Source organism: Chiloscyllium plagiosum, unplaced genomic scaffold (assembly GCF_037043375.1).
Source record: "Chiloscyllium plagiosum isolate Xiang-an unplaced genomic scaffold, Cpla_swu_hap1 HiC_scaffold_4, whole genome shotgun sequence".
Taxonomy (NCBI): Eukaryota; Metazoa; Chordata; class Chondrichthyes; order Orectolobiformes; family Hemiscylliidae; genus Chiloscyllium; species Chiloscyllium plagiosum.
Window position 1 is genome coordinate 78,324,371 of NW_028270142.1, and position 576,716 is coordinate 78,901,086.

Consider the following 576,716-nt stretch of genomic DNA (forward strand, 5'->3'; position numbering starts at 1 on the left):
TAAGACATAGGAGTGGAAGTAAGGCCATTCGGCCCATCGAGTCCACTTCGCCATTCAATCATGATAGATGCGCATTCCAGCTCCACCTACCAGCGTTCTCCCCGTAGCCCTTAATTCCTCGAGACAACAAGAATCTATCGATCTCGGCCTTGAAGACATTTAGCGTCCCGGCTTCCACTGCACTCCGTGGCAATGAATTCCACAGGCCCACCACTCTCTGGCTGAAGAAATGTCTCCGCATTTCTGTTCTGAAATGACCCCCTCTAATTCTAAGGCTGTGTCCACGGGTCCTAGTCTCCTCGTTTAACTGAAACAATTTCCTAGCATCCACCTTTTCCAAGCCATGTATTATTTTGTACGTCTCTATTAAGTCTCCCCTTAATCTTCTAAACTCCAACGAATACAATCCCAGACGAAGAAGAATTAGATACGAAGAAGAAGAAGACGATGACGAAGACGACGATGACGACGAAGACGAAGACGACGATGAAGACGAAGACGAAGAAGACGAAGAAGAAGACGAAGAAGAAGACGAAGAAGACGAAGACGAAGAGGAGGACGAAGAGGAGGACGAGGACGAAGACAAAGAAGAAGACGACGAAGACGACGAAGACGACGAAAAAGACGACAAAAAAGATGACGAAAAAGACGACGAAGAAGACGACGAAGAAGACGACGACGAAGACGACGAAGACGAGGAAGACGAAGAAGAAGAAGAAGAAGAAGACGAAGACATAGAAGATGAAGAAGACGAAGAAGACGAAGACGACGACCAAGACGAAGAAGACGACGACGACGAAGAAGAGAAAGAAGAAGATCATAAGACCATAAGACCATAAGACATAGGAGTGGAAGTAAGGCCATTCGGCCCATCGAGTCCACTCCGCCATTCAATCATGATAGATGCGCATTCCAGCTCCACCTACCAGCGTTCTCCCCGTAGCCCTTAATTCCTCGAGACAACAAGAATCTATCGATCTCGGCCTTGAAGACATTTAGCGTCCCGGCTTCCACTGCACTCCGTGGCAATGAATTCCACAGGCCCACCACTCTCTGGCTGAAGAAATGTCTCCGCATTTCTGTTCTGAAATGACCCCCTCTAATTCTAAGGCTGTGTCCACGGGTCCTAGTCTCCTCGTTTAACTGAAACAATTTCCTAGCATCCACCTTTTCCAAGCCATGTATTATTTTGTACGTCTCTATTAAGTCTCCCCTTAATCTTCTAAACTCCAACGAATACAATCCCAGACGAAGAAGAATTAGATACGAAGAAGAAGAAGACAACGACGAAGACGACGATGACGACGAAGACGAAGACGACGATGAAGACGAAGACGAAGAAGACGAAGAAGAAGACGAAGAAGAAGACGAAGAAGACGAAGACGAAGAGGAGGACGAAGAGGAGGACGAGGACGAAGACAAAGAAGAAGACGACGAAGACGACGAAGACGACGAAAAAGACGACAAAAAAGATGACAAAAAAGACGACGAAAAAGACGACGAAGAAGACGACGACGAAGACGACGAAGACGACGAAGACGAAGAAAAAGACGACGAAGAAGAAGACGACGACGAATAAGAAGACGAAGAAGAAGACGAAGACGACGACGAAGACGACGACGAAGACAACGACGACGACGAAGACGACGAAGACGACGAAGACGACGAAGAACACGTTGAAGACAAAGAAGACGAAGAAGACAACGAAGAAGAAGACGAAGAAGAAGACGACGACGACGACGATGACGACGAAGATGAACAAGAAGACGAAGACGATGATGGAGAAGATGAAGACGAAGATGACGAATACGAAGACGACGAAGATGAAGAGACGAAGAAGACGAGGAGACGAAGAAGACGAGGAGATGAAGAAGACGAGGAAGACAAAGAAGAAGAAGAAGAAGACGAAGACGAAGACATAGAAGATGAAGAAGACGAAGAAGACGAAGACTAAGAAGACGACGACCAAGACGACGACCAAGACGACGATGAAGTAGAAGATGACGAAGATGACGAAGACGATGACCAAGACGACGAAGAAGAAGACGACGAAGACGACGAAGACGACGAAGAAGAAGACGAGGACGAAGAAGAAGACGACGAAGACGACGAAGACGACGAAGAAGACGAAGAAGACGAAGAAAAAGACGACGTAGAAGACGACGAAGAAGAAGACGACGAAGAACACGACGAAGAAGACGACGAAGACGACGACCAAGACAACGAAGAAGACGACGAAGACGATGAAGAAGAAGACGAGGACGAAGAGGAGGACGAAGAAGAAGACGAAGACGACGAAGAAGACGACGAAGAAGACGAAGACGAAGAAGACGAAGAAGACGAAGAAAAAGACGAAGAAGACGACGACGAAGAAGACGACGAAGACGACGACCAAGACGATGACCAAGACGACGAAGAAGAAGACGACGAAGACGACGAAGACGATGAAGAAGAAGACGAAGAAAAAGACCAAGAAAAAGAACAAGAAAAAGACGAAGAAAAAGACGAGGAAGAAGACGAGGAAGAAGACGAGGAAGAAGACGAGGAAGACGACGACGACGACGACGACGACAAGACGAAGCAGACAAGACGAAGCAGACAAGACGAAGAAGACAAGATGAAGAAGACAAAGAAGACAAAGACAAAGAAGACGAAGAAGACGAAGACGACGAAGACAAAGACAACGACGAAGACGAAGACAAAGAAGATAAAGAAGACAAAGAAGACAAAGAAGACAACGAAGACGACGAAGAAGACGAAGAAGACGAAGACGAAGAAGACGAAGAAGACGAAGAAAAAGACGACGAAGAAGACGACGAAGAAGAAGACGACGAAGAAGACGACGAAGAAGACGACCAAGACGACGACCAAGATGACGACGAAGACGACGAAGACGATGAAGAAGAAGACGACGACGAAGACGACGAAGACGACGAAGAAGACGACGAAGAAGATGAAGACGAAGAAGACGAAGAAGACGAAGAAAAAGACAAAGAAGACGACGAAGAAGACGACGAAGACGACGACCAAGACGACGACCAAGACGACGAAGAAGAAGACGACGAAGACGACGAAGACGATGAAGAAGAAGACGAGGACGAAGAGGAGGACGAAGAAGAAGATGACGAAGACGACGAAGACAAAGAAGAAGACAACGAAGAAGACAAAGAAGAAGATGAAGACGATGAAGACGAAGAAGACGAAGAAAAAGACGACGAAGAAGACGACGAAGAAGAAGACGACGAAGACGACGACCAAGACGACGACCAAGACGAAGACGAAGAAGACGAAGAAAAAGACGACGAAGAAGACGACGAAGAAGAAGACGACGAAGAAGACGACGAAGAAGACGACCAAGACGACGACCAAGACGACGACGAAGACGACGAAGACGATGAAGAAGACGACGACGAAGACGACGAAGAAGACGACGAAGAAGACGAAGACGAAGAAGACGAAGAAGACGAAGAAAAAGACAAAGAAGACGACGAAGAAGAAGACGACGAAGAAGACGACGAAGACGACGACCAAGACGACGACCAAGACGACGAAGAAGAAGACGACGAAGACGACGAAGACGATGAAGAAGAAGACGAGGACGAAGAGGAGGACGAAGAAGAAGACGACGAAGACGACGAAGACAAAGAAGAAGACAAAGAAGAAGACAAAGAAGAAGATGAAGACGATGAAGACGAAGAAGACGAAGAAAAAGACGACGAAGAAGAAGACGACCAAGACGACGACCAAGACGACGACCAAGACGACGACGAAGAAGACGATGACGAAGACGACGACGAAGACGACGATGAAGTAGAAGACGACGAAGACGACGAAGACGACGACCAAGACGACGATGAAGTAGAAGACGACAAAGACGACGAAGACGACGAGGACGAGGACGAAGACGAAGACGACGACGAAGAAGAAGAGGAAGTCGAAGACGAAGACGACGAAGACGATGAAGACAATGAAGACAACGAAGAAGAAGACGAAGAAAAAGACGAAGAAAAAGACGAGGAAGAAGACGAGGAAGAAGACGAGGAAGACGACGACGACGACGACGACGACGACGACGACGACAAGACGAAGCAGACAAGACGAAGCAGACAAGACGAAGAAGTCAAGACGAAGAAGACAAAGAAGACAAAGACAAAGAAGACGAAGAAGACGAAGACGACGAAGACAAAGAAGATAAAGAAGACAAAGAAGAAAAAGAAGACAACGAAGACAACGAAGACAACGAAGAAGACGAAGAAGACGAAGAAAAAGACGACGAAGAAGAAGACGACGAAGAAGACGACGAAGACGACGACCAAGACGACAAAGAAGAAGACGACGAAGACGACGAAGACGACGAAGAAGAAGACGAGGACGAAGAGGAGGACGAAGAAGAAGACGACGAAGACGACGAAGACGACGAAGAAGACGACGAAGAAGACGAAGACGAAGAAAACGAAGAAAAAGATGAAGAAGACGACGAAGAAGACGACGAAGACGACGACCAAGACGACGACCAAGACGACGACGAAGAAGAAGACGACGAAGACGACGAAGACGATGAAGAAGAAGACGAGGACGAAGAGGAGGACGAAGAAGAAGACGACGAAGACGACGAAGACAAAGAAGAAGACAACGAAGAAGACAAAGAAGAAGATGAAGACGATGAAGACGAAGAAGACGAAGAAAAAGACGACGAAGAAGACGACGAAGAAGAAGACGACGAAGACGACGACCAAGACGACGACCAAGACGAAGACGAAGAAGACGAAGAAAAAGACGACGAAGAAGAAGACGACGAAGAAGACGACGAAGAAGACGACGACCAAGACGACGACCAAGACGACGACGAAGACGACGAAGACGATGAAGAAGAAGACGACGACGAAGACGACGAAGACGACGAAGAAGACGACGAAGAAGACGAAGACGAAGAAGACGAAGAAGACGAAGAAAAAGACAAAGAAGACGACGAAGAAGAAGACGACGAAGAAGACGACGAAGACGACGACCAAGACGACGACCAAGACGACGAAGAAGAAGACGACGAAGACGACGAAGACGATGAAGAAGAAGACGAGGACGAAGAGGAGGACGAAGAAGAAGACGACGAAGACGACGAAGACAAAGAAGAAGACAAAGAAGAAGACAAAGAAGAAGATGAAGACGATGAAGACGAAGAAGACGAAGAAAAAGACGACGAAGAAGAAGACGACCAAGACGACGACCAAGACGACGACCAAGACGACGACGAAGAAGACGATGACGAAGACGACGACGAAGACGACGATGAAGTAGAAGACGACGAAGACGACGAAGACGACGACCAAGACGACGATGAAGTAGAAGACGACAAAGACGACGAAGACGACGAGGACGAGGACGAAGACGAAGACGACGACGAAGAAGAAGAGGAAGTCGAAGACGAAGACGACGAAGACGATGAAGACAATGAAGACAACGAAGAAGAAGACGAAGAAAAAGACGAAGAAAAAGACGAGGAAGAAGACGAGGAAGAAGACGAGGAAGACGACGACGACGACGACGACGACAAGACGAAGCAGACAAGACGAAGCAGACAAGACGAAGAAGTCAAGACGAAGAAGACAAAGAAGACAAAGACAAAGAAGACGAAGAAGACGAAGACGACGAAGACAAAGAAGATAAAGAAGACAAAGAAGACAAAGAAGACAACGAAGACAACGAAGACAACGAAGAAGACGAAGAAGACGAAGAAAAAGACGACGAAGAAGACGACGAAGAAGAAGACGACGAAGAAGACGACGAAGACGATGACCAAGACGACAAAGAAGAAGACGACGAAGACGACGAAGACGACGAAGAAGAAGACGAGGACGAAGAGGAGGACGAAGAAGAAGACGACGAAGACGACGAAGACGACGAAGAAGACGACGAAGAAGACGAAGACGAAGAAAACGAAGAAAAAGATGAAGAAGACGACGAAGAAGACGACGAAGACGACGACCAAGACGACGACCAAGACGACGACGAAGAAGAAGACGACGAAGACGACGAAGACGATGAAGAAGAAGACGAGGACGAAGAGGAGGACGAAGAAGAAGACGACGAAGACGACGAAGACGACGAAGACAAAGAAGAAGACAAAGAAGAAGACGAAGACGAAGAAAAAGACGAAGAAAAAGACGACGAAGAAGAAGACGACGAAGAAGATGACGAAGACGACGACCAAGACAACGACGAAGAAGACGACGACGAAGACGACCAAGACGACGACCAAGACGACAATGAAGTAGAAGACGACGAAGACGACGAAGACGACGACCAAGACGACGATGAAGTAGAAGATGACGAAGACGACGAAGACGACGAAGACGAGGACGAGGACGTGGACGAGGACGAGGACGAAGACGTACACGAAGAAGAAGAGGAAGTCGAAGACGAAGACGACGAAGACGACGAAGACAACGAAGAAGAAGACGAAGAAGACGAAGAAAAAGACAAAGAAAAAGACGAAGCAAAAGACGAAGAAAAAGACGAGGAAGACGAGGAAGATGATGACGACGACGACGATGACGACAAGATGAAGCAGACAAGACGAAGCAGACAAGACGAAGAAGACAAGACGAAGAAGACAAAGAAGACAAAGACAAAGAAGACGAAGACGACGAAGACAAAGACAACGACGAAGACGACGAAGACGAAGACGACGAAGACGACGAAGAACACGTTGAAGACGAAGAAGACGAAGACGACGAAGAAGACAACGAAGAAGACAACGAAGAAGACAACAAAGAAGAAGACGACGACGAAGATGACGACGACGACGAAGACGACGACGACGACGAAGATGAACAAGAACACGAAGACGAAGAAGGAGAAGACGAAGACGAAGACGAAGAAGATGAAGAAGAAGATGACGAATACGAAGACGACGAATACGAAGACGACGAAGACGACGAAGACGAGGAGACGAAGAAGACGAAGAAAAAGACGAAGAAAAAGACGAGGAAGAAGATGAGGAAGAAGACGAGGAAGAAGACGAGGAAGAAGACGAGGAAGACGACGAAGACGACGAAGACGACGACGACGACGACGACGACGACGCAGACAAGACGAAGCAGACAAGACGAAGCAGACAAGACGAAGAAGACAAGACGAAGCAGACAAGACGAAGAAGTCAAGACGAAGAAGACAAAGAAGACAAAGACAAAGAAGACGAAGAAGACGAAGACGACGAAGACAAAGAAGATAAAGAAGACAAAGAAGACAAAGAAGACAACGAAGACAACGAAGACAACGAAGAAGACGAAGAAGACGAAGAAAAAGACGACGAAGAAGACGACGAAGAAGAAGACGACGAAGAAGACGACGAAGACGATGACCAAGACGACAAAGAAGAAGACGACGAAGACGACGAAGACGACGAAGAAGAAGACGAGGACGAAGAGGAGGACGAAGAAGAAGACGACGAAGACGACGAAGACGACGACGAAGAAGACGAAGACGAAGAAAACGAAGAAAAAGATGAAGAAGACGACGAAGAAGACGACGAAGACGACGACCAAGACGACGACCAAGACGACGACGAAGAAGAAGACGACGAAGACGACTAAGACGATGAAGAAGAAGACGAGGACGAAGAGGAGGACGAAGAAGAAGACGACGAAGACGACGAAGACGACGAAGACAAAGAAGAAGACAAAGAAGAAGACGAAGACGAAGAAAAAGACGAAGAAAAAGACGACGAAGAAGAAGACGACGAAGAAGATGACGAAGACGACGACCAAGACAACGACGAAGAAGACGACGACGAAGACGACCAAGACGACGACCAAGACGACAATGAAGTAGAAGACGACGAAGACGACGAAGACGACGACCAAGACGACGATGAAGTAGAAGATGACGAAGACGACGAAGACGACGAAGACGAGGACGAGGACGTGGACGAGGACGAGGACGAAGACGTACACGAAGAAGAAGAGGAAGTCGAAGACGAAGACGACGAAGACGACGAAGACAACGAAGAAGAAGACGAAGAAGACGAAGAAAAAGACAAAGAAAAAGACAAAGAAAAAGACGAGGAAGACGAGGAAGATGATGACGACGACGACGATGACGACAAGATGAAGCAGACAAGACGAAGCAGACAAGACGAAGAAGACAAGACGAAGAAGACAAAGAAGACAAAGACAAAGAAGACGAAGACGACGAAGACAAAGACAACGACGAAGACGACGAAGACGACGACGAAGACGACGAAGAACACGTTGAAGACGAAGAAGACGAAGACGACGAAGAAGACAACGAAGAAGACAACGAAGAAGACAACAAAGAAGAAGACGACGACGAAGATGACGACGACGACGAAGACGACGACGACGACGAAGATGAACAAGAACACGAAGACGAAGAAGGAGAAGACGAAGACGAAGACGAAGAAGATGAAGAAGAAGATGACGAATACGAAGACGACGAATACGAAGACGACGAAGACGACGAAGACGAGGAGACGAAGAAGACGAAGAAAAAGACGAAGAAAAAGACGAGGAAGAAGATGAGGAAGAAGACGAGGAAGAAGACGAGGAAGAAGACGAGGAAGACGACGAAGACGACGAAGACGACGACGACGACGACGACGACGACGCAGACAAGACGAAGCAGACAAGACGAAGCAGACAAGACGAAGAAGACAAAGAAGACAAAGAAGACAAAGACAAAGAAGACGAAGAAGACGAAGACGACAAAGACAACGACGAAGACGACGAAGACGACGAAGACGACGACGAAGACGACGAAGACGACGAAGACGACGAAAACGAAGACGATGAAGAACACATTGAAGACGAAGAAGACGATGAAGACGACGAAGAAGACGACGAAGAAGACAACGAAGAAGAAGACGAAGAAGAAGACGACGATGAAGATGACGACGACGACGACAACGACGACGAAGACGACGACGAAGATGAACAAGAAGACGAAGACGAAGAAGGAGAAGACGAAGACGAAGACGAAGAAGATGAAGAAGAAGATGACGAATACGAAGACGACGAATACGAAGACGACGAAGACGACGATGACGAAGAGACGAAGAGGACAAGGAGACGAAGAAGACGAGGAAGACGAAGAAGAAGAAGAAGAAGACGAAGACGAAGACATAGAAGATGAAAAAGACGAAGAAGACGACGACGAAGACGACGAAGACGACGACCAAGACGACGATGAAGTAGAAGACGATGAAGATGACGAAGACGATGACCAAGACGACAAAGAAGAAGACGACGAAGACGACGAAGACGACGAAGAAGACGAGGACGAAGAAGAAGATGACGAAGACGACGAAGACGACGAAGACGAAGACAAAGAAGACAAAGAAGATGAAGAAAAAGTCGAAGAAGAAGAAGAAGACGACGAAGAAGAAGAAGACGACGAAGATGATGAAGACGACGACCAAGATGACGAAGAAGAAGACGAAGACGACGAAGAAGAAGACGAGGACGAAGACGAGGACGAAGAAGAGGACGAAGACGAGGAAGAAGAACACGAAGAAGAAGAGGAAGTCGAAGACGAAGACAACGAAGACAACGAAGACGAAGAAGAAGACAAAGAAGAAGACGACGAAGAAGACGACGAAGAAGACGACGAACAAGACGAAGAAGAAGACGAAGAAGACGATGACGACGACGAAGACGACGACGAAGACGACGACGACGACGACGACGACGACGCAGACAAGACGAAGAAGACAAGACGAAGAAGACAAGACGAAGAAGACAAAGACGACGAAGACGACGAAGACGACGAAGACAAAGACAAAGAAGACGAAGACGAAGAAGACGACGAAGACGACGAAGAAGACGACGAAGACGACGAAGACGACGACGACGAAGAACACGTTGAAGACGAAGAAGACGATGAAGACGAAGAAGAAGACAACGAAGAAGACGAAGAAGACGAAGACGACGACCAAGACGAAGAAGACGAAGACAACGACGAAGACGACGAAGACGACGACGACGAAGAACACGTTGAAGACGAAGAAGACGATGAAGACGACGAAGAAGACAACGAAGAAGAAGACGAAGAAGAAGACGAAGAAGAAGACGACGACGAAGACGACGACGACGATGAAGACGACGACGAAGATGAACAAGAAGACGAAGACGAAGAAGGAGAAGACGAAGACGAAGACGAAGAAGACGACGAAGACCAGGAGACGAAGATGACGAGGAGACGAAGAAGACGAGGAGACGAAGAAGACGTGGAGACGAAGAAGAAGAAGAAGAAGAAGACGAAGAAGACATAGAAGATGAAGAAGACGAAGAAGACGAAGACTAAGAAGACGACGACGAAGACGACGACCAAGACGACGATGAAGTAGAAGACGACGAAGATGATGAAGACGACGACCAAGACGACGAAGAAGAATACGACGAAGACGACGAAGACGACGAAGAAGAAGACGAGGACGAAGAGGAGGACGAAGAAGAAGACGACGAAGACGACGAAGACGAAGATGAAGAAGACGAAGAAGACGAAGAAAAAGACGACGAAGAAGACGACGAAGAAGAAGACGACGAAGAAGACGACGAAGACGACGACCAAGACGAAGAAGAAGACGACGAAGAAGACGACGAAGACGACGATGAATTAGAAGACGACGAAGACGACGACCAAGACGACGATGAACTAGAAGACGACGAAGACGACGACCAAGACGACGAAGACGACGAAGACGATGAAGACGACAAAGACGACGAAGACGACGACGAGGACGAAGAGGACGAAGAGGAGGACGAGGACGAAGACGAGGACGAAGACGAAGATGAAGACGAGGACGAGGACGAAGACGAAGACGAAGACGACGAAGAAGACGACAAAGACGACAAAGACGACAAAGACGACGACGAAGACGACGAAGAACACGAAGAAGAAGATGAAGTCAAAGACGAAGACAACGAAGACAACGAAGAAGAAGACGAAGAAGACGAAGAAGACGAAGAAAAAGACGAGGAAGAAGACGAGGAAGAAGACGAGGAAGAAGACGACGAAGACGACGAAGACGACGAAGACGAAGACGAAGATGACGACGACGACGACGACGCAGACAAGACGAAGCAGACAAGACGAAGAAGACAAGACGAAGAAGTCAAAGAAAACAAAGAAGACAAAGACAAAGAAGACGAAGACGACGAAGACGACGAAGACAAAGACAACGAAGAAGACGACGAAGACGACGAAGAAGACGACGAAGACAACGACGAAGACAACGAAGACAACGAAGACGACGAAGACGACGAAAACGAAGACGACGAAGAACACGTTGAAGACGAAGAAGACGATGAAGACGACGAAGAAGACAACGAAGAAGAAGACGAAGAAGACGAAGACGACGACCAAGACGAAGAAGACGACGACGACGAAGAAGAGAAAGAAGAAGATCATAAGACCATAAGACCATAAGACATAGGAGTGGAAGTAAGGCCATTCGGCCCATCAAGTCCACTCCGCCATTCAATCATGATAGATGCGCATTCCAGCTCCACCTACCAGCGTTCTCCCCGTAGCCCTTAATTCCTCGAGACAACAAGAATCTATCGATCTCGGCCTTGAAGACATTTAGCGTCCCGGCTTCCACTGCACTCCGTGGCAATGAATTCCACAGGCCCACCACTCTCTGGCTGAAGAAATGTCTCCGCATTTCTGTTCTGAAATGACCCCCTCTAATTCTAAGGCTGTGTCCACGGGTCCTAGTCTCCTCGTTTAACTGAAACAATTTCCTAGCATCCACCTTTTCCAAGCCATGTATTATTTTGTACGTCTCTATTAAGTCTCCCCTTAATCTTCTAAACTCCAACGAATACAATCCCAGACGAAGAAGAATTAGATACGAAGAAGAAGAAGACGACGAAGAAGAAGATGACGACGAAGAAGAAGACGAAGAAGAAGACGACGACGACGACGAAGACGACGACGACGACGAAGACGACGGAGACGACGAAGACGACGAAGAACACGTTGAAGACAAAGAAGACGAAGAAGACAATGAAGAAGAAGACGAAGAAGAAGACGACGACGACGACGATGACGACGAAGATGAACAAGAAGGCGAAGACGATGATGGAGAAGATGAAGACGAAGACGACGAATACGAAGACGATGAAGACGACGAAGACGAAGAGACGAGGAAGACGAGGAGACGAAGAAGACGAGGAGATGAAGAAGACGAGGAAGACAAAGAAGAAGAAGAAGAAGAAGAAGACGAAGACAAAGACATAGAAGATGAAGAAGACGAAGAAGACGAAGACTAAGAAGACGACGACGAAGACGACGACCAAGACGATGATGAAGTAGAAGATGACGAAGATGACGAAGACGATGACCAAGACGACGAAGAAGAAGACGACATAGACGACGAAGACGACGAAGAAGAAGACGAGGACGAAGAAGAAGACGACGAAGACGACGAAGAAGACGAAGAAGACGAAGAAAAAGACGACGAAGAAGACGACGAAGAAGAAGACGACGAAGAACACGACGAAGAAGACGATGAAGACGACGACCAAGACGACGAAGAAGAAGACGACGAAGACGATGAAGAAGAAGACGAGGACGAAGAGGAGGACGAAGAAGAAGACGAAGACGACGAAGAAGACGACAAAGAAGACGAAGACGAAGAAGACGAAGAAGACGAAGAAAAAGACGAAGAAGACGACGAAGAAGAAGACGACGAAGACGACGACCAAGACGATGACCAAGACGACGAAGAAGAAGACGACGAAGATGACGAAGACGATGAAGAAGAAGACGAAGAAAAAGACCAAGAAAAAGAACAAGAAAAAGACGAAGAAAAAGACGAGGAAGAAGACGAGGAAGAAGACGAGGAAGAAGACGAGGAAGAAGACGAGGAAGACGACGACGACGACGACGACGACAAGACGAAGCAGACAAGACGAAGCAGACAAGACGAAGAAGACAAGATGAAGAAGACAAAGAAGACAAAGACAAAGAAGACGAAGAAGACGAAGACGACGAAGACAAAGACAACGACGAAGACGAAGACAAAGAAGATAAAGAAGACAAAGAAGACAAAGAAGACAAAGAAGACAACGAAGACGACGAAGAAGACGAAGACGAAGAAGACGAAGAAGATGACGAAAAAGACGACGAAGAAGACGACGAAGAAGAAGACGACAAAGAAGACGACGAAGAAGACGACGAAGACGACGACCAAGACGACGACGAAGACGATGAAGAAGAAGACGACGACGAAGACGACGAAGACGACGAAGAAGACGACGAAGAAGACGAAGACGAAGAAGACGAAGAAGACGAAGAAAAAGACAAAGAAGACGACGAAGAAGAAGACGACGAAGAAGACGACGAAGACGACGACCAAGACGACGACCAAGACGACGAAGACGATGAAGAAGAAGACGAGGACGAAGAGGAGGACGAAGAAGAAGACGACGAAGACGACGAAGACGACGAAGACAAAGAAGAAGACAAAGAAGAAGACAAAGAAGAAGACGAAGACGAAGAAGACGAAGAAGACGAAGAAAAAGACGACGAAGAAGATGACGACGAAGAAGACGACGACCAAGACGACGACCAAGACGACGACCAAGACGACGACCAAGACGACGACCAAGAAGACAACGACCAAGACGACGATGAAGTAGAAGACGACGAAGACGACGAAGACGACGACCAAGACGAGGATGAAGTAGAAGACGACAAAGACGACGAAGACGACGAGGACGAGGACGAAGACGAAGACGACGACGAAGAAGAAGAGGAAGTCGAAGACGAAGACGATGAAGACGATGAAGACAATGAAGACAACGAAGAAGAAGACGAAGAAAAAGACGAAGAAAAAGACGAGGAAGAAGACGAGGAAGAAGACGAGGAAGAAGACGAGGAAGACGACGACGACGACGACGACGACAAGACGAAGCAGACAAGACAAAGCAGACATGACGAAGAAGACAAGACGAAGCAGACAAAGAAGACAAAGACAAAGAAGACAAAGACAAAGAAGACGAACAAGACGAAGACGACGAAGACAAAGAAGATAAAGAAGACAAAGAAGACAAAGAAGACAACGAAAACAACGAAGACAACGAAGAAGACGAAGAAGACGAAGAAAAAGACGACGAAGAAGACGACGAAGAAGACGACGAAGACGACGACCAAGACGACAAAGAAGAAGACGACGAAGACGACGAAGAAGAAGACGAGGACGAAGAGGAGGACGAAGAAGAAGACGACGAAGACGACGAAGACGACGAAGAAGACGACGAAGAAGACGAAGACGAAGAAGCCGAAGAAGACGAAGAAAAAGATGAAGAAGACGACGAAGACGACGACGAAGACGACGACCAAGACGACGACCAAGACGACGACGAAGAAGAAGACGACGCAGACGACGAAGACGATGAAGAAGAAGACGAGGACGAAGAGGAGGACGAAGAAGAAGACGACGAAGACGACGAAGACGACGAAGACAAAGAAGAAGACAAAGAAGAAGACTAAGACGAAGAAGACGAAGAAGACGAAGAAAAAGACGACGAAGAAGACGATGAAGAAGACGACGACGAAGACGACGACCAAGACGACGACCAAGACGACGACCAAGACGACGACGAAGAAGACGACGAAGAAGACGACCAAGACGATGACCAAGACGACAATGAAGTAGAAGACGACAAAGACGACGAAGACGACGACCAAGACGACGATGAAGTAGAAGACGACGAAGACGACGAAGACGACGAAGACGAGGACGAGGACGAGGACGAGGACGAGGACGAAGACGTACACGAAGAAGAAGAGGAAGTCGAAGACGAAGACGACGAAGATGACGAAGACAACGAAGAAGAAGACGAAGAAGACGAAGAAGACGAAGAAAAAGACAAAGAAAAAGACGAAGAAAAAGACGAAGAAAAAGACGAGGAAGACGAGGAAGATGATGACGACGACGACGATGACGACAAGACGAAGCAGACAAGACGAAGCAGACAAGACGAAGAAGACAAGACGAAGAAGACAAAGAAGACAAAGACAAAGAAGACGAAGACGACGAAGACAAAGACAACGACGAAGACGACGAAGACGACGACGAAGACGACGAAGACGACGAAGACGACGAAGAACACGTTGAAGACGAAGAAGACGAAGACGACGAAGAAGACAACGAAGAAGACAACGAAGAAGAAGACGACGACGAAGATGACGACGACGACAAAGACGACGACGCGACGAAGATGAACAAGAAGACGAAGACGAAGAAGACGAAGACGAAGACGAAGAAGATGAAGAAGAAGATGACGAATACGAAGACGACGAATACGAAGACGACGAAGACGACGAAGACGAGGAGACGAAGAAGACGAGGAGACGAAGAAGACGAGGAAGACGAAGAAGACGAAGAAGACGAAGAAGACGAAGAAGAAGAAGACGAAGACGAAGACGAAGACATAGAAGATGAAGAAGACGAAGACTAAGAAGATGACGACGAAGACGACGAAGAAGACGACCAAGACTACGATGAAGTAGAAGACGACGAAGATGACGAAGACGATGACCAAGACGACGAAGAAGAAGACGACGAAGAAGAAGACAAGGACGAAGAAGAAGACGACAAAGACGACGAAGACGACGAAGACGACGAAAAAGATGACGAAGAAGACGACGAAGAAGAAGACGACGAAGAAGACGACGAAGACGACGACCAAGACGACGAAGAAGAAGACGACGAAGACGACGAAGACGACGAAGAAGAAGAGGAGGATGAAGAAGACGACGACGAAGACGACGAAGACGACGAAGACGACGAAGACAAAGAAGAAGACAAAGACGAAGAAGACGAAGAAGACGAAGAAAAAGACGACGAAGAAGACGACGAAGAAGACGACGACAAAGAAGACGACGAAGAAGACGACGACCAAGACGTCGACCAAGACAACGAAGAAGAAGACGACGAAGAAGACGACGAAGACGACGACGATGAAGTAGAAGAAGACGACGACGACGACGAGGACGAGGACGAGGACGACGAGGACGAGGACAAAGACGAAGACTACGAAGAACACGAAGAAGAAGAGGTAGTCGAAGACGAAGACAACGAAGGAGAAGACGAAGAAAAAGACGAAGAAGAAGACGAAGAAGAAGACGAGGAAGACGACGAGGAAGACGACGACGAAGACGACGACGAAGACGACGATGAAGTAGAAGAAGACGACGAGGATGACGACGAGGACGAGGACGAAGACGAGGACGAAGACGACGACGAAGACGACGACGAAGACGACGACGACGACGACGACGACGCAGACAAGACGAAGTAGACAAGACGAAGCAGGCAAGACGAAGCAGACAAGACGAAGAAGAAGACGACGAAGACAAAGACAAAAAAGACGAAGACGACAAAGACAAAGACAAAGACAAAGACGACGAAGAAGATAAAGAAGATGATGACGAATACGAAGACGACGAAGACGAGGAGACGAATAAGACGAAGACGAGGAGACGAAGAAGACGAGGAGATGAAGAAGAAGACGAGGAGACGAAGAAGACGAGGAGACGAGGAAGACGACGAAGACGACGAAGACGACGAAGACGTAGAAGACGTAGAAGACGTAGAAGACGTAGAAGACGAAGACTAAGAAGAAGACGACGAAGACGACGAAGAAGACGAAGATGAAGACAACGAAGACGACGACAAAGACGACGATGAAGTAGAAGACGACGAAGACGACGAAGACGACGACCAAGACGACAATGAAGTAGAAGACGACGAAGATGACGAAGACGACGACCAAGACGACGAAGAAGAAGACGACGAAGATGACGAAGACGACGAAGAAGAAGACGAGGACATAGAGGAGGACGAGGACGAGGACGAGGACAAGGACGAGGACGAAGACGAGGACGAAGATGAGGACGAAGACGAAGAAGAAGAAGACGAAGAAGAAGACGAAGAAGAAGACGAAGACGACGAAGACGACGAAGACGACGAAGACGACGAAGACGAAGAAAAAGACGAAGAAGAAGACGAAGAAGAAGACGACGAAGAAGAAGAAGAAGACGACGACGACGACGAAGACGACGACGACGACGACGACGACGACGAAGACGACGAAGACGACGAAGACGACGAAGAAGAAGAAGAAGACGACGACGAAGAAGACGACAAAGAAGACGACGACGACGAATACGAAGAATAAGACGATGAAGATGACGAAGACGACGAAGATGACGAAGACGACGAAGACGACGAAGACGACGACGACGACAAGGAGACAGGCGTCCCGGTGTCGGGAGAGGACCTGGGCCCAGAGCCTCTGCCACCTGACGACCCGAACTTGGGGTGTTCCGGGAAGGGGTGCGCCGCGGAAGGTACTGCCGGTGACCCTGGGGGTTGGGTCGCCGGGGGTTTGAGGCCGGTTAGCAGTGCCGGACCAGCCCCCATCCTCTCTGTGGGGGAGGGGTCGGTGACCAAGGGTGACCTCCCGGAGGAGGGGTCGGGATCGGTGGCGGATACCGGGGACAACGCAGACTCTGTCTGCAGTGACATTTTTGAGTCCCAGGTGCCCCCCACCAATCTCCCCCTCATCTCCCTCGAGGAACTCTGGGAATTTGTCGAGGAAACTCGGAGTTGCCGGGATAGAGCCCAACTGGCGCTCGACCACTGGAGCTCCTTTGAAAGCGTTTACTGGTCGGCCCACGCTGCTCGCCAGGTGCCTGGGCTCGACGTAAATGAGCGAAAGCGAGTCAGGAACTTCCTGGGGGCACTCCTGGTGAGGGCGAGGGACTTCAGTGCCCCTCCCCCGTCCTCCCTGTAAATATGTATATAGGTTTGTTATCTGTACTGGTGGTGGTTGCACAAAGCTTCCGATATGGAGACAACTATAGCCAGCCTCAACATCAACGGCAGCAGGGAGTCGCAGCGCAGATTCCAGACCCTCTCGGTCCTCCGGGACGGGAGGTATGCGGTGTGCTTCCTGCAAGAAACCCACACTACCCCGGGAGACGAAGCCACTTGGCTCCTGGAGTGGCGAGGCGGGGGTCTACATGAGTCACCTCACCCGTAGATCTGGCGGGGTGGCTATCTTGTTGGCCCCGCATTTTCAGCCGGAGATCTTGGGGGTCAGGGAGCCTGTACCAGGCCGTTTGCTTCACCTGACGGTTCGGCTGGGGGGCGCGGTGCTTCACTTGGTGAACGTCTACGCTCCCCTGGCCGGGCCGAGGCAAGCGAGCTTCTTCGAAGAAGTGTCCGCTCATCTCGCTTCCATCGAGGAGAACCAGTGCATCGTCCTCGGGGGAGATTTTAACTGTGTCCTCGAGGGCAGGGACCACAGCGGTGCCCACACTGGCTGGGCGTCGGGGAGGAGGTTGGGGGACTTGGTCAAGTCCTTCGACCTGGTGGACGTCTGGCGGAATCTCCATCCCGATTCCATTGCCTTCACCTTCATGAGGCCTGGGGTCGGAGCGTCCAGAATCGACCGCCTTACATTTCACGGGCGTACGCCTCCTGTTTTCCGAAGGCCTCCACGCGGCAGGTGTCGTGCACGGACCATCACCTGGTATGGGCGGAACTCCTTCCGTTCGGCGCCAGGCTCGGCTCCGCGTACTGGCACTTTAACAACCTGCTGCTGGAGGACGAGCGGTTCCGGGACTCGTTTCGTCGTTTCTGGGCCGGCTGGACAAGGAAGTGGGGAAGCTTCCCCTCCCTGAGGCTATGGTGGGACGTGGGCAAGGCTTACGTCCGCGTCTTCTGTCAGGAGTACGCGAGGGGGTCGACGAAGAGGCAGAAATCCAGGATCGGGGAGTTGGAGAGGGAGTTGCTTGACTTGGAGTCACGCCCCGGTCAGCCCGACACGGACCCGGCCCTGCGCAGGGCGTACGAAGAGAAGAAGGCCGCGCTCCGGGACCTGCAGCTCGTCGGGGCTCGGGGCGCGTACGTGAAGTCGCAGATCCAGCTCCTCCAGGACCTGGACCGCGGCTCCCCCTTCTTCTAATCGCTGGAAAAAAGGCGTGGCACCCGTCAGCAGCTCCTTGTGCTGCTGGCCGACACCCTCGACCGGCTCTCGAGGGGCAAGTCCCTGGGGCTGGACGGGCTGACTGTGGAGTTCTTCAGGGCGTTCTGGGACGTCCTGGGGAGCGACTACGCAGGACATAGCGAGCAGGGCAGCGGTAGACATCCGGTACGTGACCACCGCCATCCGACGCCTTAAAACGGCGGTGCTCGGACCCAACGTAGTGCACCAGTTGGAGGATGCTCAGATGTGCGGTGGGAACCCGTCCGCACTCACCCCAGCCCGGACGGAATTTCACATTGGCCCCAAGGTCCCGTACTTCCCGCGGGAGCCTGTGCCCCACAACCTGAGCTGCCTCTGGAGTTTTAATTTTGTCCCTTTTAAGTACATAAAAAGGCAGGTCCTGTATAGACTGCTGCTGCACACGGTCCACCTCTTCTCCCTCATCCACCGTCCGGACACACTTTGGCGTGCCCATTTGCCACTGGGCAGTGGCGATCCCCAGTAGAGGGCTCTCAATGTGGGATTCCACCCCATTTCTCTCCCAGCACACAGCAGTCCCCTGCAACCGCAGGTTGCGGTGGTTCACGGACTCCCAGCCCAACTGCTTGTTCTGTGGCGCTGTGGAGTCTGTTGACCATGTATATATTGGGTGTGGGTGTTTGCATTCCCTTTTTGATTTTCTCAAAAACCTCCTCCTCTGCTTTTGGTTGCACTTCAGTCCCATGCTCCTGATCTTCGGGCACCCGGTACGGAGGAGGGAGGGCAGGTCTGAAGACCTCCTCGTGGGTCTGCTCCTGGGCCTGGCCAAACTGGCCATCGACTGGTCAAGGCAGCGGGCCGTCGAGGGGGTCGTTAGGGCCAACTGCCTGCCCCTCTTCCGCGGTTACGTTAGAGCTCGGGTGTCCTTGGAGAAGGAGCACACGGTGTCCACCAACACCCTGGAGTTGTTCAGGGAGAGGTGGGCGCCGCAGGGAGTGGAATGCATCATTTCTCCCTCCAATTCTATTTTGATTTAATCCCTGCCCTCCCCTTCACTGTTTGATTGATGTGAAGGGCACTGCTTGTTACTGGCCACTCAGGTGTTTCCTTTCTTCCTGGTGGTGGAAACTGAATAAAGATTCATGCACCTTGTGTCTTTCACTGTGTCTCACACCTGCACACACACATACTGCTCTCTATGGCCTGGTAGTGCTGCTGTCTGGGCCTGCAATTTATGGACTGGTGTTATTGATGTCTGGGCCTGCTCTCTGTGGACTGGTGGTGCTTCTACTAGGACCTGCTCTCTATGGACTGGTGCTACAATTTTCTAGGCCTGCTCTCTTTGGACCAGTGCTACTGCTGTCTGGTCCTCCTCTCTATGGACTGGTGCTACTGCTGTCTCTGCCTGCTCTCTATGGACTGGCGTTACAGCTGTCTGGACCTGCTCTCTATGGTCTAGTATTGCTGCTGTCTGGGCCTGCAATCTATGGACTGGTGTTATTGCTGTCTGGGCCTGCTCTCGATGGACTGTGCTACTGCTTTCTGTGCCTTATCTCCATGGACTGGTGTTACTGCCTTCTGGATCTGCGCTCTATGGACTGGTGGTGCTGCGGTCTGGGCCTGGTCTCTATGGACTGGTGCTACTGCTGTCTGGACCAGCTCTCTCTGGACTGGTGTTGCTGCTACCTGTGCCTGCTCACTATGGACTGGTGCTACTGCTTTCTGGGCCTGCTCACCTATGGTCTGGTATTGCTGCTGTCTGAACCTGCAATCTATGGACTGGTGTTATTGCTGTCTGTGCCTGCTCTTGATGGACTGCTGCTACTGCTATGTGGTACTGGTCTATATCGGCTGGTGCTACTGTTGTCTGGGCCTGCTGTCTGTGGACTGGTGCTACTGCTGTCTGGGCCTGGTCTCTGTGGACTGGTGTTATAGCTGCCTGGTACTGCTCTCTATGGCCTAGTGTTACTGCTGTCTGGGCCTGCTCTCTATGGACTTGTGTTGCTGCGGACTGGTACTGCCCTCGATGGCCTGGTGTTGCCCTCGATGGCCTGGTGTTGCTGCTGTCTGATATTGCTCTCAATGGACTGGTGCAGCTGCTGTCAGAGCCTGCTCTCTATGGACTGGTGGTACTTCTGTCAGGGCCTGGTGCTACTGCTGTCTGGTCCTTCTCTCTATGGACTGGTATTGCTGCTACCTGTGCCTGCTCTCTATGGACTGGTGTTACTACTGTCTGGTATTGCTCTCTATGGATTGGTGTTACTGCTTTCTGGACCTGCTCTCTATGGACTGGTGTTGCTGCATCCTGAGCCTGCTCACTATGGACTGGTGTTACTGCTGTCTGGACCTGCTCTCTATGGTCCGGTGTTGCTGCTACCTGAGCCGGCTCATTATGTACTGGTGCTACTGCTTTCTGGGCCTGCTCTCTGGACTGGTATTGTTGCTGTCTGGGCCTGCAATCTATGGACTGATGGTACTGCTTTCTGTGCCTTTTCTCCATGGACTGGTGTTACTGCCTTCTGGACCTGCTCTCTATGGACTGGTGGTGCTGCTACTAGGACCCGCTCTCTATGGACTGGTGCCATTACTTTCTGGGCCTGCTCTCTATGGACTGGTGCTACAAGCTGTCTGGGCTTTCTCTGTGGACTGGTATTGCTGGAACCTGGGCCTGCTCTCTATGTACTGGTGGTGTTTCTCTATGGACTGTTGGTGCCGCTACCATGAACTGCTCTCTATGGACTGGTGCGACTGACTGTGTGGAGTGTGCACGTTCTCCCCGTGTCTGCGTGGGTTTCCTCCGGGTGCTCCGGTTTCCTCCCAAAGTCCAAAGATGTGCAGGGTCAGGTGAATTGGCCATACTAAATTGCCCGTAGTGTTAGGTAAGGGGTAAATGTAGGGGTATGGGTGGGTTTCGCTTCGGCGGGTCGGTGTGGACTTGTTGGGCCGAAGGGCCTGTTTCCACACTGTAATCTAATCTAATCTAATCTAATCTAATAGTTCCAGAGATGCAGTGGAAAGGATAGCAAAGATGATTCTCGATAGGAGTGAGAGACACAGGGTAGTTGTCATGGGGGACTTCAACTTTCCAAATATTGACTGGGAACACAATAATACGAGTACTATGGATGGGTCAGTTTTTGTCCAGTGTGTGCAGGAGGGCTTCCTAACACAATATGTAGACAGGCCAACAAGGGGCGAAGCCACATTAGATTTAGTACTGGGTAATGAGCCCGGCCAGGTGTTAGACTTGGACGTAGGTGAGCACTTTGGTGGTAGTGATCACAATTCTGTTATGTTTACTTTCGTGATAGAAAGGGATAGGTACATACCACTGGGCAAGAGTTAGTGCTGGGGGAAAGGCAATTATGATGCGATTAGGCAAGATTTAGGAAGCATAGGATGGGGAAGGAAACTGCAGGTGGTGGGCACATTAGAAATGTGGAGCTTATTCAAGGAAAAGCTTCTGAGTGTCCAAGATAAGTATGTACCTGTCAGGCAGGGAGGAAGCTGTAGAGCACAGGAGCCGTGGTTTACGAAGGAAGTGGAATCTTTGCTCAAGAGGAAAGAGAAGGCTTACGTTAGGATGAGATGTGAAGGCTCAGTTAGGGTGCTTGAGGGTTACAAGGTAGCCAGGAAAGACCTAAAGATAGAGCTCCGAAAAGCCAGGAGAAGACATGAGAAGTTGTTGGCGGATAGGATCAGGGTAAACCCTAAGGCTTTCTATAGGTATTTAAGGAATAAAAGAATGATGAGAGTAAGATTAGGGCCAATCAAGGATAGTAGTGGGAAGTTGTGTGTGGAGTCAGAGGAGATAGGGGAAGCACTAAATTAATATTTTTCGACCGTATTCACTTTAGAAAACGACAATGTTGTCAAGGAGAATACTGAGATACAGGCTACTAGACAACGTGTGATTGAGGTTCACAAGGAAGAGGTATTAGAAATCCTGCAGAGTGTGAAAATAGATAAGTCCCCTGGGTTGGATGGGATTTATCCAAGGATTCTCTGGGAAGCCAGGGAGGAGATTGCCGAGCCTTTGGCATTGATCTTTAAATCGTCATTATCTACAGGAATAGTGCCAGAAGACTGGAGGATAGCAAATGTGGTTCCCCTGTTCAAGAAGGGGAGTAGAGACAACCCTGGTAATTATAGACCAGTGAGCCTTACTTCTTACTTGGTAAAGTGTGGGAAAAGATTATAAGGGATAGGATTTATAATCGTCTAGAAAAGAATAATTTGATTAGGGATAGTCAGCATGGTTTTGTGAAGAGTAGATCATGCCTCACTAACATTATTCAGTTCTTTGAGAAGGTGACCAAACAGGTAGATGAGAGTAAACTGGTTGATGTGGTGTGTATGGATTTCAGCAAGGCGTTTGATAAGTTTCCCCACAGTAGGCTATTGTACAAAATGCGGAGGAATGGGATTGTGGGAGATATAGTAGTTTGGATCAGTAATTGGCTTGCTGAAAGAAGACAGAGGGTGGTGGTTGATGGGAAATGTTCATCCTGGAGTCCAGTTATTAGTGGTGTACTGCAAGGGTCGGTGTTGGGTCCTCTGCTGTTCATCATTTTTATAAACGACCTGGATTAGGGCATAGAAGGGTGGGTTCGTAAATTTGCAGATGACACTAAGGTCGGTGGAGTTGTGGATAGTGACGAAGGATGTTGTAGGGTACAGAGAGACATAGATAAGCTGCAGAGCTGGGCTGAGAGGTGGCAAATGGAGTTTAATGTGGACAAGTGTGAGGTGATTCACTTTGGTCGTAGTAACTGGAATGCAAAGTATTGGGTTAATGGTAAGACTCTTGGTAGTGTAGATAAGCTGAGAGATCTCGGTGTCCAGATACAGAGATCCTTGAAAGTTGCCATCCAGGTTGACAGGGTTGTTAAGAAGGCATACAGTATTTTAGCTTTTATTAATAGAGGGATCGAGTTCCGGAACCATGAGGTTATGCTGCAGCTGTACAAAACTCTGGCACAACCACACTTGGAGTATTGTGCACAGTTCTGGTCACCGCATTATAAGAAGGATGTGGAAGCTTTGGAAAGGGTGCAGAGGAGATTTACTAGGATGTTGCCTGGTATGGAGGGAAGGTCTTATGAGGAAAGGCCGAGGGATTTGAGGCTGTTTTCATTAGCGAGAAGAAAGTTGAGAGGTGACTTAATAGAGACAAATAAGATAATCAGAGGGTTAGATAGGATGGACAGAGACAGCCTTTTTCCAAGTATGGTGAGGCGAGCACGAGGGGGCATAGCTTTAAATTAAGGGGTGACAGATATAGGACAGATGTCAGAGGTAGTTTCTTTACTCAGAGTAGTAAGGGTATGGAATTCTTTGCCTGCAACGGTAGTAGATTCGCCAACTTTAAGTACATTTAAGTCATCATTGGACAAATATATGGACGTACATGAATAGTGTAGGTTAGATGGGCTTCAGCTTGGTATGACAGGTCGGCATAACATAGAGGGCCGAAGGGCCTGTACTGCGCTGTAATGTTCTATGTTCTCTATGTACTGGTGCTATTGTTTTCTGCGCCTGCTCTTTATGGAGTGGTGTTGCTGCTGTCAAGACCTGCTCTCTATCGACTGGTATTGCTGCTACCAGGACCTGCTCTCTATGGACTGGTGCTACTACTTTCTGGGCCTGGTCTGTATGGACTGGTGTTACTGCTGTCTCGTACTGCTCACTATGGCCTGGTGCTACTGCTGTCTGGTAATGTTCTCTATGGACTGGTGGTGCTGCTGTCTGGGCCTGCTCTCTATGGACTGGTATTGCTGCTGTCTGGGCCTGCTCTCGATGGACTGATGCTACTTATTTCTCTGCCTTATCTCCATGGACTGATGTTACTGCTTTTTGGACCTGCTCTATATGGACTGGTATTGCTGCTACCTGGGTCTGCTCTCTATAGACTGGTGCTACTGCTGTCTGGGGTTGCTCTCTATGGACTGGTGCAACTGCTGTCTGGGCCTGCTCTCTTTGGACTGGTGTTGCTGCTGCCTGGGCCTGGTTTCTATGGACTGGTGCAACTGTTGTCTGGACCAGCTTTCTGTAGACTCGTGTTGCTGCTACGTGAGCCTGTTCACTGTGGACTGGTGCTACTGCTGTCTGGGCCTGCTCGCTAAAGACTGGTGTTGCTGCTGTCTGGTCTTGCTGTCTGTTGCTGCTTGGGTTCCTCGAGGACTTTAAAAGACTTCACAGACTCTTGTTGGTCCAGCATAGGACTCCTTTATATTTTCTAGAAGCATTGGCTTTTTGTTTTATCCCTCCATTTCCTGTCCCCACATTATGGCAAGTCCTACAATTGCAAAGCTGATCTGGATGTTTGGGTGGGTGCTACTTTGGCCTCCGGTGTGGCCCCTTTTCCATTCAGGCTCCTGACAAACAGTTTTGGGGTTAAAATGTAACCCGACCCTGACATGATCATTGCAGCCTGAATGTAAGCGATGACTCGTGTGGTTGGTCCACTATCCATTGTCACCGCCATCATGGAAAGTGGTATTTTTCCTCCTGTCAATGCACCTAGCTGTAGAGAGGGGTCTCACTGTGGGTGGGACCTATTTACATATCAACCATCTGGAGGTGAGTTTCTCTTCCCACATTCAGTTGCTGGAGGTGGTGCAGTCAAGCCTTTGCTGCTCAGGCTTAAAGACGCAAGCTTGATTCATGGGTCCTTCCAGTGCAAGGTTTTTATTTGATTGGCTCAGAAAGAGGGCACCTTCACTGGCTTACCATGTTTTCTGGATTGCGGATGGCATGCGATCTCACTGCTGCACCCACTCGCTCTCCCCTTAAAGTAACACCCAAGTGTGGCCTGTGCTGGAGGTTATTGTTATCACCGCCTCTGGTGGAAAGGGGGATGGGCATCTGGCCAGCAGGAAGGTATGGACAAAGACGCTGTCACCTTGTGTGTGTCCTTTATGCCCTTAATATGATTGCCCTATCCTGGGAGTCAGAACCTTGGCCTGTCCGACTCAAGTGTAAAAATACCTCTATGCCCTTGCCTGTCTTGACCTGGCGCTGGAACTCTGGCCTCAATAATCCGATCCTGACCTCTGCACTGCATTGTTTCAACTTCTGGAATTCTGGGCCTGATCCTTGCCCTGTATTGCCTGACCCCCACCCCATATTGCCTGACCTTGGGGACTCTGTGCCCAACCTTCACCCTGTGTTGCCTGACCACGAGGGATCCAGACTGACCCCTGCCTTCCTGTAATCAAGTGCAGGAATGCCAATCAGGAAAGTAGGCCCCAGCCCTGCCTATCCTGATCTGAACGTGAAAGTTCCGGCACAGGGCCAGAAGTGATGAAGGCAGCCTTCCCTGACCTCACTACACCCCAGTCTTCTCCCAACCAATTGTATTTGTTGACTGGCTGGTGAGAGGGCTCACAGCTGCCAAGAAGACCAGGGGTTGGGGGAGAAAGGAGGCTGCCATGACGATTTGGAAGAAGCATCGCTCCCTGCAGGAGGAGGTTCCTCCTCAGATGTACTTCCTGACCCTCCTGTGCCATGTTCTGGATCAGTGGTGCTGGAAGAGCACAGCAATTCAGGCAGCATCCAACGAGCAGCGAAATCGACGTTTCGGGCAAAAGCCCTTCATCAGGAATAAAGGCAGAGAGCCTGAAGCGTGCCTTCGGTTTGCTGCCGGCCCTCTGGCTGCCACAACTTCACCGATCTCAGGGGACTAGCCAGGACCCTGCATTGGCCACGGCATAGACACTGCAAACCTTATTGGATCATTGGGTAGTGGAAAAGAGGAAGATGTTCTCCTCACTGCCCCCATCACGTCCCAACCCCACCTAGACAATTTTGCTGGCTACCTTCAACCTGGGGGAGGTCCTTTTCCTTGAGGGGCCAGGTGATGCAGTGTCGAAAGTGGAGCGAGTCTCTGCGACCCAAAGGCCCAGATCTAGAACTGAAGGAATCCAGTGAGGAAGTCCTGCTGATGACTCCGGGAGTAGTGTCACTGGGAGATTAGAGCTGGCTGGCTGTGCCGCACCAAACCCCATTTTCACAATGCTGTCGGGGCCAGTGGCTGAGGATGACCACCTGGAGGAGGAGGAGGACTCAATGGTGGATGCTGAGGATAATATGGAGTCAGTCTCCAGCGAGGTTTTAGATTCCCTGGTGCCCCCCACTGAACTCCCCCCTCATCCCAATTGAACAACTTCAGGATTTTCTGGCATCAAGCCTTGGTCATTGCAATGGAGTCCAGCTGGCTCTGAAATGAAAGGTACTTAACAGGTTTTCTGGTCCATCTGGACAGGTCATAGCTGGCAATACGAGGCATTCCTTGATGGCCTCGTGAGAAAGGCGAGAGACCTGTTTGCCCTTCCTTCAACCTCCCAACGGGCACTTTTTTTTTGTGACAGTTGCACCGTGCTGCTGACATGAACACTACTACAACCAGCCTCAACAAGGAGTCACAATGCAGATTCCAGAACTTGTTGGTCTTTCAGAACGGGCAGTATGCTGTGTGCTTCTTGCTGGAAACCTACACCATTCTGGGGACGAAGCCATCTGGCTCCTGGAGTGGCAAGCAGGGGTCTACACATGTCACCTCGCACATAATTCCAGAGAGGTGGCAATCCTGTTGGCTCCACATTTTCAGCCAGAGATCTTCGGAGTCAAGAAGCCAGTGCCAGGCTGTTTGCTTCACCTGATGATCCAGCTGGGGGAGACTGTGAATGTATACACTCCTCTGGTAGGACCGAAGTAAGGGTGCTTCTTTGAAGAATTGTCTCTCTCCTCACCTCCATCATCAATGGCCAGTACATCATCCTTGTGGGGATTTTAATTGGACACATTTGGACCTCCCCGTGCCAGTGCCCATTCTGGTTTGGCACTGGGGAGGAGGTTGAAGGATTTGGCCAAGTCCTTTGACAAGATGGACATCAGGTAAAATCTCCACCCTGACTCCTTTGCCTTCATCTTTGTGAGGCCTGGTGTCAGAGTGTCGAGGAATGACCACCACAGGACCTTTCACAGGCATACGTCTCCTGTATATCAGTGGCCTCAATGTGGCAGGTGCCATGCATGGATCACCACCTGGTGTATGCGGAGCTCCTTCTGTTACACGCCTGGCTTATGTCCACATACTGGCACTTTAACAGCCTGCTGCAGGAGAATGAGTGGCTCCAGAACTCATTTCATCAGTTCTGGGCCGACTGGAGAAAGAAGTGGGGAGCTTCCCCTTCTTGAGGCTCACGTCTGTGTCTTCTGTCAGGAGTACATGAGGAGGTCGACAAAGAGATGGAAATCCAGGATCAAGGAGTTGGGAAGGAGGTACTCAATCTGGAGTTAAGTCTCGATCAGCCTGATATGGATCTGGCCCTGCCAGGGGCATGTGCAAAGAGAAGAAGGCCGTGCTCTGAGACTTGCAGCTTGGTGGGTCCTGAGACGCATACATGAGGTTGGGGGTCGGCTCCTTGAAATCTAAACAGTGGCTCCCCTTTCTACTCATTGGAAAAAAAAAGGCACAGGACCTGTCAGCAGCTCTTTGTACTGCTTACCAATGATAGGTCCTTCACCTTGGATCCAGAAAGCATCAGAGACCGAATCAACGCCTATTACATGGCTTTCCTTTCTCTGGATCCACATCAAGCAAGGATGCCTGCAGGTGTTTGTAGGCGGGTCTGCCAAAGGTCAGCATGAAGGATGCCTGGATGCTCGACACTCATGCCACTCTACAGACATTGACTTGTGCCCTCACCCGGTTCTTTGAGGGGCACTTCCCTGGAACTGGATGGACTGACTGTGAAGTTTCTCAGGGCACTCTGAGATGTCCTGAGGGGTGGCAATGCATGGGTTCTGGAGGAATGTTTCATGGCCGGAGAGCTGCCCCTTTCTTGGCACATGGTACAGTGCTGCTGCTAGAGAAGGGGGACCTTTGTCTACTCAAGAACTGGCATCCTCAGCATGGATTACAAATTTTTTGATGGGTTTTGTCTTTTCGCCTGGCATCTGATGCTGGACCACATGATCCACCCTCGCCAATCATATATATTGTCCCGGGCCAGAGGATCCACGACAACATCCATCTGGTCCAAGCCCTGATCTGCTTTTCTTAGAGGACTGGGCTGTTAAGGTCCTTCCTGTCCCTCGATCAGGGAAAAGCATTTGACAGGATCTGTCATGAGTATCTGCTTGGGTCTTTGCAAGCATTTGGGTTTGTGACACAGTTCAGTGCCTGATCTGACTTTAGTACACCGCTGTGGAGTGTCTGATTAAAGTTAATATGTTCCTCAAGGCACACTGTCTGCTTTGGAAAGGAATGCGTCACAGCTGTCCTTTGTTCGGTCAGCTGTATTCCCTGTGTGTGGAGCCTTTCCTGTGCCTCTCACAGAGGAGGCTGTTGGGGCTGGCTCTGCGCAGGGCAGACACAGGGATGATTCTTTCGATGTTCTCCTCATGTTCACTGACCCAGCCGATCTGGGGAGGATGTGCGAGTGCCAGACAGTATACTCAGCAGCGCCTTCTGCCAGGATCAACTGGGCCAATTGTTCCAGACTCCTGGTCAGCCTGTGGTGGGTAGATTCTTTACCGGCGAAGTTATAGGGGTTCAGCTGGAGCACCACCCCATCTCCTCTATCTGGGATAGCCCAGGTGAGGAGCACTTGCTGGCGCATTAGCAAGAGCTGGAGGCCAAAGTCTAGGCTCGCCTAGGCCGCTCGACAGGGCTGCTCTGAGTGCTATCTTACAGGAGCTGAGTGCTGGTCATAAACCAACTGGTGGCCTCTATGATGTGGTACCGGCTGGTCCCTTTGACCCCTCCTCCTGTTTGTTCGCGAACATCCAGAGAACATTGGTTCATTTCTTCTGGGACAAAAAAAGTACACTGGGTCATGACACAGCTTCTGAGTCTCCCCATTGAAGAGGGCAGTCAGTCACTGATGTGCATCTGCACCCAACTTTCCACCTTCAGACCCTGCAGCAGTACCGTTAAATCAAGCCTCCTCCTACATAGTGCGTCCTGGCCACACATTTTTTCTGCTGAGTACATAACCTCAATGCAGCTCTTATTTATTGACTGTGAAGGTTTGCAGGTCACCCTCAGGATGCTGCCTGTCTTTTACCAGGATCTGATCAATGTCTGGAATATGGTTGACTTCCACCAGGCCCACTCGCTGTCAGGAGTTTCGGCTGTTGTCAAATTGCCATTGCTCAGGAATCTGCACCTCCATTATTGCTGCTTCGAGTGGCTGGCAGAGGGTAGGGTCATAGCCACTGGGGTGAACAAAGTTGGGAACATTCTGAATGGCCGGGGTCTGGGCTGGTTGTTGCCACAGGAATTGGCAAGCAGGGCAGCGGTAGTCATTGGTTCATGACCACTGCCATTCAACACCTAAAAACGGCGGTGCTTGGATCCGATATTGTGCACCAGTTAGAGGATGCTCAGGTGTGTGGTGGAATCCTGTTTGCACAGACTCCTGCACGGATGGAATTTCACATTGGCTCCAGGATCCTGTACCTCCCTTGGGAGCCTATGCCCCACAGCCTGAGCTGCTTCTGGAAAGTATGTTGTATGTCCTTCAGGGAGACAAAATGGTGGGCTCTGTACAGACTGCTGCTGCACACCATCCACCTCTTCTCCTTCATCCAATGTATGAGTATGTTTATTTGCCACCTAATAGTGAGGATCCCCAGTGGAAGCCTCTCTACACACAAATCCTCCCTCTCTCCCTCAGGGACTTGTGGTGGTGGGTGTTGCATGCAGCAGTCCTGTACAACAGCAGATTGCAGTGGGACATGGACTCCCAGCCCAATTGCTTATCTTGTGGTGCTGTGGAGTCTGCGGACCATGTGTATGCTGGCTGTGGTGTTTGCACTCCCTCTTCAGTTACCTAAAGAACCTTTTACTATGTTTTTGGTTGCACTTCAACACCCCCCTCCCCGGTCTTTGTGCAACTGCTGCAGTGGGGTGCAGGCAGATCAAAGGACCTCTTTGTGGATCTGCTCTTGGGCCAGGCCACAATGGTTATAAACAGGTCCAGGCAGAGGCCTGTGGAGGGGGTTTTCGCTGATGACTGCCAGCTGTCTCCATCATGGTTACGTTTGAGCCTGGAAATCCTTGGAGAGGGAGCACGTGGTGTCCACCAATACTTTCAATGCCTTTAGGGAGACATGGGCATTATGTCTCTATTTTGACTTAGTCCCTACCCTATCCCTTCATTTTCTTCACATAAGCATTGCCCTCATCAGGCTTTGAATATTGATGTTTCACTTGCCACATGAGTGTTTTGTTGGTGGTGGAAAATATAAAGTTCTTGCACAATGGTGTCTTTTTTTTACTGAGTAACTACTCACACAGCCAGAGGTGATAAAAATAAGATAAACAGGAGACTCAGTGATTACTAGCTGGTTAGAGTCCATGTACTGTGCACATGTTAATAAAGGGGAACTTGGGCTCCATGGAGTTATTTCAATGCTAAAGGAACAGTGATATATTCCCAGGTCAGGATGTTTGGAAGAGAACTTGCAATGGTAGACTTCTCATGAAACTGCTGCTCTTGTCTTTCTAGATGGAAGTGATCATGTGTTTGGATGTTGCTGTCTGAGGAACCTTGATGAATTTCTGTAGTGCAAATTGTAGATGGAACACATTGCTACAATCGGTTTGTGGATGTGGTGCCAATGAAGCAGGCTGCTTGGTCCTAGATAGTTTTTAAGCTTCTTGAGTGTTACTGGAGCTGCATTTGTCCAAGCAAGAGGGGAATGTTCCATCACACTCCTCACTTGTAGTTTGAAGGTGGTAGACAGGCTTTGGGTGTCAGGAGGTGAGTTATTCACAGAAGGATTCCTGACTTCTGACCTGCTCTTGTAACCATAATATTTATATGGCTAGTCTAGTTTAGTTTCAGAGCAATTGTAATTCCTCAGCTGTCAGTAGTGTGGGATTCAGTAATGATAATGCCTTTGAGTGTCAAGGGGCTATGGTTAGATCCTCTCTTTTTGGAGATTGCCATAGCCTGGTACTTGTGTGGCATGAATGTTACATGTCATTCATCATATTGGAGGAGTGACTTTTTGATGACTGTGACACACCCTGAAAACAGACTTGTGTGTGCATTGGCAACTGAGCTATCTGTGTCCTTTATCCTGACTGCAATGTATTTGTTCCTACTGTCTCACCTGTGGCAACTCAACACCACCTTCTCAAAGTCAACAAGGAGGGACATCAAGTGATTGCTTTGCCAGGAATGCCCACCGCTGATGAAAGAGCAACCTTAAAGAATTACATGCAAATCCCATCTTTAATCTATTCTCCAAGAGATGTGCAATAAAATATAGTGCTAAAGGGTGAAACCAAGTGATGAACACATTTTTGGTGTTCCTCCACTGCCTGACCAACTTGTACCTCCTTGGTATCTGCAAAGATAAACATACAAAGGACAAATGCTATGGTGATGGTCTTCAAGCTCTGTGAATGTTACTGGAGCTGCATTAGTCTAGGAAAGTGGGGAATGTTCCAATACACTCCTGACTTGTGCCTTGTCAGTGGTAGACAGGCTTTGGGGAGTCTTTTGGAGGGAAAATAAATGGTGCATGCTTACATTATATTTAGCTTGTAAATCAATAGTGTTTATGGAATAAGTGGAAATGGGATATGAGGAGGATGATTACATCTAAGAGTGCTATCATCTTCCATGGTTTCAGTGCCACTGTAGACACAACCTGAATGAGGGCTATATTGTTAATTGCCACAATTGTCTCCTCACTGGGGCTTGCAAACTTGCCTCCTACATTCATTCCTTTGATGTCTGGTTGTATATCAGTTAAACTTGCCTGAGAGATATCAATGCTTGTAGTGCAATATACTTGTGTGACATTGCTGTTGTGGTTGGATGACTGGAAATGTAAACTAGGAGATGAGTATAAGGTTGATTGCTAAGTGTGTTGGGTTAGGTACAGAATCTGCATGGGAGATATGTCTTAATTGATGGAAATTATTGGTAGGATAGCAACAGGAGTAGGTTAATTGGGCATTGGTTGAGACTTGTGAGATAGTTTGTAAAGTATGATATTTCCAGATACACTCACTGATATACTCATATAGCATAATTGAACTGCTTGAGCATCACTTCTATGTTCTCTAAATCCCTGACACTGAACTCTTCAACTATTTTCTCCCACTGCCTTTGGACTGATTTTGAATGCAGGATATCTTTCCTCCTTTCCAACTGCTTATCATACCCAGTATAGCATTGAAGAACCTGCATACCTATGTTGTTCCATGTTTAGCCACTCCCTTGTCATTTCTAGTTCAGATTCAAAAGCATAGAACTTCCCGAATGTCACATTTCAACAGTCAAGTTAAACCTGGTGACATTTTACTGTCTTTTGGGCAATAAAGGATGGGCAATAGATGCTGGCCTCGTCAACAATGTCTACACCCCATGAACAAATTATAAAGGAATGACAGTTAAGTGCCAAGTTTGTTTAAATCTAAATCAGGAAGGTTGACTTTGATTGGTCAAACATTGCTCTGAGGAATGAACTAGAGAATGACTGGCACCTAGTTCGGCAGAAAGTGAGGACTGCAGGTGCTGGAGGTCAGAGTCGAGAGTGTGGTCTTGGAAAAGCACAGCAGCTCAGGCAGCATCTGAGGAGCAGGAGAATCGATGTTTCAGGGATAAGCCATTCATCAGGGATTTCTGCCTGACCTGCTGTGCTTTTCCAGCACCACACTCTTGACTCTGGCACCTAGCTTATTAAGTTGAAATAGGTGCAATGAGTATACATTTTCTTTCAGCATGCAAAGAACAGTGATATCTATTGATATATGTTCTTTCCTGGCTGACCAAGAGTGGCATATCTGGTCAGCATTACTACCTTATTGACAGTATTGTTTCCAGATGTTAGTGAAAACTTACTTTTACTGAGTAAACTGAAATAGTTTCATGCTAAATCTTTTTTGCAATCATTAACAATGAGATTGTTTTTTATCTATCAATAAGATTTGCACAGGGAAAATTTGGATAAGCACTGAAAACTGGCACTGAAATCATGATGTGAATAACCTTTACCTGTTCCTGTAATGCTCTTTACTGATCAAAGAATCTCGAAAATATGTATTTTTTCAATTCAATAGAGATTTAAGACTATTAAATGGAAATCAAGCATGGGCACCCACTGAGGAATGAGATGATCTTAAATGTCCTTATGCATGATGGCACAAGTGCACTGTAGAAAGGCTGCACACCTGACAAATATAGCCTTGATACACTCAAGTTAGTGTTCCAAGTCCACCAATCTACATAGTCCTAATACATGTGCCTAAATGGCCATATTAATGCCCTCACCAAAACAGTGTCAAGCACGACCTGTACTAGAAGTGTACATGGCCATTCTACGAGGAAAACAACACCTATAGCACTGAGAAATATGGCCTTAGATAAGGGTTTAGTGCTCAGAATGAGCTAATGAGGATACAAAGTAAAAATACATTGTCTTTTGCTAGATTACTACTACAGAAACCAAAATGGATTGATACCTGAGGTTTTTGGAACCGAAATACATTAATTAGGCAATAGCTGGCTATGGTAGCAATTCACAAAAAAACAGCTAAATGTAAACTGTATCATATATTACATAGCATTTATAAGGTGAATAATTTAGAAATATGCTTTAATCTTTGTTGATAACTAACTAACTACTAATCAGGCCTTTCTATCTCTCTTTTAGTTGTGCAGTTAGCGTTGTAATTGTGATTCCTCTATTTGTCAGTACATAAAAATGTCATGTGTATATTGTGGCATGAACAATTTTAAATTATTTTGACTTCAATCATAATATATTTCAATTTTGGCCTTTAATTGACAAATGCAATAATATGTCAGATGGAAACATGTCAGGTTACTTTCAGAAACCATATTTAAAAATGCAATTCACAAGTAGCTCATTGATTAAAGAATAAAAACAATTGATTTGAAAATAGGAAGGATACATCGTAATAACATTGTATTTAATAACTCCACATAACTTACTGAAACTGAAAGGAAGGATGGTGCAGGTTATATGTGTGTCTCTGACTTTTATCAAAAGCACATTTAGATGAGCATTTTCTCTTGTGGCAGAACAAGGTGACCAATACTAATTCTTCTTCCAAACGAGAGATGGGTTTAATTGTAAAATCTGTACATTATTTCTAAAGATTATCATATGTACAAAAAAACTACAACTATCATTTAAAATGATTGTGCTTTATTTTTTTAAGAATTGAAATGCCCACACTTTGTCCGTTTTCCATTTGCAAAATAAAACCAGTGATAAAATCTTTAAAATTAAATTTTATAAACATTCACAAATTGTAGCTAAAAAAATTGCATTTTAAGCAAACTTTGATATTAAAATAACAGCAGTCTTACAACTCAACATGTTTTATAGGCAGTATTTTTCCAAACCATTGGTTTAGATATTTGAAGTTGATCCATTTTGTTTCTATCAGCATTATGTTTACATGTATCAAGTATATATACTCCAAGACAAGTGGAAGTACAGCCTGAAATAATGCTGATTGTGATGATGGCATCATTATCACATTATGGAATGGTAGAAGAATTTTAAACTGCATTATAGCATATGTAGCTCAGGTGAAGATGTCAGTAGAGGAATATCAAGGCACTTCCGCTATCAAACTCTTGTCTTCGAGTACATCTTATTACTATATTATGTAAAAAATACAACTACAGGCTTTAAAATGACTAACATTTCATCAGTCATCCTTTGGAGAAATCTTGCTGTGTTGATCTGAAGCTGTGTTTTGGCCTGTGTTCAGAACTTTCTGCAGATAGACATTAAAATCCTTAGTAAAATATGCCTGAGTATTACTTTCTGGTGAAGATCATATAGCTCCAGTGTCCCTGTGAGCATTTATAGCCCACAGATACTTCCAATTTTTATTTTCAGAAACATAGCCAAAAGGTCTTAAGGTTCGGATGATGTATCAGTTAAAGACTGAAGCAATGTTTTGTAGACTGCAGAGTTCATGAATCTTGGATAAGAGTCTCTGTGCATTAATGTGTAAATCTGAAGCTGTGCATCATCAAATGTGTGAGGGGTAGGATCAAGCATGTTTCTGTTGATGACCTCACGCACTCTGGAATCAAGGCTAACCTATATTTGGAATAATACAAAATAAGAGTCAACTATTACAGAATATAAAGTGGTATTCATATCAACCTGTGAATTATCACATTTCCAGGACATACTTTTAGTACATTTCTGTAAAAACATTCTACTGAAACTTTTATAGTTGAGTGGCTGAACATATAGTAGACGTGGTGTAACTCTGCATTTGAATCAATTACGCAGTATAAACCATTGTTATCTCTGTTTAAAAGTGTGTTTCAGGCATATTCACATGATCAGTTTTGAATAGGTTACAGAAATCATACTGTTGCTTTTGGTTCCAACATTTCAATTAAAAAAAATCTTAGACTACTTCAGTATAACCTGGTAAAAAGGATGAAACAGATAGCTTAATTCGGTTTATTAGAGTAAAAATGTTTGTTCAATAAATTAAATGTTTTAACCCTTAGGTGCTTCCTTCAAAAAATAAAAAACTGGAATGCATGCTATGAACAATTGGCAATAAAGCTTGAAAAAGAAGAATGCTCCAATTAGTTACTAAACCAGAAAGAAGATACGATGGAAGACAGAGATGACTAAAGGGCTGGGTAAATGATTAACAGATTTCACTGAATTAAGATTGAAGTGGCTGAAAACTCTGGAACAGCAATTGTGGGGTGACAGGTCAAAAGTTGGGGTGGATGTGCAGCAAGCTCAGTCAGAATAGTGATGAGCTTCACAGTGGATAGAAGACTGGAGAAAATTGCAGAAAATGGATGAAGTAACATGTAGACATTTATAGACAGTGCACTGGGGATTTGGATCCAACATACATCACTCAGGAAAAAGAGCAGAAGACAACACAATAAGCCTTTTAACAGCAACCAAGCTCAAGAAAATGAAAATATCTGAATCAGATGAAGACCAATACTTTCCCTCTCTCCTTTTAAGATTATGTTTTGCAGCACTATCTGGAAAATAAATTAAATGCATTTACTCTAGGATTCCATTCTTTTCTATTCTGATAAAATTGTTCCTTATTGATGTTTCCAGACCTAAATGATTGAGACGTTTTCTGGCTATTACTGGAATGTTGCTGGGACTGGAGGATTTGAGGTATAGGGAGAGGCTGAATAGGTTGGGGCTTCATTCGCTGGAGCGTCAGAACCTTACAGAAGTTTATAAAATCATGACAGGCATGGATAGGGTGAAGAGCCAAGGTCTTTTTTTTCTAGGGTGAGGGTGTCCAAAACGAGAGGGCATAGATTTAAGGTGAGAGGGGCAATATTTAAAAAGAACCTGAGGTGCAACATTTTCACACAGAGGGTAGTGTGTGCATGGAACGAGCTGCTAGAGGAATTGGTGGAGGCAAGTACAATTACAACATTTGAAAGTAATCTGGATGGGTATGAATAAAAAGGGTTTAGAGAGATAGAGGCCAAATGCTGGCAAATGGGAGTAGGTCAGACTGGGATTTCTAGTCAGTGCGGACAAGTTGGACTGAGGGGGTCTGTTTCTGTGCTGTATGTCTCTATTTGTGCTGTTCTGTAATTTCATTCCAAATTCTTGAATTAACATATATAAGTTGAATTGAACTAAGTGATCAGCTCTTGCTGACCTTGTATAATTTTATTTTTTGTCCAATTAGATGGATTGTACAGTCATTGTACATATCATATATATTTTAATTGCACTGAATTTTGGGATAATGAAAATTACAATAAAACATTATTTTAATTAAATTCTTGATCTGGTAAAACTTTAATAGCACTTTTTTGGTTATTATTTTAAAAATAAACCAGTCATCCACTTAATGTATTAACACTTTTCTTTTTACCTTCAAATATTTTTCACTTTAGTGCAAAAAGATTGCATAGTCTTCAGGTATTAATATGAACATGACTGATCTTGTGATTGCATCCACACCTAGACAATAATGCTGTTTATGATATCGTAATAGTTTACTGGAACATGGCTTGTTTTGTTTCAACCTTGTGATTACTCTGGGAGGTGGTTTAGAATTAAACAAATAACTCAGTTATCTAGAACAAAATAATATGGCATAGCCTGAATTTTGCACTCAGCATTGAATAAATGCTTACAGCTGTGCAAAGACATTTTTGTGGGATTTTTGAGCTATAATTTAGTCATTAAAAGTCTGATGTGACAGCATTCCCTACAAGGGATCTCAGGCCATCATGAAAAAAGTAAGCAGCAACAAGGGTGAAAAATATTTTTATGCAGTCCTAATTCAAGTTGCATGATAACCCCTATATGAATTCTTTGTGAGGTAGATAATGTTGCGGGTAAATAATTGTGCAGCCCACAAAGGTTACTCATTGATATAATTGAAAAAATCCTCATGGGCCATATTGGTTGACAGCAGTGGGTACCCCTGAGAATTGGTGTATTGTGCATAGTGTTGCTTGGAGTGATGATAGAGGTGCAAGATTTTCCTCTAGCCTCTTAATCAGACTGAAGAATAATTGCTGAGGCATGCTGAATCTAAAGCAGGAAATGCCAGTTGGAATAATTAATTCTAGTGAAATAATGGTTGGAAATCAATGTAAAGAGATGAAAACAAAAGTGGGATTGAAAAAGAAGAGATAGAAGGAAAAGTAATTTTGATTTTAATATGTCCAACAATAATTAAAATCTGCAGGAATGCAAATCCACACATGTAAAAGTAAATTCTCAGCAGCAGAGGACCTGTTGGCAGTAATTAAGACATACTATGCTACTAACAATTCTGTTACAGTTGAATAGAAAATAGAAAATAGCCATTTCTGATGTAGATAGTAGGTAACGAATGACTACCCACTATCTACATCGCAAATTCATGCCTTTCCTATGTTTGAATGCCATAGCTCTTGGCAATGTACTTGTTTTGAGCATTCAAGACAAAAGCCAGGCATATACTGTCATTTTACTGAAACTGGAAGCATCCGGTCTGTGGTCATGGTCATATGACTACAGCAGACTAGGGGAATATTGGCACAGTCTGCATTTCTGTAAATAGGCCTGGTTTTTGTATAAAAAATAATCGCATGCATTCTCATACGCATTTTGTGTTTTCCAAGATACCAAATATACTCATAACTGTTCACATATGTTAGACTTGTGCCTTGCTGTTAGTCAGTTTTGCTCCTCCACTGATTAGGTCCTGGAGGAGTATCTTCGCTCATCCTGTCATTAGCTCAAAGGGCATTAGTCTAGTGGCTCTTAAAGGCATTGCTCTCTGGGCCATCAGGATGGCTGGTAGAGAAAGGGTCCTATCACTGCCTTGTTTAGAGAATTTTTCAGCATTTTATTCATTCACTCTACCATATGTGAACTGTGTGGGTGGTAGGGAGTATGATAATTTTGTGTTATACTCAAAAGTTTGCATGTTTCCTTCAGGCATTTATCTGTGAAGTGGATTACTTGGTCTGAGTCTAATAGGAAGGGAACGTCCCACTTGGGTATTATTTCAGTTGCCAATAATTTTGCCACCAAGGTTGCAATTATGGGGAATGTTTCTACCCATCTGGTAAACTGGTCGACCATGATCGGATAAAATTTCTTATTCTGGCTTTGTTGGAGTGGATCTATATAATCCATTTGGATGTGTTCCCAAAGTTCCCATGGACAGGGCTGATAGATCATTTTAATTTTAATTCCCTGTCCTGGTTCTGTCTGTGCTCTTGCAGTGCATCTCTGGCAAAGTTTTGCCATGTCGCTTCCCATTCCTTTCCGTCACCAGCAATTAGATATCAGCTGAATCATTTTATCCCTTCCTACAGGTGCTAACCCATAGTAAATGTTGTATTGGGTCTTTTGGCAGAATGTGGGGGCGACTACCTCACCTTCCTTTCTCCAATTATCATCTGCTCCTAATGCTACCCTGTCTTCAATCCATTCTGCTTTTCCCTCTGAGCTTGTTGCTGTTTGTAAACTTCAAATATTCCATTCATCATCTTTGGCTTCTTGCTCTCTCACAGCTGCTTTTGATATCACTTCCTGTTCTAACATTGCTTTTGCTGCAGTATCTGCACACTAGTCATTCCCTCTCTGCTCAGGCATCTGAATCTTTCTGTGTTCCTTTATTTTAATTACTGCTGCTTCTTTTGGCTTAATTGCAGCAGCCACTAGGTCCGATGCTGAATTACACTACCATTTGAGGTAACATAGCCTCATCTTGCCAATTGCATCATATAGTCATGGATTACACCAAAAGCATATCAATTGTCTGTATAGATGTTAGTCCTTTATCCTCAACCTAACTGTAGGGCTTTTAGTTTGGCTACTTGTGCAGAAGAACATCCTTCTATATTTTCTTCTGCCAAAAGCTCCCCTTTCAAATTAACCACGGCTAACCTTGTCCAGGCCTCACTATCATAATACTTTTGTGCTCCATCTACAAACATGGCTTTCACATCTGTCCGCTCTAATGGCTCTTCTTTAATTCGACCCGGTCTTTCCTCTTCTTGCTCCATGATATGGATATAATCATGTGTCTCTGTTTCCTGTTTCACATAGCTTGCTGGGTTCTCTCTGTTATCTTTAACCACTTCCATGTGCTTGTCTCCTGGCAACAGCGTAGCTTCCCATTTAGCTCACAAACTGTAACTCCTCTCAGTTTGCCAGCTTCCAGTAGCTGGACTATACTGTGTGGTGAGTGTAATATCACCTTCCCTAGTTGTGTCAAGGGGTAGGATGCCATTAGTGCCCAGGTGGCACACTGGATGACTCAAACACGAGTGTTATCCTATCATGACTAGATCCATTTTACCTGGTGTCCAGAGACACAGAATCTCTGTCTCTGTGTCTCTGTTACACCACTGCAGATTGATTGCCAGTGCTGTCACTGTAAAAGAGGTGAAAGGGATATTTCAGCTCAGGGATTTCTGGTGCTGGTGTGGAGGCTAGTGTCTATTTGATTTTTTTTGAAAGGCTGTTTCCTACTCAGGTTCCCATTCAATTTTCTCTGACTTAGCCCTAATTACCCATTCTGCTTGATGTGAATGTCATCTTTAACATAAATACTTTCTTAGAAATTTTAATCCATGTATGATATTATTTTACTGCTACTGGATGAAGTAATGCATGGATAGAGAACTGGATAATTAAAAAAAACACAAATTAAGGAAATACCTAAGTGGGCTATCAGCAGAAATTAACTAAGGGAATGTCAAGAACCTAGCAGCCATCGTCCCAGGGAACACACACCAACAGGGAGCCAATGGCTCGCAAAAAGGTGCAATAAAGACAGGCCTTGGATAGTTCACTGTAATTTTTGACAAAATTCCTGCAGTAATTAAATAGTCCTTAAACTTGTTTTACTGCTCTAACAGTAACTGTGTTTTTTCAATACTGCAGTTTTCCTTCCCAATGGAATGCTACAGATGCCTTGTTATACTATCCAGTGTCATTGGCAACTGGCTGGAGATTGATCTGTGTATATTTAAATCTTCATCCCTGCATGCCACCATTTCAGAACCAAAATTTCTCACATTTCTTTTTGACGAAATGCCTGTCTTTATTGCACATAAAACACACTCTACCTTTTTGCAAGCCATTGGCTCCCTGTTGGTGTATGTTCCCTGGGACGATGGCTGCTAGGTTCTTGACATTCCCTTAGTTAATTTCTGCTGGTAGCCCACTTAGGTATTTCCTTAATTTGTGTTTTTTTAAATTATCCAGTTCTCTATCCATGCATTACTTCATCCAGTAGCAGTAAAATAATATCATACATGGATTAAAATTTCTAAAAAAGTATCTATGTTAAAGATGACATTCACATCAAGCAGAATGGGTAATTAGTATTCTACTATAATAAAAGGAAAGGGGGGAGCATAAACTCTTGCAGGTAATTATGTCATCCGTCACTTCTCTACCTGCAAATTAAATAGAGTCACAGTATAGAGCACAGAAACAGACCGCTCAATCCAACTCGTCCAGATATCCTAACCTAATCTAGTCCCATTTGCCAGCACTTGGCCCATATCCCTGTAAATCATTCTAATTCATATACCCATTCAGATTCCTTTTAAATGTTGTAATTGTACCATCCTCCACCACTTCCTCTGGCAGCTTATTCCACATGCACACCAACCTTTGTGTGAAAACGTAGCCGCTTAGCTCCCTTTTACATCTTTTGGGAATTATTCATGGGATGTGGGCATTACTGACTGGTTTAGAATTTATTTCCCACCCCTAGTTGCCCTTAATAAAGAATTGGTAAACTACCTTCTTAAACCACTACAGTGCATTTGGTCTAGGTATCTGATACAGCAGTTCCAGGATTTTGAGTAACTAATGTTTGTGGATATGGCACCAATCAAGCTATATCTCGAATGATGTCAAGCTTCTTGAATGTTGTTGGTGATGCATTATCCAGGCAAGTGATGAGTTATCAATCACACTTTTGACTTGTGCCTTGTAGATGGTGGACAGATGTTGGGGAGTTAGGAAATGAGTTATTCACTGGCAGATTCCTAGCCTCTGACCTGCTCTTATAGCAGCAGTACTTTCATGGCTAGTCCAGTTCAGTTTCTAGAGGCTGAATCTTACATTTTTTGGCTGAGCCTGAGTTGCCTCGAGATGTCAACCATAAGGCCAAGTAGATTTCTCATTATATCTTACCAAACCTTCCTTGCTCTAGGCATACATCCATTATGTTGGTTTCTAGCCCCACCTTACCATGCCTTGTTCCTGGAACAACTCACCACTCACTGATTATCTTTGAATTCAATAACATTCATCATATCTATATTATCTCATTTTACACTCGGAGAGCCGTTGTCATTCTGAAGCGGCTCTGCCTGGTTCCTGACATTGGCCCTGGACATGGCAGACTGACAGAAAAGAGCAACCTGCCTTGTGGGCAGGGACCCGGAGGTTTTGCTGCACCAAAAGTAAAAACTTTGTCACCAACTTTCATCTCCTATACTAGCCGCCTCACTCTCATTCTAGGAGGAAAACAGCCCACAATAGGGAAGAAAGACTCACACGAAATGTGGGCTGCCCGACATTCTGCTCCTCAACACTTATGTGAAAGGCATTCTGATTTAACTGCTCTGAGTGGCTGACGGACTGTTTCCAGACCCTGCACTGGTGTTGGAGGCTGCCTTGTCCTACTGTGCTTGTATTGTTGTCAGACCTTTTGGCTTGACTGAGGCCTTTTGACACCATGACAAGCTTTTTGACTTTGTGTCTGTGCTAAACAACAAGGTAAAACATAAGTAATATGATCCTGGTACCTCTGGCTGAGAAAAATCACACAAAGGCAATGCAAGGATGCTATGAACATCCAGGTTCTCTCAGAGAAACTGAGCACAATGACAGCAAGTTAACAACCTGGAGATGCAGCCAAGTCCATGAGCTGGGTATGTGTCCTTGAACGCAAAGTGCCCTTGCTGCTGCATTACAATGATAGTTGCCAATGCCACGTCAAAGTGCAGAAGCATCCTGTAAGTGGACTGGAGTTGTGCCATTAGGGTTCTTAGAGACTGTAACATATTTGATGTCATGTCTGTGGACATTGGGTGTGTGGGGCTGGGCCCCATGGAGCATGCCCAGTGACCAACACAGAGGTCCTTTGGAGCAAATGGTGGCTGAATTCACAAGGTACTGCTCTTGTTTTTTAGTCAACTTATCTTGATGTCCAGCTTGTTTAGCAAGTTGGGCTATGAATGAGCATACATTAAGCTGTAATTTTCCTTAATTAGCAACTTGCTACTGCCTAATGGGAAACTCACATTGGCAAGAGCAATGAAGCAGTGAGATAGTCTTTATGTAGAAATAAGCCTCGTTAGACTTTAATGTGATACTGCCAAAATCTCACAATAACCCACATCAGTCAGATGCCTATAAAATTCCAGCTTTTGCCACTTCCAACTAGGCATTTATGAAAATTTTCATGAGCAAATAAAATGGCCAGGCACACCTTCTTGATTTGTGTGTAAGGCCATTATGCTTGTGTTAATGCACTGGTTGCAAATGCAACTGGTTGTCTTGGTTTATTAAAGTTGCACTGAGTCCTGTCTCATTGGCATCACACTACAGGATAACTTCACCATACAGATCAGAGTATTTCAGCACTGATACCTGCATCATTAGTTGCTTGATTTTAGTGAATGCTGCCTCTTATTCCATGTGTCAAAACAACTGCATGTCTGAGTTGTGGTAATGGTTCATGCTCTGATGACAATTTGGGAAGATGTTTGCTAAATAGTCCTAAATAGCATTAACGCTATTTAGTCGGATCTTGTTGATCAGCATAACCACCTCCTGTGCTGTAAATGTCTGAATCTTACTCTCTCTATGAGACACATCTGTGTCTATCAGACTCTTTATGTTGATCTGATGTTTAACGTCTGCTGTCATCATTTCAACAGTCACAAGGCATTTATCACGTTGGCCTGATTGAATCAACAGGTTGTATGATATAGAGTGTTTTGCTAGACTCTTTGTCTGTTATCTCTCTAGTGGACAACTATAACTCCTTCAAAAATAGAAATGGCTGGAAAAGCTCAGCAGGTCTGGCAGCATCTGTGAAGAGAAATCAGAATTAATATTTTGGGTCCGGTGACTTCAGAACCAGACCCCAAACATTAACTCTGATTTCTCTGCACAGAAGCTGCCAAACATACTGAGCTTTTCGAGCAACTTCTGTTTTTGTTTCTGATTTACAGCATCTGCAGTTCTTTCCATTTTTATTTAGATCTCGTTGTTGTGCTTCCTTCCAGTCATCCATTTGTGTGCAAGATAATTTCTCATTTGCAGTGAGGACACTGCTTTCTCCACACTGTACATGCCTTCTTTTCCTCTGTGTGATGCCCTCTGCAGTATTTTTATCCTCTCCTTTATCCAGAATTATTCTGCCCTTTACACCTGGAATATTTAACATCATATTTTAAGGTCTGTTCTATTCTGCCATGAATATGCCCTAGTTGTTGAATTACAAGTTCAGCATTTGTGCAAATGTCAATTGTTTTCCTGACAGCAAGTTCCTCATCCCTTAGCAGGTGTGCTCTCAATGTGGTATCTCTAATGTCTGATACAGTCCTATCATGTTCAAAGATTGTCTTTGTGCAAATTTACAAGATTCTGCAACTTCAGCCAATGAAGTCAGACACTGATCAATGGACTGTTATTAACCTTGGCTTCTACTATTAACATGTACTGTTCATAACTTTCATTCATTTTGGGTCCAAAGCGTGATTTCAAGGCTTTGAAAATGCCATAGATTCATAGATTTAGGCCCTTCGGCCATCCATGCTGACCAGCTTTCCTAAACTGAATCACTCCCATTTGCCTACGTTTGGCCCATCTCCCTCTAAAATGTTTTTATCCACGTATCTGTCAAAAGGTCTCTGATATGTTGTAATTGTACCCACCTCTTCCATTTCCTTTGGCAGGTCATTCCATATATGCATCACCCTTTGTGTGGAAAAGTTGCCCTTAGGTTCTCTTTTAAATATTTCCCCCTCTCACCTTAAACCTGTGCTCTCTAGCTTTGGACTTCACTATCCTCAGGAAAGGACCTTGGCTATTCACCTTATCTATGCCCTTTCATGATTTTTTAAACCTCTTTATGGACACCCCTCAGCCTGCTACGCTCCAAGGAAAAAAGTCTCAGCATATCCACTCTCTCTTTATAATTCAAACCGTATAGTCTTAGTAATATTTTGTAAATCTTACCTGCACCCTTTCCAGTTTAATAACATCCTTCCTATAGCAGGGTGACTGGAATTGTATACAGTACTTCAAATGCAGTACTCAATGCTTTAACTAACGAAGGCAAGTGTGCCTAATGCCTTCTTTACCATTCTGTCCATCTGTGACACCACTTTCAAGGAACTATGATTAGATTACATTACAGTGTGGAAACAGGCCCTTCGGCCCAAAAAGTCCACACCGACCCGCCGAAGCGCAACCCACCCATACCCCTACATTTACCCCTTACCTATCACTACGGGCAATTTAGTATGGCCAATTCACCTGACCTGCACATCTTTGGACTGTGGGAGGAAACCGGAGCACCCAGAGGAAACCCACGCAGACACGGGGAGAACGTGCAAACTCCACACAGTCAGTCGCCTGAGGCGGGAATTAAACCCGGGTCTCTGGTGCTGTGAGGCAACAGTGCTAACCACTGGGCCACCGTGCCCGAGGGATTTGCATCCCTCGGCTCTCTGTTTGACAGCACTCCCCAGAGCCCTAATATTAACTGTGCAAGTCCTGCCCTAGTTTGTCTTACTGAAATGCAACATCTGTAATTTCTCTGTTAGGTGCCTTGCAATTTCTTCCCTAACTTCCCACAATATTCTGGGATACACTTGATCAGGTTCCATGGATTTATGTACATTTATGCATTTTAAGACATCCAGCACCTTCTCTTATGTAATGTGAACTCTTTTCAACACATCACTATTCACTCCCCTGCATTCCCTAGCTTCTGTGTCCTTTTTTCTTTGTAAATACTGACACAAAGTATTTGTTTAGAATTTCACCCATCCCCTGTGGTTCCACACTCATTGATCTTTAAGTGGTCCTATTTTCCCCGTAGTTACTCTTTTGTTCTTAATAAACTTGTAGAATCTCTTTGGATTCTCCTTTACACTATCCGCCAACATGACCTCTTGGCCCCTTTTTGCCCTCTTGATTTCCCTCTTAAGTGCAGTCCTTCTGTACTCCTCAAGGGATTCACTTGATTCCAGCTCTCTACACCTGGCATATGCCTCCTTCTTTTTCTTGACCAGAGCCTCAATATCTCTATCATCCAGTGTTCCCTATTCCTGCTAGTCTTGCCCTTCACACTAAAAGGGACATGATGGCACTGAATACTCATTATCTCGCTTTTGAAAGCAGGAAAATGGCCAGTTCAGCTATGTATCACCTTTTAATTCTACCAGAGCTAAGAGAGGGAAAGTTGCAACCATCACTTTTTAACCAGTGTTTCAGCTGTGGCCTGTTTCTTTGTTTATTTTCCCATTTTTTTCAGTTGCTAACGGCAGCTTTCACAATCTTGAACATTGCTGTTTATCTCTGTCAGCAGAGTTATAGAGTCATAGAAAGTTGTGCTATTTTACAGCTCTCCAACAATCAATCTCAGGTCTACTCTGACATCATATTTTCAGTTCTCAAGACATCATTTTGACCTATATGTGATTTTACTGAAATTGGCTCCAAACCCTCATCCCCTAGTCAGTGCATAATGATAGGATTTATATGACAATGGCAAGCCAGAAAGGATTCTGGTACAGATTTCGCCTTTTTCCACCAATGCAGTGAAGCTTGGAACCTAAGAATGAGGAGCAGGAGTAGGCAATTCAGACCCTACTGTCCCACTCTGCCATTTAATACAACCTTGGCTGATTTCATCTCAATCCCAACTCTGCCTTCTTTCCCACTTCACATAACTCTTTGACCCATTACTAAATAAAACCTATTTGTCTCCTTAAATTTATTCAGTGTCCTGGTATCCACCACACTCTGGGATAGTGAATTCCATAGGTAACTTGTTGACGAGCAGGACTATCGAAGCAGTAACTTCTACATTTTTATTTTCAACTGTGCATACTGGGATGTCAAATGTTGCTGTCTGATTTATTCCTTGGTAATTCAGCCTTGACAGTCTCACTGTTATTTTCACAGCAAAATCTAAGCCGATATATTGTTTTGGTCTATTCCTATCATTTATTTGACATTTGTTTAACAGGTGCTTTCCAGTCACAGATGTAAAATAGCTTGAATGGTTTGCTATGCATAACGATATGAAAATAATTAAATTGGCACAGTCTAATCATAGAATTCCTACAGTGTGGAAACAGGCCCTTTGGATCCATACTGATCCTCTGGAGGACACCCCCTCTGCATTTCCCATAGCTAATCCAACTAGCCAGCACGCCCCTGAACACTATGGGCAATTTACAATGGCAAATCCACATAACCTGCACATCTCTAGACTGTGGGAGGAAACCTGACCACCCAGAGGAATCCCAGATAAACATGGGGAGAATGTCAAAACTCTACATAGACAGTTGTCTGAGACCAAAATTGAACCCAGGTTCCTGGTGCTGTGAGGCAGCATTACTAACCACAGAGCCACCCTGCAAGCCTTGTAACCCTGATGCCTAGCGGTCCTAACAATAGTTACTGAAGCATCCTGAAGCTAATTCAGGTAGATTAATAGCATCTGCATGATTGCTTCACACATTACTTGAGCTTGTTTGTTATAAAGACAAGGAGAAAGTGAGGACTGCAGTTGTTGGAGACCAGAGTTGAAAAATGTGATGCTGGAAAACACAGCAGGCTAGGCAGCAACCGAGGAGCAGGAGAATCGATGTTTCGGGCTCCTGAAGAAGGGCTTATGCCCGAAATATCGATTCTCCTGCTCCTCGGATGCTGCCTAGCCTGCTGTGTTTTTCCAGCATCACATTTTTCAACTCTATTTTAAAGACAAGTCAGCTATTGGAAGAAGATGGTAGAAATTGTAACAAAAGCAAGTTATTGTGGATGCTGGAAGCTGAAACCAAAAGAGAAAATGCTGGAAAATCTCAGCAGGTCTGGCAGCATCTGTAAGGAGAAAAAGGAGCTGACGTTTCGAGTCTAACTGACCCTTTGTCAAAGTTCAAATTGTAAGTTCTTTTTAACAACTTGATTTTCAAACTGAATACCTATTCTGAGATTGATTTGGAGTTGCCAATGTTTAAAACATTAGAAAAAACAGAGTAATGTCAGAATAAAGTTAAAAATCACACAACATCAGGTTATTGTCCAACAGGTTTATTTAGAAGCACTAACTTTCAGAGCACTGCTCCTTCATCAGGTGTTTGTGGGCCACAACCACCTGATGAAGGAGCAACGCTCCGAAAACAAGTGGGCGGCACGGTGGCACAGTGGTTAGCACTGCTGCCTCACAGCGCCAGAGACCCGGGTTCAATTCCCGCCTCAGGCGACTGACTGTGTGGAGTTTGCACATTCTCCCCGTGCCTGCGTGGGTTTCCTCCGGGTGCTCCGGTTTCCTCCCACAGTCCGAAAATGTGCAGGTCAGGTGAATTGGCCATGCTAAATTGCCCGTAGTGTTAGGTAAGGGGTAAATGTAGGGGTATGGGTGGGTTGCGCTTCGGCGGGTCGGTGTGGACTTGTTGGGCTGAAGAGCCTGTTTCCACACTGTAATGTAATCTCAAGTGCTTCCAAATAAATCTGGTTGGACTATAACCTGACATTGTGTGATTTTTAACTTTATTCTGACATTACTCTGTTTTTTTCTAATGTTTTAAACATTGTCTTTTTTATGGAAGGATTATTTATATATTATCAAGGAAAGAAAAATCAAAAGATGAGCAGCATATAAAAGGAACAGAACAAAGGGAGGGTTGAGGGAAAGGAAAACACCTACATTCATACCCACATAATGTACATATGTGTAGAAGGACCAGTGAAGTGCTTCAAAGGAAACATGAGATAATTAATTGACTTAAGTGATATTAATATATTTCAAGAAGCAGTTAATGAGTAAGATTAAAGGAATTTAATTGACAAGATAATGGATGAATTGCTGAGACAGTATTCATAGACAGAATCCCTACAGAGTAGAAACAGGCCATTTACCCCAACAAGTCCACACCGACCCTCTGAAGAGTATCCCACCCAGTCCCATTACCCTACTCTATATTTCCCCTAACTAATGCACCCAAGCTACTCATCCCTGAGCACAAAGCACAATTTACCATGGCCAATTCACCTAACCAACGCATCTTTTGGATTGTGGGAGGAAACTGGAGCACATGGAGGAAAGCCATGTAGATATGGGGAGAATGTGCAAATGCCACATACAGTTGCCTGAGGCTGGAATAGAACCTGAGTCCCTGGTGCTGTGAGACAGCGGTGTTAATCACTGAGCCACCGTGACACCCGTATGAGATACAAAGCAGATTTGAAATGGAAAGAAGCTAAGTTGCCAAAATGGAATAATATTTAGAAATCTTATTCAAAGAAAAAAGAATCGGTTGATGCCATGATGACAGATGGCTTCGCCAGCCTGTATTCCCATGAAATCTCCATCCTAATCACCAATCTACTATCCTCTAGGAACAACATCAACACCAGTGTGTTAAGCCTTCACATTTGAAATGATCAATGGTATTGTTAAGCTCAGAGTGCCAAACAGAATAACAAAATATTATCTCTTAGCCTTTTTGAGCTTCATTAGAAAAATGTGGAAGATTAAAGACAAGGAGATCTGAGTGAGATTGAGAGAGGGCATTCAAATGACAAATGACAGGAAGCTCAGATCTGAACTTGCAGAGTGGAAGCACTCAGTGAATCAGCCTCTGATTTGCAATTGATTTCCCCATGTCTGTAAAGAAAACAATTTCATAAAAAGCAGACACCGTATACTAAGTGAAAGGAATTGCGTGTAAAATGCCATCTCACTCGGAAGGAACTTTTGAAGCTTAGGACAATAATGAAGGAAGAGAAGGGAGAATAGTTGAAGGTAGAGTGAGCCAGGTTTCACACAGGTTTGGTCCTTTCATATAACAGAAAAGAGGGAGTGATGTGTTTGATGCTAATATCACATTGAGATGATGGGAATGGTAGGAGATAACCTGGCAATGTGAGGTGGAAAGTGAGAACCCAGAAAAGAGTTGAGTAGGAAAGAAAAGGAATGAGAGCAGACTCAAAAGAAATATGACAAATTAGATTGCGTGCCTTCTTTGTGACAGTAAAGATGAAACAGCAATTAATTAATAATTGCAATTGATTTTCCCAAATCTATAGAGAAGACCATTTCATGACCAGAAAACACTGTGATAACTCACTTGGAAGAAACTTTGGGGCCCAGGACAATGATGAGGGAAGAGAAGAATAAATAGCTTTGCAGCTCTTATACTTCAAAGAGTGTGGTGCTGGAAAAGCACAACCAATCCAGCAGCATCTGAGGAGCAGGAGAATCAACATTTCGGGCATAAGCCCTTCATCTGGAATGATGCTTGTGGCCAAAGGGGGCTGAGAGATAAATGGGAGTGGGGTGGGGTTGGAAGGAAGTTATCTGGGAATGTGGTAGGTAGATGAAGGTGGGAGTGAAGGTGATAGGTCGGAGTGGAGGGTGAACCAGATAGGTGGGAAGGAAGATGGACAGGTAGGGCAGTTCAAGAGGGCAGTGCTAAGTTAGAAGTTTGGATCTGGGATAAGGTGGAGAGAGGGGAGTTGAGAAAACTGGTGAAATCCACATTGATCTTGTGTGGTTGGAGGGTCCCAAGGCAGAAGATGAGGCATTGTTCCTTCAGGCATTGGGTGGTGTGGGTTGGCCGTGGAGGAGGCCCAGAACTTGCATGTCCTTGGCGGAGTAGAAGGGGGAGTTAAAGTGTTCGGCCATGGGGTGGTGGGTTGTTTAGTGTGCGTTCTCAGAGATGTTCTCTGAAATGTTTTGCAAGTTGGCATCCTGTCTCCCTAATATAGAGGAGATGTCAGGAGCAAATGACACTGTAGATGACACATGTGCAAGTCCAGGTAAATCTCTGTTGGATGTGGAAGGATCCTTTGGGGCCTTGGATGGAGGTGAAGGGTGAGGTGCGGCCGCAGGTTTTGCACTTCTTGTGGTGGCAGGGGAAGGTGCCGGGAGCAGAAGGTGGGTTAGTAGGGGGCGTGGACCTAACAAGGGAGTTGCAGAGGGAATGGTCTCTCCAGAATGCAGATAGGGGTAGGGAGGGAAACGTATCTCTGGTGGTGGGGTCTCTTTGCTGGTGGCAGAAATGGAAATGGAGGATGATGCGATGTATCCGGAGGTTAGTGAGTGGAAGGTGAGGACCGGGGGTTCTGTCCTTGTTGCGATTGGAGTGGTGGGGTTGAAGGATGGATGTGCAGAAAGTGGAGGAGATGAACTGGAGGGCATCATCGATCATGTGGGAGGGGAAATTGCAGTCTTTGAAGAAGGAGGCCATCTAGGATGTTCTACGGTGGAATTGGTCCTCCTGGGAACAGATGTGGCAGAAGCGGAGGAATTGGGAATAGGGGATAGCATTTTTACAGGAGCCAGAGTTAGAGGAGGTGAGTCCAGGTAGCTGTGGGAGTCCGTGGGTTTGTAGTGGATGTCCGTGTTGACTCGGTCGCCGGAAATGGAGATGGAGAGGTCAAGGACGGAGGTGTCTGAGATAGTCCAGGTGAACTTGAGGTCAGGGTGGAAGGTGTTACTGAATTTGATGAACTGTTCATCCTCCTTGTGGGCATCTGAGGTGGTGCCGATACAGTCATCGATGTAGTGGAGGAAAAGGTGGGGAATGGTGCCGCTGCTGAAGGTGGACTGTTCCACCTACCCAACGAAGAGACAAGCATAGCTGGGGCCATACGGGTACCCATGGCTAATCCTTTGGTCTGGAGGAAGTGGGAGGATTCAAAGGAGAAATTGTTGAGGTGAGGATCAGTTTACCTAAACAAATGTCAGTGTCAGTGGAAGAGTACTGGTTGGGTTGGCGTGAGACGAAGAAACAGAGGGCTTGGATGCCTTTGTCATGATGGATGGATGTGTACAGGGACTGGATGTCCATGGTGGAGATGAGGCATTGGGGGCCAGGGAAGCAAAAGTCATGGAAGAGGTGGAGGGCGTGGGTGGTGTCACGAATGTAGGTGCAGAGTTCCTGGACCAAGGGGTCAGGGCGGTCTCATGGTATGCAGAAATACGTTTGGTGGGGCAGGAGCAGGCCGAAATGATGGGTCAACCGGGGCAGTCAGGCTTGTGAATTTTGGGTAGGAGGTAGAACCGAGTGGTTTGTGCAGGAGGTAGAACTGGGTGGTTTGGGCAGGAGGTAGAACCGGGTGGTTTGGGCAGGAGGTAGAACTGGGTGGTTTGTGCAGGAGGTAGAACTGGGTGGTTTGTGCAGGAGGTAGAACTGGGTGGTTTGTGCAGGTGGTAGAACCGGGTGGTTTGTGCAGGAGGTAGAACTGGGTGGTTTGTGCAGGAGGTAGAACTGGGTGGTTTGTGCAGGAGGTAGAACCGGGTGGTTTGGGCAGGAGGTAGAACTGGGTGGTTTGTGCAGGAGGTAGAACTGGGTGGTTTGGGCAGGTGGTAGAACCGGGTGGTTTGTGCAGGAGGTAGAACTGGGTGGTTTGTGCAGGAGGTAGAACTGGGTGGTTTGGGCAGAAGGTGGAACCTCTTATATTTCATCAAGAAGAAGGCAGGAAAGGGACAATAGTTGAAGGAATAGTTAGAGTATAACAAAGAACAGCTTTTAAGTGGAGCAAAACATATTGAAAAGGAGATTAATTTTAAGGGAATAGTGGATATGAAAAAAATGAGAAAATGTACAACTAATATACTTACAACACCATTATAATATTACATTTCAGCATAGAATGGTCTAAATTTTAGAATTATTTATTTGCCAATACAATTCAGGAAATTCTGTATTAAATTTTGAAATTATTCCTATTTCTTCATGTGAATAATGTTGCTTGGTTATAGCACTTAGAAACGTAATCTACAATTTTCAGTTATATCACATGATCAATTACAAGTGGTATGTATTAGAAGAAACAATTTTTTATTTCACAGCTTAAAATATTTTGTATACCTTCCTATGCTGGATTTTAGAAACAGACTGTTTTTAAAGATATTTGATTTTAACATTTGTGTTAGTATACCAGCAATTCAACTTTAAGCCCCTCTCCATTTTGTCACTGTATTAAGTACACCAATGAATGCATAAATTATTTCTGTCACAATCTGAGAAACTGGTTACAAAAAGCATGTATAGCAGCAACCAAATAATTCTACTTAGATTAGAAAAAGAGAGAAGTAATTCAATTTTAATTTAAAAGCCAAATAACAAATGATAGAGCAGTCAAAATATTAGCCATTAACTCACTCACTAAAAATTCCAAGGAAAAGAATTTTGGTTCTTTACTGCTGTGACTGATGTTTTCACCAGTATTATTTTTACATATTTTTATTATTTTAAGAATGATCAAATAGCATTTGGATTTTTTTGTTTCTAAATTTGGGAATTTGTATTGTAGACACTTCAGTAAGATTTAGATTGGATTGGTTTCTGGAAAAATCTGCTTTAAATATGGTTAGGTGATTACTCTGTTGATCTAATGTAGAAAATTCCTTATCAGTAGAAAGGATTTTAAAGAATTAATTGGCCAGAGATTACAAAATACTCCTTCCTTCCTCCCTCATGCCCACATTTAATGTTAACTCCCTTTTTATCAGTGAACTGTATTATGGGTTCAAACCATGCTTGCAGACATAAGTGATCAATATTTTTCAGAATATATGTAACAGTTTAAATACTTCCCTTAAAAATCAGACATGTAAATGTTGTACCAGTCCTAAATCAGAAGTGAAAGGGATCAGCAGTATTCAAATTGCAAAACTAAATGTGGTGCTACAATAATTGACCCCGAATGTTTGATCATGAGGCTTGATCATATCAATCCGGCAAGCAAGGACTGAAACATGACCTTCAGGTTAGTTGATGCCAAACATTTCATTCAATTGGAAATGCACTGCCAAAGTCAAAAGTATAGGAAATAGGAGTAAACAATTTAGTCCGTAGAACCTGCATCCACCACTTAACCAGATCATTGCTCATATTTTGCCTTAATGCCATTTCTAAATATCTCTTGAAATCTTTAATTTTTAGAAATCTATCAATCTCAGACTTGGACATACTCTACTCACAGGCCTCTGGGGTAGAGAATTCCAAAGATTCACCACCTTCTTGAATGAAGAAATTCTTCCTCAACAGAGGCCTACCTCTGATCTGAGTCTATGCCCCATGGTTCTAGAATCCCCGCCTGAGGAAACATTCTTCTTCCGCCTACATCGATGATCTTCGTAAGAATTCTGTACAATTCAATTAGCTTAACTCTCATTCTTCTTAACCCTGGAGAAATGGGACTAGATTAATTCATGATATCTGGTCGGCTTGGACAAGTTGGACTGAAGGGTCTGTTTCCATGCTGTACATCTCAATGACTATAATACTTCTACATAGTCTCCTCAATCATACTCATTGGACAATTCCACTATCCCAGGGTCCAGTCTGATAAGTGGTTACACCCCTCAGTGGCAAGTATATACTTTCCTTTGGGAAGGAAATAAAAGCTGTACACAGTACTCCAGGTAAAGTCTCACCAAGGTTCTACACAAATGAAGAAAGACTTCTTTATCCCTTCACTCAAATACACTTGCAACAAAGACCAACATACCATTTGCTTTCTTAATTGGTTGCCTTCAGTAATGTATGAACAAGAGCACATACGTCCCTTTGAATCTCAACACATCATAATTTCTCACCATTTAAGAAATACTCTGCATTGCTGTTTTTCTGAACAATATGGATAATCTCATGTTTATCCACACTTTAATTCTGTTTGCCATGTTTTTGTCCCCTCACACAGCCTGTCTAAGTCCCCTGAAAACCTGATTGCAACCTCCTCACTTTATTCCCACATCCAAATTATTGATATAATTTCAGAATTGCTGAGGCCCACGCATTGATCTTTGCAGTACCCCACGAGTCACAGTCTGACAAACTGAGATGACCCATTTAAACCGGCTCTCTCTTTTCAGCCCATTAACCAATTCTCAACCCTTGTCACTACATTTCTGCTAATCCCAAAAGAACATAACTGGATAATTTTGCTCACTAATCTCCTGTGTGGGATATTATTGAAGGTCTTCTGAAAATCCAAATACATCACATCCATTTCTCCCCTTTTCTATTTTGCTCGACGTCATCATAAAATTCCAACATGATTTCTCTTTCATATATAATGTTGATTCTGCCAAGTCCTATGATTATTTTCTAAGTGTCTGGTTATCACATTCTTCATAATAGATTCTAGCATCTTCAGGCTAACAGGTCTATACTCTGTTCCTCATCCCTGCTTTTTTACACAGTGGGGCTACATTTGCTACTTTGCAACCTTTAGGAACCATTCTTGATGACCATCTACAATTTCAAAAGTCACCATCTTTAACGTTGTGGGCCTTAAAAAAATTCATCCCCTTTAATTTCTTCTTTTATACAAGTACTTATATCCTTCACTTCCTCATTTTCACTGCTTACCTTATTCTCTATTATTTCTGGGAGTTATTTTTGTAACAGACACAATGCATTTGTTTAGTTTCGATGTCATTTCCTTATTTCCCATTATAGATTTTCCCATAACTGCCTATACTGCGCCCACATTTGTCTTTTCTATTTATTTTCCCTTTATAGTGTACCCACAAACACATTTCCAGTTCATTTTTAAGGTATGAGATGGGAACTTTCAAAAGTTGATTTGAGTAGACTGTTTGCAGGTAAAGGGGTTGTCAAAGGATACAGGTTGTCAAAGGATACAGCGGGGTACAGATCAGTTACATATCTGGGCACAGATGTAGCAAGTGGAGTTTAATCCGGGTAAGTGTGAGGTGCTGCACTTTTGGAGACCAAATATTCAAGAAAATTATGCAGTTAATGGCAGGACCCTGAACAGCATTGATGTACAGAGGGATCTTGGGGTTCAGTCCATAACTCCTTGAAAATGGCCACGTAAGTAGATAAGGTGATAAAGAAGTTGTAGGGCATGCTTGCCTTTATTGGTTGGGGAATCGAGTACAAGAGTTAGGATGTCATGTTGCAGCTTTATAAGACTTTGGTGAGTCCACACTTACAGTATTGCTTTCAATTCTGGTTGCCATATTATGGAAAGATGTGGAGGCTTTGGACAGGGTGCAGAAGAGATTTACCAGGGTGTTGCTTGGATTAGAGGGTATGAGCTTTAGGGAGAAGCTAGAAAAACTTAGGTTGTTTTTTCTGGAGAAGTGGAGGTTGAGGGGAGACTTGATAGAAGTCTATAAAATTATGAGATGCATTGATAGGGTGGATAGTCAATCTTTTTCCCAGAGTTGAAATGGCTAAAACTAGAGGGGGCAAGTTTAAAGTAGATGTGATAGGCACTTTTTTTAATACAGAGAGTGGTAGGAGACCGGAATGCACTGCCAGGGATGGTGGTAGAGGCAGATACGATAGGGGCATTTAAGGGACTTTCAGATAAGCATATGGATATGCAAGGAATGGAGGGATATGGACCAAGTGCAGGCAGAAGGGATTAGTTTAACTTGGTGTCATGTTCAGCACAACATAGTGGGCTGAAGTGTCTCTTCCTGTGCTGTACGGTCTATGTTCTATAACTGACCAGTTGGATGTTCTCAGAAGTGTGATCACAAGAGTTCAGAGGCATTATATTCCTGTTAGAGTGAAGGGTAAGGCTGGTAAGACTAGGGAACAATGGATGAATAAAGATATTGCGGTTCTGGTCAAGAATAAGAAAGGGTCATTTATTACTTGTAGACTCTGGGAACAAATGAATCTCTTGATCAATATAAAGGATGTAGGAGCATTTTTAATGGAGAAATCAGGAGAGCAAAAAGATGATATGAGATAGCCTTGGCAGATATGATTAGGATAATCCAAAGAGACCCTACGAGTACATTAAAAGCAAAAGAGCCATTAGGGAGAGAATAGAACACCTTAAAAATCAATGAAATGATCTTTATATTGAATCTCAGGACATGGGACCAGTACTAAATGAATATTTCATGTCAGTTTTTACTGTGGAGTAAGAAAGGAAGGCAAAAGAACTCAGGGAAATAAAGACTGATGTTTTGAAAACAATTCACTTACAGAAGATGTATTGGAGGTGTTAGAAAGCAGAAAGTAGGATAATTCTCTGGGATTGATGAAGTGTATTTCAGGACATTGTGTGGTGAAGAAATTGTGGGGCCCATAGCGGAGACATTAGTTTCATCTATAGTGCTGGAGGACTGGAGTGTGGCTCATGTCATGCCTTTATTTAAGAAAGGCTGTAAGGAGAAGCCTGTGATCTACAGACCTGTGAGTCTGACATTGGTGGTTGTTAAGTGGTTGGAGAAGATTCTGAAAGATAGAATTTACATGCATTTGGAGAGGCAAGGACTAATTAAGGATAGTCAGCATGGCTTTGTGCAAGGGAAATCATGCTTCACAAACTTGATTGAGGTTTTTGAGGAGATAATCAAAAGGATTGATGGGGGAGAGTGGCAGACATTGCTTACATGGACTTTTGTGAAGCCTTTGACAAGGTTCTGCATGATAGACTGAATAGTAAAATTAGATCACATGCGATTTAGGGAGAGCTTGCTAATTGGATTAAAAATTGGCTTGATGGTAGGACACAGAGGGTGTAGTGGAGGGTCGTTTTTTAAAATGGAGGTCTGTGACCAACAGATTCCACAGGGATCAGAACTGGGTCCACTTTTGTTTGTCATTTATATGAATGATTTCGATGAGAATTTAGGAAACATGATTAGTAAGTTTGTGGATGTCATCAAAATTGGTGGTTTAGTGGACAGTGAAGAAGGCTATCCAAGATTACAAATAAATCTTGATCAATTAGGTTAATGGGATGAGGAGTAGCAGATGGAGTTTAATTTGAGTAAATGCAAAATATCGCATGTTGGTAAAACAACAAGAGGAGAATTTATACAAATAATGGTAGGACCTTCGGTAATGTTGTAGAACAGAAAGATGTAATGGTTCAGATCTATAATTCTTTGAAATTTGCATCACATGTAGACAGTGTGATTAAGAAGGCATTTAGCAAGCTTGCCTTCATTGCTCAGACGTTTGAGTATAGGGGTTTGGATGTCATGTGAGGTTGTACAGGATTTTGGTGAGGCCTCTTCTGGCCACCCTGCTATTGGAAGGATACAATTAAATTGGAGAGGGATCAGAAAAGATTGACCAGGATGTTGTCAGGAATAGAAGGTTTGACTTATAAAGTTAGGCTGGATTGGCTAGGACTTTTTCACTGGCATATAGGAGCTTGAGGGGTTTACAAAGTCTTGAGGGGCATAGATAAGTTGAATAGCAAATTTAGTTGAATTAAGTCTTTTCCTTGGGTGGGGGAGTTCAAAACAATGGGGCATATTTTTAAGGTGAGAGGAGAAAGCTTTGAAAAAGTATGAAGAGCAACATTTTTACGCAGAGAGTATTCCATATGAGGAATGAACTGCCAAAGGAAGTGATAGATGCAGGTACGAGTACAGCATTTAAAAGACATTTGGATAAATCATGAATAGGAAAGATTTAGAGGGATATGGGCCAAACATATGCAAGTGGGACTAATCTGGTTTGGGTCACCATGACCGAATTGGACCAAAAGGTCTATTTCCATGTGTACGACTATAACTGGCCCTCATACTGTGGTCCTGCATCATAAACCTGGAGGAAATGGCACAAGGAGTTACACTTGATTATTGCTTTGTGATCAGGAACATGGAGATGTTGTGGGCAGGGCAGTAGAGATGAGAGTCATGCTATTTCCTGCAGACCGCCAAAGGAGGCCATGCCACCAGGCATATGTAGTGTGGATACAGATGATGACTTGGGTCGGTGCTATGTCCTGAGTTAAATTAAATGCACAGCAGTGTAGAAAGAAGGTTAATGACCTTCTGTGTTCTGCAAGAATAAGTGCCATCATCATGTTTCTGCTATCTCCTTTTCACAGAAACACCACTCACATTAACACTGCCACTGTACAATGGTTGGTAGCCGACAAACAATTTCAACCCATATTTGCTGCTCCTTACAGTTTCTTAGCTCCACAGAAACTACTTCCACAAGTTGATTTTCTGGTTTAAGATCTTGTCTTAGTTTATTGATATCATTCTTTGCTACCAGCACTGTCCTGCCTTTTTCTCATTTTCTCCTATCCTACCTAAATTTCAAATACTCCTGAACATTAAAACTTCGTTACTCTACAATCACAGCTGCATAATGGCAATGAGGTCATACTTGTTTACTTCTATTTGTATCATGAATTAATCTACCTTGTTAAGAATGCTGCATGAGATAGATTGCTTTAATTCTGTCTTTATGAGTTTCATATCCTCTTGACAAGTCTACTGGCACACTGCTTTTAACTGTATCTAGTCTCTTTTCTACACTGTTCCTACTATATCTAAGTTCTTAACAACTTTCTTTCCTGTATCATGGTGCCATGCTTCAGTTGCTCATCTGTCTTGTAGTCCTTGCTTTCATCTATATAGGCTGCAAGAAACTAGAATCTAATTGCAAAACTCGAGGCTCCTCCGCTTCAGTGTTCTTGATCCCCATTCTTGCTTCACTTGCAGTCACACCTTCCCTACCCTGACCACTGACCAAATCAGATCACACTCTTAAGAGTTTTGTCTATCTCCTGGAACATGGTCTGGATAATGTTGTCCTTCCAAAATTGGTCATTGTGTCTGCACCTCAGTCCCCAGCTCATTTATTCTGAACTCAAGTTTCTGCAGATGTACAACATTACTAGAAAAGTTACAGCAGGTTCATAATTGGCAAATGCATATAAATGTTTAGCTACCATTATTCAGCAGACTGTGCAAATTCAAAGGGTATCATGGAAATCAAAATAATTAATTGGTTCGATAATTTTTGGGACTCAGGCTCAAACATGTAAATATATCAATGGATACATTTCCAATCACACCTGGCTGTGTTGTCCATCCTGTTTACTTTGATCTATCTCACCATCTTCAGGGTTGAATTTGCTCACTGGAAGAACAAACTCATCCAGAAACTAACAATGGACTCTATGCTCCTACAGATGGAGCCAAGAAATTAATAAAGTTGGACTGTGTGCCATGCAAATTCTATGTAAATTGTTGCTCAGTATGAATTTTACTCCATTGACTGCTGCTATTCACCAAAGATGCTTGAGGGCAAGTGTGCAAAGCACTGACAACAGCTTGCATTCTTATTATTTCAATAACCATTCCACTAAACTGATTGAAATTCTTCAGTTAAGATCAATAGAAAAACCTCACCAGAAAATCTAACAAGTTTTATGACTTTAGGCAAAATTTAATAACCACAAAATGAAGTCTTGCAATTCCTAAAATTACCCAAAATTTGAAAGATAAATGAAAAAAATACTGACCAGTTGAAAAAAATTACTTGATTTCCTGTGACATCACACAGTGATTTTCATAGAATGGGGTTGGTCTATGCTGGAGCCAAGGATCAGGTAGTGATGAATTATTGTTTATTGTCTATTGTAAATAGGGTTATCGCTTACTTGTAGTTATAGAGTCATAGAGTCATAGAGATGTACAGCATGGAAACAGACCCTTCAGTCTAACCTGTCCATGTTGACCAGATATCCCAACCCAATCTAGTCCCACCTGCCAGCACCCAGCCCATATCTCTCCAAACCCTTCCTATTCATATACCCATCCAAATGCCTCTTAAATGGTGCAATTGTACAAGCCTCCACCACATCCTCTGGCAGCTCATTCCATACACGTATCACTCTCTGTGTGAAAAAGTTGCCACGTAGGTCTCTTTTATGTCTTTCCCCTCGCACCTTAAACCTAAACCCTCTATTTCTGGACTCCCCGACCCCAGGGAAAAGACTTTGCCTATTTACCCTATCCATGCCCCTCATAATTTTGTAAACCCCTGTAAGGTCACCCCTCAGCCTTCGATGCTCCAGGGAAAACAGCCCCAGCCTATTCAGCCTCTCCCTATAGCTCAAATCCTCCAACCGTGGCAACATCCTTGTAAATCTTTTCTGAACCCTTTCAAGTTTCACAACATCTTTTCGGTAGGAAGGAGACCAGAATTGCATACAATATTCCAACAGTGGCCTAACTAATGTCCTGTACAGCTACAACATGACCTCTCAACTCCTGTACTCAATACTCTGACCAATAAAGGAAAGCATACCAAATGCCTTCTTCACTATCCTATCTATCTGCGACTCCACTTTCAAGGAGCTATGAACCTGCATTCCAAGGTCTCTTTGTTCAGCAACACTCCCTAGGATCTTACCATTAAGTGTACAAGTCCTGCTCTGATTTGCTTTCCCAAAATACAGCACCTCGCATTTATCTGAATTAAACTCCATCTACCACTTCTCAGCCCATTGGCCCCTCTGGTCCAGATCCTGTTGTAATCTGAGGTAACCCTCTTCGCTGTTGACTACACCTCCAATTTTGGTGTAACTGTATCTCTTATGCTCGCATCCAAATCATTTATGTAAATGACAAAGAGTAGAGGACCCAGCACTGATCCTTGTGGCACTCCACTGGTCACAGGCCTCCAGCCTAAAAAACAACTCTCCACCACTCTGTCTTCTACCTTTGAGCCAGTTCTGTATCCAAATGGCTCGCTCTCCCTGTATTCCGTGAGATCTAACCTTGCTAATCAGTCTCCAATGGGGAATCTTGTTGAACGCCTCACTGAAGTCCATATAGATCTCATCTACCAGTCTGCCCTCATCAATCCTCTTTGTTACTTCCTCAAAAAACTCAATCAAGTTTGTGAGACATGATTTCCCACGCACAAAGCCATGTTGACTGTCCCTAATCAGTATTGCCTTTCCAAACATCCTGTCCCTCAGGTTTCCCACCATCGACGTCAGGTTCACTGGTCTATAGTTCCCTGGCTTGTCCTTACCACCCTTCTTAAACAGTGGCACCACATTAGCCAAACTCCAGTCTTCCGGCACCTCACCTGTGACTATCAATGATACAAATATTTCAGCAAGAGGCCCAACAATCACTCCTCTAGCTGCCCACAGAGTTCTAGGGTACACCTGATCAAGTCCTGGGGATTTATCCATCTTTACCCCTTTCAAGACATCCATTTCTTCCGCCTCTGTAATATGGACATTTTTCAAGATGTCACCATCTATTTCTATACAGTCTATATCTTCCATATCCTTTTCCATAGTAAATACTGATGCAGAATACTCGTTTAGTATCTCCCCCATTTTCTGTGGCTCCACACAAAGGCCACCTTGCTGATCTTTGAGGGGCCCTATTCTCTCCCTAGTTACCCTTTTGTTCTTTATGTATTTGCAAAATCTGTTCGGATTCTCCTTAATTCTACTTGCCAATGCTATCTTATGTCCCCTTTTTGCCCTCCTGATTTCCCTCTTAAGTATACTCCTACTTCCTTTATACTCTTCTAAGGATTAACTTGATCTATCCTTTCTATACCTTACATATGCTTCCTTCTTTTACTTAATCAAACTCTCAATTTCTTTAGTCATCTGGCATTCCTTATACCTACCAGCCGTTCCTTTCACCCGAACAGGAATATACTTTCTCTGGATTCTCGTTATCTCATTTCTGAAGGCTTCCCATTTTCCAACAGTCCCTATACCTGCGAACATCTGCCTCCAATCAGCTTTCGAAAGTTCTTGTCTAATACTGTCAAAGTTGGCCTTTCTCCAATTTAGAACTTCAACTTTTAGATCTGGTCTATCCTTTTCCATCATTATTTTAAACCAAATAGAATTATGATCGCTGGCCCCAAAGTGCTCCCCCACTAACACCTCAGTCACCTGCCCTGCCTTATTTCCCAAAGTAAGTCAAGTTTTGCACCTTCTCTGGTAGGTACATCCACATACTGAATCAGAAAATTGTCTTATACACACTTAACAAAATTCCTCTCCATCTAAACCCTTAACACTATGGCAGTCCCAGTCTATGTTTGGAAAGTTAAAATCCTCTACTATAACCACCCTATTACTCTTACAGATAGCTGAGATTAGGGGGTCTATAACACAATCCCAATAAGGTTATCATCCCTTTCTTATTTCTCAGTTCCACCCAAATAACTTCCCTGGATGTATTTCCGGGAATATCCTCCCTCAGCACAGCTGTAATGCTATCCCTTATCAAAAATGCCACTCTCCCTCCTCTCTTTCCTCCCTTTCTATCCTTCCTGTAGCATTTGTATCCTGGAACATTAAGCTGCCAGTCCGGCCCATCCCTGAGCCATGTTTCTGTAATTGCTATGATACCCCAGTCCCATGTTCCTAACCGTGCCCTGAGTTCATCTGCCCTCCCTGGAAGGCCCCTTGCATTGAAATAAATGCAGTTTAATTTATTTGTCCTACCTTGTCCCCGCCTGCCCAGACTGTTTGACTCGCTTCTGTTCTCAACTGTACCAGTCTCAGATTGATCTCTTTGCTTACTATCCACCCCCCCGCCACCTTACTAGTTTAAATCCTCCCGAGCTGCTCTAGCAAATTTTCCTGCTAGTATATTGGTCCCCTTCCAATTTAGGTACAATCCGTCCTTCTTGTATGGGTCACTTCGACCCCAAAAGAGATTCCAATGATCCAAAAATGTGAATCCTTCTCTCATACACCATGCTCCTCAGCCATGCATTCATCTGCTCTATCCTCCTATTCCTGCCTTCACTAGCTCGTAGCACCGGGAGTAATCCAGATATTAGATTAGATTAGATTAGATTAGATTAGTGTGGAAACAGGCTGTTCGGCCCAACAAGTCCACACCAACCCGCTGAAGCGCAACATAGAACATAGAACATAGAACAATACAGCACAGAACAGGCCCTTCGGCCCACGATGTTGTGCCGAACTTCTAACCTAGATTAAGTACCCATCCATGTACCTATCCAAATGGCGCTTAAAGGTCGCCAATGATTCTCACTCTACCACTCCCAAGGGCAGCGCATTCCATGCCCCCACCACTCTCTGGGTAAAGAACCCACCCCTGACATCTCCCCTATACCTTCCACCCTTCACCTTAAATTTATGTCCCCTTGTAACACTCTGTTGTACCCGGGGAAAAAGTTTCTGACTGTCTACTCTATCTATTCCTCTGATCATCTTATAAACCTCTATCAAGTCACCCCTCATCCTTCGCCGTTCCAACGAGAAAAGGCCGAGAACTCTCAACCTATCCTCGTACGACTTCCTCTCCATTCCAGGCAACATCCTGGTAAATCTTCTCTGCACCCTCTCCAAAGCTTCCACATCTTTCCTAAAGTGAGGCGACCAGAACTGCACACAGTACTCCAACTGTGGCCTAACCAAAGTCCTGTACAGCTGCAACATCACTTCACGACTCTTGAATTCAATCCCTCTGCTAATGAACGATAATACTCCATAGGCCTTCTTACAAACTCTATCCACCTGAGTGGCAACCTTCAAAGATCTATGTACATAGACCCCAAGATCCCTCTGTTCCTCCACCTGACTAAGAACCCTACCATTAACCCTGTATTCCGCATTCTTATTTGTTCTTCCAAAATGGACAACCTCACACTTGGCAGGGTTGAACTCCATCTGCCACTCCTCAGCCCAGCTCTGCATCATATCTAAGTCCCTCTGCAGCCGACAACAGCCCTCCTCACTGTCCACAACTCCACCTATCTTCGTATCATCTGCAAATTTACTGACCCACCCTTCGACTCCCTCATCTAAGTCATTAATAAAAATTACAAACAGCAGAGGACCCAGAACTGATCCCCGCGGAACTCCACTTGTAACTGGGCTCCAGGCTGAATATTTACCATCTACCACCACTCTCTGCCTTCGACCGGTTAGCCAGTTCCTCCACTCCCGGCACCTTCCCCTGCAACCGCAGGAGGTGCAAGACTTGCGCCCACACCTCCCCTCTCACCTCCCTCCAAGGCCCCAAAGCCTTGAACCCCGCCCCTCCAACCGCCACCAGGACAGAACCCCACTGGTCCTCACCTACCACCCCACTAACCTCCATGTACAGCGCATCATCCGCGGTCATTTCCGCCACCTCCAAACGGACCCCACCACCAAGGATATATTTCCCTCCCCTCCCCTATCAGCATTCCGTAAAGACCACTCCCTCCGTGACTCCCTCGTCAGATCCACACCCCCCACCAACCCAACCTCCACTCCCGGCACCTTCCCCTGCAACCGCAGGAGGTGCAAGACTTGCGCCCACACCTCCCCTCTCACCTCCCTCCAAGGCCCCAAAGGAAACTTCCATATCCGCCACAGATTCACCTGTACCTCCACACATATCATCTATTGCATCCTCTGTACCCGATGTGGCCTCCTCTATATTGGGGAGACAGGCCGCCTACTTGCGGAGCGTTTCAGAGAACACCTCTGGGACACCCGGACCAACCAACCCAACCACACTGTAGCTCAACATTTCAATTCCCCCTCCCACTCCACCAAGGATATGCAGATCTTTGGACTCCTCCATCGTCAGACCACAGTGAAACGACGGTTGGAGGAAGAACGCCTCATCTTCCGGCTAGGAACCCTCCAACCACAAGGGATGAACTCGGATTTCACCAGTTTCCTCATTTCCCCTCCCCCCAGCCTGTCTCAGTCAAATCCATCAAATTCAGCACCGCCTCCCTAACCTGCAATCTTCTTCCCGACCTCTCCGCCCCCACCCCAATCTGTCCTATCACCCTCACCTTGACCTTTTTCCACCTATCACATTTCCGACGCCCCTCCCCCAAGTCCCTCCTCCCTATCTTTTATCTTAGCCTGCTGGACAAACTTTCCTCATTCCTGAAGAAGGGCTAATGCCCGAAACATCGATTCTCCTGTTCCCTAGATGTTGCCTGACCTGCTGCGCTTCTCCAGCAACACATTTCCATCTCTAGCCAGTTTTCTATCCAATTGGCCAAATTTCCCTCTATCCCATGCCTCCTGACTTTCCGCATAAGCCTACCATGGGGAACCTTATCAAATGCCTTACTAAAATCCATGTACACTACATCCACTGCTCTACCCTCATCCACATGCTTGGTCACCTCCTCGAAGAATTCAATAAGACTTGTGAGGCAAGACCTACCCTTCACAAATCCGTGCTGGCTGTCCCTAATCAAGCAGTGTCTTTCCAGGTACTCATAAATCCTATCCCTCAGTACCCTTTCCATTACTTTGCCTACCACAGAAGTAAGACTAACAGGCCTGTAATTCCCGGGGTTATCCCTATTCCCTTTTTTGAACAGGGGCACAACATTCGCTACTCTCCAGTCCCCTGGTACCACCCCCGTTGCCAGTGAAGACGAGAAGATCATTGCCAACGGTACTGTAATTTCCTCTCTTGCTTCCCACATAATCCTAGGATATATCCCGTCAGGCCCGGGGGACTTGTCTATCCTCAAGTTGTTCAAAATGTCCAACACATCTTCCTTCCTAACAGGTATCTCTTCTGGCTTACCAGTCCATTTCACACTCTCCTCTTCTACAATACGGTCCCTCTCGTTCGTAAATACCGAAGAGAAGTACTTGTTCAAGACCTCTCCTATCTCTTCCGACTCAATACGCAGTCTCCCACTACTGTCCTTGATCGGACCTACCCTCGTTCTCGTCATTCTCAGGTTTCTCACATACGCATAAAATGCCTTGGGGTTATCCTTGATCCTATCCGCCAACGATTTTTAATGCCATCTCTTAGCTCTCCTAATCCCTTTCTTCAGGTCCCTTCTGGCTATCCTGTATCCCTCCACTGCTCTGTCTGAATCCTGTTTCCTCAACCTTATGTAAGCCTCCTTCTTCCTCTTTACCAGACATTCAACCTCTCTCGTCAACCAAGGCTCCCTCACACGACCATTTCTTTCCTGCCTGATAGGTACATACATATCATGGACACGTCGTATCTGCTCTTTGAAAAAGTTCCACATTTCCACCACATCCTTCCCTGACAGCCTATGCTCCCAACGTATGCTCCTCAAATCCTGCCTTACAGCATCGTAATTTCCCTTCCCCCAATTATAAAATCTACCTTGTTGTGCGCACCTATCTCTCTCCATAACCAAGGTGAAAGTCACAGAATTGTGGTCACCATCACCAAAATGTTCACCCACTAACAAGCCCACCACTTGTCCCGGTTCATTACCGAGTACCAAATCTAATATGGCCTCCCCTCTGGTTGGACAATCTACATACTGCGTTAGAAAAGCTTCCTGGACACACTGCACAAACACCGCCCCATCCAATCTACTTGATCTAAAGAGCTTCCAATCAATATTTGGGAAGTTGAAGTCGCCCATGACTACGACCCTGTGGCTTCTGCACCTTTCCAAAACCCACCCATACACCAACATTTATCCCTTCACCTAAGGCTACGGGCAATTTAGCATGGCCAATTCACCTACCCTGCACATCTTTAGACTGTGGGAGGAAACCGGAGCACCCGGAGGAAACCCACGCAGACACGGGGAGAATGTGCAAACTCCACACAGTCAGTCACCTGAGGTGGGAATTGAACCCGGGTCTCTGGCGCTGTGAGGCAGCAGTGCTAACCACTGTGCCACCGTGCCGCCCCCATGTAAAAAATGTAATGTAATGTAAAAAAAATGTAATGTAATGTAATGTAAAAATTGTAAAATGTAATGTAAAAATGTAAATGTAGTGTAATATTACTACTCTAGAGGACTCCTTTTTAAATTTCTGCCTAACTCTCTGTAATCTCCCTTCAGAATCTCAACCTTTTCCCATCCTATGCCTTTGGTTCCAATGTGGACAGTGACCTCTTGCTGGCCCCTCTCCCTTTGAGAACATTCTGCACCCTCTCTGAGGCATCCTTGATCCTGGCACCAGGGAAGCAACACACCATTCTGTTTTTCGCTGCTGGCCACCGAAATGTCTGTCTGTACCTCGGACTACAGAATCCCCTGAAACAATTGATCTCTTGGAACCCGACGTACCCCTCGTTGCATTAGAGCCAGTCTCAATACCAGAAACTTGGCTGTTTGTGCTACGTTCCCCTGAGAATCCATCACCCCACTGCATTTTCCAAAATAGCATACCTGTTTGAAATGAATATATCCACAAACAAATCCTGCATTAGCTGCCTACCTCTCTTACCCCTCCTGGAGTTAACCCATCTGTGTGACTGTATCTGAGACTTTCCCCTCTTCTTATAACTGCCATCTATCACATACTGTTGCTGTTGCAAATTTCTCATTGCTTCTAACTGTCTCTCTAACCAAGCCCTTTGATCTGATAAGATTCGCAGCCTACAGCATTTATGACAGATATAATCCGCAGTAACCCTTAAACTCTCTTTAAACTCCCACATCTGGCAAGAAGTACATATCACTCTATTAAAAATCAGTTTTGCTCCTTCACAATCTACAGACCCAGAAAATAACACTGTCTTATTCCTCTACAAACACTGTCCCAGGTTAAATTAATAGTTATGGCTTATATTTTAAGTTTAATCAAGAGACATATGTCCAAAAAACATATCATCCAGAAAGAACCCACTCTACTCCCTACTGCAGATTCTCTATGGGCCACACTTAAAAACTACGACTAACTTAGCTAATTCTGTGCCGTGAACTTCGCCCAACAGTTCCTCCAAGATCAGTTGTGAATTTCACTGTTTGTTAATTTTCCCAGATGCACTCCGATGTCCAGTGACACATGAATTCAAACAGCAAAGGCAGTAACTGTGCAGGTTCTCTGTCTCTCTCTCTCCTGCACTGTCCTCACCATGTGCTTCCTTTGTCTCCCTTTTAAAACTGCTGTTGTTTTGACTTTTTATTTTCCAAAGTTCCACAACAATGCAGTAGCATAAAAAACAGTAATTGCTGCTCCTGGAATTCGAGGAAATCACCTCCAACACCTAAAATACCTCAAAAAAAGGAGCAGCTGTTACAGCCAGAAATTTAGTCGTGTCTGTTGGATTGTGTTTTCAATGTATGATCATCCACATTATTTTGCTCTACAGTTAAAAGGCAATTCTATTGATGACCTATATTGCTGCAATGCTCCAAACCTCATCTGTCCCTCGACTTATCCTACCCTTTCCAGCTGTAATGCACTTCTCATAGAATCTCTACAGTATAGAAAGAGGTCATTTGAACACCAAGTCTGCACTGACACTCCAAAAAGCTTCTCACCCAGACCCACCCCTCCACACATTTCTTACTTACCATGGCTAATCCACCTAACCTACATATCCCTGACAATTTAGCATGGTCAATCCATCTAACCTGCATATCCTTGAATTGGAAACCAAATCACCTGGTGGAAATCCATGCAGACACAGGAAGAATGTGCAAACTCCACATAAACAATCACCAAAAGCTGGAAGCGAACTTGTGTCCCTGGCTCTGTGAGACAACAGTGCTAACCACTGTGCCACTGTGCTACCTACTTTTCTCGAGGAAAAAGGAGTTTTATTGCATTATAAAGGCAACGAATGTTTTAATGATGGAACTAGACATTTTGAATAGGACTGGGTACTTTTATTGCTATATTTTGTTCAATAATCCCAAAATTTTTTATTGCACAATAAACTCACCTCTTTAGGTGAAAGGATGGATATATAATCCTCATATATTAATTTTGCTTTCTCCTCAACAAGATTTTTGTTGACTTCCTTCTTTAGGTCCTCACAGGCTAGCCAGAACAGCATATTCTCCTCACTGTATTCTGTTCGTAAAAATTCCCGGAATGCATTTCTTCCAGCAGGGCTCTTCATTAACTTGTCAAAAGACTGACCCCAGGACTGTACTTCTTCAAGTGTTGGCTTTGAGCTGCATCAGCAAAAATCACAAGTTAAGGGAGACATTGGTTACCTTAAGAACACTTCAAATGAGAATGAAAGTCAAAGAAAATGATTTCAATAAAAAGATTCACAAATTAGAATAACAGTTAAAAGCATAAACAATGTCAACAAAATTTAATTTTACTGAATTAACACAATGTCAAGTCAAGGACAATATAGATTTTAGTCTATAATTCCAACCTTTTCCAGCTCTGGAATTTCTTCTTTAAATTTCTGCGCATCTTTACTTTCATGCTTTACAATACATTTTCAACACCTGTCTTAATGTATTCTTATTTGGTTCAGTGTCCAATGTTATGTAATAATGCTCCTGTGAAAGGCCTGGTAATGTACATCAGAGTACACTAATCAGGCCTTGGACTGAGGATATATTAGAATAGATGGCGCAACTAGAAATATATAAACTGGACTTCATATCTATTATGAAGACATGGTTACAGGGTAACCCAGACTGGGAGCTCAATATCTAAGGAATTTGTTCTTTTGGACATTTGGCAAAAAGGAAAAGGAGGTGGGGTAGCTTTGTTAATAAAAGATTGTTCAGTGCGTTGGTTAGTGGTGATATGCATGCAATAAATTGTGATGTGGAATCTGTTTGGGTGCAAACAAGGAATGGAAAGGGAAAGACGTCATGGGTGGTAGTCATTTATAGCTCCCTGAAGAGTTGTCCCACAATGGGACAAAATATATATCGGGAAATAATGGATGTATCTAAGAAGGGCACAACAATTGACAACTCTACAGTTGCTTTTGACAGATATACTTGAAATGTTTAACACTTGATTTTGGCAAGTCTATTGTCAGTTGCATTAGTTGGAATATAGAATTTAAACAATAAAAGTGTCTTTCCTCATACTTTTAATCATGTGTGGATTGGTATTGGCAAAAATCAGCACTTCCCAAATTCTTTTCCATTTTTGAAAATTGCAGTGATCTGAGAAAAAGTAGAGGGAGGTGTGGAAACTTGTGAGAGGGAGGTGTGGAAACTCTCATTCGTTTGGCCGAACTGGTCCTCACCCTTAACAATTTCTCCTTTGAATCCTCCCACTTCCTCCAGACCAAAGAGGTGGCCATGGGCACACATATGGGCCCCAGCTATGCCTGTCTCTTTGTTGGCTACGTAGGGCGGTTGATCTTCCGTAATTACACCGGCCCCACTCCCCACCTCTTCCTCCGCTACATTGATGACAGCATTGGCGCCACCTCGTGCTCTCGTGAGGAGGTTGAGCAATTCATCAACTTCACCAACACATTCCACCCTGACCTTAAATTTACCTGGACCATCTCTGACACCTCCCTCCCCTTCCTGGACCTCTCCATCTCCATTAATGATGACCGACTTGACACTGACATTTTTTACAAACCCACCGACTCCCACAGCTATCTGGATTACACCTCTTCCCAGCCTACCTCTTGCAAAAATGCCATCCTGTATTCCCAATTCCTCTGCCGTATCTGCTCCCAGGAGGACCAGTTCCACCACAGAACACACCAGATGGCCTCCTTCTATAGAGACCGCAATTTCCCTTCCCAGGTGGTTAAAGATGCCCTCCAACGCATCTCGTCCAAATCCTGCACCTCCGCCCTCAGACCCCACCCCTCCAACCGTAACAAGGACAGAACGGCCCTGGTGCTCACCTTCCGCCCTACCAACCTTCGCATAAACCAAATCATCCGCCAACATTTCCGCCACCTCCAAACAGACCCCATCACCAGGAATATATTTCCCTCTAAACCCCTTTCCGCCTTCCGCAAAGACCGTTCCCTCCGTGACTACCTGGTCAGGTCCACACCCCCCTACAACCCACCCTCCCATCCTGGCACTTTCCCCTGCCACCGCAGGAACTGTAAAACCTGCGCCCACACCTCCTCCCTCACCTCTATCCAAGGCCCTAAAGGAGCCTTCCACATCCATCAAAGTTTTACTTGCACATCTACTAATATCATTTATTGTATCCGTTGCTCCCGATGTGGTCTCCTCTACATTGGGGAGACTGGGCGCCTCCTAGCAGAGTGCTTTAGGGAACATCTCTGGGACACCCGCACCAATCAACCACACCGCCCCGTGGCCCAACATTCCAACTCCCCCTCCCACTCTGCCGAGGACATGGAGGTCCTGGGCCTCCTTCACCACTGCTCCCTCACCACCAGACGCCTGGAGGAAGAACGCCTCATCTTCCGCCTCGGAACATTTCAACCCCAGGGCATCAATGTGGACTTCAACAGTTTTCTCATTTCCCCTTCCCCCACCTCACCCTAGTTCCAAACTTCCAGCTCAGCACTGTCCTCATGACTTGTCCGGACTTGTCCTACCTGCCTATCTCCTTTTCTACCTATCCACTCCACCCTCTCCTCCCTGACCCATCACCTTCATCCCCTCCCCCACTCACCCATTGTACTCTATGCTACTTTCTCCCCACCCCCACCCTCCTCTAGCTTATCTCTCCACGCTTCAGGCTCACTGCCTTTATTCCTGATGAAAGGCTTTTGTCCGAAACGTCGATTTCGAAGCTCCTTGGATGCTGCCTGAACTGCTGTGCACTTCCAGCACCACTAATCCAGAATCTGGTTTCCAGCATCTGCAGTCATTGTTTTTACCTACCTGATAAATTAAACAGCAGAACTAAAAACGTATTAATTTCTGGATTATTACTTGAGCCACAAGCAAATTGGCACAGGGTTAAGATTAAAGATTAAATAGGTAAATGCATGTGTCAATAATTGGTTTGGGAGGAATGGGTTTGAATACATGGGACATTAGCAAGGACAGGAGCTGTTCCAATGGCCTCCACCCTAATCATGGTGGGACAGAGACCTGATGAATTACGTAACTAGGGTCATTGGTAGGGCTTTAGATTAAACATTGGGGTAGTGGGTTCAATTGCATGGTAAATTACATAAAAAGTTAAAGTGGAGTAGGGCTCAGGAGAATTTATTAAAGCTTCCAGAACAAGTAACAGGACAGACAGTATGGAAAGAATCACGAATCTAGCTTCAGGCAGAGTAGATATGGGAACTATGAAAAATGGGGTCATCAACAGAGAACTGAGGGTGTTGTATTTAAATGTATACAGTACACAAAACAAGATAAATTAGCTTGTAGTGCAGATTGAAAATGGTGGGCATGATGTTGTAGGTGTCACAGAAATGTTAAGATTAAAGATTAAATAGGTTGGGAACTAAATATCTGAGAATACATGTCCTATCGAAAGGACAGACAGATGGGCAGAGTTGATGGGGTTACCTTGTTAGTAAAAATTGAAATTAAATGGGCAGCACGATGGCTCAGTGGTTAGCTCTGCTGCCTCACAGCGCCAGTGACCTGGGTTCAATTCCCGCCTCGGGCGGCTGTCTGAGCGGAGTTTGCACATTCTCCCTATGTGTCTGTGTGGGCTTTCTCCCACAGTCCAAAGATGTGCAGGTCAGGTGAATTGGCCATGCTAAATAGCCCATAGTGTTAGGTGCATTAGTGGGGAAATGGGGCTGGGTGGCTTACTCTTCGGAGGGTTGGTGTGGACTTGTTGGGCCGAAGGGCCTGTTTCCACATTGTAGGGAATCTAACTTAAAAAAAATCAACAGCCAGAATCAGAAGGTGTGGAATTTATGTGTGTAGTTGAGGAACTGCAAAGGAAAAAAGACCGTGTTGGGAGTTATGTACAGATCTCCTAACAGTAGTCAGAATGTGGGGAAGAAAATAAATCAGGAGATTGAAAAGGTATACAAGAAAGGTACTCATACAATAATCACGAGGAACTTCAATATGCAGGTGGATAGGGAAAATCAGATTGATAGTGAATCTTAAGAGAAGACATTTGTGGAATATCTATGAAATAGTTTTTATTGAAGCTGCTTGTGGTTTGGCCCATTAGGGAACAGGAAATTCTGGATTCGTTGATGTGTAATGAGACAGACTTGATTAGGGAGCTTAAGGTAAAGGAATCCCTGGGAACAGTAACCATAATATGATAGAATTCAGCTTGCAGTTTGTGAGGAAGAAGCTTGCATCAGATAGAATAGTATTACGATTGAGTAAAGGTATCTATAAAGACATGACGGAGGAGTTGGCCAGAGTTGATTGGAAGGGAAGCCCAGCAGGGAAGACAGTACAGCAGCAATGGCAGGAGTTTCTGAGGGGTAATTCAGGTGGCAGAGTAGAAATTCCTTCCAAGGAAGAGGAAACATACTAAGGGACATATGTGGCAACCGTGGCGGACAATGGAAGTCAGGGACAGCATAAAAGCAAAACAGAAAGCACACAGTGTGGTGAACATTAATGAGAAGCCAGAGAATTGGGAAGTTTTTAAAAATCAGCAGAGGATAACTAAAAAAAGCATTACAGGGTGGGGGGGGGCAGAGGTGGAGAAGATGAAACATGAGACTAGGCTAGTTGGGACTATAAAGAAGGATGCAGGAGTCTTTAGATATATAAATGTTAGGGAGACGCAAGAGTGGACATTGGTCAGCTCGAAAATGAGGCTGGAGAAGTAGTAATGGGGAACAAAGAAATGGCAGAGGAACTGAATAGATACTTTGTATCAGTTTTAAGAGTGGAATACGCCAGCAGCATACCAGAATTTCAAGAGAATCGGGGCAGAGGTGAGTGCAGTAGCCTTCACAAAGGAGAAAGTGCTGGAAAAGTTGAAAGGTCTGAAGGTGGATAAATCACCCAGACCTGATGAACTACATTGCAGTCTAAAGAAGATATCTGAGGAGTCTGTAGAGGCATAGTGGTGATCTTTCAGGAGTCACAGGATTGGGGAGGATTCCATGCCTGGAAAATGGCTAAATGTAACATTCCTGTTTAAGAAGGAAGGGAAGTAGAAGGTGGAAAATATAGGCTGGTTAGCCTGACATCAGTTGTTGGTTAGATTTTAGAATCTATTGTTAAGAATGAGATTGTGGATTACTTGCAAGTGTATGGTAAAATAGGGCTGAGTTAGCATAGTTTCATCATGGGAAGAATTCTTTGAGGAAGTAATGAGCAAATAAGACAAAGGAGTGCCATTGAATGTGATCTATTTAGATCTTCAGAAAGCCTTGATAGTGCAGCACAGGAGGCTGCTAAATAAGACAAAAAACTATGATGCTAGGGACAAGGTACTGGCATCGATAGAGGATTGGTTGACTGGCAGAAGACAGAGAGTGGGGATAAAGGGTCTTTTTCAGGATAGCAGCCAGTGACTAATGGAGTTCCGCAGGGGTTCGTGTTGGGACCTTAGCTATTCATGTTATACATTTTTGATCTGAAGGGAACTGAGGACCCTGTTGTTATGTTTGTAAATGACACAAAGATAGGTGGAGGGACAGGTAGTGTTAAGGAAGAAGAGAGGCTGCAGAAAGATAGTCTAGGGGAGTGGGCAAAGAAGCAATAGAATGTGGAAAGGTGTGAGATTATGCACTTTGTAGGAAGAGTAGAGGCATAGACTAAATGGAGAAAAGCTTTGGAAATTTGAAGCGAAAAGGAACTTAGAATAACGGAGTCACACAGAGTCCAACATGTCCATGCTGACCAAGTTGGAATCCTAGTACTGGATTCTTTTAGGTTAACACATAGGTTCCATTGGCAATTAGGAAGACCAATCAATAATAGCCTTCTTATCTAGATGATGAGAGTACAAAAGCAGAGATCTTCTGCTGAGGCTGTATAAGGTTCGGGTTGAACTTATAGTGTTGGGCTTATATCTTCAAACCAGGCCATTAATGGTTCATAATTAAGGGTTAATTAAGGGACAATGAAGAATTTAAATGGAAAAATGGCACTGGTGTAAAAAAAACAGTCTCTTTTGGCTGGGGGGTAACTGCATCACCTTGATTGTCAGGGCAAACCATATTTTTGAGCAGTTAACATGGAGTCACTTGGTGACTTAGAATCAATTTGTTTTCTATACAATGGAATATCTGGAAAAGTACTTAAAGTACTACAAAATGCCAATTCAGCATGAACCCTTAGATTCCCTTAGATTCAGAATAGTTCTAATATTAGGGACATTGCCCCATTCATTGGACATTTCACCATCATACTGGGGTTTGCAAGATTGCTGCCATAGAATCTGATATAGAGCTCCAAGTGCCAACATCACCGAAGTCCCTGACACATAGAAAGCAGTGTGAGACTCACTCATTCATATATATATTATGTATGTTATATAATTTAAGCGAATAGAACTGCTTCATATTGAAGTGCATGTATCTTCTTGTATTACATTTGATCAGACTTTAAAGAACCCGTTAGATATTTTCAGCCGAACAACACAATATCACATTGGACACAAAGATAAATAGAAAAATATGTTGTAAAGATAACATAACAAGACTGAAAATGTAAGTTGGTTCAATGGGTAGGCAAAAATCTGGATGTTAAAGTATAATGTGAGAATATGTAAAGTTGTTCATTTTGGTAGGAAAAACAAAAATGCAGGAAAGTATTTAAACAGTGAATGACTGCAGAATTTTAAGATCCAGAGGAATCTAGGTGTGCCAGTACATGGGTCACAAAGTGTTAGTATGCAAATATAACAAGTGATTAAGAAAACCAATGGAACATTATCCTTTATTATGAGAACAATTAAACATAAAGGTTATGCTTCAGTTTTTTTTGCATTTGTGGGACTACATCTCAAATATTGTATGCAGTTTTGGTCTCCTTATCTAATGAATGATGTAAATGCATTGAAGGCAGTTCAGAGGACATTTCCTATGTTGATCGATGAAATGATCAGATTGTCTTATAGAGGATAATTGGACAGAATGAGCTTGTTTTCACAAGAGTATAGCAGAGTGAGGGACGACTTATTTGAGGTTTATACGATCCTGAATGGTCTTGACAAGATGGATGTGGAAAGGATGTTTACTTTTTCGGTGGATTCAGAACTAGGGAACTCTGTTTCAAAATAAGGGGTTAACCTTTTAGGTCAGATGTGGAGGCATCTTTTTCTCATAGAGGATTGTGAGACTTTGGCACTCTGCTTCAGAAGGTAAGGGAGGCAGGGATATTGAACATTTTTAACGCAGAGTTAGATATACTCTTGTTAGGGAAGCAAATCAAATGTTATTGGGAGGTCGATAGGAAAGTTGAATTTGGTACATAAACAGATCAGCCATGGTCTGACTGAATGGCAGAGCAGGCTTGCAGAGGAAAATAACCATCTCCTAATTACAGAGCGTTCTGGTATAAGGTGAATTTCGTTTAAACAAATTGGCTATAATGTGATTGACGAATTGGGGATACTGTTTAGATAACGTGAACTCTCTACTGAACAGGTATAGTGATTTACTATCACAGGTTTCCATAGTGTGATTTTCTATAATGCAAGGTTGCAGAGGAACACAATTGTTGCATTATAGCAGAGCGATATGTAGTATACTTGGTAACACCTACAGCATAGGGGTCAATCCCCATTCAGTCTAGGATAGGGCTTGCCACTTTGCCCTAGTTATAGCAAATGATCATGGCATTTTTCTGTGGTTTGGCAAATAAGTGCCAAGGATCTGCCTTTGGGCAGAAAACTGAAGACGTCAAGTTACGATTGAGTTCTGAAGCAGGGTCACTGGACTGGAAATGTTAATTTTGCTTTCTCTCCATAGATGCTGCATGATGTGCTGAGTTTTTCCAGAAATTTACGATTTGTTTCTGATTTCCATCATCTGCAGTTCTTTAGTTATTTTTGTTTCTTTTTCAGTAATGATTCTGATAAGTCTATACTGCACTCATCCAAAATTAACACATCGTTCCTAATTTGCAGTTACAAAACTGAACATGATCGTCCATTGCTCTAACTAGAGTAATGTATAGCTACAAAGTTTAGGAGACACCACATCAACCAATTGAATCTTTAGCCTCAGTGCTTTGAGAACTAGAGGGGGCATTTTTGGTTTGAGTGTCTCTTGAAATTAAAATTAATGTATAATTCTTTAAGAGCTTACTTTTTCCAAATATTCAACAAGGAACATAGAACAACATCTCCTCCATAATTACTATTGGACCAAAGAGAATTAAGCTTCTGAATGTCAATGCAATCAAGGTCCAAGATAGGTTAACAGGATTTAAACAAATAAGTTTTGAATATTTATCCTTGACTACTGTGAGAGAAAAAAATGATGGTATTTGTCATTTGAGATTTTCATTTCTGTCCTTGTCAGTCTGCATTAAAGAGTATGATTGGAAAATACTATTTTTTGAGCAAAGAAACAGAAAATTGTAATGATTGCTTAAGTGAATGTCTTGTACCAGTGGAAACAGCATAAAGTAAAAATTATTTTCAAACAAGAGATTCAAAAATCAAATAATCTAGTAGGTTCATATCTCTGTAGCTGAAACACTATATTTGTTGTTCTAGATTAGATTAGATTAGATTAGATTACATTACAGTGTGGAAACAGGCCCTTCGGCCCAACAAGTCCACACCGACCCGCCGAAGCGCAACCCACCCATACCCCTACATTTGCCCCTTACCTAACACTACGGCCTAATTGGCCTAATTTAGCAAGGCCAATTCACCTGACCTGCACATCTTTGGATTGTAGGAGGAAACCGGAGCACCCGGAGGAAACCCACGCAGACACGGGGAGAACGTGCAAACTCCACACAGTCAGTCGCCTGAGGCGGGAATTGAACCCGGGTCTCTGGCGCTGCGAGGCAGCAGTGCTAACCACTGTGCCACCGTGCCGCCCACTAATAATCTGTTCTAATAATCTGATGTATTTATAGAAAGCATGATTTGTCTGGTTAGCACGCTATCCAATACTTTTCACTGTACCTTATATGTGACAATAAGAAACCAAATTAAGTTAAATTAAATCAAATCAGCATTCAGTAAAATAACAGGATGGATTACAAACGTAAATTTAAATATTTCCCGTGTGTGATAACCTGGTATATAGCAATCAAGATGAGTTCAAAAGGGTTAAATATGTAACCTCCTTGATTTTTTTTTCTTTTGATGGCTTGGCATTTTTTTAAAAAACTTGTTCATGGGCATTATTGGCTAACCAACTATCTATTGCCCATCCCTAGTTGTCCTTCAGAAAGTGGTGTCATTGTTTTCTTGAAGTGCTGCAGTCCAGGTGGTGTATTCATATTCATTGTATTGTTAAGAGTTCTAGAAGTTTAATACAGCAACATGCTCGAGAAATATAACACACCCTAGCCAGACATCCAAAAAGCCTTTGATCAAAGGTACTACACAAAATGCTTAAAGCAATGAGGTAAAATCTAGCCCCACGTCTGAAATTCGCTGACCTAACCAGTCCCCCTCCACTGACACACTCATTCGATTAGTGGAATTGGTCTCACCCTCAAAGACTCCTCCTTTGAATCCTCAACTCCCAACATAGTGAGATAACCATGACCAGCTGCATGAGCCCCAGCTATGCCTGCCTCTTCGTATGGTACATGAAACAGTCAATCTTCTGTAATTATACTGGCACCATCCTCCACCTTTTCCTCCGCTTCATCGATGACTGTATTGGTGCTGCCTCATGCTCCCATGAGGAGGTTGAACACTTCATCAACTTCACCAACACCGTCCACTCGGACCTCAAGTTCACATGGACCATCTCAAACATCTTCCTCCTCTTCCTGGACCTCTCCGTTTCCATCTCTGGCAACTGACTCAACACGGTCATCTATTTAAAACCTGCTGATGCCTACAGCTACCTTCAGTACACCTGCTCCCATCCCTCCTCCTGTAAAAACATGATCCCTTACTACCAATTCCTCTGCCTTCACCGTATCTGCTCGGAGGAGGAGCAATTCCACTCCAGGATATCCCAGATATCTTCCTATTTCAAGGACAACAATTTCCCTCTCATGTGATCAACAATGCCCTCCAGTGCATCTCCTCCATTTCCCCGCAGTTCTGCCCTTGAATCCCGCCCTTCCAAATGCAACAAGGATAGACCCCCCCAAGTCCTCACCCTTCACCCCACGAATCTCCAGATGCAGCACATTATCCTCTGCCTTATCCGCCACCTTCAGTCAGACTCCAACACAAAAGATATATTTCACTCTCCACCCCTATCTGCATTCTGCCGAGACCATTCCCTCTGCAATTCCTTTGTTAGATCCAGGTCCCCCCCATCAACTCACCCTCCACACCCGGCACCTTCTCTTCTCACCACATGTGGTGTAAAACCTGTGACCACGCCTCCCCTGTCATTTCCATCCAAGGCCCCAAAGGATATTTTCACATCCAGCAGAGATTTTCCTGCACATCCACCCATCGACTGTATCTGTTCATCTCGATGTGGTCAGGGAGACAGGATGCCAGCATGCTGAGAGTTTCAGGTAACATCTCTGGGACACATGCACCGAACAACTCCAACCCCCTGTGGCTGACCACTTCAACTCCCCCTCCCACTCCCCCAAGGACATACAAGTTCTGGGTCTCCTCCACCACCAAATCAAAGACATCCGCCAACTGGAGGAAGAATGCCTCATCTTCCGCCTCGGGACCCTTCAACCACATATCGACTTCACCAATTTCCAAATCTCTCCTCCCACTACCTCATTCCAGATCCAACCCTCCAACTTGGCACTGCTCTCTTGATCTGTCCATCTTCCTTCCAATCTATCTGCTCCACCCTCCCCCGACATAGCACAATTACCTCCCATCTGCATCCACCTATACCCATTCCACCTACCCCAATATATCTCTCATCGTCCTTCCCCATCCACATTCCTGCTGAAGGGTTTATGACCGAAACATTGACTCTCCTTCTCGTCGGATGCTGCTTGACCTGCTGGACTTTTCCAGTGCCACCTTCCTCGATTCTGAAGCATACAAAACTAATGGCATAGTATGTATTTGGAAAGTGATACTGGGTTTGGGAGATATGGTGAGTGTGATGTTATTTCACTCTCATTTATTTTAAGCTTGAGTTAGATGTGCAGGTTAGGTGGATTGGCCATGCTTAATTGCCCATAGTGTTAGGAGCATTAATCAGAGGGAAATGGGTCTGGGTGGGTTACTCTTAGGAGGGTCGGTGTGGATTGGTTGGGCTGAAGGGCCTGTTTCCACACTGTAGGGAATCTAATCTATTCTAATCTAACAAACTGGTTTCAGAAGCTCAATGCAAGCTGATAAAAATTGACAGACATCAGAGTAGAAATAAGATTGAATCTATGGAAGTAGAACAGGAAGTAAAATTTAGTTAAGATAAAATATAGAAGTGTTTGGAAATTTAACATGGACCAGTGTAAATGACTAGACATGGGAGGACAAATGGATGATATAAGCATTTCATGAACAATTTTGAGTAAATAACAGTGAAATTATTATAAATAACTAGGCTATCTGGTTCAGATGATTTAGGCAAATGTTTCAACTCCACATTAACCTATTTTAAGTGAAAAGACCTAATTTCACCTCACCCTAAAGATCCTCTAAACTCTCCCTGCATGTGAATATATCAAGACTGAGTTATACAGTCATAGAGAAATACAGGATGGAAACAGGCTCTTCCACCCAAACTGGTCCATGCTGCCCACTCAGCTGGTTCCAATTGCCCGCATTTGGTTCATATCTCTCTAAACCCTTTCCATCCATGTGCCTATCCAAATGTTTTTAAAATGCTGCTATTGTACCGGCCTGAACCACTTTCTCTGGCAGTCCATTCCGTATATGCACCATTCTCTGCATGAAGACGTTGCCCCTCAGGTCCTTCTTAAATCTTTCCCTTCTCACCTTAAACCTATGCCCTCTAGTTTTCAATTCACCATCCTTGGGAAAAAGAGATTACATGCATTCATCCTATATATGTCCCTCATGTTTTTATGCACTTCAATAAGGTCACATATCATTCTCCCACATTCCAAGGAATAAAGTCCTGTCCTGACCAACCTCTCCCTATAACTCAAGCCTATTAGTCCTGGTAACATCCTTGTAAATCATCTTTGCCCTCTTACCAGTTTAATTACGGTTTTCAATAACAGGGTGACCAAAGTTCTGAAGGACACACCTGTCACATTGGGCTTACAGCACATTGTGAGAATATCAACACAAGGGCAAAACATAGAATTTGTCCATTTAGTCCTTCTGTCAGATGCAATTGTCCCTGACACTATCAGAAGGAGTAACTATCACACGGTCCTTGTACAGATGATGTCTTGTCTTTACACTGAGGACACCTCAATCAACATTACCAACTCGTTCACGTTGATAGCTTTGGAGCAGGTCTACCAGTTCAAAACTGTACATCGATGAGACATTGTGAACCATCAACAACAAAAGAATTATATTCAACCAACATCTTAACCTCATGGCCTGGCATATCCCTACATCATTATCATCAAGGCAGGGGCTCAACCAAGGTTCAAAAAAGAGTTTACAAGAGAATGATACGGGCAACATGTGGCAAATCTAAAAATGCAGTGCCAATCAGTAAGGATTATGTATGCTATGCCTAGAAGCCACAGGATATAGACTGAACAATAATACTCTAGAACCAATGGATCAGATAAAAGTTCTGCAGTCCTGCCATGTCCAGTAATTAATGGTGGTGGAAAATTAAACAACCAACTGGAGGAAAATTCTCCATAAAATTTCCCATCCTAATGATGGCTGACTGCAGCAAACAAATAGAAAGTACAGATGAACTCAAAACCATTGTTAAATAGAAGGACCAGGTTGGTATTTCATGGGCTGTCTTGGCAGACCCAATATCACAGAAGTTAGTTTTCAGCAAATTATGTTCAGACCATGTGATATTAAGAAATAGCTAAGTCCATTGGCTATGGTAAAGATCGCAAGTCTCATCTATTCACATTGGCAGGGGCAATTACCATCGTCATTACATCATGTTTATTCTTGAACATGTCACTGTATAACATCAATGCTGCATGTGACAGCACCTCACATGATAAACATACTGCATGTGTTTCAAACAAATGGATCTGAAAGTCTAATGGAAGAAGTTTTTAGAGGGGGAAAGGGGAGTACAGTCAATCAAGAGACTCCTCCATTTCCAGTCTGGATGGTTGGCCAGGATCCAGCGGATATTTAACTCTACCAGAGTCTAGAGTTTTGTGTTTTTGCAATCCAAGGGGTTGATCATGGATAGTCCTCCAGACCAATTGTCACCAGTCAGGCATTTACAGGTACCTTAGTCAGGGTAATGTGAAGACTCACAGAGTTTTGTGCAAAATAGGTCCTTTTAACCTGGGTTCATTACATTGAGACATGAGGAAATGATTACAATGAAAGGATGCAATTCTAGATAGAAAGGTGAAATCTCACTGTAGGAGGGGTCTGGAAGCTATCGGGGTTATTGGGATGCATTCACACAGACGACATTCACTTTGGCCACCACATGGGTAGGGCGTAGTGCCGGCTAGGGCATAGGAACTTGCAAAACATGGGCTTTGGGGGTAAAGTAGAGGCATTAATAATTGTATAAAGGGGTTGTATAAAGGGATGGCACAGCAGTTCAGTGGTTAGCACTGCTGCCCCTCAGCACCAATTCTAGCCTCGGGCAACTGTCTGTATGGAGTTTGCACATTCTCCCACAATTCAAAGATGCGCAGGTTAGGTGGATTGGACACACTAAATTGCCCCTTACTGTCTGTGGATGTGTAGGTTGGGTGGATTAGCGATTGGAAATGCAGGGTGACAGGGATGGGGGTGGGGTGGGGGAGATGAATCTGGGTGGGATGCTCTTTGGATAGTCAGTGTGGACTTGTTGGGCCAAATGGCCTGTTTCCACATTGTAGGGATTCCATTATTCAAGAGAAAGGGGACAAGGCAGAAAGAACGTCACGGCCACAGGATCAAGAACACAAAAGGGAACATGATGGATTGGGGGGGTGGGGGGGCAGTGATCTTGTGTCTCAGAGGGAGCCTGCAATTCATTCACAAAAACATCTAGTTGAAACCTTACCATATATCAGAAGTCAAATATGCAATAACTACATAAAATGGCTGATACCAAAAGCAAAGTGGGTGAAGAGAGTTATTGATGCTTTCTTCAGGTGTGGAGTGGAATTTGAGGCCTTGCCTCAGTATTCAGTATTGCCAACTATCTGGCTTCACTTCATGAGCAGGTCTTTTATTATCCAATAATGCGTATTAAGAATAATGGCCTCAAGGAATCATGACCATCACAATGCCGCCTTACCATGTCATCAAAGCAAATGTAACCAGAGAAGCACACTTAAAATGTCACCTGAGCTTTGCATTTCAAAAATACATTCCATGGCTAAGACTGGAAGACAATACTTCATTTGTTGTAGAACAGTCCATCTTCCGTAGTTACACTGACACCACTCCCCACCTCTCCCTCCACTGCATTGATGGCTACATCGGCGCCACCTCTTGCTTCCGCGAGGAGGTTGAGCAGTTCATCAAGTTCACCCAACACATTCCACCCCTAACCTTAAATTCACCTGGACCATCTCTGGCACCTCCCTCCGCTTCCTGGACCTCTCCATCTCCATCAATGATGACCGACTCAATACTGACATTTTTTACAAACTCACCAACTACAACAGCTACCTGGATTACACCTCTTCTCACCCTACCTTCTGCAAAGATGCTATCCCATATTCCCAATTCCTCCGCCTCCACCTTATCTGCTCTCAGGAGGACAAGTTCCACCACAGAACACACCAGATGTCCTCCTTCTTTAAAGACTGTAATTTCCCCTCCCACATGATTGAAGGAGAGTGGACGCCTTCTCGCAGAGTGCTTTAGGGAACACCTCCAGGACTCCCGCACCAACCAACCTTACCGCCCAGTGGCCGAACATTTCAACTCCTCCTCCCACTCTGCCGAGGACATGCAGGCCCTGGGCTTCCTTCATTGCCACTCCCTCGCCGCCCGAGGAAGAACGCCTTATCTTCTGCCTTGGAACACTTCAATCCCAGGGCATCAATGTGGACTTCACCAGTTTCCTCATTTCCCATCCTCCCACCTTATCGCAGTTCCAACCTGCCAGCTCAGCACCATCCTTATGGCCTTTCCCACCTGCCAATCTTCCTTCCCAATTATCCGCTCCACCCTCCTCTCCGACCTATCAGCTTTTTCCCCACCTCTATCCACCTATTGCACTCCTAGCTACCTTCTCCCCAGCTCCACACAAGACCCATTTATCTCTCTACCCCGGAGGCTCCCAGCCATATTCCTGATGAAGGGCTCTTGCCCAAAATATCAATTTTCCTGCTCCTTGGATGCTGCCTGACCTGCTGTGCTTTTACAGCACCACTCTAATCTTGACTCTGATCTCACTTTCGCCTAATACTTCGTAGCCGTCAAATGTACACAGTGAGCTGTAAGCATGATAGAATGCAATCTGTGTTTCGCAGGCTACCTTTATTTTGAGCGATACATGTGAAAGTTTGGGTCATTGGAGTGATCATTTGGCTTACTGGCAGTGTTCAATTCCCTCAATATTGCAGGCATCTGAAATACCCTAACAAGACTATGCAGTGGTATTAAACACTAGAAAGGAAAAAAAGAATGACAGCAGATGAACTATCGAGCGTTGACTAAGGCTCTGGGAATGACAAAGATCTGTCCATCCTGCCAAGCCATCCTGACTAATATCTGTGGGTTAGTGCCATAATTGGGAGAACTGTCTCACAAACAAGTCAATCTACAGCCTGATGTAGTTATACCCATAGAAACATAGCTTACCCACAAGGTTCCATGCAACACCATCACTATCCCTGGGCATGTACTTGTTTTACCACAGGATAGACACAGCAAAGGTGGCAGCACAGTGATACATAGTTGGCGGAATGGTTCTCCTAGGAGTCCTTAAAGATTACTCTGGACATCACGTCTCCATTTAACCAAAAGAAACAGGAACAGGAGTAGGCCATTCAGTCCCTTGACTCTGCTCTGCAATTCAACAGGATCATGGCTGATTCGACACTCCTCATGTCCACTTTCTTGTCCTAACCCAATAATCCTTGATTCCCCAACTGATCAAAAATCATCTATCTCATTATATATATACAGGGACTCTGTCCCCACAACTATCTGTGTCAACAAATTCCAAAGTCTCTCAATTCTCTGAGAGAAGAAAGGCACCCCGATATTCTGAGACTATGGCCTCTAGTCATAAACTCACTCATGAAGAGAACCATCTTGTCAACATTTACCTTTCTAAATTCCTTAAGAATGCAGTATGTTTTAAGAGATCCTCTCTCATTCTTCTAAATTTCAATGAGCAGAGTCGCAACCTGCTTAATCTCTTCTTAAATAAGGGGATCATAACTGCTCACAGTCCTCCAGATATGATCTCACCAGCACCATGTACATTTGCAGTAAGACTTCCCTACTCTTAAATGCTAACTCTTTTGGAATAAGGACCAACATTCCATTAACCTTCCTGATTACATGTTGCACCTGTGTGCTATCTTTCTGTGCTTCATGTACAAGTACCCTCAAGTCCCTTTGTATTTTAGCTTTCTGCTGTTTTTTCTCCATTTAAATAATACTCTATCCATCCAGAAGAAACAATTTTCAGATTTTCTTATGCTATACTCAATTTGACAACTTTTTGCCCACTTATTTAATTTGTAAATATCTCTGTTTGTATTGCCGTGACTTGGGTGCTGGCGTTGGACTGGGGTGGACAAAGTTAAAAATCACACAATACCAGGTTATAGTCCAACAGGTTTATTTGGAAGGACTAGCTTTCGGAGTGCCGCTCCTTCATCAGGTACGATCCTTCTGGATACGAAGTCTTCACATTGAGAATACCTTACATTGGCATGTTGTATAGCACTATGAATGTGCTAAACAGGATATATTTCAAACAGATTTAGCAACTCAAGATTGGACATCCATAAGGTGCGGTGGGCCAAGAACAGCAGAGGAATTGTTACACGGCCTGGGATACTCCCCTTCTCTACCATTATCATTAAGCTAGGGGATGAACCCTAATTCAATGAAGAGTGCAGAAGGACATGCCAGAAGCAGAACCAGGCATACCTAGAAATAACATGTCAACCTGGTGAAGCTACCAAACAGGACTACTTGTGAGCAAAACAGTATAAGTAGCAAGTGTCAGACAGAACTAAATGATTCCACGACAAACAGATCAGATTTAAGTTTTGCATTCTTGCTATACCTAATCATGAATTGTGGTGGGCAATTAAACAATTCACTGCAGGAGGATGTTTCAGAAACATCCCTATCCTCAATAATGGGGAAACCCAACAGATCAGTATAAAAGGTAAGGATGAAGCATTCACATCAATCTATAGCCAAACGTACCAAGTGGATGATCCATCCCAGCCTCCTCCAGATGTCCACATCTTCACAGCTATCAGTCTTCAGTCAATTTGATTCACTTCACGTTATATCAAGATAGAGTTGGAGGCATAGATATTGCAAAGGTTATGGATCCTGACAACATTCCAGCAATGCTCCGGAAGACTTGTGCTCCAGAACCTCCATGCCCCTAGCCAAACTCTTCTAGTACAGTTACAACACTAGCATCTACTGACAATGTGAAAAATTGGGTATATCTTGTGCAGAAAAAGCAGTACAAATCCAACCCAGCCAATTACTGCCCCATCATTCTACTCTCGATCATCAGTAAGCTGATGTAAGGTGTCGTCAACAGTGCTATAAAGCAACACTTGCTCACTGGTGCCCAGTTTGGGTTCTGCCAGGGCCACTCAATTCCTGACTTCATTACAACCTTGGTCCAAAAATGGACAGAAGAGCTGAATTCCACAGGTGAGGTGAGAGCTACTGTCCTTGACATTAAGACTACATTTGATTGAATGTGATATCAAGGCAAAATGGTGGCAAAACTGGAGTCAGTGGGAATAGGGAAAAACTCTCCACTGGTTGGAATCATAATTTGCACAAAGGAAGTTGATGTGGTGGTTGGAGGTGAGTCATCTCAGGTCTAGGACATCTCTGCAGAAGGGTCTAAGGTCCAATCATCTTTCGCTGATTCATCAATGATCTTCACTCCAACATAAAGTCAGAAGTGGGGATGTTCACCAATGGCAGTACAATTTTCAGCACCAGTCAAGATTTCTTAGATACTGAAACAGCCCATATCTAAATGCAGCTAGACATGGACAATATTGAGACTTGGACTGACAAGTGGCAAGTAACAGTTGCATCACGTACGTACTAGGCAATGATCATCTCTAACAAGAGAGAGAATCCAACATTGCCCCATGATATTCATTGGTATTATCATCCCTGAATCCCAACAATCAAGAACATAGGTACTACCACTGATCAGAAACTGAACTGGAACAGTCATATAAACAGTGGCTACAAGAACAGGTCAGAGGCTACGAACTCGGCACTGAGTAACTCACATCTTGAATTTCCAAATTTATAAATAAAGTTCACCCACATTGCTTTAGCTTCAATACTGTCTAGATTAACATTTTGGCTATTATCCTGAACATCCCAGTTCAAGGATCCCTGACATCTAAGGGTATCTGCAGTGAAAGAGTTAGTTTCTTCTGAGAGATGAGCATTGCCTGTGATTACAACTTCTTTCATCTTTGGGATATCTAATGGGACTGCTTCTCACATTGGTGCAACTTAACAAGGTCCACCCGCAAAAATTACATCAGACCTTTTAAGAGACATTTTAAGAGTTTAAACAAAAATATATTTACAAAAATAGTTATTTTTAATATCAGCCGTGTCATGATGTGCCCTCAATAAGTTTTATTTTCTTCTTCTCTCTCCTACTACGTCAAAGTGCAATCCTGACTGCAGCTAGAGGGGAAGGAACCTGTTCTCCAATAGGCCTTTTCCATCTGAAAGATTTTGTCATCTCCTGGGAGATTTGGGCCTACAGGGCCAAGGCTTATGAAAGTGTCCTGCCCTGCTGCAGGCTCAGCCCCTTCAGTTACAGCTTTTGAAAGATTTATGGTTAGAGGGGCAGCGGAGAAACCAAGCACCTCTGCAGTGTCCGAGAAGAAGTCTGTGCAGGCGTTCTTTGTGTTGTTCCTCCTACCTGCTAGCATCACTCTGTGTCTGTTCAAGAAACAGCCACCTGCAGATAGGCCTATTTCCTTTGTTTCCCTCTTTTGCCTTGCCACTTATGGCGAGCATTTATGACTAAAGCAATGGAGCGTTCTCTGTGTGCATATCCAGTAGGTACTGGACCTGGGTCTCCATGGTGGTCGCCAACCTGTCCATGGAGTCAGTCAGATGCATGCATGCAACAGCCACATGGACTGCTCCATTCTTTAATCCAGTCGACACAGTACCTCCATCGAACCTGTTACTGTTCCTGAGTCTATGCACTTTTATAAGTCATTCATGATTGAGACTGTGGGATTGTCATTTACTTAGGGCTCAGCAGTTCTCTGAGTGCCAGAGACCTAGAGTGTTTCTTCATTGCCCAGCTGCAGAGGCATGTGAATGTGTGCTCCTGAGTCTAATCTAGCTACATAACTCACTAAGGTGAGAAAGCTTCTGAGTGGTGGAGGGTCCAGGTGAAAGCCTTGCTGGGATATCTTCTAAGTGTTCAGTGGCTTCCTCCTCAGAGGTAAAGGGAAAGCAGAGGTCCCTGGGTGCTGACCTGTTTCTGGCAGAGGTTTGCTGGATGCCACCATTGCCTGCATAAGAGAAGAGAGGGAATTATGTATTTAAAAGGAAGAAAAATCTTTTGCAGATTAAGTATGATATCACTTTGGTCTTTGGGGGAGCAACACAGAACAGAATAATGAATATTATGGGTCAGTTGGCCATTGAGGCCTCCCCATCCTCATGGGGCCATGGTCTTTTCTGTCTGATTGAGAATTTTCGCCTTGCAAAAAATTCTGGTGACCTGGCTGCTTGAGGCAGTCAGCATTAAGGACAGCTGGCTCTTCCACAGCTTCTGCAAAACAGGGAGAGTGCTTGCTTTCTGAGCCATGTTGTCAATGATAGTGTTTGTGTACCACAGTGTGAGGGCCAGTTCCTGACTGATACTGCCTGAAGAAATGTGGAGCTGGGCTTCAAACCTGGTGTCAATGCTAGAAAATTGAATCTCACTTCACAAATCAACATCAATGAAAATGGAAACTTTGGTCCTAAATTATGAATAATCTGCCTAATGATGTTCATTTTGGGTTCTGTCTTGGAAACGTATCACCTGAATTCATTACACTGTTGTCTAAACATGGATAAAAGAAATTATTTCTTGCCTAAGAAAGACTGTATTAAACATTAAGACAACATTTTATTATTTGGTATCAAGAAGAGTAATTTAAATTGGAATTGGAGTAAACGCTTTACTAACTGGCTCCATGCTTACCGCAAAAAATGATGTTTGTGGTTTTTGACTGGTAGTCATCTCAATGCAGGACATCTGTTTGGCAACGCCTAGGCTTGACCATCTTTAGTTGGCATTCAATGATATTTACTACATTATTAGTTCAGAAGTTAGGATTTTCACAGATATCTGCATGGCATTCACATTTATGGCAGATAATGCAGCAGTTTATCTCCAAATGCAGTAAAACCTGATCAATTTAGAATTCCATCGAGGCATTATTAACAGCACCACCCAATCCTGACATCTATCTCCAAGTAAGAAAAAGGAGGTGGGTGCATGGGGACAGCACAGTCACCATGTATCCCTGCATGCCTAGTTTCTCTGAGGACATATCCACATTGAGGCATCCTAATGTTCTGCCTCAGCAACATGCACCTGCAGTTGGGATTTGCTGCAGCTCCAGAGTAGCCAGCCCTGCAACTGAGCCACCCGCATCAAGAATCCTTTCACCCCCATCACTATTTTCTTAAAACAATGATAAGCTCAGAGATAACTAAGTAGGGTTTGCCTCTAAAAAACTAGCTCTTCTGGTCTGCGTTCAGACAGGTGCTGGCACAGGACACACATTTGGTCCTGATGTCAAGAAATGCGTGCTGTAACAATGGGCTGCCACAGGCAGGTTCTTGCTAATTTTGTTCATGCCTCATCATCCAGCACTTTCCTCATTAGTTGCTCATGAGAACCTCCAGTTTTCAACTTCATTAAGCTATAAGCAATATGACAAGAGAAAGGAATAAATAATGTGGTTTCCACTATCTTCCTCATGTCTTTGTAAAAGAAATACATGTAGTTGTTTGATAGTACAGCACTGGACTACTGCTGCACTGAACATTTCCCAGTGGAATGCCTCTATCGAACATTTGCCAATCTATCAGTTTTTTCCCACATGAAGAATAAATGTGGTTTTCACCTTGAATTTGTATTCTTGCAAATTGCCCTAATGAAGACATTAAACTTCAATAAAATGTGTCTTTTTTTCAGAAACACAAGACCTTTTTCAGGTTCCAGCTCTCTGCCATTCCCACTGAAAATTTGATAGTTCCATTGGCCATGACACAGAGTCCCGAACACAGAACTTTACCTGGGCCTGTGATGACTCACAAAAGGGCAAAGATGACAAACCACTGAGATCCCAAAATACCCTGCTACCAAATATGGTATTTATATTATTATATATGATAGTGTATTTCAATTAAAAATTAAACCTGTGACATCCTTGATTAAAATTTGTAAGAAAATAAATGTAGAACTTTCCGTTAGGATGACTTTCAACCAAATGAAAATTTTGGACAAATAAACATATGGGCAGAATAATGGCAGCAAGAACACTGAAATCAATTACAAACTTATTACTTCAAGGATACATACGCAGCAGATCCTTTCTGGATGAATGAATTAATGTTAAGTCAATTTGTCTTTCATTACTGTACCTAATTTTATCTATGTTATTTATGTTGACTTCAGAACAGGGGAAAATAAAAATGTTCATTGTTTGGGTTCTCTGTTGTAGAAATGGAAATACAGACACAGAAAGAAGAACTTTAAAAGGAATAGAAAGTTGCGAGGAATCAGGGTGTATTGAGGGAAGAGGGCATTGCTGGCTAGGCAGAATTTATTGCCTATCCTTAATTGCCCAGTGAACCAGGTGGAGTTTCCAACAATCAACAATGGCTTTGTGGTCACCATTAGACTCTTAATTCCAGAATTTTCTTCTTTATGAATTCAGATGCCACCATCTGCTATGGTGAGATTCAAACCCAGGTCCTCAGAACATTATCTAGGTCTCTGGATTAATTGCCCAGTGGTAATATCACTAGGCCATTGCCTTCCCTGTTTGGAATGCAGAATTCAGCAAACCTTTTATTAACCGGCACCTATGGAACTAGGAATGTGCTGGTTGATCAAATATTTTGGTAATCTAGAGATCCATATAATCAATGTAAAAACACACATTAAGTAATAGAAACATACTGCAGGGGGTATAAGAATCATTGGTATACTTTATTTACAGCATAAAATCGCTTAAATAATAATGCAACCCAACTTCGCTTAAATAAAGCTCACTTGCACCCTCAACTAACTACTGTACTTGGACTTTGCGATAATACAGTTAACGTCTGGTATTTGAAGTATATAATTTTTACTGGTTTATTGAGTATGCTGGTTCATTAGGTGCTGGTTAAAACAAACTTATATTAGTAAGGTAAAAGTATGGAGACATTAACTGGCTGAAAGTCATCAAATCCACTGAACCTGATGTCACATATCCAAGAGTTCTAAAAACTACAGAAATCATGAATGGATTGTTGGGGTCTTCTGAAGTACAATGAATTCTGAATGATCCCAAAGAAGTAGGTTCAGGAAAGGAAGGACTGAAAACGCAGTTGGCCTGACATCAAACATTAGGAAAATCCTGGAATCTAATATTAAGTAAGTGTTTGTACAATGAAGGGTTAATATACCTTTACTTATACAGTAACTACTGAGCATGTGTGAAAGGATCTATAGCATAGTCATATCAAATCATGTGGAATTGAAGCCTGAGTCTCTAACACTTCAGAAACAAGTATTCTCTCACCATGTCTTAAAAACAATTACGTTTAATAAAGCCTATGTTATGATCCTAACTGATGGCATTATTGGACAAGTCAGAACTCAGAGTGAAATCTGGCATGATAGACCATAGGTTTTACCTTCTTTTTGTTTACTGTGAAGGTCAGTCACTGAACGTATTTACAAAGGCTGTCGATGTAATTTTTACAAAAGAATATAAAAGTTTATCACAAAAATAAAATGCAAACAATGTTATATCTGACAAGAACTATTGGAATAATCTCACTACAAACATCACAGTGATTCATTCCTTTTATTCCAGTAATACCCTTACAGACACCAGATCTCAATAAAGAATTACTCCTATCTGCACACAAAAGCCTCCTGTTCAGCCACCACCGTTACTGGCTTTTTTTCAGAAAATTGTTGTACATTCACTGCAGACTTTTTCAGTTAATGTTTCTCACGAGTTCAATAAAACAGATGTAAGCTCACTTTTTGCTTAATATGGTTACGAAACTCATGGCTTCAACAGCCTTTTAAGACGTCTTCATTGCTGGCATTCCCTCAACCTTTTGCTTCAGAAACGTATTAGCTTTAATAGAGGATTAGTTAAAAGACAGAAAACAAAGACTATGAATAATTGGTTCAATTTCAATTTGACATATTGTTATTGGTTAGGTGCCACAAGAATTGGTGATGAGGCCTTAGGTACAGTGCCAACTTAAATGAAGGGACTGAGTCTAATGAACCCATGTTTGCTGATGGTATAAGATTAGGTTGGAAAGTAAGCTTTGAAGAAGCACATGTCTACAGAGGGTGAGAATGTGGCAAACGAAGTATAACTTGGGGAAATATTTGGTTATTCACTTCAGTATAAGGTAAGTGTTTTTAAAATAATGAGGAGCGTTTAACTGTTGATGTTCAGCGGGACTAGGTACAAGAAACAGGGTGATACAATAACTAAGACAAATGGTATGCTGTTCTTTATTGCAGGGGAGTTAAAAATGAGTAATGCTTGGTGCAATTGTTCAGAACTTTGATGAGACAATACCTGCAGTATGATGTACAGCATTGGTCTCCATACTGAAGGAAATATATAGTTGCCTACATAAAGATGTTTTGAAGGTTCACTAGATAAATTTGTGGAATGAGAGAGTTATCCAATTAGGAGAAAATAAGTTGCATGATCTGTCCTTTTTAAAGCTAAGAAGAATGGGAGTTGATTTCATCAAAATCTATGACATTCTGAGAAGATTGCTGCTGAGAGATTATGTTATTTAGCTGACAACTTTAGAATTGGGGGAAAAAACAGAAATTGCCTCAGAATATTCTGAGGAATGGTCCCATGACCCGAAATGTTAACTCTGATTTCTCTCCACTGATGCTGTCAGACCAGCTATGCTTTTCCAGCAATTTCTGTTTTCATTTCTGGATATAGCATCTACAGTTCTTTCAGTTTTATTTAGAGTGGGGGACACTGATTTAGTTTAAAGGGATGATTATTTTGGACTGGCGTGAGTAGAAAATTTTTCATTAAAAGAGTTATGATTGGTTGGTATACTTTATCTTAGAGTTGTGAATGCTCCGGAATTGAATGCTCAAGGCTAGGATAAGTAATTTTTAGACTCCAAGTGCGTGCAGCCATATTTGGAAGAGACAAGAATCTGAGTTGAAGTTGAGGAATAGCCATTGTGTTATTGAATGGCCAAGCAAGCATGAAGAGGCATACATTCTGATCAGTCTGGTTTTTCTCTTCTTGAATACTAACACATGAGTTATGTGTTAGTAGAAAAATATTTGGCCCCTTTGAACCTGCTTTGCCATTCAGCAAGATATGATCTTGCTGATCTGATTATGTCACAATGCTGCCTACCCCAATCACCTTTAACCCTCTTATTTACCAAAAATCTATCCACAATAATCTTCGAAAGATTCAAAGACTCTGCTTCCACTGCCTTTTAAGGAAGAGAGTTCCAAAGACTCATGACCCTCCGAGAATGAATTGTAATGTTTTCTGTTCTCATTGCAGGAGCATTTGGTAGACCTTTTTCTTGAAACTAATGGAGAGGAATATCTGGTGGTGTGTAATTGGAAGTTGATCTGCTACCACTTATTTTCTCTCAGCACCAAAAATAAACTGTACCTACTGTGTTCAGTTGAAGATTCAGTCTCAGGGATAAAACCATAGAGTTTCAGGATCAAAGTCACAATCATAAAATATTTGCTGTGTGGTGCAAAATACAGCTTTTTTCACCTCATAATGTTTCAATAATATACAGTACAGAACAACAAGACTGGTTTCAGTGCAAGAAGAAATTGGTTAAGAATAATGTACCTTTCTTCACAGTTTGGCAGGCTTTCTCCTCTAGCTTCCTGAGACATTCTTCTTGCTCGTTCATCATCTTCATTCCTAACAGTAAGACTGCAAGGTAGTAAATAGAATCATTTTATCTGGGTACAGGAGGCAGATGCCAGTGGTGTCACTCACAAAAGAAATTCAGGCTGATCTACACTAATCTTCTCAATTACTGAAAATGAAGATTGGATCAAATCTCCAAAGTTTTTTTCTTCAGACAAGAGCAGTAGTTTTCAAAATCAATATTATCTGGCCAAGGAAAATTATATTGCATGTTGTATTCACTCATTAAATCAGCAAACCAGTCAATTTGAAGCATTTTTGTTATTTTTAAAAAACAATATTTGATTTCTCATGGTTTTGCTCAAAAATAGATATAAATAGATTTCTATCTCTTTCTTCCTCTTTGAAGAATCATGCCTTTTGGTGCCTTCCACTCTGTAAAGTATTTGTGCTTCACTGGTTTTCTATTGTCGTAGCTGTCCTCCTGTTTCTGTTTCCCTTATATATCAGGTTATGTCTCCTTTGACGTTTCTTTCTTCTGCCAGTCTCTCACTCTACATAAATGTAATTCTTTCTGTCTACCTTTCATGTCTCTTTATCTATCTATTTCCAATTCTTTAACAACATTAAATCTTAGAAACTAACAATATAAAAATCTATTCAGTCCATTGATTGTATGCTTTCTCCCTGACAAAGCTCTTCACTCTATTCCATTGCTTTGGCCTTTCACGTTTAAAAAAAAAATCATTATCAATTTCTCTTATGACATAGATTTCATTTTCCACAACATTTTTGATGGGAAATTTCACATCCTAATACGTCTTGGTGGAAAGAAATTCCCATTGTGTTCTTTTGATGATGACCTTAAACATCACCTCTAGTTAGTGAATCACCAAGAGGTTGAAATACTTATCCATTATTTATTTGATCTGGGGTCTGCTTTCTCCAGGATTCTTAATCAGTCATCAGCCACCAAAAAGACATATTTAAAAAAAATTAAGAATTCTCATGGAACCAGAAAAATATTTCCAAACTCAACATAAAAATCTAACTGCAACCTCACCATTGATTAGTATAGGTAGTAACTATCTGGGGCACAATTAACATGCAGTAATAATAACATTGGAGTAATAAATATTTAATTTTTATTGGAGATGCGTGAGTTGGATAAAGAAGTGACTGGAATGATTGAATGATTTACCCCATGAGGATGCTTTTTGCTATTGTGAGGCTGCAGCTGGACACATTAGTGTCTTGGTTATTGCCTAATTCAACCAATATGCCCATAAATGTTTGTTTGGGGTGTTGTAATCATGATCAGAGATGAAAGGCTTGCATAAGCAAGCAGTTCAGACTGATTTCACCTTTGACAAATTTTAGTTCTTGTTTAGTTCATCTCACTGTTTAACCTGTAAAGCTGGTTACTTAATCAACTCAAATCTTCCAATTGGCTTTGAAATCACTGGATCCAATACTGACCAGTCAGAAAACTGCACACTCACCTGCTTACATCTATAAAGATCTGAATTCTAATGCCGCATTCTGAAGAACTCCCTTAGCACAAGACTCCTTACAAAGATCTATGATCAACGCAGAAGGCCCTTTTTTGGCACTGACTGCCATATAGAAAATTTAGTCTTTGAATAGGTAAATGGGAGAATTTGTTGAATAGATAAGCGGATGATGTGGATTGTAGCAAATGGGTGAGGTGGATAGGTAGTTGAAGATTTCTTGTTGGGAAGATTTGATTAGGGATTAGACAGATCATGTTAGTACGGGGGTACTTATGTTGCCAAGAAGGTAATTGGATTGGTGTAGTTGAGTTGGCAAGTTAGTTTTGTCATGTTGGGGGTGTGTGATTGGGGACAATTGACTTGACATTAGTGGGGGTGACAGGTCAGGTGGTCTGTTGAAGATAAAACTTCCTGGGCAATTCCCAGATAGAGCACATGTTAGGATTTCCACAGGATCCTGATGTATGTCACAATCCTATTTCTAGTCTGTAATGATGCAGAGGCCAGAAGATTTGACCCCTTGTGTGGGGTGAGATAGCATATTCATAGTGCTGCTCATGTACAGAAAGACACAACAGAATGTTTTACAAGCCAATGAACATAAAATAAAAAATGAACAAGAGGGAAAAACAAAGGGAAAAAAAGAATGCTCTAAGAAGTTTTGGAAAACAGGCAGAGGTGACAAGGCAGACTTGCTAAGGAAAGCACTCCAGAGGATGGAGGTTTAATAGCTGCAGCAACAGCAGCTGATAAATTGAGCAGGAACAATGAGGAAACCAATACTGCAAGAGGGTACAGGAGCAGGACCCTGTTCTGACAAAGCATCACTGGAATCAAAATGTCCACTTGTTTTTCTCTCCACAGATGCTGCCAGACCTACAGAGTTTCTCCAGCACTTTCTGTTTTTGTATCAGAGGAGTATACATGGGATTGAGGTAAGGCCCATGAAGGAGAGAGTAAGATTCTCAAAATCAAATCATTCCATATCTACTCCATCAAAACCAACATAGACACGTATTTTCCTTTTATGCATCCAACATCAGTTTTAAAATCTGAATGTTTAACAGAATAAAATGTGAAATGTAATTGATGGATGTCACATTTCAAAATTACAAGTAAATGCTGATGCAAAAATATTACTGAATTAAAGTCCTACTTTTGATTATTTTCTATTGATTAAACCCAAATCAGTGTGCAGTAATAAGAATGCTATTAATTGATATGAGTGATCAGACGGTTAAAAGTAAGGCCTCATTTCTGAAACCTAAAATCTATAAGAAACAATTTCTCAAGAATAGATGATTTTTTTTAGATTCTATTGGGCCAAAATTCAGGTATCCCTGCTTTGCAGGTAGATGTACAGTGGACGATAGTGTAACAATGGAGAAACTTTTTAACCTTATTCCAAATTATAGATACAATAATATATATGTGGCAAATATAATGAGTAAAAGCCATTGGAATGGGGACATGCATTTGAGCGTATCCCTTACTCATTAGCTGTTGGTGACTGTGGTTGTGCATTACTTTGCCCTTTAAGATAGGCGTGTGTTTTACTGAGTGTGGTGCAATGTATTTCCTCATATGGCTGTCATAGTTCAAATCTGAATGTGCATGCAGGCTGCAATCTATATGTGACATTTCCAGTGGTGAGGATGAGAATGTATGAATTGAAGTTGAGTCATGGTTGATATTGAATACAGATAGCTGAATGAAGTGGTGATAGTAGGTGTGAGGTTCATTTGTAAGGAGGTGGGATTTGAAGATGCAGTCATTAACCTTGATCACTTCTGTAAGATCATTAAATTTCTTGTGCCACTGTATCCTGGTCCTTGCTACTTGACTCCAGGTATTGGTTGCAACATTTTTCTGTTCTCACTGCCTTTTTAGTATTTGTCCTACTCCAGGATGACATTGCTTTTCCTATTCATTTCCAGGAACAAAGCCTCAAGTGTTGCATCAGAGAATCTTGGAGCCTGCTCTCTGCCATCTTATACCAGTTTCATTCTTTTTACTTATTCTCTTTAACAAACTGTTCCAACAACTGCTGCAGTCTTAATTGGCTTTAGTTAGCACAGAGTAGCTTTTAGGCAGACTAATGCGTTACAAACTTGAGATCCTGCTGAGACTTGCAGCCATCAAACAGTGCACATCGTACTGAGTTGAATGGTATTATAATTTAAATTAGCAAATATTATGACATTTGTGTGCTGGCGGCATCACATGATATAGGTTTGGGTCCATCAAGTATTGTAATCCATAGACTGCTTTTCTGGCCTTATCCAGTTTTCCCAAGTATGTTTATAAGCAATTCTCCCAATATTTAAATATACCTGAATTTGAATGTTCATCAATGGTTGTGTCTTGAAACAAACACAATAAACATGGAGAAACTCAACAGGTTTGGCAACATCTGTGGAAAGAGAAGCAGAGTTAATTTTTCGAGTACAATATGACTCTTGGTCAGTTCTGCAGCTGCCAGACCTGTTGAGGTTCTTTAGTTTTCTCTGTGTTAGTTTCAGATTCCAGCATCTGCAGTATTTTACTGATATTCAAGTGGTTGTGGCTTGATGGTTTTCAATTACTTTTTTTAAAAAGTACTTAGATCTTCAGTGCAGCAACTTTCCAAAAATAATTTATGACACAAGAAGTTACAATATTAAGTAAGATACCAATTGCATCAAAAATCTGCATATGGATTCGTTTGTGGGTCCTTTGGCTACACAAGTACTAATTTTGTAGTGATCTTCTTACTTTGCAATAAATTAGAGAAAGGTTCTGTATTCTGAGGATGAGGAAGATTTGGTTGGAGGAGCCGAAGGAAGTGAGCAACATGAAGTGGTCATGTGAAGATGGGTTCAGTGCTGGAAGTGATTTACTGATGAAGTGAGGTCTGCCAATGTGGGTGATATTTATGATGTCCACCCTATGTATATGATAGCTGTGAGAAGTGAAGTGATGAAGGATTACTGTGTGTCATGAATTGCTGGGTGGCCTGACATCAGGGATCCTTATTAATCAGAAATGTTATGCATGAATGGCTGCTTGGAGAAGCTCCTGATCTTGGAAAGGTAAGTAGTGGGTAACCAGCAGCCTGCCTTCACATCATGCAAATGCAGCAAGTTGCACGTGACTCATTTATTTTGTGGAACACAACATTTGTTCAAACCTATACTTTAGACAGCATGTTGCTTCTTGGCACCCCACTGACCTGTGAGCAGAAGTCATTATGGAAAGGGTGGTTCATGAATATATTGCTATGATAATGATCTATATACTTGGAGTGGTCTAATTCTGGGTTGCCTAACATAGTGATGGAGTGTCCCATGTGAGGATGAGGGAGTTGCATGTTTCGCTTGAATGCATACCAATGGCTGTGGTCACTATCCATTCACATGCACAGCCATTGCTTGCTAAGTCCAGATACACTACCTCATTCTCCTCATCAAAGCTGGTGACACATTCATTATTATTACCTCTCACCAGTTCAGCTCTTCTCTGCTGCACTAGATGCAATGCACAGGACACCACTACAGTGCAGGAGACTTCTGAGCAGCGATATTAGCGAGTTCCTCCAGAATGATCTATGCATTTGAACCATATTTTCAGAAATGCCAGTTTTCTGCTTGATTGTCACCCTTGTTGTCTCATACTGTTGTATGCTTCCTCTGTCTTGGCATTGAGGTTCCATGCTGGTGTAAGCAGCAGAGTCTTTAGTGGATAGCCCTTATTGCCCAGTATCCATCCGTGAAGATATTTAGGTGGAGTGAATAGTTTAGGTATCTGGGATTGAACAATTGATGACGGTTTCCTGGAAACCTTCTGCACACCAACAGGGTCCTTTTGTGGTAGAGTCATCAAGATGGACATCATGAAAACAGACTCTTCAGTGCAACTTGTCCTTGCCAACCAGATATCCTAAATTAATTCAGTCCCATTTGCCAGCATTTGGCCCATATCTCTTTAAACTCTTCCTATTCATATACCCATCCAGATGTCTTTTAACTGTGCCACTGTACGGGCGGCACGGTGGCACAGTGGTTAGCACTGCTGCCTCGCAGCGCCAGAGACCCGGGTTCAATTCCCGCCTCAGGCGACTGACTGTGTGGAGTTTGCACATTCTCCCCGTGTCTGCGTGGGTTTCCTCCGGGTGCTCCGGTTTCCTCCCACAGTCCAAAAGATGTGCAGGTCAGGTGAATTGGCCATGCTAAATTGTCCGTAGTGTTAGGTAAGGGGTAAATGTAGGGGTATGGGTGGTTTGCGCTTCGGCGGGTCGGTGTGGACTTGTTGGGCCGAAGGGCCTGTTTCCACACTGTAAAGTAATCTAATCTAATCAAAACTGTTGTAATTGTGCCAGCCTCAACCACCTCCTCTGACAGCTCATTCCATAACGCATCACCCTGTGTGAAAAAGTTCCCACTTATGTCCCTTTTAAATCTTCCCCTCTCACCCCTTAAACCAATGCCCTCTAGTTTTGGACTTCCCCACTCCAGGGAAAAGATCTTGGCTATTTACCCTATCCATGCCTCTCATGATATTATAAACTTAGTTAAGGTCACTCTTCAGTCTCTGAGGGTCCAGGGAAAATAGAACCAGCTTATTCAGCCTCTCCTTACAGCTCAAAACCTCCAACTCTGGCAACATTCTTGTAAATCTTTTCTGAACTCCTTCAAGTTTCACATATTTCCTACACTGGGGAGACTAGAATTGAATGCAGTATTTCAAAAGTGGCCTCCTAACCAATGCCCTGTAAAGATGCAACATGACCTTCCAATTCCTATACACAACAACCTCGATTATCCAACTGAGATGGGTGGGGAGTATTTTGTTCAGATAACTGATCTGACCGTAAACAAAGGAAGTCATGCCGAACATAATTATGTAAAAGACCATGTCTACAGAGTTTTTATTTCATTCAATCAATGTGTACAGACACTGGATGTTGCTTAAAAATTCATGTTATTTTACAACTAAAATCACTTTTTGTGTAAATAAAATTCATTGTAGTGAAGGTCGGTTACTAGTTTTTGAAAAAAAAATCTAGTCGCTGTTCCTTGTGGTGCTTGTGTTTCTTTGTTTTTGCCAGTGATAACATTTGACGCAGATGCATCAACTTCATGGCTTTGATTTGATCTTGTGCTTCATACCATTCCATGAAAAGTCGCAAACCATCGATAGCTCTGTTAATGGGAACTGGAGGAGGTCTCGATATCTGATTTTCCTTATCATCCATGGTGTCCATAAGTGCCGCTGTTCTTCTGTGACTATGTTCATAATCTGATCATCGCTGAGTGTCTCTGTTCCGATGTCGTTGTCACAGTTTACCCAAGCATTGATCTCAGCCTCTACAAAGTCTCCTAATCCCAGCTGTCTGCAGTTCTCGGTGATTTCAGGGGTTACATTTTGATCTGCACAGGTGTCCTCTTCACTGTTACAGCTACCAACATGCAAGCCATGTACCAACAAAATCTTGGAGTGAATGAAAACACCATTGATTTTGCCATACTTTTAAATCCTTCAGCATGTCAGTCATTTTTACATGTTAAAATTATTTTAACACTGTTTAAAGTGACCGACTGAGATCAAACTAGAGAACCATAAACAAAAGATGTGATCATCACAACAGTATTAGTAACATTTTTGATGTAACGTTTTCACATGTTTTTCAGTGCAGGTAATCCAAATTCACTTTTAATCATTGTAAACAAAAGACACGACCATCACATCTGTTCCGGTAACATATCTTTGATGTAACATTTTTACGGGATCTTGAGAACTTGTTCGGATAATCTGTAATTCAGATAATTGATGTTCGGATAACCAAGGATGTTTTGAGCCAAACACACTGACCAATAAAGACAAGGATACCAAATGCATTCTTCAAGGTACTATGGACCTGCTGTCCAAGGTTTCTTTGTTCAGCAACATTCCCCAGGAGATCATCAGTAAGCATACAAGTCCTGCCCTGTATTTGCAAACAATTTGAACATTGAGGGAATGGAACACTTTCGTGTTCACAAATGGTCCTGGCTATTCTCTCAGAACCTTGATGGCTAAACCTATTGGACTATAATATGGTGTTGTGTGATTTTTAACTTTGTCCATCCCAGTCCAACACCAGCACCTCCAAGACATGGCGACCATCGAGACAAACTGCAAGTGGTAGTCTTATCCAGAGTTCTTCCACTTCATTAATTAGCTTATGTGCACACTTTAAAATGTTAAAGAGAATTGGAATTGTGTTGTCAATTATGTTCTGCTTTCTCCTGTTAACTTGAATGGATTATTGATCAGGCGATGACTTCTTTTAATATCCTCCAGATTTGCCTATCACCACATTATATAATAGAAAATTACTTCATATTGATTTGTCAATATATGTTTAGGAAAATAAATCCAGTGAAGGAACACCACTTATATTGTAACCTGATAAATCCACATCTTACGTACATACAAACAGGAGGTGGTGAACAAAACGTATGTGAACATTCTTTTGTGTACCATGCAGTACTGAAATTCACAGGTACTATTTACAGGAGGGATTTGTTGAATATAATATTAACCTTCGATCCAACAAGGGGATTTGATTTCAATATATAGTGAATAGTTTGAAAAGAAAAAAAAACTGGAGAGGAAAGCATTTTTTCTCAATTTATTATATATCTACTTAACATTTAAAATGGTGATATTATAAAAGTAGAATCATAAATAGCATCTTGTCATTGGCATACTGTGTCATACATGAATTTCTCAGTATTTTTATCTTTCTTTATTTAGAGGTATTAAAGATCATTTCAACATAATAAACCATAAATATTAATAATTCCTGTAATCTGACACCTACATGGGACTGAAATAACAATCCTGTCAATTTATTTTGAAATAATTACAAAAGACTGAGGTTTTATAACAATTTTTTAGGTACAATTCTGTGCAGTTCCTTTACTGATGACTCCCTGCACACTCACTTTTCTTCCTTTTAAATCAAACCTAAAAACAATTTATTTCAGAGCAAAGAAGTATGTTATGAACATAGAACATTACAGCCCCTTCAGCCCTCAATGTTGCGCCAACCTGTGAAACCAATCTAAACCACATCTAACCTACACTATTCCATAATCATCCATATGTTTTTCCAATGGCCACTTAAATGCCCTTAATGTTGGCAAGTCCATTAGTCTTATATTTGGTTTGTTTGTATGAATTCTGCTTGAAATCAATTGTGAATAAAAATATAAATAATTGTAATTAAATAATAATTTAATACTTTAACAAGGACATGTTAAATGAAATGCCCACAAATATTATTGGGGAGGATTAGGCTACATGTAACTAATATATGTAACTATGAATTTCATTTCTATACCACACTTATCCTTTAAGAGTACGAATATTGTAAAAACTGTTAACCTCAAAATTTGCAAGACATGATTGGTGAAAATGCAGTGCACATACATAATGTTTAATTCTCCTTTGGTAAGCAAATAATATACATTTATTGATAGCATCATAGAAAATCAGTAAACAAAACAAATAAATATGTTTTCACTTACTATCTACAAGCTACATTAAAGTATAGTTTATTTACAATACTGAACTCTCTATAAATTTGCCCTCTGTATAACTTTGGACCATTCCACAAACACAAAAGACAACTCCACAATATATCAACAGCCAACTTGTACTTCCATTCTTTCCAGTATTTGCAAAACAGGAAACTGGAGTTTTCGTTTGGGTTAAGAAAGATCAGTAAAATTGAGCAAAATAATTTTGGGAGTTTTTCTGCCACTTCTGGGATTTTACACTAGAAATTTCAGGGGTACAATCAGTATTGCCCCATTCTGATACACATTGATCCAGGTGCTGGGGCCTTAAATAATGCATTGGAGGAAGGGGTGGCAGGGTTGGCATCGCCGTCAAAGACTGTGGAGAAAACTTTGAAGTAGCTGCAAAGTTCTTCAAAGCTTAGATTTATTTATACTTGTACTTTCTAACTATTTTATGAGGGGTAAAAATGATAGACTAGAGCAGTCAGAGGCAAATCCTAAGAAAGGAAAATGGAGCTTTGAGCAAGGGGCACAGTATCTAACATCCTATTTCCTATCAGTTAAGTTGGAGTCACAAGAAAGGTGACAGAAAACTGTGATTAGAAATCAAGAAGCTCCCCAGAAATTGATTAAGCATGAATTTAATCAGTAGCAGTTTAACACAGGAAGTCCCCAAACCTAAACACACTGCAACAAGACTACAGAACACTGATCCTCTATGCTTAAAACAGCAAAATAGCAGTGATGAGTAGAAACCAGAAGATGATTGTGGTGGTGTGTGACATGAGAAGATTGTCCAAGGTCATAAGAAAGACTAATTAGGCTGAATTAAGTGAACAACTAAGATATAATGGTGTATGTTTTAATTATACAGAAGCAACAGCATGGAAATGGTGCAACTAATTCATGTTAGTATTTATAATCCATATAACTTGTATTAGGCATAAAATGTAGAGTTCTGATTTTAATTTATGAGGTCAATAAATAGTTTTTCATTTTCTATTTGTATTATTGTGCCTGAGTGTATGGATTCCTCACCCAGCTAAGAGACTTTGTGAGCTAAAAAAAAGTTTGAATTTTTGACACATTTGAGTGTTTTTAAAAAACAAAAAAGCCATGAAGTTGTTATGTTCTAAACAAAATCTGGCATGTCTTGGGTTTTAAAAACACAAGCAAGTGGAAAGAAAGTTGACTGGAGGCTGTGGAATCTAATCTGTAATAGTTAGCCAAAGAGTTTAGTTTTTACTTTTAGAGAGAGAAATAGCTAAGTTGGGCCAAGTACCCCTGGAAAGAGAGAAGGTCAACTATGGAATAGACAGCAAATGAGTATCTAAGTGTGCCTGCTGGATTGTATCATATGGACTGTCAGTGACACATATACTTGAATGTAGAATTGCCAAGCATATATTATAGACCTGAGCAGCCAAGCCCAGAATGAAAAGGAACTGCCTTTCAGAGTATGAGTACGTTCAAAAGTCTATCAAATTGAAAGCCACATCAAATAAAGATTAAGCTGGGTTAAGTCTGCTGGAGTGAGTTTATGTTTATGCTTTTTAGAATTATTGAACATAATCTACCCAGGCCCTGAATGATGTGGGCTATAGCAAGAAATCTGGGAAAATCAAGGGAGATATCCAATAAGGTCCTTCTCGATGTCAAGACTGAAAAGTGCTTGACATTGAAATGAGAGTCCACTTTGTGAACAAGAGACAATTAACATAAATTATTGCTTAATAGAACCCTCCATTATTACTTAATCTATGCAGTCTCTCATTCCATCATTCACTGGAGAGAAACTAGATGCTAAAAATTTCCAACTTGAAACTCAGAGCGGCTACCTGGCAATTCTAGCTCACCATTTGTTCCTGTGGACCTCTGTCTCAACTCACAGAACAGCTCTGGACTGACATCACTTGACTAGGTGCAGAATGGCCTTTTAAAGCTGGTGCCAGGGATCTCAGAATATCGTGGTAGTGGCAACTGCTTTACCTATGATGATGGGCAAATGGGGCTAGCATCAGTTGACAGGGGCATTACAAAGGTATGGTACCTAATTAGTGAAATGGATTTGGGATGATGGCATGAGATAGCTCGCTAGGCCTCACAGAGAGAAAGTCTTCAAGTAACTCGATGAAAATGAGACTTTGCTAATTATCAAACTTATTCAGTGTACCTAATTAGTCGTTCTTTGCTTCTCTTTGTTTCATTCCAAGTCTACATTGTAAAGATTATTTCCATGTCTCCACTTAATCCTTGTTTGTTACCTTTGGTTCTTCTACCTAACCCCTCCTGTCATTTATCATGTTCAGGCATCAAACTTTTCATTTATCGCTGTTACTAATCAAAATCATTTAAAAAAAAATAATTACTATTACATATGTAGTTGTGGTACTACCCCTTTAAGAGAGCTGGTCAGGTGACTCACAAGGTGTGCAGCTGGGGTCTCAGTCTTGAGTTGTGGAGGTCTGAGCATCTAAAGTAAAGTGCTTCTGTTCAAAGTTTATCTGTGTTTCCCTTGCATATAATTCCTGGTTCCCAGAAAATTACAAACTTAACAGTTATGGTGCATCAAGTCAGGTCCAAAGAAATATCTGGCTTATCTAATATTTTCATAAGTTGAATCGTAACAATATGAAATAGACTCTTAATTCAATGTTCTTGCCTTGTTTCCATTTTTGTATTTTTTTAATTCACTTATCAGAAGTGAGCATCAATGACAAAGCCGACTCTTATCCCTAACTACCCTTCATCTGTTGTGGTGATCTATCATTTAAATCAGTCTAATCCATGTAATGTGAGTTTATTCAAAGCGCTATCAGAAACAGAATTTTGAACTAGTGAAATGAAGGAACAGCAAGTGAGAATGTGTGGCTTTGAGGATAACTTGCAGGTGGTAGTGGCCTCACCTATCTGCTGTTCTTGTCCTTCCAGTTGATAGATATCACAAGTTGGAAAAGTACCATCAAAGAAGTCTTGGGGAGTTGCTGCAGCACATCCTGTAGATGGTACACACTGCTGCCTCTGTGTATTGGTAATGAGTTGCCGATCAAGAGTGCTGTTTCATCTTGGATGGTGCTGGACTTTGTCTCTACTGCTAGAGCTGCACCTATGTAGGAAATTGGAGAGTTTTGCATCACACTTGTGCCTTGTAGATGGTGGACAGGCTTTGGGGAATCAGGAGTTGAGAAATTTCCTACAGAAGGCTCAACCTCTGACTTGCTCTTGTAGCCACAGTATTTCTATGGCAGGCACAGTTATGTTTAATACCATGCAGGAAACTGAGAACATATTAATCACATGTATCAGTAGTTTTTTTATACAATCAATTAATTAACTTACCTCTGGGATTCCTATCAACCCCCCAGCAATGGGCATGATGAAAACCTGAATAACATACTTCCAACTTCAGTATATGAAGGAACCATCCCACCATGTCATTTGAAGGCATTAGAATCAGGAAGAAATGAAAAAGTTCAAAAACGATTAATGACTGCACCTCACTGCATGGATATTTCTATGCATGTATTATTTGGTTCTGTTTTGTCCAGGAAGGCAACACTGTTTGTAGTGTTTAAGGCAGGAATAAATAGATTTTTTTGTTAAGCAAAAGAAATACAGTGCAATGCTTCTGAATGCAACACAGGAAGTGGTTTATCTACCTAATTGCAGGAAAGGTGAGTGCTATAGCACCATTTCTACATCCAGATTTGTATATCACTCTAATTCCTTCTTAAGTGTACTCGAGCACATCAATTTACATAACCTACTCACAAGTGTCTCTACCTGACTATGTAATTCCTCACACTCCCAGCTAGTGAAGGGCTTATGCCTGAAACGTTGACTCTCTTGTTCCTTGGATGCTGCCTGACCTGCTTTACTTTTCCAGTGCCACATTTGTCAACTCCCATCTGCATCTATCTGCCACTGACAGACCTTTATGCAAAGTCATGCTTCTCACTTACAGGCTCTATTCAATGTGTGAAAATATTTTCTTCCTCGGACTCATAAACGTTTCTTTCGCTCCTCACAACAGGGCAGAATAGAGAAAACCAGAGTGAAGCACAGAGCTGGAAGGGGCCTTTTGGTTCTGGGGGCTTTGTGCCAAAATTGGGATAGCTGTCCCATAGATGATTATGTAACAGCCTTACATATAATAGAATAGAATCCCTACAGTGTGGAAATGTCATTCTCATAGAATCATCTGCCCACGCAATGTTACCGACACCACTATTACCATCCAAGTGTATGTTCTGTGTCATTAGCAGAACAGGCTCAGCAGAGGTAGTGGCACAGTGGTTTGCAGTTGATAACAGGTTGCCTGGGAGTTCTTAAGATGAACTCCAGATCCTCTGGAATCTTATGGTATCAGGTTAAACATGGGCAAGGAAATCTCCAGTTGATTGCCTCCGAACAACCCACTCAGCTAATGAGCAGCTCTTGGTAGGTCAGGCACAGAATTTATTCTGTGTGGGGGATTTCAATATTCCTCTTCCTGTGAGGTTAGGCAGCACCACTACTGACTAGCTGGTCAAGTTCTAAGTGACAAAGCTACTAGTCTGATTCATGTCATAGAGATGGACAGCACAGAAATAGGCAGAAGTGGGTGCTGCAGATGCTGGAAATTAGATTCAAAATTAAAGTGGTGCTGGAAAAGCACAGGTCAGGCAACATTCAAGAAGCAGGAAAATTGACGTTTCGGGCAAAGGCCACAGAAATAGACCCTGCAGTCCAACTCATCCATGCAGACCAGATATTCTAACCTAATCTAGTCCCATTTGCCAGCTCTTGGCCCATGTCACTCCAAATCCTTCCTTTGAAATGCTGTCATTGTACCAGCCTCCAGCACTTCCTCTGGCAGTTCACTCCATACATGCACCACCTATGTGTGAAAACATTGCCCCTTAGGTCGCTTTTACAGAGGAATCTCGATTATCTGAATGAGATGGGCAGGCACTATTTCATTCGGATAATTGATTATTCGGTTATAATGTTTAATGCCTTTCAACTGGGACTTGAAGTTTTCTGTTAAGTCCGCTCCCCGTTCAAGAGACAACACAGCAGCACAACGTATGCAAGCTCCCGACTACCCCCAAACCCGTCCAACACCGCCCCTCCACCCCCATCTGCCCATCCACGCCCCGCCCACCCCAACCTGTCCACCCCCCAATCCTGTCCAACGCCCACCCTGTCCAATGCCCACCCCGTCCAACGCCCAACCTTCTCCAACATGCCCCTCCATCCACCCGCCAACCCCATCCAATGCCGCCCCCCAGCCGCCCCCCAATCCCGTCCAACATGGCCCCCAAACTAGTCCAATGCGCCCCTCCAACGCCATCCAACACCCCCCTCCGCCCGCCCCAACCCCATCCAACGCGCCCACCAACCCCACCCCACCCCCAAGCTCTTCCGCCCGAATTGCTATCTGACACTCCCCCCACCCCCCAACCCTGTCCGACGACCCCCCCGCCCCTTTTTGCTTCTTACTGCAACTTTTTGACAGGTTCCACCTTTGCCCTGCACAAGGCAATGCAGCTAAATGTGAAGTGATGCACTTTGGGAAGAATAACAGGAAGGCAGAGTACTAGGTCAATGGAAAGATTCTTGGTAGTGTGGATATGCAGAGGGATCTTGGAGTCCATGTGCATAGATCCCTGAAAGTTGTTACCCAGGTTGATAGTGCTGTTAAGAAGGCATATAGTGTGTTAGGTTTCATTTGTAGAGGAATTGAGTTCTGGAGCTGCAATATTATGCTGCAACTATATAAAACATTAGTGCAGCCACACTTGGAATATTGTGTGCAGTTCTGGTCACAATATTTTGGGAAGAATGTGGAAGCATTGGAAAAGGTGCAGAGGAGATTTACGAGGATGTTGCCTGACCTGGAGGGAAGGTCTTATGAGGAAAGGCTGAGAGACTTGGGTCTATTCTCATTGCAAAGAAGGCGGCTAAGAGGGGATTTGATAGAGACATACAAGATGATCAGAGGATGAAATAGAGTAGACAGTGAAAATCTATTTCCTAGGATGATGACGTCAGCTTGTATGAGGGGACATAACTACAAATTGAGGGGTGATAGATTTAAGACAAATGTCAGAGGCAGGTTCTTTACTCAGAGTGGTAAGGGGGTGGAATGCCCTACCTGCCAATGTAGTTAACTCAGCCACATTAGGGAAATTTAAACAATCCTTGAATGAACAAATGGATGATATGGGATAGTGTAGGGGGACGAGCTGAGAATAGTTCACGGGTTGGCGCAACATCAAGGGCCAAATGGCTTGTTCTGCGCTGTATTGTTCTATGTTGGAGAGATAATCTGGGGAAGGGGAGATTAGGGTACACGCCTATGCAGAACTCCAGGGCAAGGTGGGAGAAAGAGAGGGCAGGATGTCAGTCATTTGGAGACGGTGTCTGGGCTCCTATCAGTCCAGGACTGTTCTCGGCAGCATTTCTGTGAGCCGAGTTCAGTTTTAATCGCTGTAAACAAAAGACGCGATTAGTGTTGGGATCACGTCTTTGACGTAATGTTTCTATTGGGACTCGAGATCTCCTTCTGATAATCCAATATTCGGGTTTTGATATTCAGATAATCGAGCATCCTCTGTACATCTTTCCCCTCTCACCCTAAACCCATGCCCTCTAATTCTGGACACCCCCACCCCAGAGAAAAGATCTTATCTATTTATCCTATCCACGCCCCTCATGATCTTATAAACCTCTATAAGGTCACCGCTCCCAGCCTCTGACGTTCCAGGGAAGATAGCCCCAGCCTGTTCAGCCTGTCTCTAGCTCAAATCCTTCAACCCTGGCAACATCCATGAATATCTTTTCTGAACCCTTTCAAGTTTAACAACATCCTTCTGATAGGAGGGAAACCAGAATTGCATGTAATATTCCAAAAGTGGCCTAACTAATGTCCTGTACAGCTGCAACATGACCTCCCAACTCCAGTACTCAATGCTCTGACCAATAAAGGAAAGCATACCAAATGCTTTCTTCACTATCCTATCTACCTGTGACTCTACTTTCAAGGAACTATGAACCTGCACTCCAAGGTCCATTTGTTCAGCAACACTCTCCAGGACCTTCCAATTAAGTGTATAAGTGTTGCTCTGATTTGATTTCCCAAAATACAGTACCTCACATGTATCTAAATTAAACTCCATCGAACACTCCTCAGCCCATTGACCCATCTGATCAAGATCCCATTGTACTCTGAAGATGTAGTGGACAGCAAAGAAGATTACCTCAGATTATAATGGGATCTTGATCAGATGGGTCAATGGGCTGAGAGTGTCAGATGGAGTTTAATTTAGATAAATGTGAGGTGCTGTATTTTGGGAAATCAAATCAGAGCAACACTTATACACTTAATGGGAAGGTCCTGGAGAGTGTTGCTAAACAAATGGAGCTTGGAGTGCAGGTTCATAGCTCCAAAATTGGAGGTGTAGTGGACAGCAAAGAAGATTACCTTAATTTTGGTGTCAACTGCAAACCTATTAACTATACCTCCAAATCATTTATATAAATGATGAAAAGCAGTGGACCCAGCACCGAGGCCTCCAGTCTGAAAAGCCACCCTCCACAACCACCCTCTGTCTTTTCCCTTTGAGCCAGTTATGTCTGCAAATGGCTAATTCTCTCTGTATTCCATAAGATCTAACCTTGCTAACAAGTGTCCCATGAGGAAACTTGTCGAACACTTTACTGAAGTCCATATAGATCACATCTACCACTCTGCTCTCATCAATCCTCTTTGTGACTTCTTATCCCGAAGCAGTCCTTGCCTTTCCAAATACATGTAAATCCTGTCCCTCAGGATTACCTGCAAGAACTTGCCCACCAGTGATGTCAGGCTTACTGGTCTATAGTTCCCTGGCTTTTCCTTACCACCTTTTTTAAACAGCGGTACCAGGTTAGCCAACCTCCAGTCTTCCAGCACCTTACCTGTGACTATTGATGATGCAAATATCTCAGCAAGGGGCCCAGCAATCACTTCCCTAGCTTCCCACAGACTTTCAGGGTACAACTGATCAGGTCCCAGGGATTTATCCACTTTTATGTTTTTCAAGACATAGAACATAGAACATAGAAGAATACAGCGCAGTACAGGCCCTTTGGCCCTCGATGTTGCGCCGATCCAAGCCCACCTAACCTATACTAACCCACTATCCTCCATATACCTATCCAATGCCCGCTTAAATGCCCATAATGAGGGAGAGTCCACCACTGCTACTGGCAGGGCATTCCATGAACTTACGACTCGCTGAGTGAAGAACCTACCCCTAACTTCAGTCCTATATCTACCCCCCCTTAATTTAAAGCTATGCCCCCTTGTAATACCCGACTCCATACGCGGGAAAAGGTTCACACTGTCAACCCTATCTAACCCCCTAATCATCTTGTACACCTCAATCAAGTCACCCCTAAACCTTCTTTTCTCTAATGAAAACAGCCCCAAGTGTCTCAGTCTTTCCTCATACGATCTTCCTTCCATACCAGGCAACATCCTGGTAAACCTCCTCTGCACCCGTTCCAGTGCCTCCACATCCTTCCTATAGTATGGCGACCAAAACTGCACACAATATTCCAGATGCGGCCGCACCAGAGTCTTATACAACTGCATCATGACCTCAGGACTCCGGAACTCAATTCCTCTACCAATAAAAGCCAGTACGCCATATGCCTTCCTCACTGCACGATTTACCTGGGTGGCAACTTTCAGAGATCTGTGTACATGGACACCAAGATCCCTCTGCTCATCCACACTACCAAGTATCCAACCATTAGCCCAGCACCCCATCTTTTTGTTATTCTTCCCAAAGTGAATCACCTCACACTTAGCTACATTGAATTCCATTTGCCACCTTTCTGCCCAGCTCTGCAGCTTCTCTATATCCTGCTGTAACCTGCCACATCCTTCCTCACTGTCAACAACTCCACCGACTTTCGTATCATCCGCAAACTTGCTCACCCAACCTTCTAACCCCTCTTCCAGGTCACTTATAAAAATGACAAACAGCAATGGTCCCAAAACAGATCCTTGCGGAACACCGCTAGTGACGGCACTCCATGAAGAAACTTTGCCATCAACTACTACCCTCTGTCTTCTTCCATCCAGCCAATTCCTAATCCAAACCTCCAACTCACCCTCAATGCCATATCTCCGTATTTTCTGCAGTAGCATACCATGGGGAACCTTATCAAACGCCTTACTAAAATCCATATATACCACATCTACTGCTTTCCCCTCATCAACCTCCTTCGTCACCTTTTCAAAGAATTCAATAAGGTTTGTGAGGCACGACCTGCCCTTCACAAAACCATGCTGACTATCCTTGATCACATTATTCCTATCCAGATGTGCATAAATCCTATCCCTTACAATTCTCTCTAAGACTTTGCCCACAACAGAAGTGAGACTCACCGGCCTATAGTTACTAGGGTTATTCCTACTCCCCTTTTTGAACAAGGGAACCACATTTGCTATCCTCCAGTCTTCTGGCACTACTCCAGTAGACAAAGAGGACATAAAAATCAAGGCCAATGGCTCTGTAATCTCCTCCCTTGCTTCCCAGAGAATCCTAGGATAAATGCCATCAGGCCCAGGGGACTTATCTATTTTCACCTTTTCCAGGATTTCCAACACCTCTTCTCCACATACCTCAAAGCCATCCATTCTACTTATTTGTGACTCAGTATTCACATCGACGACAATGCCGTGTTCCTGAGTAAATACTGAAGAAAAGTATTCATTCAGTGTCTCCCCAATCTCTTCCGCCTCCACACGCAACTTCCCACTACTATCCTTGACTGGACCTATTCCTACCCTAGTCATTCTTTTATTCCTAACATACCTATAGAAAGCCTTAGGGTTTTCCCTAATCCTACCGACTAAGGACCTTTCATGTCCCCTCGTTGCTGCTCTTAGCTCTCTCTTCAGGTCCTTCCTGGCTACCCTATAACTCTCAATCGCCCCAATTGAACCTTCACGTCTCATCTTGAGATAGGCCGCCCTCTTCCATTTAACAAGGGATTCCAATTCCTTATTAAACCACGGCTCCCTCGCACGACCCTTTCCTCCCTGCCTGACAGGTACATAATTATCAAGGACACTCAATAGTTGCTCCTTGAACAAGCTCCACATATCATTTACACTCTTGCCTTGGAGTCTACTTTTCCAAGCCACACATCCTAAGTCATGCCTCACCGCATCATAATTTCCCTGACCCCAGCTATAACTCTTGCCCTGTAGTACACACTTATCCCTCTCCATCACGAGAGTAAAAATCACCGAATTATGGTCACTATCCCCAAAGTGCTCACCTACCTCTAATTCTAACACCTGGCCTGGTTCGTTACTCAGAACCAAATCCAGTATGGCCTCACCTCTTGTTGGCCTGTCTACATATTGTGTCAGGAAACTCTCCTGCACACATTGAACAAACACTGACCCATCTAACGAACTTGAGCTATAGCTTTCCCAATCAATATCAGGAAAGTTAAAGCCCCCATAACAACCACCCTATTACTGTCACTCATCTCCTGAATCACCTTCCCTATCCTTTCTTCAATGATTCTAGGACTATTAGGAGGCCTGTAAAAGACTCCTAACAGGGTGACCTCACCTTTCCTATTCCTAACCTCAGCCCAAACTACCTCAGATGGCAAGTCCTCATCCATCGTCCTTTCCACCACTGTAATACTATCTTTGACAAGCAATGCCACACCTCCCCCTCTTTTACCCCCACCTCTGACCCTACTAAAACATTTAAATCCTGGAACCTGCAACAGCCAATCCTGTCCCTGTTCTAGCCATGTCTCCGTAATAGCCACACACAGTGAGGGGAAAAGGCCATTCGGCCCATTGAGTCCACACCAACCCTCCAAAGAGCATCCCGCCCCATCCCTGCATTCCCCACGGCCAACCCACCTAACCTGCACATCCCTGAACACCAACATCTAGTACTCCTCCTCTGTAATATGGACGGTTTGTAAATTATGAGGGAACAAACAAGATGCAAAAATCTACTTGATCTCATTGTCACAAATTTTTCTGTTACAGAATATCCGTCCATGATAGTATTAATAGAAGTGACCATCGCATAGATTTTGCAGACACAAAATCCCATATTCATGTTGAAGATATTCTCCATTATGTTGTGTGGTACTATCACCATGCTAAATTGGAATCAAAACTGGGCAGGCATGCAGCACTGCAGGTTATCAGCGGCAGCAGAATTATATTCAATCCATAATCTGTAACCTCATTGTACATAGGGAGTAAGTAACATTCACACCAAACAAATGCCAAGCAATGACCATTTCTAATAAAAGACTCTACCATACCCTTCACATTCTGTTGCATTACCACTACTGGAGTCAGGAAAGGTCCCGGATGATTGGAAGATGGCTGTTGTAACCCCTTTGTTCAAGAAAGGATCAAGGCAAAAGATGGAAAATTATAGGCCAATCAGCTTAACCTCAGTTGTTGGTAAAATTCTAGAATCCATCATTAAGGATGAGGTTTCTAAATTCTTGGAAGAGCAGAGTCTGATTAGAACAAGTCAACATGGATTTAGTAAAGGGCGGTCATGCCTGACAAACCTGTTGGAATTTTTTGAAGAGGTAACAAGTAGGTTAGACCAGGGAAACCCAGTGGATGTGGTCTATCTAGACTTTCAAAAGGCCTTTGATAAGGTGCCACACGGGAGGCTGCTGAGCAAGGTGAGGGCCCATGGTGTTCGAGGTGAGCTGCTGGGATGGATTAAGGATTGGCTGTCTAACAGAAGGCAGAGAGTTGGGATAAAAGGTTCTTTTTCAGAATGGCAGCTGGTAACGAGCGGTGTCCCGCAGGGTTCGGTGCTGGGGCCACAGCTGTTCGCATTATATATTAATGATTTGGATGAGGGAACCGGGGGCATTCTAGCGAAGTTTGCCGATGATACGAAGTTAGGTGGACAGTCAGGTAGTACTGAGGAAGTGGGGAGGTTACAGAAGGATCTAGACAGGTTGGGAGAGTGGTCCAGGAAATGGCTGATGGAATTTAACGTGAGCAAGTGCGAGGTCTTGCACTTTGGCAAAAAGAATAAAAGCATAGACTACTTTCTAAGTGGTGAGAAAATTAATAAAGCCAAAGCACAAAGGGATCTGGGAGTGCTAGTCGAGGATTCTCTAAAGGTAAACATGCAGGTTGAGTCCGTGATTAAGAAAGCGAATGTAATGTTGTCTCTTATCTCAAGAGGGTTGGAATATAAAAGCAGAGATGTACTACTAAGACTTTATAAAGCTCTGGTTAGGCCCCATTTGGAGTACTGTGTCCAGTTTTGGTCCCCACACCTCAGGAAGGACATACTCGCACTGGAACATGTCCAGCGGAGATTCACACGGATGATCCCTGGAATGACAGGTCTAACATATGAGGAACGGCTGAGGATACTGGGATTGTATTCGTTGGAATTTAGAAGATTAAGGGGAGACTTAATAGAGACGTACAAAATAATACATGGCTTGGAAAAGGTGGATGCTAGGAAATTGTTTCCGTTAGACGAGGAGACTAGGACCCGTGGATACAGCCTTAGAATTAGAGGGGGTCATTTCAGAACAGAAATGCGGAGACATTTCTTCAGCCAGAGAGTGGTGGGCCTGTGGAATTCATTGCCACGGAGTGCAGTGGAAGCCGGGACGCTAAATGTCTTCAAGGCCGAGATTGATAGATTCTTGTTGTCTAGAGGAATTAAGGGCTACGTGGAGAACGCTGGTAAGTGGAGCTGAAATGCGCATCAGTCATGATTGAATGGCGGAGTGGACTCGATGGGCCGAATGGCCTTACTTCCACTCCTATGTCTTATGGTCTTACTTATTAGCATCCTGGAGATTATCACTGATTAGTAACTGAACAGGACCAGGCCTATTAATTATTGTGTTCACAAGATTAAGGCAGAAGTTAGGAATACTGCGGCAAGTATCTCAACTCACCAATGCTCGTCCACCATCTAAAAGGCACAAGTTAGGATTTTAATGGAAAATGTCCTACTTGCTTGGAATGACTGCAGCTCAACAACACTCAAGAAGCTTGATTGCCCATCCTGGACTGTGTAGCCTGCTTAATTGACAATCATCCATTATCTTCATAATTGATTCTCTTTACCACTCACTGACAGTGCTCACCATCTACAAGATGCACTGCAGTAATTTATCAAGACTGGTCAGATAATACCTTTCAAACCTGTGACCACTTCCACCTAGAAGTAGAATTATTGTAGATGCATGGGAACACCACTAACTGCAGGTTTCCCTCCAAGTCACACACAATCCTGACTGGAAAAGATACTTGCCATTCCTTATTCTTTTTAGGGGAAAATATTGGAACATTTCCTATTAGCACAATGGTGTATTCCTATACCTCAAGGACTGCAGCTGTTCAAGAAGGCAACTTGCCACTCCCTTCTCCGGGGTAGCCATGATGTGGAAATGCTGGTGTTGGACTGGGGTGGGCAACATTCAAAATCACACAACACCAGGTTATAGTGAAACAGGTTTATTTGGAAGTACAAGCTTTTGGGGCGCTGCTTTTTTGTGAGCTAGCTACCTGATGAAGGAGCAGTGCTCTGAAAGCTTCTATTTTCAAATAAACCTATAGGACTATAATCTGTTAGATTTTTAGATTTTTAACTTTCTCTGGGGTAATTAATGATGGGCAATAAAAACTGGCTGAGTTACGGATGCTCAAATCCCATGAAAGAAAAAAATCATCTTACAATTAGCTGCAGAAGAAAAGACATTGAGCATCAACAAAATCTTGACAGGATTGGAACCTGGTGATGGGATGCATTCCACGTATTTGATGACAGAACTAAATATCAGATTGCTCTATGGTACATAACATGAAACTCTCAGACATGTCAGCTTGATGTCAACAGCAAGTATAAGATAATATAGTGCTATGAGATGATTTGATTTGATTTATTGTAGTCACAAGGACTAGGTATAGTGAAAAGCTTTGTTTTGCAAGCTGTAAAGGCAAATCATAGTTATCAAGAACATACAGATCATACGGTAATTAGTCGGCATGAGGCATACAAGGTTACAGTGCACAGGAGTTATACAAAGCAAGATCAATATTAGCAAGATCAGTATTATTTGAAGTTAGAGAGATCCATTCAGCAGTCTAATAGTGGCAGGGGAAAAATTGCTCTTGAACCTATTGGTGCATGTGCTCAAGTTTCTGTATCTTCTGCCTGATGGAAGAGGTTGGAAGAGATCTTTACCAGAGTTGGAGGGTCTTTGATGATGTTGGCAGCCTTTCCACAGCAATGTGAAGTCCATGGATGGGAGGCTGGCTTCCATGATTGTCTAGCTTCCACGATGGTCTAGCTGTATACACAACTTTCTGTAGTTTCTTACAGTTCTGGGCAGAGCAGTAGCCATACCAAGCCATTGTGCACCCGTGTAGAATGCTTTTTATGGTGCATCTGTAAAAGTTGGTGAGGGTCCTTATGGTTATGCTGAATTTCCTAAGCTGCTTGAGGAAGAAGAGGCATTGTTGTACCTTCTTGACCATCGCGTCTACATGTGAGGTCCAGGATAAATCATTGGTTAACATCATTCCTAGGAACTTGACACTCTCGACCCTCTCCACCTCAGCTTCATTGATATAGATCATGGCAGCAAGTTAAAAAAGAACACAGAGGCTTCATTTTGAACTCAGTGGCAAGAGAGGAGACAGTAGGTTTAAAAAGAATATAGAGACAGGGTAGTGGCTTCATTTGGAATACAGTGCCAAAAGAAGAGGAAACGAGATTATGAAGAGCACAAAGAGGCTTCATTCTGACCATGGCACTGAGACAGGGCAGTGTGAAGAAGATGTATGAATAACATCGCTGGAAACCTGCAAGTTTTTTGGTTGGTGAGAAGCTGCTGTTTGAGAGAGAGTCTAAACAGCTTAAAACTACAAAAAGGTATAACTTACAAACAAGTTGCAGCTACTTGGACTTGGGGAAGGAACGCTAGCAAATGAGAGGTAAAATTAAATCAAGTCAAAGTAAAATAAGATAATAAAGTAAAACCCAAGAAAAATAAAGTGATTGTAAGTGAAATTAAGTGGCTAGTAATTTTTTAAATAGTCAACCATTCTGAAGGTAATCAATAATTTCCAGAATTACAGGTGGCAAATACTTCAGCCAATTGGAGAATACACGTTGCAGTATGTGTGAAGTCACAGACATACGGTGTGTCCCAGACAAGTCATCTGCAGGAAGTGTTAAAAGATGCACAAGCTTGAGATTTGGGTTTCAGAACTTGAGCAGACACTAGTGTCTGTTGTGCATCTGCAAGGCAGAGAACTATTTGGATAGCTTTTATAGCATGCACAGGGAGGTGGTCACATTTTAGATAAGAAGCATATAGACAGAATGGGAATGAGTGATTACCAGGCAATCTAAGAAAACCAGGTATGTAGTGTAGGAGTCCCCTGAGTAAATCATGGTTGCCAATTGGCATTCTATTTTAAATATTAGTAGTGTACCTAAGGCGAATACATAAGGACAAATGGATCCTCAGGGGACTGCAGCCAGAGACAAGTCCATGAGACGAATGGCATCTTAGCTGAGTATGGTGGGGGATAAAGAAGGATGAAAGGATACTAGTGATAGAGGATTCCATTGTTAAGGTATCAGACAGACATTTCTGCTGACTAAAACTCCACTACAGAATGAAGTGCTGCCTCCCTAGTGCCAGGGTCAATGATGTCATGGAGTGGCTGAATGACATCATCCTAGGGAATGGGATGTCAGTCAGAAGTCATAGTTCATGTTGGTACAAACAACGTAGGTAGGGAGGGATTAGGTCCTGAAAACAGAATTCAGGTGGATAGGAAGGAAATTAAAAAGCAAGATCTCAAGACCAGTAATCTCAGGATGAATTCACAGAATATTCGATCAATTGAACTTGTGACTCGAAAAATGGTGTAAGAGGGAAGACATCAGATTTTTGAGGCATTCGGATCAGTGCTGGGATAGATGGGAGCTGTAACTGGGTTACATCTTAACAAGATGGACTGAGATCCTTGCTGGGAGAATTTCAAGTGTTGATGGGAATTGGTTTAAACTAGTTTGTCAGGGAAATAGGAACCTGAGGGGTATCAGAAAGTATAAAATGTGCAAGGGAGACTAGAAAAAACAAAGCCACACATTGAGTATGCCTTGAATGTGACATGATGTCAAAAGGGCAGTCTACCAAAATGCATGTAAGGTAGATGATATAAAAGAAAAAATATTATTGACATTACAGAAACATGGATATTTGGTGACCAAGTCTGGGAGTTGAATATTCAAGGACATTCATTGCTTAGGAAGGACAGAGAAGAAGGTAAATTAGATGAATTGCACTAATATACAAAATGGCATCAACACATTTGTAACATAGGGTCTCAACTAGGAGGAATAATGAGTAAAATCTGTTTGGGTGGAGCTAAGAAACAGGAAGGGATAGTCAACATTGATTGTAGGTAGTGGTGATGCTTAGTATGGTATTAATCGGGAAATGAGAGAAGCATGAAATGTAGTATTCATGGGTGACTTCACTCTATATTGACAGATAAACGAATTGAGTGCTAAAGCTGTGGAAAACAGGTTTCTGTAGTGTCTTAGGTATGGTTTTCTAGAAGATGATTGTGTCAGCATGTTCAGGGGGGAGGGGAGATCCTCAGACACCCAACACATCAGAATGTTCTTCCTCGCACAAAAAGTGAGAATGTTAAAAAGCTTTTTCCCATGTACCCAGGTGAGGTAAATTTGGCATACCCAGGAGCAAAGTGACCGGGTCTACCTTGACTTCAGTCCCCAAGACCTTCTCTGTTACTCCTGCCACAGTGCTCCAATAGGCCTAGAGCCTGTGGCAGGACCACAAACAATGAGTGAGGGTACCTGTATTTATTTTACATTTGGGGCACATTGAAGATGCTTCCTGCTTAAATTTTGCAAGATGATCTGGAGCCAGATGATTCCTATGAAGAACCTTTAACTGCATCGCATGGGTCCTATTACATACCAAAATCCTCTTTGCATTCTCACAAATGTCCTCCCATGTTTCCGAAGTGATCTCAACTCCTAACTCTCTCTCCCAGACCTCATGTAGATGCTCAATGTCACTCTCGGAACCTCCCCCAACAAATGATAGAAAGTACTCAATGAAAGAGTGCTCTTAGCCTGAAGCACCCTCTTTTTCATATCAAATCTATAACACTTAATCAAAAGCATGGTTTCCTTTTGGATAAAATCTCTAATCTGAAAGAAACAGAAGAGATCCCTACTCGGCAATCCATATTTCTGAGTTATATGATCAAATGACATCAACATTTCACCTTCAAACAGACCACCTAAACAAGAGACTCCCCTATCCGTTCAAAGTTTAAACCCAGGATCTATTGTCCCTGGCCAGAATGCCAACTACGGGAGTAAGAAAAGATGCTTTAGACATATTACCCTCCATCTGCTTTACTGCCCTCCGTGCTTTGACAGTGTTATTAACTATTGGATTATGGCAATGTTCCACAACTGTCCTCATTTTGTCTAAAAACGTGTTGATAAGAGGACACTCATCTGGGAGGCCTCAATGTCCAACCATATCGCCGCCGAGTCCCCACAGGCCCAGTCACTTACAAAAGATAGGAGGGAGCTCTGTTGATGTCATCTAATGTCCGGGAGGTCCACTCCCCACAATCCCTGGGGCAATCGCAGTTTCACAAGCTTAATAAGGGGCCACTTACAATGCCAAATTAAAAAACTAAACCAGCCATTCAATTTCTGAAATGTTTGCCTAGGAAAGAGCAAAGGGAGCATCTGCAAAAGGTACAATAAGCAAGGAAGAACATTCATTTTAATAAGAGCAACTTGACCCAACCATGATATTGGAAGGACCCCCCATCTTTGAAGGTCTTGTTTTTTTTTGTAAATATATTTATTAGCAAATTTTTTTTAACTTTACAAACATATAAAATTATTGAAAAATGCAATCAATAACAAACATCAGTATAATAAAAAGAAAGCAAAACTCAAATTACAATACAACTTCTGTCGACTAACTACTAACCTACCCTATAATACAAAACAAACCCTAACACTGTGCAAAGCAACGCCAATAAAAAAGTAAATAACTAATAGATCAAAAAAAAGAAAGAAAAGCAAAAACAAATGCAGAACAGCTATGCTCGGTGCAAAGCTCCCAAACAGAGGAACGGGAGCATTGTATATATACCCGTATTAACTCAGGAGACTCCCTCCATGGTCCAGGGCTTGACAAACCTAACCATCCTGGTTAAACAAACGCCCTAGTTAAGATAACTGACAAATCTATATCCAAATAACTCAAGTAGGGCTGCATGTCTTATAAAAACGGTCTGTTGTGTGGTGCACCATGTTTGTAAAAAAAGTCCAAGGGAATGTGCTCCATAATTAATTTCTGCCATCCCAGCAAGCCCAGCAGGTTCTGAAACACCCAGTTCATCAGAATATTCTTCTGTGCACAATATGCAAGAATATTAAATAATTTCTTCCCATACCTGTCTAAAGATGGTAAATTTGGTAGACCTAAGAGGAGAGATATCGGATCTACTTTGACTTCAGTCCTCATTACCCTCCCTATCTCTCCCGCCACAGCGCTCCAATAAACATGGAGCCTGTGGCATGTCCAGAAGCAATGGGTAAGAGTACCTACACTTATTTTACGTTTGGGGCATGCTGAAGATGCCCCTTTTTAAAACTTTGCCTGACATTCTGGTGCCAGATGAACCCTGTGCATAACTTTTAACTGCGTAGCACATGTCCTATTACAGATTGAGATCTTTTGAGCATTCTCCCATATGTTCTCCTATGTTTCAGAAGAGATCTCCACTCCAAGCTCTTGCTCCCAGACCTCTCATAACCGGTTAATATCCTGCCAGGCCCTGCCACCCAGCAGGCAATAGAGGGCACTAACTGAAAGGGTGCTTGTAGAACGTAGCAACAACCTCTTCGTATAGGGCTTATAGGGCTTTGTGAGAAGCGTAGTCTTCTCCTGGATGAAATCCCTAACCTGACAAAATGGAAAAGATCTCTGCTGGACAACCCATACTTGCGGCTCAGTTGCTCAAAAGACATCATAACTTCCCGCTCAAAAAAGTCTCCCAAACTAGAAACTCCTCTCGCTGCCCATTGTTTGAACCCTGAGACCATCATCCCTGGTCGGAACCCTGGCATGCCAACTATAGGCGTAAGTGGCGAAGTCTTGGATAAGCAACCCTCACTCTGACACATCGCCCTCCATGCCTTGACTGTACTAATGACAATGGAGTTCCAGCAGTGGTCCAAAACTGTCCTCATCTTATCCATGAACAACAGGTTAATAAGAGGACACTTTGCCTGGGAGGCCTCAATATCCGGCCATATTGTTTTGGTTCATTACCTACCCAATCGCAGACAAAGGACAGCAGGGAACTCAATTGATACCTCCTAATGTCTGGGAAATCTACTCTTCCCCCTCCTTGAGGTAACTGCAATTTAGTAAGTTTGATGAGAGACCGCCCACAATGCCAGACAAAGGAACCAAACCATTCCATAAGCTTCCACAGTGTTGACCTGGGCGATATTATACGGAGCATACGCACGGGATAAAGCAAACAAGGAAGAACATTCATCATAATGAGAGATATTTGGCCCAGCTATGAAATTGGAAGAGCCTCCCATCTCTGGAGATTTCGCTTAATATTGTCGAGCAAGTGAGCAAAGTTAGTCCGAAATAACAGATCAAACTTGGGGGTAATAAAAATGCCTAGGTATTGGAACCCTGCCAGTGACCACTTAAAAGGGACTTTCAACTTCTAGTACATCCTTAAGGTTCCCCAAAGGCATAGACTCCAATTTTGCAAAGTTAATCTTATATCCTGAAATAGCCCCAAATGAATTGATACTTTATATCAAATGGGATACGGAGGTCATCAGGTTCGATAAAAACGGAAGGACATCATCCGCATACAGCGTAATCTTGTGTGCCCTCGAACTCACTTCCAGAGCGGTTATGTGGATGTTCTAATGTTGTGGGCGGCACGGTGGCACAGTGGTTAGCACTGCTGCCTCACAGCGCCAGAGACCCGGGTTCAATTCCCGCCTCAGGCGACTGACTGTGTGGAGTTTGCACGTTCTCCCCGTGTCTGCATGGGTTTCCTCCGGGTGCTCCGGTTTCCTCCCACAATCCAAAGATGTGCAGGTCAGGTGAATTGGCCATGTTAAATTGCCCGTAGAGTTAGGTAAGGGGTAAAATGTAGGGGTAGGGGTAGGGATATGGGTGGGTTACACTTCGGCAGGTCAGTGTGGACTTGTTGGGCCGAAGGGCCTGTTTCCACACTGTAATCTAATCTAATCTAATCTAACGAATGGCCTCTGCCAGCGGCTCTATCACCAACGTAAACAAAATTGGTGAGAGGGGGCAGCCTTGCCGACTACCCCTACTAATCCTAAAATTCCCAGACGTCACCCCATTGGTGATGACCGCGACCAGACATAAAAAAGATATGGCCATTCCACCCAGTCAAATGCCTTCTCTGCATCTAAGGAAATCACCAACCCCTGAATCGATCATTGCTGACATGCTTGGACCATATTCAGCAACTTTCTAATATTATTAGAGGACCTACGGCCCCTTATAAAGCCTGTCTGATCCTCTTTAATAATATGGGGCAACACCCTTTCCAATCTCAGTGCCAGGATCTTGGATAGAATCTTGAAATCCGAATTTAATGGAGAGATGGGCCTGTATGAGGCACAATCCACAGGAACCTTCTCTTTCTTAAGAATTAAGGAAATATTAGCTTCTCTCAAAGATGGTGCTTGGCATTCATGCATATAGGAGTGATTGTACATCTCCAACATCAACCCAGACAGAATCCCTATAAACTCCTTATAAAACTCAACCGGGAGACCATCAGGGCCAGGCACTTTCCCACTCTGAAGTTGCTTAGTTGCTTCTTGTATTTCCTGAACTGTCAAAGGGGCATTAAGGAGAGAAGCCTGTTCCAAGGTTACCCCTGGGAGGTCCAGGTTCTTAAAAAAAGGCCTCATTTTAGCTCTCCTGTCCTCACAACCTTCAGACCAATACAATTCAGATTAAAAGCTCCGAAAAGCCTAATTAATCTTTTTGGCATCGCATGTAAGGACCCTGGCGCTGTCTCTGATTGCAGTAATGGATTGGGGAGCACACATTTTCGTAGTCAGGTACACTATATACTTCTCTAACCTATCCCCATATTCGAATAGCCTTTGTCTAGCAAAAACTAGTTCTTTCTTTGTGTTTTGTATCAGTATTGAATTCAAGGCAGCTCGGAGGGCTGTGATCTGCTGTAGCTTAGTCACTGAAGGCCGCACAAAATGTGCCACCTTGGCGGCTTTCAGCCGCATCTCAAGTAGACGTTGCTGTTCCTCTTTCTGTTGTTTCCGGCTAGCTGAATAGGAAATAACTAATCCCCTAGCAAAGGCCTTAGCAGTCCCTCATAGCATAGATGAACTACTAGCCGTGCCTGAGTTGATAGTCAAGAATTCCTGAAACTCCTTCAAAACGTATTCCACAAATTTGGAATCCTTAAGGAGAAAAGGGTCCAAACGCCAATGCTGCAAGTCTAGACCTTCATTTTTCACCTTAACCTCCAAATATGCTGCTGCATGATCACAGATAGCTATATTCCCAATTTTACAACCCATAATCGAATCCAGAAGGGCTGAGGGAGCCAGAAAGAGGTCAATCCTCGTGTGACATTTATGTGGGCTTGAAAAAAGGTGAAGTCCCTGCCGGTATGGTGAAGATACTTCCAAACATCCACCAGCCCCAACAACCTGCTTAGCCTGCGAAGAATTAGTTGGGTGCCCACAAGGCACCCTGTCCACTGTTGGATCCAAAAAAATTAAAATCCCCCCCCCCATAATATTGTGCCGTGTTCCAAAAGCACTCAGTTTAGAGAAAGCACTAACTAAAAATTTGAGGCGATGCGCCGGAGGACAGTAGATATTTAAAATGCCATATTCCTCCCCATGTATCAGGGCTTTAAGTATCACAAACCATCCCTGCTCATCTTTCACCTGTTCTAGTAATGTGAATGGAAGATTTTTTTGGATAAATACCGCCACTCCCCTACTTTTAGTAGTAAAGGATGAAAAGAATACCCGGTTATAACCCCCCTGTTGTAATTCAGGTGTTCCCCATCATCAAGAAGGGTTTCCTGCAATAAAGCAATATCAATCCTTTCTCTCTTAAGGCTCAAAAGCACTTTTTTCCTTTTAACAGGTGAATGACTTCCCTTGATGTTCCAGGTGCACCATTGAATAAGACACTTCGCCATATCCACTTTCAGAGACCCTTGAACTCCTAGGAGGGAGAACGCTGCTTACAAAATGCCGAGCACAAGTAAATAAAGACTCAGAGTCGAAGAACTATATATATTTTACACAAAAGCTACTCTACCATAACTATAAACAACTATTACTACCAAAAAACTATAAAGAAAACCAACTATAAAACCTTGAATGAAAGACTCTTCCCCCTGCCCATAGGGGGCACTCACCCTACCCATCCCCTCCTTCATAGCTCCTTCAAACCCAGACTGTGCCACAGCCTTAGGCCAGAAAAAAAAGATGATCTTTAAGTCAACATAAAAAAGACAAAGTCAGAATGACCACTCCACCCATCCCTGGCTTCATGTCACCCCTACTTATGACTAAAAGAGAAACAGAACAAACAAAAACAGGGGAGACAACAAAGAACATCCACAAAATTCCCCATCAGAAAATCCAGTTATTTAAGAAAATAGGAACAACTTATTCCAAGTCTTTTCCCCACTTTCCAAAAAAGAAATTATTAGGGAGAAAGAAAGGAATAAAAAAATGAAGAGAAAACATGGTGAAAAAAGGAAAAGAGAACAAATGTTAACCGCATTCTTTAGGCCAGTCCATCTATTTTAAATTGTCTACAAAGTTTTTAGCTTTATCTGTTGAGTCAAATGTATAAACTGAGTACTCCTGGCTGAAACGGAGCTCTGCGGGAGTACTGGATGCCCAGGATCCTCAGCCTCTTTTTAACTTCATCGAAGGACTTCCTCTTTCGAATTAAAGCGGCTGAGAAATCCTGGAAAAACATGACTTTTGACCCTGTTGTATAGCAGTGCCTGTTGATCTTTTCCCAGGGATCTGGAAGCTTCTAATACTTTTTGCTTGTCCTTATATGAGTGGAAGTGCACTAGGACCGGGTGGGGATGCTGCACGAGCCCTGACCTGTGCACTGTAACCCAATAAGCCCTTTCAATCTGAAGCCTGCTGGACTCAATGTGAAGGCCCAAAAACTTCGGCAGCCAGCTTTCAAAGAAGCTGACTGGCTGCTCACTTTCCTCACCTTCAGGGAGCCCAACAATTCGGAGATTTATCCTCTGACCTTGATTTTCGAGGTCATCGATATGATCTTGCAAGGCCCACACTTCTTGCTCCAGCACCTGGATCACACTGGATGAGGACTCCATCACAGCTTCCAAGGCCTTAGTTCGACCCTCCACCTCCTCCAGCAGCTCCCCGAGGCCCTGGATCTCCTGCTTATGCTTCTGCATCATGGATGCATTAGGCTGGACCTGGGCACGAATTTCCCCACTCGCAGCCCCAACTTTCAAGGTAAGTCTCTCCACCACCGCAGCCAATTCCTGAGAGTCTGTCGGTCCCCGGGGGAGTTCAGGAGAGGCTGCTGCAGTGGAGTGTCCTCCCTGCTGCTGTTTGCTCAATCCTTTTCCATTCGGCATCCTTCCCAAATATTAACAAATATGTTTTCTGTAAGTTTTTAAACTAATAATTCCACCACATAAGTTGGCCAGGGATGCAGAAAACACCAGTTTCAAACACTGTTAGGCAGAGCTGTCCACAGCAGTTCTACAGAATCACCGCGAGTCCGAAGGTCTTGTTTAATCTTGTCAAACAAATGAACAAAATTAGCCTTGAATAACTGATCAAAGCTAGGGTAATAGAGAGGCCCAATTAAAGAAAACCTTCCTGTGCCCACTTAAAGGGGAACCCACCTTTCACAATACGTATACCCCTTAGACACCACCCCCCCCCCCCCATAGGCATAGGCTCCAACTTTGAAAAATTGATCTTGTAACCTGAGAAAGAACCAAATGAATTAATAGTGCATCACATAGAGTACCGAGACTGCTGAGTTCAAAAGAAAAATAAGAACATCATCTGCATATAGTGTAAACGTATGCACCTTCGACCCCACCTTTGGAGCAACTATATCAGGTTCTCCATGCAAGACCTCCGCCAACGGCTCAGTCACCAATGTGAAAAGCAAAGGTGAAAAGGGACAGCCTTGCCGACTGCCCCTACCAATATTAAAATTATCAGACCTCATATCTTTGGTGAGAACCGCTGCCAGAGGATCACTGTAAAGGACCCTTACCATCTAGTAAACACTTCACCCAGGCCAAACTGCTCCAGGTTATAAAAAGGCCTTAAAAAGATTATAAAAATGCCTTCTCTGCATTCAAAGGGACCACCAACACTTGAACCAATTGTTGTTGGCACACTTGAATCATGTTAAGTAACGTCCTAACATTATTAGAGGATCTGCAACCCTTTATAAAACCCGTCTGATTTTCTTTGACAATAGAGGGCAACACTCCTTCCAACCTCAATGCCAAAGTCTTAGATGAAATTTTAAAATCAGAATTTAAGAGTGAGCTAGGATTATAAGGAGCACAGTCCACCGGGGCCTTACCTTTCTTGAGGCTAAGAGTGGTATTAGCCTCTCTCCAGGATGGTGGGAGGCAATCATGACGATATGAATAGTTATACATGTCTAGCATTTCCAAAACTCACTGGGAAGACCATCAGGGCTGGGTGCCTCTCCACTTTGAAGTTGCCTCACCGCCTCATGTATCTCTTGTGCTGTTAATGGAGCATTAAGGAGAGACACCTGCTCAGCACACACACAGGAAGATTCAAGTTCTTGAAAAAAGACTCCATTTTATCCCATCTATCTTCACAACATTCAGAGTGATACAGTTCAGAATAGAACCTCCGAAATGCTGCATTGATCTTTTTAGCATTACAAGCAAGAGTCCCATTCCCTTCCCCAATAGAAGCAATAGATTGGGAGGCATTCTTCTTCCTAACCAGATATGCCAAATATTTACCCGGCCTATCACCATGCTCAAACAATCTTTGCTTTGCAAAGGAAAGTTCCTTCCTGCCTGTACGCGCAAGCATGGAGTTTAAGGTGGATTGAAGTGCTGTCATCCACTGCAGCTTAGTCACTGATGGCCTACTGTAATATGCCATCTCAGCTGCCTTCAATCGTGCCTCGAGCAGACGCTGCTGCTCTCCCTTCTGTCGCTTCTGACTGTCCGTATGAGACAATTATCCCTCTAGTATAGGCCTTAATAGTCTCCCAAAGAATGGATGGATTGCTAGCTGTATCCAAGTTAGTGGCCAAAAATGCTTCAAATTCCCTAGACAAGTACTTAACAAACTTGCTGTCCTTATTGCATTACCCTTAATCCCAATCACTAAATATACTGCTGTGTGATCAGAGATGGCAATAGTCCTAATTGAACAAGATACCACTGAATCTAGAAGAGCTGCAGGAGTTAAAAAAAAATCAATCCTCGTATGGCATTTATGAGGATTGGAAAAGAATGTCAAGATTTCAAACATCTTCAAACATTTACCAACCCTAGTTCCACACATAGATCATCCAAGTGTTTAGATTGTGGCAAAAGCTTTGGGCATTCTATCCAGCACAGGATCCATGAAGCAATTAAAGTCCCCCCTCGATAAGAATATGCCGCGATACAAAGGCCATCAGCTTAGATAGTGCATCAACCCCATTTAAGGGGTTGGGCCAGAGAATAATAGACATTCAAAATACCATATTCCTCATCATGTTTTAGGGCCTTATGGATAACAAACTGGCCATGTTCATCTTTAAAACAATCTATTAAATTAAATAGAAGAATCTTCTGGACGAATATGGCTAACCCCTGCTCTTTGTGTTAAAGGACTAGAGAAACACCTGATTAAACACACCCTGCTGTAACTTCAAGTGTTCCTTATCATTAAGGTGAGTCTCCTGCAACCGGGCAACATCCACTGTCTCCTTTTTGAGGCTCAACAAGACCTTTTTCCTTTTAACTGGTGAATGGATGCCTCTAATATTTCAGGTGCAACATTAAAGAACACTGCTAGCCATGATCTTTTACAACCACCTTTGACCTGCTACGAGGAAAAATGTGACTTACAGCACGTTGAGCAGATACAAAAGAAGACTTGTAGAGCCCATTTATGAAAAAGCAAAAAAACTAAACTAACTACAAAACACAAAAGTCACTTAATGGGGGACTCTAACCCCTGCCCATAGAGGGCACTTATATCTTCCACATACATATCCATTTCCCTGTCCAGATCGATGCCATAGCCTCGTGAGTAATATGAAGCGCTGCTGGGTGTCTCATCAAATATTGAATACCAAAGGTCCCTTAATTTTCTTTTGACCTCATGAAACGATTGCCTTTTACAGATCACCGCCACAGAAAAGTCCTGGAAAAACATTATCTTAGTTCCCTGATAAGTCAGGGCCTATGGATCTTTTCCCATCCTTCTGGAAGATGCCACGACTCTCTGCTTGTTCCTGTAGCTTTGAAATCGTACCAGGACTGTGTGGGGATGCCGATCCAGACCGAATCTGCACACCGCAACTCTGTGAGCTCTGTCAACCTTCACCCGGTCCGCCTCAGCATCCCAGCCAGGGAACTGTGGCAGCCAGTCTTCAAATAAGCTTGCTCGCTGCCCACCTTCCATTCCCTCTGGCAGTCCAATGACCCAGATATTTCTCCTACTACTTTGATTTTCCAAATCATCGATCTGCTCAGTCAAGGCCAAGGCCTGGACTTGTTTCAGTGGCCTGGATACGCCGCGCTGGGGACTTGACTTCGGTCTCCAACTCCGCGGTCCACTCCTTGACCTCTTCAACTCGTTTCCTGAGCCCTTCCAACTCCTTCTCATGCTTTTGTAGCATGATCAAAATCAGCTCCAGCTGAGTACGACTGTCTTCCATCAACTCCTTCATCATCCCTCGGATTGCCACGAGTGTCCCCGTGTGTTGGGGCTTGGCTGTATGCTTTCCTTTCATCATCCTCGCTCGCTCAAAAAGAAGTTACAGTAGTACTTTGACTATCTGAACATCAACCATCCAAATCCCGGACAATCCGAATAAGATCTCAAGGCCCTGCAAAAATGGCACCAGGCAACCCAGCTTTCAGTTATCAGTTAAACGGCATTATGGCATGCATAGCTGGATAACCGAGAGATGTTCGACAACCAGCAGCTCTTGGCTAACTGGCATTATGGCGTGCATTGCCAGATAATCGAGAAATGCTTGAACAACTGGCACTCAGACTACCACTTGTTTCCAGCCACCCGAACGGTCAATCATTCAAACAAAATACTCCCTGCCCAACTCATTCGGACAATCAAGACTCCACCGCAAATAGATTTAAACAGTTTCACAACTGTTTAACATCAATTCTCTCCAAAAAAAAAAGGTAAAATGGGGGTGTAAAAATATCACTCCAGCTGGCTGGGGTGCAGAGCTCAACAAGGCAGATCTGCTCAGATCGCCGCCATCTTGGATCCCCCCACAGGGTAATTTAGCATGGCCAATCCACCAAACTTGCAGATTGTTGAATTATGGGAGGAAACTGGCAGAAACGCACGCAGACACAGGGAGAACCTGCACGCAGACAGTCATTCATGCTTGGAATCAAAGCCAGGCCCTAGTGACGTGAGGCAGCAGTGCTAATGACTGTCCACCATGACACCTGTGGCATTTCAGTTTACATCCAGAACAAGCTTTCTTGGACTCATGTGGATGCACTGGTTACTAAGGACCAACAATGTCTATTCTTCCTCAGGCAGCTGAGGAAATTTGGCATGACGGCAAATATTCTTGCCAACGTTTATAGGTGTGCATTGAGAGCATTCTGTCTGGATGTAACACTACCTGGTATGACAACTGTACCATTCAAGATCGAAGATGGTTACAGAGAGTGGTGAACTCGGCAGGACAATCGCAAAGGCCAACCTCCCATTTATAGAATCCCATCTACCAGACCCGCTGTCAAGGAAAGGCCGCCAGCATTCTCAAAGATCCATCCCACCCTGACAATGCTTTTCTACAACCTCTACATTGGCGAGAAGGTACAGAAACCTGAACACATGCACCAGCCGGTTTCGTAACAGTTTCTACCCTGCTGTTGTTCGCATACTGAATGGACTCTCAAACTCTTAACACCCGCCTGTACCTGTGTTTTTGTTTTTGCCTCTGTTTACCTATTATTTATTTATCTATGCTACTTAACTATGTGATCTGCCTGTATTGCTCGCAAGACAAGGTTTTCACTGTGCCTAGATACATGTGACAATCAATTCAATTCAATTCATTATAATTGATAGTGATGGTTTAATCTGAGGCAAAGTTTTAAATGTGAATAAGGGAAATTATCGAAAGTATAAGACAAGTTGGCTGAGCTGGATTGAGAAAATACATTAAAAGACATGACTGTACATAGGTAATGGACAATCCTAAATAACTATTACATGGCTGAGAGCAACAATTCATTCCTTCAACATGGAAAATGTGAAAATATCTCAGGCAATCTTGGCTGACAAAGAAGGTAAGGATTATTTAATATTAAAAGATTTTTTAAAATGCGGTCAGAGAAAATAATAATCTCACAAAATTAGAGATTCAAGTGACTAGGGGAAAGAGGAGTTGAAAGAAATTGGTGTTATGGAGCTGAAAGCTGATTAGTTCCAGATACCTGACGATCTACATCCCAAAATACTGAAGGAGATGGCTATAGAGATAGTCAATGCATTGACAATCATCTTCCAAATTTTCACAGGATCTAGAATGATTCCTGTAGATTTGAAGCTTAAAAGTGTCACCCATTATTTAAAAGAGGAGCAATGCAAAAAGCAGGGAGTTATAGACCTATCAGCTTTTATATCAAATGCTACAATCTGACATAAAAGATGTGAAAGATAGACACTTGGATAAAAATAATCTAATTGGGTATAGTCAGATGGATTTGTAAAATGGAAAATTGTCTTTGACATACTTTTGGAGTTTTTGAGGATGCTGCCAACAGAATTCATAATGATTGCTGGATATTTGGATTTTTAGCAAGTTTTTGATATGATGGATACACAAGATTGATTAGCAATATTAAAACACCTTGAACCAGCATGGATTAAATATTTGCTAACAGTCAATGGGAATAACTGGATCATTCTCATTCTGGCAGGCTGTGACTATCGGGTATTGCAAGGATCAATACTTGGGCTCCAGCTGTTCACAATATATATCAATAATTTAGTGTGGGGACCAAATGTAATATGTCTAAATTTGCAGATGACACAAGCTAAGCAGTAGCATTTTTTGAGGAAGATGAAAAATATTTTCAGCAGAATTTGAACATGCTTAGCAATTGGGCAAGAACATTGAACAGTACAGTATAGGAACAAACCCATCTGTGCAGACCATGATGCCATTCTAAACTAAACCCATTTGTCTGCAAATGGAAATGGTCCTCAAAATGGTCTGCAAATGATCCCTCTCACCTTAAATCTCTGTCAGTTATTATTTGACATTTCTGTCCTGGGGAAAAAGGCTTGACTATCCACCCTATCCATGTCTTTATATGCTTCCATCATGTTATCCTTCAGCCTCCAATGCTCGAACAAAAAAAATCCAAATTTATCTACTTGTGTTGTCACTTTCAGGGAACTATGGACTTGCACCTCAAGATCCCTTTGTTTATCAATACTCCGAAGGGTCCTGCTATTTACTGTATAATTTCCTCTTGCATTTGAATTCCCAAAATGCATAATTTTACACTTGTCAGGATTAAAATCTATCTGCCATTTCTCCGCCCAACTTTCCAACAGATCTATATCCAGCTGTTTACCTTGACAACCTTCCTCACTATCCACAACTCCATCAATTTTATGTTGTCTGCAAATTTACTAATTGACATTTCCATCCAAATCATTTTTATAAATTACAAACAACAGAGATGCCACACAGATCCTTGCAGACCACCACTGGTCACAGACTTTCAGTCAGGCAAAAAAAAAATCCTCCCACCTGTCCCTGGTCCTCCAGGACCAAGCCAATTTTGTACCCAACTTACAAACTCACTGTGCATTTGATTTAATGTTCTGGACCTGCCTACCATGAGGGACCTTGTCAAATGCTTTAGTAAAGTCCATGTTGACAACAGCTAGATTAGATTAGATTACATTAGATTACATCTAATCTAATCTAGCTGTTGTCAACATGGACTTTACTAAAGCATTTGACAAGGTCCCTCATGGTAGGCAGGTCCAGAACATTAAATCAAATGCACAGTGAGTTTGTAAGTTGGGTACAAAATTGGCTTGGTCCTGGAGGACCAGGGACAGGTGGGGAGGATTTTTTTTTTGCCTGACTGAAAGTCAGGCAAAAAAAACAACTTACAAACTCACTGTGCATTTGATTTAATGTTCTGGACCTGCCTACCATGAGGGACCTTGTCAAATGCTTTAGTAAAGTCCATGTTGACAACATCTACTGCCCTACCCTCATCAATCATCTTTGTCACTTCATCAAATTTTTGAAATGAAACATGCCCCACACAAAGCCATGCCAAGTATCCCTAATAAGTCCATTCTTTTCCAGTGAGAGTAATCCTGTCCCTAAGAACCTTCTCTAATAATTTTCTGACCACTGATATAAGCCTCAATGGCCTATTTCCTGGATTATCTCTGTTGCCCTTCTTAAACAATGGAACTATATTGGCTATCCTCCAGTCTTCTGGAACCTTGCTTGTTGTTAAAGAGGATACAAAGATCTTTGTCAAGGCCCCAGCAATCTCATCCCTCCCATCTGCGTCTGGGGACTTAACTATCCCACTGTTTTGGAAAAACCTCTTCCTTCTTAAAACTGACATGCCATAGAATTTCAACATATCACTCCCTTATATTACCATTATCCATATCTTTCTCCTTGGTGAATACTGATGTGAACTACTCATTAAAGACTTCACCCATTATCTCTGGCTTCACATATAAATTCCCTCTTTTATCCTTCAGTGGACCTATCCTTTCCCCAGCTTCCCTCTTTTCACTTAATTTATATATAAATGCCTTGGGATTCTCCTTAGTCCTACTTGCAAGAATACTTCATGGTCCCTTTAACCCTCCTATACCTTGTTTAATTTCTTTTCTGCTTCCTTTACATTCCTCAAGGTCCTAGTCTGATTTCAGTTTCCTAAACCTTAAACATGCTTCCTTTTTCTTCTTGACTAAGCTTTCAGTATCTCGTTATCCAGGGTTCCCAAACCTTGCATCCTCACAGAAACATGCTTGTCCTGACCTCTGATAAATGTCAGATGTGGATATCCTTCAACCAGCTCCCTCAATCTAATTTGTCCAGTTCTTGCCTAATATCATTGTGATTAAACTTGCCTCAATTTAGCACTTTCAACTAAGGACCAGACTTACCCTTATCCATAACTATCTTAAAACATATGGAATTATGATCATTGTTCCAAAGCAACCCCCACTTAAACTTTGATACTTGACCTGGCTCATTCCTCAATACAAGTTCTAGTACAGCCCTCGCAAGGAATTAAGGGCTACGGGAAGACTGCGGGTAAGTGGAATTGAAACACCCATCAGCCATGATTAAATGGCAGAGTGGACTTGATGCTCTTCCCTGTTGGACTATCTACATATTGTTTCAAGAAATCCTCCCAGTTGCGCCTAATAAATTCTGTCTCACCTAAGCCTCTAAAACAATATTGGGAAAGTTAAAATTACCCATTGCAACATACCTGTTATTTTTACATCTTTCCATGACCTGCTTACATATCTGTTTCTCTATCTCTATCTATAGAGTATAACACCATATAGTGATTGCATCTTTCTTATTCCTGAATTCTACCTATATGGGCTTTCTGGATGAGCCTTTCAAAATGTGTTCTCTTCATGCACCTGTGATATTCTCCTTAATCAGTTATGCAACTCACCCATCCATTTCACATCACTCTATATCACACTTGAAACATGTAAACGCTTGAACATTGAGTTTCCAGTCCTGCCTTCTTCTCAACCAGGTTTCTGTAATAGTGATAACATCATAGTTCCGTGCATAGTTCCAGGCTCAAAATTCAGTTACCTTACCTGTTTTACTCCCTGCATTAAAATATATACACTTCAGACCACCAGTCCTGCTATGTTCATTAATCTGGTGCCAACTGTTCTTCCTATTAGACTTATCTGACAATGGCAAATGGAATTTAATGTGAAAAAATGTGAGGTTATCCACTTTGGTAGAAGAACAGATGTGTAGTTTTTTTTAAGTAGTGAGAGGTTGGAAATTGTAGAATTGCAAAGGGCCTTGTGTCAATAGGTCACTAAAGGTTAACATGTACGTGTAACAAACTATTGAAGGCTAATGGAATGTTAGCCTTTATTGAAAGCTGATTTGAGTACAGGAGTAGTCATAGAATCATACAGTACAGAAGAGGTACTTCAGTCCATGAATCTGTACCTCTCTTGAAGCGTTACTTCTTCCGACGTGCATCACCTCACATTCAACAGGATTAAATTCCATTTGCCAATGATCTGCTCATGATCTGCCCATGTGACTGAACCATTTATATTTTCCTGTAACCTAAGCTTATTCATCTGCAAGCTTATTTATCATTCCCCCACATTCCATCTATATTATTCATGAATATCACAAACAATAAGGGATTAGCATTGATTCTTACGGAATACCACTGTACACCAAGCTCCAGTCACACAAACAGCCTTCTACCATTACCCTTTGTCTCCTATCACTGAACTAACTTTGGATCCACCTTGCCAGTTACTCTGGATGCCATAGGTTTTATTTTCTTTATCAGTTTTCCATGTGGGACTACCACATCCCTACTACTGATGTGAGACTTAGTGGTCTAATGTCCCCTAGCCTATCTTTACCACCCTTTTTGTTCAATCAAATCACACTAGCTGTCTTCCAGTCCTCTGGCAACTCCCTTGAGGCCAGAGACAATGGTCCCTATTATTCTCACCCTCTCAAAAGCTTAGCCGAAATCCATATAAATTACATCTACTGCCCTACCCTCATCCACATACTTGGCCACCTCCTCAAAACTTCCACCAAATGTGTTAGGCATGGCCACCCTCTGCTGACTACCCCGATCAAATCATGGCCCCTTTTAATGGAGATTAATTTTTTTTTCATTATTTTCTTCAGCAATTTCCTTACCACTGATATGAGACTAATTGGTCTATTCTCCTCTGGCTTTTCGCTACCAATCCTTTTGTAAAGTGGAATCACATTCACATCTTCCAGTCTTCTAGCATCTCCCTCGAGACAAGAAACAATTTATAAAGTTTGGGTCAGGGCCCCTGTTATTTCCGCCCTCGTCTCCCATACCTCCCACAACAGTTTAGGATACAACTTATCTGCATCTGGGGATTTGTCTCCTTTGAAAACCACCTAAGCCTCCAATACCTTCGCATTTCTTATATCAATCTAAGAACTTCACAGTTTATCTTCTCAAATTTTGTACCTGCATCCTCTTTCTCCAAAGTAAAGGCAGGTTTGAAGTACTCATTTAACATTCTATCATTGTCATCTGACCTCCTTCACGGATTCTCCCTTGGGTCACGAATGGGCCCTATTTTTTCCATTGTTATTCTCTTCCCCTTGATATATTTGTGGAATATCTTGGGATTCTCCCTACTCTTGCCCGTCAGAAATTTCTCACCTCCCTTCCTTGCTCTTCAAATTGCTTCCTTGGGTTATCCCCAGCACTTTCTATACTCCTCTAAGGCCTCCGCTGTTTTGCTCCTTTTGCAACTGTTATATGTCTCTCTTTCCCTTGTTAATCTAGTTCTGAATATTTCTAGTCATCCATGAGTCTCTGGGCTTGTTGCTCCTACATTTCACCTCCCAGGACAACATGGCAGATCATAGTGTCATGGAGTCATAGTATCATGCAGCACTGAGGAGCCCCTTCTGCACATCGGGTCTGTGCTGACCTAACTACACTCCTCCCACTTTCCAATCTTCCCTCTTTTTTTTTAATAGGTTACGTTTCTCACCTCTACTGCCCTCGAAGACATTCCTTTCCAGATTCCCTTCATCCGGAGTGAAAAAATTCTTCAAATCCCCTCTTAACCTCCTGCTCTTCACCTTAACATTCTGCCCTCTTGTTATTGAGGTGTTCCTCAAGGTAGTGTCTTGACCAACTATCTTCAGTTGCTTCATCATAACCTTGCTTCAATCATAAGGTCAGAAGTGGGACATTCATTTGTAGGGTGATTGCAAACTGTTCAGCACATTTGCAGCTCCTCAGATTTTGAACAGTCTATGTCCTCATGCAACAAGACCTGGTAAACATTCAGATTTGGACTTAATAAGTGGCAAGTGACCTTTGTGCCATACAAATGGCAGTCAATAACCATCAAGAGAAAATCTTAACACCTTCTCTTGCTATTCAATGGCATTACTATTACAGAACTCCCCCCCACTATCAACAACATGGTACTGTTACTACAAGAGCTGGTCAGAAGCTGGGAATTCTGCGGCACATAACTTACCTCCTTACTCCCCAAAATTGTGCACCATTTATAAGACACATGTGAGTAATGTGATGGAATGTTCTTAACTCAGCTGGATGAGAGTAACTCCAAACGCATTCAAGTAGCTCAACACCAGCCAGGACAAAGCAGCCAACGTTAAATCCATCATCTGAAACATTTACTCCCTCTACCAGTGACACACAGTGAAGCAGTGTGCACCAACTACAAGATATACTACAACAACTAATTAAGCCTCCAAAAGGACATTGCAAAGCATCAACTTTGAGCACCAAACCTGTGGGTTCCATCCTACCTAATCATTATTGCAATTTTAACCAATATCACTGTACCTTCACTGGGGCTGGATCAAAATACTAGGGTTCCCTTCCCAACAGCACTGTGGGTGTACCGACACCATAAGGACTGTAGTGTCAAGAAGGTGCTTGCCACATCCCCTAATGGAAAATTAGGAATGGGCAACAAATGCTTTCCGAGTCACATCCCATGAAAGAATAAATAAACAAAGGTTTCAAAGCTGTATTTGAAAATACAGCTTTTCAAAATTCTCTAGATTCATGTGTTGTTCCATTCAGTTAAAATGCAAATGCCTCTCCATAATTAAGGCAGGAAATTGATTCAGAACTCACAGTCTTACATAAATTGTGGAAAATTATTGCAGCTTATTGTCAAAAACAGTTACTGAACAGTTGAATATATGTAAACATGTCATAATAAGTCAGTAAGGATCTGTGAAGAGTTTGCCATGTCTCACTAGTTCCATTGAATTTGTAAGCATATAGCTAGCTATGAATGTTGTCTAAGTGGACTCCCAGAAATTGCTAAAATTCCATACAAGTGATTAGAAAGGACTGTTCAGTACATTTGCAGCTCCTTAGATTTTGAACACTCTATGTCCTTATGCAACTAGACCTGGACAACATTCAGGTTTGGGCTTAATAGGAGGCTAGTATCCTCTGTGCCATACAAATGCCAGTCAATGACTATCAAGAGAAAATGTCACCACCTTCCCTTGACATTCAATGCCATTACTATCGCAGATATCCCCCATTATCAACAACATGGTACTGTGGCTACAAAGGCTGGTTAGAAGCTGGGAATTCTGTGGTACGTAACTCAACCCCTTACTCCCCAAAATTGTGCACCATCTTTAAGAGGGGAAAGTGAGGACTGCAGATGCTGGAGATTAGAGTCGAAAAGGATGGCGCTGGAAAAGCACAGCTGGTCAGGCAGCATCCGAGGAACATTCCTGATAAAGAGCTTATGCTCAAAATGTGTCTCTCTTGCTTCTCAGATGCTGCCTGACTGGTTGTGCTTTTCCAGCAGCGCACTTTTCAACCCACCATTTATAAGACACAAATGAGGAATGTTCTTAACTCAGATGGATGAGTGTAACTCCAAACGCATTCAAGAAGCTCAACACCATCCAGGACAAAGCAGCCAACTTTAAATGGTATCCCATCCATCACCTTAAACATTTAGAAAGGACACAGATTATATGTAACCTTGTGATATGGATCTGTAAATGATTGGCATGTAGGAGTCAGAGGGTAGAATTAAACATAACATTCTCCTCTTTGCACAATGTGACAGTTAATATTCCTCAGGATATTTGCTAAAGTCTTAACATTTCATCACATCATGCTGACTTAAATGAAGACATAGTTTTTTTTAATCTGACATGCTGAAGGCAGTAAAGAAAGAACACACTAGGCTGAAACTTTAGAAGGTTTCTAAGTGGGAATGGAGGTTTGCAGGGCCACAATATTCTGAAATAATCCAGTCTTCTGCCTTGGGCCAGGCTCTGGTCCATGTGGACGAAAACCTGTTTAATCTTCTCAAAAGTACATATCTCATTGCAGGCTGAATGAATTGCAGATATTATGGGGTATTTCTGACTCTCTGTTAGCCTCTGACACTGATAGGATGAACCTGAACTCATTCCCAGACATTAGTTTTGTTGAGGGGCCAGGGATCACAATTACTTCAAACTGAGCTGGTAAATGACAGTATCCATCTTTGAGAGAGAGGTTTATTCTCTTGTTTGGCAATTGAGACATTTTCACTATCTCTAGCCCATAGGAAATTAGGGAGGTGGGTGGTTTAATGATTAGGAATAATGTGTTATTAGTATATACGCATATTCCACACTGCTTTCCCAGCCTATACTTCATTGTTTGCTGTGTTAAACCATGCCGGGAACTAAAGATATTAGCAATCTGATTTGATCTTTTGGTGGATTAAGAAAAAAAATTAATACAAATTGTAGACGTTTTGTATAATTTGCAGTGGCAAACCGCTTGAATGAAATGAATAGGCAGCCCTAGGTTGCAAACAGGTTCCGTTCTCGAGTCCAGTTTGGAATTGGTTTGTTCACAAACTTGAATACTGTACAATGCAGGACAATATAAAACAGCCATTCTTAACTATAGGAATATTCATATTTCAGATCTTAAAAATTAAATCCCTGTATGGGATCGCATTTACACGTTAGTTGAAAGTTTGTAGATACGGGACTCCTTGTTAACATTATCTGCATTTTGCTTTTTGACTGGCTCTTGGGAGTTTGACAAATGAGTTCCCATTGGTCTGTGTTGTAATCTATCCTATTTCCTCACAGATTAGTAAAATGTGAAATGGTTTTTCATTTAAAAACTACGCACATTTTGTTTAAGCGCTAGTTTCTGGGAAAGTCTGATAGCTGATGCTTAGTCATGAGAGTATAGATTATTTGTGCTAACATTTACCTTCCAGTCATTCTCCAGAGTTCGGGGATAATAGATTGAAAGACGTACCATGAGCAGCTGCAGCAGCAGCACCAGCAAAAACAGCAGGCATTGGAGCCACGGTTCCCATCACCCTGCTGTGGTTGTGCAGAGCCCGGCATCTCCTGTTGCACCAATGTCTGTCGCTTACGCATCTCCATCCGCTCTGATCCCATGGGCTATGGAGAAAACAAGAAACTGCTTTAAAGAATGAAAGCAGTCCACATGAACACCACTAAGCCATGACTGTTTTTGAATTGGAGATGCCAGTGTTGGACTGGGGTCTACAAAGTTAAAAATCACACAACACCAGATTATAGTCCAACAGGTTTATGTAGAAGCACTAGCTTTCAGAGTGCTGCTCCTGATAACTTTACTATAATGGTTTTCTTTTGTAACGTCTAGTTCTTAATCACTAGCAAAAACACTATTTTAAATTTAAAGCAGTAATCGGTCTCGATTTAAATTGTTTTTGTAAACACATCTCTTTTTAAATGAGTTTGAAGTATTTGACACTTTTTATTATAACTTTCTTCCTTAGTATTGACAAACCTATTAAGGTGATCAAACATTTATATTATTTGCCTTCAGGAAGCAGCACAAGTGAACCTGAAAATGATATTGAGCAATTAACTGTTTGAAACCATAATCAAAATCCAAGGACAATGGTGATGGTTTCTCCTTTTGGACTGACAAACTAAAATCTCATAAACATGCATACGAACATTTAAATTAGAAGCTCAGCCTTTCAAACCTGCTCTGCCATTCAACACTGTTTGAGTTCTGAATTCAACATCCCATCTACACCCAACTACCTCTGCTTTAAAAATAAAGCCTCACCATCTTTTGAAGTAGAGAGTTTGAAAGTCGCACAACATTCTGAAAGAAAAAAATTCATCTCATCACTGTACTAAAAAGGGGACTCCTAATTTTAAAAGTGTCCCCTAGTTTGGATTCACTCACAAGAAGAAGCGTTTCCATTTCCACCTTGACAAGATCATTCAGTGTCTTATCCAATCATGTCTTGCTTTTCAAAACTCCAATGAAAACAAGCTCGGCCTGTCTTTTCATTCTTTATAAGTCAACCCGTTTATTTCAGGTATTAAGAACATAAGAACTAGGATCAGGAGTAGGCAATTCAGCTCCTCAAACTTGTTCTGCCACTTGATATGATCATAGCTGATTTCATTTTGGCCCCAACTCCACCTCCTGCCTGCTCTTCATAACTCTTCAAACCATTTCTGATTCAAAATGGTCCATCTTTTCCCTAAATTGACTTAATGTTCCAGCATTCACCATGCTCTGGGGTAGTGAATTCCACACGTTCACAGTCCTTTGAGAGAAGTAATTTCTCCTTATCTCTATTTTAAATCTGCTACCCCTTATCCTAAACCTCTCATTCTAGGTTGCCGCACATGAGGAAACATCCTTTCTCAGTCTACTGTATCAATCCCCTTTAACATATCATTTACCTCAATTTGACCTCCTGTCATTCTTCTAAATTATAACAAAATCTACCTAACCGCCTCTGAACCAATGCATTCTCATCCATCCATAAATAAGGAGACCAATACTGTGTATATGGTAATCAAGATGATGTCTCGCCAATTCCCTGTACAATTGAAACATAACATCCATGCATGGATTAAATCTGTCCTTCATTTTAATCCCTATAAGTGTGATGGTGGGGTAAATATAATGTCACTGAGCTAGACATCTAGAGATAATGATTAATATTCTGGGGCAATGGATTCAAATCTCTACAGAGCAACTGATTAAGTTCAATTAATAAAACTCAAGTTACACGCTAGTCGAATGGTGACCATGAAACTATCATCAAAAAAATTCTGATTGGTTCACTGTAGTCCTTTAGGAAAGGAAATGTGCTGTCCTTATCTGGCTTGCCTTGCAAGGCAACAGTTCAAGAGCACTATTTGTGGCCTTGCCAGGAATGTCCATATCCTGTGAATGAGGAGAAATTGTAATTGAAATGTTAGCCCTGTTATTTTCACTCCTTAGATACTACCTAATCTCTAATTATTTTCAGCATGTTTGTTTTCATTCAAAATATCTAGAATTAGAATCAGTAAATAGCCTAGCGATTACTGTAAACAGAATACATCTTACTGTTATTGTAATTTCAAGTGGCAAGAATTTTATAACTGGCACAACATAATTAAGAAACATGTTGCTTTTTTTTTGTAGACTATAAGAGGAGTGAGCAGAGGGTATTTACCAGAATGTTGCCTGGGTTGGAGAGTTCTATTTATGAACAGAGACAGAGCAGTGACGAAGAGTCCTCTTGACTCGAGACGTTAGCTTGCACTCTCTCCATGGATGCTGCCTGACCCGCTGTGAGCTCCAGCATTTATTGTTTTCTGACCATTACATTGATTATTACAAATTAATCCTAGTAAGATTGTGAAGAAAAACTGATCATAGGAAATCTTTAAAGTGTTACCTGTGGACAATAATTCCCAAACATATTCCAAAGGTTTCTCAGTTGCACAATGGTGCAGAGCTGCTAACCTCTCACGTTGAACTGTATGAATGTTGGAACATAGGCTCTTGTATGGAATGCTGCATTTGAGTGATTTAAGATTGCAAAATGGAAGTATTCCTGCTAAAATTATAATCATCTAATGTATGTGAATGTCATGGTATGTGCTGATTAAGATGTAATTTTTCAGAGGGCAGTTGTTGAAGGTCTCCATGTATCAAGGATTTATATTCTTGATAACTCGCAGGTTCCTATTTCATTCCCAGGGGCATATGTCTTACAAGGGTGATTCCTGACAAATAACAGCTACCCTTGCAATCATGATTGATGGCTCCATGATAAAATCCCCCTGAGGCAATGCACAGATATAAAGTGGCCCATTCTTGCAAAAGGATCATGTGGAGCAGATGATGGGGCCTCCTCAAGATGAGTTTCAGAATCTTGGACTGATCTAAAGGGGCTTTGCAGTACACCCCAGACAGAGGATGTCACAAGACTTAGCATGCTATACTCAGCATAACTGTTTGTATTGTCACTAAACAGCTGGGAGTGGTTGCTCTCCTCTCTTCTTCAGCTTCTGAATGGGAGTGAAGTGGGAAATGGCATTGGGACAGGGTGACACAAGGCACACAGACACACAAGATGGCCACTGAACCATAAGTTGGCCACTTGATACACAAGATAGCTGCCAGACCACAATATGGAAACAGACAGCAGAATAAACACAGATATTGCCTGGGCCACCAGAATGCCAGCACAATGCACTCACAATCTAGTTGATTAGCTTAAGACAAGTGGGGGACAGAACACACATGAGTAGCGTATACTGCCTGCCTAGGTCCGGCCAACACCTTTGATGGAATTGCTAACTACTTAATACGAACTCAAGAGAAAGTGCTAGTGGCCAGTGCTGCAGTAATCGTTCTTTTCAGGAAGAGCGATTAGCACCCATTACTACTGTAATGGACTTCTGCTCAGCCATTGAAATTGACAATGTCAGTGCTGAAACTGACAATGACCGCGCTCAAATTAACAAAGGCAGTGCTAGAACTGACAATGATTGCAAAAAGTAAACTATCAACGATTTTGCAATGGTTACAATAAACAAACCATGTTACAGAGACAATAACCTCATCACTGTCCTACTATATCACAATTTGTGTAAAAGTATCTTGACATGTGCTCCAGGTTGAGAGAAGACTCGCAGCTGACCACTGTGCTGTTGGTGTCTTTCTCTCCCCGGAGCTCCGGTATTTCCTTGTACAATAAACTCGGTCGTTGAATCCCGACTCGAACTCTGGTCATTTGTTCACAACAATTGGCACTGCGAGCAAGGTTCTTATTATTGGTGCCCTGGTCGAAGGCCACGATCGGATAACTGGGCTAAGAATCAATTTGTACCTGCAAACAGGAAGAGTCAGACCAGGCCACGGACAATTTAAAAGGTATACCGATTGTAATGTCTAATTTGTTATAGTACGGAGTTAAAAATTTAAGTGCATGTCTGTGGAGAATAAGTGTTAACTGTATTAACTGCTGTGAGAACCTGCTACTTGTGCTGAAACAGCCAGAGGACAAGGTAGTGCCTGTCTCAAAAACCCTGCCTTCAACTGATGGTTAAGAGGGGTAGCCCCACCACCCTCCACATGAAGGTTGGGATTTGAAGTGGAAATTGAGGCACCGAGGGCACTACAAGTTGCGAAGCACAAGTGGCAAAGTCAGGTAACACTGGACTCTGTAGGGGCAAACAACGCAGAGTCCAGTTAGAGTTTAAGTTAAAAGCTGGATGCTGTTTGTACTTGTAATTTCCAATGTGGTGAGGAAGAGGAGCTGATCACTCTGACCAAGAGCCAAACCTCAGTGGACTGCATATTACCAAGGTGGGGAGCATGAACACTGAGTAACCATGATTCTCTGTCAGTCAATAGTAGAACGACACAACTTGAATAGTGGTGGTGGTCGGGAGGGTAAAGGGTCCCACCAATAGAGAGCACACCCGGCTCGAGGTAGGTTTCTGGGGCTATCAGGAGGCATTGGGTGAGTAGAGGTGGCCAGGAGGGTAGAGAACTCCAACCAGTAGAGAGCACATCCTATTAAGCCAGCATTCCCAGCCAACCGGTAGGTACTGATTAGTATTGGTGGCCGAGAGGGTAGACAAGTCGCACTGGTAGAGAGTATACCTTGCTAGGAGGCTGCTACAGCCGTATGGATGGTGCTGGGACAGTATTATTGGCCAGGGTAGAGACGTCCCCACTGGTTAAGAACACTTTACTGTTGGTGGTATCCGGAGGTACACAATCTGCTAAATGGCAGATCAAAGTTTTAAGGGGGATACTGCACGTTCCCTTATTGAGAAATACACAGCAGACAGACAAAGATTGACACAGCAATTGAAGAAAAATGGCTGAGATCCATCGCAGACACTAGCACAACCAAGAGAGTGGATAGATAAACAGAAATGGAACAAAACTAAAAAATAGGGGTAATGTTAGTACATCAATTAGCAGGCCTAATTGAACAAGTGACTGCCTCCATTAGTAGGTAAAGAAAGGACCAGGAACAAGTTAAAGAGCTGGAGGATAGAATAAAAGAGTTGGAGCAGGAGTTAAGAAGGATGCACAAGAATTCAGACGTGGCTTCGCTTCCTCCTTACAATACCATCCAGCAGGGACCAACTGCTCCCTCTGTTGGACGAACCATGTCAGAGTACAACTTAGAGCGAGTTACTAGAGGAGAAACAGACTTAAAACCCAAAGCGAATTATAAACCCTTCACCCTAGGGGAGAGGCAGCAGATTATGGCCTCCCTGGGCAAATTACAGCTCCAGAGTGAAAACACCAGGTTCTGGGAAGAGCTGGATAGTGTATGGGTAGGGTACCAATTATACCTGAGGGACATACACCAGCTGGTCCGGGCAGCTTGTCCAGTGGACAAGTGGAGACAGGTAGCTGGTGGACCCAATGCCACAGTGGCCCGAAACTTTAGGGGAAGATGGTGGACACATGCCATTGCCTTTACAGCTGAGATAGATGCCCAGCAGAGCCCCTTTGCCAATTTTAAAGATGAAATCCAAAGGGTGGTTGGAACTACTCCCACAAACTTAAGAACATGACCACTAACCAACTTAAAGGGAAGGCGCCTCTGAGTATGGGGAATGATTATTTAGGGTATATCAGGAATGCTCAGGGCAAGCAAAACCAGATCAGGAGGACCGGGCATCCATCCAAAGATGGACTCTCTAAAGATGGGCTCTCTAGCCTCCACCAAGCCATCCTGAAAATGGGAGTAGTAACGTCCCAGGATTATGATGATCTAGTTGAATGGGCTAGCAGGGTGCAGGAGGCAGAAGCTCTTGCAATAAAGGCAAGACGTGACAAAGCATCCTACCGGAATGGAGACGAGAGTAGAATAAAACTATCCTGCCACAACTATGGCCAACAGGGACACTTTGCTAGGGAATGTACAGCCCCATGAGCAGGGGGAAAATGGGTTGAGAAACATATCAATCATGATTGAATGGTGGAAATTACTCGATGGGTTGAATGGCCTTATTCTGATCTTATGGTCTAAACACAGCAGTTTCCAACCCAAAGTTCTCACTCTTGAACTGAATATTAAATTCTATTATGTTATGATCTCTACTTCTGGGAGGATCTTTTAGTCTGAGTTCATTTATTAAATCTGTGCCAATTCGGTTGTTGTTTACGTAGTAATCCAGAGGTTATTACCTTTTTGGTGCTGTTTTTTAATTTAGCTCCAAGTATCTCATTTTCCCTTAGCAGAACCTTTTTCATTGTTCTACCTATTTTGTTGATACCTACATGGATCACAACAACTGGATTCTTACCTTCTCATTCCAGGCTCCTTTGCAGCCCAGATGAGGTATCCTAAACCAGGCACCATTCAGGGAACATAGCCTTCTGGACTCTTGATCCTGGCTACACAGAAAAGTGATTATTTCTGTGATTTTATTAGCCCTGATTACAACTACATTTCTCTTTTTTTACATTCTCCTGAATAGCTCCTTGTACCATGCTATGATCAGTTTCTTCATTATCCCTATAGATCCCCTCATCCAAACAGAGAGCAAGAATCTCAAATCTGTTAGGTAAATTCAAGGACTGAGACTGTGGCAGCACTAACTCCCAGATTCTTCTACTGTCCCTCTCATAGTCACACCCTCCTCAGCCTGGCCACTGACCAAATTTGCAGTAGTTATTCTGGTGTCTCGAGCTGGTATGGAAAGAGCCTGACTAGTAGTGGAGCCTGTCAGCCTTGAAGGTTTGGATGGATGGCCCTGGGGATGTTTGTGACTGGCGGTCCCAGATCTACTGAGAGGGTCATTCCCAGATCCAGGCATACTTTTCTTGGCTTGAACTTCAACACGGTGGGGGGAGCACCGGGAGGGTGTAACATGGGAAGGGTGGGGTGGGGAGCGGGCACCTATGAAGCATCCTGGGAGATAAGTGGTATGTGGTTTCTTCTCTGAATGGGTGCCTGTCAACACTGCCCTGTCTTATTGAGAGGAATGGAACTCGGAGTGAGGTCCCTTGACCTGTGGTCACCTTACTGTTGGTGTGAATACCAATGGCTAAACTAATGGAGAGTATGTCGGCGAGCAATTCTGGCAGCTTGAATCTGAAGGGCTCTGCTAGACTTGGCTTCCATGGCAGCCATGGATGAAGTTCAAACTGTTTATGGTGATAGCCAGGTGCATGCTGATAACAGCACCGGAACATTGGTGGACTGCTCCAATATCCAATTAAGTTTGCCAAATATCTCTGACAAAACTACTTACATCTCCTGTGTTTTGTGTGCATTTGCAGTTATTAATGGCTTACAAAATGGGCTGAACAAGTGCCTGGTCTCTGGAAATCCTCCGAGTGAGGGCATTTCTTCCTTTGCCAGCTTTGTAGATATACCAATGATGTGCTTTCTATATACTTTCACCAAGTTGAAAATAGTTGAGCTGGTGGACGGTGTAGGAGATAGCCATACTTGTTTCTCCCTCAAAGGTGCAGAAGGAGCTGATGTCCAGAAGGGCTAGTCTCTTGCAGGCACAGATTGGGTGTCTGCCTCTCATGCCTGCATAAAATGAGAAAGGGAATGAGACGCACAATGAGGGTAGAAGCTTTAACAGGTTGAGAATACGTTCACATTGGTGATATTGGGAGCCAGCACAATGAAGCTTCCTTGGTTGTGCAAGTTTCAATATCATCACACAAGCAGTTATGCTCTTTTGCTATGAGTGAAAGTGTTTTCTCCTCATTTGGGTGAGGAGACAAATAACTGCCATCCTATCTCCCTTATGGGTCTTTCAGACCTAATGACAGCTGTTTTCTCCTGCAGTGAGAAAATGGCAAGATTGAGCAAGATGGAGGTGGTTTGAGATGTTAATGATATCACAAGGAACTGAGTAGCAAGTACGAAAGTTGGGAAGGTTTTAGTATTATATGGGGATAGTTTGGGTAAAAATCATGAAGGGAAGATTGTGCACTAACTAATGAAAGTGTTAGACTGTGGAATCTTGGTGACAGGTGGATGCAGTGGTGGAGTTGGAATGAAAATGAGGTTACAGAGAGAAAACGTGTCTATTACCCTTGTTGAGTGCAGAAGGTCATTCACCTTCTTGTGACATTGCCTCCACAGTTACTGCACTGGCCCAGCATCGTTACATCAGACCAGGCAGGCAATGCCTGGTCCCATCGTCTTCTTAGTTCTGGGGAAAGTGGACATCTATTCTGTAAGTCCCTGCGCATGGAATGGAGTACTAACTTCTCTCAGCCATGTTCTTTGGAATTTGCAGTAGTGGACTGTTGAAGGCAAATCTCTGCACCGGTAGGATTTAAACATAGTGCTTACAGTATGAATGTTGAAACATCTGAGCATCTGCAAGCTCTTCTGCCTCTGATGAGCACAAGATTATGAGAGCAGCATTGTGGAGATGGGATGCATTCTAAATAAAGGCAGCAGTGGAGAATTGTTTGATAAAAATTGCCAGGCCTCACGGAGGGAAGCTCTGCATGAAACTCCCTGAAATTGACACCACCAAAATATAGGAAGATTCAGCCTTTTTAAAATAAATACTGCTGTGAGGAGGGGTGATTTCTTTATTTCTCCCCTATTTCTTTAAGGTCTTCTTGGTCAGATGCAATAAATATTTATATTTCTTATTTCGCATACAACCATCATTCTTCAATTAACTTTGGTTAACCAGTTGCAAAATAAAGAACATGGTTCTTGTGGTGCGATGGTTAATGTTCTGCTTTCTTTCAGAGGGCACATTATTCCAACTTCCTTTGATTGTGGATTCTGATTTCTTAAAGACCATAACAACATTGTAGAAGAATCATACAGTACAGAGGAGGCACAAAAATACACTACCACTTATACTTGTCCCACTTTCCCACACTAGCCTCTCAGAGAGCATTCCAGCCCCCATCACCCTCTAGATGAAAAAGGTTAATTATCCAAATCACCTCTAAACCCCCTGCTTTTTATATTGAAATTATGCCCTTATTGTTATTGACCCTTCAAACAAGGGGAATAACTGCTTTCTATTCACTCTGTCCATACCCCTTATAATCTCCTACATCTCTATCAGATCCTCCCTCAATCTCCTTTGCTACAAAGAAAACCATCTGAGCTTATCCAGCTTCTTTTCATGGTAAAAATGCTCCAGCCCAAGCAACAGGTGGAGAGGTGATGGTGTTGCTAGATTATTAAACCCTCATTCCTGAAGAAGGGCCTGTGCCCGAAATGTCGAATCTCCTGTTCCCTGGATGCTGCCTGACCTGCTGTGCTGTTCCAGCAATAAAGTTTCAACTATTAAACCAGTGAACCAAGTAATGTTTCAGGGGACCCAGGCTCAAATCCCACCATGGTAGATGTGGAATTTTAATTTAACAAATATCTGAAATTTGGACTCTACTGATGATCATGAAGCCATTGTTGATTGTCAAGAAAATCCCATCTGGTTCACTAATGTCCTTTAGTGAAAGAAAATGCCATCCTCACCTGGTCTGACCTACACATGACTCCACACCCACAGCAATATGGTTGACAATTAACTGCCCTCTGGGTGATAAGAATGGGTAATAAATGCTAGCCTGGACAGTGATGTTCACATTCTATGAATGAATACGAAAAATATCCTGGTGTGCCTTCTTTGTATCTCATCCATTGGTGATCATATTTTTTCTGTAGTGGAGTGACCAAGAACTGTACAATACTACAGCTGTGGCACTTGCAACTGTGGCTTAAACAAAATCCTCTACAACTCTAACATGACATTCCTGATCTTATATGTTATGCTTTACTAATAGAGGCAAGTGTCCCCTAAGCTTTCTTAACCACCCTGTTAATGCCTTCAGGGATCAATGGCAAGTAACCCAAGATCCCTCTGTATCTCAGCTTCCCAGTGTCCTGCGATTCATTGAGTACTCTTATCTTGCTTCTTCTTCCAAAGCGCATCATCTCACACTTATCAGGATTAAATTCCATCTGCTACTAATCTTCCCATCTGACCAATCCATTTATATCCTCCAGTAGACTAAAACTTACCTCCTCACTGTCAACCCACCTAACTATTCTTTGTGTCACCCACCAACTTACTTATCATTCATACCACATCTAATCTAATCATTTATAAATATCACAAACAATAAGGGATCCAGCACTGATCCATATGGCACACTGGGCCCAGTCACACAAATAGCCTTCCAACACCACCATATAAAGTAGAGCCAGAAGGACAGTTTAGTTCACACTAACTCAGACAGTAGGGATACTTCACAAAACAGACACAGTTACAAATATACATGAGAGATAGAATCAGAATGAGTAAACAGATTTATTTATTTGGGAACAACTTAAGTACAAAACAAGCCAAGTACAGCAGTTTAACAATATCCGTGCTTTTATGATCGAATCAAAAAGTTCAAATCTTTGAGTTTACGGTCTGGATTTTGTTTGTGGTCATGCTTGTTTGGCAAACTAGACAGCTTCCTCTCTTTGAAAATCTCTTCAATAGTGTTCTGAGGAAGATTTGCTGAAACATTTTACTTGCAGAGATCCTAAATACAGGTGGTTGGCTGCTTTTCACAGGGTTTCTCTGGTTGCTTTTTGGGCTGCCTTTTTTACAGCCTAAAGTTAGAGCTGTTAATATTGTCAGTAAATGTTAAATGGAATAGCACTGACTACTAATTCAAAGTGTATGGTTAAAAAGGCAGTTGGATTCAGGAACTTGGACTGGCTGACATTGACATCTGAGAATTTCTGGAAGGTTAATGCTAAGTCTAGCCACATGATTATAGCAACCACTTTTGCTGGGCTGTTTAAACAAGTCACTAATATACATGCGTGTATTAAAAGTTGTTCTTTCCTCTTTTCAGGACAATATACACCTGGGTAATAAACTGAAATAAATGGGTGAAGTATGTCATTATAGGAATGAAGATAAAGGCAACTGTATCTTAAAGATTTTAGTGTTGTCGAGTTATGAGCGTGAAGCTTGCATAAATCTCTCAGTAAGATTTCTCAGTCAACTGTGTTGTCTCCATGTTGTTTTTTCATCAGTACTATTTTCCAGATTGAGACAGAGGAAAGAGAAAGAGATCAGAGCTTTCAGTGTCTGCTGTTATCAGTCCGTATTTGCTGTTCAAAATAAGCTACTGAGTATGGTCTAATTCTGTTTGTATAATCCAAGTCTAACTCCACTGTCTTTTCAAACTAAACACTCTCAAAGTAATGTTTCATCTTGAATATGTGAAGTTATCATTCAAAAGATGCAAATTTCTCAACACCTCACTGAGTTTCAGTGCTTTGTAATTAAAATAGTAATTACAATTTTGCAATTTCTACTTGGTTACCTCAGTTCTGAAGAAGATTCTTGCCAGACTTGAAAAGTTAATCCTGTTTCTCTCGCCATAGATGCTGCCACACCTGCTGAATTTCTCCAGCATTAAAAATGGTTTCAGATTTCCAGAATTCACAATATTTTGCTTTAATTTGAGTTTCCCATATCATTAGTCGGGGGATCTGGATTATAATCTAGTGACACTATTACTATTCCCACCATCTTCCCCGGCTTCACTATATGAAACACTACCTGTCACGATCTCTGCCAAAATGTCACACTGCCTTGCTGTAGAATTGTTTTAATGTTCCTATTGAGGGTTCACTTTAATCTTAACTTCTGGTAACAAATACTGTTAACTTGGATAAGAAAGTGATGTTTACTTGGATGGGAAAAAGTTGAGTCTTGGAATGCTGAGATAGGAACACTGGGCTGGTGGTAGTCTGTTCAAATTAATACTTAATGTTTAGTTCAAATACTGCCACATTTCCCTGTTGCCATTTCACAACTGTGCCACCTTCACCTGCCTGGTGATTCACATTTTCCCTCTCTGTACATTTGGTTTATCATTATTTTCCCATTATCCCACATTAATTTTACTTCAAACATTTAATCATTACCTGGTTTCCTTTTGAACAATTTACAAAGTCATCTCTACTCTCACAGGAACACGTTTCATCTTCTATCCCTGTCCTCCACAAACTTTGCTTTGCTTACACTCCTTTCACTGTTCCCTGTTGTGTTTCCCAGTTCTGACAAAGGAAGTTAAATCTAAAATGTTTCCTATAGTTACACGTAGTTACTTACTATCTTCTGTTCTGTTTTGCATATTTCCAGCACTGGCTTTTCTTGCCTTATGTTTATGTTGCTGATGTAAAGGATGCACGGCAAAAATGGGTGAAAAACGAATATTGCTGTGATTGTAAAGAGACCACAGATGATTCACAAAGCTTTAGCACAGATTAAAACAAATTCACTATTCCTTTGAGTACTGTAATTGTGTCAAAAGAGAGGTTCTTTCATTTAAGATTAATTTGCTATAAGTTGAAAGATGGCTCCTTAACAAAGTATATTGTCAAACAATATCCATCATTTCAGCAGATACCACTTTTGTGTCATGACCCCTATCAATGACCAGTACCAAACAGGAAAGATGCTAGTAAGAACAATGGGTGGCCCATCTTTTCTTACAATATTAAGAGTATTATTTAAATGGGGAAAAACATGCAGAAAGCTGCAACACAAAAGGTACTTGTGGGTACTTTTACATATAACATACAAAGCTAGCACATAGGTGCAAGTGGTTATCAGGAAGGGTAATGGAATGTTAGCCCTAATTTCAATGGGATTGGGGTATAAGACAGAGAAATTGTAAATTGCTGGTCACACCATATTTTGCGTACTATGAGCAGTTTTGGTCCCCTTATTTAAGGGGACCAAAACTTTATTTCATTGGAGGTGGTTCAGAAAAGGTTCACTAGGATGATCTCCAGAATGGAGGGATTTTCTTATGAACAAAAGTTACACAGATTGTGACTCTACTCATTGAAATTTAGAAGAATGAAAGGTTATCTCATTGAAACATATAGGATTCTTAAGGGGCTTGACTGGACAAATGCTGGATGCTTCCTCTCATGGGAGAGTCCAGGACCAGACGGCCTGGTCTCAGAATAAAGGAGTATGAAATTAAGTCTGAGATGAGGAGGAATTTCTTTTCTCAGAAGATTGAGTGTCTTTGGAATTCCATGCCAAACAAACCTGTGAGGGCAGAGTATTAGTGTATATTTATGGCTGAGATAGACAGAATCTTGATCAGTATGGGAATCAAGAATTATATGGTAAGGGCAGAGAAATGTATATGAGGAATGTTGGATCAGCGATGATCCTATTCATCAGGCTTAATGGGAAAAACAGCATACTTCTGTTCTATTTCTAAATATCTTATGGTCTAATATCATACTTTTCCTACTTTAAATCCTGCACAAGCAGAGAGCAGCTGAAGATTGTCTCACTATTGGGGCAATCAGCACTAACTGATGGATGACAACACTTGGGAAAGAAAATATTTTTTCTACTAGCATTTCATGGTTTCTACTTACAGCAAAAAGCACACTTCAGTGTTGCGTTGTCTGCATTAGAGTGTAACTGGAGTTTGGTGAAACGGAGTCTCAAGGGATAAGTTTTCAGGAATAATTTATTTCATTAGTTATTTTCAATCTAAAAATAAGTCTGTTCTTGAATGTAGCAATTAACTAAAAGTTGCTCTTTTGATCGAGTGCAGTTTATTACAGCTTTATAACAGAAATTTACAGGTACTCAACTGAAGCTAGTTAATTAGATAATCAGTTTAATTCTTTTTCAGAAGCCTTTGAATTGGGGGCCATGAAAAGAGACCTTGTTCAGTGCTGTTTGTTGCATATGAGTGTAACTGGAGTTTGATGAAACAATGAATCTGATGGAACAGGGAGGAGGTGATCTGTCCCTCCTTTTCTTTCATGGTGAATACTTCTGTTCTTTAATATCAAAGCAAGGTTTTAAGGAATTTGGAGCATAAGGAGAAAGAGGAGCTGGTTTAAAATCTGATGCCTGAGTTCTACAGATATACCAGGAGCCCACAGAATGAGAGAAAAGCTATAAGTTCATTTGTTGTGAAGTTATTGTTAATATGAATATTTATTCCAAGTTGCTTTTAGATTATATGTAAATTGGAGAAATATTTTACAAATTTAAAAAACTAAAGACCACATGAAAATTTAAAAACACAAATTAAAAATGAATTATATAATTTAGAGATGAGGGGCCAGATGATGTGTTGTACCTGCATGACGTGACATCATTGTGACTAAATATGTAGCAACAGTTGGTTGCTTGAGGAACTCTGGCTCAGAATTGAACATTGTAACACATCAGGGAGGGGGAGAATTACCGAGTTGGTGTGTTTCAGGAGGTTGTTGCACTTTAGAGGTTAAGTACTTCAAATCTGGCCACTGTTCCAGGACAGGAAGATGTGACTACAACTGAGGGAGGTAGACCAATCCTGAATTTAGCTCTGGACCTTGTCCAAAGGGTATGAGGTACTTGCTCCCTGTGTGGATGTGGAAAATATTTCTAGGGAGGATGGGCAAACTGACCACTGCACGGTGGTAAAGGAGGCCTTTCAAGCAGGGGGCAGAAAAAGGAAAGTGATGGGCTGACGTTATGGACATCAATTACATTACTTTGTTTAATTTTTTTCTGTTAAAATTACTCTATCGTTGAGAAATTGGCAAGTATTTTATTTTTGCTACAAACCTGGTGGCTGGAATTGATTATTTAGAGCACCAGATTGATCATTAAAGTCTGGTTAGGAACCATTTTGAGGTTAGCTTTATCATAGAATCCATATGTGGAAGCAGGCTATTCAGCCCATCAAGTCAAAACTGACCATCCAAAGAGCATCTCAACTGTAACCCTGCAATTCACATGACCAATCCACCTAACCTGCACATCTTTGGACTGCGGGAAGAAATTGGAGCACCCCGAGGAACCCACTCAGACATGGGGAGAAAATGCAAACTCCCCACAGAGAGTCGCCCGAAGGCAGAATCAAACCCAGGTCTTTGGCGCTGTGAGGCAACAGTGCTAGCCACTGAGCCACCATACTACCCTGCTGAGAGGAAACTCATGTAAACAAATCATGAGGATGGGGACGTATTGGTGGTGAAAGGGATTTAATCAAAATGAAAGGCAGTGTTCTTTCTATGAAATACTGAACTCAATATTGAGTCCTGAATGCTGAAATGTACCTAAGCAAAAATTAAGGTGATGTTCCTTCAGCATGCTTTGCGTGCTGGCACACTGCAGCAGGTATAAGATGGAAATATTAGCATGAGAGCAAGGTGAATTATCGAGATGGCAAGCAATTTTTATGGAGAAAGTGAGGACTGAAGATGCTGGAGATCAGAGTTGAAAATGTGTTGCTGGAAAAGCGCAGCAGGTCAGGCAGCATCCAAGAAGCAGGAGAATCAACATTTCGGGCATGAGCCCTTCTTCAGGCTCATTCCTGAAGAAGGGCTCATGCCCGAAACGTCAATTCTCCTGCTCCTTGGATGCTGCCTGACCTGTTACGCTTTTCCAGCAACACATTTTCAGCAAGCAATTTTTATGGACAAAGTAAAGGTGTTCCACAAGGTGGTCACCCATTTTTCATTTGGTCTCACCAGTGTAGAGGAGGTCACACTGTGAACAGCAAATGCAATTGACTAGACTGAAAGAAGTACAAGGAAATCATTGTTTTATCTAGGCCTTAGAAAGTAATGAGGGCGAAAGTAAAAGGACAAGTGTTTTAGTGCTGATAAGGGAGGGGGTGGGATCTGTTTGGTGCATCACCACATCATCTGTTGAGGTGCTGAAATGGTGGAGGATAATGAATATGGAGACTGGGGGGGGTGGAAAATGAGGACAACCCAAAAGTTTGCTATTCACTCCTAATACTTCTTCTCCACCCCCAACCCTTCCCAATATCAATACAATGTTGTTTTCATGCTGACATTTCTGTCCTAGGTCTGCTGCAGTGCTGCAGCAAAGTCCAATACAAGCTGCTTTGGCACTTATTAGCCTTCAGCACTCATTTGAGTTCAATAAACCTACGAGCATGAACCAGAAGTAAAGCAACCCTCTGAAGAAGGATCATTGGACCTGCAAAGTTAACATTGCTTTCTCTCCACAGATGTTCCATAGACACTGAGCTTCTCCAGCAGTTCCTATTTCTGTTTAACGTTGTTCTTCATTTTATTTATACCCCTTTCATGATACCACACCCCTGCTACATCATTGTCTTGTATGCACTGGGTTTGCTCTCAGCAGAGCTAACCTACTTTCTTCTGTTTAAACCTATCATAAACATACTTTGCACCGAGACCTTGTTCTGGGTCTCACAATTTGTTCCACTTGTTCCTCCTCCCCCTTTGTTCACACTATAAAAAGCATTACTTTCCAGCCCACTTCATTTTCAAAGAACACAGTCACATAAGACTCAACATTAGCTTTGTTTCTCTTTCCACAGGTGCTGCCAGAACTGAGTTTTTCCAGTACTTTGAGTTTTAATGCAGTAAATATATTCAAATTTGTGTAGTTGAATTTAATATAATTGAACACAATATATCTACAATCAAAAGGCTAAATAGACTCTGAATTAATACTTCACTGAAAAACCATTTATAACACCATGTCTATGGGACACATTTAATGAACAGGTCAATATATTTTACTTTTTATAATCCATAACCTAGCTCACAGTAGTCATGCAGAAGTCAGAACAGTTAAAACCCAGAAAAATGTAAAATGTGAGAATTATGAAATGTGGGTAATACCAATTGCAAACACATTTAAATATGAGGGCCAAAATATTTCACTAAGTTATTAATGAGCTGGCCTGAAGCTTCTTTCTCTGCTAGAGAGAGAGAGAGAGAGAGAGAGAGAGAGAGAGAACCTTGCTGGGTTTGAATTCATGAGTTGCTGGACATCGGAGTGCATCTGGGAAAATTAACAAAGTGAATTTCACAACTAATCTTGGAGGAACCAGTTTGGGTGAGTTCACAACACAGAATCAGATAAGTTAATTGTTGTTTTAAGTCTGTCCAAGGGAAAGGCTGTATTAGTGAGTACAGTGGGTTCTTTCTTGATTATATGTTTTTGGAGATAAGTCTCTTGATTAAATTTAAAATATAAGCCATAGCTCTTAATTTGACCTGGTGCAATATTTTGTAGAAGAATAAGACGGTGTTATTTTCTGAGTCTGTAGATTGTGAAGGAGCAAAAATGGCCCTTGCAGTGATATGTACTTCTTGTCAGATGTGGGAGTTTAAAGAGAGTTTAAGGGTATTGCGGATTATATCTGCCATAAATTCTGTTGGATGCGAATCTTATCAGATTGAGTGAATCGGTTGGAGAGACAGATAGAAGCGATGAGGAATTTGCAACAGCAACAGTATGTGATAGATGGCAGTTATAGGAAGGGGGGGGAAGTTTCAGATACAGTCACATAGATGGGTTAACTCCAGGAAGGTTAAGAGAGGTTGGTACCTAGGGAAGGAGTCTTTTGTGGATAAACCCATTTCAAACAGGTATGCTGTTTTGGAAAATGCAGGGGGTGATGGATTCTCAGGGGAACGTAGCACGAACAACCAAGTTTCTGGTATTGAGACTGGCTCTAATGCAACGAGGGGTACGTCGGCTTCCAAGAGATCAATTGTGTTAGGGGATTCAGTAGTCCGAGGTACAGACAGACATTTCTTTGGCCAGCAGCAAAAAAGCAGAATGGTGTGTTGTTTCCCTGGTGCCAGGATCAAGGATGTCTCAGAGAGGGTGCAGAATGTTCTCACGGGGAAGAGGGGCCAGCAAGAAGTCATTGTCCACATTGGAACCAATGATATAGGAAAGGAAAAGGTTGAGATTCTGAAGGGAGATTACAGAGAGTTAGGCAGAAATTTAAAATTTAAAAAGGAGGTCTTCAAAGGATTACTCCCAGTGCTTGAAGCTAGTGAGGGCGGGAATTTGAGGATAGAGCAGATGAATGCATGGCTGAGGAGCTGGTGTATGGGAGAAGGATTCACATTTTTGGATCATTGGAATCTCTTTTGGGGGAGAAGTGACCTGTACAAGAAGGACGGATTGCACCTAAATTGGAAGGGAACTAATATACCGCCAGGGAAATTTGCTAGAACTAGTTGGGAGGATTTAAACTAGTAAGGTGGGGGGGTGGGATCCAGGGAGATAGTGAGGAAAGAAATCAATCGGAGGTGTAGTGTAGTGAACAGCGATGAGGGTTACCTCAGATTACAACAGGATCTGGACCAGATGGGCCAATGGGCTGAGAATTGGCAGATAGAGTTTAATTCAGATAAATGCGAAGTGCTACATTTTGGGAAAGCAAATCTTAGCAGGACTTATACACTTAATGGTAAGGTCCTAGGGAGTGTTGCTGAACAACAAGACCTTGGGGTGCAGGTTCAAAGCTCCTTGAAAGTGGAGTCGCAGATAGATAGTATAGTGAAGGAGGAGTTTGGTATGCTTTCCTTTATTGGTCAGAGTATTGAGTACAGGTGTTGGGAGGTCATGTTGCGGCTGTACAGGACATTGGTTAGGCCACTGTTGGAATATTGTGTGCAATTCTGGTGTCCTTCCTATCGGAAAGATGTTGTGAAACTTGAAAGGGTTCAGAAAAGATCTACAAGGATGTTGCCAGGGTTGGAGGATTTGAGCTACAGGGAGAGGCTGAACAGGCTGGGGCTGTTTTCCCTGGAGCGTTGGAGGCTGAGGGGTGACCTTATAGAGGTTTACAAAATTATGAGGGGCATGGATAGGATAAATATACAAAATCTTTTCCCTGGGGTGGGGGAGTCCAGAACTAGAGGGCATAGGTTTAGGGTGAGAGGGGAAAGATATAAAAGAGACCTCAGGGGCAACTTTTTCATGCAGAGGGTGGTACGTGTATGGAATGAGCTGCCAGAGGATGTGGTGGAGGCTGGTACAATTGCAACACTTAAGAGGCATTTGGATGGGTATATGAATAGGAAGGGTTTGGAGGATATGGGCCGGGTGCTGGCAAGCGGGACTAGATTGGGTTGGGATAACTGGTCGGCGTGGACGGGTTGGACCGAAGGGTCTGTTTCCATGCTGTACATCTCTATGACTCTATTTACGCACTAGTATTACAGCATGATTTCAAAGTGAAGTACTGAAAATCTGATTTTCTGATTACAGAAATGTATAACTTCCTGTCCTGTCCATATCAATTCCAGAGCCCCATACTCTGGGTGTTATGTTAAAATTGCTCTCTAATAACAGTACATTCCAGTGTCAAGATCTCACAGAAAGTCTGTTGATAATGCTACTGCAATGAATATTTGGCACTACTCCTTCACTGAGAGGAATATCTAACCCATGCTCTCTTCACACCTTCAGAACATACCAAAAGAATGTTACTGTGGATCAATTTTGAATGATAGTCACTGTGAAAGGACTTGGAGATTTTTTTTCTTGGCAATACACTATAGCTATTTTAATATCTATTAAAATCCATTCTGAGAAGTCACAATTATTTGTTAAAAGGATATTGTGCTCTTTTTCCACCTTTCTAGACATTCTGCTACCATTCCAACTTATCCATTACAAGTTAACCACAATGCTTTAAAGATATTTTCAAAAGAGTAAAACAAATATTTCCTGAGTTGTGGAACAGTTCAGATCCTACCTTGCGAACAGTTATTTCGATCTAATAGGGGTGTTTAGTCCCCTATGGTTTTATGAACATAATTAACCAAGTTTGTCCTACTATCAGCCATCAAACTTGACCAGTAAAACAAGTTTCAATGTATTGTGAATATTTTTCTCTCACTGAAAATCAGACTTTGGTGCTCTGCAGCTTTTGAGTTAGCTAAGACAATTTGTCCTGAGTCAAAATAATGCAAAGTGAGCTTGAAAGAAAAAGCATAATGTGAGAGGCTAGTTCTTATGTGAAAATTTATCAAATAAGGCTAAGCAGCATTTTAAAAATGAGAATTTCTCATATTTGATTCAGGAAACCAATGATAACAGATGGGGGAAGAAAGACAACGCTTAGTAAAATGAAAGTTCAAAATGGGTTTACATCAAACATGCCTCACAGCACAATAATATCCTGCAGTGTGTGTCTGCGAATTGGCAATGTTCTTGCAATATTAGAATACATACATTGAAGAGGAGATCTATGCAAATTGACAAGCAAGTCAAAATATTTATGTTTCTATTTCCATATTTAATCTATTATGAAAGACAAGGAAAACAAATCATCCTGTGGATATTTTGAAGACATCTACTCTTTAATGCACAGGACAAGTAAGGAGTTTTGATTACATCTGTATTTCAATTTGTATTTGTATTCCATGTACTTTAAACCTCTTGTATTTAACTTTTTCAATTTTTCAAACTTGTTTAATAATTTTCAAAATTCTATTTCCTAGCAAGGAATGATGATATGACAATTCCCCCTCATTTGCAGGTAAAATGTTTATTTTCTTTTTGGATTACAATAAAAAAGTGCAAATGTTCATCAATAACAAAATAAATTTACTTCTATATTATATTTTAAAACACATTCAGTTATTTTATTGTTCTGCATTCTTAGTGAAATAGCTGACCTAGAAACTCATAAATGCATATTACAGGATTGTGATAGCATTTTAAAAAATCCCATTATTAATGCATCAGTGAAAATGGGTAAAATTAAAGTTAAAATATCAAACACTCCAATGTAATAAATGCTCATCAATGAATATTCATTCTTACCACTTTTGGGAGAGATGGTGTGATGTCAGACTATAACAAATCCCACACAGCTTGTCTCAATAGCTGACCGTGACAGCTCCTGTCAATTGTAGAGGTAAATCTGGTTCATGCAAAATCAAGGGGGAAGGCAGTCTTATAATGCTTACTTGGTCTGACATACATGTGACTCCAGGTTGTCAACTCTTGACTGCTCTCTAAAATGGTAGAGCAAGCCATACAGTTGAAGGAGAATTAGGAATGGGCAAAAAATGCTGCCCAAGCCAGATATGCCCATATCCCCAAAAAAAACTTAATGCGAGTCACAGACATGCACAACACAGAAATCAACCCTTTGGTCCAACTCGGCCATGTTGACCAGATGTCCTATATGAGTCTAATCCAATTTGCTAGCATTTAGCCTATATTCCTCTAAACTCTTCCTATTCATATAACCATCCAGGTGTCATTTAAGTGTTGGAATTGTTCCAGCATCCATCACCTCCTCTAGCAGCTCATTCCATACACACATCATCCTCTGTGTGAAAAGATTGTCCGTTAGGTCCTTCTTAAATCATTTCCCTCTCACCTTAAACCTGTGTCGTCCAGTTTTGGACACTCTTACCCTGGGAAAAGACCTTGACTGTTCACCCTATCTATGCCCTTCATGACAAGGTCACCCTGTAGTCTCTGATGCTCCAAAGAAAATAGACCTAACCTATCCAGCTTCTCCCTTTAGCTCAAACCCTCCAACCCTAGCAACATCTTTGCAAATCATTTCTGAACCATTTCAAGTTTTGCAACATCTTTCCTATAGCAGGAAGATCAGAACTGAATGCAGTACTACAAACGTGGCCTAGCTAATGATCTGTACAGCCATAACATAACATCCCAACTCCTATACTCAATGCACTGACCAATAAAGGTAAGAGTAGCAAATGCCTTCTTCACTACTTTATCTACCTCCAACTCTTTGCTCAGCAACACTCTCCAGGACTTTATCATTAAGTGCTTAAATCCTGCCCTGGTTTGCTTTCCCAAAATGCAGCACCTCATATTTATCTAAATTAAACTCCATCTCCCATTCCTCAAACCACTTGTTCATCCGATCATAGTCCCAGTGCACTCAGAGGTAACATTTCTCATTGTCCACTTCACCAATTTTGGCGTCATCTGCAAACTTACTAACCATTCCTCCTATATTCACATCTAAATCATTTACATAAATGACAAAAAGCTTGGACAGAGCACCAATCCTTGTGGCATACTGCTGGTCACAGGTCTCCAGTCAGAAAAGCAACCCTCCACTGCCACCCTGTGTCTCCTCTCTTCAAGTCAGCTCTGTATCCAAATGGATAGCTCTCCCTGGATTCCATTGAATCTAACATTGCTAATTAGTCTACCATGCAAAATATTGTCAAACACTTTACTGAAGTCCATTTCAACAGTGTCCACCATTCTGCTTTCATCAAATTGCTTTGTTACTTCTTCAAAAAACTCAATCAAGGTCGTGAGACTCAATTTCCCTCACACAAAACCCTGTTGACTATCCCTAATCAGTCCTTACCTTCTCAAATATATATAAATCCTGTTCCTCAGAATTCCCTCCAACAACTTACCTTTCACTGACATCAGGATCACTGGTCTATAATTTATAGTTCCTGGCTTTTCCTTACCACATTTCTTAAATAATAGCACCACTTTAGTCAACCTCCAGTCTTCTGGCACCTCAACCATGGCTATCAATGATACAAATATCTCTAGCAAAGGGCCCAGCAACCTCTTCTCTAGCTCCCCAGAGTTCCACGATACACCTGATCAGGTTCTGAAGGACTTATCCAACTTTATGCATTTTAAGACATCCTCTGTAATTTGTACACTTCTAAAGATTTCACTATTTATTTCCCCAAGTTCTCCAACTTCTATATCCTTCTCCAAATAAACACTGATGCAAAATACTGATTTATTATCTCACCCATCTCCTGCAGTTTCACACACAGGTAGCTTTGCTGACCTTTCACGGACCCTATTCTCTCACTATTTACTCTTTTGTCCTTCATTTATTTGTAGAATCTCTTTGAAATCTCTCTGCCAAAGCAATGTCATGTCCCCCTTTTTGCTGTCCTGATTTCCCACTTAAGTATATACTTACTGCCCTTATACTCTTCAAGGGATTAACTTGATCGCTACTGTCTACATTTGACATATGCTTCCCTTTTTGTCTTGATCAGAGCCTCAGTTTCTCCAGTTATCCAACATTCCCCACACTTACCAGCTTTGCCCTTCATATTAATAGGAACACATTGTTCCTGGACTCTTGTTACCTCATTTTTGAAGGCTTTGCACCCTCCAGCCATCCCTTTACCTGCGCATATCTGCCCTCAATCAATTTTTGAAACTTCTTCCCTAATAACGTCAAAATTCACCTTCCTCCAATTTAGAACTTGAACTTTTGGATCAGATCTATACTTTTCCATAACTATTTTAAAACTAATAGAATTATGATCACTGGCTCCAGTGTGCTACCCCAATCGCACCTCAGCCATGCCTTATTTCTCAAGAGAAGGTCAAATTTTGCTCCTTCTCTCATCAGTACATCCACACACTGAATACATCCATTTTCTTGTAGACACTTAAATTCCACTCAATCCAAACCCTTAACACTACCGCAGTCCCAGTCTGGACAGTTAAAATCCCCTACCATTACAACTCTATTATTCTTACAAATAACTGAGATCGTCTTATAAATTTCTTCTCAATTTCTCAATGACTACTGAGGGATCTGTAGTACAACCCCAATAAGGTTATCATCCCTCTCTTATTTCTCAGTTCCACCCAAATAACTTGCCTGGATGTACTTTCTTCCTGGAATATCCTCCCGAAGCACAACTGTAATGTTATTACTAACCAAAAATGCTGCCTCTTCTCCTCACACAGCCCCCTTTCTATCCCTCCAATAGCGTCTAGACCCTAGAATATTAAGGTGCAAGTCCTGTCCATCCCTAAGCCACAATTCTGTAATAGCTATGACATGCCAGGTTCGCAACCATGCCCAGAGTTCATCTGCCTCAGCTGTCATGCCTCTCTTATTCAAATAAATTTAATTTATCAGTCCTGCACATTCTCTGCCTTGCTCCTGCCTACCTTGACTGTTTGACTTGCTCCTTTTCTCAACTGCACCAGCCTCAGTCATCTCCTTTCTCACTATCTCTCTGGGTTTGTCTCCCGACCTTCCCTTACTTGTTTAAATATTGAGTACCTCCAGTATATTAGTCCCCTTCCAATTCAGGTACAGCCTATCCTAGGGTAGAAGTAATCTCTAAGAAGAAGAGATTCCACTGATTCAAAAAAATGTGTATGCATTTCCACTGCCCCAGCTCTTTAGCACACATTCATCTGTTCTATCCTCCTATTACTACTCTCACTAGCATATGGCACCGGGAGTAATCCAAATTTTACTACCCAAGAGGATCTACTTTTGCTTTTGGATCTAAGTGAAAAGATTCATATATTTCATAGTTGGTTTATGTCTGCCATGACTGCAAAAAAATGACAGTTAATGAAGATGCATTCCTTCATTTATTTTGCCTAAAGAACTGGCATAAGAAATAGACCCAATCCACTCTCCAATGACCTCTCCTCATAAGGTATAATTACTATTCATAGTTCTAATCAGAAAATGAAAATAGCTCAAAAACTGTATCTAGTAGATAGCTCATTGGTGTTTTTGGATAAAATATTTCATGAAATCTTAACGACAGACAATGCCTCATACGCAGGATATCCAATGCCTTAGATATTTAAGTATTAAGGCAAATTTGGATAATATGATTCCCTTTGTCAGATGCCTTTGTTACATGTTAAGGCTTTAAGTGTATTTTGCCCTGTTTTTTGTTTTAGAGATGTATTAGGGCAGAAATGCTGAACTGTCAATTTAATTCCAAAAAAAAAATCACATTTAAGGGCTTGGATTTTATTTTAAGTTTAGAACAATAGAAGCAGCCTGAATGGGTGGGTTTGGTTTTAGTTTATCAGTAGCATTTGCTGGGGTCCTGAAACTGTGCTTGGAAGCTACAGTACACTTCCCCCTGCTACTCTGTGTTTTCCCGTGATGTTTCTTCCTCATGGACTGGAGAACTGCCTATGAGATAACCTATTTTACTGAATTTGCATTTGCCAAGGGTGTTTTTATGGGATGTTACTGCATTGGAACGGTTACTGTTTAGGCTTTAAACAATCAATTATTCTGTTAATTTTTCCCATCAAGTTAATTATTCCAATTTCTTCTTTCTTTTGTTGTATTTTAACTATAGTGTATGAATAAAGTGAGTTTTGCTTCCAATCTGGAAGTTTGACATATTGAATGCACTTGCCTTTAAGATAAGAAAATGTGGGTGTCTAAACTATCTTCTTAATATATTTTGAGGGAGTTTCATCTGGTCCATAACACATTACATTACAGAATCAGTAGAATTTCTCAATAAATTGTACTAATAAAATATTATTCAAAATAGACTTTTGAGAATCTGACTAAATATGCTTTGAAGGTTAGAAGGCTTAGTTTAGACAAACAGATAATAAAATAAATTTACCAAATACAATGGTGCCTACTGCTGCTGAAATGACAGAATTGCCATCTGTGGACTGCAATTGGAATGGCATAATGCAGAATGGTATTGTTAATAGATTCCTTGCATCATTTGGAAAGACATTTCTTAGAATCAATCTTGTTGAACATTTTGAGTGATTAGTCTCCTCATTTGAGGTCAAATGGATTAGACAGAGTAAATAATGGTGCAAACTCTAGATGATCTGTTGGAAAATATAGAATAATGGATGAACTAATTTCTTTTCTATACTCACATATATTTTTACAAACTTTATTTTGTTCTATAGCAAGAAGAATTTTAGTGATAGGGCGCATTAGATAATGGGCTTTGCATACACGATTCAATCAATTTATGGATTGCATACAGATCAATTTGTCCCTTTTGGAATTTCACTATTGACAAATCAACTGCAGAATACTGACTTTATCAGGGAGAATTTCTGAATGCCAGTTAAAGCTTGATATTTATATAGGTGATAATGGCGAGGCAAACGATGTTTACTCTTGCATCAACCTGACATCCATCCTGGCACCATTGCATCAATTCCTAAAAAAGGGTCAACCATGGAAACAGTCTCACAGCCAGACCCTACATTTCAAATGAAGTAAAGATACAACTAAAATCCTCTAATGTATTGGTACACTATGACCCCAAGAAAGAGATATTTACGTGCATTGGCTCATAGGTGGTCCACTGGAGAGGAATGCCTAATACCTTATGCATCAAGAACTTTGGCTAATGCAAAGCGCAAATACACCCTATCTTCACTTATCCCCACTTCACCACACTGTCCCTGCCACCCCCTATATCTGCAGCTCCCCCTACACCCACCACCAGTCCTGAAGATGGGTTACACCCGAAACATTGACTTCTCCACCTTCCGATGATGCCTGGCTTGCTGTGTTCTTCCAGTCTCCTGCCACTCCTCCAGAGTGTTAACAAGGACAGAAATTACCACCAACAGCTCCCTCACATCTGTGGGAATGGCTGGGTAAACTTTGTATTGGTTGCATGTTGTCTATGCAAGTTCTTTCTTTTAATCTTTTTAGTCACTGTAGTCAATGTAACTGAAGATGCATAGAGTCCATTCATTAAACACTGGAGCAACAACAGAAAAATTGTGCACATCTGTTGCAACAGATTGAGTCCGGGGGAACTGGTCACGGATAACGGGTCATTTCTTTTAGCCACAGAGTCACAGATGTACAGCATGGAAACAGACCCTTCGGTCCAACCTGTCCATGCCGATCAGATAACCCAACCTAATCTAGTCCTGCTTGCCAGCACCCGGCCCATATCCCTCCAAACCCTTCCTGTTCATATGCCTCTTAAATGTTGCAATTGTACCAGCCTCCACCACATCCTCTGGCAGCTCATTCCATACACGTACCACTCTCTGCGTGAAAAGATTGCCCCTTAGTTCTCTTTTATATCTTTCCCCTCTCACCCTAAACCTATGCCCTCTAGTTATGGACTCCCTGATCCCAGGGAAAAGACTTTGTCTATTTATCCTATCCATGCCCCTCATAATTTTGTAAACCTCTATAAGGTTCAAAGTTTGGTGAGGATGTCACCTAGGCAGGGGACGAAATGTCTGCAACACAAATTCCCAGCTCGGCGAACAGAACCACAACACCTCTATAAGGTCACCCCTCAGCCTCTGACTCTCCAAGGAAAACAGCCCCAGCGTGTTCAGCCTCTCCCTATAGCTCAAATCCTCCAACCCTGGCAACATCCTTGTAAATCTTTTCTGAACATTTTCACGTTTCACAACATCTTTCCGATAGGAAGGAGACCAAAATTGCACGCAATGTTCCAACAGTGGCCTAACCAATGTCCTGTACAGCCGCAACATGACCTCCCAACACCTGTACTCAATACTCTGACCAATAAAGGAAAGCATACCAAATGCCTTTTTCACTATCCTATCTACCTGCGACTCCACTTTCAAGGAGCTATGAACCTGCACTCCAAGGTCTCTTTGTTCAGCAACACTCCCTAGGACCTTACCATTAAGTGTATAATGGTAAGATTTGCTTTCCCAAAATGCAGTACCTCACATTTATCTGAATTAAACTCCATCTGCCACTTCTCAGCCCATTGGCCCATCTGGTCCAGATCCTGTTGTAATCTGAGGTAACCCTCTTCGCTGTCCACTACTCCTCCAATTTTGTTGTCATCTGCAAATGTACTAACTGTATCTCTTATGCTCGCATCCAAATCATTTATGTAAATGACAAAAAGTAGAGGTCCCAGCACCGATCCTTGTGGCACTCCACTGGTCACAGGCCTCCAGTCTGAAAAACAACCCTCCACCACCACCACCCTCTGTCTTCTACCTTTGAGCCAGTTCTGTATCCAAATGGCTAGTTTTCCCTGTATTCCATGAGATCTAACCTTGCTAATCAGTCTCCCATGGGAAACCTTGTCGAATACCTTACTGAACTCCATATAGAATATATCTACTGCTCTGCCCTCATCAATCCTCTTTGTTACTTCTTCAAAAAACTCAATCAAGTTTGTGAGACATGATTTCCCACGCACAAAGCCATGTTGACTATTCCTAATCAGTCCTTGCCTTTCCAAATACATGTACATCCTGTCCCTCAGGATTCCCTCCAACAACTTGCCCACCACTGAGGTCAGGCTCACCGGTCTATATTTCCCTGGCTGGTCTTTACCGCCCTTCTTAAACAGTGGCACCACGTTTGCCAACCTCCAGTCTTCCGGCACCTTCACCTGTGACAATCGATGATACAAATCTCAGCAAGAGGCCCAGCAATCACTTCTCTAGCTTCCCACAGAATCCTCAGGTACACCTAATCAGGTCCTGGGGATTTATTCACCTTTAACCGTTTCAAGACATCCAGCACTTCCTCCTCTGTAATCTGGACATTTTGCAAGATGTCACCATCTATTTCCCTACAGTCTATATCTCCCATTTAGTTACTTCTTAAAGTCAAATGGGATTTTACATATTAGGACAACTTTAGACCTACCATCGTCCAATAGCCTGGCAGAAACAGTGGTCTAAACTTTGAAGGCTGGACTGAAGAAACAGCCTATAGCCTCACTAGATACCAAGTTGCCATGGTTCTTGTTTAATTATAGGACCACCCCACAAGCAACTACAGGGAGAGCACCAGTAGAGCATGCCAAGTCTGAGCCTCCTAGACTGGGGATAAGGGATGGAGGGGGAATGTGAAACAGCATGAGGAGTTCCAATGCCGAACCTAAGACTCTGCCAAGCAATAGAGACAGTTTGATACAGGGACAAAGTTTGGTGCAAGAATTATGAAAATGACACTGCATGGGTAAAAGACACAATTGACATGAGGTCAGGACCAGTGACTTATAAAGACAGGGTAGGTGTGACTGTTCTGTGGACCATTTCAAAGCTGCAAATTCTCAGACTGTACGGCAGTAAAACTTGCCCTGCCTCTTGGAGTCTTCAGAAATCCTTCAGAGACCTGATGATCTACACTCTCCATTAAATTTTGTCATGTTTTCTGAATTAGAGATGGACATGATGGAAGTAGCTGCCTCAACGCTCTGCCTCTGTAAGAAGGGAGTGAAAGTTTACAGAGGCAGTCCAAATGTGAGAGTCAAGCTCCCATTCATTACACACCTAATGTGTCGCATTCGGAGTTGGAAGAACCTGACCCAAATGCCCCAGGAGTCTCTCAAAGGAATTGGAATGCTCTGTGTCTGTGGACTCAGAAGGGTAGGGATGTAGTGATTGTAAGCAGGTCAGCCTGTTAGATGTCATAAAGTAGGAGTTCCCTGATTGGGACTGATAATCTGCTTTAATTAGGGAGCCCTGGCTGACACAAAAGGCTCAATGTCAGGGATATTGGAACTCTGAATAGCTGACTCAGTGAGAGGCAGTTCTATTATTAAAGGCTACGCATTTGTGAATAAAGGGTGATTGATGATTCGACATTGGCCTCTGCAAAGTTATTTGAGGAAGTATATATTGTAGGTATATAGTCCCAGTGAACTGTTATGTTTGTTTTACCCTTCAAGTGTCCTAGGTACCAAAAATCTTCAGGGCAACATCAAGACTCTGGATGGCTGCTGGGGGTTAACTACTGACATAAAATCAGACAGACATAGGTGGAAAAATGACACAGAAGAGACGATCAGCCATGATCTGTATCAACTGGGCAAACTCAACAGGTTTAAGGGCCTACTCCACTCTTATGTTCCTCAGGGTTTAGTCTGAGGAGATGACTCCTGAAGCCTGTTTGATCTCTGGCTACAGATGAAGAAAGGCACTATACTAGAGCCATGTCCTAACATGAACAATCATTGAGCATCTTGAAGATGCAGTGCCATTGCCTTCACTGATCATTTGGCGGCCTTCAGTATAATCCCATCATGGTTTCTCTTTACGGTAATCTGCTTTGCCCTGAATAGAATGATTTTACAGAGGCTGCAAGGACTGGATCAAGAGGAGGGTCTTTTATGCCTCTCTTCCTCAGGGAATGTGGAGAAGGAATAAGAATAACTGAATTAGATTTACTGTCACATGTACTCATTAGTACAGTGAAAGATTTTCAAGTCAGCACTTATGACGTCATATTAGGTAAAAAAGCACCTAGGTACAGAATCTTAGGTTCAAAGCAGAAAAATAAAGAAACCATGCTAAAAAGTTAAACATTACAGTCCTTCTTAGTTAAAAAGTTGAAAAACAAAAGAAACACAATTAAAAGTTCAACATCGCGGTCCACAAGTGCCTAGCAATTGCAGGGCTCACACACTTCACAAGGGCTCGATCTCTCCTGTTCCAGGCTGAACTTACCCCTGCCGCCATACTAGACTGCCTGCTCTCGTTGGTTGCAGCCTGTTGCTACTCTGGCTACCAGCTGCCCTGGGTTGCCTCCTGCTGCTCTCTGTTGGCAGCTGCGGGCTGCCTACTCTCGTACTTGCTGCCCTGAACTGCCTGCTCTTGCTGCCTTGCAGCCCGTGCCTGCTCTGACCACTGCCTTGATCTGCCTGTTCCTGCTTGTCACTGGCCATCTTGGACTGCATGTTCCTACACTCTCCGCCTCCTGATGACTGCCATCATTGCCGGGACCTTTCTTGCTGCCACATTGGGCTAACCACCTCCCCGACCACTCCAGCTTGATTTCTCCACACTGTACAAACCCGCACCTCACATAAGATAAGCAGATTAAACTAGGAAAGAAAAAGTAGTGAAAGAACGTAAAACAAGTAAAAATGGATGGAGCAGATGAGCTCCGAGTAGAAGCCTGCATACCGCTGTTACTCCACCACCATTTTAAGAATTACCCGAGGCAATAGAGGAGGATGAAGCAAGTTCCAGAGGAGACATGTGGCTGGACATGTGCAGGTGGATCAACCAGTCTGTCCCAGGTCTGCAGGCCATCATAGCTGCAAAGGCCATGTTAATTCAGCAATGGTTCACTTGACCAACTCCCAGGCCAGTGTTAGATCATTCTGCAGCTCATTTTGCATTGGATAAAATTATTATCCAATGAACACATCTGAATTACCTTTTTTTTCCTAAAAGCATTGTGAATTGGACTTCCACTACCACTGTCCCATATTACAGACCATGGGACACCATCAATCCCAGGCTTCTTTCCCACCTTAGCATTCATTTCATTCTCAGCATCAAGCTTGAATGACATATAGGTCTGGCTGACATCATAGTCAGTTATTCTTTCTACCAGAGGAAATGAAATTAAGAGAGAGACAACTTTACTCCAGTGACCCATTTAGTGTGAGGTAAAGTGCAGTGCCTGCATCCATGCCCATTTCTACAGACTGTGCTCCCTACTGTGACTAATGATGTGGAGCAGTCTACTCCATTGTCTCTGCTCATAACTGAGATGCCTGTAGCTTTCATGTTCATTGTGGAAGTGCCAATGTTCACTAATCCTCTACGACAACTGAGGCTGTCATTGCCAGGGCAGCCTCTTGCTATTTATCTGGTTCCTAATCAGAAGGGCCAAAGAGTGCCTTTCAGGTTGTTGCAGTAAATGGGTCTCCAAGAGGTTATCCACTCAATCAATGGGAGAAGTTCATACCCTCATACTTGAGACATTATGAAACACACAAGCGAGGACTCCTCCATTGTCCATCCATGCTTTGAAATACCTCAAGAATCTCTAATGTTCAGCAATCGGCATTCCAAAATGACACTCCTTTTGGTAAATCTGAAACACAGCAGCTGCTCTGGCATCTACCTACGGCCCTCTGTGCCTCAGCATCCTCCAATCCATCTCAACTGGATGGTGACTGGCTTGGAGGGGAACACAATCGCCTCAAAGTTCCCCTCCATCCCACTCAACATCCTGACTTAGAAATATATCACTGTTCTTCACTGCTGCTGGCTCAAAATCCTGGAATTCCCTCCCTGGATGTCACCACAGGAAATGGCATCACCAACCCAAGGAAACTCAAACATATAAACAGAAAGCAGGCTAAACCACTAGTGCTTCATCTGGAGGCTTACTGAAGATATTACTTAGTATGGTGACAAACATCTGAAAACAACCCTTCCAGCTCAGCGAGCAAATCTATGCCCAGATTCCTAAAAGTTTGACCATTGCCTGTGTAATTTTCACCTGTACTTGGCCTTCCAAAATGCCTCAAATCATTTTTATCCAAATTAAACTCCATCTGACAATTTTATGCCAATGCCTCCAACTGATGTATATCCTGCTGTGTCTTCTGACAGTTTTCCTCACGATCTGCAACTCCACCACAGGAAATAACATCACCAAAACAAGGAAACTCAAACATACAAATAGAAAGCGGGTTCCACCACCAATGCTTCATCTGGAGGCTCACTGATGTTGTTACTTAGTATGGTGATGAAACATCTGAAAAACAAACCTTTCAGCTCAGCGAGCAAACCTACATCCACAACCTCAACCTGAGCTACAAATCTTCTCAAAACTTGCTAAATCTTTAGGAATATTGATATGCAAAGGGATAAGGGTATGCAGGACCACAGAGTGGGCGGCACGGTGGCTAGCACTGCTGCCTCACAGCGCCAGAGACCCGGGTTCAATTCCCGCCTCAGGCGACTGTGTGTGGAGTTTGCACGTTCTCCCAGTGTCTGCGTGGGTTTCATCCGGGTGCTCCGGTTTCCTCCCACAGTCCAAAGATGTGCAGGTCAAGTGAATTGGCCATACTAAATTGCCCGTAGTGATAGGTAAGGGGTAAATGTAGGGGTATGGGTGGGTTGCGCTTCGGCGGGTCGGTGTGGACTTGTTGGGCCGAAGGGCCTGTTTCCACACTGTAATGTAATCTAATCTAAATCTAAATCACTGAAGATGGCAGGTGGATAAGGTAATAATAAAAGGCCTATCACATGCTTGCTTTCATTGGAAGGGACATTGAGTATAATGTTAGGCAAATTATGCTGCAACTTTATAGAACTTTAGTCAGGCCACACCTGGAATATTGTGTAAAGTTCTGGTCCCCACACTACCAGAAAGATGTGGATGCTTTGGAAATGGTACAGAAAAGGTTTACCAGGATGTTGCTTGGTATGGGGGATTTTAGCTATGAAGAAAGTTTGGATAGACTGTTTGTTTTCACTGGAATATAGGAAATTGAAGGGTGACCTGAAAGTAGTTTATAAGATTGTGACTGATATTGGATAGAGTGCAAAGTAGGAGGCTTTTTCCCAGAGTGGAGGGGTCAATTACCAGTGGACACAGGTTCAAGCTGTAAGGGAGCAGGATGTTTAAAAGAGATGTTCCATGCATGATTTTTACACAAATGGTGGTGAGTGCATGAATGCACTGCTAGTGGAGGTGATGGAAGCAGACACAGTAGCAGCATTCAAGAAACACCTGGATGAATAGGAAGGGAATAGAGGGATACTAATCTTGTAAGTGAAGACAGTTTTAGTATGGAAGGGCAAAATGTGTTGTTGCAGGCTTGGTGGGCCGAAGGGTCTGTTCCTGAGCTGTATCGTTCTTTGCTGTTCAAATCTGACAGATGCATTTCCTGACTACATTTGGCAAGCAGTTCACTAGCTATGAAATGCAAGTCTTTTGTATTTTTAACCTCTAAGTTTGACTCTTCAAATGTCTGGTCTCCCACATACTACCTTCTGTAAATTTGAAAGTATCTACAACTCTTATCTAGATCCAAACCAGGATCAAGTGTTATGGACCAGGAGTGACCTTCTCAGAATATTTTAAGAAGGTAGCCTAGACCCTAACTTTTTCTTATTTTAAAGGCAGATGTGAAGTGGAAATTCTAGGTGTGATGCATCTGGTCAAACCACTCAGCTTTCAGCAAAACACAATTTATTTATCCAAGATGGAGGATGGGAAAATTTGTGGCTACAAGAGCTACCCCTTTTTTGAATTAATTTAAGTGTTGACGGTGATGTCCTCAAATTCCAGAAGCAGCATTGTTTTGGAACTTTGGAGAAAAAAGATCAAAACAAAGGCACTTTTAAAAGGAGAAAGACAGAAAAAAGACACATTGACCATGTGAAACAGAGAAAGAAACCTACATTGCTGACTGACACAGCAGTGAATCTGCACAGTTATTGCCTTTGCTGTTTATGTTCATGTATCTCGAGAGATCGAAGTGTGTCTAGGAAAAACTAACAAGCAACAAGATTCACAGCTGACTCTGGAGGACCCTGTGTGGGAGAGCTCACAGCAAAGGAACTGATAAGTGTATAGTTTTTAAGTGTAACATCAAGTCTACAGTAGGGCATAGAATGGGTTCTTTCTTGATTATGTGTTTCATTGACATCTGTCTCAAAGAAATTTTTAAAATATATAGCTTACAGCACTGCTTTTTTAGAGCAAAAAGACAGTGCTATTTTCTGGGTCTGTAGATTGTGAAGAAGCAAAATGGCCTTTAGTCATGTGATATGCTCTTCCTGTCAGATGTGGGAGTTTGGGGAGAGTTTCCATGTTACTGATGATTATGACTGCAGGAAGGATTTGCAATCAAAGACACTATCAGATCCATGGATTGGTTGGAACGGCAGTTAGAGGCAATAAGGGATTTACTAGTGCTAGGGGGTACGATGGATGGCAATTATAGGAAGTGAGAAAAATTACAGATATAGTCAGGGTTAACTCCAGGAAAGGTAGGAGGGGTAGGCAGTAGTGCAGGAGTCTTCTATGGCTGTCCCCATTTCAAATAAGTCTGCTGTTTTGGAAAATGTAGGATGTGATGGACCGTCAGTGGAATGTAGCAAGAACTGCTAAGTTTCTAGTATCGAGACTGGCTCTAATGTAATGAGGGATACATCAGGTTCCTAGTGATCAATTGTGATAGGAGACTCTGTAGTCAGAGGCACAGACAGATGTTTCTGAGGTCAGCAGCAAAAAATCAGAATGGTGAGTTGCCTCCCTGGTACCAGGATCAAGGATATCTCAGAGGGTGCAGAATGTTCTCAAAAGGGGAGAGGGACCAGCAGAAGGTCATTGTATATATTGGAACTAATGACATAGGAAGAGAAAAGGATGAGATTCTGAAGGGAGAATATAAAAGGTTAGGCAGAAAATTAAAAAGGAGGTCCTAGAGTGTAGTATTATCTGGATTATTCGTGGTTCTACAAGCTAGTGAAGGTAGGAATAGGAGGATAGAGCAGATGAATGAATGGCTGAGAAGCTGGTGCAGGGGAGAAGGGTTCACATTTTTGGATCATTGGAATCTCTTCTGGAGTAGAAGTGACCTGTACATAAAGATGATTGTACCTGAATTGGAATGGGTCTAACATACTGGCAGGGAAATTTGTTAGAACTGCTCTGGAGGTTTTAAACTAGTAAGGTGTTTGGGGGGAGGAGGAGGGGGAAGGTGTGGGGAATGTGGGACCAGGGAAATAGTGAGGAAAGAGATCAATCTGAGACTGGTACAGTTGGGAAATGCAGCAACTCAAACAGTCAGGACAGGCAGGAACAAAGCAGAGAATAAGGTAGGACTGATAAATTAAATTGTATTCACTTCAATGCAAGAGGCCTAACAGGGAAGGCTGATGATGAACTCCAGGTATGGTTAGGAACATCAGTCTGAAATATCATAGCAATTACAGAAATGTGGCTCAGGGATGGACAGGACTGGCAGCTTAACGTTCCAGGATACATATGCTTTAGGAAGGCTAGAAAAGGGAACAAGAGAAGAGAGGGAGTGGTGTTTTGGTAAGGGATAGCACTACAGCTGTACTCAGGGAGGATATTGCTGGGGATACATCCAGAGAAATTATTTGGGTAGAACTGAGAAATAGGAAAGGGATGATCACTTTATTGGGATTGTATTGTAGACCCCCAATATTCAGCAGGAAATTGAGAAATAAATTTGTAAAGGAGATTTCAGTTATCTGTTAGAATAATAGTATGGTTATGGTAGGGGATTTTAACTTTCCAAACAAAGACTGGGACTGCCATAGTGCTAACGGTTTACATGGTTAACAATGAATTTGTTAAGTTTGAACAAGAAAATTTTCTGATGTACCTACTGGAGAAGGTGCAAAACTTGACTTATTCTTGGGAAATAAGGCAGGGCAGGTGACTGAGGTGTCAGTCGGGGGAAACCCAAATATGTTTGAGCCAGCGAACATATTTCTATTAGTTTTAAAATAGTGATGGAAAAGGATAGATCGGATATAAAAGTTGAAGTTCTAAACTGGAAGGAGGCTAATTTTGATGGTACTAGGAAAGAGTTTTCAAAACTGATTGGGGCAGATGTTCGCAAGTAAAGAGATGCCTGGAAAATGGAAAGCTTTCGAAAATGAGATAATGTGAGTCCCGAGACACTATATTCCTGTTAGGTTAAAAGGAAAGACTGATTGTGCCTATAATGAAGACTGACTGATGATGGGCTTTTGCCCAAAACATCGATTCTCCTGCTCCTTAAATGCTGCCTGACGTACTATGCTTTTCCAGCACCACACTCTTGACACTGATCTCCAGCATCTGCAGTCCTCACTTTCTCCTCCCTGAAAGGAAAGATTGGTAGGTTTAGGGAAAGCTGGATGATGAAAGAAATTGAGGTATTACTTAAGAAAAAGAAAGAAGAGTACGCCGGGTATAGACAGGAGAAATCGAATGAATCCTTAGAAGCGTATAAAGGCAGTAGGAGTGTACTTAAGAAGGAAATCAGGAGGGCAAAAACAGGACATAAGATAGCTTTAACAAATAGAGTTAAGGAGAATCCAAAGGGAGTTTATAAATCCATTAAGGACAAAAGAGCAATTCGGAAGAGAATAGGGCCCCTGAAAGATCAGCAAGGCAGCCTTTGTGTGGAGCTGCAGGAGTTGGGGGAGATACTAAACGAGTATTTCGTATCAGTGTTAACTATGGAAAAGGACATGGAAAATATAGAATGTAGGGAAATAAATAGCGACATTTTGAAAAATGTCCATATTACAGAGGTAGTGGTGCTGGATGCCTTGAAAGGCATAAAAGTGGATAAATCCCCAGGACCTGATCAGGTGTACCCTAGAACTCTGTGGGAACCTAGGGAAGTGATTGCTGGGCCCCTTGCTGAGATATTTTGATTATCGATAGTCACAGGTGAGGTGCCAGAAGATTGGAGGCTGGCTAATGTGGTACCACTATTTAGGAAAGGTGGTAAGGAAAAGCCAAGGAACTACAGACAGGTGAGCCTGACATTGGTGGTGGACAAGTTGTTGGAGGGAATCCTGAGGGACAGGATTTACATGTATTTGGAAATGCAAGGACTAATTAGGGACAGTTAGCCTGGCTTTGTGCGTGGGAAATCATGTCTCAAACTTGATTGAGTTTTTTGTAGAAGTAACAAAGAGGATTGATGAGTGGTAGATATCATCTATATAGCTTTCAGTAAGGCGTTCAACAAGGTTGCTCATGGGAGACTGATTAGCAAGGTTAGATCTCATGGAATACAGAGAGAACTCACCATTTGGACACAGAACTGGGTCAAAGGTAGAAGACAGAGGTGATGATGGAGGGTTGATTTTCAGACAGGAGGCCTGTGACCAGTGGTGTGCCACAAGGATCAGTACTGGGTTCACTGTTTTTTATCATTCATATCAATGATTCAGATGTAATCATGGGAGGTATAGTCTGTAAATTTGCAGATGACCCCATAACTGGAAGTGTTGTTACCTCAGATTACAATGGGATATTGATCAGATGGGCCAATGGGTTGAGGAATGGCAGATGGAGTTTAATTTAGATAAATACGAGGTGCTGCATTTTGGAAAAGCAAATCAGAACAGGACTTATACACTTAATGGTTAGGTCCTCGGGAGTGTTTCTGAACAAAGAGACCTTGCAATGCAGGTTCATAGCTCCTTGAAATTAGTGTCACATGTTGATAGAATAGTGGAGGTGGCGTTTGGTATGCTTTCCTTTATTGGTCAGAGTATTGAGTATAGGAGTTGGGAGGTCATATTGTAGCTGTACAGGACATTAGTTAGGCCACTGTTGGAACATTGTGTGCAATTGTGGTCTCCTTCCTATTGGAAGGATGTTGTGAAACTTGAAAGGGTTGAGAAAAGATTTACAAATATGTTGCCAGGGTTGGAGTATTTGAGCTACAGGGAGAGGCTGAATAGGCTAGGGCTGTTTTCCATGAGTGTCAGAGGCTGAGGGGTGATCTTGTACAGGTGTATAAAATCACATGGGGCATGGATAGGATAAATAGACAAGGTCTTTTCCCTGGGGTGGGTGAGTCCAGATCTAGCAGGCATTACAGCATTTAAAAGGCATCTGGATGGGTATATGAACAGGGAGCGTTTAGAGGGATTATGGGCCAAGTTCTGGCACATGGGACTAGATTTGATCAGGATATCTGGTCAGAATGGACAAGTTGGACTGAAGGGTCTGTTTCCATGCTGTACATCTCTATGACTACAGTTGAAACACAAACAAAAGAAAACAGAATCTTGAATAATTTAACTATTGAAAAACTCAACTGACCCGACACAGCAACTTAACAAAAGGATCTGCTCCAATTCCCATCATAGCTCAAACATTCTCATGGGCAAAAGGTAAATTCAAACATAGATTCTTACAGGCAGGAGATATTTCAGAGAGAAAAGTCAGTTCTGGATCATCTGCTGAAGCATAGAACCTTTTTGCACTGCGGCAGCTTCTGCTACAGCTAAACCAGCAGCTTCTGAATGTTACAACTAAACCAAACTAGAAAAGTCCTGAACTGGGAGAACTGGCCACACCCCTGCCATTGTTAAACTAGGGACTTTCCCATCTCTCTTCAGAAATATCCAAGGATGAAATAACCTCGTTAAAGTAGCAACATCGTCACACCAAGTTTTGTTCATCCATCACTCCTCTTTGCTTACTGGTTTCCAGTTAAGCAGCTCAATTTTCAGATTCTTACCACTATTTTCAAATTCCTTGACAGCCTTACCCCTTCCTTCTGTAGTACCTTTCAGTTTATAATTCTGCTTATCTAATTCAGACTTCTTTGTTATCTACAAATTTAATTGCTTCAGAAAACTTGCGATTTCTTGCCAAACCTCTCCACTTCCCAAACTTACTTTCTTCCTTTAAAATTGTCCTTAAAAACCATCTCTCTAGAATGCATATTGTTTATATGGCCAATTATCTCCTCATGCAGTTCAATGTTCAATTTTGTTTGATATTGCTTCTTTGAAGAAACTTGCAATCTTTTTATTATATTATAGGACAAATCGTTGTTGAGAAGTAAACTACTCACTTGGCTTCCAGCAGTGAGCTGGAGCAATTTTCTGCTTGGCTAAGTGTTAAATTTCCAATATGCAAAAGTCCAACAGACCATGCTTCCCAATGGTATTAGCAAATGAACCCCATTAAATTACAATCAATCAGACAGACTTTTCTCACAAAGAACACATGTTTGTAATTCAAGAGAATGTACGCGAAATGCTTGCCATCTGATGACTATATAGCCAAATTATTATCTTGCGTTGTTGACAAATCTAGCTCTGCAATGAGAAATAAAATTTCATAGAATTTACTCTACAGAATATTGTATATTTATGCCTTGTGACAACTCCATTCATCAAACAGTTGAAAACCATAACTACCAATATGGATGATGACAGAATTAACAATGCCATTTTTCTTTTCTGTCAATAATTTTCAAATCATTAATGATAGATTCTCTTTCAATCATGAAGGGAATAGCTGACCTGAAACATTTTGCTGGTTATATTTTTAAAATAATTTGAGAACGTTATGAGTCTAATCTAACAAAGGAAATTCTCAAATTAGCAAAGAGGGCAGATTTAAGTTTTGTCTAAAAATCCTAAAATATGTCAATTTAAGTTAATATAGATAGGAATCAGTTTTTATGAAGTTATGGACAATGTGGTATTCAACATAATAATCAATACCCATATGAATCTTTTAATAATCTAATATTTTGACATTAAGTCGTCCAGCTCCTTCAGACATTGATAAAATTAATAAATGCATTTTAAGTCAACTTACACTCAATTTATCACACTTCTTACTAAATTATACATATTGTATGACTTCCTATCATTTCACCAGTGGTTGTGATCCAGTGTTTATTCAAAAATGTAACATACAAAGGATTCTGTGGAAGTGCAATCAATGTTTAAAAAGCCTCTTACCAAAATTGGTGATAAAAGAAAACACACACATGGAAGTACAATTCAACACTTTCACAAGTGTAAACGCCATAAAAGATTATTTTACGATTGAACTAAATTCAAATAGAAGTAAAAAACAAAATAATAATTAAGCCTTAATCCAGAATTTGCTGGAGAAGCTCAGTAGGTCTGGCAGCATCTGTAAATAGAAATCAAAGATAACTTTTCTGGTCCGGTGACCCTTCCTCAAAACCTGGACCCGAAAAGCTAACTCTGATTTTTCTTCACAGATGCTGCCTGACCTGCGGAGTTTCTCCAGCAACTTGTTTTTGTTTCTGATTTACAGCAGCTGTAGTTACTTCGGTTTTAATAATTAAGTCTTTCCTGCTTTCATTGGTGTTTTAAACATGGTAAGTGCTACAATTTAAGAAAGTTTATTTTCTTTACTAGAATGAGTATCTTTTGCACAATTTCACCTGATATTACTTCATCATATAAAATGTAGAATATTCAATCAATGACTGTACACGCAAAAGGAATTCAATGAACTTGAAAAAATACTGCAGGTGTGTTTGATGAGACTTTTTCAGATTTGTGTACACTAATAGCTTTCAAATTTATTTTTAAAATTCAAACTATCAACTGACATCATTTATATATTTTCCAGTTCTACAGAGATGTATCCTTCACTTTATCACACCATACATTGTGGGAAATATTTCAGCAGATCCAATCATTAATGCATCTGAGCCAGAAGTTGCACACTAACAGTCCTCCCAGATTCTTAATAAGGAAGTTCAATTATACCTCAGCCCTTAAGTGTTTGGATTGGACTTTGTATCTGTGACAAAAAATTTAACTTGTAAATATTTACATAAACATATTTAGGAGTTCAGTTTCCTTCAATGCAATTACTATCTCTTACAAAACTCACAATCATATTACATCATGAAGTCGATTAGAAGGAAAGACAACCAAAATAGTTGGAATTGCACAACTTACATATATGCAGTAAATAGCCTATTTAGCTCATGGTGTAAGAAGCGATATATTAGCATTTATTGGAGACTGTCTACTTAACATGTATAAGGTAGCTGTCACAAATGTGCAATTTTCTGGTTTACAATTGATATTGAATTGTGTCACAGAGATCAGTACAATAACTTCAACTTTTTAAACTTTATAAAAGTGATTTGGATGAAAGGATTGAGGTATCTTTGCTAAATTTGCTGATGACATAGAAATAAATAGAAAAGGAAGCTGTGAAGAGGATATAAGGAAGCTACAAAAAGGGATACAGACAGGTTAAGCGGATGGCCAAAAAATCTGTTAAATGGAGCATAATGTGGGAAAATGTGGGAGATTTTGTCAAGAAAAATAAAAAAGAAATATATTTTCTAAATGGTAAGAAATTTCAGAGTTTGGAGATGCAGAGGGATCTGGATATCCTAACCAATAAGATAAGAAGAATAATCACCACAGAAATAATTAGGAAGGCTAACAGGCTTCATCATATATTGAGGGGAATTGAATACAAAAGTATGGAGGTTATGCTCCAGTTATACAGGGTACTAGTAAGACCACACCTGGAGTAACGTATACTGTATTGGTCTCCGTATAAAAGAAATTATGTAAACTCACTGGGAGCAGTTCAGAAAAGCTTTACTCGATTAATAGCGAAAATGTAGGAACAAATTACTGCAGTTTATAGAATCTGTACTGAAAACAACAAATGCTGGAGATCACAGCTGGTCAGGCAGCATCTATGGAGAGAGGCTAATGTTTCAAGTCATAGAGTAATAGAGCATGGAAACAGGCTCTTTGGTCCACACTGGTCGATGCTGACAATGGTGCCCATTCAGCTAGTTCCAATTACCCCTATTTGATCCATATCCCTATCCAAAAGTTTTTTTTTTTAAATGTTGCGATTGTAACTGCCTCAACCACTTTCTCTGGCAGCCCATTCTATATACGCATCACTGTAAGTGTGTGCAAAAGTTGCCCCTCAGGTCCTTCTTAAATCTTTCCCCTCTCACCTTAAACCTATGCTCTCGAGTTTTAATTCCTCATCCCTGGGAAAAAGGCCATATGCATTCATCCTATCTATGTCTCTTATGATTTTATATACCTCAGTAAGTCACCCCTTATTCTCCTGCACTCCAAGGAATAAATTCCTATCCTGGCCAACCTCTCCTTACAACTCAGACCTACTAGTCTTGGCAACATCCTCGTAAATCTTCTTTGCACTCTTTTCAGTTTAACTATGTCTTTTCTGAAACAGGGTGACCAAAACTGTACACTATACTCCAAATGTGGCCTCATCAATGACTTATCCAACTGTAACATTAACATAATGCCACTGGCATTCAAACCTTACAGCTCAGCGAGAAAACCTAAAACCAGAACCTCAACCTGAGCTACAAATCTTCTCAAAACTCGATAACGCCATTTCCAATGAACTATGGAGTTGTACTCGTAGGTCCCTCTGCTCCACAACAATCCTCAGGACTTTAAAATTTACTGTACAAGTCCTATCTTGGTTTGACTTTCCAAAGCACAACACCTCACACTTATCTGTCTTGATTTGCTTTTGCATTTGCCAATCCTCAACACACTTCCCTGTCCGATCAAGATCCCACTGTAATTTTGTTTAAAGAATTTTCAAGGATCAGGCTCGCAGGAAAGTAGTCTGACACAGAACAGGAGAAAAGAACTAAGAGACGAGTTTGCTAGAATATGAGTATTTTATTCCCCGCAGCGTCGCCTCAACCAGGTCTCGTACTTACAACGGGTCTGGTTTATACTCACTCTACGTGTTACCGGAACTGGGAGCCGTCAGTTCTCGTAGAGCGGTTGCCAACAACCCACGCTCGGCGGTTAAACGTAACCCGGAGCAGACTCTACCGAACTGGGGACTTTCCCAGCTTATATACTCTTTCGAGATCTAAACATTCATGCGAACAACAGGGCAAGACTAAGCAACACCTTCCATTCCGGTAACATATTCATGCGAACAACAGGGCAAGACTAAGCAACACCTTCCATTCCGGTAACATATTCATGCGAACAACAGGGCAAGACTAAGCAACACCTTCCATTCCGGTAACATATTCATAATAAGATTCACACATGTATTAGGACATAATTTTAACCCTTTCACCACATTCCACTGATTGGCCCAATACATGTGTTACATCATGCCCATATATATTTTTTCCAACAAGCGTCTACGTACACGCCAAATATACAAGCAAGTCAGGATATTACAGCATGTTAAGATCACCAGGACTCCTACCAGGATCGATAAGGGTGGGAATAGGAACTTCCCCGCAGTGGAGGACATACCACTCAACATATCCCACCAATGATGAGCTGACTCTACTTCCACTACATGGGCAGCGTGTACTACCTCCTGTCCATGTATAAAGGTAGACACTGTAACCTTGGTGACATTGGTTTGATGCTTTCGTAATATCTGCTTAAGCTCCTCGGATCGGTCCAATGCTTGCTTAAACCGATCCAGGGAAATGTTCCAAGGATTCATCAGCACTTTCCACTGCACCTTGGTAAAGTGGTGAGCACTGCTATAATTGGTTAACAGATATGTCTATCAGTGGCAATGGCAGAATCAGACCTTTGAGAGGCATCCCGAGAATGGTACTGTGGGAAGCGTAGGATGTGGGTTATTGGTAGCCACACAGAGCGTGTGTGGCCCAATCTGCCACATCATGTCCCTTGGAGTTTCAACAGTCCATTCGCACAGGGCCGTTCCCTTAGTTAAGCAAGGGTCCCGATATCTGTCCATCAGTAGGCAAGTTTTTCCCTGATCAGTCTGTTCACAAGCGGACAGATCATAGGTAATATTGGTATCTGGGCTAAACCACTGCCCCCTTGTCTTCAGAAAATAATATCCAGAAGATGTAATCACTGGTAATACATAATATCGACAGACCGTAACAGTGTGGGTTACATTCATGGTAACAAAGTATCCTCTACACATAGTTGCGTTACACCATGTTCTTTCTGGATGGGTTATCATCCACAATTTCTCAGATACATTCCATACTCCCCTCCACGCTTGTACATTGGGGGATGTTACCACACGCAAAAATCGTTCTTTCTGTATTTGTGCGTGCAACATTTGAATATGACAGGCAGTCCAATTTAACTGAGCTGTAATGTTCTCAAACAGTTCCTGGGTGGCACCCCAGACATCTAGTTCCCATTGCAGGGATTGTATCAATATTTTAGCTGTTTCTCCTTGAGTCATCATTACGGATGGCATCCATCTTCCAATAGTGTGTAGTCCTTGTGAAGTAGCCTGTCCTGTGTTGGATAATTTAGTACGGGTTACCTCAGAGTCAATAGCATTTGAGATACCCATGACAGTTCCTGCACCTCCCAGTAGAGTGTCATACCATGCACGCCGCCTCCTCTTATGTTGGCATTCTGGGATAGCCGGCAGCCGCACCTGCCAGTGAACATCAGTGTGCAGTACTGCCTGGGCCATCTGCTGACAAGTTGACATAATGGGAGCCAACTGTGTGCGGTGCGCGTCAGAGACGTTAGGGCGCACCAAGATCAGCCATAACATTCGAGTCCGGTTTTGAATAACTGTTCCATTGCTGATCCAGATGTCCTCATCTCCAGTCGTGATGTTCCATCGTGTCCCGTTTGAGCTTTCACATTCACGAGTGGTTATATTCCAATGACACATATTCACCGTTGCATTCAACATCAATGTACAGTTAGGGGTTATCAAAGTTACATTTCTCCCCTTATAACATCGTACACAAGTATACATTTGACAATCACTCGTGAGATCTAAAATTGTACACCATTGATTTGCCGCGCACTTAAAATCATCTTGCTGTCGTTCCTCACTACTAATTTTCCAACCTACATTTTGTTTCGATAAGGGTACCAACGACTGAGCTGGCACACTCCTCCAGACTGATTCCCCAGGATACATAATGGTGACCAGACTGTCTTTTCCTTGGGCTATGATCTCTGCCGGTTTGGGGGGACCAGTTGTCTGGCGTACCCATACCTTGGCACCCTTAGTGTCAGTAGACCCAAATCCCCCCGTCCCACGCTCAGTAACCTTAACGGGAGCTCCCGTCTCTTCCACCGTTGTAAGGTTACATGGTTTAATAACTAATTGTGCTATTCTGTCTCCCTTCTGTATCACATAAGGTTCAGATGTGATGTTGACCAGGACTACTCCCAATTCTCCTTGGTAGTCCGCGTCAATTACTCCTGCCTTTACATCAATCCCCTTTAGTGACGATCCCGATCTCGGGAGGATATGCCCATAGGTTCCAGGGGGACAAATCAATCCTAATCCGGTCTTAATCACCGTAGGTTTTTGTTGGACCAAAGTCTGTGTAGTTAACGCTCGTAAGTCCAGTCCAGCCGAAGCCGGTGTGGCCCTTACGGGAATATTAGCTTCCTTAGCAAATTTCCACATTTTAATAGGCTGTGCCTTTGGGGTATCACACACCCGTATCATCCGATTCAAGGGCGTCACCCCGTTTCCCAATGGGCGGTTATTAATTTGCTTTACTACCCGAATCAATTGTTTCTTCCAACCTGTTAAATTATTACATCCTCCTGCCTTTCGCAGGGAGGATTTTAGAAGCCCGTTCATTCGTTCAATAAGTCCCGCAGCTTGCGGATGGTAGGGCACGTAATAAATCCACTCCACATGGTTATCATGACACCACTGCTTCACCATCCCTCCTGTGAAATGGGAGCCATTGTCACTCTGGACCTGTATGGGCAATCCATAAAATTGTTCGATCAAATCTAAACACCGTAAGGTAGCCTGTTGGTCGTTATGTCGACAGGGATGGGCTACCAAAACCCCAGACATAGTGTCCACAGCTGTACATATATGGTTACATCCTTGTGAGGAAGGTAACGGACCCACAAAGTCCATTTGCCAGCTCTGTCCCGGTCCCTCTCCTCGGTGTATATGTCCCATCATATGTTGGGGCACTCCCTGCCGTTGATGCTGACACTGCTCGCATTGATTTACTGCAGTCTTGACATCATCTACCATAAGATCTATTCCCCGATCTCGAGCCCACTGCAAGGTTCCTTGCACTCCCCAGTGTCCGGCCTTAAGTTGTGCCCATCTAGCCAAGTCCACTGAGGTGCCCCCTTGTACACTCATGGCTCGGACAATGCCGTCTACATATCGGTTATGTAAAGCTTCCGCATCATTTCGGGATGTATGAGCGTCTACATGGGTAATATATATATCTAGATGTCGAGCCTTCTCCCATATATCTTCCCATAATTGTTTACCCCATACCTCCCTATTCCGAATCATCCACTGATTGGCCTGCCAAGTTGGCATCCATTGGGTCATGCCATTAACCACTGACGAGGAGTCAGAAAACAAATAAACTCCCATGACCCCCGCTTGCATGACCACCATATGTACTGCTTTTAATTCTGCCCACTGACTACTTTTCCCCTCGCCTAGTTCTTCTAGGGTTATACCTTGTTTCGGATTAAAAGCGGCAGCTTTCCATCTACGTTGTCCTGCCTTCCATTGGGCTGACCCATCTACAAACCAAGCCGTGGTTTGTTCATCCAGGGTCAGTTCATCATACCGTTTGCCCATCTTGACGGGTGATTCTTTATACTCAATCACCTCAAACCGCTTTTCCCCTTCCTCAGGGGCCTCCGCCACTTGCTCATGCAGGACTGACACTCCCTTTTGTCCAATCCGCACTCTTTCTGACACGTACCATTTCCATTTGATAATGCTGCTCTCTTGGGCGGTTCCTATCCTGTGGGTAGTGGGGTCACTGAGTACCCACGGGAGGATAGGAATAGCTGTTCTCATGATCACTTCATGTCCAATAGTTAGAGCTTCAGTTTCCACCAAGCTCCAGTAACATGATAACAATTGTTTCTCAAAGGGGATGTATCGTTCCCCTGCCGGGGGCAATTTCCGGGACCAAAATCCCAGTGGTTTACGAGTTCTCCCTTGTTTTTGCCATAAACTCCAATTGGCATAATCCCCTTGGGCTGAGACCTGCAATTCCACAGGTCCTGACTGTATCTTTCCCAAAGATACAGCTTGCTGTATGGCTTGTTTGGCCATCTTAAACGCAGTTTGATGGGCCTCCGTCCATTCAAATGCTGCCTTTTTCCTCGTAACTTGATACAAAGGTTTCAAAATTTGTCCTAAATGGGGAATATGCTGTCTCCAGAATCCAAATAGACCAATAAATTGCTGCACATCCTTCTGAGTATGAGGGACGGCAAAGGCCTGAATCTTATTCTTAGCTTTCTCAGTGATTTCTCTTTCACCTTTGTTCCACACAATCCCTAAGAATTTTACTGTTTGGGAGGGACCTTGGATTTTGGCCGGGTTGATCTCCCATCCATATCCCCGCATATGCTGAACCAGTCGGTCCAGCAGTTCCTGAACCTGTTTTTGGCTTGTTCCTTGTATCATTATGTCATCAATATAGTGTGAAATCATCACCTCATCAGGCACTTTAAAGGCAGCCAAGTGTTCTGCAACTATCCGGTGACAAATGGTGGGACTATGCAGATAACCTTGAGGTAATCGTGTGAACGTAAATTGCCTACCCTCCCAGGTAAATGCGAATTGTTCCTGTCTATTTTCCGGAATGGGAATGGTGAAAAAAGCATTAGCCAAATCAATTACTCCGTACCACACCCCTGGGTGGTGTTGGATCCGTCCTATAATTGTGACGGCATCCGGAACTGCTGCAGTCAAGGCCGGAGTATGACGGTTCAGTTGCCGATAATCTACCGTCATCCGCCACGACCCATCAGCTTTATGTACCGGCCATAAGGGGTTATTCCATGCCGTGGTACATGTTTTAAGTACCCCGGCTTCCAAATAATCCTTAATGGTGGCAGATATTTCTTTATGTCCGCCGGGAATTCTGTACTGTCTAAGACTTATTATTCGATCAGCAATCGGGATGGGAAAGGGGTCCATTTTAACCTTTCCAACTAACACTGTCCTACAGTGCATTGTCAATTTCATTATTCCAAATTCAAACTTCCCTCGTTGGAGGTGCAGAGTTAAACCAGCCAGGATGTCCATGCCCAAAATCCATTCTCTGACTGGTGTAATAATGACTGAATAAGTCTTAATGGGCATTGCCCCTATCTTCAAGGGTAATTGTACTGTTTTTCCTTCAATCAGATTACCTCCCAGCCCGACTAATGTGACTGGGGTTCCTTTAAACTTATGGGGCGTCCCATGGATTAAGGTGGCCTCCGCCCCTGTGTCCACTAGAGCCATAACGGTTTGGACGGATTTGCGCCAATAAATAGTCAATGATACATGGGGTCGAATGTCATCTGCCGACCATTGACTTGTTTGTGGGCAAACCCTTGGGGCTTGGCCCGATTCCTATTGTTCTTCCCATTCGTCCTCCCCAGACAACACTGGGTAGAGACGTTTGCCTCGCCCTTCTTTGTTCTTACCTTTCTTACCAGGTTTCCGGCCACGCCTATCTACTTTATAACACTCTCGGAGGGGAGGTTGTACCTCCTCCTCCTCCTCGTCCTCCGAAGACTCCCACCGTTGGGAGGAGGAGGTTCTACCCCTTCGAGGCTCATTAACAGCCGGACCCCGTGTTTGACATCTTTGTATTAGTAGTTCTACTAGGTCTTCCATAGTGGATCGGGACCCCGTCTCTACCCGAGACACCTTGAGTCCCTTTCGTCTGCATAAGTCTTTTAATTCCGACGTAGGTCGACCGTCAATCTCTGATGCCGGGACCTGCGCCTGCATCAAGGCTTGCCACAAAGCACGCCGTGAGGGGCCTTGGTTACTTCCCTGGTTGGGGTTTATTCTTCCCCCCGCCCGAGCCTCAGGGCGGCGCCCTTCTGCACCTCCCTGAGGGGTTCGGGATGTAGGTCCCCAATCTCCTAGACACTCATCTCCCTCATCATACTACGAGCATCTCCTAGGGTCTCTCCCCGTCCACTCAGCATTATGGTTAACAACAATGGTTTATAGTGTGGAGGAGCAGTTTTCACCAGGTGATCCCTAGTCTGTCTGCTAACGTTTGTATTATCAACTTCATCCAGTACCCCCAACAACAAGGCATCTCGCACACACAAACGGGTTAGCCTTTGGATTCCTTCCTTAATAGTCGTCCAGGTCCCTTCCAGAGGGGGCCAGTCAGATGGGAAGGGGTACTGTTCAGCCACCGCACTGGCATACATCCTAAATAGGGTTCCCATACTACGATCTATTACCATGTCCTTGGCTTGCCTGCGGTACCCCAAATCTATAGCAGCATCCTTCGCCAATCCACCAAACTTGGGGGCATCCTGATAATCTACCTGCACTTGTTGTCCCCCTTCCTCGAGGAGCCGGATTAGCCATAACTCTAACGGCTCCCCAGGATTAAGCCGGGTTTTTTGGGTAATAAAGAGCACCTCATCAGTGGTGAAGTCTTCTGTCAGCTCAGAAAATTCCGCAGGAGGCTGAGCCCGCGGTAATTCATGCATAATTGCCTCCCCCTGTTCATTCCGTATGGGATTTCCGTCCTCATCTAACATTACCTCCCGTTGCACTGGGAGACGTCTCTGGACTTGTTTTCTCCTAACTACTGGTTTAGCCTGGAGTACGGGTGGGTCATCTTCATACTGATCATCTGAATCTCCCCAAATGTTTCCATCCCAATGATCGATATCCCACCGATCCCCGTTATTTAACTGGGCTACAAACGCCCGTACTTGTACTGGGTCCGGGGTTCGAGGGACCTTCTTTTTCTCTTTCCGTTTCTTAGCAGACAGATACATAATAGTTCGTCCTGCTAGTTCAGTTAATGCTGTCAATTCAGCCTTTAACTTCATAATTTCCTGCCTCAACATAGAGGCATCTCCCGAACTGAGTCCCTGCTCATGTTTCAGGAGGGCTAATTCTGCTTCAGCTTTTTGGCGCTTGTCTGACTGTTGACTACAAGCCGCCGCACATGCCCACATCCTCCGCTGTACCCCAGGCAAGGGGTTCTTCGGCAGGACTGAGATCTTCTCAAGGGTGGACAGCAGCGACACTGGGGTTCCTACGCCCTCGGCTTCCCAGTTTTCCGGTCGCCCCCCACCATTCCTCAAACAAACTGCCACGTCATGCCACGGTCCCTGCCATCCCGGGACGGTTGGGACCTCCACAGTTTGTTCTTCTGGTTTCTTAGTCCTTTTCCCAAACATTGTTCTGTATCAAAATCTCTCCCCAATTGCGATTGATCCTGCCAACTACGCCAAAAATGTTTAAAGAATTTTCAAGGATCAGGCTCGCAGGAAAGTAGTCTGACACAGAACAGGAGAAAAGAACTAAGAGACGAGTTTGCTAGAATATGAGTATTTTATTCCCCGCAGCATCGCCTCAACCAGGTCTCGTACTTACAACGGGTCTGGTTTATACTCACTCTACGTGTTACCGGAACTGGGAGCCGTCAGTTCTCGTAGAGCGGTTGCCAACAACCCACGCTCGGCGGTTAAACGTAACCCGGAGCAGACTCGACCGAACTGGGGACTTTCCCAGCTTATATACTCTTTCGAGATCTAAACATTCATGCGAACAACAGGGCAAGACTAAGCAACACCTTCCATTCCGGTAACATATTCATGCGAACAACAGGGCAAGACTAAGCAACACCTTCCATTCCGGTAACATATTCATGCGAACAACAGGGCAAGACTAAGCAACACCTTCCATTCCGGTAACATATTCATAATAAGATTCACACATGTATTGGGACATAATTTTAACCCTTTCACCACAAATTTTTGATAACCTTCCTTGCTATCAATGACACATCCTAATTTTGAATCATCCACAAACTTACTAATCATGCCTTGGACATTCACATCCAGATCATTTATATAAATTACAAAGAACAAAAGGTCCCAGCACCAACCCCTGTGGCACACCATTAGACACACGCCTCTAATCCAAGATACAACCTTCAACCATCAAGCCAATTTTGAATCCAATTAGCTAGCTCTCCCTGGATCCCATGCGACCTAACCTTCATGACAAGCCTGCCATGCAGGACCTTGTCAAAGGCCTAACTAAAGTCCGTATAGACATCTGCTGCCCCACTCTCATCTATTCACTTGGTTCCCTCTTCAAAAAACTCAAAGACTTGTCAGACGTGACTTGCTGCGCACAAATCCACATTGACTATCCTAATCAGACTGTAACTATCCAAATGTTGGTTGAACCTGTCCCTCAATATCCTCTCCAACAACTTGCCTACCATTGATGTCAGGCTCACTGGCCTGTAGTTACCTGGTTTTTCTTTGCTACCTTTCTTAAAGAATGGAACAACATTAGCCATTCTCCAGACATCCAGAACTTTACCAATGGCGAAAGATGAAGCAAACATCTCTGCAAGGGCCTCGGCAATTTCTTCCCAAAATGTCTTGAGGATGGACTTGATCAGGGGATTTAATCACCTTAATGCACTTTAAGGCTGCAAATATCTCCTTTCTGGTAATATGTATGCAGTCCAAAAGATCCTCACTTGTTTCCCTTATTTCCTTAGCATCGATGATTCTTCGCTCAGTAAACACTGAGGAAAAATATTCACGGGGGAGAAAACATCTCCCCCATCTCCTGTGGCTCGACATGTGGACAGCCACGCTGATCTTTAAGGGGACCTATTCACTTCCTAGCTGCTCTTTTACACTTAATATAGGTATAGGACCTCTGGGGATTATCTTTTATCTTAGCTGCCAGATCCATCTCATACCCTCTTTTGCTTTTCTGATTTCTCTCTTAAGTGTGCTTCTACACTTTTTATAGTTATCTAGGGGTTCACTTGAGCCTGAAAGCTTAAACCTAACGTATGCCTTCTTCTTTTTCCTGACCAGAGCCTCAATGTCCCTGGACTCTTGATACCACATTTTTAAAAGCCTCCCATTTGCCAGTCGTTTGTTTTCCTTCAAACAGACTCACCCAATTGACCTCTGCAAGATCCTGCTTAATGCCCTAAAATTGGCCCTGCTCCAGTTTAGCAGCTTAACCTGTGGACCTGTCCTATTTTTATTCATATCGATGTTAAAACTAAGAGAGTTGTGGTCACCAGACCCAAAGTGCTCTCCAGCTGACACTTCAGTCACTTGCCCAATCTTGTTTCTTAAGGGCAGGTCAGGGTTGCACCCTCCTGAGTAGGGCCCACTACATACTGATTCAGGAAATTTTCTTGGACACATTTGACAAATTCCACCCCGTCCAGGGGGGCAGTCAATACAGGGAAAATTAAATCTCTAACCAACATACTCTATTATTCCTAAAAATATTTGCAATCTCTCTACATATATGCTCCTCTAGTTTCCATTGCCTATTTGGGGGTCTGTGATACAGTCCCAACAAAGTGACCATCCCCTTCATGTTTCTAAGTACTAACCATATGGCCTCATTTGATGAGTCCTTAAAAATATCCCCTCCAAGCACTGTTGTTATGTCCTCCCTTATCAAAAGGGCAACTCCCCCTCCTCGCTTACTTGTACTTCCATCAAGCCCGTAGCTTCTGTATCCTGGAACATTGAGCTGCCAGTTCTGTCCTTCTCTCAGTCATGTTTCTGTTACAGCTAAAATATTCAGTCCCCAGAGCCAATTCATGTTCTGAGCTCATCTGCCTTACCAGTCAGGCCTCATGCATTGAAATAAATGCACTTTAAACCAGAAGTCTTTTCTCTCCTTTTGCTGTGCCCTGGGCTCTCCTGAAAAGTAAACTTGCTCTCGATGGCTAATGTATTTTCCCCTGACTTCTTGATGGCCCATCTGTTATTGATGGCCCATCTGATGGCCCACCCCGCCAAACTAGCTTAAATCCTCCCGGGTAACACTAGCAATTCTCCCCACAAGGATATGGTCCCTGTCCAGTTCAAGTACAACCTGTCCCTCTTGTACAGGTCTCCTCTACCCCAGAAGAAATTCTAATGATCCAAGAACTGAAAACCCTGTCCCCTATACCAGGTCCTCAGTCATGCATTCAGCTGGTCTATCTTTCTATTTCTACTCTCACTAGCACATGGCACTGGGAGCAATCTGGAGATCATTACCTTTGAGGTCCTACTTTTTAATTTCTTATCTAACTCCCTATACTCATTTTGCATGACCCATCCCTTTGTCTACCTATGTCATTTGTACCAATGTCCACAATGACCTTTGGCTGCTTACCCTCCCATTTCAGAATGTTCAGCAACCACTCAGACATAAGGTGGCAACATACCATCCTGGTGTCTCTTCTGCGGCCACAGAATCTCCTGTCTATCTCTCTCATAATTGGATCGCCCATCAGCATTGCTCTGTCTGACTGCATCCTTTCCCTCTGAGCCCAGAGCCGGTTACAGTGCCACAGACCTGACTGTTGCTGTTAGCGCTTGAAAGGTCATCCCCAACAGTATCCAAAGCAGTGTGCCTGTTATTGAAAAGAATGGCTACAGGGGAACCCTGTAATATCTGCCTTCCCTCTTACCTCTTCAGCTACCTGCAGCCTGCATCTTAGGAGCAACCACCTCACTATAGCTCTTATCAATATTTAAAAAAATCACACACCATCAGGTTATAGTCCAACAGGTTTACTTGGCGGCACTAGCTTTCGGAGCGCTGCTCTTTCATCAGGTGGTTGTGGTTCCAGTTCCAGCTCCCTAACACAATCTGTCAGGAACTGCAGCCAGGTGCACTTCTCAAAGATGTAGCCACCAGAGACACTGGAAGATCTCCCACATCCTGCAAGAACAACACAGTACGGCCCTAACTGCCATCCCTGCTGCCTTCAGTTAAGACAGAAAGAGAGTTAAAGAAACCTTACCTGTACCATGCTCAGCCTCCCTATGCCAAAACCTCTTGAGCAAAGACCTCAGCATTTCTACTCTAACACTGGCCCACTCTCAAAGCTGCTCCCTTGTACACCTTTACCTTGCAAGTTGTCATCTTCATAGAGCCTTTTTTTTGGTCAGAGGAGGAAGAAGAGTGAGAAACACCAATATAGTGTTTTGGGTTTAACCACACATTGACACCAGGATCTCTGAGCTGCTACACAGTCGTGATGACCATGATGATTCTCAGCTGCCCTCTGGTTCACTGTCTCACTGAGGGTATTCTGTCGAAGTCTCCTGTGCCAGTCATGGTGACTGTGGCAATGTCTCCTAAAATTCCACCATGATGACTCTCAGCTACACTCTGATTCACTGCCCTTCTTTGCTGTCTCATGGAGTGTGTCCTGCAGAGGTGTCCTGTACAGTCTAGATAACTCTTCATCAATAGCTAAAATACGCGTGTTGTCTCATGAGGAAAGGTTGGACAGGCTAGGCAAGACCTCTTGACAGGTCTTAACACATCTGATGTGGAAAAGAGGTTTACTTGTGGAAGGATTTAAATTAGGGATCTCTGTTTAAAAATAAGGGGTCACTCATTTAATATGAAGGGAATCTTTTTTTCACCGTGTCATGATTTTTTGTAACTGTCTCACTAAAAGGCTGTGGAAGCAGAATCTTCAAAAGTTTTAAGACAGAGGTAAATAGATTCCTGATTGTCAAAAAGATGGAAAATTATTGGTGGTAGGCAGACATGTACATTAATCAGAGCAGACATGACTTTATTGAAAGGCACAGCGGGCTCAAAGGACCTATCAGCATACAATTGCTACTGATTTTGTTATGATCACATGTCTTTGCTTGCAAAAATTTTCATATCTTTTCCTTGCAGTTGACTTGTATATTGTCTAGATTTTCACTATCTTTCAAATTCCAGAATGAACAGATTCTTGCTAACAAGCAGTCTTTTCTCCGCTACAATACCAGAAAGTTTTCTAGATACAACAACCAGAGCATTAAAGATTTATAGCTCACTGCTCATTAAGTGTCTGATGTATTTATGAATATTTGCTGAAGCAAGAATACAGAAATGTTTATCATTACTTCTCAAAGAATTTTATTTTTGAAATGATTCCCAAACCAATCTTCTTTTCCAATTAGTCTGACATTTGCAGCAGCAAAATTCCAATGTAAATCTTTTAGTAATGCAAGCATCTAACTCCAATTTAAGATTCATTTAACCGTTACAAAGGTTTCTATTGCTAAATCACTGGCACATTTAATTTTCCTTCTTTGGCTTCATTTAAAATAGTTTTGTAGAAGTGATACAGAGTGATAAACCCTGTGTATAAATACATATTTAACAATGTAGAAGCTAAGTTAATTATTTAGTAAGAGTCTTAACATGAGTATTCTTTACTTTTAATAAAAGGGAAGTACATAAGAAGTCTGAGGAAGCCATTTTGTTTTCAGATTAGTCCCTTCTTTGTATGACTAATTAGTTCAACTAACTACTACCTTCCATTTAAATCATGATTACATCAGTGTTAAAAAATGAGCCTTACAGAAGATGCAACAATAAGTATTACATACATATGAGCTCACTTTGGGAATTTTCATCATTTCTCGATTGGACCATCTGTCATTCCCATCTGAATTTGCCATTTAGAAACCAGAAATTCGATAGACGATAGACACTTTTGTTTTAAAGATTGAAATGAGAGTTGAATTTAAGATGTATGCATCCAACCATGATCGTTTCTGATTGTAAATTCTGTATAATACATTTCTTCATCTGTGACATGAGCAATCTATAAGATCCTAAAATGTAGTAACTATTCTGCTTTTCAGCTGCTTCATCATTTTTCAGACTTTAGAACTCTTCATCTTAATTACTCCAGTAATAACCTAAATTCTATTTGCCACTTCTGAATGATGTTGAAGGCCTCAATGTACTTGATTTTCATTCATTGTGATCCTGAAATTCTATTAATAGAACTTAAGTGTCCTCCCTTGCGGTGGATTTTGTTGTAGAGAACATTTAATTAGGTGGGAGCTTGGGGACTCTGCTAACTTCCTGCTTTCCCAATTAGATCCATGGCAGAAGGGCCATGTAGAACTTCTTATGGTTCCCAAAGGGAGCTATTGTTCTAATTTACTCACTGCTTGATCGAGGAGCTTGTCATTGGGAAGAGGGGGAGGAGTTACTGAGAACCACCTCCTTGCTGCTAACTCACCTCATCCTCTGTCCACCAGGAAACCTAGCCTGCTGATTTGTGGCCTGGGATCCAGTGACAACATTAGACCTCAGGCACTGTCTACCAAGCAAAACTGCCATTCTCTAGAGCCGTGTGCCTCTGGCTTGCAGTTCTTGGTCGGTGGAACTTCGCACCCCCCAGGCTTTTGAGGTCCATCACTGCCCAATTACATGATAGAGATAGTGTACAGATTCCTGTTGCCTTCATCAGATTCTAACTTCTCAAATCATTCCTTCATCTTATCATCCCTAAAGTGAATTTACAGTCAATTTTCATTGCTATCCCAGTAAGTTTCAATTAGTATCCATTGAACTATTTATGACTACTCCATTTCTTATGTTGCAAATTCCTGGTATACAATGACAATAACACTGTTTGTTAAAAAAAAGTGTCACTCAGTAAATTCCCTGCTATAGGTTCTTTCTTAAATTACCATTTCTGGTTGCCTCAAAATGCAAGGTTTACATGATTTACCAATAGGAACTTTCAATTTCATTCCCATCCACCAAGAACTGCGAGCCAAACCCAAACCCGCCAAGAACTGCGAGCCAACCCAAACAAGCAGACAAAACACATCCAAAAACTCTAGCCACTCTCCCCTACATCAAAGACATCTCTAAATGACTGCCAGACTACTCAGACCCTTTGGCATCATGGTCGCCCACAAACCCACAACATTAAACAGCAGCTAATGAACTTGAAAGACCCTATACAGACAACAAGCCAAACTAATGTCATTTACAAAATACTGTGCAAGGACCGTAATAAACACTACATTGGACAAACAGGCAGAAAACTAGCCATCAGGATACATGAACACCAACTAGCTGCAAAACGACATGACCCTCTCTCATTAATATCCTTACATACAGATAAGGAAGGACACCATTTTGACTGGGACAACACATCCATCCAAGGACAAGTGAAACATGAACATGCACGAGAATTCCTAGAGGCATGGCATTCCAACTGGAACTCTATCAATAAACACATCGAGTTAGATCCCATCTACCACCCCAAGAAAAAAAGAACAGGAATTGACATCACCAACCCAAACATATAAATAAAAAGCAGGAATCATGAACAGTGCTTCACCCGGAGGCCCACCAAAGATGTTACCTAGCAGGGTGACAAAACATCTGGAAATGAACCTTCCAGCTCAGCGAGCAAATCCAGAACCTTAACCTGAGCTACAAATCTTCTCAAAACTCGCTAATTCATCAACTTCCTCAGTAAATATCAATGCTTCAATAAACTTAAAGCTACAACAGCAGAGAAATCATTAATGTGCAAAATCCATGGTGTTTAAATTGATAGAAGACAACAGGCATATGTGAACGCAATTTTTTTTCAAAACAACTGACACATTTCTACAAACAAAAAAAAATTACACTTAACATAGATGCCACAGAATGTTGAAGTAACAACTAATGTTTCATAGAGATACACAATTGGAAGATTGTAACCAAGCTGTGAAAACCCTATTGCAGCATTTTGAATTAGATTAGATTCCCTACAGTGTGGAAACAGACCCTTCGGCCCAACAAGTCCACACCGACCCCCTGAAGAGTAGCCCACCCAGACCCATTTCCCACTGACTAATGTACCTAACATTATGGGCAATTTAGTACAGCCAATTCACCTGATCGGCACATCTTTGGAATGTGGGAGGAAACCGGAGCAAACCCACGCAGACACGGGGAGAATGTGCAAACTCCACACAGACAGACAGCCAGAGGCTGGAATCGAACCTGGGACCCTGGTGCTGTGAGGCAGCAGTGCTAACTGCTGAGCCACTGTGCCACCCTAACTGTCTATATCAAATTCATATTTAACAACTGACACTATTTATTACAGTAGGATCTATGACATTTTTCAAAGTGTAGCAGCTCTAGAATTTGCAAACCGAAACTGGAGATTCCATATTCATTTGTATGAAATTCAGGATTATAATGTTTTCTTGGAGCTCAGTTAACTGAGTATTCTTTTGCTGACAGGTTTGAAATTGATGTATAGTCTTTGCAGCTTCCTTCTCATCCTCTCTCTTGCAACCAACCCTCCCCTTATACCTGTCTTGCAGACCCCAGCTTTTCAATTGACACACAGGCAGTCCTCAAAAGTAAGTACTTAGTTCCCCTTCCTGATCTCAGTCTCTGGAAAATATTCCCCCAGAGACCACTGACTTCAGTAAACTTATGGATTGTTCAAACCTGATCATAAATCAATGGACTCGGCAGATCACTGATGATTGATTGCTGAGCATGGTGAAACAATGTTTGTGAGAAGAGTTGTAGCTCGGGTGTTCGTTGCTGTGGTTCTGTTCGCCGAGCTGGAAGTTTTTGTTGCAAACGTTTCGTCCCCTGTCTAGGTGACATCCTCAGTGCTTGGGAGCCTCCTGTGAAGCGCTTCTGTGGTGTTTCCTCCGGCCTGTCCCTGCCACTTCCGGTTGTCAGTTTCAGCTGTCCGCTGTAGTGGCCGGTATATTGGGTCCAGGTCGATGTGTTTGTTGATGGAGTTTGTGGATGAGTGACATGCTTCTAGGAATTACCTGGCTGTTCTTTGTTTGGCTTGCCCTATAATGGTAGTGTTGTCCCAGTCGAATTCATGTTGCTTGTCGTCTGCGTGTGTGGCTACTAGGGATAGCTGCCAATATACCAGCCACTACAGCGGACAGCTGAAACGGACAACCGGAAGCGGCAGGGACAGGCCACTAGAAATGCCGGAGGAAACACCACAGAAGCGCTTCACAGGAGGCTCCCAAGCACTGAGGATGTCACCTAGACAGGGGACGAAACGTTTGCAACAAAAACTTCCAGCTCGGCGAACAGAACCACAGCAATGGTGAAACAATGATTCATTTTGTTCCTGAATCAAGCAATTGACTGCAATACTGAGTCCATGGACAATTAAATGTGCAGTTGGGTGGCCAGGTGACTCAGTGGTTAGCATTTCTGCCTCAACACCATGGACCTGGTGCTGCCATGGACAACATGACTGTCTGCATGGAGCTTGCATGTTCTCCCCCTATTTGTGTTGGTTTTTGCTGGGCAGTCCCATTTCCTCCCATGGTCCAAAGATGCACAAGTTCAGTGGATTGGCCATGCTAAAGTTCCCTGTAGTCTCTAGGGATATGCAGGTCAGGTGGGTTAGCCGTGGTAAATGCAGTGTTGTGGGGAGAGGGTACGGTTTGGGTGGGATGCTCTTTGGAGGTAAGTGTCGAACTTGATGGGCTGAAAGCATCTTTCTGCATAGTAGGGATTCTATGTTAAGGCAGCAATTAATTATATCACTGGGTTGATTGTGTTAATGTGGTCTTGAGAAGTTCCTATCCATCCAAGCAATTGCTGGGATGGCAGAAAGCAACTTAAAATAGCAGCCATGTCCTAATGCAATTAAACCTTATATAAGCTGGACTCCCACAGGCAAAGGGAGAACTTGGAGATAAAATCAAAAGGATGAAAACATCAAGAAGACAAAAGGAAGTGATAGCAGACTGATCACCTACCATCACAGGCCTACTCCACTGTTAAAAGATTGACTAAGCAGGTGATGGTAATCATATTGGGGCTGTAACTTAAAAACTTGAAATATGTTTTAAGGAATGATAAATTATGTCTTGATCAAACCAATCTAATCTTTGTAGTAAACATATATTTGCACGCATCTCAGTAGTAATTCAAACTGAAAGAACAGCAGATTATGTAGCTGAAATCACCAGCAAATCTGACTAAATGACGAATGGGGAAGGTCAACACTATAAAGGGGCCTGAACTCTGGAGATCCAATCTTCGATCATGACTTGGCCAGTGTACATAAATGTGCCCTCTGGCTTTGGTCCTAAATTCATATCAGCACCTTATTCTTAAATTATGCCCATTTTTTTGAATAGCCTAACCAAGGGAAACATCTTACCTGCAGGTATCCTCTCTATCCCTTCAGGATTTTGTAGATTTCAATTACACTACTTCTCATTCGTCAAAACTGTAGAGCATAGAGGCCCAGTTTCTAAAAAGTCTTGTGAACTTTCTTTTTATACTCTTCTTTGGCAACTTTATCTTTTCTGACGTAAGTAGATCAAAAATGTGAATAGTACTCCAAGTGTGATTGAACCAAGCTTCTATACAATTGATCCAATAGGCATTTCACTACTCCTGCACTCTATTCATCTTCTTAATATCTTGCTGCCCCTGCCTGTTAATCATCATGACTTATTAACAAGGACACCTGGATCGCTTTGTACATCTACACTTTGCAAGCTTTCACAATTTAAGAAATACACAGCACATCTGTTTCCCCTTACTAACCTTACATTTTCAACATTGTATTCCATCTGTCATATTCTTGTCCATTTACTTAAGCTTGTTCAAATCCTCCTGAAGCTGCTTAACACACTTTCCCATTAAGTTTGTATCATCTGAAAATTTGGAAATATTATATTTGATCCCCACGTCTGTTTTCCTATCCAAAGACATTATTATACATCTTTAGATTAGGTGGAATTTGAATTTGGGTCTCCAGCTCAGAGGTAGAGACATTGCCACTGCACCAGAAGAGCCCCTTGTTGATCCTATGAGGAGAAGTGCTAGAGCTTGCAGCACCTCCAACCATGGTTCCCACCAGAGATCCCTAGAGTCCTGGTCCTTCAGACTCCCATTCAAAGTGCTAAGTGAAAGTAGAAAAATAAAATATCTGTTAGATATCTCATAGTTGAAAATAATTGAAATGTGTTAAGGGAAAGCGCCTGCATAGAGAAATCACTGATAGTGATGCCTCTATTTTATTTTCTTCATTTTGTTTGCTACAGGAGAGATTGTTAAGGACAAGGTGATCATCCTTCTATGGACACTGTGCAAAAGAAGATACCGAACAATCCCACACAATTAGGGAATGAAAAGATAGGGTTGAGGGTGAATTCAAACATGGAAAGCTGAGAAAATGAGATTTAAATCACCTACATAAGAACAACTGTATAGTCGCAAATCCAGTACAGCCAATCAGTAAAGGGAAAAACTGGTGTGTACATGGTGTTAAGGAAGCCCAGGTCATCATAACTGGGCCAAGAAAGTGGTTAAAAAAATATATGACCCCAGCTCAATGTGAGAGATGGTTCAGAACAACAGTAAGTTGAAGGTGAGTGGAATAAGCCACACTGAAAAACAAATGGTGGCAAACTGAAGTAATCACGTACAACCAAAAACTGAAAGAACCATGGATGTTGGAAATCAGAAACAAAAATCAGAAATCATGGGGATAACTCAGCAAGTCTGGCAGCAGCTGTAGGGGAGAGAAATCAGAGTTATTTTTCAGATCCAGTGACCCTTCTTCAGATGCAATCATATATCTTTGTATTAAGGTAGACAATTGGAGACAATAGCAACACCCCATAGTTCTGGTATAGACGGGACAACAAATATAAATATTGGCATCACACGCAGTGAAAAGATAATCATGAAGAATTAATGCTGAAACCTAAATCTGCTCCGCCAAAATCTATGCAAGTCCACAGGGACAAAAAGCTGGAATGCTCACTCTATTTGCCTCTATTAACTTAATATGTTGACATTGGTTCCGACTAAGATGATTCTGTTTCATGATGTTCATTATGATTACCTGTCATGAGAAATCTAATCAAAATTGTGTATGGTACTGGAACACAGGGAAAAAATAAGCATTTCATAGTAACACACTAGATGAGAAAAGGGACTGCTGAATAACATTGCCATAAATTTTAATACCAGGTGTGATGATGCGTCACTTGAAGAGGTTATTTTGTCCTTCTTTTGGAGGAGAGGTTGTAAGGCAGGGATAACAAGCTGACTAGTTAAGACCACTTGAGTAAGCAGCTTGGGAGGTCTTGCGTTTTTTTTTTAAAAACAGCTTGAATAGGTGTGGCCAGCTCTAAGAGATGAGGATTTACTGGGTTTTGGTTTGTCAGCAGCATCAGAACCACTCGCGTCTCAACAGAGTTGGAGATTCAGTAAATGTCTCCTGGCTGCTACTCTCTCTGAATTTTCACTTGATGTTTTTTACTCTTGGATTGGAGAACTCCATGTGAGAATCTGTGTCTGAATTTACCTTTTTGCCAAGGGGTGTGCTTGTGGGATATTGCTATGTTGGAACAGTTAATTAGTAATAGTTACTGCATCTATCATTCTGTTAAGTTTCCAATTAAGTTCTTATTGTAAACTCCTCTTTCTTTGGTTGCATTTTAACTACAGTGTTTAAATAAATGATATTTAACTTAACTTTGAGTAGTCTGACCAGTTGCATTGCATTTAGAATAGGCACTTCACATTTGCCTTTATAAATAAGAAAAGTTAGGGTCTAGGTGAGATATTAAAAGGATTAATTTGCTCTGCTGACCTGCAGGAAATTGGATGTCCGAGGCTAGGGTGGCATGTCTGTCTTACAGATAGAATGTAAGGAATGTACATTCCTATCACTTCCCATTCAGAGCCATTTGCATGGCCTTTTCCTAGTTATTCAAAGTAAAAGAATTGCATTATCATCCCCTATTCAGAAATCAATAAGAACATTGCAACTAAAATCCTGACTACTCCCTGTAGTTAAAAAAACGATTCACAACAGATTTGACCATGAAGGGATGTTTTACACTACATTGTTTCTGGAGATGATCAGGTCACTGCATTGTGTCTTGACTGGCATGTGACTGTGAGGGAGTGTTTCGGGATTGTCTTATGGGCATTACTGACTGTGATGTAAAGATCTTGTACAAAGGAAGAACTGTTTCCTTTGTTCAGGAAATCTTTGATACAGCTCTGCAAGCCCTGCGAAGTGTGTTAAAGGTTCCTCCAGAAAGCTTGTACTGTGCTTGCTTAATAAAATCTTGGTTGTTCACAGAAGTTGGCATCTGCAGTTGCATCAAGTGTGTAAGAATCTCAAGAAAAATAACCCAACATTTGCTGGCAGCGGCGGGATTCCAACATACTCGGAGCTTCTAGGTAAACTGAATAAGTGATTGTCTGAGTGCCAGTTGTGTGAGATGGATGGGCCCACAAGGTAAGATTTACCTTGATCTCTCTCCTTAACCTACCACTCAGTCGACCCACCATCCCCTTGGACTCTGTGGTGATTGAATCTCTGAGGTTACTTATGCACTTGCACGCCAACGATTTTGCTTTCAGAATCATAAGATACTGGAAAGGCAGGTTAAAATCACCCTGGAAGAGAGGTTAAAGTTCCCTGGAAAAAGGAGGTTAGAGTTCCCTAGTGGTGATGTTTGACACTCCGGAGCATAGTACATAAGATAAAAAATAACTGCTGTCTGTCTCAACCACCCTGCCTTAGACCGGTTGTTAAGAGGGGAAATCCCCCACGCGAAGGTCAGGACCCTGAAGTGGGTGTGGAGACTAAAGACACTGGACTAGTATAAGTTGGGAAGTTCAGACTTTAAAAATTAGGCAATCATTCCTATTACAGGTTTTAAATGCAACAATCTTTTTTTATTTGCATAAATCTAGTCAGAAATCTTGATGAGCTTTGTTATTTTAGCTTAAACAATAAACTATTGATATCTGATAGTAGATAGGAAATTCACATGGAAAAGGCGGATTATGACATAATGGGTCAATCAAGACCCAGATTTGTTACTCAAATATTACGTGATACCTCTTTGCTGGTTTAAGTTTTAGTTGTCTGTACTCATCATGTGTATGGTTAAAATTTGAAGATGCTCCTAACTCCAGTCAAATTTGCAAGGGTTGAAATTGTTGAAAAATGTAAGGGAAAGCCATGCTAAAGACTTCTAGAATTTTTTTAAAACCCAAGAAGAATGATGACATGATACAACAGCATTGTCTTCATTCAAAATAAGGAGTGAATTGGCAGAATATTTGTAATTACAGGGAACTGGTTTTACTTCGCAGGGAGTGTGGTGGTGATCCTTTTAAGTAACTGTTTTGCCTTATTTGAATTAGAAACTCAATTCAAATGTGTTTTGTGGGCTATGTCATAGGACAGATATTGTTTTTACATTATTATACAACATTATGTCCTTTTAAAAACCTTATGTATACCTAAAACAAATTGATTTAAAACAAACCTTGAGCCCTTGATTTGTTTGAAATTCTACAATGCCTGTTTCATAAAACAATTGTGTAGTGGTCATGCTTTAGCCAGGTGAGAGTATTATATTAAATATCTTTGCTGCTTTTTAATATGGGGTGTTCACAAAAAGAAGAGTGTATTTTAAAAGTTGATGTTTTGTTAAGATTTTAGAGAATATCAGAACTTGAGGCTGAGCTTTTTAAGTTCTGTCAATTATTGCTAAGACTTCATTAGCCCCCTTCATTTTGTAAATTCAAAGTAGTACGGTTACTGGTCTGTAACCACTAAATCTGACTGTTTTATTTGTAAAGTTAAATTTTAAATGTCAATTTGTCAGCAACCACACATTCTAATTAAAAACACTGATCATTAAACAAATATATTAGGACCATTTTTTGTCATTAATCTCAAGCCTTTGAACTACATCTGAAGTTAGATTTAATATGTATAAATGTGGCAGTGGGTTATTGTTTGCTTTAACGGAAAAATTATAGCGTTTTCAGGATGTAGGTTTGCTCACTGAGCTGAAAGGTTCATTTCCAGACGTTTTGTTACCTTACCTGGTAACATCTTCAGTGGACCTCATGTGAAGCAATGCTAAAAGTTCCTGCTTTCTATTTATATGTTTGGGTTTCTTTGGGTTGGTGATGTAATTTCCTGAGATGTTATTTCCTGTGATGAAGTCACTTCCTGTTCCTTTTCTCAGGGGATCGTAGATGGGGTCTAACTCGATGTGTTTGTTGATAGAGTTCTGGTTAGAATGCCATGCTTCTAGGAATTCTTGTGCATGTCTTTGTTTGGATTCTCCTAGGATGGATGTATTATCCCAGTCAAAGTGATGTCCTTCCTCATCTGTATGTGAGGAGACTAGTGAGAGAGGGTCATGTCATTTTGTGACTAATTGGTGTTCATGTATCCTGATGGCTGGCTTTTCTGCTTATTTGTCCAATGTAGTGTTTGTTACAGTCCTTGCATGGTATTTTGTAAAAGACATTAGTTTTGCTCATTGTCTGTATAGGGTCTTTCAAGTTCATTAGCTGCTGATTTAGTGTGTTGGTTGGTTTGTGGGCTACCATGATGCCAAGGGGTCCGAGTAGTCTGGCAATCATTTCCGAGATGTCTTTGATGTAGGGGAGAGTGGCTAGGGTTTCTGGACGTGTTTTGTCTGCTGGTTTGGGTTTGTTGCTGAGAAATGGGTGGACAGTGTTCATTGGGTACCCATTCTTTTTGAATACACGGTATAGGTGATTTTCCTCTGCTCTGTGTAGTTCCTCTGTGCTGCAGTGTGTGTTGGCTCACTGAAATAATGTTCTGATGCAGCTTTGTTTGTGGGCGTTGGGATGATTGCTTCTGTAGTTCAATATTTGGTCTGTATGTGTTGTTTTTCTGTAGACGCTGGTTTGAAGTTCCTCATTGGCTGTTCGCTCTCCTGTGACATCTAGGAATGGCAGTTCATTGTTGTTTTCCTCCTCTTTAGTGAATTTTATGCCAGTAAGGGTATTATTGATGGTCTTGAAGGTTTCCTCTAACTTGTTTCGTTTAGTGATGTATAGCAAGCAAACCTACATCCAAAACCTCAAACTGAGCTACAAATCTTCTCAAAACTCGCTAACAGTGTTTTCATTTGGAGAATATTTTGATATATTCTGCATTTATTTCCCATGAATATTTGAGATTTAAATCGGAACTGAAACTGCCTCTTCAATGGTTAAAGCACAGGAAACATTTTGTTGTTTTCTTGCTGTTCCAGATTTTTGAAATACTCTTCCTGACAACTTTCACATTAGCCAAGTACTAATTTGTCAAAGGAAAATACCTTTTGCATAACCTGAATGGGATCCTCTGAGGGTTTGATTTTAGACCACAGACTGTTGTTTATAAATGACTGAATTGTTTAGGCAGTCCAATTTAAAAGCCTATGGATTGTATATAACTTGATAATGTCATAAATAGTGAACAGAGTAATAGCCTTCAAGACAACTGTGAATGCTGAAATAGGCAATCACAAGTTAGTGTAGTTAAATCTTCATACTGATACCTACCTTAGCAAGGAGGGAATGAGAGGGGAAATGCAGAGATCCTTTCAGCAGCTCCGCCTTCACCGGAGTTTCTCTATTCACAAGAGAAACACCACCTCCGCACCACTGCCCACCCCTCCACAACCTGATCCAATAAATTCCATCAGCTCCCCAGTCATGAGCACGAAAAGTGAAGAAGCTAACAACGGTGAGGAGGTGGTCAGTGGCCTTCCTATGGAAATTAAACCATGTGAGCTTTACTTTCTCTTTCAATCATTTAAGAGATATGAAGGCTCACTGATTAAAGTAACATTAAAACAGCCAGTTGGCTTTGTTACATTTGACAGCAGAGCTGGAGCAGAAGCAGTAAAGAATGCTGCATTCACACTCAGATGTGCTGGTATCCTGCATCTGAAGCATCTCCACAAGGATGGAAGTCTCATCAGTTTTGTTAAGTATTTAACTGCCCTTATCCAAGAATTCAGATTTCTCCATGGAGTAGTGCACAAGGACAGACTTAATTTGGTTTTCAGCTTGAACTTGACTGAAGGAGATATTGGATAACTGGCTTGTTTCCAATCAACTTAGATGGGGTGGAGTGTTCACTAAGGATTGTGGATTTAAGAATTTTATTGGTGAACTTTTTTTTCCCCACATGATAGGATCTTATCTACTACGTAGGCTAGTGATTTTTGTTGTTATAGTCAGTGTGTTGGGTGACAATAACTTGCTTAAGTACTGGCTATAAGATTCTTATGAAAAAGCTGGTAGCACCTATTTCATTCCCAATCTCGGTAGTTATCATGGAATGATAAGGAGGGAATGAAATATTAAAGGGTTAGTTTGCTCTGCTGATCTGCAGGAAATTGGATGTCCCGAGACTAGGGTGGCATGTCTGTCTTACAGATAGAATGTAAGGAATGTACATTCCTATCACTTCCCATTCAGAGCCATTTGCATGGCCTTTTCCTAGTTATTCAGAGTAAAATGACATTATCATTCCCTATTCAGAAATCAATAAGAACATTGCAACTAAAATTCTGACTACTCCCTGCAATTAAAAAAATGATTCACAACAGATTTGACCATGAAGGGATGATTTACACTACATTGTTTCTGGAGATGATCAGGTCACTGCATTGTGTCTTGACTGGCTTGTGACTGTGAGGGACTGACTCAGGGTTGTCTTATGAGCATTACTGACCGTGATGTAAAGATTTTGTATAAAGAAAGAACTGTTTTCTTTGTTCAGGAAACCTTTGATACAGCTCCGCAAGCCCTGCGTAGTGTGTTCCTCCAGAAAGCTTGTACTGTACTTGCTTAATAAAACTTTGTTTGTTCACAGAAGTTGGTGTCTGCAGTTACATCAAGTGTGTAAACATCAAGAAAAAAGAACACAACATAAGCTACCTTCTTAAAATATTTTGAGGTGGTCTGTTCTGGTCCTTAACACAGTAGTAAATAATATTGCTAATCCAGCATTATTGTTTTAGATCATTAAGCTGCAACTAAGTATAAAGATGATTCGGTGCAAACAAAATCACACCCAGATGAGTTAAGAGAAGCTTGCGTGATGACCATCCATTGCAGAACATGTCTAATCCTGTTAACAAGATCCAAGATGCTAAAAACGCTCTACTGTAAGAGGCAGGAAATTATGTATTCATAATATACAGTTTCTGGCTCATTGGCCAGGCTAAGTGAAACTTAAAACAATTACAGGTTGGTCAGGTTCCTGACCAGATAAATTATCTAAACAATCAGCTAATGAGGATACAAATATCTTGATCAAGGCTCAACAATCCCCTCTCTTACCTCTACCAATAACTAGAGGTAGATGCCATTGGTACCTGGGGATATACCCACCTTAATCCTCCACAAGAGATCCAACAACCACATATTTCTTTATCTCAAAATGCCTGAGCATGTGTTAGCATGCTCCACACAAATCTCACTATCATCCATATCCTTTTCCTGGGTGAATACTGACAGAGTATTCATTAAAAATCCCACCCACATTCTCTGCCTCCAAGCATAAGTTCCTTCCTTTATTATTGAGTGGTCCTACCTTCTTCCTAGTTATCCTCTTGTTTTTAATGTATCTACAGAATGCCTTGGAACTCTGTAACCGTACTTGCCAATGTCATTTCATAGTTCCTTCTTGCTTTCCTAACTCCCTGCTTAAGTGCTTTCCTTATATTCCTTATGGGCCCTGTCAGACTGTAGCTTCCTAAACCTTACATATGCTTTGTTCCTTTTGACTAAATTCACAACCTCCCTCATTTTCCAAAAGGTTTCCTTACCTTGCCATCCTTGTCCTTCCTCCTTATTGGAACATGCTGACTTCAACGCTTCTCAACAGGTCCTTAAACAGTTTCCACATGTCAAATGTGGACTTGCCTAATAACAGCTCCTCCCAATTAACACTCCCTAGCTCCTGCCCAATGTTGACAATAATTTGCCTTGCCCCAATTTAGTACCTTCCTGCAAGGTCGTGACTTGTCCTTGTTCAAAGCTATCTTAAAGCTTAAGGAGTTGTAATCACAAATTCCAAAATGCTCTCCCACTGAAAAGTCAAATCATCTGGCCAGGCTCATTAGCCAATGAAAGGTGCAGTATGGCCCCTCTTCCAGTTCAACTATCCACATACTGTTTCAAGAAACCATCTTGGATGCACTTCACAAATTGAACCCCATCTAAATCTCTTGCTTCACTGAGCATGGCAGGTCTGTTTTTATTGCACATTTCCATAACTTGCCTACATATTTGTTCCTCAATGTCTCAATGGTTGTTCGGGGGCCTTTAGTATAATCCTACCAGGGTCATTGCACCCATCTTACTTTTAGCTCTACTCATATTGCCTCAGTGGATAAACCCTCCAGCATGTCCTCGGAGTGCAGATGAAACATTCTTCCTGATTAGTAATGCAACTCCTTCACCTCTTTTATCCTCTTTTCTATCTTGTATAAAACCTGGAATGTTGAGCAGCCTGGACTGTCCCTGTCTCAACCAAGTCTTTGTAATGGCCACAATATCATAGTCCCATGAACTGCTCCACGCTCTTAACTCATCTGCCTTACCCATTAAACTCCTTGCATTGAAATAAACACAATTCAACCCATTAGTACAATTATGTTCATTTACCTATCTTTGCCTGTCCTTTCTTTCTGATTTACTAGTCCTAACATGTATCTTCCTCTCAATTCCTCCACTTGCTGACCTGCTCTGTGGCAGGGGACTGGGAACCAATTAGCCTTATGGCATAAGTTACCCAGAATGATTAATCAACTTGCAAAGAAAGTAAAGAAAATGCAAAGAGAAAAAGCTAACGTGAAAAGTACTTTTCTTTTAATTCACTCGTGGGATGTAGACATCAGTGGCTAGGCCAGCATTTATTGCATATGCTTTGGTGGTCTTGAAAAGGTGATGAGCTGCCAAACTGGTCCTCACCCTTAACAATTTCTCCCACTTGAATCCTCCCACTTCCTCCAGACCACAGGGGTAGCCATGGGCACATGTATGGGCCCCAGCTATGCCTGTCTCTTTGTTGGCTACGTAGAGCAGTTGATCTTCCGAATTACACCGGCACCACTCCCCACCTCTTCCTCCGCTACATTGATGACTGCATTGGCGCCACCTCTTGCTCCCGCGAGGAGGTTGAGCAATTCATCAACTTCACCAACACATTCCACCCTGACCTTAAATTTATCTGGACCATCTCTGACACCTCCCTCCCCTTCCTGGACCTCTCCATCTCCATTAATGATGACCAACTTGACACCAACATTTTTTACAAACCCACCGACTCCCATAGCTATCTGGATTACACCTCTTCCCGCCCTACCTCTTGCAAAAATGCCATCCCGTATTCCCAATTCTTCCGCCACCGCCGTATCTGCTCCCAGGAGGACCAGTTCCACCACAGAACACACCAGATGGCCTCCTTCTTTAGAGACCGCAATTTCCCTTCCCATGTGGTTAAAGATGCCCTCCAACGCATCTCGTCCACATTCCGCACCTCCGCCCTCAGACCCCACCCCTCCAACCATAACAAGGACAGAACGTCCCTGGTGCTCACCTTCCACCCTACCAACCTTCGCATAAACCAAATCATCCGCCGACATTTCCGCCACCTCCAAACAGACCCCACCACCAGGAATATATTTCCCTCCAAACCCCTTTCCGCCTTCCGCGGACACCGTTCCCTCCGTGACTACCTGGTCAGGTCCACACCCCCCTATAACCCATCCTCCCATCCTGGCACCTTCCCCTGCCACCGCAGGTATTGCAAAACCTGCGCCCACACCTCCTCCCTCACCTCCATCCAAGGCCCTAAAGGAGCCTTCCACATCCAAAGTTTTACCTGCACATCCACCAATATCATTTATTGTATCCGTTGCTCCCGATGTGGTCTCCTCTACATTGGGGAGACTGGGCGAGAACTAGGGTAGGTCCGATCAAGGACAGTAGTGGGAGACTGTGTATTGAGTCGGAAGAGATAGGAGAGGTCTTGAACAAGTACTTCTCTTCAGTATTTACGAACGAGAGGGACCGTATTGTAGAAGAGGAGAGTGTGAAATGGACTGGTAAGCTAGAAGAGATACCTGTTAGGAAGGAAGATGTGTTGGACATTTTGAACAACTTGAGGATAGACAAGTCCCCCGGGCCTGACGGGATATATCCTAGGATTATGTGGGAAGCAAGAGAGGAAATTGCAGTACCGTTGGCAATGATCTTCTCGTCTTCACTGGCAACGGGGGTGGTACCAGGGGACTGGAGAGTAGCGAATGTTGTGCCCCTGTTCAAAAAAAGGAATAGGGATAACCCCGGGAATTACAGGCCTGTTAGTCTTACTTCTGTGGTAGGCAAAGTAATGGAAAGGGTACTGAGGGATAGGATTTATGAGTATCTGGAAAGACACTGCTTGATTAGGAACAGCCAGCACGGATTTGTGAAGGGTAGGTCTTGCCTTACAAGTCTTATTGAATTCTTCGAGGAGGTGACCAAGCATGTGGATGAGGGAAGAGCAGTGGATGTAGTGTACATGGATTTTAGTAAGGCATTTGATAAGGTTCCCCATGGTAGGCTTATGCGGAAAGTCAGGAGGCATGGGATAGAGGGAAATTTGGCCAATTGGATAGAAAACTGGCGAACCGGTCGAAGGCAGAGAGTGGTGGTAGATGGTAAATATTCAGCCTGGAGCCCAGTTACAAGTGGAGTTCCGCAGGGATCAGTTCTGGGTCCTCTGCTGTTTGTAATTTTTATTAATGACTTAGATGAGGGAGTCGAAGGGTGGGTCAGTAAATTTGCAGATGATACGAAGATAGGTGGAGTTGTGGACAGTGAGGAGGGCTGTTGTCGGCTGCAGAGGGACTTAGATATGATGCAGAGCTGGGCTGAGGAGTGGCAGATGGAGTTCAACCCTGCCAAGTGTGAGGTTGTCCATTTTGGAAGAACAAATAGGAATGCGGAATACAGGGTTAATGGTAGGGTTCTTAGTCAGGTGGAGGAACAGAGGGATCTTGGGGTCTATGTACATAGATCTTTGAAGGTTGCCACTCAGGTGGATAGAGTTTGTAAGAAGGCCTATGGAGTATTATCGTTCATTAGCAGAGGGATTGAATTCAAGAGTCGTGAAGTGATGTTGCAGCTGTACAGGACTTTGGTTAGGCCACAGTTGGAGTACTGTGTGCAGTTCTGGTCGCCTCACTTTAGGAAAGATGTGGAAGCTTTGGAGAGGGTGCAGAGAAGATTTACCAGGATGTTGCCTGGAATGGAGAGGAAGTCGTACGAGGATAGGTTGAGAGTTCTCGGCCTTTTCTCATTGGAACGGCGAAGGATGAGGGGTGACTTGATAGAGGTTTATAAGATGATCAGAGGAATAGATAGAGTAGACAGTCAGAAACTTTTTCCCCGGGTACAACAGAGTGTTACAAGGGGACATAAATTTAAGGTGAAGGGTGGAAGGTATAGGGGAGATGTCAGGGGTGGGTTCTTTACCCAGAGAGTGGTGGGGGCATGGAATGCCCTGCCCGTGGGAGTGGTAGAGTCGGAATCATTGGCGACCTTTAAGCGGCATTTGGATAGGTACATGGATGGGTACTTAATCTAGGTTAGAAGTTCGGCACAACATTGTGGGCCGAAGGGCCTGTTCTGTGCTGTATTGTTCTATGTTCTATGTTCTATGTTCTATGGGCGCCTCCTAGCAGAGCGCTTTAGGGAACATCTCCAGGATACCCGCACCAATCAACCCCACCGCCCTGTGGCCCAACCTTTCAACTCCCCCTTCCACTCTGCCGAGGATGTGGTGGTCCTGGGCCTCCTTCACCGCTGCTCCCTCACCACCAGACGCCTGGAAGGAGAATGCCTCATCTTCCGCCTTGGAACACTTCAACCCCAGGGCATCAATATGGACTTCAACAGTTTCCTCATTTCCCCTTCCCCCACCTCACCCTAGTTCCAAACTTCCAGCTCAGCACTGTCCCCATGACATGTCTGGACTTGTCCTACCTGCCTATCTCCTTTTCCACCCATCCACTCCACCCTCTCCTCCCTGACCTATCACCTTCATCCCCTCCCCCACTCACCCATTGTACTCTATGCTACTTTCTCCCCACCCCTACCGTCCTCTAGCTTATCTTTCCACGCTTCAGGTTCACTGCCTTTATTCCTGATGAAGGGCTTTTGCCCGAAACGTTGATTTCGCTGCTCCTTGGATGCTGCCTGAACTGCTGTGCTCTTCCAGCACCACTAATCCAGAATCTGGTTTCCAGCATCTGCAGTCATTGTTTTTACCACCTTGATGAGCTGCCTTCTTGAACCACTGCAGCTCATGTGCTTTGTTAGCAACATTGGAAGAACGGCAATATATTTTCAAGTTAGGAAGGTGAGGGGCTTGGAGGCGAACTTGCAAAGTTGGTATTCTGATGTATCTCTGCCTTTTTCCTTCCTTTGGAAGGTGCTACATATGGACTCTTGGTGAATTTCTACAGTGCATGGAATGGTACACAATGCTGCCACTGATCACTGGTGGTGGAAGGATATGGTCCCAGTCAAGCCTCTTGAGTGTTGTTGGAGCTATACTTATCCAGGCATTTGGGAAGCATTCCATCACACTCCTGACTTGTGCATTGACAATGGAGGACAAGCTTTGGGGAGTCATGAAGCGAGTTACTTGCTGCAGTATTCCTAGTTTCCGACAAGCTTTTAAAGCCACTGTACTACATGGCGGTTCAGTTCAGCTTCTGGTCAACACTCCAGGATGTTGCTAGTGGGGGTTCAGTAATGGTAAAATATCAAGCAGCAGTGGTTAGATTGTCTCCTATTGGAGACGGTCATCGCCTAACATTTGTGTGGCACAAATGTTACTTGTCACTTTTCAAGTCCTGGATATTGTCGATGTTGCTGAATTTCAACATAGACTGCGTTGTTATTTGAGAAGTCACAAATTGTGCTGAACATCGTGCAATTATCTGCGCACATCCCCACTTTTGACTGAAAGACTTAGGATGATGATGCAGCTGAAGATGGTTGGACTGAGGATACTAACCTAAGAAAATCCTGAAGGGAAGTCCTGGAGCTAAGATGAATGGCTTCCAACAACCCCAGCCAAATTCCTGCAGAAACATACAAACAGGAGTAGGCCTTTCAACCCCATGAGCTATTCAATGGGTGATCTGCTGCCTTAATTCCATATACCTATTTTTGACTAGAATCTCTTAATACCTTTACTTAAAAAAAAACTACTACAGATTTAAAATTAATAACTGATCCTGCATCCACTGCCATTTTTTGAACAAAGTTCCAAACATCTACCACCCTGTGTGTGAAGAAGTGCTTCCAAACAGCTTTCCCTAACAGTCTGGCCCTAATATTTAAACTATGCCCCTTCGTATTAGAATCCGCAAACACTAGCATAGTTTATCTTTATCAACCTTATTTTTCCTGTTCATCTCTTGAAGACTTCAGTCAGATCACCTTTAAAATTCTAAATAAGGGAAAACTGGCCTAATTTGTAAGATCTCTCCTCATAAGTTAACTCTTGAAGTTTCTTAAGTGTGGTGCTCAGATCTGCTTACTCCAAGTGGGGTCTGACAAGGCTTTTTTGAAAAAACTGCAGCATAACTTGTATTCCGGTCCCATCAAAATAAATGCCAGAATTCCACCAGCTTTCTTGGTTATTTTCTGCCCCAATTCATGATATTTTAAAGATCTATGAACCTGAATCCCCAAGTCTCTTAGGAAATCCACTGTATTTAACTTCCTACCTATCTAGAAAGTCCCTGATCTATCTGTTTTCAGTCTAAAATTGAGATTCTCACACTTGTTTATGCTGACCTTTGCCTGCCACAGTTTTACTCATTCACCAAGTCTATTAACATCCTTTTGTAACTTTTTGCTATCATCTGCTCTGTCCCCAGTGCTGCATAACTTTGTGTCATCAGCATATTCATATTAGATTAGATTCCCTACAGTGTGGAAACAGGCCCTTCGGCCCAACAAGTCCACACTGACCCTCCAAAGAGTAACCCACTCAGATCCATTTCCCTCTGACTAATACACCGAACACTATGGGCAAATTAGAATGGCCAATTCACCTAACCTGCACATCTTTGGACTGTGGGAGGAAACCGGAGCACCTGGAGGAAACCCATACAGACACAGGGAGAATGTGCAAACTCCACACAGACAGTCGCCCAAGACTGGAATTGAACCTGGGTCCTGGTGCTGTGAGGCAGCAGTGCTAACCACTGAGCCATTAGCCAAGTCATTAATGAATAATGTAAATAATTGAGATCCTTGAGGGGCACCACTGATCACATCCTGTTAATTTGAGTACCCACCCATTATCATTACTTTGTATCACCTGCTGCTCAACCCATTTTTCAGCCATGTAAAAATCTGCCCTCACCTCCATGGGTTCTACCTTAAATAACTATCTCTTATGTGGGACTTTATCAAATGCCTTCTAGAAATCCATATAAACAACATCTGTAGATATTCCCCTGTCCACTACCTTAGTCATCTCTTCAAAAATTCAAAGAGGTTTGTTAGGCATGACTGAATTCATGCTGGCATTTGCTGATTAACTGAAAATTTTCAAGGAGTTCAGTTACCCCATCCTTAACTATGGACAACAAATTCCCATTACAGATGCTAGGCTAACTCATCTGTAATTCTCTGGTTTTCCTCTTGTGCCTTTCTTAAAAAGTAGAATGATGTGCAATTTGCCAATCCAGAGGGACAACTCTTATACCTAGGTAATTCAGAAACATTATTGTTAGGATGTCTACAGTGTAACCCCCTACTTCCTTTAACACCCTCAGATGGAACCTGTCAGATCCTCAGGATTTGCCACTTTTTAATTCCACTGATGCCCTCATCAGTGGTTATGTATTTATATTAATTTTATCCAGGCCCTGTCCCCAATCCACTGTTAATTTTTGAGATTTCAGGCAAGTAATCTCCCTTTTCTACTATATATGCCAGTTATGCATCCAACAGACAGTTTCCTCCGATTCCCAATCCAGTTTTGCAAAGGATCCTTGGATGCCACACTTGGTCAAATGCCACTTTGATGTCAAGGACCATCATTCTCATCTAACTTCTCGAATTCAATTCTTTTGTCCATGTTTGAATTAAGGCTGAAATTCGGTCAGGAGCTCAGTGGTCCTGGAGGAACCCAAAATGGGTGTCAATGAGTATTACTGAACAAGTTGATGATACCTTGCAAAGAACAAAAGTTAAACAGAACATGCCCTTTGGCCCACCAAATCAGTGCCAACATATAATGCCTTTCTAAACTAAAAGACTTTCTGCGTCCACACAAACCATATCCCTGTATTCCCTGCCTGTTCATATACTGTCAAAATGCCTCTTAATTTTTTGTTTTGTATACGCCTCCACCACCTTTTCCAGCAGTCTATTGCAGGCACTTACCATCCTCTGGAAAAATCTGCTTCTCACATCTCCTTTACACTTTCCCTCTTTTATCTTAAACATATGTCCCCTGATAATTGACATATTTAACCTTGGAAAATGATTCCAATTATCCATTTTATTCATGTCTCTCAAAATTTTATAAACTTCTATCAGGTCTTCTCATTCTTTGTTTAAGTGATAACAAACTAAGTTTGTCAAATCTCTCCTCAAAGCTAATACCTTCCAAACCATGCAACAACCTTGTAAACAGTTCTTGTACCCTCTCCAGAGCCTCTATATTCTTCTTGTAGCATGGTGACCAGAACTGTATATGATATTCCAAATGTGGCCTAACTAAAGTTCTACGCAGATGCAACATGATTTGCCAATTTTTATACTCTATGCCCCAAGTGATAAAGGATGAATGTTATGTCTCTTGACCACTTTATCCACTTATATCCCCAATTTCAGATCAAGCTGGAGAGCATTCAGAAGAGATTTACCAGGATGTTGCCGGGTATGGAAGGTTTGAGTCAAAAAGAAACACTGGATAGACTGGGTCTTTTTTTTTTTAAAACTTGTCGGTAGGCGGTTGAGAGGCGATCTGATAAAAGTTTATAAAATAGTAACAGGCATAGATAGAGTCAATGGTAGTTTTCTTTTCCCTAGGATAGGGGATTTTAAGACTGGGGGCACATTTTTAAGGTGAAAGGAGAGAGATTTACAAAAGACTTGAGAAACAAATTCTTTACATTGAGGGTGGTTCACGTGTGAAATGAAAGTGGTGGATGCAGGTACAATTGCAACTTTTAAAAGATATTTGGATAAATACATGAATACAAAAGATTTGGAGGGGCATTGGCCAGGAGCAGACAAGTGGGATTACTTTAATTTGGGATTATGTTCGGCATGGACTAGTTGGACCATCGATGACAGCAGCATGCCTGAAGAGATGGGCATTAGCTCGGTCAACCTACTCTATGAAGTTGTATACAGACAGTTAGAAAAGCATGATAATATAGAAACTTTGTCAAGGACACTACCATGGCAGTATACAGATGAACTTGACTGGAACCTGAAAATTATGTATTTTTCCCAGGATGACAAGGTACCAGTGTCAGCGGATCAGATGTGGAATGCTACCAGGAATGACCCAGATTTCAGCCAAGTGGTGAACCTCGTTCCTCAGAGGGAGGACCAATCATAGCAACCACCCAGAATTATACCATTACCTGTCCAGAAGGTGGGAGCTTTCCATTTCAGATGGGTGTTTAATATGAGGAACAAAAGTTGTTATTTCTCCCCCATTAAGAGGAAAGGTGCTGAAACAGATGCACTGTAGATACCCCAACAAGGTGCACATGAAGGAAGTAGTCAGGAGCTACATTTGGTGGTTGAAAGAGAACTCCCAGACTGAGAGAAAGAGGGAACATGTGAATTGTGCTCATTAGTAAGGAAGGCACCATCATTGTCACCACTTCATCTATGGAAATGACCTCAATCACCATGGCAGCAGATTCACCTCAATCTCCTGGGACTGGTAGAGGGACAGAGGGTCATGGATGCCCAGTCCAAGTGGCCTAAGGTGGTAGTAATGAAGTTGGTATCAGTAAAAGCAATGATAGACTGCTTGAATGAAATATTTGCCAAGTTGGGAACACAGGACAAGTTTTGAGTGACAATGGTCCATAGTTTGTGACAAAAGCATTTAGGGAGTACCTCAGAAATCATGGAATCAGACATATGAAATCATCTGCATATCAGCCTGCAACAAATGACCAGGCGGAGAGACTTGCACAAAGACATGAAGCAAGCCTTAAAGACCTCACAAGGGGCGGGTTTGCTAGAATGGCAAATGAACAAAATTTATCAAGGTTCCCTAGACAAATTCATGACCATTACTACCTCAAAGAACAACACCAGCAGCTGATGCAAAGGAGCACCACCACCTGCAAGTCCTTCTTCAAGCCATTCACCGTCCTGACTTGGAAACATTTGTTAGTTCCATCAATGTCATTGGGTGAAAACCATGGAACTCCCTCACTAAATTGTCTTTTTTTTGTGAATAAAAAAAATGGGTTGCAAGGTGGCTCAGTGGTTAGCACTGCTGCCTCACTGCACCAGGTTCAATTCCAGCCTCGGGCCACTGTCTGTGTGGAGTTTACACATTCTCCCCATGTCCGCACGGGTTTCCTCCAGGTGCTCCAGTTTCTTCCCTCCGTCCACAGATGTGCAGGTTAGGTGAATTGGCCATGCTAAATTGTCACCATAGTGTTCAGCAATATGGAGGTTAAATGCATTAGTCAGGGGAAATGTAGGGTAATAAGTCTGGGCGGGATACTCTTTGAAGGAGCAGTGTGGACTTGTTGAGCCAAAGGGCCTGTTTCCACACTGTAGGAATTCTAATTCTAAACTAATTCATCACTTTTTTTTTTGATTCTCTTAAAACGGCACCAACTTCCCCCAACAAGCCCACACTGACCCTCCGAAGAGTAACCCACTCAGACCCATTTCCCTCTGACTAATACACCTAACACTATGGGCAATTTAACATGGTCAATTCACCTGACCTGCACATCTTTGAACTGTGGGAGGAAACTGGAGCACCTGGAGCAAACCCATGCAGACACAGGGAGAATGTGCAAACTCCACACAGACAGTCGCCCAAGGCTGGAATCGAACCTGGGTCCCTGGTGCTGTGAGGCAGCAGTGCTAACCAATGGAACAGTTAATTAATGAAAGGTTCTGTATCTATTATTTGGTTAAGTTTTCCAATATGTAATCTAACTTACATTCATTTTATATTTTGTTTGTATTTAACCAGTGTTTAAATAAATAGTGTTGTGTTTAATGTTGCATAGTTTGACCAATCGCCTCATATCTGGAACACTTGTTTCACACTTAACTTTAAAATAAGGAAAAATAAAGGTCTGAGCTACCTTGTTAAGATATTTTGAGGGGGTCTGGTCTGGTCGGGTCTTCTCCGTAACAATGCAGCATATCAAGAAATGATGTGAATGAAACACTTCGATCCTAATAAAGCTTTTAGAACATTGATTTTCTGGACATCCAACAGAGAAATCCAATGGACCATAAATAGGCAGAGATCAAGCAGAATTGATCTATGCCAAATTTATCACCAAATTTTATCCCATTTTCTCCATGGTGGGACAATGGAGACAAATATTGACACGACTTTCAATAAGTTATTAAGTGCAAAAAGCCCTCAGTACAGACACCTTATTACAAGCGACATAAGTGAAATCAACAGGAACTGAGAGACATTTTGTTTGCGATACTGTCATCCACCTTCAATTAAATTTCTAATGTAACATTCCCTAGACGCAAAAACTTTTATTAAACATTTTGGATGTTGCTTGGTTCCTAAATCTACAGTATAATTTCCATACTTCCAACTTTAAAACTTGAAAATCTTTTTTTAGTTTTAAAATAGTCACTTATTCAGTTAAATACTTTAAGTAAAAAACTTTTGTAATTGAAATGCCTTATTTTCAATGCAACTGATCAATTTAAATGAACAAATGATTTAACTATTTTGATTAAACTAAGTACTTTGCTTCTTAAGTCTATTGTGGATTTCCGCTGCTGTTATGTGAAATATTAATGTTTAAATAAGGTAACAATAAAAAGTTATTTATGAAGAACATAATTGATTTTGATATACAGAAATACTATAATGAACTGTTTTAAAGCAGATTTCACATAGCATAATTCCTCATTCCAATGTTTCTTTTCATTGGCCACCAATAATACCTTCACATTTGGGGAGGACTGTGTAAGCAGCTAAATTAGAATCCCTACAGTGTGGAAACAGGCCCTTTTGGCCCAACAAGTCTACACCAACTCTCCCAACAGTATTCCACCCAAACCCATTCCTTATTACTCTACACTTACACCTGACTAATACACCTAACTTACACATCCCTGAACACAATCTAGAATGGCCAATTCACCTAAGCTACACATTTCTGGACTGCAGGCGGAAACCAGAGCCCCTGGAGGAAATCCACACAGACATGGGGAGAACATGGAAACTCCACACAGTCACCAGAGGTGGAATCAAACCTGGCTCCCTGGCGCTGAGGCAGCAGAGCTAACCACTGAGCCACCATTGCATCCAGAATAGAAAATATTAATTTGTTTTAGTTGTATTTTACCAGGAATTTGTAGATACTAATGTATAAAACTATTATATTTGTATAAAATATTTGTATATTTATCAGGAAGTTTTGTACAATCACAACTGTTTAGAAATGATGCATGACTATACTAAGCATGTCACAGACACTTTTCATTTTATTATGCTAATATACAATTTAGTGCTTGTTTCTTCCTTAAGTTTGTATTTTGTTTTCATTTTTTTTCATTACATCAAGTTTCAGGAAAAAATGGTCGTGAAGCTGTATGAAAATGGCATGCATTCAGCGCTTTCCAATTGATTCAACATATTGCAGTATGACGATATTGATTTAGGTTACTATAAAGAAAGTAAATCATTATTAAAATAATTTATTGTGTATTTTTATGAAAGAACCATTTATATAAATGTACTGCATCTCCCAATGCCCCTCCGAATTTCAATTTGCAAAGTTCATTATTCGTTGACAGTTACAAGAGTTGGAAGGGAGCAAGGGAATGTAAGTAAGTGTGTCAGGGAGTTCCAACCAACTTGGCAACACAGAGGTCCTAGAATTTAATGAAAGGTCCTCAACATCATTCTTTTTAATTCTATTTTGCACCCAGAAGTCAGGCAGATTGACAGGCTGGTTGGCTGTCGTCACTGGCAGGAGCCTACAATTAATGGAGTCACACTCCTCATCTCCAGTAATTTAAATCAGGAGTTAACTTGACACATCTTAACTTTTCCTTAGAAAAATTACTGACGACATGATCAAAAATTAACAATATAAATTTTTTAAAAGTTTCAAGTGAGAATTGAGATTAGAAAAAGATTTCGATCAAATGCTGTCTGTTACTTTCTGAAAATATTTTAAACAGATAATTAACTTGTAGTGAGTAGAACTGGTAAGTACAAGGTGGAGAATAGTCATGAACTGATCTCTATGAAAGGCCAGGCTATAACATAATCCAACTAATCTTGTGTTATTGGTAATCAGTTAAAATGTCAGAAAGTTAGCTTTCACAAGTTTTGTTTGTGTTGTTTCACAGTCCTTAAAACACCGCAGGAGATGGGTGAGATACTAAACAAGTATCTCACATTAGTATTTACAATGGAGAAGGATATGGAAGCTAGAGAATCTGGAGAAATAAACAGTGATTTTTTTGAAAAGTGTCCAGAAGAGGATGTACTGGCCATCTTAAAACACAAAAGGTGGAATAACCTCGGGTCCTAATCAAGTGTACCTCAGAACTTTGTGGAAAGCTAACGAAGAGATTGTTGGGCCCCTTGCTGAAATATTTGTATCATTGATAGCCATAGATGAGGTGCTGGAAGACTAGTAGGTGGCTAGTGTGGTGCCACGGTTTAAAGAAAGGTGGTAAGGAAAAGCCAGAGAACTATAGATCAGTGAGCCTGATGTCAGTGAGGATAAGTTGTTAGAGGAGATTCTGAGGGACAAATTTGCATGGAGTTGGAAAGTCACGGACTGATTAGGGCTGTACAGGACATTTAAGCTATTTTTAGAATACAGCATTCAATTCTGGTCTCCCTGCTGAAGGAAAAATGTTGTGAAACTTGAAAGGGTACAGAAAATATTTACAAGGATGTTGCCATGGTACGAAGGTTTGAGCTATTGGGATAGGCTAAATAGACTGGGATTATTTTCCCTGGAGCATTAGAGGCGGAGGAGTGACCTTCTAGAGGCTTATAAAAATCATGAGGAGCATGGATAGCGTGAATAGCCAAGGTATTTTTCTGACAGTAGTGGAGTCCAAAACTAGAGGGCATAGGTTTAAGGTGGGAGGGGAAAGATATAAAAAGGGACTTAAAGAACATTTTTTTTCATACAGAGGATAGTGCACTTATGGAATGAGATGCCAGAGGAAGTGGTGGAGGGTACAATTTCAACATTTAAAAGGTATCTGGATAGGTATACGAATAAGAATGGTTTAGAGGGATATGGGGCAAATGCTGGAAATTGGAAGAGATTAGTTTAGGATATCTGGTCAGCATGGGCGAGTTGAAACATGTTGCACAATTCTAGGACTCTGTCATTAAAAGGGAGTTAATGTTTCCTATCAAGATTACATCTTGTCAGAATTGCTGAGATATAAATGTAAGAACTTTTAGACCCTTTAAACTCTAACAACTCCCAAAGCTCTTTTCTCATTTCCACAAAAAGGCATCACAACCTAAAACCTTAACTTTTTTTCCCCCACAGATACTGTTTGATCGGTTTGGGTCTCATGTAACTTTGGTGAGATTGTCATGTGGTGTAGTGGATAGCATCCTTGCCTTCTGAAACAGAAGTTCAGAATTGGTGTTCATTTTTGTTCTTTGTAGGATGTGGGCATCACAGGTTAGCCAACATTTATTGTCTGTTCTTAGTTGCTCTTGAGAAGATAGTGGTATGCTACCTTCTGAAACCACTGCAGTCCATATGCCATAAGTTGACCCATAATGCCCTTCGGGAGGGAATTCCAGGACAATGAAGGACCAGCACATATTCCAAGTCAAACAGTGAGTGGCTTGGAGGAGAACTTGCAGGTGGGGATGGTGTACCCATGTATCTGCTGCCATAGAGATGTACAGCATGGAAACAGACCCTTAAGTCCAACCTGTCCATGCCGACCAGATATCCCAACCCAATCTAGTCCCATCTGCCAGCACCCAGCCCATATTCCTCCAAACCCTTCCTAGTCATATACCCATCCAAATGCCTCTTAAATGTTGCAATTGTACCAGCCTCCTGTGGGTTTGCAAAGTGCTAAGGATCTTTGGTGAATTTCTGCAGTGCATCTTGAGAATAATACATATTGCTGCTATGGAGTGTCGATGGCAGAAGAAATGGATGCTTCTGGGGGTGGTACCAATAATTGGGCTTCTTTGTCCTAGATGGTGTCAAGCTTCTTGAGTTTTGTTAGAACTGCACCCATTAAGGCAACTAGAGCATATTTTATTGCACTCCTGACTTGCAGATGGTGGACAGGAGTCAAAAGATAAGTTACTCAACACAATACTCACTTCTGACCTGCTCTTCTGGCCACTGTTTATGTGATGAATCCAGTTGAGGTTCAATGATAACCCCAAGGATATTGATAGTGGGGGATTCAGTGATGGTAAAGCCAATGAATGTCAAGGGATATTGATGAGATTGTATTGTCTGCCATTTGTGTGGGCCAAATGTTACTTACCACTTGTGAGCCTCGTTATCGTCCAGATATTGAACACATTTGAACCTTCAATATTTGAGGACACACAAATGGTGCTGAACACGGTGCAATCATCTGTGAACATCCTCACTTCTGACTTTCTGATGGAGGGAAGGATAAAGCAGCAGAAGATGGTTGGGCCTGGAACATTACCCTGGGGTGGCACGGTGGCACAGTGGATAGCACGGCTGCCTCACAGCGCCAGAGACCCAGGTTCAATTCCCATCTCAGGCAACTGTCTGTGTGGAGTTTGCACATTCTCCCCGTGTCTGCGTGGGTTTCCTCCGGGTGCTCCGGTTTTCTCCCACAGTCCAAAAAAATGTGCAGGTTAGGTGAATTGGCCATGCTAAATTGCCCATAGTGTTAGGTGAAGGGGTAAATGTAGGGGAATGGGTCTGGGTGGGTAGCTCTTCGAAGGGTCAGCGTGGACTTGTTGGGCCAAAGGGCCTGTTTCCACACTGTTAAGTAATCTAATCTAAGTAATATAATCTAAAACTCCTGCAGAGATGTCCTGGAGCTGAGATGACTGACTTCCAACAAGCATAACCATTTTCCTATGGTGCCAGTTCTGTCTCCAACCAGAGAAGAATTTGCCCCCAATACCCACATTTTAGTTTTCCTATAGCTCCTTGATGCCAGAGTCAGTCAAATTGCAGCCATGGTGTCAGGGGTTGTCACTCTCACCTGGAATTCAGCTATTTTGTCCATGTTTGAAGCATGAGTGTAATGAGGTCAGGAGCCGAGTAGCCCTGGCTGGATCCAAACTGGGATTCACCCAGCAGGTTTTTGTTGAGCAGGTGCTGCTTGAATGCAAAGATAACACTTTCTATCACTTTACTAGTGATTGAGAGGAGACAATCACTAGCTTGTCCGATGAGGCAAAAGTTGGCCGGTGTTGGACTTGTCCTGTTTTTCATGTATAGGATGTACATGGGCAATTTTTGGGTAGATGCCAGTTTTGTAATTGTACTGGAACAGCTTGACTCAGGAAGCAGCAAACTCTGGAGCTCAAGTCTTCAGTAGTATTGCTGGATTGTTGTCAGGGCCCAAAGCCTTTGTATTATCCAGTACCAATCATTTCTTGATATCACATGGTGTAAATTGAATTGGCTGAAGGCTGGTATGTGTAATTCTAGGGACCACTGGAGGAGGCTGATATGGATCATCCATTTGGCACTTCTAATCAAGATTGTTGTGAATGCTTCATCCTTTTCTTTTGTGTTGGGCTTTTCAATAATTGAGCCTCCGTCTCCAGCTTAATTATCCACCACCCTTCATTACTGGATGTGGCAACACTGCAGGGCTTAGATCTGGTATGGGATTGCTTAGCTCTGTCGGTCACTTGCGGCTTATACTGTTTGACATGCAAGTGGTTGCTTCATTTTGAGGTATACCTGGTAGTGCTTTCGACATACCTCCTGCACTCTCCATTCAACCAGGTTTGATCCTCAGCTTAATGGTAATTGTTGATTGGAGGACATGCCAGTCCACGAGGTTGCAGTTTGTGCTGGAATACAATTCTGCTGTTCTTGATGGTCCACAGTGCCTCATGGATGCCCAGTCTTGAGTTGCTAGATCTGTTCTAAGTTTATCCCATTGAGCGCTTTGGTAGTGCTACACAACACGATGGAGGTTACTCTCAATGTGAAATCAGACTTCGTCTCCATGAGGACTGTGTGGTAGTCACTCTTTCTGAAACTAATGCACAGATACATGAGCAGCTTGCAGATTGTTCATGATATGATGCGGTATGTTTTTGCCTCTCATAGGATCTATGGCAGGTGGATAAGGACCCATTCTCATTGAAGACCCAACCAGCTCCAGCAATAGTCTGTCAAGACATTCTTGGTGCTGAACATTGAAATCCTCCTGCCCAGAGTATATTTTGCACCCTTGCCACCTTATGTGCTTCCTCCAAGTGTTGTTCAACATGGAGGAGTACTGATTCATCAGCTCAGTCATAATCAAAGTTGTACAGCATGGAAACAGACACTTCAGTCCAACTCATCCAAGCTTCCCAGATATCCTAAATTAATCTAGACCAATTTGTCAGAGTTTGGCCGATATCCCTCAACACTTTGGTATGTGATGCTCAGCAGGAGGTTTTCTTTCCCATGTTCAACCTGAAGCGTTGAGACTTAATGGGGTTTGGAGTCACTGTTAAGGACTCCATGGGTAACTCCCTCCTGGTCATATATCACTCTGCCACCACCTCTTCTGAATCTGTCCTGTCAGTGGGGCAGGACATATCCAGGGATGGTGATGGCAGCATCTGCAACATTATTTGTCAGGTATTACTCTGTAAGAATGACTATTTCAGACTATTGAGTTGTGTGTGAGACAGCTCTTCCAATTTTGGCAGTCACCCCCAGATGTTAGAAAACTTGAGGAAATAGTGACCTGAGGAAGGAGCATTAGTAACATGGCCAAATAGGTTGCACAATCTGAAAATCAACTTACGTTAATGTCACCTAATAAGAACAACATAAATTCCTGGTCAACCATGTCATGGAAAGAAATTAGAGCCTTTACTATCATTATCCAAAACTCTAGGATAGAACATGCATATAAAAGTGTATGGTGCCATAGCAACTTGAGTTCCTGGAAGAGCAGCAATTAGCTGATTTGGTTGGAGGAAGTGGCTGTAAATCACATCGGTGCCATCAGCACGAGGTTTGATCCCTATTCTGGCTGTGACAGATCAGGATCTGTCTCCTTACCCAACCTATGGTGGAGACTGTGATGCTGTGGGTCAGACCTGCCTTTGAGTAGAGAAATGAAGCAGATAAATTTTCCAGCAGTATTCATCAAAAGCTAAATTTTAAATGTATATCTTATAATATTGTGTGGTCTGAAACCTCTTGATTAATTTTATTTAAATTGCACTGTAACTATAGATCATGTTTGCTCTGTCTGAGTTCACAGTTTCGCACATGTAACTATCTTGCAAATCTAAGACCTTCATGTGTGTTAGAAATAAATGAATCTTACCATGGGTAGCACCAGTTCCTCACTAGTATATTTCAGGTCTCCTCATAACTTATTTATTTTTTTCCTTTTTGTGAATTACCAATGCATATCTGAGTTGCCTTGAACATCCACTGACCTCAACCTTTCATTTGTGTAATGTCAAAGACCACTTGGAATATACTTGTTTAATTTAAATCACATGCCTTCCGATGATCAGCTTGAAATGCTTTTTTTTCCAAAAAGCAGCTATTAAGTAAACTAAACAAAATATACTGATTGTAGGTTATTATATTTGCAGACATTCTCATATTGTTTGATTGATTGATTCCATTTTTAAAAAATTATTGTGATTAATCAAGTAAGTCTGCAATTGTGGAGGATCATTACTTACTCTCCTTGAATAGGGGTAGCATATTTGACTTCTTCTAGTCTGTCTGAACTTTCTTTAAGTGCTGGTCAATATTTTATAAATATTCTTCTTTCTGTCAGCTCCCTAAGCTTATTGATAATTTTTGTTTTGCTAATATATCTTGAAAATTGCAAGCTGTTTCTCTTCTGTTATAAACATTCAAAATATAATTATTCGGCACAGCGTTACTGTCATAGTAATCATGTAAATATACAAACTGCAGGGTTCAAAAGGTTAGTCACCCAAGGTGACTTAACAATGCTTCTTTCTTTATTCTTCGATGAGTTGTGTGCACTACAGGCAAGGTTTGCATTTGTTGCCCTATGCTAACTGCCCTTGAACTGCTAGGTTATTTCAGATACCAGATTAAAGTCTAGAACATTGGTGAGAATCTGGAGTCACACGCAGATTAGAGTAGGTAAGGATACTTTCCTAAAGTAAAGTAAGCTGAATATTTTTCTAAAAAGTTTATAACCTGCAGAAGACTAGTTTTGACTCAAAGAACACTAATATACTGGATTAGGAAAGAAACCCAATGAAGTTCTAGAGTGATGCAATGAGGTAATGGAGCAAAAAAATTACTGCTAAATATTTTCTTAAAAATAACAGTTCAAATGATCTAAGAAAATAAATGCATGCAGGTTGAATGTCCCAGGTTTTAAAAATGCTCTATGGAAAATGCTGGTTTTAAGAGTTATCTAATCAAATACACTAACATTATGAAAGAGATGTATTGAGGATATATGCTACAGCATACATGAGTGTTTCAATATTGAATCATATTTGAGTAATAAATGTTATAAAACTATGAAGAGGGACAAAACCGGTCCACTGGTTCAAGTTCAAAATTGGGGCAGGGCAAATTTTGATGGAATTAGATAGAAGATTGCAGAGATTGATTGCAGTGGTTTCTTTGCAGGCAAAGGGACCTCCAGTATGTGGTGCCTTGAAAAGTGAGATAGCTAGAATTCAAGGTCTATATGAAAGGCAAGATTGACAGGAATGGGGAACCTTGGATGACAAGGCATATTGCGGCTTTGACCAGAAAAAGGAGGTATGGCTCAGGTACAGGCAACTGGGATCAAGGGAATCCCTGGAGGTATATGTGGGATACAGGAGTTTAGACTTAGAATTCCTACAGTGTGGAAATGGCCCTTCATCCCAACTACTCCACACCAACCCTTTGAAGAGTAACCCAACCAGACCAAGTTCCCTGCCCTATATTTGCCCCTGACTATGCACCTAACCTCCAAAGCCTTGAACACTACAGGCAATTTAGCATGGCCAATTCACCTAGCCTGCACATCTTTGGTTTGTGGGAGGAAACCGGAACACTTGGGGAAACTCATGCAGACATGGGGAGAATGTGGAAGCTCCACACAGACAGTTGCCCGAGGCTAGAATTGAACCCAGGTCTCTGACACTGTGAAGCAGCAGTGCTAACCACTAAGCCACCGTGCCACCCTACTGAAGGAGGAAATCAGGAGGGCAAAAAGGAGGCATGGGATAGCCTTGACTGAGAAGATTCGGGTGAATTCAAAGAGGCTCTTCAATATTTATAAAAGGAAAAATAACTAGAGAGAATACAATCCCTCGAGGACCAAAGTGGATATGTATGTGTAGAACCACAGGAAATAGGCAAGGTCCTCAATGAATATTTCTCCTCTATGTTTACCATGAGGAAGACATGAAGACTTGGGAACTTGGGAAAGTTATTGGTCATGTCTTGGGGACAGTCCATATCACAGTAGAGGTGGTGTTGGATGTATTAGAATGTATGATGGTGGGAAATCTCCTGGTCCAGACCAGATATATCCAAGTGTTTAAATCTGCAGGGATTCTTTTGTACCCCCAAATCTATTTGAATCTGTCCAAACCAGTTCAAATCTCGATGACAAGCCCCAAACTGCTACAACATGGGTTAAACACACCCCCCCCCCACCCCCACTAACGAAGCAATGCTCAGGAGTATAAAACTGAAATAAAGTTGAACAGTTGCAGGAGAACTGCCAAGCCATTAACATCTGCAGACTGCCCACAGAATAGCTCTCAAAGGTATCTCTATCTATCAAATGACCTATGAAATAGAAATCCCTAAGAAGAAAAGATGGCAGAGGAAGATACAAAGAGAAGATTCGATCTCTGGCTGGTTTTGAAAGTTGAGTTTTTTAAAAAAATCTTAATTGGGGATTTTATCGGATGAGTATTGGGGTGGGGGAGAAGGATAGGTTTAGATAACTGAGTTGTAAATAGTTGTTATTTAATTATTCTCTGTTAGACTTTTAAAAAAAATGAAAGTTGTTAATTTTTACTTGAAATAGTGGCTTTGGGGTAGTTCCTTGCCTCTCAAATTTTAACAGATTATAGCACGGGTTAAATTATTTTTGTGTGGCAGGTTTAAATTGGGGGGGTGGGGGGGAGAGTGGTGTTTAACCCAGGTTGTAGCAGTTTGGGGTTTGTCATCGAGATTTGAACTGATTTGGACAGATTCAAATAGACTTGGGGGTACAAAAGAACCCCTGCAGATTTAAACACTTGCAAGTTAGTGTCCAAGATCTTTAAATAAAATGTAGGTGAGACCATTTGTTTAATTTTGGTGACTTGTGGTTGACTAAATTAAAAGTGAGAGAAATGGCTTCTAAAATTGCTAAAGAGGTTCTGGGATTTGAAGATGATTCTCAAATTTGCCAAGAAAGTTTAGAAGGAAAGAAAAAGGCCATACTTTTAGAATTAGCAAATAAGTTAGATGTGGATTTAACCAAGGACAAAATTAAAGCTTAAATTGTAAGGGAACTACTCAAACACTTATGGGTATCAGAGAAACAGACAAGTGTAATAGAGGTAGAAAAACTTAAATTACAATTGAGGAAAATGGAGTTAGAAGATAAACAAAGAGAGAGAGAAAGGAAGAGAGAGAGAGAAGGTTCTTAGCTGAGCAAAGAGAGAGAAATAGAGACAGGAAAAAGGGAGAGACAAGAAGAGAGAGAATTTGAACTAGAGTCAAGTTAACAGGATGAAGATTAAAAGAGAAGGTTTTGACATACTTGACATACAAATATGTTAAAACTCTGCCACATTTTGGTGTGGAAGATATTGAAGCCATCTTCATTGCATCTGAAAAATTGGCTGGAAAGGTGGAGTGAAAAGAGGATTTATGGGTAATGCTAGTTCAAACTAAACTAGTAGGCAGAGCTAGTGAGGTATTTGCCATGCTATCAGATGAGGGGTCAAGAGATTCTGAAGAGATTAAAACAGGCTATTTTAAGTGCTTACGAATTAGTACCAGAAGCATGCAGACAGCAGTTCAGAAACACAAGTAAGGAACTAGGTCAAACTTATGTTGAGTACGAAAGAATTAAACAGCCACTTTGATAGATGGGCGCGTGCTTTAAAAATGGATAGGACCTTTGAGAGATTATTCTGCTGGAGTTTAAAAACTCACTTCAAGAGATGGTAAGAATTCACGTGAAGGAACAGAAAGTTCAGGAAGTGAGAAGGGCAGAATTAGCAGATGAATACATGTTGGTGCATACGACAAGCTTCCAGCCAAAATTCTGTCCTGTGAGAGATAGAAACTGGGAGAAGGGGAGATCCTACACTATGAAACCAAGTGTAGAGAGCACTGGTAATAATTTAATACATGTTAAAGAAGACCAAGAGGGTGAAGAGGAGGTGAAAGGCCTGAAGTGTTTTCACTGTAATAGAGTGGGACACAGAAAATTGCAGTACCGGTGGTTTTAGAAGGGATCTGGGAAAAGGTGTTTTCACTGCCAGAAAGTGGAACATGAAAAGTCACAGTGCTGGTCATTAAGAAAAGGCACTGTGGGAAAAGATGTGGTAAAAAACACTAAGCCAGTGGCATTAGTGAAGGTAGTAAAGGAGACCCCAAGAGGAGCTGCAGGAGAGTGCACAGCCTAGGCAGGGGCTGGGTATGGAGTTAGTATCTCATCTCTATAAATAATTCACCCCTGTTGGTAAAGTTTATTCAGAAAGAACAGGGAGAGAAGGACAAGAAGTTGGAATTTTGAGAGATATAGGATCTAACCAGTTGCTGATGATAAGGCATGAGCGAATGTGCACTCTTTTTGATCTGTTACCTGAGAGTGTGGTAATTTGTGGGACAGAAGGACAGAAATTTAGCATTCCCCGATGTAAGATCAGGTTGAAATGGCAACTTCAGACCAGGGAAGTTACAGTGGGAGCAATTGACAGTGTGTCAGTTCTAGGAATTCAGTCTGTTCTTGGGAATGATTTGACAGGTTCCAAGGTGGGACTGACATTTCCGGTTGTGGAGAAACCCAAGGAAGAAACTGAGGAATTAAAACAGAAATATCCTGGTATTTTCCCAGATTGTGTAGTAATCAGATCCCACTATCCTAAGTCACAGCACAAAGCAAAAAACTAAAGAGAAAGATGAAGGAGTTGAGGTTCAGTCAGCAGATACCCTGTTTGATGTAATGGTGCAGGAAAAATTTGAACAGGCAGAGGGTCAGAAAGAAGTGTTTAGTCCTGAAAGGCTAAGGCACTTGCAACAGCAAGACGATAAAAGATATACAGAAGAATCTCGACTGTCCGAACAAGATGGACAGGGACAATTTTGCTCGGATAATTGATTATTCGGTTAATTGATTCAAGGCCTTTCCTCTGGGGCTTGGAGTTTTCTGTTAGGTCTGCCCCCTCCTGTTCAGAAGACTAGGCAGCAGCACACGGCGTGCGAGACCCCACTCCCCCCAACCCCATCCAACACCGCTCCTCCGTCTGCTGCCACCCTGCCACAACCTCATCCAACACCATACCCCCATCCACCCCCACCCCTGTGCCCCGTCCAACTCTGCCTCCCCATCCACCCCACCCCCAATTCCCTGTCAAACACCACCCCCCAACACCACCTGTCCCTCCAAGCCCACCTACCATCTGCCCCCACTCACCAGCCGACCCCCGTTCGCACCTCCGAACCCCCTCCGGGGGCCAGACCGGACAACAGTAAGACTACTGCTGCCTTTGGGGGAGTGGGGGTGGGGGGGGGTGGTGAGCCTCCAAATAGCGTGCGCGCACACCCCTTTTTCTGCACCTTTTTGACAGGTTCCCCCTTTGCCTTGTACAGGACAATGTTGGAGAGATTATCTGGGGAAGGGGGGGGGTTTAGGGTACACCTCTGTTTAGAACTCCAAGGTAAGTGTCAATGGTGGGTGGGGAATAAGAAAGAGAGACACAAACCTGGCGGTCAGTCATTTGAAGACCATGCCTGAGTTCCCATCGATGTCTAGGACTGTCCGGGTTAATTTTTAATCATTGTAAACAAACGACGCTACCAGTGTTGGAAACACCTCTTTGATGTAATGTTTCTATCAGGACTTTGAGATCTTCTTCAGATAATCAAATGTTCGGAAAATTGATATTTGGATATTCCTCTGTTTACCTAAGCTATCCATAACCAGGTGGCCCGGGGGGAGGTGGGGTGGGGGTGGGAGAAACAGGATGGCAGGGTCAGGGTTCGACAGTGTTGGGGAGTGGATGGTGGGTGGAAATGAAAGTGGCCTCACAGGGGCTGAGGCAGACTGGGAGGTGGGGTTGGATGGTGGTCATGGCCAACATTAGACAGTGCTGGCGGACAGGGATAGGGGTAGATGAGTTTGGGGATGTGGACGGAGAGTGGCAGCTTTGGATGGGCTTGGGTGGCAGATTGGGGCCGCATTGGACGGGGTTTGGGGGGCAGGGACAGGGTGGATGGGTTTGGGGTGTGGACGGGGAGGGGGGGGGGGGCAGCTTTGGACGGGATTGAGGGGTGGTGTTGGATGGGAGTTGGTGCGCATGCGATGTGCTGCTAGTCTCCTGAATGGGGAGCAGACTTAGCAAGTGCTCACTCTGTCAATCCCATTGAACTGATTGGGCGGGGGGGGGAAAGAATGAGGTGTTGCGGTGAGGCTTCAGCAATGCTGTCGGTCCCTTACACATAAGAGTGTGTCTGCTCAGAAATAAACCACGAGACAGGCAGGCAGAGCGAGGAAAGGAATCAATTAACTGAACGAAATCATGCCCGCCCATGTCATTCAGATAATTGAGGTCCCTCTGTACAGCACTTTAAATCCAGTATCATCCTGAATCTCAGGGAACTTTAGGAAGATGGCATCAGACCTTGAAGACCATGTGGAGAGCATATTGTCAGGGTTACCAAATGATTGGGATAAAGGTATCCCATTCATATTAGATTAGATTTTTTACAGTGTGGAAACAGGCCCTTCAGCCCAACAAGTCCACGCCAGCCCTCCGAAGAGCAACCCACCCAGACCCATTCCCTTAGTTACCCCTACGAGCAATTTAGCATGGCCAATTCACCTGACCTGCACATTTTTGGACTGTGGGAGGAAACCGGAGCACCCGGAGGAAACCCACGCAGAAACGGGGAGAATGCGCAAACTCCACACAGACAGTTGCCTGAGATGGGAACTGAACCCGGGTCTCTGGCGCTGTGAGGCAGCAGTAATCACCACTGTACCACCGTGCCGACCACACTGTTTGCCATCAGAGATGCCCAAAACAAATCTACTCAGTTCACTCCCTTCTTGTTAATATTCAGGTATGAAGTGAGAGGTCCTTTGAAATTAATTATAGAAAAATTGACAGGTCCAAAGCCAGAGATCTCACACTTAGATTATGTATCAGAGGTGAGGAAGAGACTAAAAAGAGTAGGTGAGTTAGCTAAACTGCAACTCAAGAGGGCACAGTGTAGAACGAAGCAAGTGGCAGATAAAAGCACTGAGACTCGAACATCTTCCCGAGGAGATGACGTGTTAGAACTGTCACTAGTGATAGGAGATCCCTTCAAAGCCAGGTTTAGAGGTCCCTATCAAATTGTGAAAAAGTTGAGACAAGTGAACTAGTAAAGATGCCTGATTGAAAAAAAAGGTATCGGCTATGTCATGTGAACATGTTGAAACTGTATTATACTAGAGAGAGAAAGAACTGGAGAAACAGGTGTTAATTACTGCCCTACAGAGTGAGAAATAAATCCAGATGATGTAGATTTTGATGTGCCTCAAAATAGATTTAAAATGAAGATGTCGTGGGCGGCACGGTGGCACAGTGGTTAGCACTACTGCCTCACAGTGCCAGAGACCCGGGTTCAATTCCCGCCTCAGGCAACTGACTGTGTGGAGTTTGCACGTTCTCCCCGTGTCTGCGTGGGTTTCCTCCAGGTGCTCCGGTTTCCTCCCACAGTCCAAAGATGTGCAGGTCAGGTGAATTGACCATGCTAAATTGCCCGTAGTGTTCAGTTAGGGGTATGGGTGGGTTGCGCTTTGTGGGTGGCACGGTGGCACAGTGGTTAGCACTGTTGCCTCACAGCGCCAGAGACCCGGGTTCAATTCCCGCCTCAAGCGACTGACTGTGTGCAGTTTGCACATGCTCCCCGTGTCTGTGTGGGTTTCCTCCGGGTGCTCCGGTTTCCTCCCACAGTCCAAAGGTGTGCAGATCAGGTGAATTGGCCATGCTAAATTGCCTGTAGTGTTAGGTAAGGGGTAAAGGTAGGGATATGGGTGGGTTGCGCTTCAGCGGGGCGGTGTGGACTTGTTGGGCCGAAGGGCCTGTTTCCACACTAAGTAATCTAATCTAATGTCATCTCATGAGCACAGAACACAGTTGAAAGATCTGTTACTGCATTACAAGGACATATGTAAGAATCAGATGGGGAGGACAAATGCTATTGTAAAAAGGAGTAGATGTAGGGAATACTGCTCCGATAAAACACCCCTATCGGCTTAATCCTTTCAAAGCCAGACAAGTCCAGAAGGAGGTGGAAGCCATCATCGAACCAAGCCAGTGTGAGTGGAGTTTGCAGATCGTCTTAGTTCCCAAACCGGGCGTGACTCAACGATTCTGCGAGGATTATCGGAAGGTCAACGCCATTTCAAAATCAGACTCATCCAATTCATAGATTGGAGGACTGCATTGAGAAAGTTGGACAAGCTAGTTACATCACCAAGTTGGACTTAATGTGTGGTTACTGGCAGGTTACTTTAACAGAGATGGTGAAAAAGTTTCTGCGTTTGTAACCCCAAATGGACCATATCAATTGAAAGTAATGCCCTTTAGAATGAAGAATGCACCTGCCATATTCCAAAGACTCATGAACAGAATTGTGGCTGAGTTAACAAACTATTTGGATGATGTAGTGATCTTTACTAAGTGCTGGAAGGATCACATGCCACAGTTGCCAGAGCTCTTTGAACGACTACAAGAAGCAAAACTGCTAATAAGCTTAAAACTGAATTCACAAAAGCAGAGGTAACATTCTTAGGACATAACATCGGTCATGGAAGGTTGACCCCATGGAACGCAAAGACAAGGAATTTCCATGATCAACCTAGAAGAGGCGCTTCAATTCTCAGGACTCAGTGGATTCTATCGGAAGTTTGTTGCAAACTTCAGCAGTGTAGTGGCACCATTAACCGATTTGCTGAAAAATAACACAAAGTTTTGGTGGACTCAGCAACTCCAGGAGGCATTCGACCACTTGAAAATAATATTAACCATTGCACCTAAGCTTTCAAAACCTTTTAAAGTTGCCATTGATGCTAGTGACATAGGAGTTGGAGCTGTACTACTACAGGAAGATTGGGATGGAATTGAACTGCCAGTTGATTACTTTTCAAAGAAACTCAACATCCACCAGAGGAAATACTCCATGATCGAAAAAGAACTATTGAGTTTGGAACTGGCGCTACAACATTTTAATATGTTTGTCATGAATAATTTGTTGCAGATGGTTAAGTACACAGATCACAATGCTGTTACATTCTTAGAATGCTTTAAAGACAAGAATATATGAGTGTATTTCATTGGAGTCTTACATTTAAGACTTTTAACTTAAAAATCATACATGCTGTGGGCCATAAGAATCGCAGATGCATTACTGTGGATTTAACTGATAAAGTTTAGATGAGATTTGGATTTATCCAATGTTATATGGGAAGAAATTATGGCAAACTTAGATTAAAGTTATCTGTATGATATGGTAGTAACGTGTTTACAGAATAGAAAAAAAAGCAATTTTTTCATTATGATGGTCCATTTTTTCTTAGGGGGAAAAGTGTTATGAAGGTGTAAAGGGTACTGACCCTTAGGGAGTTGAAGGACTTAGCAAGCACAGAGTGCTGGAGAAATTACAGTGTAACATTTGGTTCAGCAGGTCACCGTACCTGGGTTGCTAGGAGACAAAAAACAAATTCAAATTCAACCAGTTTAAATTATGCCCCAAAATACCAAACTCCAATCCAGCCTGAATTTAGTATTTTGACAATATTAACACCACTGAAACGATCCAATGCTCTTAAATAAAGACAGAAAATGCTTGAAATACTCAGCACATAAGGCCGATTCTATGGAGATAAACAGACTTGATGTTTCAGGGTGTTAACACTTCATCAAAACGTTCTCCTCTCAACAGACACTGCCTGACCTGCTAAGTACTTCCAGCATTACTATTTCTATTCAAGAATTCCAGCATCTGTAGTATTTTGCTTTTGAACTTTTAATACTCTTCTTGGGTGCAAAAATCCATGTTAGAAATTACTGTCATAAATATGTAAAAGAAAAAGACTGGAAAGGTCAAATAGCCTTTCTTCATTCCAAATGTCCTAATTTTTCAGTGTCCCTTGTCTTACATTTAAATAATTTTACAAAAGAAATAGTTTCAACAGGGTACTACTGGAACCACGAGCAAGTTCTACTGTATAAGGTGGTGACTAGTGATGCAAACAGCTATGTAGTTTGCAACTTACGTTAATAAATTTGTAAGGAAATAGCAATGTAAATTCTGTCTAAACTTATTAGCAGTACATTGCAAACATAGTCAACTTCAGGTTCATGCAACATGAATAAGACAGTACCAGAAAACAAACTAATTAACAATTTACCCAGGAGTTACACAATTTTCCCAATGATTAAATACTTTAGAATAGTCACATGACTGGAAGTGAAAACTGATCCTCACTAATTCAGAACGGTTTGGCTTCCTGCAACCACCTGTCATGTTTCTCTCACTTGTATACAATCACTTTTTATTTGTATTTTGTATATACAGGAAAGGAAAATAAAGTCTTGCTCAAGATTATGTAGCAATCTTTGTTATCTTGGTTATGCAATATTACTACTTCATACAGGGGTAACATTCTGTTTCATAAAGATGTGGAAATTAGCAATTGTCTTCTGGATAAGCCTATCCAGATGGAAAGAAATACCATTGCACAAAATTAATACATACAGCATTCCTTGTTCGTGTTGGAAAGCATAATGCTTTCCAACACGAACAAGGAATGCTGTATGTATTAATTTTGTGCAATGGTATTTCTTTCCATCCTTTCCATCCATGTAGACTGCCTCTTCCAGTTATATTCAAACTTGAAAACCAGCTTCCTTGCTAAGAACCATATCTTCAAAACCTCTTATTTTTCTGTGCATGTTTGCAAGATCTTTATTCTAAATAAACCATGTTTTTACAATCGTCCTGTTCTCTGCCTTTAAGATCTGATCCTTTTCTCTAATATCTGTAATAATCATCCAGAGGTTCCTGAAAATCTGTGCATTTAATTTGTGTTAAATCCCCTCCATTCTCTTCGGATTCCTCATTATCATCCTCTCAACGAATGGAATCATTTATCCTGCTCCCCATCCCTCACTCTGTGGTAGGTTTGGAGCTGGAGGATGAGGAACCCAGCAATCGAAAGAGGGTGGTGTGGGGGTTGAGAACTGATGAATGCCAGCCTATGCTCTTGGCGCTGACACCCTTCTCCCATGAACCCCTTCATGCTAACAGTCACCAATGTCTGGGTTCTTCCTGATGTGAAGCCTTGAATGGGTGTAGTATTGGCCACGGCCACGATTTCACCAGAGATGTTGCTTTCCTTTGAATGGATAGCAAATCGCAGCAACCAGGACTTAGGCCGTGAGAAGGCCTGTCAAATGTTTGACTGAAACAAGATGCAAGAGTCAAAAAGTGTGGTGCTGGAAAAGCACAGCTGGTCAGGCAGCATACAAGGAGCAGGAGAGTCGACGTTTCAAGTCTAAGCTCTTAATCAGAAAGGTGGGTGGGCCCAAGACAGCTGAGAGATAAATGGGAGGGGGGTGGGGCTGGCGGCAAGGTAGCTGGGAATGCAATAGATAGATGAAGATGAGGGGGCGGGGGGGGTGATGCGATAGGTCGGAGTGGAGGGTGGAGCAGGTATGTGAGAAGGAAGATGGACAGATGGGACAGTTCTAGAGAGCAGTGCTAAGTTAGAGGACTGGATCTGGGATAAGGTAGGGGGGAGCGGAGATGAGGAAATTGATGAAATCAACATTGATTCCGTGTGATTGGAGGATCCCAAGGCAGAAGATAATGTGTTCTTTCTCCAGTCATCAAGTGGCTAGGATTTAGCGGTGGAGGCGGCCCAGGACTTGCATGTACTTGACGGAGTGGGAGGCAGTGGGGTTGTTTGGTGTGCGCCCTGAGATGTACTCTGAAATGTTCCACAAGTTGGCGTCCTGTCTCCCCTATGTAAAGGAGACCACATCAACAGCACCAGACACAGAACAGGAGGGAGACAGGACACCGACTTGCAAGACATTTCAGAGAAATCTCCGGGACACAAGCACCAAAACCTAATCCACTGTGTCGCGGTAACTACTCCCCTCCCCCCATCATATCCCAGATCCAATCCTCCAACTTTGCATTGCCCTCTTGAACTGCCCTATCTCCATCTTTCTTCCCACCTATCTGCTCCACCCTATCACCATCACCCCCCACCCTCATCTATCTATTGCATTCTCAGCTATCTTGTCCCTTAGGTAAAAACAATGACTGCAGATGCTGGAAACCAGATTCTGGATTAGTGGTGCTGGAAGAGCACAGCAGTTCAAGCAGCATCCAAGGAGCAGCGAAACCCTTAGCCCCAACCTCCTCCCATTTATTTCTCAGCCCCCTTGGTCTCAAGCGCACCCCCAACCCCCACACACATTCCTGACAAAGAGTTATGCTCAAAAAGTCAACTCTCCTGTTCCTTGGATGCTGCTTGGCCGGCTGTGCTTTTCCAGTGCCATACTTCTTGACTCTGACCTCCAGCATCTGCAGTCCTCACTTTCTCCTACAAGATGCAAGAAAAGGGGTGATGGGAAGACTTAGCAGTTTTTGTTTTTTGCAATTCATTCAGAGGATTAGGGCATCGTACTACTTTCTCCCCACCCCCACCCTCCTCTCACTTATCTCTCCACCCTTCAGGCTCTCTGCCTGTATTCCTGATGAAGGGCTTTTGCCGGAAACGTCGATTTTACTGCTCCTTGGATGCTGCCTGAACTGCTGTGCTTTTCCAGCACCATTCTAATCTAGACTCTGGTTTCCAGCATTTGCAGTCATTGTTTTTACCCATCACTACAAAGGCCAGCACTTTTTCCCCACTCTTAACTGTCCAGATGACAGTTACAAGTCAACCACATTTGTTTGTGTCTGCAGTCACATGTACGCCAGAACAAGTAATTTCCTTCTCTAATTTACATTAATGAATTGGATTCTTTTTCTACAACTGACCATGGTTTCATGGTAATCACATGATTTTTAATTCCTGAATTTAACCTCCATCTTCTTGTATAATTCCTTGGATCCCAGATTAATAGATTAGCAACAATACCATGAGGCCAACCCTCTGGTGGCTAAGATCCTGATAGCTCCACACGATTCCACCTAATATCTCTGAATCGCATCTATTCTTGAATCCATACACCTCTATAGACTGCTTCATATTTCATGTTTCAATTTAATTATTTTCTACATTTGCTCAATTCCATCAATCTTTATAAAATTTTACCTTGGCGTTTTTCAGGACATCGTGAAACAGACTGATATGCTAGAACAGGTTGATGTTAGGAAGGAGGATGTGCTGAAAACATTGAAAAGCATAAGGATCGATAAATTCCCTGGTCCAGATGGGATAATGCTAGGTTACTACAGGAAGCGGAGGAAGAGATTGCTGCACCTTTGGTGATGATCATTGTGCCCTCACTGTCCACTGGAGTAGTGCCAGATGACTGGGATAATTCTGGGAATTACAGACCAGTCAGTCTCACGCCTGTGGTGGGTAAAGTATTGGAAAGGATTCTGAGAGGTACGATTTATGATTACTTGGAAAATCATAGTTTGATTAGAGATAATCAGCATGGCTTTTGATGGGCAGGTCATGCATTGCAAACCTTATTGAATACTTTGAAGATGTGACAAAACACATTGATGAAGGTAGAGCAGTGGATGTGGTGTACATGGATTTTATCAAGGTGCTTGATAAGGTTCCCCATGGTAGGATTATTCAGAAGGTAAGGAGGCATGGGGTACAGGGAAAACTGCCTGTCTGTATACAGAATTGGCTAGCCCACAGAAGGTTGGTGGTAGATGGAAAGTATTCAGCTTGGACCTCGGTGACCAGTGGTGTTCCACAGGGATTGGTTTAGAGACCTCTGCTCTTTGTGATTTTTATAAATTACTTGAATGAGGAAGTGGAAACGTAGGTTAGTAAGTTTGCAGATGATATGAAGGTTGATGGAGTTGTGGATAGTGTGGAGGGCTGTTGTAGGTTGCAACAAGACATTGACAGGATGCAGAACTGGGCTGATAAATGGCAGATGGAATTCAACCTGGAAAAGTGTGAAGTCATTCACTTTGGAAGTTCAAATTTGAATGCAGAATACAGCGTTATAGGCAGTATTCTTGGCAGTGTGGAGGAACAGAGGGATCTTGGGGTCCATGTCCATAGATCCCTTCAAGTTGCTACCCAGGTTGAGAAGGTTGTTAAGAAGGCGCATGGTGTGTTGGCTTTCATTAACAGGGAGATTGAGTTTAAGAGCCACAAGGTTATGCTGCTGCTCTATAGAGTCCTGGTTAGACCACATTTGGAATACTGTGTTCAGGTCTGGTCACCTCATTACAGGAAAGAAGTGGAAGCTTTAAAGAGGGTGCAGAGGAGATTTACCAGGATGCTGCCTGGACTGGAGGGCACGTCTTATGAAGAAAGGTTGAGGGAGCTAGGACTTTTCTCACTGCAGCGAAGGATGATGAGAGGTGACTTGATAGAGGTGTGCAAAATGTTGAGAGGTTTAGATAGAGTGGATAGCCAGAGACTTTTTCCCATGGCGGAAATGTCTACCACAAGGGGACATAACTTTAAGGTAACTGGAGGAAGGTTTAAGGGAGATGTCTCTTTACTCAGAGAATGGTAAGTGCGTGGAATGAACTTCCATCAGTGGTGGTACAGTCAGATACATTAGGGACATTTAAGTGACTCTTGGATAGGCACATGGAAGTTAGTACAATGAAGGGTATTTAGATTAGTCTGATGTTAGAGTAGGATAAAAGGCCAGCACAACATCATGGGCCAAAGGGCCTATACTGTTCTATACTCTATGTTTTATGTTTTGTTCCAAATTCTAAAATCACTTGTTCTTCTTGGGACTTTCCCTCTTACTCTTCACTGGTGTAATATTTACACTTTGTACTTTCCACTAGCACTGATAAGGGAATGCTGAAGCTACCAATTCAGACGTACCTTAGTTAGAAGGCAACAAAACAGTTACACAAATATTACAGCCATGGTAACAATGGATGTTAGGAAGATCTGCATCCAACAGTTAATTGGCTTTGCTCGACAAGGGAAATGCTACAAAGTATTTAAAGATGACAAATCAGGACATCAACTCAGTGTAGCACTACTGATGTGTAGAACACAAATATCAGATTTGAAATGAAGGCAACAAATAACATTTTTATGTAGCCTGCTAGGTTTTCGGAAGTGTTGTGCAGAGGTCTGAATCCTGCAGGTATTTCCCATCTCTCTTCATGAAGGCAATCTCCCAAATGGAGATAGCAATGCTGCTGGCAGCCTGCCAAAAACACTAATCACACTGATCTTTGAAAACTGGATGCAAATCCTATCCCAGATTAATTTTGGCGGTGCCCACTGCAGATCTGAAACTTTCAGTTTCCAAGCCTATAATCTATCTTCTATCCCACTGCACTTATATATCAAAAATCTAATTTCTCTTTTGTGGAATTGAAAACAAAATACTCCAATTCTGACTGTCCACATCATGTTTACAGCTTCCAGAAGGTTTCCACCACCAGGTTCCAAAAAGCACCTCTTTCCTTCAACTTGCAGCAGCAGTACAATCCTAGCACTGCAGCAATGCTGAACTCAAACCTTGAATTGAGAGAGATAGGAATAGCTGCATATCTTTAAAACACACTAACTGAAAATATAAATATGAATTATAGTATAGCCATTGATCAGCTTATTGGTACATCTTTCTTTATTGTCTGTCAATCTGTATGCCCCGTTATACTGCCTCTATCCATAACAGGCTGACCTACATTTCAAAATCAAAACAATAACTTAGGTGGCTGAAGATCTATTCCTTTAGAATTTGTTATCTAATGTAGACAATGGTCAACTGACATTTTTTTAAAAATTATATCAATAGAGAAATAGAATAGTGAATTGCTCATTGATGTCAAGATGGCTATTCATTTTTGTCTAAATGTATAACCTGTCTGTAAATGTAAACCTCTAACTGGCTACTTACGTTTAATTATTTATTAGTTTTAAGCAGTATGAATGGTCTTATACCATTCAGGGCAGCAATGTATGTAAAAAATACACATTACAAAATTTTAACTATGTAAAGCCTATCTTGCTTGACGTATTTGCTCGGCTTGATAGCTGTTGCTGTATGACTTGAATGATAGCTTATTGTTGAAATAGTTATACAATTAATCTGAAATCTGCAGTCCAGCCAAATGTTGTTTTGTCCTTGGTTGGAGTTAATGAAGTGATTTTTCATCCCTCAAATGCAGGAATAGTAGGCTGTGTACTACACCGTCTTAATAAAACCTGCAATCACCGCAGCAGAATCTCTATTTTGCACATGAAGGCTTTTCAACCAAGTTATTGGTGTTATGATTCAGTGATGAATATAATGACAATCTAAATGTTTAAAGATATGATTAACATATAAAACACAAACCCATGTAAGGAGGAGGTCTTGGTTTGGAAATATATATGTGCTCCTATATAGCAACACTCAGTAAAAAGAGAGGCGACGACTTGTTTTGAGGTTTGATCTCTGATGCATAACTCAGGTTCAGTGTCACACGTCTGCTCTATTAAATGACTACTTGCTGAGCCTGGTACACATTAATAGGGTCGTTCCCTAATTTTCCGACATCCTGAACCTGGGAAGGCATTCGCAGGTTCTATTTCCCAAGGACACATCCAATCTATATCCCTGGCAGACATTTACCAGTTACGATTTTTGCTGCCAACTTCCTAATCCATCGAAAACTAAATATCACATAGTTCTGACCTAGTTGTATTCCATACAATGCAACTTCTGGAGCCGAAGCTCAAGCTGTTCGTTGTCCACAAAGCAGCACCACAATGATTGCCGTCTTCAGTGTTACATGGCAGCTCGGTAAATTCAAAGATGCGCACACTTGCAGCCACAACATCCGCTATCACAGTATGGTGATACTGATCAATATTGTACTCTGGCAAGTACTGGAAACGACCCCATTTCCAAAAGAAGACCTTTCCCTCTGACTCCCCACTCAAAAAAAAACCTGGGATCATCAACACAAATTAAACTATATTTCAAGGTTGCAGGTTTTCCTTGACAATTAAACATAACAATAATTCAAGTAAAGTTCTCCTTTCGGTTCAGAAATACGGATTTTGCACTCTATTGCCGTGCTTTGGCTAAGAATGTGCTGAGGAGAGAGGGGCTTAGCTGCCTTCAACATGTTGTTTACTTGGAAGTGGGGGAAGGTGGTCGGATTGTATCTGGGACCAGATTCTGGATTAGTGGTGTTGGAAGGGCACAGCAGTTCAGGCAGCATCCAAGGAGCAGTAAAATTGACGTTTCGGGCAAAAGCCCTTCATCAGGAATAAAGGCAGTGAGCCTGAAGGGTGGAGAGATAAGCTAGAGGAGGGTGGGGGTGGGGAGAAAGTAGCATAGAGTACAATAGGTGAGTGGGGGAGGGGATGAAGGTGATAGGTTGGGGGCGGGGGAGGGTGGAGTGGATAGGTGGAAAAGAAGATAGGCAGGTAGGACAAGTCATGGGACAGTGCTGAGCTGGAAGTTTGGAACTAGGGTCAGGTGGGGGAAGTGGAAATGAGGAAACTGTTGAAGTACACATTGATGCCCTGGGGTTGAAGTGTTCTGAGGCAGAAGATGAGGTGTTCTTCCTCCAGGCGTCTGGTGGTGAGGGAGCGGCGGTGAAGGAGGCCCAGGACCTCCATGTCCTCGGCAGAATGGGAGGGGGAGTTGAAATGTTGGGCCACAGGGCGGTGTGGTTGATTGGTGCGGGTGTCCCAGAGATGTTCCCTAAAGCGCTCTGCTAGGAGGCATCTAGTCTCTCCAACGTAGAGGAGACCGCATCGGGAGCAATGGATACAATAAATGATATTGGTGGATGTGCAGGTAAAACTTTGATGGATGTGGAAGGCTCCTTTGGGGCCTTGGATGGAGGTGAGGGAGGAGGTGTGGGCGCAGGTTTTGCAATTTCTGCAGTGGCAGGGGAAGGTGCCAGGATGGGAGGGTGGGTTGTAGTGGGGCGTGGACCTGACCAGGTAGTCACGGAGGGAACGGTTTTTGCGGAAGACGAAAAGGGGTGGGGAGGAAATATATCCCTGGTGGTGGAATCTTTTTGGAGGTGGCAGAAATGTCGCCGGATGATTTAGTTTATGCGAAGGTTGGTAGGGTGGAAGGTGAGCACCAGGGGCGTTCTGTCCTTGTTACGGTTGGAGAGGTGGGGTCTGAGGGCAGAGGTGCGGGATGTGGACAAGATGCGTTGGAGGGCATTTTAACCACGTGGGAAGGGAAATTGCAGTCTCTAACAAAGGAGGCCATCTGGTGTGTTCTGTGGTGGAACTGGTCCTCCTGGGAGCAGATACTCCGGAGGCGGAGGAATTGGGAATACGGGATGGTATTTTTGCAAGAGGTAGGGTGAGAAGAGGTGTAATCCAGGTAGCTGTGGGAGTCGGTGGGTTTGTAAAAAATGTCAGTGTCAAGTCGGTCATTATTCAGTTTTTACCTTATATCTGAGTCCATAAAACCACATGAATCAGCAGAGAGGAAGGAACTACACCAATGGGCGGATTTCTGGTGTTTGGGGGAGCAGCCTCACCTGGCTGAGTAGCCGCGGCTCCAGCCCAGCGACGGGGGTTCACTCCCCTGCACGAGGCAGCGCAACAAGCTGTACCCAGTTTGCACACTTCCAACCGGCAAATACTATAGTTTTAAAAAAATACACAAAACGAGAAATGCCATTGACTGGAGCCTTACTCCACATAATGCACGCTGCAATCTTCATACCACTGACAGCTGGCCACTGAGTCCCGCCAACGATAGCGGTAAAATAATAATAATAGTTACAACAAGAGCTTGCCTACAATTATTGTCGGACCCATCTAGCTCCAATGTGGGGAACGCAAACCACCCTCATCCGACCCCACACCCGGGCTGGACACGCGAGGACTGCAGTACGCGCGCTCTTCCCCTCGGCGAAGTGTGAGGGTGGGGGTTGGATGGCAGCCCCAGTACTCACGGTGCAACCACCTTCCCCGAGCGAGTAGCTCCAGCCTCCTCTCCCTCCAGGAGTCCCGCACTCAGCAACCCGCGCATGCGCACGGCCGCTTGCAAGCCCCTCATTTCCCCCTCCCGTTTGAGAGACCGGAGAAATAGAAAGCTCTCTTTCCGTCCAGAAATTCCCATGTTCCCTCCCTCCGGGTTTTCAAACCCTAGTGTGCATATCTCCTCATTTATCACCTCCAACTCTCGATTTGCACAACTGCAGGGCACAACTTGTATCTCTCAAACCAGCCAGCTCGTCCCGAATAAAATTCTGGCGTGAACCGTGGATGCCATAGAGGACCGATTAAATTGCTCAAATACACCCGTTCGTCCACCCCCCATCTAACCCCCGACGAACATGATGCCTTCGATTACGGTCTGCAGTTCCTTTCTCTCCTCAGTTATGTAAAATTCTCACGATGCATTAAATGTTTTGAGATGTCAGCGCAGATTTTTGCGTTAGGGATGCAGCATACAGAAAGCCGAAACAGCAACAGCAACATCCGCAAAGCCCATCCCAGGGGAATAAGCTCCCTCACAAACAAAAATAAACAAAAACCGAATTTCAATTACCATCCTATATTTGGGGATGACGAGGCGTGTTTATTATTAACAGATCTGTCCATATTTAAACAGCTGGCTAAAGTGGTACTACATAAATACGGACAGACTCAAATTGACTTAGGATCATTTGTACTAAAATCTGACAACAGCTAAAATTTATGGCGCGGACTGTGTGGCTATCTACAGTGACCGCGGTCTCATTTCTAATGCCGCATTTGGTTTTATTATCACTCCCTCTTAAAATACAATAATTGAAGTGCTCTGAACCATTGCATCCTCCCTGCCATTTTCTACAAATATCTCAGCAGCATAACAAACAGGGCAGGGGGATGGTTTCTGTCGTCTACTGCAGGATTCTTCGTGTGATTACAGATTAAATTGTCAAATCGGAAGTGAAAAATCACAACAATTACAGCAAAAAAAATCCATAAGGAATTAAAATGCAACTGAAAATATAGCCAAATGGTCCACAGAAACAGGCAGAAGGTGGGCATAGGCAACCATAAAATGGACGGTGTGAGATTCAGAGCGGCGATTGTCTCTGGATATTGCTGAGGCAAATAGTAATTTATATATAAGAATGATAGAATATTTCCTTAGGTTAAGAATGACCTGATACATAAATAACATCACGTCACTTCCTTGAATTGGCCCGAGTTAGAACCGGGGCTCCCTGGTGACAGAGATAGTGCAGAGACCAGCCAGGGACCCAAGCAATCTGCTCACTAAGCTGTTGCCTATTGTGTCAGGCTGTATGTGCTGATCACTTCAATGTATATATCAAAAAGAAATATGTCATACATAACCACTAGCAGCGCGAAGATCAGACCTTGTGAGACATAACCTTAAATATAAGAAACTAATAATTGTAAAATCAAATTGCGTCAAATATAATTAAAAACATCGCTAATTGATTTTATATTAATCGGACCATCCTTTTAAACATGAACAATAAAAACTCAAACGAACAATGAAGGTAAGAATAGTCCTTAAATCAAGAAATGTCTACGCTTACACTCACCTTTCTTTGGTTTAAATTATTTCACTCGGCGCATGAGCTCTGTTTAAGTTTACGGATTTTTCTCTGCGTTCACTCGTCGTTGTCAATGAACATGGCTCACCTCGCCCGGAAGGTATCGCTCTCTCTCTCACACACTCTCTCCCAGCCCTACCCCCTCCCTTATATAGAGAGAAGGTCGCACGAGCGAAAAGTCAGATCATCCGGCAATAATATCGTTGGTGGAATCGGTCGAAAAAGACGGTTGAATCGCCTGGGAGCTAGGGAGGGATGTAGCTGTTCCTCACACCTCCCCTTATTTTTCTAGCAGCAAAACGATCCGCAGTACATTAAAATCTCAAGTACATACCCTTCCATATCTGCCCAGTTATCATTAGCATTTAGAGCTGAAGGTATATGTCAATATTGCAACAGGTGGGCAATCAGTCAATAATAATTTATCAACATGCTATTTCTAAACATATTTTAATGCAAAATCAAATCAACACCATCAGCGTGAAAACGAAACGTGCATTGTACAGGTGGCCAGGGAGAATACATTTTCAATTTGTCTGTTTTTCGGTAATTTGGAACTGGGGCTAATTGGATTGAGAGGTCCATGATTGGTTTGGGTTCAGTGGCTCCAGAAGGGAATCTCTTCGGTCTCAAAAACCTCACAGCCAAAATTAGGGGGTGAGGTGCTACCATGTGGTTGCCTGGCAGCGCCGTTTGATCCTTGGTCGTAATGAGTGTCGAGTGGAACCTGCACTGTTATTACAGCACGGCGGAAAAAAGATCTTTCTCACGCATACAAGACCTCCTCAGAAAAACCTCAATCATTAAACAAAATCAAACTATACACAACAAACTTTTAGGATTTAAAAAAAAGTTAATAAATGCGCTGTATGTACAGGATTCGTTTTGTGCTTTGAACCAAATACGAAAAGTACATAACTGAGCGATAAAACCCATCAGGTTTATATCTGCCTGTCTCCTTTCCTCTTTCATCGTTACCAGGTAAATCTCTTATGCAAATCTAGCATAAATCAACATTGACCAAATCACAATGAATTACGAGCTCAATGAAAATTGCTGGAGCCCTTGCTCTCAACGGGTGAAGACAAACAGCAACTTATGCAGTCTTATTGCCAAAATAAAATTATAATAGCCAAAAATATCTTCCGACTGCATTATCATTTTCTCCCTTTTCTTTCGAATGGTCATTGTTCTCCATGACAAGAAATAGCCAAGATTATGGATAGACCTTGTTACAATTTAAAAATACCTGCCGATGCTGGACATCTGAAATAAAATTAGAAAAAGCTGGAAATACACAGCAGATAAAGCAAAACCTCTGTAAAGAGAAACGGGATTTGTGTTTCAGGTCCATGAGCTTATTGCCAACTCTCCTGTGTTATCTAAGTTGAATAATAGGAGTCACAGGTGCCTTCAAATTTTGACTTGTGGACCATGGAAATTGCTAGCTGGCCAATATTTGTTCCCCTTGATAAGATGGAGATGATCTGCCTTCTTTAACCACCACAGTCCATATGCTGTAGGTAAATAGGGAGATAATTCCAAAATTTTGATCCAGTCACAGTGAATGAACTGTAATATGTTTCCAAAGCAGCACAGTGAGAGGCTTAGATGGAAACTTGCAATGATGGTGTTCCCATGGTTGCCTGCACTTGCCTTTCTAGATGGAAGTGGTTGTGGGTTTAGAAGGTGCTGAATAAGGATCTCTGGTGAATTTCTGCAGTATATCTTGTAACTCGTACACACTGCTACTACTGAGCGTTAGTGGTGGAGTGAATAAATGTATGTGGATGTGCTAATCAAGCAGGCTGCTTTTGCCTAAATAGTGTCAAGCTTCTTGAGTGTTGTTGGAGCTGCAATCATCCAGGTAAGTTGAGCATATTCAATTACATTCCTGACTTGTGGTGGTGAATAGGCTTTAGGAAATCAGAAGGTGAGTTACTCACTGCAATACTCCTAGTGCCAGGCCTGTTCTTGCAGCCATTGTATTTTTATGGCAAGTCTAATTGAGCTACTGGTCAATTGTAACTTCCAGGATGTTGGTAGTGGTGGAGCCATGATATCCAGGGCAGTGGTGAGGCTATCTTTTATTGGCGATGGTCTGCCTGACATTTGTCTGGTATGAATGTTATAAGTTGGGTGTTTTCTAAAAGCACAATAATGAACTTGTCCTTATGAATCTAACTTACTATAAAAATGTTGTAGGGTAGTCACTGGATCTCTTAATAGTCTGGTTGCAGTGCCACTGCCAAGCAGTGCCCATCTCTGCTGAAGATGCAGCATAATTCAAGAATTGAATTATGACATAAATAAGCCAGAACAATCTTTAGTTAATTACATCCAATGACTTTGAGATCAGTTTACTTGACAGTTGGGTGAAATAACAATAACGTGAACAAGTAGATTTGATTCATGATCGCCATGGTAATCAAAATAATATTGTAGTGAATTTAGTATTAAACACCAATGAGCAGGTTACAGATTTTCCATCATGTTTTGTTTAAACTTGTTCTCAGAATGTGGATGACATGACAATGGCATATTCATATTGCCATCTCAAAAAGTGGTGAAAGAGCTTGTCCTTGTGACAGCTTCTTATACTGATTGTAATCCCACACTAGCTTTTGGTGGATAGGCCATTGAGGCCTGCTCTAACATTTGATAATATCATGGCTAACCTGAATATGGCCTTCATTGTACTTTGCTATCTACACCCTCTACCCTTTGACAATAAATGGGAGATACCTTATTTTTAAACAGAGCTCCCTAGTCTCTCCCAAAAGGAAAAACATCTCAGCATTTATGTTATACAGTCCCCTCAGGATCTTAAATGCTTTAATAAGATTACTTCTGATCCTTCTAAACTTCAATGGATCCAAGCCCAACCTGTCAAACCCTTCCTAATAAGGCAGCATCTTCATCACAGGAATCAGGTTTGTGCCTCTCCCTGAGCTGCTTTTCATGCAAACATATCCTTCTTATGTAAAGAAACCAAAACTATACTCAATATTCCCAATGTGGTCTCACCGGCACTCTGTAAATTTATAGTAAACCTTCAATGCTTTTATACTTTCTAATGTTATGTTAATTTCCTCTGCATTAACAGTCCACATTCCATTTGCCTTCCCATTCACTTTTGTATCTGTTTTCACATTTTTGTACTTCATATTTTAATTGGGAATTAATGGGTTTTGATCCAGTGTCAATGAAGAAACTATAATATTTGTCCAGCAGAGGATGGTATGTGACCTGGAAGGAACTTGTAAGCATTCTTTTGTCTTGGTGATAATTGATGACATTTGAGAAGTACTGGAGAAATAAACATAGAAAGTTGCTATAGTGCACTCTGCAGCTGCATTCTGGAATTGCAGTCCTCTGATACTGAAAGAAATGGATTTTGAGTCCAATAATTGGAGTATCAATCAAATTGTGATGAAAGATAATACATCAGTAATGCTTTTAGATTTGGATTTGAAAATTGAGACAGAGGGACTTTGGATATGTTCTGTGAATGTTTATATTTTAATGGTTATAAAGTCACTTTCAAAGAGTGACCTGAATATAGCAGTTCCAAGAAAGCATATATTGGAGGTAGAGAACCTAGGAGAATCCGTTGTCATATTAATGGATGAAATGTTCATAGTGTTGGGAAATGCATTAAGGCAATTCATTTAGTTTGAATTAAGAAGAGAAGATTCAGTGTTTAAGTTGCAAAGAGCTCAGAATTCAGTGCAGAAAATTGCACATTTTCTCCTAGAAGGAAAACAAAATTTTTTAGTTAAATTAGTGGAACCAGTCAGCTCAGCAAAAGTAGTTTCTTGCTTGTGGAGCTTCCAAGCCAAGAGAAATTAGTTAGTGATGTTAAAGTTGTGGGAACTGAAGAAGCATAAGCTACTGCAATTGCAAAATATTCATGTCAATGGAATTGAATTGTTTAAATAAAAGATTTTGGATGGCGCGGTGGGTCAGTGGTTAACGCTACTGCCTCATTGCACCAGGGATCCGGATTCAATTCCACCCTCGGGTGACTGTCTGTGTTGACTTTGTACATTGTCCCCATGTCGATGTGTGGGTGGCACGGTGGCACAGTAGTTAGCACTGCTGCCTCACAGCGCCAGAGACCTGGGTTCAATTACCACCTCAGGCGACTCTCTGGATGGAGTTTGCACATTCTCCCCGTGTCTGCGTGGGTTTGCTCCGATTTCCTCCCACAGTCCAAAAATGTGCAGGTTAGGAGAATTGGCCAAGTTAAATTGCCCATAGAGTTAGATGAAGGGGTAAATGTAGGGGAATGGGTCTGGGTGGGTTGCGCTTCGGCGCGTCGGTGTGGACTTGTTGGGCCGAAGGGCCTGTTTCCACACTGTAAGTAATCTAATCTAATTTCAGCAGTCCAAGGGAAAGAAAGTGGAAAATGTCAATTAAGTAAAGATTTCAAAAAGCTAATATATGAGTGATATTTCCTAAGACTTGAGTCTCTGAAATGGACAGTGTTGTGAAACATGTTGAAACTCTGTTTTGATATTTGTTAAGATCTTTGTGACTGTTCTATTTATGTACAACTTTCTTTGTTTATTTGTTCTTACATGTAATAAACTTATGTTCTGTTAAAGAACATCTGCAACTTTTTGTGAATATGCTTCAGTGGTTACCACTATGTTTACCAACAGCAAAAAAAACCTAATAAGCAAAGTTTTGTTCTAATTGTTAATTACCATTAGCTAGGACCATAACAAAATACAATACACCATACTTAGCTTCTTAAGTTTTCTAGCAGCTGCATCCATTCAGAAAAGTGGGGGATATTCTAAAAGACTTCTGACAAAGGCATTGTAAATAGTAGAGAACCATTTAAAGATCAAAGATTGTGTTTGTTGTAGATTATTCAAGTTCTAGACAACTATTGTACCAACATTGCCAATAGGGTTTGTCCAGTTAAATCTTTGGTTAGTTGTGATCTCAGAAATGTAAATGGTATGGAAATCAGCAAAAATGCTACTTTTCAAGGTCAAAGAGGGTTGGTCACCTTTTTTTAGACATTGTCATTATTGGGCACTTATGTGCCTTGAATGTATTCTACCACTTGTCAGCCAAAGCTTCGATGTTATGCAGGTCCTTATCCTCATTGACATGAACTGCATTATTACTAGAGGGGTTGTTAGTAGAATTGACCACTGTGGAACCATCAACAAACAGTTCTACTACAGCAGATGACAAAGGGAATTCAATGATGAAAATGACTATACTGGGTGCACTTGCTCTAGGAACTATTATTGATGTCCTGTAGCTGTGTTGATCAGCCCATGACAATCACAATGGACTTCTATTTTTAAAACATTATTGATGGGATGTGTCCATTGCTGACTATTTTTTATTCATTCACAGCATAAGGGTGTCACTGGCCAAGCCAACATTTATTGCCCATCCCTAAGTTAAAAATCAACCACATAGCTATGGGTCTGGAGTTACATGTAGGCCAGACCAGGTAAGGATGGGAGTTTCCTTCCCTAAAGGATATTAGTGAACCAGATGGATTTTTCCTGACAATTGACTTATGGTCATCATTAGACTCTTCATTGCAGATATTTATTAAATTCAAATTCCACCATCTGCCATGGCAGGATTCAAATCCAGGTTCACAGAACTTTACCTGGGTCTCTGATTAACAGTCCAGCGATAATACCACTAGGCTATTTCCTCCCCAGTAGGGTCAAAATTTATTGCCCTTGAAAAGGCGGTGGTGAGCTGCCTTCTTTGAGTTGCTACTGTTCGTGTGGTGTAAATTGACCCATGATGCCCTTAGGGAGGGAATCACAGGATTTTGACCCAGTGACAGTGAATGAAGGGATATATTTCCAAGTCAGTACAGTGCGTAGCTTGGAGGGGAACATGCAGGTAGTGTTTCTGCATCTTGGCTACCCTTGTCCTTATCAATGGAAGTTGTCATGGGTTTGTAAGGTGCTGTTTAAGGCTCTTTGGTGAATATCTGCAGTACGGTGGCACAGTCGTTAGCACTGTTGCCTCATTGTGCCAGAGACCCGGGTTCAATTCTCACCTCAGACGACTCTCTGTGTGGAGTTTGCACATTCTCCCCGTGTCTGCGTGGGTTTCCTCCGGGTGCTCCGGTTTCCTCCCACAATCCAAAAAAAAATGCAGGTTAGGTGAATTAGCCATGCTAAATTGCCCGTAGTGTTAGATGAAGGGGTAAATGTAGGGGAACGGGTCTAGGTGGGTTGCGCTTCGGCGGGTCAGTGTGGACTTGTTGGGCCAAAGTGCCTGTTTACATATTGTAAGTAATATTATCTTATCGATATCACTCGCTGCTGCTACTGAGTGTCAGTGGGAATGGATGTTTATGGATGTGGTTCTAATTGAGTAGTCTGCTTTGTCCTGGGTGGTGTCAAGCTTCTCGAGTTTTGCTGGTAATGCACCCATCCAGGCAAGTGGGGAGTATTCCATCACACTCCTGACTTGTAGTTAGTAAATGGTGAACAGACTTTGGGGATATAGGAGGTGAGTTACTCATCATATTATTCCTGGTCTCTGACTTGCTCTTGTAGCTATTACATTTATATGGTGAGTCAAGTTGAGTTTCTGGTCAATGGAAGTGGGAAGATTCAGTGTTGATAAAATCATTGAATATCAGTGGTAAGATTATCTCTTATGGGAGTTATTTATTGCCAGGTAATTGTGTGGTCCAAATTTGACTTTGCCATTTGTCAGCCCAAGCCTGGAGTTTGACCAGTTCTTGTTGCATTTAGTCATGGACTGCTTCAGTATCTGAGGAATCGTGAATGGTGCTGAACATTGTGCAATCATCTCCACTTCTGATCTTATGATGGAGGCAAGGTAATTGATGAAGCAGCTAAAGATCATTGGGCATAAGACACTACTGAAAATGTGTTGCTGGAGAAGCGCAGCAGGTCAGGCAGCATCCAGGGAACAGGAGAATCGACGTTTCGGGCATAAGCCCTTCTTCAGGAATCCTTATCAATGGAAGTTCAGCTCTGATCTCCAGCATCTGCAGTCCTCACTTTCTCGTCATAAGACACTACCCTGAGCAGCTCCTGTAGAGATGCCCTGGAACTGAGATAAATGACCTCTAACAATCATAACTATCTTCCATTGAAAGATAAATGGTCAGTTTCTGAGGCATTGAAAGATATTTAATTGATTCTCCTTAAGGGATTTAAGGACCTGTCTGTTTCCATGTACCCCAGTCTCCTACCAATCAGTGATATCAGAATTCTGTTCCAGTGGAGAAGTGGAAGTGTTTCCAAATAAGGCAATACCAAGGAGTGGCTTACCACAGAAGCATTCATGTTTGGGGACAAGGTGGCAATATCTCAGCATTGAATCAAGTGATCTTATTCCCATCCCAAGACACTGAGGATAGAAACAAAACACTCATAAGATTTTACTGAAATAGCCACATCTCACATCTCAGCCACCAGGTAGTGTTTGGAAAAAGCATTAAAGCATGGAAGAGAAAAGAATTCATGGTCACAATAGATAAACACCATTACAAAATCAAATTGCATACAAGGTGGAGTGATTGCCATGTTCACAGAAACTGGGAACACCATTGGGAAGTTTCTTAAATCAGAATATTTTCCAAGGATAATGGATAATGGATATTGCATTCTGAGAACAAGAGCAAATTTTGTGCATTCACTACCTTACATGCCAAAGGTTTCCATGAACAATTATATTATAGAGGTTGAGAGGTGAAAAGCAGACGGTGATGGATGAAAGATATTTTTGGAACTGGAAGCCTGTGTCCAGTGGTATGCCACGGGATTTGGTGCTGGGTCCCTTGCTGTATGTTGTGCATATAATGATCTAAACATAAATGTAGAAGGTATGATTAGCAAGTTTGCTGGCGACATCGAAATTTGTGGGATGGTAAATGGAGACAAAGAAAGCCTTCAACTGTAGGACATTACGTAATGGCTGGCAAATTTAATTCTGAAAAGTGATATGTTTTGTGAGGACTAACCATTGAAAGGAGTACATGTTGAATGGTAGGATCCCAGGAAGTATGGACAATCAGAGGGACCTTGGTGTGTATTTACGTAAAACCATAATGCTGTATGAAATAGGAACAGGAGCAGTGCCTTGAGCCTGCTTTGCCAATCAATGTCATCATGGCTGATCCAATATTCCTCAAGTCCAATTTTCTGCATTTTTGCCACAACCTTTGATTCCCCTATTGATCCAGAATCTATCTATCTCAGAGTTAAATATGCACAAGGACTCTACCCCTTCAGTTCTTTGTGACAAGGAGGTTCAAAGATGCTCAGCCCTCTGAAAGGAGAAATCCCTTCTCACCTTAGTCTTAAATTCCCAAATGTTTATTATATGTCCCAAACATGTTTAACCTTTGCTCGTAAAACAATCCCTCCATGCAGAGATCATCTTGGTGAATTTCACTGAATTGCCTCCAATGAAATGATATTTTTACTCAAATAAAGTTACTAAAACTGACCATGTGGTCTGACCTACACCTTATACAGTTGCAATAAGACTTCTTGATTCATATGCTGTAATCCTTTTGAAATAAAGGCCAACATTTTGTGAGCCTTCCTGAATACCTATTGCATCTGTTTGCCAGCTACAGTCTATTCTGACGTAATGTGATAGTGCTGTTCCCAATCAATCCCGTGTTATAAGAAAATCGTGTAATAGCAACACCATTTAAACCAACGGAACTGGAATTGTGTTATAGTTAATACAGTTAAAAAAAGTTTGTGTTCGACAAATAATGGTCTAAGCTCTTCAATCGCTTTATAGCAAATTTTCATTGAAGAAATGCGAGTTATAGCAGAACCGACTGTATTTTTGTGCACAAGTATCCCCAAGTCCTTTCGTGTTAGATTTTTGCTGTTTCTTTCCACTTAAATAATTCTTTGTTCTTTTTCTCTCCCTTTCAAAGTGAATACCTTCACATTCTCCCACAATATAATGCATTTGCCAAATTCTTGTCCAATCACTTTACTCTTTGTAGTCTCCCTGTATTCCTCTCACAATTTGCCTTTCCAATTATTTTTGTGTATCTGCAAATTTAGCAACAGTATATTCATTTCCGTACTCCAAGTCATTTGTGTATATTGTAATTAGGTACAGTCTTAGCACTGATCCCTGTGAACAATAATGTAGAATATAGAACATTACAGCACAGAAACAGACCCTTCAGACCAAACGTCTGTTCTGACCATGATATCATTCTAAACTAATCCCATTTGCATCCAAATGGTTCATATTCCTCCTTTCCTTTCCTGTTTATGTGTCTGTCTCACTGTCTCTTAAAGTTTGCTAACGTTTCTGCTTCTACCACCTCTCTTGGCAAAACGTGATTTGCACATCTCATAGAGTCACAGAGTCATAGAAATAGCATGGAAACATACCCTTCGGTCCAACTTGTCCATGCCGATCAGGTATCCCATCTCAATCTAGTCCCACCTGCCAGCACTCGGTCCATATCCTTCTAAACTCTTCCTATTAATAGACCCATCCAGATGCCTTTTAAATGTTGCAATTGTACTAGCCTCCACCACTTCCTCTGGCAGCTCATTCCGTACACGTACTACCCTCTGCGTGAAAAGGTTGCCCTTAGCGAGTTTTGAGAAGATTTGTAGCTCAGGTTGAGGTTTTGGTAGACTCCATCTACCACCCCCTGAGAAAAGGAACAGGAAGTGACCTCACCACAGGAAATGACAGCACCACAGGAAATGACATCACCAACTCAAAGAAACGCAAACATATAAATAGAAAGCAGAAATTATCAGCAGTGTTTCGCCATAGGCCCACTGAAGATGTTACCTAGTAGGGTGACGAAACGTCAGGAAATGAACCTTCCAGCTCAGCGAGCAAACCTACATCTGAAAAAGTTGCCCGTTAGGTCACTTTTATATCCTTTCCCTCTCACCCTAAACCTATGCACTCTAGTTATGGACTCTCTCATCCCAGGGAAAAGACTTTGTCTATTTATCCTATCCATGCCCCTCATGATTTTAAAAACCTCTATAAGGTCACCCCTCAGCCTCCAACACTCCAGGGAAAACAGCCCCAGCCTATTCAACCTCTCCCTATAGCTCAAATCTTCCAACCCTGGCAACATCCTTGTAAATCTTTTCTGAACCCTTTCAAGTTTCACAACATCTTTCCAATAGGAAGGAGACCAGAACTGCACACAATATTCCAAAAATGGCCTAACCAATGTCCGGTACAGCCGCAACATGACCTCCCAACTCCTGTACTCAATATTCTGACCAATAAAGGAAAGCATACCATACACCGCCTTCACTATCCTATCTACTTGCGACTCCACTTTCAAGGACTATGAAACTGCACTCCAAGGTCTCTTTGTTCAGCAACACTCCTAAAAGGCATCCGGATCTTACCATTAAGTTTATAAGTCCTGCTAAGATTTGCTTTCCCAAAATGCAGCACCTCACATTTATCTAAATTAAATTCCATCTGCCACTTCTCAGCCCATTGGCCCATCTTTCAAAAGCTGATTGGGAGCAGATGTTCGCAGGTAAAGGTACAGCTGGAAAATGGGAAGCCTTCAGAAATGAGATAACAAGAGTCCAGAGACAGTATATTCCTGTTAGGGTGAAAGAAAAGGCTGGTAGATTTAGGTAGTGCTGGATAACTAAAGAAATTGAGGGTTAAAGAAGGAAGCAAATGTCAGGTATAAACAAGATATATCAAATGAAACCTTAGAAGAGTATAAAGGTAGTAGGAGTATACTTAAGAGGGAAATCAGGAGGGAAAAAAGGGGACATGAGATTGCCTTGGCAAAAAGAGTTAAGGAGACTCCAAAGGGTTTTACAAATACATTAAGGACAAAAGGGTAACTAGGGAGCGAATAGGGCCCGTCAAAGATCGGCAAGGCGGACTTTGTATGGAGCCACAGGAGATGAGGGAGATACTAAACGAGTATTTTGCATCAATATTTACTGTGGAATAGGACATGGAAGATATAGAATGTAGGGAAATAGATGGTGATATCTTGAAAAATGTCCAGATTACAGAGGAGGAAGTGCTAGATGTCTTGAAACACATAAAAGTGGTTAAATCCCCAGGACCTGATCAGGTGTATCCTAGAACTCTGTGGGAAGCTAGGGAAGTGATTGCTGGGCCCCTTGCTGAGATATTTGTATCATCGATAGTCACAGGTGAGGTGCCGGAAGACTGGAGGTTGGCTAACATGGTACCACTATTTAAAAAGGGTGGTAAGGACAAGCCAGGGAACTATAGACCAGTGAGCCTGAAATCGGTGGTGGGTAAGTTGTTGGAGGGAATCCTGAGAGACAGGATTTACATGTATGTGGAAAGGCAAGGACTGATTAGGGATAGCCAACATGGCTTTATGCATGGGAAATCATGTCTCAAAAACTTGATAGAGATTTTTGACGAAGTATCAAAGGGCAGAGCGGTGGACGTGATCTATATGAACTTCAGTAAGGCATCGACAAGCTTCCCCAGAGGAGACTGATTAGCAAGGTTGGATCTCATGGAATACAAGGAGAACTAGCCATTTGGATACAGAATTGGCTCAAAGGTAGAAGGCAGATGGTGGTGGTGGAGGGTTGTTTTTCAGACAAAAGAATAACATTAGCTATTCTCCAATATTCTGAGATCTCATCTCTGTCTAAAAAGGATATAAAAATCTCTATCAAGGCCCCAGCACTCTTCTCTCTTTCTCTCTCAGTATCCAGGGCAAGATCCCATCTAGCCCTGGAGTTTATCTACCTTATTGTTTTGCATGACACCCAAAACCTCTTTCTATTTAATATCAACATGTTCCACAATATCATCATATTCTCTTCTAATATTGCCATCATCATGTCCTTCTCCTTGGTGAACACTGATGCGAATTACTCATTAAGAATCTGACCGACTATCTTTGGCTCCACACATAAATTCCTTCCTTTGACCTTGAATGGACATATCTTTTCCCTAGTTGAGAGTGTGTTGCTGGAAAAGCACAGCAGGTCAGGCAGCTTCTGAGGAGCAGGAGAATCGACGTTTCGGGCCAAAAACGTCGATTCTCTTGCTCCTCGAATGCTGCCTCATCTGCTGTACTTTTCCAGCAACACACTCTCGACTCTGATCTCCAGCATCTGCAGACCTGACTTTCTCCTACGTAGTTTCCCTGGTTACCCTCTTGCTCCTAATATACATTTTAGTGATTCTCCTTATTCCTACTTTCCAAGGACATGTCAAGGTCCTTTCTAGCCCTCCTAATTCCTTGTTTAAGTTCTTCTCTGCTTCCTTTGTACCTGTCAAGAGCCTAGTTTGATTTCCATTTCCTAAACCTTACATACACTTCTTTTCTCTTTTTAACTAAACGTTCAATATATATTGACAACCAAAGATTCCCAAATCTTGCCATTCTAATCTTGAATATTCTCAGGAACATGCTGGTCCTGAACTCTGGTAAACTAGACTTTAAAAGACTCACATGTCAGACTTTGATTTAGCCTCAGTTGCCCAGTCTACTTTCTCCAATAGCTGCCTAACATATTTGTAATTAGCCTTCTCCCAATTTTGTACTCTTATCTGAGGACCAATCTTATCCATATCCTTGCTTTCTTAAAATTACAGAACCATGATCACTGATCCAAAAATGCTCACCCTCTGAAACTTCAATCACCTGGCTGGTCTCATTCCCCATTTCAAGGTCTAACATGGCCCCTTCCCTTGTTGGACCATCTACACATTGTTTCAATAAACCTCTTGGATGCACCTGATAAATTCTGTCCCATCTATGCCCCTGGCACTAAGAGAGTCCCAGTCAATATTGGGGAAGGTAAAATCACCTATGACAACAACATTGTTGTTTTCACATCTTTGCAATCATTTGCTTATCTATCTGTTCCACTATCTCCTGCTGGCTATTGGGAGGACAATAGTATGACACCATCATAGTCTTGTTCCTAAATTCTACCCATGTGGCTTCACTGGATGAGCCATCTTTGATGTCCTCTCTTAACACAGCTGTGACATTTTCCTTAATTGGTAATGCAACTCCCTTAACCCTTTTACAGCCCTCTGTATTTTGCCTGAAACATGTAAACCATAGAATGTTGAGCTGCCAGTCCTGCCCCTTTCTCAACTAAATTTCTGTATTGGTTACCACATCATAGCCCCATTTACTAGTGCAGGTTCTAAGCTCATCTGTCATATCTGTTATATTCCTAGTATTAAAATAAATTAACTTTAATTAATTAAAATAAATACATTTCACACCACCAGTCCTGCCTTTCTTCCTGTGAAGCCCCACTGGTTGCCAACCTGAGAAAGAACCCTTACCCCCAACTCACTGTTTTCTTGTCAGTAACCAGTTCTCTATACATGCCTCCTTACCATTTGCAGTACCATGGGCTCTTATCTTTTGACTAACCTTTTATGTGGTGCTGGAAAAACACAGCAGGCCAGGCAGCATCTGAGGGGCAGGAGAATCAACGTTTCGGGCATAAGCCCTTCTTCAGGAAGGGCTTATGTCTGAAGCGTCGATTCTCCTGCCCCTCGGATGCTGCCTGGCCTGCTGTGTTTTCCAGCACCACATTTTTCAACTCTGGTCTCCAGCATCTGCAGTCCTCACTTTCTCCTAACTAACCTTTTATGAGCTATAATTTGAATGCTTTCTGGATCCCCTCTATTTATTCTCATTAAGACTTACTTTAAAAACTAATAATAATGTCCATAGATCCTTGAAAGCAGCAGGACAGTTGGTTAAGAAGGCAAATGGGATACTTCCCTCCATTATTCAAGGCAGTAAGTATCAGAGCAAGTACATTATGACACTGCTGTATGCAACATTAGTTAGACCCCAGCTGAAGTCCCTTTGCATCTTGGATCTTCAACTTCCTGACCTGCAGACTATAATCAGTAAGGATAGATGACACCCTCCTCCAAATTAATCCTCAATATCAATGCCCAACAGGGCTGTGCACTCATGACTGTGTGGCCAAATTCAGCTCTTAATTTCATTTACAAATTTGCTCATGTTACTGCCGTAGTGGTTGGGACTCAAACAATGACAAGATAGAGCATGGGAAAGAGATAAAGAGCTTCCTCAATGTCAGCAAAACGAAAAGACTGGTCATTGACATCAAAAAGTGGAGTGAACAATATGACTTGTCTGTACCAATGATGCTGAAGTGGAGATGGTCGAGACATTTAAGTTCCTCGGTGTAAATATCACCAATAGTCTGACCTGGTCCATTCACATTGACACTGCAGTCAAGAAAACATACCAATGTCTACACTTCTTAAGAAGGCTAAGGAAAGTAGGCATGTCCATAAGTACTCTTACCAATTTTTATAGATGCAGCATGGAAAGCATCCTATCTAGATCCATCACATTGGTATGGCAACTACTGTGTCTAAAAATGCAAGACATTAGAGTTGTGAATGCAGTCCAGTCCATCATGAAAACCAGCCTTCCTTCCATTGACTCCTTTATGCTCCGTGCTGCTTCGGGAAAGCAGCAAAAAAATTAATGACCCAATACAAAATAAGTGAAATTCTCTTCCATCTTCTTCCGTTGGGCAGGTACAAAAGTTTGAAAACACATACCAACAGATTCAAGACCAATTTGTTCTTCACTGTTATCAGACTTAAGAATGGACCTCTCATATATTAGAGTTGATCTTTCTCTGTTTTGCTCTCGCTGTAACACTGTATTCTGAATTTGTTCTATTACCCTGATGTATTTTGAGGTTTGCTGACTAGCACACAGAACAATACTTTTCATTGTATCTCAGTACATATGACAATAATAAATCAAATAAACCAAGTACTGGGTGCAATTCTGGTTGTCGCACCATAGGAAGGATGTAATTGCACTAGAGAGTGTGCAGAAGCGATTCTTCAGGTCGTTGTCTGGGCTGGAGTGTTAAGCCAAAAAGAAAAACTAATTAGGATGGAGACTGTTTTCTGTAGAGTGGAGAAGGCTGAGGGGGCTCCTGATTGAGGCACACAAAATTATGAGGGACATAGATAGGGAGAGACTTTTTAGTAGAAGGGTCAATAACAAAGGGACACAGATTTAAGGTAAGGAGGAGGAGGAAATTTAGAGGAGATTTGAGAAAAGTATTTTTCACATAGAAGGTTATGGGTATTTGGAACTCACTGCCAGAAGGATAGCATAGGCAGGAACCCTCCAGATATTTAAAAACCAATCTGATGAACACTTGAAGCAGTGTAGCATATGGACAAAGTGCTGGAAAATAGGAATAGAATCAATGGAAGTTTGAAGACTGGCATGGACATGATGAGCCGAGGGGCTTCTTTTCATGTTGTAAAAACTCTATGACTCTCATAACCCATCAATTAAAACTTTCCACCTTGATGAACAGATCTTGGAAAACTGCATTTTGTAAACTTTCCTAAGGATTGGCAGAAAGATAGAAGTCTCAGAATTAAGGATACATGAGTTAAATAGACAATAATTTTCTATCAGATGGACCAACATACAAGTTTCTGATGTCCAATGCAATGACCAATCTCCAATTGAGACAAAAGACCAAAATCTGATTCCTCATTATTTATCGGGTTTCAACCAACCAGAGTGGCTCTTTCATGTGTGGCACAAGTCGCCCACAACATTGCAATATTCTTTTTAACCTAAATGACCTGTTTCCAAGATCAAGTTTGCGACAAGTGTGGTAGAAACCAGATGAGGAACCAGCCGAACTTGGAGTCTGAGCAAGGCATCACTTCATTAGTGTCTGATCAAAGCACTGCCATTCTTCCGGTTAAGGCTGATGAGTTTTTTTTGTAGTGGCAAGTGATAGATAGGACAAATGATGATCAATGGATTATTTTGCTCTATGTAAATCATATCAGGTTTGTCCTATTGGATAGAATTACTGGTGATTTTACTTTTGCTGGCAAGATTCCTATACAGTTCAGGAAGATCATAGTTTCTACAATTGTACTTAAATAGTGAAGATATATCTATGTTTCCCTGATATGCACCATTGCTTGATCTGTTTATTAAAATGAAGTAATCTGCAAAAGTTCTTCAGGGATCAGAACTCATCAAGTCAGGCTGCTGTTAATCCATTAGATGCAGGTATGAATCCGAGAATTCAAGCTCATCTCAGATATAAGGGTAGTTTCCATGATCTTGCAAATTTCAGAAATTTGAACCCAGAGGTCATAATTTCCCAAAGGATTTGTCATCCATGAATCTTAATGAGTTCAATGTTTGAAGACCCATTTCAACACCAACACCAAATTCTAATTGTTCACTCCAGCTGCTCAAAGTTCCAAGCTGGGGAAACAGAAATTTCTAATTTATCCTAAAACTAAAACAAGATCACTGCAGAGTAATTTCACTGTGGAGCAACTTTTCCCATAACATTGTGTTGTTTTGATTGAAATTTATCTTGATTCTTTATCACGGTAAATTGATAAATGCTTGTGGTTGCATGGTGAGTCATTCTATTCCTAACAGTGGACTAGAAAATAATTGATTATTATTTAATTGACGTAAAGTTGCTATTTAATGTTAAAATCCTCTTTATAACAATTTGTTTATAAAAATGTATCCTCAGAAATCACAAGTTATAAAGATATATTTTGATATTTCTCTTGTTTCAAATATTTTACTTCCTGAATGGGCATACTTTGTTGAATGAAATTGATAATGTGCATACAGGGTTAGTTTCAGAACCCAAGATAATGGTATTTGACTTCCAAATAACAAAACATTAGCAAGTATTAGTCTCAACTGGAGGCTGTAGTTCCTGTGAATGCTTGCCTAAACCTATATATTTCATCTGCAAGCAAATACCTCAGAAGTTGGACCCTTACCAATATAATTATTCCAAGGTATGACACACACATGCACTTGTCATCCACCAATAATTTTTGACAAATATCAAACCAAACTATACAAATTGAGGTCAATGATTCCTGGTCTTTGAAAAATTCAATCAGTATATCCATAAGCTTATTCCAAATAAAATCACAAATGAAAAAGTTTGTATTCCTCTGTTAAAGAAATAATGGGGTAAAATTTCCATTTTTCAAGTGATTCTGCTGCTAAATGTATTTAGAAAACAAATTTATGAGTGAAGTATGAGTTTAATATTCTCAGTGGGAAACCCATTTCTGACCGATTTTCTGCTGTCGAAACTGAAGAACGCTGGACGTAGCTGCAACAATTCAAAGGCCAGAAGTTACAGCTCAAATAGCAATTCTAAAATAAAAGGAAAAGAAACAAAATCCAAAACCACAAGGTTTTCCAAAGATGTAATTGAGTTTATGTTGTCACAGGTAACGCCAAGAAGAGAAAGTCTCTGTTATTCTAAAAGGGAAACGCCAGCAAAAAAAAGGCAGTTTTGAATGACATGACTTGAGCAGTGAGTGCCATTCCACCCATTTTGTGAAATATGACTCATTGATTAAATAATTTTAATGGAAACTATCCTTTGGCCTAACCAATCTAAATCTGTGTTTACCCTCCACATAAGCAGTAGTACTAACCTCATGTGTTTACTTAGTTCCCAGCATCATTTCTATTCCTGTATTTCAGCTACTTTACTGAATGGTTGATACTAAGTTTACTTTGATCACTAACTCTGGTGATGCCTCACAATGCATAGTATTAAAGAGGTTTTCTCTGCTCCCAACTTCTTACATTTAATCTTCTCTCCATTTATTTTTATTTTATAATTCTTAATCATTCCAAATAGAATGTTTGTACCTACTATGGGGTAAAATTATATCACCTTCAAACATACAAACATGTGAATTATGAGCAGAAGTAAGCCATTCAACATAGTTTCAAATTTGCTTTGCTCTATAGTCCCTATACTCTTTGACTCACTTACCAATCAATAATTTATCAACATCAACCTTAAAAATATTCAATAACCGTTCCTCCACTACTTTCTGGAAAAGAGAATTCCAAAGATTAATGGTCCCAGAAAGAAAAAAGTATTCTCTTCACCTTGGTCTTAAATGGAGAACTCTTTGAACAGTATCTCCTATTTTTAGTTTCTCCCAATCGGGAAACATCCTTTTTAAACAAAATGGGCAACCTTACATTTTTCCATGTTTTATGTCATGTGTCGAATTTAAATGAAAATTGAAGTTGATGTATGCAAGCAAAATGTGAAATCAAGTTACATAAAAAGACCTTCATGTTCTATCCAATGCATAAATTTTGGAATCAACAGAGTGTACCTTACTGCACAAGGAAAACATCTCAACATAACAATGGTGTGCTATCTTCTGCATGCCTTTTGTGCAGAATCTCATTTACACCATGTGGTAAGTAGTAGCCACATCTACTGTTTCTACAAGAGCTAATAATATGGCAGCTACCGTACTTTGAATAATCTTTTAATTCTCATAGCTTCCCAAAGCAAAAGGGCAACAATTCCTGTTCTTACCTATTGGAAATATTATGAAACTAATTGTAATAGTATACCCATGAGAAAGATTCGCATGTGAGACATCACTAAGAAATTACTAGTGTGTCATGTTCCTAAGGTTACCTAAGAACATGAACATAAGAATGCATTTGTTAAGATTTAACATTCTCAATGTTACACTTTCCTTTAAAACCTTTTCTGGGGTGTTTTGGTTCTTAAGTTCAAGATATCAAAACTGGTATCTGGTCTGATCTCGGTGTAAAACCAGTTCTACTGAATAATACAGGATCACAATTGCCCTGTCTTTTCTTTGGATCTTTCTATAATGATTGAATGCAATTTATTAGTCATAATATTAATAATATTGTTGAGTTGACAAGTCTGACTCCCAAATGTAACTTTTAATTTAATCTTATGAATAATATATTTCTCAAATTTGCGTACCGTCCTACAGGAAATCATCAACAGGTATCATGAAAATGTCTGAAAGTTTTCTCAGATCTAATGGGTAGTGAGGGAGGCCTGTAGCTAACCTGGAGCTGGATAGCCTGGGTAGCATGATGGCTCAGTTGTTAGCACTGCTGCTGCACAGCATCAGGGATCTGTGTGTAATTTCAGCTTTTGGTGACTGCCTGTGTGGAGTTTGTACATTCTCTGTGCACCTGCATGGGTTTCTGCTGGCTGCTCTGGTTTCCCCTCACAGTTCAAAGATGTGCAGAATAGCTATTCACACTCTCAGCCTGATTGTCATCCACTCCTTTGTCTGTCTAACTGTTCTGTCTTTGGGCTCTATCTCCTCAAATTGTTTACTCCTTACCCCCTCTCCCACATTACTTTCTGCATTAAATCCAACATTATCCGAGCAACTATCAGTTCTGATGAAGGATCACTGGACCTGAAACGTTATTTCTTTCTACAGTTGCTGCCAGATCTGCTGAGCTTTTCCAGCAATTTCTGTTTTTGTTTCTGATTTCCAGCATCCACAGTAACTTTGAAAAGTAAGTGTTGATTTAGTTGCTGCAGAATTCCTAGACTCGTAGTCACAGTATTTATAGAAATGTACATATGATCATACAGAAACAGAAATAGACCATTCAGTTACTTGAGCCTGTTCTGCCAAGTCTGATCTAATTGCAACTTCAAATTGACATACTTGTCACCCTGATAACTGTTCAACCCCTTCTTTATCAAGAATCTGTCTACCTCTACATTAAAAATATTAAAGAAATCTGCTTCTACCACCTTTTCAGGAAGAGTGTTCCAAAGATGCCTAACCTTCTAAGAAAAACAACCTCTTAATCTCTGTTTCGATTTCATGACCTTGATTTTAAAACAGTGACCTCCGGTTCTAGATTTTCCCTTAAGAGAAAACATTTTCACGATATCCACCCTGTCGAGATAACTCATGACTTTATATGTTCAATCGTGTTATTTCCTACCCTACTGAACACCAGTGGATACAAGACCAACTTGCCCAATCTTTCCTCTTAAAACAACCCACTTATTCCAGGTATTTAGTTGAGTAAAACCTTATTGTAGCTGCCTCCTCATCATTTACATCCTTCCTTAAATAAGGTGAACAATATTGTACACAGATGTTGTCTCACCAGTTTCTTATTTTTGTATTCAATTTTTCTTGTGATAAATTATAATATTCTATTAACTTGCCTAATTATTTATGACTTGTACATTAATCCTGTATGACTTATGGTATAGGACAGCCGGTTCCCTCTGCATATAAGAGCTTTGCAATCTCTTACTATTTAAATAAATGCTTCTTTCTTATTCCTTCTATCTAAATGGACAATTTCAAACTTTTCAAATGTATATGCTATTTTTCAGATCTTTTCCTACCCCCTGGAACAATCAATTCTTTTTTTATTCTCTTTGCGTCCTCTTCACAACTATCTTTGTGTCATCAGCAGTCTTGGTAGCCATACCTTACATGCCTTTACAAAAGTCATTTATATAAGTTGTAAATAGTTGAGGCTTAATCATCAATCCCTATGGCACAACAATTGGTGTATCGTGTGGAACTGAAAAAAAGAAATTATACCTATTCTGTGCTTCCTATAACCAGCCAATCTTCTATTCTTACTACCCCACACTGCAATCTTTATCGTCCCACAATAGCCTTTGATGTGGTTAGAAGTCTAAGTACAGTATATCCATAGGTTTGCCTTCATCTGGAACATGTGTTACTTGCTTAAAGAACTGCAATAAATTGGTCAACTGTGAATGCCCTTTCATAAAACTATGTTTACCTTGCCATTAAATGCCACTAAATATCAAGGGACAATTGTTAGTTTTTTTCTTGCTTTATGCTTGTGAAATAATAATGTTATTGGTCACTAATCAACCCAATCCTGAATATTGTTCAGGTCTTTCTGAATATGAGCATGATCTGCTTCAGTGTCTGAGTAGGTCAATAAATTATAATGGCAGGTCACTTGGGGTATTTAATAAACACATAAATATTTAATAAAAATATTAAAATCTTTCCATTGGGCAGGATTACATAAAGAGTAGGCCATTCATCCCATAAAGCCTGCTCTGCCAATCTATAAGACTTTGGATGAATGTCATGTAATTCCATATGCTTGCCTTGGGCCCACATCCCTTGAAATCCTTGCTTAATTGCAAATAGTTTATCTTAGATTTAAATTTAACAATTGATTTAGCACTGACAGCTCTTTGAGGGAGAGAGTTCCAAACCTCCACTACTTTTTGAATGTAGAAATATTTTCCAACATCTCATCTAAATGGCCGAACCCTAAATGTTAGACCACTCCCCTTGGTTCTAGAACCTTCAACCTGTAGAAATAGTTTATTTTAATCTACCCTGTCTTTCCCTGTTACTATCCTGAAGACTTTGATTAGATCACCTCTCAACTATCAAAATGTCTAAGCCCTCCTCATAATTTAACTCCTGAACTCCAGGTATCATTCTTGTAAAATTACACTGGAGCCCTTCCAAAACTAAAACATTCTTCCTAAGGTATGGTCCCCAGATCTGTTCTGAGTACTCGTGGCGGGTCTAACTATGGTTTTGTATAACTGCAGCATAATGCTAACATTCTTATAGTCCAGCCCTTAAGATGTGAAGACCATTCCATTCAGCTTCTTGACCATTTTCTGCACCTGTTCATGTCATTTTAAGGAGTTACTGAACCTTTATTGGGCATCCACTGTATTTAACCTTGTGCCTTCTAAAAAATACCCTTGATCCATCCTTTTTCAACTTGAAATGGATAACTTATATTTGCTTATATTAAAACCCACCTGCCACAGTTTTGCACTTTCACCTAATCTATCAATATCTTATTGGAATTTTATGCTGTCGGCAGCAATATCTACAATGCTGCCCAACTTGATGCTGTGAGTAAATTTAGATATTTGATATTTTATGCTATTATCCAAGTTGTTAATGAATATTGTGAATAATTGAGGCCCCAACATAGATCCTTGCAGGACACCACTAGCCACATCCTGCCAATTTGAGTACTTGTACAGATCATACATGTCAGTTAATAGGAAAACAAGGCACAAGTCAGGAGTATGATGGAATACTTCCCATTTGCCTGGATGAGTGCAGCTCCAACAACACTCAAGAAGTTTGACATCAATCCAGGAAAAAGCACAAACATTGGGAAGTTAGGAGGTAAGTTACTCACCACAGTATTCCTAGCCTCTGACCCGCAATTGTAGCTACTATGTTTATGTGGTGTGTCCAGTTGATTTTCTGGTCAATGGTAATCTTGGGATGTTGATAGAGGGGATTTCAATGATCATAACACCATTGAATGTCAAGGGGTGGTGTTTAGATTGTTTGTTATTGGAGATGATCATAGCCTGGTATTTCTGAGGCATGAATAGCATGTGTCAGCTCAAACCTGGATGTTTTCCAGATCTTGTTGCATTTGAACATGGACTGCTTTGGTATCTGAAGAGTTGCAAATGATGCTGAATATTGTCTAATCATCAGCGATCATCCCCATTTCTGAGCTTACGATGAAGGGAAGGTCATTGATAAGGCAGTTGAAGATGGTTAGGCATAGGCCACTGCTCTAAGGAACTCCTGCAGAGATGTCCTAGAGCTGAGATGACTGACCTTCAACAACCACAACCATCTTCCCATATGCCAGGTATGACTGTAACCAGTGGAGAGTTTGTCCCCTGATACCTATTGATTGCAATTTTGTTAGAGCTGTTTTGATGCCACACTTGATTAAATGAACTTTGATATCAAGGACTGTCATTCTCACCTCACTTCTGGAATTCAGCTCCTTTGTCCACGTTTGAAGCAAAGCTGCAATGAGTTCAGAAGCTGAGTGGCTCTGGCAGAACCCAAACTGGGTGTCACTGAGCAGGTTTTGCTAGGCAGGTGCTGCTTGATTTCACTGTTGATGACATCTTCTATCACTTCACTGATGATTGAGAGTGGACTGATGGGGTGCTAATTTGTACCATTGAATTTGTCCTGCTTTTTTTGGTACGGGACATACCTGGACAATTTTCTGCATTGTAGTACAGAAGCTAATATTGTAACTGTACTGGAAGAGTTTGGCTAGGGGAGTGACAAGTTCTGGATCTCGAATCTTCAGTACTATTGCTGGAATGTCATCAGGACCAATGACATTTGCATTATCCATGACTCTAATGCTTCTTCATATCAAGTGGCGTGAATCAAATTGATTGAATCTATAATGCTGGGAACCACTGAAGGAGGCATCGATGCAAGCATAATTTTGCAACATTGCAAAGGTTGCAATGAGAAAGTTAAAATTATTTTTACAACAAGTGGATTACTCAAAGAATTATAACCAACTCATGGTTAAAATTGTAGGTTTCAGATATTACAGAAATGATGATTAGTTTGGGAATAAAACAGTTTACATCTCTACTTATCATCCACAATCAAAAATTGCATTGGAAAGATGGCAATTAAATTCCCAGGAATAAAAAATAAAAAATAAATAGTTAAGTCATGCTTGTACATATGATGGAACAGATTTGTTGGTGGGTTGGCTATAGGGGGCAGCAATGGCCACCTGGGAACTTGTGAAACAACTCTTAAAAAATATCATATAAGGCAGTTTCATGAATAAGATGGATGTTGAGTTTATGCAATACAGTCAATGGTAATGTCATGGCTAAATGCGACATGGTACTAAAATAAAAAGAGAAGTTACTGGAGAAACTCAGCAAGTCTGGCAGAATTTGTGGAGGTAAAGCAGAGTTAACATTTCAAGTCCAAATCTGTTCTGAAGAAGGTTCATTTGACTCAAAATGTTAACTCTGCTTTCTCTTCACAAGTGCTGCCCAAACTGTTGGATTTATCCAACATTTTCTATTTTCATTTCACATCTGCAGTTCTTTGTTTTATTTATTCAACATGTTGTTTGCCTTTCCTTCTGTCTGTCTCTCTCTGTTTACTGTCTGCTACCATCACTATCTCTGACTGATCCCAACCTCTATTTATATCTCTGCCACTTTCAATGTTCCCCTTATTCTCTATGCCTGTACTTGTAACCACGGTCAAAATACATCAAATTAAACTGTGATTATCACCTGTGACAGTAATAGTAAAAGCTAGCTTTGGCACTTATCCAATATATCACCTTCAGAAGTAGTCACTGCTACTGTTTTATTGAACCTCTTGCTCACCATTCGTACCTGATCTTATCTCATGCCTTGCACACATTTGGCCTTGAGCAACACTTTTTTGGTTGGGTAATGGGATAAATAATATCTGAACAGTTGTGTAACTTCCTAGTTTAATGCTAACTGAGCTGAAGGATATTTAGTCATACCAGATGACTGTGGTTTCAAATTTCCTCCTCAAGGAGCAAAGTTGGACTTCAGACTAAACATTAAAACTGTCTAAAAAACTAATATTTGTTCTTGGTAGGCTCAAGCTTCAACAGATTGAAACACAGTGTCCCCACAGCACTCAATGTAGCCACAGGCCAAAAGCTGCTTGCAAAGTGCAGTGAGAAAGATATTATATGGTTAAGAACACTCATTATTCCCCTATTAATCCAACATAAATATATCAACTAATGTGGGCTTAAGCTGTATGCAACAGGAGTACAATTGTTCTGACCCCACTGATATCATCACCATTGCTTAAGAAAGAACATTGTACTTTATAGTAATAGAAAGGTAGCAATATTTGATTCTCACTTGCCACAGAACAATAGCTTAAGCAAATATACGACTTTGCATGAATTGCATTCTTCCCTATGGTGCGACAGACCTTTGACCACTGACACCTTGCTTTGTTAGGGCAAAAGCCCACTTCATCAAAGGTCTGCTCTCTATCAAAAGGTCAGAATTGGAGATGTTTTCTGACAATTGCACTTGCCTCACATTCCCCTTTTTAACATTTCCATTGCAACCCCCCCCCCCCCCCACCACACCCACCACATACTTTGAACCAGTGTCCCCTTGTAATTGACCCCTCCACCTTGAGAAAAAGCCTCAGATTTTCCGCTCTATCTGTGCCATTCACAACCTTATAACATTCTATCAGGTCACTCTTCAACCTCCTGCATTCCAGTGAAAACAGGCCCAGTCTATCTAACCTTGCTCATAGCTAAAATCTCCATACTAGGCAACATCCTGGTAAGTCTTTTCTGTACTCTCTTCAAAGCATCCACATTCTTCTGGTAGTGTGGTGACCAGAACCGTATGCAATATTCACACTGTGGCATAACTCAAGTTCTAGAAAGCTGCAGCATAATTTGCCTATCCTTATACTCAATGCCCTTTTCAAAGAAGGTAAGCATGCCATAGGCCTTTTTCACTACCTTATCTACCTGATCTGCATCTTTGGTAATCTGTGGATCTGTACATCCAGATTCTTCTGCATATCAATGATACTAAGGCTTCTGCCATTCAATAATAGCAGTCCGTGTCCTATCCAATAAAGACATGGAGAACATTTGCCTTCAAATAACCAGTGGCAAGTAACATAAAAGTCACAGGAACTTGGCAAAGGCCCATCTTCAACAAGAGACACCTGATCTAAAAATCTTCAATTTACATTCAATTGTATTGTCATCTCTGAAACATACTGCCAACAAAGGGCATTGCTGTGGATCTGGAGCAACATATTAGCCAGACCATTATGAAGTTTTAACTCCAGATTTATCATTTAAATTTACATTGCACCAGATGCTGTGGAGAGATTTCAACCCAAAACTTCAGAATATATCAGCCTTTACTTAGGGACAGCCCTAGTTGCTGTACTTGTAGGCCATGTAGCCAGACTGGAGGGCCTTACTCTCCCTAGCCTGTAAGGATGCCCCCAGTCTTTATAGGATAATCTCTGTACGTATCTTCTAAATCAAAGGAGTTTGTGAGTTGAGGGGTATATAGGAAGTGAGGATGAGGACTATATATGAAGATTCTATTATCATCTATTGTTCCAGTTCCACTTTGGAGATGAATTTCATTGGAATTATTATGTTGAATCAGAGCTAAAGTAAAACATTCCTGTTTCTTTTCAGGTCAAAACATTTATCTTCCAACTCCAACCACAATGCACTTCCTTAAGCGCCATAGTATGGTTTTAATTATTCAGAGTAGCTTTAGTTTGTGTTAGCCTTTCATAATGTTGGGCCCCTGCTAAAGTGTGCAGTGCATCAAGCTCTGGCTGCAAGTTGCAGTAATGTTAATCAGTAGGTAGTATGATATTATAATGTTGTCTGCATCAGGAGCATTGTGATGTGGTCCCAATCCTGTTTTTGGGAAGACTATCAGATCTAGACCTCAAATTCTCCCTTGCTTTTGTCAACTACATATCAGTTAAACTTACTGTGACAGAATATATGGAAGGAATCTTGTGGCAGCAATGGAGTCACAACTGCTGGCTGGAGAACTTGAGGACCCCATGTTGTCTCTTATCATGCCCACTGAATCATATGCCACTCAGACACATAACAGGTCATTGGTGGTCTTCTGCAAAATCAAAGAGCTGAGGGGCAAAAGTCCTGCCACGTGACAGCTGCCAACAAATGAAAGACCAGAAGTTATTCTGTAGTCAGTAGTGCTACCGGGAGGGTGATGAGCACTGCAGGTACTGTTGTATCGTTGGCTCTTAACACAAACTCACAAATCATTGACAATCTAAATGATGAATTCTTTATTCAAGATCAATACAATTAGGAGAACTCTTTATACACATCTTTCCTGCTGATCCATACTACTCCAATTATTGGACACAATATCACAAATGCACTTGAATCACTTCCTGCACTGATATATATTAAATTATTTACATGTTCAGTAGTATGATAATCAGTCTGTTAACTAAAAAAATGAACTGCGGATTCTGGAAATTAGAAGCAAATTAGAATTTGCTAGAAAAATTCAGCAGGTCTGGCAGCATCTGTGGAGAGAAAGCAGAGCTAATATTTTGGGTCTAGTTCTGAAGAAGGGTCACTGAACCAGAAACATCAACACTGCTTTCTGTCCATAGATGCTGTCAGACCTGCTCAGGTTTTCGAGCAATTTCAGTTTTTGAACCTGTTAAACTATGTGTGCTGTCACTCCAGGCACTGCACCCATCCACGGCCTCAGATTAAAAAGGGACCTAGGCAGAGGGCAAGTTTGGGAAGAGGGGAGTTGTGTGGTTGGAATCATAGGAGAGGGGGTATGTAAGGCACATCCCAGATGCCAGCAAGCAGTTGGACGGGATGTAGGTAATAAGACCACAAGATAGAGGAGCAGAATTAGGCCATTCGGCCCATTAAGTCTGCTCCGCCATTTGTTCATGGCTGATATGTTTCTCAATTGCATTCTCCTATCTTGTTGCCATAGACCTTGATCCCCTTACCGCAACTATGTATCTCTTTCTTAAAAGCACTCAATGACTTGGCCTCCACAGCCTTCTCCAGCAATAAATTCCATGAATTAACCATCTTCTGGCTGAAGAAATTCCAGCTCATCACAGTTCTACAAAATTATCTCTTCACTCTGATGCTGAGCCCTCAGGTCCTAATCTCTCCGACTAATTGAAAAGCCTTCTCCACATCCAGTCTATCCAGGCCTCTCATTATTATGTATGTTTCAATGAGATCCCCACTCATTCTTCTAACCTGTATTGTGTACAGATCTAGAGTCCTCACTGCTCTTCTTGTGACAAATCCTTCATTCCCAGGATCATTCTTGTAAACCTCCTCTGGACTCCTCTAACACCAATACATCCTTCCTTAGATACAAGGCCCAAACTGCTCACAATATTCCAATGTGGTCTCACCACAGCCTTATAGATCCGCAGCAGTACATCTCTGCTCTTGTATTCTAGCTTTCTTGAAATGAAGGCTAACATTGCATTCCTTACTGCCAACTGAACCTGCATCTTAACCTTAAGATAATTCTGAATGAGAATCTCAAGTTGCTTCTGCTTCAGATTTCTGAAGCCTTTCTCCACTTAGAAAATAGCCTACATCTCTATCAAAGTGCATAATCTTACACTTTCTCACATCAAATTACATCTGCCACTTCTTGGCCCACTCTCCTAGCCTGTTCAAGTCCTTCTGCAGCCTGCCCACTTCCTGAACACTACCTATCTCTCTACCTATCTTTGTGACATCTGTAAACTTAGCAACAATGCCCTCAGTTCCTTAAATTGTTAATATGTAATGTGAATAGTATGGTCCCACTACTAACTCCTGTAGAACTCCACTAGTCACCAGCTGCCATCCTAAAAAAAGAGCCCTTAATGCTCACTCTCTGTCTTCTGCCAGTGAACCAATCCTCTATGCATGCACATTCCTCTAACACCATGGGCTCTTTCTTTATTCAACAACCTCCTGTGTGTCACCTTGTCAAAGGCTTTCCGGAAATCCAAATACATCATGTCTACTGACTCACCTTTGTTTAAAGCATTACTGCTTCAAAAAATCTGAGCAATTTGTTGGGCATGACCTCCCCTTGATGAAGCTGTGCCTTCTCAGCTCTGTTTTATCATGCACTTCCAAGTATGCTGCAATCTCATCCTTAATAATAGACTCTAAAATCTTACCAATGACTGAGGTCAGGCTAACTGGCCTATAAATTCCTGTCTTCTTCCTCCCTTCCTTCTTAAATAGGGATGTTACATTACCTATTTCCACATCTCTGGAGCCCTCCCTGGCTCCAGTGATTCCTGAAAGATCACTGCCAATGCCTCCACAATTTCTTCAGGTATCTCCTTTTGAACTCTGGGTGTTGTCTATCCAGTCTGGATGATTTATACACCTTCAAACCTTTCAGCTTCCTCAAAACTTTCTCTTTAGTGATGGCCACTGCACTCACCTCTGCTCAACTCCCCTCTTGCTCCCCTGACTTCTTTGAAGTTCTGGCTTGCTTGTTGTGCTTACTGCGTGGCACACCCCTGAATCCTAGTGGTGATGAATGAAGCCCTTGAGAGGGCACATAGTATCCAATATAATGAGTTGTTGGTGGGAGAGATAGGGCCTTCCCATCCTAGACTTAATTATAGTAGAGGTGGGAAGGTGTTAGGGTTCCCCTCTCACCACACTCTCATCGAATTAATTGTTGCCTGCCACCAAACACACAAATGCACAGGATTTAGCCATATATCTCCTTCACCCAGATAGTTATTGCTACACATTAAAAAGCTTCTCTAATTTTCATTCCATTAATCTGAGTGAGTGAGTGATTTGTTTCATCCAATGCCCCAGCAGTTCAGGCAAATTTTAATTACTCAAATCTTTTGGGGGCTTCTGCTTGAAAGCAGACCATATTAAATTTTTAGCAAAGTCTTTCATTCATTCAGTTTACTGAATCACCAAATTACAATGAAGCACAAATATGCAGCGTATGATTCATCCAAATGTTGCTTATTTTCTGCGTTTGATGAAATTGATACAGATTTTTTGGTAGGAAAAAGCAGGTGCTGAATAACTGCTTTACCAAGGCAGCATTACATCAACACTAAGCAGCATAACATTGTAATGTGTATAATTTCTTCTATGAAGACAAAGCTTTCTGTTTTACAAGCTTTAAAAGGCTAATTTGTTTATAATAATTAGTTACTTATTTGAAAAGATTATACCTATTCAGACATTTGTGAACAAAGTGAACACAACAGGAGTCACAGCTAAAAGACCACTCCTTACCTATGTACTTTCATTATTTTTGGAGATTGCTATCAAATAATTAACAACTGAAACAAAGACAATCGTTTAATAAAATATGATGGACTCAAATAATAGATGATGAGACACGCAGAAAGTAAACATTCACAGAATGAACTGAAACTTGCAGTCACAGAAATTGAAAAATAGTGAATGTTTATCACAAGGAACATGCATTTACATTTGCACTTACAAATGTATTTGATGTATTTAATGATTTTAAAAAAAAATCAATCCTGACAGAATGGACATATTGTTAACTCCAACACTTGCAACTTTGATGTATTTTATTATAATTGTACTTGGAAATTATGATGGTCACCACGAAAATGCAAGATGTAGCAGAATCTTACTGTAATTAATTTTTCATGCAGTCATCTCAGTTTGCCTGAAGGTGGCAATGCAAGATAGCACTTTAAATTAACAGTGGGCAAAATTTTGTGGAATTCATTCCTAGCAGAATGGAGCACCACTTTTAGGCTAGGAACCTGATTTCATAATGGGTGGACTTTGGTAACAGTCTTTTCCAGATAAACTGCATTGAAATTAAATTTTCAGTACCCCCAGAAAGTTGCAAGTGTTGGAAGTGACACATATCCATTCTGTCAGGATTGATAAAGAAAGATCATGGCATGGGTCACAAGAGCTCACAAACTGTTGGAGTTTTGAGGTTTCAGCAACCAAAGGAATAGAAAGGAAACTTGGGAAGGTTGCATTCTGGGTCTCTCACTCTTAATTTGCTGTCTGGCAGAGGGCTGCAGCAATGATACGACATGAATCTTACAAATGACAGAAGGAGGAAGACAACTTCCCCAATGAAACAGGTATCAGGGTAATAGCTGAAGAAGTCAGCAGCATTTGAGTCCCTTAAACACAGTGCACTAAGAGGATCCAAGACTCCAAGACGGAAGGAAAGATGAATAGTTTAATACTTTCACGAAACAATCTCACTTTTTGACATTCCCAGCAATTTCTTGCTCACCACTGCTCATAGTAATTCTCCATGCTATTTGGAAGGTGCTGTTGAAAGAACTTTGGTGAGTTTCTCCAATTCATCTTGTAGATGTATTTTTGTGTTGGTGTTTTAGTGAGTGAATACTGGAAGTGGTGGATGGGTTGCCAATAAAGTGAATTACTTTACCCAGGATCCAGTTGAGATTCTTGAATGATGTTGAAGCTGCACTCATCCAGGGAAGTGGAGAGCATTCCATCACCCTCCTGACTTGTGGATGGTGGATAGGTTTTGAGTTAGGAGGTGACCTACTCGCTGCAGGATTCTTCGTCCCAACCAGTTCTTGTAGCCACTAGTCCAGTACAATTTCTCATCAATGGTAACTTCAAGGATGTTAAAGTAATGGGGTCAGTGATGGTAATGTCATTGAACATGAGGAGAAGATAGTTAAATTCTCTCTTGTTGGAGATGGTCATTGTCTGGCACTTGTGTTACTTGTCACATGTCAGACTGAGCCTGGACTTTGTCAAAATATTTCTGCTTATGAACACAAATTGTTTCAGAATCTGAGGAGTTACAAATAGTGATGATGGTGTGCAGTCATTAATGAATGTTTCCATCTCTGACCTTATGAGGGAGGTCATTGATGAAGCATCTGGAGATGATGGAGCATGGAAACTACTCTGATGAATTCATGCACAGATGTCATGGGACTGAGATGACTTCAACAATTGTACTCCAACAACTGCAACCATTTTCTTTGTGGTAGTTATGACCATAATCAGTGAAGAATCTTCCCCAATTCCCATTGACTTCAGTTTTTCCTTGATGCCACATTCTGTCAAATGCTACTTTGATTTCAAAGGCAGACACCTCATCTCATGTCTGGAGATCAGCTGTTGTATCTGTGCTTGGACTGAGGCCATGATTTGGTCAGGAATGAAATGGCCCTGGAGGAGCCAAATCTGAACATCAGTGAGCAGGTAATTGCTGAGTATATGCTGCTTGATAGCACTGTTGATTACACCTTCCATCAATTTGTTGGCAATTGAGAATACTCTGAAGTAGTACATTGACTGGGTATACTTGTTCTACTTTTTGCATACAGTCATACCTAGGCAATTTCCCATGGTGCCTGTTGGATGCTAGCTTTGCATCTGTCCTGAAAGAGGTTAGGTTGGGACACAGCTAGTTCTGAAGCACAAGTCTTCAATATACTGATTGGATAGTTAAAGAATCTTTAGCCTTTTAGTATCCAGTGCCTTTAGCCATTTCTTGATATTATATGGAATGAATTAAATTGGCTGAAGGCTGGCAGATTTGGAAGAGCTAAGAAGGAAGGTGAGATGAATTAACCACTTGATACTACTGGATGATGATGGTTTTAAATGCTTCAGCTTTGTCTTGAGCATTGCTTAATTGACAACCACATTCATGATGAAAATAGCAGAATATTGCCAGGATTGGAGGGTTTGAGCTATAGGGAGAAGTTGAATAGGCTTGGGCTTTTATTTCTTGATGTCGGAAGCTGAGGGGTAACCTTATAGAAGTTCATAAAATTATGAAGGGCATGGATAGGTGAATAGCCAAGATTTGTTTCCTAGGTTAGGGCATCCAAAACTAGAGTGTATAGGTTTAAGTGAGAAGGGAAAGATTTAAAAGGGACTTGAGGTGCATCTTATTCATGAAGAACATGCTGCGTGTATAAAACGAGCTGCCAGAGGAGGTGGTGGAGTTATCTGGATGCGTACTTGAATGGGCAAGGTTTAGAGAGATATGGGCCAAATGCTGGCAAATGGGCCTAGTTTAATTTAGGAAATCTCGTTGGCATGGATGAGTTGGATTGAAGGGTCTGTATTACTCTATGTCTCTGACTATAGAGCATAGATCTAGTCCATTATTTGGGGATTGCTTAGCTTTTTCTGTTACAGCTGCTTCCATTATTTGCCAGCAAGTAGTCAGTTGGCACCCCATTTATCGTGTATGCATTTTGCTGCTCCTAACAAGCCCTCCTGTACATTTCATTGAACCAGGATTCATCTAGCTGGATGACAATGGCAGAATATTAGATATGCCAGACCATAAGGCTACAGATTGTGGTTGAATATAGTTCTGCTGCCCACAGTGCCTCATACTTTTGAGTTGCTAGATCTGTTTGGAATGTGTCCACTTGGCAAGTGAGAGTGCCTGACACACTGCAGAGGGTTCCCTCAATGTTGATAATGTAATGAAGGTTTTATACTTGAGTAGGCAATAGATGACAAAGAATAGGATTCAGCAGTGGATGCATGAAATGCCTTTCACAAGGTATCAGCCTAACTTCACTGCTGTTGGATAATTTGTTGCACTTATTCATAGATCAAACTGCATCTGCAGTAAACAGAGCATAGAACAGTAGAGAACAGGAACAAACCTTCCAGCCCCCTATGTCTGCACACCATGATGCTATTCTAAACTAATTCTATCTGCCTGTACATGGTCCATGTCTCTCTATTCCATGCTTGTTCATTTGTCTGTCCAACTGCCATTTAAATTTTGCCAATGTTTCTGCTTCTACCACCCTCTGTGTAAAAAAAGCTTTCCTCACAATTTTCTCCTTCTCACCTTAAACCTATGAACCCTAGTATTTTATATTTTCACCCTGATGATCCATCCTGTCCAGGTCTCTCATAATTTTATATACTTCAATCACATCATTTCTCAGCCTCCTATGCTCTGGAGAAAATATTCCAAGTTTGTCTAATCTCTCCTTATAGCCAATACACTCCAATCCAGGTAACATCCTAGTAAACCTCTTCTGCCCCTTCTGCAAAGCCTTCACATTCTTTCTACAGTGGGGCAACCAGAACAGAGCATCTTACTCCAAATGTGGCCTGACTTAAGTCCTACAGAATTGCAACAATGAATTGCCAGCTTTTATACTCAGTGCCCCAACTGATGAAGGCAAATGAACTGTATGTCTTCCTTCACACCTTATCCATTTTTGTTGCTAATTTCAGGGAGCTATGGACTTGATCACTTGTATATCAATGCTCCTAAGGGTCCAGCCATTTTTACAGTATACTTTTTTCCTTGCATTTGACCCCCTAAAATCATACTTGTCTAGATTAAACTTAATTTGTCATTTCTCTGTCCAACTGTCCAGCTGATCTATAACCTGCTTTATCTTGTGGTATCCTTCCTCACTATCTAGAACTCCACCAATTTCTGTGTCATCTGCAAACTTACTAATCAGACAACCAACACTTCCATCCCAATCATTCATCCATATTACAAACAACAGAGGTCCCAGCATTTATCCTTGCAGAACATCACTGGTCACAGACTGACAGTCAGAGAAATATCCCTCCATAACTACCCTCTGTCTTCTATGGACAAGCCAATTTTGTATCCAAATTGCCAGCTCACCACAGATTCCCTGCGATTTGATCTTCTGGACCAGCTTGCCAAATGAGGGATCTTGTCAAATGCTTTAGTGAAGTCCATGTAGACAATATCCAGATCCTTACTCTCATCAATCACCTTTGTCATTTTCTCAAAAGCTCAATCAAATTTGGAGACAAGACTTCCCCTGAATAAAGTCACATTGACTATCCCTAATAAGTCTTCTCCAATCCTACCGCTGCTCCATTGTTGCAGCAGCAGCGGGAGCGATGAGAGCATGGACCAGGGGGCTGCCAGGAAGATAAATCCAGGAAGGTAAAAAACAGGACTGCTGAGTAAGTGAGATAATATATTTGGGCGGTTGCTTTTCCAAAGTACTACTTAGGTAGTGTCTTCTACCCGTCCTCCTCCGCTAACCAAAATAAAAGGTTCTGCGTGCCGGTTCAGCGATGTTACAATTTTTTTGAATAGTCTCTTTGGGAATTCAGAACAGTGGGGATGGATGTTAGGGCAGTTGTATTCTCCTCCATAGTATGTGGAAGGTAAGGATCACCATGAGCGTCCTCACTGACTTCATCTGCGGGAAGTGCATCCAACTCCAGCTCCTTGGAAAACATGTTATGGAACTGGAGCTGGAGCTGGATGAACTTTGGATCATTCAGGAAGTGGAGGGGAGGGCTTAATAGAGAGGAGTTACAGGGAGGTAGTCTCACCTCAAGTACAAGAAAAAGGTAGATGGTTTATAGTCAGGGGACGGAAAGGGAACAGGCAGATAGTGCAGAGATGCCCTGTGGCTGTTCCCTCAATAATAAGTATATCATTTTGGATACTGTTGGAGGGGAGCGACTTACCAGGGAAAGCCATAGCGGCCAGATCTCTGGCACTGAGCCTGACTGTGTGGCTCAGAAGGGAAGCGGGGAGAATAGATAAGTGCTAGTGGTAGGTGAATCAATATTTAGAGGAATGGACAGGAGATTCTGTGTTTGTGATTGGGACTCCTGAAAGATATGTTGTCTCGCAAGTGCCAGAGTCTGAGGTGTCTCTGAAAGTGGATTATGAGCAGCCAGAAGTCATGGTACACATTGGCACCAATGACATAGCTAGGAAAAAGGATGAGTATCTAAGAAGTGATTTCAGGGAGTTAGGTTGGAAGCTAAAAAGCAGGATGACCAGAGTAGTAATCTCACGATTACTACTGGTGCGATGTGCTAGTGAGGCAACAAACAGGGAGCAAGTACAGCCAAACACGTGGCTTCAGGACTGATGGAGCAGGGAGGTCTTCGGATACGTAGATCGTTGCGGTACCTTCTGGGGAAGGTGGGACCTGTACATGAAGGATGGGTTGCACTTAAACTGGAGGGGTACTAATGTCCTCGGCGGGAGCATTTTAGGAGGGTTTAAACTAGGTTGGCAGGAGATGGGAACCAGAACTACAGACCAGAGAAGAGGGTAGTTGTTGAACAGGCAGAAATAGAATGGAGGGTGTCTGTCAGGAAGGATTCACAGTTGATAGAGCAAAGGGTAGGGTTAAAGTGTATCTGTTTCAATGCAAGGAGTGGCAGGAATAAGAGTGATAAACTTAGAGCGTGGATCAGTACTTGGAACTACAATGTTGTGGTCATAATGGAGATATGAATTTCACAGTGGCCGGAATGGTTGCTCCATGATGTTTCAGGGTTTAGATCTTTTAAGAAGAGGAGGGGGTTAGTATTGTTAACTAGAGAGTGCATCACAGTTGCAGAAAAAGAGGTTGTTGAGGAGGGTTTGTCTACTCAGTCAGGATGGGTGGAAGTCAGTACCAGGAAAGGAGCAGTCACTTTATTGGGCATTTTCTATAGACCCCACAATAGCAGCAGAAAGATGGAAGAACAGATTGGACAGCAGATCTTGAAAAGGTACAGATATAACAGAGTTGTTGTTATGGGTGACTTCAACTTCCCCAATATTGATTGGAACCTCCTTAGTGCAGATGGTCAGGATGGAACGGATTTTGTCAAGTGTGTCCAGGAAGGATTCATGATTCAATGTGACAGAGACAATAACTGCCTCATCTTTACCATAGCCATGGAGAGGGATAGGAACAGACAGTATGGGAAGGTATTTAAATGGGGGAGGGGAAATTATACTGCTATTTGACATGACCTGTGGAGTTTAATTGGGAACAACTGTTCTATAGGAAATGCGCAACACAAATGTGGAGGCTGTTTAAGGAGCACTTGTTGCGAGTGTTAGAGAACTTCATCCCACTGAGATTGACAAGGAATGGTAAGGTGAAGGAACCTTGGATGACAAGAGAAGAGGAGCTTCCTGTCAAAAAGACGAAGAAAGCTTACTTATGGTTGAGGAAGCAAGGCTCAGGCACAGTTTTAGAGGATTACAGGGTAGCTAGGAAAGAACTCAAAAATGGACTGAGGAGAACTAGGAGGGGGCATGAACAAGCCTTGGCGGGAAGGATTAGGGAAAGCCAAAAGGCATTCTACACTTACATGAGGAATAAGTGAATGATCAGAGAGAGGGTAGGGCTGATCATGGATAGTGGAGGGAACTTGTGTCTGGAGTCTGAAGAGGTAGGGAAGCAATGGGTTTTTGCTTCAGTATTCACTGGAGAGAGGGACCTTGTTGATAGTGAGAACACCGTGGACCAGATTATATTAAGAAAGTGATTGGCTGGAAATTCTGGGAAGTAACCAAGATAAATAAGTCCCCAGGGCTAGACCAGATATATACAAGGTTACTATGGAAGTGAGGAATGAGATTGCTGCACCTTTGCATCCTCACTCTCCATGGATGTTGTATCGGATGATTGAAGGGTGGCGAATGTTGTTCTTCTGTTCAAGAAAGGGAATAGGGAAGTCCCTGGGAATTTCAGACCAGTCAGTCTTACATCTGTGGTAAGCAAGGTACTGGAAAGGATTCTGAGACATTTAATTTATGACTATTTGGATAAACATAGTTTGATTAAAATAGTCAGTAAGACTTTGTAAGGGGCAGGTCATGCCTCTGAAGCGTCATTGAGTTCTTTGAAGATGTGACAAGACAAGTTGATAAAGGTAGAGCAGTGGATGTGGTGTATATGGATTTCAGTTTGGCATTTGATAAGGTTCTGCGTGGTAGGGTCATTCAGAAAGTTAGGAGGTACGGGGTACAGGGAAATTTGGCTGTCTGGAGATAGAATTGGCTGGCCGAAAGAAGACAGTGAGTGGTAGCGGTTGAAAAGCATTCCGCCTGGAGGTCGGTGATCAGTGGTGTCCCACAGGGAGCTGTTCTTGGGCCTCTGCTGTTTGTAATTTTCATAAATGATTTGGATGAAGAAGTGGAAGGGTGGGTTAGTAAGTTTGCCAATGACACAAAGGTCGGTGGTGTTGTATATAGTGTCAAGGGCTGTTGCATGCTACAACAAGACATTGACAGGATGCAGAGCTGAGCTGAGAAGCGGCAGATGGAGTTCAACCTGGATAAATGCAAAATGATTCATTTTGGAAGGTCAAATTTGAATGCTGAATACAAGTTTAATGACAGGATTCTTGGCAGTGTGGAGGATAAGTGGGATCTTGGTGTCCATGTACATAGATCGCTCAAAGTTACCACCCAAGTTGATAGGGTTGGTATGGTGTTTTGGCTTTCATTAATGGGGGGGGGTTGAGTTTAAGAGCCACAAGGTTTTTCTGCAGCTCTTTAAAACCCTGGTTTAGACCATATTTGGAATATTGTATCCAGTTCTGGTCACCTTATTATAGGAAGCATGTAAATGCTTTAGAGAGGGTGAGAGTACATTTACCAGGATGCTGCCTGGATTGGAGGGCATGTCTTATGAAGAAAGGCTGAGTGAGATAGGGCTTTTCACGCTGGAGAGAAGAAGGAAGAGTGGTGACTTGATAGAGATGTACAAGGTAATGAGAAACATAGATAGAGTAGATAACCAGAGACTTTTCCCCAGGGCAGAAATGGCTCACGAGGGCTCATAATTTTAAGGTGATTGGAGAAGGTATCAGGGAGATGTCAGATGTAGGTTTTTTTACGCAGAGAGGTGGGTGTGTGAAATACACTGCCAGCAGTGGTAGCAGAATCAGAGACATTAGGGCCATTTAAGCAATTACTGGATAAGCACATGGATGACAGTAAGTTGAGGGGTATGTAGGTTAGATTGATCTTAGATTAAGATAAATGCTCGGCACAACATCGTGGGCCAAAGGGCCTGTACTGTGCTGTACTGTTCAATGTTCTATGTTCCATGATGTACTGCTCACCAACTCTGTAATTTCCTGTGATATCCCTATTGCCCTTCTTGAAAGAAGGAACAACATTGGCTATTTTCCAGTCTTCTGGGACCTCACTTGTGTTAAAGAGGAGGCAAAGATCTCTGTCAAGGTCCTTGCAATCTCCTCTCTTGCCTCCTTCAGTATCCTGGGATAGACCCCATCAGGCCCTGAGGATTTATCTACCATTAAAACATTCAACAGCTCCTCTAATGTTTTAATATCACCATTCCCCAGAGTATCACAAACATTTATCTAAACTTACCAGCATCTATATCCTTCTCCTTAGTGAGTACCAATGTAAAATGCTCATTACAGGCCTCACCCACTTCCTCTGGTTTCACACATAAATTCCTTCCTTTGTACTTGAACGGACTTATACTTTCCCTGTTGCTCATAACATATATATATGAGATGCCTTGGGATTCTCATTAATCTTACCAGTCAAGGGCATTGCATAGCCTCTTCTCGCCTTCCTAATTTATTTTCCATTTCCTTTATGCTCCTCAAAGGCCTTGTTTGATTTTTGTTTCCTAAACTTTACATCTGCTTCCTTATTCTTTTTAGTTAAACCTAAACATCCCTTGTCATCCAAGGTTCCCACATCTTACTATCCTGATCTTTCAACCTTATAATAACTGGTCCTGAACTCTGGTCAACTGCCTTTTAAAAGACTCGCACATGTCAGATATGGATTTACCTTCAAATAGTTGACCCCAATCCAATTTTTCTAGTTCCTGCCTAATACTGTTGTAATTAGCTTTCCATCAATTTAACACCTTTACCGGAGTACCAAACCTTTCCATAACCATGTTAAAACTTTTGAAATTATGATCACTTTTCCAAGAATGCTCCTCCAATGAAACTTTGATCACCTGGCCAGGCTTAATTCAACTATATAATGTAGTATGGCTCTTCTCTCATAAAACTGTCTGCTTATTGTTTTAATCATTCCTTCTGGATGCACTCGTAAATTCTGCCTCATTTGAGCCCCTGACACTAAGGGAGTCCCAATCAATAGTGGGGAGATTAAAATCATTCACTGCAACAACCCTGTTGTTTTTACATCTTTCTACAGTCTGCTTACATGACTAGATATATCCAAGGACCCTAGAGAAGAAATTGCGGGGGCCCTGACTGATATTTTTACATCATCATTAGTTACAGATGGGGTTCCGGAAGACTGGAGGGTAGCAAATGTTATTTAAGAAGGACTGCAAAAAAAAATGTTGGAACTATAGAACAGTAAGCTGTAACCTGTGGTGGTTAACTGACTTGAGAAGATTCTGAGAGATAAGATACACATGCATTTGGAAAGGCAGGGTTTGATGGAGAGGTCAGTACAGCTTTGTGCATGGGAGATTTGCCTCACAAATTTGTTTGAGTTCTTTGATTAAGTGACCAGGAGGATGGATGTAGTCTATGGATTTCAGTAAGGCATTTGATAAGGCTTCACTTGATAGGTTTCTCTGGAAGGTTAGATTGCATGGAATCCAGGGGAAGCTGGCAAATTGGATACACAATTGGCTTGATGGTCAGAAGCAGAGGCAATAGTGGAAGGATGCTCAGACTGAAGGCCTTTGACTAGTGGAGTGCCTCAGGGGTGGTGCTAGGGCCCATCGCTGTTTGTTATCTATATCAATGATTTGGATGAGAATGTACAAGGCATGATTATAAGTTTGCAGATGACACTAAAATTGGCATTATTGTGGGCATTGAGGAAGCTTCTCAGAAATCGGAGCAGGACCTTGATTAGCTGGGGAAGTGTGCCAAGAAACGGTAAATGGAGTTCAATATAGATAAGTGCGAGGTCTTGCATTTTGAAATATCAAATAAAGGTAGGAGTTTCATGGTGAATGGTAGGGCCTTAAGGAGTGGAGTGAAACATAGGTACCTTGGGCTCCTTGCCTCCATTCCTGAAGAAGGGCTTTTGCCCGAAATATCGATTTTCTTGCTCAGATACTACCTGACTTGCTGTGCTTTTCCAGCACCACTTTAATCTAAACATAGGTACCTTGGAGTTCAGGTGTACAGTTTTCTAAAAGTAGAATCACAGGTAGACAGGGCAATGAAGAAGGCTTTTGGCACCCTGACCTTCATCAGTCAAGGCATTGAGTATAGAAGTTGGCAAGTTATATTGTACAGGATATATTGTACAGGATATTGGTAAGGCCATACTTGGAATATTGTGTTCAGTTTTGATCACCTTGCTATAAGAAGAATGCTATTAAACTGGAAAGACTACAAAGGAAATTTACAAAGATGTTTCCAGGACTCAAAGGCCTGAATTGTAGGGATAGGTTGGACAAGCTAGGACTTTTTTCTGTCGAATGTAGGAGACTGAGAGGGGATTTTATAGAAGTGTATAAGATTATGAGAGGCATGGACTGGGTGAAAGCACTCAGCCTTTTTCCCAGGATTGGGGGATCAAGGACTAGAGGACATCAGTTTAAAGTTAGAGGCAGAAGGAATAAAAGGGAACCAGATGGGCAACTTTTTTACACAAAGGGTGGTATGCATATGGAATGATCTGCCAGCGGTAATTGTTGAGGTGGATACATTAACAAAATTTAAAAGGCATTTGGATAAATATACGATTAAGAAATGTTAAGAAGGATATGGGCCAAGTGCAGGGAAATTGTGATAGCATAGGTGGACATTTTGGTCGGCATGGACTAGTTTGTGCCGACGAGCCTGTCTCTGTGCTGTAGGACTCTGTGACACTATAACTGTTCCTCTACCTCCCACTGATTATTGGGAGGCTTATAATATAACACCATCATAGTAATTGCACCTTTCTTATTCCTAAATTCTACCCTTATGGCCTTGCTGGATAGTCCTTCAAGATGACCTTTTTTTGTGCAGCTGTGACATTCTCCTTAAATCAATAATACACCACCCCCTTTTACATCTCTCCCTATCACTCCTTATGCTGCAAACATGAATATACTATAATTCAATTACCAGTTGGCACATCACATCAAACAGAATCTTCTTTATAATTAAAATACTTGGAAAGCAAATCTACAAAGGAGACCAATGATAGAAGTAAACAAAGGATTGTATACAAAGAGTGAACAAGTCAAACCTATTTTGTCAAGATTAGTGAAGGTCATTATCGAAATTGAAAACTCAGTCAAATTTGACAGAGCTACAAAGTTATGATTTGAATCCCAAAATATTCTGTGTATAATTCTTTCTCATGCCTATGAACAGTTTTGCAGAAATTTTAATATAAGCATAATCCAAGGTCGTATCATTTAGCATTTGCTTTTTAGATTTAATTGTATTGGAAATATTAAAAATACCACTGATAGATGCTGGTTTCCTGAGGGAACAAGGCTCCAAAAGCTTGTGATTTCAAATAAACTGGTTAGACTACTACCTGGTGCCATGTGACTTCTAACATATAAGTATGGATTATAAGAACAGTTGTCAGAAATATAAATACAATTGTGATACATTAATATTTTATTAAAGCAATAAAATATCCTACTACAAATGTCAGTAAAAGCATAACTGATAAATTTTGACTTTTTGATATGTAAGTAAATTACAGTACTTTGTAGGTCAAGAAGTAAAATACGCCAAACCCCATGGAATTTTCCCAAATGTTCTTTTAGTCAAGCCTCTAATGACTATCCACAATGACCACCCATCAATCCTTTCATCTCAGCTTTAGTCTTTATAATCTCAGTGCCACAATCTGAAATTTAGTATGTAAAATCTGTCTCTGTTTTATCTCCAATTCCTCCTTTAAAACTCTTGTTTAAATCAATATTGGTTCAAAATATTTGATTTATCTCATCCACAATATTTCCTTTAGATTGCAACCATTCTCTCAGATGATTGGGATATTCTTCCTAAGTTTCAGAGTACTGTATAAATGCAAGTTTCAGTTGTCATAAAGCTGGCCATGGATATACCAGGCTGATTATATTGCCATTAGTTGTATGCATTGTTTTTACAATAATGTTTGTCATGTTTTAATGAGCCTTTACAGAATCACAGAATTGTTTTGGAACAGAGGGAGGCCATTCAGCCAAATGTACCTGCGCTGGCTCATTAAATGAGCATGATCACATTCTCCCCGTGTCTGCGTGGGTTTCCTCCGGGTGCTCCGGTTTTCTCCCACAGTCCAAAAATGTGTAGCTTAGGTGAATTGGCCATGCTAAATTGCCCATAGTGTTAAGTGCAGGGGTAAATGTAGGGGAATGGGTCTGGGTGGGTGCAGTTCAGTGTGGACTTGTTGGGCCAAAGGGCCTGTTTCCACACTGTAAGTAATCTAATCTAATCTAATCTATTACCTAATATCAATGTCTTGGTTCTTCCCCATATCCTTACACATTACTTTTACCTATATAATCATTCAATGCCCTCTTGAATGCCTTATGAAATGAATTGGCCTTCACCTCACTTCCAGACAGTGCATTGTATAATACAACTACTTGCTGTGTGAAAAAGTTTTTTTAAATAGATACCTCTTGTTCTTGTTCCTTTCATGAGCAGGAACACCTTCTCCCTATCTATTCTATCCAGTTTGCTCATAATTTTGAAAATCTCTACCAAATCTCCTCTCAGCCTTCTTCTCTCCCAGGAGAATAGTCTCAACATCTTCAATCTATTTTCAACAGAATCACAGGTGTTATGGTGCAGCAGGAGAGATAAATTTTTATAAATAAATTTCTATGTGGAGAAGCCGAAAGAACTGCAAATGCTTGAAATCAGAAACAAAACCATAAATTGCTGGAAAAATTCAGCAGGTCTGGCAACATCTGTGGAGAGTCAGCAGAGTTAGCATTTTGAATCCAGTGACCTTTCTTCAAAACTTGGCATTGATTACATGGCACAGATACTCAATGGACTGCCTTTTTCCTTGTAGGCCCATATCCCTCCAAACATTTCTTATTTATGTACTTATCCAAATATCAGCGAATCAGATGTGGAAAGATACTTGGAATAACTTGGTGGATCTAGTGCTAAGAGGAAGGACCTGTCATAGTAATCAGCCAGAATTATGCCCTTTGGATTAAATAAATAAAGGGGGATGTGTGTTATGTATGTAGTTGGGCATGCCTGCTGCCTCTTTAAGAGAGAGGGAGCTTTGGGTCAGTCTAGGCCTGACTGTGTATGTATAAAGGCATATAATAATTTACTCACTGTTCAAGTTAGACCAGTTTACCTCCTGGTCTTTTTATAACTTATAAATTGACCTAAACATAATAAGTCGAAAAAGATTAAAGTGTAAAAAATGGATATACAGATCTGTCTCTGAATTGTTTGTGGAAAGCTGATAAGACAATGTTGTGTTCATTAATGGATTGCTTCAGTGGCATTAACATTGACACTAACTGTGTGCACGGTCTGGGACATAATTTGCAGAGAATGGCTTGAGTGTGGGGATGGGGGCTTATGGGGAGGATGGGGATTGTGAGGGAGTGATTCATCAACTCTTTGTTATCTTTGTACTCATAGGTGATCACATTGTAGTCTGTTCAAAGTTTCTTTGTCAATTTTAAGTGTATCATCCCATCAGTTTCACTTTGAGTCTTCTTCAGATTTGTGGTTATCTTGTTTTTATTGTAGTTCTTGTTTTTAAAGCTAAGCATATTTGAGATTAAGTGCTAAAATGGCATTTTTTGCTTCTGATCTATTGACAGACCACATCTGCAGGATGAGTTATTTCACTCAGGCTTTGGCTGGGAGCTCAATAGCCATGAAGTTACAGGTAGCCTCATGTCTGGAAGACACGACTGGATTTTATGTTGAGCAAGGAGTCAATTGGATGCAGTCACATCTCCAAGCCTGCTCCTACAGCGGGTGTAAAATCCCTGCTTGCGTGTTCTTATGTGAGAATTGACAGCAGTTTCACTCTGTCATTGCTTGATGTCTATAACCTTTTTAATATGACTTGAATAATTTTCAGACAAAATATGGAGCAAATTTATTGATTCACTCACATTGTGAATGAAAGGTGAGCTCTTGGCTTTTGATGTGATTGTGACTTCAACATCATAACTTCTCTCCTTGCAGTACAAATTGGTTTATTGGATGAGAGAGCAAAAGCAAACAAAAGAAATGTCTTATAATTTCAGTTATTAAAGAAACAAATCTGAATGTAACTGAAACTGAGAGCATAGTAGAGGGGTAGGTAGGGTTATGGTAGGGAATGAACTTGAAGTTGCATACTGAAGTCTTGTGTCATCCTTTTCCTTATTTCTTCCTATTTACTCTGTAATATATAATGAGGTACAATATATTGAAATGGAAGGATAATTTGTGTGGAATCTTATAGCCGGTGCCGGTGGGCCGGTGGGTGGCACGCTGACACAGTGGTTAGCACTGCTGCCTCACAGCGCCAGAGACCCGGGTTCAATTCCCGCCTTATGCAACTGACTGTGTGGAGTTTGCACATTGTCCCCGTGTCTGCGTGGGTTTCCTCCGGGTGCTCCGGTTTCCTCCCACAGTCCAAAAATGTGCAGGTTAGGTGAATTGGCCACGCTAAATCGCCTGTAGTGTTAGGTGCAGGGGTAAATGTAGGGGAATGGGTCTAGGTGGGTGCGCTTTGGCGGGTCGGTGTGGACTTGTTGGGCCGAAGGGCCTGTTTCCACACTGTAAGTAATCTAATCTAATAGCCAAGAGGTTAATGAATGTTCTTTTTTAGCTAGTGTAGTCATTTTCCACAAAGCTCTTCGATTACCAGGGAATTAAAAGAAAGCAGCACCTCATATAACCCTTCATTGCTTACTTGACCTGTCACAACAGATAGCGATCCTGGAGTAAGAAAACAGTTAGTTGTTCCTCTGCAACTGGATGCAGACAATTTGCAAAGTGAAAATCATGGTGATGGTAATGCAAAAACAGGAAACTGTTGATTGCAGATGTAGTGTAGTTGGAAAGTTTCCAGACCAGGGTGACAGTATACTATTCTAGCCTCATCATATCACACGCCGGAACACCTCACCACTCACCAGATATCTTTCAAAAGACCAGCATCCCTGGCACTTTTGCCATCTTTAAAAGGCCACTGTGTACCTGGACAAATACTGACATTCTGAAGCTGCCCTGTTCAGTCACAGACAGTTTTGGTACATATTGCACAAAGAGAACATTGTGCCATGTTCCCAGAAATGGTGCAAAGGAGGAGTATCGTCTATTGTAGACTGAACATAATGTAATGAGAAAGGAATAGTTTAGTTGTACAAGATTCCCTGGGGATGAATGATGATAATATGATAGAATTCCTCATCAAAATGGAGAGTGATGTAGTTGATTCTGAAACTATGGTCCTAAATCTATAAAGAGGAAATTATAATGATATGAGGCATCACTTGGCAAAGATAGATTGGGGATCATTACTTAAAAGGATAATGGTAGAAAAGCAATGGCAAGCATTCAAAGAATGCATTCATTCCTGTCTGGTGCAAAGACAAAATGAATATGATGGCCAAACTCGAGTTTAATAGGGAAATTAGAGATACATTAGCTCCAAGGAAGAATAATTGGCAAGGAAAATAACAGATCTGAGGAGGGAAGCAGTTCAGAATTCAGCAAAGGAGGACAAAAGGATTGATTAAGAAAGGGAAAGTAGAGCAGCATGGTGACACAGTGGTTAGCACTGCTCCCTAATGGTGCCAGTGACCTAGATTCAATTCCAGCCCTAGGTGATTAGCTATGTGGAGTTTGCACTTTCTCCCCATGTCCATATAGGCTTCCATTGGGTGCTTTGGTTTATTCTCATAGTCCATTGATGTGTAAATTAAGTAGATTGGCCATGCTAAATTGCCTAGTAATGCCCAGGGATGTGCAGGCTAGATGGATTATTTGTGGTAAATAGGGGATTACAGGGATAGAGCAGGGAGGGGTGTGTCTGACCAGGATGCTCTTCAGAGAGACGATGGAGACTTGATGGGCTGAATCGCCTCTTTCTGCACTGTAGGGATTCCAGAGTGCGAGAGTATGTTTGTATCTGTAAATATTTCTATACTTACAAAGAGAAAAAGATTGCTGAAGACAAACATAAGTCAGAAACAGGGCAATTTATAATGGGAACAAAGAAATAGCTGATAAACAATGAAGGCATTGGTCTTGTTTTCACAAAGGAGGACACAAATAGTATATTTAGCACTGCCCATGTCTGAAGCAGTATATAGTGGCTGAAATTGGTTCTCAGTTGATATAAAATGCCTGAGGAAAATTTGTAGCTGAAACAGCAGTTTCCATAGTCTAATCTTTTAAGTTAAGCTATAAGCTAGAGCAATTGTAACCTTCAGAGGAGGAACAGAAAAAGAAGTTACAGAAAACTTTGTTTTGAAGTTCGACAAAAATGAAATACTAGAAATTTACAGTCTTATCATGATCTCTATGGTAGTCAGTTGAGGGTGTGAGTAAGAAGACTCTCTGCCGATAAGTTTTATTTAATGCAAAATTGAATTGTTATTCAAGTGATTTATGCGGTAAACAAAGTGATGCTTATTACCTTTTGCATTAAGTTTTATCACTTCGTGTGTGCTTTTACATTGATTATGTGAACCTCTTAATCAACTGGAATATTTAATCAACAATTACATTTCTGGTCCCATTGGTGCTGGTTAATAAAAACTTTTCTGTACAAAGTAATTAGGTTGTGAAATGCATACAAAAGAGATTTGATAGTCCAACAGGTTTATCTGAAATGACAAGCCTTTGGAGTGCTGCTTCTTCATCAGGTGAAGACTTTGTCCACTCCAGTCTAATACCAGCATCTCCACATCATATTGACCAGTAAGCCTGACATTAGTGGAGATAATCCATTATAAAAGATCTAATAGCTAAGTATATAGACCTTCAGATAGCTTTCAGCAAAGTTTTACCAGACTGGGATGACAGGACTGATGTATGAGGAGAGGTTGAATCAATTAAGGTTATATGCTGATGAATGATTTGGGATCTCATGGAAGCATAAAGTTCCAACAGGACTAGACAGGGCAATTCAGGCAGGATAATCCCAATAATGGAGAAAGTGAGGTCTGCAGATGCTGGAGATCAGATTCGCGAGTGGGGTGCTAGAAAAGCACAGCAGGTCAGGCAGCATCCGAGGAGCAGGAGAATCGACATTTCGGGTATAAGCCCTTCATCAGGAATGAGGCTTGTGGGCCAGAAGGCTGAGAGGCTTGGGGCTGGGGTGGTGGTGGGGGGGCAGGATGGTAGCTGGGAATGCAATAGGTAGATGACGATGGGGAAGAAGGTGATAGGTCAGAGAGGGGAGTGGAGCAGATAGATGGGAAAAATGATGGACAGGTCAAGAGGGTGATGCTGAGTTGGGGGGGAGGGGAAATGAGGAATCTGGTGAAATCCACATTAATCCCATGTGGTTGCAGGGTCCCAAGGTGGAAGATGAGGTGTTCTTCCTCCGGGTGTTGAGTGGTTAGGGTTTGGGCACGTCCATAACCAGAGCTCGTAGCCCAAGTATATGGGGTAAATCATTTAGGACTGACACAAGAAATTTCTTCACCCAGAGAGTGATGAGCTCATGGAACTTGCAACCACAGAAAGCAGCCAAGGCCAAAACATTATATGGAGTAGGATATAGCAATTGGGGACAAAGGGAACAAAGGATATGGGGGAAAAGCAGGAAGAGGCTATTGAGTTAGATTAACAACCATGATTAAAATGAATGGTGGAGCAGACTGAAAGGGCTAAATAGCCTATTCCTGCTCCTATATTCTGTTTTCTATGACCATTCCTGTGGGGATCATGAGACTTTCATGTTCCACCACTGAGTCAGTCCCCCTCTCAGATTCATAGATTTATATGGTTCAGAAAAGGCTCCTCAGACCATTGAGTGTGCACCAACATAGCTATCACTAAGTGCATTATTCCTAATTTCTTGCAGTTGACCAATTTCTCTGAATGCTATGATATTTGAAGTGCTCACCAAATATTTTTAAATGTTGTATGGTTTCTGACCTCCACTACCTTCCCAAGCAGTGTATTCCACGTTCCTACCACGCATTGAGTGAAAATGCTTTTTCTCTGAATCCCCCTCTGAAACTTCTGCCCCTTAACCTAAAACTATGCTCACTCATGACTGACCCCTCAAACAATGGGAACAGCTGCTGTCTATTCACCCTGTCCATACCCCCCCCCCCCCCCCCCCCCCATAATCTTATATACCTCTATCATGTCCCCACCTCAGTCATCTCTGTTCTAAAGAAAACAATTCAAGCTCAATTTTTCCCATCCCAGGGAACATCCTGGTGAATGGCCTCTGTACCCTGTCCAGTGCTTTCATATTTTTCCTTATAGTGAGGTGAGCAGAACTGCACACAATACTCCAGTTGTGGCCTGATGAATGCTCTGCACAACTCCAATATTATCTCCTTGGTCTTGTACTCTATGCTACGACTGATGGAAGTAAGTGTTCTTATGGCTTCTTAATTATCCTATTCACTGGCTCTGCCAACTTCAGGAATCTGTGAATAATTGCCTCTAAACTATCCAGTGCCGTGCATTCATTAAATACTCCCTTACCTTGTTTTATTTTCTTCTAAAGTGCTTCACTTCACACTTATCAGGTTTAAATACCATCTGCCACTGGTCTGCCTTTCTGACCAGCTCTTCTGTATCTTCCTGTATCCTACAATCATCTTCGTCACTATTACTCATTACATTCCATTACAATTTCTTCATTCCACCATAACTGTCACTAACTATGCTGTCAGTTTAATTCATTACGCACCACTTCCTACCATTGGCCATGATGTATTCTCTCCTTGTGCCTCACAGGTATCAGCAGACCATCCACCATCTCCGTGAGGAAACAGTCAGCTCTGGTAGAATCCATCTTCTTGACCTCTGAAGACAAGGAGACTGAAGACTCAGAGGAAGCATTGGAAAGACAGTTCCTGCACTCTCCAGATTTTAGAACCTAGAAATAGAACATAGAACAATACAGCGCAGAACAGACCCTTCGGCCCTCGATGTTGCGCCGACCTGTGAACTATTCTCAGTTCGTCCCCCTCCACTATCCCAAAATCATCCGTGTGCTTATCTAAGGATTGTTTAAATCTCCCTAATGTGGCTGAGTTGACTACATTGCAGGTAGTGCATTCCACGCCCTTACCACCTCTGCGTAAAGAACCTGCCTCTGAAATTTGTCTTAAATCTATCACCCCTCAATTTGTAGTTATGCCCCCTCGTACAAGCTGACATCATCATCCTCGGTAAAAGACTTTCACTGTCTACCCGATCTAATCCTCTGATCATCTTGTATGTCTGTATCAAATCCCCCCTTAGCCTTCCTCTTTCCAATGAGAACAGACCCAAGTCGCTCAGCGTTTCACCATAAGACCTTCTCTCCAGACCAGGCAACATCCTGGTAAATCTCCTCTGCACCTTTTCCAATGCCTCCACATCCTTCCTGAAATATGGGGACCAGAACTGTACACAATATTCCAAGTGTGGCCACACCAGTGTCTTGTGTAGTTGCATCATGATATTGTAACTCTCTCTACAAATGAAACCTAACACATCATATGCCTTCTTAACAGTACTATCCACCTGGGTGGCAACTTTCAGGGATCTATGTACATGGACTCCAAGATCCCTCTGCACATCCACACTACCAAGAATCTTTCCATTGACCCAACACTCTGCCTTCCTGTTATTCTTCCCATAGTGCATCACCTCACATTTAGCTGCATTGAACTCCATTTGCCACCTCTCAGCCCAATTCTGCAGTTTATCCAAGTCCCGCCGCAACCTGTAACATTCTTCCAAACTGCCCACTACTCCACCGACTTTAGTGTCGTCTGCAAATTTACTAATCCATCCACCTATGCCTGCTTCTAAGTCATTTATAAAAATGACAAACAGCAGTGGTCCCAAAACAGATCCTTGTGGAACACCAGTAGTAACCAGACTCCAGGCTGAATATTTTCCATCAGCCACCACTTGCTGCCTTCTTTCAGAAAGCCATTTTCTAATCCAAACTGCTAAATTACCCTCAATTCCATGCCTCTGCATTTTCTCCAACAGGCTACCATGTGGAACCTTATCAAAGGCTTTACTGAAGTCCATGTATACTGCCCTACCCTCATCTACATGCTTGGTTACCTTCTCAAAAAACTCAATTAGGTTTGTGAGACATGACCTGCCCTTGACAAAACCATGTTGACTATCTGAAATCAAATTTTTGCTTGCTAGATGACTATAAATCTTATCTCTTATAATCCTTTCCAAAACCTTTCCTACAACAGAAGTAAGGCTCACTGGTCTATAATTACCTGGGTCATCTCTACTGCCCTTCTTGAACAATGGCACAACATTTGCAATCCTCCAGTCCTCTGGTACTAAACCTGTAGACAATGATGATTCAAATATCAAAGTCAAAGGCTCTGCTATCTCCTCCCTAGGTTCCCAGAGAATCCTCAGATAAATCCCATCTGGCCCTGGGGATTGTCTACTTTCATTCTTTCTAGAATTGATATCACCTGTGCATAACTAACCTCAATCCTTTCTAGTCTAATATCTCGTATCTCATTCTTCTCCTCAACAATATTCTCCTTTTCCTGAGTGAAACCGATGAGAAATGTTCATTTAGCACCTCTCCGATCTCCACAGGGTCCACATGCAACTTCCCACTTCTGTCTTTGACTGGCCTATTCCTATCCTAATCATCCTTTTATTCCTCACATACCTATAGAAAGCTTTAGGGTTCTCCTTTATTCTATTTGTTAAAGAGTGCTCGTGTCCTCTCTTTGCTCTTCTTAACTCTCTCTTTAAATCCTTCCCAGCTGCTCTGTAACTCTCCATCGCCTCATCTGAACCATCTTGCCTGATCAACACATACGCCTCCTCCTTCTTCTTAACAAGAGATGCAATTTCTGTAGTAAACCACGGTTCCCTTACCTTATCACTTCCTCCCTACCTGACAGGGACATACCTCTCAAGGACACGCAATATCTGTGCCTTAAACCAGCTCTACATTTCCATTGTCTGCATCCCCTGTATTTTGCTATCCCATTCTATGCATGTAATTCTTGCCTAATCCGCATTATAATTGCCCTTGCCCCATCGATAACTCTTGACCTGTGGTATGTACCTATCCTTTTCCATCGCTAAACTAACCATAACTGAATTAGGTCACTGTCTCCAAAGTGCTAAATCAAGTAAATCAAACACCTGGCCTGGTTCATTACCAAGCACCAGTGTGGCCTCCCCTCTTGCCGTCCCTTCGACATACTGTGGCAGGAAACCCTCCTGTACACATTGGACAAAAACTGATCTATCCGACATATTAGAGTTATAGCATTTCCAGTCAATGTTGGGGAAGATAAAGTCCCCCATAATGACCACTCTGTTCCTTTCACTCCTACCCAGAATAATTTTGCTAATCCTCTCTTCCATCTCCCTGGAACTCTGCGGAGGCCTATAAAAAACTCCAAGCAGTGTGACCTCTCCTCTCCCGCTTCTAACCTCAGCCCACACTACCTCAGTAGACGAGTCCTCATCAAAAGTTTTCTTAGCCACCATTATACTATCCTTGACTAACAAGTCCACACCTCCCCCTCTTTTACTGCCTTGCCTGTTCTTAATGAAAGATCTAAACCCTGGAACCTGCAACATCCATTCCTCACCCTGCTCTATCCATGTCTCTGAAATGGCCACAACATCGAAGTCCCAGGTATCTATCCATGCTGCAAGCTCACCTACCTTATTTCAGATACTTCTGGCATTGAAGTAGACACACTTCAAACCAGTTTGCTGTCTGCCAGCACATTCCTGTGACCCTGAAACCCTGTCCCTGTCCTTTCCACTCTCATCCTCCTGGGCACTGCAACTACACCACCAGTTCCCATCCCCCTGCTGAGCTAGTTTAAACCCACCCGAATAGCACCAGCAAATTTCCCACCCAGGATATTAGTACCCCTCTGGTTCAAGTGAAGACTGTCCTGTTTGTATAAGTCTCACCTTCCCCAGAATGAGCCCCAATTATCCAAGAACCTGAAACTCTCCCTCCTGCACCATCCTTGCAGCCACGTGTTCAGCTGATATCTCTCCCTATTCCTTGTCTTGCTATCACATGGCATGGGTAACAAACCAGAGATAACAACTCTGTTTGTTCTAGCTCTTAGCTTCCACCCTAGCTCCCTGAAATCCTGCCTTACATCCCTATCCCTCTTTCTACCTATGTCGTTGGTACCTACATGGACAATGACTTGAGGCTAGTCACCCTCTCCCTTTAGGACCCCAAAGATATGATCCGAGACATCATGGACCCTGGCACCTGGGAGGCAACACACCAACCGTGAGTCTCATTCTTTCCCAACAAACCTGCTATCTAAGCCTCTAACTATTGAGTCCTCAATGACTAACACTCTCCTCCTTTCCCTCCTTCCCTTCTGTGCAACAGGGACAGGCTATGTGCCAGAGACCTGGGCCCCACTGCATACCCCTGGTAAGTCATCCCCCTCAATAGTATACAAAACAGTATACATGTTTTTCAGGGGTACGACCACAGGAGATCCCTCCAATGACTGTTTTCTCCCCCTTTGAAAAGTCACACAGCTTTCTTCATGCCTAAATTTTACAAATTAACAACTCAGCGACCATGTTAGTCTTAGACCATGTGGTACCAGAATTTGGTGATCACCTCACTGACAGTTCTGCAGCTGGCCAAAGAAGTGCTCCACATTAATGGCACCAGGAAGACTACCTCAGACCAGGCAGGCAAGGACTCTCTTTAGATTCATGGATTCATATGATGCAGAAAATTATGATTTCACTCACATGCACAGGGAGGGTTGTAGTGGCAGACAGTCAACTGTGACACACTGATCTTAATTCACCAGAAGTTGCAGCTGTGCAGTGAATCATGTGAATGTGTGTCTGCCTCCATGGGTATTTGGTCGCTGCTTTGGAGCAACAGGCACTGAGCCCTCAAGAGACGGCTGGAGTGGCACACATGCCTGCACTTCACTCATAATGATGTGGGAACTGAAAACCTGGCACCATACCAAGTGAGCTGAAAATGTGTTGCTGGAAAAGTGCAGCAGGTCAGGCAGCATCCAAGGAACAGGAGAATCGACGTTTCGGGCATAAGCCCTTCTCCAGCATCTGCAGCCCTCACTTTCTCCTCGAAGACCATACCAAGTGACCCTTCCTCACAAGGAGGCAGGAAGGTAACAGGAGGCACCTAGCTGGAGGATGAACCCCATATAGGCCCCTCAGAAGACTCTTTTCAGGACATTCAAGTGGTGGCCATACCCTCTATATTGATCTTCATCCTTTTTAGATTAGATTCCCAACAGTATGGAAACAGGCCTCTCGGCCCAACAAGTCCACACTGACCCGCCAAAGAGTAGCCCACAACAGACTCATTCCTCTACCCTATATTTACTCTTGATTAATGCACTTTGGGTAATTTAGCATGGCCAATTTACCTGACCAGCACATCTTTGGATTGTAGGAGGAAACTGGAGAACCGGCAGGAAACCCATGCAGACAGGGGGAGAATGTGCAAACTCCACACAGACAGTCGCCTGAGGTAGGAATCGAGCTCGGGTCCCAGGCACTATGAGGCAGCAGTGCTAACCACTGAGCCACTGTGCCACCCACCTGAGCCACCGTGCCACCCTTCTTGCCCTCTATGAGCTTTGAAGGTAAAACTTGAGAAAGTTTCAAATGCCTCTGTTCAGAAGACCTCTAGAAGACTTTCCAGACACAGGCTTATTGGGTAAAAACAATGACTGCAGATGCTGGAAACTAGATTCTGGATTAGTGGTGCTGGAAGAGCACAGCAGTTCAGGCAGCATCCAACGAGCAGCGAAATCGACGTTTCGGGCAAAAGCCCTTCATCAGGAATAAAGGCAGTGAGCCTGAAGCGTGGAGAGATAAGCTAGAGGAGGGTGGGGGTGGGGAGAAAGTAGCATAGAGTACAATGGGTGAGTGGGGGAGGGGATGAAGGTGATAGGTCAGGGAGGAGAGGGTGGAGTGGATAGGTGGAAAAGGAGATAGGCAGGTAGGACAAGTCCGGACAAGTCATGGGGACAGTGCTGAGCTGGAAGTTTGGAACTAGGATGAGGTGGGGGAAGGGGAAATGAGGAAACTGTTGAAGTCCACATTGATGTCCTGGGGTTGAAGTGTTCTGAGGCGGAAGATGAGGCGTTCTTCCTCCAGGCGTCTGGTGATGAGGGAGCGGCGGTGAAGGAGGCCCAGGACCTCCATGTCCTCGGCAGAGTGGGAGGGGGAGTTGAAATGTTGGCCACGGGGCGGTGTGGTTGATTGGTGCGGGTGTCCCAGAGATGTTCCCTAAAGCGCTCTGCTAGGAGGCGCCCAGTCTCCTTAATGTAGAGGAGACCGCATCGGGAGCAACGAATATAATAAATGATATTAGTGGATGTGCAAGTAAAACTTTGATGGATGTGGAAGGCTCCTTTAGGGCCTTGGATAGAGGTGAGGGAGGAGGTGTGGGTGCAGGTTTTACAGTTACTGCGGTGGCAGGGGAAAGTGCCAGGATGGGAGGGTGGGTTGTAGGGGAGCGTGGACCTGACCAGGTAGTCACGGAGGGAACGGTCTTTGCGGAAGGCTTATTGGGGTTGCATGACCGAACCTCCAATGACAAGCAGGTAACTAGTGAAAAGATTTGTCCACTAAAGGATAATGAAGGAAGGCTGTGTGTCGAACTTGAGAGAATGGGTGAAATTCTGAATGATTACTTTGCACCCAGTGTTCACTGAGGGGAGGGACATGATGAATGTTGAGATTAGAGATAGAAGTTTGATAACTCTGGATCACGTTGACATAAGTAGGGAAGATGTATTGGGTAGGCTACAGGTTATTAAGGTGGACAAATCCCCAGGACTGGATGGGATCTATCCCAGGTTGCTGAGGGAGGCAAGAGAGGAAATAGCTGTGGCCCAAGATATCTTCGTAGCATCCTTAAACACAGGTGAGGTGCCAGAGGACTGGAGCGTTGCTCATGTTGTCCCCTGTACAAGATGGGTAGTAGGGATATTCCAGGTAACCACAGACCAGTGAGCCTGATGTCAGCAGTGGGAAAGTTGCTCGAGAAGGTACTGAGGGATAAAGTCTATTTATATTTGGAAAAGAATGGACTTATCGGTGATAGGCAACATGGTTTTGTGTGGAGGAGATTGTGGGCGGCACGATGGCACAGTGGTTAGCACTGCTGCCTCACAACGCCAGAGACCCGGGTTCAATTCCCACCTCAGGCAACTGACTGTATGGAGTTTGCACATTCTCCCCATGTCTGTGTGGGTTTCCTCCAGGTGCTCCGGTTTCCTCCCACAGTCCAAATATGTGCAGGTTAGGTGAATTGGCCATGCTAAATTGCCCATAGTGTTAGGTGCAGGGGTAAATGTAAGGGAATGGGTCTGGGTGGGTGCGCTTCGGCGGGTGGGTGTGGACTTGTTGGGCCGAAGGTCCTGTTGTCACACTGTAAGTAATCTAATCTAATCCTTACCAATTTAATAGAGTTCTTTGAGGAAGTGACCAAGTTAGTAGATGAAGGAAGGGCTGTAGATGTCATATACATGGACATCTACAGTACAATGGTTCTCTCTAATGGAGAAAGTGAAGTCACATGGTGTGCGGGGTGTTCTAGCTAGGTGGATAAAGAACTGGTTGAGCAACAGGAGACAGAGAGTAATAGTTGAAGGGAGTTTCTCAAAATGGAGAAAGGTGACCAGCGGTGTTCCACAGGGATCACTGCTGGGGCAACTGTTGTTTGTGATATACATAAATGATCTGGAAGAGGGCATTGTTAGAATGATCAACAAATTTGCAGATGACACGAAGATTGGTGGAGTAGCAGAAAACATAGGGGACTGTCAAAGAATACAGGAGAATATAGACAGGCTGGAGAGTTGGGCGGAGAAGTGGGAGATGGAGTTCAATCCAGGCAAATGTGAGGTAATGCATTTTGGGAATTCTAATTCTAGAGTGAATTATACAGTAAATGGAAGAGCCTTGGTAAAAGTTGATGAGCAGAGAGATCTGGGAATTCAGATCCATTGTACCCTGAAAGTTGCTGCACGGATGGATAGAGTGGTCAAGAAGGCATATTGTATGCTTGCCTTCATTGGACAGGGTGTTGAGTATAAGAGCTGGCAAGTCATGTTAAAATTGTACACAACATCGGTTTGGCTGCAGTTAGAATACTGTGTACAGTTCTGGTCACCACATTACCAAAAGGATGGGACGCTTTGGAGAGGATGCAGAGAAGGTTTACGAGGATGTTGCCTGGTATAGAAGGTGCTAGCTATGAAGAGAGGTTGAGCAGGTTAGGTTTGTTTTCATTAGAAAAAAGGAGATTAAGGGGGGGGGACCTGATTGAGGTCTACAAAATCATTAAGCGTATAGACAAGGTAGATAGAAATAAGCTTTTCCCAGGATGAAGGATTCAATAATGAGGGGTCATGCTTTCAAGGTGAGAGGTGAAAAGTTTAAGAGAGGTGCACGTGGGAAGTACTTTACACAGAGGATGGTAGGTGCCTGGAACGCATTGCTAGCAGAGGTGGTAGAGTCAGGCACAGTAGATTCATTGAAGATGTGTCTGGACAGAAGCATGAGGAGGTCGGGAGCAGAGGGGTACAGATGCTTAGGAATTGGGTGACAGGTTTAGACAGTAGATTTGGATTGGCTCAGGCATGGAGGGCCAAAGGACCTGTCCCTGGGCTGTAAATTTTCTTTGTTCTTTGTTCTTTTGACTGAGCAGGTTCCCTCTACCCTAACTGCAGAACCAGGAGTATAGTGGGAAAGAGAAAAAGAAGAAACCTATTGAAGACAATTTGGTGCATGCGTGATATTGTATTGTTTATGAAGTCTGTATACGTTTTCTTTTTTTACACGATATCTGTTTGAGTATCTAGTCCTATATGTAACTGTGCCAGCATAATGCCAAATTTCATATCCAGATGGGGTGTCTCATGGGATGCCTGTGCTGAGACCATGGAACAAGTTGATCAAGGTGTAGTCAGGCAAATGGGTCTTGTTGGCACCATTGTCCCTCACCATAAAACTTCTCTATTCTTTCCATAGTCTCTATGTCCAGAAATGCTTATTTCCCGAAGACTTTGAGAAATAGTTTCTTGCTTGCTGAACTCATAGTATGTTTTTCCATGTAAGCTGTTGGCAAATAGCTAGAACAGTGACTTAGCACACTGCCCTAAAACAAGGTATCCAACCTTTTTACTGAAGATGAATGACCAGCAAAGCAAGCTTCTTGTTTGTGTAACTGGGCTAATTAGCATGGTGAGGCAAAGCAAGACAAAATGAGACAGGGATGGTGTGATATGCAGGCAGGCATTAACTAAACAAGGGCTAACACAATAAGTGAGCAGCCCTAAGATGCAGCCTAGCCCAATCTGTGAGCTGGGTGCCTGTCCTTGGGCACAAAGTGTCCTTGCAGTAGCTGTTCAATGCTAGTTATCAGTGTACCCTGCAATACAAGTCATTGCTTCTGCGGTAGCCTGCAAGTGAGTTGGAGAAGTACCCTTATGGTTGTGAGAGGCTGGCAAGTGTCAGATGCTAAAGTCTGTGGACAAGGGGTGCAGGTAACTGGTGACGATGGATTATGTCTGAGATCCTGTTTGATGCTGACCAACATGGAGACTGGTCACAGTTTGTTCAGCACAATTGGTAAGATGGGAAACTGAACATTAATGAGGTACGTTGCAGCACTCAAAGACATTTAACAAGCAATAATTGATAATTCAGCACTGCCTCGTGAGAAACCTATCTCACTGTTCAGTGAAAACATTAACCACTAGTATCACTGAATATGACAGTCTATTTTGTGTGATTATTGTGAAGACACAGCTGATATATCTGGAAACAAATATTTTTCCATGATTAATAACAGCAGAAATTTTAAACTGTGTGTCTTTAAGTGTGGCCAATCAGGTTAACTTGATTAATTTGGAAATTACTCGAATGTGTTCCTGCAACTAAAAGATGTATTAGGAATGAATCGCTATAATATTTAACCCACTTGTCTGTCTCTCATTTGGTAGAAGAATTAGGGACTCATGGAAAAATAGTACCAATGCTCTTTTCAGCACAAAAAAATTAGGTAAACTGGAATGTTCGATTATCCAGGGAAGACCACTTGCAGCATATGCGCTGCCCAGTACAGTACTAACATGGTAATTGGGCTCTCATTAATGCTGATTTATATATTGGAAGGACTTTAACTGATTCAGGCAGACTCAGCTGTTCAGTGTTAGAACATAGAACAAAGAACATAGAAAAATACAGCACAAAACAGGCTCTTCGGCCCACGATGTTGTGCCAAGGATTAATCCTAATGTAAAATAAAATAACCTTACCTACGCACCCCTCAATTCACTGCTGTCCATGTGCATGTCCAGCAGTTGCTTAAATGTCCCTAATGACTCTGCTACCACCACCACCGCTGGCAATGCATTCCATGCATTCACAGCCCTCTGCATAAAGAACCTACTTCTGACGTCTCCTCTATACCTTTCTCCTAATATCTTAAACCTGTGACCCATCATGCCAGTAAATCCTGCCCTGAGGAAAAGTCGCTGGCTATTGACTCTATCCATGCCTCTCATTATCTTGTATACCTCGATCAGGTCACCTCTTTTCCTCCTTCTCTGAGTTTAGTCAACCTCTCTTCATAAGACAAGCCCTCTATTCCAGGCAGCATCCTGGTAAACCTTCTTTGCACCCTCTCCAAAGCCTCTGTATCTTTCCTATATTAGGGCGACCAGAACTGGACACAATATTCCAAGTGTGGTCTCACCACAGACTTGTAGAGCTTTAGTAAAACCTCGCAGCTCTTAAACTCAATTCTTCCTGTTAATGAAAGCCAAAACACAATATGCTTTCTTAACATCTATCCACTTGGGTGGCAACTTTGAGGGATCTATGTACTTGAACACCAAGATCTCTCCGATCCTCCACACTGCCAAGAATCCTGTCTTTAATCCTATATTCAGCATTCAAGTTCAACCTTCCAAAACGCATCACTTCACATTCATCCAGGTTGAACTCCATCTGCCATTTCCCAGCCCAGCTCTGCATCCTGTCTATGTCGCGCCGCAGCCTACAATAGCCCTCAATACTATCAACGGCACCTCCAACCTTTGTGTCATCGGCAAATTTACTAACCCACCCGTCAACCTTCTCATCCAAGTCATTTATAAGAACTACAAAGAGCAGAGGCCGGAGAACAGAGCCCTGCGGGACCCCACTCAACACTGACCTCCAGCCAGAATACTTTCCATCTACAACCACTGTCTGCCTTTTGTCAGCTAACCAATTCTGAATCCAGATAGCCAAATCTGCCTGTATCCCATACCTCCTGACTTTATGAATGAGCCTACCATGGGGAACCTTATCCAATGCCTTGCAGAACTGCATATACACCACATCCAATGCTTGACCTTTGTCAACCTGTCTCGTTACCTCCTCAAAGAACTGAATAAGATTAGTTAGGCATGACCTGCCCCTCACAAAGCCATGCTGACTGCCTTTAATCACACTGCGCTTTTCCAAATAGTCATCAATGCTATCCCTCAGAATTCTTTCCCCAAAACCTTGCTGACTACTGATGTAAGAGTGACTAGTCTGTAATTGCCAGGGATTTCCCTATTACCTTTCTTGAAAAGAGGAACAACATTCATCTCCTTCCAATCCTCCGGTATGACTCCCGTGGAGAGTGAGGAAGCAAAGATCTTCGCCAGCGGCTTAGCAACCTCCTTTCTCACTTCCCGGAGCAACCTGGGATAAATCTGGTCTGGCCCTGGGGACTTATCAATCTTAATGTTTGGCAAAATTTCTAGCACATCAATTTCATCAATCTTGATCTATTCAAGTCTGTACCCCAGGTCCTCAAAGTTCTCATTCACAACAAGGTCCCCTTCCTGAGTGAAATCCGAAGCAAAAAACTCATTTAAAGCTTCCCCTATCAGCTCAGACTCCACGCACATGTTTCCAATGCTATCCCTGATAGGCCCTATCTTTTCCATGATCATTCTGTTAATCCTCAAGTATGAGTAAAATGCCTTTGGATTTTCCCTAATCCTTCCTACCAAACCTTTCTCGTGCTCCCTCCTGGCTCTCCTCAGTCCATTTCTGACCTCCTTTCTAGTAAGGAAATAAGCCATTCCTGAAGAAGGGCTTATGCCCGAAACGTTGATTCTCCTGTTCCCTGGATGCTGCCTGACCTGCTGCGCTTTTCCAGCAACACATTTCCAGCTCTGATCTCCAGCATCTGCAGACCTCACTTTCTCCCCTCCTTTCTAGTAAGCCTGTAATCCCCTAAAGCTGTGCTAGATCCTTGTTTCCTCCACCTTACATAAGCTGCCCTTTTCCTTTTGATGAGAAGCTCCTCTGTTCTCATCAACACAAACCTTCCTTAACAACCTTCGTTTCTGTAGCTGTGATGCACTCTCTGATTAGCAATGCTACACACCCTTCTTTTTTTCCACCCTCCCTGTGCTTTTTAAGCGTTCTAAACCCTGGAATGTTGAACAACCATTCCTGCCCCTGTGAAACCCACGTCTCCGTTATGGCCATGACATCATAGCCCCAAGTACTGATCCATGCTCTAAGTTCATCACTCTTATTCCTGAGACTCCTTGCATTTTACTGATCCCTTTGTTCATCACATGAGAAACCTTCCCGATTGCTTCACTACATTCTGTCACAGCCCCATCTGAGGGGAACGGCCACAGAGGATCCCTGCCCTATCTGTTGGTTCCCTTTCTTCCCCCTGACTGTAACCCAGCTGTCCTTATCCTGTGTCTGAGGAGTGACCACCTCCCTGTACATCCTCTCAATTTCTCCCTCAGCCTCCCGGATGACCCGTAGTTCATCCAGCTCCAGCTCCGGTTCCCTAACTCAGTTTTCGAGGAGTTGGAGTTGGGTGCATTTCCCGCAGATGTAGTTGGCAGAGACATGTGTAGTGTCTCTCACCTGCCATATTCTGCAGAAGGAACATGTGACTGCCCTATCAGCCATACCCCGCTAGTCTGAAAGCCCACACAGGACTAAACAAAGGAAGAGAAGAAAAGAAGAAAGAAAGAGAAAACCTGAAAACTTACTGAGTTTACAGACTCTTAATAGGGTCTCGGGTTTAGATCTCACCACTTAAAAAAACTTCCTGGCAGCCCTCGTTTCTCTCCGTCCTCTCTCCTCACCACTCTGTTGAAAACGTTTTGTTTTTTAACACAACTTCCCAGCAGTCCTCCTCTCCTCCCTCACACCTGTCGACAAATGGAGGCCCCGATACCTGAGGTAAGCTTTTTAAACCGTTCTACTCACCTTCCCATCAGTCCTCCACTCCTCCCTTGTGCCTCTCAACAGAAAAAGGTTTTCATGAAAAATATGATCCTGTAATATTGTTGGTAGGAAAAGTGTGGTCAATCTCCACACATTTCAAGCCAAATGGGCATGAATTTAACTGAACAATTGTCCTCTGAATCCAACATTTTAGGGAAGAACATATAGAAGGAACATATTGGGAAAAATGGTAGTTTTTTTTTTGTGAAAGTGTTGTGAGGTAAAAGCTAAAAGTGTAACATTAAAGAGGTTTTCCTGCAAAAATGTTCAGTATTGTTTTGAAAGATATTTCCAGAAAGGCAGTTGATAATAAAGAAAACTGCAAATGCTCAAAATAAAGTAAGAGAATAGAATATAAGACTTTTGCAGATTTCTATAATGGGAAAATTACAGTTTTGAACATATCTCCACCAGAATTGAATAATGGAAGACAGCTGGATATTTTGATGAGGTAGGACAGACACATCGAAATAGAAAGGGGGGCGGGGGGAAAGGGAGGGTAAAGAATCAACAGCTACAGCAATCACAGCATGATAGCTAGTAGATAAATTATATGAAACTACTTCACAGTCTCTCCACAAACACATACTGATTTGAAGAAAGTGAAAGGTGCAAGTAAAGTCTGAATTTACTTAAGTCAGTGTTCCCAACAACAGCTTCTTTGCAGCTTTTATTCACAATGGAATATCCTATCCAGGAATAGTGCACATTTCTTATAAAGAAAATGTTGCAAAAAACCTCAGTTGATTTAAACATTTGTTTCCCTCTGTTTTGCTAGAGCTGTTGCGGAAGGTTTAAATTAAGTTGGCAGAGGGTGGGAACCACAGCGTCAGGTCAGAAAATGCAGCATTGGTGTAAAGTTAAATGCAACACACAGAGAGACTGTGAGGAGGGGTAGACTAAAATGCCAAGAGGATTGGAGTCCAGACAGAAAGGCAGAATGAAGCAGAGACCAGAGCAAACGTTAGAAAAGTAAAAAGTAAAATTGGGCAACAGAATCAGATACAAAAGATTGCTAGATTCTAAAGGGACAATGAGTACAATGGTTCTTTATCTGAATGTCTGTAGTAATCAAAATAAAGTCTATGAACTTGTTGTGCAAATCAGTACAAAAGGGTATGATTTAGTTGCCATTACAGAAATGTGGTTGCAGGGTGATGATGACTGGGAATTAAATAACCAAGGGTTTCAGGTAATTAGGAACGACTGGCAGGAAGGTAAGGGAGGTGGGGTCACGCTCTTAATTAAGGATGAGATTAGGGCGATAGGGAGAGACGAGCTCTCAGGAGAAAAATGTTGAATCCATTTAGGTGGAGATCAAGAATAGTAAAAGGAAGAAGTCACTGATGGGAGTAGCCTATAGGCCATCCAATAATAATGCTACAGTGGCACAGGTGGTCAATTAAGAAATATCTGACGCATGTAAGAATGGAACAGCAGTAATCGCGGGGAACTTTAACATGCACATTGATTGGCCAAATCAAGCCAGTAGAGGCAGTCTTGAAGAGGAGTTCACAGAACTCATCTGTGACAACTTTCTTGAACAGCATGTCATTGAACCGATAAGGGAGCAATCTTAGATCTGGTCCTATGTAATGAGATAGGTAAAATTAGTGATCTCATTGTTAAGGATCCTTTCAGAAAGAGTGATCACAGTATGATTGAATTGCAGATACAAATGGAGGGTGAAATAGTATCATCTAAAACCAGGGTGTTCTGCTTAAACAAGGGAGAGTATAATGGGATGAGGAAGGAGTTGACTAAATTAGACTGGGAACACAAGGTATATGGCAGAACAATTGAGGAACAGTGGAGGACTTTCAAAGAGATTTTTCACAGTGCTCAAGGAAAGTATATTCCGGTCAAAAACAAGGATAGCAAGGGCAGGAAGAGCCAGCCTTGGATAACAAAGGAAGTAAAGGAAAGCATGCAATTAAAAGCTCAGGCTTAAAAAGTAGCCAAGAGTAGTGGGAAACAGGAAGATTGGGAAAACTTTAAAAAGCAACAAAGAACCATGAAGCAAGCAATAAAGAAAAGAAAGATAGATTATGAAAGCCAACTAGCACAGAACATAAAAACAGGTAGGAAAAGTTTTTTATAAATATATAAAATGAAAAAGCGTGGCTAAAGTGGACATAGGTCCCTTGCAGGATTAGAAAGGGGAATTAATATTGTGTAATGCTGAAATGGTCAAAGCCATGAATAACCATCTTGTGTCTGTCTTCACAGTGATGTGTGTAACACGTCAAAGACGGATGTTAAGGATACAATGGGAGGTGAGGACTTCAATTCACTTGTTATTACTAACGGGATAGTGTTGAGAAAATGTGAGGGGCTAAAGGTAGATAAGTCCGTTGGTTCTGATGGAATGCATCCCAGAGTGCTGAAAGAGATGATGGAAGTTATAGTAGATGCTTTAGTGTTAATTTACCAAAATTAACTGTATTCCAGGCAGGTCCCAGTGAAAGGAAGACAATGAATGGCATACCGCTGTTTAAAAATGAGTGTAGGCAAAAGGCAGGTAACTATAGGCCAGTTAGCTTAACATCTGTAGTCAGGAAAATGCTGGAGGCTACCATTAGAGAAGAAATAGTGAGATATCTGGATGGAAAGGGCTCCATCAGGCCGACACAGCATGGATTCAGGAATGGAAGGTCGTGTATGACAAACGTACTGGAGTTCTTTGAGGGTGTAACAAACATGGTGGATGGTGGGGAACAGGTGAATGTTGTATACTTGGATTTCCAGAAGGCATATAATAAGGTGCAGCATAAAAGACTCATCCATAAGATAAGAATGCATTGAGTTGCAGGGAATGTACTTGCATGGATAGAGGATTGGTTAACCAATAGAAAGCAGAGAATTGGGATAAATGGGTGTTTCTCTGGTTGGAGATCAGTGGTGAGTGGGGTGTTGCAGGGATCAGTGTTGAGCCCAATTTGTTCATGATATATATAAATTATTTAGAAAAGGAGACCAAGTATAATGTATCCAAGTTTACTGATGGCATAAATTGAGTGGCAAGGGAAACTGTACAGTTTGTAGGAGGTCTGCAGAGAGATTTAGATAGGTTAACCGAGTGGGCAACAGTCTGGCAGATGGAGTACAATGTTGATAAATGGAAGGTTATTCATTTTGGAAGTAAAAATAGTCAGAGTATTATTTAAATGGTCAAAGATTGCAGCATGCTGTTGAGCAGAGGGACTTAGGAGTGCTTGTACATGAACCGCTAAAAGTTAATTTGCAGGTGCAACAGGTAATCAGGAAAGCAAACAGAATTTTGGCTTTTATTGCTAGAGGGATTGAATTTAAAAGCAGGGAGGTTCTGCTGCAATTGTGCAAGGTGTTGGTGTATTATGTGCAGTTCTGGTCTCCTTACTTGAGGAAGGATATACTGGCTTTGGAGGTGGTTCAGAAGAGATCCACCAGTTTGATTCCGAAGATGAGGGGGTTATCCTATGATCAGTTTGAGCTACCAGGGAATGTACTCACTGGAACTTATAAGAATGAGAGGGGATCTTATAGAAACATATAATATTAGGAAAGTGATAGATAAGGTAGAGGCAGGCAAGTTGTTTCTGCTGGTGGGTGAGACTAGGACTAGGGAATATGGCCTCAAGATTATGAGGAGTAGATTTAGGACAGAGATGAGGAGGAACTGCTTTTCCCAGAGAATCTATGGAATTTTCTGCCTGAGGAAGCAGTAGAGGCAGTTCCTTAAAAATATTCAGGACACAGTTGGATGGGTTTTTGCATGGCTGGGGAATTAAAGGTTATGGAGATAATGCAGATAGGAGGAGCTGAGAAGATAGAAAGATCAGCCATGATCTTAATGAATGGTGGAGCAGGCTCGATGGGCCAAATGGCCTACTCCTGCTTCCAATGCTATTACTACTACTATTACTTTTCTAATTTGCATTGCTCTCTCATTTGGGTTCCCCATACCATCCATATTTCTCATGTCAATAAACAATATATGACACAAAGATTTTGATAGTAATCTTGCATATAAAGCACTGTTCTAACTTACAGCCTTCACAATTTATGTCCTCATTTAAATAAGGACTAATGTCAATGAATAAGTTAATAATGAAATTGGGTCAAAAAGGCATTATTTTTCACAGAAATAAGATTGTAAGTGACAATTATTTCTATGGGGTGGTGTTGGGACCTCTGTTTGTAATACATATAAATAATTTGGATAAAAATGTCAGTGGTCTGTTTAGTAAGTTTGCTGATGATATAAAAATTAATGGAGTTGTGGATAATGAAGAAGGTTATCAAAAGATACGGCAGGATATAAATCAGTGGAAAGTTGGACAGTGAAATGACAGATGGAGTTTAGTCCAGACAACTGTGAGGTCATACATTTTGAGAGGTCAATTGCAAGAGGAAAATATACAGTAAATTGTAGGACTCTTAGATACATTAATATACAAAGGGATCTTGGGGTTCCAAGTCCATAGCTCCCTGAAAGTGGCAACACAAGTGGATAGGGTGGTAAAAAAGGCATACTTGCCTTCAGCAGTTGGCATATTGAGTGTAAAAGATGGCAAGTCATGTTTCAGCTGTATAAGACTTTAGGACACATTTGGAGTATTGTGTACAGTTCTGGCAAGTATACTATACAAAAGTTGTGGAGGCTTTGGAAAGGATGCAAAAGATGTTCACCAAGATGTTGCCTGGATTGAACTGTATTAGCTATAAGGAGAGGTTAGACAAACTTGATTATTTTTGCAACAGTGTTGGAGGCTGATGGGTGACCTGATCGAAGTATATAGAATTATGAGAGTCATGGATATTTGGAGTCTTTTCCATGGGGTGAAACATCAAATATGAGAGAACGTAGTTTTAAAGTGAGAGGGTCTGTTTAAAGGTGTGCAAGGAAAGATTTTTTTACATGGAGGGTGATAGCTGCCTGGAATGTGCTGCCAGGGGGGTGGCAGAGACAATACCAATGTTTAAGAGGCATTTAAGTAGACACATGAACAGACAAGCAATAGAAGCATACAGACTATGTGCAGAGATTGGGATTAGTTTAGAACTTCAGTGGTCATGAAGTGCTTTGAAAGGCATCTCCAGCCTCCCCACTACTCTTGACCCACTCCAATTCGCCTATTGGTCCAACAGATCCACATCAGATGCCATATATCACTTGCCCTTCACTCCCCTAGAACATCTTGACACCAAGAACAGCTACATACAAATTCCTATTCATTGACTACAGTTCAGCCTTCAACACTATCATCTCCTCAAGACTGATTACTAAACTTAGTGATCTCAGACTAAGCCCCACTCTCTGCAACTGGATCCTCAGTTTCCTGACCCACTAGCCACAGTCAGTGAAGATTGGGGTCAATATTTCATCATCACTAACACTCAACACTGGAGCCCCCCAAGGGTGCGTACTCAGCCCCTTACTGTACTCACTGTATACCCATGACAATCTTTGTGTGGAGCTGCAGAAAATAGGGGAGATACTAAATGAGTACTTTACATCAGTATTTACTGTGGAAAAAGATATGGAAGATATAGAAAGTAGCGAAATAGATGCTGACACCTTGCAAAATGTCCATATTACAGAGGTGGATGTATTGAAATGTATAAAGGTGGATAAATCCCCAGGACCTGATCAGGTGTACCCTAGAACTCTGTGGGAAGCTAGAGAAGTGATTGCTGGGGCTCTTGCTGAGATATTTGTATCATCGATAGTCACAGGTGAGGTGTCGGAAGACTGGAGGTTGGCTCACGTGGTGCCCCTCTTTAAGAAGAGTAGTAAGGACAAGCCAGGGAATATTAGACCAGTGAGCCTGATCTCGTTGGTGGTGGGCAAGTTGTTGGAGGGAATTCTGAGGGACAGAATGTACGTGTATTTGGAAAGGCAAGGACCGATTAGGGATAGTCAAAATGGCTTTGTGTGTGGGAAATCATGTCTCACAAATTTGATTGAGTTTTTTGAAGAAGTAACAGAGGATGATGAGGGCAGAGTGGTAGATGTGATCTATATGGACTTCAGTAAGGCATTCGACAAGGTTCCCCATGGGAGACTAATTAGCAAGGTTAGATCTCACGGAATACAGGGAAGAACTAGCCATTTGGATACAGAACTGACTCAAAGGTAGAAGACAGAGGGTGGTGGTGGAGGGTTGTTTTTCAAACTGGAGGCCTGTGACCGTGGAGTGCCACAAGGATCGGTGCTGGGTCCTCTACTTTTTGTCATTTACATAAATGATTTGGATGTGAGCATAAGAGGTACAGTTAGTAAGTTTGCAGATGACACCAAAATTGGAGGTATAGTGGACAGCGAAGAAGGTTACCTCGGATTACAACAGGATCTTGATCAGATGGGCCAATGGGCTGAGAAGTGGCAAATGGAGTTTAATTCAGATAATTGCGAGGTGTTGCATTTTGAGAAAGCAAATCTTAGCAGGACTTATATACTTAATGGTAAGGTCCTTGGGAGTGTTGCTGAACAAAGAGACATAGAACATAGAACATAGAACATAGAAGAATACAGCGCAGTACAGGCCCTTCGGCCCTCGATGTTGCGCCGATCCAAGCCCACCTAACCTACACTAGCCCACTATCCTCCATATGCCTATCCAATGCCTGCTTAAATGCCCATAATGAGGGAGAGTCCACCACTGCTACTGGCAGGGCATTCCATGAACTCACGACTGCTGAGTAAAGAACCTACCCCTAACATCTGTCCTATACCTACCCCCCCTTAATTTAAAGCTATGCCCCCTTGTAATAGCTGACTCCATACGAGGAAAAAGATTCTCACTGTCGACCCTATCTAAACCCCTAATCATCTTATACACCTCTATCAAGTCACCCCTAAACCTTCTTTTCTCCAATGAAAACAACCCCAAGTGCCTCAGCCTTTCCTCATACGATCTTTCTACCATACCAGGCAACATCCTGGTAAACCTCCTCTGCACCCGTTCCAGTGCCTCCACATCCTTCCTATAGTATGGCGACCAAAACTGCACACAATACTCCAGATGTGGCCGCACCAGAGTCTTATACAACTGCAACATGACCTCAGTACTCCGGAACTCAATTCCTCTACCAATAAAAGCCAGTACGCCATATGCCTTCTTCACCGCACTATTTACCTGGGTGGCAACTTTCAAAGATTTGTGTTCATGGACACCAAGATCCCTCTGCTCATCCACACTACCAAGTATCCGACCGTTAGCCCAGTACCCCATCTTTTTATTACTCTTACCAAAGTGAATCACCTCACACTTAGCCACATTGGACTCCATTTGCCACCTTTCTACCCAGTTCTGCAGCTTATCTATATCCCGCTGTAACCTGCCACATCCTTCCTCACTGTCTACAACTCCTCCGACTTTCGTATCATCCGCAAACTTGCTCACCCAACTTTCTAACCCCTCCTCCAGGTCATTTATAAAAATGACAAACAGCAATGGTCCCAAAACAGATCCTTGCGGAACACCGCTAGTGACGGCACTCCAAGATGAACCTTTGCCATCAACTACTACCCTCTGTCTTCTTCTAGCCAGCCAACTCCTAATCCAAACCTCCAACTCACCCTCAATGCCATACCTCCGTATTTTTTGCAGTAGTCTACCATGGGGAACCTTATCAAACGCCTTACTAAAATCCATATACACCACATCTACTGCTTTCCCCTCATCCACCTCCTGAGTCACCTTCTCAAAGAATTCAATAAGGTTTGTGAGGCACGACCTGCCCTTCACAAAACCATGCTGACTATCCTTGATCACATTATTCCTATCCAGATGTTCATAAATCCTATCCCTTACAATTCTCTCTAAGATTTTGCCCACAACAGAAGTGAGACTCACCGGCCTATAGTTACTAGGGTTATCCCTACTCCCCTTCTTGAACAAGGGAACCACATTTGCTAGCCTCCAATCTTCTGGCACTACTCCTGTAGACAACGAGGACATAAAAATCAAGGCCAATGGCTCTGCAATCTCCTCCCTTGCTTCCCAGAGAATCCTAGGATAAATGCCATCAGGCCCAGGGGACTTATCTATTTTCACCCTTTCCAGAATTTCCAACACCTCTTCTCTACATACCTCAAAGCCATCCATTCTACTTAATTGTGACTCAGTACTCACATTGACAACAATGTCCTGTTCCTGATTGAATCCTGACGAAAAGCAGTGCATGTTCATAGCTCCTTGAAAGTGGAGTCACAGGTAGATAGGATAGTGAAGAAGGTTTTTGGTATGCTTTCCTTTATTGGTCAGAGTATTGAGTACAGGAGTTGGGAGGTCATGTTGCGGATGTACAGGACATTGGTTAGGATACTGTTTGAATATTGTGTGCAGTTCTGGTCTCCTTCCTATTGGAAAGATGTTGTGAAACCTGAAAGGGTTCAGAAAAGATTTACAAGGATGTTGCCAGGGTTGGAGGATTTGAGCTATGGGAAGAGGCTGAACAGGGTGGGGCTGTTTTCCCTGGAGCGTCGGAGGCTGAGGGGTGACTTTATAGAGCTTTACAAAATTATGAGATGCATGCATAGGATAAATAGACAAAGTCTTTCCCCTGGGGTGGGGGAGTCCAGAACTAGAGGGCATAGGTTTAGGGTGAGAGGGGAAAGATATAAAAGGGACCTAAGGGGCAACTTTTTCACGCAGAGGGTGGTACGTGTATGGAATGAGCTGCCAGAGAAAGTGGTGGAGGTTGGTACAATTATGACATTTAAACGGCATTTGGATGGGTACATGAATAGGAAGGATTTGGAGGAATATGAGTCGGGTGCTGGCAGGTGGGACTAGATTGGATTGGGATATCTGGTCGGCATGGACGGGTTGGACTGAAGGGTCTGTTTCCATGCTGTACATCTCTACGAATCTATAATTGTGTCACCAAATACCAGACTAATGCCATTTACAAGTTCATTGATGACACCACCATAGTTGGTCAAATCTCAGAAGACAAAACAGACTACAGACGGAAGGTGGAAGACCTGAAAAAATGGTGTACTGAGAACAACCTAGCTCTCAATGCTGGCAAAACCAAGGAACTCATTATTGACCTTTGGCAAGATGTCACCTTTGTCCCCCTTCACATTAACAGCACAGAGGTGGAATGAATGGAGAGTGTCAAGCTTTCTTGGACTCTTCATGTGGATGCACCGGCCCAAAAATGTCTCTTCTTCCTCAGGCAGCTGAGGAAATTTGGCATGATGGCAAATACCCTTACCAACTTTATAGGTGCGCCATCGGGAGCATTCTGTCTGGATGTATCACGATTTTACCATTCAAGATCGGAGAGAGTTACAGAGAATGGTGAACTCGGCCTGGACAATCACAAAGGCCAACCTCCCATCTATAGAATCCATCTACCAGGCCCACTGTCTGCCAGGAAAGGCTGCCAGCATTCTCAAAGATGCATCCCATCCTGGCAATGTTTTTCTACAACCTCTACCATCGGGCAGAAGGTACGGAAGCCTGAACACACACACACCAGCCTATTTCAAAACAATTTCTACCCTATTGCTGCTAAAACATTGAATGGACTTACAAACTCTTAACATTCCCTTGTACTTGTGTTTTTGTTTTTGCCACTGTTTACCTATTATTTACTATCGATGCTACTTAACTATGTGATCTGCCTGTACTGCTCGCAAGGCAAAGCTTTTCACTGTGCCTCGGTAGATGTGACAATAAATTCAATTCAATTCAATTCAATTGAGAATAGCATCACCTTCAGCGCAGCCATGGTGGGGTAAAGGGTCTCTTTTTGTGCTGTACTGTTCTATGTTCTGAGTTCTAATTTGAACTGTCAGTAATGAACACTTGAACTGACTGATGACAATGCTGATAATGACTGCCAGTTAGAATTGGGACAACAAAATATTTTGATGGCAGCTGGTATTTTAGGCAATATTTTATATCTTAAAGATGTTGTTCGATCAGCTATAAAATATGTCCTTAGAAAGTTCAGTGAACTACAAAAATTATACAAGAGGAAACAAACATCTTATTTGCCTAGTCATTCAGTGAATCCTTTTAAGAATTCTAATTAGTATTCCTTACACTGAATTGATGGATAGAATTTTATGTCAAGATTCCTGACTGAGTCATTCTATACATTCAATGTTCATATATTTCAGTTCACAACTAGGCACCTTTTCTAAATGCTTGTGATTTACATTTCTGAAAGGAAATGAAAAGATAAATGAATAAACATCTGACCTTGATGATGAGAATTTCCTTCACTAGTCCTTTGGTATATTAGAATAAAAACAGAAAATATTGACTATATCTGGCAGCATATAGAGTCATACAGGAATGAATGGTCCTGACAGTAGCCTCACAAGGGCATGAGCAATAGTATTAAAGAAGGATTGTGTCCTGTTTGGTCACAATCCCATTTCCAATCTCACATTTTTGTTCTATAGAATGTTTAGTATCTCGGTGCTTACAATTGGATATTTAGACTGCATTAAAAGGAAAACCTACAGCATGATTTACAGTATCCTATTTGTATTAAATAACAAATGGGAGACCCATTATTTCCTGATTAGGTTACCCCAATTTGTGAGAAAGCTATTGTAATTCTATTGCCACACTGCACCTTCCCCCACATCCATTGCATGTTACATTTTGATTGTACTGCTGAGTGACTTGTTGCTATGGAAAACAATAAGGTCAGTACTAGTCTTTCCAGCTGGCAAAATTATTTGATAATACAAGCCTTGCAAAATTGGAATTTCATATAAAATTGGAATATGCTGCATAATTCATATTATCATTGCAGCTTTGAAGGTGTAAATAAATAATGGCATTACTGAGGGTGAAAACATTGGGCTGAATTTAATATTCTCCCTCTGCTTCCTGGATGTAGGTCTAGAGGCAGGGGAGCTGTGTGATTTAATGAGAAGGTACAGTATGGAGATCCTGCTACCCTGAGGACAAGGTGGGAAGGCACCTAAAGCTGTCCTCAGTGGTGTTTAGCCAGTAGGGACCATTTCACATGGGTCTACAGTCAGGAATAGTCTGATAAGCAAGCAAGCAACATTGCAGAGTATCTTGTATTCTATGTTAATGGAGGTCCCCAACAATAGGAATGGAGTGACATAGAGGCATTTGCATCAATCCTATTTCCCCCAAACTTCAAAGTGCCTCTTTTTCCAGTCCAAACCTAATGTAGCTGGTAATGGAAAGATGTCCTTCTGATTGGTAACAGGTCTCAAGGACAAGACATTCTCCCTGCACTAGGTTTCTGGCAGCACCACCCAGGAAACCTGACAGTGGAAAGGGAAGTGCCCAGTCAAGATTGAGATAGCCGAGTGGTATTATTGCAAGACTATTTATCTAGAGAACCAGGCAATGTTCTGAGGACCTGGGTTTAAAACCCACCATGGCATATGGTGGAATTTGAATTCAATAAAAATCTGGAATTAAGGGTATTATAATGACCATGAAATCTTTATTGATTGTCAGAAATAAACTGCATCTGGTTCACTAATGTCCTTTAGAGAAGAAAACTGTGTCATTATCTGGTCTGCTCTGGTCCATATGTGAATCCAGACCCACAGCGATGTGGTTGACCTTTACCCTCTGGACAGTGAGGAATGGGCAATAACTGCTAGCCTAAACCAGTGCTACCCATATCCCATAAATTAATTTCAAAGGATAGAAACCTTGCTGAGGTCATTGATTCCAAAGCTGTGGATGGATTCTCCTTTGCTGCAACCAGTAAATTTTTATCCAGTTTCTGTTTTTATTTGGCTTTGCTGTTGTGCAAAAGCACAGGCAAATTAGACAAAAGAGTTTGGGAAAAAGGCAGTCATATCAGGAAAATAGCAAATGGCAGATGTTGGATTTCTGAAACAGAAACAGAATGTTCTGAAAAAATTCAACAGGTTTGAAAGTATCTATGAAGAGGAAAACAGAATTAATGTTTTGAGTCTAATATAAGATTTCTTCATAGGTTCCCAGTATGACAGATTAATTGAATTGTATCATTGTGGTTCTGAGGGAACAGGTTTTGAAAACACTAAAGTAATGTGACATGGCACCATCATGTTCCTGCCTCCCAGCAGTCTTGCTGGAGGTGTGTGAACATCAGTAACAATTACCTACACAGTCTTTCAACAGGACCTCCTCCCTGTCCTTATGTATGAGCAGTTATGCTCTAAATTTAAACACGATTTCAAGGATAATAATATGTATAAATTGGCAAAGGAGCAAGCAGATAGTGGGAAACAGCAGGTATCTAAAGGTCTGTTGTGGGAAAGATGGGTTCCTTTTCATGGGACAATTGTATTAGCTCTGGGAATTAAGCATCGTAGGTATAACATATTGCTTAGAAAATACAGGAAGGGGAAAAGAGGAAGTGGAATAGTTATATTAACCCAAGGTAATGTAACAGCAGTTGATAAAGGGGATGCAACTAACTGCAAAACTAAATAAGAAAACCAAATACACAGATGAAAGATAATAACAATTCATGTTAATAAGCATGGCCTACAGAATACCCATTAAAAGAAGGAAATGGAGGAATAAATAGATAAACAAGTTATAACCTAGACAGGGGACGAAACGTCTGCAACACAAATTCCCAGCTCGGTGAACAGAACCACAACAAACAAGTTATGAAATTGAATTGAAAAACACACACAGAATAATAAGTATGAGGCATTTCATTCACTCTAGTATTAATTGGACAGAAGAATCAGGTAAAAGGGAGAAGGGATCAGAGTTCCTGCAAGGAGTAGAGTTATCCTTTCTAAACCAATATGACCATTGCCTAACTAGAAAGGATTCGCTGGTGGATCTAATAATAGGGAATGATCCAGAGCAGATAAGAGAAGTAGGAGGAGGGTAAAATCAAGACAATAGTGGTCATAATATAACACACTTTAAGATGTTAAAATAGAGGGACAAAAGTAAACCAAGATTCCGAAGGATTTGACAGGGTAAATACTGAGGGGAGGTTTCCCTTAATGGCATAGTCCAGGACCAGAGGGCATAGTCTCAGAACTAAGGGGCACCAATTTAAGATTGAGATGAGGGGGATTTCTTTCAGATCATTGTGAACTATTTAAGCTGAGATAGATTCTTGGTCAATCAAGGAATCAGGTTACAAGGAAAGGTTAGAAATGTAGGTGTGAGGAAAGTCAGATCAGCCATGATCCTATTAAATAGCAGAATAGTCTCAACGGGCCAAATGGCCACCTTCTTAGGGTCTTGGGTCTTATATTGTAGAGGAACTGATTTTTTTTGGTCTGAGGGTAACATTTGGGAAAATAAAGTGGGCAACTATATTGGCAAACAATGATATAGCTCGGAAAGACCTCTAGTGGAAAATATCTGTAGAGAGATTCAACAGAGCACTGGACACTAAAAGGAAAGGCAAATTACCAACTTGTGAGGTTACATAAACAAATACACAAGTAAAGAAACATCTGAAGGTTAGAAAAGAAGCATACATTAGGTTTATGGTCAGGTGAGAATATATAGTATACAAGAGATAAGGAGAGAAGTTAAAACAAAACAACTGGGAAGGCAAAGAGAATCTATGAAATTAAATTAAATTTTCAAGGAATTTAACACAAAATAGACAAAATTGTTACAGGCGCATCATTGAAAAAAGGAAAGTTTAATCGAAACAAGCTTGTGAAGAATCAACAGCTAATAATTTAAAGGAGAATATTAATAAAGTTGAATAAACAATAAATTGGCAAATGAAATACAGTTAAGAATAATGTAAAGTGGGACATTTTGATAGAAAGAATAGAGAGATCGTTTGTTATTTGTAAGGTGCAAGTCTAGATGAAGTAGAGGAACAAATGGACTTCAGAGTAAAAACACATCAGCCAATAAGATTTGTGTTGCAGATTAGCAAAGTCATAAAAAAACAAACTATGTAGTAAATTTTATTTCAAAATTATAGAATTGCAAATTAGTGAAACTCTGTCAAATCTTCATTTGGGCACAATTTGAGTACTATGTGGTCAACAGATGAATGAAAAAATAAGCAGGATTTCTTCAGGTTTAAAGGAGCTTTTTCTGCAGTCACTGGTCCACAAACCAATCAGATTATTGTTGCAAAACTAAAGTGCCATTTGTATACAACCCTTTGTTGCCAGTTCATCTGCAACCATTGCTATAGCCCACAGAGTGGACAATGAGGAGCTTTAAAATCATGCAGCAATCCTTGCAATCCAAGTTTTAAAATATTTATTTTGTCATTTCACTGCACAATTAAAAGAAGCACAAAAAGAGATTCTGTCTTTACCCCTTGAAAGGCACTCTTGTGCATTTGTGGGCTGTTGCCTGTGAGATTCTGCAAATATCTCCAGCAGATCCATAGAAGGGTCAGTCAAAAATGTTGAGGGAAGTGGGTGAGTTTGAGAATCAATGGTAAGAATGATCAACAGGTCCAGCTGCTAGTGGACAGGAAGTGTCTACCCTTCTTGAAATGACTTTTTGAGCCATTTACTAGACTGCATCACCGACATGTCAAGGAAACCGATTCCTCTGTCTGGTAGATCTGGTGTATCAAGTGCAATTTCTTGTACTCACACTTTCATGCTATTCATCGGTCTTCTGGTCCATTCTCTCATTTAATTTTCCTTGCTGTCCATCTCTCTCCTGTGGAGCTTCAAGTCTGTAACCAGTAGGCTGCTGCTGTTTCTGGTTACCATGTTCATTTTCTGCAGTTCAATCTCAGCCAACCTAAGTGGCACTAAGACTGACCTAATAAATTAAGCCTCCACAGTGTGGATCAAGCCTTTAAAATATGGAAGAATGCCTTAACATGTAGAAAGTCACAGCTCAAGAACACACTTAACCACTTGCATGTAAATAAACAGTTGTGGATACTAAATATGCAGTGCCATATTTTCCTGAGGTTGTGCTCTCTCTTTGCTTTCACGGCTGTCTTTTAGAAAATCAGGAGGTAGGTTGCAAAATAAACTTCAAAATCTGTCCTACTATAGCTCTAACTGAGTTCTATACATGTGCTAACTAGTTGTTGATGCAAAAACCCAACAAGTATCAGGTTGAAGTTGTATTCCTGACATGTCATCAATTTAGCCAGACTTAAGATCCCCATTCCTAAACTTATAGACACCTCCATATTAAAGCTCCCCTCTTATTGTTCTGTAATAACAGTAGTGGCTCCATCTTTGTACTAAATTGCATATTTAATATCAAATTTTGAGTAGTTATGTACCAGGGATGTAATGCCATAACTTGGTCATGGTTCATGTAAAATCTTCATCTTCTCATCATGTGGGTTCAATTCAAGTCAGAAGTTCAGAGGTGAAGGACAGAGTGTGAGCTGTTATGATGCTGTGGCTTGAAAAGGTTATTTTGTCTTTTAGTTTTGAAGAGAGTTTGTAAGGCAGACGTGCCAAGCAGTCTACCAAAACCACGAGGGTAAACAGCGTTCAAGATCTAGTGTTTTTTTTCAAAAGTTGGAACAATACAAAGAGCCTGGATGGGTGTGGCCAGCTCTCACAGACCAAGATTTCTAGCTTTTTTTTAGTTTCTACATTTAATTTTAAGCAGTTGCTATTGTGGGCTTGAAGAAGTGGAAGTTATTTTTCCCTTTTTCAATTAATCCAGAAGCTGTTTATGGGATGTTACTATATTGGAACAGTTAATTAGTAATAGCTACAGTATCTATTATTCTGTCAAGTTTTCCAATAGGGTTACGTTACTTGAATTTGTTTTCTTTTGTTGCATTTTAACTATAGTGTTAAAAAAATTTTTTTCGCTTTATGTTAAGTAGTTTGACCAGTCAGATAGCATGGCACTTTACATTTACTTTAAAAATAAGAAAACGTTAGGGTCTAAGCAACCTTCTAAAAATATTTTGAGGGGTTCTGGTCAAGTCCATTACATTACAAAACCTGTTCTTCTCAATAACTGAAAGTATAGGTTTATTGATTTGAATTGAATTGAATTTATTGTCACATGTACTGAGGCACAGTGAAAAGCTTTGTCTTGTGAGCAATACAGGCAGATCACAGAGTTAAGTAGAAGAGATAAGTAAATAATCGGTAACCAGTGGCAAAGACAAAAACACAGGTACAGGTGAATGTTAAGAGTTTATAAGTCCATTCAGTATTCTAACAACAGTAGGGTAGAAACTTTTCAAAACCAGCTGGTGCATGTGTTCAGGCTTCTATATCTTCGTCCCGATGGTCGAGGTGGTGGAAAAGCATTTCCAGGGTGGGATGGATCTTTGAGAATGCTGGCAGCCTTTCCTTGACAGCAGGCCTGGTAGATAGATTCTACGGATGGGAGGTTGGCCTTTGTGATTGTCTGGGCCAAGTTCACTTCTCTCTAACTGTCTCCAATCTTGAATGGTTCAGTTGACATACTAGGTAGACATACATCCAGGCAGAATGCTCCCGATGGTACAGCTATAAAAGTTGGTAGGATATTCGCCGTCATGCCAAATTTCCTCAGCTGCCTGAGGAAGAAGAGACGTTGTTGGGCCTTTGTAACCAGTGCATCCACATGAAGAGTCCAAGAAAGCTTGTTGTGGATGTCCATTCCCAGGAGTTTGACGCTCTCCACTTGTTCCACCGCTGCACTGTTAATGTGTAGGGGGGCATGAGTAACATCCTGCCGAAAGTCAATAATGAGTTCCTTGGTTTTGCCGGCATTGAAAGCTAGGTTGTTCTCAGCGCACCATTTTTCCAGGTCTTACACCTCCCGCCTGCAGTCTGTTTCGTCGCCATCTGAGATTCAACCAACTATGGTGGTGTCACCAGTGAACTTGGAAATGGCATTAGTGTTGTATTTGACAGTGCAGTCATGGATATGCAGTTATACAATATGGTGGCAATGATATTATTCAATGTTACATTTCCTTGAAGTTCCAGTAATTTTAATAACTTTATAAACAGGTTTGTTAAACATTCAAATGACAACTGATTCATGTCTTTAATACTGCTGTTCTTCATAATCCAATAAATGATTTGGGGCAAAGAATAGAAACAAAAATAATTTATTACTTCAATCAAGTTTTACTGTAACAATATTCTCAGTAGCTGCTGGCAATTACTAACTAAGGATACGATATGGAGGAGCCAATGTTGGACTGGGGATGCACAAAGTTAAAAATCACACAATGCCAGGTTGTAGTCCAACAGGTTTATTTGGAAGCAACTAGCTTTCGAAGCGCTCCTCCTTCATCAGGTGGCTGTGGAGTATAAGACCAGAAGACACAGAATTTTTAGCAAAAGATGACAGTGTCATGCAACTGAAATGATATATTGAACAATCTAAGTTTGTTCAATATACCATTTCAGTTGCATGACACTGTAACCTTTTGCAATAAATTGTGTCTTATGGAAGGGCAGCATGGTGGCACAGTGGTTAGCACTACTGCCTCACAGTGCCAGGGACACGGACTCGATTCCAGCCTCAGGCAAATGTCTGTGTGGAGTTTGCACATTCTCCTTGTGTCTGCATGGGTTTCCTCCAGGTGCTCCGGTTTCCCCCCACAATCCAAAGATGTGCAGGTGAGGGTGAATTGGGCATGCTAAATTGCCCGTAGTGTTAGGTGCATTAGTCAGAGGGAAATGGGTCTGGGTGGGTTACTCTTCAGAAGGAGAAAGTGAGGACTGCAGATCAGAGCTGAAAATGTGTTGCTGGAAAAGCGCAGCAGGTCAGGCAACATCCAAGGAGCAGGAGAATCGACGTTTCGGGCATGAGCCCTTCTTCTTCTGATTCTCCTGCTCCTTGGATGCTGCCTGACCTGCTGCGCTTTTCCAGCAACACATTTTCTACTCTTCGGAAGGTCAGTGTGGACTTGTTGGGCCAAAAGGCCTGTTTCCATACCGGAGGTAATCTAATCTTATACTTTATAACTACCTGATGAAGGAGCAGTGCTCCAAAAGCTAGTGCTTCCAATCTGGTGTTGTGTGATTTTCAACTCTGATTAAAGATAAACAGTATAGCAAAACAAACATACACATTTCTAAAGCTCCTCCGGATTGCAAGGCTATTTCTAGCAAAAGATTAAGACTTGACAGTTTCAGCATGTTTATTCAAATGTGCATACTATATCTTGTTACAAACTGATCCCAATTTTGATTATCTTTTAAGTCGCAGAGTCATGCAGCACAAAAACAGATCCTTCTGTCCAACTCATTCATGGTAACTAGACATCCCAATCTAACCTAGTTGATTTGCCAGCATTTGGCCCATATCCCTCTGAACCCTTCCTAGGCTTAATATTCTTCTGAAAGATATTAAAATAAATGAAAATTTTAGGTATAAAGTGGTCATTAAATTGTAGCAATTTAAAGCTGTCTAATGTTTTTATACCATTCAGATTGTATAGTATTTTGCATCAAATTCTTCTGCTGAGATCCAGAGTCATTGAAGTGACAGATAGACCAATATTTGCACTAAAAAGTGTGTTTAGTTATATTTATCCTGCAATAAATTATTCATTCAGCATAGAAAATTATACAAAAGCAATGCATGTTGTTTAAATCCAGTCTGCAATATTTCAAATAAGTATGGGGAGGCAGAAACAGAATGAGAGTAACTCTGATATAAATGAATTACACCTCAAATTACAGCTACATGCTGAAACTGAAAGGTCTTGCCCTTCAAAATGGAATGTTTCAAGGCCTAAAACCCAGCATGCCCTGGCCTGCTGCATCATTTGACAGTGGAACTTAGGTCTGCTGACTGCTAGAGGAGAGATTTAGGAGTCATAACTTCTGCAGTCGTTGTCTGAGTTGAAAGTTGAATTTTAAGGGACAGGTTGAGCAAAAGATTCTCATTCCTGTAGCAACCTACTAAGGTTGATGATCTGGGCCAGACTTGAAGGCAACCAGACAGCACAATATTCACAGCCAGCCTTCAGCCTTATTAGCACCTGTGCTTGTCACCCAAATCTCACTACTGTTCTCCCAGGTCTTACAGCAGGCAAAAATTGGTCTTGTTTTTCAATGATGCCTTATTAGAGCCTTTGGTCTATGATTTCTATAAAAAAGTCTACTTTCCCAAAGAACGCAGGAAACTCCCCCGTCAGACCAAGGGTTAGGATTAAGGTGGCAGTACAGGTCAACAATTCTGGGATACACAAAAGTATTAGCATCCATTACAGGTAGAGGATGAGCAATCTCCATTAGTGCAGGTGTCACTGTCCACTTGGTGACACTCAAAGGGTCTCTGAGTAGAATTGTGCCTGAGTAGAATTGGGGTGACGTGGTGGCAAAGTGGTTAGCACTGCTGCCTCACAGTGCTAGGAATCTGGTTTTGACTCCTGCCTTGGGCGACTGTCTGTGTGGAGTTTGCATGTTCTCCCTGTGTCTGCGTGGGTTTCTTCTGGGTCCTCCAGTTTCCTCCCACAATCCAAAGATGTGCTGGCCAGGTGAATTGGTGATGCTAAATTGTCCATTGTAGTCGGTACATTTGTAAATATATAGGGTAGGGGAATGGTTCAGAGTGGATTATTCTTCGGACGGTCGGTGTGGACTTGTTGGACTAAATAGCCTATTTTCATACTGTATTGGACCTAATCTCATCTAATCTGTGCAGAGGGGTGCCAAACAGAATGACTGCATGCAAGCCTCAGCGCTAGAGGCATTATGTGCATTATATGGTTGACAGCCATGTCATGCTGTCAATGTTACACCATTGAACAATAGTCCTACAGCCACTCACATCATGGGCAATGGTCTGAACCTGGTATGGCTATGTATGCTCATAAAATTAGTACATTTCTGCACTTCAGTGTTGAACCTCAGGTTGCACTGGTTACTATCATTGCAATGCTGCAGCAAGGAAATTGTACACTCAGAGAAATGCTCCCAGATGATGGGCTGGACCAAACTGTATCTCTGGGCTCTTGGCCCACTATCATAGTGCTCACTCAATTTCAGCCTAACTGGATGCTCACAACATTCCAGCCTTGCATTAAATGTATTGCCTTTATGCATTTTCCCCCTTCAGCAAGAGCTACTAGATTATATTACATCTGTCTTGTGGTGCAGTTTAGCACAGACACAGATGATGGAAGTTTATCTTGCTTATTGGCAGGCTTCAGTCAAGGCAAGGGATAAAGTCTTCACTTCGGGAGTCCCAGCACTGTAAGTCATGGGTACCCTCTGATACTGGTCTAGGACCTCCATCAGTCAGCCACTTGGAGTGGTCACAGTTTTGTTGCTCTCCATATAAGTGATGAAGAGATGTATATCAGCTAATTCCTCACTGGTGTTGACACATTCCACCCTGTTGGGGATTGTTCTGTGAGACTGAGAGAGGCAGGTATTACACAAGATGAAATTGGGTGGCAAAGCTGATACTTTCCCATACAGGTGTCTCAAGTGAGTGGGACACCAGACAGAGGATATGCAGGGTTAGAGCTGGATGTAGGTTTGCTCGCTGAGCTGGAAGGTTCATTTTCAGATGTTTCGCCACCATACTAGGCAACATCTTCAGTGAGCGTCCAGCCGAAGCATTGCTGATGATTCCTGCTTTCAATGCCGGCAAAACCAAGGAACTCATTATTGACTTTCGGCAAGATGTTACTCATGCCCCCCTACACATAACAGCGCAGCGGTGGAACGTTTGGGTTTCTTTGGGTTGGTGATGTAATTTCCTGTGGTAGTGTCATTTCCTATGGTGATATCATTTCCTGTTGTTTTTCTCAGGAGGTGGTAAATCGGGTCTAAGTCAATCTGTTTGTTGATAGAGTTCTGGTTGGAATGCCATGCTTCTAGGAACTATCGTGAGTGTCTCTATTTGGCTTGTCCTAGGATCGATATGTTGTCCCAGTCGAAGTGGCGTCCTTCCTCATCTGTAGGTAAGGATATTAGTGAGAGGGGGTTATATCGTTTTGAAGCTAGTTGATGTTCATGTATCCTGGTGGCTAGTTTTCTGCCTGTTTGTCCAATGTAGTGTTTGTTACAGTTCTTGCACAGTATTTTGTAAATGACATTAGTTTTGCTTGTTGTCTGTATAGGGTCTTCCAAGTTCATTACCTGTTGTTTTAGTGTGTTGATGGGTTTGTGGGCTACCATGATGACAAGGAGTCTGAGTCATCTGGCAGTCATTTCCGAGATGTCTTTGATGTAGGGGAGAGTGACTCTGTTTCTGGACGTGTTTTGTTTACTTGTTTGGGTTTGTTGCTGAGACATCTGCGGACTGAGTTCATTGGGTACCCGTTCTTTTTGAATACACTGTATAGGTGATTTTCCTCTGCTCTGCTCTGTGTAGTTCCTCTGTGCTGCACTGTGTGGTGGCTCATTAGAATAATGTTCTGATGCAGTTTCGTTTGTGAATGTTGGAGTGATTGCTTCTGTAGTTCAATATTTGGTCCGCATGTGTTGTTTTCCTGTAGAGGTAAAAACAATGACTGCAGATTCTGGAAACCAGATTCTGGATTAGTGGTGCTGGAAGAGCACAGCAGTTCAGGCAGCATCCAAGGAGCTTCGAAATCGACATTTCGGGCAAAAGCCCTTCATCAGGAAAGGGCTGTAGATGCTGGTTTGAAGTTCCCCATTGGCCATTTTGCTCTACTGTGACATCTAGGAATGGCTGTTTGTTGTTGTTTTCCTCCTCTTTAGTGAATCTTATGCCTGTAAGGGTATTACTGATGGTCTGGAAGTCGGTCTTATTTATTTCTCCAGAGTTCTGAAGTTTCTTGAGTAGGGCTGTGATTCGGTTCTCTAGTTGTGGGGTCGGGTCAGGGTTAGTGCTGTGAAGGGTTAGGGAGGACAAATGAAAGTGAAGGAAGAGGTTGCAGCCAGCAGTGACAGTGGTAGAGTTTGATCCTTGGTGAGAGGTAGGTATAGTAGTGGAGAGAGAGTATGAAATATCAGAGAAACAATGATGGGACTGATGCTGACAGAGTCATTTGACCTTCTGCTTGAATTGCTGGGCACTCCTTTAGATGGCTGAGACTGTTCTAATTCTGGTGGCAATCTTAGATCAGTCTGGCATGGTCTGTTTCATTGCATCTATTGCTAACCCTGGGGGAAGTAAAAGACCTAACATCTAACAGGACCTCCAGATCCCAGCCTGCAAGTGCCATGTCTGGGCAGATGTCAGGAACCATGCTGAGCAACTGTGGACTCAAAGAGCTTGTCCAGGTGTGCAATGGGTTTTTATATTTGGTTCGGGTGCAATGGATGTTGGCTAGTTGCAGAATATCCTGGCACAGGTGAGTTTTTCCAGAAACAGTGCAACGTAAGATGGGCCTGTAATTGTGATGGACAGCATAGGTGTAGAGTAGTTAGTTGAAGGACGGACAAGTTCTGTAAAATACAGAGAGAGATCTTGCTAGGCCTTGCAGCAATAAAACCTCCAAAAAAACTTGATTCAACTTGCTTCCAGGTAAGGAAACATAAGGTTCAATCCTAAGAGCACCTATAAATATTTTTAAAAGGGAAAGATGTTACACAATAAGTATTTGTCCCATCAATTGTGATTCTGGGGAAACTAATGGTGGAAAGTAAGGAGATGGCACATTAATTCAACAAATACTTGCATTGATCTTCACTATACACAATATAAATATCCATAAACAGTTGTAAATCAGCAAATGGAAGGAAGGAAACAACTCAGGAAAATTCTTATCACCAGGAATATGACATTAAGCAAGCTATTGGAACTTTGAGCTGACAAATAGAAATACAAATATCAAACAGAGTCAGCATGGCATTATGAAATCATGCTTGACAAGTGTCGTAGAATTCTGCGATAAGGTAATAAGAAATTTAGACAATGAAGAAGCATTGAATGTATTATACAATAGGCTATTTAATAAGAGCCTGTTGTGTTGAAAGTAGTATATTAATATAGATAGAGGATTGACATAGTGTTGGGATAAAGAGGCATTTCCTGAATGGGAGCCCATAATTAGTGGAGTGTCTCAGCAATCCAGTGCTGGGGCCCCAATTATTTACAATATGTCTAATGACTTAGATGAAAAAAATGAATCCATGTAGCTATGATTGTGCACGACAAAAATAGAGAGAAGGCAAGTGGTGAGGATGACAAAGAGAGTCTGCATAGGAATATAATCAGATTAAGTGAATAGGCAAAATGTTGGCACATGGGTAATGAGGAAAAATGTGAGGTTACACATTTTGGCAGGAAGGATAGAGGAGTGCATTCCTAATAATGTTACTAATAGGTATTTTACATTGTAAACTGATCTTCAGTGTTTCCCAGGGCCCTATGTGTTCATCATGTATGCTCCTGTCTTGTTTATCCTGATTGAATTCCATTTGCCAAAGATCCGCCTATCTAACCAGCCTGTCTATATCCTCCTATATTTGTCTTTCACATTATTTACTACTCCACCAATTTTTGTGTCATCTGCAAAATCAGCAAAGGTCACAATATTGATCCCTGTGGAAATCCACTGGATTGAGGTTTTGAGTCATAATACCCTCTGTTTCCACTGAGCTGCTTCTGGACCGAATGAACCAAATTTCCTTGGATACCAAGGGCCTTACCTTTGCTATTAGTCTCCCAAGCAGGATTATATCAAAAGCTTTGCTGACGTCCACGTAGACTACATAGAACATAAACTATATTGCCCGCATCAACACAGTTGGTCACTTCCTCAAACATTTTAATCAAGTTTATCATACATGACCTCTCCTTAATAAAATTATGCTGACTGTTCTTTCTTAACTCCTGCCTCCCCAAATACAGATTAATTCTGAAGCTCAGAAATGTTTCCAAAATACTCGCCACCACTGAATTTATACTGACTAACCTATAGTCTTCTGGCTTATCCCTTGTTTCCTTCTTGATTAATGGTACTACATTGATTATTCTACAGCCTTAGGTAGGAATTTGGATTTGAGGTTCCAGAAAGATCAACTATGATCTAATTGGTAGAACAGAAATGAAGAGCTGAATGGCTGTGTCCTGTTTCTATGTTTGTACATTCATCAATAAATGATAGAGTCATAGACATATACAGCATGGAAACGGACCCTTTGGTCCAACTTGTCCATGCCAACCAGCTATCTTAAACTAATCTAATCCTATTTGCCAATTCCTCTAAATCCTTCCTGTCCATATAACCATCCAGATGCCTTTTAAATGTTGTAATTGTATTAGTCTCCACCACTTCCTCTGGCATCTTATTCCATACATGAGTCATCCTTTGCATGACAAAGCTGCCCTTTAGATCCCTTTTATATCTTTTCCCTCTCACGTTAAACCTATTCCTTATGCTTCTGGACTTCCCACCCTAGGGAAGGACCTTGACTATTTATCCTATTCATGCCCCTCATGATTTTAGATTAGATTAGATTGCTTACAGTGTGGAAAAAGGCCCTTCGGCCCAACAAGTCCACACCAACCCTCCGAAGAGCAACCCACCCAGACCCATTCCCCTACATTTACCCCTTCACCTAACACTACGGGCAATTTAGCATGGCCAATTCACCTAACCTGCACATTTTTTGGACTGTGGGAGGAAACCGGAGCACGCAGACATGGGGAGCATGTGCAAACTCCACACAGGCAGTTGCCTGAGGTAGGAATTGAACCTGTCGGCCTCTGACGTTCCAGGAAAAACAGCCCCAGCTTATTCAACCTCTCCCTATAGCTCAAACTCTCCAACCCTGGTAACATTCTTGTAAATCTTTTCTGAACACTTTCAAATTTAACAACATCCTTCCAATAGGAGGGAGACCAGAACTGCATGCAATATTCCAAAAGTGGCCTAACCAATGTCCTCTACTGCTGCAACATAACCGCTCAATTTCTCTTCTCAATTCTCTAACCAATAAAGGAAAGCATACCAAGCACCTTCTTCACTATCCTACCTACTTGTGACTCCACTTTCAAGGAACTATGAACCTGCACTCCATGGTCTCTTTGTTCAGCAACACTCCTCAGGACCTAACCATTCAGTGTATAAGTCCTGCCCTGACTTTGCAAAATGCAACACTTCACATTTATCTATATTAAACTTCATCGACCATTCCTCAGCCCACTGGCTCATCTGATCAAGATCCTGTTGTAATCTGAGGTAACCTTCTTTGCTGTCCGCTACATCTCCAATTTTGGTGTCATCTGCAAGCTTACGAACTATACCTCCAATGTTCCCATTCAAATATATTATGATAAATTTAAGAAATTATAATTCTGAAATATATCAAAGAATGTTTTAATTGAAGAAAATTATGTATGTTCTGAAACACTGTCCAGTTGGACTGATTGACTTGATATTTTATATGTTTGTTTATGAATATGACTTTACCTGGAAATTGAACCATAAAATCAATCCAGAGAGGTAGTGCAGATTGTGTGTCATTTGTACCCAAATTGCCGATTCCACTGAGAGTGGAACTGTCTGGATTGCTAGTCAGTTATTATAATAAGTACAATACTTTAAACTACTGTATAATTGAACTCTCTGTTGTGCTAATTTAACTTTATTTCAAATTAACATTTGATCATCGCTTGTTAAGTTACTTCTTTGTTAGACAATATTTATATTTTTTGGTATTTGCTAAGGATATGATCATCAAAGATTGTAACATAAACTCCAATTCTTGTCATGTTTGTCCCTGTCATTAAAGTTGAGCTTTTCACAATATCCCATTTATAAAAACTTGCCAACAAGTTAATTGCATTACCAGATCACAATTAAATAAATGGACAAACATTTTAACTTAGATATTTTTGCATCATTGAACCAGAGGAGATAACCCTTAAAAAGAAAACTTAAGCAGGCTAGGCCTGTGTCTTCTGGAGGGTAAAAAAGAAAGCAGCAGTTTGTCTGCAATATTTAGAATCATAAGAAGCAGTGACAGGATAATATGCACTTATGCATTGCTCACTGGGAAATTCCATATAAATCCAGAGTGGATTTCTGGAATGATCCATTTTTTCAAGAGGTTCAGGGCCACTACAATTTTCAAAGCCACTGGGATTGGATGGTCTCACAATTCTTGGAGGTGCAGATATTTGTCCAACACTTGTCATATGCAGCAAGCAATCACCTGGTGCACCTTGAGGCTTATTCTACATTGAGTGTTAGTTGGAGGCAGCTGTAGCAATCCATGAGGACTTTATTTTTGGACAAAGCTTCTTGTTGATGGTATCCTTAGTTTCTTGCATTTTACACATCTGCAGGTTTGTCTGCATCCTGTGCCTGCTATTACTGGCCCAAATCCTCTATGGAGATTTAGCATCAGCTGCAAGATGGCCAGAAGAAAAGCAACATTCTTTTGTATCATTGTACTATCAGTTTCAGAAAAAAATCTGAATACAGTTCATTGGTGCAAAATCTGCAGCATGTTGCATTTGCTAAGCCTTCAACCTACTATTTTTTCTCCCCTGGCTTCTTCCCCAACCAGAAGAGGTAACACTCAATATATGAAGAACGAATTGTCAAGATAGCATAGTAGTTTAAGGCACAAAACTCAAAGATTTCATTCCTTGCCTTGCAGAAGCCTGGTGAATTCTGGCCCATTAATAGGGGTATGGGTTCAAATCACGTCCTAAAATGTCTGAATTATGTTGACTAAGAATGTCTAGAAAGAACAGATGGGATAAATTGGAGTTGAAAATTCAACTTAAAGGGCACAACACTGTAATGGTTACTGAAACCTGGTGAGGGCTACACGCCATAGAGATCAAGTTATAACATTTACAGGAAGGATAGGATGAAGATAAAAGATGAAAAAATGGTCTTGATAGTTAAGAATGAAGTTACTTCACTGATAAGAAAGGGTATAATAAGAGGTAAACAGACTGTGGAGAGTTGATGAGTTAAATCAAGAAATAGAAAAGGACTTAACATTGTCATTAATGTTAAGCGTAAGTCCTCTCAGCAGTGAAGAGGCAGAATGCATAAATACAGGGATTAGGGCATAAATGATCTTAAAGGGGAATTTTAACTTCTGCATTGATTGAGATAAGCTGATGAGCTTATATGAAAAAGGGTCAACTGATTAGAGCAGTGAAGAGATAATGAATTCAGGCTGGTTTAGGCAGCAGCTAGGTTTCAAAGAAAAAGCTTGGAGAATGAGGCAATGCCAGAGGTGAGGAACAAAATGGTGTGCTGATTAACCCCAAGCCGACAAGAGTGTATATTGTATTACTGAGGTATGAATCAGAATCCTTCTCCTTCTGATGACAAAGAATAAAATTTTGAAGATGTTTTGTCGCCACTTTTGTGTTGTCTTTTGCACTACTAGTTAGGCTATTGAAGACCTGGTATAACTGGAGAGAGCTTATATAGTTTAAGCTAAGCCCCATCTACAATTGAAATTTGCTTTGAGGTCCTACAACATATCCAGTTATGATAAAATACAACATCCAGGGAATGAGGGTGTTAATGGAACAGCAGCGGTTGCCTCCCATTTTCAATTTCTGCCTGCCCAGATTTTAGGTGCAAAATCAATTGCCATCAGTTAAATTCTTCTCCCAGCATTTGTGAAAATTGTTTTTTTTGTTGTAATATGCAAAATAATTTCTCAAGAGTACATTTTCCAAATACCAGGTGTGATGTAATACTTTACACATCTCCTCGTTAACTGTCTTTTCATCTGTACATAGCATGGTGCTACACTGCTGTATTCAAGCTAGTCAACAATTATTAATAGATTAATTTCAGGTTTGTAGCAATGTAATCGTTAATTTGGTATCAGCATTTATAGTTCCAATACTCAGTCACACACAGGATTTAACAATGATCAGATGTGTGACTAGAAAATAAGAACATAAGAAATAAGAGCAGAGTAGGTGTTAAGTGTCAAAAGAAAATCCTCAATCTATGCGAATACATTCACCCCAATACCCTCAGCTCATATCTTGTGCAATAACCTTTTATGCAGCTAGAAATAATTGCAGCATGTGAGCATGGTAATGTAAAATACCTATTAGTAATGTTATTAGGAATGCACTTACAGATGGGATTCAAAAAATACCTGCTGTGGCCTTTGGCTCAAAATGAGTAATTGGTTTGTAAATGTTATTAATTTTCCTTAGATTGCTTGGGGCCACTGTTTCCTCGCTTGAGGTAAAATTGGCTAAATGCATGTAATTCACACTAGTTCACATAATTAAGAGATCAATTTCTATTAATAAGATATTTTTTATTCATTCATGGGATGAGGATGTCATTGGTTAGGCCAACATTTATTGCCCATCCCGAATTGGTCAGAGGGCAGTTAAGAATCAACCACAATGCTGTGTGTCTTTTTGTTGATGCTATTTTAAAAATTGGCAGAATAAAATAATTACTGTTGAAATAAAGGTTATTCAATGATTTCAATCATCTATGGCCTCACTTAATAGGCATTTATTTGAAAGGTTTACTAATGCAACTGTAAAGGAACAATTATTTCAAGAATAGCTGAGCATTCATAAACAAAGGCACTTTTAGTGACCTGGTCCAGGAAGATATTGAGTTGCAGAGAGTACATTTGAGTTCAAATTTATTTCTTGAGGGGTGTTGTGGATCTGAAGCAGAACTATTGAAATACGTGGAATAAAAGTGAGGCAGGATTAACACATAAGTACTGGAACTTGCACCCTCTTCACTGACACCAACTATGTTAATGCAAAGATGACGATGAAAATTTATCAGTGAGATGTTTAAATTGCACTCAAACAACTGCCAAGTATCATTTAGAAACAAGAATAGTAATGTGAAAATTTATAAAACAACAAGAAGTTATATTGTTATGATATAACAAAATCACATGATATATACATATGTGAAGGAATGCCATGATTTGCAAAATATGGTAGTTATATAGAGGTATTTTAACAGTAATACAGCAACTATAATGTACATACAAATGTAGGAAGGATTACTTCAATCACACAGTACTGTAAACAAAATATACTGAAGGAAGGAATTCCAATGGACTAATCATCTAAATCCATGATGCTCTTACATTAAAAGCAAAATTAGTACATATTGTCCCACAAGTGAATAAAAAAATGTATACAACATAATGTGGATCAAATAATGGACTCTGTCAAGGCATACAAACAGTAAAAATGAATTTATTCAGTGGGATACTCCAAAGATTTCAGTGCTTAATTTTCTCAGTGACAAATATCGGATTATGGCCAGGAACTCAGTGAAATTGCTGATGAATTTCTAATGAATGTTTTAAATTGCAACTTAAATCATGTGCTGTTTGTTTATCAAATAGAGAAACACAGAAATTAAGTGGTGGATAAAAATATAATCACTTTGTAGATGCTCCTTGACTCCTTGCATGAGCACCCTGCCTTCAGGACGATCAATTACCAAACCATGAAAACGCAGGTTGTTACGTTATAATGCACTTTCCTTCAACACAAATTTGCTGTAACATGTTTGATGAGTTGGGGATGCTGTTTCTATAGCGTAAACCTTTAAAACATGTGTTGGCTGTATTGTTTCTAAAGTGGGGTTTTTTTATAATGTGGGGTTGCACAAGAACGCAACCATCATGTTACAGAAGAACTGATTGTAAACTTCAATATCTACAGCCTTTAACCTAACCAAAATGTTGGTTTTGTAAGGCTTGTTTGCAGACCTTTTCATATCCTTGATTTCTCTAGTACTGTTAATATTATATTATTCCACCATTGTGGAAAGTCAACTTATTTGGATGCAGATGGGATCAATGGACAATTTCCAATATTGAGACTACATTATCATCTCCATAATATTTCATCTGGTGACTGTACGGAACACACATACTTCTGCTGCTGTAATATAATCACTAGCACCACGATCTGAAGTTTTAACCTCAAAAATATTTTCAAATTCTTTCACTGTTGTGATGTACCATCATTAGGTTTATTAATGTCAAGTGTGATCTGAAGTAAAAGCTTCACTTTACTGTTATCTTCCTCAAATGTCTAAATATGTATTGATTTTCATTTTCAACCATAAGAAGGCTTGAATAAATGAACAGTTCGATTTACTCAAGTTCATGAAATCAGTCAGGATAACAAAGAATGCTCAGAGTTGAACTAAACCCAGGCAAACATTGTTAGATTTTTCTATCCACATTACACTACACCTTCCTAACCTTACTGTTGAAAGAAAACTATGACACCAAATAGTCACCAGACCACTAACATCTCCTTTACCAGGCCACAGTTTACTATAGCTCACTGAGTATGTTCTCCTTTTTCTGGTAAATATACACATATATTCATCTCAAAGAAGTCTGAGAATGGTCAACATAAAATATTGCGTGGATTGGTAATTTTATTGGGTTCAAATAAAATTGACTATACAGCTATGTCAAAAAAACTTTATCATATACAAATCACGTAAATGTTATTGACTGATAGCATCTCACCGCTGGATTATTTAAGTGATCTTACTCAATATTTACCTTAAGTAGCTGTAGTCCTTCATTTCTCTGCTCATTTTCGATTTGGATGATTTCTGTTGCTTGGCAACCTTCAGCATAGTGTCGAGCTCTGCATCGAGTGAAGAATCTTCTCCACATTGGGGAAAATTAGAGGTATTCCTGGTCTCCAGGTAATATTTTGATTGATAAGAGGATACTTATTTATGCAAAACTTAAACATTAATTTTCATTTGTAGATAGCTGTTTATATATTCTTTACTCTGTGGGAAAGTTCATATCTGTCAAAGCTGACTCTACATAACCTGTTTATAGATGAAGTGGCAAAATAGGATTATCCACAATCAAAGAAATTGTGCCTAACCAATGCACATTAGAATAGCTGACAGATTATCTACAATTTTGTACAGCTCTTTAAATGTGAAGACGAATAAAATAATAAACCACAGTCCACCATCTGAATGTATACACTTCAGCTTTTGTAAGCTGTCTTCATATCTAGTCACAGTTTAAACAGTAAAATGATGCAGTTGTAATCTGCTTATCAATGGCTGTTCTCCATTTCTGCACTGTACTGCCTTGTGTTAGTATTAGTACATTGTAAAGAACAGATGGCCTTGTCTAAGTGATAATCCTTTGAGTAGAATTGATGGTATTCAGCTTAACTAAATAAGCATGAGTAGTCTGCACATGGCATGTTTCTTCTAAATTTAACATGCCAGCTAAAATTAACTTCTATTAATATCAGTTCGCATAGTGATGAGACAAGAATCTTTTTCAGGCATATAAAGAAGAAATGTACATTTGATTTTAGAAAGGTACACATTTCTCCTTTTTCCTTAATCTTTTGTGGATGTGGATGGTGCTGCCTGTGTAGTGTCTGTGACTAATTCCTAATTGCTGTTGAGAAGTCAGTGATGAGCTTGTTCTTAAATTCTACCGTCCATTTTGTTCTATGGACTGTTAGGGAGAGAGTTCCAGGATTTCAGCTCAGTGACAGTGAAAGAATGTGATACAGTTCCAAGTCAGAATGGTGGTGATCCCATCTACTACACTTGTCCTTTTAGGTGGCAGAGGTCATGGGTTTCAAAAATTATGTTGAAGGAGCCTAAGTGCATCTTATATACGATACACTATTATCACTGGTTATCAATGGTGAAGTGAGCATTAAAATTGATGGATGGGGCAATCAAATGAGCTGCTTTGTCCAGGATGTGTCAAGCATCTTCTGCATGGTTGAAGCTTACATCATCCAGGCAAGTGGAGTGTACTTCATCACATACCTAACTTGTGCCATGTAGATGCTGAACAGGCTTTGAGAATTCAGACTGTGACTTAACTCTCTGCAGAACTATTAATCTCTAACTGTTCTTGTAGCTATCAGGCAAGTAGTGAGGAAATCCCCTGCGTGCATTTTGCCTACAAACCATTTTTTTTTAAGTCTTGAAAACAATAGTGAAGAGAGAAAGCCAAAAGGTAGCTCAGTAAAAAGTGTTCCAGTTAAGCTGTGGTGCTGCAAAGCCTACTGGTGCTGCATAGTTGGGACTCAGGGAAAAGTTTCAAGTGCAATCGGATAGATCAAACAAATTCTGTGATAACACTGCAGGCCTAAAGCTTGCACTCAAAATATTGTTTGTCTGAGGTGAATTTTGAAATTGGACAATTGTGCTCAACAGTTACGATTGCTCTGGTAGATGAATAGATGGATCTGATAGGAATTGATTTTTAAAGGGTCCCGGAAACTTAGCCAACTTGTAGTTCTAGAAGTCAATTGGTCTGGGACAGCTATTTTAAAAGGCCATCAGTGTTCATCTTATAAAATAAAATGTAGCTTTAAACAACTTGACCAGAACAGGTAATTGACCCCGAGTAGCAGGTAGACAGAGTGGTTAAAGAAGGCATTTGGTTTCATTGTAATTAAATTAGATTCCCTACAGTGTGGAAACAGGCCCTTCGGCCCAACAAGTCTACACTGACCCTCTGAAGAGTAACCCACCCAGACCCATTTCCCTCTGACTAATGCACCTAACACTACAGGCAATTTAGCACGGCCAATTCACCTAACCTAAACATCTTTGGACTGTGGGAGGAAATCGGAGCAAACCCACACAGACACGGGGAGAATGTACAAACTCCACACAGACAGTTGCCTGAGGCGGGAAATGAACCCATGTTCCTGGCGCTGTGAGGCAGTAATGCTGACCACTGACCCACCGTGCCGCCCCATGGTCAGCTCATTGTGTATAGGAATTGGAATGTCATGTTGCAATTGCACAGGACGTCATTGAGGCCATTTGTGGAGCACCGTTTACAGCTCTAGTCACGCTGCTATAGGAAGATTATTATTAATTTGGAAATGGTGCAGAAAAAAATGACAAGCATGTTACTGGGTCCAGCGAGTTTGAGTTCTAAGGAGAGGCGGGACAGGCTGGGATATTTTTCCCTGGAGCAAAGGAGGTTGAGGGGTGACCTTATAAAGATTTATAAAATAATGAGGGGCATAGATAGCAAAGGTCTTTTTCCTTGGGTAGGGGAATTCAAAACCAGAGGTCAGGATTTTAAAGCGAGAGGAGAAAGCATGGTGGTGGCATGGGGGTGGCATGGTGGCTTTGGGGTGGCATGGTGGCTCAGTGGTTAGCACTGCTACCTCACAGCACCAGGGCCCCAGGTTCGATTCCAGCCTTGGGTGTCTGTCTGTGTGGAGTTTGCACATTCTCCCCATGTCTGCGTGGGTTTCCTCCGGGTGGTCCGGTTTCCTCCCACAGTCCAAAGATGTGCAGGTCAGGGGAATTGGCCATGCTAAATTGCCCATAGTGCTAGGTGCATTTAGTGAGAGGGAAATGAAACTGGGTGGTTTACTCTTCAGAAGGTAGGTGTGGACTTGTTGGGCCGAAGGGCCTGTTTCCACATGGTAGGGAATCTAATCGAATTTAAATGGGACCTGCAAAGCAACTTTCTCACACAGAGTGTCATTTGTATGTAAAATGAACTTCCAGAGGAAGTGATAGATGCAAGTACAGTTACAATATTTAAAAGACATTTCAATAGGTACATGAATAGGAAAGGTTTAAAGAGACGTGGGCCAAATGCAGGCAAATGTCATTTGGGAGTAGTGTCATTTGGGGAATCTGGTCAGCATGGACAAGTTGGACTGAAGGGTTTGTTTTCATGCATATGACTCTATGACTCTATCTTCCTTTGTGCTAGGTAAGATTCACTAAAGAGAATCTGCTCCAGATTTCAATCGAATCTAGTTTTGCTTTGGTTCCCTTATACCATAAGACCATAACATATCGAAGCAGAATTAGCCATTCAGTCCATCAAGTCTGCTCTACCCCTTGATCATGGTTGATGTATGTTTCAACCCCACTCTTCTGCTTTCTTCCATTACTTAGGCCACATTTGGAATATTGTGTGCAGTTCTGGTCGCTACACAGTATAGGAAGGATATTGAGGCTTTGGAGATGGTGCAAAAGAGATTTACCAGGATGTTGCCTGGATTGGAATATATTAGCTTGAAGAAAAGTTTGAACAAACTTGGATTGTTTTTGCTAAACTGTTGGAAACTGAGGGGTGATCTCATAGAAGTACATAAAAACATAAGAGGCATGGATAAGGTGAATAGTTGGAATTTTGTTCCCAGGGTAGAAATGTCAAATATTGGTAGGGGTAAGGGGGCGGGAGAAGGATATGTGAGGTGAGTTTCTTTACACAGAGGGTGGTAGCAGCCTGGAACAGACTGTTGGGGATGTGGTAGAAGCAGAGACGATAGAAATGTATAAGAGGCATTTAGACAGACATATGAACAGTGAGGCAACAGAAAGATATAGCCCAAGGCAAATAGGATTTGTTTAGAATTGTATCATGCCCAGTGTAGATATGGTGGGCCTAAAGGCCTTTTTATGTTCTCTACTGCTCTATGTTATTGTTTGATCACTTTTTAGATTAGATTAGATTACATTACATTACAGTGTGGAAACAGGCCCTTCGGCCCAACAAGTCCACACCGACCCGCCGAAGCGAAACCCATCGATACCCCTACATTTACCCCTTACCTAGCACTACGGGCAATTTAGTATGGCCAATTCACCTGACCCTGCACATCTTTGGACTGTGGGAGGAAACCGGAGCAACCGGAGGAAACCCACGCAGACACGGGGAGAACGTGCAAACTCCACACAGTCAGTCGCCTGAGTCGGGAATTGAAACCGGGTCTCAGGCGCTGTGAGGCAGCAGTGCTAACCACTGTGCCACCGTGCCGCCCACGGTTTCTATGTTAACCCTTGATTCTCTTACTAATCAAAAACCTGTTAAGGTCTCTGTCTTAAAGAGACTCAATGACATAGCCTCCACAGCCTTCTGAGGCAATGACTTCCACAGATTCAGTACAGTCTGACTGAAGAAATTCCTCTTTGTCTCAGTACTACAGGTTGTGTCCTTGGGTCCAAGCCTCTTGTGGAGAAAGTGAGGACTGCAGATGCTGGAGATCAGAGCTGAAAATGTGTTGCTGGAAAAGCGCAGCAGGTCAGGCAGCATCCAGGGAACAGGAGAATCGACATTTCGGGCATAGGGCTTATGCCTGAAACGTCAATTCTCCTGTTCCCTGGATGCTGCCTGACCTGCTGCGCTTTTCCAGCAACACATTTTCAGCTCCAAGCCTCTTGTATCAGCAGACCTCTTCTTCACATCCAGTCTATCCATGGCTCAATTCTGTAAGTTTCAATAAGATGCCCCTAATATAGATCCAGTGTCCTCAACTGCTCCTCAAATGACAAGACTTTTATTCCAGGGATCATTCTTGTGAAGCCCCTCAGGACCCTGTCCAAGGCCAAAATATCCTGCCTTAGATACAGAGCCCAAACCATTTAAAATGTGGTCTGATCACAACCTTTTCAAGCATCATCAATACATCTCTACTCTTCTACTCTTGCATTCTAGTCATCTTGAAATGAATCCTAACATTCCATCTGCCTTCCAAACTGCCAACTGAGCCTACGTGTTAACCTTAAGAGAATTCTGATTGAAAACTCTTATGCTCCTTTGAGCTTCAGATTTTTGAAGTCTTTCCCCATTTTGAAAATAGTCTTAGAGTCTTAGAGTCATAGAGCCATAGAGATGTACAGCACGGAAACAGACCCTTCGGTCCAACACATCCATGCTGACCAGATATCCCAACTCAATCTAGTCCCAACTGCCAGCACCCTCCAAACCTTTCCTATCCATATACTCATCCAAATGCCTCTTAAATATTGCAATTGTACCAGCCTCCACACTTTCTCTAGCAGCTCATTCCATACAGGAAGCACCCTCTGCGTGAAAAAGTTGCCCCTTAGGTCTCTTTTATATCTTTCGCCTCTCACCCTAAACCTACACCCTCTAGTTCTGGACTCCCCCACCCCAGGGAAAAGACTTTGTCTATTTATCCTATCCATGCGCCTCATAATTTTGTAAATCTTTATAAGGTCACCTCTCAGCCTCCAACGCTTCATGGAAAACAGCCCCAGCCAGTTCAGCCTCTCCCTATAGCTCAAATCCTTCAACCCTGGCAACATCCTTGTAAATCTTTTCTGAACACTTTCAAGTTTCACAACATTCTTCCAATAGGAGGGAGAACTACTGTGTGGAAACAGGCCGCATGGCCCAACAAGTTCACACCGACTGTCCGAAGAGTAACCCACCCAGATCTGTTCCCCTACCCTATTACTTTACATTTCCCCGGACTAATGCACCTAACCCACACATCCCTGAACACTATGGCCAATTCATCCTAACCTGCACATCTTTGGATTGTGGGAGGAAACCAGAACACCAAGAGAAAACCCACGCAGACACGGCAAAATGTGCGAACTCCACACAGACAGTTGCCCAAGGTGGGAATTGAACCCAGGTCTTGGGTGCTATGTGGCAGCAGTGCTAATCCATTATCTTACAAGGAATATTTGGACAGACTGTATCTCTATCATTTTAAGTTTAATCGAATGAGAAGTGATTATACAGAAGCATGTAAGACCCTGTGAGTTTGACAGGATGGATGCTAAATATGATTTTTCCTTGTAGGAGAAATGAGAACCTGGAGACACAGCTAAATAATAAATATTCTCCCGTAAGTTCGAGATAAGGAAGATTTTTTCTCTCTGATGGTCACAAGTCTTTGGAATTTTCCTCTGCAGGGATGAATAGAGTTAAGATCGTTGAATATTTTAAAGACAGTGGTAGATAGATAGTTTATGAACAAGGGGCACAAACATCAACAGGGTAGATATCTTGAAGGAAATGAGGACTGCAGATGTTGGAGATCAGAGTCGAAGAGTGTGCTGCTGGAAAAGCACAGCAGGCCAGGAACCTTGATGAAAAGCTTATGCTCGAAACATTGACTTTCCTGCTCCTCAGATGCTGCCTGATTGGCTGTGCTTTCCTAGCACCACACTCTTCAACATAGTAAAGATATCTTGGATATCCAATATCTTCTCCCTGGTAGATACCAACAGTCCAGCAGTGGCAAGATTACCAGAATGCATCAATCTCAATCTAGTCACAATTCAAAAGTTTCAAACAACACCTATTGTAGCAGAATAAACCACACATGACATAATCAAATCATCCAGTCATCTCCAAGGATATAATTTTAAAGTGAGTTAATAAACCACGCATCAAGATGATTATGTTGCTTTGAGTGTCTTACCCAACTTAGACAAAGCCGAAGATATTCCTTGTGATCTACATGTTGATGCTTTGGGTTATGAATTTGAAGAAAATCTTCCGGTTGAACTATTATACTATGGCCAGAGCCAGTCCGAATGGTTGCATTCAGCTGAAGATGAGCAACTACAAGCAATCCAAAAGATCATTAACCAGGAATGACCTGACAGTATTAAAGAAATATCTGAAAGAATTTGTTCAATTTGACCAAGCAGAGACATAGTCATAGAGTAATACAGCATAGAAACAGGCCCTTGGCTCAAACTGGTCCTTGCTGACCATGGTGGCCACTCAGCTAGTGCCAATTGTCCACATTTGGTCCATATCCCTCTAAATCCTTCCCATCCCTGTACCTATCAAAATGTTTTTTTTTAATGTTGCTATTATACGTGCCTCAACTACTTTCTCTGGCAGCCCATTCCACATAAGCATCACTCTCTGCGTGAAGAAGTTGCCCCTCATGTCCCTCTTAAATCTTTTCCCTCTCACCTTAAACCTTTACCCTCTACACCTATTTATGCCCCTCATGATTTATACACTCCACTAAGGTCACTCCTCATTCTCGTTTGTTCCAAGGAATAAAGTTCTATTCTGGCCAATCTCTCCTTATACCTTAGACCTACTGCTCCTGGCAACATCCTCATAAACCCTCTTTGCACTCTTTCCAGTTTAACTATGTTTTTCTTATAACAAGGTGATGAAAACTGTACATAATACTCCAAATGCAGCCTCACCAATGAAAACTGTAACATAAAGTCCCAACTCCTATACTGAATGCCTCAACCAATGAAGGCCAGTGTGCTAAATGCTTTCTTCACCACACTGTCTACCTGTGACGCGGCCTTCAAAGAACTATGTATTTGTACTCTTAGGTCCCTCTGTTCAACACTCCTCAACACTCCTCAGGACCTTCCCATTTACTGTATAAGTCCTATCTTGGTTTGACTTTACAAAGTGCAATACCTCATACTTACCTTTGTTGAATTGCATTTGCCAGTCCTCAGTCCATTCCCCCATCCGATCAAGATCCTCTGTAATTTTTGAAAACATTCCTCGCTATCAACGATACCCCTAATTTTGTATCATCTTGGTAGATCACGATAAATCACTTGAACAGGCAAATAAGTCCAATTAAAAAAGCATTATGCCAGAACATCATGTCCATGTTACATCAGGGACACATTGGTATTGAACTGGCCAGGGATGAATCCAGAGATTCAATGACTCATGAATGCATCTGTGGCATGTCAAATATATCAATCCACTAATGGTGGTAATCTTTAAATCCACAAAATATTCCATCTGCTCTTTGTACAAAAGTAACAGCATACATTCACAGCGCACAAGGAAAATTGTATCCTTGTGACATATAGCTTCTCTAAATCGATCATTGCTCCACAATTTAATAATCCCTAGAAAAACCAGAATCAATGGAATTCAGGGAGCAAACTCTCTAGTGCTTAGAGTCATACCTGGCACATGGGAAGATGGTTGAGATTGTTGAAGATCAAACCTCAGACAGCACATCCTAAACTTCATAACTACTTCCATCTTGAAGGACTAGGACAACAGATACGTGGAAACACCATCACTGCACATCCCCCTCCAAGTCACACTGCATCATGACTTGAAAATTTATCACCGTTTCTTCACTATCGCTGGGTCAAACTCCTGGAATTCCCTCCCTCCCTAAGGCCATTACGACTCTATTTGCAGCAATGGATAGCATCAATTCACAAAGGCACTTCATCATCACCTTCTCAAGGGTAATTAAGGACAGGTAATAAATGCTGACCAGCCAGCACTGCCCACCGGTGAACAAAATAAAAACATAATGAGCATGACCATTGTTGACAGGATAAGCACTGTTTTTAGTTTAATGTGTTTAACCCAGAATGGATAGTATCACACAATGGATCATAAGCGAAGTGAGGAATAGGGAGAGAGAGGAGTTGAACAGGCGGCTACAGGGATGGTGTAGTAGAGAGGCTTTTGGATTTGTGGATAATTGGGGCTCTTTCTGGGGTAGGTAGGACCTCTGCAAACATGATGGTCTTCACCTGAACCAGAGGGGTACGAATATCCTGGGAGGGACGTTTGCTAATGCTCTTCAGGTGGGTTTAAAATAATTCAGCAGGGGATAGGAACCAAAACTGTAGTTCGGGTATATGGGAGAATGAAAGTAGTGAAATCAGAACTAAGATTTCAAGATCGCAAGAAGACAAGAAGTTGGTTTGAAGTGTGTCTACTTCAACGCCCAGAGTGTCCGGAGTAAGGTGGATGAACTCGCAGCATGGGTTGGTACCTGGGACTTCGATGTTGTGCCCATTTCGGAGACATGGATAGAGCAGGGATGGGAATGGTTGTTGTTGGTTCTGGGATTTAGATGTTTCAGTAAGAACAGAGAAAATGGCAAAAGAGGGAATGGTGTGGCACTGTTAGTCAAGGATAGTATTACGGTGGCAGAAAGGACGTTTGAGGACTCGTCTACTGAGGTAGTATGGGCTGAGATTAGAAATAGGAAAGGAGAGGAGTTTTCTATAGGTCTCTGAATAGTTCCAGAAATGCAGAGGATAGGATAGCAAAAATGATCCTCGATAGGAGTGAGAGTGACAGAATGTTGTTATGGGGTCTTTAACTTTCCAAATATTGACCGAGAATACTATAGCTCAAGTAGTTTAGATAGGTCAGTTTTTGTCCAATGTGTGCAGGAGGGTTTCCTGACACAGTATGTAGACAGGCCAACAAGGGCCAAGGCCACATCAGATTTGGTACTGAGTAATGAACCTGGCCAGGTGTTAGATTTGGAGGTAGGTGAGTGCTTTGGTGATAGTGATCACAATTTGGTTATGTTTACTTTAGTAATGGGAAGGGATAGGTATATACTGCAGGACAAGAGTTATTACTGGGGGAAAGGCAATTATGATGCGATTAGGCAAGATTTAGGATGCATAAGCTGGGGAAGGAAACTACAGGGGATGGGCCCAATTGAAATATGGAGCTTATTCAGGGACCAGCTACCGCTGGTAAGTACATACCAGTGAGACACAGAGGAAGTTGTCAAGCGCGGGGAGCCGTAGTTTACTAAGAAAGTTGAATCTCACTTCAAGATGAAAAAGAAGGCTTATGTTAGGATGAGATGTGATGTCTCAGTTAGGGGGCTTGAGAGTTACAAGGTAGCCAGAAAAGTCCTAAAGAAAGAGCTAAGAAGAGCTAGGAGGGGACATGAGAAGTCATTGGTGGATAGGATCAAGGAAAACCCTAGGGCCTTCTATCAGTATATCAGGAATAAGAGAATGACTAGAGTAAAGTTAAGTGGAACTGGGTACTGCAGATGCTGGAGATTAAAGTCAAGATTAGAGTGGTGTTGGAAAAGCACAGCAGGCCAGGTAGCATCCGAGGAATAGGAAAATCGACGTTTTGCGCAAAAGCCCTCCACCCCGAGGTTCCCAGCCTCATTCCTGATAATGGCCTTTGCCCCAAACATCAATTTTCCTGCCCTTTGGATGTTGCTTGACCTGCTGTGCTTTTCCTGCACCAATCTAATCTAGAGTAAAATTAGGGCTAATCAAGCATAGTAGTGGGAAGTTGTGCGTTCAGTTAAAGGAGATAGGGGAAGCACTAAATGAATACTTTTTGTCAGTATTCACACTAGGAAAAGACAATGTGGTCGAGGAGATTACTGAGATACAAGACTAGATGAGATTGAGGTTCACAAGGAGGAGGTGTGAGCAATTCTGGAAAGTGTAAAAATAGATAGGTCACCTGGGCCGAATGGGATTTATCCTAGGATTCTCTGGGAATCCAGGGAGGAGATTTGGCAAGACTTTGGCTTTGATCTTTATGTCGCCATTGTCTACAGGAATAGAGCCAGATGACTGGAGGATAGCAAATGTTGTTCCCTTATTCAATAAGAGAAGTAGAGACAACCCTGGAAATTATAGACCCGAGAGCCTTACTTCAGTTGAGTGTAAAGTGATGGAAAGGGTTATAAGAGATAGGATTTATAAGCATCTAGAGAGGAATGATTTGATTAGGGATAGTCAAGATGGTTTTGTGAAGGGTAGATTGTGCCTCACAAACCTTGTTGAGTTCTTTGAGAAGCAGCAGAGAGCAGCAAGAGCTGGGCGGAAGTGAAGTCGGAGCACAGAGGCTGTTGGGAAGGTGGGTGAGTGTTATTTCAGTACTTCGAGGAGAAAGTGAGGACTGCAGATGCTGGAGATCAGAGCTGAAAATGTGTTGCTGGAAAAGCGCAGCAGGTCAGGCAGCATCCAAGGACCAGGAGAATCGACGTTTCAGGCATGAGCCCTTCCTGAAGAAGGAAGCTCCTTGCTCCTTGGATGCTGCCTGACCTGCTGCGCTTTTCCAGAAACACATTTTCAGCTTATTTCAGTACTTACCTGGAAGCCAGCGGTCTTTTTGCAGCAGAGAGCGGCAGGAGCTGGGCGGAAGTGAAGTTGGAGCGCAGAGGCTGTTGGGAAGGTGGGTAAGTGTTATTTAAATAGGTGTGTTCTAGGCCCCAGGTCCTACACAGTAGGGCCTCCTTCCCACCCTCCTCCTCTAACCTAAATTAAAAGTCCACAGACTTGCAACAAAACACGGGGGTCAAGGGAAGTTTCTGTTGAGAAAAAAACGAGTCTTTGGCTCAGGAATCTTCGACAAAGAAGTTGAGAGAAGTGATTACGCCACAGTTGAAGAGGGTGAAGACATGACTGCCAAGCTGATTCAGTGTACTGTGTGCATGATGTGGGAGGTCAGGGACTCTGGTGTAGCTGGCTCGTATAACTGTGGAAAGTGTGTACACGTTCAGCTTCTGGCAGAGCATATTGCAGCACAGAAGAAAGAACTAGATGACCTCAGGCTCAACCGAGATAATGAGATCTTTCTGGACAGGACCTTCAGTGAGGTTATTACACTGACCATACCAGAAGAGAGTAGAAGGGAGAAGACGATGAGAAAGGCAGAGATGAGGCAAGTGCAAGAGACCACGGGGGAAGTACCTGCCAGGAGCAGGTTGAATCTCTTGGAAACCGTAGAGACAGACGTCATTGCCAGTCCGAGAGGTGGTCAGGTCTGCCAATCAGAAATTGGCGTGGAGGCAGAGCCGAGGAGTCAGACATTACACAGAGCCGTGGTAATAGGGGACTCCAGAGTGAGAGGGACTGAAAGGGGCTTCTGCGGCAACAGGCGGGATTTAAGGATGGTGTGTTGCCTTCCTGGTGCCAGGATTAAAGACATCGCAGACAGAATGCAGGAAATCCTCAAGGGCGAAGGTGGAGAGCCAGATGTGGTGGTGCATGTCGGCACAAATGATGTCGGGAAGAAGAGGATGAACATTCTACAGCGGGACTTCTGAGAATTCGGAAGAAGGCTGAAAAGCAGGACATCCAGGGTGGTTATCTCCGGTTTGCTTCCAGTTCCTCGGGCTGAAGTGGACAGGAACAGGGAGATAATGGACTTGAATGTGTGGCTGGGGAACTGGTGCAGGAAGCAAGGATTTAAATTCTTGAATCACTGGGGTAGGTTTAGTGGTAAATTATACAAGTTTGCACTTTAATAGATGGGGGACCAGCATTCTGGCAGGTCGGTTTGCCACTGCAACACAGCTGCGTTTAAACTAAATAGTGGGGGGGAGGGGACATACTGGAAGTTTAAGAAGGAAGTTAAAGGGAAAGTTAGAACAAGAGAAGTCAAGAAAGACAACAGAATCAATGGAGCAGAAAACTCAAAAAAGGATCATGCCGTGAAGTCAAGTGAAATAGGGATTAATAGGAAGGGTGAGCAGAGTAACAAATTAAAACTATTATATATGAATGCACGAAGCATTAGAAATAAGGTGGATGAGCTTGAGGCTCATTTGGAAATTGGCAGTTACGATGTTGTGGGGATAACTGAGACGTGGCTTCAAGTGGACAGGGCCTGGGAAATGAATATTCAAGGCTATACGTGCTACCGTAAGGACAGACTGACTGGCAGAGGGGGTGGGGTGGCCCTGTTGGTAAGGAATGATATTCAGTCCCTTGCGTGGGGGGAGCTAGAATCAGGGAATGTAGAGTCAGTATGGATAGAGCTAAGAAATTCTAAGGGTAGGAAGACCCTAATGGGAGTTATCTACAGGCCCCCAAACAGTATCCTGGATGTAGTGTGTAAATTGAATAAGGAGCTGAAATTGGCCTGTCGCAAAAATATTACTACAGTTGTTAAGGGGGATTTCAACATGCAGGTAGACTGGGAGAATCAGGATGGTACTGGACCCCAAGAAAGGGAGTTTGTGGAGTGCTTCCGAGATGGATTCTTAGAACAGCTTGTGCTGCAGTCTACCAGGGAGAAAGCAATTCTGGATCTGGTGTTGTGCAACGAACAGGATTTGATCAGGGACCTCGAAGTAAAGGAGCCATTAGGAGGCAGTGACCACAATACAATAAGCTTTAATCTGCAGTTTGAAAGGGAGAGGGTAGAATCGGAAGTGACAATATTTCAGTTGAATAAGGGGAACTATGGAGCTATGAGAGAGGAGCTGGCCAAAGTTCAATGGTGCATTACCCTAGCAGGGATGGCAGTGGAACAACAATGGCAGGTACTTCTGGGTATAATGCAGAAGATGCAGGATCAGTTCATTTCAAAAAGGAAGAAAGATCCTAAGGGGAGGAAGGGATGGCTGTGGCTGATGAGGGAAGTTAAGGACCATATAAAGACAAAAGGGAAAAAGTATAACATAGCAAAGATGAATGGGAAATCGGAGGACTGGGAAGCTTTTAAAGAACAACAGAGGATATCTAAAAAGGAAATACGCAAAGAAAAAATAAAGTACAAAGGTAAACTGGCCAAAAATATAAAGGAGGATAGTAAAGGCTTTTTTAGATATGTGAAAAGAAAAAAAATGGTTAAGACTAAAATTGGGCCCTTGAAGACAGAAACGGGTGAATTTATTACAGGGAACAAAGAAATGGCAGAAGAGTTGAATTGATACTTTAGATCTGTCTTCACTCGGGAAGACACGAGCAATCTCCCACATGTAATAGTGGCTGAAGGACCTGAACTGAAGGGAATTTATATTAGGCAGGAAATGGTGTTGGAGAGACTGTTAGGTCTGAAGGCTGATAAGTCTCCGGGGCCTGATGGTCTGCATCCCAGGGTACTGAAGGAGGTGGCTCGAGAAATCGTGGATGCATTGGTGATCATTTTCCAATGTTCTATAGATTCAGGATCCGTTCCTGTGGATTGGAGGGTGGCTAATGTTGTCCCACTTTTTAAGAAAGGAGGTAGAGAGAAAACAGAGAATTATAGACCAGTTGGTCTGACCTCAGTGGTGGGAAAAATGCTGGAGTCAATTATAAAGGACAAAATTATGACACATCTGGATAGCAGTAACAGGATAGGTCAAAGTCAGCATGGATTTATGAAGGGGAAATCATGCTTGACTAATCTTCTGGAATTTTTTGAGGATGTAACTCTGAAAATGGACAAGGGAGATCCAGTGGATGTAGTGTACCTGGACTTTCAGAAAGCCTTTGGTAAAGTCCCACATAGGAGGTTAGTGAGCAAAATTAGGGCACATGGTATTAGAGGCAAAATACTGATATGGTTTGAAAATTGGTTGGCTGACAGGAAACAAAGAGTAGTGATAAACGGCTCCCTTTCGGAATGGCAGGCAGTGACCAGTGGTGTGCCGCAGGGATCAGTGCTGGGACCGCAGCTTTTTACAATGTACATTAATGATATGGATGAAGGTATTAAAAGTAATATTAGCAAATTTGCTGATGACACAAAACTGGGTGGCAGGGTGAAATGTGAGGAGGATGTTAGGAGAATACAGGGTGACCTGCACAGGCTAGGTGAGTGGACACATGCATGGCAGATGCAATTTTATGTGGATAAATGTGTGGTTATCCATTTTGGTGGCAAGAACAGGAAGGCAGATTACTACCTAAATGGAGTCAAGTTAGGTAAAGGGGCAGTACAACGAGATCTAGGTGTTCTTGTACATCAGTCAATGAAAGCAAGCATGCAGGTACAGCAGGCAGTGAAGAAAGCTAATAGCATGCTGGCCTTCATAACAAGAGGAATTGAGTATAAAAGCAAAGAGGCCCTTCTGCAGCTGTATAGGGCCCTGGTGAGACCACACCTGGAATATTGTGCGCAGTTTTGGTCTCCAAATTTGAGGAAAGACATTCTGGCTATTGAGGGAGTGCAGCGTAGGTTCACTAGGTCAATTCCCGGACTGGCGGGATTATCTTACGCTGAAAGATTGGAGCGACTGGGCTTGTATATGCTTGAGTTTAGAAGGCTGAGAGGGGAATTGACTGAGACGTATAAGATTATTAAAGGAGGCAGGAAGCATGTTTCCGCTGATGGGTGAGTCCCAAACCAGAGGACACAGTTTAAAAATAAGGGGTAGGCCACTTAGAACAGAGTTGAGGAGAAACTTCTTCACCCAGAGAATGGTGGGTGTATGGAATGCTCTGCCCCAGAAGGCTGTGGAGGCCAAGTCTCTGGATACTTTCAAGAAAGAGTTGGATAGAGCTCTTAAGGATAGTGGAATCAAGGGTTATGGAGATAAGGCAGGAACAGGATACTAATTGAGGATCATAATGAATGGTGGTGCTGGCTCTAAGGGCAGAATGGCCTACTCCTGCGCCTATTGTCTATTGACCAAAAAGATGGATGAGGGTAAAGCGAATGATGTGATGTATATGGATTTCAGTAAGGCATTTGATAAGGTTCCTCATGGTAGACTATTGCACAAAATATGGAGGCATGGGATTGAGAGTGATTTAGCAGTTTGGATCTGAAATTGGCTAGCTGAAAGAAGACAGAGGGTGGTAATTAATAGGAAATATTCATCCAGGAGTTCAGTTAGTAGTGAGGTACTGCAAGGATCTGTTTTGGGTCCACTGTTGTTTGTCATTTTTTATAAGTGACCTGGATGAGGGCATAGAAGGATGGGTTAGTAAATTTGTGCATGACACAAAGGTCAGTAGAGTTATGGATAGTGCGAAAGGATGTTGTATATTACAGAGAGACATAGATAAGCTGTGTAGCTCCGCTGGGAGGTGGTAAATGGAATTTAATGCGGAAAAGTGTGAGGTGATTCACTTTGGAAAGAGTAACAAGAATGCAGAGTACTTGGCTAATGGCAGAGTACTCGGTTAATGTAGATGAGCAGAGAGATCTCGGTGTACTGGTATGTAGATCCTTGAAATTTATCACGCAGGTTGATATGGTTGTTAAGAAGGCATATGGTCATTAGCTTTTATGCAATCATGAGATCATGCTGCAGGTGTACAAAACCCTGGTATGGCCACATTTAGAGTATTGTGTACAGTTCTGGTCAGTGCATTAAGGGAAGAGTATAGAAGCTTTGGAAAGGGTTCAAAGGAGATTTACTAGGGTGGTGCCTGGTAGGGAGGGAAAGTATAACAAGGAAAGGCTGAAAAACTTGAGGCTGTTTTTATAGAGAGAAGAAGGTTGAGAGGCAACTTAATTGAGACTTATAAGATAATCAGAGGTTTAGATAGGTTGGACAGTGAGAGCCTTTTTCCTAGCACAAGGGGACATACTTTAAATTGAGGGGTGATAGATGTAGGTCAGAAGTCAGAGGAGTTTCTTTCATCAGAGAGTAATAGAGACATGGAACACTTTGCCTGCAACAGTAGTAGGCTCATCAACTTTAAGGGCATTTAAATGATCATTGGATAGGCATATGGACAAGAATGAAATAGTGTAGGATAGATGGGCTTCAGATTGGTTACACAGGTCGGTGCAAAATCAAGGGCCAAAGGGCCTGTACTGCGCTGGAATGTTTTATGTTCTATTTTCTATGTTCTATAATACATTGGCAAATCATTTCAAGACATATATACAAAGTGGGGAATGACCTAGATCTCTTCATTACCCAAATATCTATTTTCAAATGGTTTAGTAGAATGTATAATGCATACTATCAAATCAACAATCATGAAGTATTGAAAAGCATAATAAGATTTTTGCATTGCGTTGCTCGATTTTTATGCAACTAATGAATAAGAGATTACCATCCTCGAGACAATTTACACAGAGAAGCAAGAGTGACCAGCCTTGCCAACAACCAATTGTCTAATCAGACATGGGATATTTTTCTTCAATGATAGATTATAATGAAAGAGATAGACGGCCAGTGAGCAAATAGATAACTACCAAATCTGAGCACTGGACAGAGAGTGTAACTAAGAAAAACAAATACATATGCTTTAATACTAGCAAAGGTTTCCAGATTATATATCCAACCTAGATTATACAAAGATATTAAGAGAGACACAGGTAAGCTTGGTGTTCTGGAGTCCGCACTCCTTACCTCTTAACTCACAAGTAGCACTGGAAAGACAGTTACTTCTTCCTGTCCCAATAGTCAGTAGAATTTGGTCTTGATGTTCTTCCATGGTTATAAAACCTTACATTTATATAACATCTTTAATGTCATAAAGCATCAACAAAATACATAAATTTAAAAGAAATCACACAGAGCCACATGAGGAGATACCAAGATAAATAACTAAAGTCTCAGTCATAAAAGTAGGATCTAAGAAGCATCTGAAGAGGAGATACTGCTAGGGGGCTTGAACAGTAATAATCTACAAACTGATTTATATTTGAGCCAAAATACTGGAATTTCCTGTCTAATAGCAATATAATCTACCTACAGCAAATGGACTGCAACGGTTCAAGAAGGCAGCTCACTATTACCTTCACAAGAGTACCTATGGATAGGCAATAAATGCTGATGAGCCAGTATTGTCCACTTCCCATGAGAGAATAAAAGAAACACAGCCTTTTCTATAATATTTAAATCAACAACCTGCCTCCTGCAAATGTGTTAGTTGGCCCTTACACTGCTTCTCGGAAAACTAGACAGGTTTGAGCTGGATTGGACTCTGGTTTCAGATATATAATCATTTTAACTTAACATACAGCCCAAACACATCAATTTTTTTCAGGATCAAAATTATCCTCATAGAAATGTCAGAATTCAAATTAAATCACTCCCGTTCTGACATGCATTCATGTCTCTTCATATTAATTTTCTTATATCAGTTAGGAAGGTAGCTTTTGGGAGATCAATGCCATTGTCTATAATTAATATTTGAAAATATGTAATGAAACTTAAAAACAATTAGTCAGTGTAAATACAGCCATGTTTTCTCCTCAGATTATTTAATGGATGTCAACTGAAGACACTGTTATTTAAACTATTTATTATTGAGGTGCTTCCTGTCAGTGCTCAGTCTGGGTATCCAAGCTAAATTTCCAGCCTTATTAATGGAAGACTGAACAATCGCTTTCGCTGTGCACTTGTTCTCAGAACCCAGTACACTCAATAGGAATAAATAATCTAATCTTTATGTACAGGACATAATTTCACAGTTTGCTGGATTACACAAATTGGAAATATTTTGAGTAGTGAGGAGAATAGTGTAGTATAGCCTCAAATGTACATGGACAGATTGATGGAAAGAATGGACAGGTGGCAGATAAACTTGCATCAAGTTAAATGTGAAATGATTCACGGTGGGAGAAATAGTATAAAGTCATAATACTTTATAAAAAGATGGACATATGTGTATGTGTACGTAAGTCATTAAATATGGCAGAACAGATTGAGAGCAAAGTTTTTAAAGAAGTGCTCAGTATCCTAGGTTTTACTAATAGGGATATGAAAGCAAGAAAGTAAGTTACAATTGTATAATACAGTTTAAATATTGCTTGCAAATTTGGGTACCACACTTTATAAAGATTTGAAAGCGCTAGAGACAATGAAAAAAATATTCATGATAATATTTCCAGGGATAAGGAACTTCATTACATAGAGACATTGGAGAGTTGGGATTGTTTTTCTTGTTGAACAGAAAGTTGAAAGAGGCATTTAAAATAATGAGGGTTCTGGACAGACTTGATTGGAAGAAATTGTTTCCCTTGGTGGGAGGTCCATATTTATGGTGATTGGTAAAAGAAACAATAGAGAGATGAGGAGAAACATTTTCACATAGTAAGTGATTAAGAATGGGCTGTGTGAAATTGTGGGGAACACAGTTTTGATTGTGGCATTGAAGATGTTGATGGAAGGGAATTTATTGATAGTAATGCCATTGAATGTCAAGGACAAGTGGTTAGATTCACTCTTGTCAGAGACAATCATTGCCTGGCACGTGTTTGGCTCACATATTACTCCTGAAGAAGGGCTTATGCCCGAAACGTCGATTCTCCTGTTCCCTGGATGCTGCCTGACCTGCTGCGCTGTTCCAGCAACACATTTTCAGCTCTGATCTCCAGCATCTGCAGACCTCACTTTCTCCTCACATATTACTTGTCAACTATCAGCCCAAACTTGAATGTTGTCCAGGTCTTGCTGCAGTACCTGAAGTCATGAATGGCATTGAAAATAATGTAATTATCAGCAAACATCTCTTATGATGGAGGGATGGTGAATGTTAAAGCAACTTAAGATTGTTGAGTCTGGGATAATATCCAGAGGATGTACTGCAGTGAGATGTACTGCAATGAGTCTAAATGATTATTTGAAGATGGAAGTCTTACATAGTATAGTAGTAAGCTATTTTTGATATTTATAGGTGTAAATAAAAGGGTATTACAGTTCAAGATTCTTACTTGGTGATAAGGAGCAAGCAGTCTCAGGGATAATATCTGAACACCCACAAGCAGAGATAAACAGGATTGATATCTTAATGTATAAGTAGAAATGTCAGCTTCAAGCTGAAAATGGTGACAGCTCAGGGAAAAAAATGCCTTCAAAACCAGGGTTTGAAATTAAAATGACATTTAAAGCTGAAAATTGAAGCCTCTGAAGATAGAACCTTGGGAGTTTTTGGAAGGTGTTGCTGAAAGGAAAGAATCTAAAGTCAGGGCATTCAAATTACTTTGAATAGTAAGCTACAGAGGGGACAACTCCAAAGGGTGGGAAAAAGAAACCCAGAAGACTTCAAAGCCTAGCTATGAATTGGCAATACTTTGAAGAAGAAAAGCATAGATTCAGAATACTTTATTGGTAAAAATGATAAATGCAAATACTCACTACGTTTGTCAGATACAACTTTCCATTAGGATGGGAATTCTGACAAAAGTCATTTGATAACATTGAAAGCCAATATTAATTAGGTGGGGTGTGGAATATAGGAACAAAGAAATCTTGTTACAAACATTATAAAACATTGGTTAGGTCACTGATAGAGTACTGTGTGCAGCTTTGGTCTCCACAGTAACGAAAGCACGTGATTGCACTGGAGATTGCAGATTCACTAGGATGTTGCCTGGGATTAAAAGTTCAACCCTGTTTTGATTTAAGAAGATTTATCTGAGAGGTTAAAGATAATTCTGTCACAAATAAGCTCTTACTGTGAGTTTCCATAGATTTAGAGAGTAAATTATCAATTAAACCACCTACAGACTTTCTTAGACATTGGTATCTATGATTGAGGGATGATCACACCAGTGTTATGTTTGTTCTTGAAATGATTCAAAGCTGTTTGGAGGATGTCAAGCATTTTTTTCTTATTGATCTGTCTTTGACATAAGACATGATCTGATGTTTTTCCATATCACAGAGAAGTGGGCTAACCTGTTCTGCATTTGATTTGGTGTCCAATTCTGCAGGCTGTTTGAAATCTTGCAAATTGGGGTTTCTCCTCTGCTGATTCATGAATCTCTCAAATCGATAAGGAAGCTTCATTTTTTTCAGGTGGTGAAATTGGTAAAGGTGAACTTGCATTGTCTAATTATTATCACCTGCTTGAAGTCGCTGATTATTTTCTTGATTTGGAAGAAAAGAATTATGATTTCCCTTGTGTGATGCTCATTTTGTTGCTTTCTTATATTCTTTGTTGATTATGGTTTCAGAACTTGTCATATTTCTCATCAAATTACAGCACTGGCATCTTCCTTACAATGTGGAAAATCACCCAGGTTTGTCCTAACTACAAAAAGCAGGATAAATCCACTCTGGCCAGATCAGTTTACTCTCAATCATCAGTGAAGTGTTGGAAGTTGATATCATCAATGCTATCAAGCAACCAGTACTCAGCAATAACCTGTTCAGTGATGCCCAGGGTGGGTTATAGTAGGGCCACTCAGCTCCTGACCTTATTAAAGTCTTCGTTCAAACATGGACAAAAGAGCTGAATTCCAGAGATGATGTGAAAGTGATAGCTCTTGACATCAAGGCCACATTTGACCAAGCGTGACTTCAAGAACCCAAGCAAAACTGGAATTAATGGGACTCGGGGGACAAACTCTCTGCTGGTTAGAGTCATACCTGGCAGATAGAAAGATGGTTATGGTTGTTGGAGGTCAGCCATCTCAGCTCCAGAACATCTCTACAGGAGTCCCTCAGGGTACTGTCCAAGACCCAGCAATCTTCAGCTGCTTAACCAATGACCTTCCCTCCATGATAATGTCAGAACTGGGGATATATTCCAATCTTTGCACAATTCTCAGCATCATTCATGATTCCTCAGATACTAAAGCACTCCATGTCCAAATTAAACAACATCTAGTCAATACGTGGACTTGGGCTGACAAGTGGCAAGTAACATTCACAACACAAATGCCAGGCAATGATTATCTCCAAAAGGAGACAATAGCCAGTGAGAAATAGAGGAACTGACGTGGATGATTTTAATTTTCCCAAAGTTGACTGGGAGTCTCTTAGATGGAGCTGAATTTGTTCACTGCAGGAGGAATTCTTGAAACAATATCGTCCAACCAAGCAAGGGCCCAGGTTTGACCTTGTATTAGGGAATGACGTAGGCCAAGTAATCAAAGTTTCAGTGGGGGAGCATTTTCAAAACAGTGATCATAATTCCATCAGCTTTAAGATAATTATGGAGAAAGATAAGACTGATCTTTGTGTAAAGGTGCTATAATGGGGGAAGGCTAACTATAACAATATTAAGCAGGAACTGGAAAAATTGGATTGCAGGCAGCTGCTTGAAGTTAACTCTATATTTGACCTGTGGAAGTCTTTTATAAATATGATGGCTACAAAAGCAGGTCAGAAGCTAGGTATGTTGCAACAAATAACTCAACTTCTGACTCCCGAAAACCTGTCCACCATCTGGAAGGCATAAGTCAAGAGCTTTAATGAATTACTCCTCACTCATTTGGATGAGAGCACAATACTCAAAAAGTTTGACATCATCCAGAACAATGCAGCCACTTAGTTGACAATACATCCACACACATCCACTTCCACTACTGCTGATGTACAGAAGCTGCAGCATCAAAAATTCTTACGCAGCATCTTGCAAATCCATGACCATTTCATCTTGAAGGACAAAGGCAGCAGTTACATGGGAATACCACTTCTTCTCCAAGCCATCCTGACTTGGAAATATATCACTGTTCCTTCACTGTTGCTGGGTCAAATTCCTGGAATTCCCTCCCGAATGATATTTTGCATCTATCTACAACAGATGGAATGCAGCTGTTCACCTTCTCAAAGGTAATGAGGGATGGGCAATAAATGCTGACCAGTTAGTAATGCCCACATCCTACAAGTGCTAAAAAAAGGAGAAAAGTTGTCATTGAGTCTTTGTTTTTGTAGTACTAAAACCAAAAACTGTTGAAGCTTCTTTGTTTTACCATTTTCAGCATAAAAATGGGGTATTCGTGGAGTCGAATGAAAATGCCGGAGGTTTTTTTATTATCTTCAACCCCACATGATCAGACACACATTAATTTCCTTTATCTAGTTTTGTTTTTGTATTTTAATTAATAAAATTGATTAAATTACTTAGTTTTAAACAAAATATTGAGTTTGTCATTGATTTCATTAATCAGATTATTAGTCTCTGAAACTTGTAATTGCAATAAAGATTTTTTACTCTTGATATTGTTTTACTGTTATTTGTTAACATACTGTTATAACTCTTCTCCTGAGCTTGGATGGTTAGGTGGAACTCAAATATTTTGGCCCTTCCCCCAAGGAATCAAATTTTCTTTCAGTGCCTTGTGTTTGGCATCTTTTCATGTGTACTCAATTTGGACTTTTCCCTTTAGCGGGTATTGAGCTTCTACTGCATTTTTAAAAGCTTGTTTCCCCTGTTCCTTAATATAAAAGGCTTTTTGAGATTGGACTGGGGTTTTCTCTGGAGAAGTTTTCTGTTCAAAGATGATTCCTTCATGGCAACTCTCAAGAGTTATTGTAAGCTGGTCTTAGAACTATATTGACAATATGTTTTAAATTGTTCAACTCCCAAAATAATCCTAGGTCTGTTTCTTGACTTTCACTGCAGCCTTGAATTTGTAGCCTATAAATTCTATGGTTGCCATTATCTTTATTGCATGGTTTGATGCCACACATGGGTTTGGGCTCATGGTCTAGGGGAAGGTGAGACAAGAATTGACTTCAGGCTTAGCTTTCAAGGTAACAATTATTATTATATATTAATCCTAAATATTGATATACATGGCAGTGTTGTGGTAAATTATTTTACAAAGTTATCTCAAGACCTTCGAGGAACAATAGTTTATTGAGCCAATGTTGGAAGAGTCTTCTCCTGAAAAAAATTCCAAAGTAGTACTCAAACTTAGGAAGGATTATGGGTCAGCAAGCTAGGTTTCTTGCACTTTAGTCATGTGTGGAAGTGTAGTTCACATTCAATCTGAAACTCTTACTAAAGTGGTGCAACCTTAAGATGACACTCTCAAAGATCATAAATTATTACTTTCAGTCAAGGAAAAGTTGATTAACCTTATCCCAAGCTTATTTAACTACACAGACCTTAAGACATTGCTTTGCCTAAAATGATGACAAATTTTGACTTCATGTTAATTTGTCTTAGTTTACAACTGTTTATAAGGGTGGCACAGTGGCTCAATGGTCAGCACTGCTGCCTCACAGCACCAGGAACCTGGGTTCAGTTCTCTCTTTGGGTGACTGTGTGGAGTATGCACATTCTCCCTGTGTCTGCGTGGGTTTCCTTTGGGTGCTGTGGTTTCCTCCCACAATCTGAAGATGTGCTGGTCAGGTGAATTGGCCATAGTGCCAGGTGCATTAGTCAGGGGTAAATATAGGGTAGGGGAATGGACCTGGGTGGGTTACTCTTTGGACAGTCAGTGTGGACTTGTTGTGCTGAAGGGTCTGCTTCCATATTGTAGGGAATCTTTAATAACTGGGTGGACATTATTGCACTGAAAACTTAAACAATTTAGAAAAAGATAATGATTTAGCACATTAAAAACATCATATAAAGGACAAATGGTAGCAGGTAAAAGCATTCAGGCTGATAATATGTGAAATATTCATCAAGAAATGATCTATATTAACATGATCTTATTTTTGAAACAGAGGCAAAGGATCCTTGAAAATGTTAGCGTGAACAAGTCACTTTAAGTCACATTTCCCTTTGTTTGTATTATCAGTAATTATTAGAAATTAATTGAGACTACAGTGAGGGCTAGATTTCACAATTTATTTAAACAAAGACCACGTAGGCTATTTGCTTTTACAAATGTCTCCATCTTATGTTGTCTGGATAAATCTATAGAACAATAAAATATATTTGCTACTATATACATATATATATATATATATATATATCTGCATGGTTTAATTTGTGGATCACACTATTCAGCTTTATAAAATGACATTTGTCATGAACAAGTTTCAGTGGAATCATTTTATTTTCCATAGGGAAAAATCCCTCTGTGTGATGTATGTGAAAATATTTTAAACCCATTCTTTATTAACTTATTTAAAATCTGATTACATCAATCACAAAGCAAAGTTAATTCTTCCATTTGAGTATTGCTAACATGTTCATAAATAACCTCTGACTACTGGAGAAATCTTGTTCTAAATAATAAATGTTCCCTTAGCAACTACATTGCCACCAATTTGTCACACATTTTGATGTAACCAATCATTCTTTGGGATTATAGCCATGACAACTATGGAGCCAATTGAAACAGCACAAATAATTGGCGACTGCCTCAGGAGATTTTGTGAACATAAGGGTCATCTCTCCAAAAATATTTTTGAGTTAAAATTCAATATCAAAATGGCAAATAACATAATTGTAAATACATATAAAAGCTTTCTAGCAGGAATAAGTTCTGTCCTGATTTGGTTAGGCCATTTTTGGAATATTGTGTGCAATTCTGATCTTCCATCCTATCAGAAGGATGTTATGAAACTTGAAAGGGTTCAGAAAAGCTTTGCAAGAGTGTTGCCAGGGTTGGAGGCTGAATAGGCCGGGGCTGTTCTCCCTGGAGTGTCAGAGGCTGAATGCTTTATAAAATCATGAGCGACATGGATAGGATAAATAGACAAGGTTTTTTCCCTGGGGTAGGGAAGTCCAAAACTAGAAGGCAGAGGTTTAGGGTGAGAAGGGAAAAAATTTAAAGGGGTCTAAGGGGCAATTTCTTCATACAGAGGGTGATGCATGTATGGAATGAGCTGCCAGAGGAAGTGGCGGAGGCTGGTACAATTACAACATTTAAGAGACATCTGGATGGGTATACGAATAGGAAGGGTTTAGAGGGATAGTCCCCAAGTCCAGTAAATTTATAAGACCCTCCCAGCCCAGTACTTATATAACTCCCCAGCCAAGTGTTTATATAATCCCCAGTAACTTTATAATATCCACTACAGCACAGTGTTTATATAGCCCCGAAGTAATTTATAACACCTTGGAGCCCAATAATGTTATAACATCCTCCCAGTCCAACATTTATATAACCCATAAGCCCAGTGTTTTTAGTGTTTTAAATCCCTCCAGTAATCTTTATGATATTCCTCAGCCCACTAAATTTATAACACCCTCCCAGCCCAGTGATTTTACTAACAATCCCTGGTAGCCCAGTGTTTTATAAAATTCCCACCCAGTTGCAGTCCTTTTATAAATGCTCCCAGACCAGTAATTCTATGAACTTTTTACTCCCCCAATTCAGCAATTTTATAAACCCACAAAGCAGTTTAATGTTTTTTATAAACTTGCCCCATCCCCATCCTAGTGATTTTACAAACCACCCTCTCCAGCCCAGAGATTTTTTTTACAATCATAGACAGAGAGTGACCAACACAATGATGGCAACCGTGCTGTCCTTCTTGTCCCCTCCCCTACCTCCCACTCTCCTCACCCCAGATCCCATATTACTCCAGCAGGAAATGCTGCCAGTGTTCTACAGGCAATCTAATGCCAAACAGCAGTGCTCGGTCTCCAGATGTCTTGGACCATACCCCCTACCCCGCCAATGGACCAAGATCTTGCATTGCTAAGCCCATTTGGGAGCCACGTGCAATGATTTCCCCAAGTTAAAAGAACTCTTCCACAGGCACCACTCACACCTTCAGAATGAAGTTTGGGATGGGATGTTAGGACCCTTATGGGCAGGCCCACTAGAGACAGACTGGAACGCCACACTGCCATTGTTGCCCAGGAACTCAGGCGTTACGATATTGACATTGCTGCCTTGAGTGAAACCCGTCAGGCAGGGGAAGGATAGCTTAGAGAGAAAGGTTGTGGCGACACCATTTTTTCTGGAAAGGCAAGACCAAAGAAGAGTCCTGCACATGTGGAGTCGGCTTTGCCATCAAAACTAAACTGGTGGACCAACTCAAAGGATCCCCCTGAGAAACAAATGAACGGCTCATAACACTCTGACTCACTCTTGCTCGGAACCAGTCGGTCACAGTGTTCAGTGCAGCAGCTGAGGACAAAGATGAATTCTGCTCCAGCCTTGACCAATCTCTCATATGAGTCCCGACAACTGTCCTCAGAAACGTCAAAGCTGGAGTCAGCAAATGTGCTTAAATTGGGGAGATGTAATTGGTAAAGAGGAAGTAGGGAAGCAAAACTCAAACTCGATCCTTCTCCTGACCAAATGCTACAAACACAACCATGTCATCACCAAAGGGACAAATACAAGACAACATGGCAGCACCCGCATTCCAAACACTGGCACCTCCTTGATGATGTCCTTATCAGAGCAAGGGATCAAAAAGACATGAAAATCTCCTGTGCCATGACAGGAGCTGATGACTGCTGGATGGACCACTGCCCGATCTGAGCCAGGGTCAACACAATTATAGCCCCACTGCAGCGGAGACAACAGAAGTGCCACAAGACGTTCAACATTGAGACACTCAAAGGCCCGGAAAAAAAAACCTCATACAACCAACTCCTCTTCACAAACTTAGTGACCCTCAATGATACCAAGTCACAGGATTCCAAAAGTTTCTGGTCCTCCCTCAAGACTGCCATCATCAATGCCTACAAAAACTCAGTTGGTCACTCGCCCAGGAAACACCAGTACAGGTTTGACAAAAATGATCAGGAAATCCAAGAACTAATAAGCTGGTGGCACTTAACGTTTCTTCATATTAAACAACAATTGCACTTGGGGAAAAAAGGCAGGCCTACAGGCAACTGAAGGCCAAGGTCCAATAACAAATCTGTGATATGAAAAACAGGTGGTAGGTTCAGAAATCATTGGAAGCCCAATGAATAACTAATAGTCTTGAGGTGCAGGGTTTCTTCTGTGCTGTCAAGACAACATACAGACCAAACACTCAAGACCCCACCTCACTGCTGGCCAAGGATGGAGTGATTCTTATCAAAGACGAAGAAGCCATCAAACAACGCCGGAGGGAGCACATCAGAGATCTCCACAAACAGGGATCTATCATCGATCTGAGTGCCCTTGAATGCATGATACACATGCTCAGCAACACCCCAGCACTACATGAAGTAGAGAAAGCCATCCACCAGTGTAAGAGCAACAAGACTACTGTAGCAAATGGTATCTTTGCTCAGGCACCGAAGTGCAGAGTCAAAGAGTTCTTGCTGCAGCTACACACCTTTGTCTGCCTTATCTGGAAGGAGGAGAGCATTCTGGGTGAGCTCTGAGTTGCCATAGTCATGAGCATTTTCAAAAAAGGGCACAAATCTGATTGTGGCAACTGCAGGATAATCTCCCTGCTGTTGATTGATGAAAAAGTGATTGTCAAGGTCCTCCTCAATCGTGTCCTCCCTGTGGCTGAGGAACTACTCCTGGAATTGCAGTGTGGCTTGAGGCCATGGAGGGGCTGAACAGACATGATTTTCCCTGCGTGACAGCTATAGGAGAAATATGGAGAAAAGAACCTGTATATGGCTTTCTTCAACCTTATATAAGACCTTTGAAAGCATCAAACTGGAAGCATTATGAAGCATCCTTCTCCACTTTGATTGCATGTTGAAGTTTGTCACCACCCCTTGCCTGCTCCACAACATAAAAGTCATGGTAATGACAAATGGCTCCACTACAGAGCCATTCTCCGTTCAGGCCAGTATCAAACAGGGCTGTGTCATCATCCCAACACTGTTCTCAATCTACCTTGTTGCAACGCTTCAACTCACTGCCAACAGGCTCCACAATGGAGTGGAGATAACTTACAGAACCAGCAGGAATATATTCAAATTCCACTGCCTTCAAGCTAAAACCAAAGTCACTCCAAGTGCTGTCATCGAGCTGCAGTATGCAGATGATGCTTGTGTATGTACAATCTCACAGGATGTACTCCAAACCATTATCCGCACCGTTATAGACATATATTAGAGCATGGGTCTCACCCTGAACATCTGCAGGCCTCCACCAACCTGGCTGGTGTTGTGGATTAAACCCCTGATTATCAGTGTCCATGGGGAGGCCTTAGAGAAAGTTGACCATGTCCAATATCTTGGGAGAATCCTGTTGGCCAAAGCAGCTATTGATGAAGAGATCCAGCATGGCCACCATTGTGCTAGTGCAGATTTCGGTCGCATGAGGAAAACGGTGCTTGAGGACAACATCAGATCTGACACTATGCTCATACTTTGCAGACATGTGGCAGTTCTTGCCCTCCTATATGACTCTGAGATTTGGACTGACTATAGCAGACACCTCAAGGTGTTGGAGCAGTACCACAAATGTTGCTTGCACGAGATCCTGCGAATCCACTGAGAAGAAAGGCACATCAATACCAAAGTCCTCAACCGGCTAACATCCCCAGCAATGAGGCACTGACCACTCTTGATTGGCTGTGATGGGCTGATAGGTCATCCACATGACCGACACGAGATTCCCCAAGCAGGTGCACTACTCCGAGCTCTAGAATGGCAGGTAAATCTCGGGTGGACTGGGGAAGCACTCGGTGATACCCTTAAGGCCTCACTGGTGAAGTGCAGCATTCCCACAAACACCTGGAAATCAATGGCCCAAGATTGTCCAAAGTGAAGGAGGGGCATCCTGGAAGGCGTTAAGCAACTTGAGACTTGCCATTGGGAAAAAGCACAAGCCAGGCGAGAAAAGCTTAAGAGCACACTGCCACACCAACTCCCCAACCACCCCTCCCCTAAAGTATAACAGAGCTTGAAGAAGCCACATCCCTTCATACAGACATCTACACACTCACCGAGAGAGGAAAAGAGTCATTCTCATCTGCAAAGGATCACCAATGATAATGAATGATGTACCATATTTAGCACTATCCGTGACGATTCAGATACTGAAGCAGTCCATCTTTAAAATGCAACAATATCTGAAAAGTATCCATCTTAGGCTGACAAGTAGCAAGTAAGATTTGTGCAACACAAATGCCAGACAACGACCATCTCCAATAAGAGATAACCTAACCAACACCCTTGTCATTCAATGGTATTACCATCACTGAATCCCTCAGTATCAATATCCTTGAGTTACCATTGACTGAAACTCAACTGGACTCCATTCATAAATACAATGGATACAAAAGCAGGTCAGAGGCCAGAAATACTGCAGTGAGTTACTCACCTTCTGACTCCCCAAAGCCTGTTCACTCTCTATAAGGCATAAGGCAGAAGTGTGGTAGATTACTTCCCATTTGCCTGGATGGGTGAAGCTCCAGCAACACTCAAGAAACCATCCAAGGCAAAGTAGCACACTTGATTGATACCATATCCACAGTATCCACTCCCTTCACCAATGATGTTCAGTAGCAGAAGTGTGTTCTATTTTGAAGATGCAATGCAGAAATTTACCAAAGGTCCTTAGGTAGCACCTTTCAAACCTAAGACCACTTGCATCTAGTAGAACAGGAACAGCAGATACGTGGCAACATCATCATCTGCAAATTTCCATTCAAGCTATGTGTCATCCTGACTTTGAAACTTGGGAATCACCATTTCTGCACTGCCGCTGGGTCAAAATCTTGGAATTCCATCCCTATGGGTAATGTAGGGCATCCACAAGGACTGCAGGAATCCAAGAAGGCAGCTCACCAACATCTTCTCAAGGGCAAATAAGAATGGGCAATAAATACTGGACAGCCAGTGTTGTTCATGTCACATGAATGAACAAAACAAATTGAATGTTGTCCAATCCTATTTTTTCAAAGCATTGACCTCAGGACTATGAAATATTTTGTAAGAATATGTTGGCCCTTATATCATTGTAGGGCTCAAAATTTCTGGCAGAGTCAATGGATGCTAGGTTTCTGCTGCCAAAATGTTCCAATATACATTTCATGATATTTCGAGGTGTTACAAAGTAGATAACATATTGGACAGGCAAAAGAATTTTAATTTGGGCAGGATTACAAGCAAGGTGGACAATGGGGATCCAGTGGATGTGGTGTGCCTTGATTTCCAAGAGGCCTTTGACAAGGTGCTGCATAAAAATCTGCTGCATTAGATAAGGTTGCTTGGCATTAAGGGTAAAGTATTAGCATGGATAGAGGATTGGTTGACTAACAGGAAGCAAACAGTGGGGATGCATGAGTGCTATTCTGGCTGGCAATCAGTGATTAGTGGTGAGCCTCGGGGATCGGTGTTCGGACCACAATCATTTACAATTTATATAAATGATTTGGAGTCGGGAACCACGTATACGGTGTCAAAGTTTGCAGATGACATTAAAATGAGTAGTACAGCAATGCATGAAGAGGACTGTGCAACTTTGCAGAGGAACGTCGATAGATTGAATGAGTGGGCAAAGACCTGACAGATGGAAGATAATGTAAATAAATGTGAAGTCATACATTTTGTTAGGAGTGATAATAATAAAAAGGATCATTACTTGAATGGTAAAAAGCTGCAGCATGCTGCAATGCATGAATCACAGAAGGTTAATCTGCAGGTACGGCAAGTAATTAGGAAGGCAAATGGAATTTTGTCTTTCATTGCTAAAGGGATTGAGTTTAAAAGCAGGGAGGTTATGTTGCAGCTGTACAAGGTGCTGGTGAGGCTACATCTGGAGTACTGTATGCATTTTTGGTCTCCTTACTTGAGAAAGGATGTACTGGCACTGGAGGGGGTGCAGACAAAGTTCACTAGGTTGATTCCGGAGTTGAGGGTGTTGGCTTATGGGGAGAGACTGAATAGATTAGGATGATATTAATTGGAATTCAGAAGATTGGGGAGGGGGGGATCTTATAGAAACATATAAAGTTATGAAGGAAATAGATAAGATAGAAGTAGAGAGGATCTTTTCACTGGCAGGTGAAACTAGGACAAGAAGGCACAGCCTCAAGATTAGGGGGAGCAGATTTAGGACTGAATTGAGAAGGAACGTCTTCACCTAGAAGGTTGTTAATCTATGGAATTCCTTGCCTAGTGAAGTAGTTGATGTGACTTCAATGAATGCTTTTAAAGCTAAGGTAGATAATTTTTAAACAATAAAGTAATTAAGGGATACGGTGAGAGCATGGCTATGTGGATCTGAGTCCACAAAAAGTTCAGCCATGATCTTATTGAATGGCGGAGCAGACTCGAATGGCCAGGTGGCCTACTCTTGCTCCTAGTTCTTCAGTTCTTTTGCTTATAATGCCACTCGTTGTAAATACTATTTCTTGAATCTTTCAGTCAGGCCTTGTGACTGTTCACCTTAATTCATATGGCAGTTACTCAAGAGAGATTAATCAAAATCAAGTAATAATTAATGCAATGTAGCTAACTGAGAATGTTCGTGGATATTTCATGCTATGTGTTGGTACTTACAACTGTTAAAAACAATTTTCTTATATATTCTTCATTCTACATTGAGTTCTATTTTAAGACAGTTGTTGAATAAATATTGGAGGCTGTATAATAGGTTTCCCGTTGGGAATTCTAAGATTAATGCAGAAGGGCTAGGTTCTGGGTTTAATGCTGACCAGTAGGTAAGTTAGATTAATCAGAAACACCAAGGAGAGCTAAAACCTCTTGGTACCACTTACTCACTAGGATGGAGAGAACCAGGCTCACTTTCTGAGACATTTTACTTGAGTTAAATTTCAAGGTGAGATCTATTCATTGCTACCACTTGGTATGGCAGTTGTACAGTACAACTCTTGTATGCTGAAGAAAGAGAATAACATAGCTGCAAGCTTCTATGACAAAGGATAATTTTATTGAGCCACACATGATTTCTATCAGCTCAATTAATTTGCTGTGTGCATCTCTACGAAGCAAGGCACCAAGCTCAAGAAAATCTCAATTCATACAATTCAACAGTGTTACTAAACACATGCCTGAGGAGAAAGTTAGCTAGAAGTTGGGCTTGACTGGCCTGTGGGAGGAAACTGGAGATCTTGGCAAAAATCCACATAGACACGGGGAGAATGCGCAAACCCCACACAATCGTCGAAGGCGGGGATCAAAACCAGGTCCTGGCACTATAAGGCAGCAGTGCTAACCACTGGGCCACCAATGACCTAGATCTGCTTGTTTTTTTATTAACCTTTTTTTGAATCAATTTGTTCAGAGATGTTGTTAAACGTCTCCAGAGCAGCTGGGACTTGAACCTGGGTTTCTTGGCTCAGAGGCAGGGACACTACTATTGCACCACAAGAGCCCTACTTTGTAAAGCACTCAGGTGATGAGTTCTAGCTTGGCAGGCCTGTTACCAACAAGCTCCAGAAAGAGATTAATTAGTGATTCTTCAAGAGTCTTATAGGCCTTATCATACTAGAGTGCTAGACTCATGGGGTCACACAGTATGGAAGCAGGCCTTCGGCCCAACGTTCGCCTGCATTTGGCCAATATCCCTCTAAGCCTTTCCTATCCATATTCCTGTAAAAATGTCTTTTATATGTTGTAATTGTACCTGGCTCTACCACTTCCTCTCGCAGCTAATTCCATACATGCACTACCCTCTGCATGAAAAAATTACCTCTGCTGTCCCTTTCAAATCTTTCCCCTCTCATCTTAAACCTGTGTCCTCTAGTTTTGATTCCCCTACCCTGGGGAAAAGGCCTTGGCTATTCACCTTATCTATGCCCGTCATGATTTTATAAACCTCAATAAGATCACCCCTCATCTGCCTATGCGCTCAGGAAAAAGTCTCAGCCTATCCAGTCTCTTCTCATAATTCAAACCCTCCAGTCTCAGGAATGTCCTTTTAAATCATTCTTGCACTCTTTCCAGTTCAATAACATCTTCCAAAAGCAGGGTGATCAGAGTTGTGTAGTAATTTGAAGGCGGCCTTATCAATGCCTTATACTGATTTAACACAATGTCCCAACTCCTGTGCCAAATGTCTTCTTCACTACCTGTGACACCACTTTCAAGGAACTGTATACCTGTATCTCTAGATCTCTATGTTCAGAAACACTCCCCAGGATCCTAATATTACCTGTGTAAGTCCTGCCCTGGTTTGTCTTATCAAAATACAACACTTCATATTTATTTGAATTAAACTCAATCTGCCATTCCTCGCCCCACTGGCCCAGTTGATCAAGATTCCATTGTATTCTTAGATAACCTTTTTCACTGTCTACTAAACCATCAATTTTGATAGAACATAGAACATTGAAAGTTACAGCGCAGTACAGGCCCTTCGGCCCTCAATGTTGTGCCGACCTGCGAAATTAATCTGATGCCCATCTAACCTACACCGTTCCATTATTATCCATATGTATGTCCAATGACAATTTAAATGCCCACATGATGCCATCCACAAACTTATTAGCCATGTCTCCTATATTTTCATCCAAATCATAAATGATGAACAAATTGGGCCCACCACTAATCCTTGAGATACAACACTGGTCACAGGCCTCCACTCTGAACTTCAACCCTCTACCATCATTCTCTGTCACCTATTGTCAAGCCAATTTTGTAACTAATTGGCTAACTGTGTCTGGATCCCATGTGATCCAACTTTACAAACCAGCCTACTATATGGAACTTTGTCTAAGGCCATGCTAAAGTCCATGTATTCTATTTTGCGTTTGTCTAACTTCTTGGTCACCTCTTCAAAAAACACAAGCAGATTTGTGAGACTGATTTTCCATGAAGAAAACTAGGTTTTGTTTATCCCAATCAGTCCTTGCCTTTCCAAATGCATATAGATCCTTCTCTCAGAATCCCCTTCAACAACTTACCCACATTGACATCAAGTTCACCAGTGTGTAGTTCTCTGGCTTTTCTTTGCAGCCTTTCTTAAGTAATGCCACAACATTAGCCACCCTCCAGACTTCCAGCACCTGACCCATGGCTGTTAATGATATAAATGTCTTTGCTAGGGACCCTGTAATTGCATCCCTCACTTCCCACAAAGTCCTGGGACAGACCTAATCAGGTCCCAGGGTTTTATCTACCTTCATATATTTTAAGACCTGCAGCACCTCCCCTTCTGTAACGTGGATTCCTTTCAAGAAATTCCTATTTATTTTTCAGAGTTCCTAGCTTCCATGTCTTTCTTCATGGTAGGTGCTGGCAAGAAATATTCTTTTAGGATCTCACCCATCTCCTGTGGTTTCACACATGGACTGGTCTCATTGATATTTAAGGGTCTCCATTCTCTCCTTCGTTACTTCTTTGTCCTTAATTAGAATATTTTTGGACTCTCCTTTATTCTATCCATCAAAGCTATCTCATGTCCTATTTTTGACCTCCTGATTTCCCTCTGAAGTATACTCCTACACTCCCTGTACTCCTCAAGGGATTCACTTGATCCCAACTCTGTGCCTGACATATGCCTCCTTCATTTTCTTAACCAGAGCCTCAATATCTCTAGTCTTCCAGTATTCATTACACCTGTCAGCCTTGCCTTCACACTAACAGGAAACATGCTGGCCCCGAACTTTCATTATCTCCCTTCAGAAGCCTCCTCTTGCCAGATGTTCTTTCACCTGCAAACAGCTTCCCCCAACAACTTTTGAAAGTTCCCATCTGATACCATCAAAATTGGTCTTGCCCCAATTTAGAGCTTTAACTGATAGAATTATGGTCACAGGTCCCAAAGTGCTTTCCCACTAACACCTCAGACACTTGGTTTGCCTTATTTTCCAAGAGTAATTCAGGTTTTGCTGCTTCTCTAATTCACCATCTATATATTAATTGAGAAATTCTCTTGAATGCAATTAACAAGTTCCTCCCCATTCAAGCCCTATGGCAGTCTCAGTCTATGTTTAGAAAGTTAGATTCCGCTACTTTTACATCCCTATTATTCTTACAGCTATCTGTGATCTCCCTGCATAGCTGCTCCTCAATTTCCCAATTTATACAATCCCATGAAAGTGATTACACCCTTCTTATTTCTCAGTTCCACTCATATAGCTTTATTGGATTATCGCTCAGGAATATCCAAAGTATGAATGGTCTGAATGGATCTCTCAAATTTTAAATTTCAATGTTGATCTCATTGTTTGTGAGCCTTTTCTGTATTGTATTCTTTGCTCAGTTATATTACCCTAAAGTTCATTGAATGATATGATCTGCCTGAACTGCATGCAAAACAAAACTTTTCATTGTACCTATGTACATGTTGAAAAACCTAGCACTGGAAAAAGCATCGCAGGCCAGGCAGCATCTGAGGAGCAGGAAAGTCAACATTTCAGGCTGAAAGCCTTCATCAGGACTGGGGAGGAGGGGGAGGACCCCAAACGTAAATACAGGGAGGCAGGGAAGGGGGTGGGGCTGGTGGAAGAGTAGATTGGATGATGATTGTTGGATTCAGGTAGGGAGTTAATGTGATTGGTCAGCAGGAACGGGAATTGACTTATTATATTTGGACTACTACTAATTTACATATTATTTTCCTGTCAGTAATGCCAGAGAATTGTGTGGAAAGTGGGCAAAGTTCATTTAACAACACAGCAAACATTAAGGCTGAGCATTATAATTCTAGTCAAAACATGGAATAAAGCAAAGGTTTCTTAAAATGTTGAGTTGCAAATCGGTTAATCTGTATTTTAATCCCCATCAAATATGCAGAGTTTGGTGAAGTAAAGAAAAATGTGTAACAGGACATATTAATAACTCTCATTTTTAAAAAATCTTATAACTTGATGAAGAATGATATGACGACTTGGAATAAAATGAAAGGAGTTACAACTCCAGTAAAATTACAGCAGATTAGTGGGAATTGTTCAAAAATACTTCAATGTGATACAGAAATTGTTTATATCTTGAAAGCATAACAGTTCTATTTGCTAGAAAACTCAAATATGGAGAATGAAACACATAGGTAAATGACAATATAAGACTAAAACAAAGAAGCAAACAAAAATATAAAACAAAAACAAAATCATGGTGAATGGGAAAAATAGAAAGAATCCAATTAGTAAGAGTTACAAAAAAAAAGTGTGATAAGCATGGAAAGAATATCAAAGTCAACATGAACTCATATTTATACTCAGAGAAAGCAAATGATCGGAAGCAATATGAGCTCAGAAAATCTGATGATAATTGTAGTGATTGGAACAAGATCAGCTATGTGGACCTCATAGAATATGAGTTTTCTGATTGGGGCTGTTAACCTGGTTCAAACAGGGAGCAATGGTTGACAGGGGTCAGTGTCATGTACTATGTATGCATAAATAAAGGCTGACATGGTGACAGGATACTGGGCTTCGTGGAGTTATTTCAGTGGTGACGAGAGAAAAACATGCTTCTGAAGATACATGCATGCTCGCAACAATTGTCTTTGAGTTAGGGTAAGCATTTCTGACATTATGCTGCTATTTTGGATAGTTTGACTCATTGATTCTGTTGTCAAAGACTGGGCCCAGAATGTGGAAAGAATGTGTTTACTTTCCAGGCAAATGACATCAGGGCAGACAAAAAAAAATGTAATCCTTCTGACACCTTGTAGACCTGCAATTCTTTCAGTTATTAGAAGCCTAACTTTCCTCAAGGCACCAGATAAAACAAAAACATTTCAAGAGTTGATAGATTTAGCCGAGTAATATTATAACCACAAGCCTTCTTTAAATCTGAGATGCTATCAGTTTTACTCAGCAGTTCGAGAACCAGAGGAATCCAAAATGGAATTTTTGACAAGGTTAAGACGACTGGCAGAGGCATGTGACTTTGATTTAACTCTGAATGAGGTGCTGAGAAATCATTTGGTATGTGGGATGAATGATGTGACCATGCAAAAGTGCCTACTAGCTAAACCCTAACTTGACTTCAAACAGGAACTGCAACTGGCTTTATTGTTAGAAAATATAGCAAGTAGAGCCTATGAGTTATTGGGTATTCTGACGTAAGTGGACACGCTCACCAGGCTGACTGAGCTCAGGGAATTCCACTTAACTGAAGGCAATTGCATAGCCTCACTCACATTCTGAACAGAGCAGCTGTAGGTCAGCCTGCAGCAAAATCCCTTCTTATGGACCAGACTAAACCTCCTCAAAATATATTAAGAAGGCAGCCTAACTTTTTCTTATTTTAAAGGCGATGTGTTCCAGATGCAATTTGATTGGTCAAACTACCAGACTTGAAGCAAAACATACTTTGGTTATACACCATAGTTAAAGTACAACTAAAGAAAGAAAAAATTCAAATAACAACAGAAAAACCAGATTATTTAACGACTAAATAGTAACTGTTTCAAAGTAGTAACATCCCATAAACGCACTCTTGGCAAAGGCAAATTCAATTAAATAGATTGTCTCAAATGTCATTCTTCAGTCCAGGGGGAAAAACATCAACAGACAACTTTGAGACAGAGAGCAGCAGGGAGAAATGAACTGCAGCTTTCAAATCCAGCCTCAAGATCTCAGCAACTGCTACTGAAAAGCTAAAACTAAAAGTGCTGGCTCTGGAGGAGCTTGATGCCACCCATTCGGGCTGCTTCAATTGTTCCAACATTGAAGGAAAACCCAAGGACTCACAGGTCAAATACTTTGTTTGATTCAAATAGACAGCTGGCACCTCATTATTAAAACATCTCTTCAAAACAAAGAACAAGTACATTTTCTAAAGCCATAGTATCAGCACACCCAAAACAAAGCCAAATGGTTAGAAGTTTCTCAAAAATCCAAGCTAGCAGGCCATTGTAGTTGTTGCTGGTGTTTGGATTTGAGAAAGCAAAAGTCCCACCAAGCCTGAATTGAGTAAGAGAACGAAGAGGCCAGTACCTGGGCAAGTACACACCTTAGAAAGTCCACCTATAGCTAGCTTGGAACAGTTAAATTGCTTAGCAGCTTTCAAATCAGAACCAATCAAAATAAACACCTGGTTAAATGGTCACCCAGTTCTAATTGAGTTCAATACTGATGCAGCTGTATCAGTGATCCTGGAAAGCCGGAAGGTGGGTAGGCCGTCCTGACTGCTGTGACCCTGGGCGGGTACCGGGGCGGGCTGTCCTAGAGGTGGTCGAAAGGTGTCAGGGCGGACCGAGAACTGGAAGGGGCATGGGGTGGACCGAGAACCGGAAGGTGGGTAGGGGCGGGCTGCCTTAGAGTGGTCGGAAGGTGGGAGGGGCGAGGGCTTGCTGGGTCTGTATTGTCTGCACTTTTGTATGCAACGGTATTGTCTAATGTACAAATGTCATTGTTACTGTCTTGTCACATGTGGAACTGGAATTTGAGGTTTGTCCTCCTCTCCCTGTAAAATGGTTGAACGGTAGGGTTTGGGGCCTAGCTTTGCTGCTCCTCTCCCTTGTAAAATTGCTGTCTCTTGTGTACAGCTGTTAATGTTTTTTGTAAACTGTTTTGTAATTTGTTTAATAAAATAATATACTCAGTGATCCTGGAAACAGTCTTTACCAAAATTCACTCTGGACTCCAACCCTTAGGTTTGCGTGAGACCTCAGCAAACTTATAACTGATAACTTATACCAGGGAACCCCTACAAATGAAGAGTACAATTTCAGTTCCAGAATCTGATGAGAAATAACTGGCTGGGTTATCACTTATTATTGTAAAAGGCTCAGGCCCAAGCTTGATGTGGCAAACCAGTTGAGAAAAATTCAATTAGTTTGGCTCAACATTTTTCATTAGCAAAGTGCAGTTCTATTTAAACCAGAATTGTTTTCAGGAAGGTCAAAAGACAAGCATGGGGACCAAGGCCACCTTGCAGGTTGACCAAGAAGCAATTCCACAGTTGGGGTGACACAGTGTGACACAGTGGTTAACACTACTGCCTCACAGAACCAGGCACCTGGGCTTGATTCCACCCTTGGGTGACAGTCTCCCAGTGTCTGCATGGGTTTCCTCCGGGTACTTCGGTTTCCTTTCTCTGTCCAAAGATGCACAGGTTTGGTGGAATGGTTATTCTTAAATTGCCCATAATATCTAGAGGTATGCAGATTAGGTGGGTTAGCCATGGGTAACGTGGGGTTACAGGGGTAGAGTAGTGGGTTGGTCCTGGATGAATTGCTATTTGGAAGGTTGGTGTGGACTCGATGGGCCAAATGGCCTGCTTCCACACTATATGGATTCTATGATTCAATGAATTCTGCAAAGCCTGCCAGTGCCATTTGCCTTACAAAAATCATCAAACCAGTAGAATTTACGGAACGGTCACACCGATTATGAAGTGGGATTCCAACAAACAGTAAACCGGTTTTCACAGCTGGATACATATCCAAACCCTTGCATTGAAGACTTATATGCAAAACCGGTGGGACGAGAGTTGGCAGGGTATGCTGCCCTTTACAAAGCAGGATGTGAGCCTGCATACCTGCAATTGCGATTAGGTGAGAATGCCCAGATGTATGCTACAATTAATACCAATATATGAGATTGCCTTTTGAAGTATCATCAGCCTGTGCATTTTCCAGTGGACAATGAAGAACATTTTTCAAGGCCTACCTCAGGTTGCCATTTATCTGGATGACATGCTAATAATCAGGAAGATCAATAAAGAGCATTTAGCAAACTTGGACATAGTGCTTAAGCATTTCTCCAACATGTATGCCTTAGGAGGAAAAAATATGAGGTCCAGGCACCCAAGTGACTTACCTGAGCTACAGAATCGTCTCCCATGGTAAGATAAAGTGAGGGCAATCCCCACTTCTGTACTGGAGCTAAGGACTTTCCTTGGGTTGGTGAACTATTATGGAAAATTCATATGTAACCTGGCCTTCATTCTGGCATGCTTACGTATAATATTCAACAAGAGTCAGTCATGGAAATGGTCTCATAGCCAACATGTAGCCTTTAGAGAAGTGAAGAAGCAGCTAACGTCATCTAACGTGTTGGTCCACTATGATCCTGAGCGAGATGTGGTGGCATGCAAGCCTCCCTGCACAGTATCAGGGTAGTGTTGGCTCACCAATGGTCCGGTGGAATGGAATGCCAAATAGCATATGCTTCCTGGACTTTGGCTGATGCCAAAGAGAATACACCTAGAGAGAGAAGGAAAGTTTGGTGGTTATCTTTGGTATGAGAAAGATCCACCAATACCTTAATGGATGTAAATTTGTAACAGTAACAGATCATGAATCTCTGCTAGATCTACTTAAAGAGGACAGGGACATGCCGTCCACAGCTTCAGATCAAATTCAACACTGGACTCTTATTCTGAATGTGAAAATTACAAGTTGGAACACTGCCCAGGAGGCTTTAGCAAATGCAGATGCCTTGAGCTATCACCCACTGATGGATACATTGCTGGTGTTGCTGTCACTAGAAGGGCCTGTTTTGGTTTTAAACTCTCTGGACACTCTTCTACTGACAATGTCAGACTGTGAACTCAAAATCAAATCTCACCCTGGAAAAACTAAAATAGCTGGTGGTGATGAGGGTAACAAAAGGGTCATCACAGAATTGAAGTTTCTGGAACTAGTGAAACCAGATCACTATTTTATAATGGGAGCAAGAGTGATTGTCCCGAGCAAAGGTTGATGTCTGATACTGACTGTACTCCATCAGGGCCATCCAGGGGTTTCCAAAAAAAGCTGTCAGTGAGAAGTTATGCCTGGTGGTCAGTATTGGATGGCAACGTAGCCGCATTGGTGGGACGATGTCCAGGGTGCCAACAAGGACAAACATTACCGCCAGCAGCTCGCCAACATTTGTGGGAATGGCCTGGTAAACCATAGACTTGGTTACATATTGAGTATGCCAGTCTTTTTATGGCTCTATGTTTTTAGTCATTGTGGATGCTTACTCCAAATGATTAGATATGCATTGAGTTCATTCGTCAAACCCAGGAGTGATGATTGAAAGGTTACGAGCATCTTTTGTAATACACAGAATCCCAGAAGTATTGGTGACAATGGACCATCATTTCAGCTTGGAATTCCAATATTTCCTGAAGTTGAATGGCATTTAGCATGTAAGGACTGCTCCATGCCAAACGTTGTCTAATGGTCTGGCGGAAAGAGCAGTCTAAACTTTGAAGGCAGGCTTAATGTAACAGACTTCATTCGATATCAAACTGTCTTGGTTCCTGTTTTATTATAGAACTAAGCCTCACGCAACTAAAGGGATAGCTCCAGTTGAATATCTACTAGGGATAAAACGCTGCACCAGGTTAAATCTAGTCTTTCCAGACCTAGTTGGGAACGTGAAATGGCATCAGAAACACTAATAGATTCCTCTAAGTGAGAAAGGCAGTTTACTTCAGGAGCCAAAGTTTGTTGGCGAAACCACAGGAATGGCCCTGCATGGCTAAGAGTGGTTATCGCAAAATCAAGCCTCATCGCGTACAAGGCTCAGGTAGGAGAAGCGATCCTGAACAAGCATGTGGACCACATCAAGGCTCCAACCTCGCAAATGGTGCAGGAACAAAACATACCAGACCCTCAGATCATCTTAGAATCCAGCTTCTCTCTCTCTTCCTAGTGTTGAAGAAACCTCTGAGGATCAGAGGGGCATGTCAGATGTCACAGCCTTAATGTCATTATTGCCTCAAGAAGAAGGTAAATTTCAGCTGAGATACTCTGGACATAAGAGGTAGGCTATGGTCTGGTGCACACTGCCAGAATCCAAGGTAGAGTTGGAGAAGGAAGAGCCCACAGGAAAAGGAATGAACCAATATCCCAGGATTTTGGAGTGTGAGGTCAGGGGGGAGGTGGTCTGGAATATTGATTGGATGAGTGATTGGATTGTGGTCAGCCAGGTGGAACTCATAGAATGTGGCTATTAATCTGGTTCAATCAAGGAACTCTAACTGACAGAAATAAACAGGAGTATCAGAGGTTCTGTTCACTCTAGGAACCAGCTCTGAGCTAGCTAGGTCAGTGGCATGTACTATGGGCTCTAAATAAAGGGTGACTTGGGAATGGGATACTGGCCTTATGGATTTATGACAATAATCTTGTGAGGAAATGATTAGTCATTTCAGTTGATATTTACCATAAAGGAAGAAATCAAAACAGCAGACATTTCAGAAAAGCTGTGAACAGGCATTGTTCATAGTCGAGAACAAACACTCATAAAATGTCAGTAGAAAAGCGATAATGGAGAAATTTGATGGCACGAAAGAATAACATCCAGGATCAGAAGTGGGGATATGGCACTGAATACTTGACCTTTAGAAGGGCATCTTGGGACGAAGAGGAAGGGAGAAGGCATCTGACACATTCTTGGATTTCTTCAAAGTTTCCTCATCTTTTCATACACCTTCACAGAATTCTTTAAGACAAAATTTTGAAATAAAAGTTAGCAAACTTATGTGTAGAATTGAAAGAGATGGAGATACTAAACAAGTATGTTGCGTCAGTTGTTACTGGGGAGAAGGATATGGAATGTAGAGAACTAGGAGAAATAAATAGCGACATCTTGAAAAATGTCCATATTTCAGGATAGGAGGTGTTGGATGTCTTAAGATGCACAGAGGTAGATAAATCCCCAGGACCTGATCAGGTGTATCCTAGAACTCTGTGTGAAACTTGGGAAGTGATTACTGGGCCCCTTGCTGAGATATGTGGATCATCGATAGTCACAGGTAAGTGCCAGAAGACTGAAGGTTGGCCAATGTGGTGCCACTATTTTAGAAAGGTGGGAAGGAAAAGCCAGGGAACTATTGACCAGTGAGCCTCACATCAGTGGTGGGCAAGATGTTGGAGGGAATCCTGAAGGAAAGGATTTACATATATTTGGAATGGCAAGGACTGAAGGAATAGTCAACATGGCTTTGTGCATAAGAAAACATGTCTCACTAATTTGATTCAGTTTTTTGAAGAAATAACAAAGAGGATTGACAAAGGCAGAGTGGTGGACATAATCTATATGAATTTCAGTTAGGCATTTGATGAGGATCCACATGATAGACTGGTTAGCAAGGTTAGATCACATGGAATTCATGGAGAACTAGCCATTTGGAATTCAGGGAGAACTAGGAGATAGGATGGTGGTGGAGGGTTGTTTTTCACCCTGGAGGCTTATGACCAGCAGTATGCCACAAGGATTGGTGCTGGGTCTGCTGCTTTTTGTCATTTATATAAATGATTTGGATATGAACATAGGAGGTATGATTCATAAGTTTTCACATGACACCAACATTGGAGGTGTAGTGAACAGTGAAGACGGTTACCTCAGCGTATAATGGGACCTTGATCAGATGGGCCTTTGGACCAAGGAGTAGCAGATGGAGTTTTATTTAGACAGATCAGGGCAGGACGTATATATTTAATGGTAAGGGCTTGGGAAATGTTGCTGAACAAAGAGACTTTGGAGTGCACGTTCACAGTTCATCGAAAGTGAGTCGGATAGGATATTGTATATAGACAGGATATTGAAGAAGGCATTTGGTATGCTTGCCTTTTTTGATCAGCACATTGAGTATAGGAGTAGGGGGGTCATATTGCATTGGTTAGGTCACTTTTGGTATACTGCCTTGAATTCTGATCTCCCTGCTATAGGAAGGATGTTGTGGAAATTGAAAGAGTTCAGAAAAAAAATTACAAGTATGTTGTTAGGGCTGGAGGATTTCAGTTATGGGAGACGCTGAATCGGCTGGGGCTATTTTTCCTGGAGTGTCGGAGGCTGAGGGATGACCTTATAAAGATTTATTAAAACTATGTGGAGTATGGATAGGGTGATAGGTCTTTTCCACAGGGTAAGGAAGTCCAGAACTATGGGCATAGATTTAAGGTGAGAGTGGAGAGATTTAAAAGAAATCTAACGGGCAACTCTTTTTACACAGAGGTGGCAGACCTGTGGAATGAGCTGCCAGAGGAAGATGTGGAGGCTGGTACAATAACAACATTTAAAATGCATCTGAACGGGCTCCTGCCTGAAACATCGATTTTCCTGCTCCTTGAATGCTGCCTGACCTGCTGTGCTTTTCCATCACCACTCTAATCTTGACTCTAATCTCCAGCATCTGCAGTCCTCACTTTTGCCCATATGAATAGGAAACGTTTAGAGGGATATTGGGCAAATCCTGACAAGTGGGATGAGATAAACTTAGGATATGTGGTCGGTTTGGACGAGCTGGGCTGATGGGTCTGTTTCCATGCTGTACAGCTCTATGACTTTATTAGAAGAAACATTCCGTAACAACGCGACTCAACATTTCCAATAGTCCATATTAAACTGTACAATTCACCATCTTGTCATGATGGTGACAATGTATTGAGTAATGATTTTCAAATTTATCATTTGATTTTAATTCTTTTGACTTTCATGGCCTGAAATTGTTTTAAAAGGAACAAAATACTGACTTAAGATGACCAATCACCTGACCACATAGACTAGCTAATATGAATTAAACAATTGAAAGTAAAATACTGTGAATACTGGGAATCTGAAATAAAAGCAGAAAGTGTGGGAAAGTAACAATGTTGTGAATATGTCATCCTGAAGAAGGATATTAGGTTTCTGCAGTAAAGAGCCATTTATTTTTGTGAGGCCCTACTTTAGACAAATTGCAATGTTGATGCAAAGTGACACTTGATCCATTCTGCCTGATTTCCATTCCCATGTACTTAAAAGACCCTGAAGCCTGACTTCCAAATTTGAATTTTGATGCAAGTCCCTTTATGACAATGTTTTCAAATTCACTGCTTCCATCCCTCAAAATATCATCCACATGCATCATAAAGATATTTGAAAGCTGCTTCCATGGTGCCAGTAAAGAATGCTTGGGTCTGCTTTCAGCTGGAAACAAACAAAATTACATAGGCTGGACTCTGAGAAATACCAAAATCCAGATACATCATTTAGGACATATACATATTTATTTAACTTCCAGGGTGTTCTCACTGTGTTGTTTGCTTCTTTTGGAAGTCCAAGAAATATTTCTCTTTGAAGCAGAAATGCAGTTTTAATATCAATTGATCTACAATCACAAGTAGCTATTAGAACATAGAACATAGAACATTACAGCGCAGTACAGGCCCTTTGGCCCTCGATGTTGTGCCGACCTGTCATACCAATCTGAAGCCCATCTAATCTACACTATTCCATGTACGTCCATATGCTTGTCCAATGACGACTTAAATGCACTTAAAGTTGGCGAATCTACTACTGTTGCAGGCAAAGAATTCCAAACCCTTACTACTCTCTGAGTAAAGAAACTACCTCTGACATCTGTCCTATATCTATCACCCCTCAATTTAAAGCTATGCCCCCTCGTGCTTGCCATCACCATACTTGGAAAAAGGGTCTCCCTGTCCACCCTATCTAAACCTCTGATTTCTTATATGTATCTATTAAGTCACCTCTCAACTTTCTTCTCGCCAACGAAAACAGCCTCAAGTCCCTCAGCCTTTCTTCGTAAGACCTCCCCTCCATACCAGGCAACATCCTAGTAAATCTCCTCTGCACCCTTTCCAAAGCTTCCACCTCCTTCTTATAATGTGGTGACCAGAACTGTACACAATACTCCAAGTGCGGCCGCACGAGAGTTTTGTACAGCTGTAGCATAACCTCATGGTTCCGGAACTCGATCCCTCTATTAATAAAAGCTAAAACACTATATGCCTTTTTCACAACCCTGTCAACCTGGGTGGTAACTTTCAAGGATCTGTGTACCTGGATACCGAGATCTCTCTGCTCATCTACACTACCAAGAATCTTACCATTAGCCCAGTACTTTGCATTCCGGTTACTCCGACCAAAGTGAATCACCCCACACATGTCCGCATTAAACTCCATTTGCCATCTCTCAGCCCAGCTCTGCAGCTTATCTATGTCTCTCTGTAACCTACAACATCCTTCGTCACTATCCACAACTCCACTGACCTTAGTGTTGTCTGCAAATTTACGAACCCACCCTTCTATGCCCTCATCCAGGTCGTTTATAAAAATGATGAACAGCAGTGTAGCCAACACTGACCCTTGCGGTACACCACTAGTAACTGGACTCTAGGATGAACATTTCCCATCAACCACCACCCTCTGTCTTCTTTCAGCAAGCCAATTACTGATCCAAACTGCTATATCTCCCACAATCCCATTCCTCCACATTTTGTACAATAGCCTACTGTGGGGACCCTTACCAAACGCCTTGCTGAAATCCATATATACCACATCAACCGATTTACTCTTATCTACCTGTTTGGTCACCTTCTCAAAGAACTCAATAAGGTTTGTGAAGCAGGATCTACTCTTCACAAAACCATGCTGACTATCCCTAATCAAATTATTCTTTTCCAGATGATTATAAATCCTATCTCTTATAGCCTTTTCCAGCACTTTACCAACAGCTGAAGTAAGGAATGAAAATAAAATCGTTGAACTTCCTTTTCCTGCTGTTCATGAATTTACTCTTTCATCTTGGCCATCTAGGTTTCCTCCAAAAACATGTGTCATTAGCCTTAGTTTAACTCTATGAGTCCCATCACCTCTGTGAATGCTCTGAATTCCCTCCAACTTTATAAACTTTACTATTTCACAGCTTTTTTTAGCTTCTAATATTTTGCAGCCATTAACATTTTCTGATCACTATCCAAGAGGGCATTGGATAGGTATATGGAGGATAGTGGGTTAGTGTAGTTTAGGTGGGCTTGGATCGGCGCAACATCGAGGGCCCAAGGGCCTGTACTGCGCTGTATTCTTCTATGTTCTATGTTCTATGTTCTATCAATTCTGCTTTTGCTCCTGGTGGTACTCTTGGTTTATATTATATTCTTTAGCCTTGTTAAGCTCTATTGTGTCTTTTTTGTTTGAGTTTGTTACTGTTCAAAGGACACCTTTCAATGGTTTGTGAACTCTTTTTGAAAACATATCCACTTCCAGAGCCACTATTCAAGCTTACACTATGTGTTTTTGCCTTAACTTTTGTATTTCATGTCCCAGAGACTTAGCCTGTTTCTTCTCATCCAGTACATTCAACCTGCTCCTATACATTCTAATGGTCTTCTTTTTATGAGGTTTTAGTTTTAAGGAAAGCCTTTTTGCCTGAGTGCAGTGTATTCAAAAGCTTAAAAAGGTGTAGTTAATGGTAATTCCTTTCCAGACTTATTACGAATGAAACTTTTGGATTTCTGTGATAAACTAGCTGATGTGGGTTATATCTTCTGACCATCTATGGTGAAGTCTTAGCGTAGAAATCCCATATTCGTGCAACTACTAATATACAATTTGGCGATCTGCCAAAGATTTTTGACCTATTCTGTGTATTACTGCATGGCTCATTTCACAACGCTATTGATTAATGGACTTTCTTAATCCAAATTCATAACTATTCTGTTTATAATTCACACACATAAACCTAAATTCATCATTAGCAAATTCTTCCTCATGATCAGTGACAAATTATGCCAATGGTCCAAGTCTAGTCCCTGTCCATCTTCCATTAATTATTTTATCATTGTTATGCAAATTACTGTTGACTGTCTGAATCTGGTTGCAAAGACTACAAAATGTAAAATGGATATTTTTTTCTTTATTTCACAGCTTAAAGTCTTGTTGTAATCCTCTCTAAGGGCAGGTTTAGTACAGGTTATGAAGATGTCCTTTGGTATTTCTTACAAATGTCACATCTATTACTTATCTGTTTTACATTATTCAAGAATACTTTGCTAATTTATTTTCATTTTTTGGAAGTTGAATGGGCAAATTGCCGATGTAATTTCAACACAATTAACTTCTTGTCTTAAAAATTCTCACTCTGTTATATTAGTAACACTTCATTAACTCCTTTAGAAGAGAGGTATGCTATGTTAAAAGAATGCAAGCATGTTCAGATTGTGTGAAGTGCAAATTCATAGATTTTCCAACCATTATAGCTTAAGTGTTTTCCATATTGAGTTTCATCTGCACTCTTGTCATTTATCACCTACTCATTAACAGCATTTCACTGGATATTACATAGTGCTCATAAAATTCATTGTAAAATGGCTATTTTACAATGAATGCCTGTTCTTTTTAAAGATTTTAGCTATCACTCTCAAATCTCAAACTGGTGGAACTCTCAAATTCTTTAACTTTGGTCCAATCCTTATTACAAAGACAGACTAGGTAACATTTCACAATCTATGCCACACATGGTATATATATCCATTGTCTAATATTAGAGACAGGTGATAGCAGGGCAGTAAACATCACTGGACTGGGAATCCACAACCTTAGGTTAATGTCCTGAAACGAGGATTTGAATCCTACTATGGCAGATGGTGAAATTTGAAATCAGAAAATAATCTGAAATTAAAAGTTAGACAAATAGTTGTTGAATTGTTGTAAAAAGCCATCTTATTCACTAATGCTTCTTAGGAAAAGAAACCTGTCATCCTTAGGTGGTCTGGCCTACATGTGACTATCAACAGTTTTGACTGATCCTGGGCAATATGGGTAGCCAATACATGCCAGCTTAGCCAGTAAAGCCCAAATTGCATGAACAAGTAAAAAAGAAATGCAACTGAAGGATTCTGCCACCAACACATTCATTACTGGACTGAAACTTCTTGTGACCAAAACAATGCTCTGTTTTTTGATCCATGTCTCCATTTTTTCTGAATCTTCTGCGTTATGTTTAGTTTCAAATACAGTTTATGGCTTAATGGCATTGTGAATCACAACTAAAACATCGACTAACCACAGCCTGGACATTTCTGGGACTCATTATTTTATTGTAAGTCTGAAATTCTCTTTGCCACTCAAAATTAACAAAACATTTTTGTTCTCATTTCTCTCAGTTAAAATTCTTCTTTTGTACTGTCACCAGTAATCTGTACCTAGTCAGTCTTGCCAGCCAGTAAATCTTGTGTTCTCTACTTACTGTTACATTACTGATTGCCATTTGTGACATGAGTGCTGCTGGAGAAAAAGATGTGTTCCAAGCAATTACTTTTAATGTTTCCAACATTTATTCCATCAGAGTTTTCATCTGAAAGTTAAAGTCCTGTCAAAATTACAAGTCAATCTAATCTCAATGATTTGCACCATCTAATAACTTAAATAACAAATGTTGTCTCCTTGTTCAAGTAGAGACGTAGAGATAACACTGAAAATTATAGACCAGTGAGTCTTACGTCAGTTGTGGGTAGAGTGTTGGAAAAGGTTATAAGAGATAGGATTTATAATCATCTGGAGAGGAATAAGTTGATTAGGGATAGTCAATACGGTTTTGTGAAGGGTAGGTCGTGCCTCACAAATCTTACTGAGTTCTTTGAGATAGTGACGAAACAGGTGGATGAGGGTAAAGCAGTTGATGTGGTGTATATGGATTTCAGTAAGGCATTAGATAAGGTTCTCCATGGTAGGCTATTGCACAAAATGTGGAGGCATGGGATTGAGGGTGATTTAGCGGTTTGGATCAGAAATTGGCTAACTGAAAGAAGACAGAGGGTGGTGGTTGATGGGAAATGTTCATCCTGGAGTTCAGTTACTAGTGGTGTACAACAAGGATCAGATTTGGGGTCACTGCTGTTTGTCATTTTTATAAATGACCTAGATGAGGGCATAGAACGATGGATTAGTAAATTTGTGGATGACACTAAGGTTGGTGGAGCTGCAGACAGTGCTGAAGGATGTTGTGGGTTACAGAGGGACATAGATAAGCTGCAGAGCTGGGCTGAGAGGTGGCAAATGGAGTTTAGTTCCTTTTGGAAGGAGCAACAGGAATGCAGAGTACTGGGCGAATGGTAAGATTCTTGGTAGTGTAGATGAACAGAGAGATCTTGGTGTCCATGTGGGCGGCACGGTGGCACAGTGGTTAGCACTGCTGCCTCACAGCGCCTGAGACCCGGGTTCAATTCCCGCCTCAGGCGACTGACTGTGTGGAGTTTGCACGTTCTCCCCGTGTCTGCGTGGGTTTCCTCCGGGTGCTCCGGTTTCCTCCCACAGTCCAAAAGATGTGCAGGGTCAGGTGAATTGGCCATGCTAAATTGCCCGTAGTGTTAGGTAAGGGGTAAATATAGGGGTATGGGTGGATTTCGCTTCGGCGGGTCGGTGTGGACTTGTTGGGCCGAAGGGCCTGTTTCCACACTGTAATGTAATCTAATCTAATGTAATCTAATCTAATCATGTACATAGATCTCTGAAAGTTGCCACACAGGTTGATAGGGTTGTTAAGAAGGCATATAGTGTGTTAGCTTTGATTGGTAGAGGGATGAGTTTAGAGCCACAAGGTCATGCTGCAGCTGTACTTGGCATATTGCATTTAGTTCTGGTCACTGCATTATAGGAAGGATGTGGAAGCTTTGGAAAGGGTTCAGAGGACATTTACTTGGATGTTGCCTGATATGGAGGAAGGTCTTATGAGGATAGGCTGAGGGACTTGAGGCTGTTTTCATTAGAGAGAAAAAAGTTGAGACATTACTTAATTGAGACAGTATCTTATATCAGAGGGTTAGATAGGGTGGACAGTGAGAGCCTTTTTCCTCAGATGGCGAGCACGAGTGGACATAGCTTTAAATTGGAGGGCAATAGATATAGGACAGATGTCAGATGTAGTTTCTTTACTCAGAGAGTAGTAGGGTCATGGAACGCACTGCCCGCAACAGGAGTAGACCCGCCAACTTTAAGGGCGTTTAAATGGTCATTGGATAAACATATGGACAAAAGTGGAATACTGTCGGATAGATAGGCTTTGGATTGGTTCCACAGGTTGGTGCAATATCGAGGGCCGAAAGGGCCTGTGCAACACTGTAATGTTTTATGTTCTAAATGCTGGCATCAATTGGAGATGTTAAAAAGTCATTTGCAAGATGAGGGTATCACTGACTGGGCCAACAATTATTGCATATCTTATTTGCCCTTGCGAAGGTAATGGTGAGCAGGTTTCTTGAACCACTGCAGTTCATGTGCTGTAAATAGACCTACACTGCCATTAGAGAGGGAATTCCAGAATTTTGTCCCAATGACACTGAAGATTTGGTGATATATTTACAAGTCAGGATGGTGAATGGCTTGGAGGGAAACTTGCACGTGGTGCTGTGTCCAAGTATCTGCTGTCCTTATCCTTCTAGAGGGTATTGGTCATTGATTTGGAAAGTGTTGCCGAAGGAACCTTAGTGAATTTCTGCAGCATAACTTGTGGGTGGTGCACACTTCAGTCAAGCAGCTGCTTTGCCCTGGATAGTGTTAATTTTCTTGAGTGTTGTAGGAGCTGCACAAACCCAAGGAAGTGGATAATATTTTGTTAGACTGCTGAATAGTGTTTGTAGATGGTGGATAGACTTTGAAGGAACAGGAGATGAGGTTTTCGCTGCAGGATTCCTAACATTTGATGTGCTTTGATAGTCACTGTGATCATATGCCGAATCCAATTCAATCTGTGGTCAATAGTAACTCTTAGAATGTTTATAGTGGGGATTTAGCAACAGTCATACCATTGAATGTCAATGAACAATGTTTAGATTTTCTTTTGTTGAAGATGGTCATTGTCTGGCACTTCTGTGGCATAAATATTACTTGATATTTGTCTGCTCAATCCTGGATATTATCCAGATCTTGCTGCTTTTGACATGGATTGCTTCAGTATTGGAGGTGTTGTGAATGGCACTGAACAAACAACAGTAAGCGTCTCCACAGCTGACCTTCTGTTCGGCTTGTCCTAGGATGGATGTGTGGCCCCAGTCGAAGTAGTGTCCTTCCTCATCTGTAGGAAAGGGTATTAGTGAGAGAGGGTCATGTCGTTTTGTGGCTAGTTGATGTTCATGTATCCTGGTGGCTAGTTTCTTGCCTGTTAGACCCATGTAGTGTTTGTAACAGTTCTTGCAAGGTATTTCGTAAATGACATTAGTTTTGCTTGTTGTCTGTATAGGGACTTTCAAGTTCATTAGCTGCTGTTTTAGTGTGTTGGTGGATATATGGGCTACCATGATGCCAAGAGGTCTGAGTAGTCTGACAGTCATTTCCAAGATGACTTTGATGTAGGGGAGAGTGGCTCAGTTTTCTGGACATGTTTTGTCTGCTTGCTTGGATTTGTTGCTGAGAAATCGGCGGACTGTGTTCATTGGGTACCCATTCTTTTTGATTACACTGTATGGGTGATTTTTCTTGACTCTTCATAGTAAAAAGGGTCATTATCACATTGGCAGGCTGAGAGTAGTGAGGTGCCTTAAGGATCAGTATTTGTGCCCCAGCTGTGGCCAATCTATAGCAATGGTTTAGGGATGGAAATTTGCAAATGATAGGTATGACTATGTGTTGTCAGGAAGATCTTAAATGGCTTCAGGAGATTGTCAATATACTCAATTCAAACTTGATTGGAAATTGATATTTTTTCAGGGAATAATTTAAACTGATTGGCCTAATTCAAAACTGTTTTTGCCGTTTCCAGGCAACCAGCTAGCACGTTACATTGTGTCTCATTGAGACTACTTGGTGCTGTCACTGCTAGCCTTTAACTCTCTTAAAAGGTATAGTACACCCACATCTTCATAATAACCCCCACTTAAGAAAAAAATGAACCATCATAATGAAAAGATGGCTTCATTTTTTTCTCTACTTTTAAAACACATCACCCTAACATAGAGATAACTTTAATATAAGTTTACCTTAACTTCTTCCCATATAAAACATTAAATAAAGACAAATCTCATCTAGACTCTATCAGTTAAATATACGATAATGCATCTGTGATTACATTCTTCTGACCAGCAACATATATTATTTTTAAATTAAACGTCTGTAACATAAGACTCCAACAAAATAGTCTTATATTCTTATTTTTAAAATGTTCTAAGAATGTAAGTGGATTGTGGCTAGTGCACACAACTGTCTCCGACACATTGTTCATGACATACACATTAAAATGTTGTAAGGCCAGTACCAAACTCAATTGTTCCTTTTCACTTGTGGAGTATTTCTGCTGGTGGATATTGATCTTCTTCAAAAAGTAACCAACTGGCAGTTCAATCCCATCCTCATCTTCCTGTAGGAGGACAGTTCCATCTCCACTTTCCTCAATTGCAATTTAAGTTTTCTACCTCTATTGCATTTGTCTGTTTCTCTGACACACCTAAGTGTTTGAGTAACCGCTTTACAATTTCAGCTTTACTTTTGTCCTTGGTTAAACCCAAATGTAATTTATTTGCTAATTCTTGTGGTATGGCCTTTTTGTTTCCTTCTAAACTTTCTTGGCAAATTCAGGAATCATCTTCAAATCCCAGAACCTCTTTAGCAATTTTAGGAGCCATTTCTCCCACTTTTAATTTAATCAACCACAAGTCACCGAAATTAAACAAATTATCTCACCTATGTTTTATTTAAAGATTTAGGACATTAACCTGCAAGTGTTTAAATCTGGGATTTTTTTGTACCCCCAGATTTATTCAAACTGTCTAAACCAGTTCAGATCATGGACCTGAGCCCCCAAACTGTCACGGCATGGAGTAAACTCTCCTGCTTAATTTAAAACCAGCAACACAGAAGAGATTTATCCCATGCATGTAATCTGTAAAAATTTGAGTGGCCAAGAACTATTTAAAGTAAAAAATAACAACTTTATTTCTTAAAGTATAACAGAGAATAATTAACTAACAATTATTCACAAGTCCTTCTCTAACCTGTCTTTTACCTTCCCTTCTATAATATTAATCCGATAAAACTCCCAATTAAGATTTACAAAACAACACTTATCTCAAAACCAGCCAGCTTTTGGTTCTTCTATTTGGATCTCCCAGTGTCTTCCTTTCTACTTCTTAGGGATTCTGCTTCACAGGTTACTGATTGAAAAAGGTGCCTTAAAGAGAACTATTTTTCAGGCAGTTTTTTACCCTCTTGGGCTTGGCAGTTCTCCTCCAAACTGTTTATTTCCCCCCCCCCCCCCCAATGTCTTATACCCCAGAACATTGGATTGTGTCATTGGCTTTTACGACTGTCAATATACTGTATTCAAAGTTGATTGGAAATTGGTACCTTTTTGGGAAATAATTTAAACTGATTGGCCTAATTTGAATCTGTTTTTTGTCACTTCCAGGCAACCAGCTATTCCAGTAGCTGGAGCACATTTACATTGTGTCTTATTGAGAACACTTGGTGCTGTCACAGCTTTTAACTCTCTTAAAAGGTATCGTTCACCCACATCTTCATAACAGCAGAATATTTCTTAGATTGTAAGAGATTGGTAAAAGGCAGTGTACAAAGAGACTTCGGTGTCACTAATTCATTGAGGACTAACATGCAAGTTATTAGGAAGGCTAATGGAATATTAGCCTTTATTGCAAGAGGATTTGAGTACAGGAGTAATGAAGTCTTGCTTAAATTTTATCAAAGCTTGGTTAGATTTGTTATGAAAATGTGGGTGTACTGGACCTTTAATAAAGTTAAAAGCTATCAGAACTACCTGTAGCATGTGGTCTAGCAGTTAGTGTGGTTGGTTGCCGAGAGACAAAAAAGAGATTTGAATTAGGCCTATCAGTTTAAATTATACCCTGAAAAATACCAAATTCTAATCAGGTTTGAATTTAGTATATTGACAATCTTAAAAGCCAATGACACAATCTGATGCTCTGGGGGGGTATAAGACCAGGAAAAATTGAACAGTTGGAAGGAGAACTGCCATGCCACCAGCAGGTAGACACTGCCCAAAAAACGCTCTCTTAAAGGTACCTTTAGCGATCTGTGACCTGTGCAGCATAATCCCTAAGAAGAAGTCACAGCAAGATCCAAATAGAAGATTTGACAGCTGGCTGGTTTTAAAAACTAGAATTTTTGGTAATTCTTAACCGGGTGTTTTATTAGATTAGTATTATAGAAGGGAAGATAAAAGACTGGTCAGAGGAAGGAGTTGTAAATAGTTGTTAATTAATTATTCTGTTATACTTTAAGAAATAAAGTTGTTAATTTTTACTTTAAATAGTTCTTGGCCTCTCAAATTTCCACAGATTACTGCACAGGATAAATCTTTTCTGTGTTGCTGGTTTAAATTAAGCAGGAGGGTTTACCCCGTGTCATAACAGATTGCACTTGAAGTATTGTTTGCAGTTTTGGTCAATTCATGTCAGGAAAAATATTATTTTTTCAGAGGAAGTACAACAAACTTCACCAGACTTGTTTCTGGGAATGGTGGGTCTGTTCTATTCAGAGATTGGGTAACTTGGCCTGTGTTTCCTAGAAGCTTACAAAATAATGGAAAAGATAGATGGGGTAGATACAAGCAAAATGTTTCTCTTGGTTAGAGAGTCCAGGGAACACAATTTAAAAGTTGGGGGGTGGGGAACCACTGAGGTCTTAAATGAGAATCTTTTATTAACTCAGAGGGATCGGGGGAGCTCAGTCTTTCAATATGGTTTAGGTAGAGCTTGATAGATTTCTGATAACTGACGGTGTACAGAGAAATGGGCTGGATAAAGGACATGGAAGTCTTTGATCAGCTATCATCATATTGAATGGCAAGACAGGCTTGATGGACGGAATCTTCCCCAGAACCCACATTTCCACTTACCTTTGTGTTATTGACAAATTTGGAAATATTACTTTATCCCCATCTCCAAATCATTGATATATATTGTGAACATCTGGTACCCAAGTACTGATCCTTCAGACACCCTCCATGCCTACAATGTGAGAATGGCCTATTTTCCTACTTTCTGTTTACTGTTCTTTTAGACAATCATTAATCTGTAGCAATACATTATTACTATTCCTTAGGATATTGATGGAAGACGCTTCCTGAAAGAATGGTGGAATTGCAGAATCAATAGTACTCAAAAAGCTGAAATATCTGTAAGGGGAATAAAGGAAACAGCAAGGATGTACCAACTAAGTGCCTTTTTATTTCACGAACTCCCATAGATATGGTCTGCTGAATGGCCTCACTGATACTTACCATGAACTAATCAGCCACAATGGGGTGACTCCATTCATGGCATCCTTGCAAAAAAAAGTCTTAATAGCTCCAACCACTATTTCTGGTCATGCGGATTGGACAATATGTCATGATTTGGAGACATATTGTTGGACTGGGGTGTACAAAGTTAAAAATCACACAACACCAGGTTATAGTCCAACAGGTTTAATTGGAAGCACACTAGCCTTCGGAGCGACACTCCTTCATCAGGTGATTGTGGAGGGCTCGATCGTAACACAGAATTTATAGCAAAAATTTGCAGTGTGATGTAACTGAAATTATACATTGAAAAATTGATTGTCTGTTAAGCCTTTCATCTGTTAGAATACAGTGATAGTTTCACTTCTTTCATGTGTAAATCACAAAACCCTTTTTTTTAAAGTTGCATTCTCGGGTTAGCTGTTAACAATGGTGATAGCTAGACAATATGTTGAAGGTGTTAGCCCCCTGTGTTCTCTGTCTATGACTTGATGTTTAGATTGATTCTAATCTAAAAAGTGAGATAACAGAGTTTTACATAAATTCATGCAGTTTTTGAGCTCAGAGTTCTACATGAATGTATGCAGTTTTTGAGCAAAGTGCAATGTAACTCTGCAAGTACAAATTCACCACACAAAATATGTGTGCATGTGGGTCTTTGTCTGTCTGTCTGGGGTGGGGGTTGTGAGTGTGAGAAAGTGTGTGTGTGTGTAGTGAGTGCAGAGTGTCTTAAGTCTGTGAGGGGGTGCATGTGTGGGAGTGTGTGTGTCTATAAGGGTGTGTGTGGGTGTCTGTGTGCGCGTCTGTGTGTACCTTTGTCCTTGTGTATGTGAGAGTGTGTGTGTGTAGTGCAAAGGTGATCACCTGTAATGTGACATGAACCCAAGATCCCGGTTGAGGCCCTCCCTATGGGTACCGAACTTAGCTATCAGCCTCTGCTCGGCCACTTTCCTCTGCTGCCTGTCCCGAAGTTCACCTTGGAGGATGGTCACCCGAAGGTCCGAGGCTGAATGTCCTGGACCACTGAAGTGTTCCCCAACTGGGAGGGAACCCTCCTGTCTGTTGATTGTTGTGCGGTGCCCATTCATCCGTTGTTGTAGCCTTTGCTCGATTTCCCCAATGTACCATGCCTCCGGGCATCCTTGCCTGCAACGTATAAGATAGACAACGTTGGCTGAGTCACATGAGTACCTGCCATGTACAAGGTGGGAGGTGTTCCCACGCGTAATAGTGGTATCTATGTCCACACTCTGACATGTCTTGCAGCGTCCACTGTGACAGGGTTGTATGGGGTTGTCCTGAGAGCCGGGCGGTTTGCTATGAACAATGATCTGTTTGAGGTTTGGCGGTTGTTTAAAGGCAAGTAGTGGAGGTGTGGGGAAGGTCTTGGTGAGGTGCTCATCCTCATTGATAATGTGTTGCAGGTCACGAAGAACATGGCATAGTTTCTCAGCCCATGGGAAGTACTGAACAACGAAGGGTACCCTGTCGGTTGCAGCACATGTCTGTCTCCTGAGGAGGTCATTATGGTTCCTTGCTGTGGCACGTCGGAACTGGCGGTCGATGAGTTGAGCATCGTACCCCGTTCTTGTGAGGGCATCCTTGAGTACTTCCAGGTGTCCGTCACGTTCCTCCTCATCTGAGCAGATCCGGTGTATGTGTAGTTTTATCAGTGACTCCTCGCCATGGGTCCAGAGGAAGAAAATGTCATCAATGTACCAGGTGTACAATGTTGGTTGGAGATCCTGCATAGAGAAAAAATCTTGTTCGAACCTGTGCATAAAAATGTTGGCATATTGGGGTGCAAATTTGGTCCCCATGGCTGTTCCGTGTGTCTGGATGAAGAATTGGTTGTCAAAGGTGAAGACATTATGATCGAGGATAAAGCGGATGAGTTGTAGGATGGTGTTTGGAGACTGGCAGTTGTTGGTATTGAGTACTGAGACTGTTGCCGCGATGCCATCATTGTGGGGGATGCTGGTGTCGAGTGCGGAAACGTCCATTGTGACGAGGAATGTTCCCGGTTCGACTGGTCCATGGGTGCTGAGTTTCTGTAAGAAATCCGTAGTGTCGCGACAGAAGCTGGAGATCCCCTGTACAATAGTTTTCAAGATGCCTTCCACATAGCCAGAGAGATTCTCACATAGGGTCCCATTGCCCGACACGATGGGACGTCCCGGTGTGTTGGCTTTGTGTACCTTTGGAAGGCAGTAGAAGTCGCCTACACGAGAAGTACGTGGGATGAGGGCACATAGGGAGCTCTGAAGGACTGGATCCAAAGTTCTGATCAGTGCGTTTAATTCTCAGGTGTGTTCTTTGGTCGGATCAGCTGGTAGTTGCCTGTAGTGTTCCTGGTTGTTCAGTTGTCGGTACACTTCCTTGCAGTAATCTGTTCTATTCTGAATGACAATGGCTCCTCCTTTATCTGCTGGTTTGATGACAATGTTGTCATTAGTTTTGAGAGCCTGGATGGCATTGCGTTGTGAACGGGTGATGTTTTGCTCGACCTTGTGGGTACGGCTGATGAATCTGGCATTTATATATTTCCTGACAGTTTGAGCATACATGTCAAGCCCAGGAGAGCGGCCCTCCGGTGGGGTCCATGTTGACACCTTCTTTGGTCGCTCCTCTGCAGATCCCTGTGATGACTGTTCTAGTTCATCAGTGGGCTCAGTGGGATCACTGCCGGCACCTTGAAAGAATTCCTGGAGTCTCATTCATCTGATGAACTCCTCTGTGTCTGCTGCCAGAACAAACGGGTCCATTTTTGTGGTGGGGCAGAAGTTGAGACCCCTACTCAGGACTTCAATCTCTTCCCGTCGAAGGGTGTGGCCCGATAAGTTGACAATAGGCTTCCCCGCAGTGATAATGTTGTCTATCGTGGTTCCAGGGCGGGCTTTGCTATTACTGGTAAGAATGCCAAGCTTCTCCAATTTTTTGTTCTTGGCGTGCATGTACGTGGTGTAGTTTTGTCGCCTTGTCTGTTTGGCAATGTCACGTAATTGTACTGATGTATCCTGTGTGCAAGCTGTGAGTGTGGACTCCATCTGAATTTCAAGGTTGTGGCGCCTGCTGTAGAGTTGGTGCACGAGATGATTGAGAAGTTTACGAGAGTGCGGTGGCAAAGAAGTGAAATTATCACTGTATTCTAACAGATGAAAGGCTTAACAGACAATCAATTTTTCAATGTATAATTTCAGTTACATCACACTGCAAATTTTTGCTATAAATTCTGTGTTACGATCGAGCCCTCCACAATCACCTGATGAAGGAGCGTCGCGCCGAAAGCTAGTGTGCTTCCAATTAAACCTGTTAGACTATAACTTGGTGTTGTGTGATTTTTAACTTTGGACAATATGTGGCATCGTCATCTCTAAATAATCGGATGAATGGGTCTGTAAGGAACAGTTAAGATAACTTGAGAAATTTCGAGAATACAGAATCAGCTTTGATCCACGGTACACAACATAAAACAAAAAGCTGCGGTTTCTGGAGATCGAAAACAAACAACATAAATTACTGGAAAACCCTCCCTCAGAACACCCTTCATTTCACAACCAGCCCCTTTAAGAACGGCAGGATCACGTGATATATCACATGACCTTTCACATGACGGCGATACGTTCGGAGTGTTTCACATCTGCTTCTGTGGGAGGTTTCGCAGGAGGCGTTCACCTTCACCGGTTGATGTTGGAGCAGCTGCCCGTTCTCGGTGTGTAACCAGCCCCTATCCACCTCCGCGCGGCTTGTTATTAATAATATGGCGGCTGTTAGTGTCTGTATGAGGCCGGGCCCAATAATTACAACCCCTGTCAGTGCCTGTATTGCTGTGTAGATTTCGAAGCTTTTCGGATGCTGCCTTAATTGCTGTGCTCTTCCAGCACCACTGATCCAGAAAGTGCCTGTATTATCCTGGGTCCCATATCCCCCACCATTGCCAGTGCCTGTACAAGCCTGGGACCTATCACCCCACCACCGGATAGTACATGTACCAGCCCAGACCTTGTTGCCCCAACCTCAGGCCCTGTTGGTGTCTGTATCAGCTCAAGTTTCATCTCCACCCCCCCAGCCCATGTCTCTGTGTGTGTGTACCAGTCTATGTTCTGGAGTAGCGGTGCTGGAAGAGCACAGCAGTTCAGGCAACATCCGAGGAGCAGTAAAATCGACGTTTTGGGCAAAAGCCCTTCATCAGGAATAAAGGCAGTGAGCCTGAAGCATGGAGAGATAAGCTAGAGGAGGGTGGGTGGGGAGAAAGTAGCATAGAGTACAATAGGTGAGTGGGGGAGGGGAAAAAGGTGATAAGTTGGGGGTGGGGGAAGGATAGAGTGGATAGATGGAAAAGAAGATAGGCAGGTAGGACAAGTCATGGGGACAGTGCTGAGCTGGAAGTTTGGAACTCGGGTGAGGTGGGGGAAGGAGAAATGAGGAAACTGTTGAAGTCCACATTGATGCCCTGGGGTTGAAGTGTTCCAAGGCAGAAGATGAGGCGTTCTTCCTCCAGGTGTCTGGTGGTGAGGGAGTGGCGGTGAAGGAGGCCCAGGACCTCCATGTCCTCGGCAGATTGGGAGGGGGAGTTGAAATGTTGGGCCACAGGGTGGTGTGGTTGATTGTTGCGGGTGTCCCAGAGATGTTCCCTAAAGTGCTCTGCTAGGAGGCGTCCAGTGTCCCCAATGTAGAGGAGACCGCACCAGGAGCAGCGGATACAATAAATGATATTAGTGGATGTGCAAGTAAAACTTTGGATGTGGAAGGCTCCTTTAGGGCCTTGGATGGAGGTGAGGGAGGAGGTGTGGGCACAGGTTTTGCAGTTCCTGCGGTGGCAGGGGAAGGTGCCAGGATGGGAGGGTGGGTTGTAGGGGAGCGTGGACCTGACCAGGTAGTCACAGAGGGAACGGTCTTTGCGGAAGGCGGAAAGGAGTGGGGAGGGAAATATATCCCTGGTGGTGGGGTCTTTTTGGAGGTGGCAGAAATGTCGGCGGATGATTTGGTTTATGCGAAGGTTGGTAGGGTGGAAGGTGAGCACCAGGGGTGTTCTGTCCTTGTTGGAGGAGTGGGGTCTGAGGGCAGAGGTGCGGGATGTGGACGAGATGCATTGGAGGGCATCTTTAACCACGTGGGAAGGGAAATTGCGGTCTCTAAAGAAGGAGGCCATCTGGTGTGTTCTGTGGTGGAACTGGTCCTCCTGGGAGCAGATACGGCAGAGGCGGAGGAATTGGGAATACGGGATGGCATTTTTGCAAGAGATAGAGTGGGAAGAGGTGTAATCCAGGTAGCTGTGGGAGTCGGTGGGTTTGTAAAAAAAAAAAAAATGTCAGTGTCAAGTTGGTCGTCATTAATGGAGATGGGGAGGGAGGTGTCAGAGATGGTCCAGGTAAATTTTAAGGTCAGGGTGGAATGTGTTGGTGAAGTTGATGAATTGCTCAACCTCCTCGTGGGAGCACGAGATGGCACCAATGCAGTCATCAATGTAGCGGAGGAGGAGGTGGGGAGTGGTGCCGGTGTAATTACTGAAGATTGACTGTTCTACGTCGCCAACAAAGAGACAGACATAGCTGGGGCCCATATATGTGCCCATGGCTACCCCTTTGGTCTGGAGGAAGTGGGAGGATTCAAAGGAGAAATCGTTAAGGGTGAGGACCAGTTCGGCCAAACGAATGAGTGTGTCGATGGAAGGGTGCTGTTGGGGACATCGGGAGAGGAAAAAACGGAGGACTTGGAGGCCCTGGTCATGGCGGATGGAGATGTAGAGGGATTGGATATACATGGTGAAGATGCGTTGGGGGCTGAAGAAACGGAAGTCTTGGAGGAGGTGGAGGGCGTGAGTGGTGTCTTGAATGTATGTGGGGAGTTTCTGGCCTAGGGGGGGATAGGACAGTGTCGAGGTAGGTAGAGATGAGTTCAGTGGGCCAGGAGAATGCTGAGACAATGGGTCGGCCAGGGTGGTCAGGCTTGTGGATCTTGGGAAGGAGGTAGAACTAGGCAGTGCGGGGTTCCCGGGCTATGAGGTTGGAAGCTGTGGGTGGGAGATCTCCTGAGGTGATGAGGTTCTGTATGGTCTGGGAGATGATGATTTGGTGATGGGGGGGGTGGGGTCATGGTCGAGGGGGCGGTAGGAAGAGGTGTCCTCGAGTTGGCATTTGGCTTCAGCGGTGTAGAGGTCAGTGCGCCAGACTACCACTGCGCCCCCTTTATCCGCTGGCTTGATGGTGAGGTTGGGATTGGATCAGAGGGATTGGAGGGCTGCGCGTTGAAGGTGAGAGTTTGGAGTGGGGAAGGGGGTTAGACAGGTTGAGGCGGTTAATGTCCTGGCGGCAGTTGGAAATAAAGAAGTCAGGGCAGGTAATGGGCCAGTGCGGGGTGTCCAGGTGGATGCAGTGTGTTGGAGGTGGGCGAAGGGGTCCTCGGAAGGTGGGAGGGAGTCCTGATTGTGAAAGTAAGCTCGGAGGTGGCGGAAGAAGTGTACCAGTCTATGCCCCATCGCCTGGTTACAGTCAATAACAGACTGGCCTAGACTTCCTACACTTGTCTGTCTGTTCTAGTCTAGGCTCAGTCTCCCCATTTCCCTGTCAATGTTAGTAATAGACTGAACCTTATTGTCTCCCCCACAAGAACAAGGGGACAAAGATTAAAGTGATGTGAAAACATTGAGTAGATGTGAAATGTGCACTCAGATGCTGGCATGGTGTAGGCCGGTTCAGTTGAGGTATTCAAGAGGGCATTGGACATCATTTCGATAGAAATAGTGCATGGGTATGGACAAAAGCTGGATATTGTCATTGGTAATGACACTTGTTTGAGGAGCTGGTTTGGCTATGATGGGCCAAAGGTTTCCTGTATCAGTTTGGATTCTGCACTAACCAGGACTCCAATTGATTTTCTTCTTTGCCTTGAATACCAGTCCAGGCTTGTACTCACTGGGCTGCTTGTGTTTTTACTCCTCTTAACTTGCTTCAACCCACCTTCTGTTGAGCTGAAATATCTTGTGGTGTTTTGACAACACTACTGTCTCATTCTTTGAATAAGGTCACTAGTTATTTTTTTTCTCTGAAATAAGTATGAGTGTAACTAGTATGGGTAAGATTGCTAAATAATATTAATGCGAGAATGGTTCCATTGTGGTCCTTCAAAAAGGAAACCTATACCTAATTGCACAGCATTTAATTTGCATATTTCTAGTCTTTCTTCATAGTAAAGCTTTTTTTTTTGGTTCCGCAAGAACTCCAGCATCCCTAATAGGAGTGCTGAGAATTGTATATGTTATTTTAACTGCAACCTAACCAACCATATTCAGTATTAGCCAAGTGCATGTTATGCAGTTGCTTTTTGCTGAGGTATGTAATTGAGAATTATCAGGATATAATGCATGTGTTTGATAATATTAATTCACAAGTTAATGTCTTGTGGTGTTATGAGTGATTTGTTAGCTTGGATAGTAAATTGGCTAACCAACAGAAAGCAGAGAACATTTTTCCAGCTGGCAATATGCAACTAATGGTGTGACACGGTCCTCAGGACCACAACTATCTACAATCTATAATCTAACGATTTTTAAATGCAGGCATAAAAAGTACTGTATTTACTGATGGCACTAAAATAGGTGGGAATGTAAATTGCAATGAAGAAATAAGAAATTTACAAATGGACGTGAATAGAGAGATGAATGGGCCAAAAATTGGCAGATGAAGTTTAACATTGCTAAATGTGAGGTTATCCATTGTAGAGCAATAGAAAGGCAACTTATTATCTAAAATGGAGAGAAACCTCAGGGTGCTTTGGTGTAAAAGGATGAGGGTGTGTTCAAGTATGAATTGCAAAAAACTAGTATGCAGGTACAGCAGTTAATAAAACTGATCTGAATTTTGGCATTCATTATTATTGGAATAAAATTACAGAAATGGTGTTGCAATTACACAAACCATGAGTGAGACCACACCTGGAGTACTGTGAAAATTTTGGTTCTCTTGAGAAGGGTTGCACTGGAGGCGATTCAGAGAAAATTCATGAGATTGATTCTAGACATTATTCTTTTTGTGCATCTGTTGATTAAATGGCAAGAGGAAAAGTGTGCATCAGTCCCTTGAGTGTTGGTTGTTAGTTATCTAAAATAATATATAACACTAATGAAACATTAATCACTGTGGCAACACCATCAATGTTGTAGCGAAGGGATTATTCATGGTCAACCAATCTCAAAACTACTTCATGCTAGCTGAAGAAAGCAAGCACCACCAAAAATTACCTTCTCCAATATGACAATGGGCAGACATTGTCTAGTTGTATTCTGGATGCAAAACCGTGTGGGTCTGGTACTTTTCATTTTGTAAGTTTGTGTATTCTTGTTAAAAAATTGCTGAAATTTAGATATACTGTGTGTGAGAAGTTTAGGCCAGAGTTCTAAACTTTGGTTTAGAAAACTAACTAGTAAATAACAATATGACAAGAATTCTGTTTAGACAATAGCTTTTGTAATTACAAGGCATTCCAAAATGTGTTGTAGTAAATGAATGTCCTTAAAGTAATCGTAGGGTAGACCAATTTGCATGAAAGCTTCCACAAGCAACATAATGAACACTGAGGAATTAGGAATTAATATTGGATGGGATTTGGGATTTCCCCACTCTTGTCTAAAATAATGCTATTTGGTCTTGCATATTTTCTTGGGGCAAATATATTTTTCATCCAAAAGACTACCGCTAGTACTGCATTAATGCCTAGCTTTTATTTCTGCGCAGAAAGTCCTGAAATTGAACTTGAATCCATAAAGTTGAATCAGATGAGAGCTGGCAACTGAGTTACAACTGTCACATGTTAATAATATATGCAATTTATGAAGAACAAAGCAATACTTGTATGTGCTTTATTGCTAAAATTTGTAAACGGTGTTCAATTGGTATAGTAGCTACATCTCTGGCTTGTCAGCAATTTTTAGTAGGCAGCAATAGTCTCAAATGTTTCTTCAATGACTTTGAACATGAAAGGGAATGATATCAATGCTATTATGCTGTCGACGAAGAGAAAGAAACTCCCATTTGATACAGTGCAAGATGTTTGTATGATGAGCATAATTCATCACCCAGTTTGTACTGGCATTTTTTCACTGGTGTTTATAAACTTCAGTCTAACTGTGTTGGTGGCTATATGGTTGCATTAGTTGTATTGCAAATATCTATGATTCATGTGTTTTAGTATAAAACTTTCCAAATGTTAGAGTAAAAATAGGATAAATGCAATTGCACATTGAGGTCCAGTGCACTTTAAAAATTTGGGACTTTTTTTTTTGCTTTAACACCTGGGAAGGTAGCACACATACAAACAATTAAAATATTGGACTTTTTGTGATTGCCAGAACAGCTAAAGCAAATAGTTTAGAAAGTTGACCTTTGTTTAAAAAAAATAGTGGTTATACTATAAAACAGTGGCTCAAAATATGTGCAATGCTTGGCTCTCAAGTTTGGCGCTCAGTCCTTCAGGACTACCTTAAGAGCTTTCAGTCATTGCTAAAGGACAGCCTGGAACAGGCTGTGTTGTCATGTGCCAAAAATAGGCCACTTGACCCATTAAGGAGAAAGTGAGGACTGCAGATGCTGGAGATCAGAGCTGAAAATTTGTTGCTGGAAAAGCGCAGCAGGTCAGGCAGCATCCAAGGAGCAGGAGTATCGACGTTTCGGGCATGAGCCCTTCTTCAGGAATAAGGAAAGTGTGTCCAGCAGGCTAAGATAAAAGGTAGGGAGGAGGGACTTGGGGGAGGGGCATTGGAAATGTGATAGGTGGAAGGAGGTCAAGGTGAGGGTGATAGGTCGGATTGGGAGCGGGGGTGGGGGCGGGGAGGTCAGGAAGAGGATTGCAGGTTAGGAAGGCGGTACTGAGTTTGAGGGATTTGACTGAGACAAGGTGGGGGGGAGGGGAAATGAGGAAACTGGAGAAATCTGAGTTCATCCCTTGTGGTTGGAGGGTTCCTAGGCAGAAGATGAGGCGCTCTTCCTCCAGCCGTCGTGTTGCTATGGTCTGGCGATGGAGAGTCCAAGGACCTGCATATCCTTGGTGGAGTGGGAGGGGGAGTTGAAGTGTTGAGCCACAGGGTGGTTGGGTTGGTTGGTCCGGGTGTCCCAGAGGTGTTCTCTGAAACGTTCTGCAAGTAGGCTGCCTGTCTCCCCAATATAGAGGAGGCCACATCGGGTGCAGCGGATGCAATAAATGATGTGTGTGGAGGTGCAGGTGAATTTGTGGCGGATATGGAAGGATCCCTTGGGGCCTTGGAGGGAAGTAAGGGGGGGAGGTATGGGCGCAAGTTTTGCATTTCTTGCGGTTGCAGGGGAAGGTGCCGGGAGTGGAGGTTGGGTTGGTGGGGGGTGTGGACCTGACGAGGGAGTCACGGAGGGAGTGGTCTTTTCGGAATGCTGATAGGGGAGGGAAATATATCCCTGGTGGTGGGGTCCGTTTGAAGGTGGCGGAAATGACGGCGGATGATACGCTGTATATGGAGGTTGGTGGGGTGGTAGGTGAGGACCAGTGGGGTTCTGTCCTGGTGGCAGTTGGAGCGGCGGGGCTCAAGGGCAGAGGAGCGGGAAGTGGAGGAGATGCGGTGGAGGGCATCGTCGATCACGTCTGGGGGGAAATTGCGGCCTTTGAAGAAGGAGGCCATCTGGGTTGTATGGTATTGGAACTGGTTCTCCTGGGAGCAGATGCGGTGGAGACTAAGGAATTGGGAATATGGGATGGCGTTTTTACAGGGTGGGAGGAGGTGTAGTCTAGGGTGGGAGTCGGTCAGTATATAGTAAATGTTTGTGTTGATTCGGTCGCCCGAGATACAAGTGGAAAGGTCTAGGAAGGGGAGGGAGGAATTTGAGACGGTCCAGGTGAATTTGAGGTCGGGGTGGAAGGTGTTGGTAAAGTGGATGAACTGTTCAACCTCCTCGTGGGAGCACGAGGCAGCGCCGATACAGTCATCGATACTGGCACCACCCCCCATCTTTTCCTCCGCTACATCGATGACTGATTCGGCACTGCCTCGTGCTCCCACGAGGAGGTTGAAGTATTCCAGCAAGGCTCAACACAAGCTGAAGAACAGCACTCATTTTCCATTTGGGGACTCTGCAGCTTTCAGGACTAAATATCAAGTTCAATAAGTTTAAAACGTGAACTCTGTACTCTACATCTTTTATCCACATCCAAACCACAGGCCCTATCATGATATGGGCTGCTTTTGGCTTAGCCAACTCATTTTCACCCAAATGTGATCCCCATCATCAGCTTTTTCTTTCTCCAAGACATGGTATTATCCATTCCTTGGTATCCATCGCGCTCTCCAGCACCTTCAGCATACGTACAGCCTTTTCCTGACAATCAGTTCTGAAGATAGATCGGTGGTCTCAAAACTGAGACAGAAATATTGCTCACTTGCATGTTCTGGTTTAATGGCAAAACTACATAGGTGGTGGTTTACTAAACCTTCAATTTTGGGAAGATATGAAATGATGACTACATATCCACCTGTAATTATTAGCCTATAATGATTGGTAGAATAGATTGTATTCAACTAACAACTTTTAAATTCTTGATGAAGGGCCATGGAGACCCAAGATCCTACAGTGTAAGATTATATAGAGTAAACTAGAAAGGATCTCTTTTCTTTTAGCTTCTATAGATCTTGATCATTATTGGCTTGTAGTAACACCCAGAATATGAAATAGAAATCTTGATTTCTTAAAACATTTAATTGTTTAAATTCTTCAAAAATGGGCACTTGCCAGATTTTGAATTGGCTGCTATTGACCACAATGAGCAAGTTGATGGTTTCTACTAATTTTCAAATCAATGAAAAGTCATCACTTCCTGAAATGTGGCACTGCTTGCAATGTAAGAACATTCCAGACAAGACACCATTAATATGTATGTGCAACACAAAATGATTTTGGATGAAAATGTCATTGGTCTATTTAGGTTCCATAGATGACACAAATTGGAGTTGCAGTAAAGATGATGTTTGGAGCATGGTCCCTTTCCAGACTGAAGAGATTCTCTTTGGCTCATTAAGTCCACACTGACCCTTTGAAGAGCATCCCACCCAGATCCAGACCAACCCTGTAACTACACGTTTAATATTGCTAACCTACCTAGCCTGCATATCCCTGGACATTATGGACAATTTGCTATGGCAAATCTACCTAATCTGCACTACTTTGGACTGTGGAAATAAATCCACACAGACACGGAGTACGTCCAAACTCCATACAGTGACCCAAACCTGGAATCAAACCCCAGGGTCCCTGGTACTAACTCAGTAGTGCTAACCACTGAGCTACCTGAGCCCATGGCATGCTTGCCTTTTTTACTTGGGGCACTGAGTATAAAAGTTGGCAAGTCATGTTGCAACTGTATAAAACTTCTTCAGATAGGCCACATTTGGAGTAGTATATGCAATTAAGTTTGCCACATCATAGGAAGTATGTGGAGGCTTTGTTGAGGTTGCAGAAAAAGTTTGAGGAAGTTGTATGAATTGGAGTGTGAGAGCTATAAGGAGAGGTTGGACGTACTTGGATTGTTTTTGCTAGAGCGCTGGAGGCTGAGGGGTGATCTGCTAGACATAAAATTGAGAGGGGTGGATAGTCAGTCTCTCTCCCATGGTGGAAATATCAAACACTAGGAGGAGTAGCTTTAAGGTGAGAATGGAAAAGTTTAAAGAAGATGTACAAGGAAATGTTTATTTACACAGGATTGTAGGCACCTAGAATATGCTGCCAAAGAAAGTGGCAAAAGTGGATATGATAGCAAAGTTCAAGAGGCGTTTAGTCAAACATGTACAGGCAGATGTGATCAGTTTGGAATAGCATCATGGTCAGCACAGACATGGTGAGCCAAAGGGTCTGTTTCTGTGCTACATTGTCCTGTGTTTTTCAATGTACTGGTAGATTAAGTCTATCTCGGCCAGTTCTGAAGAAAGGAGACTATAAAACCTGTTATTGTTGACTTAGTGCACACATTTCCACAGTTATCTGCTACAAATCGCAATGGTATCTGACAAGAGTACAAAATCACCTCCTAACTGGGTCTTCACTTTGAGACATTCAGTTACATGCCTGAAGCTATGTACTGGTTTGTTTCATTCACCTTTAACTATACAACTTTGATCAGTATTAAGAGTATTCTGGTAACACCAAAACAGTAAGCAGCCCGAGATTTAGCTCACCACCCACCTGTGATGCCGATATCACCAAAAATTGTTTAATTCCAGAAAAGCCTGTGTTGCACCCATGAAGTGAGCAAGTTCCTATTTTACAACTTCTACGTTCGTTAGCAAATCAACTGCATCTCCTACAAAGCTGATTATGCACAAATCATTTAACAGAACTGCATATTGACTTACTGGATTCTCCACTTGACACAAACTAGTTCTGATATCTTTGATTTTAAATAATTTCCACCTTCCCATTTTTGCTTTCTCTTCTGTATGTCTTGGGATTTGTGTCTTAAACCTTTTACTCAGGTCTTGAATGCAGTGAAAAATTGTACTTTATTTTAACCTTGAATGTTTTTTCTAATCATTTGTGAGAAGCGGGCATTGCTGGTTGACCAGCATTTATTGCCCATTTCTGGCCCCCTTGAGAGAGTGTTGGTGAGCTGGTTTATTGAAATGCTGCAGTCCACCTGCTGTGGGCTGACCCACAATGCCACTAGGGAGGAATTCCAGGATTTTGACTCTGACAGTGAAGGAACAGTGATTAAATTTCCAAGTCAGGGTGGTGTGTCGTTTGGAGGGGAACTTGAAAGCGGAGGTGTTCTATGTATCAGCTGCCCATCCCCTTCTAGATGGAAGTTGTCATGGGTTTGGAAGGTCCTATCTGATGCATTAGTGAATTTTTGCAATGCCTCTTGTAGATAGTACACTGCTGCTACTGAGTGTAAGTGGGGGAGGGAGTGGATGCTTTTTGATATGCCAAACAAGCATGCTACGTAGTGCTGGATGGTGTCAGGCTTGTGTTATTGAGCTGCTCTTGCCCAGGCAAGTGGGGAATATTCTATCTCGCTGTTGACTTGTGTGTGGTAGATGGTAGACAGGCGTTGGGGGGTAAGGAGGCAAGTTACTTTCTGCAGTATTTCTAGCCTCTTACCTATTCTTGTAGCCATTGCATTTGTGGTGAGTCCTGTTGAGTTTTTGGTCAGTGATAACTCCCAGATGTTGTTAGTGGGCGACTTGGTGGTGAAAAAAACATTGAGTGTCAAGGGGCAGTGGTTAGGTTGTCTCTTATTGGTGATGCACAATCATGCCACAAATGCCAGGCAATGTTACTTGCCACTTGTCAGCCTAAGCCAGGATATTGTCTAGATCTTGTTGCACTTGAATATGGACTGCTTCAGTATCTGAGGAGTTGCAAATGAGATTCTCACTTCTGCCCTTATGATTGGGGTGGGGTTAATGAAGCAGCTGAAGATGGTTGGGCCTGGACACTACCCTGAGGACCTCCTGCAGAGATATCCAGCAGATGAGATGACTGACTTCCAGCAACCCCGACCATTTTCCTATGTGCCATGTATGACTCCAACCACTAGAAAGTTTGCCCTCAATACCATTTGATTCCAATTGTTCTATGGCTCCTTGATGTCACACTTTGTCAAATGTAGCCTTAATCACAAAGGCTGTCACTCTCTCTTTATCTCTGGAATTCCGCTCTTTTTGTCCACATTTGAAGCAAACTTGTGAAGAGGTCAGGAGATTAGTGGTGCTGATGGAACCCAAACCTGGCATTGCTGAACAGGTTATTACTGCACAGGTGCTGCTAGATAGAATACTTCATGACACTTTCCTGATGATTGAGAGTAGACTAATAGGCGGTAATTGGCTAGATTGAATTTGTCTTGTTTTTTACGTTCAGAGTGGACCTGGGCAATTTTGCACATTCAGGTAGATGCCAGTATTGAGACTACTGGAAGCAGTTCGATATGGGAGCGGCAAGTTTTGGAGCACAAATATTGTTGGAATGTTGTCAGGACCTGTTGCCTTTGCATATCCAGTTTTGCCAACCCTTTTTTGATATCACATGGAGTGAATCAGATTGGCTGGAGACTGGTATCTGTAATGTTGGGGGTCACTGGAGGAGCTGAGATGGATCAACCACTCAACACTTCTGGCTGAACATTACTGCAAATGCTTCAGCCTTGTCTTTTGCACTGATTATACTGGGCTTTTCCATTACTGAGGATGGGGATATTTGTGGAGCGTCTTCCAGTGAGTTATTTAATTGTCCACCATTCATCACTTGATGTGGCTGGACTTGTAGACTTGATCTGATCTGTTAGTTGTGGGATCGCTTAGCTCTGTCTATCACTTGTTTATGCTATTTGGTATGCAAGTAGTCCTGCTTGATGCCTCATCTGCAGGTGTGCCTGATGCCACTCCTTCACTCTTCACTGAGCCAGAGTTGATCCTCTGGCGTGATGGTAGTGGTTGAGTGGGAGATATACCAGACCATGAGGATTTAGATTGTGGAGTATAATTCTGCTCCTGTTGATGGCCAACAGCACCTCCCATGGATGCCCAGATTTGAGTTGCTAGATCTGTTCAGTCAGTCCCATTTGGCACAGTGAAAGTGCCACACAACACAATGCAGGTTATTTTCATCCTGAAAACGGCACTTCGTCTCCACAAGTTCTGTTTGGTTGCTCTTAGTAATACTATCATGGACTGATGCATCTGCAGCTGTCACATTGGTAAAGGTGTGGTTAAGTATGCTTTTCCCTCTTGATTTCTTCCTCACCTGCCACAGACCCAGTCTAGCAGTTATGTCTGTTAGAACCTGAGCAGTAGTACTACTGCCAATCTTGGTAGTGATGTTGAAATTCCTCACAGTAAATTTTTATGCCATTGTCATCCTCCATGCTTCCTCCAAGTGTTGTTCAACATGGAGTACCAATCATCAGCTGAGGGAGGATGGTAATTGGGTTTTCTTGCCCATGTTTAACTGGAGCTGCAAGACTTCATGAGGTCCACAGTGCATATTGAGGACTCCCAGGGCAAGACTATAAGACAAAAGCAGAAGTTAGTGCAATTGACCATTGAGTCTGTTCCGCCATTCAATTATGGCTGGTAAGCTCTTTTTTTTTTCAACCCCATTCTCCTGCTTTGTCTTCATAATCCTTGATCCTCTTGGCAATCAAGAATCTGTCTATCTCTGTTTCTCTTCCTAACTGTATACCACTGTGCTGCCACCTCTACTGGGTCTGTCCTACTGGTGGGACAGGACATATCTAGGGGTGATGGTGGTGTCTGGGACGTTGTAGGTAAGTTTCCATGAGTGTGATTGTCAGGCTGTTGTTTGACTGGTCTGAGATAGCTCTCTCAATTTTGGCACTAGCTCCCAAATATTAATAAGGAGGACTTTGCAGGGTTGATAGGGCTGTTTTTGCTGCTGCTTTTATGGTTTCTAGATGATGCCAGGTTACCCATCTGGTTTCATTTCTTCGAGATTGGCACAACTGTCTTGCAAGGTTGTTTCGGAGAGTAATTGAGAGTTGACTGCATTGCTGTGGTTCTAGAGTCACATGTAGGCCAGACAAGGTGAAGATGGGAGATTTCCTTCGCTGAAGGACATTAGTGGACTAGATGGGCTTTTCTGAAAAATCATCAATAATGTCATGGGTCATCATAGTCTTAACTCCAATTTTTTAAAAATTGAATTCAAATTCTCTTTTCTGATGTGGCTGGAATCAAACCTGGGTCCTTAGAACATAAGCTGAGTTTCTGGATGATAGTGGTAATACCATTAACTGTGAGTCACTTTCAAATTGCACTTCACAACCAGTGTTTTGGGGACGCATCATAATGGAAAGGAAAATTAAAATACTTCCTGTTATGGATAAAACAGGGGGTCATAAAAACTTTTCATTTCATTTATCGCTGGTGATGCTAGTTGATTGTTGACAAAGCCTTGAATTGAGAAACACATTGGATATTTTCCAGAGTCTGTTGTGGATGGCTGACCGTGTTCCTGATAATCCACTGTTATTTTGCAGCTGGCTGGAACTGAGATCCCACTTTCTAACCTTGGAAGAAAGTTACTTTGGGTGTGTATGAGACAAGGGATCAGTGAAACTTTGAGCCCTCACTGGATAGCAACACAGATTTCAAAATCAGCTAATTTAAATTGACCAAATGAGTTTGTAGTCAACATTGTAAACGCTAATCCCAATGTTGAATGACTTGTGCTAATAATGTAGTTGTGGGGGCTGGGGTGGTGTAATTGATTTGTATGATACACTTGCTTTTTGCAGTTGTTAGTGTAATTGCAGAATACTTTTCCAAATTCCTAAATGCTTTGGAATGTTTAAAATTACTTAGAATCAATTTCTGTTCTCGTGAGCGCAGACATGTAAAATAGGATACGTTACTGTTGTGCTGCTCGTTGCCTTAAGCATGTTCAAAATCAGTTTAATGGTTTACTGTGGCTTGAACGGTCCTGCCAGTGATTCTGCCTTTGCAGTGAATGTACATGAAAATATAATCAGTTTTGCCCATTTTATTAAAAAGAAGGGATTCTGTATGAAATGCTTTCATAAATGTTGACCACAATATTCACGTTTTCCTTGCAGCATTAATTCGAACAGGGTGAAATTCAGTGTGGACATACACTAGAACAACTAGATAGCTATTTCCAATAATTAGTTACCTTGTGAATGATGATCTGGAGTCTAAGACTGCTGTCAGTGAAATTGTTCATACTTTCTTCCAGTGAAATTGTTCGTCTTCTAACTATTCAAACATACACTCAAATCTTTGAGCAAGATGGACATCAGAGGTGCTGTGGATGCTGCAGTTCCTACCAATATTATTGCTGCAAAGGCTGCAGAAGTTCGAGCAAATAAGGTCAACTGGCAGTCCTATCTTCAGTGAGTATAAATAAATTGTTTAATTTAATTCACAGCAATGTCCACCATGGGCAAAAATGTGGTAATTAAGAATTATGGTGCACAGAGGTGTAACATTATTCTCATGTGGCAATCAGAAACCTGGCACAGATGGGGATAACAAGGTACTACAAATTGTTGGGTATGTGGTGTTCAGGAAAGTTAGGGAAGGATGAGAAGCTTGAAAGGTGATGGTAATAAATTAAGAACAGCATTGCAGCCATGGTGAAGGAGCATGCCCTAGGGGTCAAAGATTCTGGCTCAAGCCATAGAATAAAAAATGCATAATTTCATTGCTTATGTAGCATCTAGGCCACCAGTAAATGGAAAAGATGCAGAGAATGCATTTTCTGGGAAATTAGTTCTGGTTCAATAGTTATGGTAATATGATGTAACAAGAAAAGATGCACTGGCAGACTTGGGACTGAGTCAGTAATTAGATTTAGGTGACAGTGATCGTGATATCATAAGTTTCATGTTGGCTATTGAAAAGGATAATGAACAAGCCAGACTAAGAATTTTCGGAGGGAAAGCTAACTACAGTAAGATAAGAAATGGGTCTAAGCCAGAAGTTAAAATATAGAACTAACTGGGCCTATACATTAGGCATTCAAAAGGTTTAAGATATCCTTCGCAGAACATGTGGGAGTTACCATTCAGTTTAAAGGCTCAGTTTGCATTAAGAGGTTTGAAGATATATCAAGCTTGTGCTTGGAGGAAAAAAAAAATCTGTGGTGTAATCCCACAACCCAGAATTGTTTCTGGGCCTTAGAAGTAAACCAGTTATGGAAGTATAAAAGAAGCAACCCCACTGGAAGTTGGGCAAAGCTGAATTTTTTTTTACAAGATTTGTAATTCTGGGAAGGGTGACATGGACCAAATTTTATTTTTTTAGTTTAAAGTAAATCTATCTTATATAAAATAACATTTTGTCATTTGATGCTGTAAGCATTATTTTACAAAAGTAAAATCTTTTTGTTGTCATCTCACTTAGTTGAAAGTATCATTGGAGGGATCATAAAATTACACATTAATGATGATTCAGAGCATTATGTGCTGATATTTGTGCTTTTTTATAAGAGGACAGATGATTTCAGGTGAAGATTGTGAATTCATTAAAAAGTTTGAAGCAGCTCGTTCAGAAGATAAACAACGGATACTGGATAATGAAGGCCATCAGGTAAAGTCTGGAATTGGTGTGTATTTATTTATTTTCTGTTTTAAATTTAATGCTTGGGCTTCTTCAAGTAGATGACTTTCACATTGAGTGGAAGATACTTTTACTGAGTAATTTTTGATAATGCTGGTGAATTGCAGTGAAATTTTGAGTTCTTTGTATTATAGTGAGTTTCCCATTTTTTAATTCTTTTTTTCCTCTGAGTTCCCCATTCCTTCATAACTATTGATTGTTTTCAAAAATAAAACAAATTCTTAATGTCTGTTATTCAGCTACCAATCTGGATCTAGTAGAGTTTTAGGAATGAATTTGGATTTCATTGAAAAATTTTAATATGGTCTGGATGATTTATAATTGTTTGAATTACAAGCTAATGTAGAATGCTTGTGTATAAAAATAGTGATCATTTTTTTGATGGCTGTTAATAATTTTCAGCTATTAGGGTGGCCCATTTGAAAAATTATCAGCTATTCTGTTTGGAACGTGCAAAAATTGTCTGCCTTTGAATATTGACAATTTTGTTGTTGAATATGTTAAAAATCCACTTTCAGATCTTTATCTGAAGCCAGGTCTGACCCAAAGTACTATGATCTTCCCTGGCAAGCTAATCCTGGATCCCAGCCAGCTGAAAGTCTGTTCTGTTAATAGAAACCTGATCTACACCAATGACCCAGCTGGATTAAAATTTAAGCAAAGCTTAGTTAACTATCAGTTGTCATAAACTGGCAAACTTATTTATAGAGCATTGCCGTGGACAAAGCTCTACTTGTCAACTAGTCATCAGTTTCCTCTTCTACCAAATTTTTTTTTGTCTCTTTGGTAATTTTTGTGAACTGCCCTGATGAGTGCAAGAAAGGCTTTGGCAAAAGGTTTTTCCATCAATACTCTGGTTTTTGTACTATCAAACTACTACATGCATATATCTACATTCTGTGAATTGTGATGGCAGTGGTTCCAATCTTTCTTCGCCAACGCATAGCTGATCAGAATCTCTTGCTCTTACTGTCTGCTATTGGCCTATATTGGAAAGATTTACAAATTTGTATTCCATCTGTTTTGATTACGTTATGAATGCATCTTCCTTGGCCATCAAGTCCTGGAGTGAATGTTAAACCTGGATCTTCTGACTCTGAGGCAAAGTCTGAGCCACTGTTCACAAGATCTTCATTAAAATAAAAATGAGATCTGTTTTATTTCGTGTTGCAAAATTTGTAATTTTGAGGAACACTAATCGGGAAGTTTTTTTCCAAAAAAACAGTAGAATGCAACTTGCATTTTTGTACCATGGGCAATATATATTCTGAGAGTCTTTCACACTACAAAAGTACACAAAATTCCTGTTTTACTTCTTTGCCAGTTTGTAGATTTCTAAGTATTAAAGTGTATTCCATCTACTAATAGGAAAAGGAAGTGTGTTTTTGGCTTTTAGATTTTGCCATTCTGTTACTGCAATAAATAGCTGTTTTGATATTCTTTCCATAGGTCCTAATGTTGAGGGGGGGGTGAGAAATCCCAAGTTCATAACTGAAGGCAGACATAATTCAAGATTATGCAATGTCATTGGGGCCAACATTAATTGTATTTCAGAAGAAATGCACTGTCACTGTTTATATGGATTAAATGTTGTGTACAAGTGAATGTGCTACTTCAAATTTGAAAGTAGTTGAAATTGTGTGTAAAGATTATAAATGTTTGTTTTATTTTAGTGTGCTAAAACCTTTTTGAACTTAATGACGCACATATCTAAGGAGCAAACGGTGCAGTACATTCTGACGATGATTGATGACATGCTACAGGTATGTTTACTGTTGCTGAATATGTTTGAGCATTGTCTGTTTGTTTCAAAATACTCAAGGACTCTGCTTACACAACTTTCAGGAAGTGATCCCAAGACTTATGACCCTTGAAAATGTCTCTTAATCTTTACCTTAAGTGTGTGTCCCTTGGTTTATAAACAGTCATCCTTAGTTCCATGTTCTCCCATAAGAAGAAACCTCCTCTTCACATTTATCTTGTGAAGACTCCTGAGGGTCTTTTTATTTCAGAAAAGTCACTTTTTCATCTTATGCATGTCCAATACATAGTCTGTTCAACCTTTCCTACTAAGATAACCCTTGCATAAGGCATTATTCTAGTGTACCTTCTGTACGCAAGCAGTTCACTATCGTCTGCATATGAGAATTAGGATGGGCAATGAATATTGATCCAGTCAATGGTGCCCACATCAGATTTACTAAAACAATATTAATTATTGTTTAATCAATCTGCTCCCTTAAGTGATCTTGCCTTTATTATTTCTCAATCGTACCTGAATTGTTTGCTTATTTTACTGTCCTGAACTTGCACTTTAGAGAGAGCAATGACAAATACCATCATTAACAGAACTACTGCTCCATTTATTCCTAGCTTTGTCTTTCCTAAGCATAGTGTATCCTTCAAGATTTGTATTCAAATCATGTCATGCTGTACTCATGCCCCTGTTATAGCTATAACATTGTATTTGTGGAAGAATCTATTGCTAAGGATGGTAAAAGTTAGAGAAAACAAAATCAATAGAGCACCTCTTTTTTTTTATTTTTATCCCCCCCCATTAATTATCCTAACTGTAGTACTGTATTGTAAATCACTCTAAGTTTATAGATTTATAGAACATAGAACATAGAAGAATACAGCGTAGTACAGGCCCTTTGGCCCTCGATGTTTCGCCGATCCAAGCCCACCTAACCTATACTAACCCACTATCCTCCATATACCTATCCAATGCCCGCTTAAATGCCCATAAAGAGGGAGAGTCCACCACTGCTACTGGCAGGGCATTCTATCAACTTACGACTCGCTGAGTGAAGAACCTACCCCTAACTTCAGTCCTATATCTACCCCCCCTTAATTTAAAGCTATGCCCCCTTGTAATACCCGACTCCATACGCGGGAAAAGGTTCACACTGTCAACCCTATCTAACCCCCTAATCATCTTGTACACCTCAATCAAGTCACCCCTAAACCTTCTTTTCTCTAATGAAAACAGCCCCAAGTGTCTCAGTCTTTCCTCATACGATCTTCCTTCCATACCAGGCAACATCCTGGTAAACCTCCTCTGCACCTGTTCCAGTGCCTCCACATCCTTCCTATAGTATGGCGACCAAAACTGCACACAATATTCCAGATGCGGCCGCACCAGAGTCTTATACAACTGCATCATGACCTCAGGACTCCGGAACTCAATTCCTCTACCAATAAAAGTCAGTACGCCATATGCCTTCCACACCGCACTATTTACCTGGGTGGCAACTTTCAGAGATCTGTGTACATGGACACCAAGATCCCTCTGCTCATCCACACTACCAAGTATCCGACCATTAGCCCAGTACCCCATCTTTTTGTTATTCTTCCCAAAGTGAATCACCTCACACTTAGCTACATTGAATTCCATTTGCCACCTTTCTGCCCAGCTCTGCAGCTTCTCTATATCCTGCTGTCACCTGCCACATCCTTCCTCACTGTCAACAACTCCTCCGACTTTCGTATCATCATCACCTTTTATGTCTGTAAATAAAAGGCCGAGTTGACTTTTGATGAGGGTCCAGCTTCAGTTGCTGCTTAATTAGGCCCAGCTGTGCTTCTTGACACCTTAAAGGCCTTGCTTTAGGCTGTGACTTGCAGGATTTAAACTGAAGAACTCCCTTTATAATGCCACTTGCGGTACTGGAAAAACCAGCTCTGGTTAGAGTGAATTAGTTATCTAGTCCAGATGGCTAACATACAGCAAGAGAATATGGATAAGCAATCATTCTGTTCATAATTATCAGTTCCTTATCATATCTTGCTATCAATTTACCAAGCTGTTGTTCGTTGAATGCTGCAGAGCCTAGTGCTGGTGTTAGGTTCTTTACCTGAGGTTTCATACACAAGATGCAATTCGCATATTCCAACTTCTGCAAACAGTTAGTTTATTAAAGCTTGTATAAGCTAGATGACTCCCCTGACACTCTATGCTGGTCATGCGAAAGAGTCAAAGTGAGGCACTGAACAAAGGAAATACATTCTGTTTATACAGGTGAGTTGGTAAGGCTCACAGGTACTTCAGCCACTCTTTCTCTCTCACACTCACTCTCTCTCACCTACACACACATAGGATGAAGTCATCCTCCGAGATAATGTAAATGCCCTAATCCTGGGGAATCGTTATGACACCTTCACGGAATCAGGAAATAGTTTGTATATGTCCAAGCTTCGGAGTGGCCCTGCAAATGAGTTCTGGCTCCATTACTTCCCCAGACAATGCAGAATGTGATATGCTTCAGTATCAGGGGATGATCACGCAAATGAACCTGATTGGCTGGGAGATGGCTATAAAAGTATTTCTGAATGGAAGGGACTGAATGAGAGTTTAATTTGATAGTAAGAGAGTAGTAGTAAATGCTTGCCTAAATGAAGTGGGAGTCATCTGCATTCCTGCATAAATGTCATCCCTGTGCACTTCCAGCATGTTCAAGTTCATGGTGGCTCAGTGGTTAGCACTGCTGCCTCACAGCACCAGGGCCCCGGGTTCAATTCCAGCCTCTGGCGACTGTCTGTGTGGAGTTTGCATGTTCTCCCAGTGTCTGTGTGGGTTTCCTCCTGGTGTTCCGGTTTCTTCCTGGTGATCCAGTTTCCTCCCACAGGTGAATTGGCAATCCTAAAATTGTCAGGGGTAAATGTAGGGGAATGGGATTGGGTGGGTTACTCTTTGGAGGGTCGGTGTGGACTTGTTGGGCCGAAGGGCCTGTTTCCATACTGTAGGGAATGTAATCATAATTACGTAATTATCGGACAGTTTAACCCTTTTTTAATACTACGTTAATGTCTAGAGAGATCAACCAATTTAACCTTTTAACGTTACATTCCACCCTTATCATTCCATGATAACTCCCCTAGTTAGGGGCTGAGAAGGGCCTTAACAGCTTATTCATAATGATCCTTCAGCCACTGTTTAAGCAAGCCATTGAGACACAGCGTACAATGAGTAGGACAGCAAAAATTAATAGCTCGAGAAGCAAGTAGGATCCCCCAGGCAGCCATCCAAGTCAGTCTTTGAAATTCTGAGGGCCCTGTCTGAAATCATCTAATTGGTGCTGAATGGAGTTGCATGTTATGTTCTGGATGTAGGTTTGCTTGCTGAGCTGGAAGGTTCATTTTCAGTCTCCAGATGAAGCACTGCTGGTGTTTCCTGCTTCCTATGCAGTTCTTCGTCTGGAGGCTCACTGACTATGTTACCTAGTATGGTGATGAAACGTCTGAAAATGAACCTCCCAGCTCAGTGAGCAAACCTACATCCAGAACCTCAACCTGACCTACAGATCTTCTCAAAACTTGCTAATGTGTTTTGTATGATTCATCCATAACATAGGTAGTGCATTCATTTCCCACAATTGTACAGACGCAGTCCTTATTGAGCGAATAAATAGTCAATGGCATGTCTGGTCTGTGCAGCAGGTCAGGCAGCATCCAGGGAACAGGAGAATCGATGTTTCGGGCATAAGCCCTTCTTCAGGCTTATGCCCGAAACATCGATTCTCCTGTTCCCTGGATGCTGCCTGACCTGCTGCACTGTTCCAGCAACACATTTTCAGCTCTCATCTCCAGCATCTGCAGACCTCACTTTCTCCATGTCGGGTCTGTAATGTGTCGAGCCTTACAAGTAACTGCATTTAGTGCCCTTCTGGTACTGTTTCCAAGAATGGTTCACCCACAAATGAGGTCATTTCTGTTCTTTGCTGTGATTGTCCCTGCTGATCCTCCTAGGGACAGCATCCCCAAGAACCCATAGCCCAGGGAGGATCCCAGAGTTACTGGGTCCCTCCAATCTGCACAGAATCTTTCACTAGCAGCTCAGGCTACTATTCTGTGGTGGGTAGGGACCTTCTGTGGACACGGGACAGTGAGTGGTCCCGCTGTCCCTACAGTGAATAGGATAGGGAGCATCTGGGTGCCCGTTGTGAAGGTTCCATTGAGAAGGAACGCAAACCCTATTTTGGCCCGGGAGCACGTAATTGTTGTACAGCTGTCAGTCGCGAACTACATGTACCGCCAGCTCCTGTCCTGGCTGGAGTTTCCCCCGATCAGATCATCTGGTAATCAGAAAAAGGATATGCCCTAAAGGCCGAGCTGACATGGGTACCGTTGCAATGCCTGCAAATGAACTGCTGTCCTGAAGTATCATTTAAGTGCCTTTGCTTGTCACAGGTGCAGGTGAACAATCCATGGCTAGCTTGGTGAAGTCTGTGGGTACATTGTCTCTGGGCACAAGAGGCGTTCGTGGGGACCAAGGCATAGGTACAACCCCACCCCTGTCCTGAGAAGCAGTGCCTTCTCTCCCCTGGATCCCGTGTAGTTAGTTAGGGGACTGAGTGTTACCAGAATTCATCAGCTCTCTGCGCTGACCTGAAGCCACCCTTCTAAGCCCTCCCACTCTGGCCTACACAGATATCTATCGTGTACAGGTTAAGGGGATCCCACCTGGGAATGGCAACAAATAATGCACCTACAGAGTAGAAGAGTGGATAACATACAGTCCGATTACCGTGCAAATGCATAGGAGTCTTAAAAATACAAATTGTCCTCTAGGTCGAATACCGCGATGGCGGCTAATACAGTTATTAGGTTGTTTGAGGGAGCCATTGTTTACAGTCACTTAAGTGGACTCAGCTGCTTTGTCCTTGGACTTTGACTGCCATCGATGCTCATAGGAACATCTGGTACGGTCCTTTCCACCTGTGTCCGAACTTTGGGGTGTTCAGTTTTTGGTCAGCCCGAGCTGTCTTGTCTGCAAGTTGGAAAGTCTGTCCGGGTCATTAGAGTCCTGGTACACTGTTTGTGGTGGTGATCCGAAGGTGTTCCTGACTTGTGAGTAAAGGAACTTGAGAGACTAGGTTAGCTGCTGAAAGTATGCCTGCATTTCCTCTCCCATAATATTTAGGTCTATGCGGGTGGGTGGGTTCGTGCGTATCTCCCAAGGGGTCCTACTGGGTAGGCTGTAGATTATCTCAGTTGCCTACAGTCCAATGGTTGCGGCTGGGGTAATCTTCATGTGACACAGGGCAAAAGGCAAGAACCACTGTTGAGGCAGTGTTATGAGTAGTTGGAAAAGCCTCGATCCATCTACTAAATACATCAAAACAACAAGGCGATACTTATAGCAAAGTACATGCAGAAGTTCAATAAAAGCAAGCTGAATACATTCAAATGGACCCGCTGGTGTGGTGAAAGGGTTAAAATTGTGTCCCAATACATGTGTGAATCTAACCGGAATGGAGGTGTTGCTTAGTCCCGTGTGAATCTTATTACACACCTCCCCGTGTGAATCTTCTTATCTGTATGTAACCAGAATGGAATGTGTTTTTTAGCCTTGCTCTGCTGTTCACATGAATGTTTATATCTGGAAAAGAGTATATCAGCTGGAAAAGTCTCCAGTTCGGTGAGTCTGCTCCGGGGTTACGTTTAACCGCCGAGCGTGGGTTGTTGGCAACCGCTCTACGAGAACTGACGGCTCCCAGTTCCGGTAACATGTAGAGTGAGTATAAGCCAGACCCGGGAGTCTGCTCCGGGGTTACGTTTAACCGCCGAGCGTGGGTTGCTGGCAACCGCTCTACGAGAACTGACGGCTCCCAGTTCCGGTAACATGTAGAGTGAGTATAAGCCAGACCCGTTGTAAGTATGAGACCTGGTTGTGGCGACGCTGCGGGGAATAAAATGCTCATATTCTAGCAGACTCGCCTCTTGGTCGTTTGTTCTGTGTCACACTACTCTCCTACGAACCTGACCTTGAGAATTTTTTAAAACAGCTGGCAAGGGAGGTTTTCCTGTTACACACTGCACGCCTTGACCTGCATTATCTTACTGACACATCAAACATGATCTGACTCACTTTTGAACTGCCTTGGCCAGTCGGGTGGCCACTAACTATGCAACATGATACTACTCATTCCCCCCTTGCCAAGGTATGTATCAGCATGAAGGCAATCAATGAGCATTGGTAACAAGCTATCAGGTATACATACTTGACTGATGGGGGGGGGGGGGGGATGTCAAGAAATGGCTGCACCAAAGGCAGTCATGGGGAGCTTCGGAAAGCTCCTCTGGAGAGGCACTGAGGAAAGTGGCCAGGTTAATGGTCGAATAGTAGGAGAAGGTCAGAAGAGGATTGTTAAGAAGGGCTGCCTCGTAACAACTATGTTGAGTCTCTGTAAGGTGTTGGTTCTGGTGGGAAGTCTGGAGGACTACAGTCATGTGTGACAAATACAGTTGAGGGTTTTTGGAGGGTTATGTTGGATGTGGCTGTCACAAGGGAGTAGATAGCCGGCACAATTTGTGAGCAAGGCGGGGTTCCCCGGTGACCGGGTCGAAGCGAGTTGAGTGATAGGCCACTGGCCACTTGTGTTCTGAGTCTGGATTAAAACAATTGCTCAGTCCTCCAGGATAGTGGCATACAGCTAGGAGGGTCTGTCATACAGTGGTCTCCAGAGGGTTGGGGCACTGGCGAGGGCTGCCTTTAATTCGTTGAAAGCTAACTTCGGGTTTTCTGTTAGAATGAAAGTCCCTGAGGCCTTATTGGAAACTAAAGGGATTACCTGCTTGGTAAGTGATGTTACATTAGGGAGCCACTGTTGGCAGTAGTTCACCACGCCGAAAAAGGCATTCAATTGCTTAGTGCTCATGGGTGGAGGGGTTGCCAGGATGGATGTGATGCAGTCTGGGGTCAACTGCTGGTCTGAAGCACTGAGCAATGTCGCCAGAAATGTAGCTTGCCGCTGGGTGTGCTGAACCTTGTTGGATAGTATTACATATTCCCAAGAGTGAAGGGAGTTTAGGAGACAGTTGGTATCTGCAATGTTAGCAGATTCTGAGGGGCTAGCTAGGATTAAGTTATCCACATATTGGACGACTGGAGCCGTCTGAGAGCTGAAGCTCAGAACTGCCGGTGCGATACCTGGGAGAATAAAATGGGCGAGTGGACAAATCCATGGGGGAGTTGCTTCCAGGTGTATTGCTGACCCTTAAAGATCAAAGCAAACAAATACTGAGGCTCTGCTATCAGGAGGAGAGCAAATAAAGCATGATGTAGGTCAACGATGGTGAAAACACAGCCGCTGGCAAGGATATTGCTGAGAATGGCACGACCGGATGTCGTGGCTGGACCATTCTGTTGATCTGTCGGAGATCCTGTACTAACCTCCACTCTGGGTGTCCTGGCTTCGGGACAAGTAGAATGGGGGTGTTACAGGGCAATTGGCAGGGTACTAGAACTCCCTGTTGGAGGAATGAGTCTATCAAAGCTGATGTCTCTTCTATGGCTTCTGGTCTTTGGGGGGTATTGAAGGCAGTTCTGCTCCTGGTGTAATTTGGGTCTTGATAGGATCCACAGGAGTGCATGCTACTTCATGTTTAGAGGCCGATCAGAGGTCAGGGAAGGGTTCTTCTGAGGGGTCGTGTCGGGGCTGATAGTGGCGAAGTAAACCCACAACAGTGAAAGGGCTAGCGTAATAAGTTAACTTCCCATTAGTCAGTGATACGAGAGTCTGACTGCTGCTGTAACTGGTGTGCTAAAAATCCCAGGGCCTTCGCTTTGTATCCCTCGTTCACAGACAAGGTAATGTGGAGAGAAACTGACCCTGGTTGATTCCAGAGATGGATAGGAATGTCTGCTAAAAGGGTAGATCCCTCTTTACCTTCAATGTGCCTTACGATAACAGTGATAGTGGAGTCTAAGAAGGGGGCAAAGGTGGCTACCAGCTTGGTGGAGGCTCCATTGGAATTGTAACAAAGGATTACGTGGGGATCAGGGGCTTACGGAGGAGGGGTAAAATCCTTTGGCTGCAATTCGACAGCCTACCATTGGGAGCATGCAATAAATCCAGAACTGTCTCTTGGTAGAATTATGTCTAATTGTAATGCTCTCATCAAGGCAGAGAATCTAGACTTGAAAGGCACACAACAAATCCCTCCCTGCTTGGTTAATCCCTAAATTAGGGGTTGGAGTGAATTGAACCATACAAGTTTGGGTTCCAAACTGAACTGAGTGATTCTGTTAGGGGATACTCCCTCTCCTGCCCAGTTACTCCATTAAGATGTATAAAGGTGGGTTTGCCAGAACTGTTCCTTGTTCTGGGGGTCATCACTGCATAATTGATAAAGGAGTTCCAGCCCCTGGAGACGTGGGATTGATTGAATGTTAAGCATTAGAGAAAGAGATCAAGATGAATCCTACTTTGTGACCCATCCATCTCACACAACCAACACTCAGACGATCGCTTATTTAGTTCACCTGGAAGCTCCGTGTATGTTGAAATCCCACTGCTGCCACCTGAGGTTTCATACACGAGATGCAATTCTCACTCACCAACTTCTGCAAACAGTTAAAGTTTATTAAAGCTTGTACAAGCTAGGTGACCCCTCTGATACTCTTCACTGGTCGTGCAAAATCGAGTTAAAATGAGGCCTCGATCAATGGAAACATATCCTCTTTATACAAGTCAGTTGGTAATGCTCACAGGTACTCTGCCCACTCTTCCCCCGCCATAACCACATGTTACCCCAGGTACGATGGTAGGGTGAGGTCATCCTTGGAGAGAAGGTAAATGTAGATGCCCTAATCCTGGGGAATCATCATGCAAATGATTTCCTGACTCCGTGATTTCCCCAAGACAACGTAAGTGTGATATGTCCTAGCTTTAGAGCAATCCTGCAAACGAGTTCTGGCTTCGCTACTTCCCCAGACTGTAGGTGTGATATGCTTCAGTATCGGGGGATGGTCACACAAACGAACCTGATGGGCTGGGGGATGGCTATAAAAGTATTACTGAATGGAAGGGGCTGAATGATGGTTTAATTTGATAATAGTAGGAGAGTAGTAGTAAATGGCGGACTAAATGGTGTGGGAGTCGTATTCATTTCTGCATGAACGTTGTCCCCACCCACTTCTACCATGTTCAAGTTCTGGAGGAAGACAGTACAGCTAAACCCTTCAATATTACATTAATGTCTAGAGAGAGTCCAATTTAATCTTTTAACATTACAGTGGGTTCTGAACTATTTACAATTTGTGATTTAGGTGAAGGGACTGAATTTGCTGATGATAGAGATGGGTGGAAAAATAAGTTGTCAAGTGGAGTTGGGGAAACAAGTGTAATAAGTGAGTGGGCAAATTTGGCAAATGATATACAATATGAGAATATGTGCATTTGTTTGTTTTGGGTGGAAGAATTGAAAAGCCAAATGATTGGAGAAGAACTGTAGGAAACATTGATTCATTTCATATGTTACCCAGATCATGCTACTTCACCTGATTAGGGAGAAAGCCAATGATTTGTATTCTTTACAAGCAGTCAAGTTGTTTTAAAGCTGTTCTGGACTTTGGTTCGTTTACATATGGAGTACTCTGTGCATTTCTGGCCTCCTTGTTTGAGGATCATGTTAGATGAGATTCTTTCACCTGATTCTGGAGCAGAAGGAGCAATCTTGAGGAAATATTGAGCAGAGTGGGGCCACATCCATTGGAGTTAAGAAAGAAAGGTGATCTTATTGAATCATAAGATTTTGAAGGTAGTCGTCAAGATGGATCCTGAGAGAATGTTCCTCTGTTTGGAGAGCTTAGAGCTAGGATATGTAGATTTAAGGACTTTTTAAGAATGCGATGAGGATAATTTTGAGGGTAGTTAGTCTGTGGAATTTTCTTCTGCAGTGAGAATTGATGGCTGAGTCTTTTAATATATTAAAGCCTTTTGATTACTGGTTATGAGGAGCACAGCTAGAGCCATAATCAAATGTCAGGTTGGGTATGAAGGGTCAAATGACCTACTTCTGCAACTTCTTGTCTTTCTTTCCATGTTGCTGAAGCATGGACATAGCCGATGGATCTTTAGATATGAGTCAGGTTGGCTCCAAAACATTTCCAGCAATGAAGTAAGAATGTTTGGAGTAAATACATTTTAACATCAGTGATTACAACAAATAATTGGGGTATAAGTTAAGTAGATAGGCACTTCGAGAGCTTTGAATTCATTATGGTGAGCCAATATAGATTTGTTAAGGAAGATAGTCCTTGAGTAACCAAGTTTGATGTAGGAACAACAAGTTGAAGAAGGAATGGATAGATTTCAAAAAAGAGATTTTGAAGAATCATAAGCCTTCTTTATATGATCAAGATTTGTGGAATAGAAGAGGAATTCATCAGCTTGGATGCAAAATTAGTTAAGGACAGAAAAAGCAAATCCGTATAGGTGTTTATTTTACACAATGCTATTGTCTAAGAATTATTTGGACATTTTCTGACTTGATAATGGAATAGGGAGTAAAATTTCAAACTTTGCTTAAATTTGGAGGTGAGGCAGACTAAAGATAACAATTGACTGCAACAGGAATTATGCTAACGATGGTTAGACGAGTGACAGATCTTAAGATGAAAGTGAGGCTTAATGAACTTTGGCAGAAAAGGTAGGCTGAGGAAATATGGACTTAAGAGCACAGTTCTAAATTGTCAGAATAATGGATCTGAGGTTCATGTGCATAGACATTTGAAAATAACAATGTGTTGAATGAACAGTAAGCAGACTATGTGAGCTCTTGGATGTGGTCAATAGTATTGAGTACAAAGCGTGGAGGTGATTCTGCACCCTTAAAGTTCTGGTTTGGCTACACAGCATCACATTCCATTCTAATGGCCATGTTTTTGGAAGATTGTTCTCATCTGCACAATGAAATTTTGAGGTACTTGTTGTTTAAAAAGTACAGGTTTTATGACCGGTAAAGTGAAAAGCTGTTGCCATTAGCTGGTTGTATTCCCAGTCTCTGCACACATTTTGGGGATGTAATATAGGAAGAGCACTCGAACTCCCTGCCTACAATGTTTGGAGAGTCTGAGGCAATCAGTGATTTTTAAAGAGTGCTTGTAGAGGCAGGTGAGGGAAACTAGCAGAGCTGTCTATAAAGATTAGGGAAATGAGACTGACTGGATTGCTTTACAGTCATTGACTGTGGATGAATGCCCTCCTTTTATGCTTTAATGATTTCTGATTTTTGTTCATCAATATTGGAGTAGACTGCAGGTATTTGAGAGCATGTGCGATAAGGTCCTTTTGATCAAACATTAGAAGTGAGTGTACATAAAACAGAGATTGAAGTGTAAGTTGAATGTTCAGTCTTGTTGTGAAAGTATGTCTCAAAGTTTGCAGATGATACCAAGTTGGGTGGGAGAGTGAACTGTGACTCGGTGCAGAGATCCTTCATGATCTGGACAGACTGGGTGAGTGGGGAATTCAATACCAGATGCAGTATAATTTGGATAAATGTGAAGTTAGTCACTTTGGAAGCAAAAACAAGAAGGCAGCTTACGACATGAATGGCTGTAAATTGGGAGATGGGAGTGTGCGGCAGGACCTGGGTGTCCTTATGTACCAGTCACTGAAGGTAAGCATGTAGGTGCAGCAGATGGTAAAGGAGACAAATGGTATGTTGGCCTTCATTTTGAGAGGTTTCGTGTACAGGAACAGGGATGTGTTGTTGCAGTTATACAGGGTCTTGGTGAGGCTATGCCTAGAGTATTAGTCATAGAGATGTACAGCATGGAAACGGACCCTTCGGTCCAACCCGTCCCGACCAGGTATCTCAACCCAATCTAGTCCCACCTGCCAGCACCCGGCCCATATCCCTCCAAACCCTTCCTATTCATATACCCATCCAAATGTCTCTTAAATGTTGCAATTGTACCAGCCTCCACCACTTCCTCTGGCAGCTCATTCCATACACGTACTACCCTCTGTGTGAAAAAGTTGCCTGTTAGGTCTCTCTTAAATCTTTCCCCTCTCACCCTAAACCTATGCCCTCTAGTTCTGGACTCCCCGACCCCAGGGAAAAGACTTTGTCTATTTACTCTATCCATCCCCCTCATAATTTTGTGAACCTCTATATGGTCACCCCTCAGCATCTGTCACTCCAGGGAAAACAGCCCCAGCCTGTTCAGCCTCTCCCTATAGCTCAAATCCTCGAACCCTGGCAACATCCTTGTAAATCTTTTCTGAACCCTTTCAAGTTTCACAACATCTTTCCAATAGGAAGGGGACCAGAATTGCACGCAATATTCCAACAATTCCTGTACAGCCGCAACATGCCCTCCCAACTCCTGAACTCAATACTTTGACCAATAAAGGAAAACATACCAAATACCTTCACTATCTTATTTACCTGTGACTCCACTTTCAAGGAGCGATGAACCTGAACTCCAAGGTCTCTTTGTTCAGCAACACTCCCTAGGACCTTACCATTAAGTGTATAAGTCCTGCTAAGATTTGCTTTCCCAAAATGCAGCACCTCGCATTTATCTGAATTAAACTCCATCTGCCACTTCTCAGCCCATTGGCCCATCTGGTCAAGATCCTATTGCAATCTGAGGTAACCCTCTTCGCTATCCACTACACTTGCAATTTTGGTGTAATCTGCAAACTTACTAACTGTACCTCTTATACTTGCATCCAAATCATTTATGTAAATGACAAAAATTAGAGGACCCAGCACCGCTCCTTGTGGCACTCCACTGGTCACAGGCCTCCAGTCTGAAAAACAACCCTCCTCCACCACCCTCTGTCTCCTATCTTGGAGCCAGTTTTGTATCCAAATGGCTAGTTCTCCCTGTATTCCATGAGATCTAACCTTGCTAATCAATCTCCCATGGGGAACCTTGTCGAACGCCTTACTGAAGTCTACATCGATTACTCCCACCACTGTCCTCGTCAATCCGCTTTGTTACTTCCTCAAAAAACTCAATCAAGTCTGTGAGAGACGATTTCCCACTTACAAAACCATGTTGACTATCCCGAATCAGTCCTTGCCTTTCCAAATACATGTGCATCCTGTCCCTCAGGATTCCCTCCAACAACTTGCCCACCACCGAGATCAGGCTCACTGGTCTATAGTTCAATGGCTTGTCCTTACCACCCTTCTTAAACAGTGGCACCATGTTCGCCACCCTCCAGTCTTCTGGCACCTCACCTGTGACTATCAACGATACAAATATCTCAGCAAGAGATCCAGCAATTACTTCTCTAGCTTCCCACAAAGTTCTAGGGTACACCTGATCAGGTCCTGGCGATTTATCCACTTTTATGCGTTTCAAGACATCCAGCACTTCCTCCTCTGTAATCTGGACATTTTGCACGATGTCACCATCCACTTCCCTACAGTCTATATCTTCCATATCCTTTTTCACAGTAAATACTGATGCAAAATACTCATTTAGTATCTCCCCCATTTTCTGTGGCTTCACACAAAGGCCACCTTGCTGATCTTTGAGGGGCTGAAAATGTGTTGCTGGAGAAGCGCAGCAGGTCAGGCAGCATCCAGGGAACAGGAGAATCGACGTTCTCTCCCTAGTTACCCTTTTGTCCTTAATATATTTGTAAAACCCCTTTGGATTCTCCTGAATTCTATTTGCCAAAGCTATCTCATGTCCCCTTTTTGCCCTCCTGATTTCCCTCTTAAGTATACTCCTACTTCCTTTATACTCTTCTAAAGATTCACTCAATTTATCCCGCCTATACCTTACATTCGCTTCCTTCTTTTTCTTAACCAAACTCTCAATTTCTTTAGTCATCCTGCATTCTCTATACCTACCAGTCTTTCCTTTCACCCTAACAGGAATATACTTTCTCTGGATTCTTGTTATCTCATTTCTGAAAGCTTCCCATTTTCCAGCCGTCCCTTTTTACCTGCGAACATCTGCCTCCAATCAGTTTTCAAAAGTTCTTGCCTAATACCATCAAAATTGGCCTTTCTCCAATTTAGAACTTCAACTTTTTAGATCTGGTATGTCCTTTTCCATCATTATTTTAAAGTGCTGGCCCAAAGTGCTCCCCCACTGACACTTCAGTCACCTGCCCTGCCTTATTTCCCAAGAGTAAGTCAAGTTTTGCACCTTCTCTAGTAGGTACATCCACCTACTGAATCAGAAAATTGCCTTGTACACACTTAACAAATTCCTCTCCATCCAAACCCTTAACACTATGGCAGTCCCAGTCTATGTTTGGAAAGTTAAAATCCCCTACCATAATCACCCTACTTTTCTTATAGCTGAGATCTCCTTATAAGTTTGTTTCTCAATTTCCCTCTGACTATTAGGGGGTCTATAATACAATCCCAATAAGGTAGTCATCCCTTTATTTCTCAGTTCCACCCAAATATATTTCTGGGAATATCCTCCCTCAGCACAGCTGTAATGCTATCCCTTATCAAAAATGCCACTCCCCCTCCTCTCTCGCCTCCCTTTCTATCCTTCCTGTAGCATTTGTACCCTGGAACATTGAGCTGCCAGTCCTGCTCATCCCTGAGCCATGTTTCCGTAATTGCTATGATATCCCAGTCCCATGTTCTTAACCATGCCCTGAGTTCATCTGTCTTCCCTGTTAGGCCCCTTGCATTGAAATAAATGAAGTTTAATTCATTAGTCCTACCTTGTCCCTGCCTGCCCTGACTGACTCACTTCTGTTCTCACCTGTACCAGACTCGGATTGATCTCTTTCCTCACTATCTCCCTGGGTCCTACCCCCACATCTTACTAGTTTAAATCCTCCTGAGCAGCTCTAGCAAATCTCCTGTCAGTTTATTAGTCCCCTTCCAATTTAGGTGCAATCCGTCCTCCTTGTACAGGTCACTTCTACCCCAAAAGAGATTCCAGTGATCCAAAAATGTGAATCCTTCTCCCATATGCCAGCTCCTCAGCCATGCATTCATCTGCTCTGTTCTCCTATTCCTGCCCTCACTAGCTTGTAGCACCGGGAGTAATCCAGATATTACTACTCTTGAGGACCTCCTTTTTTAAATTCCTGCCTAATTCTCTCTCATCTCTCTCCAGAATCTTGATCTTTTCCCTTCCTATGTCTTTGGTTCCAATGTGGACAGTGACCTCTTGCTGGCCCCTCTCCCCTGTGAGAACATTCTGCACCCTGTGAGACATCCTTGATTCTGGCACTAGGGAAGCAACACACCATTGTTTTTTCGCTGCTGACCACAGAAACATCTATCTGTACCGCCGACTAGAGAATTCCCTGAAACAATTGATCTCTTGGAACCCGACGTACCCGTCGTTGCACCAGTCTCAATACCAGAAACTTGGCTGTTTGTGCTACGTCCCCCTACGTCCATCATCCCCTACCTGTTTGAAATGGGTATATCCACAAAAGACTCCTGCACTAGCTGCCTACCTCTCTTACCCCTCCTGGAGTTAACCCATCCATGTGACTCTATCTGAGACTTTCACCCCTTCCTATAACTGCCATCCATCACATACTATTGCTGTTGCAAATTCCTCATCGCTTCTCCCTGTCTCTCCAACCGATCCATTCGATCTGATAAGATTCGCAGCCAGCAGCATTTATGGCAGATATAATTCGCAGTAACCCTTAAACTCTCTTTCAACTCCCACATCTGACAAGAAGTACTTATCACTCTATTAAAGGTGATTTTTGCTCCTTCAAAATCTACAGACCCAGAAAATAACCCCGTCTTATTCCTCTACAAACACTGCCCCAGGTTAAATTAATAGTTATGGCTTATTTTAAGTTTAACCAAGAGACATATCTCCAAAAACATTTAATCAAGAAAGAACCTACTCTACTCACTACTGCAGATTGTCTGTAGGCTACACTTAAAACAACGATTAACTTATCTGATTCTGTGCTGTGAACTTCGTCCAACAATTCCTCCAAGATCAGTTGTGAATTTCACTGTTTGATTTTCCCAGATGCACTCCTATGTCCAGCGATACATGAATTCAAACATCACAGGCAGGAACTGTGCAGGTTCTCTCTCTCCTGCAATGACCTCACTATGTGCTTCCCTTGTCTGATCTTCTTCTCCATTTTAAAACTGCTGTTGTTTTGACTTTTTTTGTCAAAGTTCCAAAACAATGCAACAGCATATGAAACAGTAATTGCTGCTCCTGCAACTTGAAGAAATCGCCTCCATCACCTAAAATACCTCAAAGAGAAGCAGCTGTTACAGCCAGAAATTTTTCCCATCCTGCAGTTTTGATCTCCTTTTCGGAGGAAGGATGTTCTTGCTTTTGGGAGTGCTGCAAAGGTTTGCCAGGCTGATTTTGGGGATGGCAGGACTGATGTATGAGGAGAGATTGACCAGATTAGGATTGTTTTTTTGGAGTTCAGACTGATGAGGGGGCATCTCATATATACTTAAAATTTTAATAGGACCAGAGAAGGTAGATGCAGGGAGGATGTTCCCAATGGAGGGTATGTCCGGATTCGGGGTGGACCATGTGGATGGAGAAGAGATATTTCTTCACCTAAAGAGTGGTGAGTCTGTGGAATCAATTACCACAGGAAGTATTTGATGCCAAAACATTGAATTCAGGAGGTAGCTAGATATAGCACTTGGGGCGAATGGGGTCAAAGGTTATGGGGAGAAAGCAAGGTTAAGCTATTGAGTTGGCTGATTACCCATGAAGGGCAGAGCAGGGCCAAACAGCTTTCTCCTGCTCCATCTTCTATGTTTCTATTTCCCTTCATGCTGACAAGATATCAAATAAATAGGCTAAGTTTTTCTTTTGGCATTCTGACCGTATATATTTTATGGTAATAGGTACTGATGTTATGTATTCTGTTTGCTTTAAACAGGAAAACCACAACCATGTCAACATCTTCTTTGATTATGCTAAAAAAACCAAGAATACTGCGTGGTCCTACTTTTTACCAATGTTGAATCGACAGGATCTGTTCACTGTTCATATGGTGAGTGAAGAGTGTAGTATTCTGACTGCATTTTTAAAAAGAAAATTGAGCTAATTAAGGATTCTGTTATATTTCTGTTTGATGTCTTTCTGCGACTGTATGATATCAATGCAGGCAATGGTCATTGCAGCAACATAGACCAGAGTTGTTGATGTGGAGTCCCAACAGAACTGAAATTTAATGGAGTAATTACTCAGTGTCTCAAACACTCTAAAATCACTGACCCGAAACAGAATCAGGAACATTTCAGAATTCTAACTCATTTAACCTTGATAGCTAACCGGGAAAAGTTTGAAATCAAAATCAGCTTTAACATTTGAACCCAGACACACACCCTGCTCACTTAGCACTTGTGATCCTAAAATTGACAATCTCCGATTCTGATCATGTTTGAAAGATTTGGGGCAATATTTGTCAATTTGAAAGCAGTGTTCCATTTTCTGGGGCCTCCATCTGTAGTAATCTTCGAGACAAAACATATTGAACTGCAATATTCAGAATCGCTGTTAGTTGCTGCTGTTGGGTATGTTCCTGTTCAGAAAAACAGGTTTTTTGTTCATGTTGCTCTACATTATTCAAGAACATGTTTTCTATGTGAATTGAAAGTTGGGATGAAGAGATGTAGTTAGGACATTAAATAAAGTTTGGAATGACAATTTAAAAATAAAATTGTAACAACTGAATCAGAAACACTGGAAGTTACCTTGGGTCCAACAGAGTGCATTAGATTTCCATGCAAAGTATTTTCTTCTGGCTTCACACTGCATTGGAACTCTCGAGTATCACTTTCCTGGGGCAAAGATTGTTTTTATCATTGTTTTGTTATCTTTGCTGATTAGTGATAGGACCCTGCATTGTCAACCAGATAGAGCCCCTGCTCGTACCCTACTGGGAACTTTGTCCATAGTCTCTTAAGCTGTTTCCTGTGCAGGCTCATTGTAATGTAGGTGGTGAATTGCACTTTTTTTTTAAGCAAAGACCATATTGGTGTATGTTCTCTAAGTAGTTTTGATTTGAAAATATCATTTTATGATGCGATAAATAGCTTTGCATCCCCTCAAATTACATAATTTCCTTTAAGATGATTTTCAAGTTAACGGTGTGGAGTGGCACTGTTTACTACAAAGTGTCCCTGTTTGAGCAGGTATTGCTAGTTTTCATAGCATGGTTGAGTTTTGACTGCATTTTGTCACTCTACATTGTTGGTCTGAATGGTCAAGGTTGTTTGTAGGTGGTTTTATTTAATGAATCATCTGTCAGAGATCCAGTAATATTTCTGTTTGGAAAGAAGACTGCACAAATTGAATTCTTCATTACAGAATGCGTTTTCTGAAAGTACTTGGCTTTCAGACAGGTTTAAAATGTTTTTTCTCTTTTGTTTTTCCAAATTTCTTTCGGATTACTTTTTTTTTCTTTGATTTTGCATTAATCTCTCTTTTAATTTGTAAAAAAGGATGTGGCCATTGCTAACCAGGACAACTTTATTTCCCATCCCAAATGATCCTTTAGGTGAAGCTCTAATTCAAGGGTGTAGGTGCACTCGGTGATGTAAAGGAGCATCAGAATTTTTAACTCGCTGACCGTGAAAGAATGGCAATATAATTCCAAGGCAGGATGATAGGTGGCTTGGAGGGCCTTGAGCAGACTGTTAATCAACATGATATAGCTGATGCTCAATCTCGCTTCCATATCCGGCAAGACATATTAACTTCTAGAAATGTATTTTGTTATTTTAAATATTTTCAGTAACGTGACCTTCTCAACCTTCTGTGGTAGAGAATTCCATAGGTGCATCACCCTCAGGAGAAATTTCTCCAATCTCCATCTGAAATGGCCGTCCTTTGTAACCTGAAATCGTGGTCTCTTGTCCCGGAACCTCTGGCCAGGGGGAAACATCATTCCTGCATCCAAACTGTCCAGCTCTGTCAGAGGTTTGATGTGTTTCAAAGCAATCACCATTGTTCTGAACTCCAGTGAATACATGATCATTCAACCTGGCTTCTCTTTGTATGACAAATCTACCATCCCAAGAATTGGCCTGGTGAACTTTTGTTGCTTTGCTTTGGTGCATATGTATCCTTCCTTGAGTAAGGAGACTAAAACTGCATGCAGCTCTTCAGGTGAGGTTTTACTGAGGCCCTGTACAACAGCAACAAGCCCTCATTACTCTGCGCTCAAATCCTTTCCACTCTGAAAATGATTCATTCATTAAGTACACCATGCCCATTTATTCTCCCCTTCTATTCTATTAAATACATCCTGCAAAAACTTTAAGTTTATCCACCACATTTTTCATAAATCTATTGTTTTGTGTAATCCAGTTGGTAATCAAGTGTCCTGTTATCACATCCTGTATATACGTGGCTTGACATTTTTCTCAGTACTGATGTTCCGCTAGCTAGTCTGTAATTTCTGGTTTTCTCCCTTCTTCCATGTTAGGGGTCCTGATCCTGCTGGGGTGCAATTCCTCCAGCTTTAACAGGTCCCATCTTCTCCGGAACTGGCCCCAATGAAGAACTATATCCCTCCCTTCTGTACCAGTTCACTTTGTTCTGGACTTCTTTGTTCAGACTTTGCTCAATCAAGGAAAATAGCCTGGGAAACACTCCAACGAGGTCAGACAACTACCCAGGCTTGCTCTACTACTACTGTTTTTCGAAGAAAATAAAATTCTCCTTACTGTCCCTGTGCATGTTAGTTTCACTTTTTGTAAATAAAAACATTGCAGCAAATATTCAAGATGCTAATGTTTGAATAGAATTGATGCCACTAGGATAAATAAGTCAATTTGTGCATTGTCTCTGTAGTTTTTGACTGGCATGTGTTTCCAGCACTTTCCATTGTTTGATTTCAAACATGTAGTGAACTATTACTTACTGAAATAAATAAAGCCAGAAAGGCTTTTATCTGTGACAATGTTTCTGACATTTTTTTTTAAAATTTCAGGCTGCAAGGATTATAGCAAAACTAGCTGCTTGGGGGCGTGAATTGATGGAAGGGAGTGATCTAAATTACTATTTCAATTGGATTAAAACCCAACTAAGTTCTCAGGTAAATGTTGGGCCAGTTAAGCACTTTAATAATGGGTATAATGTGTATAAAATATGAATGTTAGTGAATTGAGTCTTATTTTCCTTATCACTTCATAGTGTTACAAATCATTGGAGTAGTATGCTGGTATTTTTTGAATCATTACAAACGTTAAGACTTTCTGAATGTGCATGCAAAATTCACAATTTTTGTTTTGTTTTAGACCCAGGTTTCTAGAGAGCATAGATCATGTTTCTGTACTTAACAAGAATGATGATTTTACTACAAATGAATAGATTATGACTATAGATGAGGTGTGAAGAATTGTTGACATCAACTCTACTAGTTAGAACTCTGAAGCTCTTGTTAAAAACCTTCCTACATATGCACAAACAGTGGGGATTAAGGAGGGAGGAAAAGATGAGGGAGGTGGTTTACTGGTCATGTTCTTGAAGTTTATTGAGATTGTTTTGCTGATCATGATGCTACTTCTCAATTTATCTTCTCCAAGTACTTTAACTTGATCTCTTCTGGAGTACTGTATGCAGTTGTGGTTGCCCTGTTATAGGAAGGATATTATTAAACTGGAGAGGGTTCAGAAAAGATTTATCAGGACGTTGCTGCGAATAGAGGGTTTGAGATACAAAAATAGATGGACGTTTTTCAAAGCAGTTTTGGAGGCTGAAGGGTGACCTTTTTATTGAGGGTTTTATGAAGGGTATATAGATAAGGTGGATGCCAAGAGTCTGTTCTCTAGCGAGGGGGAGTTCGAAACTAGTGGGCATATTTTTAAGGAGAGAGGAGCAATTTTAAAAAAGACATGAGGGGCAACTTTATTTTTAAGAGATTAAAGTGTGGAATGAACTACCAGATAAAGTGGTGGATGCAGGTACAGTTACAATCTTTAAAAGACCTTCATGAATAGGAGGGGTTTGGAGGAATTTGGCCAAATGGAGGCAACTGGGACAAGTTTAGGTTGGGAACATTTTCAGCATGGCGAGTTGGACCAAAAGATTTGGTTCCATGCTGTGTACCTCTGATTCTGTGATTGTGCCTCGATGTACAGGGTGACTGGGTGCATACTTGTAAAGGTCTCTGACTTATTAAAATTCATGGCTAACAGCAACTGATAAGAGGAAATAAACTGGCTATCTTCAGGTTGAAGATGCTTTTTACTGCAGAGCTGAAATGGCTTCTGACCTGAACGTTCGCACTCCCAAACTGCTCAGGTACATGGAAACCAATCGGTGTTGGCAGGCCTTTAGTCAGTTGTCCACAGACCAGTTCTTGATGATTAACCGCTTGTTGCCAACACAACCATTCGTACACTACTCTCGCTGGTGTGTAACTAGTTTTTCTACATTGCTTAAACAAACAACTGTAAGCAATATTTCATGAGTGGCAGGTTACTTGCCTTTTAAGAAATGAAGCAACCCTTCAATAATTGGCTTTTAAAGTAGTCCTTCCCCATTTTAGTTCACAATCAAAAATATAAAAAGTGAAAAGACGTGGTCATTACATCAGTGTGAGGTAAATTTACTGACGACAACAGCAGTTCCATTATTAGCATATACTACAGATGCAACCACTGAATAAAATGGCAAAATTCGTATCTATGACTTCCAAACTGCAGCATGTGCTGGATCATTTTAAGAAGACAAAACTTAATTTTCTTTATTGCCAAAGATGTAAGTTTTGGGTATTTTACCACTTCTCAGTGATGTGATTTTGGTGCATTGTTATTTTGTTTTAAGCAAGGATTGATACCTGTTTTTGCCAGAACAGGAGTTTGTAGTTTTGAATGAAAATTAGCTCATCTGTGCCATGCTAGGTATAGTCTCTGATCACTTCTTATAGGAATGATAAAGGATGCTGCCTACTTTTATTTTGGATTTCTCAAAATCCCTCATCCTCGTCTTGCCTGAGATCCTCTAGTTGGCCCTTGACTCTAACCAACCAGGGATTTGCAATTTTTGAAATTTAATTGTTTTCTTCTGTTGCTGGATCCTCTTCCAAGGTCAGCCCTTCCTTTCTCAATAGCTGTACAACCTTACTCCTATTACTAGTTTTTTTTTAAATGCAATTTTTGACGGCAGATACAATCTGAGAAAGAACATGTTTGAGGAAATACCCCAATTCCCTGTCAAAGATGATTTTGTATTCTCTAGTGTGGCAGAAGTTGTAGCTGTTACCTCCATCAACTGTTCTTGAAAATTTGGGACAGGAGAATTCCTTGCCGATCTTCAGCATTCGACCATTGCCAATGACCTCAAGAAAGATAAAGTGGACTTCAGATATTACCAGAGAATTACTGTACTCCCTATTGCTAGGGAGATCACCCAAATTCTTGCCAGTGCCTTTTTTCAGTCTCTAAGGAAATGTCTCTTGAAGGCCTGTGACTTCTAACCACACCACAGGGCCATCAATGATGTTTACTACTTGGCAACTCCATTGCCAGGCTAGAATGCCTACCACTGTATTTCAGTAATTTAACCAGTACATTTGACTCTGTCAATTGTGAAATGCTGTGGAAGACTCTATCGATGGCTGGCTGTCTGGAGAAATTACTCAGCATCCTCCTTCTCTTCCGCGGCAAGGTGTTGGTGATGGTCCTCACCAGAAATGTGACAGATTCCTTTTGAGATCTTGACAGGGGTTAAGCAGGATTCATTGTTGTCATCCTTTTTCTCCATTTACATCACCACCCTTCATCTTGTCAATAGCTAGCTTTCCAATGGTTGTGGATGTTTTCTACGTATGGATGGAAACTCTTCAACCTCAACTGGCTGAAATTCAAGAAAGGAAAGAGATGAACCTTGCTAGTGGAATTTCAGAATGGGGATGATGACATTGCTGCTTTCTTGAAACAAGATATTCCAGCTTGGTTTAGTGCCTTCATGGAAACATACTGCAGAATTGGTTTCAACGTCAACTTCAAGAAGACTTAAATTCCTCACTGACCCATCCAAGGGCAATTGCCAGTCCATCCCATCCCCCTCAAGGTTAGTAAAGCGATCCTTCCAAATGTTGAGCATTTCCCCAACCTGGGAAGTTTTTTCTGTTTATCCTATTTCTTATCTAAAGCTGACAATGCGAAGATTCAACACTACATTCAAATGGAGTGTCACTTTCGGATGCCTAAGAATAGTGTCTTTGACTACTGTGACTTCTGTGCTGATTCTAAGGTCCTTGTGCCTAAGGCAGTTATCCTTCTCACCCTTCTATATGGCTCAAAAGCCTGGACTACATGTCAGGGCCCTTGAGAAGTACCATCAAAGCTGTTTGAGAAAGATTCACTGCATAATTTAGAGGGCCGTCATACTGACATCTGCATCCTTGAAGCAGCCAAAAGACCGCCGATGGAGGCCATGGTCATCTGAAACCAACTGCTCTGGGCTGACCACATGCTCCGGATACTTGAGTTCTGATTGCCAAAGCAAATCATTGTTGCCCAGTTCAAGGGACGCACTTGAATGAGAGAAAAACAAAGGAAGCATTTCAAATACTCCCTGAAGAAATACTTGCTTAAGAAATGCTGCATAGATCTCAACATGTGGGAGACACTCGTTCAGAAAAGACTAACTTAGAGAAAACTGTATGAAGAGTCACAAGTCTTTGAGAAACCTGTCTAAGAGTACAGAAAAGGAATGTCAGTGATCTTTAAGCCAAGGGCTATTCCACCTCCTGGAAATACCTGCCAAATGTGATTTATGACCTAGGATCTGGCTCATCAGCCATGCAAGGGTCAATAGAACCCAGGTTTGGTGATGTAGAACTTCCAAGGTGTTCTGTCATTCTTGCTAGTGAATGATTATTGCCACTGATGAGATGATTTTGACATTTTATTGGGATCTAACTTGGAGGGAGGGCCTGCCATTTGAGGTTGGCTGTCTTCCAGACAAAGGAAAAAGTTACAATCCATTCTTTGCCTCTAATCTCAAAAGTCAAGGGGCAATTGAATGGTCTCTAGACTTCATAATCCTTGGTAAGCCAGTCATCAACTTCTGATAATATTCAGTGTGTTTCCCTTAACTGCTGCTTTGAGGTTGAAGCCAGAATATCTGTTATCTTGTATTTCTGGTCTGTTTCTCAGGCCATTTGTTCTCAAGTTCCCATGTTTTGCCTTCTGCAATATTTCTTGTATCTAAATAGATTTGTGTCATGTAAGCCAAAAGCTGTCAAGCACCAGTGCCCATTTAGCTGTATTCTTGTTTGATTAATATGAAAAGATGAATTTACAAAGATGCTATGGTGCTAAAATATTTGTTAAATTAATCAATGTATGTGTAAGTTTACAATAGGATATATATCCAGTATAGGTTCAGGTATTTGTTCATGAAAGCAAAGAACCTTTTGTTTGTATTTAGAGTTTGCTAATTAGATGAAATTCTTAGCTGTTTCTAATTATTAGCATGTCCTTTAAAATAGCTTGAAATAGACACTAATCAGGTTTGTGCAAAAAAATCAAGTCAATTTTTATGTCACAAGTCTGAAATCATGCCACTATAGAATGTTTCACTTTTTATCCAGTGAAAGTAATTGTGCTTTGCTGCATAATTTGCCTATTGCTATTTAAAAGTAAAAACACTGTTGTGAATCAGAAATAAAAATAAATGCTGAAATACTTCGCAGATATGGTAGCATTTGTGGAGAAAGAAGCCGTTAACATGTCAGGTAAATGACCTGGTGTCGGAACTGGGAAAAGTTGGAGGTATAGTGAGGGCTGTGGAAGATTGTGGTAGAAGAACAAAATGTAAGTCTGTGACTAAGTGAAGGTGAAAGATTAATAAAAGGGAAGGGACAGCAAATAGAGCAAGTGAAGAACTAAAACAATGGATTTAAAGGTGTAAATGACAGTAACGTCAACATTCCTTATTTTTTGGGGGGGTGGGACAGTGGTAATTTGTAGACCAATATTTCTAATCTGAATTTTTGAACTCTGGAGCTAAAGGCTGTCAAGTGTGGATTTGAGTGATGTGAATATTTGTTACCCAGAATGGGTTTCACCATTTGTAATTTGAATATATCTATTGCAGAAATGTATACCGGTCAGAAAGAAGGCCTCTGAGAAGGGTGAGCACTCATGGTTAACACTGGCAATCTAGGAGCGCATGTAATCAAAAGCTAAGGAATGCAGAGTGGAAAAACTGGTTATGGCCAAGAGGAGTGGGAGATTTATAAGAACCAGCAGCTGATAAGTCAGTCATACAGCACTGAAACAGACCCTTTTGGTCCAGCTTATCTGTGGGTGGGAGGCTGTTCGGAAGAATAGTGTGAACTTGATGGACCAAATGGCCTGTTTCCATGCTGTAGGGATTCTATCCTTATAACTCAAGCTCTGTAAGTCCCAGCAAAAACCTGGTGGATATTTTCTGAATCCTGTCCAATTTAATAATATCCTTCTTAATGGCAGGGTAACCAGACTGTACAGTGTTCCAAAATTGGCCTATTCAACATCCTGTATGATGTTAACATGATGTCCGAACTCCTATACTAAATGGTGTGAGTAATGAAGATGAGCGTGCTAAATGCTGTCTTAACCACCCTGTCTAACCGTGATATAACAAGCTAATAAATGGAACAAAATTGATTTGTTTTTGTATCAATTACCAATGTATTTGCACAAGTGGCTATCTTGGTATCTGAAAGAGGGAGACTAGCTGAAGTGACTGGGACCCTGGCAGATGCCTCTAGGGGATTGACCAAGAGATCTGGGAAATTGCAGATAATTTGTCAATATTTTGCAGTCTTTGTGGTGGAGAATACAATAAACATCCCAACAATAACAGATGAGCAAAGTTCTGATAGGAAAGGTCTCTAACATAAGGGACAAATATTTAACAAACCAAGTCAGGCTAGTTGCAGGATCTGATCTCTGCATCCAAGGATTTTAAGGGAACAGACCATAGTGACAGTGGAGGTATTGGTTGAAACATTCCAGAATTCAATAGGTTTTTGGCAGTGTACGAGTACACGAGAGAACTACTGTTATGACACTCTGCTTAATAAAGGAGGGGTACTGAAAGTTTGTATTTATTCCTATGGGAATGGTGCTTAAAAGTTGAGAATTCTTATTACAACTGTACTGGGCTTGAGGATGCTGCTGGAATATGATGTATTTTAAAAAAAGCTTCATAGAACCAACTCCTCAAACCTAGCAACCCTCGGTGACTCCGAATCACGAGCATTCCAACAGTCTCTGGTCTAATCTTAACTGCCATAATCAATGCGTGTGAAAGCTTGGTTGGCCATTCAATCAGAAAAAATGCCAAGACTGGTTTGGAGGATGATTGATATCCAGAAACTATTAAGCGAGAAGGACATGGCATTTGAGTGTAAAAGAACAACTGCATTCAAGAAAAGGCAGAGTTCAACAGGAAACCCATGACATGAAGAACAGGTGGTGGTTGGATGAAGCACTGGAGCCTAATGAATGGCTGACAATCATAGATGAAACACCCACTGCCCCACCCCACTGCTGACCAAGGATGGAGTGACTTATCAAAGATAAAGATGGCATGACAAAATGCTGGAGGAAGCACTCCAGAGGTGCCCCCCCCGCTCCCAACCAGTGCTCTGAACAGTTTTGAATGCATCCCACAGCATACTACAAGCCACCAGCTCAGCAACATCCTAGCCTTGCACAAAGAAGAGAAGGCTGTCTGCCAGCTTAAGAGCAACAAGGCTGCTGGAGTAGACTGTATCCCTGTTGTTGTGGTTCTGTTCGCCGAGCTGGGAATTTGTGTTGCAGATGTTTCGTCCCCTGTCTAGGTGACATCCTCAGTGCTTGGGAGCCTCCTGTGAAGCGCTTCTGTGATGTTTCCTCTGGCATTTATAGTGATTTGTATCTGCCGCTTCTGGTTGTCAGTTCCAGCTGTCCGCTGCAGTGGCCGGTATATTGGGTCCAGGTCGATGTGTTTATTGATTGAATCTGTGGATGAATGCCATGCCTCTAGGAATTCCCTGGCTGTTCTCTGTTTGGCTTGTCCTATAATAGTAGTGTTGTCCCAGTCGAATTCATGTTGCTTGTCATCTGTGTGTGTGACTACTAAGGATAGCTGGTCGTGTCATTTTGTGGCTAGTTGGTGTTCATGGATGCGGATCATTAGCTGTCTTCCTGTTTGTCCTATGTAGTGTTTTGTGCAGTCCTTGCATGGGATTTTGTACACTACATTGGTTTTGCTCATGCTGGGTATCGGGTCCTTCGTTCTGGTGAGTTGTTGTCTGAGAGTGGCTGTTGGTTTGTGTGCTGTTCAGTTCCACTGGTCGCAGTAGTCTGGCTGTCAGTTCGGAAATGTATGGTAGTGTGGCTAGTCCTTTGGGTTTCAGCATGTCCTCATTCCGTTTTCTTTCCCTTAGGCACTTGTTGATGAAATTGCGCGGGTATCCGTTTTTTGCCAATACATTGTATAAGTAGTGTTCTTCCTCTTTTTGCATCCCTGCTCTGGATTAGAGTGGTGCTGGAAAAGCACAGCAGGTCAGGCATCATCCGAGGACCAGGAAAATCAACGTTTTGGGCAAAAGCCCCTCATCAGGAATGAGGCTGGAGCCCCCAGGGTGGAGAGATAAATGAGAGGGGGGTGGGGCTGGGGGGAATGAAGTGTGATCTTTTCGTGACATGAAAGTTTCTTCGAGGGCTTGATAGGGTTGATGTTGAGATGTTTTGGGTAGTTGGGGAATCTCGTAGCAGGGGATGTAGTTGCAAAATAAGGGGATAATCATTTAAAACAGATGTGAAAGAATTGCTTCTCCTGAGGGTAGTGAAGTTCTGTCTGGAATTCTGAACCCCAGAGAGCTGTGGATTACTGAACACATTTAATGAGGATGCAAACAAAATTTCGAAATACTGAGTATGTGGAGCTGGCATGAAAGAAGCTGAGGCCTGAGTAAATCTGCTAAGGTCATCTGGAATGACAAGGGGCTTGTGGTGATAAATGGTCTATTCCTACATCATAAATTCTTTTACAGAATGCCTTCAATTCAACATCCCTGAACAATTCCAATGTTTGGGAGAAAGTGACGACTGCAGATGCTGGAGATCGGAATAGAAAGTGTAGTGCTTGAAAAGCACTGTAGGTCAGGCCCCATCCGAGGAGTAGGAGAATAGACGTTCCGGGCATAAGCCCTTAATTCCTGATGAAGGGCTTATGCCCGAAACGTCAGTTCTCCTGCTCCTCAGGTGCTGCTTGACATGTGCTTTTCCAGCACCACACACTCCACCCCGATTCCAATGTTCATATGCTCCATTATTTCAATTTCTTAGTTTTCTGCAATGTTCTAATGCTGCACAATAGCAGCTGAAACATCAACTAACCTATAGACTTTTAGACTTCAGCCTACAAGATATAAATTTCATTAAAAGTTAAAATCCAGTACAGTGTCCAATTACATTCACATTAACGATCACTAACTGAATTGTAACAGACCCGTTCTGATAAACTTGGAAAAATTTAGGAGCAACCTGTAAAGTCTGTACAATAATTACTTCCTCAAGCAGAAGCCATTGTGACCACATGTAACCTCACGGTTTAGGAACATTGGAACAGGAATAGGCTATTTGGTCTCTTGGGTTTGCCTCCCCATTAGATGATATTGTTACTAACCTGGTTGTGGTGATGATTTGTTCCAAGAGATAAAATAAATTGTCTAACTCCGCTTTGAACGTGTTTACTGTTTTCTAAAGTTGGTACAGTTATTGAAATATTCATTTAAGTGATTTAGAGATTACCTTGGATATAGGACAATAGGTGCAGTATTAGGCCATTCTGTCCTTCGAGCCTGCACCACCATTCAATATGATCATGGCTGATCATCCTTAATCAGTATCCTGTTCCTGCCTTATCTCCATAACCCTTGATGCCACAATTCTTGAGAGCTCTGTCCAACACTTTCTTTAATGAATCCAGAGACTGGGCCTCCTCCTCCACTGCCCTCTAAGGCAGAGCATTCCACACAGCCACCACCCTCTGGGTGAAGAAGTTTCTCCTCATCTCTGTCCTAAATGGTCTACCCCGTATTTTTAAGCTGTGTCCTCTGGTTCGGCACTCACCCATCAGCGGAAACCTGTTTCCTGCCTCCAGTGTGTCCGATCCTTTAATAATAATCTTATATGTCTCAATCAGATTCCCTCTCACTCTTCTAAACTCAAGGGTATACAAGCCCAGTCGCTCCAGTCTTTCAGTGTAAGGTAATCCCACCATTCCAGGAATTTACCTTGTGAACCTACGCTGCACTCCGTCAATAGCCAGAATGTCTTTCCTCCAATTTGGAGACCAGAACTGCACACAGTACTCCAGGTGTGGTCTCACCAGGGCCCTATACAGCTGCAGAAGGGCCTCTTTGCTTTTATACTCAATTCCTCTTGTTATGAAGGCCAGCATGCTATTAGCCTTCTTCACTACCTGCTGTACCTGCATGCTTACCTTCATTGACTGGTGTACAAGAACACCCAGATCTCTCTGTACTGCCCCTTTACCTAAATTGATTCCATTTAGGTAGTAATTTGTTCTTGCCACCAAAGTGGATAACCATACATTTATCCACATTAAACTGCATCTGCCACGCATCTGACCACTCACCTAACTTGTCCAGTTCACCCTGTAATCTCCTAACATCCTCCTCACATTTCACCCTGCCACCCAGCTTAGTTATTACTAATACCATCTTCTATATCATTAACATATATTGTAAAAAGCTGCGGTCCCAGTACTGATCCCTGCGGTACCCCACTGGTCACTGCCTGCCATTCCAAAATGGAGCCGTTTATCACTACTTTGTTTCCTATCAGCCAACCAACTTTCAATCCAAGTTAGTACTTTGCTCCCAATACCATGTGCCCTAATTTTGCTCACTAATATACCATGACCCCTAATTTTGCTCAGAGGTACATGACAAAGACAGCAAATTGTCTTGTAAGCTTATTTGCAATCTGTTGTGCATTCCTAGGTCATCCTTTCTGCACCTCTGACCTGATCATCATTTAATAACGAAATACAATGGTGATTAAATTACTGCAGCCAAATGTATCTCTCTAAAACCTTAGCCAGTATATTGCCCACCTTAGTTCCAGGTTCAAGAAAGGATTGCTTATTTTGACATTATAATTGAAATCAGTTTTGGGCGTGTTTATGATTGACCATGAATGTAGGAGCAGAAGTAGGTCATTTAACTCTGAGGACTGCAGAATCTGGACATTAGAGTCTAGATTAGAGTGGTTCCGGAAATGCACAGCAGGTCAGGCAGCATCCTACAAATAGGAAAAATCAATGTTTTGGGCAGGAGCCCTTCATCAGGAATGAGGCTGGAAGCCTCTGGGGTGGAGAAATCAGCCTCATTCTTGATGAAGGGCTCCGCCTGAAATGTCAACTTTTCTGTTCCTCAAATGCTGCCTGACCTGTGCATTTCCAGAACCACGCTAAACATGATTCAACCAAAGAATCTGCTCCACTATTCAATGTGATCATAGCTGATCATTTTCAACTCCAATTCCTCAATCTTTTTATTTTCCCCCAAACCTTTTTGATTCCCTTGCTGATTCTAACAAAAATTGGTCTTTCTCATCCTTGAATGGACTTAATGACACGGCCTTAACAGTCTCCGGTAAAGAATTCCACAGATTCACTATCCTTTTGAGAAAAAAATTTCTCCTCATTTAGGTTTTAACTGTGCAACCCATTGTGAGATTAAGCCCATTGGTCCTGGAGTCTCACAGTGGGAAACTACATTTCTGCGCCTACCCTGTCAAATTTCCATCAAGGTTGGATCTCATTCTTCTAAATTCTAAACTCTTTAGGAAGGAAGGTTGTGTGTGAACCTGAGAAAATAGGTGAGATTCTCAATGATTACTTTGCATCAGTGAGGAGAAAGTGAGGTCTGCAGATGTTGGAGATCAGAGCTGAAAATGTGTTGCTGGAACAGCGCAGCAGGCCAAGTAGCATCCAGGGAACAGGAGAATCAATGTTTCGGGCATAAGCCCTTCTTCAGGAATGAGGAAAGTGTGCCCAGCAGGCTAAGATAAAAGGTAGGGAGGAGGGACTTGGGGGAGGGGCGCTGGAAATGCGATAGGTGGAAAGAGGTCAAGGTGAGGGTTATAGGTCAGACTGGGGTGGGGGCGGAGAGGTCAGGAAGAAGATTGCAGGTTAGGAAGGCGGTGCTGAGTTCGATGGATTTGACTGAGGCCCGCTCCTCCGCCCTTGAGCCCCGCCCCTCCAACCGCCACCAGGACAGAACCCCACTGGTCTTCACCTACCACCCCACCAATCTCCATGTACAGCGTATCATCCGCCGTCATTTCCGCCACCTCCAAACGGACCCCACCACCAAGGATATATTTCCCTCCCCTCCCTATCAGCATTCCGTAAAGACACTCCCTCCGTGACTCCCTTGTCAGATCCACACCCCCGACCAACCTAACCTCCACTCCCGGCACCTTCCCCTGCAACCGCAGGAGGTGCAAGACTTGCGCCCACAGTTCCCCCCTCACCACCCTCCAAGGCCCCAAAGGAAACTTCCATATCCGCCACAAATTCACCTGCATCTCCACACACATCATCTATTGCATCCTCTGCACCCGATGTGGCCTCCTCTATATTGGGGAGACAGGCCGCCTACTTGCGGAGCGTTTCAGAGAACACCTCTGGAACACCCGGACCAACCAACCCAATCACCCTGTGGCTCAACACTTCAACTCCCCCTCCCATTCCACCAAGGACATGCAGGTCCTTGGACGACTCCATCGCCAGACCATGGCAACACGACGGTTGGAGGAAGAGTGCCTCATCTTCTGCCTGGGAACCCTCCAACCACAAGGGATGAACTCAGACTTCTCCAGTTTCCTCATTTCCCCTCCCCCCACCTTGTCTCAGTCAAATCCATCGAACTCAGCACCGCCTTCCTAACCTGCAATCTTCTTCCTGACCTCTCCGCCCCCACCCCAGTCTGACCTATCACCCTCACCTTGACCTCCTTCCATCTATCGCATTTCTAATGCCCCTCCCCCAAGTCCCTCCTCCTTACCTTTTATCTTAGCCTGCTGGGCACACTTTCCTCATTCCTGAAGAAGGGCTTATGCCCGAAACGTCGATTCTTCTGTTCCCTGGATGCTGCCTGACCTGCTGCGCTGTTCCAGCAACACATTTTCAGCTACTTTGCATCAGTGTTCACTGAGGAACGGACGGTGATGAATGCTGAGATAAAGAGAGAGGTTTGTTTACTCTTGTTCACAGTGACATAAGGAGGGAAGATGTTTTGGGTAGGCTAGAGGTTAATCCCCAGGACCAGATGAGATCTACCCCAGGTTGCTGAGGGAAGCGAGAGAGGAAATAGGTGGGGCCCTGACAGATATCTTTGGAGCATCCTTAAGCACAGGTGAGGTGCCGGAGGACTAGAGGGTTACTCATCTTGTCCCCCTGTGCAAGAAGGGTAATAGGGATATTCTAGGTAACTCCAGATGAGTGAGCCTGACGTCAGTGGTGGGAAAGTTGACGGAGAAGGTACTGAGGGATAAAATCTATTTATATGTGGCAAGGAATGGGCTTATCAATGATAGGCAACATGCCTTTGTGTGGGGGGAGATCGTGCCTTACCAACTTAAAAGTTCTTTGAGGAAGTGACCAAGTTGATTGATGAAGGAAGGGCTGCAGATGTCATATACATGGACTTTATGAAGGCGTATGATAAGGTTCCCCATAGTAAACTAATGGAGAAAGTGAAGTCTCATGGTGTGCAGGGTGTTCTAGCTAGGTGGATAAAGAATGGTTGAGCAACAGGAGACCAAATAGTAGTTGAAGGGAGTTCCTCGAAATGGAGAAAGGTGATCAGTGTTCCACAGGGGTCAGTGTTGGAGCCACTGTTTGTGATATACATAAATGATCAGGAAGAGGGCATTGTTGGTCTGATCAGTACATTTGCAAATGACACGAAGATTGGTAGAGTAGCAGAAAGCATAGGGCACTGTCAAAGAATACAGGGGAATATCGATAGACTGGAGAGTTGGGCAGAGAAGTGGCAGATGGAGTTCAATCCTGGCAAATGTGAGGTGATGCATTTTGTGAAGTTTCATTCTAGAGTGAACTATACTGTAAACGGAAGAGCCTTGGGAAAAGTTGATGAGCAGAGGGATCTGGGAGTTCAGGTCCATTGTACCCTGAAGGTGGCTACACAGGTGGATAGAGTGGTCCAGAAGGCACATGGTATGTTTGTCTGCATCGGACGGGGTATTGAGTACAAGAGCTGGCAGGTCGTGTTAAAATTGTACAAGACTTGGTTTGGCCGCATTTAGAATACTGTATACGATTCTGGTCGCCACATCACCAAAAGGATGTGGACACCTTGGAGAGGTTGCAGTGAAGGTTTACGAGGATGTTGCCTGGTATGGAACAGAGGTTGAGTAGGTTAGGATTGTTTTCATTAGAAAAAAGGAGATTGAGATCTACAAAATCATGAAGGGTATAGACAGGGTAGATAAACTTTTTCCCAGGGTGAAGGATTCAGTAACAAGAGGTCATGCGTTTCGAGGTGAGAGGTGAAAGGTTTGAGGAGGATACACGAGGCAAGTACTTTACACAGAGGGTGGTAGGTGCCTGGAACGAGTTGCAGCAGAGGTGGTAGAGGCAGGCAACGGTAGAGGCAGATTCGTTTTAAGGTGCGTCTGGACAGATGCATGAGTAGTCAGGGAGCAGATGGATACAGATGCTTAGGAATTGGGCGATAGGTTTACACAGAGGATTTGGATCAGCTCAGGCTTGGAGGGCCGAAGGGACTGTCCCTGGGCTGTAAATTTTCTTTTGTTCTTTGGTCTTTGAGATTTCAAGTTGTGGTGATATATGGGCACCTGGCCCAATGTTTTGTTTTATGATCCTGTGGTGTCCATTGACTGTGTATATTGGGTTTGGAAGGTTGTACCCTTTTCTTAATTGTTGTTTGAAAAACATGTTGTTCATTTTGGTTGCACATCAGCCTCCTGCTTCTGATCTTTGTACACATTCAATGACCTGGACAACTCTGTGTAGGCCTGCAGGCTCCTAGTTCCTGACTGCTTTATTTTATCCTCCAACTCCAACTCCATTTTGATTTGATTTCATTTCCTTCACCACCCACACCCCATCTTTCCCTCACGTTTGCATTTGTTTAATTCATTAATGGAATATGGGTGCCACTGGCTAGGTCAGCATTTAACATAGAAACATAGGAGAAGACCATTTAGCCCTTTGAGCCTGTGCCACCATTCATGAAAATCATAGCTGATCGTCCAACTCAGTAGCTTAATTATGCTTTCATCTCATTCACGCCAAGTGCTATATCTAGCTGCTTTTTGAATTCAATGTTTTGGCATCAACTATTTCCTGTGGTAGTAAACTACACAGGCTCACCACTTTGGGTGAAGAGATGTCTTCTCATCTCCATCCTAGATGATCTATCCTGAATCCTTAGATTGTGATCCCTGGTTCTGGACGCACCCACCATCAGGAACATCCTCCCTGCATCTACCCTATCTCGTCCTCTTAGGAATTTAAGTCTCCTGAGATTGTCCTCATTCATCTGAACTCCAGCAAAACAATCCTAACCTAGTCGGTCTTTCCTTGTACATCAGTTCTGTCATCCCTGGAGTCAGCCTGGCAAACCTTCGCTGCACTCCCTCGAGCAAAAACATACTTGGCAAAGGAGACCAAAACTGAATACAATGTTCTAGGTGTAGCCTGTATAAGTGCAACAACACTTCCCTGCTCCATACTCAACCTCCCTAAATTTAAGGCCAACATGCCATTTGCCTTTTTCACTGCCTGGTGTGCAAAGACACCTAGGTCCCGCTGCATGCTCCCCTCTACCAATTTACAGCCATTCAGGTAGTAATTTGCCACCTTGTTTTTGCTTCCAAAATGAATAACCTCATATTTATCCAAGTTATACTGCATCTACCATTGATTTTCCCACTCACCCAACCCATCCAGATCATGCTGGAGGATCTCTATATCCTTGTCACAGTTCACCCTCCCACTGAACTTGGTGTCACCTACAAATTTAGATGTTACAATGTATATTGATTTGGATGAAGGAACAAAGTGTAAATAGCTGGGGCCTTAGCACTGATCCTTGTGGCACCTAGATACTGCCTGCCAATTTGAAAAAGACACATTAATTCTTTGTCTCCTCTCTGCCAACCAGTTTCTTATCCATCTCAATACACTTCCCCCAATCCCATACACTTCAGTCTTGCATCATAATCTCTTTATGTGGGACTTTTTGAAAGACTTTTTGAAATGCTTTCTGGAAGTCCAAATATATACCACATCAACTGGCGCCCCTTGTCAACTCTACTAGTTATATCTTCATGGAATTCCAACAGATTTGTCAAGCATTATTTCCCCTACATATATCCATGCTGACACTGTCTGATCCTGTCACTGCTTTCTAAATGTTCTGCTATAAAGTCCTTGACAATGAATTCAAGAATTTTCTCCACTACTGATATTAGACTTAAATGGCCTCTAATTCCCTGGTTTCTCTCTGCCTTCTTTGGGTAGATTTTAAAAACAAAAGGTTGTGTTCACCTGTAGGCCAGGAGACCTAGATCATGTAATTTGTCTAAAGGCCTTGGCTCATTGACTGCTGGTGCCTTATTCAGTGCCATTTCCTTGGCACCTTTTTGTCAGTGGTTATTTGTTATTGTCTCCCACACTTGGCAGGGCAAGGAATCAGACTTAAATATGTCTCAGCTGGAGCTGGAATTGAATCAGAGTAAGCTACCAAGCCAACTAAGATAACAGGCAGCATGTGTTATCAAAAGTGTGTTTTTAAAAGAAGTTGGATTTGTGTATGCATTTTCTAATTGTTTTTATTTTTATTGTCTGAAAAAGATGGATATGGTGATCAGCATTGGAGGAAAGTTCACAAATGGAAACAATTTTTTTTTTCTTTTGAGGTTCATGCAGAAAAGGATCTGTTAATGGTCTTGCCTACCATTTTGCTCCTTGTCTATTGCTGCTTCTCACAAGACTTTTAACTCTCCACTACTCCTCTTCCCACTGCCATGGATGTGTTCCCCTCCTGTTTGTTAAATGGTGGTAAGGGCTATTCCTCAAATGGTGGGACTGTGTGTCATGATGCTACCAATTTGAGATGTGCTCAATAAAGTATGTCTATGTTTAGAGCAATTTACGAAGTGTAAGTATTGCTTAAGATTATAGATGGGTTTTTTTTCTGTTAGCATGGTTTTCATTGTGTGTGTCTGTTTTATGTATGTACCTGGGAGAATAGAGACAAAAATGACAGTTGCTGGAATGCAAAGTAGACAGGCAAGAGGCTGGAAGAACACAGCAAGCCAGTCGGCATCAGGAGATGGGGAAGTTGACGTTTTGGGTGTAACCCTTTGTTCCTGGTCAGTTCTGGTGTATCTGATACACCAGAACTCGAGAATGAAGGAATTATAACTGCTATCAGAGGTTATTGGGAGGCTCAGGGACATACCTTGCCCATGACTGGATGACCTGCTTTCAGCCTTGGAAATCATTTGGAGACCTAGTCTTAAATACTTGCCATTTTAAAAAAAAATCTTCTAATTTGTGTTGCAAGTTACTTTGTTGTGAATGGCATTTTTCAAGGGAGCAATTAATTATTCAAGTTGGAAAATTACATTTTGACTTCTGGGCATATTTCCTGTTTAAGTCCATACTAGAGCCGAAGTGCATGTTTTATTTGTTGATCCCTTCAAAGTGAATTTCATTCATGAATTAGTGCATTGAGCAGGAATTATAACTGATGTAATTAAGGTGTCACCTGATAATGAGCTTCAAAGAAAATGGTACTTTGAGGCAATGTGACACTAATGCAGTGCATGATCATTGGTTTTACAAATTAGGATTTTTAAAATTGTGAATTCTTTATGAATGTATTTTCCATTGGTTTGACATTTATACAAAACAAGTTATTTTTATTTTTTGTTAGAAGTTGCGTGCTGTGGGTTCTGAAGCAGGAACTGTCTCGCCGAGTGAGGTAAGCTGAAGAGAAAAAGTTAGGAATAGTGTGCACAAAGTATAATTTGTGTAGTTTCCTGATATCTTGACATATTACTTTAGTTTATAACTCATGGCATTGTATTTTTGGGAGTCCTTAGTGGAGGGAATAGTTGAATGTTGAGTAAGTACAAACTTTGTTGAAAAAGACTTCCAGTTCCTAAGTGTGAAGAAGAAAGCCTTATTGGAAAAACTTTCTTTTTGCAGGACTTGGGTCCTGAGAAAAAGGTCTAGTGAAATCAATTGCAATTTATTATTTCTTTCCTTTCGCTAAAGAATCAAATGAAGGGTAAACTCTAAAATGTTTCAACTGAAACTTAAACTTACTTGTCAAATCCATCCATGGATTCATCAAAAATGACACTTTGTATGCAAAGTACTGCTGTTTAATTTGGTTTGGTCCACTTTTCACCTAAACCTGATGGTATGTTTTCAAGGCAATTAAAGGTGAGCAAATACTTGCCCAGTAGCAATATCCAAGTCCTGTGAATGAATAATAAAACACAATTAATTAGATCCCCTCAACTCCTGCACTACTATTTGTCAACTGCTTAGCTAACCTTGGTCAGTAGTTCTCGAACTATTTTGTTTGAAGGATCTCATTTCAAATGAATTAGTTATCACAGACCCCCTGCCAATCTAAATGATATCTTTATAATTTCTGTAGTAGAGGTACCAGTATAGAACATCTAAAATTCTCTTTGATGTATTAATGAGGCTAACCAGATAAACCAAAGGTAAAGACTAATCATGATTCTACTAATCGGCCAAATAATTATATTTAATGTGGTTCTATTACATTTGATTTGTGGAGTTTTGAGATTAATACACTACTTTAGTTTGTAGAAAGGAATGATGGTAGGACAAGGCAAAATCAGCACATCTCCCATTTAGAACATGAGAATTATAGTGAGGGCCCAATGGTTTGTTTGCTGCTAAGGGGGCCTGGCTTGACCTGAATCTATTCATGCAAGGATCATTCTTGTCAAACTGTCTATTAGGCTGATGAGATTTGCAAGAGATGTATCAGTGGTTGCTTGTAGGTTTTTTCCCCTCTTGATCCAGTGGATGACTGGTGATAATCTTGCTGAGGAAGATTGCTCCAGGTGAATGTACCAAGATGGAAGAGGTGTTGAACAAAGTGTTACAGTTATGATGTACACTGTTACATTCAATTGAGTAGCAGACAAGAAGGGTGTGCTCTGAACTTTGCAGACAAGGGCACTGTAGTCTTATGTGGAGCATAGTGGGTCAGTTGTAACACTCTGGCAGCAGCATCTCATGTAGATCAACCAGTTTCGTTAGGATGTTTTTGCTTTTGATATTGTACCAATGTTTAATGTTGGTAAAGATTGCCTTTAATGATGCACCCAATTAGTTTCCCAATCAGATAAAGTTATTGATCTCATCAGGATGTACAGCAGTCTGAATAATTTATCTTTAACTAAGCTAAAAGTTGCTATTTCATGTTTTTCAAAGGATATCTTCAGATAAGCCTGTTTCTATTTCCATGACAAAGTAGTCAATTGAACATGGTTTGTTAATTTTTTTACTCATCTCTGTTAAATCAGCTCAATTTATCAGTATTTAATTATTCAAGGAAATTACGTCATGGAAAATGTAGGTAGTTTAAATTGACAGCTTTTCCATGGTTCTAAGAATTTAAGGAACCAAAACTTGAGAAACCAAAACGCTCGAAGTACTCGGGCAAGACAACATTTATAAGAAGCATACACTCATTACATGAGCCAAAATGGAACCTTTGGTATTGTTACAATACAGGGTAAACCCCCCACTGGCTAATTTAAACCAGCAACGCAGAAAAGATTTAACCTGTGTGGCAATTGGTTAAAATTCAAGAGGCCAAGAACTATCCCAAAGATCACTGTTTAAAGTAAAAATTAACAACTTTTTTTAAGTCTAACAGAATAATTAACAACGACTTATAACTCCTTTCTCTAACCTATCTTTTACTTTCCCTTCTATAAGACTGGTCTGATAAAACTGCCAATTGAGATTTACCAAAAATCTCAACTTTCAAAACCAGCCAGCTGTCAAATCTTCTCTTTGTATCTTCTTCTATTATCTTTTCTTCTTAGGGTTTCTGTTTCATAGGTTGTTGGAAGATAAAGGTACCTTTTTAAGAGAGCTATTCTGTGGGCAGTCTGCATATGTTGGTGGCTTGGCAGTTCTCCCCGAACTATTCAATTTGTTTAATATTTATATCCCAAAGCATTGAATCATTTCATTGAATTTGATATTTTAACAATATTAAAACCAAACTTGATTGGAGTTTAGTATCTTGGGGCATAATTTTAACTGGAATTTGATTTTTTTTTTGTCTCATAGCAACGCAAATACTGCTAGCTGCTGGACAAATGTTACACTGCAAATTTTACAGCACTCTGTGTGCTTGCTAAGTCCTTCAAGTCTCTTAAAGATGCAGCACTTCTACGCCTCCACAGCAGTATCATGGTTGCTGCTGGCCTTCTATCACCCCTCAGTGGTGACCTACTTTGCGTGACTGTACATCAAATACTGTAGGAGGGAGGTTAACTAAATGAGTAAAACAAATAGATATAGCTCATATATTTGTATATCTCATCTATTTTCACCAGCGTAATTAATACTCATAATTCTTTAAGTATACAGTCATTGCACAATGTAGACATTTGGTCAACCAGAAAAAGATAATTTGAGTTTTTTCTGGGATAAAAGGCAACGCTGGATTGTTGATGTTCTGAGCCTCCCTCTTGAGAGGTTAAAGGTGGGGGTGCTATCAAGCGCTAGTGTTGCCTCCACAGCTAAATAATGATTTTCCACCTTCGGAATGTGTAGCAATACCTTTTGTCTTTAAATGTCAAGCTGCCACCAATGTGGTGCACCTTGGTAATGCCCCTTTTTCACTTTTTGAAAGGGCTGGGACTTAAAGTTTGGTTTCATTTCAGCCCCACACTTGTGATTATGGACACCTGGTGTGGGGAGAGACAGGCAACTTTGCGGGCCATCTCTTCTGTCCCTGGGCCTGGCTAAGGTGGCTATCAACAGGTCCAGGTAGCAGACCATAGAGGGGCTCATTGTTCTTGACTCTCTGCCCCCTTCACCTGCACATGGGTGTCGCTGGAGAAAGAGCATGTCATACTCACCAGCATGATAGAGGTCTTTAGAGACCAGTGGCAGCATAGAGGCTGGAATGCATCCATAAAATATCGGAGCAGAATTAGGTCATTCCACCCAGAGTCTCTGCCATTCAATCATGGCTGATGTTTCTCAACTCCATTCTCCTGCTTTCTCTCTGTAACCCTTACCAATCCAGAACCTATCTAATTATGTCTTAAATACATAAATGACTTGGCTTCCACAGCGTTTTTTTGGCAATGAGTTCCACAGATTAGCCAATGGCTAAAGAAATTCCTCTTTGCCTTTGTTTTAAATAACTGTGCCTTTGCTTTAAGGCTCTGCCATTGGGTCCTAGTCTCTCCCTTTTGTGGCAACATTTTCTCATGTAGGTCAAACCTACATGTTAACCTTGAAAGAATCTTAAATTCTGACTCCCAAGTCCATTTGTGATTTCTGAAGCCTTTCCCCTTAGAAAATAGTCTATACCTTTATTCTTCGCACCAAAGTTCATAACCTCAACATGGAGCCTGTGGAACTATTAGCAGCTGCCATCCTGAAAAAGACTCCTTTATCCCCACACTCTGCTTTCTACCAGGCAATTAATCCTCTATTTATGCTGTTCCTTGTCCTAAGACCATAGGCTCATGTCTTAGTTAGCAGCCTCTTGTAAGGCACCTTGTCAAAGACATTCTGGAAATCCAAATAGATCATGTCCACTTGCTGTCCTTTGTCCCTGCTTGTTGCCTCCTCAAAGAATTCTAACCAGATTTGTCAAGCATGACCTGTCCTTGATGAAATCATGCTCGCTCAGTCCTCATTTTTCATGCACTCTAAGAACTCTGCAAATTCATCCGTAATGGACTCTCAAAACCCGCCAATGACAGAGGTCAGGCTAACCAGCCTATAGCTTCCTATTTTCTGCCTCCTTCCTCCTCTTAAATGAGGGTGTTACACTAGTCATTTTTTAGTCATCTGGGAAGCTCCAGATTCCCGTGACTCCTGAAAAATTGCCACCAATGCCTCCACAATCTCTTTAGCTACCTCCCTTCTGAACTCTGGAGTGTAATCCGTCTGGTCTGGGTGATCAATCTCCCTTCCGAGCTTTGTTTCCACAGCACCTTCTCCCTTCATAATGGCTACTACACTTACCTCTGAGGACTGATCCTTTGAAGCTCTGTTATGCTGCTAGTGCCTTCTGCTCTAAAAACTGGTGCAAAGTAACTGTCCATATCTTCCCCATTACTATCCCTCATCCTACGTTTTTTTCAGTGGCCTAATGTGCGTTCTTGCCTCTTGAGCTTTTAAGATACATTTAAAAAAAAACTTCTCTTTTACGACTAACTAGCTTATCCTCATTTTTGCACTCCCCAATTTCATTTTTAGTTGTCCTCTGCTGGTTTTTAAAAGCCACTCCTTTGACTTTCCACTAATTTTCACATTGTATGCTCTTTTTTGTTTTTAAGCTGTCCCATCTCTTGCGCTCTGGTTGTCTGAGCAATATGATTTTAATTTAGTAAGGTTCTCTTGCCTTAAATAAGGTTCTGTTCAACCGTTAATTTGGTTTGTTTCAATATGGTGCCCCAACTGGGGTATTTCATTATTTTTGACTGCCTGTTTTAAAAAGGAGTAGAAGAAGTTTATCTCTGTCTTGCCCTGGGCTGGTCCTGTCCTGGGTGCATTTAGATGGGGACAGTGTCAAGGGACATTTATTCTGTTTAAAATATTAGGAAGTGTGATCAGTGTAGGTTTCACAGAATCTAAAATGCAGCTATCATTGACAGAGTTGCAGAATCTACTGTTGGGTATGCATAGCTACTTTGTTGTACTGTGCATTTTCTTTAATATTTTCATATTGTGTCTCTTGAAGAAAATATTGTTTGTGCATGGCACATTCCCAATTGTTGTGTGACCACATGACCTTGGAGACTTGATTATTCACCAAGGACAGGTCAGGGCAGTGTGGTGAATGGCAACTATCCACTCTCTGCTGAGGCAGCATAGGAAACATTAAAGTGATAACATAGGAAAAGATATGTATAGGTCGAATGTTAATATCGACAACACATTTATTTAAGCTATTTATTTTGATCACAGACATTTGTCATTTGTACCATTCCATAGTTGGTTTGAGTGCAACCTGCATAGTGAGTTGGAGGAAGGACTGAGATTTGTTTCTCCTGTTGAAACATCAGACTGATGTACTGAAGGTGAAGTGACTACTTGAGAGGGGTTACTAGCTGTTATGGCTGCAGTGTTTTGCATTCTATTAGAACAAATATCAAGTAACCGCTAACCACGCATGTCTGGCATTGCAAAGCACTACTCAGTTCATTGACTGAGTCCCCTTTGCATAATTACTGTAGCCTTCATATAATGAAGAATTAAAAACACTGCCTTCATCATTACCCTTCCTTGTAAGGAGATCGACCCGCTTCTCCAGTATTTGCATAACTGAAGTTTCTTACCCATACCATTCTAATCTCTTTACATCCCCTAAGGCTTTGACCTCCTTCTGAGGTATGGTGCCTGAAATTAATTATTACAGTTGAGGTTGAACCAGTGTTTTATGAGGGTTTAGTGCAAGTCTTTGATTTTGTGCCTTCCCTCTATCTCTATGAATAAAGCATACACGTTTTTTTCTTAAATCTACAGAGGTGAGAGAAGTTGTACACATGCCCACGCTTTGGTATAAATCATTGTGCTTTATGTGAAAATTTCAGCCACTGTGTATCTGCACAATTTTACATTGCTGTCTTCCAGAAGTCAATTATTGGCTGCTTTATTTACAAGTCTCAGTAATTTCTAAATTTTGAAATTGTCCTGTATCTCTAAGTTCAAATCATTAGGAAATATCAAACAAGAGGTTCCTAAAACTGAACCTGCAAGCACACTACTGTGTATTTCTTCATTCTGCTTTGTTTCTTGCTAATATCCTAGGTTCCTGCCACTATCCCCAATCCCATGAGGTTTGCTGTTCACAATCTTGTATAGTACTTTATCAAGCAGAGCACTGTTGATGTTGCTGTCACGTATTGCATGTATAAACGTGCCTGACATTCCGTTACTTGACAACAACCTATATTTGGCTGATTTCTGCTAGTTCTTCAGTTTGTAACCCTTTGGAATTGTATACCCTGAAATATGAACATGCTCGGTCAACAAATGTCATTAAACTTCAGGGATTGCAATATTTCACTTTTTTTGGCTCCTCGATCTCGAGCCTTTCTGTCAAAAAATTGTGTTATTGACCACTCCTGTTATGTTGTGCATCCTTGGATTCTAAACGGCACTCCAGTACTTATCAACAGGTACAATTTTCACTTTTACCAGCAGCGAGTTTTCCCTGAACTCTAATCTTGTTCAGTTGCATGAAGCAAATATTGTTTTGGGCTTTCAATCTCCACTTCACTTTATTGACCTAATAATGGTATTTGGCTTCATGTGAGTCACCACACCTTTTGAGATGTTTATAAATTCTGACTGCAGCACTTGGCCTATAACTCCTAAAACTTGATCTGAGTTCTAACGCATGCTAATCTTGGGACTTAACATATTGTCCCTACGTAGATCCCATGCTGTTCATTCATCTTTGCAAGATGGCTATTTTTGTGTAAAATCTGCATTATGCATTGTGTAGTATTTAGGAGATAATGTGGCTATACATGACATTGGTTAGGCCACTTTTGGAATACTGCATTCAATTCTGGTATCCTCCTTATAGGAAAGATGTTGTGAAACTTGAAAGGGTGCAGAAAAAAAATGGCAAGAATGTTGCCAGTGTTGGCGGGATTGAGTTATATGTCTAGATTAGAGTGGGGCTGGAAAAGCACAGCAGGTCAGGCAACTTCCGAGGAGCAGGAAAATTGATGTTTCCGGCAAAAGCCCTTCAGGAATATTCCTGATGTGCTGTGCTTTTCCAGCTGTGCTTTTCCAGCACCGCTCTTATCTTGACTCTGGTTTCCAACATCTGCAGTCCTTGTTTTTACCCGGGATTGTTTTTACCCGGGAAGAGACTGAATAGGCTGGGGCTATTTTTCCCTGGAGGATCGGAGGCTGAGGAGGTGACCTTTTATACAGGTTTATAAAATCATGAGGGGCATGGATAGGGTGAAAAGTCAGATCTTTTCCTTAGGGTAGGGAAGTCCAAAACTAGAGGTCATAGGTCCCTTTTAAATCTTTCCCCTCTCACTGTAAACCCAAGGGGCCACTTTTGCATGCAGTGAGTGGTGTGTGTATGGAATGAACTGGTGGAGCTGGCACAATTGCAGCATTGGATGGGTTTCTGAATAGAAAAGGGTTTTTGAGGGATATGTCCCAAATGCTGGCAAATGGAACTGATTAATTTCTGATATCTGTTGAGCATGGGCAAGTTGGACCGAAGGGTCTGTTTCCATGCTGTGCATCTCTGACTCTGACTTTGTATTTAAGAGCTAATGTTTTTTAAAAAGTATTCATAATGCCCAACAACACAATTCTTTGGATTCTGGGAAACTGAAATAAAACCAGAAAATGTTGGAAATTCTTAGCAGACCTGGTAGCATCTGCAGAAAGAAAAGTGTTCCGGTCTGAAGTTTCACCAGAGCTGGGGAAATTAGGGAATAGGTTTTGAGAAAGTAGAGTGGGGAGGGTGAGTTTCCTTCAGGGAAGAGAGAAGGACAAAGGGAAAGTTCTGTGATTGAGGAGAGTAGAAGTGAGGAAAAAGTTTCATTGGTGTATGATCATGTGGTGCAGTTAAAATTAAGGCAAGTAAAAATTCCATGTCTACAGGTAGCATGGAGGGCAAGTAAAGAAAATCTGGGGGGGGGGGGGGGCAAAGCAGCAGTGGAACTTCAAACAAATAAATTGAAGATATTTATTCTAAAAATTTTCATTTGTGTTGAATCCAGAAAAGTTTCCTGTCACAAAAATGTTCTGAAGCTTGTGCTTACGAAATGAGCTTCATTGGAACACTCACTGACCGAGGCTAGTAAGATCACTATAGGAGCAAAGCGGAGAGTTACGACAGCGAAGCCTCCAGTCACGTGCTATGTGGCGTTATTGTTTGGTTGATTAAGCAATAAATCAAGATCTGACTAAAGTATGTATATATATATGGGGAAAGACAAGTTGCAAGAGGGATACAAGCAGCTTCGATATTAAAAAGTTAAATGCGTGGATCGGAAGTTGGCAAATGGAGTATAATGTGGGAAAAGGGAGTGTTGGCCCTAATTTCAAAGAAGGTTGGAGTACAAGGGTAGGGAAGACTTCAACTGTACAAGGTGCTACTGAGACTGCATCTACAGTACTGTGTGTAGTATTGGTTCCCTCGTGTAAGGAAAGATATTTTATTGGAGGCAATTCCGAAAAGGTTTGCTGGTCTGATTGCTAATATTAAGGGATTATCTTGAGCAAAGGTTAAATAGGCTAAGAGTCTATTCATTGGAGTTTAGAACAGTGAGAGATGATTTCATTGGAACATATAGGATTCTTGAGGGGCTTGGTAGGATAAATGCTGAGAGAATGTCTCTCGTCACTGGAGAATCATGACCAGAAGGCATAGTCTCTGAAAAATGTTGGCTAATTTAAGACTGAAATGAAGAATTTGAGGGTCGTGTCTTTGGAACTCATTGCCACAGAAAGTTCTAGGGACAATCCCTAGAACTAGGGCTGATAGATTCTTGATCAGTCGAGGAATCCAAGGTCGTGGGGAAAGGGTAGGAAAGAAGACATAAGTAGTGTTAGATCAGCCATGATCCTATTGAATGGTGGAGCTGAAGCCGAATGGCCTTCTCCCTGTTCCTGTTTCTTATGGTCTGAAAAGACCTATTCAATTTAGCTGTGTCTCCTGGATTCAGGATAAGTACAGTTGACAACTCAGTTGTACCTGGTTGTCCTTAATGCATTGGAGACATTTTTAAATCCACAAGATAGGTCTTGATTTTGGTGAACATCTCAGCAACATGTTGGCTTTCCTTTGTAAAATAGACAATTGCAAGTAGTCCACATTAAATAAAGTTTGTTCCTTGAAGTTTAAGATCATGTGATTTTACAGCAATCCAAAGATCACCTCTATGATGAACTGGCCATGGGTTACAACCTATTGAACTTCTGTACCCATGCTGCAATGACATCCACAAGCAAGATGTGAAGATGGCTGACTCAAAAAGTTGAGAAACAGCGCTTCCTGAGGGGGTTTCACCATTCAGAAGGGCATTGGAAGGGCTTGGAGAAACAAAGCTGGATGAAGAGTGGAAGGAAAAGAATGACGAGTGAATCCGGCACATTCTCTCCCTTGCTCCCTCGCCCCCTCACCCCCTATCTTATGTATCAGAGACGACTGTACCAGAGAGGACATCTCAGCCATACCAGGCAATGTTCAACAAAGTCTCAAAGTACCATTCATGAGGCCGAAAGCACGATCATAGGTCATGTTTCACCTTTCTCTTCCTGACTTGTGTGGAGCTTTCCTAAATACAGAAAAGGTAGCCTTCTGCAGTTAGCTAATCATGGGAAACTGTCTCGCAAGGATATACAAACAATCTAAATACCACCCTCCAGCTTTCAAGGAGGATCGCAAGTGTGCATCTGTTCCTGCTTCTGCCATTGGTTTTGGTCCATTTTTTTCTTCCTGGCTCCCATTTATACCCTTTGTTCTTAAATTCCCTTCTGACTGTTAGCACAACCACTTGAGCTGCTGTGGTCCTGTTTGTCAACTTGCACTGATGTCCTGGGCCCCAATTGGTGCCAGATGTTGGTGTCTGCAAGTAGTCCGGCTAATTGCACCAACAATCTACTGTCACTAAATGGGACCTAGCCATTCTTAAAAATAGAGGGTAAGTGTAATTTTTAATGTTTACATTATAATTGGAAATTGTTGCATTTTAACTTGAGTCTTTTTGTTTTGAGAAACATCTGAAAGAATTAACTCTGCAATATTTTGCTGATATTTGAGTTTTAATATTTAATTTCTGTGGGAATCAATGTTTCATTAAGTCATTTCATTGGAAGTTGTGCTTTTCAGGAATGCTGCCACAGCCCTGTGAGCATTCCTTTTAAATGGAGAGGAAACTGCAAAGATAACACATTGAGTGGAGGAGCAGGAGGAGTCTTTGAATTATAGCCAGTTTTGGGTTGATATCTGGCACCTTGACAAGCCAAAATATTGAGTCTAGAGAAAAGCATTCATTAGCAGGCAAATGTCCTCCAAACAAGCACAGGCATCAATGAATGAGAGTTCTTTCAGTTACTTTTGTGCAAGACTTGAGCCTTTGTAAGTCTCCAGAGGTTTCTGTTTGCCCTCCATTTAATGTGTACTCAGTATCTTTGATTGCAATCTGCAAATCAAGGATTATGTGGTGAAGAGAGCTGAAGTCATATGTACATAAAGTAACACCAAATACTGAATGGGACACATCACTCTATCTAAATCACAGTTGAGAATCAGCTCTGAAGTGTGAATTTGAAAGATGAACTTAGTTTTTCTCACTCTGGCTTGGCAGCATCTGTGGATTCTCCAGCACTTTGTTTTGATTCAGCTCTCCAGCAGCTGCAGTTATTTATTTTTATTGCACATGATTTCTTAACTGAAGGTTCCAGCAGCCAATTAATGGCAAAGGAGGTTAAAATGGATGAAGCTGTGGAGGTAGTTGATCTTGCTAATGGAGTGTGTCTGGCTGATATGTTAGCTTAGCATTTGAGTGGAGCACAGAGCTTAGACTCTAGATGAGTCTCACACCTTGACAGTGAGATGGGTGGAGTTGGTGGTCAGAGCAGATGTGGGCTGCAGATGCTGGAGAGTCGAAGAATGTGGTACTGGAAAAGCACAGCTGGTCAGGCAGCATCTGAGGAGCAGGAGAATCGACATTTCGAGCATAAGCCCTTCATCAGGAATGGAGTTGGTGATAGTGGAGCTAAGTTTGTTGTTTTGAATAAATTGGTTTATAGTTTCAACTTTTATTTGCAAGAAACTTTTTTTTGTCCTGGATACTGGATGTCTGATAAACTGATTTACAAATTAGCGACTCTGGAGGGTGTATTTATAGCTGCTCTGCCTAAGGCTTCAAGCATGACAATCTAACAGTCCAGACTTTGTTGTAGTTTCTGTTGAAAATCACTGTTAAATGGTAAATATGGTGATCACTTTGCCAATGACAGGATTAAATCACTGGATCTGTTTGTGTGAGGAGAGTTTTCAATAATCTTGCATGACGCTGCATAGATTCTGTCAAATGATGACTTGAGCTATGGGAGCAAATGGGCGAGGCTGCAGTTTAAGCCAACTGGCAATACAATAGTCCTTTATAACGTGGAATTTTGTTTAAACACATTACAGGTCTTGGTATTCTAAACTTTTGCTGGTGACATCCAAGCGGTCATCTGGCCTTCCTCTTTATAGATGCTAAACCAACGTATGTTCAGCATTTTGTTTCTTACGTATTTACTGTGACAATGATTTCATTCATAGCACACCTAAAGCCTAGAGAAACAAAGGTGATTGCCAATTCATCTTAGTCTAATATTGACATCTTAATGAGTCCATCAATAGATCTGGTGCAGGAATCAAGGTCAATTTGTTTTATTTTTATGCCTTCAAAGAGGAAGTGCCTCCAGTTAGGAAGGCAAAGAACTGAGTGAGTGCCTGACAGTGTAGTTTTTTGAATAGTGAAGTGAAAGTGGATTTTTATTAAAAGGTTTTGCTTTATTATTTTGGATGTAACAGGAGCACAATTAGTGGCTAAGTTACTGTGTTAAGTGATCTTAACAATATCCACTGTATTTCAAATGAAATCCAGTTTTCTGGTTAGCCTTGTCAGCATTTGTCAAGTTACCTTTTTATGATGCACTGATGAAATCACAATTTAGTATACAAGGTGAGTGAAAATGAAGTACTGGAAATATTCAGGTCAGGCAGCATCTGTGAAGAGAAATAGAATTGATGTTTTGGGTCAGTGACATTTTTGTTAGAATTTGCCAGCAATAGTTGAGGAAGGGTATTTGATTGGGACGTTTTGGTACAAATCTGATCGAATGTACCCAAGGAAATAAAGCAAGGCAAGTGGATTGAACTCATGAAAGATGGTGCAATTTCTGACAACCTTCCTCACTGTTCACGATTTCACCTATTATAGTGTCATCTGTAAACTTACTAATCATGCTATGTACATACTCATTCAAATCATTCATTATGGATAACAAACAGAAATGGGCCCATCACCGACCCCTGAGGCAACTGGAAATTCTGCTGGAGAGAAGAGCAGATGGGCTCTTCTCTCCAGCAGATGGGCTCTTCTCATGGTTGAGAAGTGGCAACAAATTAAACATCTACAAAAGCAAAATGCCATAGATGCTGCGAATCTTAAAAAAATGCTGAAAGTACTAATAGGATCAACATCTGTAAAAATGTTAGCAGTTCACATCAATGATCTTTCATCATGACATAAGTTGAAGGCTAATCACCAGTTTTAATCCTTTTTATGCAGTGTGGTGATGTTCTCTGTAGCGCCAGCTGGTGATACTTAACTTGAGAGTTTATCTAAAGTAAACTCAATCTAGGACAGATACTTCAACTTAGATTGAAAATTGTGGGTTGGAGGCAGGCTGAGTCATAGAGTCCTACAGTGCAAAGATAGGGCCTTTGGCCTTAACTGGTCCATGCTGACCAAAATGTCCATCCACGCTCACCCCATTTCTTTGCACTTGGCCCATATCCTTCTAAACCTTTCCTATCCAAGTATTTGTCCAACTGCCTTTTAATTGTGTTAATGTACCTGCCTCAACCAGTGCCTCTGGCAGTTCATTCCATATGTGTACCAACCTCTGTGTTTCTAAATGAAAAAGTTGCCCCTCAGGTTCCCTTTTATTCCTCCCCCCCCACCTAACATTGAACTGACGTCCTCAATTTCCCAACCCTGGGAAAAAGACTCAATGCATTCACCCTACCCATACCTCTCATGATCTTTGATACTTTTATAACATCTCCTCTCCGTCTCCTTTGCTGTAAAGAAACAAGTCCTAGCTTGTCCAACCTCTCCCTATAACTCACTCCCTTGAGTCCTGGCAACATCCTTATAAATTTCTTCTGCACTCTTTCCAGTTTAATAATATCCTTCCTATACAAGGTGACCAAAGCTAAACACAATACTCCAAATGCAGCCTCTCTAAAGTCCTCTACAACTGCGGCGTAACTTCTCAACTTCAATACTTAATGTCCTAACTGATGAAGGCCAGTGTGCCAAAAGCCACCTTTACTGCTGTCTACCTGTGACTCCACTTTCAGAAAACCGTGCACCTGAACTCCAAGGTCCCTCTGTTCCATTACACTCCTTAAGGCCCACTTTGAAACTCCTACCTTGGTTTGGCTTTCCAAAATGCAAGACTCACTGGCCGTTTCTCTGCCCACTTCCCTAGCTAATCAAGATCCTGCTGCAGTTTCGTATAATCTTCGTCACTGTCCCTGATACCACTTATTTTAGTGTCATCTGCAAACTTGCTAATCATGTCTTGTACATTCTCATTCAAATCATTGATTATAGGTAACAACCAGTAATAGGTCCCTTACCAACCCTTGAGGCACACCATTAGTCATAGGCCTACAATCTAACATGCATCCTTCCGCTATTATCCTCTGCTCCCTACCATTGTGTATCTAATTTGCCAGCTCTCACTGGATTTCATATGATCTAACCTTCCAGAGCAGTCTACCATGTAGAACCTTGGTAAAAACAATGACTGCAGATGCTGGAAACCAGATTCTAGATTAGTGGTGCTGGAAAAGAACCCCAGGGCATCAATGTGGACTTCACCTGTTTCCTCATTTCCTCTTCCCCCACCTCACCCCAGTTCCAAGCTTCCAGCTCAGCACTGTCCCCATTACTTCTCCTACCTGCCTATCTTCCTTTCCACCTATCCACTCCACCCCCCTCTCTGACCTATTACTTCCATCCCCACTCCCATTTTCCTATTGTACTGTATGCTACTTTCTCACCACCCCCACCCTCCCATTTATCTCTCCACCCTGCAGGCACTCTGCCTCTATTCCGGGTGAAGAGCTTTTGCCTGAAACGTCGATTTTCCTGCTCCTCTGATGCTATCTGAATTGCTGTGCTTTTCCAGCACCACTCTAATCTAGAATCATGTAGAACCTTGTCAAAGGCCTTACTGAAATCCATGTAGCCTACATCAACAGCCCAGCTCTCATCAACCTTCCTGGTCACTTCATCAAAGAACTCCAGCAAACTTGGGAGGCATGATCTCCCATACATGTATTGATGTGATGCAATTCTCAAAAAAAATTGGATGAATATCAAAAAAAAATCTAGAAAAAGACATTGCTTCCTTGCGTTGTAAAAAGTACATGGCTCTTAGCTAACTAATGAGCAGTGGTTTTGCAATTTAAAGCTTAAAGATGTACAAAACTAATTTCATTATAAATGAGGTGAGAAATGTTTTCTTGATTATTTATTTTCTTTCTAACTTCAGAGCTCCCAATATGTTCAGTGTGTGGCAGGTTGTCTGCAGTTAATGCTGAGAATTAATGAATATCGTTTTGCCTGGGTAGAAGCTGATGGAGTGAACTGGTAAGAATTTTTAAGGACACTAATTATTCCGGGCAAATTGGTCAAGTAGTCTGTGTTTAAGTATTCGATGTGCTTTTGAGACCCTGTATTGTAGTGAATTGCTTGATCATTAGAGACAATATATTCATGCTGAATGAGCAATTTGTTATACAAACATTTTGCGTATCTGAGAAAATTCCAAGTAAATTGAAGATGCTAGGAGAAAGTGAGGACTGCAGATGCTGGAGATCAGAGCTGAAATATGTGTTGCTGGAAAAGCGCAGCAGGTCAGGCAGCATCCAAGGAGCAGGAGAATCAATGTTTCGGGCATAAGCCCTTCTTCAGGAATGAGGAGGGTGTGCCAAGCAGGAAGATTGAAGATGCTAGGCTTACTCAGCCTGGTGACATTGCTGAACAGAGAATAAGGTTTAATATATGAAATTCTGTGGCACAGTGGGGTGCTGTGCACTTTTCTACCTGCCGCTGTTGATATTTTAACAGCGTGGAGAAGGTGCTGTATGCCAACTCCAACAAATTAAGGGCCTTTATTGGCTAAACTGTAAGCCATCTACCAATGCTTTGGTATTTCACTCTGTTCATTTGAGGCAGAGTGTCCAAATCTAGTGATAGTCAGCATTAGATACTGTCTGCAGGCCCACCAGTGCTCGCCATTCCTGGTAAACTACTGGGAATTAGTGAGCTGATGGCTATTTGATTGGCATCCATTTATTGGCAGTCATATTTCATCCAGCTGATGAGCCATTCTGAACCAATTGACAGTCCAGTTACCGCCAAACTAATTTGGAGTGGATTGTGTCAAGCTTGCCCTGACTTCAAAGCCAACAGCAGAATTCCTCCTACCCTTCCAGTTTCATGAATGGGCCAATTTCAAGGACCATGGAATCTGTTCTGTATTTTCACATTTTGATAACTTTATTATATTTAATATATCTTGCTTTCACTTCAGTACATAATTCTGTCAAAAGATTGTCTATCATTTCTAACCGCTCATGTAAGTTGCAAACTCTATCCTCAGGTACAAATCCTCTATTTTGAAATTCCCTTCTATAGTTATGATCAGTATTTAATTTTCTCTCCAATATATAGAGTAAAAGTAGAAATTTGCCACTTAAACTACTTTGGACCGTATTATATTCTACAAATGTCATAAACTGGGAATTATTTAAATCATGGAAAAATCACTGAAAAGACTAAGTGCTTACAGTGGCTAAGAGCGTAAATTTGTATTTTGTACAATTTTTTTTTTTTCTGTGGCTTCTAAGTGGCATTTAACTTAAGTCTACAGTTTTTTAAATTCTGTTCCCAGCCCCATTTCCTCTAACTTCTCCAAGCCATTACATTGATCTCCAAGGTTCATGCATTCCAAAGGTTGGAGAAACCAAAAGTGAATGCATTGATGCACCAGCCAAAGTACGTAGATCCTCTGAATAATGGCACAGTCGTGCCATTTAGAGAAAGCCTTGGTTCCCAGTATTAAGCAGGTTCTTTAAGAAGATCTCCAGAGGAAGAGTAATTGGGTTTGCTTACAAAGCAGCTGAAAACAGTTCCTCACGAAGTGAGTCAACTAGGAGCATATAAAACTAACCAACTCAGTATGATCTATGATACATTGAGTGTTAAGGGAGGTAGAGAAAGAGGTGGCCTTTTCTAACATTGGTGAAAGTGAGGACTGCAGATGCTGGAGATCAGAGCTTAAAAATGTGTTGCTGGAAAAGCGCAGCAGGTCAGGCAGCATCCAAGGAGAAGGAGAATCGACGTTTCAGGCATCCTTCTCCTTGGATGCTGCCTGACCTGCGCTTTTCCAGCAACACATTTTTAAGCCCTTTTCTACCATTTCCAATCTCCTGGAATTGATACTTGTTCTTGTAGTATGGAGAAGACACAGTAAATAACTAGCTTCTAAATTTTGCTTTACTATCAGTTGCTATAACTAATAGAATATATAAAAATGTGAATGAATACATTAAACTAATGAAGTAGTTATTAAAAATAGTTAAAGAATAGTAGGACAGGCGATGTCACAGTTGCAACATGTAGAAGTTCCTGAATGAAAGTTTCATCGAGCAAAGATGTCTATGGCAAATGTTTGAAGTTCAAGCAACTTCAGCTCAGTTTTATCTGAACTACAGGTATTGTAATACATCAAGGAGGGCAAAGTTACCTGTATTATTTACACCAGGAGACAGTAAAACACCTTAGACTTGGGTAATCTGATTTTTGTTTCCTGTTCACAGACAGGAAGGTGTAACTGAGAGACTGGTTAAGGAACCCAGAATGGGGTTGGGGGGGCAGGTTGATGGAGCCTGTCTTTACAATTGTCCAACATATTTGAGATTCTATAAGCTTATCTGAGTGAGAGTAAGGGCTTGCAAGATGGGTGAGCTAACTGGTTGTGACACAGGGAAACCATTCAAGAGGGAGAATGAGAGAAATGTGATAATGGCAGGCTTAATTTAGTTAAAGGGACAAACATAGTTCTCTGCAACAAGGAGCATAATTCCAGACTGTACATTGCAAATTGAGCTGCTGTTTAGAACCAATGAGGGGGAGGATCCAATCATCATGGTCCACACAGCATCCCCACAGTCACCGTCATGGGTCACCGCATCCCCACAGTCAGGAAACCGGCCCTTCGGTCAAACAGGTCACACTGACCCTCTGAAGAGTAACTTCCCCCAGACCCATTCCATTATCCTATTACTCCACATTTACTCCTGATTTATGCATCTGACCTGTGCATCTTTGAATTGTGCGAGGAAACAGGAGTTCCCGGAGGAAACCCATGCAGACATGGGGAGAATGTGCAAATTCCACACAGACAGTCGTCTGAGGATGGAATTAAACCCTGGTCCCTGGCGCTGTGAGGCAGCAGTGCTAACCACTGAGCCACTGTGCCAATGATGTGGAAAGGATCAAGGGAAATGTGCCAAATTTAGACTCAGAAGCTCAAAAGTCAAAATCTCTAATTTGTACTTGGTTCATGTGTGTTTAGATGGGGTGATTAGAGATGAATGTGTGAACCTAAGATAAATGGGAGTAATGGGTCTTGGTTCATAGGTCACTATGCCACAACTGGAGAAAATCAAATCTGTAATGATGGGGTGGTCTGCACCTGAATCATGCTGGGGCCAGTGTTTTTGTAAGCCATGTAATTATGGAAATCAGAATTTTAAATTCTATGATGGGGGGCAGGGAATTAAATTGAAGATGAATCTAAGTAGAGTCAAAGCCAGAGAGTTTTTAACAAGGAAATAAGGGTCTGAATCTAAGAATAAACCAACAGGTTAGACTAAAATTTACATTAAGTGCAAATGAGTGACGGTAAGAGCTTTATTTTTGAATACACATAGCACTTAACTGAGAGCAAAGATGCAGCTGCAGGTTAGTGTAGATGTGAACATGCATCTTAGAATACAGGATTTTTAGGAATTAACTTGAAACTTGGAAAACATGATTCCGTTAGATGATGGTATTGGTACAGTATGATGCATGTTCAGGAAGCCAAAATATAGAAATGGTTTGGGTAGAAATGACAAGAAGTTGCTTTTTGGAAGTGATGCACGAGTCCTTAAAGAGAAGACATAGGATAGGGTGAAGCATAAAGAAAGAATGAGAACCTGCCTAAAAGACAATTTTAAAAAACACAATGAGCAAACAAAAAAGGAAAAAAGAGAAACCTAGCCATAAATATAAACACAGTTAGATCTCTGCAGATGTTTGAAAAAAAGTTAAGAATTGATCTTTGGTCAAATAAATAGTGAGACTGGGAAATTAGTGGTGGAAAAGGTAGATGTACGGACTTATGCCGTAGATCAGTCATGATCTCACTGAATGACTAGACAGGCTTGAGCTGAATGGCCACCACCTCCTGTTCCTATTTTAAATAAGAAAATAGCAGATAAATTGAAACAGTGTTGTTGAATTGACTGTCAGTATAAAGGATATAGTAGCATCCCAGAATCAACAAAAAAAATCAGGAATTGGGAAGAACCGAGGAACTCTGGGGAAAATCACAATTATTGGAGGAGTATTAATAAATCAGAATTGCAGTCTGACAGCTCCCCATGTTCTGGTGGGCTTCATGCTCGGGTCTTAAAGTGCCAAGTGCAATAGTTAATGCATTGATTTTAATTTTCTAAACATCCTTGATTTGAGACAGTTCCATTCGATTGAAGGATAGTGAGTATAAATTTTATTCAAAAAGGGGACAAGGAGGGAAACTAAGCCATTTAGCTTAACAGCCGTCAGATTGAAAATAAAATAAATTACACCAAGGCACTCAAAAATTTGTTAATCAGGCAGATTTGACATGGTTTTGAAAATAGACACTCTGTTTAACTCCTTTTTTTGAAGACATGCTGTGTGTGAAAATACTGCACCTAGATTTCCAGATAAGGCATCAATTCAGGTTATTGGGGGTAAGTAAAAGCTCACTATATAGTAGTAGTAGATTGGCATTAATAGAAGATTAGTCAACTAACAGGAAATAGAGTAGGCATAAATAGGACTTTAAGGTTGGCAAATGAATAAATTTATGTCCCACTGGGATTAGTGTAGGATTTTCAACTATTTACAATTTGTATATCTGATTTGAATGAAGAGAAGGAAGATATGATTGTCATTTTGTCTGATGACACACATAAAGAGGAAAGTAAGTTGTGTCGAGGACCTGAAGCTACAAAAATAAAGGAAGATTAGGTGAATGGGCAAAGATGTGGTAAATGGAGCATAATGTGTGAAGTTGTCCATTTTGGCAAGAAGTGTTTTTTTTCAGATCTGAGTGGTGAGAGATGGCAGAACTCTGGAGATGTTCAGAGATCTGGGTATCCTTGAGTGAATCACAAAGGTTAGTCTGCAGGTCCAGCAAATATGACTTGATTAAAGCATACAAAATTTCTTCCTCCTCTCCTCCCAGAATTGGGAACTAAGGGTTGCTGTTTACAATCCGGAGAACAACTATTTAAGCAGATTAGATGAACCTTTTGGAATATTGTTTGAAATGCTCCTCTGAAAAGGTAGTGGAGGCAGAATCCTTGAATATTTTTAAAGGCAGCGGTAGGTACTAAGATGAACGATACCAGTAAGCAGGAATACAGATTTAAGGTTATAATTGGATCTGTCAGAATTTATTGAATGGCGCAGTAAGCTTGGCTGAGTGGCGTACTCGGCTCATTTGTATGATAAAAGTTTGAAGCATGCTATTAACATCGAAATGTACTCTGCGTCAACTTGTTCTACTGTCTGTCTCAACAGGCAGTGGCTCTCCCTTACTTTCCCCACTCTTAAGGATTTGATTTAATTGTACTTTAAATGCTCATTAAATTCATTGTAGGAAGGTTGAGCTCTTGTTTAACTTTATAAATTTGCTGTTAGCAGTGTGATAACATTTTTGATCAAATTGAACAACAAAAATACAAAGGTGGTGATTGACCAAAGGATTGAGAATATTTCAAAAGATGTCAAAAAGAGAAGATAAACCTTCATGAGAAGATGCAAGTAATAGCAAGACAGACAGAGCTTCTTGAAGATATTAAAAGGAAGAGAAGTTAGCATAGGCATAGATAATGAAAAACAAGAAAATGGTAGAATTGAATAAATACTTTGCATTAGTTTTCATAGTAACAGATGCAAGTAATAATATTCCAAAATTATGAAATAATCAAGGATGAAAAGATGCAGAAGAAACAAATACATTATAGAAGTACTGGACAAACAAATGAGGATAATTCCTCAACACCTGATGGGCTACATCCTAAGGTAGGAACAGTAGCTACAGAGATAGTGAATGTACTGGGAGTAATCTTCTAAGAAGTTTTTACGTTCTGAGGAGAGTTCCAGAGGATTGGAAAACTCTGTAACACCTTTATTTATTTGACAGGGAAGTGTGATAAAAATATCTATAGGCCAATTGGCCTAATGTCTTGTTATTGGGTAAGTGTTAATCTATTACAAAGGATGTAATAAAACATTTTGTTCCAAATGGTATGATCAACAATCAGCATGGTTTCAAGAAGGGGAAGTAATGCCTGACAAATTTACTAGAATTCTTTTGAGACAGTAGCAAGCAGGACAGAAAGCAGAAGCAGTGGATGTAACTTTGATTTTCAGAAGACATTTCAGATTCCACATATTAGACTATTTACAATAAGCACTCATAGTATTGGAGGTAGTATATTATTGTGTATAGAAGATTTGCTAACTAATAGATAGATAAAAATAAGTAGTGAGGCGTACCTTTAGAATGACAATCTGTAACAAGTGGAGTGTCACAGATTGGTGCATGGGGCTATGTTAATGACTTGGATGAGGAAAGTGAATGTACTACTGCCAAGTTTGCAGATGACATTAAAATAGGTCGGAAGGCACGTTAAGAGTATAGTTGTCTGCAGAGAGATTCAGACTGATCAAACGAGTGGGCAAGCACTCGGCAGAATATAATGTGAGAAAATATAAAGTTAGTAATTCGGCAGGAGAACATAAGTTGGATATTACTTAATTGGAAAAAGATTGCAGAAGTTACAGAATAGGAGGATTTGCGCATCTTTGTGCATGAGTCACAAAAAAGCTTGTGCCCCACTTCTGTGGGTAATAGGGAAGGTAAATGCTCATCCTCCTCCATCTAGGACAATCCAACCATCCCAGGAATCAATCTGTAAGCATCTGTTGCATTCCTGTATGGTAAGTACATTCTCCTTCAGAAAAGAGATCTAGAACTGTACATCATACTCCAGGTGCAGTCTCAGTAGTGTTCTGTACAGATGAAGCAAGACCTTTATTTTGCTCCTGTACACCTATCCTCTTGCAATAAAGGCTGACATACTGGTTTGCTTCTTGTACCTGCATATAGTGTTATGATTTATGAACAAGAACACCCAAGTCCCTTGTCTATCAATGTTCTTCAATTTTGCATGATTCAAGAAACACCTCACCTCTTGGTAGGAGAAACATAAATAAATAATCTCTCAGCACTTGAATTTCATTTGCAATGCTCTTAACCTGCTTAAAGCTTCTTCACACCATTGTCATGGTTCACATTCAGCTCTGCTAGCTATATGCTCCAAAAAAAAAACTGGTTAGACTTACTTTCACTTCATTAAGCCATATTGATTGTGCTCAACAAGACAGTTATTTTCTGAAGTACGAGATTAGTGGATATTTATAATAGATTCCAGTAATTACCCTTCTGATGTCAAGCTAACAGATCTATAGTTCACTGTTTCCTCTCTCCTTCCTTTCTTAAACATTGGGGTTAAACTTGCAATCTTCTAATGTTCAGTACCATTGCAGAGTTAATAAAATTTTGAAACATTATCACCAATTCATCTTCTATCTTTATAACCATTTTTCTTAAACATTCTTTAATGTAATTGGTTTCTTGAAATATTGTTCCAGAAAATACTGTCAAACACAGCATGAAATTATTCTCCCAAAGCATAGATGCAAGATAGATTAACTCAGTCATGCAGTGTGAAATGGCCCTTGATCACTTCATTCTCCTTACTATATGAACTTTTGATTTCCTGATTTATTCCAAGCTCTAAATTACCACTGCTGTTTGGTAGACATTAAATTACTTGGAGAAACATTTGATGACGCTTGCTGTATCTTGATTCCATCCAAACAGATATTATGTCCTTTTCATCAGATTGAAGATTCTCGCCCGCTCTTCTCGCCCCTCCCCTCTCTGTTCCATGTTGTCAGCTAGCTACTATTGCTCTTTACCTGTCCTTCCTAAATATTCAATACCTTTTAAATATTGATTTTCTGGTCTTGGTCACCCTGCATCCACATTTCTGTAAAGCAAATAAAATCATACTCCTTTATTTTAATCTTATGCCTGTCTTATGATTTCTTTTATCGTGTCTCTTTCCTATTTCTTAATCCTAAATTTTAATTGCTTAATTTGATAGGGCCAATAATCTTATCATCCACCAAGGTCCTACCTATTACCGGACTGTTTACAATCTCACCAACTTAGAGAGCAAAACTATCTTGAATTGAAGGTGCTTGAAGGGAACCAAAAAAAAATGTAGCAGTGTTACCTCCTTGAGCTTTAGGTTGTCATTTATTACTCTCATCTGTTCTCTTTTGAAATTTGTGATTAATTTACTCCTAGTGGACAAGCATTGTAGGCTCCAACAGTACCCTACACTGGAATTTTTAAAATCTTGCTCTTAGAAAAGATTCTGAATTGATGACACTCCATCACTGATGTCTTTCTTATATTTTATAGAACATCTCCACTCAACCTGACATTTATCTTCCAATGCCACTGCAGAAGTATTGCTATTATCTGAGGATTGGATTTTGACAGATGAATTGCAATCCTGACATGATTGGGTCAAGAGAATTCCTTGGCAATCTTCCCATCTGCATTCTATTAACATATTAGACAGGGCAAGTGCCGAGTAATGAATGTAGTCGAAAGTCCTGGCAAGTCCATGTTGAGGGTCCAATTCAAGTTAATAAAAAAACCTGTAGTGATGGAGTGCGAAATGCTTTGACAAGTCATCTCATTAAAGTAATTTTGAAAATCAGAATAGAAGTAAATATTTAGCACATTTGAAGCAAAGATTGATTGAGATCTGAACATTGATAAATATCTAGAAATATGCAGCATTTTACATTGTGTTTGATTGTGTACATCACAATTTTTGTTTTGGATATGTTGCTGAAGTGTGACATTGACCGGCAAGATGAGATTTACTGACACCACAACACTATGCAGACTGCAAATAGGGCCTACAAAATATTTTAATCAATAAAACCTAAAATTTAGAATATGGATTAAGAACAGAAAAAGACACACTAAAACAACGGTAGCTAAAGGAAATACAGTAGGACAAACTCGCATCACGATTGAAGTAGGCACATTGAAACAGTGCCTGAGTTTCTCTATTTAGGTCATTTGGTACTAATGACAAATTATGTGGTGCAGCAACAGGGATAGATAGCTGGAAGTAATTTTGTGAAGATGTGTTCACAGCAAGAAAACTCAACGAATGCATACTAAGATTGTATGCTAAAAGTTCCATATGTAGGCGATAAGATAAATTTGAGGTATTTGAAATTGCAAGCAAAGAAGTAAGTTTTGGTTTAAAAAACAAGTAACATCAAGGAAAGGTGTATTTTGGACTTATATCCAAAATACATCAAAGTTGAAAAGCCACAAAGTGGAGTGTAAAGTGGAATGGGGTTAGTGAATGATTTGATGTCTTTAACTGGTTGCTAACAAGCAGCAGCATCTGCTGACTCATTCAAGAGTCTTCAAATCCTAAATATTTCTACCCCTCCACTCCCTGCATAATGGAATTATTAAGCTTATATTTCTTCCTTGCTTTTCTTCTGAAAGCATAATTTCACTTCCTTTTTCTTTGTAACTGTAATCACGCTGCCAATTTCACTTTGTCCTGTTGAAATGTATGCTGAATACCCTACATTTCATTGTGAAATAAATTTAAATATACCTAAAGCTTGTTTTTATCCTTTTGTGGGTTGTGGGTGTCACTGGTTAGCTATCTTTTGTTGCCTTTGAGAGGGTGTTAAGCTGCCATCTTGAACAGCTGTAGTCCATCTGCTGTATGTAGACCCTCAATGATGTTGGAGTGAAGAGTTCCAGGATTTCGAACCAGTGGCACTGAAGGAATGGCAATCTATTTCTAAGTTAGGATGGTGAATTGTTTGGAGTGGAACTTACAGGTGTTCCCATGTGTCTGCTGCCTTTGTTCTTCGCGATGGAAGTTATTTGGAAGTACATCGTGCAGGTGACACAAGCTGCTGCTGCTGAGTTGGTGGTGAAGGGAGTGGATGCTTATAGATTTGATGCTAATCAAATGGATTGCTTTGTCCTAGATTGTGTCAAGCACAGCATTGTGCACTCCAGACAATTGGGCAGTCAGGAGTGAGTTACTGTCTGTTAGTATTCCTAGCCTTTGACCTGCTCTTGCAACCATTATTATGTGGCTTGTCCAGCTTAGTCTAAGGTGCTGGGGCCATACAGAACTGTACTCCAGTAAACTGCAATCTCCTGGCTCAGCAGATCCCCCACTTAAACATTATGATCAGATGAGGAGATTAACCTTGATTCAATAGAGACTGCAGGAGACAGTATTAACCTGGTGAATTGCAACTTTCCTGAGTGTTCGTGGAGAAATTAGTGATGGTAAGGCCATCATGTTTGGTAGCATCATCAGGTTGACATTGTCTTCTGCAGTCACCATTGAATCAAGATTAATCCCCTCATTGAATAATGTTTGAGTAGGGGATCTGCTGAGCCATGAGGTTGCAGATTATTGGGGCACAGTTCTGCTGTTAATGGCCCCAGCACCTTGTAGATGCCCAGTCTTGAGCTGCTAGATCTATTTGAAGTCTGTCTCATTAGCAAGGTGATAATGCTGCACAATATGATGGAGGGTATTTTCAATGTGAAGGTGGGATTTTGTGTTCACGAGGATTATGCAGTGGTCGCTCTTTCTGATATTGTCATGGACTGATATGTCTGCAGCAGATTAATGAAGATGAGGTTAAGTATGTTTTTCCCTATTTGTGGTTACTTGCCACCTGATGCAGACTCTGTTTCACAGATAGGTCCTTTAGGACCCGAGTGGCTCTATAAGTAGTGCTGCTGCCAAGCCACTCTTGGCCTTGAAATCTCCCACCCACAGCACATTCTACACTCTTGCCATTCTCTGCTTCCTCTAAGTGTTGTTCAATGTGCACTGTTCTGATTCATCAGCTGAGGGAAGCAGGTATGTGATCATAGAACATAGAAGAATACAGCGCAGTACAGGCCCTTTGGCCCTCGATGTTGCGCCGATCCAAGCCCACCTAACCTATACTAACCCACTATCCTCCATATACCTATCCAATGCCCGCTTAAATGCCCATAAAGAGGGAGAGTCCACCACTGCTACTGGCAGGGCATTCCATGAACTTACGACTCGCTGAGTGAAGAACCTACCCCTAACTTCAGTCCTATATCTACCCCCCCTTAATTTAAAGCTATGCCCCCTTGTAATACCCGACTCCATACGCGGGAAAAGGTTCACACTGTCAACCCTATCTAACCCCCTAATCATCTTGTACACCTCAATCAAGTCACCCCTAAACCTTCTTTTCTCTAATGAAAACAGCCCCAAGTGTCTCAGTCTTTCCTCATACGATCTTCCTTCCATACCAGGCAACATCCTGGTAAACCTCCTCTGCACCCGTTCCAGTGCCTCCACATCCTTCCTATAGTATGGCGACCAAAACTGCACACAATATTCCAGATGCGGCCGCACCAGAGTCTTATACAACTGCATCATGACCTCAGGACTCCGGAACTCAATTCCTCTACCAATAAAAGCCAGTACGCCATATGCCTTCCTCACTGCACTATTTACCTGGGTGGCAACTTTCAGAGATCTGTGTACATGGACACCAAGATCCCTCTGCTCATCCACACTACCAAGTATCCGACCATTAGCCCAGTACCCCATCTTTTTGTTATTCTTCCCAAAGTGAATCACCTCACACTTAGCTACATTGAATTCCATTTGCCACCTTTCTGCCCAGCTCTGCAGCTTCTCTATATCCTGCTGTAACCTGCCACATCCTTCCTCACTGTCAACAACTCCACCGACTTTCGTATCATCCGCAAACTTGCTCACCCAACCTTCTAACCCCTCTTCCAGGTCATTTATAAAAATGACAAACAGCAATGGTCCCAAAACAGATCCTTGCGGAACACCGCTAGTGACGGCACTCCATGAAGAAACTTTGCCATCAACTACTACCCTCTGTCTTCTTCCATCCAGCCAATTCCTAATCCAAACCTCCAACTCGCCCTCAATGCCATATCTCCGTATTTTCTGCAGTAGCCTACCATGGGGAACCTTATCAAACGCCTTACTAAAATCCATATATACCACATCTACCGCTTTCCCCTCATCAACCTCCTTCGTCACCTTTTCAAAGAATTCAATAAGGTTTGTGAGGCACGACCTGCCCTTCACAAAACCATGCTGACTATCCTTGATCACATTATTCCTATCCAGATGTGCATAAATCCTATCCCTTACAATTCTCTCTAAGATTTTGCCCACAACAGAAGTGAGACTCACCGGCCTATAGTTACTAGGGTTATCCCTACTCCCCTTTTTGAACAAGGGAACCACATTTGCTATCCTCCAGTCTTCTGGCACTACTCCAGTAGACAAAGAGGACATAAAAACCAAGGCCAATGGCTCTGCAATCTCCTCCCTTGCTTCCCAGAGAATCCTAGGATAAATGCCATCAGGCCCAGGGGACTTATCTATTTTCACCTTTTCCAGGATTTCCAACACCTCTTCTCTACATACCTCAAAGCCATCCATTCTACTTATTTGTGACTCAGTATTCACATCGACGACAATGCCCTGTTCCTGAGTAAATACTGAAGAAAAGTATTCATTCAGTGTCTCCCCAATCTCTTCCGCCTCCACACGCAACTTCCCACTACTATCCTTGACTGGACCTATTCCTACCCTAGTCATTCTTTTATTCCTAACATACCTATAGAAAGCCTTAGGGTTTTCCCTAATCCTACCGACTAAGGACCTTTCATGTCCCCTCCTTGCTGCTCTTAGCTCTCTCTTCAGGTCCTTCCTGGCTACCCTATAACTCTCAATCGCCCCAATTGAACCTTCACGTCTCATCTTGAGATAGGTCGCCCTCTTCCATTTAACAAGGGATTCCAATTCCTTATTAAACCACGGCTCCCTCGCACGACCCTTTCCTCCCTGCCTGACAGGTACATAATTATCAAGGACACTCTATAGTTGCTCCTTGAACAAGCTCCACATATCATTTACACTCTTGCCTTGGAGTCTACTTTTCCAAGCCACACATCCTAAGTCATGCCTCACCGCATCATAATTTCCCTGACCCCAGCTATAACTCTTGCCCGTAGTACACACTTATCCCTCTCCATCACGAGAGTAAAAATCACCGAATTATGGTCACTATCCCCAAAGTGCTCACCTACCTCTAATTCTAACACCTGGCCTGGTTCGTTACCCAGAACCAAATCCAGTATGGCCTCACCTCTTGTTGGCCTGTCTACATATTGTGTCAGGAAACTCTCCTGCACACATTGAACAAACACTGACCCATCTAACGAACTTGAGCTATAGCTTTCCCAATCAATATCAGGAAAGTTAAAGTCCCCCATAACAACCACCCTATTACTGTCACTCATCTCCTGAATCACCTTCCCCATCCTTTCTTCAATGATTCTAGGACTATTAGGAGGCCTGTAAAAGACTCCTAACAGGGTGACCTCACCTTTCCTATTCCTAACCTCAGCCCAAACTACCTCAGATGGCAAGTCCTCATCCATCGTCCTTTCCACCACTGTAATACTATCTTTGACAAGCAATGCCACACCTCCCCCTCTTTTACCCCCACCTCTGACCCTACTAAAACATTTAAATCCTGGAACCTGCAACAGCCAATCCTGTCCCTGTTCTAGCCATGTCTCAGTAATAGCCACAACATCGAAGTCCCAGGTACCAACCCACGCTGCAAGTTCACCTACCTTATTTCGTATACTTCTTGCATTGAAGTATACACACTTCAAGCCACTTTCCTGTTTACAGACACCCTCCTTGGAAATTGATGCCATGTTCCTAACCTCCCTACACTCCAGGCCCTGCGCCCTGAAGCTACAATCTGGGTTCCCATGCCCCTGCAGAGTTAGTTTAAACCCCCCCCAAGAGCACTAGCAAACCTCCCCCCAAGGATACTGGTGCCCCTCAGGTTCAGGTGTAGACCATCCTGTTTATAGAGGTCCCACCGTCCCCAGAAAGAACCCCAGTTATCCAAAAACCGGAATCCCTCCCTCCTGCACCATCCCTGTAGCCACGCATTTAAGTGTTCTCTTTCCCTATTCCTCGAATCTCTATCACGTGGCACGGGTAACAAACCAGAGACAACAACTCTGTTCGTTCTAACTCTGAGCTTCCAACCTAGCTCCCTGAAAGCCTGTCTAACATCCTCGGCACTCCTCCTACCTATGTCGTTGGTGCCAATATGGACCACGACTTCGGGCTGCTCCCCCTCCCCCTCCAGGACCCGGAAAACACGATCAGAGACATCACGTACCCTTGCACCTGGGAGGCAACATACCAAACGTGAGTCTCTCTCGTTCCCACAAAACCGCCTATCTGTGCCCCTAACTATCGAGTCCCCAATTACTACTGCTCTGCTCTTCTTCACCCTTCCCTTCTGAGTAACGGGGACAGGCTCCGTGCCAGAGACCTGAGCCCCGTTACTTACCCCTGGTAAGTCATCCCCCCCACAAGTATCCAAAACGGTATACTTGTTCTTGAGGGGAACGGCCGCAGGGGGTCCCTGCACTAGCTGCTTCCTCCCAGTCCCCCTCACTGTCACCCATCTATCTGCCATCTTTGGAGTTACTACCTCCCTATAACTCTGATCTATGAACCCCTCTGCCTCCCGAATGATCCGAAGTTCATCCAACTCCAGCTCCAGTTCCCTAACACGGTCTTGGAGGAGCTGGAGATGGGTGCACTTCCTGCAAGTGTAATCGGCAGGGACGTCGATGGCATCCCTCACCTCATACATGTTGCAGGAGGAACATTGCACTGCCTTCACTGCCATCCCTCTAAAGCTAACTTTTATTTTTAAAAAAACTGGGTCTAAAGAATACAACAAGCAAAATTCAGCACTTACCTACTTACCAAAACAGGTGTTATTATTAGGTTAGAGGAGGAGGGTGGGTGGGAGGCACTACCCGTGTAGTGCCTCGGGTTCCTCTCCTTCGCGCTTTTAAAGGGGGAAAAAACCTACCCAGGTAAGCTTACACTAACTGCTTCCGGGTCTCGGCTGCCCCTCTGGTCGTCGTCACTTCCCCCTGGTGCTCCCGCTCTTTCTGTGAAGAGAGAGTGAAAGAGAAAAAAAAACACCGCTGCCCGCTACCGGTAAGCACTTTTAAAACCAAACGGTCTTACCTTCGCTGCTGCTCGCACTGGAAATGACCGACCGCCTCAAAGGGTGAGTATAAATACTCACCGCTTTCCTTCCCAGCTGCCCCTCTGGTCGTCGTCAGCAAGAATTTTTTTGTTTCTTGTCTTCTGGTTAAACACGTTATTCATGGAGTCCGGATTCAATTTTGAGAATTCCCAGATCAACACTATCCCAACAGTATACCACTGTGCCACCACCTCTGCTGGATGTGGCAGCTCACAACCAGGAATGCTAATGGTGGTGTCTGGGAAGTTGTTCACAGAAACCTACCTTACAGACAATTAACTAGTCAGGCTGTTACCTGACTGGTCTGAGACAGCTGTCCTAGTTTTGACATTAGTGGAGGACTTTGCAGGGCCAACAGGACTGTCATTGTTACAGTTGTGCATGGTGTTTAGGTTAGTGTCAAGTGTTTTGTCCTGTCTCATTTCTTTAGGACTTAATTGATGCAACGCTTGCTGGGCCTTTGCAAAAGCCAGTTTAGAGTCTGCTGCATTGCTGTAGCTCTGGAGTTGCATGTAGTAGAATGGCAGATTTCTTTCTCTGAAGCACTTGAGTGAACCTGATGAGCTGTTCTGAATATCAGTTATTGTTTGATTCTTAATTCCAGATTTATTTTTTATTGAATTCAAATTGCACCATCTGCCATGGTAGGATTTTGAACCCACGTCCTTAGAACATTAGCTGAGTTTCTGGATTAATAGTCTAGTGATAACATCAATGGTTATTCATGTGATGAATGCACCTTATAGTAATTGAGTCATTGATTTTGTAGTGGCTGTTTCTAAGTTAGGGAGGGGCTGGCTGGTTTAATGGACATTACCAGTTAAAAACAGGAACACTACCTATTAGTGCAAGTTGTTATTACATGGGCTAGCTCTGTGGAAATGGAATCTGCTCCATGTCAAAGAAACTAAGAAACAGTTGACAGTTGTTCAGCCCCATTTTACCCCATTCCCATGTCAGAGGTACAGCATAGTGGCTGATCATGGTTTTGTGAACCCAACTTTTAAGATGGCTGCCTGCCATTCAGATTTTCAGTCTAAATTAGGTGAGTTAGGTTGAAAGCTGGGCTGGTGACTAGGCAAGAGGCTGCCTCATGCTCAACTAATTGATTTTCAATAGTACATGTTTTGATTTGATTTTTTTGTAATAAATGTAAGAAGTCTTGCTTTGAATCCATTTGGTTTGCATTATACACTTCAGGAAAGTCTGGCAAAGATCAGATTAAAAGGTTCATAATTGCTTTGTCTGGATTATTGTTTTGGGTTATTATTTCATACCAATGGCAAGAAAATGATGTAGGATGTGAATAGACATGTTAGTTAAAGGAGACACATGATACAGAAATATGAGCTGATAAAATAGTTTGATTCAATTTTTCTGCAGCATTTTAGATTCAAACTTCAGTTCTGATTTCCAAACTTCAGTACAGGGGAGGGTTGCACACTGGGTTGAAAAGTCATTCTGAACAGATTTTTACTTGTTTTAGATCAAAAATTCTATTTGATAATGTGGCAAGGATTATTTCAAATTTTTCTTTTCACTCCCACTCCTACCCGACACAGCATTATAGCTGTTATAAACAACAAATGTGGCTTCCAGCTGCAGTATCAGATGATCTTCTCCTTCTGGTTACTGGCCTTCAGTCCACAACTGTGTGAATATCTGCGCAGATTGAACATCGTTCCAGCCCTATCAGATATTCTCCAGGAATCTGTGAAAGAAAAGGTTACCAGAATTATTCTGGCAACATTTAGGGTATGTATGCAAATCATTTTAATAGATTGCACTCTTGTCATTAAATTCCAGTAATTTTTATTGTTAAACATTTCTGGAATGGCTATGGAATATATATCTTGTCATGGCTGATCAAGTAGTTAACATCAGATTGTTGAAGCCTTTTAAAAGTTTCACAATTTGAAGTTAAGATTCGTTCCAGAAATGTGTTATTCATTTCATTGAGCTTGTCTGCATAGATTGTCATTTTTTGGATAAGCCGGTGCTTAAACCTTGTTCTATCTATTGTAGTTCAGTGCTAACATGTATTGATATTATAAATACAGTGCAGCAGGAGTGAAAACAATGGCATCGATCATTTTATAGCATTCTGTGGATTCTATAAGAGTTCCAATGGACTGTAGGGTAGCTAATGGAACTCTACTTTTTTTTGAGGGAGGGATAAAATGGGGAATTAACGGTGGGTTAGCCTGACATTGGTGGGAAAAATTCTGGAGTTGTGCAGGAATAGAATTGGTCCAAGTCAGCATGGATTCATGAAGTGGAAATCGTGCTTGACAAATCTAGAATATTTTGAGAATATGACCGGTAAAGTAAACAGTTTTTTTGAAGCAGTAGATGTTGTTTATCTAGACTTTCAAAAGATCTTTGACCTCTTCCACAGAAGAGATTAGTGTTGAAAATTAAAGCACTGTTAACTGAGGTAATGTATTGACGTGGATAGAGAACTGGTTGGCAAACAGGAAGCTGAGAGTTGTAATAAATGGGTCCTTTTCAGAGTGGTAGGCAATAACAAGTGGGGTGCTGCAGGGTTCAGTGCTGAGAGCTCAGCTGTTTCCAATATAAATAAGCAAATTTGATGAAGGAATTGGAAGCAATATCTCCAGATTTGCAGAGGGCACTAAGCTGGTTGGCAGTGTGTGCTGTGAGGAGTTTGCTGAGAGGCTGCAGGGGGACTTAGGCTGGCTGAGTGGGCAAATACTTAGCAAATGAATATAATTTGGATAAATGTGAGGTTATCCACTTTGATCACAAACAGGAAGGCAAATTATTATCAGGTGGCAGTTTAGGAAAAGATGAGATGCACCGAGATCTGTGTATCATGGTAGAATGGTCACTGAAGGTTGGTGTGCAGGTGGAACAGGCACTGAGGAAACCTACTGGCATGCTTTCCTTCAAAGCGAGACAATTTGAGTATCGAAGTTGGTGAGGCCATACCTTGAGTATTTGTCCAGTTTTGGCCTTCTAGTCTGAGGAAGGGCACTCTTGCTGTTGACAGTGTCTAGCGAAGGTTCACCAGACTGATTCTGGGATGGCAGGACTGACGTGAGCAAAGACCGGATTGACTGGACTTATAATCACTGGAATTTAGAAGAATGAGTGGTGGTTCATCATAGAAACATACAAAATCCTGATGAGCCTGAACAGGCTTGATTGGGAAGAATGTTACCACTGTTGAGGAAGCCCAAAACAAGGGCTAAGTCATTCAGGACAGAAGAAGAATTTATTCGGTGGATTGTGAACCTGTGGTAGAAGCTGTTTAGGTCAGTTCATTAGATATATTCAAGAGGCAGCTGGACATGGCTCTTGTGGCTAAAGGGGTCAAGGGGTATGGGGAGGGGGCAGGAATGAGATCCTGAGATTCCATGATCATATTGAATGGTGGTGCAGACTCGAACAGCTAAATGGCTATTCCTGCACCTGTTTTGTTTCCTGTTTGTTTCATGAAGATCTTGAACTTTGTAAAGTCATATTTTTGTCCCTGCTTCAGTTAGATATGCTTTTGGTTTATAATGGTAACATTATAACATTTTTAAATTTCATTTTTGGCTTTTTTTAGATTTAGTTCAGATCATTTAGGTTCTTTTATATTTTTGGTAGTTTCATTGGATAGTTCTCAACTCCACAATTTCAGAAGTCATAGAGTCATTATCTGCAACAAACTTTGTTTGAACCAGCATGCTTGATAAACCTGCAAAAATTATAAACCCACAAATACAGTAAATCTTATTGTATTATTCAGTCTAATGTGACTGTAGGTTTTGTTTATCTCCATATAAACCATCGAATGGCTGCATGAAATATCAATAGTATATTCCATTTTGAGTCGATTTCTCCTCAAATACTCCAATCTACTGTGAAGACCAAATAGTCAGTTGAGGGTGAGAGTGAAAAGGTTCTCTGTCGGTAAATTTTACTTAAGGCAAAATTGCATTATTATTTGTGATTTATGCTGTTAATAAAGAAAGAGTGTGTATGACCCTTGCATTACATTTCTATTACTTACTGTGCATTTTTACATTGATTATGTGGACTTGATTATCCACGGTATTTGATTAACTAACGCATTCCTGGCCCCATAGGTGCCAGTTATTAAACCGCTGTATTTTCACCTTAATTTGGGAAATTGTTTTCTAACTGTTTTCTAATTGTTTTCTAATTGTTTTGTAACTGTTTCAATATGTTTCTTTTATGTTTCCACTTTTAAGATCTCCCTTCAAAAGCAGTAAGATACCATGAAATGTCTCTTTTCAGGTTTTAATTTTGCTTGATTTTAAATGAACAAGTAAATAACCTAATGGTGACATAATGCTTAAACTCTATCAAACTGTACACTATGTATTCCATAAGCCATTTTAAGCCTGCAATCTTTAACCACCTTTAAACATCAGTCAAAACCAGTTAACAACATTCACCTGGACATGTCTGTAGTCTCCCTTTTAAAAGTTCTAATCACTATTATCAGTACCAGAGGAAATATGGTTGCTTCAGCAATAAGCAGAATTTGAAGTCATTGTAAAATGTGTTGACTTACATGCTTCCAAAAGAAACTTTGGAGGTGTCGTTGGACTGGAGTGACCAAGTCAGAAATCACACAATGTATCATCGTCCCAACAGGTTTATTTGAATTCACAATCAAATTTTCCACTTTGGGTGCAGTTGAAGTCTGGATACATTGGGCCCACAATTTATTTGGTTTGGACCGTGTCCTCCACCTTTTTAAGCAATTGGATCCTGTATTAATGCACAGTGGCAGCAGTGTGTACAATGTGCAAGGTGCACCTCACTAAAGTTGCTTTTGGCAGCACATTTTCAAAGTCTTGACATATACCATGTAGAAGCTGAAGAGCGATAGAGCCATGGGAATACTATCACTAGCAAGTTTGCCATCCTGACTTAGAACTAATATTCTGCAGCTGCATTGCTATCTCAAAATCATTAAACTACTTTATCAGCAGTGGTGAAAGTGCTCCTACCTTACAGGGCTGCAGCAGTTAAGGGAGCTCATGATCACCTTTGAGGGCACGTATGGTTGGGCAATACATTATTTACTTGCTGAAAATGCTGACATCTGGTGAAAGAAAAAATCCTCACTGACTCAAACTGGCATTTTAGAATTTACTGAAATTGCCATTTTAAATTTAATACTGTCTTGGTATAATTTGCCATATGATACTTTTTATAAAGCAGCATGTTCTTCACTTGACTGTGAACAGCATGAACGCCCTATTGATATGCAAATGTGCTGGGAGGCAAAATTCTGAATATCTGTCATGCAAAATTTGCACCACTTTGAGCAACAGGACAATCTATCTAAAGGTCGATTTAAAAAAAAAATATTTTTAATAATATCTGCTGAACTTTCATAACTGGGCATTTCTGACAGATTTTAGATTTCAAAAGTGGTGTGTATTCAAAACTGAAGTTAATAGATTGTAGGCTGTTTATGGAATTGAGGGATATGATAGAACAGGTGAAAGGAGATGTAAAAGTTCATCATGGTCTTAATAATGGTGAAGAGTACTCTTACGATGTTCGGAGTGTTTTTATTTTCATGTTAATTGTTTTAATATTTCAGGAACAAATTATTTTCTATGTGATAGACCATTAATGAAAGCAATTGACATTTTGATTACTAAAATGATTATAATCCAATTTCCAATTTACATTGTGATTATCGATTAGTATCAAATTCCTATCAAGTTGATTTTACAGTTATTAAACTAAGTGGAGTACTGAATTGACTTGAAGTTCAAAATAAGTTGAATCAGAAACGACCAAGCTTTTTGATGTCTGGCTGTTCAATGCAAAACATGGTCTTGTGTAAGCCACATATAAATTAATTTAACTCCACTTTACATCTGCATGTGCAAACATCTTGTTATTCAGGATTTACGCACTAACCAGGAGCAGCCTATAGGACCACAAACTTTGCTGTTCAGAGTACCCAAATAGAAACTCATGAATTGACGTATGCATCTTCTGAAATAGATGCATCATTTTAGTGAGTGGAACAGTGACAAAACAACATTTATGCATGAATAGCTGCGTGCAAAGAAAATATTAAAAATGTTTCGTAGTGCTAACACAAACTGGAAATTCAAGATCTAGCCGCCATCAAACGTTTGTGTCATGATAACAAAATATTTTAAGATAATTTGATACCTGGGAGAGTTATGTTCAACTTTTAACTTTTAATAAAAAATAATAAATTTGCATTGTGCAAAAGATGATATGGTTTGATTGCAATCAATCAATCTTGATTGTTATGTTTTATACCAGTTATGTTTTCCTGTACCTACACAAATCCCGTAATTGCAAAGTTTTCATCATGATCCATTGACAAGTGATTGTTATTTCAGTTAAATAGGAAATTATTTTCACAAAAGGAGTGCATTCCCTTATTCCTTTTGAGAGATCTTCTTTGCTTTTGAAAGGTTTTTAAGCAAGTGAAATATGTCTTTAAGATTTCTAAAATTAATTTTGGATGAGGGTTGACTGACGAAGTCATAATTATTTCTCTTGTGAAGGATGTGGCTGATTCAGGAGATGTGTATCGAGAGATTGACAGGGTTTATAGCCTTTTGTTCTGGTGCCATTAGCGATATCTAGATTGCTAATCTAATGTTAGATGATTATAGAATGGGCACAAGTACACAGATTTTTGTAATTTCTTGTATTTACCATGTGCATGTGCAGCATATAGTTTTGATTTGATTTTCTTTTTAAAAATTAAAGTAAAATTTTGAACACTCTTTTAACAGAACCTTCTAGAAAAATCTGCAGAAAGAGAAACTCATCAAGAATATGCACTTGCTATGATTCAGTGCAAAGTCCTTAAACAGTTGGAGAACCTTGAACAGCAAAAGTATGATGATGAAGACATTGCTGATGACATCAAATTCCTTTTGGAAAAGCTTGGAGAGAGTGTCCAAGATCTTAGGTTAGATATGATGGTACCCATCATTGTCTTTTTTTTAATTAAAAAAAACAAGTTACTCCTAAAAATAGTCCCAACAATCATGTAATTATTATTTGTGGAATGCCTGGATTGTGGCTGACCTGAATGCTCATTTGATGTATTTAACTGCCCTACTAGAGCTGACTTTATTATGACAATAAGTGGAGAAGTTGTTGAATTATGGAACATATCTTTAAATTTTAAATGTTTTTCCTTTATTTTATATACTATAATTCTCATTAAAAGCTGTAGAAGCATTAAGTACAAAAACACAAAACTTAGAATAATGTTTTACAAAACTCTTAACCTGTTTCAACTGGAATATTGTGCCCAATTCTGGATTCTGACCTTTAGGAAGGATAAGAAGATATCAGTGTGTGTGGAAATTAGGTGGCTTTGAGTTGCTTTGCTTTTTGTGGACAAGACTTTTCTGGACAATTTTTGTGATGTTGAGAGATGCTGGTGTTGCAGCTGTAGTGAAACAGCTTGAGAGTGGAGGTTGGCAAACGTGGTGCCACTGTTTAAGAAGAGCGGTAAAGACAAGCCAGGGAACTTATAGACCAGTGAGCCTGACCTCGGTGGTGGGCAAGTTGCTGGAGGGACTACTGAGGGACAGGATGTACATGTACTTGGAAAGGCAAGGACCGAGTCTGGATAGTCAACATGGCTTTGTGCATGGGAACTCATGTCTCACAAACTTGATTGAGTTTTATGAAGAAGTAACAAAGAAGATTGATGAGGGCAGAGCAGTAGATGTGATCTATGTGGACTTCAGTAAGGCGTTCGACAAGTCTCCCCATGGGAGACTGATTAGCAAGGTTAGATCTTGTGGAATACAGAGAGAACTAGCCATTTGGATACAGAACTGGCTAAAAGGTAGAAGACAGAGGGTGGTGGTGGAAGGTTGTTTTTCAGACTGGAGGCCTGTGACCAGTGGCGTGCTGGGCCCTCTACTTTTTGTCATTTACATAAATGATTTGGATGCGAGCATAAGAGGTACAGTTAGTAAGTTTGCAGATTACACCAAAATTGGAGGTGTAGTGGACAGCAAAGAGGGTTACCTCTGATTACCACAGGATTTTGACTAGATGGGCCAATGGACTGAGAAGTGGCAGATGGAATTTAATTCAGATAAATGCGAGGTGCTGCATTTTGGGAAAGCAAATCTTAGCAGGACTTATACACTTAATGGTAAGTTCCTAGGGAGTGTTGCTGAACAAAGAGACCTTGGAGTGCAGATTCATAGCTCCTTGAAAGTGGAGTCACAGGTAGATAGGATAGTGAAGGCAGCGTTTGGTATGCTTTCCTTTCTTGGTCAGAGTATTGAGTACAGGAGTTGGGAGATCATGTTGCGGCTGTACAGGACATTGGTTAGGCCACTGTTGGAATATTGCATGCAGTTCTGGTCTCCTTCCTATCAGAAAGATGTTGTGAAACTTGAAAGGGTTCAGAAAAGATTTACAAGGATGTTGCCAGAGTTGGAGGATTTGAGCTACAGGGAGAGGCTGAACAGGCTGGGGCTGTTTTTTCTCTGGAGCGTCGGAGGGCTGAGGGGTGACCTTAGAGGTTTACAAAATTGAGGGGAATGGATAGGACAAATAGACAGAGTCTTTTCCCTGGGGTGGCGGAGTCCAGAACTAGACGGCATATGTTTAGGGAGAGAGGGGAACGATATAAAAGAGACCCAAGGGGCAACTTTTTCACGGAGAGGGTGGTACATGTATGGAATGAGCTGCCAGAGGATGTGGTGGAGGCTGGTACAATTGCAACATTTAAGAGGAATTTGGATGGGTATATGAATAGGAAGGGTTTGGAGGAATATGGGCCGGGTGCTGGCAGGTGGGACTAGATTGGATTGGGATATCTGGTCGGCATGGGCGGGTTGGACCGAAGGGTCTGGTTCCATGCTGTCCATCTCTATGACTCTGACTAAATATTGCTATTTTAAAATTTGCGTTGCATGGAAGACACTTGCCAAGGAAGTTGTAGATAATATTATGGTCATAGGTCTGTACCCTGAAGTAATGTAGATGCTTGGAACATGTAATTCCAAAGTGCTTTTAAAGATGACTGCAACCAAAATGGCTGTCTATAAATTAAGTGAAATATAATCCCTATAACCCTGTATTTACTACCTAACCTGCACATCTTTGGACTGTGGGAGGACACCAGAGCATCCAAAGGAAACCTGTGCAGATACAGGGAGAATATGCAAATTCCACACAGACAATTGTCCTGGTTCAAAAACAGAAATTGCTGTAAAAATGCAGCAGGTCTGGCAACATCAGTGAAGAGAAATCAGAGTTAACACTTTGGGTCCCTTGGAGCAGGTTACCGGACCTGAAACATTTAACTCTGATTGTTCTTTACAGATATTGCCAGACCTGCTGCACTTTTTTAGCAATTTTTAGTTTCCAATTTACAGCATCTGCAGTTTTTATTTAGTCGTCCTGTTCCCTGGCGCTGAGAGGCATCAGTACTAACTGCTGAGCCACCGTACTACTCCTTGGAAGAATACATAAGAACAAGCGTTAAAACATTTTGAGCTTCAAAGGTCGCAGTTGAAGAACTATTCCCTGGTCATCACTGTTACTGATCGCGATTCTCTCACTCAGTGCTAGAATCAGTCCGCAAAACCTTTTACATTGGCAGTCAAGTCAAGTCTAAAAACACTGGTAGTTTCCATTACAATGGCTACAATATTCAACTAATTGCTCTTGAGCAATTCAGAAACTGATCCATACATATTTCTTAAACTTATCTTTTTGATCCTGTTTCTTATTTCTAATCCATGTTAGTATTGAGTTACTAATTCATTTCGCATTTAGTAGGTGGTAAACTTTGTTTGCATAAAAGCTTGGTTAAATGGGATGCTTTGAAAAGAAGGCCATTTATGCTTGGTATGAAAGAACATGAAAGGAAAGCATAGAATTAAAGAAACTAAATGTTAAAAATAAAGCAAAAGGAAAAAGTATTAAGATAGCTTTGCTGGGAAAAGCAGGAAGTCAGCTCTGTACAGGAACAAATTTAGGCAGCTATGAAACTTAAAAAATTAGTCATTAAGGAGGAACAAAAGCCTTTGACAGATCACTTCAAACTTTAAAGTACCTGCAAGGAAAGACAATAGGGGTTTGAATAGAGTTTACTGATCAAGCAAATGAGGTGGAAAACCATGAGGAATGGGGTTAAGATATAAAACCAGCAGTAATCCGGTTTAGACAAGGACATGAAGTGATGAGTATGTGACCAAATTTTCGAGGATATCGACACTTAATGTCATCAGCCGAGTCAGTACAAAGGCAGTTACATTATTACTATTCTAGTAATGTGATCAGTCAACAAAAGACTAACAAGTTCATCACAAGCACAGCAGGGATGTGGGGAGGACGTCATGTTCATCAGCAGGAGTTTAACTGACATGTTTAATGGGCAAAAACTGTAAAAATGCTAGACATTGAGTGCCATTTTCGGAGTAGTCAGAGAGCATGAGGTTGGTGAGTGCTGGTACTGCCATCCTAAGGTTTTAGAACCTCTACTAGACTAGGGCTTGGTGTCTTGTTACTCTGTAACTGTGGTACTGGAATAAATGTTTAAATAAATGTGCTATACCTTTTAATGGACTGCTTGTAGGAATTTTATTCCAAGCAATTGAATGACTCAAGGAAAGAATCCAGGAATGTTGAGTAGACTTCATTAGGGAGTCCACCCTTATCCACTGATTTGGAGATGCTGATGTTGGACTGTGGTGTACAAAGTTAAAAATCACACAACACCAGCTTATAGTCCAACAGGTGTAATTGGAAGCACACTAGCTTTCAGAGCGCCACTCCTTCATCCAACTATCACCTGATGAAGGAGTGGTGCTCCGAAAGCGAGTGTGCTTCCAATTAAACCTGTTGGACTATAAGCTGGTGTTGTGATTGTTAACCTTATCCAGTGAAGCTCTCTGGGAGCCTTCGACAATGGGAGAGAGGTATTCACAAAGGAAGTTTGGTCACATGTTTTATTTTAAACAATCGAGGGAGGTAGATCAATAAAGAAATGGAGCCAAGTAATTCCCCAACCCCTCGCTATAGAATTGATGATTTGGTTTATCTCCTGAAACTACAAAAATTAGGAAACCTTGCCCAGAGTTTGGATATATCAATTGATTTGGCAGAGCTAGGTATTGAGGAAGCTAGTAATACTATTACATTGCTTGCCATGAGCAAAGCACCATGTGCTGATGCTATATCACTAGAATTCATCAAGCATGAAAAACCAGGTTCCTGCTGTTTCTGCACAAGCTTCTGCCTCCTGGAAAATCATAACCATTGTTGCAGCATCTCCTTGCTGAGCATCGTGGGAAATGTATTTGCCCATGTTCCCCTCCTTGGATTCTAGATCCTGACTGAATGCGTTCTCAGGATCTGAATGTAGTTTTGGAACTAAAAGGCCTACAATTAACATGAGCTTCTTATACCAACTGTAAAAGCAGTGCCATAAAAGAAAGAGACAACCTTCTGTTTTCTTCATCAGTTTCACCAAGGGATTCAACCATGAGTTAAGATTGTTTTCTAATATTCTTTGGGCTGATTGCTAAGCGAGCATTTATTGTCCATCCCTTATTGCCCTTGAGAAGGTGGTGTGCTTTTTGAAATGTGGTCTGTTTTGTGAAGGTGGACTCAATGTTATTAGGGAGGGAGTTTAAGAGTTTTGACCGGGTGGCAGTGAATGAATGATATAGATTGTAGTTAGTGGTTTAGAAAGTGCTTGTGGGAGCCTTGGTGAATTATGTAGTTTAGTTTATAGATGGTAGAAATTGTTGCTACTTCGTGGTGGGAATGCATGTCTGTGGATGTGGTGCCAATCATTGCAGGTTGCTCTACCCTGGATGGTATCAAGCTTCTTTTAAAGGAACTGCATTCATCCAGGTGGATAGGCAGTATGCCATCACTCTCCTGTCTTGTGCTCTGTGTTTGGATATGCTTTGTGGAGTCAAGAGTTATTATTTCCATGATTCCAACCCTCTGGCCTGTTCTTGTATTAAATGGTTAGTCCAATTCAATTTCTGAAGTGTTGTTTGATAGAACTATTGATGACATCTTTTATCAAGTTACTGATTTTTTACTTCTATATATTAGACTGAAGCCATAATTGACTGTTGTATCTATCCTGTTGATTGTGTGTGGGACAGAACTGGCAGTTTTATACATTGCCATGTGGACCTTTGTACTGTTACAGCACTGGAACAGCTCGTCGAGAAGAGTGGCACATTCAGGAGTACAGGTCTTCTGGACTGTTACTGAAATGTTTCCAGCTGTTTCTTGATCTTGTGGTGAGAATTGAATTGATTGAAGACTAGCCTCTAGAAGTGACTAAATTGATCAGTCACATGGCTCAGTGGTTAGCACTGCTGCCTCACAGCACTAGGGCCCCAGGTTCGCTTCCAGCCTCGACACTCTGTGTGTGGAGTTTGTACATTCTCCCCATGTCTGCGTGGGTTTCCTCTGGGTGCACTGGTTTCCTCCCACAGTCCAAAGATGTGCAGGTTAGGTGAATTGGCCATGCTAAATTGCCCATAGTGTTAGGTGCAGTAGTCAGAGGGAAATGGGTCTGGAGGATCAGTGTGGACTGGTTGGGCTGAAGGACCTGTTTCCACACTGTAGGGAATCTAATCATTTCTGGCTAAAGGCTTTTGTAAATGCATCAGCCTTATCTTTTACGCTGATCTATGTCTCCCATGAATGACAATGGGGACATTTATAGTGTCACTGCATTCAGTGAGTAACCTAATTGTCCAATACCATTCAGAGTTGGATGTGGCAGCACTTTGGTCTGATTTGGTTTTGGAATCTCACTTTTTTTCGCTGTTTTGGCTTGCATGTATTCCTGTTCTGTAGATTCATTAGATTGGCGCCTAACTTTTAAGTATACTTAGTGATGCTGCTGGCATGTCCTCAAGTATGTTTTTCTCGCTTATTTCTTTCTCTTGGGGTGGTTGGTGTTAGTGTCCCAGAGGTGTTCTCTGAAACGTTACGCAAGTAGGCGGCCTGTCTCCCAAATGTAGAGGAGGCCACATTGGGTGCAGTGGATGCAGTAAATGATGTGTGTGGAGGTGCAGGTGAATTTGTGACGGATATGGAAGGATCCCTCATAGTCCCACAACCCCACACCGGAAGATGGACTGTTCCACATATCCAAAGAAGAGGCAGGGATAGCTGTAGCCCATGCGGGTGCCCATGGCTACTCCTTTGGTTTGGAGGAAGTGGGAGGATTGGAAAGAAAAGTTGTTCAGAGTGAGGACCAGTTCAGTCAGTTGAAGGAGGGTGTCAGTGGAAGGGTACTGATTGGTTCGGCGGGAAAGGAAGAAGCGGAGGGCTTTGAGGCCTTCGTGATGGGGGATGGAGGTGTATAGAGACTGGATGTCCATGGTGAAGATAAGGCGATGGAGGCCGGGAAAGCAAAAATCATGGAGGTGGAGGGCGTGGGTGGTGTCCCGAATGTAGGTGGGGAGTTCTTGGACTCAGGGGGATAGGACCGTGTTGAGGTATGCAGAGAGGAGTTCGGTGGGGCAGGAGCAGGCTGAGACAATGGGTTGGCCGGGGAAGTCAGGTTTGTGGATTTTAGGCAGGAGGTAGAAAGGGGCGGTGCGGGGTTGTGGGACTGAGGTTGGAGGCGGTGGATGGGAGATCCCCTGAGGTGATGAAGTTATGGATGGTCTGGGAGATGATGGTTTGGTGGTGGGAGGTGGGGTCATGGTCAAGGGGGCTGTAGGAGGAGGTGTCCACGAGCTGGCGTTTAGCCTCAGCAATGTAAAGATCAGTGCGCCAAACTACTACCGCACCTCCCATGTCTGCCGGTTTGATAGTGAGGTTGGGGTTGGAGCAGAGGCAGTGGAGGACTGCACGTTGAAGGTGAGAGGTTGGAGTGGGTGAGAGGGGTGGACAGGTTGAGGCGGTCAATGTCGCGGCGGCAGTTGGCTATGAAGAGATCGAGGGCAAGTAAGAGGCCAGCATGGGGTGTCCAGGTGGATGGGTTGTGTTGGAGGCGGGAGAAGGGGTCGTCAGAGGGTGGGCGGGAGTCCTGATTGAAGAAGTAGGCGTGGAGGCGAAGGCGGCGGAAGAATTGTTTGATGTCTCACTGCGTGTTGAACTCGTTAATCCGGGAGCATGGGGGAAGAAGGTGAGGCCTCTGCTGAGGACTGATCTTTCATCCTCAAGGGGGAAGTCTGGAGGGAGGGGGGGAAAAAAACGGCAGGGCTGGGGTCTAGGACCGGGCGCGGGGATCGGCGTGAGGGCGTAGATCGGTGCGGGGGTGGCGACTCGTGCGGTGTGGTCATTGTGCAGGTGAGTGACGTCACTGGAGGCGGAAGTAGATGCGGCGACGGCAACTCGGGGCGGAAGTGGCTGCGGCGACGGCAGAAACAGTGTTGTTCCCGATCGTTGTGGACCCCACGGAGGCCGCGAATCTGTCGGCGATGGTCTTCCTGGCGATCGTGGAGGCGGTTGGCTGGGCGGCGATCGCGGAGGCTGCATGGTCGGTGGGGGCGGAAGAGACGTCATGGTTCGTGGCAGCGGTTGCATTCTTCTTTGCTCCTGTCATGTGCCTTCATTTCAATTACAGATGGTGCCTCCTTCCATGCCAAAATAAAGAAATAGCTGTTCAACTTTGCATACATGAAATCTAACCTAAAGCTGTGCCAGTTCTCATAGACTTTTTAAAAGTGAATTAAATTGAATTTATTGTCGCATGTACCGAGGCACAGTGAAAAGTTTTGTCTTGCAAGCAATATAGGCAGATCACATAATTAAGTAGCATAGATAAGTAAATAATAGGTAAATAGCGGCAAAAACACAGATGCAGGCCAATGTTAAGAGTTTGAGTGTCCATTCGGTATTCTAACAACAATAGGGTAGAAACTGTTACGAAACCGACTGGTGCGTGTGTTCAGGCTTCTGAACCTTCTCCCCGATGGTAGAGGTTGTAGAAAAACATATACGAGGGTGGGTAAATCTCTGAAAATGCTGGCGGTCTTTCCTTGACAGCGGGCCTAGTAGATGGATTCTATAGATGGGAGGTTGGCCTTTTGACTTTTCCGGGCCAGTTCACCACTCTCTGTAACCGTCTCCGATCTTGAATGGTACAGTTGCTGTACCAGGTAGTGATAAATCTAGACAGAATACTCTCAATGACGCACCTATAAAAGTTGGCAAGGGTATTCTCCATCATGCCAAATTTCCTCAGCTGCCAGGGGAAGAGGAGATGTTGGGCCTTTGTGACCAGTGCATCCACATGAAGAGTCTAAGAAAGCTTGTTGTGGATGAACACTTCCAGGAGCTTGACACTCTCTGCACTTGTTTCACTTCTGTGCTGTTAACGTGTAGGGGGGGCATAAGTAACATATTCCTGATGAGGGGGTTTTGCCCGAAACGTCGATTTTACTGCTCCTCAGATGCTGCCTGAACTGCTGTGCTTTTCCAGCACCACTCTAATCTAGACATAAGTAACATTCTGCTGAAAGTCAATAATGAGCTCCTTTGGTTTTGCCAGCATTTCACTACTGCAAAGACACATGATCTAGTGATATTATCCAGATATCCAGGTAATGTTCTGGGGAGCAGAATTAAATCTTACCATGTCAGATGATGAATTCGATAAAATCTGGAATTAAGTCTAATGACCATGAAATTGTTGTCAATTGCCATGAAAGTCCACTGGCTCACTAATGTAATTTAAGGGGGAATTTAAGGGATATCCTTACTTGGCTTGGTCCCTGTGTGACTCCAGACATTCAGCAATGTTATTGACTCTTCACTGTAATTAGGAGTAGGCAATAAATACTGGCCTAACAATGTCTGCGTAACTTGAATTTTTTATTTTTGAAAAATATTTTGAAGTTAGATTGGAATTCTGGAAAGTGGTGTAGTTTGGAAGTTGACAACACCTACAGAGAGGAGAGGAAAGTTGGATATTGGTGGTAGTTTGTAAAAAGCTGTTGATTTTTTTTTTAAGGAGAGGGTGAGAGAACCAGTTGATGGAAATAATTGGTAGCTGAAGAGAGAATGCTGTGCATACCAGGAAGGGAAGTTGATAGATAAAGTGGAAAAAAAAATGTCTGACAATGTGGAAATTATCACAATCTTTGAATGATATTGTGTTTAAAGGGAGTTTGAAATGTATGAGAGAGGAGGACATATTGGTAGTGTCCTGTGAGGAAGGAAAAGGAATGTCATTATTAAGCATAAATATTGATGTGTGCTAATTGTGCTTTGATTTTTTTCTTTCCAGTTCTTTTGATGAATACAGTTCAGAACTGAAGTCGGGGCGCTTGGAATGGAGTCCTGTCCATAAATCAGAAAAATTCTGGCGTGAAAATGCTGCAAGATTGAATGAAAAGAACTATGAACTGCTGAAGTGAGTTTCATTCAACTTTTATTTCTTTCAGATAAATTGGCATAAATGGCAAGATAGTTACTAGGTATTAGAAACTTAGTTACTGCCTACCTACCTTTCACATTTGTTTGCAGAATTTGGGTAACCCAGTGATATTTAATGGTATTTATAGTGGATTTTTGTCATTTAGTTTACATTTTATTATTCAAATAAATCAAATTTTACTTGTCTTTGTTATTAAGGACCATAGACTAGAAATGTTTTGGTGCATTGAGTAAAGCAGATGATCATTTAGTCCTCTAAGAAGGTTTACAAACTGTTACACAACAGCTGCCTTCCCTTGCTGGATTACCATAGCTAATGTTATTTCTTACATCAGTACCAAATTATTAATGCTAGAATTTTACCTCAATACTTTGACACTTTGTTGTATAAGTCCATGATAATTACAGCATTTTAAGAATCGACAGGTAAGGGAGATGAGCCTATGGCATAGTTGGGAACACTGGACTGGCAGATCATAACAATTACAGAAACATAGCCTAGAAATGGACAGGACTGACAGTTTAATGTTCCAGCGTATAGATGCTATTGGAAGAATAGAAAGGAAGTGGCGGGGGGGGGGGTGGAAATAGAGGTGGGAGAGTTGTTTTTGGTTAAAGATAACAGTACTTAAGATATTCCTGGGACATCATCTGGTGAAGTGGTATGGATAGACCTGAGAAGCAAGAAAAGTGTGATCACATTGGTATCGTGTTAAAGAGCTACCTGCCCTCCATTAGTCAGCAGGAAATTTTAGAAGCAAATATGACAGATATCTAAAAATAATGTTGTAGTGGTAGTGGATTTTAACTTTGTAAACATAGTCTGGGGCTACCATATTGTTAAGGGCTTGGATGGGGAGGAATTTGTGTGTACAATAAAATTTTCTTATTTAGTGTGTGAATGCACCTACTGGAAAAGAAACAATATTTCCTGTTGGGGAATAAGGCATGTGACTGAGGTGTCAGTGGGGAGCACTTTGGGGCAAGTCATCATAATTCTGTTTTAAAATAGTTATGGAAAAGGATAAAACTGATCAAAAAGTTCAAGTTCTAAATTGGAGGAAGGCCATTTTTGATCGTATTAGACAGGAACTTCCAAAAGTTAATTGGGGGAGGCTATTCACAGATAAGGGGACTGTTGGGAAGGGATTCTATAAAGTACACTAAGGGCAAAAGTGTAACTAGGGAGAGAATAAGGCCCCTTTTAAAGATCAACATGCCCATCCACATGTGAAACTACGCGATGGATGTGATACTAAACTAATATTTTCTGTTAGTATTTACTGTGGAGAAAGATATGGAAGCTAGGGAACTTGGTGAAATAAATGGTGACACCTTGAAAAGAGTTTATATTACAATAAAGGAAGTGCTGAAGGTCTTAAAATGCATAAAAATAGATAAATCCCCAGGACCTCATCCAGTATTTAGAGTCATGGAAACAGACGCTTTGGTCCAACCCGTCCATGCCGACCAAATATCCCAATCCAATCTAGTCCCACCTGCCAGCACCCGGCCCATATCCCTCCAAACCCTTCCTATTCATATACCCATCCAAATGCCTCTTAAATGTTGCAATTGTACCAGCCTCCACCACATCCTCTGGCAGTTCATTCCATACACGTACCACCCTCTCCGTGAAAAAGTTGCCCCTTAGGTCTCTTTTATATCTTTCCCCTCTCTCCCTAAACCTATGCCCTCTAGTTCTGGACTCCCCGACCCCAGGGAAAAGACTTTGTCTATTTATCCTATCCATAATTTTGTAAACCTTCTCAGAACCTGTGGAAAGCTAGGGAAGAGATTGCTGGACACCTTGCAGAGATGTTAGTATTGTCAGTAACCATTGGGGAGGTGCTGGAAGATTGGAGGTTGGCTAATGTGGAGCCACTATTTAAGAAATGCTGCAAGGAAAAGCTGGGGAACTATCGACTGGTGAGCTTTAAGTCAATGTTGGGAAAGTTGTTGGAGGGGATTCTGAAGGACATGAGTTTACATGCATTTAGGAAGGCAAGGTCCGATGGTCAATATAGCTTTGTGTGGGAATTCGTTAGTGTCTCACTAACTTGATTTGAGTTTCTTTGAAGAAGTAACAAAGAGGTTTGAAGGCAGAGAGATCTATGTGATCTAAATGGCCTTCACCAAGTTTCCATATAGAATACTGGTTAGCAAAATTATTTCACGTGCAACACAGGGAGAGCTAGACATTGGATACAGAACTGGCTCAAAGATAGGAGACAGGGTGGTGGTGGTGGAGGTTTGTTTTTCAGATTGGAGGCCTGTGACCAGCTATTGCCACAAGGATCAGTACTGGTTCCACTGCTTTTTATCATTCATATAAATGATTTGGATGTGTATATAGGAGGTTTGGTTAATAAGTTTGTAGATGACCCCAAAATTGGAAGTGAAGCAAGTTACCTCATAGTATAACAGGATCTTGATCAGGTAGGCTGAACAATGGCAGATGGAGTTTAATTTGAATAAATTAGGTGCTGCGTTTTGGAAAGACAAATCAAGCCAGGGTTCGTACAGGGAGTGTTGCAGAACAGCGAGACCTTGGAGTGCAGGTTCATAATTCTTTGAAAGTGGAGTTGGAAGTAGACAGGATAGTGAAGGTGGTGTTTGGTATGCTTGCCTTTATTGGTCAGAGTATTGAGTACAGAAATTGGGAGGTAATGTAGCTGTACAGGACATTGGTTAGGCCACTTTTGGAATACTATGTGCAATTCCGGTCTCCCTGCCATAGGCAGGTATGTTGTGAAACTTGAAAGAGTTCAGAAAAGATTGACAAGGATGTTGCCAGGGCTGAAGATATTGAGCTGTAGGGAGAGGCTGAGTGGGCTGGGGCTATTTTCCCTGGAGTGTCAGGGGGGTGATCTTTTGTAGGGGTTTGTGGAATCATGAAGGGCATGGATAGGGCAACCAGCCAAAGTCTTTTACTCAGGGTAGGAAAGTCCAAAGCTAGAGGGTATAGGTTTAAGGTGAGAGGGAAAAGATTTAAAAGGAATCTAAGGAGCAACTTCATGCAAAGGGTGGTGGAATTTTGGAATGAATTGCCAGAGGAAGTGGTGGTAAGATTACAACATTTAAAAGGCATCTGGATGGGTATATGAATAGGAAGAGTTTTGAAGGAGATGGACCAAATGCTGGCAAATGGGACTAGATTCGTTTTGGAAACCTGGTCGGCATGGATGATTTGTACTGAAGGATCTATTTCCATGCTGTACAGCTCTGACACTAAATATATGCTGATTTCATTAGATTGTATTTTAACTTCTCTTGCAAAGGATTCTGACTAGGCTTTTGGAAGTCTCTGATGACCCTCAGGTGTTGGCAGTTGCTGCACATGATATTGGTGAATATGTGCGCCACTACCCTCGGGGAAAACGGTAAGTTTTCACAGTAAATATAGTCAACATAATTACATAGCATGCTTTCTGAATATTTAATGTGAAAGTGTAAAAATTGCTTATTTAGAAATTGTCATGACTACTGGTCGGAACCCTTAAATAGTTGTGGAAATTTTGGCTTGTAGTTCCAAGATGTATCTGATGCCTTTTTTAAAAAGAAAACCTCCTAAGAAAATAGTTTTGATGTAAATTCTGGTTATCTGGAGAGTTACTGGCCTTTTTGACTATGCAAGTGCTGAACAAATGTCTCTTTAAGGTGCAATCTGGTAACCACCTTTACCCATATAACATGCACTTCTGGAAAGCCATGATACTCCTTAAAGCACTCACAGTCAAGTAAAATTGTTTTCATCATTAGGGTCTAAAATGTGGCTATGAAAATAGATGTGGGAAGAATGCTGAGTTAGCGTTTCGAGTCCAATGACGTCCTCTTCAGAACTACTTAGCAACCACGAAAAAGTGTTGCTTCCACAAAAGCCAAAGTGTTTTTTGGTGGGGAAGGTGTTGAAGGGGAGAATTTATTAGATTTGTGGACCACCTTGCAGTTCTGATGAGTCATTGGTCTCCCTGTTAACTCTGCTTTCTCCCTACAGATGCTATCAGACCTGTTGAGTTTCTCTCGAAATTTCTGTTTTAATTTCAGGTCACCGTCTATTTTAGTTTAAGATAATAAATGCATTTGCTGTGACTTTCCAAAATTCCTGAGATTCTGCAAAGATCCCAATAGATTCAAATATATTAGCAGTATTCAAGAAAGGAGGGAAGCAGAAAGCTGGAAACTCTGATCACCTGATGTTTGTCATAGGAAAAATGCTAAAATCCATTCATAAAGAGGTAGTCGCAGAACATTGCCTAATTATATCAGATTTTCTTTTTCCAGAGTCAGTGTGGATTTGTGAAATGAAAATAAGTTATGAACTTAATTTTTTGCAGTCAATAGAGGGAAGCCATAGAAATGATGTAATTGTATAAACAATTGGGTCAATGGGCTGAATAGTGGCAGATGGCGTTTAATTTGGATAAATGTGTGGTGTTCATTTTGCTAAAGCAAACCAGAGTAGGACTTATACAGTTAATGGTAAGACCCTGGGGAGTGTAGGAAAAGCAAACAAAGACAAAGTTTATACAATTCAGAGTAGAACCTAGAGTAGTGTTAGAATGGAGACCCAGGGGTTCAGGTACATAATTCTTTGAAGTTTGCATCACATAAGGCATTTAACATGCTTGCCTTCATTGCTCAAACCTTTGAATATAGGAACTGGGATGTTATGCTGAAGGTGTACAGGACATTGAGGCCTGTTCTGGGGTACTGCGTCCAGTTCTAGTTGTCCTGTTATAGGAATGATATTATAAAGTCAGAGAGGGCTCGAGATTTATTAGGATGTTGTCTGGCATAGAAGATTTGAGTTACAATGACTGGGACTTTCATTGGAGTGTAGGAGGTTGAGAGGTGACCTTAGAGGTTTGTAAAATAATGAGGGTATTGATCAAGTGAATGGCAGGTGTCTTCCTCTAGGGTGGGGGATTTCAAGACAAAGGGGGCACATTAAGGTGAGTGGAAAGAGATTTTTTTAAAATGTGGTAATTTTGTGCTTTGTACGTGGAATGAATTTCCAGAGGAAGTGGTGATTATGGGTACAGTTACAATGTTGTAAAAAGCTTAAATAATTACATAAATAGGAGGTTTGGTGGGATATGGGCCAAGTGCAGGCAGGTAGGACTAGTTTAGTTTGGAATTATGGTTGGCATGGACTGGCTGTACTGAAGGGTCTGTTTCTGTGCTGTATCCCTCTGACTCAAAAAGTACTTGACGCGATGCCGTGATAAAATACACAAAGTAAGCATGTATGGAGCAGTGTTATCTTGAGGCATATTGGCCTGTGTAAAGGAGCGGTTAGCTAACAGAGATTAGAATAAACATAAATGGGTTATTTTGGGTTGGCAAGCTTTTTAAAGTAGTCAAAAGCTTTAAAACTACTTTTAAAGATTCTGTGGAAGATTAGTGGATAAAAATCAAGACTTTACGAAAATCAGGGAACGATCAAATAGCTCAGTTGTAGATTTAATAAAGATATTGGAAGACGACTCGAAAACAAATAAGGAAGGTTGTAAAGAGTTAGATAGTATTATGGATGAGGTAGTGGAGAAATTAACGAAGAAAAAGGAAAAGGGAAGGATGACGATTAATGATAGAAATAATGCTACCACAGAATCATTATTCTTGAGTATTTACAATCTAGATCACTGACTTAGATGAAGGCACCAAATGTATGTTAATTAATGTTGTGGTTCTGTTCGCCGAGTTGGGAATTTGTGTTGCAAACGTTTCGTCCCCTGTCTAGGTGACATCCTCAGTGCTTGGGAGCCTCCTGTGAAGTGCTTCTGTGATCTTTCCTCTGGCATTTATAGTGGTTTATGTTAATTAACTTTGCTGATGAGACACAGGTAGCAAAGTAACTTGTCAAGATGACAAAAAGAATCTATTATGGGACAGAAATGTTAAATAAGTGGGCAAAAAAATTGGTTAGTGGAATATAATGTGGGAAAATGTGAAGTTATCCACAGAGTAGAAAAGCAGAATACGATTTGAATGGAAAGAGATTGCAGAAATTGGTGGTACAGAGGGATCTGGATGTCCTGGTACATTAAGCAGAAAAGGTTGTAGAACATAGTACAGGCCCTTTGGGTCAAGATGTTGTGCCAAACATTTATCTTAATCTAAGATCAACCTAAACTACATACCCCTCAATTTACAGCCATCCATGTGCTTGTCTAGCAGTTGCTTAAATGGCCCAAATGTCTCTGACTCTACTACCACTGCTGGCAGTGCATTCCACGCACCCATCACTCTGTGTGAAGAGCCTCTCTCTGACATCTCCCCTGTATCTTCCTCCAATCACCTTAAAATTATGACCCCTTGTGACAGCCATTTCTGCCCTGGGGAAAAGTCTCTGGCTGTCTACACTAAGCCAGTCATTACCTTGTACACCTCTATCAAGTCACTTCTCTTCCTTCTGTCCAGTGTGAAAAGCCCTAGCTCACACAACCTCTCTTATGACAAGCCCTCCAATCCAGACATCATCCTGGTAAATCTCCTCTGCACCTCTAAAGCATCTGCATTCTTCCTATAATGAGGTGACCGGAACTGGACACAATATTCCAAGTGTGGTCTAACCAGGGTTTTAGAGCTGCAGCAAAATGTCGCAGTTCTTAAACTCATTTATCTCCCATGTTAATGAAAGCCAAAACACCATTCGCCTTAACAACCCTATCAACTTGGGTGGCAATTTTGAGGGATGTGGACCCCTAGATCCTGCTGTTCCTCCACACTGCCAAGAATCCTGTGTTTAGCCCTGTATTCAGCATTCAAATTTGATCTTCCAAAATAAATCCTTTCCAGGTTGAATTCCATCTGCCACTTCCCAGCCCAGCTGTGCATCCTGTCAATGTCTTGTTTCAGCCTACAACAGCCCTCAACACTATCTACAACACCACCGACCTTTGTGTCATTGGCAAACTTACTTACCCACCTTTCCACTTCTTCCTCCAAATAATTTATAACAACTACAAAGAGCAGAGGCCCAAGAATAGATCCCTGTGGTACATCACTGGTCACTGACCTCCAGTCTGAATACTTTCCACCCACGACCACTCACTGTCTTCTTTCAGCCAGCCGATTCTGTATTCAGACAGGCAAATTTCCCTGTATCCCTTAATTCCTAACTTTCTGAATGACCCTACCATTGGGAACCTTTATCAAATGCTTTACTGAAATAAATATACACCACATCCACTATTCGACCTTCATTAACTTGTCTCGTCACATCCTCAAAGAATTCAATAAGGCTTGTGAGGCATGACCTGCCCCTCAAAGCCATGCTGACTATCTTTATTCAAACTGATTTTTCCACATGTTCAAAAATCCTGTCTCTCAGAATCCTTTCCAGTACCTTGCTTACTGGAAGATGTTAGACTGACTGGTCTGTAGTACCCTGGGATTTCCCTATTTCCTTTCTTGCACAGAGGAATAACATTCGCCTCCCTCCATTTGTAGGTACAGGAAGTAGTTGGAAAGGTAAATGGAATATTGTTTATTGCATGGAGAATCTAGTTCAAAACCATCCTGTAGGAATCCAGGATCCTAGTTAGACCACAGCTAGAATAGTGTGTACAGTTTGGGCCTCATTACTTGAAGGATATAATTGTGTAGAAGTTGATTAATTATGCAAGTGGGCAATTGCATTAGAAACAGTTCTAAGGTAGCTTGATTCCTGAGATGAAATGTTCATCTTTGCCTGATTAAGATAACTAAGTTGGATTTATTCTTCTAAACACTGGGCATAAAAGCTGATCTTTTTGATATATATGAGATAAAGATGGAGATGAGATTTTTTGGCTGTGGTCTTGTCTTACACAGAAAGCAGTTGAGGACAGTGTCCCTTTATTCAGAAGGCTAAGGTGAAATATTTAATCAGAGAATTGAAGGTAATTGATGGCTTTGGGAGTTTGCAGAAAGGCAAGTATAGTTAAGGGCTAAATCAGATCATCCATGATATAATGGAATGGCAGGCCAGACTTGATGGGGCAAGTGGCAAGCTCATACTCACAATCGTGTTGTTGTGTATTCAAACTATTAAATTGTTTGAAGAAATAAATGAATGTTTTAAAATATTTGAAAATTTACTAATCATTATAACTGGTTTCAGTGTAATTGAACAGCTTGGAGGCAAGCAACTTGTCATGAACCATATGCATCATGAAGATCAGCAAGTCCGCTACAATGCACTTTTGGCAGTTCAAAAACTGATGGTGCACAATTGGTATGTATTATTTAGAGTAATAAATTTGGAACTGTATTTTAAGTCATATTATTTCCAGTGGAAAATACCATCATATTTTCTCATAATTGTGACAGTGTTAAGGCAGTTTCTACTAAAAAATTCAAAAATGAATTGAAAAGCAAAATGCAGATTTACTGGACATGTAATATAAAACCAAAACACTCAACAGGTTAGGCAGAATCTGTGGAGAGATAAACTGTTCATGTATGAGGTCTGTGTTTCACCAGAACTGGGGGGAAAACAAATTGTTGAAATACGTTTTGAGCTAGGGGTGGGTAGACCAGAACAAAAAGAAAACTTTTATGAAAGGGTTAAAGTCTGGAGCAATTGGCAGGAAAGGTAGTCTTCCAGGATCAAACAAAATGGTGAAGGGACAAAAGAAAGCAGAAGTAAAAGGCATTCATAGAGAAACCTGCTCCCATGCTGACATCTCATTCCTCTGTCTACTGCACTGTTCCAATGAACCGTGAGCTTGAGGAGCATTGTCTTTTAAGTAGGTATTTTAAAGCTGACTTAGTTAAACTGTCTTAAAGTTTTATTTCAGACCATAATCACTCATGGATTTTGAAAGTAGAATAGGTTGACCTCTCTCTCCCTTCCTTTCTTAAAATCCATTTTCTGACAGTTACAGAATGAGCTCTTCAGACCGGATTTCAGATTCAGATGGGGAAAAGGTCCTGATATTTGAAACTTTAGATTAGATTAGATTCCCTACAGTGTGGAAACAGGCCCTTCGGCCCAACAAGTTCACACCGACCCTCCGAAGAGTAACCCATCCAGACCCATTTTCCTCAGACTAATGCACCTAGCACTATGGGTAATTTACCATGGCCAATTCGCCTAACCTGCACATCTTTGAACTGTGGGAGGAAACCGGAGCACCCGGAGGAACCCCATGCAGACACTGGGAGAATGTGCAAACTCCACACAGACAGTCACCCAAGGCTGAGAATCGAACCTGGAACCCTGGTGCTGTAAGGCAGCAGTGCAATCCACTAGAGCCACTGTGCTGTCCACTTGATCAGAATTTCAAGCTACTCAGTGGAAATATGGTTTTGCTTTAAGTATTGTCTCTTGGTGACAGCTTGCTTTTCCTTGCGAGTTTCTCAAACAACCTCCACCCAGGTCTGTGAACAGCACCTCAGTCCAGAAGCTTCTGCTAGGCAACAACAGAACAGAACCTAGTGTTTTTCCAACAATTGAGGGCCATAAAATTTACTGCTTTCAAATGCTCCATTAACTCTTCTTCCAAAATTTTCCGGTGAACAGCTGCTAATAGACAGTTCTCTTTTATATTTTGACTTTTGATTTACAAAAAATCATGTAATAAATTTTCTTCAACCCAGCAATGTCTAAACCGTTCTACATTCTAATGTTTTGTAATCCATAAATGTATTTGCAACTTCCATGGAGATCAATGCCAGAACCACTGCTGCTTATAATTTCTCATTGATGGTTTAGGCTTTAGAATCAAAAACGTTATTTTTAAATTTGCAGATGATTCCAAATTAGGTGTTGGAATAGCAAATGCTGAGAAGGACTAACAAATTAGCATTTTAATAAACTTGCAGAACAGGGAAATAATTGGCAATTCAGATGTAACTGTACATTTGATAGGAGGAATAAGGATGTCACTTACTGGAATTGAAAATTTGAATTTGAGTGCATAGGTAGGGTAGAAGAACAAAGATTTGAGTATAGAAACGTAATCACTAAATTGTACCACAGATTAAGTAGTGCATTTTAAAAGTAGTGTTCTAAGGTTTTTAAAAAGGAGAGAATGGAAAAACAGGATTGTTAACTGATCTTTAATTGAACATTGGCCTTATTTAGTTCATTCATAGGATGAGGGCCTCACTAGCTAGGCCAGCATTTATTGCCCATCTCTATTTGCTCAGAAGGCAGTTGAATCCACCACATTGCTGTGGGTTGGAGTCACAAGTAGATCAGGCAGTTAAGTATGGTAAATTTCTTCCCTAAAAGACATCACTGAACCAGATCAGTTTTTCAAACAATCGACAGTGGTTTTATGGCCTTAATTCCAGACTTCAATTCAAATTTCGCTAATAGCCATGATAGGATTTGAACCCAGGTTGGCAGAGCATTTCCTGGGTCTCTGGATTAACAGTCCAATAATAATACCACCAGGCTGTCACCTCCCCAAAATTTTCCACTATATTTTAGAGAACTATGTGCACTGTTGGTTAGATTATTTTAAAAATAAATGAAGTATGGATTGTGCAAATAAAGTACATGAATGGTAGGGAAAATGAGTGTATACATGTCATGGAATTATAAACAGGCTGGGTCTTTTTTCTTTTAGGATAAAGAATAAAGAGGGGTGGTCAAATGAAATTCTTTTAGTAGTTTTTTAATAGAGTAGTTATAAAGATGATGTTTCTACTTGTGGAGAAGAGCATAACCATAATCCTGTAAAAATTCCAATAAGGAATTCGGAAGAAATCTTATTTACTCCGAATTTTGTGAATATGGAAGTTGCTACCATGTCGTGATTGAAGCTTTGAAGGGGACTTACAGGTGAGCAAGAGAGATTAGAGTTGCCACTAAATTTAAATTAGAAAAGGTGGGAGAGCCTTGAGTGGACCGTCAACTTTGCAATGGATGGCTTAGGCCAAATGGTCTGTTTATAAAATTTATGTGCTTGTTCACTTGTAACCATTTATAATGGCAATCGGATGGTGTTTTCCATCTGTAATTGCACTCATGACTCCAGAATTTGTTGCAAGTTAAAATGCTTTAAAGTCTTAAATGCACAGTTTTAGAGCACAAGCCAAAGTTAAGCTGGTCTATATTTGTTCATAATTGCTTGTTTCCAATTCATACAGATGTTTCTAACAATTAAATACAACTAGACTTTATGTTAAAAATTGGAGTGCTGTATGACCCAGTACTTGGCTGTCACGTTTTCTTTGGAAGGTTGGGCACCTTGAGCCTGCACATGCTGATCTTATTTGCCATTCCTGTTGAGCAGTATTCTTAAAAATTGCCAAAGCTTATCTTGTCCTGTGTCACTTAAATCTTCAAGAGAACTATGGCAATCTGGCATCTGCCAGTCTTAAAAAAAAAACTCATCAGAAGTACAGGGATTAACCTTTGTAGAAATGTAATTTGTTTTTGGGACATATAGATGCTGTTCCTTAGCGATTGTCTTCCTAATTATAATAAATACACAAGAACCCTACCGCCTCTGTTAGTTTTGATATGGAAGTGCCAGTGTTGGGCTGGGGTGGGCAAAGTTTAGAAAAAAATCTCTCAATGCCAGGTTATAGTCCAACAGGTTTATTTGGAAGCACTAGCTTTCAGAGCTGCTCCTTCATCAGTTAGCTGTGGAGCAGGATCATAGAATTTATAGCAAAGGATTAGTGTCATGCAACTGAAATGATATACTGAACAAACCTAGATTGCTGCTAAGTCTTTCACCTTTTAGAATGGGTTTTAGGTTTCGATTCATTAATATTTAAATCCCAGAATAACTATTCAATCACGTTCTCGATAACTTAAGGTTGGCCTTAAGTTAATCTCGAATGTGACTTGAAAGAAGTGTTATGATCCTGCTCCACAGCTAACTAATGAAGGAGCAGTGCTATGAAAGCTAGTGCTTCCAAATAAACCTGTTGGAGTATAACCTGGTGTTGTGCAATTTTTAATGCTGTTACCTTTGACAAAGCTTGGTAATTCCCACCTACTATTAATATCATTTGTCTGATTTCCTTTGACTAACTTCTGCAACCTCCCCTTCCTCCCCCACAATTTATATTTGATTTCAATCTACAGTCTATCCTCCAATTACTAAGAACAAAGAATGCTGACACATTTTGTCCTTCCACACTAATCATGTCTTCATTTCCAGGATCCATGAACTTCTGTTCTCTTCCTGTTAATGTATTTGTCCAAGTATTTCTTGAATATTTCTGGTATTGTCTGCTTCCACCATCACCTCTGATAGCACATTCCAGGCACTCACCAGCCTTTGTGGAAGAATGTGCCTCACGCACCTCTTAAGCTCCCCACACCCCTGTACCCTGCCACACCTTGAACCTGTGTCCCCCTAGTAATTCACCCCTCCACTCTTGGGGGGCTATACTTTTCACTCTATCAATGCTATTCTCAAACTTTTAAACTTGTATCAAGTCACCCCTCAACCTCCTGTGTTCATGTCTATCCAACTTTTTCTTCATAACTAAAAGCACCCATACCAGGCAACATCCTGGTAAACCTTTTCTGCACCTTCTCCAAAGCATCTGGATAGTGTGGTGACCAGAACTGTATGCAATATTCAAGATATGGCCTAACTAAAGTTCTGTAAAGCTGCAGCATGACTTGTCTATCATAGGCCTTTTTTTCACCACATTATCTCCTTGCACTGCCAACTTAGTGATCTGTGGACCTACGCACCCAGATCCTTCTGCAGATCAATACTCCTAAGGGTTCTGCCATTCACTGTATAATTTCCAACTGTACTTGACCTTCCAAAATGCATCACATCATTTGTCCAGATTAAACTCCATCTGCCATTTTTCTGCCCTTGCCTCCAATTGACCTAATCCTGCTGTATCCTCTGATTATCCTCCTCCCAACACCACCTAACCTTTTGTATCATCTGCAAATTTACTCATTAGACAAGCTGTTTTCCTCCAAATCATTTATATAGATTGTGAATAGCAGAGGTCCCAGCACTAATTCCTGTGGAACTAGTCAACCTTCCAATCCAAAAAGTATCCTTCCACTGCTACCCTCTGTCTTCATGACTAAGCCTGTTCTGTATCGATCTCGCCAGCTCACTAATTTTGCTTTACAAAATGTGACAGTTAGAAGTTGCCTTGATAACATAATAACAATTTTATCAGGCTTCAGGAAGTGTTGTTTCCATTATCCAAGAAATAATAGTAGACATTTTCTGTCTATAGATCTCATCACTAAGTGTCATCACTAAGGATTTAAATCTTTAGCTACCTTAATATAATTTGAAGTGGCTTATGTAAAATGAGTATGGTAATGATAGATGAAAGATGATTGTCCAGAATAACGTATCTTACAATCAAAAACATCTGCATAAATTTTGTAGTACATGGTTATGCCAGACCTTGTAAAAGTTTTACTATTGATCCTAAGATGGAACTGAACAGTGTGAATATGCATTGCAGTCTAAACTTCCCTTTACACCACCTCACCCAAGATTTTGCTTTAGAAGGACTTTCATCAGGCATTCTGATGAAGGGCTTTTGCTCGAAACTTCGATTTTTTTTTCCCTGCTCCTCGGATGTTGCCTGACCTACTGCGCTTTTCTAGCACTACTCTAATTTTGACTCCAATTTCCGGCATCTGCAGTACCCACTTCCACCCAGTTTGCTTTTAGAAGTCCCATTTGGGTTCTAAAACTATTGCAACTGATTTGTCTGCTACATCTATTTTGCAGGATCTTTGTTGAACCTGCCTGCTTTAAGGTAACAACATAGCTTGGAAAGATACAAATCCGCATCTAAAACTCAAGGATGAGAGTATAGTCCATTTGTCCAGTAGGAATAAAGGTGATCCTATCAGCATCAATTCTATTCAAGATCAACTTTTATTCACTGCATACACTGTTAGTTACTGAGGTTGGAGACAAGGAGTTTTCCTACAATTCAAGTTTTAACTGTTTCAGATTGAACAAGTGTGCAACATTGTATAATATTTGTAATTCTCCTGTGCCTTGGCACCATTCCTTTGTCTGAAGTAATTTGAAAGATTATGGCAATGTTTCTTCAAATTCTGTTTTTCCTTTTACTGTCCTCAGATGCATCCCGTTGAGTTGTGCTGATTTATCAACTTTAAGCACAACTTCCCTTTTCTAATATATTCACATTTGGCCCATCTAAAACCTTAACTGCCACCTATTTCATGGTCACTTTTGCAGCATCTTCCTTTGTAAGGATGGATCCAAAGTACTCAGTATCTCAATTGTATCCACTTGTCCATATGCAAAACCCCCATTTAGTCTCCTTTCTTACTACCATTTTACTGTTTATGTACCAGTAGAAAATCTTTAGTTTCCCTGTTTTAGTTACAAATCTCTTCTCATACTCTGCTTTTTTTTTTAACTTCCCTTTGTGGGGTGGCATGGTGGCTCAGTGGTTAGCACTGCTACCTCACAGCATAGTGTTCGTTTCCAGCCTTAGGCAACTGTCTATGTGTGTGAAGTTTGCACATTGTCTCCATTTCTGCATGGGTTTCCCCCCATAGTCCAGAGATGTGCAGGTTAGGTGAATTGGCCATGCTAAATTGCCCATAGTGTTCAGGGATGCGTCGGCTAGGTGTGTTAGGAGAACTGTAAAGCCTTAGGTCAGGGAATGGGTCTGGGTGGGATATTGTTTGGAGGGTTGGTGTGGACTTGTTGGACCGAATGGCCTGTTTCCACACTGTAGGAATTCTGTCTGTGATTTATCCCATGTGCAAATTGACATAAGATAAACGACATTAGTTGTTCTTGCATCACATGTAAGGGAAGTAGAGAATTCCAAACTAGTGAGGCAAGAAGCCAAATTTGTGAAGATATAATTCAGTTAGAGGAGGCAAAGATAATTAATGGAAATGAAAAAAATGAAGATGAGGGATAAAGAGAATAATGAGGCAATAAATAGATAAGGCTACATATTAAGGTTCCAGTAATAAAAAGATAAACTAAGATGTCTGTTTCTGAATGCAAGTAACATTTGAAACAGACAAATTGAAGGTAAATGGAAGTAATTGTGAACATTCTGATGGCCAAGACAGCAACATGGCTTCAGGATGGCAGGAGTGGGACCTAAATCTTGAATACAAGACATGAAAACAGGAACTAAAAGGAGGGGAAGAACGGCTTTGTTAGTTGATGACAACTTCCGATAACTAGGGCGAGGAAACACACTTTTTGGTAGAGATGAGAAATGATAAAGACGTGAAGTCACTTGTGGCAGTGGTGTGCAAGTCTCTTAATAGTAACCACTAAACTACTACGTATGTAGTCTCAGTTTGTTAATTGTTCTAGGAAATCTATAAAATGTGAAATGTTTTAAGTCATATTTTCCTTTTTGTTTTTTTTTCATATTTTTATCCAGTGTCTTTCCCTTCCCCCTCTATATCTAATTGGACATTGACTTCACATGTTCAATAACTTTTCCCTTCCATTCTTCCACCATGTTTGTTACACTGTCCTATTCACCAAGGTTCCAGCTATTCCATTGCCCTTCATGTGGTGTCATTAATTCGCATTCCAACAGTTGTGTGAGAAATATTGTTAAAATGAACTTGTATGAATAAATATAACTAATGGAATGTGCTTCAGCCAATCATAATGTTAATCAAATGTTTTTTAAAATAAAAACGTTATGAATCTTATCTGTGTCTCAAATGGTTGCACGTGAATGGTAGTGAATCAAGTTGTAATTTTGAGTTGAAGATGTTCAATCATGCATCACATGAAAAGTAATTGCCCAGTATTTTTTGTCATCAGACTGAACAAGTTTATCTATCATTTGAATTCTCTCCTTTTTGATGTGCAATTATAAATTTAAGCTTTCCAAAATGTCAACAGAAAATAATTCAGCTACGACATCTAGAATTTCCACTAAATCTACTTTATAGGAAGAGTTAAAACTATAACGTGATTGCAGTTCTATATTATATTTCATTATCTAAGTTAGAGATGAAAAGGGTTCCTTTTCAAAAAATATTACCGGAACTAGAATCTTGTTATGGAGTTACTTAAGTGATTTTTCACTTGATAGTAGATGCAAGTTTTATGGTTGAAAATTTTCAATTGTTTAAACAATTCTTCACTTTAAAAGCATATAGTTATCATCATCACTTGTGTTAATTAAGTACAACCCTGTATATACGTTGTGAAATCAACTTTAATAATTAATTACTTGGAAAAGTAGGTTGGGCAGGATACAAGGAGTTTGCAAAGGGAGATTGAGGCCAAGTGGGTAAAAATAAGCAGATGAAATATAATGTGGGAATGTGTGTGGCTATCCACTTGGCAAGAAAATAGCAAAGTTGGACAGTGGAATTAGAATTAGACATAAGTTGTCTGTGCAGTGATAGTGTCAAGTGTGTGGTGCTGGAAAAGCACAGCAGGTCAGGCAGCATCAGTAGAGCAGGCAAATCGACATTTCGGGCATTAGCCCTTCATCAGGAATGGCCTGATTCTCCTACTCCTTGGATGCTGCCCGACCTGTGCTTTTCCAGCGCCACACTCTTGACTCTGATCTCCAGCATCTGCAGTACTCACTCTCTCCGAGTTGATTTCAACCCAACTGTGAAACCTCTTCCAAGAATGCCTACCTTGAAGTTCTCTTTCTCCCTCTCCAAGCATCTCAGTAAGTCTCTCTCACTGCACCTTCCACATCATCCTCTCTGGCCTGAAGCTGTTCAGCCACCATCCTGAAGCAGACTCGCTACCACAGCCACATCCCCTACCTCAGCACCTGCCAATGGAACCGACTGATTCCGCATGGTACTCCAGACCACATTCAGGCCAACACAATTTGGACCTGACAAAAGAGAAACCAGTACATAGTACAAATCTGAAACCATCAGAAATGGTTCTCCTTCCGGATGCTCCACTCCATGCTCGCAGCCATGCGCTGCCACCTAACCTCTCTACAGTCAGCCCTGTTTCAGCTCAGGGCGACACTCTCCCAGACCCACAAAGGACCACTGTTGTTTTACATCCTCGGAAGAATTCATATGCTCAACAAACACTTTTTCTTCACCATATTGGACATAGAAGAACCTAAGTTAAACAAGCTTTCATGTACTGACCTCAATACTCCTGTTTCCTCGACCATTCCATAACCACCTCCTGGCCTCGAACTGCTAGCCATGCAGCCACTCCAATCACAACCGCCTCAATGAATTATGATTTCATTTCTGCCCCTGCTACCCCACAGACTGCTGACCACATCGCCTCCGCGATCGCCGGGAAGACAACCACCACAGGATCCGTGACCATCACAAGTGCCACCGCTGCCGGCACTGATGCGATACCTGCCCTGCACGTCACTTCCTTCACCACCGCCACCACTTCCCCCAGAGACGTCACTCACCGGAACTCTGCTGGTGACCCTGATGTTACAAGTTACATCACTTCAGCCCCTGCGGTTACTGCCGTTGGCCCCATGTGCACCTCCAGGGTGTGCACCACTTCCGTTGGTAACATCACTCTTGACCCCATAACCACACCCACTCCAGTGGCAGGCTCCGTCCCCATTCCCAACTCCAGCCCTACCCTGGATTCTAGCTCCCAGCCCTGCTGTGTTTTTATTATTCCCCTAGACCTCCCCCTCAATGAGGATGAACAATGAGCAAAGGCCTCACATTCATCCCTCTACACTCCCGGATTTATGAGTTTGACACACGTTGCAACGTTGATCATTTCTTCCTCCGTGTCTGAGCCCACTATTTCCAATCAAGACTACCGCCCACCCACCAAGGACCCCTTCTCCTGCCTCCAACATACCCCATCCACTTGGACATCCCATGTTGGCCTGTTACCTGCCCTTGACCTCTTCAATTCTAACTGCAGCCAAACCATAGTCTGCATTAACCTTTCCACCCCGCTCACCCACTCCAACTTCCCACCCTCGCAACATTCAGCCCTCCACTCTCTCTACTCCAACCCCAACATCACCATCAAACCCGCAAACAGGGGAGGGGGGCCAGGCGCTGTGGTAGTATGGCACACCGATCTCCACCGCTAAAGCAAGGCGCCAACTGGCAGACGCATCCTCCTATTGCCCCTAACCACGACATCAGCAAGCCATCCCATCCACAGCATCCAATCTCAGTCCGAGAACCCTGCACCACCCGATTCTACCTCCTACCGAAGATTCACAAACCTGACTTTCCCCGATTGACCTATTGTTTCAACCTGCTCCTGTTCCGCTGATCTCATTTCTGCATACCTTGACACCGTTGTGTCCCCCTTAGTCTGGGAACTCCCCAGCAGATTCCTGATGAAGGGCTTATGCCCAAAGTGTTGATTTCTCCTGCTCCTCGAATGCCGCATGACCTGTGCTTTTCCAGCACCACACTCTTGACTCTGATCGCCAACATCTGCAGTGCTCACTTTCTCCTGCATAGTGAAGAGTGTAGAGCATAGCTGTAAACTCCAAAATAATAAAGATGGCTTGGTGGAGTGGGCAGGAAAATGGCAAATGGAGTTCAACTCTTATACGAAGATGTATTTAGGAAGATCACAGTAGTGTGTTGCAGGAATCAGTGCTGGGCCCACTGCTTTTGTCATTTATGTAAATATTTTGGATGTGAATATAAGAAGTATGGTTAGTAAACTTGCAGGTGACACCAAAATTACTGATGTTGTGGGTAGTGAAGATGATTACCTCAGTACCATGGAGCCTTGATCAGATGGGCCAAGGGATGGCAAGAGGCGTTTAATCTAGATAAATGGGAGATCCTACGTTTTGGTAGGACAAATCCGAGCAGGACTTATGCACTTAATGGTATGGTCCTGGGGAGTGTTGCTGAACAAAGAGACCTTTAAGTACAGATTCGTAGTTCCAGATAGATAGGGTAGTGAAGAGGGCATTTGGTATGCTTGCCTTCATTGGTCAGTGCATTGGGTATTGGAGCTGGGCAGTAATGTTGCAGCTGTACAGGGCATTGGTCAGGCCACTTTGTGGATACTGCATTCAATTCCGGTCTCCTTGTTGAAGGAAAAATGTGCAACTTGAAAGGGTTCAGAAAAGATTTACAACGATGTTGCCGGGATTGGAGGGTTTGAGCTATAACAAGAGGCTGAAATAGGCTGTGCCTATTTTCCTAGAGTGTTGGAGGCTTTATTGAGGTTTATGAACTCAGGAGGGTGAATAACCAATGCCTTTGCCTTTTCCTCCAGTGTGGGAGAGTCCAAGGCTGGAGGGCAAAGGTTTGAGGGGAAAGATTTAAAAGGGATCTTGGGCAACCTTTTCACACAGAGTGGTGTGTGTATGGAATGAACCACTAGAGGAAGTGGAGGAGGCTGGTACAATTACAACATTTAAAAGGCATCTGGATAGATATATGAATGGGAAGGGTACAAAGGGTTCTGAAAGGTGGCAGTACAGCTAGATAAGGTTGTAAAGAACGCATGTGGAATGCTGTATTCCATCTATGGAGGTATAGAATGTAAAGTTAGGGATATAATGAAGCTGGTGAGGCCACAATGGGAGTATTGTGTGCACTCAACATTACAGGAAGGACTTAATTGATCTGGAAGGAGTGCAGAGAACATTTACTAGAATGTTTCCAGGACTGGAAAATTGTAGCTCTGAGGATACATTTGAGAGGTTGGGGTTGTTATCCTTGAAACAGAGAAGATGGGGTTTACATAGAGATGTACAGCATGGAAACAGACCCTTTGGTTGATGCCGACCAGATATCCCAACCCAATCTAGTCCCACCTGCCAGCACCTGGCCCATATCCCTTCAAACCCTTCCTATCCATATACCCATCCAAATACCTTTTAAATGTTGCAATTGTACCAGCCTCTGCCACTTCCTCTGGCAGCTCATTCCATACATGTACCACCCTCTGTGTGAAAAAGTTGCCCCTTAGGTGTCTCTTATATCTTTCCCCTCTCACCCTAAACCTATGCCCTCTCGTTCTGGACTCCCTGACCCCAGGGAAGTGACTTTGTCTATTTATCCTATCCATGCCCCTCATAATTTTGTAAACCTCTATAAGGTCACCCCTCCGCCTCCAACCCTCCAAGGAAAACAGCCCAAGCCTGTTGAGCCTTTCCCTGTGGCTCAAATCCTCCAACCCTGGCAACATCCTTGTAAATCTTTTCTGAATCCTTTCAAATTCACAACATTTTTCCGATAGGAAGGAGACCAGAATTGCATGCAATATTCCAACAGTGGCCTAAGTAATGTCCTGTACAGCCGCAACATGACCTCCCAATTCATGAACTCAATACTCTGACCAATAAAGGAAAGCATAACAAACGCCCGCTTTCACTATCCTATCTACCTGTGACTCCACTTTTAATGTTTGAATTATGCAAAATTGTGAGGCATAGAGAGAGTAGATAGGAGAAACCTATATCTGTTGGCAGAGAATTCAAAAACTAGGCATCATAGATTCCAGCCAGGTGTCAGAATGATCAGAGTGAATGCAGGGAAGATTATTTTTATGCAGACGTTTGATGGTGGTCTGGAATTAAATGTCTGAGTTGGTGGAAGCTGAGACCCATCTCTTGTTTGGATTAGCACCTTAGCTGCTGTAAACTACAGGGCTATAGGCAGTGTGGAGGGCGATGGGATTCGAAAGAACATAACTGTCATTGGGTCAGTGCAGACAAGATGGGCTGAATGGCCCCTTTTTCTGCTATATCATTTCTATAGTTCTATTGTTTGACTGACGTGGACATGATGAGCAAAAGGGATTATTTGTGTCATTAAAAAATTGACTTTCTGGTTAAACATTTATTAGACTACAGCAATCTGCAGTAGAGGGAGATCTATGTGAACTTGTAAATGAATCACATTTAGCATACAGAAAAAGCAAGTGACTGAAAAGAAAAATGAAATGTTATTTATTGCAAGAATGGGAGCATTGCAACAGTTGTACTGGAACTTAGACTGCCTCTGAATTATTATACTCCGTTTTGGTCTCCTTAATTATCAAAATATCTAACTGCATTTCGATGCAGTACTGAGAAGCTTTCCTTGAATGTTTCTTGGAGTTGAGGGATTATTTAATAATTACCAAATTCAAACTTGCACCACTTGATGAAGTGGAATAAATAGGCAAAGCCTTTTCCTTGTGGTGGGGGAGTCCCAAACGAGAGGGCATAGGTTTAGGGAGAGAGGGGGGGGGGAAGATTTGAGACCTAAGAGGCAACTTCTTTTCACGCAGAGTTTGGTACATGTATGGAATGAGCTGCCAGAGAAAGTGGTGGAGGCTAGTACAATTACTAATTCTAAAAGGCATGGTTTTAGGAATAGAAAGGGTTTAGAGGGATATGGGTCAAATCTGGCAAATGGGACTAGATTAAGATATCTGGTAAGAACAAGTTGGGCCAAAGGGTCAACTTCCATGTTTACATCTGATTCTGCTGATTTTAACAATCTTTGTAAGGTGAAACCCATAAAAGGAGAATGGCCCTGGAAACCCTGGTCAATAAATTACATCTTTTCTATTTAGAGCACAGAGGTGTAATATCTGTGTCAAAGGGATGAAAAAAGTTGTGAACTGACCCCTCCTAATTGTTGTCATGAATCCATTGTTAATTGATATGATTGTCCATCTAGGAAATTCCATGTCACTGGTCATGAATTGTGTGGGTTCTTGCATGGCTGACAAGCCTGATTTCCAGGGCTGTTTCCTCCTGAGATCTAGTACTCAATGGCAGGTTTTTAATCTGACTGGCAACAGCCTAAGGCACAATGTTAAAAATCTTATATCAATAGAAGATTTATACCTCCTTTTGAACTGGATCAAAACATACTTTGGCTTGCTAGTAAATAACACCATTGTGGATATACTTGTGTCAAATTCTGACAAACTTGAAGTATTTCAAATTGTAAACAAAAGCAAATTTTATAGCTTAACAGATTGTTATAAGATCTAATCAAGAATAGGCATTTGACCCATTGATCTGTGCTATGATGCAACGTGATCATTGTTGGTCTGATTCAGGCTTAATTCCATTTACTTGCCTTCCTTCCATAACCCTCAACTCCCTTGTAGTTGAAAATTGTCTATTGTGTTCATGAAGAGAATTCACAGACCAATAACCCTTAATGCAGGTTTAAATGGAAGATTCCCAATTTTTAAAAATGTTTCTTCTAGATATAGACTTCATCACAAGGGGAAGTACTGGCCACTCATCTATTTCTATTTCAAGAAAATCTCCTCATTCTTCTAAACAATGGGTGTAAGCACAACCTGTTCAACATTTTCTCAAAATAATCCCTCAGTTCTAGGAAACATTTGAGCAAAGCTTCTCTCCTGCTTCTAATGCAATTAGTTTGATAATTAAGAAGACAGAAACTGTATACCATAATCTCTCCTTTCCTGTCCACGTTTTTGAAAAATAAAGAAAATTGAGTGATTACTCTGCTGAAATAGCTGCCACATATGCAGATGGGGCAGTGACATAGTTTTGCCATCTACATCAGGATGTGTTTATCCATGTGTAGATACTGTGAACAATCTGTTAAACTGTCAGTATACTGTGGTTTTAATTGAAACTGTATTGTGGAAAAATGATACATTACTGACACTTGCTTTCAATTCAAGACTAATTGAAATTTAATTTTTGGAATTCAATTTTTCCACCTGCTGTTGTGGCAGGATTTGAATACATTAACTTGAGACTCTGAATTATTTGCCCAGTGGCATTACCACATTCTCCCTTGAATGTCTAAGACTCTTGTTTCGTTGCAGCTTTGAGAAAGTGGAATTGATGATAAAAACATTAAATTATTGAATTTTCTTAGACTTGCTACATTTTGTTTGTGTTTTACAAGCATTTTCGTGTTATGGTGACATTGAAATTAAGGACTTATGAATGCTGTATGATTACTAGTGAAGAAGTACTGCTGCATTTCCGAGCTTTGGCTTCTTCAATATTGGGTTGCATTTTTTTTTTCTTTCTTTCTGTCTGACTGCCACATTAGTAAGAATGAATTTTTTTTTTGTTTAAATGTGTAACATCTTATATGGAAGCAAAGTGCCTTGCATTTCACTGAAACATTCTGTTTTTAAGTAACAAGCATGATAACCCTGACTTTATCATTTTCAGGGAGTACCTGGGGAAACAGTTGCAGTCAGAACAACCACCAACTGTAACCACCAGAAGCTGAATTCTCTGAAATCACTGTCGACACAATTGCATAGACTTATGGATTTGTTTTTGAAGCATAAAGGATTTGTTTTCTGAATATATTGAACTGAGCATATAATGTCTTGATGGATAATTGTTTTTCATAAATCCACATGCAGCATTTCTTTATGGTCTGTATTTAGCAAGATTGAATGTACATTGATTAAGCAGCTTACTGTATTGGACATAAAAGTATGTATGTGGCGAATCACCTGTAAGGTCAGTTGTCTGAATGAGTTGTTGATTATTTGTGCTCATCAAGTTTAATTTCTCAGTCAAGTATACTTATCTGCTGTGTATTGTTTGATGCTGTCATCTTGATTAACATGTCAATGTAGTGATAAATATTAATAAAACAACTTGCTGTTTGCCTAAATTGTTAGATTTAACCAAATTATTTACATCAGAACCGATGTTTAGAACACACATTACTAGTTGGTCCACTCTTGTGCTGGCAGTATGAGGCTTTTTTTAAAAAAAAAACACTATTTAGTGAATGGGTCCAATTTTATTTTACAAATAAACTGAAGAGTCAAATTAATTCCTATTTAGAACGGAGTATACAACTTGATTGTGAAACCATTTGGCAGAAAAGAAAACACATTGGAAACATGTAGCAAGTAGATTGAGGATCACATCGTGTAACATACAGGAACTCCATCCTAACAATTAAATTCCTATGAGGAAGTAGATTGGAATTGTATGGCAGGAGCATGCAGAAATCCCAACATGGTTGAATCAACACATTGACAGAAGTTGAAATTTCTTTGGGACAGTTACACAGCTTCTGGAATCCTCTGGAAAAAGTCTCCAGTTTGACTCTGAAATCTGATTCTCACTCAATTAAGCTTGATAATTATCCTAGGAAAATTAGAGGAATGAAAATCTGATCTAACCCCCTGGGTACCGATTAAGCTGAGCCTCCTGAATTCCTGATTGGGGAAATTAGGGCTATTTTAATGATTTACCTCATCTAAACAATTGAACAATGTGAGGCTCATTTCTCATTGTTTGGTATTTTGACTACAGTGAACACAGACAGGAGCTTCTGTGGATGTACTTCTGTTGTATGCCAATCCTCTCAAACTTTTAAATGTCTTTGACTCAAAATTTTCACTGTTTATTTGTTTAACCAATCAGCACAAAGAACAAATTCCCATCACAAGGATTAAATTTGAGGACCACAGGTAGTGAATACAGTGGAAACGTCATGCATTTCATATGGTAAAGAAACAGAAAGGAAGTGAAGAGTTGTATTGAGCTTAAAACCTAATTGTTGCTTTCTCTAGTCCAGTACCAGATCTCTTGAGTTTTTATCGTACTTTGTTTTCGTTTCAGAATTTCATCAGTGAATTCTGCTAAAATTTAATCTCCTTCGACTACATATGATCAGATTTGTTTTCTCTTTTAAAAGGCATTCCTGCTGGCATTTGGCATTCCTGTAATTGGAGATGATTAGAATATCTTGAGGATGGTTCCATCATTTGAGCCTGTTTAAATTATGATCACTTGTATACATTGATAAATAGCATACCTGGATCATGTGTGCAAAAATTTAGGGGTGAGAAACTTAATGCAATAACAAAAGTAGTTTTAATTACCTTTCAATATTGGTAATAAAATGAATCAATGGAAGCTATCCTGTTCTTGGTTATGACTACAGATGGAATAGATGATATTTTTCAGAAGTGCGTTGATGTTTAAGTTGTGATCTGGAAGGACATATTTTCTTTTGTTCATGGGATTTGGCACTGACATTTATTGGTTACCTTGAGGTGTTGGGGAGCCATCTTCAATCTATAGCTTCTGCCACACCACAAGGAATCTCATTGCTTCTTCAGGGAAACTCCAATCACTTGGTAGTTCAAAGATCATTTTTGGAATGTCAGTGTCTGTTTTATAGGCTTTGTAATTGTCTTGTGCACAGCAATAGAAATGTATAACCAAAATTAAATTTATTTTTGAATTATGTTGGTTGAGAGGAAGAATTTTGGCCATCTCATATGGAAAACTCCCTGTTCCTTCTCCATTCCTTTTTGGAATGTGCACATCACTGACAAGGCTTGCATTTGTTGACCATGCTGAATTACATTGTAACTAATTGGCTTGCTACACTGTTTCAGAAGACATAAAACATATTGCTTTGGATCTGGAGTCTCATAAGCCAGACTATGTAAAGATTTCAGGTCACCTTTCCTAGAGGACATTAATGAACCAGATTTTTTTTTACATTGACAACTTTGTGATCTAACTTTAATCCTATGTTTTATAGGACGGGCGGAATGATGGCTCAGCGGGTAGTGTTGCTCCCTCACAGCACCACGGACCCAGGTTCGATTCCAGCCTTAGGCGACTGTGCAAAGTCAGACAGACACATTCTCCCCGTGTCTGCGTGGGTTTCCTCCCACAACCCAAAGATGTGCAGGTCAGGTGAATGGGCAATGTAGTGTATGGCCAATAGTGTTAGGTTCATTAGTCACGGGTAAATATAGGGTAGGGGAATGGATCTGGGTGATTAGATTAGATTAGATTACAGTGTGGAAACAGGCCCTTCGGCCCAACAAGTCCACACCGACCCACCGAAGCGAAACCCACCCATATGTTTACCCTTTACCTAACACTACGGGCAATTTAGCATGGCCAATTCACCTGACCCTGCACATCTTTTGGACTGTGGGAGGAAACCGGAGCACCCGGAGGAAACCCACGCAGACACGGGGAGAACGTGCAAACTCCACACAGTCAGTCGCCTGAGGCGGGAATTGAACCCAGGTCTCTGGCGCTGTGAGGCAGCAGTGCTAACCACTGTGCCACCGTGCCGCCCGTGGGTGGGTTAGTCTTCGGAGAGTTGGTGTGGACTTGTTAGGCCAAAGGGCCTGTTTCCATACTGTAGGGAATCTAATCTAAACTAATCTAAAACCTACGTAATTTTAATTCCACTAACTGTCAAGGTGGAATTTGAATCCATATCCTCAGAACATCATCCTGGACCCATAGATTACCAATGGCGTTTACTATGCTGCCATCTGCCCAGTAGAGCCATGGGATCTTATACATTGACCCAAACAGACAAAGTCATCTGTTTTGAATTGCTTGAAAAGCACATGTCTGATGATGCAGAACTGAGGTAAAGTCGTGGTTACATGCTAAATTCCTGGAGTGAGACTTGAACTACTACCTTCATGCACCGAGGGGAGTACAACAATTTGAAGTAAACCAATGCGTACTTTCCAGGTACCAGTAAAGAATTACTGAGAATTGTTCTGCAATGATTTATGATAATTAGGCAAAGATTAAAAAAATGTGATCTGTTAATACATTGTGCTGGTATTCTGGTGTAGAGTTTGATCACAATATCACATAGCTTTTCCATTAGCGATGGAAACCCTCTGTCGTTCTTTTGAGATGGCCATGTGACTAATTTTACAGGTTAGCTTCTACCAGAGGGCACCTTTTCAGCAAGGAAATACATTTCCTGCAGCAGTATTCTAATTCCACTATGTCTATATGTCCATATTAGACTAGATGAGATTGAGGTTCATGAGGAGGTGTTAGCAATCATAGAGTCATAGAGATGTACAGCATGGAAACAGACCCTTTGGTCCAACCCATCCATGCCGACCAGATATCCCGACCCAATCTAGTCCCACCTGCCAACACCCGGCCCATATCCCTCCAAACCCTTATATTCATATACCCATCCAAATGCCTCTTAAATGTTGCAATTGTACCAGCCTCTGCCACTTCCTCTGGCAGCTCATTCCATACACATTCCATTCCATTCCATTCCTTCTCTGTGAAAACGTTGCCCCTTAGGTCTCTCTTATATCTTTCCCCTCTCACCCTAGACCTATGCCCTGTAGTTCTGGATTCCCTGACCCCAGGGAAAAGACTTTGCCCATTTATCCTATCCATGCCCCTCATAATTTTGTAAACCTCTATAAGGTCACCCCTCAGCCTCCAAAGCTTCAGGGAAAACAGCCCCAGCCTGTTCAGCCTCTCCCTCTAGCTCAGATCCTCCAACCATAGCCACATCCTTGTAAATCTTTTCTGAACCCTTTCATGTTTCACAACATCTTTCTGATAGGAAGGAGACCAGAATTGCACGCAGTGTTCCAACAGTGGCCTAACTAATGTCCTGTACAGCTGCAACATGACCTCCCACCTACTGTACTCAATACTCTGACCAATAAAGGAAAGCATACCAAACGCTGCCTTCACTATCCTATCTACCTGCGACTCCACTTCCAATGAGCTTTGAACCTGCACTCCAAGGTGTCTCTGTTCAGCAATACTACCTAGGACCTTACCATTAAGTGTATAAGTACTCCTAAGATTTGCTTTCCCAAAATGCAGCACCTCGCAATAGAGTCATAGTCATAGAGATGTACAGCACAGAAACAGACCTTTTGGTCCAACTCGTCTATGCCGACCACCTATCCCAACCCAATCTAGACCCACCTGCCAGCACGTGACCCATATCCCTCTAAACCCTTCATATTCATATCCCCATCCAGATGTCTTTTAAATGTTGCAATTGTACTTGCGTCCACCACATCCTCTGGCAGCATTTATCTGAATTAAAGTCCATCTGTCACTTCTCAGCCCATTGGCCCATCTGGTCCAGATCCTGTTGTAACCTGCAAAGTGTGAAAATAGATAAGTCCCCCGGGCTAGATGGGAATTATCCTAGGATTCTCTGGGAAGCCAGCAAGGAGTTTGCAGAGCCTTTGGCTTTGATCCTTATATCTTCATTGTCTACAAGAATAGTGCCAGAAGACTGGAGGATAGCAAATGTCCCCTTTGTTCAAGAAGGGAAGTAAAGACAACCCTCTTAATTATAGACCAGTGAGCCTTACGTCGGTTGTAGGTAAAGTGTTGAAAAGGATTATGAGAGGATTTATAATCATCTAGAAAGGAATAAGGTTATTAGGGATAGTCAACACGGTTTTGTAAAGCGTAGGTTGTGCCTCACGAACCTTTGAGTTCTTTGTGAAGGTGACCAAACAGGTGGCTGAGGGTAAAGCAGTTGATGTGCTATATGTAGATTTCAGTAAAGCATTTGATAATGTTCCCCATGGTAGGCTCTTGCAGAAAATATGGAGGCATGGGGTTGAGAGTGATTTAGTGGATTGGATCAGAAATTGGCTAGCTGAAAGAAGACAGAGGGTGGTAGTTGATGGGAAATGTTCATCCTGGAATTCAGTTACTAGTAGTGTACCGCAAGGATCGGTTTTGGGGCCACTGTTGTTTGTCATTTGTATAGATGACCTGGATGAGGGCGTAGAAGGATGTGTTAATTTGCAAATGACATTAAGGTCGGTGGGGTTGTGGACAGTGCTGAAGGATATTGCAGGTTACAGAGGGACATAGATAAGCTGCAGAGCTGAGCTCAGTGGCCAAAGGAGTTTAATGCGGAAAAGTGAGGTGATTCACTTTTTGAAAGAGGGAACAGGAATGCAGAGTACTGGATTATTGGTAAGATTCTTGGTAGTGTAGATGAGCAGAGAGATTTCAGTGTCCAGGTACATAGATCCTTGCAAGTTGCCATCCAGATTGATAGGATTGTTAAGAAGGCATATGGTGTGTGTTAGCTTTTATTGGTAGAGGGATTGAGTTTCGGAGCCATGAGGTCATGTTGCAGCTATATAAATCTCTTGGTGCAGCCGCACTTGGAGTATTGTGTCTAGTTTTGGTCACCACGTTGCAAGAAGAATGTGGAAGTATTGGAAAGAATGCAGAGGAGATTTACCAGGATGTTGCCTGATATGGGGGAGGGAAGGCCTTATGTAGAAAGGCTGAGGGATTGAGGCTGTTTTCTTAATAGAGACATACAAGATGATCAAGGTATTAGATAGAGCGTATGGTGAGAGCCTTTTTCATCAGGTGGTGATGGTTGGCAGAGGGGGACTTAGCTTTAAATTGAGGGGTGATAGATACGGGACAGATGTCAGAGGTAGGTTCTTTACTCAGGAATAAGGGCATGGAATGTCCTGCCTGCAACAGTAGTAGACTCACCAACTTGAAGGGCATTTAAATGGTCATTGGATAAGCATATGGATGAAAATGGAATAGTGGGCTTCAGATTAGTTTCTCAGGTCAGTGCAACATTGAGGACTGAAGCGCCTGTACTGTAATGTTCTATGTTCTAACTAGTCTAAATGCAAAGATTTTTTTTCATATTAATTTGAAATAATCCTCCACTTTATAAAATTACATTTCCAAATGTAACTTTTTTTTAAAGTTACTAAAACCTCCTTTCCAAACAGCTGTCAATAAAGCAACTATATTCTGTGCAGCTAGCATTACAACCATATTAGGATGTGCTTGTTAAGAAATATTGACTTCTGTTTGAGATAGATGTTGTTGAATCCATTTTATAGGCCTTCTCTGGGTAGACTGATTCCACACCTTGGACTAGTTATGGGTTCAAAACTTTGTATATATTTAAAAATTAGCAATATTTTGGTAAAATTAGTAAATTTAGCTACATTTGGATGCCAGGATTCAAGTTTTTGTTGGAGAAATTGTCTTCAGTGGCCTTTTAAAAACCCCTAACTTGTGTTATGTAAAACTACAATTTGCTGAACTTTTGCTGGAGAAAAGTGTGTGGTTAGAATCTGGAATATAATATTATTAAAAATGTACTCTCAGGATATGCATGTTGCTGGTTAGGTCACTATTTATTATCCATCCCTAGTTTCCTCCAAGAATTGTAATTTGGAGATGCTAGTGTTGGACTGGGGTTTACAAAGTTTAAAAATCACACAACACCAGGTATAGTCCAACAGGTTTAATTGGAAGCACTAGCTTTCGGAGCACCGCTCCTTCATCAGGTGGTTCCTTCAAGAAGTTGGTGATGAGTTGCCATCTCAAACCTTTGTGTCCTTATAGTGTAGGTACACCTGCAACATTCTGCTGTGGAGGATGATCATAATGTTAGGAAGGGAGTTCCAGGATTTTGACCCAGTGACTGTGAAAGAACACCAATATAGATCCAAGTCAGGATGGTGAGTGTCTTGGAGATTATGTTGTCCTTCTAGGTAGAAGAGGTTATAGGTTTGAAAGATGCTATCTAAGGAGCATCTTGTAGATGGCAGATACAATAACCACTATGATTTGGTGATGAATGTTAAATGTGTGATGTAGTACCAGTAAAGCTGGCTGTATTGTCCTGGATGCCTTCGAGCTTCTCGATTGTCATCGGAGCCACTTTCATCCAGGCAAGTCGGAAGTACCGTATGGTGATGTGTGCCTTGTAGATAGTGGACAGGTTTTGGGATGTCAGAAGGCAAGTTACTCAGGATGTTGGTGAGGCCTCTTCTGGAATACTGTGTACGGTTCTGATCATGCTACAGGAAAGATATCATTAATTTGGAGAGGGTTCATAATGCTTAACAGGATGTTGCTGGGAATGGAATGTTTAAGTTATAAAATAGGTTGGGATTCTTTTCACTGAAGCGTGGGAGATTGAAGGGTAACATTCTAGTGGTTGGTTGTCACGAAGTTGGTTTGTAAGAATGGTAAAATTGTAAAATGGCGGGGGGGGGGGGGCGGGGGGCAAGCATGCCTTTTAAGATAAAGTGCTTGTCATGCTGAAAGATTTTAAAATGAATGTGGGTATGCAGATGCTGAAATTGACACCAATATATCAGTTAGCAGACTTAAGCAGCATTTTTATCCTGATAACCGTTCGAATTCAGTCAATTAATTTAAAAAGGCACTTTGAGACTAAGCACTCTCACAGGAAATCTCTATTTTTAAAAAAAAGCAGCATTTTATCTATAAAGGTATGCAGCATGTTTAGATAATATCCTTGACACCAGAAAATGACAATGCATTTCGGAAAGAGGAAGATGATGGAAGAAGATACAGAACATTCAGGAGGATCCATTGTGTGAATTTTGAGAGACTGATTCACTTTAATTTTCTTATTAATTGGATTTAGTAAGTGGGACCTGTTAATGAAATAGCATACCTGTTAGAATTTAGTTCAATAAGGGAATAGGTGGTAATTAGAGATTTTTTCTTTAGTAATTCTGTTAAGTTGTTCCCTGTTGGAGTTAGATAAATAAATTGTTACTTGTTAATTATAGACTGGGTGAAAGGATTCCATTTCATTTAACCAGTCCTATGTAACAGGTTGGGCATGAGATAGTTACACCACTTTTCACACTTTTTTATTAGATTGAGACAAGGCGATCTTTTCTGGGTGTTTCAGTTTTGATTATCAAAAGGGTGTCTACCTCTGCTTCATACCATTATAAGATCATGAGCATAGATAAGGTGAATAGCAAGAGTTTTTTCCCTAGGGTGGGGGAGTTCAAAACTAGATAGCATATTTTTAACGTGAGAGGAAAGCTATTTAAAAAGGACATGAGGGGCAACTTTTTTTAGAGTGTGGTCCATTTGTGGTCTTTCTAGATGACCACATGCAGGACGTGCTCCCAGATGAAGAATCTTGAGCCATGGATATCCTTGCCCAAGCTGTGGATGGTGGCATACCTGTGAGATAGAGTTACGTAGCTAGCATGTTTAGAGATGTGGTCATACTGCAGTTTAAAGAATTAGAGAAAGAAAGGAAATAAGTGACTATCAGGCAGTCCAAGAGAAACCAATAAGGGGTGCAGCATTCCCCAGTGGTCCTACTCAAAATAGTTTTCCATTTTGGAAGCTGATGAGGGCACTGGTTCCTCAAGACAATTCGGTCAGAGCTAAGCTTCTGACACTACCTGTGACAATCAGGCAGATTGTGATGAGGAAGAAGAAAGGAGACGTAATGGTGATAGAGGGTTGATTAATTTAGGGGAACAGATAGGCTTTTCTATGGACATCAGTGTGATTGCAGGATGGTGTGTTGCCTCCCTGGATCAAGGATATCACAAAGTGGCTACAATACATTTTTGTGATGGAAGGTAAGCATCCAGACGTTATTAGAAATCTGTTGTTAGACCCAATGACTTGGGTCAGAAGGAAGATGTGATTCTGTAATCAGATTTTAGGGAGCTGAGTAGAAAGAGAGGAAGCAGGACTAAAAGTGCAATAATATTTGGATTCTATCCAGGGCCAGCACAAGCAAGTACAGAAATGGGTGGATAAGGCAGATGAATGTCTAAAAGGATTGTGCAAGAGGATGGACTTTAGATTCTTGGAACACTGGGACTGGCTCTGGGGAAGATGGTGCCTGTACAAGGCAGATGGATTGCACCTAGACAGAGCTGGGACTGAAGTTTTGCTAGTACCATTGTGATGGCTTTAAGCTAATTATGAAGATGTAGCAGTGATTGAAACCTGGCTGAAGGAAGGCCAAGATTTGGTGTTAAACATTCTTGGGTTAAATATGTTCAGGAATGATAGAAAACAAAGGAAAGTTGGAGTGGAAATGTTGGGTTAGGAGTATGTTTCAGTGCTAGAGAGGGAGAATGTCTTGGATGGTTCAAAGACTGGAGTGAGTGAGTTTGGCTAAGATTACTGAACAAAAAGGGAGCAATTTCATTGCTTGCTGTGGGCTACACATGACCAACGACTGGAGAGAATATAGAAGAATTAAAGAAATGCTAGCAATGTAGAGCAGTTATAATGGGGAACTTTCATTACCCAAATATAGACTGGAATACTGATAGTGTATGGGACAAGTGTTCCTGGGTTGTGTTGGGTGATGTTAATTACCACAGGGCAAATTACCATTCGGACAAATTACCTCAAAATGCCTCTAAATTGGCTGCTTATTAAGAAATTTCACAGACTATAAACTACTGAAATAATTACTTTTATTGCTTGCAGCAACCAAATCAGTAAGCAAGTTAAGCTTTAAAACCCAACTTGGCTATTACCTGATTAATGGTGGAATTTGGCTATGATTTCAATCAACAGTGCCTGTCTCTGGATGTCCAGGGTATGATCCTTGAGCAGTGTTGTTCTTCAAAGTTCTGCTGCTGAGAATCTAGAGTTGAATTAGTTTTCTGGCTTTCACGTTTGTGCTGTGACATTATTGATGATCCTTTAAGTTTGTTCTTCTGGTGTTCTCAAGTCTGCAGCTTTCCCCCTTATCCGAAATAGCTCCTCATTAAACTGTTAGGTGTCTGTTTGGAATAACTTGTCCTATAATTTTCCTCTTTGCCTGCAAGAAATATCCTGAGGTAGTCTTAATTGACCCATTTGTTATGAGGCAACAGGCTGTCAAGCAGTGTTACTTCCTTTTCTCCCAGGAAGCAGCAGCTTTATGTTGCTTTGACTCCTCCTTCCTGGAGAAGTTGATTAGCATGTTGCTTTTAATTTTTATAAAAGTTTCTCCTTGATCCATTCATCTCAGAAAATGGTTTATTCCAGAAAGTTATTACTGATATTTTCAATTCCTGAACAGTTATTAAAGTTCTGAAGTTAAGTACCACAGAGTTTCCTACAACAATATTTGTATTTGTCCAATCCAACAAGGAATAATTCATTGTTGGATCTGGTCTTTGAAAATGAAGTGTGCCAAATAAATTAAGTATCGGTGGGGACTATTTAGGAGCCAGTGATAAGTTTCAGCTTGATGATGGAGAGTGACCAGCAACAATCCAGAGCAAGGTGAATCAATTGGCAGAGAGTTGACTTCAATAAGACAATAACAGACAACAGGCAGAATGGGAAGAAAAATGGGCCACTTTCAAAAAGCATATGGTTCGAATACAATCGAGGTTTATTCCCTTAATGCAAGAGGCAGGACATTCAAATCCAGAACTCCCTTATGACAAAGAAGGTAAAAGTAAGATTAGAATCAAAAGCTGTCGCTAATGACAAATGTAAGACAAAAATGCAATCAAGAATAAACGGGAATATTGAAGGTTTACAAGAGAGATGAAAAAGCAAATAAAAGAGGTGCAGGTTTAGTGGATTGGTTATACTAAATTGTTCATAACATCCAGGGATCTGTGGGGTGTGGCACGGTGGTTAGTACTGCTGCCTGTCAGTACCAGGGACCCAGGTTCAATTCTAGCCTCTGGCGACTGTCTTTGTGAAGTTTGCATAATCTTTGTGTCTGTGTGGGTTTTCTCTGGTTTCCTCCCACAATCCAAAGAAGTGCAGGTTAAGTGGATTGGCAATGCCAAATTGCCCATAGTGTCTAGGGATGCACAGGCTGAGTAGATTAGCCAAGTGAAATACAAGGAGAGGATAGAGGGGAGGGTCTGGGTGAGATGCTTTTTGGAGGGTTGGTGTGGACTCAATGGGCTGAATAGCCTACTTCCACACTAGGGAATTCTACGATTCAAAGATGAACCATGAAAAAAGACTAACGGCTAGCACAAAGGGAAATCCCAAAGTCTTCTATCGGCATATAATCTGTTGTAAGATAGTTACCAAAGGAGGAGTAGGATTAGACATCAGAGAGGGGTTTTACAAATGAAGGCAGGGGTCATTGCTGAGGTATTAAATGAAAACATTGCATCAATCTTTACAAAAGAGGAGTATGCTGCCCAGGCCTTTGTAGTAGAGGAAGAAACCCTGTCACTAGAAAAACATCTAAATTAATAAAGTAGTAGTCCTGGATAGATTGTTGGCACTTAACAGTTAACAAGGCACAGGGACTGGCTGAGCTGCATGTAAGGACTTTTAAGGAAATACGGGTAGAAATTGATGAGGCACATGTCATAATGTTTCAGTCATCCTTAGACTCCAGGGAGGTGCCTGAAGAATTGCCAATATTACAGCCTTGTTTCAAAAGGTTTGTGTGGACAATCTTATCACTTACAAGTGTAGAAACAATGATTCAAAGATTTGGCATAGAATCAGCAGTCACTTGGAAAAAGGTGGGTTAATTGAGAGTCAGCAGAGATTTCTAAGGGGGTCATTTGACTGACTTGGGGAGTTATTTTGAAGAGATAATAGAAAGGGTTGATGAGGGTAATGCTTTTGACATAGTATATGTTGATTTCTAGAAGGCATTTGATACAATATCTCACAACAGACATGAGGAAAGTTGTAGATCATGATAGAGTGAACATAACAATGGCAACATGGATACGAAATTGTTAAGTGATACAAACTAGACAGTAATGATCGGTGGATATTATTCAGAGGAAGATTTGTAGTGGAATTCCCAATGGTTGGATTTGACACTCTCTTGCTTTTCCTAACATCTATTCATGACCAGGATCAGAAGACTGATGAAGCTTGGAAGAGATGTAAACTGTGAGGAAGATAGTATGGAACTCCAAAATGACATTGACAAGTTGGTGGAGTGGGTAGATAGGTGGCAGATGAGGTTCAATGCAGACAAGTGTGTGATGATGCACTTTGGCTTGAGCACTGAAAGACAACATAAAATAAGGAATTCAATTCTAAAGGGGATGTAAGGAGGAGGGGAGAAGAGGACACTAGTGAAATCCATTTTCATCCCATGTGGTTGGAGGGTCGAGGTGAAAGGAGAGGCGTTCCTCCTCCAGGTGTTGGGTGGTAAGGGTTTGGCAGTGGAGGAGGCCCAGCACCTGCATGTCCTTCGTGGAATGGGAGGGGAGTTAGTGTTCAGCCCCAGGTTGGTTGGTGTGGGTATCTGAGATGTTCTCTGAAATGATCTGCAAGTTGATGTCCTATCTCCCCAATGTAGAAGAGACCACATCAGAAGTAACAGGCACAGATGTGTGTGGAAGTATAGGTGAATCTCTGTCAGATGTGGAAGGAATATCTGGGGCCTTGGACGGAGGTGAGGGGGGAGGTGTGGTTGCAGGTTTTGCACTTCAGAATGGTGTGTGGATTGGAGAGGAACTTACAGATAGCAGTTTTTCAATGTATCTGCTGTCCTTGCCCTACTAGATGGTAGAAACCATAAGTTTGCAAAGGGCTGCTGATTGAGTTGCTTCAGCGCATCTTCTTGGTCAAAGCTTTCCAAATTTCAGTTGTGACCCCCAGTGCCTTGCCAAAACTTGGTGATTGTAAACTTTCAGGTAGCAATGGTGTGGGGGTCAGAGTATTAACGTCTTTGCAGGCCCTCTAAATCATCAGAGTTTTTTTTTAAATAGTGGACATGGCCTAATTGGAGGCTTTCATTGTATTTCTCAGGACAGGATTCAAATGCTGATTGCCTTCTAATTAGAATTAAACAAATTCCTCCAATGTCATGAGTGTAAGAAGTTGAACGGTGAGATTATAGAGATGCATAAAATTGTGAGGGAGACAGCAAAGGTCTTTTCCCTGGATTTGGGGAAAATTAGAGAGCGTAATTTTAAAGTGAGCAGAGAAAGATTTAAAAGAGATCTGAGGGACAACTTTTGCATACAGAGTGTGCTTTATGTATGGAATGAACTGCCAGAGAAAGTGGAAGGTGCAGATACTAGTTTTGTTCTCTCTCACCTCTCTTTCAGGCTCCCCTTTCTCTGGTCTCAGAAAATGTTTGGGAAGCACTGATAAAGGTACACACTGCTGCTACCTTTGTTGGGAAAGTGAATAAATGTTTAAGGTTGGACTGGGGTGCCAATCAAGTGGGCTGTTTTTTGTTTTTGATGGTGTTGGAATTTCAGTCATTGAGGCAGGGGGAGAGTATTCCATTACACTCCTGACTTGTGCTTATAGTGTTCAATTGTCTTTGGTGAGTTACCATAGAATTCCATAAACAACTGAGAACCAGTGAATGCAAACAATGAGGTGCCTGAAAATGGATTTAAAGGGTAAGAAAGGTGTTCATGGGAATTGTGGAACTAATTTGTTAGCAATGTATTTTGAGATAATGCAGTGAAGTTTTACTTGATCAAGAGCAAAACCTATATGCAAGTTGCTATTGATAGCCCAAAACATTAAAGATAACATGGGATGAGCTTTTACATCATGCTCAAGTGAAAATGAGTGTAGCTGAAAATAATTCTCCCAATATCAACATTCACAGAAACAAAACATTTAACTGGAAATTCAATAGTCCAGTAGTCTTTATAAACATTTTTGTTCATTTCTAGACTGAGTAATCATTCCCAAGATTTCCCTTAAGATAATGATGCACAGCTTTGATATGCCTCAAATATAATCATTTGTATTGAAAATAGTGCAAAATAAAAGAAAATGTATACCAGGATGCTATTTTTTGTAAGTTTAGTTACTTGTATTATGTGCCATCTTGTGAAACAAGTTGATGAAGCATCTACAAACTTCAGTGCCCCCATTTTAGATGATAGTAACACTAATTACACAAACAATCACCTGCTAATGGATTAAAAGGAAATATATTGACAATCTCCAATGCTGTGGCTTATACATTAGTTTGGAAATGTATGCTGTGGCAATGTGTATGCATCATATTCTTTGAAGATGTTGGATTGGCAAAAGTGAAAAGTCAATGAGTAACATGATGCATAGCATTTAGTGGCACATAATCTTATTCAATAAAGTTTGCCACACTTTGTACATTTTGCATCATTTTCATCTGATGAAATAACAAAAGAGGGAGTGTGATTCTAGATTGTGTCCAGGACTCTTTTTGTTTTGAACACTTAACTCTGGACTTAGTTATTAGGAAGTGTTGTGTCTGATGTAAGGGTAAGAAATATCTGGGAACCAGGAAGCAATTATTAGATTTGATTATAAAGTTTGGGAAGTAGAAAATTCAGGATGAGCTTAATCCGTTGAGCTGAGATGTAATTTGATAAAATGAACAGGAAACAATGACTTAAAGGTAAATTAGTAACAGAACAATGGAGGCAGTTATGGAGCAAAAGAATAGTTTAGAGCAAGTATGTTATAATAAGATGACAAAAGAACAAGACTCACAAATGTAGAATCCCTGAATATCAAAGACCACACAGGTTAAGGGAAGGAAAAAATGCACTTTCAGTCAAATATCATCATTTCTATACTGCAGAACAGAGTGTAACGGTGCAATTAAAAAGAAAATTTGGAAAGCATAGGGAGAGCAAATAAAAATAATTGCAAGTAAAATCAAGGAAAGACCAGATGTTATTTAAGAAAGTGCAGGATCAATTAGAAACAAGAAAGGGAACTTATGAATAGAAATCAAGTACATAGGCATGGTAGTTAAGAATATTTAAATTACTTTCGCAAAGAGAAGGATGTAACAGGCATGTTTTTAAGATGGAGGAGTATGACATTATTAGATGGAATAAACATATTGGGGAAGGGAATATTGAAGTGTTCATCATCTTTACAGGTGGATAAATAACCAGGTTCAGGTGAAATGTATCTCAGGTTGCTAAGGAAAGAAAAGGTGATTTGTTTCCAATTCTCTCTGACTACAGGACTGCTCTTGAGGACTGCTAACATTCTAGTTGTTTTAATCAACCTGCTCAGGCGTGCTATGATATATAGAGGTAAAAACAATAACTGCAGATGCTGGAAACCAGATTCTGGATCAGTGGTGCTGGAAGAGCACAGCAATTCAGGCAGCATCTAACGAGCAGCGAAATCGACGTTTCGGGCAAAAGCTCTTCATCAGGAATAAAGGCAGAGAGCCTGAAGCGTGGAGAGATAAGCTAGGGGCATGGCATTTTTGCAAGAGATAGGATGGGAAGAGGTGTAATCCAGGTAGCTGTGGGAGTCGGTGGGTTTGTAAAAAAATGTCAGTGTCAAGTCGGTCGTCACTAATGGAGATAGAGAGGTCCAGGAAGGGGAGGGAGGTGTCAGAGATGGTCCAGGTAAATTTAAGGTCAGGGTGGAATGTGTTGGTGAAGTTGATGAATTGCTCAACTTCCTCGCGGGAGCACGAGGTGGCGCCAATGCAGTCATCAATGTAGCGGAGGAAGAGGTGGGGAGTGGTGCCAGTGTAATTACAGAAGATCAACTGTTCTACATAGCCAACAAAGAGACAGGCATAGCTGGGGCCGATACGTGTGCCCATGGCTACCCCTTTGGTCTGGGGGAAGTGGGAGGATTCAAAGGAGAAATTGTTAAGGGTGAGGACCAGTTCGGCCAAACGAATGAGTGTGTCAGTGGAAGGGTACTGTTGGGGACGCCGGGAGAGGAAAAAAAGGAGGGCTTGGATATCCATGGTGAAGATGAGGCGTTGGGGGCCGGGGAAACGGAAGTCTTGGAGGAGGTGGACATATGTGGGGAGTTTCTGGACTAGGGGGGATAGGACAGTGTCGAGGTAGGTAGAGATGAGTTCAGTGGGGCAGGAGCATGCTGAGACAATGGGTCGGCCAGGGTGGTCAGGCCTGTGGATCTTGGGAAGGAAGTAGAACTGGGCAGTGTGGGGTTCCCGGACTATGAGGTTGGAAGCTGTGGGTGGGAGATCTCCTGAGGTGATGAGGTTCTGAATGGTCTGGGAGATGATGGTTTGGTAATGGGGATGGGGTCATGGTTGAGGGGGCAGTAGGAAGAGGTGTCCTTGAGTTGGCGTTTGGCTTCAGCGGTGTAGAGATCAGTGCGCCAGACTACCACTGCGCCCCCTTTATCCGCTGGCTTAATGGTGAGGTTGGGATTAGAACAGAGGGATTGGAGGGCTGCGCGTTGTGATGGTGAAAGGTTGGAGTGGGGGAGGGGGGTCGACAGGTTGAGGCGGTTAATGTCCCGGCGGCAGTTGGAAATGAAGAGGTCGAGGGCAGGGTGTCCAGGTGGAAGCAGTGTGTTGGAGGTGGGCGAAGGAGTCCTCGAAAGGTGGGCGGGAGTCCTGATTGTGAAAGTAAGCTCGGAGACGGAGGCGACGGAAGAAGTGTTCGATGTCACGGCGTGTATTAAATTCATTGATGCGTGGGCAGAGGGGGATGAAGGTGAGTCCTTTGCTGAGGACTGATCGTTCGTCCTCAGTGAGTGGGAGGTCTGGAGGGATGGTGAAAACATGCTATGATATATGTTTGGTGCCAGCGATATTGACCTGAAAAGTTCAGGCCAAGTGGTAGAAACACGATCACCACAAGACCCCACATATTTACATTGTAGCATTGGGCTAGCATTGAAAATATTGTAGATATTTTTAACTAACCTGTTCAGATATATTATGACACATGTCTGAGGTAGGTGGGATTTGAACCCAGACCCTCTGACATAATGATATAAATATAGATACTTACATCATTGTTTTAAAGAGGAAGAAGGAATTACCTAAATAATTGTAGATCAGTTGGCCTAAAATCAACACTGGGCAGATAATTGGGAAAAAAAAAATTGAGTTGGTTTAAATGATCAGTTACATGTGCATGAATTAATGAAGGAGATAGTGAGGACTCCAAATGCTGGAAAAGTTAGAGTTGAAAACGTGTGGCGCTGGAAAGGGCACAGCATGTGAGGAGCAAGTGAGTCAATGTTTTGGGCATAACATTTCATCAACATAGTCTTGACGAAAAGTTGCGCCCAAAACTCTCTTGTTCCTCAGATGCTGCTTGACCTACTGTCCCTTTTCCCGTGCCATACTTTTTTTCAACTATGAATTAATCAAGGACAGTCAGTATGGATTTGTCAAGGCAAAGTTGGATCTAATTAACTCAATTGAATGCTTTGAAGGCATAACAAGCAACATTGATGAAGTTAGCATCTCTATGCTGTCTGCTCAAATTTTTGTCAAGCCTTTGATTAGGTCCCAGAGACAGATTGGTCAGAAACTAAAAGCTCAAGGGAATTGGCAAGTTACATCTAAACTTGATTCAGAGGCAGGAATGAAGGGTTATAGTCAGTGGTATTTTTGTGACGAGGTCACTTCCAGTGGTGTTCCACAGCAATCAGTATTACATATGAGGCAACCTATTTTACTGAATTTGCTTTTGCCAAGGGTATATTTATGGGATGTTACTATATTGGAATAGTTAATTAACAGTTTATATATTTTAAGTATTTCAATAGAGTTGCAGTTAAGCCGATTCTTTTACTTCTATTTTGTCTGTATTTTCACTGTAGTATAAAACTAAAGTATGTTTTGCTTAAAGTTGAGTAGTTTGAACCATTAAATTGCATGTGAAACACACTGCCTTACACTTGCCTTCAAAATAAGAAAAGTTAGTGTCTAGGCTATCCTCTTAATATATTTTGATGGGGTTTGGTCTGGTCCATAACAGTAAAAACATGATAGTTTAATTTGAACATCAGCTACAAAATGAGAGAATCTGCAGCATGATGATACAAACCTCCTTCGTCAAACTCCAGTGTAAAGTCAATGGTCCCTATGGAAATATGAAGACTGCTACTTGAATTTCAATTTTCTCAAATGTAAGTAAAAATTGTTCTTAATTGCCATGTATAATTTATGCAAAAGTAATGTCTAATGGATTTTTGAAATCCTTCTGATTTCAGGGTCATTAAATTAAGTATGCAATAGAGAAGAACAAATGGTAATTGTTTTTGGAGCAAAGTGCTCAAGAACTATGCATTGAAATCCACAGTGGGCGCAAATAATGAAATTGCAGCCTCATCCCACTTAGTGATGAAGAAAATTGTGAAGCAAAAAAGTTACATACTCTTAAATTTTACCATTAAATTGGGTAAAGAAAATGTTTGGAGAGGCATAAAGATGAATGTTAGATTTTATCATGCGTCATTATAGTGAGGATAGCAGAAGAGTAAAATGATTCCATGATGCCAGCGTGTGAAGGGATTAAAAATTAAAATTAGTGCCTCGTTGCTGTTATAATTAAATATTCAGATTTTGATGTCATGTGGTCAGACAATTTTCTTTTCTTGAAATTTGGTTAACATGGATGAATGAGTAATTGTTATTGTAGAGATAATGAAAAAAAGTTTTTTTTTGCTCATTTGCTTATCCACAAACTGTTGCTTAGTCAAGGACCAAAGGAAGATGGTGTCTGCACCATTACAGCATTTAAGAAAAAACACATTAAATTTTCAGACTGCTGCTGCTGGTTTTTTTTTAATTGGATAAAATGTTATCCTTCATTTGCACATTTACAATTGTCAGTGAAGTACTGCAACCAAATGAGTTACCAAGCTAACTTTTAACTATTGTGCTTTACATCTATTCCTATGAATGAAGAAAGTTTGGAAAAAAAGTTTTATAAGTACTTTTTGCTTTCATAAGACTATACTGTGATATACACAAGAATAAATCTGTAGTAACCCGAGTAAAATTTTAAACCTTTACAGATCTTCTGTGGTGTCATTTTCTTTTTAAATTGATTCAACCATGAGAATCTAGAATTCACGTCTGGTCAGAATATAAATTTGATGTAGCCGATATGAAAACATGATAATAAATAGAACTTCACACTTTATTTGTCTGCTAACAATGTATTTTATTGGTATTGTCATCATCATATTCTTACTTGCAAATAAATCTCAGAACATGAACTATTGTTATAGTTCACTGCGGAGGTAAATTATATTGCTCCGATAGTCATGCTTTCAAATGTTAATTAAACATAGCAATGCATATGTTTAAATATTTGTTCTTTCTGAACTTTATTACCAGTATGCTTGGGAACATGCTGACTTAAAGCAAAGCCATGTGTTAAAACTGATTCTTTTGGATACTAAAACCCATAATAAACCCTCAAGTAACCCAATCCCAACAGTCCATGGTTTAGAAAGAACAACATTTCACCATTCACTGTTCTTATCTTGTAATTGTGAACATTTGCAAATATTAGTAAATGTCTTTTGTTACAATTTAGTTTAATAACACAGGAAGGCTCACCAGGCAATAATGCCTCAAAGGCAACAGGAAGATTCTCGGATATGAAGAGCCATGTTCCCTTCTAGCTGTGCAATCACGCTACAGTCCAGAAGTTACCATGCAGGGGACAAGAAGATTGGCAATCAAACCAAGATGTAATGCCATGTAGATATCATAAAGGAACCATGCTGTGCAATAAACAGCTTCCAAATGACATTGGAAAATTAATGAGAACATTGTGAGATAACCATGATGCATAATTGATCAGAGAATATAGTTTGTATGTATAAAAAAAACACATTTAAATACCTCTTTTCACAAACGCCAGATACTCAAAATGCTTTGTATTCAACTAAGTGTTTCTGAATTTGTAATGAAGGGAACATGACAGCCAATTTACACTCAGCAAACCTCATACAAAGAGCAATGACCAGATAACTATTTTTCTCTCTGTAATAGATGTAAAGCACAATAGTTAAAAGTTAGCTTGGTAACTCATTTGGTTGCAGTACTTCACTGACAATTGTAAATTTGCAATTGAAGGATAAATACTGGCCTAGGTAACTTACCGCCTTTGTTTGAAATTGCATCTCAGGATCTTTTACGCATGCTTGAGCAGGAGATAGGGCAATGTCTCATCTGAAAGACAACATTTCTAACAATATAGCAATTCCTCAGTACAGCCCTGAAGTTTATATTGATCTTTATGTTCAAGCCCTAGGATGGGATCGAAAAGCTTTTGACTCAGGGAAGAATGCTGCTAACTGCTTGGGTATCATGTATATGGTTCCTTTAAGGGAATATATTTAAACTACTGTCAATCATTACATACTGGGTCAAGGTGTGATATGTTAGACATGTGACTAATAGGCAATCGAGTTGCATGCTCATATTGGGATAGACTATGCATTGTAAAACAACTGAAGTGTGTAAAGATATGGGCAGCAGACATTTGGGAGGAGCACAAATTTATTATAAACAAAGATCAGAATTTGGCCAGAAAAGTATGAAATCAAGTTGAGAGGAAACAAGCGCATGTTTTGAGGGTTTTAGCAGTAAGTGAACTGAGTTAGGGTTGAGTCTGATGATTAATGGAGGAAAATATTTAGGGGGAAAAAGGTTTAGTGAATTCAGAATAAGGATACCAAGAAGAATGGAGTTTGAGGTTGAAATCACAGAGGTTAAAAAGTCAATTAGTACAGAGACAAAGGGAGTAAAACAGGAAAAGTTGGCGAGAAATTTGGTGTGATATTTTATAAGCACTAATGAACAAGGATTTAAAATTTTTGTGTGCGGTTTGGAACAAAGTGCGATAGTCAAAGGAGAGTTTACCAGAAGAGTAAGGAGACAAACTACGATATGATTTAGAAATAATTGTTAAACACATACTACAGCATTTTGAGCAGATGCAATGGTGGGGAGTGTAGCCAGTAGGAGAAGCTTCGGTAAGAGGAAATCATGCCTTTCAGCTATGTCTCAGTGAAAGTCTTGATGTCAATGTGATGATCTGCAATAAGTTTGGAGATGCTATGTTCACAAGGGTATGAACATTTTAGAGGAACATGTAAAAATGAATTCATTGACAAAGTGCAAATGGTCAGATGAGGATGATGGGAGAATATTCTCTGATAGGTCCAGAGAGCACAAAGGCCTGAAAGAAACAATGGAACAATGGGGTTAATACTTGTGAGATGTCCAGATGCCAAGCTAAAAGAATGAGACTAGATTCTGTTTGTTAGAAAAAGCATTAAAGTATGAATTTTCAGTAAATTATATCTTTCCTGTAGCTGTATTGGAACAGATGTTGAAAGTACCTAGATATCCGCATAAATACAAGTCAGCCCTGGGGGATCACAGTTGTTGACTTTAAAAGTCATAATAACAAAACTGTATTTCACCAACTGCCAGATTGAAAATCTAAAATCATTAAGTGAAACAAGTTTCATACTTTTAAAAAGTAGTAACATTCGTAATTAATTAATTAATTACAAAGCTACAGCTGCAATTTGATCCAAAATAACATTGAAAAGTTATATTTTAAGCATCAATGCTCCAATGCCTCGTAAGATGACATCCTTAGAATGATTTGACATCAGGCTGCTTGAGACTGTGAAGCACACCCTTCGGTGATAATCTTGATTGCCCAGCTTTTGAAACAAAACAACTGAAATTGACTGGAGCTGCAGAGTAATTGATGATGATTTTGTCAGTTCATTTTGGTCATTGTAAAGGTACAAATGAATATAATTAACTGACAGTGCTGCTTATTCTGTAAAATGAAACCGGTCTAGTCAGCCAGCTTTCTCGCCAGTGAGATTCAGAGGTTGTTTTCGACAAACCCTGAGTCTGCCATGTAGTAAAACAGCAAGGAGATGATATTGAACGTGTGCAAGGCACTTGTAAGACCACAACTGGATTATTGGGTACAGACCGTGCTGAAGAAAGAGTGTGACTGTGTTGGAAATACCGTGAAAGCAACTTAGAAGGATAGTTCTCGGCATGAGAAACTTCAGTTACTAGGGTAGACTGAAGAAGTTTGGATTGTTCTCCATGGAGAGAAGAAAGCTGAGATGAGATTTTATAGAGGTTTTCAAAATTGAGAGTGGAATGGATAGGGTAGGTAGGGATTAGTGTAATATGCAAAAGAAGTAAGAGTGATGTGAAAAAAACATTTTTATGCAGTGGTTAGGTTATGGAAGGCACTCCCTGGAAATGTGGTGGAGGTAGATATGATTGAGAAATTCAAGAGGGCATTGGATAATTATTTGGATAGAAATTGTTTCTTGGATATGGGGCAAAAGCAAGTGGTTAGCACTCGGCAATGATGCTCATTTAAAGAACCAGTGCAGGCATGATGGGCTGAGTGGCCTCCTGTGTATTGTAACAATTCTGTGATTGTGCCCAAGACACCTAGTGTATAGCCTTATTTTTAAAAAAAATCTTTGATGGAATACAAGTGCTTTGACAAGACCATCATTTCTTGTCCATTCTTAATTGGCATTGATAAGATGGTGGTGGGATCCTTTCTTGAACAATTGCAGTCCATTAGTGTAGGTACACCTACAGTGTCACTAGGAAGTGAATTCTGGGGTTTTCCATAGATAGTAAAGGAATGGTGATATAGCCACAAGTCAGGAAGTGCGTGGTTTGCAAAAATTGCCCAAGTGCTAGTGTTCTTATGGGTTGTCCTTGTCTGGATCACATGGGAACCAAATTTGTAAGGTGCCATTGGAGGGATCCTGGCAGTTGCTACTGTGCATTAGTTACTTACCACTTTTCAATTTGCGCTTGATTGTTGTCTCTGACTTTGCTGTATGTGGATATGGAATGGAATATGGTCCTGACCATTGTGCAATCAACATCAAATATCCAATTTATGAGTTTGAGTTTATGATGCAGGTAGGTCATTGATAGAGCTGTGATGATGGCAGGACTGGGGCACCACTCTGAAGAACTCCTACAGAGATGTCCTAGATCTGGAAGAATTAATCTCAAATAACTCTAGGAATCTTTCTTTGTGCAAGAAAGCCTCTAACTCTCTCCCAACCACCACTGATTCCCAACTACTTCAATTATGCTTGGGCACCTCAACATTATACGTACTCAATTACTTGCTGACTTAATGGCGAGGGCAGAACTCTCAACTCACCTTTGGAATTCAGCTCTTTTGTTCACGTTTGTACCAAAAGTCTAATGTGGTCAGGTGCAGAGTGGTACTGGTGAAATCCAACTGAGTAGCAGTGACCTGGATGTTGCTATGTGAGTGCCCATTACTTTTCTTACAATTTAGAATAGACTAATGGAGGACTACATAACCAGTTTGCATTAGCTCTTCTTTTTGTGTCTAATGAGTATCTTTCCTTAGTTCCCTGACTGAGATAATTAAGCTCAAGTATCTTTTCTATAGTATCACCAATGCTTTAATGTCGTTCTTGTTTTGTGGTGGCCAGATTTGAAAGCAGAATGCACAGTGTGATCTGACCAGAGCACTTTGCACCTTGATCATTACCTCCCCTAATTACTTTGACTATATTGTTCAATATCATATTAGGTTTTTTGCCACTTTGAATTGGTACAATGTTCTTATCAGTGAGTTAACTACAATTTCTAGTTTGACCCTTTTGCCCTAGCACATGCCACCCCATCTGTAACTTCCTTTTATATGCAAAGAATTTGAATGCCTCCTCCCAAATCTATTCACCTATTTCCACAACTGTTTTTAATTTTGACCCTTAGTGGCACAAACTTGGATATTGCTATAAAAAATACATTTTATTAAAGTGTTAAGTTTCATATTTATCAGGACATTTTGCAAGAATACCAATTGAAGGGAAGACCAACATTCAGACTGCATGACAGCTCAATGTTGATGGATTGACAAGTAAACTTTGATTGCTAGAAACATTTCCATGAAGAATGTATCCATTAATGCTTTCCTATCAAACAGCATAAATGTTGGTTTTCCCTTTGAATTTGTATTTTCACAATATGTCCTGAGTACAAGTTGAAAAGCTTTGATAAAATGTGTTTCTTTAATATTTGTCCTCAACCATAGCAATGAAATAACCAAATGTGCAAATTTAAGAGCATTAATTTTGGCTTAGTTAGTGTAATATTCACCTCTTCGCTGTAGGTACATGAAACACACACAACAACAGTGAAACAAAATGATAGTGTGGTTTCTTTATTGGAAGATCAGATTATACATGGATAACATTCACTAGGAGCCTATGTACTATGCATGTTATTCTCAGCATGATGATCATGGAACAAATACATCATATCTTGTGGAGGTGTGTAATAAGTAACAGAAGTTAGGGCATACATATGATTTCACATTTCACCTTTCTTCCAATAAAAGGTTTGTCCTTAGACCATTCATATGAAATCAAAAGAAAATAACATCTTTAAATTTTAATACAAAATGTAATGGTGGTTTGCTTATCAATCCAGACCTAGCCATGAAGATCCTTGTTGGTGGCTGCTGTATATTTTCAGAATGCTTCTTAGGTTTACCTGGTCTATATTGGGTCTTTGAGTGGCCTCTAGTTGCAACAGGGTTACCTGATGTTTCTTGCTGTGGTCTTCTGATTTGATATCTTAGTTCCATCTAGACTGATCCCACATTCCAATTTTCTGCTCAAATATATTTTCCTGCTTTTGCAATCATTTCATCGTTCAGAAAAAATAAGCTCTATCCCTCCTCTTTTTCCTCTTTACCTGTCCTTTGTGAAAATTGAATACACTTGGATGTTTAGTTCCCAGCCTTGTGCACCCCACAGCCCTGTCTCCGATTTTCCAGTCGTCATACCCATTGAGATATTTTGTTTTTCTCATTTGTGATTTCTACCACTTTTCAGGGTGACATTATGCAGCAAGCATTATATTACTGTAATCCTTGACAACTGAGTCGGATGTATTGTAGAATGCCTGATGTTCTGTCCAGAAGTGCTGCTTGAAAATGCCAGTCATATGCTCAATGAATACTCTGATGGGTGCAAATGCCTCATTACACCCATTTTCAGCTCATGTTCTGGAATACTACAAGGACATTGAGCCATGACTACATGTGCATAGCCTTAATTAACTATGATATATTGCTTTGTGAGTCAAATATTACTGATAAACAGGAAACTGAAAATTAAAGCAATATGAGAAGCATCTCTGTGTTTTTCAAACATTAACTCGAACAATTCTGTGCAGCTGATGCAAACTGAAAAATCAGAGACTGCAACTCTTTCCACTTGTTGCAAATAGTGACACTAGGCTGCATGCAAATCAGGCCACTTCCATTCCCACCGCCACTTGACCAATAACCCCACTTCGCCCCAATATCAGCGTCACCCCAACTCAGAATCCCACCTTCACCCCAACCCTACCTTCATCCCACTTACATACCAGAACCCCAATCCCACCTTCATCCAACCCTTCAACTCCATAATCCAATATCACCAAACATACCTCTGAGAATACAGTAGGTGAAAGAGGACCCAGGTTGAAAGATTGTTTTGAAGAAAGCACAATTAGCAGGCTATTGTGCTTGCTAATAAAGGAATTGACTGCACTTTTACTTTGCTGACTATTACTTGCCGACTAAACTCTCCTGCTTAATTTAAACCAGCAACAGAGAAAAGATTTATCCCGTGCAGTAATCTATGAAAATTCAAGAGGCCAAGAATTATTTTAAGTACAAATTAACAACTTTTTTTCTTAAATTACAACAGAGACTAATTAATGAATAACTATTTACAACTCCTTTCTCTAACCTATCTTTTACTTTCCTTATAATAATAGTCCGATAAAATCCCGATTAAGGTTTACTGAAAAATTCAACTTTCAAAACCAGCCAACTGTTGAATCTTCTCTTTGCAGATTTGCTCTCCAGTTTGTTGTCAATGTTTTTCTCTGTGCAAACTCCTTCTGTAGATGGTACCTCTCAGAGTTCTGAATAGCAGTCTACATCTGTTGGTCCTTTGGCAGTTCTCTCCCAACTGTTCAATTTTTCCCAGTCTTATACCCCCAAAACATTAGATTGTGTCATTGGCTTTTAATATTGGCAATATACTCAATTCAAACTTGATTGGAGTCTGGTATTTTTGGGGTATAATGTAAACTGATTAGCCTAATTCAAATTTGTCTTGGTCTCCTGGCAACCAGCTACACTAGCTGCTCGACCACGTCACATTGTATCTTATTCAGAAGTTCTGCTAGCTTTTAACTCAAAGGTACAGTACACCTGCATTTTCATAACAATAGTCACATGGGAAAAAGTGTTGCAAATGCTTTATACCAGATGAGGTGATAGGACACACAAAAAGGCTAGAAAATAAGATCATGGCTGCATGGTGCAGCAGAGTTTGCTGTTGATAATTAGAATACGTTTAATTTCTTCAGGTATTATCAGTTGATATTACAAATAAGAAAAGAGTGAGAGGGAAGAGGAACTGGATATGCTGAAAGATGATGACTCCAATAGAGGTACCAGTGATCACTGTGCCCAGGGGATTGTGCACCACTGTGGTGCAGGTAGGTAAAGGACCCGGTCTTGTGTAAAGGCTAGATCAAGACAGTCGACTGCAGCAGTCATCCTGGAAGGAGTAGAGCTGTGTATGTCTACAGGTGAATTATAATTGACTTTCAAAGGCAGTATCTTCTTAAACTGCATTCCTCCAGCGAGAAACTGAGCTCCTTTTGTGAATTGCTAGTTGGGGAGTTCAGTAAAATTGCATTGATGGCTACTCTGTATCTGTCACGCTCAAGGTGATAGTGACCTTGAGCTAGAGGAGACCCTAGGGCTTGAAACGTTGACTCTGTTTTCTTCCCACAGATGCTGCCAGACCTGCTGAGATTCTCAAGTAAATCCTGTTTTCCTTCCTGATTATTAGTGCTCATTGGGATTGGTAGATAATGCCATGCTAAAATTCATATCGCTGGCCTGATTGTTCCCTGACTTCATTCTGCCCTAGACTTATTTCCTAGGGACAGAATATGGGTTACACACTGAGGGTCAACTGAGTTTCCAGTCAACTCCTATAGGAGGTGGAAACCAGTTTAATTCTTGTGGTCAGCAAGCCTAGATGCCCTTCAATCTGCCTCGATGCCACAGAAGCCACTTGTCATTTTTGTAGAGGGATTCCCCCACACAGTGATGCTGAAAACCCATTTATTAGTTATGTTTTACAAAGTGAGAGAGGGTGCCTCCATTTTGGAGCGCCCTGCCCCTTACTTTACTTAGCTTTCTTAACAGCTCCTTCCTAGCTGAAGGCCTTTGGAAATACATTGTTTAATTGGACAGTGAGTCTATCCCCTTACTACCTATTGGTCACTCCGATGAATATGATCGTTTCCCCTAAATTTCAGGCTTTTGATCTGAACCAATTATTGGGTTTCAGATTCCCACAGGAAAAAACTTTCCAGCCCCCATTTATTTTTATTATCAAATCACTAAAAGAGAAATAAAAATGGTTGTTAACTGGCTCCACGATTTCCATGGTGATGGAAGAGATTTGCTGTACACTAGTGTTAGCTACGCTTTTGTGGCACAGCTGTAAAAAAATGGAAAAAAAGACTGAATGAAATATTACATAATAAAACAGTGGTAAAGAAACCAGAAAATAAAGGCAATATTTGAACAAATAGAAGGAATAAAAGAGGAATGGAAAACGCATGAAGATAACAGTTGACGAAAAATAAACCTATTTCTTTGAAGGAATTAAATGTAACAGCGGGAGCTTTAGCAGATGATTAGTTGAGAAGAATATAGTTCTTAGGTGCTTTTGTACCATTTAATTATAGTTTTTTTCAACTCTCCGTCATCTACGTCACCATGACATTTTCATTTTTGACACAAGATTTTCTTCTATCTTTACATGAATCAAGCACTATTATGCTCATTAGAAGTATGTTACCAGGAACATTGAGAGAACACCAATTTTTATCTCATTTAGGCTTTTAGATAAAGGAATTTAACCTCATTATTTCTATGGCCCCATATATAAAATAACCATATTGTTATCAATTCATATCCTAGGAGGTCACATTCTAAAAAGATCCATGCATAACAAGAGAGTTGTTATTTCATGCTATTTTTGTTGGCTGCAGGTAGGAAAGCAGACAAGAAGCCAGCAATAATTTTCATTTTGCTTTACTTGCTGTCTATTTCACCAAATGATGCATGCTCAGACTGGTGAAAGCTAATCTAAATCTTATGTGATCTAAAGTCACCAGATGCAACAGAAAAAGTAACATCATGCAGACCATATGTAAATTTAGGCATTGGAACTGAATTTCAGTGGAACTGTGTAAATTCTCTCAAAAAAAGATGTCAAAAGCCTTTTTGTTTCCAAGATTTCTGGAACTTTTCGGTACTCCACTTTATGGTATATAAAAAGCCTTGCAGTTATTGTCCCAAGGTAAAATGAAGGGCTTTTGCCCGAAACATCGATTTTACTGCTCCTCGGATGCTGCCTGAACTGCTGTGCTTTTCCAGCACAACTCTAATCTAGATTCAGAGATGCCAGTGTTGGATTGGGGTGTACAAAGTTAAAAATCACACAACACTAGGTTATAATCCAACAGGTTTAATTGGAAGCACACTAGCTTTCGGAGTGACGCTCCTTCATCAGGTGATTGTGGAGGGCTTGATCGTAACACAGAATTTATAGCAAAAATTTGCAGTGTGATGTAACTGAAATTATACATTGAAGAATTGATTGTCTGTTAAGCCTTTCATCTGTTAGAATACAGTGATAGTTTCACTTCAACATATTGTCTAGCTATCACCATTGTTAACAGCTAACCCGAGAATGCAACTTTAAAAAAAAGGGTTTTGTGATTTACATGAAAGAAGTGAAACTATCATTGTATTCTAACAGATGAAAGGCTTAACAGACAATCAATTCTTCAATGTATAATTTCAGTTACATCACACTGCAAATTTTTGCTATAAATTCTGTGTTACGATCAAGCCCTCCACGATCACCTGATGAAGGAGCGTCGCTCTGAAAGCTAGTGTGCTTCCAATTAAACCTGTTGGACTATAACCTGGTGTTGTGTGATTTTTAACTCTAATCTAGTTATTGTCCCAAACCCCAGCAAACTCTCAAATCCATAATTTCCTTCATGCCATGCTAACATTGTTGTTCTAGGCCTGCTGCAATACTCCATTGAAGCCCAAAGTAAGCTGAAGGAACAACATCTCAATTTCTGCTTTGGCACTTTACAATCTTAAGGATTTAACAGTATATAGAGTATGAAAACTGTCTACTTTTTTGGTTTCACACCCTTCCCACAACCACCACATCTTGTTCAACCTGCACATCAACCTTTAGAGAATCCTGGTCAAGCACTCCCAGATCCCTTTGTACTTTGGCTTTAGGAATTTTCTCACCGTTTAGAAAATAGTCCATCCCTGTATTCTTTCTTCCAAAGTGAAAGACTTCGCATTTGCTCACATTGAATTTCATCAGCCATTTCTTGCAACACTGTCCTAAACTGTCTTAATCTTTCTGCAGCTTCCCCACCTCCTTAGAACTACCTGCCTATAGTTCTAGACTCCTCACTCCAGGGAAAAGACATTGTCTGTTTACTTTATCCATGTCCCTCATGATTTTATACACTTCTATAAGGTCACTCCAGCTATGACTTGAAATGCTAACTTTGCTTCTTCATCTACAGATGCTGTCAGACTTGCTGAGTTTCTCAAGCACTTTGTTTTGTTTTAGATTTCCAGCATCCACAGGACTTTGCTTTTACAAAATCAAAAACTGCAGCAGGAAAATGCCCAAGCCTCCAAATGGATCCTTGCCAAGTGAAGTTCCATGTTACAATCTTCTTGGGGTGGCAGGGTGGCTCTGTGGTTAGCACTGCTACCCACAGCACCAGGGACCCAGGTTCAATTCTAGCCTCGGGCAAATTCTGTGTGGAGGTTGCATATTCTCTGTGTTTGTGTGGGTTTCCTTCCACAGTCTGAAGATGTGCAGGCTAGGTGGATTAGCTATGGGAAATGCAGGGATGGGGTAAAGGATGACTTTCAGTGGAATGGTCTTTGGTGGATTGTTGTAGACTTCCATACTATAAGGATTCTATTGCATTGTTTTATTAATACAAAATACTTAATCAGCTTGTAGAGGCATATGAAACAGGAGAACTGAAAAAATGGAACTCACTTTATTGCTCTGCCTTTCCTTTCCTGATAGGACTGTTTGAGGAACCAAATCATGTGATGTAAGATATTTTCCAGAATACTTTACTATGCCTCCCATTCACTGACAGGCAGTGAACAGTAATGTAGAGAAAGATGTACTAGCTAGACATGGATTTCACACAATATGCTCTAGATCTCCAAGATAGAGACAATCTATAAGCCTGTAGTGACACTCTTACTTAACTTATCAATATCTGGTTGTAAATTGTTTGTTTTAATTTAATTTATTACTTTATTTTAATTTATTTTTGCGTCACCTGCAAATTTGGTTGCAGAACATTCACTTTCTTCCTCCCAGTCAGTAATCTAGATTGTAAACAGTTGCAGTCCCAGCACTGATCTCTGTGGAATCTCATTGGTCAGCAGCCCCCTGCCTCTTATCCCCATTCTCTGTTTTCTGCCCATTAGTCAATTCTCTATCTATCCCAATACAGAGGAACCTCGATTATCCGAACAAGATGGGTGAGCGGTATTTCGTTCAGATAATTGATTATTCGATTAATTGATTCAATGCCTCTCCTCTGGGGCTGGGAGTTTTCTGAAGTTTCCATTTTCCTTCCTCTGCCTGCCTTGCTCCCCCTCTCTGTCTCAGAGTTTGTTTCTGAGCAGACATGCACACTTGTGTGTAAGGAAGCTGCAGCACTGCTGAAGCCTCCATCTGCCCTACCCATGGTGTGACCTAACCCCCCGTCCCCGGCCGCCCTGCCCCTGTAAGCCACCTTCCCTTCCCCACCCCATTCCTCCCCCAGAACAGCTAGACTGGACATCAAACAGTAAGACTGCTGCTGCCTTTGGGGATATCTCAAAATAGCCACACACACACGCAGCCACAGCCCCACACACAGAGGGGCACGCGCACACACACACACACACCCCTCCCTCCCTGGCCTACACACACACATACATACACACACCATTTTACTGCAACTTTTTTGACAAGTTCCACCTTTGCCCTATACAGGACAATGTTAGAACTCCAAGGAAAATGTGGGGGGAGAGAGAGAGGATGGGCGGTCAATCAGTGCCTGGGCTCCCATCGATGTCCAGGACTGATCTCAGCAGCATTTCAGTAAGCTGAATTCATTTTTAATCATTGATTGCATCTTTTGTTTACAATATTGGAAACACCTCTTTGATGTAATGTTTCTATCGGGACCTTGAGATCTTTTTTGGATAATCCGAAATTTGGATAATTGAGGTTACTACCTCCAACACCATGGACTCTTACCTGATGATTCAATCTTTCGTGAGCTGCATTGTCAAATGTCTTATAAAAATCCAAATGCAACACCTTTCCTGGTTCCACTCTACCCACTCTAGTTGAGACTTCTATGAAAATCTCTAATAAATTAGTCAAACTTCCCTTTCATGAAGCTCGATTTGATTAGATTATGATTTTCCAATTGTGCTGCTATTAGTTTCTTAATAATTGATTCCAACAATAGATGTTAGGCCAATTAGCCAATAGTTATCCACTATTTGCCTCCCTCTCTTTTTGCTACTTATGATATATTAATAATTTAGACTTAAATGTAGACAGCATGATTGGTAAATTTGAAGACAACAGAAACAAATGGCCAGATAGATGAAAGTGAAGACATTACTGTCAACTGCAGGATGATGTCAATAGTTTGGTTGCGTGGGCAGAAAAGTGATGAAAGGAATTCAATCCTGAGAAATGCAATTTTACACTTTTCAGGAGGGCAAACAAGGCAAGGAAATATACAATAAACAGACGGTATTGAAAAGATTGAATTTTTAGAAACCTTGGAGTGCATGTCCACACAGCAATGAAAATGGCACGACTGGCAAATAAGATGGTATCGAGGCATACAGATACATTCTTTCATTGGATAAAATATAGAGTAGAGTAGGGATGTAATGTTAGAACTATATAAAACACTGGTAAGGACACAGCTAGACGTTTGTGTACATTCTGGTCACATTACAGGGAAGACGTAATTGTTCATAAGACAGAGTACAGAGGAGATTCACAAGCATATTACCATGGCTTGAAAATGCAATTATGAGGAAAGGCTGGATAGACTAGGGTTGCGTTTTTTCAGAAAAGAGGAGACTGAGAGGTGTCTTAACTGAGGTTTACAAAATAAGGCAGAGCTTGGATCCAGTGGACAGGGAAGATCGATGTCTCCTCGCAATAAATCAGTAAACACAGAACACAAATTTAAGGTGATTGGTAGAAAGATTAGAAGGGGCATGACAAAATATTTTTCAGCCAGAGAGTGATAGGTAACCAGAATTCACTACCCAGTTTAATGGTTATGTTGTGGCAGAAATCCTCAACTCATTTAAAATGAATCTGAAGTACTTTAAGCTCAAGGTTACAGACCGGATGCTGGAAACTGGGACTAGAATAGAAAGCTAGTTTATTCAGCCAGTGCAGACATAATGTGCTGAATGGCCTCTACCTGTGCTATAATTGTGTAATTCTATGTTCTCAATGTTGAGGCTTAAGTGGTTGATGCTCACTCCTGGCTTGTAACTTGTGAAACGATGTGCAGGTAGGCTTTAAAAATGATGTCGGAGGCAGGAACATTGTTGGTCCCACTGAGGTAGCAGTTCTGCCTTTTCATCTATGTAGTTCCCCAAGAAAAGCTTCAAAGAGTTTGATCGCCTAACTAGTGAGCTGAAGATTGCACAGGAAAAGTCATTCTGAGCCATATCGGACCAGGCACCATACAGTAGGGTTAAGGGTGGGGTTAACCCTATCCCTAACCTTTGAATTTCACTTGGCAAACCATTTGGGGAACATTTCACCCATAGTCTAGGATTTGCTGATTGTTACTTTGATTACTGTGGTTGCCAAAACAAGAATGCTACTGAAAGTGAAACAAAGACATTTATACTAGAACATCGCAAATTCTGATACACTGCAAATCTAATCTGGATTTTATGGAATAATACATTATCCCCCAACCTATGATCTCCCTCACCTTGGTGATGTCCTTCAGTATGTTGTTCTAAATATCATACAAGATATTTATTATACGTGTAAATCTTAGCTATTAAGCAGCACTAAAGTTAATAAACCTAAATTATTTAAGTCATACTATAATCCAACAAAAAAATTCAACAATGCCACAGATAAAATTTATGAATGTAATTTTGAGTCTTTGCTTTGGGGAATGTGTTTAGATCTGACAGCTATCAAAACATCGAAAAGCCAAGTTCAAAATGTCAAGCGAGCCCATGGGACATAAAGTCATTGTGGTTATTTCACTGGACTAGCAACCCTGAGGTTCAGACTGATATTATATTGCATATTATGAACCAAAGCAGCTGGTGCAACTTCAATTCAGTTATTAGACCTGGAATGAAAAGTTAGTCTAAGGATAACCATGAAACTACAGCTTGTTGTCGTGAAAAGCATTAGTTCATTAACACCCTTCTGGAAAGGAAATTCACCATCCTTAACTGTCCTGAAATGTTTGTGACCCCAGATTGACAACTTGTAGTTCAATCTGAACTACTGTGTTAAGTGGGCTAGCAAGCCCACTCTCGTATTAAACCACTGTAAATTTGAAATAAAAGAATGAAACTGGGCAGAGCAGCTGGCATTCACCAAGCTACTGAATCATAGCAGCAAACAAGGTAGTACTGACCCTATAAAGTTCTCTTCTCTAAAATCCTGAAGCTTTTTCCAGAGTTATCCAATAGAATATCAATCAAAAGCCCAACATAATTATACTTTCAGAATCATACTTTAAAGACAACATCCTAGACACATTATCACCATCCCTGGGTATTTTGTTGTCCAAACAACAGAACAGACTCTGAAGGGGTGGTGGCACAGTGGGATATAGTTAGGAGGGAGCTTCTCTAGGAGTCTTCAACATTGTCTCAGGACCCAATGAAATCTCATAGTAAGAGGTCAATCATGGACAAACATATTTCCTGATTAGCTACAATCCTGCTCCCCATTAGTATTCCTACAGGGAATACTGTTGAACATCAATTGGACAAAGCATAGGGGATGGAGAGGGCTCGGAATATATTCTGGATAGGAGATTTCAATACCCGTCATTAAGTGTAGTTTAGTAACATTGCTCCTGATTGAGCTGGTCAAGTTTCAAAGGACATAACCTCTAGAAGGGGTCTGTAACAGATTTGAGGTAATCAACAAGAGAGAAAAACTTACTTGGGTTTTTCATCATCAATCTACTGATCTATCCACGACAATATTGATTAGCTTGACCACAGCACAGTCGTTGTGGAGAATAGATTCCATCTTCACAAGCAGAGTACTTTCTATTTTATTTACTGTAAAGCAATCTGATTTTTTTTAAAAAGTCAATTGAGAAATGTGTAACTGATTAGTAGTACACAGATGCTGTTACTAAATTAATACTCGCCACAGACAACAAAAGTGCATGAACAATTGGAAAAGGATTTTTGGCCAACTGTGTCCATACCAGTTTAAAACAACCACCTAACTGTTCCAATCCCATTTTTCTGTACTTGTCCCACAGCCTTGTGTGTCTTGGCATTGCAAGTGGACCTTGAAGTACTTTTTAAATGTAATGAAGGTTTCTACCCTGCCACCCTTAAAGGCAAGGAGTTCCAGATTTCCACCACCCTCTGGGTGAAAGCAATTTTCACACCACCTCTAAACTTCTGGACCTAACCTTAAATCTTTTCCCCCTGGTCATTTATCCCTTCATCAAGGGAATTGTTTTTTTCCTGTCTACCTTATCAATGTCCCTGAAAACTTTATACAACCCCCACTCCTCTAAATCTTTGCTGCTCGAAGGGAATAACCCATTTGTTCAAAACAAAAACAGAAATTACAGGAGAAATTCTTCAGTCCTGGCAGCATCTGTGAGAGAAAGCAGAGTTTTAATGCATTGTTTTGAGTCCAGTAACCCTTCTTCAGGTCTTCAGTCTGTCTAATCCCTCTTTATATCTAAAACTCTCCTGAAGAAGGGCTTATGCCCGAAACGTCGATTCTCCTGTTCCCTGGATGCTGCCTGACCTACTGCGCTTTTCCAGCAACACATTTTCAGCTCTGATCTCCAGTATCTGCAAACCTCACTTTCTCCTCTAAAACTCTCCAGCCCAGCAAACGTCCTGGTAAATCTCCTCTGCACCCTCTCCAATGCTATCACAATTCTCCTATAATGTAGATTCCAGAACTACACACCCCAGCTGTGGTCTAACTGAGATTTTATACATAATGTCCCTGTTCTTGAACTCTATGCCGAGGCTAATAAAAGCAAATATACTATGTTCCTTCTTAACTACTTTAACCACGTGACCTGATATATTAAGGGACCAGTGTACATACACACAAAGGTTCCTCTAATTCTCAGTGCTTCCTGGGGTCCTACTGGTTATCAAGTTAGTCCTGCCCACGTGCATTTCCTCACATTTATCCAGACTGAATTCCATTTGGCACTGATCAGCCCATCTGATTATCCTGCGTATATCCTCTTGGAATTTATCGTTCTACTCCTCAATATTTACTACCCCACCAATTTTTGTATCAACTGAGATGTTACTGAACAACCCTCCTACACATAAGTCGAATTCATTTATACAAACCCCAAATAGCAAAGGACCCAACACTGCCACCTGTTGGCTCCCACTCTACACAGATTTACAGTCAAAAAAATACCCCATAACCATCAACCTCTACTTCCTGCCACTCAGCCAACTGGAGGGGATAGATTTGCTACATTTCCTTGGATTTCAGGCAGCTCTTACCTTTGCTTCCAGTCTCCCGTGTGAGACCTGTCCAAAAGCCTTAATGAAGTCTAAGTACACTACATCAAAAGCATTGCCCTCATCTCATCATCATCAGCTATAAGTCGCTAATAAGTATGATCGTTCACCTAAGAAATTCCATGTCATTGGTCATGGGTTCTCCTAGAACCACGTCTCTAACCATCTATTTGGGAGGTATTTTGGGTACAGAACTCATCCTTGACCCAAAGATTGTTGACATTCCTTTTCTGTACTTCCTCTTTTTGCCAGTTGTTCTCAAAGAATTGTGTCCCTTCATTCAGGAGCTTTCTCCAAGTTGGTTTCTTTTGAACAACGTCTCTCATGCACTGGCATCTTTCTTGCATTTCTTGAGGAAAGTCTTTAGGGAGTCTTTGAAATGCTTTGTTTGGCCTCCTCTCATTCAAATATTTTCCTTGAGCTAGACAAAGATGATTTACTTTGACACTCGTAACTCAGGCATCGTAAACACGTGGATTGCCCAGCAGAGTTGGTTTCAGCTGATCATAGCCTCAATGCTGGTGCTGTTAACTGCTTGAATTAGCATGCTCCTCCTCCCATCTGACTTGGAAAATCTGTCTCAGTGTTGATGGCACTTATAGAGTCATAGAGATGTACAGCATGGAAACAGATCCTTCAGTCCAACCTGTCCATGCTGACCAGTTATCCCAATCCAATCTAGTCCCACCTGCCAGGACCCAGCCCATATCTCTCCAAACCCTTCCTATTCATATACCCATCCAAATGCCTTTTAAATATTGCAATTGTACCAGCCTCCACGACTTCCTCTGGCATTCTATACACGTACCACCCTCTGTGTGAAAAAGATGCCCCTTAGGTCTCTTTTACATCTTTCCCCTTTCACCCTAAACCTATGCCCTCTAGTTCTGGACTCCCTGACCGCAGGGAAAAGACTTTGTCTATTTATCCTATCCATGACCCTCATAATTTTGTAAACCTCTATAAGGTCAACCCTCAGCCTCCGACACTCTAGGGAAAACAGCCCCAGTCTATTCAGCCTCTCCCCATAGCTCAAATCCTCCAACCTTGGCAATATCCTTGTAAATCTTTTCTGAACCCTTTCACAACATCTTTCCGATAGGAAGAGACGGGAATTGCATGCAATGTTCCAAAAGTGGCTTAACCAATGTCCTGTACAGCTGCAACATGACCTCCCAACTCCTGTACTTAATAGACCAATAAAAGAAAGCATACCAAGCCCATTCTGCACTATCCAATCTACTTGTGACTCCACTTTCAGGGAGCTATGAACCTGCACTCCAAGGTCTCTTTGTTCAGCAATACTCTCTAGGACCTTATCACTAAGTGTATAGGTCCTGCTAAGATTTGCTTTCCCAAATTGCACCATCTCGCATTTATCTGAATTAAACTCCAACTGCCACTTCTCAAGGGTCTTGTTCTTTCGGAGTCATACAGAAGGGTTGGAAGGATGATTGCCTTGTAAACAAGGATCTTGGTACCAGCATGGCTGTCACGATCATTGAAAACCCTCATACTTGGGTGTTAGAAGGTGGCACTCGCAGATTGAATGCAATTCTAACCCTCCACGCCTATGTCGGCTTTAGTTGAGAGGCAGCTTCTTGGGTAGGGGAAGTTCTCCCCATGTGGAGAGATGGACCAGAATTTGACCTTGTTCAAGTTGGTAAAGGATTTGTATCTTTGCAGGATCAGGAAGGAGAGAACACAGCCAGAGTAAGACATAGTCCGAGTGAGTATTTGGTTTGCAAAATTTGGAGGCAGCATAGGAATTCAATGCAGAGGAGTAAGAGGAGATTTTTTTGCTTACCTGTCTGGATCATAGTTTGTAAAGTCTTTCACAGAATAAATTGAAGCTAATTATCTGGGATCGAGCACAAAAAAAAGTGACATTACAGGAAAACCTTAAGTTCAGTGATTGGCAACAAGTGTTAATTTCACTATCTATTTATAGCTTACTTTTAGATTGAAAACAAATAGAGGAAATATTTACAGGTTGCAAACTAAAAAAAGTAAAATTTTAAATTTTTTAAATTTCAACAATATACTTCAATCATAAAAATATCTTTATCTGCTTAGTCCCTAAAGCAGTTTGGTTCTGTAGAGTGGCATATGAAGCAACAAACAAACATTAGAGTTTGACACTATCTAACAAACAAAGTAAAGATATTTCTTATTTGAACATATAGTTGAGTTATGGAAGGTGGTATCCAATAAATGAACAGACCCCCCCCCTAATAAACTTCAAAAGAGAAACCCTGGTTTGTGGTCTATTTTGACTGTGCCTTGGCAACAGCTGCCCCAAACTTTAATGTTTCCCTCAGCACTTAGTGCTTAACCTTGGAATGCCAGTCTGCAATACTCGGTCGAGGTCAACTCCTTGTTCTGGAAGACCAACATGTTTCGGGCAGACCAAAGAGCATCTTTCACCGAGTTGATAGTCCTCCAAGTGAAGTTGATGATTGTTTTGGTGTGCGTCCCAGGGAATATACCATTGAGAGCAGAGTCCTCCATCACAGAGCTGTTCAGGATAACGTCAACACAAACCACTGAATCTTTCTTCAGACTTCCTTTGCAAAGGTACATTTCAGAAGGAGATATGTGACAGTTTCTACCTCCACTACCCCCTGCAGCCACTTCAAGGGCAGCATGCGGTGGCACAGGCTGATCTCAAGTTTTACTGATGAGGCATTCTGCCAAATGGGTTTGACAGTCTGCTCAGGGAACAAGCTGACAGGATCCATCCTCTCCTTTTCCTGCTGGGTCTTGAGGACGCTACGCGCTGACCATTTCCTAATGGATTTGTGGTGATTTCAGGGAGGGAGAGAGTTTTCTGGATGTTGTTTCAGCTGGCAGTCACACCCTTAAATTGGCTACCTTGAATTCAGTCAGTTGACAGGAACAAGAAGGTGTGACTACCAACAAGACAGGTAGAGGGAATCAGGAGCCTTAGCCCCACGTTTGTCTAACAACCTTGAGAAACTTGCTCTCTCTTTGAGTGAGAGTGAATCTATAGGGAGCATGATCAATAGATAATATCACTGTGGTACGAGAAGCCATTCAAAAGGACAGGAGAAAAGAGAACAGTAGTTGTAATTGGTGATACAATTACCAATTGTACTGTGTGGCCAGGATCGAGAGTCATGAGGGCTGTGTTGCCTGACTGGTGCCTGGGTTCAAGATATCTCATCTGGGCTGCAGTGGAACTTGGACTGGGAGGGGAAAGATGTTGTTGTCAACATATTGTGATGATGCTGTCACTTTAAAAAGGTTAATTTGTCCTAGATTGTAAAGGCAGAGGTGCAGAACCGGCTACTTGAATCAGTCCAAATAAGTAATGTAGCAGACCTTTAAGTTTTTTTTTTAAATGTTGGAACAATGGAAGCAGCTTCAACTTTGATACTGTAGCCACAACCACTACTTCATGTGGAAGTTCATTCCACACACAAATCATTTTCTCTGTAAAAGAAATTGCCCTTCATATCTTTTTAAAAATCTTTCTCCTCTCACTTTAAAAGCGCCCTATTCTTGAAATCCCCTATCTTAGGGAAAAGACACTGGCTATTCACCTAATTTATACCCCTCACGATTTTATAAACCTCTATAAGGTCACCCTCAACTTCCCCCGCTCCAGTGAAACATGTCCCAGCCTGTCCATGCTGTCCGTATAGCTTGAACCCTCCATTCCTGGCAATATCCTGATAAACCTCTTGTGAATCCTGTCCAGCCTAACAATGTCCTTCCTGTAATAGTGTGATCAGAACTGGACACAGTACTCCAGAAGAGTCCTCATCAATGTCCTTTACAATCTCAACATAATATTCCAACTCTTATTCTCAAAGGTCTTCGCAGTGAAGGTAAGCACGCTTAATGCCTCCTTAACCACCTATGCGTGATGCAGACTGATGTCCCTGAGTCCCTAGGTGTGTCTATTCAACAAAACTATCCTACTTGTATTTGTAAATGTCCTGTCCTTGTTTATTTTCCCAAAATGTAATACCTTGCATTTACCCAAATTAAACTCCACCTGCCACTCCAGTCCATTGACCCAGTGAGCGTGATGTAGAAGAACATATAGATAAACAGATTGTGGAAAGATGTAGAGGCAAAAGGGTAGTGGTGATGGGAGATTTCAATTTTCCCAACATTGACTGGGATAGTGTCAGAGGTCTGGATGGGTCAGAATTTGTAAAGAGCATCCAGGAAAGTTTTCTAGAGCAGTATGTCAATAGTCTAATGAGGGAAGGGGCTCTACCAAAATTGGGCAGGAGTTGGGGAATTTGGATTGGGAGCAGCTATTTGAAGGGAAGTCCACATTTGATATGTAGGAGGCTTTCAAAGATAGGTTGAAGATAGTGCAGGATAGGCATGTCCCTTTGAAAACAAGGGGTAGGAAAGGCAAGATTCATGAACCGTGGATGACAGGAGAAATCGTGTAATTAGCCAAGAGCAAAAGGGAAGTGTACAGAAGTTCCAGGTAGCTAAAAACAGAACGGGCCTTGGAGGGATATCAGGAGAGTAGGACCATTCTTAAACAAAGAATCAAGTGGGCTAAAAGGGGTCATGAAATAACTTTAGCGAGCAGAATTAAGAAGAATCCCAAGGCCTTTTATTCATATATAAGAAACAAGAGGGTAACAAGAGAAATGGTTGGTCCACTAACGAATAAGGAAGGAAGGTTGTGGGTTGAACCTGAGAAAATGGGTGAGATTCTCAATGATTATTTTGTGTCAGTGTTCACTGAGGAGAGGGACATGATGAATGTTGAGATTAGAGATCGAAGTTTGTTTACTCTGGATCATGTTGACATAAGGAGGGAAGATGTTTTGGGTAGGCTAAAGGATATTAAGGTGGACAAATCCTAAGGAACGGATGGGATCTATCCCAGGTTGCTGAGGGAGGTGAAAGAGGAAATAGCTGGGATCCTAACAGATATCTTTGTAGCATCCATAAACACAAGTGAAGTGCCAGAGGACTGGAGAGTTGCTAATGTTGTCCTCCTGTACAAGAAGGGTAGTAGGGATATTCTAGGTAACTACAGATGAGTGAGCCTGATGTCAGTGGTAGGAAAGTTGCTGGAGAAGGTACTGGGGGATAAAATCTATTTATATTTGGAAAAAAATGGGCTTATGGTTTTGTGCGGGGGAGATCATGCTTTATCAACTTAATAAAGTTCTTTGAGGAAGTGACCAAGTTGATAGATGAAGGGCTGTAGATGTCATATACATGAACTTTATTAAGGTGTTTGATAAGTATCCCCATGGTAAACTAATGGAGAAAGTGAAGTCACATGATGTGCAGGGTGTTCTAGCTCGGTGGATAAAGAACTGGTTGAGCAATAGGAGACAGAGAGTAGTAGCTGAAGAGAGTTTTTTGAAATGGAGAAAGGTGACCAGCAGTGTTCCACAGGGATCAGTGCTGGGGCCACTATTGTTTGTGATATACATAAATGATCTGGAAGATGGCATTGTTGGTCTGATCAATAAGTTTGCAGATAAAACGAAGATTGGTGGAGTAGCAGAAAGCATAGGGGACTATCAAAAAATACAGGAGAATATAGATAGATTGGAGAGTTTATCGGAGAAGTGGAAGATGGAGTTCAATCCAGGCAACATCTCTATGACTCTATGACTCTAAATGTGAGGTGATGCATTTTGGGAAGTTGAATTCTACACTGAACTTTACTGTAAATGGAAGAGCCTTCGGAAAAATTGATGAGCAAAGAGATCTGGGAGTTCAGGTCCATTGTACCCTGAAGGTGGCTACACAGTTGGATAGAGTAGTCAGGAAAGTATATGGTATGCTTGCCTTCATCGGATGGGGTATTGAGTATAAGAGCTGGCAGGTCATGTTAAAATTGTACAAGACTTTGGTTTGGCTGCATTTAGAATACTGTATACAGTCCTGGTCACCACATTACCAAAAGGATGTGGACGCTTTAGAGAGGGTTCAGAGAAGGTTTACGAAGATATTGCCTGGTATGGAAGGTGCCAGCTATGAAGAGAGGTTGAGTAAGTTCGCATTGTTTTTATTAGAAAAAAGGAGATTGAGGGGGGACCTCATTGAGGTCTACAAAATCATGAAGGATATAGACAGGGTGGGTAGAGATGGTTTTTTTTTCCAGGATGAGGGTAACAATAACGAGAGGTCACACATTCAAGGTGAGAGGTGAAATGTTTAAGGGGGATACACGTGGAAAGTACTTTACACAGAGTGTGGTAAATGCCTACAACGTGTTGTTAGCAGAGGTAGTAGTGGCAGGCACGGTAGATTCATTTAAGGTGCGTCTGGACAGATGCATAAGTAGGTGGGAAGCAGGGGGATACAGATCCTTAGGAATTAGGCGATAGATTTAGACAGTGGATTTGGATCACCACAGGCTTTGAGGGCCTGTCCTGGGCTGTAAATTTTCTTTATTTTTTGTTCTTTGTTATGTAGTTCTCTTTGTAATCTTAGAAAACCTTCTTCACTGTCTACTGTACCACCAACCTTGATGTCGTCCACAAACTTACTAACTGTGCCTTCGATATTCTTATCTAAATCATTTAAAAAATGACAAATAAAGGTGGGCTCAGCACCAATCTCTGTGAAACACAGCAGGTCACAGGCCTGTTCTGAGACAGATTTGCCCAAAAGTATCTACTCCTGGTTGGGTCAGTCAAATTATATTTAATCTTCTTAAAATCAGCCTTCCTCTAGTTGAGAACTTTGATTTCAGGCCCATACATGTCCCTTTCCACAACAATCTTACAAAGAGAACAATCCCCTGCAAGTTCCTCTCCAAGCTACTCACTATCCGATTTGGAAATATATCACCATTCCTTCACTGTGAATGGGTCAAAATCCTGGAATTCCCTCCATAACTGTAATGGGTCAACCTACAACACATGGACTGTAGCAATTCAAGAAAGCAATTCACCACCAGCATTTGAAGGGCAGATAAGGGACAGGCAATAAATACTGGCCAGCCAGCAACACCTTTACCCCATAAGTGAATTTTTAAAAGTACAAACCAAAAAATTAAGCATTTGTGGAATTGACTAACATGAACTCAGCAGACAGAAGTTATCAGGGATTAACTCCAGAACTAAGTTCTAAAGAAGAGTCAAAAGCTATAGATGCTTTCTCTATCATTGTGATAATTGGGATGGAATTTGAATGGGTATAGCAATTCAATACTGGGCATCCATGAGGCATAAGGACCATCAGCAGCAGAATTGTATGCAAACACATGTTAATGTCATTGTCTGATATATCCCCACTCTATAATTACCATCAAACCATGGGATCAACACTAACAAATAAGTGTGCCTAAAATTAGGTATCAAGGATGGAGGACTACTGGAATGCCAAACAATGTAAGTATCATATGATATACAGAGCTAAATTATTCCATAATCAACAGATCTGATGTAAGCTTTGCAATCTTGCCACATCCAGTGGTGAATGGTGGTGGATAATCAAGCAATTGGAGGAGGGAGCTCCACAAAATCTTCTTCCTCAAAGATGGAGGAAATCCAGCACACTAGTGTAGAAGACAAGACACAGAAGCATTTGTAACTAGCTCCAGCCATGTGTCAAGTGGAAAGAGGGCTTCCTCCTGAGTTACCCAGAAACATAGATACCACGTGTTAACCAATTCAATACAGTAAGTGAAACACAACACATGGACAGCAGCAATTCAATTACATTTTTTACTAGTGTTCTCAAGGCTAACAAATGCTGGCCTTGCCAACTATATTCACATCTTAAGAACAAGTTAAATCAAAACCATGACTTTTCTCTTCTCTGTCAGAAGCATTATAATCCAATGCAAAGGAACTAACTCATTATAATGTGAGGTCAACCCATAGCATTACAAATGCACACTTTATCAACAAAGCTGTTCCACTTCATAGTGACAAGGCCATATTACCTACAAATAAACTGCATTACCAACCAGAGGGTGAATATAGTGACAAATGAAAAATAGACTCAATTTCAAGGAAGTGATTGCATTCAGTTGAATTATATGGCTTTATCTGTGGGTGATCACAGCATTTTGTATCTTCAACATTCAGACTGAAGAGTTAACAATTGCACTGAAATCACTACCTACTCTATTATTTCAAAGTAATATAGTTATCTTGTTAATAACCTATGAAAAATGACTTAGTCACAATCTAATTGATCTTTAATTTTTTTCCATATTTTGTCTAGTGTGGTAATTTTGCCAACTATACCTTGGGAAGTTTTGTTTACTTTTCAGACTGCGTTCCATCTCTAAGTTAATATTACAGAATCTACAGTATGGAAAAGGCTGCTCAGACCAACAAGGCTACAAGATGCTGGGTGTACAAATCTGGTTCTTTTGCACAATAACCTAATCGTCTTTGATTACTGACTCTTCTGCCAACAGAAACACTTCTCCTTATTTACTCGATCAACAAACTTCATAATGTTGAACCCTTCTGTCAAACCTGTCCTTAACTTAGAAAAGCGATTTTCTTATCGCCACTACCTGAAGTTCCATCTATCTGGTACCATTATAAATGTGGTTATAGAACTTATTATAAAATATTGACAGGATATAAGCATAGCTGCAATTTTCCTTTAGTAAAGCATTTATGGTGAAGGTATTCTTCAGCGTATTCCATACCAATGCAGCCCTAAAAGTTCCAAGTTCAAATCCTGAATTGTCAGCATTCATCACCAGACTTGGGTAAGAATGATCCTCTTCAGTGAGAGAATGAAAAAAAGCTCTCATTTATCTCTCCACCCTTCAGGCACTCTGCCTGTATTCCTGATGAAGGGTTTTTGCCCGAAATGTCGATTTTACTGCTCCTCGGATGCTGCTTGAACTGCTGTGCTTTTCCAGCACCACTCTAATCTAAACCCTGGTTTCCAGCATGTGCAGTCATTGTTTTTACCTAACGAAAAAAAACTGGTAAATCATAACTATATAAGACTCAACTTGATTTTTCATATGGAGTATTAGAACCAAAGTGTAAAATAAGTTGAAATTTTGAAATTGCAGTATATATATATATGGGGGTGGCATGGTGGTTCAGTGGTTAGCACTGCTGCCTCACAGCACCAAGGACCCGAGTTCGATTCCTGTCTTGGGCGACTGTCTGTGTGGAGTTTGCACATTCTCCCAGTGTCTGTGTGGGTTTTTTCTGGGTGCTCCGGTTTCCTCCCACAATCTGCAGTGATTTAATCAGTCACCTTGAATGCACATTTACCTTGTGCTTACAGTTTCTCCATGTGTACTTGCCTGCTTTAACATGATAGCTGTATTCCCCAAGAAAAGACAGCTTCCAGTCCCACTGAAGTACTCCCTTGTGGCTCACCATAAATTTAGTTTCTACAACTGATTGGCCAGATACTAGGATGCGTGAATGCTTGGTGTCATGTCCTCCATATATTGTCTCCAGGCTGCAGCCATGGGTCAGAGTGAAATGAGAACCACAGAGCAACGTTTGCCCCAGTCTGTTTTAGCTGTTTTGGTCAGGTTCTGCAAATAAATAAGATAGATTACATCAGGGATTATCCAACTCTGTCAGCCTGGGTACTAAATGGATATGCAACGTCTTTTGCAATTTGACAACATGAATTATAGCTTTAATTAGGTCTCCAAATCCTTTGCTGTGTAGCAAGAGTATTAGAAAGAGTGCCCTGTGCACTTAAAGTGGAAAAGTATTCAGTCAAAGTCTTGATACCATCCCACATGGAAAGATTATTTTGTGGAATACAGTTGAGTAATGGCAAAGACATTAAGCAAATGACTTATGTCAGATGTTAAAAGCATGAAAATATACCAGAAGTAGTGAATAACTCAGGGTCCAATGAGAGTGAGGAACTTAAAATCTGAAGACCGTTCTGAAGAAGTGAAACCAAAACATTAACTCTGATTTCTCTCCACAGATGCTTCCAGACCTGATAGTTTATCCAGCATTTTCTGTTTTTGTTTCTTTAGAGTCATAGAGATGTACAGGACGGAAACAGAACCTTCAGTCCAACCAGTCAATGCCGACCAGATATCCCAGCCCAATCTAGTCCCACCTGCCAGCACCTGGCCCACATCCCTCCAAACCCTTCCTATTCATATACCCATCCAGATGCCTCTTAAATGTTGTAATTATACCAGCCTCCACCACTTCCTCTGGCAGCTCATTCCATACACGCACCACCCTCTGAGTTGAAAAAGCCCCTTAGGTCTCTTGTGTATCTTTCCCCTCTCACCCTAAACCTATGCCCTCTAGTTCTGGACTCCCTCCACCCCAGGGAAAAGACTTTACCTATTTATCCTATCCTATCCATGACCCTCGTGATTTTATAAACCTCTAAAAGGTCGCCCTTCAGCCTCCGATGCTCCAAGGAAATCAGCCCCAGCCTATTCAACCTGTCCCTATAACTTAAATCCTCTAACCCTGGCAATATCCTTGTAAATCTTTTCAAGTTTCACAACATCCTTCCGATAGGAAGGAGACTAGAATTGCAAGCAAAATTCCAACAGTGGCCTAACCAATGTCCCGTAAAGCCACAACATGACCTCCCAACTCCTGTACTCAATACTCTGACCAACAAAGGAAAGCATACCAAATGCCTTCTTCACTATCCTATCTACCTGCGCCTCCACTTTCAAGGAGTTATGTACGGGATACTCTGATGGGGTATCTCACCTTTAGATCTACAAGACACTAAGGTTAGACTTGCCACATGCACTGCGAATTCTTCCGGATTATTGGGACCATATAACCCCAGTTGCACATGGGCAGCACGCAGTCCAACTCCACTTAGAGGTGGTGCAAAAGTGAGGTCTCAATGTTTTGCTAAGAACTGGCTACAGAAATTCTGCCTGTATTGACAACCACGTTTAAAAAATAAAATCCCCAGGACCTGATCAGGTGTACCCTAGAACTCTGTGGGAAGCTAGAGAAGTGATTGCTGGGCCTCTTGCTGTGATATTTGTATCATCGATAGTCACAGATGAGGTGCTGGAAGACTGGAGGTTGGCAAACGTGGTGTCACTGTTTAAGAAGGGCGGTAAAGACAAGCCAGGGAACTATAGACCGGTGAACCTGACCTCAGTAGTGGGCAAGTTGTTAGAGGGGATCCTGAGGGACAGGATGTACATGTATTTGGAAAGGCAAGGACTGATTAGGGATAGTCAACATGGCTTTGTGCGTGGGAAATCATGTCTCACAAACTTGATTGAGTTTTTTGAAGAAGTAACAAAGACGATTGATGAGGGCAGAGCAGTAGATGTGATCTATATGGACTTCAGTAAGGCATTCAACAAGGTTCCCCATGGGAGACTGATTAGCAAGGTTAGATCTCATGGAATACAGGGAGAACTAGCCATTTGAATACAGAACTGGCTCAAAGGTAGAAGACAGAGGGTGGTGGTGGAAGGTTGTTTTTCAGTCTGGAGGCCTGTGACCAGTGGAGTGCCACAAGGATTGGTGCTGGGTCCTCTACTTTTTATCATTTACATAAATGATTTGGATGTGAGCATAAGAGGTACAGTTAGTAAGTTTGCAGATTACATTAAAATTGGAGGTGTACTGGACAGCGAAGAGGGTTACCTCAGATTACAACAGGATCTGGACCAGATAGTCCAATGGGCTGAGAAGTGGCAGATGAAGTTAATTCAGATAATTGCAAGGTGCTGCATTTTGGGAAAGCAAATCTTAACAGGACTTATACACTTAATGGTAAGGTCATAGGGAGTGTTGCTGAACAAAGAGACCTTGGAGTGCAGGTTCATATCTCATTGAAAGTGTAGTCGTAGTTAGATAGGATAGTGAAGAAGGCGTTTGATATGCTTTCCTTTATTGGTCAGAGTATTGAGTACAGGAGTTGGGAGGTCATGTTGCGGCTGTACAGGACTTTGATTAGGCCACTGTTGGAATATTGCGTGCAATTTCGGTCTCCTTCCTATCGGAAAGATGTTGTGAAACGTGAAAGGTTTCAGAAAAGATTTACAAGGATGTTGCCAGGGTTGGAGGATTTGAGCTATAAGGAGAGGCTGAACAGGCTGGGGCTGTTTTCCCTGGAATGTCGGAGGCTGAGGGGTGACCTTATAGTGGTTTACAAAATTATGAAGGGCATGGATAGGATAAATAGGCAAAGTCTTTTCCCTGGGGTCGGGGAGTTCAGAACTAGAGGGCATAGGTTTAGGGTGAGAGGGGAAAGATATAAAAGAGACCTCAGGGGCAACTTTTTCATGCAGAGGGTGGTACGTGAATAGAATGAGCTGCCAGAGGAAGTGGTGGAGGCTGGTACAATTGCAACATTTAAGAGGCATTTGGACGGGTATATGAATAGGAAGGGTTTGGAGGGATATGGGCCAGGTGCTGGCAGATGGGACTAGATTGGATTGGGATAACTGGTCGGCATGGACTAGTTGGACCGAAGGTTCTGTTTCCATGCTGTACATCTCTATGACTCTATGACTATGATCTATATGAAGTCCTTGGGAAGTATCCCAAAGTGTTTCAAGAAAGCATCAGAAAGATAAAAGATACCAGAGCCAAAATTCATGTCAATCCAGAGTCCTGACCTAAATGTTCAAGGCATGCCAGGGTAAAAGCCAAACTGGAACATTTAGAGGAGCTTGACATCATATACCCAGTACAATTTGCTGAATGGACTGTCCCAGAAGTTTCAGTTGTAAAACCTAACAACCTAATCCTTTTCTGGGGGGTTATGAGTTTACAGTCTACAACATTTCCTGCTTAGGTAGATATTCTATGCCATGCTTAGAAGATTGTATGTAAAGATGGCTGGGGATCAAATATTTTCTAAATTGAACATGAGCCACACTTACTTCCAACTGGAGATTGAGGGGTCATCCAGGAAGAATGTTAATATAAATACTCACAAAGTACTGTATGAGTACAATTACTTACCCTTAGGGGTATCCTCAACTAACGTTATCTTTCAAACGTGATGGAAAACATCCTCCAAGGTGTACTGGAGCGGCAATCTATCTGAGTGATGTTTTAATCTCAGGAGCTACTATAAAGGAACACACGGAGTGTTTGGAGGAGGGCTTGAGTTATTTGTCTGAGATCGGCATCTAGATAAAAAAGGAAAACTGTGTGTTCCTGGTAAACCAGGTAATGTAGCTTTGATACAGAATCAATAAGGGTGGATTATACCTGATAAAGAGAAGTTGCAAATCATAAAATAGGCTTTCTAACTCCAAGAACCATAGCAGAGTTGAAGATTTTCCTGGGTCTCAAAAGTTATTGGGGAGATACAGTCCATGTCAGGAACTTCAGTGACAGCTCGCCAGGTATCCAGGAGTTATCCTTAAAAAAAAATGTTTCATACATGATCAAAGCCAGGGAGAAAATTGCAAAAAAAAAGCATTCCTTTGGCAGAACCCTCCACTGTGGTGAAGGTTTTGACAGACACGCCACTGTAGGTGAGCCGCTTGGAGTAACTCTTTGATGGTGTTCACCTACATATTATAAGCAGAACTGGAAAGCAACAGGAATGGGGCAATGGGCAATGGGCAAACCATCCTCACAGGAGTGAGGGGAACCCTCAGACTGGGAGTGGGAGGGCTGTGATAACCCCTTCCGGCTTGTGGGGAATCACTAATTAATTTCCCTATTGAGCTCATTGAGTATGAGTTCGCTTGGTAATAAGCAATGGACTGCCTGCCCCAAAAAAAATAGATCCAAGGACCCTTTTGTGTTGCAGTAGTAGTGTCCCTATTCCTAGACCAAGAGACCTGGATTCAAGTCCCACCTGCTCCAGAGGGATGTTTCTCAATAGGTTGATTAGGAAATTAGATGAATTTAAGAAAAGCAGCTTCAGTTTGCTGAAGGTGATTAGTAGTTCAAAAGAAAAACACAAGAAAAGGTCACAGTGATTTTGGTGATGTTGGGAAGATTGCTCAGTGTGTTTGAGAACACCTCTGGAGTGTTCTATGCAAGGACTAACCTATGTACACTGCAAGTAGTGGCTCTATCTGTGTTCAGCAATAAAGGATGTTCTTTATCATTCAGGCTTTCTGAGTTATTGCACTTATATAAAAAATTGTAGAAATTAATATACTTTTTGATCTTCTGTATTAAGGGAACATAAGCTGTTTCCAGCAAACATCACAGCAGAAATAAAGCCATGGAAAACAAACCATCAGTGATAAGTAAGTACCTGATTAAATGGGTACTCAGACAAACTAGGCAACATTGAGGTGTGAGGCAACCCTGACTGCTTATGCATCAATATTTTCTTTAACAAAGAGACAAGCAATATTTATCTTAGTAAAGGGACAATGCCAAAACTTAATGAAGAGAATGAACCCATGGACAATTGCTAACCGAAGGAAATAATCAAGAGATAATCAGAGGCAACAACAAAGGCCATCATTCCTAAAAACCAAAGACAGATTGATCATATTCCTTAAACCAAATGCCAATAAATCTTCCTTCGTTAGACTTAGCAGAATGTAATGATGTAATTAATCATGTTGTGAGTTGTGGCTTTGAAAGTCTTAATAAGCAACAACTTTTAATGATAAAAGTGCACATTTGAAAGTTTGAAGTTATGCCATGCCCTTGAGGCACTGTAGAAAAACCAAGAAATCAAGTGTTGAACTGCAACCTGAGCTGAATTGGAAAACATGAGCCGCAATATGTCTGTAAAGTTACTGCCCTTGCTTTAGTAGATATCATTTATAACATTTACATTTTTACGGGTAGGCAATTGTCTCGTAGTATTATGGCAGACGGCAGAATTTGAAGGTCATAATATAAAGAATCTGAAATTTAGAGTCTAATGATGATCATGACACTATTGTTGATTGTTGGGCAAAAACAATTTGGTTCACTAATGTGCTTTAGGGAAAGCAATCTGTCATCCTTACCTGTTCTGGCGTACATGTGACTCCAGATCCACAACAATGTGGTTGACTCTCGGGATAGGCAATAAATGCTGTCCAGATTGGCGATGCCCACATCCCATGAATGATTAAAGATGTTTTAAAAATAAAAAAAAACCTTAGGTTTCCTGAGTTGCTACACTTGATAGTATCCAATTGCTTTATTGGTTAAAGTCCCATTTGAACAAATTGATATTAGGATTTGTGTATAATACCCTGAAAACTAACAGGTACATAAGATGTGGAAGCAATTGAAAAAAAGAATTCCCACTTTCATATCTTTTTTCATTGCTCTCCCTCTCATAGATCACCTACACTTCATTATTATCTGTTGGAGAATAGTGTGTGTCAAGGTGTTCAGAAGGGAAGAGAAGAAGTAAGTAAGAGAAGACAAGTAGATTTATATTAAAAAAAAGCTGGCAGCTAACAAAGGGGATCACAAAGGTTGATATAGTTAAACATCACACAACACTAGGTTATTGTCCAGCAGGTGTTGTGTGATTTTTAACTTTGTCCACCCCAGTCCAGTACCAACTCCTCCAAATCAAAGTTCTATGTAGGCACATACATAGGAAAATGGGTCCTTGGGGGATGACTGACCAGTGACCAAAAAGGAAATTTATGCATGGAGGCAGGGGGCATGACTAAGGAATTAAATCAGTAGTTTGCAAAATCTTTACCAAGGCAACAGATGTTAACCAGACTGTGATAATAGAGAAAGAAACTCAGTCACTAGAAAGAATCAAAGCTGATAAGCAGACGATATTGGATAAACTGCTGGTGTCTGGAATTAGCTGGGCACTTGGAGATCAGATGATATTGATCCAAGGATGTTGAATGAAGCAAGTTTAGAAATTGTGAAAATTATAGCCCAGAAAATAGAGAGACCAATCATTTTAATTTCAAAAATGGGTAAACTTCAAGAAGTAATAGTTTTGAATAGAATTAATATTCACATGGACAAATGCCGATTAATTAATGACAGCTAGCATGGATTTCTTAAGAGAAAGTCAAGTTTAACCAGCTTGGTTGGGAAATGCTGTTGATGTGGTGTATGACGATCAATACATTGCCAAAAAATACACATTGAAAAAAGTTATAACTTTCGCAAATGGAATCAAAATTGGCTGAGCCAAGAAGAAACAGATTTAAAATTAATGTATGTCTTTCAGGCAGGAGGAAAGTTTGCAGTACAGTTTCCAAAGGGTCAGTACTGGGGCACTTGTTTTTCTTGATTTATATTAATGATATGAATCTGGAGCAAAGGGGACGATTCCAAAATTTGTGCATGATACAAAACTTGAAAACATTGTAAACTGTGAGAAGGACAGTGTGTAACTTCAACCAGCATTAGGAAAGTTGTTAGACAAAGCAGATAGATGGCAGATGAAGATCAATGCCAGGAAGTGGGAAGTGATACATTTTGGTAGAAAGAACATGGAGAGGCAGGATAAAATAATGTGTACTCCATTAACTGATGTGAAGGAATATAGACACCTGGGCGTATATATGCATAAGTGAGTAAAGATAGCAGAAAAAGTAGAATACAGGCCTAATTTAATAGACCACACAGTGTCATGGGACTTTGTTAATAATGTTATAAGAGTAGGGAGGTTATCCTGATGATCTAGCTCCACATGGACTCATTGATTACTGTAATTAATGTTCAATGTTATCGGCCAATTTACCCATTCAGTGAGATATTATCTGTGCTGCAATATGCCATTTGTGTTTGAGGTGGATCTCTTCATTCTTTCTGCACTTAAAAACCAAGCTCTTAGAAATCCAGTAGAACATCATACACACATGCTCCTTTTTATTGATGAGCTCTGAGGACATGGTAGTTGTGTAAGTGACTGAGTGCATAGGGTAGGTTGGGACTAGAATGGAAATGGACCCAAATGTGTGTGTGCATGCTTGCATGTTTGTTGGGTTTGGAGGGGGAAGTGAAGAGGGTCAG

At 41.8% G+C, this 576,716-nt stretch overlaps 3 protein-coding genes across 14 annotated transcripts; 1 reads left to right on the plus strand and 2 right to left on the minus strand.

The window, feature by feature from the left end:
- Nucleotides 1–34,806: 34,806 nt before the first annotated feature.
- rgs20 (regulator of G protein signaling 20) lies at nucleotides 34,807–341,330 on the minus strand. 10 transcript variants are annotated; one of them, XM_087986399.1, is made up of 6 exons: nucleotides 340,820–340,954; nucleotides 149,491–149,734; nucleotides 142,180–142,328; nucleotides 95,585–95,671; nucleotides 70,177–70,411; nucleotides 34,807–36,119 (listed from the first exon to the last, which is right to left on the minus strand). In XM_087986399.1, exons 3-6 carry the CDS (start codon nucleotides 142,323–142,325, stop codon nucleotides 35,931–35,933), a joined length of 657 nt encoding a protein of 218 aa, XP_087842525.1. In that variant the 5' UTR covers nucleotides 142,326–142,328; nucleotides 149,491–149,734; nucleotides 340,820–340,954; the 3' UTR covers nucleotides 34,807–35,930. The 10 variants fall into 10 exon arrangements, with proteins under 10 accessions (XP_087842525.1, XP_087842524.1, XP_087842526.1 ...); XM_087986398.1 differs by having other exon boundaries at nucleotides 149,448–149,734; XM_087986400.1 differs by lacking the exon at nucleotides 340,820–340,954 and adding an exon at nucleotides 249,024–249,125 and having other exon boundaries at nucleotides 149,448–149,734.
- On the minus strand, nucleotides 184,665–192,189 carry LOC148150173 (uncharacterized). Its single transcript, XM_087986393.1, is given in 2 exon segments — nucleotides 184,665–186,396; nucleotides 191,253–192,189. Coding segments are annotated over 2 exon segments (2,178 nt in total). The 5' UTR covers nucleotides 192,180–192,189; the 3' UTR covers nucleotides 184,665–185,145.
- A 59,066-nt stretch (nucleotides 341,331–400,396) lies between the features above and the next one.
- atp6v1h (ATPase H+ transporting V1 subunit H) lies at nucleotides 400,397–524,270 on the plus strand. 3 transcript variants are annotated; one of them, XM_087986404.1, is made up of 14 exons: nucleotides 400,397–400,519; nucleotides 414,531–414,687; nucleotides 415,786–415,885; nucleotides 417,589–417,678; nucleotides 434,536–434,649; nucleotides 437,596–437,700; nucleotides 454,621–454,668; nucleotides 469,266–469,363; nucleotides 485,941–486,133; nucleotides 491,158–491,336; nucleotides 500,625–500,750; nucleotides 504,055–504,156; nucleotides 508,884–508,997; nucleotides 523,814–524,270. In XM_087986404.1, the coding sequence occupies exons 2-14, from the start codon at nucleotides 414,584–414,586 to the stop codon at nucleotides 523,872–523,874; spliced, it is 1,434 nt and encodes a 477-aa protein (XP_087842530.1). In that variant the 5' UTR covers nucleotides 400,397–400,519; nucleotides 414,531–414,583; the 3' UTR covers nucleotides 523,875–524,270. The 3 variants fall into 3 exon arrangements, with proteins under 3 accessions (XP_087842530.1, XP_087842531.1, XP_087842532.1); XM_087986405.1 differs by lacking the exon at nucleotides 454,621–454,668; XM_087986406.1 differs by lacking the exon at nucleotides 437,596–437,700.
- The last annotated feature ends 52,446 nt before the right edge of the window (nucleotides 524,271–576,716 follow it).

What these genes read in the sequence shown, in the direction of transcription:
- rgs20 (XM_087986394.1), bottom strand. Translation starts at nt 340,936, where the DNA reads ATGTGGAGAAGATTCTTCACTCGATGCAGAGCTCGACACTATGCTGAA. An exon ending in CTGCCAAACTGTGAAGAAAG is followed by an intron (nt 70,412 to 95,584) that starts GTACATTATTCT and finishes TTGCTGATGCAG; the next exon opens with CTCAAAGCCAACACTTGAAG. An exon ending in CCATCCTTTCACCTAAAGAG is followed by an intron (nt 36,120 to 70,176) that starts GTGAGTTTATTG and finishes TTCCAAATATAG; the next exon opens with GTTAGCCTTGATTCCAGAGT.
- atp6v1h (XM_087986404.1), top strand. Translation starts at nt 414,584, where the DNA reads ATGGACATCAGAGGTGCTGTGGATGCTGCAGTTCCTACCAATATTATT. An exon ending in TGGATAATGAAGGCCATCAG is followed by an intron (nt 415,886 to 417,588) that starts GTAAAGTCTGGA and finishes GTTTTATTTTAG; the next exon opens with TGTGCTAAAACCTTTTTGAA. An exon ending in AAGAACTATGAACTGCTGAA is followed by an intron (nt 500,751 to 504,054) that starts GTGAGTTTCATT and finishes TCTCTTGCAAAG; the next exon opens with GATTCTGACTAGGCTTTTGG.